A 566,813-nucleotide genomic window follows, 5' to 3' on the forward strand; every position below is an offset into this window, starting at 1 on the left:
GGTATATATTTTGTAAAGATGTTCTTTGCTCCATTTCCCAATGAAGGTCCCTACATAAAGACCCATGGGAGAAAGTCTATATTTTTATATCACTTGACCACTTATTTGTTCTCTGATTTATGGAAACGGATGATTTTTTTGAGATGACTGCAAAAACAAACAAACACACAAATACGTAAATAAACAAAATGTGTGGCTTGGGCCTAGCAAGGAATGGAACTTCTCTACATGTATCTTGGATGTTTTCACTCTTCACTTTATTCTGTGTTTCCACTCATATTTTCTCTCTGCTTCAGTTCTCTGGCCTGCTCTAACTTGTTTTATCACATTGTTTATATCTTAAAAGTCTATTTCAAGTCATTTTTAGGGATGTTATAATGAGCCAACAACAGCAACAACAAAATAAGTTAGTTACACCAGAGTCCAATTTGTTAATCATCTCCACTATAGAAGTCAAACTCCTAGGTAGCACAGGAAATACCCACAGATGTAGACACAGGTTTCCAATTTCACAAAATGTGCTGAAGGAGCATTTTGGTGTTCTTTATGCTCATTTTAATACCAGAACTCTACTGAGTGGAACAGGATCTTCAGAGGGCCAGGGATTTTGTCCATTTTGTTTACTTCTCTAACCCCAGAAGCAGTCAATAACAGTGCCTTATTCATGGTAAGCACTTAAGTAAAGTTTGTTGAATTAGTTAGTACAATCTATGAAATGTAGCTTTTCAGGTGCTCCTGAGTGGCTCAGCCAGTTAAGCATCCAACTGTTGATTTTGGCTAAGGTCACGGTCTCACAGTTTGAGGGATCGAGCCCTGTGTTGGGCTACGTGCTGACAGTGTGGAGCCTGCTTGGGATTCTCCCTCCCTCTCTCTCTCTCTCTCTCTCTCTGCCCCTCCCTCACTCACACTTGCTCTCTCTCTCTCTCAAAATAAATAAACTTTTGTTTTTTTAATGTAGTTTTTCACTTCCTCAAAGCCATGGTTACAGTTACACTAAATTTTTTACAAGCTACCATGAAAATATAAGGTATGTATACATGGTTTCTGTCAGAGGCAGAATTAAATGAAAAGTCCCTCACTAATATTGGGCAAACCAGATATTCTGCTGTTTTTTTTAATGGAAGGTTTTTTTCCAATGGACATAATGACACTAATTCAATATGGAATTTTCCATGTAACCCACTTGTTACTCTAAATTCTACAAATAAGATGCTCAATTATTCTTCTCTTATATAAATATAAGGTATCACCATAAAGTAATATACAACTTATTTCTTCTCAAATAAGTCAGTCCTTTATTTTTATCTTTATTTTTTAATATATGAAATTTATTGTCAAATTGGTTTCCATACAACACCCAGTGCTCATCCCAAAAGATGCCCTCTTCAATATCCATCACCTACCCTCCACTCCCTCCCACCCGCCATCAACCCTCAGTTTGTTCTCAGTTTTTAAGAGTCTCTTATGCTTTGGCTCTCTCCCACTCTAACCTCTTTTTTTTTTCCTTCCCCTCCCCCATGGGTTTCTGTTAAGTTTCTCAGGATCCACATAAGAGTGAAAACATATGGTATCTGTCTTTCTCTGTATGACTTATTTCACTTAGCATAACACTCTCCAGTTCCATCCACGTTGCTACAAAAGGCCATATTTCATTCTTTCTCATTGCCATGTAGTACTCCATCGTGTACATAAACCACAATTTCTTTACCCATTCATCAGTTGATGGACATTTAGGCTCTTTCCACAATTTGGCTATTGTTGAGAGTGCTGCTATATTGGGGTACAATATTGGGGTACCAGTGCCCCTATGCATCAGTACTCCTGTATCCCTTGGGTAAATTCCTAGCAGTGCTACTGCTGGGTCATAGGGTAGGTCTATTTTTAATTTTTTGAGGAACCTCCACACTGTTTTCCAGAGCAGCGGCACCAGTTTGCATTCCCACCAACAGTGCAAGAGGGTTCCCGTTTCTCCACATCCTCTCCAGCATCTATAGTCTCCTGATTTGTTCATTTTGGCCACTCTGACTGAAGTGAGGTGATATCTGAGTGTGGTTTTGATTTGTATTTCCCTGATGAGGAGCGACGTTGAGCATCTTTTCATGTGCCTGTTGGCCATCTGGATGTCTTCTTTAGAGGAGTGTCTATTCATGTTTTCTGCCCATTTCTTCATTGGATTATTTGTTTTTAGGGTGTAGAGTTTGGTGAGCTCTTTATAGATTTTGGATACTAGCCCTTTGTCTGATATGTCATTTGCAGATATCTTTTCCCATTCCATTGGTTGCCTTTTAGTTTTGTTGATTGTTTCCTTTGCTGTGCAGAAGCTTTTTATCTTCATGAAGTCCCAATAGTTCATTTTTGCTTTTAATTCCCTTGCCTTTGGGCATGTGTCAAATAAGAAATTGCTGCGGCGGAGGTCAGAGAGGTCTTTTCCTGCTTTCTCCTCTAGGGTTTTGATGGTTTCCTGTCTCACATTCAGGTCCTTTATCCATTTTGAGTTTATTTTTGTGAATGGTGTAAGAAAGTGGTCTTGTTTCAACCTTCTGCATGTTGCTGTCCAGTTCTCCCAGCACCATTTGTTAGAGACTGTCTTTTTTCCATTGGATATTCTTTTCTGCTTTGTCAAAGATGAGTTGGCCATACTTTTGTGGGTCTAGTTCTGGGGTTTCTATTCTATTCCATTGGTCTATGTGTCTGTTTTTGTGCCAATACCATGCTGTCTTGATGATGACAGCTTTGTAGTAGAGGCTAAAGTCTGGGATTGTGATGCCTCCTGCTTTGGTCTTCTTCTTCAAAATTACTTGGGCTATTCGGGGCCTTTTGTGGTTCCATATGAATTTTAGGATTGCTTGTTCTAGCTTTGAGAAGAATGCTGGTGCAATTTTGACTGGGATCGCATTGAATGTGTAGATAGCTTGGGGTAGTATTGACATTTTAACAACATTTATTCTTCCAACCCATGAGCATGGAATGTTTTTCCATTTCTTAATATCTTCTTCAATTTCCTTCATAAGCTTTCTATAGTTTTCAGCATACGGATCTTGTACATCTTTGGTTAGATTTATTCCTAGGTATTGTATGCTTCTTGGTGCAATTGTGAATGGGATCCGTTTCTTTATTTGTCTTATAAGTCAGTCCTTTAAATCAGGCAGTGATCGTGTTATTTCCATATCACATGAAGCATTCACGCTGTACTATGTAAGAGAGATGGTAAAGGGACTTCTTAAAAAGACATTTAAGGACGGGGAGAACAGAAAAAGGGAGAACAGCAATAAGATACCGTAAGCTGGAAAGCAGATGGATGAGTGTAATCAAGTTAGCAGGAACTGAAGCCCGAGCTAGCAAGAGGGAACACTGAGAACCGACCTAATCTACACCACGGAATTCTCAAAGGACTCAGAAACTGGCAGCCACAGACACTTCTGGAATAGGGTGAAGGAGGGAGAGGCTTAAAATAAAAATGATTGCGTAAAAGCACGGGAAGTCTCCCAGCGACTCCACCACCGTAGGCCACTGAATGAAAACTCTTCCTCACATTAGCAGACTATATTTTTTTTTTCCCTAGAGGGGGCAAACGGAAAGCTTTTGTAATGGAAATGCCAGGCATAGTCGAAAGTATAATCTCTAAGCCAAAAATGGGGACTAGGCAAACATATGCCTATTGAACGCTGAAATTCCCAGCCTTCAGAACACCGGCCACCAGGCCATGCTCCTCCAGGCAGAAAAATTAGAAAATTCTCTAGGGAATCCAGCTAGCCCAAGAACAAAGATATAAAACATTTACATTGAGGTAACCCGATAAAAAACCAAACAGATCACCCTATACTGAAGCAAGGCGTCAACTAGCCCAGTAGCAAGTCAAGAGCTAAGTTAGCTTCCAGTGTGTAAAAATGCAACTGACTTTTGTATATTGACATTTCACCCTGTAACCTCTCTCAATTAGCTTCATCGTTGTAGATACTAGTTGTTTGTTGATCCCTTTAAATATTCTACCAAATCGATCATGTCATCTGTGATTAGAGATGGTTTTACTTCTTTACTTATCTTTGTGCCTTTTATTTCCTTTTCTTGCCGAATTATGAAGGCTAGCTAGGCTCTCCAGTTCAGTGATGAATGTAAGGGGTTAAAGTCAGCATTCTTTCCTCGTTCCTGATCTTACGGAGCAAGTATTTAATGTTTTAACATTGAATATTATGTGAGCAATGAGGTTTTCATATAAGCCCTTATCGGATTGAGAGGTTCCCTTTGTTTCTAATTTGACTCAATGTTTTATCATGAATGGATATTAAATCTTTTCTAATTCTTTTCTGTACCTACTGAAATGGTAATCTTTTTTATCCTTTTTTCAGTTAATATGGTGAATTTCATTGGTTGATTTTCAAGTAGTAAATCAACTTTGTGTTCCTGGAATTTGTTTACTAACATTTTGTTAAGAATCTTTGTGTTTATATTCATGAGTGGTACTGGTGTGTGTGTGCGTATGTGCATGTGTGTGTGTGTGTGTGTGTGTGTGTATCTATCTTTCCTTCTTTATGTATTTTTAATGCTTTTGTCTGCCTTGGGTATTTGGGTAATATTGATCTCATAAAATGAGTTGATTAGAACCATTATCTTCTATTTTCTGAAAGATTTTATATAATATTGGTATTATTTCTTCCTTAAATGTCCAATAGAACCATTTGAACCAGCTGGGCCTGGGTTTGCCAATAAGCTTTTTAGTCTTCCACATTTAAACACAGATATCCAGACATCCAAGGATTACCCCTGATTTGACATTACAAATCAACTAGCAAGCTTTGAAGAAATATGCCCCAATAGCAGAGGTTTGGATTTGGTCTTTGGTGGTCCTAAGCATCATTGTTCTTCTTTTAATGTTTTATTTATTTTTGAGAGAGAGAGAGAGAGAGACAGAATGCTAGCAGGAGAGGGGCAGAGAAAGAGGGAGACACAGAATCCGAAACAGGCTCCAGACCGATCTGTCAGCACAGAGCCTGACGTGGGGCTCGGACTCGGGAATGGCAAGATCATGACTTGAACCGAAGTCGGATGATTAACTGACTGAGCCACCCAGGCACCCCCTAAACATCATTATTTTTTAAGCTCCCTGGGTTATTTTGACTATACTCAGAGTGGAGAACCTCACCTGTGACATCAAAGCTAGCGACAAAAACCACAAGAAGAGAGCAAACTGGAAGAAACAGGGACTGTGCCAGTAAATGACAACTCTAAAAGATCTACTATTGACATCCTCAAAGACAACAGAGAAGATACTGAGACCATGAAAGAAAGAGCAGATGTTATGACTCAGAAATTGAGCAGAAACTGATTTCAAATACTGAATCTCCATATTTTCCTGGCTTTGGGACCTTTCCTTACTTAAGTTCTTTGAAACTGTTTCCTCACCTACAAAACAGCAATAATAATAGTATCACCTCTTGAGTGGCTGTGAATATTGAGATAACACTTGGAAAGCAGTTAGGAGAGTGCCTGCCACAATGTATTAATTAATAGTTTATAGCAGTCACAGTAGCTGAAACTCTTTCACTGTTACTTGTTATATTGAATCAAATAGGCAAAATGCCCTCTGGCAACATTAAATTAAATAAGCTAACCAGTGAAATTACTATCCAGACCTAAAAGCACCACTGGGGTGGTGGAACAAGGGGAAAGGGTGTAAATTAAAATTAGTTTAATGTAGGAATGATTCAGTTATGTGTCCTCATTTAGAAAGATTAGCTTGGAAGTCTCTCGCTCACATTTCCTCAGTATTCAGTACAAGTTCAAATTCGCCGCAGAAGCCTAGAAACTCAACAGCATCTGTGAAAATCACAGAACAAACCAGAAAAAAGGCTCTATGGGTCATCATTCATTACATATTTTCTTAAGCTTTAATCTAGTTTCATCTTCAGGATTCCCTAATTCAATAAAAAGTAAAATAAATAGCTATGAAATCCACAATTCTCTATTTCTGTTGCAGATTATTCAGACTTCTTAAGGCTGAAGGGAGGATTAAATAAAACAATGCCTAGAAAGCACATAGGCACATAAAGGCACAAAGTACATAACCTCAGTAAATGTTCATTGATATTATCATAATTATCATTATGATTCAGGGCAAAACTAGCTAATTATGAACTTAAAATTATTTACATGTAATATATGAGAATGTTAGCCTAGAATAGCTCTGTATCTCCTAGCTCAAAAAGTCCATTTAGAATAGGTACTTGGGATTTGACAGTTGTTTACTTTGAGATATATTCCATTGGTAGGCTATCTGTAGTGTTTATTAATACTGAAGATAATGCAGAGTTTTTGGTCAGAATCATCTGGTCAGTCCCATTCATTACTTGCCATAATGTAGACCCAGCCAAAAATGTGAAAATAGCTTGTTGTTCAAGAGTTAATCAGACTAAGAGAGCAGGAAGATTTTTAAATTTTGATTTAAATGGCAAAGTGCCCTTCCCTAGGTAGTTTTTATCTATTTGAACACAAGATGAAGAGAATTATATCTGGTGATAGAGGCTCCTCAGCAGGGCCATCTCACTTAAATTTACCCACATCGGGAGTATATTTATTGCCTTTTACTCTTTCCTGGGCTATTAGACAAGGTAGACAGCAACAAAACTGTCTCAGAGAAAGACTAAAAATTACATGTATTTTAGCCGTCAATAAGTTTTATTTGGATTTTTTAGACTTGAAGTTAACAGTGTTTAGGTAATCAACAAAATGTGTTTCAGAACCACCTTTCCCAGAAATTGCCAATAAATAAAAATAATAAAATTCCTTAGGTTACAAAATACCAGTAGGAAATGGCTCACTTTTCATGCGGTGTGACCTGGGAGAGTATGAGAAGTCCAGAAATTATCTGTTCCAAAAGAATCTCTACTGGCAATTAAATAAAATCATCCCTCGTAACAAGACATATTCTTAAAGTCCCAGTTAGTGTCATTTGCAGAAGGTGGCACCACATTAGCAGCAACATCTTCAAATGGGAAAAAATAACCAGTGAGGTTGTTACGCAACAGGTATCCGGGCAAGTGCAGGCAATTTTCTCCTTTTATTTATCTTGGTATTCTTAGGCACATCTAGCCTACTTAGAGAAACTAAAAACTAACACCAGGATAATAACAATCATCTTAACATTGGTAAAAGGCCCGAAACTATTTTTAGGGCCATTCAAACAAAAAACACAATTGCACATTCTCTCACCAAGAACCCTAATTTTGAGATTACATTCCTACCTGGAAAATGTTTCCTGATGATTCAGATTCCTCTTTGTATGAGGGGGTGCTTATCAATTTTTCGATCCAAACTTTTCATTTGGAGACAAACTGTTCCTGCAAAGGCTCCCAGAAGGTATATGACCACCAAGAATTGTCCAAAGACTTTATTACCCCAAGTACAACTAGTATCCAGTTGGGAACGTCATACTGGGAAGTTGAGGAGCCATTGTTTTCACCCAGAGTTTAGAAAAGGTAGGACTATTTTTTCAAATATATGCGAGTATTTTTCCCTCCTACTTCTCTGTTGCGGTATTTATTCTCATTGATGGGTCACCTGGGTGGTTCAGTAGGTGAAGCGACCGACCGACTCTTGATTTCTGCTCAGGTCATGACCTCGAAGTTTGTGGGATTGAGCCCTGAGGTGGACTCTATGCGGACAGTGCAGCTCCTGCTCGGGATTCTCTGTCTCTCTCTCCCTCTGCCCCTCCCCAACTCATCCTCTCTCTCTCTCTCTCAAAAATAAATAAGTTAATTAAGTAAATAAATAAATACATAAATTTATTTATGTATTTATTTATTTATTCATTCATTCATTCTCACCAAGCTTTCATTTCCTAAGACAATATCTAAGAGACATTTTACCAAGATGAATCCATGAGATGGTTGTACAGATGATTACAAAACACTGTTGTTGGAAAGATTCCCTTCCAAGTGCAGAATGAAGACCAAATCTAGCACAACAATACCCTTTGCTTGCATTACTTTTCTCATTGATACCATTTTCCTTGGAAAATGTTTAAGTAAATGATTTGACTATTTGTACTGTGGATTTACCAAACATCCACATTATTCTGCTTGTCTGTCAAAAAGAAAAACCTTACTAGAAAACTCAAAAGGCATCTGTTGCCTTAGGTACTGGTGGTTTTGTGATGAAGATGTAAATCATTATGTAAACTGACTTTTTTTTAAATTTTTTTTTAATGTTTATTTATTTTTGAGACAGAGAGAGACAGAGCATGAACGGGGGAGGGGCAGAGAGAGAGGGAGACACAGAATCCGAAGCAGGCTCCAGGTTCCGAGCCATCAGCCCAGAGCCTGACGCGGGGCTCGAACTCACAGACCGAGAGATCGTGACCTGAGCTGAAGTCGGACGCTTAACCGACTGAGCCACCCAGGCGCCCCTAAACTGACTCATAGTGGGTGATTCACTTAGAAAAGGTCTTCCTGTTTTACTATACAAATAAATAGCAACTGCATTTTACTGAGTCAAGAGCTCCTTATGACATTAGATTGTATTTTAACTCTTCCACCTTTGTCACTTGTTGATGCCTGGAAGACTCATCAAAATGACAGTGATTTCCAAAAACAGCCTTTAGAAAGAAGAGCAACATGGGGGCATTCACTTTTGAATGTCCCTTCTCTGTGAAGAGAGTTTTCCTACTATTTTTCCTTTCTGCTCTTATACTCAAATAAACTCTTGCCTGCTGGTCAAAAAAAAAAGAAAAAAAAAAGCAATATGTATACGTGTGCTATATACGTACGCGTGTATATATATGTGTATATAAATACATACATTTGTTTTGTTATGTATTTATGTGTATATAAATAAACATATATTTTTGTTTTGTTTCCTTTTGTTGGTTGTTGTTGTTGTTTTAGGAAAGCCAGAAGGCCATACTCCTGCACAAAGAGTTCAGCTGGCCTGAAAAACAGCCAACTCCAGTTGTATAATGAAAACTGACCCTGGCTTTGAAAGCTCACTTGGAACCTTCCAGCAAGATTTCATCACTACACAGACTATGGTATTTATATGGATGGGCTAACTTAATAAGATGTTTCACCAGCTTCTTAACTTTCACTGCAAATATTTCTCCAGAAGCCACGCCCTCCGATCCTGCTCATTTTGTGGGCTTGAAGTATTAATTATAGTTTAGATTCTACAAAATAAACAGAAAGAGCTTCTAGGCCTGTTGCTTCTACATTGCTTGGCCATGACTGTGTTTTTCTCAAACTCTCTTTCAGCCTCAGTTATCAAGAAGTTTGGCGTTTTAGAGTCAGTATAATCTATAGATTGTGAAGTCTTCCACAAATCCTAAATTCTTTGGGACCATTTGCCTCATTTAAAAATATATGCTGCCAGTCGAGGCTTAAAAGCAACAGCAAAGAGGACAATTCACTAAGCCAATGCATGAATCCTATTTGGTTCAAATCTCAGTTTAACTTAGTTAAAATGACTTTTAGTTTAAACCGTTTTTGTGATTTACTTAAAAAAATTTTTTGTGTCTGTGGTAAAGGGAGAGCCCTTCCCTAAGGAAGGTGGTGGAGGCCTTCTCAGAACAAAGAATGGCAACGTGGTCTAATCAACTCCTATTCACATATGCAGAGCTCTGACAGGACTCTAACTTGGGCCGTGTCCAATCAGACTATATGTGTCACCATATACAGGAGACAAAGAAGTAGAAATTGCATCAAAGGCTACACCCCGCTGCTCTCAGGGGCTCAATTTTTTGGGTAGGAACCCACTGAGCCTGTGCCTGCTCAATGAATAAAGTTGCCTCCTGGACAAAGAAAGCCTCGGTGTCCCATTTCTCTGTGTGAGAATCCTGCTATATATCTAAATGTTCCTTCTATTAAAAGAATAAAAAAAATTGTACTGTATTCTCCCAATTATATAAGAATAAAGATCTTTTCCTAAACCTCTATTGTTATACATAGATTGTTCTTCTATGATTGTAATAATTGTGTACATAGCATATGATTACTATTTATTATTTATACTTTTCCATATATCTCTAAAGTTCACACGTTTGTTAGATTTATAGGTAATAAAATATTTTATTGATATACCACAATGAACTAATTCATTTCCCAATGTTTCGACATTTGTCATGACTTTTAAAGTATATACATTATGGGTCACCTGGGTGGCTCAGTCAGCTGGGCATCCGACTTCGGCTCAGGTCATGTTCTCACAGTTCGTGGTTTGAGCCCCATGTAGGGCTCTGTGCGGACAGCTCAGAGCTTAGAGCCTGCTTCCGATTCTGTGTCTCCCTCTCTCTGGCCCTCCTCCACTCACGCTCTGTGTCACTCACTCTCTCTCTCACTCTCTCTCTCTCTCTCTCTCAAAAATAAATAAACATTTTTAAAAATGAAAACATTTAATTAAAATTAAATAAAAAATTTAAAAAAACCATTATGATTATGTCAGGGACTAATTCCCTAGGGCTACCATAGCAAAGTACTGCAACCTGGGATAGCTTAAAATAATAGAAATTCATTCTCTTACGGTTCTGGAGAGTAGAAGTCTAAAATCAAGTTGTTGGCAAAGCCACACTCCTTCTGGGGAGGATCCTTTCTGGCCTCTTCCAGCTTCTGGTATCCCCAAGCATTCCTTGATTTGTGGCAGCTTAACTCCAATTTCCATTTGTGTCTTCACATGACTATCATCCCTCCGTGTCTCTTCTTTTCTTTTTATAAGGACACCAATCATATGAAAGAAGGACCCACCCTACTCCAATAGAACCTCCAACTTAACTTGTTATACACCTGCAACAACCCTATATCCGTATAATGTGTCTAGAAGGACATGAAATTTTAGGGGACATTTTCCCTCCCAATGCGTGTACCCTGAACCATTATTTATAGATATGCTAACATTCTTGGCTTCCAAGGCACAGGAAAACAAAATGCTCTCACATTTTCAAAATACATGATTTCCGAAAATATGTATGTTATTTGTCTTATCTAACCAGTCTGCCATTTCTAGAAGAGAAAAAATTCTGCTTTTCATATTATGTTTTCAATCGTGATTATTCCACAGACCTAAATCCAACTACTATCCACTATATATGTGAGGGAATAAAAAGGGCTTATAGCCATCATGAATGTAGTTTCATGCCCTCTAATCAATTCTCTTTAATCCCAAAGATAAAAAATTTCCCCACAGATTCTTATCTTTGACAGAGCTTTAGAATGGAATAAATACCTTTCTATTCCTCCAAGTCTATAGAGGAAACCCCTATCCCACGAGAGAAAGGAAGCTTATAATCAGGAAAAAAAAATGCATTTCACCCTTCACCATCATTTGATATTCTACAAATATTTATGGATCTTTAAGAAACTCCAGTATACTCTTTCAGAAAAGCGAATATCCAGAATGACAGACGAGGATATAGTCTCTTCAATGTGGAAAGAGTCTGAAAAGGCAAAGTGCCAAAGTGCCTCCATCAGCTTTGCAAACATCCCATGAGAAAGGGGGATATGACATATGTATTTCCTTCAACCAACTTTTTGAAAAGGAGTAAACATTGAACACCCTTATCCCTTTCCCCTCAACTCATCCATGACTAATATGTCAGAACATGTTTTCAAGGGTCATGAAATAGCCCCAAACCCTGGTGAGGGGAAATGAAGAGTGACACCATATTCATTCTGAAGATTGAGATCATGAGTAAGATACTGCAATTTGTTGTGCTTTCTTATCAAGACCATTTTCAGGTTTCAGATCACAGCAAAAGTGGGGGGAAGGTACAGACATTTCCCATATACCACTTGCCTGCACACATTCACAACCTCCTTCATTAGCAACATCCCCCACAAGAGTGGTACATTCGTTACAGTTGAATCTACAGTGACATAGCATAATCAAAGTCCACAGCTCACATTATGGTTCACTTATGGTGGTGTACCTTCTATGGCTTTGGACAAATGTATAATGACATGCATCCATCATTATAGTATCATACAGGCTATTTTCCAGCCTAGAAATCCTCTGTGCTCTGCCTTTTCATCCCTTCCCCTGCCCTCCAATCCTTGGCAATCACTCACCTTTTTACTGTTCCCAACTTGCCTTTTCCAGAATGTTATATGGTTGGAATCAAATAGTATATCACATTTCGAAATTGACTTCTTTCACTTAGAAATATGCATTCCTGCATGTCTTTTCATGGTTTGATAGTTGATTTCTTTTTAGCATTGAGTAATATTCCATTATCTGGATGTACTGCAGGACATTTATCCCTTCACCTAGTGAAAGTTATTGGATTGCTTCCAAGTTTTGGCAATTATGAATACAGTTACTATAAACAGTCATGTGTAGGTTTTCGTGTAGATATAAGTTCTCACCTCCTTTGGGTAAATACCAAAGAGAGTGATTGGTGGATCATATGTAATAATACATTTAGTTTTTTTTAGGAATGTGCCAAACTATCTTCCCGGAAGCTGCTGGCTTGCTTTGACAACAACTGGGAAAAGAATGACCTTGGAGTAGTTTCAGACCTTCACAAACACCGGCAGCTGTTCTCTGGATAATGCTAATTATGTTCTGCAGATGATTATATTCTATAGTTTTAAGTTGCTACTTTCCCAGGGGCGCCTGGGTGGCTCAGTCAGTGGAGCGTCCGACTTTGGCTCAGGTCATGATCTCATGGCTCGTGAGTTCGAGCCCCACATTGCGCTCTGAGTTCCCGGAGCTTGCTTCAGAAGCTGGAGCCTGCTTCAGATTCTGTGTTTCCCTCTCTCTCTGCCCCTCCCCTGCTCATGCTCTGTCTCTCTCTCTCTCCCTCAAAATAAATAAACATTAAAAAAAATTTTTTAAATAAAAAAAGTTGCTACTTTCCCCCCAACAATAAGGTTATCCTGAAGCCCTGTATAATTACTGTGAACGTATTATGCTTGTAGTATATTATCTTTTCTCCAGTAAGTCTCAGATGAGAAGCTGATGTGATACGTGTAGCTTTTTCTATTTCAAAATAACATAATCACTTTCACTGGAAACCATTTTCAAAAATGCAAGGTCAGTGATCAAGGCTGTACTTCCCCAAATGACATCCTTGTCACTTCCAAAGTCAGGACCCTTTCAGAATGAGAGGCCAAGATAAGGCCTGCCATTTTATGAGGAATTGGCAAAATGAACCTTGGCACAGTCTCCAGGGAACTTGGCTCTCCAAAAACAAAACAGTCATGCCTCTTCTTCTTTTCCCTTCTCAATAAGGAAAGTAAACTTTCAACTTCAAGGTATGTAGATAGTACTCTATTTGTTTTGGAGGAGTTACTGTAAATTTTCCACGGTTGGTACTGCAATGAAGAAATAGAAAAACAGAATTAAAGTTCAGTAAATAGACTGCCTACACTCAGAATTCTACAAAGTTCATTAATAAAGTTCCCTGATATTTCAGACCAATATGGAGATCTTTTCTTCAATCATGGGGAGAAAAGTATTCCTGAGTTATTCTGGTCAGTTTACTAAATTCAGCTGGATCCAATGTAATAAGTGAAATTATTTTTGTAAATAAGAGTTGTTTAATGTTTATTTATTTTTGAGAGAGAGAGAGGGAGAGAGAGAGAGGCAGAGACAGAGTGTGAGCGGGGGAGGGGCAGAGAGAGAGGGAAACAGAATCTGAAGCAGGCTCCAGGCTCTGAGCTGTCAGCACAGAGCCCCATTCAGGGCTTGAACTCACAAACCATGAGATCATGACCTGAGCCAAAGTCGGATGCTTAACCGACTGAGCCATCCCAGCCCCCCAGAAGTGAAATAATTTATTTTTTTTAACCAGCAATTCTGGTAGCCAAAGTAACCCAAAGCAACAGCAATCTAGTCTACTTTGTCAAGACTGTAAGGTCATGCTTTCCCTGTTCTACCATTCATTGCCTGTCTGAAAAACCTTCCCTCCACTCTGATGCTACTTAAAGTTGTCATGTAAGTCCCTTGTTCCCTTGACTTGATCTATTTCCCCCCTCCCATCTACTCATGGGGGTTTATTCCCCACCATAAAACCACTCTCTCAAAAGATGCCAATAATCTGCTGATCCTAAAAGATCTCCATGCAGCCTTTCACTCTAATGACTAATCTCCTCTTGCTGGAAAATCCTGTCTTTCCCGGCTTAAGTCAACTTGACCTCTCACTTTTCTTCCAACTTCATCTCTGATGATTTCCCTTAGTGTGTTGTGCTGAGAGCTAGGCTTCTAGGCACATTATTACTTATGTTTATTTCCTCATACATCCACACATAACTGTTGAGTGCCTTTTAAGGGTTTGGCTCTGCCCTAGAGTTCTGACTTCACATCCATTGTCTCTTTTGTCTCTATAATTTATCCCTCTGCTATTGCATCCAGACTCGAGGCTTTAACCATCAACTCTATTCATCCCCTCCTTTTTGGCCACTGCCTTAGTACATATATCCTCAGCATTTCTTTCCTGGACTTTTACAACAGCTTCTTCAATAAGCTTTCTGCTGACAGTTTCTCTAACTACCTTCATCCCATAGAAAGTGATCTTACCCTTTCTTTCTCGCCCGTCCTTTCTCTCCTTTATCTCTCTTTGATTTAATATAAAATGTGTTTCAAAATCCCCTGAATTTAGAAAACTATAAAGAAGAAAAAAATTCCTAAGCCCACACTCAAGGTCAACCATTTCACCTTTAGTGGGCTTTTGGTCAGAGTTTTTCCAAGTATAGGTTTTTTTAAAAAGGAGTCAGGGGAAGTGAACTTTTTCAACCTTCAAATATCAGATATATCTCGTCTATTTGAATTATTCCAAAACATAAAGAAGAAACTTCTCAAATACCTTTTTTGAAATCAGCAAAATTCTGATAAGAAACTTGATACTGATTACTCACCAAAATAAAACAAAACACAAAAGAAAATATATCAATCTCACGTGTGGAAACTATGCAAAAATACTAAATAAAATATGAGCAAGTGTAGTAGAAAAAACAGCAAAAAAAAGAGTGCAAAAATGATTTCATATTCAGAACTTTATTGATTTTAAACAGGACATTGATAGGACAAGCAAACATTCTAATAATTGCCTTAAAATTTGCCAAATAAAACCTTTGGTACAATTCAAATTATATTCCTACCTAAAAAAAAAAAATCTCTGAGTAAAACTAGGAGAGAATGATACTTACTTGACAGGATACTAATATTCATCTGATCATCATGTTTAATAACAAAAAATGAGAAGTTTCCCATGATATCAGGAACAAGAAAAGAAATTCCATTTTACTATTGTTCTCAAAGCACCAAACAGTGCATTTAGACAAGAGAAATATAAGGTATCACTATAAGAAATAAGGTAAACTTGGGGTGTCTGGGTGGCTCAGTCAGTTAAAGGTCTGACTTCCGCTCAGATCATGATCTCACCGTTCACGAGTTCAAGCCCCACATCGAGCTTTGTGCTGACAGCTCAGATTCTGGAGTCTGCTTCATTCAGATCTTGTGTCTCCCTCTCTCTCTCTGCCCCTCCCTTGCTTGCATTCTCTCTCTCTCTCTCTCCCTCTCAAAAATAAATAAAGTTTAAAAAAATTTTTAAAAAGAAATAAGGTAAACTTAGTTATTTGCAGATGATAGCCAGTATGTGTGCAAAATTTGAGACTATCAACAGAAGGAAAAACCTAGAATCAATAAGATTGTATTCAGTAGTTTTGCATAATTTTCACAAACAAGACTAATCTGTCATTTCCTTTGGAGGAACCATCTATGGAATAGTGATTTCTGGCTTCACAAATGGAATTTGGTAGTGTTTCTTCTTTTTGTTTTTAAGCCATTTAAATAAACTGAATTTATCTGATTTTTGAAGGTTGAACAATTCACATGTTTAAAAAACAAAAAAAGCAAAACCCTATCCCTGAAGAAAACCTGGTAGGAACCCAGTAAAATAGTTACAAATTAATTATACACAATCAATAGTTTTTTGATACAAACAATAACCAAGTACACAATACAATGAATTTAAAAGTATTATCTATAATAGCAAAAGTCTATGGATAAATCTCAAAAGACCTGTGTAGACACCACAAAAAAAGAGAAGAAAAAAAAAAAAAAACCTTCAAGTTTCTGCTTAAGGCCATACAGGTGAGGAATAAATAGATATATCGTGATATTGTATACAAAATGTCAATAAGGTAAAAGAATATTAATAGTTGAATTTCTAAATTTAATGAGATCCCAATGAAAAATAAAGAAGTTTAAGATTGAGGGAAGCAGGGCTTTAAAATTAATGGCTATGCAAACTGTATATCTGACAACAGGTTAATATCTAAAATACATAAGGAACATCGTATAGATATAGATATATAGATATGTATATCATACAACTCAATAGCAAAAAAGCAAAATAATTCAATTAATAAATTGACAAAGGATCTAAATAGACATTTTTCCAAAGAAGGCATATAAATGGCCAATAAGTACATAAAAAATTGTTCACAATCACTAATCATAAGGGAATGCGAGTTCAAACCACAACAAGATATCATCTCACGCCTATTAGGATGGCTGTTATCAAAAAAAGACTAAAAATAACAAACATTAGCAAGGATGTGGAGAAAAAGGAATCCGTATGCACTGTTAGTGCTAACATAAAGTGGTATCGCCCCTATAGAAAACATTAGAGAGTGTTCCTGGGGTGTCAGGGTGGCTCAGTCAGTGGAGTGTCTGACTACTGATCTCAGCTTGGGTCATGAGCCCGTGTTGGGCTCCACACTGCGGAGCCTGCTTGAGATTCTCTCTCTCTTTCTCCCCATGCCCCCACCCCCACTTGTGTGCTCTCTCTCTAAAATAATAATAATTTTTAAAAAAACATTATAGAGAGTCTTCAAAAAATTAACGATAGTACTACCATATGATCCAGCAATCCCATTTCTGGGTATATTTCCGAAGGAAACAAAAACAGTATCTTGAAGAGATATCTGCACCCCCACATTCATTGCAGCATTATTTACAAAAGCCAAGATATGGAAACAACCTAAGTGTCCACTGGTGGATAAATGGATAAAGAAGATATGGTATGTATACAGACACACACACACTGAAATATTATTTAGCCTTAAAAAGGGAAAGAAATCCTGCCATTTGTGACAACATGGCTGAACCTGGAAGGCATTATCCTAAGTGAAATAAGCCAGACACAGAAAGACAAATACTGTTTGATGTCACTTATATGCGGAAGAAAAAGATTAACTCCTAGGAACAGAGAGTAGATGATGGGTTACCAGGGAAATGGGGAGATGCTGGTCAGAGTACAATCTTTCAGTTATAAGATGAATAAGTTCTGAGTTCCTAATGTACAAAATGGTGACTATAATTAATAATATTGAATTGCATAGTTGAAATCTTCCAAGATTAATCTATCAGGTTCTCATCACAACAAAAATAAGTTAAAGATAATTATATGAGGTGATAGATATGTTAATTAACTTAATTGTGGCAAATATTTTGCAATTTATATATGTAAAATCATCATATTGTGCACTTTAAATTAGTTTTCTTCATCAATATACCTCAAAAAAGCTGAGTAAAAGGAGAAAAAATTTAAATAAAAATAAAAAGGGGCGCTGGGTGACTCAGTCAGTTTAAGCATCTGACTTCAGCTGAGGTCATGATTTCACAGTTCGTGAGTTCAGGCCCTGCATTGGACTCTGTGCTGACAGCTCAGAGCCTGGAGCCCGCTTCAGATTCTGTGCCTCCTCTCTCTGCCCTTCCCCCATTCTCTCTCTTTCTCTCTCTCAAAAATAAACATTAAAAAATTTTTAAATAAAAATACTTGAGGGGTACCTGGGTGACTCACTCAGTTGAGCACCTGACTTTTTTAAAGATTTTTTTAATGTTTATTTTTTTCAACGTTTTTTTTTTTTATTTATTTTGGGACAGAGAGAGACAGAGCATGAACGGGGAGGGGCAGAGAGAAGGGGAGACACAGAATCGGAAACAGGCTCCAGGCTCCGAGCCATCAGCCCAGAGCCCGACGCGGGGCTCGAACTCACGGACCGTGAGATCGCGACCTGGCTGAAGTTGGACGCTCAACCAACTGCGCCACCCAGGCGCCCCTAATGTTTATTTTTGAGAAAGAGAGAGAGAAAGAGAGACAGAGCACTGACAAGTGAGGGACAGAGAGAAAGAGAGACACAGAATCTGAAGCAGGCTCCAGGCTCTGAACTGTCAGCACAGAGCCCAATGCAGGGCCCATGAACCAGGAGATCATCACCTAAGCTGAAACTCAGCACCTAACAGACTGAGCCACCTCGGAACCTGAGCATCTGGCTCTTGATTTCGGCTCAGGTCATGATCTGATCTTAGGGTTCCTGTGACTGAGCCTTGCAATCGGGCTCCAGGCTGACAGTGAGGAATGTGCTTGGGATTCTCTCCCTGTCCTTCTCTCTCTGACCCTCCCCTGCTCATTCTCATTCTCTCTATCAAAATAAATAAATAAACTTAAAAAATAAAAAATAAAAATAATTGACAACTCTGAAGTTCACCTGGAAAAATGCATATGTGAAAATAGCCAAGAGAAATCTGAAAAGTGAGAAGTAACAAACACTGTCAGCACTTTAAAATATGTAAAAACACAGTATTTAATAGGGCACCTGGGTGGCTCAGTTTGTTAGGCGTTGGGTGTCTGACTTCGGCTCAGATCATGATCTCATAGTTCGTGAGTTCGGCCCTGCATCAGGCTCTGTGCTGACAGCTCAGAGCCTGGAGCCTGCTTCAGATTCTGTGTTTCCCTCTCTCTCTGCCCCTCCCCTGTTCATGCTCTCTCTCTCTCTTTCAAAAATAAATAAACATTAATTTTTTTTAAATACAGTATTTGAAGTAGTATTGTACTGGTGGAGAAGTAAAGAGACATAGCAATGAAACAGAATCCAGAAACAGATCCAAATGCCTATGGGGATTTAGTCTGTAATAAGGATGGAATTTTTAAATAATGGAGTAAAGATGGATTATTTAATAAAAGGTATTTGAAAGTAGAGTAACAGTTGGAAAACTTAGCTGTATTACTACTTAATTACTTACAAGAAAATTAATTCCAGAATAATAAAAGTCTTAAATTTAAAAAGAGAGAGAGAGAGAGAGAGAGAGACTTCAAAATAAGCAGAAGAAAGCAAGTGAAAACCCAGAAGACACAAAGGCAACATTTGTTCTACTTGATAAAAACAATACACTTTTTCACTTTTTTAGGCAAAGATGGACTAAACAAAGTGAAATGAGAAACAAATGAGTAAAAGTGAATGTGTGTGTAATACATGTGACAAAGTGCTAATTCTAACTATGTCATATATTTGACCAAGTGCCAATCTAATAGGAAAAGAATGATATGTTTGTTTCAATTTTCAGTTCTGTAATTATAAATGAACTTGAACTTCTTTCCATGTGTTTATGGGCTATTTGTTTCTGAGTTGTCCTCAGGGACAGGAAAGGAAGAGGAACAAAGCAAGGATGTGGTCTCAGTTGGAGTCTCGCTTCAGCCTGCTCCCACAGGTTGCTGGGGAGCATGAATTGCACCAGTTACCTACCTTGAGACAAAGGGGATTGCTCCTTTTTACTCCCATGCCAGTCAGTCACAGACTAGGGGCTGAAGATGCAGAGTGGATGAGCTACCTGTTGAGATGGCTCCCATTCACTGAGGTAGTTCTCTGAAAAAGGGTACAGTTGTTATCTCATTGCAACTAAAACTCACTGCAGCTGAGAGAGGGATGCATACCCTACTAACGGGGGTCTGGGCATGGCAGCAACAGCATCTCCTGCCATCACCAAAACAATTTCACCTTGTTGCCCTGAGCTCCAACCGCTCAAGAACACTGCATGTTTTTTAAATATATCTGGCACACTCAACTATTCCATGCCTCTGCTGGAATAACTTTTCTATCCAGTCCAACTATCCAAGTCTCCCACCAGAGTTTCTTGGCACCTCTTGGGGTATTTACTTTGGGTGCTTTTTAATGCAGTTAAATGTTCACATTTTCTTTCTCCAAAATCAAGATGGCAGTCATTCATTTCATCCTGCTATCTGTAACAATTAGTTAGAAGCTTGGGCTTCCTCAAAAGTTTATAAATGCCTTTGGTATGAAAACAGAGTCTTAGTCACCATCTTTCATTCCCTTAGTACCTAGCTGAAACCTAATCAATGTTTGTTGAATTGAGTTGAATCAAGTATAATGTCAAAAAAATACAAAGCAACTGTTTTTCTTTCCGGCCCATCTGGCATGGAAATAAAATTTTAAAAAAAATACCGATTTCTCATTTCCATTCTATTCCACTCTCTCTTCTGTGATTCCATGAAACCTTCAATATAAACATTTTATTCCCTCTGTGCAGGTTTTTAATAAAAAAGATCATAATTCAATTGACTCCCCTCTATTAAAATTTAGTCTTTTACATCTTTTAATGGTGATGATTAAGAAAACAAAGGCTTATGTTCTGTTTTCAGAGTTTCCCCATCAATTTTCTTTATTATGTTGAGGTCACTTTACCTCTCACAAAATATGTGACCCAAAAATTTGTTTGAAAAACACTATCTTTTCAAGGACCTCTTTTATTTCCCCAGGGACCTCTTGTATTAAGCATTTGACATTGGCTTCTGATGTGGATACAAAACTTGAACACTCCGTGCAAAAAGTGGACTTGTTTATAGAAGAAACAATTGATGCCATTATTTCCAAAACTCTCATTTCATAGATGCCAGTAATGGCCAGCAAACCATGTGCCGACAGATGAAAAATTACTCCACACTTTGCTAAGAAAGAGAGGAGAAGGCATGAGGATCAACATTCGCAGATGAAGACCCTGTTCACCTCACTCGTATTCTCATTTATTGCAGAGTGTCAGGCCAATCACAAATCTCAGTTTGTGTACAGAGGGCATATAACATTTCTGGCATGCAAAACCAAAGGGTGCATGACTTAAAGGTGAACAATCACAAGAGAATAATCAAATCAGAGATATGCAGCAAAGGTCTCTGAGTCCTACTGTTTTGCTAAACTTTGTATGCAATGTATAGATAATGCTGTTCCCCCAAGGACTGCAGAAACACCTGGGAGGGCCAGCCTGGGCATTCACCAGTCCAGGGGTGGAGGGTGGGGGTTAGGCAGGCCTCCAGCATTCCAAGAAACCCACGCCCCTCCCAAGCTTAACTGCAGCCCACCAGAAATCTCCACGTTACATTTTAGCTAGCCGAGCATTGTGTATAATCTCGTCATCTTCAGTAATAATCCAAACACATAGACATGGGGATACATAGAGTCAGAGGTTATGATCAAGTTTCACACTTGTGTAAAATCCTTACGTGGTGCTCCAAGGCTCATAGAACAATGTGCAAACCTCTCAATATGGCTTGCAAGGCCCTCTATGACTTGTTCTCTGCTTTATCATACAATATTACCTCAGCTATAAAAAAAAAAAAAAAAAAAAACTACTTATGTTTTGCCAAACTCACTCTGTGCTCTGACACCTCTCCCTGAATCTTTAAAATACTCTGTTTCCAGTATTTTCCAGCACTCTCATATCCTATCCCATTGATAATCCTTCATGTCTTAGACTAGATGTAGAACTTCCTGGGTTCAAACTTCCCAGACACCCCTCGATTGTCTAGATGTCCCTTCTTCAGGCATCTATTCTATTTGTACTCATCATGCTGAATTATCTGTAATTTTAAATTATACCTCCCTCATCCAGCATTATCCATCCATTATTTGTTTGTTTCTTTGTTTGCTTCATAATATTTGTCACTTTCTAACATACCTTAGCATTTACTCAATGTTTATGCCTGGCCAGGACAAAGTAACTAGTATCTAATCAGCCCTACTGACATAAACACCTATAAAACTAGAAAAAAAATACAACAAATATTTTCAGAAACAGACAATAGGCAGCACAGCGTTATGAGCCCTAGTGAGGGGAAAGCCCTAGCTTTCTGCCTGGAGGTACCTTCCAGACTGTAGCCCGGGGAGATGCAGCCCCAGCAGAGAGCATGGTGGTCCTGCTGCATTGAGCAGAGACATTGGACTTCAGGGCTGCTAAGGTACCTGGAATTTGGGGGAAAGAGTCTTAGAGAGGAGAAAGTTGCACGGAGTAAGAGCTCCAGAAATGTTCCTAGAGGTTTCCATTAGTCATTAGCTGAAAACTAAACTGTGGACATGAGGACAAGACACCACAAAGCCTGGAATCAAGTGCCAGAGGACAATAAGCTGAACACAGAGTCAAGAGTGGCACCCAACTGGGAGTCACTGGAACTCTTATCAGCTAGTGGCTTGTGGGAAAATATCAAGGAGGCAGTATACCTGCAAATAGGATTGCAGAAGGAAGAAGAGATAGGGACAGAAAAAAAAATTTTTTTGAAAAAATAATGGCTGAGAAAAAAATACAAAATCACCAATCCAAAAGTCTCAATTAACCTTAAGCAATATTTTATTTTATTTTATTTTATTTTATTTTATTTTATTTTATTTTATTTTATTTTTAAAGCTGATTTATTTTTGAGAGGGTGGGAGGGGCAGAGAGAGAGGGACAGAGGATCTGAAGCAGGCTCTGTGCTGACAGCCAAGAGCCCGATGTGGGGCTTGAATTTACCAACCATGAGATCATGACCTGAACCAAAGTCGGGAGCTTGACCAACTCAGCCACTCATGTGCCCCAACCTTAAGCAATACTTTAAAAATCAAGAAGAAACAAAGAAAAAAAAAAAAAAAAGACTATACCTAGGCACATTCTAATCCAAAGTTAAAACCAATGCAAAAGAAAAAAAAAAAATAGAAAAGAAAAGACACATTCCAGGGGAACAGTGGTAAGAATAACCAGTGACTTCTCACCAGAAACAATATAAGGCAGAAGACAATGCTACGTCTATAAAGCACTGAAAGGAAAAGCTGTCACCCATGAATTACATATCTAGCAAAAAATATCCTTGAAAAATGAAAGTGGGCTAAAAATATTTCCAGATGAACAGATGCTGAGAGAATTCACCACAATCAGACTCGCTCTACAAGAAATGTTAAAAGATTTTCAGACTGTAGGAAAATGGTACTGTGTGGAAAATCAGATCTACATAAAGGGATGAAAAGCACTGGGAATGGAAAATACGTGAGCAACTGTGACAGTCAGGTAAAGAGGCGTCCTCAGAGGAGAAGGGCTTAACCTGAAATCAGAGGCTGAGAGGAGCAAAGAAGGCCTCTAACTACAAGAACAGAGAGAAATGACTAATTCCAAGACTGAACCAGAGAAAGTAATAGATGAACCTAGTGCTTTTGTTGTTCCAGAAAGCAAGGAAGCTGTCAAAGGAGTACATGTCAAAAGGACTCAGAAGCTAACTTGAAAGCCAGCAAAATAATTTTGAGCAACAAAATGAATAAAGACAATCATTGATTATAACCTATTGATTAAAATAATGGGGCACCTGGGTGGCTCAGTCAGTTAAGTGTCCAACTTGGGCTCAGGTCATGATCTCACGGTTCGTGAGTTCGAGCCCCACATTGGGCTCTGTGCTGACAGCATGGAGCCAGGAGCCTGCTTCGGATTCTGTGTCTCCCTTTCTCCCAGTAGAACATCAATCCCACGGAAACATGGACTTCAGTATGATGTTCCTCTCTCCGTCTCAAGATCCTCAGAACTTAGAACTTAGCACATAGTAGCCACTTAAAAAAAATGATTATTGGATGAACAATTAAGTACACCTTTTAGACTGTAAGCTGAAGGCAGAGCCCATGCTTCCTACATGGCTGTTTCCCCATGGTCTTGTGGGTAGAAAGCCCTCAATAAACATTGGTAGAATGATTAAAAAAAATTAAGAACAAAGTCATCTGCCTTGCCAGTATGGAATGAGGCTAAGAACTTCTTGCCATTATCTCAAAAAAATTAAATGAAAAAGTAAGTTAAGCCATTATCTGTTAAAAATAGAATGGCTGCTGGACAATGGAGATACACATTTACTAAGTTATCTATTATCTGCTCTCCCACCTCTACCAAAAAAAAAAAAAAAAAAGAAGAAGAAGAAGAAAGAAATGAAGAAAGAAAGAACTATAAATGGAAACATTTTACCAGGGTTTTTATTTTTACTGGAGCAGATATCCCAGGTATTGATTACCAGATGGTCATGATAATGGCCATGAAATTTCATTAGCACTAAAAATGCTAGGCCCAGCAAAACGTTGCTTACAAGGTTTTAGGTTTCTTATAAGATATACTGATAACGTGAATTAAAATATCCTCTTAAGTATACCCTGCCCTGATTTTATTCTTCCTGTACTTCCAAGCATGAGAAAAAAGAATTCACTTTCCCACTGCAATCCAATATAGATTGAACCAATTTTCTTTTGCCATAGAAAATGGAATTATTTTTAAAAACTAAAGTGGGAAATAATCTCAATCTCTTTAAAAGAATCTTTTACTAGCTCTGTATTTCATGACTACAAAACCAATATTTGGTTCAAAACTGCCACACTCATACTCATATTTATTACTCCCGCCTTTCTTAAGATATTAGTGTAACAGTGTAGAAAGTAACATTTTTAACATTTTAAATTGGCTTATTAAATATATACCAAAGAGGATCCAAATCATAAATGTACAGCTCAGTGAATTATGAATGAACAATGGACCCAGCTGTGTAACCAGAACCCAAGCCGAGGAATAGAACGTTATTATCACCCCAAAGGATAACCTGGTTTCCCGATCATCATGCCTTCCTCTCTCCCCAAAGATATTCTCTTTCCTGACCTGAAAGAAGACAGATAAATTTATGCTCGCCTTTGTGTTTTATGTAAACGGTATCATGGAGTATGGACATTTTTGATATCTGGCTTCCTTCCCTCAATATTATGTTTTCATAGAGATTAATTCTTTATCTTAAATTGAAATCCTTATTGAATTTGTGTGATAAAATATAATCAGATATTATCCTTGAATTCATTCTCTTTACAAACATAAATCTTAGCAAAATATAATTTTACCAAATATTATGAAGTCACTAAAGTAGTTAGATATTGAGAATAAGAATAGCTAAATCAGATTTTATGGACGGTAATAAAAGCATCCAAACGAGAGCTCAGCTAAGTGATCTGCAATACATTGCTGACTTTGTTCCTGTTTGTAAATCTTTCCAGCTAAAAATTATTGTGGACATATTGAGTGATATGTTTTTCGAGGTTATGAATACTTCATTGCTCTTTGGTGTTAGATGTGAAGCGGCTGATTTGTAGAAAGAACTGTGCATCTGTGTATCACTCGAGTAACATATATACTCTATTGGCCCTTCCCTTTCATTAGGCTGTCACTGATACTATAGAGTTTTACAGATTACAGGTTTTGCCTAAAGCTTCAGTCAGCTCCCTTACCCAGTAATTGGATAGACAGATTTGGCTCAGTTCAGCAAGTCTGTACTTCTGTATGCAAAAGAAGGCCTGCATTGAAAAGCAGCAACCTTTTGCCAGGTCAGGACAAACAGAGCTCCGTGGGGAAGTTTTAGAAAACCGCTTTTGGTCCCGTGCCTACACCCTTACCAACTGACATTCATAGTTTAAGGATGCGTACGCATCATTGTCTATTAAAAAGAATAATCTAAGATACAGGCTTTGTTTAAAAGGATACCTAAATTCTAAACTTCAACATGTTGGCTTCATTAAAAATGGGTGTTTTCTCACTTTCTGCATCCAGGTACACAGAAAACGTGAAGCTGGTTTTCAGACCATGATTTTTATTTGTTTTCAGGACACAGCATTGCGATAAAAGCAGAATTACATGGATGCTCCAAGCTGCTGTTTAATTTCAAAAACTCTAAGATCTAAAGTTAATTTGTTCATAGCACACTTGTTCTATAATAAAACTTAAATCTGGAGTAGTCTAAGTAATACATTTATGTTCAGTGTGGGAGAGCTTAGGACACCAGGAAAACCTCCACTTTTTCACTTCATAAATTTACTGCTGTATTGGCCCAAATATAAGGCTTAGTTAGGCTGCCTTAATTTTCAAAGGAGAGGAAAATTTCGAGCTGCAGAAATAAACTCTGTCACCTAAAACTTTCCATTTCTAGCCCCCAGGGCAGTTGAAGGAGTGAAAATGTGCCCTGATACCCCTTCCTTCCTTCTGCTTTAGGTGGTTCCAGCTAGTGTTACTGATACTGAAATTTAAATACAATTGCTACCTTAGCCCGCCAGCCAGTCTGTTAGAAGCTGCATTCTGTTACTCGGCTGGCTCCGAAAAGGGGCTAGTGTCTCTCACAGAGTCAAGCATTGTTAGAAACTAAAAGCTTTTGAGAAAGGAGATGTTAAAACAGATTGAAGGTGATTTATCACCTCTCTTCTCCAATTCTTCCACTGCTTCTCTCCCTGCAACAGCTCCAAAGTAAGGCTTGGCCCAGGAGGAAGAAGTAGCAATTCTCGACAAAAGTGGTGAAGGTTTTTGTGAGCTGTTGTCCCTGCTACACCAAGCCAATTCTGTAGCTTGGAGAGGAATCCTGACCCTCGAGACAAACAGCACTTACAGTGTGAATCCTGGGGGCACCTGGGTGGCTCAAATCAGTTAAGCATCTTACTTCATCTTGGGTCAAGATCCCACAGTTCACGAGTTCGAGCCCAGCATTGGATTTGTGAGTTCAAGCCCCGCATTGGGATCTCCACTGTTGGCACAAAGCCCCCTTCAGATCCTGTGTCACCCTCTCTCTCTGTCCCTTCCCTGCTCACTTGCTCTCTCTCTCTCAAAAGTAAGTAAACGTGAAAAAAAATCTCTTAAAAAATAGTGTGACTCCTGGCTTTCCATTTGCTCTTCAGATGTACACAAGTTTTTTTTTTGTTGTTTTTTTTTTTAACCTCTCCAAAAGACAGTTTCATCGTCTGTAAAATGGGAATGCTTTTTCTTACCTCGCAGGGTTGTTTTGAGAATTAACGGGAAAATGCATATGGCTCCCTCAGCACATAAAAAGCATTAATAAATATTAACTAGTATGACTAGAACCTTTGGAACAACAGGATGCTGTAGCCCAGGCTGCTACTGCCCACCACAGATCCATTTTCTTTGTTCCCTGGCATCCAACTACACTATATGGGTTCTCACAGGGATGGGGTCACAGGGCTGAGTTCCAGCCAACAGAATGTGAATAAAAGGTAGGTGTCCACTTGTGGCTCAAAGCTTTTAAGAAGTTGGTGCCCCCTCGACTTTGTTTTTCTCTTTCCACTTAGATGCAAAAGGTGAAAAGTCCCTATGGAGTGGTGGAGTCCAGATAGGAATAGCCAGAGTCCCAGAATAACTGCATGAAGGAAGACAGCCATTGTTACATCCCAGCCAAGAACAACTTCCCTGGATCATTCTTTGTGTCATTATTTATTTCGGGATCTATTTGTTACTGCAACCTACCTTGGCTAATTAAAACAGCTATGGAGAACCAGGATTTACATTTAATGTACTCTTGGTCTGGTGGGTCTCAGCAGTTCTCACTATAAAACAAATGAGAAATTTTCAGTTGATTAAAGGTCTAGCTTAGTCTTGCACCTTCACAGCTCTATGTAGTTTGTCCCCTGAGCTGAATTTTCTTCCATTATTGTTCATTCTGTACAGCTCCCAGATATATGTGCTCCCCTTCTGTCTCCTAGACCCAATTTTCCTTAACACAGCCAAAACAAGGTGCCATTTTTGTGTGTGCCTTATTTAAATCTAAAATGAAGATGAAAGCAAAATCAGGAGTATAGTTCTTTAACCCTAAGAATTTCCGTAAGAATACGTATGGATTTTACTAAGCATAAAAGCCCTGTAGATACTGAACCTGGATTCTTTCCTGTTTGGTTCCTGGACTTGGGTGGTGAGCGCCATCTTGTTTCATCTGCCCTGGAGCAGTCTACCTAAATACACAGCTCTGTTCAAAGGAAAACACAAGCTTCCTGTTTCCGGTAGAAATGTTTCCTGATTCAATCCTCCCCCACCTCACTGGTTGGGACCCCTGGGGCCTGTCTCAGCTTTGCAGTCCACGTGTGTGCGTCAAAGGTGATTGAATGCCTTGAGCCCCAGTAAATGATTGACCGTTCCCAGCTCCAATAATAAGCTTCCCCTATTTTCTGAGGTGCTCTGTTCCTGAAGTCAGAGATTGTTAATATCACAAATGTACAGTGTTAAAAAGGTTGTGCCTCATGAGTGAGTTCATCTAGCTAAAAAGGGGACAGCTAAAAATGCTCACAATACAGGTAGGGAATAACTACCCAAGCTTCCCATAAAACATGTATGTTTCCATAAAGGGGCCTACTCTTTCTCTCCAGCTCCATGAAAATTTCAGAACTTCTTGGCCATAAAATAGAAACTATCAGTGGTGGAATTATTCAATGTGCTGCAGATTAATTAATAAACTAAAAAGTATCAATTTTAAATAAAATAAAAAGCAGCTTTAAATAAAATACAGGAACCCAAACTGTATACTATTTCTGTAGCCTGTTATCAATGGCAATGCTAAATCAGGGTTACTTTATCAGTATAAAACACTCTGGAACAAAAACAACAGCAAAATCTGATTTTCATTATCCAAGGCAAGTTCTCTTGTCTTTAGTTCTTTTAAAACATAGCTATAATTTCCCAAATGCCATATATAGTAGATTCAAACCACCTCCAAGCCAACGTCTATCTGGGCCAATGATTCGAAAATAGCAGTGGGGATTCGGTCAGTTATGACCAGAAACATGCAAATTTGAAGGCAGGTTTGGATGATTAAGCAATTACGCAAGACCAACCTGAAAGCAGACTTAAAGTTTTAGTGCATTCCTCACAGTGACAAACTGAGATCACAACCTGCTATGCTAAACAGAGGAGCTTTACAGTGTTCTATTAACAACCAAGAATGAAACCTCTGACATCTCATTACTAACAATATATATAAGAAGCCATTATCGGAGGTTTAAGGAACTGCATCGTGCTATTTTAATTACCCATTGCAGGCAAACTGTGATTGTGTCTTCGCCAGCATTTTATTAGAATGTCAATTCGATTGAATTGCATCCCATGGGGAAGATTAGCATGGATTTTTAGGACGGATGTGTGAAAGTGTTGCTGTGTCTACGCCAACTTTTAAAAGTTGTGAGCTAATTGGAGTGAAAACGGAGAGAGACGTGTGAGATTCCCAGGTCCAAGAAATCCTGTAGCCATTCTGGCTTTCACTCCACCCTAATCCTGTGTGTGCAAATGGTACAAACTGAACACAAAGCCTTCCAGGCATCAGCACTGCACTTTGAGCATTATGAGAGGATGAAGGGATTTAGGATGAGAATATGTATGTTCAGACCTCTTCTTCCCAGCTTAAAATGGGGAAGGGATTCAATAGTAAACCATGCACCTCAGGGGGATCTACTTGAAACAAATTTTTTGGTCTTTTCCCAAAGAAACTTAAGAGTATAGCAGTCTTCGAGATCTGGGGTCACCTACGGTAACATCTATATTTGACTGGAGAAATAGAGGCAGAAAAGTAGGGTCATCTGACTAGCATATTAGTGGCAAAGAAAGGTCCCAGGTTTCCCAAAAGTCAGTCCAGTGCTCTTCTTTTCTACTATTATTGTAATAGTTTCTACTTTCTAGACAGTGCTCCAACACTTTCCATTTTTGTCTTTTTTTTTTCTTGAAGCTTGTAATTGAGGGGAAAATCTGAGTATATAATACAGGCAGATGATTACTTTCTTTGGCCAAGTAAAAATAGGACCAAGTAAAGGAGGGGTAAAAATAGTGGAGAGATGTATTGGTAAATTTTTTTTTTCCCCAGAGGAAACAATGCTTATAGGTTACTAGTCTTTGAAAACAGAGAAAAGCCCTTGAGGAAAAGCTGTGAGCTGCTTTTCCTGCGGCTCTCCAGTTCCTGCAGTCTCCTTTATTTTTCCGTGTTTTCAGGAGTTATCACTGGCTGCCCAGATGAAAATGAAAATCACTTCAGAAAAACTCAAAATAGGTTTGCCTCCTTTGTGGTGATTGGGAAATCCAGCGGCCGTCTGATGATACTTCCAGAATTAAAGTGCCAAGCGGAATCAGCCACTCTGCGGACAATCTGCCCACTCTCTCCCCTCACACCGATCCCAGGAGGAGAAGGGAGAATGGCAGTGGACTTGGACCAAAGAAAGAGAAACTTTTACGCTTCCGGAAAGAAACTTAGGGTGTGCTCCGGCTGCAAACCACGTGCTCGCGCAGCTCCCTCCGCACCACCACCAACCTCCCCACCCCTGACTCAGGAACAAAGATGAGGGGTGAATCAGGCGGTGAGGGCCCTCCCTCTCTGGAGCCCGCAAGCCTCCCTGGCCAGATCTGGGCGTCCGCTCAGGACCTGGCAGGTACAGGGGTTTCTTGGGAGATAGGAATGGCCAGCCAGGCAGGCCGGTCACGCATAGATCAGGTCAGGCCTATGGAAAGTATCAAATCGCCTGCGCCCCTGTGGCCGCCACTCAAGCACAAACAGGTGCTGGTTTTCAAAGCCCAGGAGCATTAAGACGAAACCTGGCAACTCAGAAGATCTCTGCGCCACTGCTGCCGGCTCCCTTCTAATTCCCACCCTCCGCTTCCCCTCTTCTCTCGCCCCTTCCCTCCTCCTCCTGCCCTCCCCCGTCCTCGCTCCGGGTTCCAGAGCTCACGGCGCCCCCTCTCTTCCCCACCCTGAGCTCGCGGGGTCCCCCATTCCCTCATCTCCTCGGGTTCTGGGATGGGGAAAGAAAAGCCCTCCTCTTTTCCAACAGTGCCGGGCTTTGGCTTTAGAGCTCCCCACTCTCTGCCCCTCTTCTAAGTTCGGGCTCTCAGGGACCCTCCCCCCCCCAGTCTGTTTCCCTGTCCCAGATTCCGCTCTCGTGGGGGAAATCTCCCACCCTCTTCCCCTGCCGGACGCCCCAGCTCGTACATCGACCGCCCCCGCCCCCCCGCCCCCAGCCGGTCGCACCCTCCGCCCCTCCCTCCCCCTGGCCGTCCCCTGGGCCGGCCGCCGGCGGCCCGCCCTTCCTCCCGGCGGGGTCACTCTGGGACAGGCGCCCTCCCCCGCCCTCCCGCGGCGGGAGCCCAAGCCTCTGGCGGCCGCGGCGGCGGCGGCGAAGCCCGCTGCCAGAGCCGGGCCTTGAACTCCCGCGCGGTATTGGAACCCTCCCGGAGCCCCTTGTCCCAGACCCCGGCCGGGGCCCCGGCGACCGCCGACCGCTGCGGCCGCGACCAACGCGGAGGAGGAGCGCCTCGAACTCCGCGGATGCCCGCGGGCTCCAAGGCTGTGTCTTCTTGGTCTCCAGGACCGAGAACTGGGAGGTTCGTCCGGTCTTTGCCCTGCGGGCGTTTGCAGTCCTAAAGCTCTCGGAGCCCCGCTTCCGCCCTGCAGCCGGATTTAGCGCGGGGCCGCCCCTCCCGGGGCTCGAACTCGACCCTCCTTGGCTGAGCGGCAGTTAGCGCCCCGCGCTGGCTTGGCGCTGTGCGGGCGCGAAGGGGCAGGTGCTACCCATTCCCCCTAAGAGAGCACTTAACTCCAGGGCTCCAAGCCCCCAGTACATTTTTATTTTTAAGGTAAATGTTATTGAGAGCTCCTGCACTCTCCTGGGCAAAACCCCATGCAACTGTTTTAATGTAAATTTTATTGCAGTATGAAGTACACGTTAAAAGGTGCACAGACGGATGAAGGTTCACAAACGGCATATACCTGTGTAAACAGCAGCCAAACCAAGAAACATACCGTGACCAACACCTTCGATGCCCCACTCAGCTCCTTCCAGCCACCCCCCCCCCCCAGGACAACCACTATCCTGATTTCTCACACCAAGATTGGATTTGCCTGTTTCTATACTTGACACGAATGTGATCACAGAGAACGTGCATTTTTGTGTGTCTGGTTTCTTTGACTCAAAGTCACATCATCATGTTAGTGAGTTTCATTCATGTTTTGGCCTCTGGTAAAAGGTTCTCATTTCTGTATAATATTTCCTTGTATGGATATACCATGGAAATGTGGGTGGCTTCCAGTTTCGTGGTTATTACATAAAGTGCTAGCACATGTCTTTTGGTGGACACCTTTGCATTTCTGTGAATAAGTTACTAGACGTGGAATTGTGGGGTCATGGGAAGACATATTCGGCTTTACCGAATATGGGCAAAGAGATTTCCAAAGTGCTAGCGATTTATGAGAATTCCGATGGCTCCAAAACCAAGTTTTATTGAGGACCCACTATGTGTGTGCAGTGAACAGGACGTACTAAGCCCCTATGCTCTAGGAGTTTTAGCACGACAAACAGTCGGCACACTGACAAATACCCGGACAAGCTAATGCCTGAAGGTGGTCAGTGCTGGGGAATGAATAAATGGGCTATGGGATGGGGGAGGGCATTTAAAGAAGGTCTCTATGAGGAGGTGTTAATGGAGTCCAGACCTCAAAGGCAAGAAGGATGAAGACCAGCTAGGGACATGGGGCTGATCCAACTCTCTCTCCCCTTTTCCTGCCTTCCAGTTTAGTGGGGCCCCTGGACCGGAGGAGACCAGATTTGCAGATTCAAGGGCTCATGTTCACAGTACAGCCACTTAGGTGACAAAGTCCCAGGAAGGCTTCTGACTGGACCACCCATCTCTCCTGGCCTCTGAACTTCCAGACACTTCTCTCCCAGGGCATTTCCATTCTCGGTTGTATAATTAGTGCTCATTATGCTTTATGTCTGTCTTCCACATTTTGCCAAGTACATTACTGCTTGAAAAAATACTTCTGACTTCCAGTTATTGATGAGGTAGCCTGGTGTTAGACACACACAGAGTTCCCACAGAGGAAACAGACAGCATGAAAACATTAACATGCCCAAGGCCAAAGGGCAAGTCAGGAAAAGATCAAAGAAAGCTCTGGACAGTTCACACCACCTTCCTCCAAGGCGCTGGGCTTTTACACAGTGCCCCTTTAATTCCTGCAACAAACCCTCCAAGTGGGCATCATTAGCTCTGTTCAACAGAGTCACATAGTTAATTCGGATACAAATACAAATGAGGGAATTCAGATACAAATCCAGAATTGTCTGGTCTTAAAATTAAGTGTCTCAGGTCAAGTTCCCTAGTAGTAGAGTATATAACCAAGATTCTTGTTGAAACCATTTTTGTACAAAGTGCTTTCAGGAGAAGAAGAGGGAAGCAGGATAGAGCAGGTGGGAAAGCTGAACTAGAATGTGGTCTTAGCTCGAGACTGGCTTCAATCTCTTCCTCAAGGAACATGAATTCCGTCACAGCATTAGTCCCACTGTGAAACAAAGGAGGAGGATGTTTTACTTGACTCTCAGCCAGTCATTGGCATTAGTCCAGAGAAGGGGACATCTGTGAGCCATTACCAGCCAAGACTACAGTGGCACCAGCCCGATGATGTGGCTTCACTTAGGGAACCAACAGCATCCACTACACCCAGTAGTGGTTCGTCTTTGCCCCAACCTCATGTGGGGCATCCGGGATGTTCAGGAATCACCACACTCCAAACACAACAGTCTTCCCAGCTCCCATGGCCCCCAAACTTCCCCTATAGAATCTCCTGAAGGATTTGCAAAAACACGTTGCTGGACCCCACTTTCAGAGTTCACGATACCCAGGGTTGAATGGGGTCTGACAATTCACGTTTCTAACATGTTCCCAGGTGATACGAGGCTCTGAGTCTGGGACCACCTTTGAGATCCACTGCCCTGCAGCATCATTTCAGGGCACTACACCTGTTGCCAGGTGACATCTAAATTACTCAATGATCCATCATTTTAACCAAACTTTCCACAGGCAGTATGTCGCCCCAAGTGGTTATTCTACTTGTGGAATTATGAAAGCCTGTGGCAGATAATTTGGGTATGCAAATCTACATGGTACCCTCTTGGTGGCCCTCTGGATCCAATCCATTCAAAAAGAGAATTGAGGATTCTGGATTGACTCAAGGCAAAATATTGAATTAGCATAAATTTTGCCCTCAGGCTCCCAGACTCCCTTTCAGCCGCCTTATGCATCTCCTCCCTATTCTTGTAAAAGCCCCAGAACATTTTATACTGAAGCTGGCTCATATCTGCTCACAGGGCTGATGTGAGCCTGTCTCTTCCCAACTGGCATGGAAATCAGCAAATGCTAAAAAGCAGGGCTTTCCTGCCACCCCCTCCGCCAGAGAGCTAGTTATGCAACTTCTACCACACACCACTACATCTCCCCTCTGCACTTTTAAAAGCTGTTTGAAAACTCACACAATGTAGAGTTGACAATGAAATTTAACATTTCTGTGGGCCAGACACTACCTGTTCTGTGTCATACTGTGCTGTTTTCACATGTTTTTCTTAATTCTCCAAATAACCCGTTGAGGTGTTGTTCTATCCTGAAAGGAGGAAAAGCTGAGACTATCACAAGTTAACTGACTTGCCCAAGTTCATACAAACAGGCAGCCCGGGCTTACAAGCCCACACCTATGAACCCCCCAAACCTAGGCTCTTTCTACTACTGTAGTCTTCCTTGCATTTTGAAAGAAGAGCAAGTCTCAAACCAAAGAAATGGTTCTTTCATGCAACGGTTCATAAGTGTTTTGATCTCAGGATCTCTTAACATTCTCAAGTATATTGAGGACCCCAAAGAGCTTTGGTTCTGTGAATTATGTCTATCGATATTTATAGTATTAGAATTGTAACTGAGAAATGTTGAAGACTTAAAAAAAATTCATTTAAAAATAGTAATGGTAAACCATTACATGTTAATGTAAATAACATTTTTTTAAAAAAAATAGCTATATTTTCCAAAACAAGAAAGTATTAGTGAAAAGCATGCCATTATTTTACATTTTGTACATTTCTTTGATATCTAGTTTAATAGACCACAGCTGGAGTCTCATAACTGCTTCTGCATCCAATCTGCTACACTATGTTGTTAGGGTTGAAGAATATGAAGAAGTTCTGGCCTCACCCACAGAGAGAAGGGAGACCTCATGGACCCCTAGAAATGGTCTCAGGTACTTCCAAGGGTCTTTGAATCACTCTGAGAACTGCTATTCTAATTATTAAATTCCAGGCTCAGAACCAAAATCAGCAAACAATGGACTTCAAACCCTTAGTCCATCCAATTGTATAAATATAATTATTTTAGAGTTTGATTAACCCAATGAGTTAAACAGCCATACTATAAAGTAAATATAAAAACTGCTTTGTTCTCTGTGTGTGTGTGTGTGTGTGTGTGTGTGTGTGTGTTTCAAATCTCAGTCATTGCCAGCCCACTGGTTTTCCAAATCCCAACAATGGATTTTTCAATACCATTTTATTCATTTAGCAAACACATTATTAAGCCTCTACTGTGTACCAGGCACCATGCTAGACACTGGAGACATAACAGACATAACAGTGGCAAGATATCCAAGCCACCACCTTCGTGGGGCTTACGGTTTAGTGGGAGAGACAGGCTGTGTGGGGATACAGAACTATGTGGAACCATAGAGAATCCTGGGAGATTTTCTACAGTCAGGGAAGTCTGTCCTGGGGAAGTGCTGAGGAGAGGCCTGAAGGAGACCTAGATGTTAATTTAGGAAAAGTGAGATGGGACGGAAAGCAACAAGCCAAGTTTTAAGTGGAAAGAGATGTGGGTGAGACTGTCCAGAAAAATTTATAGTCTAGGTAAGACAAGGCAAGAGCTTCAGCTTCTATGGGTGGGGGTTGAAGACAAGTGAATGGATTGGAGAGATGTCAGGAGGTGAAACTGGAAGGACCCAAGGCTGGTTTGGATGTAAGGAAAGGAGAAGCAGGTGTTGGAGATGCCTCCCATGTTGCCACAAACATCTGTGAAATACCACCTACCTGCTGGCCGCTGAACCAGGCGCTGATGGCACAGCAGAATAAGAATTAAGATTGGGCTTGACTAGGAGTAACAGATAAATAAAGACTAAGCATGGCTTAAACAAGACACAAGTTTGTTTTCTTTTCTATCTTCTCTCATTGAAAAGTCTAGAAATTTGAGGCTCGAGACTCTCCTCCATGAAATCCTTAGGATTCAAGATCCTTTGACCTTATTGCTACTCTAGACCAGGTCTCCATTACCAAGGTCCCCCAAAATGGCTGCTCCAGCTCTGGCTATTATACATACTATCATGACATCATACTTGCAGCCAACAGGAAGAAGAGAAGAATGAAAAACAGGGCACAAAGCATAAGAAAACTTCCCAAATGCAACCACACAATACTTCTGTTTATGTCCATTACCCAGAAGTATTCACCTGTCCCAGAGAAGGAGTTAGGGGATGCTAGGAAACACTTTCCATTTGGGGTAACTCTGTGTGCAGGTAGGAATTCTTAAGAGTACGGGGAAAAGGGTATTGAGGAACAATACACATTTCCACAAACATGGAATTAGACACAGGTCTAATTTTGCACTTTTGAAGGCTTCCAACAATTTGAGATCAGTGATTACCACCTTTCAAATCTGTTTTCCTCATCTGTGTAACAAAAGGGATCCTACCAGGTGATCACTATGATATCTTCTAGTCTGAAGTACTGATTCAATGTACACGTCCCTTACAATGAGGGCTTTTCTAACTGTTCATTTGTCAAAAGTATTGATTATATTTGATTTGCTACAAACAAATACATTTTGCTAAAGACACATACAGTTCTTTCCTACAATGATTCCCTTCACTAACATTCAAGTAAGTAAGTAAGTGGAATCAGTCATAAATGATGCTTGCTAGCTCTTTATTTGATGCATTTGTTTTGTGTACAATAAAAAAAAAAACATTAAAACAGTGGAAAAATGTAAATTCTTTTTGGCTGTTTGAATTAACCATGTGGCCTGGAAAATGCTGGGATTAATTATCCCTTCTTTTGAAACAATACAAGAAAACACTTTTTCAATTAAAAATAATTCTTAATAGGGGCACCTGGGTGGCTCAGTTGGTTAAGTGCCCGACTCTTGATTTTGGCTCCAGTCATGATCTCTCTTGGTGGTGGGTTCAAGCCCCACTGTGGGGCTCCTCACTGAGTGTGGAGGCTGCTTGGGATTCTCTCTCTCCCTCTTTCTCTCTCTGTCCCTCCCCTATTTGCATGCTCTCTCTCTCAAAATAAATAAATAAACTTAAAAAAAATTTTTTAAGAATTATTATTATCGTCATTATTATTTCTCAACTTGAAAAGTGCCCTCCTTAATGCCCGTCACCCATTTAACACCCCCCAATAATAATACTTCTTAATAACAAACATTATTAATGGTGTGTTGAACAATCAGGAATTATTCAACATTATGATCACCCTCCTCACACATCCATCTGATTTTAGACAGTTGGCATAAAGAGGTCATCTATTCTGGTTTTGTTTGTCTGTTGGTTATAATAGGGTATATTGTTCAATGTTGTTCAGGTTCACTCCAAGGTTTAGGCTGAATTTCTTGAAGTGATAGTGAGAAGGTAACCTATACAAGCATTGGTTACCCATAGGAAAAGAAGTTGGATCTACAATTTCCCAAGGTTACACCACAAAGTAGATAATTTATAATGGAGCTTATCCAGTCCTGACTTTTGTCCCTAGACTCTTCATAAATCTGGCTAGCCATTAAAAAAAAAAAAAAAGGTCAAATGATAACTTTGCCTGTACTTCCAATTTTCTATTGAATTAATGGATTAGTGTTAGAGTCCAGTGATATTTCCCATTTAATATGCAAAACCTTCCTGATTTTATTTTACTACAATTGAATAGTTCAAAGAACTGTTGGCATGAAAGGATTCTACCTGTTTTCCATCAATTACTGGTTGATTATGTTAAAAACCTCTTTAAAAATATTAAAGACATTGAAAATATAAATTTTGTGAAAGTACTGCTTAAATAGTGAAACATGTTTCTTGTTAAATTAATTTAAGTAACAATTTTAGCAAATAAAGTGCTAGTTTTTTTAGAATGTCTTTTATCCTCAAATAAGGATGATTGAAAATTAGCAAGAAAATATATTTTAAAATTTACCTTTCTTCATTGCTGCTCAACCTAAAATTCAGGCACGCAGCTTTTAGCACGAATGTGTGTGTGCATGTGCTTATGTGTGTGTATATGTAAATAGCAGATGTAAATATTTTCATCTATTTTCCTGTGTGGGTCTATCTGCCTTGCGAAAGAAGCACGATTTATATCAATTTGTATGAACTTTGAAATAACTTTTACAATGAGATTATTTAAATATAAGCTATTTCAAAACTATTAACCTTCTGGTAACTTCATAAAGGCAGCACCCAATGATATGCCATAAAGTATAATTTGTCAACTTACAAGATAGGAGCTAACCTTGGTTGTTCAGATGTAGGCATAGATAAGAAGACTGAATATTTAAGCAATACATACTCTAGTTTTACAGTTGCCCAGAGATTTAAATAAGGCAGGATGATTGTCTGTTGCAGCTCATAATGATGCTCTTAAATTTAGAGCTCCAAATACCCACACTACCAGTCGGCATACTTCTCAAAGCCTTCAGACTGGAAAACTGCAGCTGTGTTTATATGGTAATTTAGAACTCCTATTACATATGCAAGCAACTGGGCTCCATGGCTCAATCACAATTCATTCATTTTGCTTTTTTGTACCAGAGAAATAAAATCAGAGAACTATATAGCATTATGGCCAGCTCTGAAAAATCACAAAAATCAGGAGATTGAAAATTATAGCCCCACAAAAAAACACAAATTTTTTCCATTCCCCATTAAATAAAATTCACAACAAAAATTCCAGATATGTATAGTTAAGGTGTGGTATTTAGCTCAGCAAACATTTATTAAGACAAAAAAAGAAGTTATCATAATAAGAGAAATAAAAACATGAATAAGGCAGGCCTCGTACCTCACAGATCTTGGAGTCTAATAGAAGATATTTGGAATCAAATGTGTGTGTGTGTGTGTGTGTGTGTGTGTGTGTGTGTGAATGTATAAGTAAAATTGTTTATGAAGAACATCGATAAACAGACTGAGTTTGTTTCCAGATATAAGTAAAATTCTAGAGTATTTTTCCTTTGGAGATATTATAAATCTATGCAAATGTATTATTGATAATTTACACAGCAACAATTTCTAACGTATTTGCTTACTTTCTAGATCCACAGTGAACCTAACAAAAGTTTATGTAGTCCATCTAACTAAATGTAATAGCCAGGTTCTGAGAAGTTGTGTGAAAATTTGCTTTTGTGTAAATGGAATACTACCTTAATAATACTTAATAATTAATTCAAATATAAATTTAAAAAAATTATATCATGTTCTAATTTAGGTGTTTTTATAAATCGAACTTGTTAATTTTGCTTATCAAACGTGTATGCACAGGATGAGGAAAATATACTGGCTTATTGCAAGAAAAATTTTATTCTGAACCACTGACTTTTTTAAAGGTGGTATAGAGAAGTGGGACTTTTATAATTATATTGGAACATAACAAAGACTGTATTCAATTTACTCTCGGATTGCATTTCAGATGGTACATTGATTAGAATGCAAAAGTTTCTACTGGAAACAATCTCTTACATGCTGGGCTTTCAAGAACGCACACAAGCAACTCATTTATCTAAGGTATGGCTCTGTAGTATCTGGGCCTAAACACTTTTTTTTTCTTTTACATTTGAGTGCTTCTGGGGAGGGAAATCAATAGCCTTCTTACCCCTCCACCTCCATAATTGGGTCCTTCATACCTGTGAGTTGCAGTGATTGCTAAGCCAGACTCCTGAGGTGCTGGGAAAGGTCACAGGGAAGAAAGACCTGATGAGTAGGACGACTGAGCTGTAAGGGATAAGAGGGTGGGGTAAATGGTAAGGGACATTTTGTTCTCTCTTCTATACAGCCATAGAGCAGAATTGTTATCACCAAGATTAATGAAAGTAAAAGAGACATGGAGCACAATGATTCTATCTTTTTTTTTTTAAGTATTTATTTAGTTAGTTATTTTGCAAGAGAGAGCATCAGTGGGGTGGGGGTGCAGGGAGAGAAAGAAAGAGGGAGAATCCCAGGCAGGCTCCACACTGTCAGCTCAGAGCCTGACACGGGGCTCGACTCACGAACCACGAGATCACGACCTGAGCCGAAATCAGGAGTCAGCAGACACTTAACCGACCCACCCACACACCCCACAACGACTCCATCTTACACACTCTTCGACCACCGAACACAGATAGATGGATGGATGGATGGATGGATGGATGGATGGATGGATAGACAGACGGGAACTTTTAGAGTCACAGGAAAAGATAAAGGTATTTTCGTGCAGGCCAGCACTATAAGCCTGATTTCAAAGACAGGCTGCATGGATTCTAATCTCTGTTTCACTATATGGAAGTTGCATGATTTGGGGTGAGTACTTACACCTCTATAGGCCTCAAGTTCCCTGTCAGGAAAAAAAAGAGAGAGAGAGAGAGATAATATTATTGAACCCATAGGATGCGGGAAAGGAGTAGATGAGGTTATCCATGTACAGTGATTGGCACAAGTCCACAACATAGGAAACTCTCAATGATTGCAACTGGCAGTAACAACAGCGTTATTTTTATGGTGCATGGTTGAAAGCTGCAGGAATTTAGAGAAAAGCATTTTCAACTGGGGATCAGTTCCAATTTAACTGGATTCGTGACCTTGGATAGGTCACTCAATTTCCTCAGGTGTCAGTTTCCTCAGATGAGATAAGGGGTTACGTCTAGATAGAGTAATGCTTCTCAAACTCAATGTGCATAGAATCACCTGAGAATCTTGCTAAAATGCAGATTTTGATTCAGCAGATCTGAGGGCGGTGAGCAAGATTCTGCACTTCTAACAAGCATCCGGAATGAGGCTGATGCTGCTGGTCTAAGTACTACACTCAGCATAGAAAGATCTAGGCTATATCCGGTAAAGTCTCTTCCAGTCTCAAAACTCTACTTTATAATTATGATAGTGACCCATTTCTGTACATAAGGGAGGGATAAAGGATTGAAGTACACTTAAGAAAACTAGTCTCCGGGCGCCTGGGTGGCTTAGTGGGTTGAATGTCCGACTTTGGCTCAGGTCATGATCTCATGATTTGTGAGTTTGAGCCCTGCATTGGGGTCTGTGCTGACAGCCTGAAGCCTGCTTTGGATTCTGTGTCTCCCTCTCTCTGCTCCTCCCCTCCTCATGCTCTGTCTTGATCTGAAAAATAAATAAACATTAAAGATTTTGTTTTAAAAAAGAAGAAAACTAATCTCAATTATTCTGTGGATTATGACTCTAGAGTTTCAGTGGATCTTGGAAGGGAAGGACAGGACATACTGAGGAATCAGAAGATGATGGTCTGCTGAGAAAAGGTGCCAGCAGGGATATTTCCTGATGTGGTCCTCAACACAGAGGCAATTTTAAGAAGTAGAGATAAAAAGGGAGGGAGGCTTGAGGAAACTAAAACTGGGAGATTTCTTTTTTCTTGATTCTGGAAGGCAGCAATGGCATGATAGTGAAGAGCGAGGGCTTTTGTTTGGGCTGTGTATGGGTGTGTGTGTTCACAACTAGCCATGGGCTATTATCCCAGCTTGGCAACTTAATGGCTGACCTTAAGCAAATTGCTTAATTTTCCTTAACTTCATTCTCTCATCTAGAAAATGGGAATAACGGTACCTCCTTGGGCTCTTGTCTGAGAGAATCAAATGAGTTAGTACTGAGAGTATGAAGCACACACAGGTTTAAGTGCACAGTAAGTGTTCACAAAGGTTTATTCATTACATTCATCATCATCACCATCACCATTATCATTAAGTTAGAAGCCCTGGAAGAGTGATCATTATAATCCCAGTTCTATTTTAGTTTCAGTGGTTCTCAAAGTTCAATGAGCACCAGAATCAACTAGAGGGCTGTTACAGCATAGATTGCTGGATCTCCCCACTGCCACCCCCACCCAAACTCTGATTTAATAAGGAGAAAGTGTTGTGTGGGACCCAAGATTCCACATTTCTAGCAGGTCTGGGGACCATCCTTTGAAAACCACTGATCTATAAAATTACTTCCTATGAGTGGCATCATTAGGGGATGAGGCACCCCTGGTAAGTGAATTTTCCACCTAGGTGAGGCTTATACCTCCTAGGACACTTTCTCATTTCAATCAATTTTTGATGGAAGCTTTTCTAAAATGTGTCAGTTTTATTCTTGTCTCTGTGGGCAGGGTCTCTTAAATACAATGTAACTTTTCTTCTTTACTGAAGCCATCAAGTAGTTCATCTTGATTTCAGAAAAGACTGGAAAGAAAGACCTTTGATTTATGAACTTAACATCAATCTGAACATTTCCAGAATGTATCCCTAAAGAGACAGTCATAGATCTCTAAAAGAGACAGTGAGAAACTTACAGTCAGCGTGAGTTCCCTGAGAATAAGTATCTCATACTAACCTTACATCCTTTATTGTTATGATTGCTAGATTGGTACATTGGAGAAAAGATGCAGCCAGGAATATCAGGCAATGTAATATGAGTTGAGTTGACTAATGGATGGGTGTTATCCTTAGGAGATTTTTCTTGTAGTGGGCCAGGAGATTCTATCCTGAGGCTTATCTTTTTCTTTCTCAATTTAGATGAAAACACAGAAGGCAAGCCAAACCAGAATATAACACATTACCATTCCTCATGGTGTTAAAACACAGGCAAGCAGATCACTTGACAGGAATATTAGAGAAAGGGGTTAGAAGTCTGAAAGGAGGCCTATGGTATCCTTTGAAGGTCCACCCAGTCCAGAATTCTATGATCCTCTGATAGTTATGATCACCTATTATGGTACCTTTGTAGCAGGAATCTCACACAGAGTCGTGACATCAAGGTTTTCCTTTGCAAGAAGCAACTTTATTCATGCTGGCACTGCTCAGTTGGGTTTGTACCAAAAGAACTGAGCCCCAAAAGCCACGTGGCATAGTTTTTTATATTTTTTCTATTTCTTTGTCTCCCATATATGGTAACACACAAATATGCAGTCTGATTAAGTGGTCTCATGTTGCAAGGTCGTGAGGGATGTTGTCACGTATGGGTATAACCAGGTTGCCTTGAAATTAGGGAGAGGACCCTACCACGCTGTGGCGTAATGTTCAGCATAACCAGGCAACCACCTTAGAGACTTTGGTCATTGCTACCAGAATGGCAGCAAATTCCCAAGAACATACTTCTTGCTGCTCACCCAACTTTTACCCCCTTTTGCCTTCCTCCTTCAACCTGTTCCTAGACTGCTATTTCAACTCTACGAAGGCATATGAAACCAGATAACCAAACTTGATGAGAAATACGAACGTAATGAGCATGTGCAGACTGGTGGAGAACATAAGGGACCATTTTTGGGTTTGGCTTTAGGGTCCCAGAAGGTGCTTTTCTGTACATTTATGTTCTGAAGGAATGAAATTATCCAACTTTTGGCCTCCAGAGCTGTTGTATGTTACTATAATAAGTCCAACCCTCTATTCATTTATCATTTACACTTCAGAGCAAATTGTGTCCATTTTATTAAAGAGTGACTTACAGATGAATAAAAGGTGAAATAGCAAAATGCTACATATTCTGCCTACATGCGTTTGTTGTTCAACTAGATACGGTTGCAAGCTCAATGTTAAGTCAACTGTTCTGTGTACATACGTGTACACATGCCCTCCAATGCCTAAGCTCCCATTCGCTATTGCCACAGGGATACCTCCTAATGACAAGTGAGGAAATGCTTTAAATAGAAAGGTGTTCAGAGGAAACTAAAAGAAATAATTCTCATTTTACTTCACTACTTTCTTCCACATCTTGCTTCCCTGGGTGGCACCACATTAGTGAGGACCCTCTAAACAAGGCACCGGTTTTATTTGATAGACGGTCTAATGTGCACTTATCTCCCATAGTCAGGGAGTGTCCTCAGTCAAGGCTAGTTAGGGGTTGGGCAGGTTTTTCATTTATCATCCCTAATGACCTGTAAATGTTCCACTGACTTAGGCTTTTGTTTCTGAGGTAAACATTTTGCTAACAAGTCATGGGTCGTGTAGGCACATTAACAACTCGCTGCTAATTTATCATCGCTGAACAGCTAAACTGCATTGAGTAAACCAGGTCCTTTCTGCTCTTATTATTTCATGATGTTGGTGGTACCAGTAAGCGTGTGTCGCTTTATCTCGTCTACAGCCCGGGAAAATAAACCTTCTTTTTAGAGTCCTTTCAATTTGATTAGGTGATTTAACTGCCAATGTATTCTGGAACGATGAATTGGCTTATGTTGCAACTTTTCCACGGAGTGATAGAGTATTATATGGGTAAGGTAGGAGAAAGTATAGAATTACAAATTTAAATACATTGACTCTTATTCAGAGATATCCATTAAAGGGAAAAAAGTAATATTACAATATATTGAGATGCATTCTCAGGGTGTTGTGTACTCCTAGGTGATTATTTTCCTTTGCTACATTTTTGGCAATTCATGCCAAACAAAACAATTGTAGATGATTAATTATTACTAAGTATGCTTTTTTTTTTTTTTTTTTTTTGCAGCAGCAGCTTTTGTAAAAAGCATCTTATTTCTTGGTACATTCATTTCTGTCTGTATTGGGCAGTTTGTGAGAAGTGTATTGCTTGACATGTCATACTTGAAGATTTTTTTTTCTGTATTTTGAAGAAAACAAATTTTTCATTCAATTAAATTGCTTAGGGTAGAAATGAAATAAAGAATATTTGTTATTAACAATCTCCACATGTACCTCTATTGTCTATAAGGTGCTAAAACCTCCCAGTAAGCATTTCTTAATCTAGAAAATCATTTTAGCAGCAAAGTTCAAATTTTCTGACAACGGGAAGTAGAAACTGTGGTTCTCAACTGGGGATGAGTTTGCCCCCTAGGGGACATTTGGCAAAGTCTGGACACATTTTTGGTTGAAACAACATGGGAAAGGGCAAGGGTCAGCATTAGGTGGATGTCTGTGCTACTGGCACCTAGAGGGTAGAGGCCAGGGATGCTGTTCAACTTCCTATGACACAGAGCACAACAAAGATTTACCCAGCCCAGAACGTCAATAGTGCTGGGGCTGAGAAACTCTGGTCTAGGATCTTATTTTAAATATCAGTGAAATGAAAGTGATTGAGACCGTCTGAACTTTACATATTAGGTCATGATCCTTTTCAAAGGTAAGAAAGCAGCAACCCTAGAAGAGGAACTCAACCTATGATATAAGAAAGGAAACCTTTTTTCCTTTGTGTCCCACATTTCATTAAGAAATACAAGTGCTTGAACCACTCCATTACAGTGAACCATGAGTTTCTAAAAATTGTTTGATTTGTTATACCTAATTTTACTGTGCTATAAAATCAGGATATGGCATCACCACACACCATGAAACTTATTCTTCCTCTTTCTAATAGCGTCTAAACTTAGGATGTAGTCTTTAACTTGTGAAACTATACCCAGTCCGTCTTCTGCTTTTTATTCTACTTATGGAGCATACCCTTTAATGATTTAAAGCAGATGTTCCAACAACCAACACCACAGAAATACAAACAATAATAAGAGAATATTATGAGCAATTATATGCCAACAAATTGGGCAATCTGGAAGAAATGGACAAATTCCTGGACACATATAAACTACCAAAACTGAAACAGAAAGAAATAGAAAATTTGAACATACCCATAACCCTTAAAGAAATTGAATCAGTAATTAAAAATCTCCCCACAAACAAGGGTCCAAGGCTGGATGGCTTTCCAGGGGAATTCTACCAAACATTTAAAAGAGAGTTAACATCTATTCTTTTGAAGCTGTTCCAAAAAATAGAAATGGAAAGAAAACTTCCCAACTCATTCAATGAGGCCAGCACTACCTTGATTCCAAAGCCAAAGACCCCACTAAAAAGGAAACTACAGACCAATTTCCCTGATGAACATGGATGCAAAAATTCTCAACAAGATACTAGCAAACCGAATCCAACAATACATTAAAAGAATTATTCACCACTGTCAAGTGGAATTTATTCCTGGTCTCCAGGGCTGGTTTGATATCCACAAATCAATAAACCTGATATATCGCATTAATAAAAGAAAGGATAAGAATCATATGATGCTCTCAATGATGCAGAAAATGCATTTGACAAAATACAGCATCCTTTCTTGATAAAAACCCTCAAAAAAGTAGGGATAGGAGGAACATACCTCAACATCATAAAGGTCATATATGAAAGACCCACAGCTAATATCATCATCAATGGGGGAAAACTGAGAGCTTTCCCTTTGAGATCAGGAACACAACAGGGATGTCCACTCTCATCACTGTTGTTCAACATAGTGTTGGAAGTCATAACCTCAGCAATCAGACAACAAAAAGAAATAAAAGCCATTCAAATAAGCAAGGAAAAAGTCAAATTTTACTCTTCACAGATAACATGATACTCTACATGGAAAACTCCACCAAAAGACTCCACCAAAAAGACTGCCAGAACTGATACATGAATTCAGCAAAGTCACAGGATATAATATCAATGTACAGAAAACAGTGGCAATTCATACACCAATAATGAAGCAGCAGAAAGAGAAATCAAGGAATCAATTCCACTTACAGTTGCATCAAAAACCATAAAATGCCTAGGAATAAATTTAACCAAAGCGGTAAAAGATCTATATGCTGCAAACCACAGAAGACTTATGAAAGAAATTGAAGAAGACACAAAGAAATGGAAAAGCATTCCATGGTTATGGATTGGAAGAACAAATATTGTTAAAATGTCGATACTACTCAAAGCAATCTACACAGCCAATGCAATCTCTATCAAAATAATACCAGCATTCTTCACAGAGCTAGAACAAGCAATTCTAAAATTTGTATGGAACCATAAAAAAATCCAAATAGCCAAAGTAATGTTGAAAATGGAAACCAAATCTGGAGGCATCACAATTCTGGACTTTAAGCTCTATTACAAAGCTGTGATCATCAAGAAAGTATGGTACTGGCACAAAAACAGACACTTATATCAATGGAACAGAATAGAGAACCTAGAAATGAACCCACAAACGTATGACCAACTAATCTTTGACAAAGTGGGAAAGAATATCCAATGGAAAAAAGTCTCTTTAGGAAATGGTGCTGGGAAAACTGGACCGTGACATGAAGAAGAATGAACCTGGACCACTTTCTTACACCATACACAAAAATAAACTCAAAATGGGTGAAAGACTTAAATGTAAGACAGGAAACCATCAAAATCCTAGAGAAGAAAACAGACAACAACCTCTTTGACCTCGGCCACAGCAACCTCTTACTAGACATGTCTCTGGAGGCAACGGAAACAAAAGCAAAAATTAACTATTGGGACCTGATCAAGATCAAAAGCTTCCCGCAAAGGAAACAACCAACAAAACTACAAGGCAATCGATGGAATGGGAGAAGATATTTGCAAATGACATATCAGATAAAGGGTTAGTATCCAAAATCTATAAAGAACTTATCAAACTCGACACCCCAAAAAACAAATAATCCAGTGAAGAAATAGGCAAAAGACATGAATAGACACTTTTCCAAAGAAGGTATCCAGATGGTTAACAGACACATGAAAAGATGCTCAACATCACTCATCATTAGGGAAGTACAAATCAAAACCACAATGAGATACCACCTCATACCAGTCAGAATGGCTAAAATTAACAATTCAGGAACCAACAGATGTTGGTGAGGATGCAGAAAAGAAGGAAAACTTTTGCATGGCCATTGGGAATGCAAATGGGTGCAGCCACTCTGGAAAACAGTTTGGAGGCTCCTCAAAAAATTAAAAATAAAATTACCCTATGTCCCAGCAATTGCACTACTAGGGATTTATCCAAAGGATACAACAATGCTGATTCGAAGGGGCATTGCACTCTAATGTTTATAACAGTACTATCAACAATAGCCAAATAAATTATGGAAAGAGCCCAAATGTCCATCAACTGATGAATGGATTAAGAAGATATTACACACACACACACACACACACACACACACACACACACACCATGGAATACTATTTGGCAATCAAAAAGAATGAAATCTTGCCATTTGCAATAAAATGGATGGAACTAAATTGTATTATGCTAAGCAAAATAAGTCAGAGATAAATATCATATGATTTCACTCATATGTGGAATTTAAGAGACAAAACAGATGAACATAGGGGAAGGGAAGGAAAAATAAGTTAAAAAGAGAGAGGGAAGCAAACTGTAAGAGACTCTCACATAAAGAGAACAAACTGAGTTTTGCTGGAGGGGTGTTGAGTGGGGGGGTGGGCTAAATGGGTGATGGACATTAAGGAGGGCACTTGTTGGGATGAGCACTGGGTGTTATACGTGAGTGATGAATCACTAAATTATACTCCTGAAATCATTATTACACTATATGTTAACTAACTTGGATTTAAATAAAAATTAAACGAAAACAAAGCAGATAATCTTCAAAACTTTTTTTTTTTTTTCAAATCCAGCAATATCACAAAGGAAAAACACTGATAAACCTTGATGGAGCTTCGGGGCAAAGAGTGTTATACATATCACAATGATATAGTTATTCTGTTAATATGTATACTATGTATACTATGCCTATAGTATAGTCTTTCCTTAACATATCTTGCCACTATAGCCATGTACTATAAATCCCTTCCTTAGGTTTAGAGGCTAAGCAAATTATCTTGAATAATTTGCTTAATTTCTTACCAGTCTGTTTCCTCATCTGTAAAACGGGATACTACTATTATCTCTCTGAGAGGATTTTTGTGCATAATAAGTGAAAGCTTAGGAGATGTCTAGCACATAATAGATGCTGATTAAGTACAGCTATTATTTCCTTTGAAAAGAGCAGAGCAGGAATTTGAAACCATATATTCATCAAATATTTATGAAGCATGTTCTCTGTGTTTGGTACTATTCTAGGTTCTTGGAATGGCTCAGGGAAGAAACCAGATAAAATAAACTGTTCTTTCTGGAACTTACACACACACAAACAGACATACAAAGGCAAACCCATACGCACAGGTAAAACCACATGCACGCACAATGATAACACAAACATTTGGTGTCTCATCCCTTACTTATTTCAGAATTTAAATGAGAGTAAGTATTCCCCTAATTGTTCAAAATGGCACAGTGAAGAACAATTATAGAATTCTGAAGGAATGTTTTCAAATACAGTTTCTTCCTGATTTTAAGGAAAATCAAGATATATTTCAAAAAAATACTCAGATTGTCTCCTTGAAAAGAAAATCACACAAAATGGCAATTGTGGGAATGAAGGCTGTTCATGTAATATTTTAATAGCTCAAAGAGTCATTGAAGGAGACATACATCCGCAGAAGATTTATTTATTACTTTGGAACGTGAAAAGTAATATTCTTGTTTAAATTGAGCAACAATTTAAATTGCAAACCAAGCGAGTGACAGTGCAGCACAAGTGTTAAAAAATATTTATGAAAAGGAAATAGCACATGAGCCTTCCATGAGTCCTTGCTTGGACATCTCTTCTGCCTCAGAAGCTTTGTTATCCTTTTCTTGAAATGCTCTCCCCACCTCCCTTCATCTGGCTGGCACACACTCATTCCTGAACACATAGATGAAATGTCTCTTTCAGAGAGGCCTTCCCTGGTCTCCACCTAAATCAGGTTCCTTCACTCATCATCCTTCTTCACTCATCTTTCTCTTTGTATATCTATCTATCTGTCTATCCATCTACGATCAATCATTTGATTTTATTTTTAAATGCTTTTCTACTTCACTTGACAAAGTTCCACAAAGGGAAGGATCATTTTACACTGTCCACCATAATCTCTCAAGATGCTGGCACCTGATCCCTACTTTGCCCTCAAAAAATATTTACGGATGACTCCCTCTCTCTCTGCCCCTCCCCTGTTCATGCTCTGTCTCTCTCTGTCCCAAAAATAAATAAACGTTGAAAAAAAAAATTAAAAAAAAAAAAAAAAAGGGCGCCTGGGTGGCGCAGTCGGTTAAGCGTCCGACTTCAGCCAGGTCACGATCTCGCGGTCCGTGAGTTCGAACCCCGCATCAGGCTCTGGGCTGATGGCTCGGAGCCTGGAGTCTGTTTCCGATTCTGTGTCTCCCTCTCTCTCTGCCCCTCCCCTGTTCATGCTCTGTCTGTCTCTGTCCCAAAAATAAATAAACGTTGAAAAAAAAATTAAAAAAAAAAATATTTACGGATGAGATAAAAGCTACCACTCAAGGTTAATTGACTGCCAAGAGCACTGAGATTATCAAAGCATGCTTCCTTCCATTTTCTGTGATAGAGTGAATACACCCTGCTCCCATTGTGCTGTGTACAAAAACATTATATTATTTGGCCTTGGTCTATTTTTCACTGTAAATGTGGCATAAAATGAAGGTGAGCTCAAATCTGTCATATCTGACATAGCTATGCCCAGACCAGTTCATACCCACATACAAAGTGACCTTTGGTCACGGTGGATATCAGCCTCCGAAGCACTGTGGAAAAGTTTCGGCTAGTCTTGGCACAGAAAAATTATGATGAGTCCCTTAAGCTGAGCAAAGCATCAGAATAGGTAAGGGTCCTTTAAGATGTTGCTCAATTTTAAGAGGAGAATGAAAGGAACCTTAAGAAGTTCTTGTTTAAAACGTCTCAAGTCAGATGTTTGGCTTTGTACCTCTAAACGTCAGCCATGGGCATCAGTCACATTTAAGCAATGTGATATTGTCAATCCTCCCTTCAAGAGGTAGAGCCTATTTTTCCTCCCTCCAGTCTGGCTTGAATATGGGGCTTGCTTTGGCCAATAGAACTTTAACAAATGTCATGTAGGCAGAGATTTGAAAAGTGCTTTGCTTTGGGGCTTAGTCTCTTGCTGGATTGGGCTCTGAGACCATCACATGACAAGGCCCAGGCTGGCCTTCTGGAAGGTAGAAGACCACCAGGAACAAAGCTTATCTATCTATCATAGCCGAGGGCCTCCCAGGCCAGTCAGCCTGCCAACTACTAGATATCTGAGTGAAATGACCACAGATGAACTAACCCCAAATTAAAGAACTGTCCAGAGAACCCACAGATAGTGAAAAATACTAAGTGAGGGTATCTGGCTGGCTCAACTGGTACAGCCTGGAACACTTGATCTTGGGGCTGTAGGTTTGAGTTCCACGTTGGGTGGAGAGATTACTTAAACATAAAATCTTTAAAAAAAAAAAAGAAAAAAACTAAATGATTTCTGCTTTCAGTTGTTAATTTTGGGGGTGGCTTGTTAGGCAGCAGAAGGTAACTGATACAGTGAAGCCACAGATAGCATATTACTATGTGACTGGTCAAGGAAACATATCAGATGGCCATAAACTATGAGTTTGGCAGAGTTTGTCAAACTCACTTGTCATCTAAGATTGTCCAGGGTATAGAAAGTGACTTACTGATCCAAAATTTGGAAATCACTGAATTCTAAAGCATTTTCTACTTGAGTCTGGCAACACCAATTAGCACATTAAAGATTCTGAGGAACAATGTAGCAAAAGAAAACAAACTTGCTAAAAGATTTTAAAACGCTTCCTGCTTCCTGAACTTTTATGACCTCTTGGCATTACAGTCTGGACATTATCATCATTGCTGAAACCCGTGTCCAAACATAATGGTAAGCCCACTGGACAAGAATTGTGAGATCTAGATTCTGGTCCAAGATATAGTGTTTATAAACTATAGGACATTTAACAAATCTAATTTGGTAAAATTAATTTGATAAAAGTAGGTAAAACGAGAGACATTATTCCCACACTGAGTCTCTTCTAGGTTATTGTCAACCCATTTATGTCACTTGGGCTGGAAATTTAGATAATGCATTGACACTTTGTGCTCCATATTGTATTCTGGTTTTGATGAGTTGTGCCAGCCCTGAAGTGGCAAATCATTCATTCATCTCAAAATCTTTTTTGAGAGCCTGCTGTGTGTCAGGTACTATTCTTAGTGACCAAATCTCTCCTTAAGAGTTTGATTCTAGTAGAAGAAGTGGGCAATAAGTCTGCAAAGAAATAGCTAATACAATGCCACATGATAAGGACTGTGAAGCAAATACAGTCAAGGCCTAGAACAGTGTTCTTAAACTCCAGCTTGTGTCAGAATCACCTGGCTGATTTGTTAAAATCTAGATTTCTAGGAGTGCCTGGGTGGCTCAGTTGGTTGAGCATCTGACTTTGGCTCAGGTCATGATCTCACAGCTCGTGAGTTCAAGCCCCCCATCGGGCTCTGTGCTGACAGCTCAGAGCCAGGAGCCTGCTTCAGATTCTGTGTCTCCCTCTCTCTCTGCCCCAACCCACTCACATTTTGTCTCTGTCTCTCTCAAAAGTAAATAAACATTAAAAAATATATATAGGTTTCTGACTCAGTAGGACTCAGCTGGACTAAGAATTTTCATTTCTAATAAATTCCCAGGTGATGCTGATGCTATTGGTGGGAGGACCACATTTGAAAACTGGCGAGCTAGACGGTGATAGACAGTTGCTCTAATAGATGACCTCTGTGATCACCAGAAACCTTGCTGAATGGGAGAGGAAGCCATGGGAAGATCCGGAAAGAGAATTTTCAGTGGAAGGCAGAGCACAGCATGTGCAGAGGCCCTGAGGCAGAATCGATCTCATTCTACTGGAAGAATAGTGAAGACTAATTTTCCTAATAGTCATTGATGTGGTAGCAGACCAGGGTCCTTGTCACCTATCACAGCATGAATTATGGGTGGCAATCCTCATAGGTCATGGCCTGCATGGTCCACTGGAGTCGAGGTTTCAGCTGAATGACTTCCTGATTATACTCAGATTTAGAAATAGTTAATAAGAAAAAAGGAACTTTAGGTACTGAGGAGTTTGGGTTAAATGATGTGCCAAGACAAGAAGAGGAAACTGCTCATGTGCCATGTTTCGTTTGTAAAGGTCCACTGGTTTCAGTTCTGACACCAGCACTGGATATCACTCAAATACATAACGTCCCCAAGTCCTTGTCTCTGGCTTGTAGAAGGTCTGTGATTTCTCAGGTCATGGATATCATTTCAACATGGCTTCTTATGTATTCGTGGATGTCCTCAGACAACAATGCATTGTCTTTTTAGAACGCTGTATGTGTGGGAGACACTTTTCACACATCTCTTATCACATCAGATCTTCACAATTTAATTTCATGATGCAGGAGGAGCAGAAACTATTACTCCCATGCTACAGATGAGAAAACTGGGGCTAGGAGAAGCCAACACTGAGAACCATTTCTTTCTTTTCTCTTCATATGGTCCTTTTTTTTTCTTTTTTAAGGCAAACTGATGTCCAAGCTGTGACAATGTGTGCTAAATAGTGGAGCAGGGTCCTCGTGGCCAAGCCCATCATTTTCCTGCCACTACCTCTCCTGAGGGGAGGCTCTCTGGTCTCTGCCTATGTCTGGTTACATTTTATCATCACCATCAATCATGAAAATGGTGGCTTCATTCAGAAGAAAGATCATTTGTGAGAAGAAAAGGACAACTAAACTTTACTTAGCACCCAAGATCCAGGCATGGTTCAACTATTTGATTCAATATTTTTAAAGTGTGATTTTAGTGGGGCGCCTGGGTGACTCAGTCGGTTAAGCGGCCCACTTTGGCTCAGGTCATGATCTCGTGGTCCATGAGTTCGAGCCCCGCGTCGGGCTCTGTGCTGACAGCTCAGAGCCTGGAGCCTGTTTCGGATTCTGTGTCTCCCTCTCTCTAACCCTCCCCCACTTATGCTCTCTCTCTCTCTGTCTCAAAAATAAATAAACGTTAAAAAAAATTTAAAAAAAGTAAATAAAGTGTGATTTTAGTTAATCCCCTTGACAATGGGTCTTTTCTCCATTTTGTAGGTGAAAAAACTGGGGCTCAGGGAAGGTAATGGCTTGAGGATAATAATGTGAGTGATCACCACTGGTGTTTTCTCCAACTTCAAGGGCCACAAAGCCTTGTTTCCAACACGGCAATGAAGCCTAGAGGAAGAACTGAGACATGGGCATGTACATGATAGGAAGGAGACAATGTCTGAGAGGACAGTTTGAGTCAGCAACACCTTTTTATATTTACAGATAAAAGGAGTTAAAAAAAATTAACCTAGAGGAAATGGACATCATATCCTTTAAAGAACTCAAATGTCCAGGGTACCTGGGTGGCACAGCCGGTTGAGGGTCCGACTTCGGCTCAGGTCATGATCTTTCAGTTGACAGGTTTGAGCCCCACATCAGGCTCTGCGCTGACAGCTCAGAACCTGGAGCCTGCTTTAGATTCTGTGTCTCCCTCTCTCTCTGCCCCTCCCCTGCTAGTGTTCTGTCTTTTTCTGTCTCAAAAATAAATAAACATTAGCCAACACCAGGATTGGTCACAAGTAGGAAGCTTCGCCAGTACAGCAGGACCCTCGGGCTGTGTCCGCATCGCACCGGAGGCTGTAGCGGGCATCGTGCTCAGGTAATGAGGAACCTTCGACCTGCAATACCTCCCCAGCATGTGGTCCCAAGAACTTCCCTAAAAGCCAGACCAACACTAAACCATCCCGCACACCTAGAAAACCGATTGGAGGATTAACACAACAATCTGCACAACCTGAACCACAGAATTCAGCAGGTAGGCGGCACGGAGAGGTGAACTTGGGGAGCGAGAAGCCGCGGGAAGGGAGGTGCTTTTGCAGGTGGAGAGAGGATGGAGATGGAGGGGTGAATACAGGAATAGCACCCCTGCCCAAAAGCAGCTGGAGAGAAAGTGGAAAATTGGAAAGAGCCGCAGGGACTAAACTAAAAAGGGAGAAAGGAGAAAGGAGAGGGTTTAAATTCCATTAAGACTGTAAACAAGGGGAGCACAGAGTCTGCAACTCCGCGGCTCCATACCTGGCGGTGCTCTGGTGGGAAGGGCGAATCCCCAGGAGCAGAGTGGGGTCCGGAAGGTTCTCAGTCCACACAGGGAAAAGCGGCTCCACTGCTGGAAGGACATTTGGTAGAGACTGTTGAAGCCACCTGGTCCTGGCAGACCCCAGAAGGCAGCCACATTCACTGGTGCTGGAACAAGGTTGTTAAGGGTGAAGCCTGGTGCCAGATGTGTGTTGTGATTTTCCATAATCCCTGCTGCTACACTGTGTCTCGTGAACTTTTTCTGGGGCGGGCGGCACCTGGCCGTAGTCTCGGGGCACCGGCAGCAGCAGGTCCAGCAAGCGTTCCTGGGTACGGCCGGCATTCGGCCCTTGCTCATTCGGCCACTGCTCGGTGAGACCCTCCCGCAGAGGGGCGGAACGGGTCGAAGCCGCAATCCTTCGGAAGCAAGGGGCTGGGGAAAACAGCTGCATCTGACACAAAACTCGGGAGAGAGGTGCTGCCTGGGGCCTGGTCACGGAGAGTGAAAGAGCGGGGAGTGGACGAAAGCTGAAGACAGAGGAAGGGTGCGTGATTCCCGACCCAAGAGAACAGCCTGGGTGGCTGGGTGACGCCATTTTAACCGCTCCCGCGCATGCGCATACGCACCTACTAGCGCCGCAACGCTCCGCCCCAGTAGGCCAGCAGCGCCATCTAGTGGAGCTCAGAGCCATTACACTGAGCCCCGCCCAACTGGGCCAACCTCGCTCTTCAAGAAGACAGTCTCACCGCCTGCTTAGTTTATGGACTATAAAGCGCTTCATAGTCTGACTTCTAGGAGAAAATGAAGCAATTTCAGTCCTACTTCAATCTGTTAGCAGGTTCATCTATTCAATTTTCTTTCTTTTTTTTCTCTTTTCTTTTCCTCTTTTATAATTCTTTTCTTTTTCTTGAATACAGAAAGAGAAAAAATTCATTTTTATTTTCAATTTTTATTAAAAATATTTTTCTTGGGGCGCCTGGGTGGCGCAGTCGGTTAAGCGTCCGACTTCAGCCAGGTCACGATCTCGCGGTCCGGGAGTTCGAGCCCCGCGTCGGGCTCTGGGCTGATGGCTCAGAGCCTGGAGCCTGTTTCCGATTCTGTGTCTCCCTCTCTCTCTGCCCCTCCCCCGTTCATGCTCTGTCTCTCTCTGTCCCCAAAATAAATAAACGTTGAAAAAAATTTAAAAAAATAAATAAATAAATAAATAAATAAAATAAAAATATTTTTCTTTAATTTTTTACTATACTTTTTTACTTCTGTGTAATTTTTTCAAGTTCTATTTTACTTCCATCATTTTATTTTAGTCTTCTTCAGTGTATTCACTTTTTCAAATTTTCAAATGCTTTGCTTTTTCTTTTTTCTCTCTCTCATTTCTTTTCTTTTTATTGAATGCAGAAAGAGAAAACCTTCATTTTTGCTTTCAATTTATATTAAAAATATTTTTTAAATTTTTTTACTATATTTTTTGCTTTTATGTAAATTTTTTCAAATTCTATTTTACTTCCATCGTTTTATTTTAGTCTACTACAGTGTATTCACTTTTTCAAATTTTCAAACTGTTTCCTTTCTCTTTTTCTCTCTCTTTTTTCTCTTTTTCATTTCTTTTCTTTTTCTTGAATAAAGAGAAAAAATTCATTTTTATTTTTAATTTTTATTAAAAATATTTTTCTTTAATTTTTTGCTACTATATTCTTTTATATTCTTTACTTTTGTATAAATTTTTTCAAATTCTATTTTATTCCCATTATCTCATTTTAGTCTACTTCAGTGTATTCATTTTTTCAAATTGTCAAATGATTTCCCTTTTTTTTCCTTCCCCCCCCCTTTTTTTTCTCTCATCTGTCAAACCATTTTCAACACCCAGACCAAAATACACCTAGGATCTAGCATCATTTATTTGATTTTTTTTGTGTGTATCTGATTTTTTAATTTTAATTTGTTTTAAGTTGTAATATTTTTAAAATTTTAATTTTTACCTCATTAATTCCTTTTCTCCCTTCAAAATGACAAAATGAAGGAATTTGCCCCCAAAGAAAGAGCACGAAGAAACGACAGCCAGAGATTTAACCAACACAGATACAAGCAGGATGTCTGAACCAGAATTTAGAATCATGATAATAAGAATACTAGCTGGAGTCAAAAATAGATTAGAATCCCTGTCTGCAGAGATAAAAGAAGTAAAAAATACCCAGAATGAAATTAAAAATGTGATAACTAAGCTGCAATCACGGATGGATGCAGCAGCAACAAGGATGATGAGGCAGAACAGAGAATCAGCAATATAGATGACAAACATAGAGAATAATGAAGCAGGAAAAAAAGAGAGAGATTAACGCAAAAGAGCACGATTTAAGAATTAGAGAAATCAGTGGCTCATTAAAAAGGAACAATATCAGAATCATAGGGGTCCCAGAAGAGGAAGAAAGAGAAATAGAGGTAGAAGGGTTATGTGAGCAAATCATAACGGAAAACTTTCCTAACCTGGGGAAAGACACAGACATCAAACTCCAGGAAGCACAGAGGACCCCCATTAGATTCAACAAAAACCGACCATCAACAAGGCACATCGTAGTCAAATTCACAAAATACTCAGGCAAGGAGAGAATCATGAAAGCAGCAAGGGAAAAAAAGTCCCTAACCTACAAGGGAAGACAGATCAGGTTTGCAGCAGACCTATCCACAGAAACTTGGCAGGCCAGAAAGGAGTGGCAGGATATATTCAATGTGCTGAATCAGAAAAATATGCAGCCAAGAATTCTTTATCCAGCAAGGCTGTCACTCAAAATAGAAGGAGAGATTAAAACTTTCCCAAACAAAAATTAAAGGAGTTTGTGACCACTAAACCAGCCCTACAAGAAATTTTAAGGGGGACTCTCTGAGGAGAGAAAAGATTGTGTGTGTGTGTATATATATATATATATATATATATATATATATATATATATATCAAAAGCAACAAAGATTAGAAAGGACCAGAGAACACCACCAGAAACTCCAACTCGACAAATATCATAATGGTAATAAATTCATATCTTTCAGTACTCACTCTAAACGTCAATGGACTCAGTGCTCCAATCAAAAGACATAGGGGAATAGAATGGGTAAGAAAACAAGATCCATCTATATGCTGTTTACAAGAGACCCACTTTAGACCTAAAGACACCTTCGGATTGAAAATAAGGGGATGGTGAAGCATCTATCATGCTAATGGTCAAAAAAGAAAGCCGGAGTACCCATACTTATATCAGACAATCTAGACTTTAAAAATAAATAAACATTAAATTTTTTTTTTAAAAACTCAAACAACCAATGTCCTCATATGAAGGACCACCTTTTTTCTTCTTTTCCTTCTCCTTCTCCTTCCTCTTCCTCCCCCTCCTTCTTTTTCTTCTTCATAATTTGTTTCAGAGTTTATTGTTTTTAGATCAGTTTTACCTTCACAGACAAATTCAGGGAAGGAGGCAGACATTTCCCCTATACCTCCTGTCCTCACATATGCACACAGTCTCCCTCACTATCAAAACACACCCCCCCTCAGTGATACATTTGTTACCGTTCATAAACTTACACTGACACATCATTATCACTCAGAGTCTATAGTTTACATTATGGTTCACTCTTGGCTGTGTACATTCTGTAGATTTGGACAAATGTCTAATGACATGTATTCATCATTATAAAGGGTATTGTGGTAATCATTTCACGAGATATTTAAATCAGAATATCATGCTGTAAACCTTAAACTTATCCAGTGATGTGTTCAATTATTTCTCAGAAAAAATGGTAAAAACACAAAACAAGTCTAAAAAGTGTAAAAATCATTGGTGTCTTCACCTCTGCCCCAACCCACCTGCCAGCAACCATTGATCTTTTTCACTGTCTCCATAGTTTTGCCTTTTCCAGAATGCCAAAGAGTTGGAGTCATAAAGTATGTAGCCTTTTCAGATGGGCTTCTTTCACTTAGTAATATGCATTAAGACTTCCCCATGCCTTTTTATGGCTTGATAGCTTACTTCTTTTTAGTGTTGAATAACATTCTATTGTCTGGTGGTGCTAGTTTTTTATCCTTTCACTCAGTGAAGGACATCTTGGTTACTTATAAGTTTTGGCAATTACCAAAAGAGCTGCTATGAACAAGTGCAGGTTTTGTGTGATGTAAGTGTTCAACTCCTTTGCATAAATACCAAGGGGCATGATAGCTGGATCATATGATAAGTTTGTGTGTAGTTTTATAAAAAAAAAACTGCCCAACTGGCTTCCAAAGGGGCTGTCCCATTTTGTGTTCCTATTGGTAGGTGAATGAAAGTTCCTTTGGCTCTGTATCCTGGCCAGCATTTGGTGTTGTTACTGTTCTGGATTTTGACCATTCTAATAGGTATGTAGTAGTATCTTATTGTTTTAATTTGCATTTCCTTGATGACATGAGACCAGAAGGATCTTTTCATATGTTTACATATCATCTGTGTATCTTCTTCATTGAGGTGTCTGTTAAGGTCTTTGGCTCATTTTGAGAAATCACAGGCACACATGGGGGAGGGGCATATAGAGAGGGAGGGAGAGAATCCAAGCAGGCTCTGCACTGTCAGTAGAGAGCCAGATGTGGGGGCTCAAACTCACACATCATGAGATCATGACCTGAGCCAAAACCAACTGAGCCACTCAGGTGCCCCTCATTTTTCAGTTGGGTTGTTTGTTTTCTTATGGTTGACTTTTAAGCATTCTTTGTATATTTTGACTAGCAGTCTTTTATCAGGTGTCTTTTGAAAAAATTTGTTTAAATGTTTATTTATTTTTGAGAGAGAGAGAGAGAGAGAGAGAGGGAGGGAGAGAGAGAGAGAAAGCGTGAGAAAGGGAAGGGCAGGGAGAGAGACAACAGAATCCAAAGCAGTCTCCAGGCTCTGATCCATCAGTAATAGCCCGATGCAGGGCTCGATCTCACAAACCATGAGATCATGACCTGAGCCGAAGTCGGACACTTAACTGACTGAGCCACCTAGGTGCCCCCCAAAAAGATAAAATGATATTAATAATGACTTTTATGCTAATAAGTTGAAAAAGTCAGATGAAATGGAAAAAATCCCTAGAAAATTACATTTTGTCAAAAACTAAAAAAATGAAATAAAAAAACTGATTAATCCTATAACCATTAAAATGAATCTATAATTAAATGACTCTCAAACACACACAGACACACATACAACAACAACAACAACAAACAGAAAACAAAACAAAAAACCACTCTAGCCCCTGGATATCTGTATCTATACCAGAAAACGTTACCAAACATTTAAGGAATAAATAACATCTACCCCAGAAAATAGAAAGGAAATAACGTTCAACAATTCTTTCTATGATGTAGTAAAACCTTGATAGCACAAATTAACAGAATGAGAAAGGAAAATCACAGGCCAATCTCATCCACTATCTAAATACAAAAACTCTAGACTTAGACTTAGCTAACAGAATCCACCAATATATAAAAAAGACAAGAATAGGATCGGGGCCGCCAGGGTGGCTCAGTTGGTTAAGTGACCAACTCTTGATTTTGGTTCAGGGAGCCCCATGGAGCCTACTTGGGATCCTCTCTCTCCCACTGTCTCTCAAAATAAATAAATAAACTTAAAAAAATATATATATACATATATCCATGTATGTGTGTATATATATATATGTACCAAATTGAATTTGCTGTGGGAATGCAAGATTATTTTAACATCAAAATATCAATGTGTAATTTGCTACATTGAGAGAAGAAAAAAGAAATAGATGATATTTTTACAGATGAGGAAACTGAGGTGTAGAGAAGATAGGTGACACACACAAAATGATTAGCAAAGACACAAAGACACAAAGCTGAAATCCTTAACCAGCCCATTGTTTAATATGAACCACAGTGGAAGGTTTTCTCTAAATCTGCATAAATGGAAACTCACAAACTGTAATAAAACCTTGTTTTATCTGCCGGTTCTAAATTTGATTGTTTGCCCCAAATGTATCATTTATGGAAGTTCAAATTACATTCTACAGTTGCATCTGAAGGAGCACTGTGAGCAATATTTTATGTAGTGCTTTGTAAACTTAGGATGAGGCAAGTTTATTGTAAAAGAGAACCATAATACGCGAAAATAGAAAGTGACAGTAAACTGATACTGCCCTCAAATTGAGAATCTCATTTAAGCTGACAAAAATAAGTGAATTTGAAGTTATGACTATCACTCCAGATCTGACTCATTCGGGGTTTTTAAGGATCTGAAAATAGCCCATAATCATCAGCATCATATTATGTGTTATTGTATCTAGACAAATTAGAATTCTTTCCATGAAAATGAGCGAGATCCACCTTTATTCCCTTTCTAAACAGCAAGGATATTTTCACAGAATTTTTAAAAATTAAATTTCCACTTTTGATGCATATAAACATAACTCAAAAAAAAGGAAGTACACTTAATCGATATGTTTTGGGGAGGTGTGTCACAAATCACTAGATTTCTTCCGTGATTGACAAGGAGTTTGGCAACGTGCTATACTTTGTGTGCTCACAATAACGTGGGTTATTACAGTCCAATTAGCTATTATTCACCTCACCTCAAACCTACCTTTCAGAGAGCTGAAAATTAAGATTGAATTTATAAGTGTTTTTGTATTCTTAAATTCCTTTTCTCCGTTCATCTTTTTCCGGATGCACTGTAATTCATCAGCACCTTCATTTTTGCATAGGCTTTTCATTTGTGGCTTAGTTCATAGGAAATAATTTGTGGTTGCTAGGAAAGCTCGTAATTGCTGCATAAGGCAATCATAGATCTGAACATGGATTATTTGAAGATTTCCATACTTACGATGTTGGGTAATATTTATTCATTCAAGTTAGACTCCACATAATGTTGTTGAATATTTTATTTGGGGTAATTGTAAGAATGAACGGAAATGCTAATTGCTCAACTTCTACTTTCTCATAATTATGCTAGTACCTCAGAGAGCTTTAGTAGAATGATTAAGAAATAATATATGAACAGTACTTCCACTCCTTAGTATATGCCCAGGATATATGAATGCATGAATCCACAAAAAGAATTAAGAATTTTCAAAGCTGTTTTATTTGTAATAGCCCCAAACTGGAAATAACCCAAATATCTGTTAGTTGGAAAAGGAATAGACACATTGTAGTGTATTTGTATGATTAAATATCAAATAGAAATTAAAAATAGAACAACTTTCTAATCCACACAATAATGTGACTTTATCTCAAAAACACAGCAGTGAGTAAAAGAAACCAGATAGAAAGGAGAACACACTGTGTGATTCTATTTATATGAAGTTCAAGAGCTGGTAAAGCTAATAAATGATGACAGAAGTAAAAATATCATTTACCTCTAGAAAGGGAGTGGTTATCAACAAAGAAGAGGTACAGATAAACTTTCTAGGTTGCTGGAAATGTCTAGCTTGTTCTGGGTGGTCATTACACACAGGTATAAAAATGTAAAAATTAATCAAATTAAATGCTTAGATTTGCCTATTTTACTGTAAATAAATTACACTTGAATTTAAAAATTATTGCTCGCAACTTCTTTTTTAACATAGCCTTTTGTTATGGAGCTATATCCATAACATATATCCATGTTGATGTACCTAGGCCTATTTTATTATTTAACTGTATCTATTTAAAGAAAAAGAATATCCTTTGGTGGAGTTTGGTTTGGCTGATGGGTATACTGGGATAACAGTAACTACCACAACAAATAAACTTGCACATTTCAATGACTTAACATGCCAGAAGTTGATTGCTCAATCATGGTAACATTTGAAAATGAGTGTTCTCATTCTTTTCCATATGGTGATCAAGGGACTCAGACTCCTTCTAACTTGTGGCTTACTAGTCCCTGCCCAGAGGCCTCAGCATCTTCTACCTCCAGCTGGGAAACAAAGAGAACGTAGTTAGGTAATTTTTAAAGTTTCAAGCTAGTGACATACTTGTTTTACTCAGGCCTTTTCTGGTCCTCCCAGTGAATAGGAGTTTCTTAAGGAGTTAGGGACATGTCCCATGACTCCCAGACATGCTCATATTTTCCATCTCCTTGTGACTACCCCATGACTCCCTCTCCTACATAATGGTAGCCTGATGGGCTAGTTAAGAGCACAGCCTCTGCCATCAATGCCTGGGCCTGAGCTTGAGCAAATTATTTGATCTTCCTATGTTTTAGCTTCCCCATCTGGTCATAGAGTTCTTACAGGATTTCTTAAAATTGTGCAGTATTTAGGACAATGCCTAGAAATAATACATGTGTAATAAATATTAGCTATAGTACATACTTCTTGCCATAAGCAGCCATACCAGAACATCTATTGCATCTCCAATATGCCCAAGGCTTCTACCATGACAAAGAATAATAGTGGATTTTCACCAGACCAGCTTCATGGGCATGCAATCTGTGCAGTTGTACAGGGTTCCACGCTCAGAAGGGCCCCCTGCTTTCAGCCTGGCACTTAGTTTAATGCTCTTTTCACCATCTTGAAATTCTTGCTGATTTTATCCTTGAACTCGTGTTTTGTAAGTGACATTTGATGGGACAATAGTTCATGTCCATGAACAGAGGAGAAACACACGATATATATGTCCATTGCTGTTCTTTGCTGCTCCACTTACTGTTGGGGGAGGTCACTGAGAGGATGCGACCACCTGTTGATCTATGAGCTGGACCCAGGCAATTAGAGTCTCCTCACCCTCTCCCTTATCCTTGGAATATGGGTTCCACTTGCCTTCCCTGTTCCCAGAAGCTACCCCAAGGACACACCCTTGAGAGAGGGGTTGGTGTTGAGACCTTCTGGACGGTATAGGTGACTGAATAGCATCAAGGCCTCTATATAAACATTTAAGATTTGGCAGGTGGGTGTGGAGACTACTTACCTTGCAGCTGCCCAAGACCAGTGTTACATGTGAGTTCCCTTGCTCATTAATCTACCACCTACCAACCTGAATGGCCTGACTCTTTCTTTGGTTTCTCCCTGGGGACCAGTTTCAGATTACACTTGGGATTCAGATTCAGATTCACATGGATCTTGTGAACCAACACTTATATATAACATACTTGATGCCCCATGAGCACAGAAGTCCAACAGCCCCGCAATGTGTGAGAGGTCAGCAAAACTCAAATGGAGTATAAGATAAGCATGTTACATCTATGACTAAGTGGGAGCACTGACAACCCCAAGAGGCCATGCATTCCATTCCACTCCATCTCACTCCATTCTATTCCATTCCATTCTTGCTTTGAATGTAGAAAGAAAGTAACAACCAAGAAACTTTATCATGTCCTTTCTTACTCATTTTACATCACTGTATTATCTAACCATTTACTCTGAAAATGATGACATGGAAGGAAAGGGCAACCCATAGTTCCTTTTCCTTTGAGGTCTTCCTTACTCAACGGCATGTAAGTCTAAGATAGAATGTTGAATGGGCACATATCAAGAAGTAAAATAAAAACAGTTGAGCTAGTTTGTGCTGTGTTTCCACTGTTCTGATAAGAACAAAACACATATGCATATACAAACTACAAAATACGTGAACTAGCTACAAAATACAAATTGTGTAATTCGGTTGATTTCACATATGAGTTAAATGCTCTTACATTTGCATTTAAAACTACCATGGCATAATATAAAGATGAACAGTGAAATTTGTGCTAATAATTTAAAAGGCTTATTTTCTTTACTTAGAATGATGTTAAATAGCAAATAAAAAATACCATGACAATTCCAAGAAGAGAATGTGGAGGAAAGGAGATAGCTTTATATTTTCTACCTGTAATGGTGCTTTTTTTCCCTGCTTTTTGAATAAAGGGCCCCACATTTTCATTTTGTACTAAGCCTTGCAAATATTGTAGCAGCTGTGTCTTTCCCTCTCTATGACTTCTCCCACAAGCTCCACCTGGTCATCTTCCGCGGGAAGTGCTATCTCACCACCGTCACCACCATCACCAATTCCTGGGCTACCACAGCCTCCTCACCAGCAATCACCTAGAAAGTTACATTTATATATTTCTCATTGCACTCTTAAAGTAGAGTTAATTTTGAACATGTCATCTCCCCTAATAGTCTGTCTTTCCTGAAGGGCATGGACAGGCTTGGCATTCTTACCTGTCTAGCCATGGACCAGAATCAATGCGGCCTCATAGGCAAAATAAATTCCGGGAACTAACAATAAACAGATGAGAATCTCCAGGGCTGGGTCATTTGGCTGTACAGCCATCTTGAGAAGGAGTTTTTGAATGAAAGAAAGAACATTAGTGGTCCTAGTCCCCGGAATAGCACTTCCTCTGGTTCCAATACTCCCAGAGTAGTAAAATCTAGTCCATCCTTGATGGACTGGTTCACCTTCATCCAGTGGCATCTCCCTTGATTTTTTCCCCTTCTCTCACAACTCCCTGCCATGTCTAACTCCCTGACCTAAAGTTCCTTACCATATATTAATTATCTTTGACCCTGGGCAAATCTATTTGAATTTTACTTTTCTGATTAGACTTTGGTATTATTGAAGGCACAGAAGGATGAGGGCTTGGGTGACGCATGTGAGGCACTTTCCTTGAGTGCAAAATTTAAGGGGCATCAAAAACTGTAATAAAGAGAAACTATATTTTAATGTAGTATTTTTAAGATAAAAATTAATGTAACAATCATCCATGATGAACAATACATCAATACTTTAAATAAAGACAGCCTCAGACCCTGTATTTGCACCACTGGCCTCAGTGGCTTCAGTGTAATCCCAGTTCTGTTGACTTTACACTTCATTTATCTTCTTACCCCAGCGGTGGATGAATGAATGAATGAATGAATGAATATATGAATGAATGGCTTTCTTGAACCAAGGCAGCAACTTGAAATTTGTCGATCCTGGTAATGAGGTTGTCTATCAGTGGCATGTGAGCATGGGTGGTGAAAACAGGTTTGATGTGCCCCCTCAAATCAGCTAGACTGGAACGGGGGCCATATGGTCTAAAGTTTGAATATTATTTTTGCCTTCAGTCAGGTCCCCATAAAACTATTGCTCCATTGGCCCCTTTGTGAAACATAAGAGCAATCCTTGTTTGCCATCATGGAGTCAGCCCTCAGAGGGCCAATTCATGGAATCCTTCATAATTCATGTTGTTTCAATAACGTTGCACTAAAATTGCCTTCTCCCATTGTCATATAACATTGTTACAATCATAGTCTCATGAGTTGTTTGAATAATGCCATGTTATTTATTTAATGTTGTAATTTACTTTTTATTTCAAAAGTTTCCAGGCAAAATGAGATCAGAAAAGCAAAGCCATTTGAACAAAGGGGAGCAACAGTGTTTGTTATACTTCATTCTCCGTGTGATGTTTTCCTTCTTAAGATGGAATCTAGCTCCAAGTTACACTCAGGAAGAGGAAAAAAAAATTCAAAGTCCCATTAGGCTTCAGGGCCTATTATTCACCTTTGTGAAGGAAGACTCGCATCATGCCCCGCCCACTCCCCCCACTCCCCTCCCCCCCCCCCCCATTACAAAGTCGTTCGCATGTCTCAATAGCCCCTAAGCAGACCGGGCTGTCAACTGTAGTGGCCTGTCAAAGCCAAGCTTTTTCCTCAGTGGCCTGATTTTTCACCCACAGTTAGCCACCAGGGGGCCGCCTATTTGGAACAAACGGTGCAGACTCCACAGCTTTCCTCCAAAGCAACCAAAACATCCCGGGGCAGCATTGGAGCAGAGCCCAGGAACTTCCCTGCAAGGGAGAACAACTTCTATCCAGCTACAAAACCTGCAAAGCCTATGGTATATAGCCTTATCACGAGTGAAAAATAAACTACAGCAAGGATTTATCGCCAAGAACCGAGGGGAGTTAAGGTCCGTGGATTCTGACGGGGAGGCCCCTCCCTCTCGCCAGGGAGCCGTGGGGTCTGCGACTTTCTCTCTGGAAGCACCTGAAACACCGTGCGTCCAGGCGCAGGCAACAGTTCCCGAATTTCTGGACAGTTGTGGCTGGTAAGGCTGCTAGCCAGAGTGGTGGCTCCTCGCCCTCTTCCGTGGGATGCTCGCAAGAAGCTGGAATTAAATCACACGTCACCGGCTGGAAATCTGGAAAGCTCTGCAATAAATCATCTATACGTTGTTCAGACAGTTGAGGATACAGACCGTCATGGCTCTATCCCATTGTTGTACGAATAAACGTATATATTGAATAATGAAGTAGGGATTGTTTTTAATGTAAGAAAATAATTGTACCCTGTCGTCAGAATAGTTTTGCTGCAAGTATACCTTCGTACCGACTGCATTTTAGCATTTGGGGCGCTCCGTATTTTTACAAGCATTCTTCAAGCCCAGAATGCAGCTGCCCGCTTCATTTTCTCCTAACCTCAACCCTGGGCTTTCAACACTTGAGGTGGAGCATGGGGGGCAGTTCAGAAATTCTTACTTGCCTGGGGCAGAACGCTGCAAGAGTATACATTATTGTTGTCTTCCGGGTTTTATTTGTACATACCCAGGGCCAAGGCAAATTAATAGGGCAGCCCTTCTGGAACCTGTGGAGTGTCTCGACTCTGCACACATCTCCCAGGATATGCATAATTATGCGGAGGGGTGTCTCCCTCAAAAGCAGGCCAGGTATTTTCCAAATTATGGGGGGGGGGGGGCGGGAGCAGGGAGGCGGGGGCCGGGTGATGTGAAGGGAACTCCGGACAGCCCGGCCCGTGGGAGGCCCCAGGAGGAGCCAGAGCGCTCTGTCCGCCGGACACGCGCCACAAGTGGTTTGGAAAAAGGGAGAGGAGCGCGCTGGCAGGGGTCACACTGGTCCTTCGGGGCAGAGAAAAGCCCGTGCTTCTGGAAGGTCCCCCCGCCTCCTTGTCACTCGTCCCCCGTTTCTTCCTCTTCGCCTACCAGAGGAATGACGTCCAAACCCGAACCTCGGTGCGCAAGCCGCCGGGTGGGTGGACGCGCGGCCGCCTAAACCGCCGCAACATCGCCACCCTGGGAAGGGCACCCTGGGAGGAGGGCACGGCCGGGACTGGGAGGAGAGGGAGCGCCCGAACCTGGGGAGGCAGGTGCGGAGGCGGCCGGCCTGGGGCGGTGCGCGCGTGGGCTGCGGGGTAGGGGTCCGCGAGCGCCCAGCGGCGGACACTTCTGAGCGTCCCCCCCCGGAGCCCGGCGGGGGGCGTCGGGTGCCATCCTGGCGGCCCCTGGGCGGCGGCGGCGGCGGCGGCGGCGGCGGCGGCGGCGGCGGCGGCGCGAGCGTCTGGGAGGCCATTTCCTCGCTGCGCCCCTGGCGGAGCCGGGTTTGCTTGCTCTTGGCCGCCGCCGCCGCGCGAGTAGGACCGCCGCGAGGGTTGGAGGGGAAACCAGGTCACCGGTTCGCGGACGCGGCGCGGCGCGGGCGCCCCGGGCCCGGAGTAAGGCAGTGCCCCGGGAGCGGGCCGGGGCGGGCCGGGTGCGAGGGGGGCCCGGAGAGGCGGGGACTCCGGAGCCCGGACCACACTCGCTTCCTACGCCTATAAAAGTGGAGTGGCCGGGGAGGGCCGGCGCGGCCCTGGCGGCGGCCGCCTCTCTTCGCCCAAGGAGTTGACATTTTGCAGGACTCGCGCGACGTCCCGTCGCCGGCGCTCCCCGGGACCCCGCCGCCGGGAGGAGGGGGCGGAGGAGGGTGGAGACTGCGGGGCTTGGCCAAGGAAGGAGCACATCCTCGGGCGGGCGGCCGTGACGCGGCGGGGATTAACTTTGCATGAATAATGTGAGTGCGCTTGGAAAGGAGACCTTCTGTTCCCCGGGCTCGGGGCAAGCGCCCGCAGGCTGCCTTCCCCGGGCAGGGGCGCTCAACCCAACCGTCTGGAGGGCACTGGTAATTTGGCGAGAGGACCGCGCGGAGGCGGGGGCGTGGGGGGGAGGGGGGGAGGGGGCGGCAGTTCCGACCGTCCAGAAGGGTGGGCCGGCTGGCGGCGGGGGTGTCGCGGGAACCTGAGGGGTGCGGGAGGCGAAGCCGGGCGCGCGGGCGGGCGTGGGTGGAGGGTGTCAGCCGCCGTGTTACCTGCCTCCGCGGGGCTTCTGCACCCCGGGTCCGGGAGGAGGTGCCCCTCATGCTCCGGCACCGCGCGGCGGCAGTCGGGGAGCCCCAGCGTGGGCAGTGGCGGAGCAGGGTGTCTGGGGGCCCCCTCCAATCGCAGCCGCTCTGTTCCTCAAACCCCCAAGCCCAGCTGTTGACAGGCTCCTTGTGAAATGGAGTTTGGCATCCTTAGCGCCGAACCGAGTGGAAGTTTCCATGATGAGGAAGTTCTGTGACACGGGGGTTCGGAAAAGGTTGGCAGACACCGGGGAGGGGGGGGCGGGGAGGCGGTTTAAAGGGACTGTGGGTGCCCCCCATCCCCCTTTTTCTCCTGCTCCGGAACTCCGGGGTTTGGAAGGGAGAATAATCTTGAATGTTGGCGTGCGCCGTGGCCGGTGCCTGGCGGCTTGGCTTCTCCCCGCCTCCTCGGGGACTCGGTGGCGATTTCGCCTCCCTGCTGGGTCGCGCGCTTCTTTGCCTCGCTCTTCTTTTGACGCAGCATCTTCCTCTGGGTCGCCTCGAGTTGGTTCTGGTAACCAGGAGTTGTGCCAGCTGCGCTCTCCTCCCCCGGGCCTCCAGCCCCCTTCCGAGGAGGACTCATTTGGGGGAGTTGTTTTTTGTTTTTTGTTGTTTTTTTTTTTTTAACCCTAGTAGATCGCGTCCTTCTTAGCTGCAGTTGTCATTTTGGAGGAGGATTTCCCAATGACCATTGTAGGATTATTAGTGCTAATTCTTAAGCCTTCTGATTTGTTGGAGGGGAGGGCACATAGGATGTTGTTGTCGTTGTTGTTTTTTTAATTTATTAAAGGTTAAGTGTATACTTGTCCCCAAATAGGAAATTTTACAAAAAGAGTCTAGAAGCATAACAATTCCTAAGCCGAAGCAAAGAAAAAGAGTGAACCTGAACAAACAAGTTGAACACTCTCCACCCTCCCGTCTCCACACACGTTCAGATTTTGTGAAGATTGAAACACTGTGCCTAATCATCAGTAAATAAATTTGAAACAAAGTCTTCCTTGTAGCCTGTTACTGGTCTTAGGTGCTAGTGAGATGCAGTTTTAAAGACCAGTTTTGAAGTTCAAAAACTAAGCATTCCTTGGATGGTGTATCGATGTCAGAGCCCAGCAATTTTTATAATGGTAAAAGCATTGGATCCCGTAGACCTGTTGAGCAATATCTAGTTTATGCTGCTTATTTACATTGTAATAATATATAGCATGTGCTAGATTACAAAGTAATAAAAATTGCATTTTAGTTCAAATATTCCATGATTCATTCTGAATATTCACTGGTGACTGATCTGCTCCCTAATTCACTTCTGCTTACCTTTCTTATTCTGAAACTAGTCAGAGACTAGGAAACATTAAAGAAAAAGGTGTTTTGATGAAAAGTATTCTGAGCAGTGGCTATTTTTAGGAGTTTTCATGCCAGTTGGCTAAGGGTTTTAATTGAGTCTAACAGAAATTCAATAGTAAGTGATTTTTTGAAGGTAATATATGGGAAGACATGGGTGAACAATCATTTATTACTTGTACACGTTAAATGGATACTGTCAAAATCTTATTTTTAATGAATTTCAAAGTTATATATATATTGGAAGTGGGACCATCTGGTAGTAGATATGATTTGCTTTTCTTTTTTAGTGAGAGTAAGTGCTACTAAATATAGCTATTGAACTATTTTTTTAATGAAGCAATTCCTGTTGGCATTATAATGCAAAGGCATAATTTTATTGACATTGGAATGTTGTTTTATAGACTAACTGGCTTTATAAGAAGAATAAGCATTCCATCTCTCTCCTTTTAGCTTCTTTATTCTGTCATAGTGATGAATTAAGACAACTGCCTTTTAATCTAACATCTTTTGGGAAAAGGTAATTTCTTAAAATTTCCTGAAGAGAACAGAGAGTTGTGGATTCCTATCCTTTCCTGGAATTTTTGAAGTTGTTTGAAGCATGGCATGTGTGGAGCCACCCGTGGGATTGCAAGTTTGGTGTTTGTGTGTTTGTGTGTTTGTTTTAGCAAGCTTATCCTTTTGGTAGAAATCCGAGTGAGGTGATTGGTTTCTTGAACTCCTTCTTGTCATTCTAGTGTAAGATTATGTGTCAACTTCTTAAAAAGCCCTTCTGTGACCACTTGACTCATTCTTTCTCAGAACCATCATACTGTTTTTAGTTTCTTCCCCAACCCCCCCATCGCTTGGTGTTCTTTGCAATCTGAATTGTCATTTCATTTGGTACTTGTTGAATACCCGTCTAGAATGTAGAGTCCAGGAGAAAAGAGTCTTGACTGCCTCATTAACTCTTGATTCTCCAGCGTCTTAAACAGTGCTTGGCACACAGTAGGAGCTGGATAGATCTTGGCTAAATAAAGCAATGGTTGCACCCAAACACTGTCTTCCTAAAAATATGTGACTAAGCAACCTGAGTGGGTACCAACTGGGTATGTCAAGACTTGTGCCTGCGTGTATATGTGTTTGCCATGAATATATGGTTCCATCTTTATCTCTGTCTTTCCCCCCACCCTTTTTTTTTTTTTTTTTTTTTTGAGATGAAAGCTAGCCCCATTCTAGTCTATATAGTGACATTGCCGAGGATTATTTCTGCAAGTTCTTCCTGGGGGCATTTGCCTTGAGTACATGCAAATCCTCAGCAGTTTGCCTTAACAGGTTACCCAGATTCCCTGAAGACACTGACCTTCAACTCTCTGGGTATCAGCAGAATCTTTATGAGTTCCAGAGGCATTGTCAGTGCTAAGAGTGAAATTCCAGGGAACCGACATCACTGGATGATAGCAGTGCCTTCTCACTCAGCAGGTTCTGGCAGTGCCTCTGGCCTTGGCAGCCCTAAGGGGACCAAGGGCGTGTTGTGGTGTAAGCTGGTCTACACAAGTAGCAGTTCCTGGGGAAGGGGCAAAATGGGACTGTCAGGATACAATACAAGATGGAAATCGCCCTTGGGGGTAGATTTGGAAATAACCAAATGTCCAAATTTGGACATTTGGTTACGCTGTGTTGTAAGTGAAGTCATTTAACTTTCCCCCTTTACCTCCTTTCACACTTTCATAAACAGATTCTGAACCAGATGATTGTGCGAGGTATTGCGTTATCTGAGTTTTCAAGTGACCCAGGTGTGATACCCAAAGGGTCATCTCCAAATTAGCTATTCATGGAAACTCTTTTGACAACTGAGACAAAAAGGAAACGACAATGGGTAATTATGGTAATGTGTTTTTGTTTATAGAGTATGGGCTTTCACAAATGTGTCTGCATAAATGCATAGCAAAAATCCCACAAAGCGATAAGACTTGTGAAAATGGTAGGGGAAGAAAGATCAAAATTTTCTACAGGAGTAAAGATCATTAAACTGAAATCCCAAGTGCTTACTGCTTTATTTAATTTAGCTCTAAGCTTCTCGGTAGCCAAGTTAACAGGAAAAAGGGAGCCTGGAGGTGGCAGATATGCATTGAAGTTGTACAGATACATCATATAACATTTCTAGAGGGCTTACTATGGTGCCTGGCACCTAGTATATACTTCCATGAAATATCAAATCATATAATGGCCAGTACTTGAACTTCAATTCTATAGAATGCGAAGTAAAGTTCTTTATATGGTCGTGCCTTTTATGAGAATAAAAAATGCAGAAGACAAAATGATGAAAAGTAACCCAGTGGGAGTTTATCTTTGGGAGCCTGAGCTACTGTGGTTCAGCCGTGGAGATTCTGGCGATTGTCCCCGGTGCAAAAATAGAGCTCAGAAAACCTAGAGGAATGAATGGTTAACATGTTCTTTAGGCCGACTTTCTCAAATATCCAGTGTCTCAGCCAGGCTTTTGACTAGAGCAATCTGAGAGGACAGGACAGCCAGGTACTTGAAAATGACCTGATAGCCATGAACCTTCTGAACAGGTGGTCTTGGTACTGTGTGCTTCAGTCTGTATAGCTCTTATCACCTTGCAGGGCAGTTTGGGTTTGTTTCCATTTCTGTCTCCCCCTCTAAAGTGTGATGAAGGGCTATGGGTTTATTCATGCTGGCCTCCCCAGCACTTAGCAAAGACTTTGACACCTGGGCACAGGGAAATACTTGTTGGAAAACTGAATGGGAATAGGTAAAGGGGTGGTGCTTCTCCTTCTCTTCTGTTATTGGTATTAAGTGTCATCTTTTGACTTAGTTTTGCCCAAACTGAATGTTTGCTGCCTGACTTGCATTAGATATCTATACCACAGCTAGTAGGGTTTGTGCCAGTGTCTGAACTAGTTGAGCAATGGATGGCAAATTAACCTCTTGCATTATTTAAAGTCATTTTCACTATTTGATGGGGTGCCTGGATGGCTCAGTGGGTTGAGCATCTGATTTCGGCTCAGGTCATATCTTGCAGTTCGTTGAGTTCAAGCCCCACATGAGGTTTTGCATTGACAGCGCAGAGCCTGCTTCGGATTCTCTCTCTCTCTCTCTCTCTCTCTCTCTCTCTCTCTGCCTCTCCCCTGCTCATGTGCACGCTCTCTCTCTCTGTGTCTCAAAAATAAATAAACATCAAAAAACATTTAAAAAATAAAAATAAATAAAGCCATTTTGACTATTTGATTTGATTTGATTTCCCATTCAGTCTACAAAAATTTGTGCCTGGTTCCACTAGTCAGCATGCAGCCTAGCGACCTATAAGACGATATGCATATATTAATACAAAGGGATTATGAAATGGTATCTACTGTGATAGAATGGATATGCTTATTGGGCTCTCTCATATGGCCCCCTAGATGAAATAAAGTTATTTTTTTAATCTGAGGAGGCAATTGTTTTGTGGTTTCTACAGCCTGTGTGTATTAGTGTATATTGCAGTGGGATTCAGCCAGGGTTCTCTTGGTATCCAAGCGGTGTGAGGTTGAATCTATTTAGGTCAGTGAGTCTCTGATTAAGGATGTTCACTCTTCACCTTAATTTCCCCAACTTGTTAGCCAATTATGATGTTCAAGTAAGTTGGGGAGGGGGGAATATCCAAACCACCGAGTCACAAGTAATGTCTTTCCATATGCTTCTCTCAGCCATCTGGCCAGCTGACAGCTAGAATGGTGCTCATGTTGTCCGGTCCATACTGTCCTAATTTCAAGGGACTTTGGAGAGTTTATGTGCTGGCAGGTCTTCTTGTGCAGTACTATTTTTATTGAGTGAGAAACTGAGCTCTCCTGTGAGCTTAGATATCTCTTCCAAATGGCAAGTTAGGAGAGCCTGGTATTAGGACCCAGGATCCTTAACTCTGTGTCCCCAGAAGTTTACTGTAGCCTTTCCATCATGATAGACACTCTAACATATACATTTACATATCTGTGCATACAACACATAATTATATATTATAGTATGTAGTGTGTATACAGCAGTATAACACCATGTAAAATAACATACGTATACAGGTGCGTGTGCTGAGTGAGCGTAACATGTAATGGCTAGGAAAGGAGTGATCTGAACTGAATTACTCATTCAACTTCTTAGTTCCAAACGAGAGGCCTCGTGGATCATGGTTTCTCTTCTGTGATAAAAAATATTCAAAATTTCGTGAGTGTTAAGCCGATTAAAGCAAAAGTTTGGACAAAAGAATGCAAACTGACAGCAGGTATGTCTTCTTCTTAATTTGGGAAATACACTTTTGTGACTCTTCTGGAGGTTCAAGAATGTTTGTGATGAGAAGAGTGGAGAGGATAGTCGTGGTTTTAGTGGCACAATGCATGATCGTGACATTCAGGAACCCACCGAATATTCTGACTGTTGTGATGCACGTTGTTCAGTGGTTCTCAGGATGATTCGGATATACTTTTCCCCCCTTTCCCCTCAGAGTCTTAAGAGGGGAAAGTCTCTGTTTTCTCAGATTTCAACAATGCTTGTACAGAAAAGGTGCTCAAAAAACAATGACTGATGATAACGAACATGATGTTCCTGGGGGTGGTCAAGTTTTTCAAATTTCACTCCCAGTGTGCATAAATGTCTCAGCAACTGGCATGTCTGTGCATGGAGACTCTGCCTCTGTGACAAGCATGTCTCGCGTTCTTATATATAGTTAAAAAGGCAGCGCTTGTCTCTGGCTCCAACTGTACTTCCCATGCCTAGCTTCCAAACCATGGTGAGAAATGCCACCGTCACGCAGATGTCCCAAGCTAAAAACCCTGTCATCAACTTTTAGTCCTTCTCCATACTCCTGAGTATTTCGGCAGATCCTCATATTATTTTACTGTTTACTTGTTTACTGTTTATTTATGTTACTCCGTGGTCAATTATGTTTGGGAAATCCTGAGTTTAACACCTTAACACAAGAATTTTTCAGAGACTGTGTTTATGATTGTGTGCATTATGAATCTCCAAGAGGGAGAGCAGGTAACAAAACTTATTTGCTCACCATTTTCTGTCTCTCTCTCTCTCTCTCTCTCTCTCTCTCTCTCTCTCTGTGTGTGTGTGTGTGTGTGTGTGTGTGTGTGTAAAAATGCAAATGGCTAAAGTGTAGTGCAAGAGGTGGTGAGGAACAGTTCATAGCACTACACTTAAAAAAATTAGTCTCATTTGTTTTAACCGCTGACTACATTTTATAATAAGTTCTGATTCCTAGGAGCAGTATCAATCCCACAGCAGAAACTTGATGTTTTTCACACAAAAAAAGGCTTATGAGATTGTATTCAACACTGACTAATGTTGCCATTGCTGAAGTCTTTTGCAATGATATAAAAATTATGCTAAATTGATATTACTTTTAAAGTATTATAATCATAAAACGTATCTTTTCTTGACTTTATTCCTGAGATCTGGATGTGCTAATTTACATAAGCCAGAGAATGGCTTATTTTTCCATGTGTGTTTTTGTTTACCTTTTTGAATGTCACCTAAGCTCCACCATAATTTCTGCTCCAATTCTAGCATCTAGGTAGAGATCTAGAATAATGTGTTTATATCTGAAATGTAGCTACAATAAGGGGAAGTATAATGTTGTATATTCTTGTATTATTTGTCCTTTGATTTAAAAAAAAAAGGAACCACGGAAACCTTACACAGAAAAATCTTTTTAAAAACAATTTCAGTTATGGCCTATGTGGATGATGAATATATCAATTTATCCTGTAGTGTAGTAGTTAGAAGGGCTTTGAAAAACACCTTGTCCCTCTGAGGACTCTGTAAAAAAAAGCCTCCTAGGCTTTTGGCTTATTAATTTGATCTGTCCGTCTGTAGCTTCATTAACATAAGGTATTGTTAAGGTGAAGGCATTCTCTAGAATGAACTCTACATGCATTCATTTACTGCTAACTAAGAATATATGTTTAGTTATCCTTATTGAGGTTGTCACAAAAACCAAGCCTTAAAATGAGTAAACTTATTATTTTAAAGTAGGCACCACACCCACCACGGGGCTTGAACTCACAACCCTAAGATTATGAGTCATGTGCTCTACTAAGTCAGCTAGGTGCCCCGAGTAAACTTATTTTTTTATCCTGACTGTGTCCATCCTTCCATCCCTCCATCTTTCCATCTCTGCATTCATACCTCTATCCCACCTCCCACAATCCATGAATCCATATATGATTCATTCCTCTATCCCACCTCCCACCATCCATCATCTCCTATATGCACTGGACATCTGCTGGGTGCCAGACTCTATGGTAGGTGCCAAGACACCATGGTGAACATTTTTTTTTAATGTTTATTTATTCTTGACAGAGAGAAAGAGAGTATGAGCAGGGGAGGGGCAGAGAGAGAGAGATTGAGAGGGAAACACAGAATCTGAAGCAGGTTCCAGGCTCTAAACTGTCAGCACAGAGCCCGATGTGGGGCTTGAACTCATGAACTGTGAGATCATGACCTGAGCTGATGTCAGGTGCCTAACCCACTGAGCCACCCGGGTGCCCCCATTTAAAAATCCTTGCTGTAGAGATGCTCAGAGACTCTTGGTGCAATCTACAGAAATTAATTTGGTCTCTCACAGTGTTTCCCCACCTCAACTATTGGCATTTGGGGCCAGATAATTCTTTGCTGTGGAGAGCTGCCCTGTGTTTATCAGCATCACTGGCCCCTACCCACTACATACCAGTAGCCCTCCCCCCGCCCCACCCATGCTCCAATTGCAGCAATCAAAAATGTCTCCAGATATTGCCAAATGTCTTGTGGGAGGCAAACTCATCCCTACTGCAAACCACTGGTATAGAGTTAAGAATGAGAGCTGAGGAGTGGGAATGTGTGGATTCATAGCCTAGCTTCACCTGGCTTTGTTGCATGTGCTCGGTTTCTTCATTAAATGGAATCATGTAGCATCTGACCCCACAGTTAAGTGTTCCTAAATATTAGCCATTGTAGCAGCAGTAGAATTAATACCTCAACAGGCAGTTACAATATTGATAAGTTATGTGATGGAGCAAGTACACTGTGGAGTGGGAACCCAGAGTCAGGCGTGCGGTGAGTTCTAGGCAGCAAGAACACCACATACCAATGTATGAAGCGGGGTAAAAGTATGAAACCTTTGGGAAGTTGCATGGAGCCCAATCCTTTGAATATCAAAGGACAATAAATGAAGCTGTTGGAACAGGTAGGAGTCACATGGTGAAGACTTTTCTGGCCACAGTAAGGAAGATGGACTTTTTCTTAATAGCATGAAGAAACTAAATGTTCAGCAAGTCAGATTTTTATTTTAGCAGAGTTATTTGGGATGGATCTTGAGTGGGAGTGAGACTGAAAATGATAAGCCCAGTTAGGGACTCTCTGAATAATCCACCGAGAGATGATGGCTGCCGGAACCAAGGCAGTTACATGTTGCCGTGATGTCTTTGGGAACAGATTTCACTTTCTCCAAGATGTGGCAAAATTCTTCTAAGTTAATTCCAATAATGAATATTTTTAGCAAGATGGCTTTACATTTGGGAGAATTTCAAGTTTAATTTGAAAGCAGATTACATGATAGATTCTCTGTAGAATGTTTTCAAATAAAGCTTAAAGACCATCTCACAGCCTATTCATAGCTGAATATTACTCAAGGGTTTTTCTGCTATTGTATACATATGTCTACAGTTCCTAGTCAGACAGAAACATACTTCTGAACAACTACATTGAATTATCATTGACATTGGTGTGTTGAGATTCATTATTGAGTATTAAGTGTTGATTTTCTGACTGACAGTGATTTTATTTCTTTAATGATCAAAATTGAAATGGATGGAGAAGATGAATTAATGAACGAATGAATGAATGAGACATTATGGCAATATCACCAAATTGAGAGTAAAAAATTTTTGGATAAGTCTCTTGATTTATCTGAGCTTTAATTTCCATAGTCATAAAACAGTAAATTTATCTAGATAAATTAGATAATCTCAAAGTTATCCTTAGCTCAGAAGTTGGCACACATTTTCTATAATAGGCCATATATAGTATTTTAAGATTTTTCAAGATGTACAATCTCCACTGAGACTACTCGACTCTGCTGCTGTAGTGTGAAAGCAGCCATAGATAATAGGCAAATAAATGATCATGGCTGTGTACAATAACTTTAGGTACAGAAACAGAAGGTGGGTTATAATTTGCTAGCCCCTGCCTGGTAGCCCAGCAGGAGTACAGTGGAAATATAACATGAGCCACATATGTAGTTTGAAATTTTACCGTAGCCACATGATAAATGAGTAAAAAGCAACCAGTGAGTTCAATTTCAATAACATACTTTATTTCACCCAGTATATTCACAATATTATTAACTTGTAATCCATATAAAAATATCAATGAGATGTTTTACTTTTTGCATGAAATCTTCAATATCTGGTATGTGTTTTATACTTGCAGCGCATCTCAACTTTGACTAGTCACATTTCAAGTGCTCAATAGCCATTTGTAATTGGGCTACTCCTATAGCCTTAGGAGTGTGTGATTTTACCAAATTCCATGCAAAAATAAGTTATATGCAGTATTTAAAGTGAGACACTTTATTTTTCTTGCCACATAGATTGGTTAGGAAAACATTACGCTTTGAAATGAAGAATACACAGTGGCTAAAACACTGTTTGTTTTTCAGTCATGTGAAGTTGAAAACTGCTGTCCCTGACTGGTTGGTGGCTATGCTCCGTAGCCGTTCAAGGGAGTCCCAAGTGCCTTTAGTCTTGGGGTCCTTCATCTTCTACTCATGGCTACCAAGATCCTGGCTTCATTCCATAGGACCACAGGGAGGCAATGAGAGAGTAGAGAAGCACACAGGCTTGAAAGTGACACAAAACCATTTTGCTAAAATTCCACTGGTGAAAACAAATCATAAATCACAAATCATACGTCCCCACCTAAATGAAGCGGGATGGGAAACAGTCCCTGTGGCAGCTTTCCAGTGATGACTCTATTCCCCGGGAAAGAAGAAGAATTATGTGGTGGTCAGGGAGCTGTCTTTTCCATACTGTGCTACTCTGTTTTTTAATTCTTATGTGGCCTTCATCACATCACTGTCTCGCTGCTTTTGGAGGCATTGGCAAGTGATGAAAACATCTTCACGGCTGTGAGGTAACCCATTTCTATTTTTTGGTGCAGTACCACTATCCTGTCTGACCTAATTCTCTTTCCTCACTTCCTCCTTATTCGTATGGGGTCATCTTTAATCTTGCTAGACCTGAATTTTCCTTTTAGTCTTTGAGCATCATTTTTATTTCCTTAATAGATCTATGTGGGTCATTCTATGCACATAGTATTGGGAGTTTGCCAATCAATCCTGATAGTACCGATTTTTTTAAAGGAAACTAAAATTTAGAGTAGAGCTATCAGAGAGCAGAGGCCAGTGCTGATTGTTGATGTGTTGACAGAGGTATTGAAGCCATTTCCCTGGTATCCTCTTACAGAACTTCAGACTGTTTAAATAAATGACTCATTACATAATATCTTGAATAAAAATACCAATTTTCCTAATATTTATCCTATTTACCATTTCTTACTGCAATAGGGAACCCTCTTTTTTTTTTTTTTTAGCAAAAAGGGTGTTTGCTTGTTTTCTTCCCAAAGTATAAATGTGCTTTATCAAATATTCAGTGTGTTCTATAGAAGTGCCTCCCATGAAGGAAATGTAAGAGGGGCATGAATAATAAAAGTGAGGTAAGTGAAAAGAACAAAGAAGCCTTTTCCTTCCACCTATGCATATTTTACCTTTCTGAAAACCTTATTATTTAATTATTATTAAAATGCCATATTTTAAGAAGTAAGGAAATGCAAAGCACACATACATTTTGGATTATTAAGAAATAACGCCAACGAGTGATAAGTATGCTGAGAACATGTAAAAGAAAAAAGAAATAATTGTATTCCTTTATATTAGCGTAGGTGGGGTTGTCTTCAACTTCACAAGCCAATTTTTGTGAAGTATTTTGCAAACCTTTTGAAGATTAAATTTTGCGATATTAAGAAGTTAATCCTGATAAATTCCTCTCAGGTACAGAATCCAGCTAATTAATTCTTGATATTCCAGAATAGGGAGGAAGTGATTATCTGAATAATCCCTAACTTGTTACTGGCCCATCACTGGGGTCTTTGGGGCTCAGGGTAACTCACAGTGTGGGTGCCATTAATGTCTTATTTTAAAGTCCTGTCACAGATCAGGGAGGAGAGACACCCACCCCTGCCATTACCCTTATTGGCTAAGTGTGTCTGCAGAGGGAAAAGCTGGGGGTCCTGGGTCCTGGACTGGTTGAGAGCTGAGGCATTGGCAAGAGAGATCAGGATGTGGGTTGCTGGACGTCCATATAGGTGTTGAGTTGGATGTCTGGTTTTGCCCTTTCCTAGCCTATGGTCTCTCCTGCAAGTTACTTAACTGCTTTGAACTTCAGTCGTCCATCTGTGCAATAGGAAGAATACTGGTGCTTACATCACAGCATTGTGGAGGAGATTATGTGACATAATGATTATTCACTGCTTAGCCAGTACCTAGTGCCTGGTGAGTGCTCAAAACATAGAAAACAATTTTTGTTATCATTTTATTATTGCAGAAATAGTAAAATCAATTGTCTTGAAGTAAACCTGCACTCTGGAGATAGATTTCTCACCCAAAAGACAAGAAATCAAAGAGAGAGACCCAGGAGTTAACATACGAATTTCCATAATCATTTTGCATCATTAGTCATTCTTCATTTAGTTTTATGATGTGTTTATTGGTAATGGTCTTCTTTTTATAGATGACCTAGCATTTTTCAATCTCAAGAGATATGTTTGATGGTTAATTGTTGAATTTAGTGAACCCTCAGGATTTGAAGAAAATACGAATAATAGATGTTCAGTTAACTGTCTGGGACTCCAGCCTCTTGAACACACATTTTACTCTCCCATGTGTATTGAATATGATGCCTAATCTGATTACCTCTCTTCCTTTTTTTCATAGCAGGCACTCCTCTCTCTTATTCTAATACTTTTCTACTGTCCACATTCAAATTTCTTCACTTAAAATCCATAATATATTTTTCCCTGCTTCTGTTTTAACCCAGCTTCCCAATGTCCTTCATTCAAGGAACTCCCAAAATCCTGCCCTGATTAATTAAGATTGAGATCCAAATTTGCTTTAACCCTGCCCTGATGAAACATGCCGCTTCAATGACAATTCTTCTCACCCCTTTGTCCCTTTGTAATATTACATGGTTAGTCACTTACTATATATATATTTCTTCACTGTCCAATGTCCAAACCTCATATTGGTCAGTGAAATAGATGTTTCTTTGCTAGATTTCAAGTTCCAAGAGGGCAGGGACTGGGTGTTTTACAAGTTTAGTGGAGTCTAGAACGTAGGCCCAGAAAGTAGGTGCTGAGTAATGCTTTCCTGCTGTTTTGACCAATCACACGTAGGCTGTTTTCATATAATCAGGATGAATCTAATTTTAAAATGAACAACCGTGTGTCCTCAGATGAACCAGAATATACACTTACAAGGCCCTGCTGTCCTGCATTATAAATAAGGGAGTAGGTTGTCTAACAGGGAAAAGTTCTGCTGTTCTTTTCCCTTAAAAAAACAACAACAAAACAAACAAACAAAACAAAACAAAAAAACTATCCACACATAAGAACTGAGATAGAAGATCTTCCCATCTCCTCAACCAAGTTGACCAAAAATCAGGGCCCCAAAGTAGATGTTCTCTGCAAAGACGAAACCCAGCAAAAACCTACAATCTAAGAAGAGTGACTTCTGGGGATTTGTAAAGGAACGTCCATCCTTAAGAATGGCTTACTGTAAATAGACCCCAAGCTTGAAGGCCTGCTTCCTCAACTTGTATAACAGCAAGGACTTCCTTCGGTGATAGGTTCAAGTTTCTGCAGGGAAAACATTCAGAGATATGACCCTTGGGCATGTTGCTTCCGCGGCATCTTTCACAACACCTAGCTTTTCTGTGGACTTTTTCTGCTTAAGATCTTAGTGTCTCAGAATTCCCATTACATGGAGGATAAATGATTTAACATTGCCCTGAGGGGGGTTACAATTCAGTCCTCTTCTTTGTGTAGCAGGGTTTTGAAATAACTGTTTCATTTTTGCTATATTGTGGTTGTAAATCCCCACCAGTAATTCATTAAAGTTTCATTTGAACCATGGCGGTGGCAGCTCTTCATCTTTGCCTCTTCCCAGCACTAGAGGGAGACCCCCTTCTCGGAGTTAAGTTTTGTTACTTAGTTGAGTTCTTGCAGGAGTTTGACTTTAGGGGCATTTGAAACTAATAGGGATTATGTTTGCATTTCCTGCCCTCCTTAAGCAAAAGATGTGGTTTTGCTTATTCTGTCAATGGGAGAGACAGGAATGTGCCTAAAGTTGTGTTTCTGATGGTCTCAAAGAAGTGGGACCAGAGCCCACAGCTCTGATTCTTTGCTCAGGACCTTAAGGATGGAAACATTGGTCCCTCTAAAACAGAGGACTCGGAGAGCTCTTATATCAGAGGAACCTGAGGATCGGGTGGCTGCCAGCCCAATATTCCTTCAACACACTTGCCATAGGAGTTCTGTCCCCAAAAGCAGGCCCTAAGATGAAAATTCAAGTGCACGTTATTTTAGGGGGAAGATCAAGAAAACACCCACTGGAGATGGTTAAGTCAGAAAGGGCAGAGATAGGAGCCAACAGGTCGTGTTATCAAACCAGTTACCACTGTGGACGCCTGAAGCTTAGTCACGTTGGCGACCTCTGGGAGACAGTGTGGAACATGTGTCTCATAGGTACCCCACCCAAGATGCAGGCTAGAGTGTATTAATTCACCAGAACCTTTCAGGCATTAGTTGAGGACTCCCTCCAGAGGTGATTGATGCCCTGGTATTTAAGAACTAGCCCCTCGGACAGCCAAGAGCACGCCTCAAGGCAAAGGAATGCAGGTTTTGGCGGTCAGAAGACAAGCTGGTGGGCCCTGAGGTGGTGCCCATGGGTATAGGGTTAGGTAGGGTGGCAGCAGCCTCTACTGCACTTCAGCTGTTTTCATCACTGCATATTACCAGGCGGGGCAACCTATGTCCCCATTTCCACCCAAGGATCGCTGGTCTCCTTTGGACTCTTCTTTGTTCTCAAGAGGTGCGTGCAAACTGCCTTTAGCGGGAGCAGTGGAGCAGACCGCACCATCAGTTGGTCTAGGATTGACTAGAGAAGGATCCATTGAAACAGGAGGCACAGCCAGATTTCCCACCCTTTTGCTTGGCCCCATCATCTCTTTCCCACACTGTCTTCATTCTCTCTAAGAACTTCTTCTTCACCTGAGTTAGCCTAGGGGTCCTGGTGAGTACATTCTCTCTCCTGATAGTTTTATGTTCCTGTCTGTACCATGCCGTTTTCCCCCAGAGCAGGATTTCTCAACCTGGGTACTACTGACATTTGGGGCAGATAATTCTTCGTTTTGGGGAGCTGCCCTGTGCATGGTAGAATGTTTAGCAGCATCCCTGATCTCTACCCACTCAATGCCATTAGCATCCACTCTCGAGTTGTGACCATCAAAAATGTCTCCAGACATTGCCAGTTGCCCTCTGGGAGATATAACTGTCCCCCTTGAAAACCACTTCCTTAGACCTTAGTTCCAAATCTTAATCCCACTCTCCCCCAAGGTCCTCATCAATTATAGATACGCATTTATTATGATCCTAGTCATAAAGGGAGGGGTTGGGAGAGGCATTCCCAAATCCGGGAAATGTGAACATTTTTCCCAGTTGACTCTCATACACCTTCTCCTCCATCTCTCACCCATGCCCTACTCTAACCAGGAATCAAGAATCACTGTCCTAGGGGCGCCCGGGTGGCTCAGTCCATTAAGTGTCCAACTCTTGATTTTGGCTCAGATCATGATGGGTTGTGGGATCCAGCCCTGCGATGGACTCTGCACGGAGTGTGGAGCCTGCTTAAGATTCTCTCTCTCCTTCTGCCAATCTCCCCAGCTTTCGCGTTTGCATGCGCACACTCTCTCTCTCAAAAAAAAAAAAAAAAAAGGAATCACTTTCCTGGTCTCTCTCTTTTTTCTCCCCTCCTTTCTCTTCTGCCCACTTGGCACCGTAGACGATTGCAATTTGGAAGATGCCACTTTTCATTTCTGCCTGCTTTTTCAAGGCTCCTGCTCAATTCAGTAAAGAAAACGCTAATGGCAAATCAGCGATCAAAGTATATAGTAAGATGTAACGTATTATTTTTAAAATTAGGTCCATTCATTCTTTTAGCAAACGTTCATCCAGCACCAAATATGTGTCAGGTACAGAGCTGGGTACAGTGTGAGCAACACGTTCCCTGATCCCTTCGGACAGATACCAGAAGTGACAACCCAAAAGGCAGTCTCATCAAAACGAGTGTTTTTATTTTATCAACACATGTGTACCCTAAATTCTAGAAGCTGGAGGCACAGAAAACCAGTATTGTACCAGGAAAAGTTGCAGTTACTGGCTCAGTGTTTCCTAGCTTGGGAAGTCTAACTATGTGGTTCAGGCTTAGGACATGATGCCCTGAACTATAGAATTTATTTCTGTCCCATTCAGAAGTATTTTATGAGCACACTGCACCTGGACGAGCGGGTTTCACAGTTTAGCGAGTTCCTGAAGTGAAATGTTAGTAAGTCTTTCACACTTCGGTGTGCCAGAATCTCTTCTGCTTTTCCTGCTTTACCTCATCTAACAGTTGTCCGCATTTTTCGGCACTCCCTTCCCTAAAAAAGGGCTTCCAAGCCGTTGGACACAGGGTTGCAGGGCCCCAGCCTTTTGGGCTGGGCGTTGGTTACGGAGAAAGGAAGGAGGAGAGGGTATGGAGGCTCTGATGTCACCCAGAGAGCCGCTGAAGGACGTCCAGCTTGGCCGCATTGAGCGTGCTGCGTGCGGCCTGTGGAAATGCTGAGGGTGCCCCGGGCACCAGCAGATGTCGTTTTGGCAGTGTCAGCTGTAAGGGGGTGGCGTGTGCCCTGCGGGTCCTCTCAGTCCCCTCACACTGACTTCTGCTCCCTCGGTTCTCTGAGGGAGTGTGCGGCCTCCAGCCCCAAACCTGCCAAACCAGAATCCGCATTTCAACAAGGTCCCCCAGGAGGTTCCTGTGCACTAGGACTTGGAGACTGGCTTTGGTTCCATATCCACCTTCTACTTCTCATTAGGTAAAAATGTGCAGAATCCAAAGGTATGAAAGAGTTAATGCCGTAGCCCTGGCGTGTATGGATTAAGCCCATTATACCTAATTTATTGCTTTTGAAGCTTGGTTTTCACCACATTAGTGGCCTTGAGTCAACCTAGTGAGTCACAGTCAACAAGGATTTTAAGTAAAAAAAGTCTAGAGTAGAAAGTATTAGAGTATATCACATGTTCATGAAACATTGGTTTCGGTAAAAAATGCAAATATACACACACAGACACACACTTTTTTTTTTTTTTTTTTGACACACACTTTTATTATGTATGCCCTTGGTCATGATTACAAAGTGGAATTCTGGCTGGGTACAGTTAAAAAAAAAAGAATCCTGAAAAACACTTATAAAGAATTAATATGTCTCTTTATATATATTGATTAGTGTTTTTTTTTTTTTTAAGGTTTCATTTATTTATTTGGCGGAGGGCGGGGGTGTGAATGTGCCTGGCACCCACACAAGCAAGTGAGGCAGGGTCAGAGAGAGAGAGAGAGAGAGAGAGAGAGAGAGAATCCCAAACAGGCTCAGAGCCGTGAGCCAGCACAGAGGCTGATGTGGGGCACAGTCCCATGAACCATGAAATCATGACCTGAGCCAAAATCAAGAATCAGACACTTAATTTACTGAGCCACCTAGGCACCCCTATGCTCAGTGTTTTAAAAAAAGTTCAGTAATACACATTTGATGAGATTTGCCCCTTTTCTCTCAGCTAAGATTATGAGATTTCATTCTCTCATTCAGATTCCTGAATAAGTAAAAATGTTCACATAGCATTTATGTATGTCAAAATTTTCTGAACTGCAGGTTAATGACAGTAAGAACTTTAATTTTTCACTCAACTTCAGAAAACAATGCTCTATCAGAGAATGTCTCAAAATCTTGAAAAAGCACATTTTAAATTTTTTTTTTCAACGTTTTTATTTATTTTTGGGACAGACAGAGACAGAGCATGAACGGGGGAGGGGCAGAGAGAGAGGGAGACACAGAATCGGAAACAGGCTCCAGGCTCTGGGCCATCAGCCCAGAGCCTGACGCGGGGCTCGAACTCACAGACCGCGAGATCGTGACCTGGCTGAAGTCGGACGCTTAACCGACTGCGCCACCCAGGCGCCCCGAAAAAGCACATTTTAAGTCGAGAAAATTCAACTGTAGGCTGATGAAAGCACATAGGTTAGCTTGAAGGGAATAATAATTTGGAAGCCAGGAGAAATTCTCCAAGTTATGGGAGATCCAGGGTGTCCCAAAAGTGGCAGTGCAGCTTTAAGTGATAATATCTTCAGAAGCATAAATAGTACAAACGCACAAAAACATTATTTGGAAGTTTAATCATTCACATTTCTTCAACATTCATTTATTTTTGCGGATTTTTTAAAAAATTATTTTGAGTTTATTTATTTTGAGAGAGAGAAAGAGAGAGAAAGTCCCAAGCAGGCTCCACATTGTCAGTGCAAAGCCCAGTGTGGGGCTCGAACTCACAAACTGTGGGGTCATGACCCGAGCCAAAACCAAGAGTCAGATGCTTAACCAACTAAGCCACCCAGGCACCCTAACTTTGCAGATTTTGAAAAGTCAATTTTTCATTTTAATTTTTTGTTCCAGTCTCTGATTGAAGGTGGCAAGTGGAAATAATACATTAAAATGAAAACTTGACTTTTCAAAATCCACAGAGCAAAATCAGTGTAAAAGAAATTTATTTAAAAAAATTTTTTAAGGTTTCTTTCTTTTTCTTTTAATTAATTTTTTTAACGTTTATTCATTTTAGACACAGAGAGAGACAGAGCATGAATGGGGGAAGGTCAGAGAGAGAGGGAGACACAGAATCTGAAACAGGATCCAGGCTCTGAGCTCTCAGCACAGAGCCCGATGCGGGGCTCGAACTCACAGACTGCAAGATCATGACCTGAGCCGAAGTCGGTCGCCCAACCGACTGAGCCACCCAGGCGCCCCTGTTTATTTCTTTTTGAGAGAGAAAGAGAGAGAGACAGAGCATGAGTCGGGGAGGGGCAGAGAGAGAGGGAGACACAAAATCCATCTGAAGCAGGCTCCAGGCTCCTCAGAGCTGTCAGCACAGGGCCTGGCTGACGCAGGGCTCGAACTCACAGACCACGAGATCATGACCTGAGCCCAAGTCAGGCGCTCAACCGACTGAGCCACCCAGGCGCCCCTAAAAGAAATTTAGACAGTGAAACTTGCAAAGGTGTTCTTGTCTAAATTTGTAGCGTTAATCCTTCGGAAGATAACACCTTGTAGAAGGCAGGAAAGCCTTGTCACTCTTCAAGCACAGGTCTGTGTGTGGCTGAGGCAGAGACGTGGAGAGTCAGATTTCACCACGTGTGGGAAAGAACCAGTCCTCAGGGGTGAAACCAAGGCGCTTTGTGAAGGAGGGTGCTAATGCCAGGATGAGACACAGTTACAGGGAAGGGCTTTTCACAGGCAAGATCTGTGCCACACAATGAGTTGTCTTTCAAAGTGCCTTTTGCCCTGTGAGAGCGGCAGCTGGGTGAACCTAAGAGCGCTTTCTGAGCTTTCCCCCTCCGTGGAGCCTCTGATTTTGATGAGATGAAGGCTTACTTGAGTGTTTACTTAGAAAGACTCAAGTGAGCTATTAAGCAACATTGTATTAAAATTATTTCAAATATGCTTTTAAGGAACAGTGAACATGTTTTCATTATGCTGTAATAAGGATGTGAGCTGTATAGAATCTCTGCTTTATTAAAATTAAAACAAATTGGTGGTGTCCATATTCTTTGAGAATGTGTTTGGGGGAGATTTTTAAATAACTTTACATGCTATAAAAGGTGAGATAACTAGTATTCTCTCGCTTTCAGATGTAAGTGTTAAAGTATATGATTTTGCCTAGTTTCTTAAACTATCCTGATTTTTTTCTTCCAAAACTAATCCTTTTGCTAGTATATACAGCCTTTGAGAAAAACATATATATATTCAAATATATAATCTGAGCATGAACATGTTGAATATATACTAAATGTATATTATTTGAAAGTCAAGAAGAAGAGACATAAATGGTAGCACTTAAAACAACCTCTTACATTTATTTATTTCTAATTAGAATAACTTACAATTCCTCAATATTGTGGTTTGATTTTTTTCATAAATTGTGTTTTTATTTTACCAATTAAAACACTGAGTTTAGGGGCGCCTGGGTGGCGCAGTCGGTTAAGCGTCCGACTTCAGCCAGGTCACGATCTCGCGGTCCGGGAGTTCGAGCCCCGCGTCGGGCTCTGGGCTGACGGCTCGGAGCCTGGAGCCCGTTTCCGATTCTGTGTCTCCCTCTCTCTCTGCCCCTCCCCCGTTCATGCTCTGTCTCTCTCTGTCCCAAAAATAAATAAACGTTGAAAAAAAAAAAAAATTGTTTTGTTTTGTTTGGATGAAGTTTCAGAGACAGAATCCTTGCTGGAAGTATTGTGTATTTGAATTATTGTAGCTTTTTTTTTTTTCTCCATAAGAAACCCGAACCCAAACTATAATCATTAACCCTGCAGATTCTGTTAGATCTGTCACAAAGCCTAGGATGGCAAATAGTTCTGTGCCAACTCAAGTAGGTTTATGTGGCTGATGTGTTTGAGAAGTATTTTATGGTGATCTCTAGTCTTAACAGTAATACTGATTAGTATTATCTGCTGTTGTTGGAAGAAGAGTTAGAAAACAATGGCCTGAGTGTTATGTATTTTCTTATCCTGTGTCCATACCTATGGTGGATTAAATCCTCAATATTTCCCCATTATGTTGCCCCAAGCTTTATACTTTGTGCTTTTGAAGGGGTGTTGTACCTGTTCTAAAGCCTTGTTCATTTTCTATTCAATAGCAAATCAGCAAGTTCATTTGTAAATCAAGGAAACTATGAAAGAGTCTTTCCTCATTGGCAAGTTGAGTGTAAGATGACATAAAACAAAGCACACCGTGAACTAGAAAAACTGTATTTATTTGTGTGATTTATCACTTGGACTTCAGGGTATATTTTATTTCTCAATTACAATACTTATCCTCTTAGGAAGCTTTGGCCAGCCTTTTGACATGGAGAAATGAAGGAATAGATTGTATGTGACCGGAAAAGGCAAATGGGAGATCACAGTCAGGCACCTACTGGGTCTATCAAGATAGGAAGATAAAAGAATTTGGCAAAGAGGGCACAACAGTGCAAAACTTCAGTTTGAAGGTCAACAAAGCCTGTGTTCTTATTCCACCAAGTAAAACAGACTCAGAATTCTCTCAGTTTGACTGGGCCCCCTTGAAGTCTGCCCGTGAGAAGACCCGAGTAGTGTTCCCTTCCATTACTACTCAACTGTCTGCCAAACCGGGAAGCTCATAATTGCTTATATTACCCTAAGAAACTATAAGGTCCTCAGGAATTAAGGACGTGAAGAAAGGAATCTTTTGTACAGTTGCTTTTGGCATTCTTTCCGTAGAGAGTTGAGTCACCTCTTCAACAAGTCCAGGACTTGACTCTGTGAACACTGGCAGAGAGAGCAGTAGGAGACAATTGGCTTTGTGTTTTAATGATTTGCACAGTTGACTTTCCTTTTTAGGGGCTGGTGGTCTTCAGGACAAAATGACTTGTGGTCACATGTGTCTTCATACCTTAGGGGATTCTTGTAAAGGGGACCAAATGCTAGATTCTTGTAGATGTTACAAGTTGTTACTATTCTGGTAGCTGAGATGTGTGTTGTATTGATCACCAGTAATTAAGTTCAGTATTCTCTGGAATGAAGGGTGGGTTAAGAGAATCTCAAAAGTCATCTGAACATTTTTTTTTTGTTCTGCCATGTACAGCTTTAATAGTATTAATATAATGTAGTAACATAGCATAGAAGATGAAACATGAACCTTGGTAGACAGACCTGAATATAAATTTGGTGTCCCTACTAATTAGCTGAGGTGATGTTGGGGAAAGTTGCATAATTTCTTCTCCGAGCTTCATTTTCCAATTTTGTAAAAATGTAAAACAAAAGAAAGAAAGAAAAGAAAAAAGCCTGCCATGTAAGAATATGATGAAGAGTGGGAATACCTAGGAAAGAAGTTACAGTGTAAAATTAAAAGGAATTACTCTAAGGGAGCTGTGCCTTTGATCTGAAAGGTTTTGAGGGCATGCCTGGTCACAGGTCATTTTCCCCTGGTTGAGGGAGAAGGAGGAGTAGGAAAAAGAGGAGAACAAAGGGATCTATAAGAAGAAGATCCACACCTTCTCTGCTCATAAGGAATTGGTTGAGTTTTTTTTAAGGTTTTATTTGGGATTTTAAAGCAAAGCAAGTCTTTCACAGTGTCCTCTTGGACAAGATGGAGATGTGCAGACTGATAGTAGGAAATTTCACAAATTGAACAACTGTATGCATGGGATGTTTTCATGGATTGACATCAGGTTGGAGGAGGCTGACCTGCCAAGAGCCTCTGGCCTTCTTCCCCAGTTCCATGTGGACGATATGAGTGACATCATGGAAAAAATGAATGATATGCTTAGCAAATGTTCAGGAGTCCCGAACTAGAGGGGCGAGCCAATATGCCCCCAAACAGTATGAATTTAGACAGATTTTGAGAGACTGGAACAGTGGGTCCAAATCAAGAAGACCTAAAGGAGGATTTAAAACCACAACCTTACATTAGATTCACGTTGAAGGCCCAAATTCTAGGAGAATGTTAGTGATCAGTTTAGTGTGATCCAACAAGCAGTGTAGGTACCTCAACCAATACTGTGGTCTTAAGTTTCATTAAAACAATCATTCTTGGGATTCCTGCATGACTCAGTTGGTTAAGCATCCAACTCTGGATTTTGGCTCAGCTCATGATGTCACCATTCATGGGATCCGGCCCCATGTCGGGCTCTGCAATAACTCTGTGCTGACAGTGCGGAGCCTTCTTGGGATTCTCTCTCTCCCTCTCTCTCTGCCCTTTCCTCCCTCTCTTTCTATCCCTCTCAAAATAAATAATTAAACTGAAGAAAAAAACGCAATGGTTCTCAAACTTGAGCTGAATCATAATCACCTGGTGGGCTTGTTAAATTACAGACTGCTAGGATCCATCCCTAGCATTTCTGATTGAGTAGGTCTGGGTTGGAGCTGGAGAATTTACATCTTGAGCAAGTTCTCAGGTAATGTGGATGCTTCTGCTCTGGGCATCCCATATGGAAACTACTACACTACAAGAAAAACCTTGCTAAATCTAGGAAGATGACTGTAATCTCTTCAAGTATTGAAGCGATTTTGGGCCCTACTTTTCCAGTTAGGACAGAAGCCAGAAGGATAGGAAGAATTCTAGAAAGCAGGTAATATTGAGGACGATTGAGGAAAGAGAAGCTTATGGAAAAGAGAAAAACTTCACAGGTGTGGTAGTTGCCTTCAAACATTTGAGAGATCAGCATGGTGCAGTGGCTTGGCTAAGAGAGTATACATTGGAACCAGATAAACCTGGATTTGATTCATAATTTTGCCAATCTTTTATATATTTAATAAATACTTCTATGGTACATACTAAGTACCAGGCACTGTTCCAAATGCTTTATGCATATTAACGCATTTAATCTTCATAACAAACAAAGCTATAAAGTAGGTTCAGAAAGGTTGAACAACTTTCCTAAGGTCACATACCTAGTAACTGGTGGAACTGGGATTCAAATCCAGGCAGTCATGTGGATTTCATGTTCTTAAATACTACGTGACACTCTCTCTCCAATAGTGGCTCCTCTCCACTTATTGCTTGTGAGTTCTTAACGACATTCCAACTACTTTGTGACTCAGTTTCTTCACCTTTAAAACAGAGACAATCCTTTTCTCGTAGGGTTGTTCTGAAGAGACAAAAGAGATATATTTGTAGAGCATCTAGCTTGTGTCTGTTATGCAGACTTCCGGGATACCCAAAACTGGAATCAGTGGGTAAAGTTAGTGTGTGGGGGTCACACTATGACTCAAGAGTCTTAAAATCCACCTGTTGGTTATGGGGTCCGCAAATGGAGCCAGGGCTTCAACTTTGAGAGTATTACTTGGAATCCAAATTTGGACAGTCATGGATAGCATTCACACCTTGAGAAGGAGGCTAGCCTAACTGATAGTCTGACTTTAAAATTCTACAACTGTAAAATACTGAGTTCATTCATTTGAAGGTGTCAGTTTTCATCAGATTGTTTGATTATTTCTCCCTTTGCTCATTTGAAGCTTTATGCAGATTCTAAGACTCTGCCTGTCACTGTTAAGACAGTTATAAATATGTTACCCAAACTATTTTCTATTCTTTCCTCATTCCTCACTCTTCAGCAGCACAGACACCTGCTCATAGTCTGTTGCTCTTCAACACTTTTCTCTAAATAAGTTAATGACATTTATTCTTACATCCAGTAGCTATTTCTTGCCTGGTTTCCTTATACCTCAGTTTTCCTTAGCACCAATGTATTTTGATTTTCACTTGTATCTGAAGCCCTCAAATTTTAAAGCAATAATGATTATTTTCAGAGATATTTCATTAGGCTACTGTGAAGTAGGTTGAATGCTTTCCCTGATTTACACTTAGAAATTTGATAAGGAAAACCAGGCATCGGAGGGGAAAACCTTGTCTGGGGTGCGCTGGCTTATTGAGGTGCCATACAGCGAAGGGTAGGACTAATGTTGATGCCAACGGCCTGTGACAGTGGAGTTGACTTGAAGTGCTTTCCCAGCTCCAATTTGGCTTCTGCATGTACAAGCAGCTCCCTTCACTGGGCTGCATCGGGAATTAATTAATAACTCATGAATCTATTGAGCTTATTACATGCTAGTAGCTGTTTCAGGAGCCCATAAATCAAAAATGGATAGAGCTGATTCTGGAGAAGGATAGATGTCTAACTAGGCAATTACAGAGGCAAGGGATACCTGCCAAGATAGGGGAAACCCTGGTTTTTCTTAAAGGGCTCAGTCAGATGTCTATGTGGGAGATCACAGAGAACTTGCCAGAGAAGGTGATGCTTGATCTGTTTTTAAGAATTAGCAGTATTTGGCCCGGTAGAATCGTGTGTGTGTGCATACGTGTGTGTGTGTGTGTGTGTGTGTGTGTGTACATGTGTAAATTAGGTAAACATGTGCACAGGGGACACACGACTCCCATATCTCTTCCCCTACTGGGTTTTCAGGATCCTAGTAACCAGGCTTTCACTCTGAAGACAGTAGTTTGAAAGTCTTTTCTGGGAAATTGGAACAGCCCAAGAAAAAAGGCCTAACAATATTGAATGAGAGGTACCCTGAGTTATCCCCAATCATAACAATCAATAACATGATTGTAAAAAGTAAAAGGTAAAGTTGAGAAAGTCTCCCAGAAAGAAGAAAAAGGTGGTGAGGGTAAATAGGAGAAGAAGAAATACTAAGATAATTAAAAAGTAAGCTTAGTCAGCCCAACACATTAATAAAAGAAATATCAAGAAAAGAAAATAGAAAAAATAAGCAGAAGAAACCTGGTCAAAGAGCAGACTAGAAGATGAGGAAAAAGTGACGGCCTTGAAGATAGCTCTGAGGAAATCACCTCGTGTACAGCTGGGACACGGAGGTACGACTAAAGGAAAACTCAAAGTCATACACAGGATAAATAAAGGCAAATCCGCCCTTAAACTCATCCAGATGAGAATGCAGCCAATCAAATGTAAAGGGTCTAGGACTAACATTACTTGCAAAGAAGCATCAGGCAGTAGCTAACTCTTAATCGGCAACACTAGATGCTAGATATGAGCAGAAAATTTTCAAAATGTTGAGCAAAATCATGAACCCCAAATTCTATACTGGCTACAGTGGAAATCAAAACTAAGCATGAACTGAAAATCAATTCAGATAAATAAGACCAGGCTAATTAACCTTACTGAAAGAACTGCTGAAGGATACACTTGAACGAGAAAAGAATGAACCAAGAAAGACATGTAGGTTGCAGGGAAAAATAGTGAGCAAAGAAACTGGTACACGTGATGGGAAATCTAAATAAGCACTGTTGGTAAAACACCACCAAATATAATAGTAACTACTTTTTTTTCTCTTTTTTTTCTATCCCCTATTACACCCATCCCTCCCACCCACCTCCCCTCTGGTAACCATTGGTTTGTTCTCTATAGTTAAGAGACTGTTTCTTGATGTCTCTCTCTCTCTCTCTCTCTCTCTCTCTCTCTCTCTCTCTCTCTCTCTTTTTCCCTCATATGGTATTTGTCTTTCTCTGACTGGCTTATCTCACTTAGCATTATACCCTTTAGGTCCATCCATGTTGTTGCAAATGGCAAGATTTCATTTTTTATGGCTGAATAATATTCCATTGTATATCTATACCACATCTTCTTTATCCACTCGTCTGTCAATGGGCACTTGGGCTGCTTCAATAGCTTGGCTAATAGTAACTACTTCTAATGTGTTTGTTAAAAATAATACAGAACTTAACAACTGTACCATAATAGCATGGGGTGAAGAGGAAGTGGAAGTAATATCTTTCACAGTCTTTGTATTATTCTAGAGAAGGAGAGAAATTTATTAGCATAGTTGACATGCAATATTACATTAGTTTTAGATGTACAATTTAGTGATTTGACAAGTATATACGTTATGTTCTGTTCACCACAAGTATAACAACCATCTGTCCCATTACAGTGTCATTGACTATATTCCTTATGCTCTGCTTTTTATTCTTGTGACTTATTCATTCCATAACCAGAAGCCTGGATCTCCCTCTCCCTTTCACTCATTTTACCCACCCACCCACGCCCTCCTCTCTGGCAACCATCTGTTTGTTCTCTGTATTTATAGTTATGGTTTGGGGTTTTTTTGTTGTTGTTGTTTATGTATTTATTTATTTTAGATTCCATTTATGAGTGGGATCATATGATATTTGTCTTTGTCAGTCTGACTTATTTCACTTAGCATAATAGCCTCTAGGTCCACCCATTTTGCTTCAAATGGCATGATTTCATCCTTTTTATGACTGTAATATTCCATTCTGTATATAAACCACATTTTCCTTATCTACTTATTTATTGGTGGACACTGAGATGTTTCCATGTCTTGGCTATTGTAAATAATGCTGCAATAAACATAGAGGGTGTATGTATCTTTTCAAGTAAGTGTTTTTGTTTTCCCTGGGTACATACACAATAGTAGAATTATTGGATCATATGGTATTTCTATTTTTATTTTTGGGGGAAATTCCATACTGTTTTCCACAGTTACATTTCCACCAGTAGTGCACGAGGGTTCCTTTTTCTCCACATCCTCACCAACAGTTGTTGTTTCTTGTCTTTTTGATTTGATTGGTATACAAATTTAAGAATAACCTCCATAGAAATAGAATGACTTCCAGACTGGTGGAGGAGAATGAAAAAAATTCAATTGATTAATATTATAGAGAGCAGGAAAGAAGGGGAAAAAATATCAAGGAAATGGTGTGGCAAGTTGAAAACAACAACAAAATAAGACAATTGAAATAAGTCCAAATATATGTTTAACCACAATAAAGATAAATGAATTAAACTCTGCAGTTTGAAGACAAAGATTGCCAGATTGCATAAAAATACAAACTCTGGTGACATATCGTTTACAAGTGTTACACCTAAAACATAGTGACTCAAAAAATGTTATACATGTAATGGGATGGAAACAGCTATGTGAGGTAAATATGCAAAAAATAAGCTGAAGTAAAACATCCATATTAGGTAAAATAAGGTATTAAGATGAGACCTTTAAAAAGACTATATTGTCATCATTGATCAGTTGGGCCAAAATTTAATGACCTGGGTTTATCTTTATCTGTGCATTTCTGCTGAAATGTGCCTATTTATAAAGTTAATTCAACCATTTTTAAAGAGCATTTTTACATATTGTTGAAGTGTTAATAACTCTTTTGTACAGGATTACATTTAGCAGATTACTGCATCATTGTCCAAAATGGTGGCAATATGACCTACATGAGCAGTTCTGCACCCCTGGGTGTTCATAGTACTTAAAGAATAGTTGGCAATTCTTGCTGATCCACAGCTTCTAAGTCTGTCTTTCTAATTTTTGGGAAGTAGTTTGTCCACCATGAGATTCTAGGCCCAAATCAAATATACTTTGAACCAGTTTTTAATCATAGTGAAAATTGTCCAAGCAGATTTAATTTTAAACTTGCTTCATGTAGCAGTATCATAATTACTGGTGCCTTTTAAAATATAATATCAGCAAGGTCTTTAAGGATTGTTATTAAATTTACAAACGAGATGGTGTGAACAGAGCCCTTTCACCCCTCCTTCAAACACTTTTCCTACCAACGAAGTTATGTAGAAATCGTAATCCGTTTAACATTCTGTTAAGATTTCAGATACTTCTCCTCTTAACTGGCTCTTGCTACAGAAAACAGCCCCATGTTCTTACTAATCAGGCCAAACCAATCTCTTTGTCAATAGCAGGGCCCAAATAGATAATGTGGGATGAGTCTGCCCTCTGTCCAGGAGAGAAGCCAAATTGTGTAACTCTACAGCAATGACGGGAGCAGGTTACACGGTTTGGGTGGAAAATTGCTCTTGTTCATGCATAGAAGCAGATCAGCTTTGGGTATGAGCTCCTCTCAGCTGGGTGCCTTGCCCAGAAGGGGGTGGGGCTGGTAGCCTGAGAAACTGGGTATTTTTCCCAGGCTTCTGGGTCACTGCTTGCCGCTTTTCAATGCCCTTTAAAAAGCACCTCGAGGAAACTTCTCACTGGCAGCTGAAGAACCTGCTAGCTCCAGGGGAAGAATCTGGGCAGGACCAAAGAAGAATTTTCTCCCTTATCTATTTTTCAGGGCTCATAGAAAGTAGGATTTAGCACATTCATTTTAGACACACGGCCAAAAGGTAGCAGTTTAAAACATGTTTAGTTCTGTTTGGATTTTTAGGCTTCAAGTAATCTGATTTCCTTGCTACTTATTATGTAAAACAATTTTAATCACATAGATATTTGCCTGATATTTAATAGTTTGGATCAGGGCATGATGTTAGCAATACCTTGCTCCCAAAATGCTGTGATAGCTGCATTTAATTAAAAGAATTTCATATCTGAGATTTTCCTTAAGAAAACCATCTACTTCTCACAACAAGAGTCTGTTCTATTTTACTTTTTTTTTTAATTTTTTAATGTTTATTTATTTTTTGCAAGCCAGAGCACAAGCAGGGGAAGGAGAGAGAGGGAGTGTGACACAGAATCTGAAGCAGGATCCAGGCTCTGAGCGGTCATCACAGAGCCCGATGTGGGGCTCAAACCCACAAATTGTAAGATCGTGACCTGGGTCCAAGTCGGACACTTAAACAACTGAGCCACTCAGGCACCCCTGTTCTATTTTACTTGAGTCATCTATTCCAGAATTATAGCTATCAATTCTGTGCGTTTTTGTTTTTGTTTTTTTTTTTTACTGATTTGTTTAGGTCAAATAAAATGTTAATCCATTTTGGAGGTATCTTATGTACCAGCTTATTCAATTTGTTTGTGAGCCCATGTGTATGCTGAGCCCCTCACCCATTTCAAATGATTTTTTCCCTTTATTTCTGTCAATTATCAAAGGAATAACATCCTTATTATTTAAAAAATTCTGGGCACCTGGATGCCTCAGTCAGTTAAGCATCCAACTCTTGATTTCAGCTCAGGTCATAATCTCAGAGTTTTGTAAATTCTAACCTGGCATCAGGCTCTACACTCACAGCGTGGAGCCTGCTTGGGATTCTCTCTCTCTTGCGCTGTTTCTGTCTCTCTCTCTCAAAACAAAACAAAACAAACCTTAGAGAAGAAAACTTAAAAAAAAAAATCAACAAGACAGGAAAGGTTGAAAATAAAAGGGCCTCATTCCAATGTCACCCCTGTGGTACCACTTACCATCTGTGGGCTAGCTTGGAAAACAAAAGAGCTTTTCTGCAACATGTGGCCGTACTTCTGGAATTCCAGAATGTCAGACTAGAAAGAGGCATGGAGATCATTTATTCAAACCTTCTTTATTCCAGATAGCAATATTTAACCCCCAAAAGGGGAGGTAACTTGTCTAAGGTTGTCATTTCAGTATGCCCATGTCTTGGCCTTGAACCCAAGTCCTTGTCATCTAGGGCCTTTTCTGGGATATCACACTGCTGACAAATTTTTAATCTTTAGCCATTCATTTTGAATACCTTTCATTATTATTTGGATCACAAAAGCAAAGATGTTTAATGTAGAAACTCACCCATCATCTTGCCACCCACTATTGAAATGTTGGTTTATTTCCTTCCAGGCATTTTTCTGTGTCATTGTTGTAAAAAATGGGATGAGACTTCACATAATTTTGTGCACTGCTTTTTTCCCTTAATGTATGATGAACATTATTTCATGTTAGTGAACATTATTCCTTAAAATTATTTTTAATAGTTACATATCAATTTGCTATGGATATCCCTTGATATTTTAAGTCTCATTAATGTTCATTTAAGAAAAGCATCACGTTTTCAACAAGAAGCATGTTGTCTTGAACATAGCTGAATACAAAATCTTTGAATATTTTGCTGTATGAAAACCTTTGAGTGTAGAAATCATGGTTGTTCTATAACTTAGACAATTCTTGGAAAAATTTTTAGTGAGTCTTTAAAGCCCAAAGTCATGTACCTAGATTAGATATGCTATAGTTAAAGTAAATAACATTAGATCACTTTAGAGAACAAATCTGTTTATCTCTGACTTGGTCAGAGATGACTTAATCATTAAGCTAATTAGCCACACCACTGTTTTATTAGCCATGTGCAAGAAGTGTTAGAATAATCTGCCTTACTGCTTGGCAGATAAAGCCTCTGCCTTCCCATTGTCTTTTATAATGCCAATAAAACAAATAATAATAATGGTAAAAATGGAAGTGGCTACTATTTATTGAGAATGTAAAGGGTGTCAGCTATGTGCCAAGCTCTTTACAGACATTTCACTTAATTTTCACAACAGCTCAAGGAGGTAAGCTCCAGTTTTATCCCAACTTTATAGAGAAAAGAACTGTAGCCTGAGATGGCATAGGTAGTGAATGGCATAATACAGACTTGAACCCAGACCTGCCTCACTTCAAAACTAAAAACTGGGGCTAGGCTCTCCGAAGTGATTCTGATGGATTTTTTCCTTGCTGGTGTAAATTTCTTTGTTAGTGGTGGTTCTTAACCTTTTAGGGATTGTGGAACCATTGGAGAACCTATATCGTTGCCTAGAAAATGGTATATTTGAAAATAAATGCAAATCTTTCATCAATTTCAGAAGTCACAGTCTGCAGCCTGAAAACCCCTACACTTGAGCAGTATCCTTTTGGTCTTTATAATTGTTCGATCTCCTGGAATCTTTTGCAGCAATTCAAATAACCCTATAAGAGGAACACGTGGAGTCCTACCAACTAAAATTGTGACAGTTTTTGCAGGAATAGAGTATTAGTAAATGGAAACAGAGATGGCTGGAAGCATTTGTTTCACATTTCACCTGTTCCTCATTTGTTTCTGAGACCAGCCAGCTCTAGAGGGGACCCCTAAAAATTTTAATACTAACACTGAATCCTAACTACAAAATAACTTCACAGACATGATCTCACAGCCAAATAACTAACTCTCAAGATACTCAACAATTACTTAATGAAATACAGAGTGAAACATTCATGTTCCTCCCACTTAGAATAGATTAAGGTAAAGGAACAGAAGAAAATTATATAAATATTAGTCTGCATAACATGTTAAGAAGATAAAAAGAAATCTGGAAGTCTAGTGCAAAAAAAAAAATCATGAACATTACCAAACCCACACAGTGGGTTGACAGTTTTCTATGTCCCTGCCCCCATTGTTAATGCAAATAATTGAGGGTACGTTGTTTTTCAGTGCATTTTTTTCTGGTCATCTCTAAACTCTGTGATGCTCCTGATGATGTTAGCTTTATAATTTTAAACAGTTGATTTATCTCCCCCGTGTGATATAAAACAAGAAAGGAAATAACTTCTGCTTAAATTTAGAAAGATAAATCACAATAGATAAGGCTGTTCTTTTAACTTTTCTATTTTGCTATTGGAATGACAGAGTTTACCAGATAACACATTCTAAAATCCCATTAGGAAAATGTGCTAAATGGAATCTCCTTAAAGTATATAGAAACACATTCTAAATTTTTAGGGGAAGTGGGAGCAAAGTAATGGGGACAGTTGGTAAGACATTTGTCTCCGTGTGATCTATGTTGTTTGAAATGTCTTAGAATCGAATGGCTAAAATGTAATGCTTTTCTTCCATTTACTGAAGTGTATTTTGAAAGTAAAAATGTGGCATTGTGCCTCCACAATTCAAATAAATAACATTCTCAATTAATACTTACATTATGAGTACTTCTATAAAACTAGGTACCTTGATTATTTTTCTTTTAGCGTATTTATAATATGCAACATATTTGAGGATTAAAGGCCATTCCACATGGACATCTGAGGCTCCATCTAAATGTCTTCTCTCTTGTTATGTCACTGTTATTGGTTTGGAATTTGGTCTTTCTTTTTGACCAATAGGAGTCTAATTCTCCCAGGGCTTAAGTTGGGTGTTTACAGAGGAACATTCATTCTTGCAGGCTACTGATACAACATTTGCTACACTGCGGGGGAAGGAGAAGATGCCTCGACTCAGTCACTTTTACCATCTATAAAAGGTTTGATGGAGGATATTGAAACTAATAGGCTAAATTATTAGCAGTCAATGTATGAACTAGTATCCTATTGACTGGTCTGAAAGAGTTGAAAATGTTGAACTCACAGAAAGGCAAAGATATTGCATTTGGGGAGAATAAAGGTACTCTTTTTGTAATACCAAACAGCAATTGAATATAAATGGCCATAATTTCAGGCTTCTATGAAAGTAATGGGGTCTTGAGCTCTGCTAAGCAGACCTGAAGAGAGCTTGACAGCTGAGTGGTCAACCAAATGAAGCTGCTTCATCTTTTAGGACGAAAGATGATGTGAAATCATTTGTGTGGCAGGTATTACCAGCCCACCATGACCACTGTGGTGTAGACGTAAAGTAGTTTTCTTTTCTTTTACTTTGCTACATTTTCTCAGAACCTCACTGTTGAGATGTGGACCCTTGGCCAGCCCCAGAGCAGCTCATTAGAGACACAGAATCTCAGGCTCTCCCTAGAATCTGCCAACCAGTTGCCCAGGTGGTTCGTCAATGCCTGAGAAGTTCTGATTTAAATCACCGAAGCAATGCCTGAATAATTGCTACCATTAAGACCCTGATGATCTCATGTAGCTTCCAAAGGTGCCTAACCTTTCTCTAAAGGCAAATCTCCTCACTGGGAAATCTGTCCTGCTAGTTTAGAAAAGTATAGGCTAAGAAAGCATCTTAGGTTCCTTTCTACTGAGATGTTCTTCCCTTTCTCCCCTACTTTCTTCCAAATATTGTGTAGTCCAATAAAGCCTGATTAGTAACACAATTAGGTGAGATTTGCAAATCTATGACACCTAAAAACCTCAAAGCCCACAATTTACACTAGTTTCATCCTCTTTTTCCAAAAACTCTTTCTAGAATGACAAATTAGAAATTAAGTGAATTCGCAATCCCCTGCCTTTGCCCCCTTACTCTCTATGTAGGCTAGGCAATGCTCTGTCTGAGCCAAATGAATAAAAACTCTGAAAGAGAATTATTAATAAACTGGAGAGCATACAAACTGATTACTGAATGAGAGTAAGATGTTTATACACATTTATCACTATTAAGTACAAAACTCTATTTCATAGTCTCATAAAATGGAGAGGAAACTGATTTCCTTTTGAGATAGTTTCTATCTGGTGACAACCAACATAGATTAAATGAACGCATTCCTATCAGCTTTATGAACACTTCCAACTTATTTTTAAATGCCTTGCTCTGAGAATCTAAAAAGACCGTATGCTTTCTTTCTTACCAACTTAACGCGAGAAGTTAATAGTTTGCAGAGAAATTCAGTGAAGCGATTGATAGAATGCTTTTAAAAAAAAATGTATTCCAGAGAGTAGAACAATAATAGGGATGTCAAAACAGCAGTGCCACATTCTCCATCGCACTTAAACCAGCACTAGGCCTGGCACATCCATTTCTCCTCATCAGCCAGACGAAATGCAGTAATAAAAATCAATCCTGTATTTCACTGAATCTTATAATAGAGTTCTCTCTCCTCTGCCTGTCAATAAAATATACCCTTGGAAGGAAGCCAGAATTTTCTTAGGCAGTTTAGATTTTCTGAATAGAGGAAAATTGGAAAGGGGGAGGCAGCAAAGGCATATAGAAGTAAAAAATTGTAAGGTCAAAATTTCTGTCCTAACAGATTGACTAGTCTGATTATTTTTCCAAGTATCATGACGATACCAGTGTTTTAAATTGAGTCATAATTGGGGTGCCTGGGTGGCTCCATCATATGAGCGACTGACTCTTGATTTTTGGCTCAGGTCATGATATCACCATCATGGGATCCAGTCCTGCCTTGGGCCTCTGTGCTGGGCATGGAGCCTGCTTAGGTTTCTCTCTCTTTCTCTGTCCCTCCCCCGCTTGTGTGTGCATACAATAAATTGAGTCATAATTAATGATTTAACTGAAGTCATGCTGCATTCTCAACCCTCAGCAACACTGAGAAACCAAATCACTTTTTGAATTCACATTTCTCCTGCACTGGCAGAACACATGGGATAATTGAAGCCCCCAAGTTGGGTGAGATCTCTCAGGATCTCAGAGGCAAGTGTTTAAAGAAGGGAAAGGAGGAAAAGAAAGGTTTTGCTGGGAAGATTGAAGACAGGGTTCAAAGTCAAATTGAATATCCATTTGCGATGCCTTCCAACCCTACTTAGGAATGGGTAATGGAGGTGGCCATTCTGTGTTCAATGCCAAAAAAAGAGACCAGAATCTAAACTTCCTAGTCTCTGCTGTCTTTAAAAACAAAGTCAAGTCTTCATCCCCACAGTGCCTGGAACACAGACAAACACTTGGTCAAAGTTGATTGAAGGAATGAATCAAGAAGAAGCAATCACTGTGTGGACTTCATCCTTGCTCTTTTCATACATTGAGTGGAATTCCTTCTCCATATATGAGACTTAGTTGTGTAGAACTTTGGGCTGGTGCCATTTTGGAAAATGCCATTCACTGCTCTGCATTTCATATAGTGCTGTTGAAAAATTAAAAATAAAGCTTCAATCTGGAAAGCTCTGATTCTCTTTCTCCTTACTTTTATAATCCTGGGAAAGGTGTTTATTCACTCGGGGCCTTAGTTTTTTCTTACTCTAAAATCATCATCTTTTACATCTTGCCCCACTCTTAAAAACCTATATATCTGAACCAAGGACTTTAAGTCTGCCTCTAAACAGTGTCAGATGACAGACTAGGAATTTTAAGAGAGGGAGATCATAAATTCTTAAATTGCATCTAAAACTCATCTTCTTTTCTTGAAAGCAAATTATAGATACTGTTTGGTTAAGCCATACCCACCCTTGTAAATTCCAAACATAGGTCTAGTTTTAAAGAGCAGTAAAAAGTGTATCCCATTATTTTTCTTAACAGCCTTATTGAGATATAATTTATATACCGTGCAACTCACTCATTTAAAGCGTGTGTACAATTTAATGTTTTTCAAATATATTCACAGCTGTGCAACCATCACCACTAATTTTAGATCATTTGTACCACCCCCAAAAGAAATCTGGTACTCATTAGCACTCACTCCTCATTTCACCCCCAACCCTAAGCAACCACTAATGTACTTTTTGTCTATGAATTTGTCTGGTCTGGAAATTTCATATATATGGAATCAAATAATATATGGTCTTTTGTGACTGGATTTTTTAACTAAATATTTCCAAGGTTTATCTGTTATGTAGCATGTATCAGTACTTCATTTCTTTTTATTGCTGGATAATATTCCATTACGTGGACGTATCACATTTTATTTTCCATCCATCAGTTGATGAACTTGGGGTTGTTCCACTTTTTGGGTATTATGCATAATTCTGATAAGAACATTTATGTGCAAGTTTTTGTGTAGACATATGGTTTCCTTTCTCTTAGGTATACACCTACCTAGGAGTAGAATTGCTGGGTCATATGGTAACTTTATTTTTAATCTTTTGAAGAACTGCCAGACTGTTTTCCAAAGTGCTGCAGCATTTTACATTCTTGTCAGCAGAATGTAAGGTTTCCTATTTCTCCACATTATCAATAGCAATTAATATTTTCCACTTTTTGGATTATTACTATCTGGTATCTTACTGGGATTTGGATTTCCATTTCCCTTCTGGCCAATGATGTCCAGCATCTTGTCATATGTTTGCTTATTGATTAGTTTTGTATCTTTTTTTTGAGAAATGTCCTCTCAGATCCTTTGCCTATTTTTAAATTGTGTTGTCTTCATATTATTGAATTCTTTATATATTTCTAGATCAAATGCCCTATCAGATATATGATTTGCAAAGTTTTTCTGTCATATGTCCCGAATAAAATACAAATTCCATTCTTGAATGCATTCATTTACTTTTTTAGAAGTATTGGAATCCTAAAGAACAGGTAACTTGATCTTAATCCAAATAATTATCTATTATACAGAGGCATGAAGAATCTATCTTTATTCCTAAAACATCTATGACACAACAGGATCACAGAAAATCACATGCAATGTAAAATTAGTTATTTCCTGATGATAGATTTGGCAGCAATGAAAAAAATCAGTCTCTAAGTTATGAAGAGAAACAAATAGTCAAAAGATATGTGATTGAAACTCCCATAGCTTATCATTGATAGTTACAGAACACCACTGTGTATTCTGATTAAGTAAGAAAAGTTGAGAGTTTGGTTCCCATCTTACTGGGATTGTCATGATAACAACACAAGAACTTTTAAAAAGCTAGATATGCTATAAGGTCTTTCAAAATCATTATTTAGACTTTTTGTTTATTACCTCCTATGTGTTTTCCAAAGATTGAATATTTGGTTTCATAATTTTTGTTTACATGTTAGAAACAAAGAAGTATAATATACACACGTGTGTATGTATGTATATACATATATATATGTATACATATTTTCTTTCTTTTTAGGGATCTCTCTTACTAAAATCAATGATGTTAATTATTTATGAGCTTCCCAGGATTAACTCATTCATTTAAAAATTAACTGTACTGTCTACTTCAGACTCTGGGGTAGGTGCTGGCAGTAAGGTAGTAGATAAAACAGACCTTGATTGTCTCATATGGAGCTCAGACTGATTAGGTTAAAATACGAATTTCCCCTCTTACAAGCTATATGACCATGGGCAAATTAGCTTCTCTATGCCATCGTTTTCTCAGTAGTAAAATGTAAATAATAACAAGAATCTTCTTGTAGTGTTGTTATGAAAATTAAATGAGTCAGTAATGCACTATATGCGTCATAAGAATATCTGTCACATAGTGAACACTTTAATAAGTGTTGGTATTGTTTCTGCTATGTAAATGAAAAGGTTTTGATGATGGTTTGGATCTTTTTGTTTTTAATGTGCATTTATTTATTTTGAGAGACACAGAGAGAGAGAGAGAGAACATAAGTGGGAAAGGAGCAGAGAAGAAGGGGGACAGAGGATCCGAGGCAGGCTCTGCACGGACAGTGCAGAGCCCAACTCAGGGCTAGATCTCATGAACCGCAAGATCATGACCTGAGCCGAAATCAAAAGTTGGAAACTTAACCAACTGAGTCACCCAGGCTCCCAGATGATGGTTTGTATCTTGTTTTAGATGTCTGAGTTTGAGATGTATATGAGATACCCAAGTGGAGATGTGAGAAAGCTCAAATCTGGTGCCCAGAGTGGTGTCCTGGGCCAGAGATAGAGCTTGCGTTCAAGATCAAACTACAATGTACTGAGTAAATTTGCAGAACAGTCAGCACTTGAACGTGATCCAGCCTTGTCCTGGACTGGCCAATGGCACATCAAAACATTCAGTGACTTGCTTTGGAGAGGTGGCAAATATGGCAACGACTATGGAGATTGTCCTCTAATAGACCATCTTTTGAATTTTCCTCCTCCACTTACAAGCTGGGTGGCCACGGATAGTTAGAAGTGTTGGCAGTAAGATACTATCGGTTCAAGAAGAATCATGGACAACTCTCAGTTTTCTGTCTTGAATGCCAGGTGATTTGTAGGGCCAGTTCCTGGGGTGAAGGAAAATGGAAGGAAGCATGTTTCTCAAAACCTCAGCTTCCTTGAATGGATTTTAGTATGTCTTGCTCACGGGTGAGGACCTGAAAGAATGTAAATAAATGCCTGGCATAGAACCTGGAACATGGTAGATGTTCACTAATGTTTTTCTTGTCTGCTTTGGGCTCGTCTCCACTTCTTGCATCAACTATAAGCATCTCCAACACCCTGCCTAGATCTGCTTCCATTTGTAGAGTCAGACATAAGATAGGAACAGTGAGGTAGGTGCGGCACTAGGAGTACTAGGGTGAGGTGAACAAGGCCTCACTCGCCTTGCGCATCAAAAAACTAAGTAATCAACCTAAACATTTCAATGTCTTATTTTGACAAGTCAAAATTGGTGAAAAAAGTCCATGATGAATAAAATATCATATTTTTAACAAAGATAGGACAGGTATTACTGATTTCTCCTCTTCTCTCTAGCTCTAGGACTCAGTATGGCACTGTGACCAGGTGAAAGCAAAGAAGAAAATCTTCCACTCCTGGGTCCCCAAGAGTCTTTCTCATTTTTTCTAAAGTTGGTAGCTAAGAGCCAGTCAGCCAACTTGTGCCCTCCAATGATCTCTAGATGCTAAAAAAATGTGTTCTAACAGCCTGTGATACTGGGTACACTTAGGGATGGGGGTTGAGGCCTCTACTAGCCCAGCCCCCAACCTTCTTCTATCAGTTGCAATGTGGGAGCTGGAGCAAGGTTCCCGGGTTCGCCCCACCTCAGTAAACGCAGACCCTTGTGACCCTGAAACTGTTGAGCAAACACACAGTGAAATAACCCAATGCTCTATTAAAGGCTGGGGTTTAAAGGTCGGCTTTGTGCTTATCTGCTGCAAGCCTAGTTCACTCCCTAGATGACTCTCAAGGTTGTTTAGTACTTGCAATATGGACTGAGAGGACGAGCATTTCCTTTCAGAGTGGGTAGCTATTTGCTTTGCAAGGACCTGTCATTGCCAAGAGGAAAAGAGCAGGTCAGGAGCGGACAGAAGACGAATGGAGGTCCCCGGACAAGGAATGCTTCCTCCTGACTTTGACTTAGAAAGCTCGAGGTACATACGGTACATGTGTCAGCTTCTGACGTTCAGCTCTTTCCTGTGAAAATCCGAAAATTTCAGACCAAAACGATTTGGTAATTTAAACTCCGTCAGCAGATACATAGTGAGTAATTAAAGGACAGATTTGTCAAAGCTCCTATCTGTCATGAAGAAACCATTTATGGAATTTTGAGCTGGCAGGTCACTTCTCCTCTAACGAAAGCTGGGTCTGGGGAGCCAAATTTTTAAAAGTTACGTTAAGAATTTTTATTTGAATTTAAAGGAAAAAACATGCCTAATTTTTAAAACGTGTTACTGCAAATGTAGCATGCCATCATAATGTACATTTATGAATGATCACAATGAGTAAAGAGAGAGTCACATGAATGAGGAGCTGCTGCTGAACATGGTCTACACGTCCATGGCACTTTAAGATTGCAACATTTTGTTTGGTGACCTTCATACCAGTTGCCTGCATGCACCTTAATCTCTCTCTCTCTCTCTCAAAAAAGCTGAGCCTGCTGTAGATTGGTCAGTTGTTTCCATTTTTGTTTTTTAATCTAGTTTTTCATTTACCTACTGCTTTATTATGCCTGGTTTAATTTGTACAAAAGGATGAAGTTCATTATTACAGAACACAGAAACCCATCTCTGAGTTTTTAGGAAAAATGAGTGCAGGGCTGGCATGACTGAGACTGAAAGACCTCCATGATAAATCAGGTGGTACACTTTTAAGAGTGAAAGTAAAGAATGCTGCAGAAAAATTGTAGACTGTGTACACAAAGGCACAAAGGTAAGAGTGTAATATAACTTTTTGTAAGAAAGTAATTTTCAGACTGAAACTTAAAACTCAAAGTTTAAGGCAGAGTAAATGTTGGGACAAGTCAGCTTTTGTGAGGGTTGCCAATCTGGAAATACGGGGTCTGACATAGATCTTGCTGTCCGGGTACCCACCCCTCTGCAGGAATCACTTTTTGAGTATCCCCTCTTTATTTCTCAAGAATTAATGCAAAGACTATTCGGACTATGTGTAAATATTGCAAGGTCTCTGAGCTGCAGTTGTACAGTATATCCATGGAAGTTATTTCTTAAAGAATTAGACACAATTTTTAATTGTGTAAGTAAGAATACTAAATACTAAGTTGTGATGCTTTGTTCAAAGAGGTCTAGTTGCCTCCCTCCCTCCCTTCCTTCCTTCCCTCCCTCCCTGCTTCCTTCCTTTCCTCCCTTCCTCCTCTTTCCTTCCTAAGTAACTACCTAGCTAGCTAATTCTCCCCCCTCCTTCTTTCTTCCTTCCCTCTCTCCTCCTCCCTTCCTTCCTTTGCTCAGTTATTCTTCTGATGTCTGTCTTATTTCAACCTCTATAATCAATAGTTTTAAATCAAAGCAGTTAGTGCAACTAAGAACCAAAAAGCCAAGTTAGTATCTTTTTTTTAACCTCCTATTTTTCATCCAAACTTAATCTTCTCTTTTTCCACATTTTTACAGTTATTACTAAAACCAGCATTTATGCAAAAAATCTCAGCCTCATTTGACTTAAGATATTCTCATATATAAATATAAATATAAATGTATATGTGTGTATATATATATATATGTAGTATTTAACTGACCAATGTCTTATATTTCTTAAAATGGCTAGCCCGTTTTGAAAAATCTTTACTTACTTCTCTGAAATAAATGTGAATACAATGTGAAAATAATAATAATAAATACTGATAATAAAATGTGAAAATAAACGTGAAATAAATGTGTGTTTTCTGCAGCACGCAGAAAACCATTAACCTGACTCAGTTTTCAGGAGAGAACATAAGACATTCCGTTGCAAATTACAGCTGTTGGACGAAACGTTCGTCTATTCATAATCAGGGAGAACAATTGAGTTACTTTCCCTGCTGAGCTAAAATATAGTACTGCTATCTCTTCTCTGGTGGTGTTCTCCATCATGAGTTACTGGGTCCTGGGAGTTTCCTGTCAAAAAGCCCATTTCTATCAATTGGCCATTGCACGTTCCTGGGAATGGGTGCTGTGGCATTGGTGTGACATGTTCAATTTTAATGTGAGAGTGGCCTGCCCTTATCTCAGAAATGGGTCACGCATATGTGAACCCATGAAAACAGCGGGGATGAGGTTTAAAGCAAAGAAAATCCATCATACTAGTATACAGTGTTCACCATATCTCTACTAAACCGTGTCTGTAGGTAGCTTATAATCGAGAGTGTGAAATCATCATTTCTACAGGACTTTTTGGTTCCCTGTTGTCCTTTTCCTTTGCTTTTCACTGACTGGCTTTGCAGCCAGTGATTTGTTGTTCCTGTAGCCAGCCGTGTGCCTTCCCATCATTCCCCCTCTGCCAGATTCAGAACCTGCCTTGACCTTCAAACTCAGGCCATACATGCTTTGACTTCCTTCTGTCTTACTTTTGTCCTTGACCTTATTTTGGCTGGTTTGTTCACCATTCTCTAAATTCATACCTCCCTGGCCTGTCTTTGTGTGGGCTCCTCTGTCATTTATTTTTAACTGGTGGCACATCATCCTTCACTGTCATCTGCTAGCTTGCATTCTCCTTCCCTCTGAAAGCCAGCTGCAGGACTGTTCTTCTCTGAAAGGACCTTTAAATGTTAGATTTTTGTACTCTGGGCTTGTTAACTCTTGACCATTTCAACTTATATTTAGTCAGACAACGTGAAATTGTCGTAAACGTTCAAGGACCAAGATTTTTATTTTTTATATGTTTTGTATGCTCATGACCAGTGGGTGCGTAATGGGGTGTATCTCAGTTCAGGAAATGAACTTCCAGGTTGTGGTCCTGGCAAGATGGGGTGTAAGTAAACGAGTCTATTTTATATTTATTTATTTATTTATTTATTTATTTATTTATTTATTTTTAATTTTTTAAATGTTTGTTTATTTTTGAGAGACAGAGCATGAGCGGGGGAGGGGCAGAGAGAGAGGGAGGCACAGAATCTGAAGCAAGCTCCAGGCTCTGAGCTGTCAGCACAGAGCCCAAGGCGGGGCTCGAACTCATGAACCGAACCATGAGATCAGACCTGAGCCGAAGTTGGACACCCAACCGACTGAGCCACCCAGACGCCCCAACATGTCTCTTTTAATAAGGACATATATATTAAGGCTGCTCCCACATCTGATGAAACAAACCAGGGAAAGACCTGCTTATCTGTGTATTTTAGCTTTCCTACTTGATAGCATTTTTCTCTGAAAATTATATAGTCATCTCAGGTGGTCATTAATATTATCAATGTTGTAAAGTTCCATTTTGTTGTACCTTTTTTTGCTAGTATTGCCTTTGTCAGAATCGAGCAATAATTATTTATTTTGCTGGAGACTCTTTTGCTGTCCTGACCATTTTTAAATGCACAATTCAGTGGTATTAAGTGCATCTATACTGTGCAACTATCACCACCATCCATCATCAGAACTTTTCACCTTGCAAAACTGAAAGGTTATACCCATTGAACAATAACTCCCCATATCCCCTCCTGCCAGCCCCTGGCAACCCACATCCTACTTTGTGTCCCTGTGAATTCAGCTACTCTTAAGTACTTCATATAAATGGAATCACGCGGTGTGTGTCTTTTTGTGACTGGCTTATTTCAGTTAGCATAATGTTGTGAAGGTTCATCCATCTTGTACCATGTGTCAGAATTTCCTTCCTACTTAAGGCTAAATAACATTCAACCAGCAAACGCTTTTTAAAGAACTTTGCAACAGCATTTTGACCCCTGACTTGTGTTTATTTGTAGTTATGCTGATTATTTCATACATGCAAGTATTTTTTAAATAGGTGTTAGGTTATACCCTTGTTTTTATTGATGATCATTGAAATTAGATTGTGATAGTGTTAATTTGATTTTCCTTAAATTCTCAAAAGTCCTAAGGTGTTCACAATTAATAATAGTTTCATATTTTATTACATATAGGAAAAGATATATCTTTGATATTTTCTTACCTCGAAAGAGAGAAGACTTTTATAAGAAAACATTGCTATTTTCATCACCAAAATATAGATTATATTAATCACTTCTCATAATTAGACACATTTTAGGCATTTATAAACATTAAAAATAATTTAAAATATGCAATAATATTTTTCATCATTAGATTAATCATATTACAGAACGTTTGGAGAATGCGAATTAGAAAAATCACTTATCGTTCCATCTCCCAAATATAACTTAGAATTCTAGTGTTTTTGACCTACACGTATTTTTATTACATGGCTTTCATTGTGTTATGTTATACATGCCACTAAAACTTTAAACAAGAAAAAGTTGCACACAAAAATACGAACACTTGTTTGAACTCAAAAGCACATTGGGAAGCACTATGAGGAAAGCACAGTTCACATGTGTTTTGACATCAGTGTTCTGCTGGTCCATGTGATTAGGGATGATGGGGTGGGCCTCAGGCATTCTCTGGTGGCTTCACCAGAGCAGGTAGGAGCCAGGTTGAAATTGGCCATAGTTATGGAAAACGCCATCTGTCACTGGGAAGAAAGAAAGAAATAGGGAGAAGCAGAGTTGAGAGATGGAGGTGCTGTGGGAATCTTGGCAGCCTGACTCGTGCAATTACTCACAGTCTGAGGATGCCTCAGATTCCTTCCACTAAAGCTCCTTTTTTGATTAGGTTTTGAAAATTGGGGTTCTAATTCTCATCAGTGAAAGAGACCTGACTAATCTGTCTTGCCTTTGACTTATTTATGTCCTGTTTGGGTCATCTGAATGATTTACTAGCTTGATACTCTTCAAGCTGATACTACTACTCTTCCGTGGAGTTTCACCCAGCAAGCAAGCAGGTATAGTTTCCCCTATGGCTTTGTGACTGGCATTCAGTGGGTACTTAATAAATGCTTACTGAATCAAGTAGTCTTGGTGACAAATACTCTCTTTCTTTGAAACCTGTAGCAGTCTTGTCGGGCAGCAAGAACCAACTCTTTGTCTCTTTGTAGTTCAAAATCCTGTGATACCATTTAGGTGACAACTGAAATATGAATCCTTCTTTCCACTCCCCTTGCCATTTACAGAGCACTAATCACTGACACGTTCTAATGGCTTTCATTGGTGATTTATCATCCAATCCCTGCCCATCCTTTACCCTCCAGAACTCAGTCCTTAGAGTGTTGGTGTTTAGTGCTTTAAATTTACATTAAGGGGGACCACCACCATTCATCCTAAGAAGGGGGTTTTGTGTTACCGATTATACACAGGATAAGTAGAAGTAAAGTGGAAGAAATAAAGATAACCCTGTGTCATAATGGTTATATAAGTGAAAAATGACAGCTGGTAATTGAACTTAAAATTAATGTATTAACAGGACAAGGTAAAACAAAACACATTCCCTCCAGGATTAAACTTTCCCCATTACTGCAAAGAAAGCCATGGCTGGAGAAAGCTCTCTCCCTAGGTTTACTAAAGCTCACTTAGACCGGTCTGATTTGTTGAGATCATTTTAAGTTCAGGAGTTCAATGTGTGTGTGTGTGTGTGTGTGTGTGTGTGTGTGTGTGTGTATGTGTGTTGTTTTCTCTTTATTTAATGGTTAAACCTAGTTAATTGTTACAGAATGGCAGATTGTAAAGAATATTCAATAATATGTAAAATGCATCAGTGGGTTTTTCTCAGGGTAATGTATTATAATTTATAGCATTCTTTAAATGCTTCAGATTTTTTTTCTTGATTGAATTTTAAAAACGTAGTTAATTCAAGTTCTATTGATTTGAGTTGAAAAGTAATTGGAATGGGGATGCTATTCTTCCTAATTTTATAATTAAAATATATGCTGCTGAAAAGTTTTCATTTACCTCTGTTTTAAAATTATTTGATTTCTTATAAAAGGAGAGGCAACATTTGCACAATCGTGTTTCCTATGATCACGGGAGACTGGAATGTTGCAAAAAATACTTTGCAAGGAGAACAATGGTATCAGGCATTTGCAGGAAGCCTGAAACGCAGTATATATTGAACTGTTCCTTATTTCCTTTGGGAAAGTAGGGGCGTAATTAATACTATTTAACATTATTACTTATTATTTATTTACTTCTAATTACTTGTAAGTTCTTTTAATTTACTTACAATACTTAGTATTTACTTATGATAATATTATGCAGTGATGACCCAAAACATCCACTCTACCACTAGACTATTTTATAAGTCAAAGAAATACCACCATTAAGACCTCAGACTTGGAATAAGATCAGAGGGGAGGGAAATGGTGGAGGGATGGAAGTGAAGAAGGAGACTCTATCTATGAACTCTGGGTTACCCCAAGTGTGACCGCTCCTTCATGGCTTTAAAAATTCATACTGTTTAGGAAATTCTGACATACAGTCAAGGGATGCTTCAGTAAAACAGTCTGGGACAATCCGTTTAATCTTTCATTGTTAATCTATTTGTCAGATTAGATAACAAAAATCCCCTATCTTTCTCCCCAAAATATCCTTTTTCTTTTGAATGTAGGCAAATCTCACTGACTGGAATATTAGCTCCCTGAGGGAAGAGCTACAGAAGATGGGCTTGTAAAGAAATATACCTGCTTTCTAGGAATTTAACTTTCTGTTGGGTAAGATTAAAAAAATAAAAAACCACATCTATAACGATAACTAAGAACTTGAAACGGTATGTTTCAAGTATATAGGGATTGGCAGAGTCTATCAATTTGCTTAAACGTGTTTAAACTCCATGAAGTAGTTTAAAGAATGGGCTCATTCTCTGTGTTCCTGGGTCCAGACCAGGGCCTGGCACATGGCAGCTATACAAAGCAATAAATATTTGTTGTTGTTAATGATGTTGATGTAAATAGAGGTTTAAAACTCTACGGTCAAAGTTTGGAAAATTCCAGATTAAACAAGGTGAAAAAGTCTACTTAGTCTTTAATATGCAAAAGTACATTGTGGATTTCCAAGAGGGTATTACAGTACATTTGATTAGAGGACTCTTTAGAATTGTGGGACAGCTCACAGGATTTGCTTCATTGTAACACACTGGGAAATTCTGGCAAAAACAAGAAACGCTTTAATGGTGATAAATTTTCTGTAAGACCACACAAAGAGAGGCTCCAGATTTAAGTGAATAATAAGAAGTTCAAAATAGGTCAGCCAGGTTTCATTCCTTCTGGAAGACTATAGAGGAGAATCTGTTTGCTTGCTTTTTCTTTCAGGTGCTCAAACTCATTGACTGATGGTGCTGCAATCACTCTGACCTCTGCTTCTGTCTTTTGTCATCTCCTTCTCTTGACTCTCCCGCCTCTTTCCCTTATAAGGACCCCTGTGACTATATTGGGCCCATCCAGATTTTGCAGGACAAGGTCTCCATCTCAAGATCTTTACCTTAATCACATCTGTAAAGTTCCTTTAGTCATGTAATGTAACAAATTCCCAGGTTCCAGGATGAGGATGTGGACATTTCTAGGGACCGTTATTCAGCCTCCCACACCCACAATATTTCCTCTAACCCTAGAGAATACCCAGTAAATATCTGCTGAATATCACTGAGAGATTGGATGAAAGAGTTTTAGTAAACGCCCTGAATTATGCTGATAAAGAATAAATGGACTTCTGATACCATCATTGCAGTAGGCTTTGCAGGAGTTTTCAAGAGTATAGGGGTTTTTTTTGTTTTTTTTTTTTTTTTGAGAAAAGTCTTTCCATGGTGGATAGTGTTGTGAAATGATAATTTAGCACAGGCAAAATGCATTTCTGCAGAAACACACATCCTTCCCTCAATAATCACTCAGGATGCTGACCTTCCCCCCCAGACCTGCTTCCTATGTTGGGATTGTTTTATTGTGGCCAGACTTTGAGTGGGAAGAAAGTGGAGGTTGGCAGAGTTAAATGGGAAAAGGCCAGAGTGGAAAGAGTAAAGAAAGAATTAGCCCGAGCTGATGGAGAGATGGCTTCTAGGATGATTCCTTTTAAAAGCTAAGGTGGTTTATGAGATACCCACTCCACCATTTCCCTCTGAGATTGTGCAGTAAAATGAGAGGGATACAAAAGGCGGACTTCTTTATTTCCTTAGGAGGTTATGTCCAATGGGTCCAGCTTCTTGTTTTTCTTCTCAATCATTGTTTTGTCCTCATTCTTTACAAAATAAATTTCATTCTGATGTTTATTTTAGAAAATAAAGATTAACTACTCTAATATTCAGAGATAGCCACTGCAACATTTTGCCACATTCTTACCCAATTTGTTTTCTCTGTATATATTATTATGTTACAGAATCAGGACCATAGTCTAGGTATAGTTTTATATCTTACCTGTGTTCACTTGACAGGGAGCATTTTCTCAATGGCATTAAATATTCTTCAAAACATGATTATTTAATGACTGTATAATGTTGGACTTTTGGATATACAACTATAGCTGAATGTTCATGCTTTCTCTTGGAAAAAATGATGTAGCCTTGCATTTCATCTTTTGCCATTTTCTTTCTTGCTTCTACATAATAGTAGATGCAATCAGAGGATGTGAACATGTTTATAGTTCTTCTCAGATGTGGCCAAAGGTATTAATTTACGCTTATACTGGCAGTATACCAGTCTCAGTTTCTGTCTCTCCTCACACTTGGTAGAATTAAGCATCAGTCATTAAAAATTTTTTTCAACACTTACTGGACATTTATAGTAATTCTTATATAACGTGTTCATCTATATTCCTTGCCCATTTCTCAATGAGGTGTTAATATTTTGCTTATGCACTGTGTTAAACTCTTTATATGTCCTATCTCTGGAAATTATGTTCCTAGTTGGGTGTTTGCCTTTTAATTTGAAGTATTGTACTAAGACATGACTCTTTTCATGTTTAATTACTGCAGCCAAATATGTTACTGCTTTCTGACGTATGGTTGGAAATTCTTTGTTTGGCCCAATATGTAATAAGTAACCGCCTAGATTTTTTATAATCCTTTATAACTTTATTTTTTACCTTAATATGTAATTCATCCATAATTTAGTTTGACATATTATATGAGGTAGAAATATAATTTTTAACTATTCAAGTAGTTGTTCCAACACCATTTACTGAATAATCCCTTTTTTCTCCATTGAGTTGTGATTAAATCTATCTCTGATTAAATTGGCAAATACATTTCTGTATCTGGGCCCTCCATTCTTTTTATTTTATTTTTTTACTATCTGTTGATTATTATAGGGGAATCATATTATATTTTCTATAACACATATCCATTTCTGATATGGCAAACCCTAACCCCTTCATTATTTTGTTTTAAATGTGCCTTAGCAATTATCATCTGAGCATTCTTGAAGGCAAATGTTGGAATTAATTTTTGATTATAAAAATCCTGGTGTATTCTGCATAGAATTATATACACACTATGCATTATTTTGAAGGATTTTGTATCTTTACACTTTTCAATCATTTCACAATATGCCTAGGTTTTTTCAAGTCTTATTTGACGTGATAGAAAAATTATTTCTTCATATAAGTCCTGCATATTTTTGAAGGTTATTCTTGAGTATTCTATACTTTTTATTTAGCTATATTTGGGATGTTAGGTATTGTTTTCTAATTGGTAATTACTGTTATATGAAAGATAAGTTTTTATATTTTGTTTTTTATTCTATTTATTATTTTTTACCTAGTTCTTTTTAGTTTCCCTAGTAAACAATCATATTATACCAAATAATGATTCTATTACCTTTCTAAAGAGCATACTTCACATTTCAGAATTACATCTTATGGCATAAACTAGAATTTCCACAGCAGTGTTAAATATACTTAATTGTATTTATTCTTATCTTGTTTCTGATTTTCTTTCTGATGGGTTTTTCCAACCGTGTTAAGTGATTTTATTGCATTCCTAATAAGCTGCAAGTATTTTTTTAATCAAAAGGGGTTTTGAAATGTTGTAAAATGCCTTAAGATTTATTTTTGGTAGGTTATCCTTTATATGAAAACATAACACAGAAGCCAGAATATAGGATTTATGGCCAGACAGACATGAGCTCAAATTACATATCTTCCTCTTAGAAGTATATAACACTGAGTAAGTTATTTGTCTTCTTCCAATTTCAGTTTTTTATCCTGTAATATGAGGATAATAATATAAATATCTTGTAAGGATATTGTGAGTATCCAATGAGAATTGTTTGCATTTCACCAGACTTGATATAGAGTATCATATTAAAAAAATTATTGTGTAATTTTTGCCTTTGATCTATTAAAATGATATACTATAATCACAAATTTCCTAATATTTAATCATCTTTTTGTTCTTGGAGTAAAGCCTAGTTGGTCACGATGAAATGTTTTCATAACTCATTGCTGTATTCAATATTTGTTGATTATTGCATCAATTTGCATGAGCTGGTCTTACGTTGAATTTTTATGTTGTCTTGTTAGTTTTTACATCAAAATGATGCTTAACTTCATAATGTGATTGGGAAGTTTTTATTTTTTTCTGTGCTGTGAACAGAAAAAAAATGTAATGGGAATTCTATTTTTCTTGAGAATTTTAAAGAAGTTTCCTGTGGAATTTTCTATGCCTGGATTATTTTTTGAACGAGATAATGCTTTTATAACTTTTTAAGATTTTTTTTCTTTTTGTTGGTGTTTGTTTCTCTCCTTATTTGTTCTGTTCAACGTGTCTGTTTCTGCTTGTGTTGATCTTGGTAATTCACATTGTATGTAAACATTGTCCTTGTGTTAGTGTTTTTAAAATAAGGGGCGCCTGGGTGGCGCAGTCGGTTAAGCGTCCGACTTCAGCCAGGTCACGATCTCGCGGTCCATGAGTTCGAGCCCCGCGTCGGGCTCTGGGCTGCTGGCTCAGAGCCTGGAGCCTGTTTCCGATTCTGTGTCTCCCTCTCTCTCTGCCCCTCCCCCGTTCATGCTCTGTCTCTGTCCCCAAAATAAATAAAAGTTGAAAAAAAAATTAAAATAATAAGCATGGGATTGAACACAGTATTCTCTTACAATTTCTAAGATTTTTTTTATATCTGTGCTTCTGTCTCTTTTTCCTGGTTTACTGTATAATTCTGAGGTTTATCTGACTTATTTTAAAGAACTACCTCTTGGGTTTATTTATCCTACTGTCTTGGTGCCTCTCACTTATGTAACATAATATGGTAGTCATTAGACCCTAGTTTTTATATACTGTTAACTCTGCCACCTCGAAAGTAGTCATTGGTAGTCAGAGATCATTTGGGTGCCTCAAAGGTCACCCTTAAGAAAGGAGCTGGTGTCGTTCCAAGGCTGTGAGCTATTAGGGACCAGTCTGCCTGGGTTCACATCCCAGCTCTGGCACTGACAACCCATGTAATCTCCAGCAAGTTACTCAGATGTTGTATGTTATAGTTTTGTCATCAGCATGTGAGGATATGAAGCCCTGAAAACAGTGCCTGGCATGTAGGAAGTAGCTTTTAGCTACTTTCAATTTTATATTTGATAATCAACACCGCTGCTGTTCTCAACGTTGCGGTTTATAGATACCGTTGTAAGTGGAAAATTCTAAGACAAGTGGAACATTAAAGTATTCTTTTGCTTTAAGTTTCTTTTTATTTTTCTTGAGAGAAAAGATAGAGTGCAAGTGGGGAAGGGCAGAGAGCATGGGAGAGACAATCCCAAGCAGGCTGCACGCTGTCAAGCACAGAGCCCAGTGCGGGGCTCGAACTCGCTGACCGCGAGATCATGACCTGAACCAAAATCAAGAGTGGGATGCCTAACCGACTGAGCCACCCAGGTGCCCCTAACATTAAAGTATTCTTATTTGTGATGTTTGCAAGGGTGTCCAGCCTTTAGAAGAACCAGACACTCTCATTAAAAGATACTCCAGGGGCGCCTGGGTGGCGCAGTCGGTTAAGCGTCCGACTTCGGCCAGGCTCTGGGCTGATGGCTCAGAGCCTGGAGCCTGTTTCCGATTCTGTGTCTCCCTCTCTCTCTGCCCCTCCCCCGTTCATGCTCTGTCTCTCTCTGTCCCAAAAATAAATAAACGTTGAAAAAAAAAATAAAAAAAAATAAAAAAAAAAAATAAAAGATACTCCAGGTATTAGAAGAAAAAAAAAAAAAAACAGACTGTGAAGTTACAGTTAATCTGTTCAAAATCCACATTGGTAGAAACGCAGGGGTTCCTCACATGCTTCTCCCATCTGTGTGGGTCCTCACATATCTGCTGATAGCTGTATTCCAAAAGTCAGAGATAAAGGTGTTTTCTTGAGGAAGCCAGCGATTTTCAGGAATGGCTTAAGTATTATTATTTGGGGAGGGGTGGCAAGGGTATCTTAATTAGACAGGCTGTTTGTTTGGAGAGGGTTCTGTAATGATGGAAAATATGCATGTTTTTTTCTGCCCAGTATGTGAAGGGCGCACCTAATCGTAGCAGCAGCAGGGGCAAGGGGTAGATGTGCTCTCTGACAGTCATGTCACGTAGGCAAGTGAGGCGCTAAATTACAAACAGGCGATTCCAGTGTGTGTGTGTGTGTGTGTGTGTGTGTGTGTATCGTGCTGTGCTTCACATTTATTGCCTTCGTTGATTCCATGATCTTCTCTTGGAGTGCTGTGCCTCCTAGAATACTTTCTTAACCTTTGCTGCTTGCAACATCTTCCTGTACCTCCCCAAAGGGAGAGGTCTTCCTCACTGTGCCTCCGTTGCTTTTGGGGTAAAGTTCAAACTTCATAGCAGGCACAGAGAAGGCCTCTCCAGACCCGTATCCTCCCACCATTCTTCACCAGGCCTCACGGTGTTAACCACTGTGGCAGGCAGAAGTCTCAGATGCCCCCCCAGAGGGCCCACCTCCTGCTGTGCATGCCCTCTGCGATCCCTGCTCTTTGCTGGGGACAGGACCTGTGAATATGATGGGACTGTCACTCTTTTGACCACATAAGACTCTATCTTAGCAGAGAGTCTTCTGCTGGCCTTGAAGAAGCAAACTGTGGTATTGTGGAGAGGGCCACATGGCAGAGGATGGCAGGTGCCTTTAGGGACTGAGAGCAGCCCCCAGCTGGCAGCCATCAGGAAAAGGTGGCCCTTGGTCCTGCAATCCAGGGAGCTGAATTCTCCCAACAACCAGGGAGCTTGGAAGGGAACCTTGAGCTTCAGATGACTTTGTAGTGCCAGCAACACCTTGATTTCAGCTTGATGAGATCCTGAGCAAAGGGCCAAGCTGACCTAAGCCATGGGACTGACCCATGGAAACTGTCAGATGATAAATATTGTTGTTTTAAGGTGTCAAGTGTGTGGTAATTTGCTGTGCAGCTATAGCAAAGCAATGCAATTAGTCAGTTATTGCCTTCCACTCATCACCCATTTCCTTTGGTGCCACCATGTCCATGTGTCCCCATCCAGGGCTAAGTTGCCATCCCTCTGGCCTCCCCAAAATTGTCGTCCTGTTCTGTGTGGGAGAACATGATTTTTTAAATTCTGAAATCGTACTCTTGATATGGTCTTTGTCTCTTCGGATTACTTTTATCCATAAATCTATTTCCAGCATCATATTCTGTTTTTATATTCTGTTAAATGAATGTGAGTGCAAATATGTTAGGAATTAGTTATTTTGCATTCTTCAAAACTCACTATATCCAAATACATATCTGAAAGAGTGAATTCATTGTCAAATTTAGACTGGGGGTCTTGGAACAAGCATGAATTAAGCTTTGTGAGAACTACAGGATGGTAGGCTATGAGGATTCACCCTTGGCCTTCTCAAGATACTAGTTTTTTATCAATAATGTTGGTGAGGATATAGATTGCACATTTATCAAAGTTGTGGTTGACATGGAGCCTGGAAGCATGGAAAATGCTTTGAGTAACAGAATTAGCATCCAAAAGGACCATTTCAGGTGGGTTTGACAGGCCAACTCTAGCAAGATGAACTTTAGGGCATTAAGGTGTAAAAAGCCCTACAGTTAAGGGGGGAAAATCAATCTAGAATCTAAGGGTAGGGTAGGTAAGACAGACAACATATGCAAAAATATTTAGATTAGATGTTTACAAGTGAATATAAATCAGTGGTATATCAAGGCTTGAAGCTGAGCTTATTTGAATCATGAAGTTAATTTTAGATTCTATTAATTGAACTGCTGTGTCTAGAAGAAGAAGAGTAGTCCTCCTCTGCTCCATGTGAGTCACCCCTAGAGGGTGGGGTAGTTTTGGGTACCTCTTTTAATGGAGTCATAGACAAACTGGAATTTCTCCATTGGGCAGGGACCAGATGAGTGAGCAGATTTTAGTATGTGAGTACAATATTGTGGAATAATCTGAGTTGTGGATATTTTGTCCGTGAAAGAAAAGGCATCGAAGGATTAGACTTCCTTTCTATAACCTTGGTGAATGGAAATTATGGGGAAATAGATTTTTTATTTTATTAAAGAAGTAATTACTGACATGTACTTAACAAAATAGACTTAGTGGCCTTTGGGAGTTGTTGGGCTCATTGTCCCTGAGCTGTACGAATAAAGGCTAGCAGATTTGCGGAGAGGTCTTTTGAATGCACTGTCACAGTGAGACAATGATGGACCAAAAGAGACCAAAACATATAGAGGCAAGAAAATTTCATTAAAGGTAAAGAGTATAGAAACTTATGTGCGTGGTTTCATACAGTAGGCGGTAACACAGCATAATTCCAGGCAGAGGATCGGGTCCCCCAGGTTGCCCAAAGTTCCCCAAGAGTCAGTATCCACCCCTTAATTAGGCCACCCATGTGGAATGCAGATTCCTCTAGGTGTGAGAAACTGCCTGTTGCAGATGCTGGTCTTGTCCCACCCAGATCCCCTTCACTGGTGAGAGCACCCATGCTCCAGCTGCTGTGGCTGTTGGCTGCCAGCCTCTCACATCTGCACCCTCCCCTTTAAAATTGCCCTTGATTGGGGCACCTGGGTGGCGCAGTCGGTTAAGCGTCCGACTTCAGCCAGGTCACGATCTCGCGGTCCGTGAGTTCGAGCCCCGCGTCAGGCTCTGGGCTGATGGCTCAGAGCCTGGAGCCTGCTTCCGATTCTGTGTCTCCCTCTCTCTCTGCCCCTCCCCCGTTCATGCTCTGTCTCTGTCTGTCCCAAAAATAAATAAACGTTGAAAAAAAATTAAAAAAAAAATTGCCCTTGATTGATGCTGTCTGCCTTATCCAAAGATGCCTGGGGGGTTACAGCACCCATCCCTGGGGGATGGCCAATAACCGGCTGATGCAGAGATATGGGGGCTTAGTCCCTTTGTCTCTGTGCAGGACAACCTCTGAGGAGTAATCTACACTCCTGGTGGGATCAGGCTAGACTTTTCCTGGCATCACATCTCTGTTGTCTTCCCCTCTACCCTCTCATGCCTCCTGTGCTCCCTCATACATTTCCACTAAGAGCCCTGACTTGTGCAGGAATTGTCATCTCAAGGTTTGCTTCTAAGGCTCCTTATCTGAGACACTACCTTTGCCTTTTAAAAAAAATACATTTATTTATTTATTGAGAGAGAGCACACGTGGGGATAAGGGGAGAGAGAGAGGGAAAGAGGTAGAAACAAGACTCGAGCTCACCCAGCGCAGAGCTTGAACTTATGAACCATGAGGTCATGACCCGAGCTGAAGTCCGATGCTTAACTGACTGAGCCACTCAGGTGCCCCTACCTTTGCCTTTCTTTGGACATTTATAACTTCTTGCCCCTCTGCTTATAGCAGGTTCTGCCTTTCCATCTACCCTCTTACTCAGTGCTCATAACTGGGCCAAGATATCATCCTCTGTGTTTATATTATGGGACTAGGTGAAGAGAAGGTCATTTTGCCAGAAGCACACCCAGCAGGCTCACGCTTTCTGTCATGTCTGAGGACCTCTCCAGCAACACTGGAAGAGATGCCCTCTGAGAGGCCATCCCCCCGAGCATCAATGATTCTATGGTTCTCACAATACCACTTCATCCCTCAAAGTACACAATGTGCGCGTGTACACACACACACACACACACACACTTCATGCACACAACTTCCTTTGTTTCTTCTCTGATAATGGCGATGCTACCTGACCCTCTCTTGGAGATGAAAGACCGGAGGCTTTCCCTATTGGGCATCAGTGTTCCAGCACTTGTCAGATTAGACAAACGTAAAGACCAGTTGGTGTCCATCTTCTTTTCTCCTTTTAGCTGCCTTATGTTTCTGCTCCTTTGTGCTTCTTTCCAAACATCCTGCTGAGAATGAGCACCTGGCGATCACCAGCCATGTGAGGTGGCTTGTGGGAGAAGAGGAGGAAGAACTTGGTGTGGGGAAAAGAGGCTTGGTTTGGGGTCTAGATTGACGTGCTCAATTCGTGGCTCTGGATTTCAGCTGGACAGCTATGTAACCTTCAACTCACTTAACCTTTTTAATCTCAATTTCCTCGTGTATGAAATGAGTGGAATGGGCTTGCCCTACCTGACAGGCTCATGAAGACCAAGTGAGCTAGGGCATCCTATGAAAGTATATAGCCGTTGACAGACATGAGATATTATTCAGATACTATTTTAAAATGCGCTACTGCTTCTTGGCGTGCCTGGGTGGCTCAGTCAATTAAAGCATCCGACTCTTGATTTCAGCTCAGGTCATGATCTTGCAGTTCATGAGTCTGGGCCCCATGTCAGGCTCTGCTCTGTCAGCGCAGAGCCTGCTTGGGATTCTCTCTCTGTCTCCCTCTCTGTGCACCTCTTTCTGTGCTTGTGTGCTCTCTCTCAAAATAAATAAGTAAACACGAAAAGAAAAAAAAACAAAAAAGAAGAGAACAAAAGAGAAGAAAAGAAAAAAGAAAGCTCTCCTTAAGAGCTTGCAAAATAGGACAACTGAGGTGCTGAGGTACAAACACACATAAAAACTATTTAAGGTGGAGACGGTCCATGTCACCAGGGAGGGACACAGTTGTATAGGTGAACTCATTGTTCTTTGGGAACATTTGTTCTTTGGGCCCAAACATTTGTTCATCTTCTTCCTTGGATTTCCTTTCTGGCTTGGGGTTTGTGAACAGCAGGACCTTTGCATAAAAACAGGGAAGTAACAAAAATCTGTTACCCCTGTTTATGCTTCAGTGAGAAAAGAGACTAGTACATATATATATATATATATATATATATATATGATTGATGCAGAGGCAAAATAATCTTTTTAGAATCAATACTTCTCTTTTTTTTCTTTTTAAAAAAATTGTTTTAATGTTCATTTTTGAGAGAGAGAGACAGAGCATGAGCAGGGGAGGGGCAGAGAGAGAGGGAGACACAGCCTCCAAAGCAGGCTCCAGGATCCAAGCTGTCAGCACAGAGCCCGGCGTGGGGCTCAAACTCACAGACCGCGAGATCATGACCTGAGCTGAAGTCAGACACTCAACCGACTGAGCCACCCAGGTGCCCCAGCATCAGTACTTTTCAATGAGACTTAAGAATGCCTGTTTTCCAATGGATCTTATACATCAGCCAGATCGCTGAGCTGGAAATGCTTCCACATGTATCTCTTTGTAGGAAACGATCGGCTGATTTTTTTTATCGTAGCGACAGCAGGTCTACGTTATTATTAATATACTTCCAGTGCTTAGAGAAGCTTGGAGAAGCTGGATAGAAATAGTTCGATACAGGTGATCTTCCAGGCCACCCGTCCTAGAGATGCCAGGTGCTCCAGGCATAGTGTTGCAACCTCAGAATCAGTGCTCACAGGCAGTGCCGGAATGCCGAGACGTACAGTGGTTTCCTGACAACCTGAATTGGTATTATTTTTGACAGCCAGGCCCAGAGTGAACCTTCCGAAATAAATGAATAAATAAATACACACACACATGTGTATACACATACATGCATGTGCATATATGCATACATATAGATGTATATACATATATATGTAAAAAAATATATCCATATCTCTGTCTATATCTATATACAGATGTATACATAGTAGGTATGTAGAGACTATAGAAGAACCACTCCAGATTCTTTGGGCCTCAGGACAGGTCGGCAGGACAGCACCGTGTAGAAGTCAAGTCGCAGATCAAAGCTTGCCCTCTTGACTGCTGTGTGTTTATACACGGCATGATCCTGCCAACCTGTCCCTGAGGCCCAGAGAATCTCCAGTGGTACTTCTATAGTCTCTACACCCCTCACAGTGTCAGGCTGTCCTTTCTGTGACTCAGTCTCCTGCTATTATTCTTCTATTCTTGTGTTTTCTTAGAAAAGCAGTAGCTCTTCTGATCTCCTTCGCATATTCCTTATTGTGGGGAAGGCTCGCTTCCTGTACTTACCCTCGGATATACGCCAACATTGTTATTCCGATAGTAGCCCTTTCTCTTCTTTTCCCTCAAACTGGGATCCTATTGTTGTATGACTCACCCTGGGGTCTGTCTAACCCCCTTCTCAGTACATAAGTGTTATTTTTAATTCTGTTCTAGTCCTTGCTTTGTCCCCCCCCCCCCCCCCCACTGCTTTTAAGGGCACATTTAAGGCTTATTATGTGTACCCTCGTGTAGTTCTTTGATTTCTCTAGTCACTTAAGCTGCAATTAATTTCGACTTTTGTGAAAGAGAATTAATCATACTGGGGCATAATCATCTATCCTTCCTAAACAGCGTGGAGGGGCTGAGGAGGAGGAGTCCAGCAAAGCATGCTCGTATATGTACATTGCTGTGGGCATCGCTTCTGTTTCTGGGCCCACATCCCTCATTGTTTCCTCTCTTGCCCTTTCAATACTTTGGGGACTGATTTGTTTTAAGTTCTTGAGTGGTTGTGGCTAGGCTGGGCCCTGCATTCCGGCCTCAGAGTATGGGAAGGTCTCGTTCCCCTTGGCTCCTTGTTGCAAACACACCAAGCTCTTCTCTTGTGCAAGATGTATGCTGAATGTTTAGAGTTATCACGTTATGGAGAGAAGAAATGTTCGTCTTCATATAGGCATGCTCATGTGTCTTGGGGTTTTGCTGTGGCTCGGTGCTACCTATTTCTGTCCTTTGTCTCCTGGACCTCATCTCGGCTCTAGGCACAGCTAACTAGCACCCTGCTCATTTCTCTACATTCGCTTCCTTTGACCTTTCTATTTATCTCCTCCTCTGTCCCTCTGCCCACACGTCTCTTGAATCTTTTGCCTCACTTTGCCTAAGTGGCATTAAAGGTTTTCTAGCATTCTGATTGTCTCTTCATCTTCCATCTACCCAGTGTTTTAACTTTACTTTTTGTAGTTCCAAACTTTGTTCTCTCTTCCTCCCTCTTTGCTTCCAGTGGCACCAGGCACCTAATCATCCAAGCTGGAAACCTCCAGGTCACTATTGACTTCTCCCTATCATCCGAGTGATTTTCAATGAAATGCTGCTCCCATCCATCCCTATCCTGTAGCCCCTATCTCAGGCCTAGACTGTTCCAACATGTTGGAGTTGGTTTTCATTTGCTAAAAAGCAAATTTGAACGTGCCCCCCACCCCCGGAAATGGGTGTCTTTTTGATCGCTGAACTCTACACAATAAAATTCAGATGCACGACGTGGCACCCATAGCTCTGCAGTGGCAGACCTTGGCCCCCTCTCTTACTACTGTCTGTCCCTCCCCACTACGTTTCAGACACACTAACTTCTCACTATTTTTAGAGGATGGTTTTCTGCCTTTTCCACATACAATCTTTTCTCCCTCAAAATGTCCTCGTTTTCTCTAGTTGGCAAAGATCTATTCTTTCAGAACTACCTTATAAAGTTTTCTGGATTTTCTCATGTTGAAGTTCCTTTGTATGTCAGCTGAGTGTTGTCTGTGTCTCTATCATGACATCTAACCCCATATTGAGGGTTAAAAAGAAAAGAAACTCTTTGCATTTGCAGAATAATTTATAGATGACAAAACTTTTTCACAGGCTTTCTCTCCATGGTGAGTTGGAAAAAGCAGAGATATGAAAGGGAGGTTGTGTTCAACAGCCCTTTGGTGTCTGTTCTATTTTGGTCATTTTTGATCCCCGGGTACTGTTATCTACACCTTTAGCAACAAGGAAAGTGTGTCAAACGTCCTGCCACTTAGGAGGATAAGAGCCTGGGCAGAGCACTTGGTGAGGATGGCCAGCCAATCTGTTCTTGAAAGCGATAGTCTTGAATTAATGACAGAAGGACCCAGGGGAAATCTATAAGAACTCCGAGCTAGGAGTTTTTGCTAAGAACATTCTTTGTAAAACATTGAATTTTTAAGCACAAATTTAAGCTAAGAATGGCTCGACCTCCTTTCATCTTGCTTTTTATTTTAATCATGGAATTAGGCTTGCCTGGTTAATCAGTGCCCAAAGCAAAGATAACCTAGGGGCAGTTGGCACTACATAATTCAGACACTAGCTACAGGTTAAACCAGAAAGGGGATGGGGGCGGGTAGACTCGGAAAGCAGTTACTGGCTACTTAAGTATATAGTCATTGGATTTTAGAGCTTGAAGGATCTAGCCTCTAATTATAACTGAGGAACGAGGCCGGGGGAAGGCAAGCACCTGTCAAGACCCTCACCATTAATGGCTGTGAACTGTGTCTTATCCAGAATCCTTTCCCCACCTCGTTAATATATACGAAGGCACAAAATGGTCCTTGAGGGAAAATAACACAGGATACACTGATACAGTTACTCATGAGATTGAGCCTTCATTTTGGGTAAATTAGGTGGATGATAACTTTAATAGAAGCCAAGAGTTTTTACTGGTTTGTCTCATTGTGATCCTCACAAAAACCCTGTGAGATGATGTATTTGTATTCTGTTGCTGTGGTCAGGTCAGGTCTGCCCTTGTTGCAGTCAGAATTTAGAGATGAGTTCTATGGGACTAAAGTCAAGGGATCTGCATGCCTAGTTCCTTCTGGAGACTCTAAGGGGAGAAGCCAGTACCTTGCCTCTTCCAGCTTGTAGGGGCTGCCTGTTTCCTTGGCTTGCAGTTTCTTCCTCCACCTTCAAAACATGCCATGCAATCTCTTCTTCCCTCAGCATCTAACCCTCTCCTCCACCTCTGATTCCTCTTCATCCCCCTCACAAGGTCCTGTGCAATTATACTAGGCCCACCAAATAAGAAAGAAAAACAACACAATATACTGGGCCCACCAAATAATCCTACCTAATCTCTTCATTGTGAAATCCTTCATAACACCAACAAAGTCCCTTTTGTCATATAAGATAGCACATTTACAGGTTCCCGCAAGTGGGACATGGACGTATTTGGGGGGGGGCATTACTCAGCCCACCACAGAGAGGTTCTGTTCTACAGCTGAGGAAACTGAGGTACAGAGAGATGAAGAAACTTCCATAGGGTTAGGTAGTTACTGAGGAGCAGTCATTCATTCTTTACCACTATCTCTGGAACTCAGTTAGAAGAAATAAAAAATAAATGATACAACTGATCTCAAGGTAAATGTGACCTAGCATCATATTTTTAAGACCCCCCCCAAAAGAAACTAAGCCTGTGGTCTCAATTATAAAATATAATCTATTATAAGAAAAACAAAGATTCTAAGCTTTTTTTGAAGGGTAACATTCTTTATAAGCTCAAGGTGATTCTTGGACTATAATAGGCCACCATCCAGACTTAGTCATCCTGCTAGCTGCTGTGAGCTGATATTTAAATTTTCAAAGCTTAAATCAGCTTCAATACATTTCTATCCATTGGTAGTGGGTGGCCACTCTAATGCAGTGAAGCTAACATTTTTGAACTTGACAGCATTTCTTTTTAATTTTTGAAGTCAGCTATTGTATTTCTCCTAATCTCTCCCTTCTCTCATTTGAGTATCTCAAATTCAGATTTAGTTAGCCATTCATATGAAATGGACTTTTGACATCCCAGTGTCTACATTAACTTCCCCTAAAAACTCTCTAGTATTTCCTTCTCATAAAGTATGGTCCCAAGGATTGCTTATGGTATTGCAGCTATATTCAATAGTCTTGTATGCAGTTGAATGTTCCCCTTCTTAAACTGGAAAGTGTAACTCTGTAATCTTACACTTTTGACACAGAATTAATGGAAAGTTGGACAGGCCAGCCCATTTCCAGAAAGAAACTAATTTCAAGCTGTAGCTTGGCTGATAACCCACGTCAAGTCCAAACAAAGAAGCAAAATATTCCTTTGCATTTTGATCATCTTCAGTGCCACATACTCAGGATTCGTGGAGTTAAGAAGGCCTGTCTTCCTTGGTTGGTCTCTTTCTTCTTTATATATTTTAGTTACCAATAGATTTATGTATTATAACATATATGTAGGCTATGAAACTTAATGATGAAATAAATCTCTCATTAAATCAATGCCCAACTTAGGAAGTAGGACATTACAATATGGTTAATATTGAACATGTAGCATTTTTAACTGTTCCTATCTCCTGCCTCCCTCCACTGAGGTGCACTGTTAGGAATTTTGTATTTATCAGTAAGGTTTTGGGGGGGATGTTGGTATTACATGTGTGTATATCTCCCTAAGTAATACGTATCTTAAAATCTTGCTTGAAAAAAAACCCTTTTTCCTTGTCTGTGGGCTTTAGAAAAATAGTTGCATGCCATATACATACTTTCCTGCAACTAGCTTTTTCATATATCCAGAATATAAAGCTAGAATTTGTTCATTTACCCCTGCTGTATGATACTATGTTGTGTGAATATACCACTTTATTTATTTGTACTTCTGTGGATGGACTTTTAGGTTATTTCCTGTTTAGGAGTTTATTCTGGTAATTTGCTGTTACAGACAATGCTGCTATGAATTTTATTGCACATTTTTTTTTCAGTTCGTGAGTAAGAGTTGCCCTAGGAATAGAATTGCTGGGTCAGAAAATAAATGCACCTTGCTAGGTGATTCAAAATTATTTTTCAAAGTGGTTGAACCAATTGAAGCTCCCTTCAACAGTATGAGTTCTTATTGTTCCACATCCTTGACAACATTTGGTAATGTCAGGCTCTTAAATTTCTCCCACCTAAAATATATCTCATTGCAGTTCAAAAAACATTGCCATGATTTCTAATGAAGTTGAATGTCTTTTCATGTATTTATTTATCATTGATGCTTCCTTTTTGGTGAACTATTGCTCCTATCTTTCCCCATCTCTCTCTTAACTCATGGTAATTATAGGTGTGTGTGTGTGTGTGTGTGTGTGTGTGTGTGTGTGTGTATGTGTGGGGAGAGAGAGAGAGGAGAAAATACTAATCCTTTGTGTTGGTTTTAGGTGTTGCAAAGCACTTCTCCCAATTTGGGGCTTGCCACTTTATGGTATCTTTTAATGAACAGAAGTTCTTAATTTTAATGTCATCAAATGTATCAATATCTTGTTTCATGGTTAGTAATTTTTAATTTTTACCTGAGAAAACTTGCCCTCCCTATTCTCTATTTTTTGACTACTTTTATAATTTTATCTTTATATATAATAGATTTTTATGTTCCACAGCATGAGATAGGGATCCAGTGCCATTTTTCTCACAGGAAAGATAGTTGTGCTGGCATAACTTGTTGAGTAGTCCATGATTTCCCCTTTGATCTTCAGTGCGAAGGCTTTCATAAATTAAAATTTTCATTTATGTGAGACTGCTTTTGGTATTTCTATTCTATTTCATTGTACAAGTTGTTTCTGTGTCAATACCTCCTGTTTGCTTTCCTTTCCTTCTTTCATTATCCATTTTTCTGCCTTCCTCTGAGGATCCTGGATCTTTCATTCCATAATTCACTTATGTCCAAGGTCAGCAAGTTTCTTAGGAACATCCTAATAGACTTCATAGTGGATCAATCACAAAATGAACAGGGCTGTCTCTTGCTCATGTTGGTTTCCTCTCCTAACACATGCCAGTAAGTTATCAAGTCCCCACCCCCACCAGGATGATCATGGGGATGAAGGGAAAAAAGAGTATGTTCAGTTACTCTCTAAGGTCTCACTACAGTTGTTGTTGTTGTTGTTTTTTAATATTTGCCACCACATCACTTTGATCCATTTTCTTTTCTTCTAAACTACTGTCATTCATGTCCCTGGACCCTGGACTCTACACTTCCAAATTGTGTGTATTTTTTTTTAATTTTTTAATGTTTATTTATTTTTGAGAGAAAGAGAGAGACAGAGTGTGAGCAGGGGAGGAGCAGAGAGAGAGACACACAGAATCTGAAGCAGGCTCCAGGCTCTGAGCTGTCAGCACAGAGCCCGATGCGGGGCTCAAACCCGTGGACCACGAGATCATGACCTGAGCCGAAGTTGGACACTTAACCAACTGAGCCACCCAGGCGCCTCTCAAATCTCAAATTGTTTTTATATAAATGTGTACTTTATATTTTGCACTCTAAATATTATCTGGTTCATTTTGATCCATTTGTTCAGATTAGTTTTGAAACATGATTATATTATCTCAACTATCCACAACCATTCACTGTGATGGTAATCCTATCTTCATCCAAATCAATAATCCTCTCTATATTCATCCAAAATCAGTGTAATAACAGTTGACAGGAGAGAGCTGGATATCATAATTTTATGTACCATTTTCTCAATCAGCATTTATTAATTAATTAACAATTGTTCAAATCATCTATTCATTCCTTATCATTTAGGTCATAGTCTATGACCTTACCTCACAATATTTTGTGCTTTGTCAAGCACCTTGCTGAAAGAGGCATATGATGCCACTGGTATACCTTCATATATATATATATAATTTAGCATATAACATATATTGTACCATATATCAGGTATCACATATATTTGTTTATGTCTCCTCCCCAACCCCATGCTACTCTTTATTGATTACCTCATCAATTTTTCAATAGTAATCACTAACCATGCTCTTAAGTTTAAATTACAGTTTTTATGGATTTGATATTACTTCCCATGCCCACCTCTCCCTGCCACTGCCCTCAGCTCCTTCCTTTGATAATCAGGACAAAAGCTACTTTTCTCATATCAAAAAGAAGAAGAAGAAGAAGAAGAAGAAGAAGAAGAAGAAGAAGAAGAAGAAGAAGTAGTTGTTGTTTATTTGGTGCTTGCGTGTTTGTTTTTCTCCATTACTTCTGAGGATCTGATGCCCCTGAGCCTAGAGACTTGAACACAATTAGGCGCTCACTTTAAACTTTCTCTCTCTCTTTTTTTTTTTTTTTTTTTTGGTTTACTACTAAAATGAACCACTTAAGGCCTCTTCTTTACAATTTGAAGATAATTCTTCTTGATGATATTACAAAAGCAGCAGGGAGAAGGACTGTTTTCCTTCCTCTTTGTTATATGCTCACATTGCACTGTTTGGCTCAAGCCATGGGTTTCCCTTCCTTGTTCTTCTTGGCTTGAACATAACTGAAAACGCATTTTTATATATTGAGCATTTGCTTTGCAAGCTTCCGCTCATCCTTGACTTTAGCTTTTTTGATGTTATTCTGACATCTGATCATGCTGCTGACAACCAAATTGGGTTAGGAAAGGTAAAAGAAAGCTTGTCAAGACCTAGTGACGCTAACCTTAAACAAACACCAATATTGCTGGTGACACTGGCAATTACTCCTACTGAGCACTTATTCCCAAAAGGGAATTGGTGGCTAGGAGAGGAGTTTGATCACTTGAGCTGGAGACACACGTGAATTCTGTATGTGATGCTGTTACACTTTGACAAAGAACACTCTTTTACAATATCTAAAGGATGGATCTGAAATAACATCTGTACCTAAGAATAGCAATACTGTCCATTGTGTTAATCTTCAGTGCCCAACCCAATGCCAAGCACGTAGTTCTCAATAAAAATATGTTGACAGAATGTGAACAATATATATTGGAGGAGAGGAGAAAAAAAGATTATTTTCTTCCAGTCACATGAGAGACTTGAGAATATGGATTTAGTTTTTCATGTTATCTTTGGGCTGATTTGGCATTTTTCGCTTTAAGATTCTGACCACTTTGAACTACAAGAAATGTTAGTAAAAATAAAGTATATACTTCTTGGAAAAAGCATTGTTTCAAGGTTAAAGACATATAAGCTAGAGCAAGTATGCACATCTTCCCTGTTTGAACTGAAAGGAAAGGAAGAAAAGGAAGAAATTAACAGAAAATTTAAAATCTTTGTCTCTTTCTGATATTCTTGATAAAAGCCTCTTGGGAGTGTCAACAAGAAAGACTTACCAAATCTTCATGGTTAGAGATATTGTAATACTAATGATGTAAGTACAAACATTTCAGAAAGACATTTAGTATTTTCTCTTGAAAATGAATCATTAAGATGGTTTTAATACTCTAAGTTAACACTCTAAGTTTATAGAAAGGTTGAGATTATGTGTGTGTGTGTGTGTGTGTGTGTAGGCAGATGGAGACAGAGAGAACCCTTTTTTCCTGGGGTTCAATTGTTCAATATAAGATGTAGCACAGAAATTAACTTTGCAGAAATTAATTTAACAACTCCTGGTGTTGCAGGTAATAATCTCTAAGTTTGCTTAAGGCTTTTGGAACTAGGCATGGCATAAGTGATCAATTAATAATCAATTCCCAACTTATTAGTGTAGATTCTATATCTCACTATTCACACTCGCTAAACATTCATTCAAATTGAGACCCTTTTTTGGTTATAAAAAGTATGCAATGATATGAGCTATGTTAACTGATTACTAGCTGGGAAGGTTTTCCTCAGTCACAGATCCAACTTCAGTGCAGGGTTTGCTATTTTTAATCGCAGAATTTAGGAGTTTAATTCAGTTAAAAAGGGAGGAAGTTGTCAGGGGAGGGTTGCTAAAAGTTCATGCTAAATTTGCTTAGATCCAGATTGTGTTCATTAATATTTATACATCTATGGTTGGGAAGGGGCGATTATGCTTCTTTAAAAATACTGGGTATTCATTTTCCATGTATCACATAGCCTTCTGATTAGGGAAGGTGGGTTTTCATTGTACGATCAATGGAGATACAGATGGAAACCATCTGGCGCCTCATCTCCTTTTTGTCAAAAACCTTGTCTTGTCTCTCACATGTCAATGATGAATGGAAGGATTTCAATCTCTAGCTGAACAATGCAGTTTGAATCCCTCAGCGAGCCAAGGGGTTTTTGGCAAGCATCGATGGGCTTAATATTTTAAAGAAACCAGCAATCATTTTAATTCATTAGTTGAGGCCTGTTGTTCTAGGCAGTGTTTTTGATTTGTATTTTGGGCATTGGCTTTGTTTTTGATTCACAAGCGTATTCCGTATGGGTATATTTTCTTTTACACAGTGTAAATCATAGGGACAAAAGTAGGAGTTGTATCTGATAAGATGACCAAAATGCTGGGAGTTTCTTTGAATCATTTTCTGTATTAATTATGATTCATATTAAGAGTTCAGACCCAAACTGCCCTTGTTACCTGGTACAGAGCATACATTAGAACACAGGATTTAGTTAACCTGACTGTAGATGATGAATCTAAAAATCAATGCAGTACTCTGCTTTGTGAGAGGAAACTTGGCATGAGCCTGTCTTAGAGCATCTCGAGTACAGACAGCACTTTTATGGTTTGTCTGCTGAAGGTAAGTAAGTTCCTGGGTGGAAGCAAAGCGATAGACCCACATGGGCTAGCTTTGACAGTCATGCTTTAGCTAACAAAAAACAGATTGGTTTTTCTGCACTCCACATTTAGTAGAAAGAGGTGAATCACCAAAAACCAAGTTGATGCGAGACCCTTATTCAGAAACTCATTTCTGAGTATATCTTGGGGTTGGTAGAGATTCAGCTCAATTCTGTACACCTGCTAAGATTGTGGTGGTCTCTATGGTGGGTATAGGTCCCACTGCTGACATTTGTGTGGGGCTCTAGTTAAGAGAGCACAGAGCATGCATGTCGTTTTACCTAATTATAATGACTATGGTGTTAATGCATAGTGCTTCCTACCTGCCAGGCACTGTTTTAATCACTATGTATATATCTTCACTCGTTTAATCCTTACAACCACTCTAATAGGTAAGTTCTATTACTATCCTCATTTTATAAATAAGGAAACCGAAGCCCAGAGGGATTAGGAATTTGCTCAAATCCTATAGCTGTTAAATGGTAGGGATTCCAATCGAGATAGTAAGGCTCTGCAGTCAGTATGCTACGCCATTGTGTGTATTGTTTCTCATAGTTACCATACGAGGAAGAGATCATTTGTATTATTTGTGTTTTAAGGACAAGGACACTAAGGCATCAAGAGGTTAAGTTAAGATCAACCATAGATGGAAAACAAGACTTGGAGCCAGGACTCAGACTTTCTGAATCTCATCCTATTTTTACAATGAAACATTCAGAACAAATGCCCTGACACGCCACAAAATCCTTAGTCATTAGAGGACTCAATTTTGTTCAGTATAGTGCAGTCCTAGGAAAAGGAATATACTGATTCTTTACAGATTTGCAATACTGTAATCCAACCAAATTACTTATGGTTTACTTTTTATTAACAAGAAATTGAAATTAACTCACTGATGCTACTCAATTGAGTCCTTGCCATATATGTGTGTGTGTGTGTGTGTGTGTGTGTGTGTGTGTATATATATATATATACATATATATATATACTATACATATAATAATTGATATATATATATTATTGCCTCCAAATGTTGGTGAAAGTAATAATATATAAGAAAGTAGTAATATATAAGAGCTTTTACATTTTGATAGGAAAATACCTGAAAACTTGCATTTTTAAAAAATGGACAAAGAATGAAATACAAATGAGCTACAATTTTTTAAATGACAATAAGATTTAACCTCATTAAAGAAGAACAATATGAACCCATCCTGATACTCAAGAGACAAAGATTAAATAAAATGGTAACCTATAACATTACCATATGGTGCAAGGGAATTGGCACTCTCTTCTATTAAGGATTTAGGCTCTTATTTTATTTTTAAAATTTTTTTAATGTTTATTTATTTTTGAGAGACAGATCATGAGCTGGAGAGGGGCAGAGAGAGAGGAAGACACAGAATCTGAAGCAGGTTCCAGGCTCTGAGCTGTCAGCACAGAGCCTGACATGGGGTTCAAACCCACGAACCGTGAGATCATGACCTGGGCCAAAGTCGGACACTTAACTGACTGAGCCACCCAGGCGCCCCAAGCATGTAAGCTTTTATAAGAACAATTCATCAGCGTGTAACAGTACCCTTAAAATATATCTATACTTTGATCTATCAATACCACATCTAGGACTTGATCCCAAGAATGGCATCATAGATGTCAACAAAGATTTTTTTAAATAACTGATAAAAACATTATTTATAAAAGCAAGAATCTGAAAAAAATAGGTTTGATTAAATATATTTGGCATATTCATATGATGGAATAAAGCAACTTTGAAAACAAGATGTCTAAAATATATTTAATTTTTTTATTGTTTATTTATTTTTGAGAGAGAGAGTGAGCACAAGCACAGGAGGGACAGAGAGAGGGAGACACAGAATCTGAAGCAGGCACCAGGCTCTTAGCTGTCAGCACAGAGCCCGACATGGGCTCAAACCCACAAACCGTGAAATCATGACCTGAGCCAAAGTCGGATGCTTAACCTGAGCCACCCAGGCACCCCAAGATGCCTAAAATATTTAATAGAATATTGAGATGTAAAAGATGTGGTAGGTGAAAAAGCAGTTTAAAAATCTTATAAAACAATATATAAAAAGCAAATTTAGGGGCGCCTGGGAGCCCCAAGTCAGGCTCTATGCTGACAGCTTGGAGGCTGCTTCAAATTCTGTATCTCCCTCTATCTTTATGACCCTCCCCCACTCATGCTCTGTCTCTGTCTCTCTCTCAAAAATTAAATAATACACATTTTTAAAAATTTATTAAATAAAAGCAAATTTATATCAAAATGTTAATGATTTTATTTCAGAGTAGTAGTGTAGTTTTTTTTTTTTAGTTTTTATTTAAATTCTGGTTAGCTAATATACAGTGTAATAGTAGTTTCAGGTGTAAATAGTGTAGTTATTTTTATTCTTTCTCCTTTTCCTTTGTAGCTTAACGCAATAAAAGTGAGAGACTTAGAAATAAAACATTTTAATTTTGAATTTTGCTACTATGCTTTTATAATCCTGTAAAAAACAAGATACTCTGACAAGTGGAGGAGGAGTTAGATTTGTAAAGACCTAATTAAATATTGAAGAACAATGAAGGACATAGTCATTAGCCCTTTTAATTCTTATAACACAGTACAGTGGTCCTCAAACTGTAGCCTGTAACAAAATCTTTTGGAGGCTGGGCCCCACCACCCAATTTTCTGATTCAGTAAGTGTGGATGAGGCCTGAGAATTTCCATTTCCCAAAAGTATCCCAGATATTGCTGATGCCTCTTATTGAGGGACCCCATTTCAAGAACCACGGACATAGAGCCTTAGGATGATTTTGCCATTTGCCCAAGGTTATAAAACTTGTAATGGTTAGAATTCAAACCCAGTGCTGATTCCAAAGCCCACACTGTTTCAACCATGTTTTCAATCCTAGGTCAACATTAGAATCACGTAGAGAGCATTAAAAAAAACTCCACTTGCCTGGTGCCTACCCCAGACCAGTTGAGCTAAACTTCCAGAGGTTAGAGTAGAAGGATTCCCAGTTCTTCTAGTGGTCGGCCTTGGTTGAGAGCTACTGCCCATCACCACACTTTCAAGCCACCATTTTAATACTGTATTAATTTCAGAAGTTAAAAAGCTGAAGCCCTTTGTTTTAAATTAACTGAACTATAAATACTTCAAAGATCCGTAGTAACAAAGCAGGCAGTTTTAGTAAAATGATTCTCTATTGACACGCTTAGAATATCCCTGGAAAGCACTTTTACAAAATGTCTTCATTAAAATATTTTGTCTTCTGCTGGATCGGAATAGAGAATTTTCCTTTGAGAACCTTTTGTTATGAAGTAAATAAAGGCCTCTTTGAGTAGGTCCTAGGTACCTAGGTATTCATTTTTTCTTTTAGAATGGAATAAGACTCCATAGACAGATTGCCATAACAAGCATTAATTAACATAAAATTACCCATAATCCTGCTTGATACACTACACTAGATACAATATGCAGATAATTATATAGGCACTATGATTTACCTCTTTGGAATTGCTCAGGATCAACCTAGTATTACATATCTGCCTTACACACAAAGCAATATTCTGACACAGAAGTCAACATTGATATTTATATCACATGAAGGTCAGGAATGAATGCTAACGTACATTGAGTAAGTTGCCAACTTCCGAACAGGTTGTGTTCCAAGTGTGCATTGCAGATTAATTCCTGGGGATGCAGAATTTATTTTGCTATGAATATAATGGTTGTCATGTCTCCCTTTAAAAAAAAAATCCCAAAGTTAGGGCAGCGGGAGCCAGGCAAAACTGGTAGCAAGGTAGGTTTTTCTCACCAATCCTTCCTTTACTTCAAAGATGTTCTCATTTCTGAGGCAGATCACCCCTCCCCAGCTATTTCAGCTACTTGTTGTTGTGTGACAAGCTACCCACAACTCAGTGTCTTCAAATAACAGTGATTTGCTCTTTCTCACAATTCTGCGGGTCAGGACTTCAGCGTTGAGTGGGCACTTCTTTCGCTCCCTTGGCATTGGTTGGGGGTCATTTAGCCTGATTCAGTATGGCTGAGCGGGGCTAGAAACTCCAAGAAAGTTTTACTCAGTTATCAGGTGACCTAGTGCCTCTCATGGGACTTCTTGTAGCTAGTTAGTGCTTTCTCCCAGTGTGGTGGTTTAAGGGTAGTCGGGCTTCTTACATGGAAGCTGGTTTCCAAGAGGGAAGAAGAAAAGGCCTCCAATCCTCTTAAGTCTGGGGCTAGGAAGTCCCGGGAGTCAACACAGCACTTCTTCCACATTACAAGTTACAAAGCTACCCTGAGTTTAAACGTGAGGGGTAATGGACCCTAGCTGTTCAAAGATGGGGGTGGGTATGTGCGTATAGGGAAGGAAAAAATTGATGGTGGCCGTCTCAGAGACCATTCCTTCACTGTTGGATTCTGGAGGAGGTTGAGATGTGGGGCCCTAACTCTTCAAAGCAGAACCCACCAATATGGTCATGCCCCAAAAGTAAGTTCAGTGGAGGCCAGGGGAGTAAAAATTCTTCAGCAACAGCTAAGAGGATGGTGGATGCATGCACATCCCTCTTTTAGCTCCCATTTTGTCATAAAAAAAAAAAAGTCAAAAATATAAGTTTGCATCTGGGGAGGAAATTGAGGAGCGTGGCTGTATCAGGATTAGTTTCAGCTGCAAGTATCAGAAACCCAAAATAACAGTGCGGTAAAAAGAAGTTTGTTTCTCATGTAAAGTTTGAAGGCAGGCGGTGTGGGACTGGCACGTGTTCTTTCAGCTCACTGTTCCACCTCCAAAAAGAGATTGGAAAATGGCAGTTCGTCCAGAATTACTGTACAGATACAATATATATCCCTTCCCAAGTTCAAATCATCACAGTTTTTCATTCGTGAGCCTTTAGGCAATTATCCATCCATGCCACCAAGTTTCCTAAATATCAACTGTTTACAAAAATTTTGATAGCAATGTTTGTGATTGTAAATTCCGGGCAGAGACAATTTCATACTTCATGAAATTGGCCAAGGCCCCCAAATTTACTTAAATGTGAAATGAGCGATTTACTACCTTATTCAATTTCTTACTTAAAAAAATTTTTTTAACATTTATTTATTTTTTTAGAGAGAGAGCACAAGTAGGGGAGGGGCAGAGAGAGAGGGAGACACAGAATCCAAAGCAGGCTCCAGGCTCTGAGCTGTCAGTACAGAGCCCCATGTGGGGCTCGAACTCAGGAACCACAAGATCATGACCTGAGGCAAAGGTGGATGCTTAACCTGAGCCACCCAGGCACCCCCCCCTTCTTCCTTTTTTGAAAACCACATGAAATTATTGCTATAATCATTGTCAGTTGAAGTAGTAAAACAACTCTACCCAGGAATAGAAGAGACAGACACATAAATGTTACTTTAACCATACCTTTGTTAATGGAGGTAGAAGGAACACTGGATTAAAATCAAACAAGCATGAGCCTTCAGATAATTAGATAAGCATGAATCTTCAGGCAAATTACTAAATCTTGCAAACTTAGCTACAAGAACCTGTAAATGTAGATGGTAATATGTTGACAGTGTGTAGGGAAAGAGGTGTCAAATGAGATAATAGAATATAAGTAATGGAAAACAAATCAACTCCACAGACTTCAGATATTTTACCTTCGTTAATTTCATTAAGAGCATCATCATCATCATCATTTTTTGTTGTCATTCGCTATGCTTCTTTCTGAATTGTCTGAGATTGCAGATTCTGCCTGTTTGGCAGCCTTTTTGCTCTCCGGGGTGATTACTGTGACAGGGCTCTGAGTTGCCCTTTCTGTGGAAATTATCGCTAACTATGACTCTACTGGATTGGTAAAGCCTGAAGACTCGGGAGATGTACAAAGGAAAGAAAGACATTAGAACAACAGCCAACATTTGAGTCCCTGGGATTAGGTCCTGAGTTAGCGCGTTTTCCTGCTTCAGTGTCATTTAACCTGCATCTGGGCCTTACGAGGAACATGCTATTATTAGATCCACTTACAGGAGAAGAACAAGCCTTACAGAGATTGTCGACTCGATAGAAAATAAGTAGTGGATCCAGGATTTAAATCAAACTAACTCTTGGGGCACCTGGGTGGCTTGGCCGGCTAAGCATCTGACTCTTGATTTCGGCTCAGGTCATGATCTCACAGTTGGTGGGATTGAGCCCCGCGTCGGGCTCTGCCCTGACAGCACAGAGCCTACTCGGCATTCTCTCTCTCTGCCTCTACCCTGCTCGTGCTCTCCCTGTCTCTCAAAATAAATTTCACATTTTAAAAAAACTTATAAATCAAACTAACTCTTAAGCCAGTGCCATTACTTCCCATGCTTACCTGGAGCCTCAGCACTGGCTAATCAAGACCAAAGAGATGATGAGAGAAGGTTCAGCACAGAGATGGTCTTGTAGCCAGGACTGGCTATATGGCATATAAGTGACCTGGGCAGTCGCTCAGAGGGGCCCCATGCTCAGTTTCCTGGGCTGTTGGTACCATCGCAAAATTCCTAATAATTTTTGAACAAATGGCCCCTCCTTTTCATTTTCCGCTGGGCCTTGCAAATGTAGTCAGTCCTGGGAGACACTAAGTTGAGAGAAAGGATGAAAGAGAGTAGACTGCCTTATTGCTAACATGTAGAAAGCAAGAAAAGGGGATGGGCAAGTAAAATTTGCTGAGCCCCTCTTATATGCCAGGCATGTATCCAGGCCATTTTTACAACCATTAATTCATACCTTCTCCAGAACAACCCTATGAGGGAAATGAGTTTATTATTTTATAGGTAAGGAAACAGATTCCCAGAGAAGTCTTTGCATAAGGCCACACAGCTGGGTAGAGATTGAGCTGGGATTCAAGCCCAGGTGTGTCTGAGTTCAATATTATTCTTTCAACCCTTCTTGGCTGCTCCATGGTTGAGATACAAAAATACCTGGTCTTCACAGGCGTGTTCTTATGACTTTACACCTCTGCAGAAATAAATTGTGATTAAAGGTGTGTGGTTTACAATCAGGTGGAGTTGCTGTCTGCCAAGCATATGAATTTATCCCTGGTTGAGCCTGGCCTAATGAAAGATTCTCAAAGATAGAAACTGTAATATGTTACTAAGATCGAGAGTGATATCAGAATTACTGGACAAAGGCCTGACTATGCAGTGCTATTTTGATGAGCCAATTGCAGCAAGGTCTTCAATTTATAGCAATAAACTAGGAGTCCAGGCACCTGAATTCTACTTTTGACTTTAAATAACATTGAGTAAGTCATTTGACTTCTTTGAGTGTCAACTATTAATTGAAAGGGGTAACCCTATGGTTACAGTAAAAATGTTCAACATAGCTAGAACCTTCGGTAGGAAGCCCTATTGGCTCCCCATTTAGTGAGATGTCCCTCAGCAACAGGAAGGAGAAGAAAGAGAAGCGAGGAAGAACCCTCTGTCCCAGCACAGTGGAGCTTCCTTGAGTGGACTGACTTCCTCACCCTGTTCATGCTTTGGCTCTGTCTGCCTCCAGTAGCCAGGGTTACTTGCCTGCAATAGCAGTGAACGTGCCAGCAAGCTGGGAGAGGTAGTGCGGGATGCTTGCTGAGGAGGGAGAAGGGAGGAGTTCTAAATTCACTAGTATGTCTCAATCATAATTTAGCTCTTTCGTTTCTTTCTATTTCAATGCACTTTGGGCAAGGACCCAATGGCTGTGTCCTAGCAATTGCTCTAGAAATGATTGGGAGTGGTTTCACAGTCACGGGTCCAGGCTCAGCCAACAGGAATGCTATGATTAACAGATGATGTCTGTCATGGGCACATGGGCGTATAGAGGATGATAGCTGTGGCTCACATCTCATCTTTAATGTGTGCCATCCCTACTTCAATGTAGACTGCCGATGTATGGAAATAAGTGACTGAATAGTTACTTCTGTCAGTGTTAACTTTGTTGTAACTATGATAAAAGTGTAGTCCCAGAATTTGGCTAAGAAGATTCTAGATTTAGGGCATTGTCCTATATAAGTGAAAAACGTTTCTCACTTAAAATTTTCTCTTGATGTCTCAGAATGTGGATCACAAAATATTTGCATCAGAATCACCTAGCTAGCTTGTTTAAAGTAGTTTTCTGGGCTGCATTCAAGACTTACTTCATCAAAATCCTTGTATGGATAAGACCAAGAGATTTGCATTTTCAATGTCCTCAGTGATTGGGGCGTGTGTGTGTGTGTGTGTGTGTGTGTGTTGAAGTTGCAGAACCATTGCCTGATAAGATTGGATGTGAAAAATTGCAATTTTAAAATTGGCAATATTTTCATTTAGCACATCTTAATCTCAACTAAGAAGTCACTTTGCAAATGGTGCTAGAATTCAGTAGTGGGTTATAAATACACAGTTTGATTAAATAAATTATTCAGTAGTAGTTGTGGGGGACCTAAATAAAAGGTAAGGGCAAACAAAAAGTCTTTTTTAGGAAGTCTCATAGTTGTAGCTTACTCAAGCCGATGATGTTGGATGAGGTCACAGAAATATGTTGTCTTTTTTTTTTATAATTCCCGTATCTTTGATGTGTGTATGTGTGTGTGTGTGTGTGTGTGTACGTACACATCAAAGTGCAAGCCATGGAAGGAGAATAGGATTGCAGAAGGGTGGAATCTATTTTAAGAATGGCCAACTTCGGGGCGCCTGGGTGGCGCAGTCGGTTGAGCGTCCTACTTCAGCCAGGTCACGATCTCGCGGCCCGTGAGTTCGAGCCCCGCGTCGGGCTCTGGGCTGATGGCTCAGAGCCTGGAGCCTGTTTCTGATTCTGTGTCTCCCTCTCTCTCTGCCCCTCCCCCGTTCATGCTCTGTCTCTCTCTGTCCCAAAAATAAATAAATAAACGCTGAAAAAAAAAAATTAAAAAAAAAAAAAAAGAATGGCCAACTTCTAAGAGATAATTAGACAACAGTAAATTGGCACCAGTAACAGCAGGGAAGAAAAGGAAAGGTATTGGACAAATGCTCAGAAGGCCATTAGAAAAAGTATTCCAATTTCAGCAGACAGTCATGTGAGAGCAGGACAGTATCTCTGAAAGGACATGGTTCAGACCAGGCAACCTCAGTTTGAGTCTGACTCTACCACTTAACTAGTCCTGTGATTATGGGTAACTTACTTAATTCCTCTAGATCCCTGTTTCTTCATTTATGAGACTGGAAAAAGACAGAATCAATATAACCAGGAACATAGGGTAAGAGTTAATAAGGAAAACAAATGAGGTGCTGGCATGTAATAAACACTCAATGGAATCTGTTTGAGAGGAGCCAAGGCTAAAAACAACTTTCTCTTTTAATGTGTAGATAATCAATATTGTTACTTTAATGTGGAATCATTTTCCTGTGAGTTAATTTCACTGAGACTCAGTTATTCATACGTGAGGAAAGTCTTATCATAAAGACAAGAGGGTTCTACAAATAGCATCACTAGCCTCTAGAATTAGATTGAAGTCTAGAGATTCTCCCTGAGGAAGGAGCCATTTTTTTGTTTCCCTAATGTTAGATGATCCCAAAGCGTACCTTAATTAATCAATCAATTGATTCAACAAAAATATTTTGACTTGAGCCCATCCTTAGGAGTCAGCCTGTGGTCACTCACAAGCTTGTGGACCTGATCTATATGCCACAGAAACATCTAACTATGTCTGAACAACTAACTATGTAGAAATAGGGGGTGAGGAAACTTTACTGATGTGAAGACATTTGAATTTGGTTTTGAAGGATGAATACAGTTTTCCAGATAGGTTCCAATCAGGGAAGCCATGCCAGGCAAAGGGAGAGTGCTTTCACTTAGGTAGACTCTAAACAACAGATGGTTAAGTAAGAGCAACTAGGTGAATATCTGTCCCCATTGTTCATCCACGTGTGTGGACAATGGGCAATTTAGTCCTTGATGAGTGTGCCGTCCAAGACTTAAGGATCAGTTTAATCATGGCAGACTAATGGAGAGGATGGGAGAAATCTTTGCTTCAGAAGGGGAAATGGCTAAATTCCTCGTGACATACTTTGTTTGCAAACTCAACCCAACATAGTAATGGGAAGCCTTCCCATAAGCTCCTTTTCTTCAACCATCTTTTAAAATCAAGAAGTTAAAAACCATAAGTACTATTTCCTGGAGTTTGAAATTAGAGGCCAGGCAGGGATAAATGCATCATGACATTGACATTCTGTCCTTTCTTATTTATTTTATATAAGCAGTGTGTTCTCTCAAGCCTACTTGCATAAACACATAATGATACATATTTAATGAATTTGTTCTTTAGTAGCTATAGAAAATGTGCTTTATTAGTATACCACTTCAATCTTGGTGGCATCCAATCAGATAAATCAGTCATAATGGTGTATGCGTATGTGTTGTGTGTGTGTGTGTGTGTGTGTGTGTGTGTTGGCAGATAAAATGAATCAGTGAAGAATAAATATGCATATGCACACATAAAAGTAGAATTTAGAAGTGCCTTTTGAGCTCATGAAACTACGTTTTTTTCTTTCTGAGGCAAAAGAAATGTTATCTTCTTTCTTATTTAAAAGGAATTGCAGGTCAAATTGAGCCCAGGCTCAAAAATATTAAATTCTGAGCAAAGTAGGGTCCAAAATAAACTTCTCTATAGAAATAAACTCTAGCCCACTGAGTCTCAAAATTCATTCCATTATCCAGTTCCACTGGCGGGGGGGGGGGGGGGAATTTAGAATACAGATTCCTGGGCGCACATAAAAAGATCTATTCAGTAGGTCTGGAGGGGGGCCCAGGAATCATTTTTAACAACCCAGTGACTGATATAAGTGGTGTCAGTATCAGAATTTGAAAAACTCCACTTTATCCCTTCCTGAGTAGGAAGGTTCCCTTTCAGTCAGATGAGGTTAATAGGTTGTAGGTTGATAGGTTAATAGGTTGTAGAATTAGAGCAAAGCATCAGACTGATGTGAACGGAGAGCCCTGTGAGGCTAAAGAAGAACCAATTAAACCCCTGAGTTAGTATTTTATCAACAGAGCACTTTATATAGCCCCAGGTAAGGCTGACAGATTCTGGTTCTTGTTCTCCTCTTAATCCTGTTCGCTGCTCATTAGTACTTGGCCCTACAAGAAGAACAGTTCCCAGAAGCAGCTCCAAGTGAAATGTGGGAGGCCCTTGAGGCCTTGAAGACTTCATCTCATCAGTAGTCCATTTACACAGGTTACTCTGGGAAGACTTCTGCAGTACTAGGAACCAGGCCTCTTACTCTGAGAGACAAACAAAGATTTATCCAAAACTAGGCAAAAACAATTAACTTGGTTAAAGAGCACTAAATGAACCTCAGAGTCAATCCTTCAAAATCAAAAGGGATTACATCCCTTATGAGACTCTTGCCTGACAAGAACTTTGAGGGTCTGAGATTTTTTCCCCCTACTGCAGGCTAACAGCTTGTCACAGTGAACGAATGAGGGCAGAAAACATGGCACTCTTGGGGCAGAGATAAAAGAGTTTACTCCTCATAGCACTAGCAGCAGACAGAATATCAACATTTTTTGTGCCTGTTACTCAAGTTCCAATTCCCATAAGGTGATGCAGAGGTTTGGGTGCACCTGTATGTGCAATGAATTGCATTACTAGAAGGAATCCTGAGTTCAGGGAACCCAAATATTTTCTGATGGGCTCTAAGCATACCTGGACTTTGATGCAACAAGAGTCTGTCTCTCCCCTCCAAGTCTGTTCACTGTGTGAACATCCTTGAGCAGCTAGTCTGGAACAAAGGCAGTCAGCGTTTTTGCTTATAAGACATGCAGAAACTTGAAAGACCCATGGAGAATTTTCCCTCAACTATCCAATAGAAAATACTTTGCTCTTGAACACACTTACTTGAGTCTTTTAGGGATGGGTTTTCACAGATGCCACTTCATTTTAGACATGCTTATTGGCTAACACAGTTATGTATGTAGTAAATCACTCTTTCTACCAAAATGGATACCATTTATGAATGTCATTGATATAATACTCATGGAAATCTTTGTGGTTTTTTATTTATTTATTTTCCTTCTAATATAATGAATCTGTATCCAGAATACAGTTGAGGGGCTGTCTATTCCATAATGTCCCCCTCTAAGTAATAATTTAGTAGCAGAGATTATATGGCTGTGACATGATTAGGTCTCCTGGAAGATAGTATTCAAAACTGAATTTTCTAGGAGCATTGAAGCATACCCTGAAGCAACATTTTTGGTTTGTGTATTTGTTTGTTTCTTTTTTTTTTTAGTTTATTTATTTATTTTTAAAGAGAGAGAGAGAGACTGCATGCTGAAGGAGCAGAGAGAGAGAGAGAGAGAGAGAGAGAGGGAAAGAGAATCACAAGCAGGCTCCACACCATCACTGCAGAGCCCAATGAGGGGCTCAGACGCACGAACCATGAGATCATGACCCGGGCCGAAATTAAAAGTCAGATGCATAACCAACTGAGCCCCCAGGTGCCCCTTGTTTGTTTCTTTGTTTTTCTTATTTCTTTTTTAATGTTTATTTATTTTTGAGAGAGAGAGAGAGAGAGAGAGAGGAGGGACAGAGAGAGGCACACACAGAATCCAAAGTAGGCTCCAGGCTCTGAGCTGTCAGCACAGAGCCCAATGCGAGGCTTGAACACACGAACATGAGATCATGACCTGAGCCAAAGTCGGATGCTTAACCTACTGAGCCATCCAAGTGCCCCTTGTTTGTTTCTTAATATCATGTAATGTGGCTTTGTCTGGATAACCAAGATAAAGCTTTTACTCATTTAACTTTTTCTTGGTCTGAATTATCACACAATTGTTCAAGCCCATCCTCCCTTGGCTGTGTTGTAGAGCTCCTAAGATATAGATATGTGCTGTTCATGTAGCATTGCCTGGAGATATAGAAGAAGAAGGATAACAAATAAGTTCTCACCATTAACTTTGGGCTTCCTGTTGAATCAACTTACTCAATATAAACTTGACATACTTATCCTAGGAGTGATTATTTACTGTCTCCTGAATCAAGATAAACAATTTGTAGGCAACCTTCAGCTTTTGTTATTGGAAACATTGGTTTTCTCTTAATAAGGATGCATTTTCATGGCTGTGTATTTCGCCTCATTTATGCAGTATCTTCCTTGAATTCCCTCTCAGCACCAGTACCATTGTTATCAAGGTAGAGTTGGAATTCAGTGTTTCCATTTGCTGATACAAGTGCCTTCCTACTTCCTACCATTTGAGATATACCTTAAAATGTACATACACCATAGGGGTCCAAGGCAAGTGTGAAATAAAGATTTTAAAAAAGAGCTGGTGATATGTTTTCGTCCTAGGGTTGGTCCAGCGATGGTCCCAAACATCCCTTTTCCATGCTTTCTTCCCAGTTCACTCTGCTGAGTGAATGTACAAGGTCAACTTCAAGAGTGACCAAAACTGAAGCTACCCATTCTTTGGGGGGTTTCTATTGATTGCTGTCTGTGAAAGATTGAGGTGAGCCAAGGATTAGGATATTTGTAGGTGGAACAAAACTTTGTGAATAGCTAATAGCTGAAACCCATCATTTTGACATTTTAGCTTCTAAACAGTGAGTGACAATTTGTTGGTGATACTGCTCTAGTGTTCTATACCATTAAATTGTTATTTGCTGGTTGAAATCAGAACACCAGGGGGCACTAATTTGCTCAAGAAATCATTGTGACTCATTGAGACATGACCTGAATCTCACCCAATTACATTTTAGATCTAGAGAAGACCTAGGGGTTAATTTAGGCCTGCTTTACAAATATTTATTTTAAAACCAGAAAGAAATGACTTGCCCAAGGTTAACACTGGCAGGCGAGTGTCCTAGTGATTTGATGTTCTTCCTCCTCTACCATGATGCTTTTATCAGAGAATCTGGAACAGCCCTTTTAAAATCATCAGCAACAAGTGCCTGCTAGTCTGCTTTGTTTAGAGGTTATTGCTTTGAACAACATAGACATGGTTCTGCTCTCAGATTGCCCACCAGCTAGGAAGACCCTAGCCCAATTAACTGAATTTTAGCAAAAAGTATTATGGGAGATTGCAGCAGTATATGGGAGATGTCAGACTTCTTTGTTTAGCTGAACCTTTAATGAAAAGGAAATTGGTAAGTGAGAAGCAATGGGGAGGGAATATTTCATGATAAAAAGCAAAGATGATAAGACAGTACTGAGATAGGAGGGACCAAAGGAACTTGGACAACTTGAAAAGCCAATGGGGCAGGAGCATAGAGGGAGAGAGGGAAGAAGAATGGACAAGATGAGTCTAGAGAGGTAGGGAGGAGGCACATCACCCAAGTCCACATGGGCCATATTGAGAATAGGGACCTTATCTACAAAGGGTTATGGAGTGTCACTGAAGGATTTTAAATAGGCCAGAGACAAATGCATGCATTCTGTGTGTACCAACACTGACTATAGAATGGAGAGGAATGGGGTTGGAAAGAGGAAGAGCAGTTAAGATGCGGCCCAAGTCATCCAAACAAGAGATGATGGATAAGAACCACAGTAGCAGTGGTGGTAGCTTAGGGTGGTGCTTTCCATCTATAAAGGGCGACTTTCCTCTCAAGCATCCAGATGAGACAAGCACCCCCAGCTGCTTCCTGGCAGGATTGCTGCTAGAAGTTTTCCTGCTCCGCTTCTTTGTCCCACCTCTGTTTTGACTCAGCTATGGCTTTCTCAATTTTGAACTAGAATCCAGCTTAGGACCAACCAGGCTCACCCTTGCAGCTGAGCATGGCCAGGTTTGTCCTGTCGTCCTGGAAGTCATATGCTGCTTTGTTTTCTCCAAGGTGGACTCAGCATTTGCAAGTTTATAGGGGTGCCAGGGTGTCAAAAAAGGCAGGAAGCAGATACGCTTTATGCCATTTGATTTGTTTAGCAGAGCTTTGGTTATTATGATTTCTTAAACTTTTTTGCTGAATAAAAACAATATGTAGTCATTGTAGAAATCCTAGAAAATGGAGGAAATGGAAATCACAAAAACAAAATCACCCCCAAATTCATTTTTCCCCTATTGTTACAATTCAAATCAAAGAGCTTTTATCATCTTGGAATATTTCTTTTTTTCTAAGCATATTTTTAACATACTAGAATCTCACTCAGTATGAAAAGTTTATATACCATTTTTACAATAAATATTGCTACAATTTTAAGTGCTTACTGTGTGTGGGACTCTGAACAGAGTGATTTGTAAACATTACTCAAGTTTAATTCTCAAAACAACCTAATGAGATAGGATCTATTATCCCCTTTTGTAGAGGAGGAAACTGAAGCATAGAAAGAACAACTTGTTATAGCAGCTTTATTGAAGTATAATTTACATACAATGTCAATTGTTGTCATTGATATACATATTAAAAGTATACAGTTTGATCAATTTTGACATATGTATATACCTGGACATTTTCGTGACAGTCAAGATGATGAACTTGTGGTCACTCCCAAGGTTTCTCTTGTGCCCTTGTGATCCATTTACTCCATTGCCCACATCTCTAGGCAACCATAGATCTGTGCTCTGTCACTATAGGGTAGTTTGTCTTTTCTAGAACTGTGGACTCATTCAGTATGTATATGTTTGTTGTCTGTCTTCTTTCACTTAGCATAATTAGTTGAGATTACATGTATTAATAATCTATGAATATTTATGGCCAAGTTGTTTCCATTGTATGGATACCACAATGTGTTTCATTTATTCACCTGTTGATGAACATTTGGATTGTTTCCAATTTGGGGAATTTACAAATGAAATGTCTGTGAGTGTCAGTGTACAAATCTTTGTATTGATTTATGTCTTCATTTTGTTTAATGTTTATTTATTTTTGAGAGCAAGAAAGCATGAGCAGGGGAGGGGCAGAGAGAGAGGGAGAACAGAGGATCTGAAGCAGGCTCCAGGCTCTGGACGTATAAACCTTAAGATCATGACCTGAGCCAAAGTTGGACACTTAACCGACTGAGCCACCCAGGCACCCCTATTTGATATGTTTTTTGACTTTTGACTGAGGATTTTTTTTCTGAGGATTTTGACATGTAGAAGTGTAAAATTTTTTGACATAGGAACATTGTATCAAGGTTTCCCTTTATATTTCTTCTACTGCTATAGTAGGAGAATTTAAGAAGATTTTCCCACACTCAGAAAGCCGCTATCTATTGTAACTATATCTAATATTACAACTCTATCTGATTTTCTTATAGTTTTTCTTTTTGGTAACTCTTTAATCTATCCATATTTTTATTTTGATATGTGGAGAGAACTTGAGATCATGACTAACTTTTTCCAAACTCCTAAAGAATTAAATGATTATCTTAAAATCACTTTTGTTGAACAATCCCATCTCTTTAGTGTTGATTTGTGATAGTTTCTTGATCATTTTTTTAAGGTTCTCATATATAAACTGGAGTCTGTTTGGAGGGCATTTATTCTATTCCATTAATCAATTTTTGGTCAATATGAGAGATTTATATTGAAATTTTAAGATATATTTTAATATACAGGTAAATCAGGGCATAGAGTTATCATTCGTCTCTAATCAGAAAAACGTTTCACTTAAATACAATGCTGTCATTGCGTGTTGTAAAAGCAACCTGGCTAGCATATAGATTATCCTACCAATAATTTACATCAACTTTGATTGCTGTAAATTAGCACATCTTTTTTTTTTTTGACTCATTATGACAGTGTACTTTCTCTAAATAAAATGTTCACATTTTCTCCTCTCCTGCTTTTATTCTGTCCCCAACCTCATTGCCAGATATTTTGTGTTTAGAAATGAAATTTTGAAACTACTTGATAAATCCTCTCTTAGCATGCTGATTTATTTATTTATTTATTTTTGACCTCAGCAACAGTAAGGACCAGATACTACTCAACTGATCAGATAGCAGATCCCTGCAATCTGATTTGGTTATTTAGAACATGGTTTTTCAACCTTGACGCTGTTGACATTTGGGGTTAAATAGTGCTTTGTTGTGTCCTATTCACTGCAGGATGTTTAGTAGCATTCCCCACTGGTTACCAATAACCCCACCCTAGCTGTGACGAACAAAAATGTCTCCAGATATTGCCAAATGTCCCTTTGGGGACAGAATTACCCCCATTGAGAACTATTGATTTAGATCAAAGTAGTCTGAGAGCATACAGCGTAATAAACTTACTTCACTTTTATTTACTATTATTATTATTATTGTCATTATTATTATTATTAATCTTAGTAATACAATCAGGTTGAACCTAAGGCAATTGAGTTAAACAATGATTCACTGTTACTGGGTTTGAAAAAAATCAACCCTAGGGCATTCTGCTTGGCCATGTGACTTAAACATGACCATGGTAAGAAGAGTGACATTATCATTGCTGAAACTAAAACATCTCGGGGTCTCTTTGTATTCACCTCCCTACTTAGCCTATGTTGGTGGTAAATTTGAAAAGCTGTCAATTTGATAACCATATTGGCATATGTAAATGAAATTATGCCCTGAGTTTTAATCTTGTATTTTTTGATATTTAGAAAATGGCTCAAACTCTAAGCCCATAATTCTTTGAATCATCTTGCCTTTGATTTTAGCATATAACCATGGCTGTCTGAGCTAGTTAGTTCAGAGGGGTTTTACAAGATGATAATGAGGCCAATGTTGCAGTTTCAATTAGCTTCACAGAAGAAAAACCCCGCTTCACAGCAGCAGACTGAACTGCTAACCCCTGCCACCACTCTCAGCCAATGGCCAAAAGGAACATGAGAACAGAGAATGTTGTCGACTCAGCACTCCCAGGACCGTTTAGCCTGAACAAGCAAAGGTCACAACTCATTGATGATGATGGCCCATCCGTGTTATATTCCTACACCAATTCACTGCAGAAACACAAAATGAAGAGTAAATCAGCCCTGGAAGTCAGAGCTGCTTTGATAGCCAGTGTAGATCATTGAGGCAAAGACTTGTTTATCCTGATTTTTTTTTTTTTTTGGAATAATGAATAGGACAGCTGCAATTTTGAAAGGTATTTAAGCAACTTTTATTTTTGTTTTCAAATTTGCAATTTTGACTGTATATTTAAAGTTAAGTACGTTTTATCCACTCATGAAATTATTTTCTAATCATTCACTAAGAGGGTCATTATAATCATAAATATATCTGCAACTATGCAAATATAATGGCTACATCAGGCAATTTTTTCATTAGAATGAGAAGACTTTTATAAGCATTAAAATGGAAGTTGAATTTTACTTGCATTTAACACTATAAGCACAGGGGGTATTAACAAGAGCCCCTGGCAGCAATTTCCCTAATACTAATTTATGTGCTGTATAAAATGTAACGTCCACAGAAACATGGCCCTCAACATCTGCCCTTTATTCCAAAGATTGGGCTTAATTCTGCTTTTAGAATATTTGCGCTGTTTCTGTTAAAATGCCTAGATAACAATGGATACAGGTGAATGTTGGCCAGTTTGGTTTATGTTCTCAGTTCCAACATCAAGGTAAATTTCTTTCTCTTTTCCTCTGGTCTTTGAATTCGGATCATACGCATCCAATCTCTGGACATACTCTCCCAGTAGGAAGCTTCTAGAGCTTAGTGTCATTTATATAATGGTTTTCCTATCTCATTGGTGCCTAAATTTTTCTTCTGACTTATCAAGAGATCCATAGGAATTTTCAACATTGTCGGTATTATATTCTGACGATGAATGGATATCCAATTTCAAGCTCTTCCATTCGCAATGCATTCATCAAAATGCAATCAACTTTAGTAGCCTATAGAGGAAATCGCTTTTAGAACCTGGTATTTACTCCACCTCATCAAAGGTCTGCTAAACGTATTGAGTCCTAAATGAATAGCAGTGGACAAGCCAAACAAATTGAGCCTTGAATGCAAGAATGTCTACAGATGTTTCCATGAATTGCTTTTTAATCAATGAAATCAGGAACATGTGTGTTTTTTTAAATTGATTCCTACAGTTGCAGCTGCATGAGTACCACATTTTCCCAACTGCCTCTCTGTTACCATCAGTGCTATATTCAGAATCTCTCTGGTTTCAATATACATGATGTTCTCTTTCTAAAAATTCGAATATTTATTTAGCATTTCTACGTGTCAGGTACTGTGCAAAGTGCTTTCATGGATTATTTAATTTAATCTTTTACAATGGCCTTGTGACATACACAACATATTATTAGTATCCTCATACAGCTAAGGGAACTGAGGAGTAAAGGTTAGTCAGTGGCTCAGGATCATACAGCTAACACTAACGCATGACACAGCCAGATCTTGAACTTGGTCTGTATGAATCGAGAGCCTATACTCCTAACTGCCTCACTGTACAGTCTCCTGAAAGTCATTATCACAAAGATGTGTATTATTTTTTATTTCTAAAAATAATTTTATTTTATTTCTGTTCTCTCTTTTGATTTAAAACAAATAACTAAAAATGATACCCAAATGCCTTTCATGTTCCTCGAACTCCAAATTCTTACAGAATGTATCTTGTCTGTGCTAATTTAACTTACAGTTAGGTCTTCATCCCTCTGGTATTCATAGGTCTCAAATTCGTAGCTAGAAACTTGTTCATGTTTTGGGTAATTGTATTTCACTCCCAATGAAATTTGGGGTACTTAAAACAAGTTCAATGATATTTCAAAGAATGCAATTTACACCACTTCCTTTAGAAGACTATAAATAAAAAAAATGATAGAACGTGTCAAGCCATAATTGCATCGAGAGTTTTAGTAACCTTGTAAACCACAAGAATGAAATACCAAAAAAATTTTTTTTCAACCACCAGCATCAAAGTCTCATTTGCCGATTCTATTTTTACAACATTGATGGAAGTAATCCAGTTAGGCTGACATTTTTATAGAGGATAGTTTAATGTTCAAATAAGCCGTGTTATTTCCCCATCTTTATTTTCTTTATGGAAAAGATTTTTTTTTCTTCTGTAATGATTCGAACTGTGCTTTAAAGTAAATGAAAACGTGTCTTGTAGGTTAGATTATGACTCTAGAAGATACATTTCGGGTGACATAAAGGTCTTTGCCATAACCACAGTTGAAGTTTACAGATACACGCCCCTTCCAATTTTTAATGCTGGTGTTAAATTTCTTAATTAATCTAATTACAGAAAATGTGTCAAAAGGAAAGGGATGCTTGGTCTCACACATATGCTTGGGTTTCTGTTATCAGGAAACAAATGTCCAAATGTGATTGCACACAAGCTCACACACGTGCTTATGCACGTGCTCACACACAGTCAAGTTTGGATCCAAGTGTGAATTTGGTGACACAGTGGCACTTAGAGCCAAATACTAAGCATATGTCGAAATTTGGTGTGATCACAACAGCAGAATGGTACGATATTGTTTCATTCAGTATGATGCAGGAAGAGAAGCCAAATGACAGAAAATCATAAAACAAATGTCATTTACTTCTCAGAAGCATTATGTTTGAATAATTGAGAAAAAATAAGACCAACTTGTTTCAATCTGACTTTCTTGTCATTGGTAAATTAATAGATGTATTTCTCCTCTATTAGAGAAAATAGGCTGATGAACCTTTAATGGCTGAGATAGATTAGGTAAAGTTGCTGATATTTAATGTCTCTGTCCTATAGATCAAAATCTATCATTCATCAAAAAAATTAGTATCAATAAATTTATATAGTTCGGTTTGGCAGAATAATACTCACTGTATTCATTTTTATCCTCTTAGGATATCTTTCTATCTGTATTTTTTAAAGATGGCATGTTTTTAACCATGTAAAAAACTCATAGCTTTAAGGATAGGCCTTACTGATACAAATAACTTGCGTATGGGTTAAATATTTTCAGTATATTATCCATGAATTCCCTTATGAGAGCCAAGGATAGAATAGTTATTCATCAATACCAAATTTCACCAAGAATGGGAATTAGAATTATTTTAGGATCCTTTGATACCTTTGGCTAATGGGCAAAAGATAACCTCAGGGAAATGATAACTCCTTTAAGAAATCCTCCTACATCATGTTAGAAAGCCATAGCTAGATGGAATGATCTATAGATTCATGGAATGGAAATGCCATTGGAATTATCCAGCCCAACAGTTCCCAGCTGTCCAGGAAGAGGATCCAGATCCACATGGATAGGTTGTCAAGACATGTTGTATGTGATTTGCTCAAAGTACTGATGTTAGCAAATTACTTTATTTTATTTTCATAAATTAGGATGTATTTGATATTGTTCATCTAAAAATGCCTCACTAACTTAATAGCATTTCAAATCAGAAGGAATTGAAGTTTCAGTTGGTGGGTCTAGTGTTACCTACATGTCCCTTAGAGATACCCATAGAAATGAATCGTGCATGAAAACATAGGGATGAGGTTTCCCAGCAGAAAAAAGTTCTTGCTCTGCACATTAGACAATTCCTGCTAACTTTTCTATAATCAGCAGAAATTGCTGAACTCGTAAGCCAAAAGGTGATGGTGTACATGGAATCAGCAAAAGACCATAATCTTGAAGGACATTTCTCCAGAGCATGAGGAGGCCTGAGGAAATGCCTACACCACCACTATGGAATACGTTTTTCATAACTGGATGCTTAGAGCTCTTGGATTCTGTGTCTCCTCCCTGTGAACAGCACCCAGTTACCACTGCCAAAGTTTGTTTTCTCTGAGCTCAGTTTATAAAAGTGACCATACTGCGAGTGTTGACCTTTTCTTTCTTCGGATGTGTTAATATCATGGATTAATCTCTGTCATTGGTCTCAATCCAGTGGCTATTCCCATGGACCTAGGAGAAGTGTTAATTCAGTGCTTACAGGAGAACCTCATCCCTTATCTACAAGTAGTTATTTGGAGGAGTGAGGGGCCCTTCACGATTGCCCCCATTTGACAAGAAATTAAAATCTAAATCTGACTCTGTTGTTGTTGCTGTTTTTAACTGCCTGATTATATGATAACTTTCTAGATCATTTAGTGGAGGAAACTTGTACCATATCTCATTAGCATGATCTTAGGGTACCCTTTGCGACTTAAATTTTAATGGCTGTAAACTATTATGGGGATAGAAAAAAGATGTGACTATTCCAATTCCTTTTTCTTCTATAGTACAGGGCAATCCTAGCAAAGATGACACCAAAATCTTATAAATCAACCTTATAGATTGAAAAATCTCAAGTAATTTATGAGCAAATGCAATCTAGCAAAACATAAAAACAATAACAAAACATAATCAAAATAGTTGGTTCTTAAAGACACAAGAAGTTTTACTATTAAAGAAATCTGATTTTGTTATAATTCATCTTATTAATAGGTTAAATGAGAAAAATTGTATCCTGTCATAGATCTTCAGAATGTACTTGATTGACTATACATTGATAATGAGAAAATTCTTTTTTTTTTTAATATTTATTTATTTTTGAGGGAGAGAGAGACAGAGTGTGAGTGGACAAGGGGCAGAGAGAGACAGAGACACAATCTGAAGCAGGCTCTACGCTCTGAGCTGTCAGCACAGAGCCTGATTCGGGGCTTGAACTCGTGAACTGCAAGATCATGACCTGAGCCAAAGTCAAACGCCAAACTGACTAAGCCACCCAGGTGCCCCGGTAATGAAAATTCTTAATGAAAGAGACATAGAAGTCTATTTTCTTAAAATGATAAAGATTTATTTGAAACAAAGATTAAATTTTTCATTTATAAAATTCTATATGTATTTTCGTTAAAATGAGAAACAAGAGAAAGGGAGACACAGAATCCAAAGCAGGTTCCAGGCTCCGAGCTGTCAGCACAGAGCCCAATGTGGGGCTTGAACTCACAGACCACAAGATCATGACCTGAGCCAAAGTCAGACGCTCAACCAACTGAGCCACTCAGGCGCCCCAACAAATTTTTTGATTATGTTTATAAAAATCTGGCAAATATAGTGACAAGGAAAAAATTAGATAAGGTAATTAGAAAGGGCAAGTAAAAAAAATCACCATTCGTCTATATTGAAAATTTAAGAGAATCAACTGAAAATAAAAGCTATTAGAATAGTCAAGAGTCTAGTATTACAAAATTTTTCACTACAGTACTTACAAATATAAATACACAAAATAAAGTACTTAATACCATAATTAAAAAATAAACAAAAAACCCACATATCACAATAGCAAACTTAAAATTAAAAATAACTAGGAATGGGGGCGGCCTGAGTGGCTCAGTCGGTTAAGCATCTGACTTTGGTTCAGGTCATGATCTCATGGTTCATGAATTCGAGCCCTACATCAGGCTCTGTGCTGACAGCTCAGAGCCTAGATACTGCTTCAGATTCTGTGTCTCATTCTCTCTCTGACCCTCCCCCACTTGCCCTCTGTCTCTCCCTGTCTCTCAAAAATAAATAAAAAATGTAAAAAAATAAAATAAAATAAATAACTAGGAATAAAAATAAATATATAAGACTTCCTTGGAAAAAATATATTAAAAAATTTGGAAAAAGATGAGATTTAACAAGGAGATATTCTATACTCCTCAACAAAAGGAATCAATATTTTAGACATTAAATTCTCCCCAATGTAATCTAACGATTGACTGAATCTGAAATCAGAATCACCCAGGGATTCTTTCAGTAAGATGACAAAATAATTTAAAAATTCATCCAAAGTATATTGAAAAGCAAAAGTAGCCAATAACTTATTTAAAAATCAATGCTCCCAAAAGGTTAAGACAATTATATTAAAAGATCTGATCAAATTTCAACATAAAATGTAATACTCTATGCAATGAAAAAAAAATCACAAACAAAATTAAAAGACTATAAACATGATGGGTAAACATCTGCAGGACAAGTGTCTTCTTTTTCTTTTTTTAATATATAAGGCAGTCTTGACAAATATGAAGGAAAGAGACAGTATTTCTATAGACTTCACAAGACCAGGGGCACCTGGGTGGCTCAATTGGTTAAGCATCCAACTTCAGCTCTGGTCATGATCTCAGGGTTTGTTTGGTGGGTTTGAGCCCTGCACTCTCACCACAGAGCCGGCTTCAGATCCTCTGTCCCCCTCTCTCTCTGCTAGTCCCCCACTTGCATACTCACAAGCTCTCTCTCTCTCAAAAATAAACATTGAGAAAAAGAAAAAAAGAAGAAGAAGAATTCACAAGACCAAAGGCCAGCAAACCTTTTCTGTAAAGGACAAATAGTAAATACTGTTGGCTTTGCAGACACCAGAATCTCTGTTACAACTACTCAACTCTGCTCTTGTAGCACGAAAGAAGCCATAGACCATGCATAAAGAAATAAATATGACTGTATTCCAATAAAACTTTACTTACAAAAACAGGAAATGGGCCAAAGTGGGCCCACAGACCACAGTATTATCAACCCCTGCAATAGACCTTTTTGTTCACAGCTATATTCCAGGTATACCTAGAAGTAAGCATGGTGTATATAAAATGTTCAACAAATATATGTTGAATGAACAAGTAAATAAATGAATAGAAATAGGACAACACACACAAAGTCAACAGTAAAATATATGAAATTCTTCAAACTCACGTGATGACAAAGGGACAAATTAAAATCAAGACATAACAGTTTCTTACTCTCAAAGTCACAAGGTATGTTTGTTTCTTTAATGATAATTCATAGGTTTGGTAAGAATATAGGCTCATGCATTATCCTCATATGCTGCTGGTAGGCTTTTTTACTCTTTTGTCCTTAGTTACATACATAGAGAAAAGTGTCGAAAATAATGTAAGAGATTTATATATTCTCTCCCTCCAGTGACAGTTTTCAAATTGGTTGGATTCATTCTTAAAAATTATTGAGAACCCCAAAGGACTTTTGTCTGTTAATATCTATAATATTTACCACATTAGAAATTAAAACAGAAACACTTAAACTTTTTATAATTCATTTAAAAGAGCAAAAATAAATTCTTTACATGTCAACATAAATAATGTTTTTATGACAACTACATTTTCCAAAGAAAACAATCACTGAGAAGAGTGGTATTGTTTTACATTTTTGCACATTTCTTTAATGTCTTGCCTGAAAGAAATCAACTGGATTCTTGTATCTGCTTCTGATTTCATTCTGTTGTGCCTCGCTTTCTTTGTGAAGGATATGAAGAAAATCAACCTTCAAGCAGTTATGTAGTTGGGAAAGGGACTGGTATTTTAATAGCCTTTTCTGATAACCAAAAATTCTGCTTTGATAGTATACCAAAATTCAACAAGTGGCAGTTTCTAAATAGGCAGTTGAAATGTGGAATCTAAACCCATATCACTGAACTTTTTGTACTTCGTTACATTAAAATCTATTCATTTATCTTGCACTTTGAGTGGGTCTTTTCCCCATTCATGGTCTTGTAACATAATGCACTGACCATTTAGAAAATAGTTGTTCGATAAGTAAGGCACATCTTGCACTTGTAGCTACGTTTTGTTGTACAACGTTCAAGATTTTATTTACTACGTCTCCACTGATCTCAGAGAAGTCTTTAGATTTTAGGGATCTGTCAAGCCCTCAGTGGTGGTTATAAGTTTTCCAAAATTCTAATTTTCATTTGAAAGCATGAAATTTTATCATTAACAAAAAATACTGTCAGTCATTTTCTTTGAAGTAGCAGACTCTTCATCACCATTGAGAAAAAAGTCGGCCGAACACCCATAATAACCATAATTTGCCTCTTCTTCTTTCAAGAAAAAATGATATTGTATGGAGAAAGCACGTAGTTCAGTTCACAACTCAGTGATCATACTTTCATATGCAACAGAAGTGCTATATTCACACTATTTTGTCACTCTGTATTTTATTTAAAAAGTGCCCAAGTGTTGAGATTTGATTAATTCACTTTTATTGCCCCATTAAGGACACTCTTGAGTGAAGCCGGCTTGTTTGGTTTTGGTAAGCCTGGAGCGTGCACGCTATGGAAGGCACAGTGGCTACTCATGCATTTGACCCCGCTGCCTTGATCCAGGCCAGGTTGCCAGTTTCATCCACCACTGGTTTTGCACCTTCAGTGCAAGTAGCAACATGGTGGAGAAGACAAATAAGTTTAAAACTTCACATAAATAATTCCATTCTATATGTATCCTTTGACCAAGATTTTTTACGTGTAACATTATGCCTTTATGTTTTTGAGATAGATGTAGGTTGATACATATAGATCCAGTTCATATCTTTTAACTGCTGTATTGTATTTCTCTCTTTATTCCTCTATTGATAGATATTTAGAGATTTCCAACTTTTACTATTGTGAAAGAGTCACTCTAGGTTGTGTTCCACGATGTGGACTTTTCAGGTCTAAAAGTAGGCATATACTGAGTTCTCCGTATCTAGATTGCCAAATTGTTTTTAACATGGCCTTATCAATTTACAACCTGGTATGATTCTTAACTGGTACTCTCTTTCTAGGGGCAGCTTGGCAATGTGTGTAGAATACTCTAAGGGATGGGGCGCCTGGGTGGCGCAGTCGGTTAAGCGTCCGACTTCAGCCAGGTCACGATCTCGCGGTCCGTGAGTTCGAGCCCCGCGTCGGGCTCTGGGCTGACGGCTCAGAGCCTGGAGCCTGTTTCCGATTCTGTGTCTCCCTCTCTCTCTGCCCCTCCCCCGTTCATGCTCTGTCTCTTTCTGTCCCAAAAATAAATAAACGTTGAAAAAAAAAAAAAAAAAAAAAAGAATACTCTAAGGGAAGACAATTTTTGAACCAGAAATTCCAATTCTAAAAATTGACCACGAAGGTCATTTGTCCAGGAATGGGTACAAAGATTTTTTGTTGACAAGAGTTGTTTATGAGTATTTATAAAGTAGAAAATCTAGAATCTTCTAGATATTTAATAATAGGTGACAAGTTAAAAATATACTGTGGTTATCTCTTCATGGATATTATGTAATCCTTTTATATCCTAATTTTATTTAATCAATATATGTTATTTTATATAACTATTCATCAAAATGGGTGATGGAAGTGCAGGTAATTTTTTCTTTTCTTCTTTGTGTGTATTTTTTTTAATTAGCTTGTGTTATTGAGAATATTTTATTTATTTTTTTTTAATTTTTTTTTCAACGTTTATTTATTTTTTGGGGGGGACAGAGAGAGACAGAGCATGAACGGGGGAGGGGCAGAGAGAGAGGGAGACACAGAATCGGAAACAGGCTCCAGGCTCTGAGCCATCAGCCCAGAGCCCGACGCGGGGCTCGAACTCACGGACCGCGAGATCGTGACCTGGCTGAAGTCGGACGCTTAACCGACTGCGCCACCCAGGCGCCCCGAGAATATTTTATTACAGAAGGAAAGAAAGAGGGGAGGGAGGACAGACAGATGGATTAGAGCACGTATTTTGAAACCTCATCCCAAACTAAGTGAGGCCAAAAAAGTAGAACAGTAGATCAAATCTGACACAGCATAGGGGTGGTTTTTTAAAGCCTCCTGCAACCCCCAGAGATTTTGATTCGGTGGGTCTGAGGATCACTGCATCCCTGAAACGCATAAACCTCACACCTTAAGAAATACTAATTCAGAAACCGTAGCTAATTCCATCTGACTTGCCAACATTGATGAAAAATAAGGAGTCTTGTCATTTTTAATATTTGGCAGGCAAAAGAGACAAGCAATGGCTGGGGGAAGTTCTGGTGGTGCCTCTCCTCTCGGAGGCGGGAAGCTGAAGGCAGGAGCCTCTGCAACCGCATCCTGGAGCAGGAAGGAGCTCTCTTTCCTGCAGACCTGCCTCAGACTTTGCTTTCTTCTCCTTGGCATAGGCAGCCTGCCCTGAAGCAGACAAGGTCAAGTCTGCAGGTGGTGGCTCCAGGTGTTACTCCTCACTTCTTTCCCATCCCTCCTTCCTCTGTTCTCTGGCATTTGGGTCACTTCCTCTGCAAATCTGAGCATCAGAATCTTTGGGTGAGCTTGCTAAGACACTTATTCCTGGCCCCCACTCCAGAGCTTCGGATGCCATAGATTGCATTTGTAATGAGCTCGCAGGTGATAAAGCTTCTGGCCCATGGAGTACACTGAGATACAGACCAGAAATAGACTCACCGAGAGAGCCAGCCAGAGACTCCGGGGCTGAACAATCAATTGTTATTCATTAGAATTCCCGTCAGATGGCCATTTAGAAATGCAGATGTGGAGGCAGTAGTAGTAACAGCATTAGTAGGGGGAGTGGTAATGAGAATAGCAACAGTAATAATAGAAATAGGAATCATGGGAAGATTAATAATGAAATCACACAAATAACTGAGGGCCATTTTTATTCCCATGTTTTGATGAAAGTCTTGAACATGGTCTCATCCGAAGAGAGACAAGATCTCGGATGCAAAAGTGTTATGAAATCACGAATTTAAAAAAATGACTCTTTGGGGCGCCTGGGTGGCTCAGTCGGTTAAGCATCCGACTTCGGTTCAGGTCATGATCTCACGGTTCGTGAGTTCGAGCCCCGGGTCAGGCTCTGCTGACAGCTCAGAGCCCGGAGCCTGCTTCAGATTCTGGGTCTCCCTCTCTCTCTGCTCCTCCCCCACTCACGCTCTGTCTTGCTCTCAAAAATAAATAACATTAAAAACAAACATTTTTTTTTAAATGTCTCTTTAAATTGGATGTGTTACATTTTTAGTGAAAGCAAGGTCTTTAAAAACATGCCAGACCTTATGATCCAGAAAAAGCTGTTTCTTTTCCTCCTGCAGGGTATTATTTATCTTTGGTTAATAGATTCAGCCAAGCCATTTTTATAGCCTCACATGTTATCAAAAAGTGTTTTCGTTTCTCAATCTAACTACTCCCTTTCTCAACTTATTGCATTAAATCTGCCTTTAGCGGCCAAGTATAAACTGAAGTCTAGATAAAAGGGATTTTTTTTAAACCCCATTTGTGTTTTTCCTTTTTGTGTTAAATTATAAATACAGTAATTGGCGGTTAATGAGATGTAAGTGCTGTAGCCTCAGACTCTTTGGGTTACTCATGTCTCTGCACCATTTTCATCCGGCCCTCATTTTCCACACACCAGACCTATAATTATGCCAAAATCTATCCAAGCCAGAGAATATTTTGTTTTTCCCTGTTGCTACCTACAGTCCGTAAAGTTATGGAAAACGTTGGGCATGCAAAACTAATTTTAATCCCCCCAGTAAAAATTCTGAGGGGCAATTCAATAAGATATAATTAAAGGTGTGTGAATCATAGATTGCAGAGATCACTGAGGCACCCAGAAAGCATCTGATCTAGCTGTTTGGCTTTAGTATCAACCCCATTTTGCAGATGAATTAGCCAAGGCTCTCAGAAGTAAAATATATGTGAAGCTGGGATTTGAACCAGAGATCTATCTGGCCCTAATACCTGTGCCTTGTCGGGGAGGGTGGCGGGGTGGGGGGGGGGGGGGTTGGCAGGTGTCTTTTGCCTCTCTGGACAGTGTTTTTTTTATTGCATCATGTGGTTGCCAGCCTACCTTGAACTCTTTCATCACATGGTTGAATGTTTTTCATAAGCTTTTAAAGCTCCCTTTATATTTGATTTGTACAGTATCTTTTAACGACAGTGTCCTTGCAACAGATATTTTGATGTACTAAATTTACACATGCACCTGAGTGAGGAAGACACATGCATCATGTTTTGTATTAAACAAACTCCAGGTCTCATGTTTACGTTGAAAATGTCAGTCTTTGTTTCCACTCAAGTGCTAATCTTTCTAAAAATGTCCCTCATGTTGAAGGACATCCAAAAGGCAGTAACTTATTAGAACCTTGGGTTCAGATTACAAATGGGTTTGGCTAGCTCAGTGTTAAAGTTCAAATTATCTCAGAATTATTTTAAATATTTGTACAGGAACACTGATTAGTTTACTAACGTGTTGCCTCATAACCATCCACTAATAACCACCTTGGTCTGTGATCGTTAACTCCAAGGGCTCAAGTGAGCTCTCGGCAAAGGTAATTTGCTTCAGTGTCTGAAGCTGTCATATGATGTCTTTTTCCTAGGACGTGGAAGAGTTGACTCAGAAAAGGAATTTGAAACGGAGTTTCAGACCGCATTTTATTATTTGCACAGAAGAGTTGAAAAGGAAGTTCTGATGAGGTAATGTCCTTCCCTCTGTGCCCCCTTTTTGTAGTTAGTGTTTCCTAATTATTTACATTTAAACTGGAGACTGGCAACCTGGTGTAGGGGAAAGAACGTCTGTGCGCGAGTCAGGACACCTGGGATTTGGTGCTGGCTCTGTTGTGCAACTCATGACCTTAGACAAGTCATTTTGCCTCTCTGGGTGTTGGTTTCTATAAATGAGAAAGTGACACAAGGTCATTCCTGAGCTGTAGAGTCTGTACATATGTGCATTCTGCCAAAAGAAGCTAAATTAGCCAGAAGACAACAGACGTGCGTACAGATCTCTCTGTTTCTAGCCTTTGGCCGGGCTGGCTGCATGGACAGCAACCTGTGCTTGGTTTAGTTACGGTCTTGCTGTTACCATCTTGAAATTCTTCACAATTTTCGAACAAGAGCCCTGCATTTTCATTTTATTCAGGACCAAATTGTGTAACAGGTTCCTGCCTTTTGACAATACATTCCTTATCATTGTGTCGATCAGCTGAAAACAGGAGTCATAACTTCAAATTGGTCACTTTTGCCACCGTTGTACCTTTTGGGTAGACCGAGGGGAGCAAAATGTTGACAAAAATGTATCTGTGAAATTTTTTGGTTATTTTCAATGAGCTGAGTTTTTGATGTCTACATTTTCCTTTTGCCCTACCTTGTCCTGAGGAGGGACATTATGCTCTTACAGGTGGCTCTTGGAAGCTCTGATTTCCTCTCACTTCACAGGTAAACTGTGCATGCAGGCTTCTGTGACTCATATTTTGGAATCTTTGTAGTGTTCAATCCCATTTTTTTAACAGATAAGGGTTAATTACTGGTATTCATCACTAGGCATTTCCAGTCTCTCCACCCAGCATCCTTTTTGCCACTGCTCCATAATCAGTTGTAGTACAATACAGAGGATGATACTTGTGGCTTTGAATCATCATTTTGTTGTCAGTCGTTATGTTTCTGGAGAAGCTACAATTACAATAGCATGACAGACAATTACAATAGCATGACAGACAGAGAGATGACTTCTCCACCAGCAACTTGCTTTGTTTTGACCAAATGAGCTCCTCTTCACCTTTACAGATAGAATCGCCACCCCCAATGCTGCGAGGTCAATTCCATATGAAAGGAGACTTGTCAAATGCGCTAAAATTAAAATGCACATTCATGTGGGGGCCAACTTCATTGTGCCGGCTACCACTGATAAAAAATTACCCTGGGATTGCAAGGAATATATGCTTTCTTGGTTTATTCATTATTGCATGCCAAAGTATGAAAGAGCAAAAGAGACAGAGGAAAGTGTTTCTGTGTACCCACTGATGGCTGGCTGTGGTTTTACATTATGAGTCTACTTTCAGATATGTAGAACAAATCTCTAAGCGATGAAATGACCAATTTACATATCATATCCAAGATTAATAAATTGCTTTGATGGGTCCTTCTCGAGTCTCCTTTTTCAAAGCATCAAAAATGCCAAACCAATCCTCAAACACTGTTCTTTTCTTTTACAAATCCAGTGTTCATAATCTCCCCCAAATGCTGTCTTTTTGCCCTCAATAAATTCTACTTACTTAAAACTTGATGACAGCTTTTAATTATATTAACAGTGTCTAAATGCTTAAAAATATCCAGCTAGACTTTTTCCTTCATAAAACTGAATGTAAGTGACTGTATGTTGATTTCTTTTTTCTTTTTTTCAAGTTTTTATTTAAATTGCAAGGAGTTCACATATGCTGTAATATTAGTTTCAGGTGCACAATATAGTGATTCAACATTTTCATACATCACCCGGAGCTCATCATGAATTCTCTAATTGCTGCTCTGTCTCCTGACTTCTAGATTGGGGAATGTGTCATTTTTATTTTTTAAATGATATAAATTAGTGTTTTGATTCATACTTCTGTTTAAGAATAGTAAAGAACCAATTGATACATTTTTTAAAAAAATTTTTTTTACATTTATTTATTTTTGAGAGACAGTGAGACAAAGTGAGAGTGGGGGAGGGGCAGAGAGAGAGGAGACACAGGATCGGAAGCCGGCTCCAGGCTCTGAGCTGTCAGCACAGAGCCCGACGCTGGGCTCGAACCCACAGACCATGAGATCATGACCTGAGCCGAAGTCGGACGCTCAACCGACTGAGCCACCCAGGCGCCCCCAATTGATACATTTTTAAAGGGAATGCAATTGGTCATTCAACAGTACTGATAACAAGCAAAACAGCAGTCCCAGCTTCTATTTATAAGTTCCTTCTATCCAATTCAATGAACTATTCTAGCAATAAATTAGCAGTTTTGAAACTGTGGGATTTTTGATGAAAAGAACCAAAGTGAAACTCCTCAAGTAATGAGGTAAATGGTTTAGTTCCATGCATTTATTTCAGAACACCTTTTTTGAACCCTGCTTTACAAAGATTCCAAAATAAGAGCCATAGAAAACAAAACATACAGTTTACCTACGAAGAAAAAGAAAATCAGAAATTCGAGCATCCATTGAGTAGAGTATAATGTCCATCCTCGGTGACTTCCAGGAGATGAGGGCACCCACTCAGTGTCTTCTTATAAAAGTTGGTCTCTTCTGGAGAGTGACCCAAAAAGTGCATTAGCATCACACTATAATGTGTACAATTCAGTGGTTTTGAGTACATTCACAGAGCTGTGCCCCCATCACCACAGTCAATTTTACAACATTTCTATCACCTCAAAAAGAAATCCATTAGCATGGATTTCTCCCCCACTCCTACCCCAGCCCTAGGCCACCACTAATCTGCTTTCTGTCTCTATACACCTGCCTAAACTAGACATTTCATGAAAATGGATCATATAATCTATGGCCTTTTGTGAGTGACTTCAATCTCTTGCATCATATTTTTGGGGTTCATACATATTCTATTCATACATACATGTATCAGGACTTCATTCATTTGCATTGCCAAATAATGTTCCATGGCATGGATAATAACCTCTTTTGCTTATCCATTCACCAGTTGGTAGATATTTGGGTTGTTCTGAATTTGGGCCATTATGAATAATGCTGCCACAAACATTTTGCACGAGTGTTTCTGTGCACATACGTTTTCGTTTCTCTTGGGTACATATCTAGTGGTAGAATTGTTGAGTTATTTGGTAATTTTCTGTCTAACTTTTAAGGAACTGTCAGACTTTTCCAAAGTAGCTGCACCATTTTCCTTTTGCATCATCAGGTGTAAGCATTCCACTTACTCCACATCCTTGTCGACACTTCTTATCTGTCTTTTTGATGATAGCCATTCTAGTGATTATGAAATAGTATCCCTTTGTGGTTTGGGTTTGCATTTCCCTCATAGCTGAAGAAGCTGAGCATCTTTTCATGTACTTATTGCCCATTTGTATATTTTCTCGGGAGAAATGTCTGTTTAGATCCTTAGCCATTTTCTAGTTGAGTTACTCGTTTTGGCATTATTGAATTGTAAAAGTTCTGTGTATATTCTAGATATGAGTTCTTTATAAGAAATATAATTTACAAATATTTTCTTCCATTCTGTGGGTTGTCTTTGTCACTCTCTTGATGGTCTCCACAGAAGCAGAAAGGGTTTTAATTTTGATAAAGCCCAATTTATTGTTCCTTTGTTGCCAGTGCTTTTGGAATTCTATCCAAAAGGGCTTTGCATGTATGTTAGCCAACTTGACAATAAATTATGCTTAAAAAGATGAAATGCAAAAAATGGAAAACAAAACAAAAAAGGCTTTGCATATCCCAAGGTAATGAAAATTCTCTCCTACATTTACTTCTAAGTGTTTTACAGTTTTAGTTCTTACATTTAAGTCTGTAATCTGCTTTGAGTTAATTTTTCTGTACGGTGTGAAGAAAAGGTCTAAATTTATTCTTTTGTATGTGGATACCCTAGAGTGAATTTTTAAAACAATCTCCTCACTGATAGTGAGTGAACATCTTGCTGAAAGTCAGCTGTGTGATGAACTTCATGGGGCATGCCACATGAGGCATCTATACCAAAAATGAATTGCCAGAGAGCTCCAGCTTCTTCTTTCTGTTCTCCCCCAGGGGTCCCATACACTGGTTTACATTCTTTTTTTTTTTTTAATGTTTATTTTTGAGAGAGAGAGAGAGATAGAGTGTTAATGGGGGAGGGGCAGAGAGAGAAAGAACACAGAATCCGAAGCAGGTCCCAGGATCTGAGCTGTCAGCACAGAGCCCAATATGGGGCTTGAACTCACAAACTGTGAGATCATGACCTGAACCAAAGTTGGACACTTAACCAGCTGAGCCACCCAGGTGCCCTTACACTGGTTGAAATTCTAAACACACACTTGGAACTACCAAAGAACACATTTACAAAGCCTCTGATCAGTATGCTGAGGTCTCCCTAATGGGTGACAGGGGTGGGGGGATACTCAGAAATTAGATGAAGAGTGATGTCAATCACTAAAGGTTTCCAAAGGAGTTGTGTTCACTTTTGTGCACTAATACACATACACACACTTAAACTGCAGTGTGTGACCTGTAAGTCAGGAGATGCCTGGCTGAACGCCTTGGTGCTATTGATGATGTCTCATTGCTTTGTGCTCTTACCTATTTGAATGAAAGAAGGAAGCTCCTTGAAACTTAGGAGTCAAATTACTTCCAAGAAGGTTATGCTATTGTCTTATTTGAAAACACTCAAGAAAACAGCAGAAGGCCCTTGAGTGAAATGTAGTCCAAAGAAAAGGGGAATGCCACCCATACCCACAGTTCTGTGCTGCTGTGGCAGGCAGGACCAGCAATTAGGGAAACCCCCATCTGTCACGCCACCAGACTGAGTCCAAGGTTAGGAACAAGTCAAGTTTTTTCCCTCTCTTCAGCTCTCGAAGTGCTGATTCTTGTACAGCAGGTTCATATTCCACAAGTAGCCTCTGTGTACTTGTCCAGGAAGGGAACATGAATGACAAGTGTCTTTCTACACTGCTGAGCTTAAAGAAGGCAAGTTAAGTATGCTTTTGGGGATCATATTGAAACTTCCGTCTCTTCCCATAAATCCCCCAGGAAAATATAGTTTTATCCCAAGAAGGAAGCAAGGAAAATGGGCATAGGATCTCACAGACCTGGATCCAAATCCTGACTCTGCTATATACTCTGGGTAATTTTCAGTGAAGTATTTAACTTTTTTGAGCCTCATCTTTCTCTCCTGTGTTATGGGAATATAAAAATATCTATTAATGGCCATCATCGGATAAGCTGGGATAAAAAATGGAAAATCCTGCCTCAAGTCGGGAGTTAGTATCTATTCGTGCTATTTCCCTTTCAATCCAAAGATATGGTGGACTCCCAGTTTTAAAACTCATTTTGGGGGGCCTTGAACCCAAAGAATTAAAAGGACCATGAGCTAAATTGAAGGTTGGATTTAAAGTTCAACATGTCAGATCCCCGTCCTATATCATTCTGTTCCTTCAGTAGTCTGAAAGCTTGGCAAGGTGTAGGACTCCTCCTCATGGGGCCTTCCTGCCACCTGAGGAAAACATCACTACCATCCATGACTTTGGTGATTCATTAGCATTCCAGCAAACTACCCAGCTGTTTGAAACAGCAGGTATTTATTTGCTTTGGTCTGAATATGCAAAGATGAAATGCAGCTGCCTGGTTTTGGAAAAGCTTTCTTGGTCTATGTCCTTTGGTTAGGTTAGGAACTGGAATGTGCCGTGACCTTGGTCTGCACACTAACCTTTCCCCGGTGTCCCTAGAGCTTGTTTGATGCCGATATTTATGGGCCACGAAGCTGAAACTAAGCCGGAGCTTCCCTAAGATGCTTTCTGGGGAGGTTCATTGTTCAGCAGGGGTATTTGTGTGACTGTCAGTAGGAGGGGACGTTTACCATAACACGCGTGTGAGGCCCTGGACAGAGGAAGTTATGATAAGGAGGCATGGAACCTAGGTTGCTTCTTCAAATGACGTGGGGTGTGTAATCCTCTCAAGCACTCCCATTGCCTCTGTATGGTAAGCAAAACACTGATCTGTTCTCCCATGGACCTCCCTGTAATGTCCTAAACATCGTTAGTAAATAACAGGCATGGGAGGACTTTGCCCCAAGAGCAATGCATACATCCAGATAGTGGCATCTGTGTTATTTGTATTCCTACGGAATTCAGTTCAGTTGCTTTCTACAGAATTTTCAGAATCCCCTTAATGATAGTATGTCAAACGTTGAGAACAACAAATTTAAGAACTATAAATGAGTAGGCATGAAAAGAAACAATAATTCAATGAGGAATTTAGCATTTATTTTTACTAGGCCACATTATCATATATGTCCTTTTTAGAAACTGTGTGAATATAAGTAGAGATATTAAAAAGTAGAATAAACTACCTACTCTCCACATCAAGAGAGGAGAACAGAGGTATATATAAATTCCAAGCAGTATACGTTCCAAACCTCAAAATCCTTTTCTGGAATTTGGCCTGGAATATATAAATCTGGACATATAAGTACAAATGTTACTCATATAACTATAAATATGTAAAGCCTAAAGTATTTGATTTTGAAATGCAGTCAGTTATAACTTAAGACACATTTAAATATACTCCATTTCTGCTGGAGTTCAGCACATCCCCTGGCAAAAATGTAGGACTTTACTTTATAATGGGAAAAAGAAACCATGGAGAATAATTTGAGGATGATTTCTAGTTGATAATAACTTTTAACATTTTTTAGATGGAGAAGTCCATAGTGTGACTTTATTGTTTTTGTTTTACTTTATTGTTTTTTAATGTTTATTTATTTTGACAGAGACAGAGAATGTGAGTGGGGGAGGGGCAGAGAGAGAGAGAGAGAGAGAGAGAGAGAGAGAGAATCCCAAGCAGGTTCCACACTGTCAGCACAGAGCCCAGCACAGGACTCGATCTCACAAACTCTGAGATCACGACCTGAGCTGAAATCGAGAGTCAGAGCCTTAATCGACTGAGCCACGTAGGCGCCCCATAGTGTTACTTTCGGTGAAATCTAGAATTAATTCTCAATTAAATCTAGAATTTACATTTGGGAAAAAAAATTCGCTAAACCTTCAATAAATTCAACAATAGTAAAGCATTATGTAATTTCCCCAGATGTGGAGGAAATAAAAAGGGGGCTTCCAGTTTAAACAAAATCTTGTGCATGGTTGTAAGGAGCAAAAGAAAAGTGCTTTGGAAATAGCAACGTACTCGGCAGGCTACCAGGAGGGGGGCCTTAGAGTAGGGCGGTAAGGAGACTGGCTTTGCAGCCAGATTGCACGTGTCCCAAATCTTGTACAAATTCTCTGCACCCCAGTATCCACATCTGTAAAATAGGGATCATAATAATTCCTATTACTGCTATGAAGAGAAATCAGCACACGTAAAATTCTCAGGACAATGTCCGGCATATAGAAAGTGCTCCGCTAATGTTGGTAATGATGATGGGGAGATGATGATGCGAGTGTTTTGGGGGTGGGGGGAATGAGAGTACAAGAGGAGGAAGTATTTGTTTTTGAAAATGAGGGAATAACCAGCTAACCCAATCTGCTTAAAGAGGAGTGAATTGAATACTAGAAACTAATTAGGTTTGGAATTAGAATGGAAAGGGATACCCAGTTCATAAGTACGTATTCTAAGCTGAGACAGTTGTCTTTCTTGACACTCGCAGAAATATTATTAGCAGCACTTAATTTAAAAGTGAAACATTTTGAGCAGTTATTGCACATATATCAAGGAGCCACAAAATTACAGTTTAAAAACAAAGTTTAACAAGAATGTAATAGTAAGTATCACAGACATTATGAAATGATGATGTGGGATAATAAACGTTTTTATTGCCACAAATACGGGATGACGGCATTATTCAAGAACAGTAGAAAAAATAGCCTGACTCCAGAGACAGGGACATCTCTCCACAAGACCTTTTTCCAGAGCAAAGCTGTATTTATTCTTTATGCTTTTGACCCAATTTTGCCGCCCATTTTCTGAAAGAATGGCCCCAAATTCTATACTGGAGAGCCAGGGCCACCTAAGCCTTACCTTTTGATGGCTGTGACCCATGTCCCTGAGCGGTGCCATTGCCCCCCGCCCAAGAAGCTTCTCAAGGCCATCCAACTCTGCCCACTCACCTCCCCACTTGCTTGCTTCATGGCTTCCTTGCCAGAACTCTGCCTTGGATGCCCCTTCCCTCCTCTCGGCCACTGACACAGGCTGGGCAAAATGGCCCCCAAAGACATTCATCTCTGCTTCTCTACCAGCTGAGGGAACTTGTCTGTGGGCTATTTCAGATCCGCCAAAATTATTCCAGCAACACTTGGCAAAAGCCCAGGCTGTGAGATTTTCAGGCTAAAAATGGAGAACTGGGGCCAGTATTCTTACTCTAATTTTCTTAATTCTAAGAGTTTAAAAATAAAAAAATATATATGTGTGTGTATTCGGTAAAAGGATTGGGAAGCAGCTGGGCAGCCTGGCTGAGAGGCTGGATAAAGACAGAGCAGCTGTGTTGGTCTTAAGCCTGAGCTGGCTGTGTAACCCTTGATTTCTTTGAACTCTGGGCCTGAGGATTCAGAGCCATAAAACAAAGCTAACAAGTGTTGAGCTATCTGATTTCTTGTGAGACATAAAGAGGGGAGTTGATTGTTAAGCAGTTTGCAAATGGAAAGTATTGCAGAAATGCTTATAATAATAAAAGGCTTATTATAGCACTTTCCCAGGTTCTGGGACTACTGTAATGGGCAGGATGGCACACACAAGACCTAACACGTCTATCAAAGACCTGGTGGATGTCTGCAAAAGTAAATACTCTATTATATACGGTGATATCTCATATGCCGATCAACGTAGTAAGTCTAGCTGGACAGCCGCTCTAGTTTAAGATAAGCAAAGCAAGCCTGGGAGCATTTTAAAGCCATGTATACACAGGTAGATACAGTTAAAGTCTGTTTCAGTGGGAGGGTAGGGATGAGGGGCGTGTCATACCCCGAGGTATCGTCACACTACCTTATATAATAAAGTGCCTATCATTCTATGTGTCACATAGTAACTGACCAATAAGTCATCAGTTCTTGCCCTTTCTCCTAGCATTTTGCCCTCAGTGGGAGATGACTTGGGGAGAGGGTCATGGGAAGTTTTGAGTGCCAAGGGCACACAGTCTAAACAAAATCAGGTTTGCTATACAAACGTAGTCTCGGGACACGTTTGCCGTTCCTTCCTTCCTACGAGATTGTCACCCTATGTCATGCCTATGAAGACGTTTTTGACCTGTCATTAGTTATCTTTCATTCAGTGAGTGCTGTAAAAATCCCTGTTGCTTCAACTACATCTGTGATGGACACTGACAGTGTTCGAAGGTTGTGATTCCCTTTAGTGAACACCGCTGAACAGATTCTTACTTGTTGAGTATTGCTTATTGCTTCAGCGATCTTTATAAACACTGCCCAAAGCCTTCAATCTTCTCTCAGTTGAGTGTATCTTTGGGGTTGTTTTGGATGTTAAAACTAACCTTTTGGCAGAGAGTGAGTGAACAAGGAAAGGGGAATTGAGGTAGGAAGCAGTTTGCAGAAAGATCCTTGGAAAAGAAAGCTTTTTCGCCCTGCGTTACATTTTGCATTCCATTAGAGACAACGGATTGAAAACAAAGCACAAATCTGGCTGAGAACCTGAAAGGCAAGTTTCAGCAGGAGTGAATTTTTAACAGCCTCAAAGAGGGGGTTAAAATGAAATTCTGACAACCTTAACTACACTTTTTCTCGAAGTATTGCTATAATGATAAAAGGTGAAATGTCAGCAGTCACCTATTAATCTGTCGAACAGCACTTGATAATTTTTCCTCTGTGGGAGCACTTGCCCTTTTATAGTGTTGACTCTGCGTTTTGACTGACTGCCCAAAGATCACAATTACTTAAGCCGTTTACCTGCACTTGGGCAGCACAGCCAGGACCGGTTCTGCATAGCCAGAGCCTCTGGGGGTTTCCTGTTGGTGGCTTCAGATAAACAAATGAGGCCTGTGATATGGGCTATTTACTGCCCCTGGTTTTTAAACCACTTCAATAACCTGTCTTCCTCCTTAAGCTTTGGAAACACACTGATGGTCATGTTTTCTGAAGAGGAGAGCCCAACTTCTTTCTGTGTGTCAGGAAAATATCTTCATACATCAAAGCGACACAGAGGCTCCTTTAGAATATTCTAGAAAAGTAGACACTGCCTTACCACAAAGTGGTGAAGGGGTCTTCTATTTAATTCTGTTTGTGTAACATGCATCCTTTGAACAACTGCTGTGTTCACCAACCTGGGGCATCTGCTGGGGGAAAGCTACCAAGATGACAATTACACAGACCCAGCCTGCAAAGAGGCTTATATTTTGTAGGAAAAGCCAGATGAAAGATATAAATTATTGAGGTAAGTAGGCTGACCAAGCAGGTAGCCTACCTTGAGCTTAGAAACTGGAATATTAGAATTGGTTATGACCCATCAAACTCAAATGTCTTTGGGGCTAAACAGGTAAAAGAAATGGATGAAGGATGCCCATAAGGACTGTAGCACAGTGGAGGATGTGAGCACCATTTAAATGGAACACCATCCCTCAGTTAGAGCTGTCAGTGCCATGCAAGTGCTGGCCCATTATCACCAGGCTTTCAGCTTTTTCAAAACTTTTTTTTTAACGTTGACAAGTACTTCACCAGGTCTAACTCCTGAAAGAGTACATACAAAAAGAATTCTAAGAACCAAATGTGGCCTATAGGCCGGTAGTTTTTTTCCCTCTGGGTCATGGCATGTGCTGTTATAAAATTCCATCTCATTTTCATTGTCATTGGTTGTCACAGGTTAGGTTGCACGAGAAGCTGATTCTGAAACAGAATTCAGCCAGGAGGTGGTTTACTGGGGAGTGTTCTTGAGATCAACACCCTTAGTGGGAAAGAGAAGGAAGTAGCTCTGGAGAGAGAAAAGTTGAGCTGCCATGCAGTCTCAATGGAGGTCCTGGCCAATCTCAAAAAGCCTAAAACTGAATGATCCCTCAGAGTTGCTCCACGTTGATTGAGGGGACAGGGTCTTTATACCCAGCATGGACCAGTCGTTGGATGTGGGGTGCTTTGGGAAGGGGTGTGACTTTGAATGATGGCCTCTTCTTGACTAAAGAAATACCCGTCAGGACCAGCAGCACTCCAAGTAGCCGGGGAATCAGCCCTTCTTCTCTGAAGCAGATCTGGATGCTGCATCACAGCAGCCATAAGGGGGGTAGGTAGACTTTTCTACATGGGCTGTGTTGTCCCTGAAAATGAGGGGCAAAGTCTCAATCATCTTTGAATTGATCTGACACCATGCCCTGGAGAAGAGCGATGATCTCATATACATCATTTTCCCCCATTCCCTCTTTTTCTTCCCCACTTCTTGCTGGCCTGTGTGCCTCCTACAGAAGCTATTGGAACAGAATTCCTAACCCCCCTGAGGAATTCCTAGCCCCTTGATTCAACTCAGAGCTGTAATGTTGTGGCCTACGATACATATTGTCGGCATTTGTAAAGATAAAGATTCAACCTAAGTATATGGAGGTGTAATGAAATGTAATGATTCACTCATATTTACAACATATGGTTTCTGATAGCCTACTGTGTGCCAGGCACTGAGCTACCCACTTTGAACAAAATATATTCTCTGCATGCAAGCAGTTTGGTATTTGGTTGGCAATGCAGGTGCATAGGTGCTGTCACAGGGCAGGTCACAAAAGTTGTCTTGGAAAGCCATTTGGATTAAAACCTGTAGCTAGAAACAATTATAATTATCTTGGTGAACAATAATTCACCAAGGCAATGCCAGTTGGGCCAGAGAGTGTCAGATTATAAAATGCGTTAAGAAGATAGTCTCCGCAAGATTTGGTGAATATTATTAGCAAAAATGTAGAGTGAGGAAGTGAGGACCCTAACACCTTGTCCAGGTTGCAGGCTTACACATGATTGTAGAATGGGAAGGCGGAATGAATGATGGGATAACTAGAAAGAAAAATGCAAAGCACAAGGCATAAGCTACCGATAAGTAAGATGTAGTTTAGTGCTTAATAACTGTTTATGGAATTTATTCCTCCTTGTGAAGTAAGGCACACAGACATTAATAACTCTTACATCTGTCATATTTTGATAACTATAATTAGAGCCATGGACAGTGCACTATGGAAAGACAAAGGGGAAGAAGGCATTAACTCCAAATGATGAGATGGGAAGATCTTCTGGAAGTAGGCTAATGACGATGATGATAACAATAGCTAATATGAATCATTGTTAAGTACTGAGGACTGTGTTAAGTGCCTTTTATGTCTTAACTCATTTAGTCCTTTCCGCAATCCTATAATATCGACACTATTACCATCCTCTCTGTATAGAGGTGAATAAACTGAGACTCTCAGAAACATGAGACAATTTACCTGAGATTCGATGAGAAGAAAGTGGTGGCCCTGGAATTTGAACTCGGGTTATCTGAAGCCAAAGTCTGCTGTCTTGTCACAAAATTAGACTATCTCCCACTTGAAATGGACCTGGAAATAAACATGGGAGAGCAGAGCATTCCAACTGAAGGGAACTGTTTTTCAAAGGTCTGATGATACTTCAAGTTGAGGGGTGGGGAGGGGAGAAATGCATGAGGTATGACCAAACGTGAGCTACAGGGCTGGGAGCATGGTTTGAAGTTTAAGTTCAGGAAATTAGATGCAATTGTGTTGCTCAGTGGCCTTAAATACCAAACTGAGGAGTTAGGGTTGTGGGAGGGGAAGTGGTAAGATCTGCATTCAGAAACAATAACTCTGTGAAGGGGTGGACAGATACACGGACATACTGGAGGCAGTGCTACAGAGGAGAAGGCCCCTGAATATTGTCTAGGCACTTTGTACGCAGGACGAGGACAGGGCCAGTAGAAGGAATGAAGGGAAGAAATGGGAAGGTAGGAGGTGGGAAACAAAGGGTTTGGTGAGTGCAATGGCTCAGGTTTTGAGTTTATGATGTCGGGAACACAGGATGAACATAAAGTTGGGTGCAGAGAGAACATGAGCTCACTTTCGGGTTGTAAGAATGGAAGTTCGGGCCTCAAGAGAGAGGCTCTGTCTAGCAGAGAATTGGGAACCCCCCCTTAGAGGTTCTGATGGACCCCGGAGCTTAGATAGGGTGGGGCTGAGGTTAAAGAAAAGGCATCTAGGCTGAGAAGTCTGAAAGTCTACATTTAAAGAGAGGGCGAAGGAAGATGATTTTTAAAAAGTCATAGTGTACATCATATGATTAAATAAGAAGTGAGTGCTCCTGTAGCCACAGGCTGTGAAAGAAATATGTGAAGTTGTAATTTTAGGGTAAGAGTTAATATTTGAGATTGGGTAAAATGTTTCAGGAGAAAGGCGAGATTAACACATGATGATTTATTGTGAAATTTCCTAGAAGCTCGGTAGGCCAGTTCCATGTGCGAACACAGCCCTGACTTCCCATGGAGGGTGGTGAGGTCGGGTTGTCCCAATGTTTCAATTGTTTGTTGGCTACTCAGTACACATATCTCCTATTAAACCATCATATGATGCTATTGAATTCTGACTTTAGAGTAAGTGTAGATTATTCCTTTTATTCTAATGACAACATAATTGCCGGATCCATTTTTATGACATATAGTTCAAAATTCCCAACATTTAAACGTACTTTATGTTAGATATAACAGGAAGGAGCAATCCCCCAGGATTTGAAGAGTGTGACAATACAACCAGCCCATCTCTGCTCCTCCAGTACATACAAATGCTGTGTGTGTGTGTGTGTGTGTGTGTGTGTGTGTAAAAATTATAGTGTATTTTATTTTTGTCTGGGAATCATCTGGCACTTTGGGTGCTCCCCTAGACACAAGTGAGAATGTCAAAGCCAAGAGTGGAAAGAAATTTCTGTTGCAGAAATTTGCAACATAGTTTATTCTCCCAAATAGCAGGCTTGTGGCCAGTTGTCTTTCCCTAATTATTAATAAAAATTCAGCATTTCAAACTAGATTCTCATTCTCCAGCAGTTATTAATAGAGCTCCATCTTTAGGACATCTGCAAGACATCATTTATAACAGAATTCTTGACATACCATAAAATTCCTATGTCTAATAGGAATTTAAGGTCTACTTAAAAATGACAATCAGGTTGTGCCATTTTTCTTGGTAAAAAATTTATCTTCCCCAATGAAGCCTTACAGAAAAAATTATACCTTTACTTAAATTTTATTTTAATCGAGGTATTACATTTATGCAATCATAAATCATATCAGTCACAAATCATAAATGTATGGCTCAATGAATTTTTACATATGTATATACCTGTGAAGCCACCAGCCACATCAAGTTACAGAACATTTTCAGCACACAGGAGGCTCCCTCTCTCATTCCTCCTCACTGTCAATCTCATGCCGCAAAGGTAACCTCTATTCTGACTAACCTCTAATGGTCTGTGATGCATAGGTTTTAAGTGTAATACTTACACATCAATACATTCTGAACCATAGTTATTGGAGTGTGCTAGAATATTGGGAAGTACTCTTGACTTCTTTCCAGAGGTCACTTGTTTAAGAACTCTTTGTATTCAAGTGAATAATCCTTGGGCTTTTGCAATCAAAAATGGCATACTCTAATTATACTAAGGGTGAATAATACCAACAGTGGAAATTATACTGAGTGAATGATTTTATGAAATTCTGCCCTCTAAAGGAGGTCATAGATTTTCACCCATTTTCACAGAATCAGATCTCTGCTAAATTCTGCTCTCCTTTCACTGTTCCCCCAGGCCTAAGTGTGCTGGTGGATATCATCTGAATGCGACTTCTTTGTACCCATCGAATAAAATTATATAGTATAGTATAGTATAGTATAGAATTGATAATACCTCATAATACTTCATCTTATAATCCTTATCTCCAACTCTGGAAGTTCTCCTGGTTATGATAGTTTCCAACACATAAGAATGCAGAATTTGATAAATGACAATTCAAGAACATCCCTCTCATTTAACAATTCGAGAACCCTGAAAACAATGCTAAGTGACCTTTTTTTTCTTTCTGTTCTATGGGCCTTGTTCTGTGATGATATTCTAAGTCCAAACTTGACCAATGTCAGGAAACCTAACTTAAAAGATCTTAGGCACATTTCTTCAGCTACATCTTGGTGTGGCCCAGGTTGCTGCTGCTGCTACTGAGATAGTCCTCCAGACTAGAAGGCATCTGAGAGAGACTAGCAAGAGGTTAAAGAGAAATAAAAGCAAAGAAAGATCTCTTTGATTATTAACTCCAAAAATTCTTCCCTAAGTGTTGAGAATTTGCCTTCTAGAATTGTTGCAGGAGCTGTTAATTCTGTCAAGGGAAGGGAAGGTCAAATTAGGTTAACGAGATTTATTTGTTCTTTAATCAAAATTAAAGAGAATCTTAATTCCTACACATTGCTCCTTTCTGTGAAAAGACTATGACAATGGTACTTAATTTCCTGGGAGAATTTTCTAACACCTTTAATGAGGGGAAAAAATGAGTGTTTGCATGAGTATGTAAACACACGTAAGAATGCGTGTGAGATCTGTTTATGCTTGAAATAGAACTGAATTGAGTTGGCAAGAAAAGGGAATTGTGTTCATACGCAGGTTTCTTAGAGTTACAATTATAGCCCTAGTGACAGGATAACAAGAAACTATTTAATTACCTTTCTAGGCTGCTGAAGACATTTTGAGGCTACACTTGATCTCATGTCATCAACAAAATATGTTATGACATATTTGTTTTTATTCAGTACACTAGTAAAAATGTAAACAAATTCAGATACTTAAAATAAAAGGGGAGTCACTTTTACTTTTTACCCCCATCATTTCCCTTAGTCTCAATCCTTAGATAACAACCATGGTTATTAGTTTCTTCCAGATGTTTTTTAATGCAGCTATAGCATGGATCGATAGATGGGTGGATGGATGGATGGATGGATGGATGGATTAGAGTGATTATATATTTGTTTATCCCATTTCTGAGTCACTTACCTTCTTGAGGATTTAATGATGAACAAAAATAGATACATCACCAACTTTCCTAGAGATTATAGTTCAGCAGAGGGAAACTGATGCTCATTCACACACACACGTAAATGTATGATTACAAGTAAATGCAACGAAAAAGAGTGTGTGAGTTTCTCTGAGGAATGACAATTGCACTGGAATCTGAAGGAAGAATAGAACACCGACTTGGATTTAGAGGGAAATGTTCCAGACAAAAGACCGTTTTTAAAGAGGACCATAGCTTGTTCAAGGAACCGAAGGTGCCTAGGATGGCTGGCAGGTAGACTGAGAAAAGGGGAAGTGTGTAGTCAGAATCCAGTTAGGAGGCTGTCACAGAAATATAAGGCAAAGAATAAAGGCAACTTGGACTGGTATATGGTTGAAGAAAAAGGGAAACATTTCATGGTGTTTTGGAGAAGACCACGTGATTTAGTAACCAACTGAAGGTACATGGCAAGGAAGAAAGAAACAGATACTCTGTTTCTTTGTTTTTCTTTGTTTCTTTGTATATGTGGAATTATCCTATTCATTGCTCTGACCTTGCATTTTTTTTTCTCTGAATAAATTGTTTTGGAGATTTCTTCCTTCTCTTTTCAATAATGTCTTTTGAAGAAGCTCACTATATTTCATGGTACAAATGTGTCGTAATTCTTTCCACCAGTACCTCATTGATGGACATACAGAGTTTGCTTCTGTTTTTTGTTTCTGTTTCTGTTTTTGTTTTTATTTTAAGGGGGAGTGGGTATTTAAGGCAATAGTGCAATTTGAAATAACATACTGTACATTTCAGTTTCAAGTTTGGGCAAATGTGATCCAATAAATTCCTACCCGTGTTAGTTGCTTGTTTAACAAACAAGGTGGTATATTTAATATTTGATAAATATTTTCAGATTGCCCTAAAAAAAGATTACAGAATTTTATGCCATTATCAATAATCTGTGAGTTTGCTTGGGTCCCCATTCCATTAACAATTTTAACAAAGTTTTTAATTTTTGCTGGTCTGTAGTAAATTCTATAATTTGCCTTCCATTAAAATAAGTTTGAGTGCATCTGTGTTATTGGCCATTAGTTCTTATTTTTAATGTGAGCATCTTATTCATAATATTCATCATATGTCTAATGATTTTTTTATTTGTTCTTGTTTTTTTATTTATTCTTGTTTACTAAAGATATCAAGTCCTTTCTCTAGCAATAGGATGAAATTATATAAAAATATATAATCATTATCATAGAGGCCATAGATACCAAAAAGGCATTTAACAAAATTTATTCACCTTTTTGTGTTTTGAGCTCCTTTGTCTCCCTTTTCTGTTTACTGCTATCTTTTCATCTTGTCTTTGCCTCATTCTTTCAGCTCATCCTTTTTAATATCTTCTCGGATGCACAGTATTAGTTGTATATTTTTTTCTTGTTTCTTAAGGCCTTTTGTCTAGAATATATTTTTCATTAGTCTTTGATACCTTTCTCTCCCTTACTCTCTTCTCTTTCCTCTTCTCCTTTCTTTCCTTCATGTTTTTCTCTTTTTCATATTTGCCATATCATTTGTTTTCATCTTCCTCATATTTAATGTGGAAAGTGCTATCTAGACCATCTTTTTTCAAATATTGTATCCGATGAACATATTTTTCATCTTGTTTTCTCTAAAATCTGTTTCTTTTCTCTAAGAATGTAAGTGTAGGACTGGGTATTACTGGGATTTTACAATTGCTTGAAATTAGAGAAAGATTCAGCTAGGAAACATGGACAGGAATAGTTGATGAATCTGGGCTCTGCTGCTTGTTCTGCAGTTTTATTTAGCATTTTATGCTGGTATTTACTTTTTTAAGAAGGGACATAGTCTTGGGGTGCCTGGGAGGCTCATTTGGTTAAGCATCTGACTCTTGATTTCAGCTCAGGTCATGATCTCCTAGTTTGTGAGTTCAAGCCCTGCGTTGGGCTCCATGCTGACGGTGCTGAGCCTGCTTGGGATTCTCTCTCTGCCTCTCCCCCCCGCCCCACCTCTCTCTCAAAATAAATAAATAAACAAACAAAAAGGGACATAGTCTTATCCATGGAAACCCTTAGGTGCAGATTATGCTGTAATTTGAAAAGAATTTTTGGAGCTTTTGCTTTTGACTGGCAATTCTATGCACTTAATTGCCCAGCTTCAGCTCCCCCTTCCAAAGAGTCTTTTCACCTTAAGTGAGTCAGTGTGATGGTGGTGGGGTCAAGACTTCTACTCTAATAGCCCACCCTACAAAAATTTTTTGCAGGCTGCATTGCCTGACCCTTCAGAGTACTGCCTTCAGAATTATGGGGCATTTGTCAGATCCCCCAGATTTGTTCACCTCTCCCAGAACTGCTTTGCTCTCCCAGCACTGCTTTGGAAATAGAATCACTTACTTATGGATCTATCTCTCTTGCCCTGATCACCATCTTTTGATATTATTTTGCCAGATTGTATCTCTACCTTTGTGTGAATGTTGCTGTTATTTAATGTTTGAAATTTTTATTCACTTTACCAAATTTTGAAGATGGGAATTTTGGCTGCATGACCTTGGCTATATCTTTTACTCTTTGGGGATCACATTTTCTTATCTGCAAAATGGGAACAAATAATTGCTACCCTTTCCGTTTTTTTAGGATCAAATCAGATAATTTATTAGAAAGTGCTTTCTGATAAACAACAACCTAACAGGCAAGGGGGGAAAAAGGCAGTAAAATAGGAAAGAAAGAAGTAAAACTGTTTCTATTTGCAGGTGACATGACCTTATACATAGAAAACCCATAAAATTCCTTCAAAAAACTACTAACATTAATAAACAAAGTCAGTGAAGTGGCAGAATACAAAATCAATATACAGAAATCAGTTGCTATTCCATACACCAACAACAAAGTATCTGAAAAAGAAATTTTAAAATTCCCATTCACAACAGCATCAAAAAAAAAAATAAAATCCTTAGAAATAAACTTTACCAAGGAGGTCAAAGATCTGCACACTGCAAACTATAACACACCAATGAAAGAAATTGAAGAAGAAACAAACAAATGGAAAGATATGTTCACAGATTAGAAGTTCATGTTAAAATTTCCACACCACCCAAAGCTGTCTGTGTCAAAATCCCAACAACATTTTTTACAGGAACAGAAAAGGCAATCCTAAAATTCGTTTGGAACCACAAAGACTCCAAGTAGCCAAAGCAGTCTTGAGAAAGAATAACAAAGCTGGAGGCATCACACTTCCTGATTTCAAACTATACTACAAAGCTGTAGAAGTCAGAACAGTATGGTGCTGGCATAAAACAGACATGCAGATCAGTGGAACAAAATTGATAGTCCAGAAATAAATCCACGTATACATGGTCAACTAATATTTGGCAATGGAGTCAGTAATATTCAATGGGGAAAAAGATGGTCTCTTCAATAAATGGTGCAGGGAAAACTGGATATCCCCATGCAAAAGAATGAAACTGGACCCCATACACAAAAGTTACTCAAAATAGATTAAAGACTTAAATGTAAGACAAGAAACTGGAAAAGTGCCTGAAGAAAACACAGAAGGAAGTCTGCTTAATATTATCTTGGCAATGATTTTTTTGGGCATCACCAAAAGCCAAAACAAGTGGGACTGTGTTGAACTAAAAAGCTTCTGTACAGCAAAAAATAATGAAGACACCCTACGGAATGGTAGAAAATATTTGCAAATTATATGTCAGATACAGAGTTAATATCCAAAATATTCATACAATTCAAAAACAAAAACAAAACCAAAAAACAAATAGTCCAATTAAGAAATGGGCAGGGATGCCTAGGTGGCTCAGTCAGTTAAACATCTGACTTCAGCTCAGGTCATGATCGCACGGTTTGTGGGTTCGAGCCCCACGTGGGGGCTCTGTGCTGACCGCTCAGAGCCTGGAACCTGCTTCGGATTCTGTGTCTCCCTCTCTCTCTGTCCCTCCTCCACTCACACTCTGTCTGTCTCCGTCTTTCAAAAATAAAGATTAGAAAAAAAATTTTTTAATGGGCAAAGGACCTGAATAGATATTTTTGCTAAGAAGATATACAAATGGGCCAATAGGTACATGAAAAGGTGCTCAACATCACTGATCATCAGGCAAATAAAAACCAAAACCATGATAAAATACCACTTTATACCTGTTAGAATAGCTATTATCAAAAAGACAAGAAATAAGTATTGGAGAGAATATGGAGAAAGGGAACACTGATGCACCATTGGTAAGAATGTAAATTGGTATACACGTTATAAAAAATAGTATGAAGGTTCCTCAGAAAATTGAAAATAGAACTATCATATGATCCAGCAATCCCACTTCTGGGTATATATCCAAAGGAAATGAAATCACTACCTTAAAGAGGTATTTGTACCCCCATGTTCATATGTTCAGTGCAGCATTATGTTTAATAGCCAACACATGGAAACAATATAAGTGTCTATCAATGGATGAATGGATAAAGAAAAAGTTTGTACGCACCACACACACACACACACACACACACACACACAGCAATATTATTCAGCCATTAAAAAAAAAAAAAAGGGAATACTGCCATTTATGGCAACATGGGTGAAACTTGAGGGTATTATCCTGGGTGGAATAAGACAGAGAACGATAAACACTGTATAATCTCACTTATATCTGGGATCTAAAAGAAAATAAACTCATAGAAACAGAGTAGATTCAAGGTTTCCAGGAGCAGGATTTGGAGGAAATGGGTGAAGGTGGTCAAAGGGTACACACTTCCAGTTATAAGGTCATTAGTTCTAGGGGTGTAACATAGAACATGGTGACTATAATTAACAGTACTGTATTATATACTTCAAAGTTTCTAAGGGAATAGATCTTAAAAGTTCTTACCACAAACTTAAAAAAAAAAAGTAACCATGTGAAGTGATGGATGTGTTAGCTAATACACACATATGAAATCATCACATTGTATACCTTAAACTTACACAATTTTGTGTTAATTATAGCTCAATAAAGCTGAAAAATAGAAAAAAAATGGTGTTTCATGAGATGTAAAATTCTTTAAAGGTGTAAATTATTCTTACCACTGTTTGCTTAGATGGGACACACAGAGACAAAAGTAAAGATTGGGATGATATACTCTGAGCACTAAAGTGATAGAGTATGTGTTGATAGGAAGGTATGGTTAAGCATGTAGGGCTGGAAAGTAAAATGGACTCGAAAGAAATAGGAGCTCTGTGATGGAGAGGAGTAGGGAGGGTACAAAGAAATGGGGGATGTTGAGATGCCACCAAGTTCTCTCAGTATGTTGAGAGACCACCAGTACCACAATTTCATTGAAATAGCAGGGTCATAGACCAGAGTAGGAGGGGACAAATGCAGAGTTAGGGAGGAGTCACTTCACAAAGACTTGGCTGAGAAACCTGGGCATTATTCTGAATGCGGTATCAAACATGGGTTTGATTTTTAAAACCTTAGCAGGAATGGGGCGCTTGGGTACCTCAGTCGGTTAAGCATCCGACTTTGGCTCAGCTCAGGATCTCACGGTTCGTGAGTTCAAGCCCCGTGTCTGGCTTCTGTGCTGACAGCTCAGAGCCAGGAGCCTACTTCCGATTCTGTGTCTCCTTTTCTCTCTGCCTCTCCCCCACTCTCACTCTGTCTCTTTCTCTCTCTCTCTCTCAAAGATAAACAAACATTTACAATTTTTTTGAAAAATAAATAAAACCTTAGCAGGAAGCTTACACTTTATGTTTAAGGATTATGTGGCAGTGGTATGCAGGAAAAACGAATATGAGGAGAAAGCACATGAGGAAGTCCATTAGTGTGCCCAGAACAATCAGGTTTAAACTTGTAGCGGAATAATTACTGATAGTGGCCCCTTTTTCTCTTAGTGTTGCCTATAATGAAGTAATGGTGATAGAATGCTATTCTAGAATCTTGAGTAGGGTTGAGGCAATGAGCAGGTAAAGGAAAGAGCCAATGCCAGGGTATAAAAAAGAAAGAATTGATAGAATTTGATGCATTAGGGTGGGAGCAAGGAATGAAGACGGGAGAGTAAATGGTAGGTCTAAATTTTCTGCCAGAGAAGCTGAGATAATGGTGGTGAGTGATTAAAAAAACCCGAGGACCGGAGTTATGTCAGGATCTTGGAAATAACATGGCTGAAGGAGAACAAGAATTAGCTTGTTGAGAGGTAAGTTCAAGTCAATGAGGACTCAGACTGATTGATTGCACATAGAGTTGTATGATGAAGCTTAGGAGTTTATATGTCACACTTATTTAAAAACATTCCTTGACTTGTGCTCAGCATCATGGGGTAGAGTGGAGATGCCAAGTCTTTTTTTTGAGTCACTTTGCTGAATTGGGGAGACTGGCCACAGAATCTTCATGTTGAATAGGAATTACCCTATGTACTTTCCATTCCTCGAAGGGGGAAAGTGGCTCAGACAAAACAATAAAAAACACCCGGGTGCATTCTGTTAGGTCCTTTCCACTTCAAGGATCCTGAGTCAGGTATTTCTCTTGGCTTTAGACATGGGTCCCTTTTCAAGTCAGAAAACATTCTTAAGATTTTTGTGCCCTTGACTCTCCTTTCTTGGAGCTCAACCCCTGACAAATAGCAGTTGACCTTTTCTTATCTCTCAGCTTGTGCCTTTTTGTGACCTTATTGGGAACCTTTGCTTGATATGTTGTAACAAATATAAATCACTAAGTACTATGTATAGTTATAACATTTGGGGTACAATTATGAAATTTGTGCATATGTGAATATAGAAATGAATGCATAAATGCATATATAAATGTATATGTATATACACACACGCATGTGTTTGTACACACACACATGCACACATACACATTTGCATCCAAGGCAATGTAATACTTAAATGCACAGGCTTTGGAATTAGGCAGGCTGTGCAACACTCATCTATAAAGTGGGAATAATACCTATCTCATAGAGTTAAATGAGATGACGATTATAAAATGCTTTCTGGCATCAGAAACAAAAGACTGGAAAAAAATATATATATATGTGTGTGTGTGTGTGTGTGTGTGTATATATATGTATATATATAATATATAACCAATTAAACACAATTTAATTTAAAATACCCAATTTAAAATGCAATTATATTTGGGTTGTGGGATTGGGGAAATGCTTGGTTTCTTCTTTATACTTCTTTTTTCCCCCAAGATTTTCTCTCTTATTCTTTATAAGAAAACAAAAAAAAGATGAAATTGATGTAGTAAATTTTTTTATTAGTAAGATGATTTTAGAATAGTGCTACCATTAGGAAAAAAACTCTTGCCTGTTTATTAATGAGTTTTTGAGTGCAAAATTTTCAGTTCATGTATTTCCTCTCTGTGGCACATCCCTTCTGGCTTCTTGAAGGCCTTTGTCAATTCTTTCCCTTCTAAGGAGGTAAGGACCAGTGGCCTATTATACTAGAACCATTGTCACCCAGCCTCAAAGAATTGACAGGCCATTGGGTCAGAAACTAAATATCTTTATAGATCACTCAGTTTTATCTTCACTCACATTTCAGTCTTCCCTCTACTTCTAAGAACTAACTTTTCCCTGTTCACACGATTGAACGATAGATAGAATTGTCTCTGTTCAAGTACAATAGGAATTTCCCACTAAACATATATTTTCATTTAAAAAAATTAAGAGCTACCTGTAGATCTAAAACAAGTACTTGCTCACAATGGGAATTTCAGATGATCCTAATAAATGCATAGATGGCAAATAAGTATAATTTTACTACATGTATCCAAATATTTGCATGCTCTTTTCTCCTTTTTATTCATAACGTCAGTCCTAAATCATCATGTGTAATTTTATGCATTAGAAAGTAGAGGAGGTATTAGGGGATATGTTCAAAATTCTTAAGAGACAGCAGGGCTGAGGGAAAACTATAGTCCACTTGCCCTATTTTGTCTATGTCTTATTCACACTGAGTTTCTCTTGAGTCCATGTTTCCAAATAATAGAACGGGCTTAATTCAACTTTGTAAACAAGAGGAGAAAACTGGCCTAAGAATCAGCAAATGGGAGCATTGGGAGGCTATACAAGCTTTTTCTTCAAGCTTGGTCACTGGATTCCTGTATCTCTCATCTTACTCCCTTTCTTTGTTGGCTTGAACAAGTCACTTTTATAAATCAGCATTAACATGTTATCTGGCTGACTTCGGAAGGTCCCTTATTTCATCGACTCATGAAATTTTGTAGCTAGAAAGAGCCCTAGAAGGTCTCCCTTCTCAGTTTACTGAGAGGGGAGGCAGGAAGGTAAGAGATTTGCCCAAGATAGTATAGCTCTTTAACAAGGAGCCAGGACTATCCATTTCCAGCTATCAAATGTTGATTCTCTCACCAGACAGTTATGTTCTGAGTCACAGTCTACACAGTCTAGCATACACGCTACCCTGAGCATCTGAGGCCCTGTCGGCACTGTTCTTGGTTGATAATCTAGAACTAGAATGCTTCTGAATCCCACCCTACCAGGTTTACAAAGTCCTTTTGGCATGACTAAATCCTAGAGCATAAACAACGTCGTCATGGCTGCACCTTTCTTCCTCACACCTGAACAGGCTTTCATGTAACGGGTATCGATGCCATCAGCTGGCCCAAATTGAGTCCTATTGCCCATCCCTGTGTCCCATAGGTAGGACACTCTATCTCTCCTGGTCACTTGGCCACTAGTGAGAATAGAGGGTCCTGGCTAAACCAAATGGAACCTGTTCCGTACAGGAAGGAGAGATTCTCTTGCTACCAATTTGTGTTCCTAGAAGAGAGACACATGTTGGGCAGGCAGAAGCAACGACTATCCAGTTCAGACGTCAATCAGGCTACGTGTGTAGTAATTGTTCATTGATGGTGGACACTGTGAATGTGACAATGTTAAAGCTTTGGATATCATTGTCTTCCTTTAGAAAGGGATGAATTTTGATCTGGCAAACGTATAACTTTCCGGTAGAAAGAACGGAGCTAGTCGGGGCTGGGCTTTAGGGCAAATCTGGAGTGGTCCTTACACGAGGGCTAGAGTAGTCGTTATGAGGCATTACCTTTTTGAGGTCTCAGGTGAATCCTGGGAATGTTCTCTTTTTTCTGGTTGGTTGGAACTCCAGCATCTCCTTCCAGTGTGCAACTTTCAGAAACTCTTTTCTGCTCACATTATAGCTGCTTTGGCTAAGCCATGTATACACTCTGCTTAATATTCGGCTAAAGACTCAAGGGAAGGCTTATGCATGTTTCTGGAGTTCTCTCTTCTTGCAGCTTTTTCTTCAATACCCTGCCCTACAAATTGCTGCCATATCTGCCAGCCAGATCTCAGTTTCCTCCTCCCAGCTGCATTCTGTTTGGATTCCACTTCCCTGAGCTGCAGTTTGAAAAGTGCCCCTAGGCAGAAAGCCAACATGAATGTGAAGCTCATCTCCTGTGTTTCCCTCCTCTCAAAGATCAGTGACGTACTGCCCATTGTACCATACCTGAAAACTGTTGCTTCAAACTTTTGTCCAGGTTTATATTTGCTTATGTCCATTTATCCATTACAGCCAGACATAAAACCTTTTTTGTGATACTGTAACTGAAGCACAAATAGATTTGATCGCTCACCAAGCTTGGCTCTATATGCAAGGCTGCTTCATAGTCACAGAAATTTTTCTGAAAATACCGAGGACAACTTCATGTCTCTAAATGAGTTATGGGAGCTGGCACCTTAATCTGGGGTGAATCCTTTGTGAAAATGAATAATCATTTCCTAATTAATCTGTATCTCTGTAAATGCTAATATTCATTTATCTCCTTATTGTCTTTTCAACAAAGATACGGTTTTCTGTTGAATTTGGTATCAGGAGAAGAGAAATGGACTTAAATTTAGAAGATGGGTTCAAATCCCAGCAGACCTTGACATCCCTGTGCTTGAGGTCATCCATAAACTAGCATAAAAATACCAACTTTTCAGGGCTGTTATAATAATTTTCCACATTCTTGTTTTTTTTTTTTTTTAAATTAGTCACAGCATAGAGGACCAGGCAAATTAGAACTAGGTAATTTTATATGGACATTCCTTGAACTAGCTGTTTTCTTTTCTTTTCTACATAGCTAAATATAACATTAATGAAATGTTTGAGGATCAACTATTTCAATATGACAAAGCAACCCAATCCAAAATTATTACTGAAAGGAAATTTCAGTATGCCACTTTAAAATATGTCTGTTAGCGCTTGGCTTTGCCTTATAGTAGTTTCCATTTCTTTTCCTTTCTTTTTTGTTAATCCCTGAGTCATAACATCTGAATCTTCATAAAAAGAAAAGTAAAGCAGAGGAAAAAAAAACCGTGTGCTGAAGAATCCGTGTGTTTTGATTATTAACAGTTTAATAATCCAGGTTTATAATGTATGGAGAACAACAGAAAATTTTAAGCACATTACCTTTGCTAAAAATCAACTTTTTTACATGCCTAGTAAATATGGTGAAATTTAAGTAGACAGGAATATTTTCCATCGCTGCCTGTGTTCTGGATTTCTAGCGAAAGACTAACCCCTGTCTGCTAACCAGTGTGATTCAAGCATTGTATCTTATTCGTATATATATTCTTATTCATATATATATTCATATATCATATATTCCTAGAAGACAGTGAAATACGTAGCCCTTGATAAACGGAAAGTTAATTTTAGCCCCCTTTACTTTTCATTTCTGTTTGGTTCATTTTATAGTCTCATTAAAACCTAGAAAAGTAAAAATTTAAGAATCCTCATCCAAATATACACAGTATTCTGACCTGGATTCCACAAATGTTTGAATTCACAGTTGTTTTATGTGGTTTGAAAATGTTATAATTACTTGCTTTTAAATAATAGTATTAGTCCTAAAGACTTTATTTCATCAAGATGTTATACCTTCCATTAGTCTTAAAAAGAATATTAATATATATATATACATAAAAAACACATTTAACTACATTACACATATATACATAGATACTTAAATACTTTAAAGCAGAACAGAAACAAATAACATATGTATTCTATGTACTTTTACAGTGTAGCTTCAGGATGAATATTTGTTTTAAGAAATACATGCTTCGTCTCTCTTTCTTTACCTATAAACTTATAAGACATGTAGGTCTCTCTTTCTTTACCTATAAACTTATAATGTCTCAGAAAATATTTAGTATTTAATTTGTTCTGAGTTTACCCAAAGTTATTATAGTTCAGTGCAAATTAAATTTATGCCGTTTGAGTGGGTGCATCCTCTATGTATCTTTTTTTCTACTTAAAATACTTGAATTACTTAGGCTAATTAAGATGTTTTTCTTTGTTTCTTCAGTTTTCCAACTGAAATGCATTATAAATTGCCTGCATGTTTGTAGGACTGAAAACCTGGCATTTATGGTAATTCCCAGATGCCTTGTCTGTTTCATAGAGGGCTTTGTCAGAGGTCTCTGTGGCCCATGTTGCTTTCACCCTAGCAAGTATGGAAAGAGTACTACCTTTGTGTGCTCGTTCACACAGTTGTGGCTGGGCTCCCGGGTGTCAGCTGAGGACCTGGCATGCCTGGGCTGTTTGGGAGGTCACATGATAGAAAACTCACTGGTGAGGTCGCCATAAACAGCATCTACTTGCTTAGAATGGATCAGACGGGGCGAAAAGACCTGTGTTGACATTAGCCCACATACAACTTCATTCTCTTCTGTGTGTTTGCACATATATTATCCTGCCAGATCATGGGAAAAGAGCAGCCAGAAGGCTCCCTTTGGTTTATGAGAGCCAGTATCTCATACCGAGGAGTCTTGTTGAAAAATTAACAGCCTAGACTTTGTTCTTTGCTGGCGTTTTCAACTTTTTTTTTTTTTTTTTTTTTTTAAGTCATAGAACCCTTTTTCCAAAAGAAATCTTAATCTGACACCCGGGAGTGCTTCTATCACATTTGGGTGAGAAGGCCCAGAGTCTTTCCCTCTTAGGTCTGATCTCTTTCTACGTCCCCCTTGCAGCTCCTGGAGCAAAATTGCAAAAACAGACCTGTAGGATTCCTATCTCTGCTTTCAATGGGTGTCCTAACCTTCCCGTCCCACTTTTTTTGAGTTTTTAAAATTTTTTTTAGTGTTTGTGTATTTTGTGTGTGTGAGAGAGTGCTAGCGGGAGAGAGGGGCAGTGAGAGAGGGAAAGAGAATCCCAAGCAGGATTCGATCCCATGACCATGAGATCATGACCTGAACTGAAATGAAGAGTTGGATGCTTAACTGACTGAGCCACCCAAGCACCCCCATCACACTTTTTAGAAATTTTGTTTTTCACAGTGATGGACGAGGCATCCTGGGGTAGTAGTGAAGGCCCTCAATCATGATTCAGTCAGGTTTTAACATACTGTTTGACCTGGAGCATGTCATTTGACTTCCTGGACTTTGGCCTCTTTTGTCTGTAAAATGGGGCTGGCCAGGCAGGCATAAAATATGCCTAGAAATTGTCTGCTCAAAGATACTGTATCAGTGGGATTGGACTGAAGAAGCTGTTGATCTCTGATGCATCCCAGTTTACATAGCGATCTGGATCACTCAGGGACCACTTCTCTGGTCCATTTGGTTTAGCCACTCTACCGTCTCAAAACTGGAGCGGGTCAGTGTATGCCAAAGTGTCTATGGCTACTTTTCCCGTAACGGAACTCTATATCGCATGTGCTTATAGCATCGAAGTTTCCTCTTCGGTACATTGGGCTAGATACTGGATTTAAATTCACACCATAAATATTTAATCTGGTGGTAAATACAGAGCACTGGATTCAGAGTTGAAGGATCCCATGTTGTATTGGAGATCATTCTTACCATCTCAAGGGATCCAACTTAACACACGTCTTCTCAACTCGCATGCAGTGAGTGACATCATGTTGGTAGCTTGAAAAAGGCTATAGAGGGGTTATTTGCACCTGAAAATCCACAAGGGCTATAAATTGGAGCTTTTTTTTTTTTTTTGAGATCTGTTTTACCAGCACACCACTGATTAGAGGATTTGAATTAAAGACCCAGTACTTCTTATAAACATGTTAAGTCTTGATTTTCTTATCTGTTAAATATGGAAGACAATAGCCACTCTGTCTCCCAGATTTGTTGTGAAAATTCAAATGTATGTGAAAGAACTTTGAAAACAAAAATGCATGCCAAAAGGGTGCATGGGTGGCTCAGTCGGTTGAACGCCCAACTTCAGCTCATATCTGATCTTGCCGTTCACGAGTTCGAGCCCTGCATCGGGCTCTGTGCTGACCGCTTAGAGCCTGGAGCCTGCTTCCGATTCTGTGTCTCCCTCTGTCTCTGACCCTCTCCCACTCGCACTCTGCGTCTCTCTCAAAAATAAATAAACATTAAAAATATTAAAAAATAATGCATCCCAACAGGAGTAGTAGTAGCACCCTTGTTTCCAATGTTTTAGGAGGACAGAGAGAGAGAACATGATGAACATGAACTGAACCAATTTTTCTTAATAAAGAGTTGGAATGAGTGTCACTCATACAAGATCTGATAGACACAAAATTAATATGCTTTTAAAGAATCATAACTATCAAATGTAGTTGAACTACCTTGAAATGTATTTAAGGTCATTCTTGAAAATGGAGCCACAGACTAATAAAGCACACGTGCCTCCAGCACTCCCAAGGATTAGGACCGCTGGGCACTGAAGGGATTTTGTTGGGCACCAGCTTCCAAAGTGCCCTGATTTCAGCCCTGACACAGCACAGATGAGGGGCTGGGAATGGCTTTCTTCTTCTTAAGGAAGCTGCAAGAAGCCAGACAGTGTCTGACTTTACAGGTAACACTCATCCATCCACACTAGGATCTGGATGAAAGGGTGGCCATGGATAATCTTAGCACCGCTGGCAATTTCTACAGGGGCTTTCAAATGAACCCTAAAAGAAAAACCCTGCATAAAGCAATGGATGGAAAAACGATTATCATTAGTAAGATAACATAAAACTTCTATCAAGTGTACTTCAAAGAATGATCTTATTCCCCTTTTGATTGAACACATGATAGTAATCTTGTCTTAAGCTTTATCTTATGTTCAATACTTCTACATTCAGTAGAACCTTTTTCTTTTTTCTTTTTTTCTTTTCTTTTTTTTTTTTTTTTTTTTGTGGACCAGGACCAGGTGATATTACCTCGCGGCCTCTAGGGTTCTTGGGTAAAAAGTATTTTCAGGAGGGGCGCCTGGATGACCCAGTCGGTTGAGCGTCTGACTTCGGCTCAGGTCATGATCTTGTAGTCTGCGAGTTCGAGCCCTGCGTCGGGCTCTGTGCTGACAGCTCAGAGCCTGGAACCTGCTTCGGATTCTGTGTGTGTGTGTCTCTCTCTCTCTGTCAAGTAAATAAACATCAAAAAATTTTTTTAAAGAAAAAGTATTTTCATGAGTGGTGCAGAGACAAACCTGGACCTGTACTTTGTACTTTAATCTTAAGCTAAATTTATCGTTTTGAAATTGTGTTTGTTGTAGCTAGGATTTTTAACCTCTTTATTGCTCAGGAACATACTGTACTGGTTAAGAGAATGGGCTTAAGGATCAGAACTGCCTTAGAGTTCCAGCACTATTACCTACTGTTTCCCTGGCCTTGTGCAAATGTCTTACCCTCCTTAAGCCTCTGCTTCTATATCCATCAAATGGGACTAATAATAGTCTTTCTTTCCTGGGGCTCTTTTGAAAATTACATACAAACAGAGTTTAATTAATGTAAAGCCATTTAACCTCTTTAAAGAAATGAGCCACATGATATGACGACTTCAGTTAGGACCTTGACCAGCAACGCCATGTCTTGGAACTGGAGCCAGAGTGGCCAAAGCTAAAATCAAGCCACCTCCCAGCTTGGGGAGCCGTGGAATCAGTCTGAACTTGTCGGAAGTAAAGCTGGTGTTGAGACGATATGGTGAAAGGGTGTCTTAAGCCTGGTGAGATTCCCTAGCACTCCCTGTCATTATCCATTTGGGTTTTGCGAGAGCTTTCCCCCACACACCAATGGGATCACTACGAAATATTCTATAAGGGCAGAGTGTCGTTTCTCCCAGTAGTCACTCTGAGTTACAAGCTATGTTAAGTGGTGCATTCCACGTTGGGGAATCTTCTCCTCCTGCTCCTTTGTGCACACTCCCATTCACACATCACGCACACCCTGGCGTGATCATCTCGACACCATGCCACAATGAAGCCAGTGGCAGTGGAGCTCAAAGAGGAGCCCAGGGCACTGTGAAGTAATGGAGCATGCCTGAAAGAAGAGTCATCCATACATTTTTAAATTGTTTTCAAAATAAAAATTCCACGGCAGAGGCATGCCGACGGCGAGATGGTGGGAATGGTCTGTCCCGGGCACCGCAGGCAATGAGGGGGGCCCACCGTCTTCAAATAATTTTAAAACAATAGTGAAACTAACGAAAAGTCTGTCGGCTTTTTACTCACATCCTGCACTGTTCTAAACAACCTCAGTAATAAAATACTCTGCCTGAAAAATATATTTTGTTGATCTAAGTTCTATGTAATTGCTGCAATGAAATTGCTACGTAACATACATTTCGGCTTTAAATTAGTACGTGTTATTGCTTATCTTTTGATGAACATGAATTCTCGTGCAAGTTAATTCGAACTCTTGGTTCCCCGGTCAGCCCCAGCACACAGGACTCAGCGGCACGTGTTAGTTCCCAGAATCAGTTCCTAAAGGCTTGAATGATGATGTTTGAAGCTTTGGCTACAGTTTATGTCTCCAGTCCTTGGGGCACTACATAGTTAGCTTTTAAATAGATTCAAAAATAAACAATGACAGCCCAATGCTTTTACAGTCAAAAAAAACAGAGCTTAAGTTTGTGACCACCTGGAATTTTTGTGTTTAAAATGGTGAAATAGGGTATATATACTGTGAGGTGAAATATTTGTGTTCTGTAAGTGCAAATTTTAGTGAAACGTGAAATATGTTTGTTTCGTCTCATGACTGGTGCTGAAAAAAAAAAAATGCTTAGAGGAGAGCAGTGTTAAAAAATGACCCAGCCTGGAGGTAAAATTGTGCTCCAGTGTTGGATTCAGACAAATGGACAGACTTCTATCTTCTGACATCTTGCAATAAAAGTTGATTTTACTATTTTCTGCTCATCCTTCCTTTCTGTAGCCGTTCCCCAAATGCAGAACTCCCTGTTGTAGCAACAGTGTGCCCCGTAAAAGGCAATTTGAAGCTGGTAGAGACCAGAATTCAGACCTCAGCTCTGCCACTTAACCAGCTAGCAGGCCTGGGATGCATTGCTTAATCCCCACTTCCTCTTTTGCAAAATGGGAATACAACTTGGTGGCAGAGTCCTGACATTTAAATCTGATGTAGCATGGAAAATGTCCACCGCAGTGCCTCGCTTGGTAGATACGATGTTCCTTTCCTCCTCCCTCTCCACCTTTCTCCTTCTTGTTCCCACGTTGGCACTTATCTTGTCTGCCGGGGCTCTTGTGTTTATAGGATTAGGATTATTGAAATGATATCTACATGATATTAATAATGCCTTACATACTCAACAACTAATATATGACCACTATTTATAATCTGATCCATCCTTTCCGAAACTCTCCCATCTCCATTTAAAAATGCAGCGGTTAAATGAGAGAATTTCTGAGCTACAGTCCAGGTCTAAAATGCTGTGTAAACGCTGCCTAGATGAGGGAAGCCATTCTTGCACACACAGTGGAAAGAGGAGATGCTTGTACATTGTGAGCTCAGGCGTACATGAATTTTCTATTCTTCTTAGCCATTGCCAGGGAAGTGGGGTAATCGAGGTGGCCATCAGCAGTGTGTCTAATCACAGCTTTTATTGACGTCTGCAGTAAAGGACATACATACCTGGAAGAAAGCAAACAGAACTCGACTAGGTCAAGATAGTTTATGTGATTTTTGTGGATAGTTCGGTTTACGGTTATAGTGACACCCAAAAGAGCACTTTTAACTCTTCCTCAACATTTCTATCACTTCCTTCAATGAAGTTATAGCATTGTGTCTGATCTTCTTTGGTTTATACCGAATGATAATTTTTTCTGGTACCTCCTGTCTTATTAGTGGTACATTTGTAACCAATAGGATAAAAGCTATTTTGCCTTTGACGTAGATTATAGGAGTTGTATAAGGATCAAATTGGACAATATATAGGGAAGATATTATAAGTCATAAAGCAGTTACATATGTTAGACATTATCAGTCTAACATATTTTTATGCTAACCTGGTTAGCCCCTTTCAGGATTTTGGCTGAAAGTAGGTCTGATGTGTAACTCCCCCTCGTATTAAGCCCCAGGCTTATGCTTCGGATCCCAGTGTTGGTCCCACGTATGGCCCCGTGGCAATTGCTGTGTATTCATTTGCTTGCCACCGCTCCTGATTTAGTTCATCATACCCCTCTGATGCTTCCCACAAGCCTAGCAGTCAAACATTTTGCTTGCTGTAATCTAGTTGTATTGCTGGGAGAAGTCCTTCGGAATATCCAACAGAAGGGGAAATCCTCAGAGCACGTTACATGCCTTAGTATTGCTATTGCAGATGAGAAAAGAGGAATTCAAGCAACTTGTCTGCTGCCTCAGAGCAGGACTTGAACCCCATCAATCAGAGCCCAGCCCAAAGGCTAACTTCTGTACTTCTGTACAGCAGATACATCCAGCCTGAATGGTAGTAGGTACCCTGTGGGGAAATCAGCCCAAGGGATGGTTAGTTCATGTCCCTGTTAATCCCTATGTGTTTGATAAAGACCCCACAGGGTCTTCCCTCCTGACTGCAGTTTCCAACTTGAAGTATTATAATCTTCGTTTGATATATAAAATTGTTTTTGCCATTTATTCCTCTGAGTGGACCAGGTGTTTAACCACCACTCTGGTTCTGGAGGCTTCCCTGTGCTCTTCCCATGTGTGAATGTTCACTCCCTCTTTAGTGTCTGCACTGAGCTCTGCCTGCAGCACTTTTAATTCTTCTGGATTCGTTCCATATCCTTCCTCCCTAAAAGCTGAAAGCTCTTTGAAGGTGAGGACTCTATATCTGAGTCAGGTTTATATCCTCAGCTCCCAGCTCCCTTCCTGGCAAACAATTGGTGCTCAGTACACGCTCATTGAAAGAATTATGAATGTGTCATCAGTTCTGCAAATGTTGACAAGCAGTATTTAAAAAGGGGCAGCTGCGGTATACTCACTGAAATAATGAAAATGAAACCAAAGACCTGATGAGAGGCAGTACGAATAACCTCATTTCTGGGTTCTTAACATGATTAGAGTACACATGCTTCCAGGAAGTGGAGACACTGACGGGTTAGTGAGCAAAGACATGGGTGAAGGAAGCAAGCAGCAGAGGTTGGCCTTGGCCTCTCTCTCCCACCATTGCTGCCACCTGGCCATGGCTTTTCCCAAGCTCGGGGCTAAAAGTGACATGGACGAGAAACACTGGCTTGCCACAGTTCATCCTGCTATGGTCTAGACTGGGACTTCTAAGTCCACAGCATGGAAAATAATTTAAGATAATGACTACATTAGGACCCATGGAAGATAACTTACTCTATACGGATTGAGTCAGTTCTGACTCCAGTATGGCTGACAGCTATATGTTCACATGACGCATTGTATGTATCTCTACCTCCCAAAACTGGAAGTAGATAGAGTTGTCTTTAGAAGCTAACCACTGCATTGACTGACAAATCTGGATTACAGTGCGACTCTGTACGTGTAATTACATGGACTGGTTTTCCAAGAACAGTTCCAATTTCAACTGCTTCATCCCATTTTATTCTAAGTATACCTATACTTGTCAATCATATTTTGCTTTTTAGTTTGGAAAAGGCAATACTAAGTTTTAAATGTGTACCGAGCCCAACTGATTAATATTGGAAGTAGCCAAGTAAACATATAATTCTGACCCTCCAAATGCACTATAGAGGTTTTTAGCCAATAAATGTGGTTGAGATCAAAATACTCCGTGTTAAAACTGCTTATTTCTTTCTCTTTCTGAGTTTACCAAATGTGGCAAAAATTACTTGATTTGCCAATGCATTGAGATTATTGATGAAGACAAAAATATACTCTAAATGAATTTATATTTCTCATGAGCTTCCAGGAGCCATATAAAATAGTCACTAAGGAAGGAAATATAAGACCTAATGAGTATAAGTTGTGTTATTAGATTAGACTCCTGTAAAGTAATTGTGCCATGCAATATTTAGGCTTTTAAAGTTCAAATTCTTGGGGCACCTGGGTGGCTTGGTCAGTTGAGTATCCGACTTGAGCTCAGGTCATGATCTCACAGTCCGGTGAGTTCGAGCCCCGTGTCGGGCTCTGTGCTGACAGCTCAGAGCCTGGAGCCTGTTTCAGATTCTGTGTCTCCCTCTCTCTGACCCTCCCCCGTTCATGCTCTGTCTCTCTCTGTCTCAAAAATAAATAAACGTTAAAAAAAATTTTTTTTAAATCTAAATTCAAATTCTTAAAAATAAAATTAAGGTTATTAAAAAAATCAAATTAATTTTTTCTAGCTGATAAAGACTATTCATAGGACAATTGATCATCTTGTGTACAAGTGCCATATTTCTTTGTGATTCCCCAAGTAGCAATCCATTTTATAATAATCACTATCAATGGATTTGCTTTTTACAAAGTATCTTATCTATAACCCAACGACTAAGCTTCCCAGGACCTTTTAAAGCAGCCACATTATTAAAGTTGTTTAAGCCGTTCTAGTCGGTTGAAACGCCTTAGTTTATTTATTTTTATAAAGTCCAGTGATATAAAGTTGGCTGCAGACTCTGTGGCATTCATCATTTCCTCTCTGCAGTCTGTCAGCTTCCAAACACGGACAAAGCGCCCGTTCTGCCCTCTGCCTGGTCCTGCACGCTCCTAAGCACCTCCACGTTCTCACGCCGTAGCTCTTTGCTGGATGGGCACACTCTTTCAAATAACTCTTGGTGAGGAAGCAGGAAATAATGCTCTTGGATAAAAAATAGGCTAATGAATGGTGCTGGCAAATGATTTTTTTCTTATAAACACAGGGTTTAGAAATGTTTTTAAATGAGGCAGTTTATCTAGAGATGAAGAAGCCCTCGCTTTGGGCATATTCTATACATATCTGGAAGTAAGATATCAGAGTGGATAAAATTAGGAAAAGTGGGCATTCTGGTACAGAGGATCTGGGTGTTTATACATAGACCTATAAGCTATCATCTCACTGCAAAGTGATGTAACTTGCTTATTTGTTATTTCTCTGAAGCAACATAGTTTTTTTAATATTTAAAATATTTTCGGGGCGCCTGGGTGGCTCAGTCAGTCAAGCATCCGACTTCGGCTCAGGTCATGATCCTGCGGTTCATGAGTTCGAGCCCTGCATCGGGCTCTGTGCTGACAGCTTAGAGCCTGGAGCCTGCTTCGGATTCTGTGTCTCCCTCTCTCTCTCTGCCCCTCTCCTGCTTGCACTCTGTCTGTCTCTCTCTCTCAAAAATAAATAAACATTTTAAAAAATTTAATACATAAAATATTTTCACAGAATTTTTCAAGGCCTACTTTTATCGTCTGTCACAAAAAGTATAACCTCAGTGGCTCTTCTCGCTCGTTGATTGCCCTCTTTGTAATTTTTAATATGAACATTATCAATAAACTTTTCCTTGAGGAGCAGTGGAAGTCACATAAAACTATTCGTCACTGCTTCAGGCAGACGGCAAAGAAAGATCTGGGGCCCTAGAATCAGAACTAGGCTTGAATTCTAATCATCTCAGTAACTAGATAATATGGAACAATTTGTTTTTTCAAATCTGTTTCCTAATCTGTAAAATGGGGATAAGAATATCTACTTCATAGACTGATTATAAAGATTAGAAAAACTTTGTGGGAAGTTCTGTCTTGAAAGTCCCTACTGAATATTGGCTTTACTAAAATATGAAGTGTCTGATAAACAGTCGACATTTAGAAAAGGCAATTTCCTTCCATCCTGAACCACTACATTAACTTGCTTAGGTTGGCATGGTCAAGTCATTACTCCAATCACATGTCGGATGACTGAGGGAACACTTCACTTACCTTTGACATGTGTCTGTGCACTTGTTACTAATGCTTCTCTGTTACCATTGCCAAAACTTCCCCCTATCTCCTTGTTGTTTTTTTCCCTAACATCATGTGCTTTTCAAATATCGGTTTGCCAAGTAATCCTAAATAAACACATGTTTACATTAAGAGTGCCAAGCCTTCATAACTGAACCCAGTATCTATTGTGTTTCAAATAAAGCCTAAGTGGAATTTTCATGTTTGCAATTCAAACGTTCATTCTGGATGCATGGATGGAACCTTGTGTTATTTCCCTTACTCCATCCATCCTCAGTAACAAAGTAGGTAGCTGGGGACTTACATAAGGCATGGAAAGTAATCTCAACTTCTGAAAGGGTATTTACGTATATTAGAAGGCAGAATGCCCCATTTTCCTAGTTTCTCTGTCCTTAGTGTGGAAGTTCAGACTTTTCCACTAGCAATATACACATACGTGTAGTAAAATGCACTTTTCTGGCAATTCTAAAATTTATTATTTGAAATTAGTGAGATTAAAATGTCAAGTCAGCAATTTATTGCTTATCTTCAAATTATGTTAAGGATTTAAGAAATATCTCATTACTGGGGCGCCTGGGTGGCTGAGTCAGTTGAGCGCCCAACATTGGCTAAGATCATGATCTCAAGGTTCATGGGTTTGAGCCCTGTGTTGGGCTATGTGTTGACAGCTCAGAACCTGGAACCCGCTCTGGATTCTGTGTCTGTCTCTACTCCTCCCCAGCTTGCACTCTGTCTCTCACTCTCAAATAATAATAATAATCATAATTAAAAGAAAAACAGAAATACCTCATTAGTTATAAAAAATGTTTTCTGCTTGTATATCTTTTATCAGACAGTTTTCAAAGGATATTTGAATACATTTTTTCTTTTCCTTTTTATTCTTTCTTTCTTTCTTTCTTTGTCCAGAAATTAACGTTTTAATCTTTTCTTCCTTGAACTTCGCTTTTTGGTTTGACCAAACACTATACAAATGGACTAAGCACTTTGACCCATTGAAAGCCCAGGCTCAAGTGGGTTGTTTAATATTTACCAAGTGCTCCCTAGACTTCAGGCACATTCAGCCAGCTCAGGAATTCTGTTTGGCATGAGCTGAACTCTATCCAATTTATTCTTGGGTGAGGGAATGTTGGAGAGATCTTAAAAACACATTCACTGCAAAAGTCTTTTAGGGTCCTGGAGACATGTTTGCATTACATATGGTCCCTTCCTATGGTATCTTTGGACTCTCAAATTCTTTGGCTCTCCCTGGATGAATTTCTTAAGCAGTTTAAAGTCAAGATGGCCCTTGATTTACTCACACCAACGAAATATGACCTGCTAAATCTTGACTTATTTCCCATCACCAGAATACTTTAGAAGGTCTATCTCCTTAACAAATGATCCTCCAAGAAATGGTATCAACTGCTCTAAAAATTAAAAATTGCTGTAACCATAGGAAACAAAAACAGTTGACTTTGGGGTGTTTCTTCACTTTCTCACTGGTTCCCAGTAATTGCCTTAGTTCCAATTACATGCAATATAGCTCTACTCCTAGATTCTGATTTCCCAAGAAAGGTCCAAAAGTGTTAAAACAACAGTAGAACGGGTCATAGATTTTTATAAACTGTGATGTCAAGTGGTCCTAGGTTTATGTCTCCTCCCCACCAGCTTCTCATTTGTGATCTTGGGCGAATGCAACGTCTTTAAACTTCATGCTCAGCATTTTATTAAGGTGCGATAATCACAGCACCTATCTTTTAGGGTTGTTGCAAGGATTAAATCAATTTATTTACTGATTCCAAAATTATTTCTCAAGTGCTAGCTATGTGCCTGGCATTTTCTAGGCACTAGGGATATAGAAATGAACAAAATAGGAAAGAACCTGTGCTTGCATGAAGCATACATTCCAGGGGATAATGGAAAGTTAAAAAAAAAAAAGAAAGAAAGAAAGAAAATCAGTTGAGCAAAACACTGTATGTGAGAAGGCGATATGTGCAATGCAGAGAATGAAAGAAAAGGGGGTGATGTTGGAGTGGGGGTGCAATTGTAAACAGACTGGACTCAGCAGGCCTCGCTAAGGTGATGGGAATGAAGCTTGCTATTTGGGACAGGAGAGTTTCTGACCTCGGGCACACACGTGCTTCATGTTTGAGGAACAGAAGTTTCTGGAGCGTAGAGGGGACGGACAGAAGATAATGAGTAGGGAAGGGAAATGGGCAGTTGATGGATGGAGGGCTTTACAGGGTGTGGAAGGGATTTTGTCTCTTGCACTTTGTAAAATGGGAGCCACTGAAAGGTTTTAGAAGAGGAGCACTAGCTGGTTTGTCGTCTATAAAGTTTTTGTTTTTAATTTTTCTTAATGTTTATTTATTTTTGAGAGACAGAGGGAGAGAGAGAGAGACAGAACACAAGTGGGGGAGGGGCAGAGAGAGACACACAGAATCCGAAGCAGGCTCCAGGCTCTGAGCTGTCAGCACAGACCCCAATGCGGGGCTCAAACCCACGAACCGTGGGATCATGACCTGAGCCGAAGTCAGCGGCTTAAACCTACTGAGCCACCCAGGCCTCCCTGGCTTCCTTTTAAAAGAATCAGTGTGGTTGCTGCGTTGAGAATGAATGGGATACAACATGTAAGATATTTGGCACAGGGCACGGCCCAGCGTAAGCCTTTGGTAATTATCGCTGCTACTGTTGTTAGTGATGATAACACCATCATTGTCATTATCACCATCATCATCATCGTTATTTATTTTTTTTTTTATTTTTTTTTTTTAAATTTTTTTTTCAACGTTTTTTTTTTATTTATTTTTGGGACAGAGAGAGACAGAGCATGAACGGGGGTGGGGCAGAGAGAGAGGGAGACACAGAATCGGAAACAGGCTCCAGGCTCCGAGCCATCAGCCCAGAGCCTGACGCGGGGCTCGAACTCACAGACCGCGAGATCGTGACCTGGCTGAAGTCGGACGCTTAACCGACTGCGCCACCCAGGCGCCCCCATCGTTATTTATTTTGATACTGAGGGCTGACTCTGACTCCTTAATCGCCATGAGACAAACGCAATGACATGGGCTGCTGGTATTAGATTTGGGTCCTTCTATCCCCTTGCACCCGAATTACATCAACAAATTCAACAACTGGGGCATGCGCGGAACTTCCTTAGCTATGTGGCTCAAATCCCCAGTACCTCAACTACCCGGCTGTGGCTTCAGGGAAACCCTTTCTCTCTATTGGTGCAGGCAAATGAGTTCAGACAAGGAGTCATAGGTCGTATGAAAACCAGATAGAAGACTTTTCTCCTCTCCATGATACTTCCTTTACACACCTTTAGTTCTGGTCCCCACTTTTCTTCCTGAGTCTCCTTGTCTTGTTTTTCCTTCATCACTAAACGGTGCTCAGGCAGTGGGTGGAAATCATGACAATAGTGCCCTGTCCTTACACAGTACCTTTCTTTCCATAACCTCAGAATGCCTTCTGTCCCCTCTTGTTGCTACACATTCCCTGGTTCTGTTGGCACATCCATGCATTGGATAGAACACTAAACTGGGCACAGATTATTATTCTGCAAGGCTTGACAATGTCCAGTTTGGGCTATGCATTGTATACATTGACACAAATGATACAGGGACCCTTTTATAAGCTAGAATTGGTTGTGCGATGATTGTAGCTTGTTTTTTCCAAGGCATCAGTAGTGGTGGCATCTATAATAATCAGACTTTGAGGGAGTCATGGAGCTCCAAGTAAATTACCTTAAATCTGTTGAACATGTTATGTCCCTTAATAGGCACACACTTACAGACAGATGTGCACACAAATATGCCCCCCTCACACACACAAGCAACCTGCAGATGTGATTTATTTTACTTGCACACAGTTTTTTCAAAAATCTAGTTTGGTTGACAATATTTATTATAAAAATCTGGGTTTTAAGTTTTTTCTTAAAAAAATCAGAACATTTGGCACTCCTCCACCCAAATTTCTCCATAGCAACCATCAGCTGGAGCTGTGGGAGCCAACCCAATGGTGTTCAACCTTGACTGCACAATAGAATCACGAGGCCCTTTTTCAAAAATACTGATGCCCCAGCCCCACAGCAGACCAAATAAAGCACCATTTTCAATAACAACAATGGCCAGTGCTGATGGAGTACATATTTTGTGCAAGAAACTACCCTGGAAAGAGAGCTGATATAAAAAGTATATTCATGTTGGAGACATCGAACATGTATAAAAATGATGATAAACAGGTATACAAGATATATGCTTTGTATCAATGAGCTTTGTATCTAACTTTGCTGAATATTAGGACCGCATGAAGAGCTCTGAAAAATCCTAATGCCAAAGTTGTCCCCCAGACCAACTAAATTGGAACTGAGAAAGGAGAAAGGAACTCAGAAATCAGTATTTTTTAAAGCTCCCTCATGGGATTCCAGTATGCAAGATCATTGCAGAGCTGAGGAAAAGAGCTGTGCTTCTCAGACTTTAAGAGGGGCGTATATCACCTGGGGCTCTTGAGGCACTAGGTCTGGGTTGGGGCTCAAGGTTCTAACAAGTGCCCAGGTGACGCTGATGTCTTTGGTAAGGGGGACACATTTTGTGCCCCAAGGATGTAGGGAGCAAGGTACTGCATTTTAGCTTTCTGACCCTTGCACAGTTCAGTTCATCACTGAGCAGTAGTGTTCTTGGCTAGAATATGGTCCTAACAGTTCCCGCCTTTGAAGTGCTGTTGGGGTTCAGCGATAATAAACATGTGCGAAGTACCCAGTACAGTAGATGTTCAGTATATCTTGCTGTGATCACTGGGATTTAGAAAAGAAGGGGATGATTGAGGAAGGCGTGCAGGGAATTATCAGGGCCTGTGTTTAGGGGGTCTTTGAAATAAGGTCATACCTCAATAAAAAGATGAACAGCCAGCCTGGCGTTCCTTGGAATGACTGGTTGAGCTTCACTATTAATCCTCAAATAATGTACTGTACATTTTCATCTCCTTTCTGCCTTTGTGCAAAGTTGCTACCAAACAAGTTTTTAAAAATTGACAAATCAGAGTTGACTTTCTCTGCTCCTGCCACCCTCTGGTAGAGACACAAGCAAGTTGTACGGTGGTCAGGAGGGGGAGGCAGAAAGAACGGATGAAGAAAGCCAGCCACACTGAGGGCGTGGCTGTCCCCTTCTACGCTGGCACAAAATGCAACTCAACTGAAAATTTCATTTCCCAAATGCAACACTTTCCAGTTCTGCATCCTGTCATTGCTTCCAGAGGTAGACACGGTGGAAGGAGAAAGAATATTGCAGCAAAGTCATAAGTGATTAAACTAATATGAGAACACAGTCCAGCTTTCTATTAACATAAGATACGGTGGTTTTAAAAAAAGGGCCACAAATTCTTTAACCTTCTCCCAACAAGAGGTGGGGTATGTCTGGGTGGGCTTAAATTCTCCCCTGAGAATGTGGGTGGGCTTGTGACCACTCTGACCAATCGTGTATGGTAGAAGAGACACTGTGTGACTTCCGAGACCTTGCAGAATACAAAAAGCCATGCAGCTTCCTCTTTGTTCTCTGGAAGATGCGCTCTCTGGTCCTGAGCCACCCTCTGAGAATTCCAGCTACTCAAAGCGGCTCTGCTGGAAAGGCCACATCGAGGTACATCTAGGAGATAGCCCCAGCTAGCTCAGCCCTCCCGTCACCCCTGCCAAGATGTCATGCCTTGGAGTGAAGCTATCTTGTACCTCTAGGCCAGCCCAGCCACCAGCTGAATGTCACTGAGTGTCCTCAATTAACAGTACATGAAAGCAGACGAATCAACCAAGACCTGCTTGAATTCTCACCCTACAAAATCGAGAGATGTAATAAAATAGTTGTTGTTCTAAGCCACGAAATTTTGGGGTGGTTTGCTTCACATTAACAGATAAATGGAAAAGAACTAGTTTTAGTTTGGGTGTAAGAATTATCTTAGGGACACCTGGGTGGCTCAGCTGGCTAAGCGTCTGATTCTTGATTTTGGTTCAGATCATGATCTCATGGGTTGTGGGATGGAGCCCTGCATCAGGCTCTGCACTGGGCATAGAGCCTGCTTGGAATTCTCTCTCTCCCTCTCCCGGTGCCCCTCCCCCACTCGAGTGTGGGAGCATGCTCCCTCTTTCTCAAAAATAAATAGATAGATAGATAGATAGATAGATAGATAGAATTGTCTTAATTCTTCCCATTGAAGAAAGTTAAATTTTATTTGTGTCAAGGAAGTTGAGAGAGAATAAAGAACATTCAAAAGTCAAGAAAGCTGGCTTCTTGTATCAATGTTATTTCTTCCTAAATTAATCTTTGAAGTAATCTGACCCCAATAAAATGGCAAGAGGATTTTTTTGGAGGGAGGTTTGACTGGTTCGGCGGTCTTCCGATGTTCTTACGGAAAGACAACCATGTGAGAATTGATAGGAAAGTTATGGCGGAAAGAGGACAAAGAGGAGGATCCAGTATTGCTCAGATGTTAAAATACATCATAAAGCAAAAGGAATTAAGATAAATTAGTACCAACGCAGGAAAAGGTAGGCAAATTAGGAGAACAGAATCGAGACCAGTATTTATGGGAATTTGGTATCGGATAAAGATGGCATTCAGAACAATGAGAAGAATATGGATTACTCTTTAATTAATGTTGGGTCAACTGGCTAACTACTGGGGAAAAAATAACAACGCTGAATACATAGTCGCTACTTACGCCAAAATAAATTTCAAATGAATCGAAGATTCCAGTGTAAAAACAATCCATGAAAGTACCAGACAGGTTTTTAAAAGTAACTCTAGAGTGCATAAAGCCTTTCGAAGCAAGACACAAAACTCAAAAGCCATAAAAGACAGATACGTTATGTTTGAGTATATAATAATTAAACATTTCTTTAAATGAAAAAAACAATTCATCAGCAAATCAAATAACAAACACCACTCTGGAAAATATCGTAGTGACAAGTGACAAATGAAGGCTCATTTAATTACTCTATAAAGAACTCTTATGAATCAATAAGAAAAAAGCCAATAATCCAACAGTAAAACGTGCAAAGCTTTCATTCATTTATTCGTCATGTATTTACTGAGCCCCTAGCAGGAGCCGCTGCTGTCTGTGCTAAGGATACACTTATGAATAAATGAAGTTCTGTACCCATGGGGCTTCCATTCTAGTAGGCTGATACAAATGACAAAAAAAAATGAACCAGCAAGTATACCCCATTTCAGGTAGTGATTAAATGAGGCAAAGGAAACTAAAGAAAGGGAGAGAGGATAAAAATGAGGGGAAGCAGGGGTGCCTGGCTGGCTTAGTCTAAAGAATATGCGACTCTTGATCTCATAGTCATGTGTTCAAGCCCCACTTTGGGTGTAGAGATTACTTAAATAAATAATCTTTTAAAAAAATAAAAAGAATGAGGGGGAGTTGCTAAAATAGGAAGTTTTTAGAAAAATAAAACAAATGGGAGCTCCTGGGTGGCTCAGTCAGTCAAGTGTCCAACTGGGGCTCAGGTCATGATCTCTCAGTTCATGAGTTCAAGCCCCATGTTGGGATCTGTGCCGACAGCTCAGAGCCTGGAGCCTACTTTGGATTCGGATTCTGTGTCTCCCCCTCTCTCTGCCCCTCCCCTGCTTGCACTCTTTGCCTCTCTCTCTCTCAACAATAAACATTAAAAAAAAATTTTAATGAGCAAGGTAGATGTGTAATATAATCCTTCTTCTGTGAAAATAAAAGATATATAGATATATATATATATATATACACATGTGCATGCAAGGAACATTTCTGGAAGGATAACTCAGGCTTTACTGTTGGTGGTCAGCTCCAAGGAGACTCACTTTCCGTGGTATACTCTTGAACTTGAAAAACATGTTTAAGCTACACATATGTTCTATATTTATTCTAACAGCAAAAGATACAGGGAGTCCAGTCCTGGCACAAGTTGAAGAATGAGAAAGTCACTTCACCTTTCTGCTCCACACTTTCCCCATCAGTAAAAAGAGGAATTTAAGTGACATTATCTCTAAACATTATTTCAGCTCTGAGATCCCAAGCCTGAAAAATCAGTGTTCTTTGTGTCTTATTTTCTACTAAGATAAAAAAAAAATGAAAGCAGCTAGAAGAAAAACAAACTATTAAATTAATTCAAGGATACCAACCCATTTTGTTTGATTGCAATCTTTAAGCCAAGTGCTGCAAAGCAAGTACAAGCTTTATATTTTAGTTAAATTATTGGCAATAAGTCACTGAGAGTAGTAGCTGGATGATCAAATTCCTTAAGTATAAAGCTCTATATATTGCCGACGGATAATTTACTCTATGTCTTTGTGTTCCTATACCCCATTTCCTAAGAAGAACTGTTTTAGCACTGGGGCATTCAGAGGCAGGCTTTGCTGTGAGGCGTCTGACCTGAGTTCAGGATAAGGAAAACCTCAAATACTTCTGTGTTTGTTCTTTCTTGTTTGCATTTTGGATTTATGCCATCATGTCTGACTCTCCCTTCTAACAACTTTTTGACCGTGAAGTCACATTGGGTTGAATTTTTATTGGTAATATCATCTTTAAGTGGTAGGGGCAGAGCGATTTATTGTATCATGTTTCAAGTTATTTTGAATGAGTTGTAAAAACTCCTTTTAAGAATTTACCTCAGCAATAGTCATAGCTTGAAGGTGCTTGCATAACAAGCAAGAAAAGAATGCCTGTTTGACATCCCTCTGGAAGTTGGGGATGGGGCATTGAAGGACCTTTGGTGGACAGATGGCCGCCATTTCTGGAGCTTAAATTCTACTTCTCACCTACTTGCCACGGTACCTTGGGAAAGTTATGTGGTCATGCTGAGACTCAGTTTTCTCATCTTGAAAATGGGCCTAATAATACCTCACTTCTCTGGTTGAAGGTGCTAAAATAGCACGCTCCTAAAAACCATGGTCTTTGAGAAGGAGGCTAGCAGCCTTAGCACCTTCCTGTTAGAAACACAGAATCTCCGGCTCCACTTAGACCTCCTGAGTTCGAATCTGAATCTTAACGAGATCCTACATAGCCTAGATTAACTGGGATTTAAATTATTGATTAAAATAAGGCTTTTTGACATGACTCTGGATTTCAAAATGGATTAACTCTCCAGTCCAGGTTTTCATCTTTGCCACATTTCCAGTTCTCTGACCGGTTAACCTGCAGTTGACCATAGTCAAGGGGAGCATTTTAGGGGCATCTGGATTGGCTCAGTTGGTTAAGTGTTCAACTCTTGATTTTGGCTCATGTCATGACCTCATAGTTGGTGGGATCCAGCCCCACATCGGGCTCTGCACTGATAGTGATCCCCTTGGGATCCTCCCTCTCCCTCTCTTTCTGCCCCTCCCCCACTCTCGCTCTCAAAATAAATAAAAAATATTTTTAAAATATCTTCTAAAACAAGAGCGTTTTATTTCCATAAGGCACCACTTAGAGAATTATCTGCATACAGGTTACAAAAATGCACCAACAAATGCATCCCGTTCTAAACAAACCCTCTGAACAAGCCTGCCAAAGGGGGCAGATTATATTGACCTTTCAGCATGCTAGAGAGTTGCCCTAAAGTAGGAAGGTCTAGGACACAGGCCTTGAGAAGCCCTTCGGATCATAGACTGCTGGGACACATGTCATCAGAGTTCTATCTTCAAACCAAGTATCAAACGCAAACAAACAAACAAATAAGTTACGAGAAACACCAACATTCCCCTCATCCCAGAAAGCAGCAATGTCGGTCGCAAGGCTAAAGTGTAGGAGTTTCCGGAATAAGACTGCTGTCAACATTATAATTGCTGAGATTATAGAAGCTCCTTCAAATCCCCCAAGCTGCCCTGGTGTGTGTGTGTGTGTGTGTGTGTGTGTGTGTGTGTGTGTGTGTTGTGCACATCCTTTCTCCCTCCAGTTGAATGGACCGAGCTTCAGTTCCCAGTCAGGGTCAGGCTTATCCCAATTGGCTCTACTCTCTGATAGGGCTGGTGATGAACTCCAGAGCAGAGAAAATGGTACCATGATCTCTGTTCCCCATCTTGCTGTCTTGTTTTGCCCTCACTCCTAAATGCATCAGCACCATTTCCTAAGAACAAGGCCAGTCTCTTACATAATCACAGTATAGTTATTAGACCTAAGAAATTCAACAATGATAGGATACTTCCAATCCACATTCCATATTCAAATTTTGTCAATTGTCCAATAATCTTTTTTTAATTTTCGTTTTTTTTTTTTTTTTGAGAGAGAGCCCAAGTGGGAAAGAGGGGCAGAGGGAGGGAGAGAGGGAATCTCAACAGGCTCCATGCTCAGCACAGAACCCAACACGAGGCTTGATCCTATGACACTGGCATCATGACCTGAGCCAAAATCAAGCATCGGACACTTAACTAACTGAGCCACTCAGGCGCCCCTGAAAATATTCTTGATAGCAATTTTTCCCAGTTGGGATCCATTCCACAATATCATGTTGCATGTAGTTTTCATGTCTCCTTAGGCTTCTCCATTCTGAAACAGTTCCTCAGCCTTACTTTACGTTTCTTGACCTTGACATTTTTGGAGGGTATAGGTCAGTCATTTTGTAGAATATCTCTCTGCTTGGATTTCTGATGGTTCCACAATATTGGATTCAGGAGATGTATTTTTGGGAGAAAGGAATACCACAGTAGTGATCTTGTGTCCTCCTCAGTGAGTCATATCAGGAGACACGTGATGTCAGTTTATTCCACTATTGGTGATGTTCGTTTTGATCACTTGATTAAGGTGCAAATATCTTGGAACTATACAAATACCATTTTCCTCCTCAAATTTTTACCCACCAGTATTAGCATCCAGTGATGGTTTTCCAACTCTATCATTCCTTCTGTGTTTATTAGTTGTCATTCTACTCTGAAGAAGAGCTTTCACTTTTCTCCTATTTGTTTATTTATCCATGTATTTATTTCTATCAGTATGGACTTACGGAGAGATTCCTGACCCTTATGTCATGAGCCTTCTGTGATCTCTCCTGCCATTCCAGAATCACTGAGAACCACCCAAAGCCTCCATGTAGTGGGCTTGGAGCTGCCTGGAGTGGGGACGTGGGGGGCTAGGTGAGCATGAAAGTCTTCACAGCCTCAGGGATTTGTGATCTTATTCCCAAACCAAAGTCCTTATCTAAACTGAGCATTTGGCCTTCACTTTTACTCACAGGTTGGCACTGTAATCCTTTCTCAGAGAGCAGAAACCCAGACAGACCACATCTTTAAGCCCCTCTTCCCTTCCACTGAGGCTCCCCTCTCAGGGTAGTTCTCTCAACACCCCAAATTTCAGTGCCAACCGCAGTAGTAAAATAGGCTATGGGCTGGAAGATGTTCCAATATGTTGAGAAAGTTTACCTTCCCATTATAAAGCAGGAAACCCAGTGAGTGAATCCTAGTGGCTCTTTATGCTTTATGTGTTTTTCCAAAGTAAACGTGTTTCCTTTCCATTTGCGATAGCATCTCAAGTTCCTTTAAAACTTTCTATTTAGAAACTTTGAGAGCAGGGCATACCACTGCCATATTGTAGGTGGCATACCCATCCACGTTACTGAGAAATCATGTTTTAAAATTTAGCAAAGTTTAGCAAGGGATTTCAGCAGCCTCATTGCCAAAGTCTCAGTATTTATAATTTGCTACATGGACTTGCTTTATTAGATTGTGCTTTATTCAAGTTAAGAATTAAAAAAAAAAAAAAAAACCACCAAACTTCTTAATTAAATGCTTGCTAATAGCAAGGTTTAGGAGGGGTTTCTCTTTTCTTTTTTGCAATATGGAATTGTCTGTCAAATATATAAAGTCAGAAATAAACGATAAAACAGATTAACCTGTTTTCTTCCCCCTCTACATCTGCCATGGCAGCGATGAGCCTTTCGTTGTATACACGCTGACAGGCATGGTTCAGGAAAGTGACAAAGTAGCAAGAAACCACATGAAAAATGAAGGTGCTTTAGCTCCTGCGCTGGCTGGCGTGCCTACTAAACTAATTGTGACCACACTATGGTCCTAGCTTGAATGCAGCAGCCTCCTTTCTTTGTACTGCCTTCATTTCCTTTACAAACAGCTACAGAGATTACTCTGTTGCTCACTTTTGCCTGGGGCCAGCTGGGCAACATTAATTGCTGTAGGGCTAGGGAATTATGCCCAGGGAATTCAGAAATGTGTGTGACATTTACATTAACTGGGTGGGCTTTCAGCGACGCCATCTAAAGCTTTCGTGTTATTTGTAAACTACAGTTTAAAATGAGTCCAGACAGCCCACGTGGAAAATACATGTATATAAGAAAAAGAAGTTTTTTTCAAACTTGGTCTTCCTTCATGCAGATGTGTCCAGAGGCTAAGAACCATGTTTCACTTTTACTTTGCATACGATTCAGTGATTTATCCAGGGTTCCTTTTCTCTAAGTTAGAAATTTAACTCCTGAAGTTGTCATTAAAGAGAAAATGGACACAGTTACTAGAAATTTATGAATCAATGAATGAACAAACTAGGCTTTATCAAGAAATGAATCATTACATTTTTTACAATAGCTTTTGTTTATCTACTTGTAAAAGCAATCTGTGGAAACTGAAAAACAAAAAAAAGATTAATATTCACATCTTGGAATGTTTCTTTGGATCTTTTTCTATGCATATAAAACATACACCTTCACACGTAAAAAAGGGTTGAATTCATATTTTGTTGTGTTTAGGTTTTTGACCTGCTTTTACATTTAACTTGCTATTGTATTTCTAACATTGTGATTTGTAAAGCACTAGCTTTAATGTCTGTGCAATAACTTTTTTTTTTAAATTTTTTTTTCAACGTTTATTTATTTTTGGGACAGAGAGAGACAGAGCATGAACGGGGGAGGGGCAGAGAGAGAGGGAGACACAGAATCGGAAACAGGCTCCAGGCTCTGAGCCGTCAGCCCAGAGCCTGACGCGGGGTTCGAACTCACGGACCGCGAGATCGTGACCTGGCTGAAGTCGGACGCTTAACCGACTGCGCCACCCAGGCGCCCCGCAATAACTTTTTAAAAGTACTCCCCCCAGTTTGGAACTTACAGACTGCTTCTGCCATATTGTGCCCATCCACATTACTGGGAAATCAGTAGGTAGGCAAATACTTCTGTAGACATCTGTACCTGAAAATTGTAGTCTGTATTTGTGGTTATTTCCCTGGAAGCAGCCATGCTTTCTTAGAGCTAAAGCAGAAACACAGCTTAGGATCCATTTCCTAGAAAAGAAGTCCTCCATTTCAGCCCTGTTAGATTCTTTGTCCTTTGTGACTCTTTTTTGCTAAAGGAATAACCAGTCAGGTTCACATCCCTCTTTAGCCCACATCCTTGTCCTCAGAAGGACAGCATTACCAAATTGGACCACAGGGGTTGGCCCAAACCATGTTTAACTTTCTTTGGGCGTGGAAGATAAGCCAGGATGGCAACTTGCCCAAAAGTGATCCAAGAACCTTTTGTAGGGAAGGTTTTGTTCAATAGGACCTGAGAGAATATTTTAAAATAAAAGTTTTATTAAGGTGAAATTTGTTCCTGTGTTAGAAAGATAAGGTTCATTCTTTAATAAACCCAGACTAGCTCCTTCCAACATGTTTGCTTGCTCTCTGTAGACACACAGTCTCAATGACCTGAGAAAGACTTTACACCCTGAAAAGAGAGATAAAGGAAACTCAAGACCATGAACTCCTTTATCACAGTGATGCACATAGATGCTCACACCATTCTTCACTGTCAGTTGCCGAACCCTTTGTTCCTCTTTCAAAAAGTGTCTTTGTGTTTCTCAGAATGAGCTGACGCTCTCTCTCCCAGCTGTCGGAAATGCAAGAGAACTTCGTGGAAAGCAAGAGTATATATGGCCCCCTGTAAGGTTAGAGGTGAGCTCCCGTCACTTAGTCACAGTTGCCATCTGCTCTCATGTGCACTGGTGCTGCAGACATTGTTACTGTGGGGGACAGGAAGTGTCTCTCTTACAGGTATTGAGCTCCCTTTTCCCAAAGAAGCACAACCCGGCATCTTTGGAGGATCTTTTCTCTCCTGGTTTTGCTCTGACTGATTTATAATGTGACTTGAAAGTGTTAAGGACTTGTTCTGGAAAAGATTATGACAACTTATAAAAATACATACACTATAATAAGTTAACATAAATTAGTAAAGAAAAAGAACAGGATGGCAAAGGAAAACATGGATAGACACTAATGAGCTGTGGAGGTTAGGTTAATATGCAAAATGTATGCCATCATGCATCTAATAACGTTTTATTGAATGCCTAATATTTGCCAGGAACTCTGGACATGTTTTTCAAACTTAGTTACAACACATTAATGGTCCATAAATCTATTGAGTAAGTGGTCACAATTTTTAATGCAATAGGATATGAAGACTAGAACAGAGTACAATAGTATATATTAGAAGGCATTGCACAAAGTAAGGGCGTTATTTACTAAAATGTATGTTGCATATTTATATGTGTGTTTGTGTATTGGGTCATGATATAAAATGTATTTCTTTTTTTAATTAACTTATTTTTTAATTTACATCCAAGTTAGTTAGCATATAGTGCAACAATGATTTCAGGAGTAGATTCCTTAATGTCCCTTACCCATTTAGCCCATCCCCTCTCCTCCAACCCCTCCAGCAACTCTGTTTATTCTCCACATGTAAGATTCTCTTATGTTTTGTCCCCCTCCATGTTCTTATGTTCATCTTTTTTGTATCTTAAAGTCGTCATATGAGTGAAGTCATATGATATTTGTCTTTCTCTGACTAATTTCACTTAGCATAATACCCTCCAGTTCCATCCACATAGTTGCAAATGGCAAGATTTCATTCTTTTTGATTGCTGGGTAATACTCCATTGTAAATATATACCACATCTTCTTTATCCATTCATCCATCGATGGACATTTGGGCTCTTTCCATACTTTGGCTATTGTCGATAGTGCTGCTATAAACATTGGGATGCATGTGTCCCTTCGAAACAGCACACCTGTATCCCTTGGATAAATACCTCATAGTGCAATTGCTGGGTTGTAGGGTAGTTCTATTTTTAGTTTTTTGAGGAACCTCTACACTGTTTTCCAGAGTGGCTGCACCAGTTTGCATTCCCACCAGCAGTGCAAAAGAGATCCGCTTTCTCCACATCCTGGCCAACATCTGTGGTTGCCTGAGTTGTTAATGTTAGCCATTCTGACAGGTGTAAGGTGGTATCTCATTGTGGTTTTGGTTTGTATTTCTCTGATGATGAGTGATGTTGAGCATATAAAATGTATTTCTTATTGTGGTCATAGTAAAAGAAAATCTGAAAAGCACTGCCCAAAAGGTATGCACATTTTTAGGGCTGGGTTTTCTAGAAACCACGGAGAGGAAAGAAAACATTAATTACACATTTTTGCTGCTCATCTCCTATAAGGAAAACAATTTGCCCTATTCTTCACAAAGAGAAAAAGTGAGTAACATACTAAACAAATTCTTTACAGAAAACCCTGATAACTTAAGACTGTTTCTTTTGGCATCCTCCCTTTCTCCACTCCATTGCTCTACATGAAGTGTAGAAGTTTGAAGGAGTCTGAAATTTCCCCTGATGTATGCTTTACATCCTGTCACACTTGCTTACCATGTCTGTCTGTGCCCTTATTAATGCTAAGTAATAAACACACATGTGATATTTTTTAGTTTTCACAAATAAACTTATGCTTTGAAGCAGAACATGCATACATTCCATTAAAACATACATTAAAACACACACATACGTTCTATTAAAAATGGTGGTCACTTACTAAGATGGTTTCAGGGACTATTAATGTGTTGCAATTGATTATACTAATCATCAACATACTGCTTGCTAAAATTTCACAAAGTATGTACACCCGCATAACCACTAGTGAGATCATGAAATAGAACACTGACAGGAAGGAGACACTCTCCCCATGCCCCTAGCCAAGCTCTCCCCAAAAGGCTAAACTCTCCTGAGTTCCAAAACTAGAACTTGAACTTTATACAAAAGGCTCCTGTAGACCGTATTTCTTGTGTCCGACTTATTTGACTCCATATTATGTTTGTGAAACATTCCGTCACTCTGGATTTACATTCCATTGTTATGTGTATTTTAATTTTTATCCATTCAACTATGATAAGCATTTTAATTTTTTCCAGCCTTTGGCTATAAAGAAAAGTACAGCTCTGAACATTTTTGTATAGGTTATTACTGAACATGCATACAGACTTTCATTGCCTTTGAGGATGGAATTGCTGCTTCATAACCATCTATTCAGTTTCAGGAGATACTATCAAACAAATTGATTTTATGTATATTTTACCACCAGTGTGTAAGGCTTCCCATTTCTCCATATCTTCTTCAACACTAGGTATTGGCAGTATTTTTTTTATTTTAGCTATCTGGTGGTGGGTATAGTTATCTCCTTGTTAATTTGCATTTCCTTGATAAATGATGTGGTTGCACACTTTTTTTGCATGCCTGTTTGTACTTGAATATCGTCTTCATGTGAGGATACCAAGCCTTTGGCTATTTTTTATTGGATGACCCTGTCTTTTTCCTAAGGATTTATAGTAGTTCTATATATATTCTGAATATGATTCCTTTGTCAGCCATATCTATTGTGAATACTAGTTTGCACTTTTCATTCTCATAATGGTGAACAGAAATTCCTAACTTTAATCTAATTGCCTATTTTTCCCTTATTGTTGTTCATTTCCATTTTTGTTTATTTCTTTTTTATTTATCTCCTTTTTCCGTTATCGATGGCGGTTTTTGTGTCCTGTTTAAGAACACTTTGTTACCTAAAAATCGTTAATATATTTACCTATGTTACATTTAGACCAATAATCTACCTGGAATTGATGTTTTTGTGTCATATGAAGTCAATGATACTACCCTCTATTTATTCGAAGCCACCCCTTTCTTGCTGCAGTGCAGTATCATCTTTAATGATCAATGATAATATATGAATGGGCCTGTTTCTAGACTTTCTCTTGAGTTCTTTTGATCTATTTGTTTATCCTTGTGTCAGTGGCATGCTATGTTAATTAATGGAGATTTATAATACTACAGCTGGTAGTATTAAGTCCTCTCATCTTCCTTTTTCAATATTGCCTTCTTGACTCATTGCTTTTCCACATAAATTTTAGAATTAGTTTACCAACTTCCACTAAAAAGTACTTCTGTGATTTTGATAGGGATTCTCCTTAACTAATTTGAGGAGAACTGATACCTTTACAAAATTAATTCTTCCAATCTGTGATCATGTCTTCCCACCTTCTTTTTTATTTTCAGTAAGCCTGTGTGGTTTTCTGTGTAGAGGTCTCTCGTATCTTTTTCTTTTTAGATTTACTTTTTAGATATTTTATATTTTTATGCTAAGATAAATGTTATAGTTTACTGAATTTTCTAATTGTTTGTTGTTGCTATACAGCAATCCAATTGAATTTTATATGTTGATCTTTTTTTTTTCTTTAAGTTTATTTATTTTTGAGCGAGAGGGAGAGCACAAGCAGGGGAGGGGCAGAAAAAGAGAGAGAGAGAGAGAGAGAGGCACAGAATCTGAAGCAGGCTTCAGGCTCTGAGCTGTCAGCCCAGAGCCCGACACAGAGCTTGAACTCATGAACCGTGAGATCATGACCTGAGCCAAAGTCAGACACTTCACCGACTGAGCCACCCAGGTGCCCTTATATATTGATCTTATACCCAGTGACCTGGTTAACTTCAATTATTAGTTTTCATAATTTCTTTGTAGATATTTTGTATTTTCTCACACAGATTATATCAGAGAATAAACATGGTTATATCTCTTTATTTTGGTCTTTTTTTTTTTTTCCTTATTGCAGTGGCTAGGACCTCTAGCATAATATTTAATAGAGATGATTATAGAAGGTGAATGTACCTTTGAATTTTTCCTAGTCTAGGAGCAAAACTTTCAATATTTATCATTAAGATGTTTTTTATAGGTTTTATCAGATTGAGAAAGTTTCCTTCCACTCCTAGTTTGCTGAGAGTTTTTTGTCGTGAATAGATTTGAAAGCAAAAGCTTTTTTCTGCATCCATTGAGATAACCGTATGCTTTTTTCCATTTTTCTGTTAATAGGATGCTTTAAATTGACTGATTTTCCAATATTAAACCAACATTCTATTTTTAGAATAAATTCCTCTTGCTCATAATGTGGTATCACCTAAAAAACATCTCAGGATTCAGTTTGTTAATATTTTGTTTAGTATTTTTCTTCTAAGTTCATATGGGATATTAATTTGTAAAGTTCTTTCTTATGACATTCTTGTCAGTTATGGGATCAAGGCTAAGCTGACCTCATAAAATGAGTTTGATGTAATGGATTGGGATATAATCCCTCTTTTTCAGTATTATGGATGAACCATGTAAGATTGGTGTGGTATTCCCTTAAGTTTGTGGTAAAATTCACCAATAAAGCAGTTCAGGATTGGAGAATTTTTTGTGAGGAAATTTTTAAGTACAAAAGTCAGTTTCTTAAAGGATATGACTATTCATATTTGCATTGTTATTTTCCTATTTGGATAAATAGTTTATTAGTGTTTATCCTTCATCAACATTTTCAAATATTGCCATAAAAAAATATTGCCATAAAGCATTCATATATCCTCTAATCTTTTTAACATCTGTAGAATCTATGGTGATTTCCCTTTTTAATTTCATATTTGTAATTTTTTGCCTCCTTCTTTCTTTCTTGATTAACCTGGCTACAGGCTTATGGATTTTATTGGTATTTCCCAAGAAGACATTTTTGGCTTGGGTATTTTCTCTATTACATCTGTGCTTTCCATATCGTATTTTCTAATTATTATTTTTTCCTTCTACTTTGTTGACTTTAATTTGGTGTTATTTTTATGACAACGAGATAGATACTTAAGTCACTAATTTTCAGGCTTTCTTTTTTCTAATAGATACAATTAAGTATATATATTCTCCTCCAAGGACATTTTTAGCTGCAGCTTACACATTTTGATATGTCATGTTTTCTTCATATTTCAGTTTATAATATTGCCTAATTTTCATTGTGCTTTACCTTAACCCATGGGGTAATTGGAAGTATATTGCGTAATTTCAAACATATTTGATTTTTTTGTTATTGTCTTATTAATTTCTAGCTTAATTCCTCTGTGGTTAGAGAATGTATTCTATATGATTTTTCACCTATGAAATTTTTCCAGACTTGTTTATTGCCCAGAACATAGTAAATTTTGGTAATTGTTTAATGTGTATTCTGTGCATTCTGTAGTTGTTGGCCACGATGTTCTAAATAGATTAAGGCAAATTTATTAATCACATTATCCTAATTCATTTTAAAAAAGAATGTTCTACCAATTCCGAGAGAGGTACCTTGAAATCTCCCACTCAGATTGTGGATTTGCTTACTTTTTTTTTAGTTCTAGCAATGTTGGCTTTATATATTTTGAGACTTGCTTCAGGTGCATTCAGACTTTAGATTTTTTGTCTTCGTATGGATTTTTTTTATCATTATGAAATTCTCCTTCTTATCTCTAGCAATATCTCTTATCATTAAGTTTACTGTGTCTGATATTAATATAAGCTATATGTATTGTTCCAATCCTTTTTCTCGTTCAAATTTTGTGTCCTTATATCCAAAGTGTGTCTCACTAAAACAGCATTTTTTTAACTTAGTACATGTATATTACTTGAAGTGTTCTTCTATTTGTATTTTATGAAAGTACTGATATATTTGGGTTATAACCTATGATAGTACTATTTGATTTTTTTTCCTCCCCAGCTCTTTAGTGTTTCTTTACCTCTCCTTTGTTCCTTTTTGAATTAATGAAATATTTTGTCTCAATTGGCTTGTTAGTCATATATTCTTTTTCTCTCTTTTTTAGTGCTTATACTAGAAATTACAAACTGTATTATTATTTTATTAGAGCATAATACAAATTGTGACTGACCATTTTCCAGAAAATTTTAGAGACTTAGACCGTTTTAATTCCATTTATCCCTTCTACTTTTTGTATTATTATTGCTTATAGTTCAATTTTACATACATTTTTAAACTACAAGAAATTTCAATTATTGTTTAAAGAGTTAATATGCATTTATGTTTGCTGCATATTTACCATTTTTATTGCTCATCATTCCTCCCTGTATTTCCAAGCTCTCACCTGGATTTTTTTCCTTCTCCCTAATATATATATATATATATTTGTGTATTGGTCTGTTGGTGGAAAATTCTCATAGGATTGCTTATCTGAAAAAGTCTCAATTTCATCTTCATTTTTAAACAGATTTATTGAGGTCTGACTGATATAAAATAAACTAAGTGTATTTAAAATATACAATTTGGTAGATTTTGACATATGTATGCACTGATAAAACATCACCACAATCAATGTAATTAACATATCTACTACCACCAAAAGTTTCTTTATGCCGCATTTTTATTCCCCAAATGCAGAGCATAACTTTGAGAGCATTTGGAACAAGCCCATCTTTTCCTGGTCCTTTGTATTAGGTTCAACATGGAACTAAAAAAATATCTTCCAATTTCTTGCACCAGTAAAATAATAACAACACCAGCTAACACTTATATGTGCTTATATGTACCAGGCAGTGCTGTAAGCACATTACATATTTTAGTACTTGATTTATTGATTTTACTCTTCATCACAACTTTATGAATTGGGCATTATTATTCCCATTTTACCATTGAGGAACTGATCTCAGGGCATGATCAAACATGTGCATCCTTTGGCTTGGTGAAGATCTTCTATCTGGAGATTCATCAGTGTCTCACTCTTAAGCACAGATGTGTTACTTTCAACCTTTTATTTTATTTATATTTTGGAAAATTTGGGAAATATAGGTGGGCATACAGACTAAAATTTAAATCACCAATACTCCACCCACCCAATGTTTACAACTTCTGGCAATTAATTGTACCCTTTGAGCCTTTTGCCATTATAGATAACCCCGCATGAACATCTTTGTCACTCTAGCTTTGTATATAGCCATACTCATTTTTTTAAGATAAATTCTGAGAAGTAGAGTTCCTGAATAAAAGAACCTGAAAAACTTGTGGCTTTTAATGCACGCATTAATGTTTTACTAGTACTGGGTAAGGGTGTGGGGAGGGTACACAGTAAGCAGATGAATTTCAAGGTGAATGAATGTCAGAGAAGTCACATGGAAGAAAGAATATTCCAATACCAGAGTATGGGCAAGAAAGCCTCGAAAGGATCTTTGATATGATGATTTTGTAGTATTTTTTTTTCTTTTAGAAAGAGAAAATGGATTTTACTTTTTTTAATAAATAACTTTCTTTTAGTAGACACCACTGGATTTGGAGATATATAGCCTTTTATTGTTTCTTTCCTTGTTATTACTGTTAATTATGTTGCTCCAATTACAATTGTTCACTCAATCAAAAGAATCGCTACAAAGTTCGTTCTGGTATATAATCTGGACTGACAACCTCAATGCCCAGATTCTGCTATTGCTCCTTCATGGGTAGCGGTTTCCCTGCCATGCTTTGTTTGGAGATCCTCCGGGGGTGGTTCTCAGAGTGATGAATGCCATCTTTGTTTAAGAGGGCAGGAGGGAGAATAATCTAATTCTACCAAAGAGAGACAAGAGTAAGCCGATCCTGTGTTTCCATTGCTGTTGGAAAAAGAACAGTAAATGACAGCAAAATTGAATAGCTTGATACTTGCACAGTATAATTTACCCAGCGGAAGAGATGTGTTGAGAAGGAGAGTGAGGATTTGATCTCTGCCTTTCAGTTTGCAGTCATTGTCAACCACGAAGTACAAAAGTTGGCCCAGCAAACCTTGGCTTCATCCAGGAGACTAGGGAGAGAGCCAAGAGATTTTTTTCCCCTGCAGTTGCTCAGGGTTGGTCTTTTGTGAATATGTTTACATCGGTGAATAAAGTTAGAGTACTTTAGTCATTTTGCTACAGTAGTGCTTTTCAAACTGTGAATTGTGCCCTATTGGAGAGCAATGAAATCAATTTAGCAGGTCATTACTAACTTTTCTTTAATGAAATAGTATATAACGTAGAATAGAATAAGAGTTGAATGGAATAGAAAATATCCAAATGCAACATACAAGTAAGAATATTATTTTGTAGAACTTTTGTTTTAGTTAGATATACACGTATACATCTTTATATATGTACATGTGTTCCAGATTAAAACATACTTTTTATTGTGGGTCATGGTCAAATAATTACTGCCAGGAATGTTTACATGTAGAGATGGGGTTTTTTTCTTCGGAGTATTTAAAAATTTTTTTTAATGTTTATTCATTTTTGAGACACAGAGAGAGAGACAGAGCATGACGGGGGAGGGGCAGAGCATAGAGGGGGAGACACAGAGCCCGAAGTGGGCTCCAACTCATGAACCATGAGGTCATGACCTGCACCGAAGTTGGACGCTTAACCAACTGAACCACCCAGGTGCCCGAACGGAGTATTTTTGTATATAGGCAAATTTCCAAAAGTTGTTTGGCATTGAACAGATAGAACTTTGGGGTTTAGGGTTGAGTGGAGCAGAGAAAGTCTTCATGTTGGCAGGGATAGTAATAATCTTGCTGATCAAAATTCCAAGTAGAAAAAGGGCAGACGGTTTCTCCTTTGCTGTCCTGCCTGCTGCTCCTATGCAGTATATTCAATAAACTTCTATCTCCTTAAAAAACAAACAAACAGGGGCGCCTGGGTGGCTCAGTCGGTTGAGCGGCGGACTTCGGCTCAGGTCACAATCTCGCAGTCCGTGAGTTCGAGCCCCGCATCAGGCTCTGTGCTGACAGCTCGGAGCCTGGAGCCTGTTTTGGATTCTGTGTCTCCCTCTCTCTGACCCTCCCCCATTCATGCTCTGTCTCTGTCTCAAAAATAAATAAACGTTAAAAAAAATTAAAACAAACGAACAAACAAACAAAAAACGAACAAAAAACTCCAGGTAGAAAAAAATTTGGCTTATCTGAATATTCTTTATTATGGTCCTATATAGAAAGCAACTCTGATAGTGATACCTCTTTTCAAATTTCAGCTAGAAAACACCCTAAGGTGAGAAAACCACCATAGTGCCATTCAAATACCAAGCCAAAGGTCACCAGAGTTTGACAAGAGGATGGCTCATGATAATGCTATATACCTACTTGCCTGTGATTGGAGTTAAGAATTTAACAGTGAAGTTACTAGTAGTCGACTGTAATGGCTTATGCTAATTTCAAAACTTCATGATGATAATTTCATAATAAAATACGTTTTTGTGTATCAAAGTTTTTTTTTGCCCCTCCCAATTCAGCTTTATTTGAATCTGTGTTCATTCCTTTCAATGAACACCAAGTAGACTCATGATCTTGGGTAAGATCTAGCTAGTGGCCTAATTGTATAAGTTTCCCCGAGTGTGGGAAACATGCGTATGATATGTATACACAGATCATATCAGTATATAATACATTCTGCCAAATATATCCATTGGTTGGTACTTCATCCTTCTGAAATTATATAACAGTCCATACAATGAACAAAAACAGTTGCTCTAGAATAAGGCAGTGGCTGCCTAGGGTGCTATTTGAGAAAGATTTGGAGATGGGGTTTGGGCTCAGCAATAAGGAAAGGTTACATTTGATTAGTGATATCTCTGATGAACAGAGGTGGTAACTTAGAAGCATGGACTGCTTTTCTCTGTTTTGTAGGGGGAGGGCAAGGAATAACAGACAGATACAGCCCAGAGTTAAACCTTTAAGCATCTCTCATTTTATTTCTGTTCATACTCATCTGGATTATTTGTTTAGATAGTCCCTCATAAATGTTTGTCTGTTTACTCCTTCCATTACCACTGCCACTGTCTCATTTTTTATCTTCATTGAAAGATCTTCATTATACAAGCTTTCTAGATCTCTTCCTGCTGCTGGTGCTTACAATTTTTTTTTTAAATTTTGTAACGTTTATTTTTGACAGAGAGAGAGAGAGAGAGAAAGAGAGAGAGCATGAGTGGAGGAGGGGCAGAGAGACAGGGAGACAAAGAATCTGAAGCAGGTTCCAGGCTCCGAGCTGTCAGCACAGAGCCCCACGCGGGGCTCGAACTCACGGACCATGAGGTCATGACCTGAGCCGAAGTCAGATGTTCAACCGACTGAGCCACCCAGGCGCCCCGAGTGCTTACAATTTTTGATAGGGTCAGGGGTCATGGGCTCCGCTGAAAGCCATGTGAAAGCTACATACCATCTCTCAAAAAACTGAAGGCTTACACAAACTTCTGCCATTTGTTCCGGAGGGTTAGGAATTCCCTGAGGTCTACACCTAAGTAATAACCCCTTGTCTAGCGGTCTCCCTCCAATCTCTATCCCTCAAATCTCTATCAGAATAATGTTCCTAACACACAATTTGGGTTATGTTACTCTCTGCTTAGAACCATCTTATTTCCTGCCTCCTTTAGAACAGAAATCCCATCTGCAGCATTGGAATCCAGGCTTGTTCAGTCTCTCAAATTTGGAGCCCCATCGTCCCCTCCCCACCCCTGCCCCCTCCTCCCAAATACACAACCTTCTAAGCCAAACCAGAATGCCTGCTATTTCCCCCAATACTTCTTACACTTCACTTCCACAGTCGCTCCTACCTATCCCTCACTTTTACCTATTCAGGTCACTTCTAACCGTCAAGCCCAGTCTTTCTGCTTCTCAGTATGTTTGTGGATGTGGCCTTCAATCCTGAGTAACACCTTGTGTAGCGTCTTGCACATCATGGTGCTGTATTTACCCCTTTGCTCTCAAATCCCTCTCTCATATTACTGAGAGGCTGCCCCTGAGGGTTGTGCTTTCTGGGTCCCTGAGTCAGTTGGCCCCCAATTGGATTCAACCCTGGAAATCCCTGGAGGGAGAATGGAAGACTGAAGGAAGAGAGAAGCCAGGGTGTTTCTTCCCCACACTCTCTGCCTCAGACAGTATCTTGGATGAAGGCTGTGTCTCTCCTCTAGGGAGACACATGTCCAACTAGAGACGCCCTCTGAGCTTTTGCTGGGTGACCTTGGCCCCTGTGTTCCAGTATTAACACTCCATTGAACTCCAGGATTTCCTGCCATCATTCACCTCCTGGATGCCTCCTTCTCCCATTTGCCTTTACATCTTTTCCTTCACCTGCGTAATGAATTTCCTACATTGCAATCCTTCTGTTTAAATACTCAGACCGAGTTCTATTTTCCTGGTTGAACCTTGACTGATACAGCTGACATTTTGTGGATATTTGCTGAATATTAATAACTGAATTTTAAACCGTCTTCTATGTGGGCACCTACGGGGTTTTTTTGAGTGAACCAGGCAAATGTCCTGGTCAGCTATCTAGTACCCACTAGCATTGAATGGGGTTGCTTGGCATGGTAGCAAATTACCTCAAAATTCAACGGTTAGAAACAGTTGGCATTTCTAAGTTCGTGGGTGTGAGCTGAGTCTCAGTTGGCTGCGTGGTTCTTCAGCTTCCGGCTGGGTCCACTCCTGCACAGGTGGGAGCTCTGGGTCAGTTGGATGGTTCCGCTCTTCTTGCCTGGGCTCTCGTACTTCTGCAACTTGACTAGTCTAGGTTGATCCAGCATAGCCTTGGCAGGGACGACCGACACGAGTCAACTTCATTCCGTGTTTCTCAACCATGACAGGCTAGCTGAGGCATCTTCTCATGGCCATGACAGAGGAGCAAGAGAAAACACAGAAACAAAGCAAGAGCGTTTTCATACTTCTACAGGCAGCACACCTGCTAACATTCCACTGGCCAGAGCAAGTCACATGACCAAAGCCAGAATCAAAGGGGACAGGAAGGTAGATACAGCCTCCGTAGTGCAAAGTTACATGACAAAAGGGTAGGTACATGGAGGGGTGAAGAATGTTGGCCATAATGCAATATAGTCTATCTCAGACTTCATAAGGTTTGATGGGAGACCTGAGGCTAAAGAGGTAGATAGACAGACAGATGGATAGATGATGTTCACTTTTGGCCATATTAACCCTTTTAAAATAAAAACTTTGCCGTAAAATACAATTGTGTATTTGCTCATTTGTTCTGTAGAGCTCATTTGTACATAGTTAGTGACCGAAAAAAAAGAACCATTTATAAATAACATATTAATAAACCAGGTATTTAAATAAAGGAACTTTATTTATCTTTAACCTTGAATTTGCATTAATTGGAGCAGTCACGGGAAATTGTGCCAACCTCACCTCAGGTCAGATGGCTCAACAAAATGAACTGTTTCATGCCTAGAAATAAATATATTCCAAATATAAATATGAATCAGTTATAAAACAGATTCTTTTGAAAATACAAAACAACCACACTGTTAATATATTTGTGTCCCAATTAAAAATGTGTAAAGAACACACATTCTAGGCTAAAGTTGTCCCAGGGAGTGATTCTCATTTTTGCTTTGAATCTTACGTAAACAAACCAGGCAGGCTCCTTTGAGCCATGAGCAAAGTCATGGCCCCCAGTTTTCTAAAGAGAAGAAGAATGAAAAATGGGTATGTTTAAGTTGGAAAGGTCTGGGGCTTGACCTTGCTACTTTAAATTTCCTTCATCACTAAGAAATCACTTTGAATTTGTCTCCTTGGAGTACTCTAATTTGGTTTGTTCTTGGTTTGAGGCATACCATAAAAGAGACACTGTCTGTTTGTATTATAGCAAAATTTGGAAGCCACCGCAGGCACACTGTTTTTCAATTTTCTTTTCTGCAGTTTTATCTTAAAACCTGGGCCTGTTCTTAGTACTTCAGAATGAGGTCCATGACATCTTCCTACCTGGATGAGATTCCTAGCCAACTGCTTCTTCACTGTTTGACTTTGGGCAAAAATTGTAAACCTTTCTGTGCCTCTCCTTTCCTCATCTGAAAAATGAGCTATTAATAATACCAACCTCATATGACCATTGGGAGGATTAAACTAAGTGAAATTAGGTAAAAGATTAGCACAACCCAGCCCACAAAATGTGCTGAATAAAGGTTATGTACAAAATGCTTATTATTATGAATCATTATGTGAGAATTTTTAGGTTGTTTTCACTGAGTCAGGTTCACATATATTCTTTAAAATCAAAATCAGAATTATACCTTCAAAAAAAAAACGAAGTCCAGTATTATTTTCATACAAAAGGCACTGTTTGTTTTTAAATATCAGTGTCAAGGGGAGTGTGTCTGTTTACTCATATTCACCATAAAGCCACAACAGTTACAAACACTGGCTTCTTCCTGGCCTTGTCAGTGTATTCTTTGAGAAAGCTTTTAGAACGTGCTTCTTAAAAATATCTTGGTATTTAGCCTCACACTGTCAGATTTTCTGATTTTCCAGCAAACAATGAGGCGATATTGATGGCGTGGGATTTAAAGTGTATGATGAGAGCACTGGACAGAGACTATGAAAATAGATAAATACAACCCCAAAGTCTTCCTAAATGCAACCCAATGTCTTCCGTCGTTTTAAAAAGAGGGGAAATTAACCATAAGCAAATCAATTTTTAACATTTTTGTTTTGCCTCTTATCGCACCGAGTGTCCCTTCTGCATGGAGTCATAGAGTAGAGGAGCTAGTATTAAAACAAGATGCACCAGAATCTCCAGGAGCTCAGAATCCATCACAGAGGAAATGCACCTATATGCACATGCACATGCACACCCACACACCCCCAACAATCATTTTAATGACATGATGAGTGCTTTTATGGTGCCATCAATATGGGATATGAAAAGACAATGAGTGAGCACATATTCATCCAATGTGGCACCTACAGGGAATGTTAGAGACCAACATGGTTATGTTCACACATATACAATGTTGACTCAAAAATGTGGAAGGATAGATACACATGCAGAGATTCATATCATCTACGATGATATGCACAAACACTGCTCATTGTTCTGGATACACATATTGTATGTAAATGTAAAAAAAAATGGGCTAGAAAAACACAAATTCGTGGTCTGGCCTTCAAGTGGGGTTATCAAGATTACATCTATGATCTCTATTTTTTAATTTAAAAAAAAAGAAGATATGACAAAAATTATGCATTTGTCCATTCTAGGCAGTGAGAACCCTGACATTTGTTCTACTAAGCTCTGCTGTTCTGAGTTCTAAGCTCCCACAACAAGAAAACTTGCGGGGCCACGGTCACTTGAAAAGCAGCTTCTCACTTATTGTGCAAACACTTGAGGCCATCATCTGCTGCACAAGTAGATGCCACAGTCTGTTTGGCCATCTCTTTCATCTGTTTATACTTGTGGGAATTGTCCCCAGTATAATAACACTTAACACAATCCAGACAGCTCCGTAGTTCCAAGCTCAAATACTTAACCCTGATGAATAACCTGTCATTTCACCACGGGGCATGGCTGGCGCTTCGGTTTGTTAAGATCTATCCCGGGAACTGTCCTCTGAGACCAACCACACCTTCTTTAGCACAAAATTTGTAAACTGTTTAGGATTCACCTTGGCCTCTTAGCCACCTTCCCAGGCTGGCAATCCAAAACTCCTGAATCCTGTCCACAGCAAAGTAGGTCTTTGGGATGTACAAACATTGTCCCATGCCTAAAATGTGTTACTAAACTTCTGTGTTAAAGTTCCTTTCTCTGAAACCATCTGGAATGAGATTTTATCTCAGTCCATTTGCATTTATTCAAAATCAGAGACAACTCTGAAACCAGACCCTATTTAAACATAGAAGAACAGTTGCAGATTAAGCAAATGTTGGGGAACTTAGAAACAAAGAAAGAAAGAAAGAGAGAGGGAAAGAAAGAAAGAAAGAGAAAGAGAGGAAGAAAGAAAGAGAAAAACAAAACACTTCTATTCACTTTCTTGTATTTCTTTTTTTCCAGATCTGCGGTTTTCCTCCCATTGGCCGGCCTGTGTGGGTGCCAAGTTCTGCACGTGATTTAATGGATCAGAAGGTCAGATGTCAGCCTTGACTCGGCTGTTTGCAGACCCGTGGTCTTTATGATTAATTGTCACTTTTAGCACTAGGGGAATTACCTTCTAATTGGTGGCATTGCTGCTGTGGCCATTTAACACAGTTTTGACCTCTGTAGGTATCCGGGAGAAGTAGAAAACATTAAATGGGCTGGCTGGAAAAGCAGAGTGGAGAAAAGGAAGGCTGCAAGAATTCATTCAGGGTGAGAGGAGTAAAAATCGGATCATGAGAGGGAAGAGCCGTATTTCAGGTGTTAGGTGGGGAAACTGTGCTCAAGGAAGATCCAGCAGCCCTCTCCGACTGTCATTTCCTGGAGTGCTAAAAAAGGTGTCAGGAGATGCTAAGCCATGAGTGGGAGCACGTGGGGTAGGGCGCAGTGCACATCGCCTTGTTTCTCAGGCAAGGCCTCTGCATTCTCCCTCTGGTCCCCAGATGTTTGGTAATATCCAGCAGCCTGTTTGGAAGGCTAGGTTATAATTTGGAACCCAGTTTGTTTACGTTATTATAACAACGGTTTCCGTCTGCCTCTGCAGTTAAGACTGTGTCCACACTTTCCTTTCTGTGTTTATTATTTTTAGCAGTTTAAAAGCTAACCGTGAAAGATGGCTTTCTGGCTGTCAGGTGACATTCCGGCTGGGCCAGGGTCCGGTGGACTCTATAGAAACACTCGCAGGCTGTGAGAGTCAGGTCTTTTGAATGCTGCCTTTGTACCTCCCCTTGCCCAGGGCCTCTGGCTTATTGTCTAGGCGCCTCAGTTGGGGTGGCGCTATCTGATGGTAACTCCTACTAATATTACAGTGCTCGGTGCCCGGGCCCTCCCTGGGGGCCCCCCGTCTGGCTGCCTGTGTCTCCCAGCCCTCCCTCAAGGGAACCAGTCAAAGCTCTCCTATCAGAAAGCACTATTTGCAGTTTACAGAATGTTCAAGGGGAAAGATTCAGTAAGGATCACCTGGACGTGTGGCTCGCTAATATTTTTTTTTTTACCAAAACCCTTTTCCCAGATGAAATCTCCCAGGGAACCCCAGTTTGTAAGCCATGGAAAAGTACAGCTGTTCTTCTGAAGGGGAGAAGGGTTGCTGCAAACTCCACTCTTCAGCTTCCTCTTCACTCACCCGACTTCTCAGCTCCCCTCACCCCTGCCAGGATACCTCCAACTACTCAGGATCCTTGCACGCCATTCTTACGAGGCGATCCCTTCCACTTACAGACAAGGAAATGAAGAGGCGATTTTTATAACACGCTTAAGACATGAGACGTTAGACACTAAGACATTAAAGAGTCCACACTGTATCAATCCATTTTTATACAGTTCTAGAAAAGGAAAAACTAATCTAGGTGATAGAAATAGTAGTTACCCCAAGGAAAAGAGAGGATTGACTGGGAAGGGGCCTAAGGGGATTTTCTGGGGTGATGGAAATCTATATCTTTACAGAAGTGTGGGCTACACAGCATTTGTCAGAATTCATCTGTGCTTCTTTACCGTATATAAATTCTACCTCCATTAAAAAATGAAAACAAAGAGGGAAAATGAGGCAAAAAAAAAAAATCAATGAATTCAGCATTTAATAAACACAAATACTGATGAACTTCCTTAAACACTGAAAATACTAGTAAACTTCCTTAAAGCTATGTGTGCTATTTATTATGTGGGGTGTAAGGTCATTATGCAGAGTTTCAGAATACAGGAGACCTGCTGCTCTTCTAGCACTTTCTTTGTTCAATAATCAACAAAAACAGGGAAAAAATTTTTCTCAGAGAATAGACAGTGGAACCACAAAAGACCTTTTGGGGTTTTGCAGCTTATAATGTGGCTAAAAAGTGATACGTGAGCAGTCTGGGAATAGAAATCTTGAGTACGGCACTTGATTCATGCATTACTTTGACGTGGACTATACATGTACTATCGATAATGCTCCAGAAATTCTTCATCATCTTTTAATCCTTTGCCCCCTCATCTCAATGCTTTTTCATGACCTATAAAATGCAAGATTCCTTTTCCTATAACTTAGGTGAGTGGAACTTCCAATGACTGAGGTTGGAATTCAGACCTCAAGTGCCACCTAGACAACAGGCTACTCCTGGTTCAGTCTTTCCGCTTTGGGAGTGTGTCAGGTGCTCTCCAATGACTGGCATTGTACCTATACCTTTGCAATAGGCACTTTGACCCTTGAAGAAAACACTTTCCCTTCCCTGAAATACTTTGAGCCAACCGTGCTGAAACTTTTCCATTGGTGTGTTTTAGAAGTCCCACAGTAACATGAAAGGTAATTATTTAGCTTAAAATGCAGCTAAGGACACAGGCCAGGCCAGAGGGGACCCAGCAGACAATTCTGCAGTTTAGAGCCTGATGAGAACACTGAGCTGGAAGGGGCAAGGGAAATGTTTTTGAAAAGGAAATGGTGGCAGCGTTAGCAACTGGTAAGAGAGGGTCACACGGAGCCAGAGCAGGAAGGGTTCGAAGATGCTCAAATATTCTAGCCTTTGAGGCTGTGCGGACAAAACTCTTTACTACTTGAGCGATTTCCCAGTGAAGGGCCAAGGTTTATTTAACCCACAAGATTGATCCACATTAATAAAAATTTAGTTCACTAATGAAGCTATGACAAAAGTGAACCATCCATAAAAAATAACATTTTAAATAGCTACAACATATTTCAACCCACACGTTCCAGGCTTTGCATATATAGACTAATTTCCTAATTGAATCAAATTTAGTTGAGCAAGATTCTTATTTAACCAATTTAGTTTAATGTGCGTAAGAGCAGAAATGAAATTACACAATCTAACAGTTGGGGCAAAATGCGTTTTTTGCAATTTTATGCCCATTTGAAAGGAACTCTTTCTTCACATCATTAAAAGTCAATTTGTCTAAATGGAAAGTACAAGACAGAAAGTGTGTCTTCTTCTCCATTCCAGTGACTTGGGGAAAGTGATTCTCTTGGAGCCAACTTTCTTAAAATTGATACATATGCATAAATCTATAGGTCAAATGGTCTTAGGACAATGTAACATGTATGTAGTCAGATTTTAGTAGCTCATGAGAATGAGAGTAAAGTATCGATCACTGAAGTCTAGGGGCAGCTGAGTGGCATCAGTTAAGCATCCAACTCTTGATTTCAGCTTAGGTCACGATCTCACGGGTTCATGAGTTCAAATCCCACATGAGACTCCACACTGACAGTACAGAGCCTGTTTGGGATTCTCCCTCTCCCTCTCTCTCTCTGCACCTCTCTCTCTCTCTCTTTCTTGAAATAAATAGAAACTTTATATATGTGTACACATATATAAATATATATATATACAAACATATATATATGTGTATATATATATATATATATATATATATATATATATCTCCAATCTATTTTTTCCCAATGACTTCTAAAAATCAGCAATCTGAAGTTTTAACTACTCAACTGCTTATAAGGGCTGTAAAAAATTGGAGAAATATCCTGATTGGAGTTTTATCCCCTTTTCCTTCCCTCAGTTATTTTTCCTATTGATGCCATTGGGATAATAACTGGAAAACAGGATGAAAGAAAAGTAATAAATACTTCAATGTGCATATTATTATTATTATTATTATTATTATTGGTTTCCAGAAAAAGAAATTGAAGGTAAAATGAACATAAGCAATGTCTAAAGACATCATTGTCACAGTGGCAGGGCTGGGCTTAAACTCAGGTCTTTCTATCTGGAAGCCCCTGTCTTAAGAAGAAAAGCAATGGATCAAACCTAATCAAAATATTACATTGGCTGGATTGGAGAAATAGCTACATTTGTGGAGAGAATAAGCTACCATTTGGGGCCTGCCCACAACAGAAAACCATAAATAACAGTGACAAACACACAAAAGTTTATTTTTCTCTCCACAGCAGCAGGGTCAGTTCTATAATCATCAGGGACTTAGGCACCTTCTATCTTTCTGTATTTCTATTCTTAGCACATGACTCTATCCTTAAAGTTACCTCTTGGTTCAAGATGGCTCCTGGAGCTTCAGCCCTCACATATAAATTCCAGGCAGCAGGAAAGATGGGAAGAGAGAAGTGAAAGGCACTCATTATCATTACCAGCTATGTTTTTCCTCCTTATGAGACCTTACCAGAATTCCCACACCACAATTTTTACCTACAGTCTCATCTACCAATTCCTAGTTGTAAAAGAAGCTGGAAAGTGTAGTTGGGTACTTACTATCCAGAAGTAAAATGAGATTTGTTGTAAAAGAGTATCATGAAGGCACGTAGCAGACCTAGTTACAGTTAGGCAACTATAAGAAGCTTTTCAGTTTGGGAGAGAAATGATCAGGGTGGTTCTTTAGAGGAATGATCTTAGCCAAGTACATAAAAGGGGGAGCAATAAAAAGTAGCTTTGAGGACTTCAGTTATTAGTGAGGATACATCAGGGACAGGAGAGAAAAGATAGATGTGAAAGAATAGTGAAGAACGAATTGACCAAACAGAATGTATTCATTAATTAGCTGTATAGTTCAAAACTGTGTTTCAGCAAACACACACACACACACACACACACACACGCACACAAATACACATACATGTATGTGGGGAGTGTGTGTGTATAAATGCATTATATATGTGTGTGTGTGTGTGTGTGTGTGTGTGTATATATATATATATATATATACATGTGAATATACACACATATATATACATATACATGTGAATATACATACAAGTAACAGTGACCTGGATCTGAATAAAGAAAAAAAGTTACATGGTGTTTGTCTATACAGAAAATTGGCTGGGAATTTAGTGAGGCATTCTATCAGCAATGGATAAAGCCTACCTGTGTGCATACATAAATAAATACAATACACACATGCAGACACGCAATACAAACTTTTCTAGGGATCTGTGACACAAGTAGCAATGATCTTCAAATTGGGGCATCCCTAAAAAAAGAAAAAGGAAAAATTAAAAGGGACTAAATAATAGACTTTAAAAGGAATGAGAGAAGAAGGAATTGTAAAGCTGTGAGGATGACTCAGACGTTACCATGAGAAGCCAAGCTAGAGAAAGTGGGAAAGTCAGGATGGGGAAGAACACCAGCTTTTCTTTCTTCTCTTCTTTCTTCCTTCTCTCCTGCCTCCCCCCATCCTCCACCATGTCCTTCTTTCCTTAATTTTAGGAGGACTAGAATCTAACTTTGGTGACTATATTTTCATAGACTTTTCATTACGAGCTCCCAAATGAGAAAGAATTTAACTTCCAGGTCATCATCACATTTTGCCCAAGTTTCTTAGTACAAAGTTTTCTTCATCCTGTGTCTTTGACATCTCTGGCTACAAAACAAAAATAAGTTTTCATTCAGCTTTTTGAATCAGCTCCCAATGCATGGGCATAACTTGATTTTCTGATTTTTACCCCCTCTGACTGTGTTTTGTAAAGCTAATGTGCACCCTGTCTTTGCCCCCACCAAATGTTGGAAAGGGGCAGGTTTGCTGAGGCACTGGCTGCCTGCCATTCTAGGTGTCTCCTCAGGAAGCCTGCAGAGGCCAAAGTTGTCATTTTTTTCTATAACATCCTGGAAAATATCTCTCGTTAAAAAGTAAATGCCGGGGCACCTGGCTGGCCCGGGAAGTGGAACATGTAACTCTTGATCTCCGGGCCCTGAATTCGAGTCCCAGGTTGGGTACAGAGATGACTTCAATAAATGCACAAATCTTTTTTTTAAATATAAAGAATAAATAAAGATAAAAGCAAATGCCTATACAGTTATGGAGTAGGAGTATAAAAACACACATGGGGAAAAATTCACACCAACTGTAACACAGTGGCTACCTAGGCAAGAGAAGGGAGGGAGAGGGAAGAAAGGGAGATAGGTCATTAGCGTTTTGTTAGGTTTCATTTCTTAAAAAGAGGGATAAAGCAAATAGAGCAAATCTGAATGGTGAGTACAGGGGTGTCCAAAATAATTGTTTTGTATACATTTTGATATATGTAGTATTTTAGAATTTAAAAAAAATTTTAAATTCAGCAAATGCCTTTCATTTAGGCAAAGTGATTGGAGCCCTCAATATTCTTACTCCATCCTAACGACCTACTTACAATCACATGGAATCCTTCTGTGTCTGTCTTTGCATGTGCTACTTCTTCTCCCTGCCCTCCTCTACCCTTTCCCCAAATAACTCCTCTTCACCTTTCCAGACTCGACATTGGTATCACATCCTCTAGGTAGCCTTGCCTGTCTCCCTGCCCCCAATTCATATCTGAGTTTGAAGGTTCTGCTCATGTCTCGGAGAACATTGTGCATATTTGTATCATGGTATGTGTTACACTATTGTGTAAACCACCGGTTTGTTTCTCGGGCTTCTAGGACTCTTACCCCTGGCTGAGCTATAAACACTCCAGTGAGCACCATTTACACAGTGTCCAACCTGCACAATTGTATAGGTCAGTCCTACCTTCTTCCTACCAGGGAGAGACCATCTTTATACCTCTATGCCGGATACTTTGCCTAGACCAAGTGCAGAATAGACACATACATAGCAAACATTTGTTTAATGAATGAAAAAGTGACCAACCAAATTCTAATTGCCTTGATGAAGAATTCTCTAGAACCTTCACAGCAGCATCCATATCACCTGGGAACTTTTTAAAATGCAAGTATGCAGGCCCCACCTTAGATCTACCAAATCACAAACTCTGGAGGTAGAACCCAGGAAACTTTAACAAGCTCTCCAGATGACTCCAATGCACGCTTGACTTCGAGACATGCTAACTTAGACTGATCAAACAAAAAGCAGCAACGTCAGCTGAGTCTGAAAAAAGGAAAAGAAGTTGTCTGGGGAACAGTAATAGTGGGGAGGGGCAGGCAGAAGAAAGCATATGAAAAGACACGGGCATGATATGTAATTTGTAAGTTGCTGGTTACGGATGGAGTGAAGAATTCAGGCTGACACGGCAAGAGAGCTGATGATCAGGTCATGGAAGTCTGTCTAAGGTGTTTGAATTTTAATCTGACAGCAGTAGGGAGTCATTTTTAAAAAGTAAACAAAGTAGTGATTTGATCTAGTTTAACATTTTAGAAAGAGTCCTATGGCAAGGGTGTGACAGATGGGATGGAAGTGAACTTGGCCACTATGGGCTACGTAAGCAGCTGTTAATTAGCCCAGGTGTAAAATGATGAGAGCTGAACCAGTTCTACAGGGAATAAAGAGGATAGGATGGGTTCAAGAAATATTACAGAAGCAGAATTGACAAAACATGGGAATATCAGAATTCAGAAAGCAAGAGAGAAAAATGGCTTTGTGTCTTACACAATGGAAGTATGTTGGAAGCATTCACTAACTAAGAAAGAGAAGAGAAGGAGGAAATTTGGGGGCTGGAGTAGGTGCTGGAGAAGGTGAGTTTGATTGGGACACTTGAAGTTGGATGTGTTTATGACACATTCATATGGAGGCATCGAATGCTCATAAATATACATCCTGGGCTAGAAACTTAAGTTTGGTATCTAGGTGTTAATCATTTATATATCATCATAAACAATGCTGGAGTAAATATAGACCAATTTTGTCTTAATGTCTGATGATTTATATAAGAGATATTTCTAGGATAAAGGTTGCTGATAAATATAACCAGATTATTTTACGAAAGGTTGTATCATTTCATGCTTCCATTAGCGTTGTACAAGAGAATCTATCTTGTCACCTCTTCACCAACATTGTTTCACCTTCACAAACTGGATATCCTAAGAGTGAAGTTGCTTTAATGTTTACTGATTACTTGTCAGGTTGGAAATATTTCACTTTTTGCTGGCCTTTATTCAAAGATTATCTTATCTATTCATGGCATTTGTCTATTTCCTATAGGACATTGATTATTTTAAGCTGATTTTTAAGAACTTTTTTTCTACCAAGGATTTTATCCCTTGTCAATCGCATGTGCTGCAAATATGTTTTTCCAATTTCTCATTTGTGTCTGCTCTAACAATAGGTGACTCTTCCCTCTGCCCGGAATACCCTCAAGTATCCCTCTAGGTACCTACTGGGCTCCCTCTGTCACCTCCTGCAAATGTTTATTTGAATCTTATCACTCTTGAGCTCTACCCTGACCACCATATTTAATCCTTCAGCCACACAACAAGCGCAGCCCTTGGCACTTCTGATCCCCCCCACTCTTGGCTTTACTTTTTCCCCATAACACTTTCCAGCTTTTCACATACACTATAATTCACTTATTTTGTTAATTGTCAGTCTCTGTCCACTACACTGTAGGTACCTTGACAGCAAAGAAATCCAGACCTTTGTCTGTTTTGTTCATATATACACATACAATCTCTCCAACACCTACAATAATGTCTGACACATAGTAGATGCTTAATAAATATCTGCTAAGTATTAATTGCTTTTATACCTGTATCTATTGTCCTAGAGTTTCAAATTTTAATTCATGTAAATTTATTAGTCTTTCCTTTGCAATCTCTTGCATTATTTTCATGCTTAAAGATTTTCCCCTTGTAAAGATCAATTGTGTATTTTGCTCCATTTTCTTGAATTTTTTAAATTTCCTTAAAAGAATTACTCTTTAAGCCATCTGGGATCCACTAGAGTATATAGTGTGAGATGAGGCTCTAACTAGGTATTTTGCCCCAGAACTGTCAATTCCAAATCATTTTTTAAACTGCTTTATCCCTCTGGCATTAGTTTGTAGTTTACTTTTTAAAAATCCTATTCTATGGGTGCCTGGGTGGCTCAGTCGGTTAAGCATCCGACTTCAGCTCAGGTCATGATTTCACAGTCCATGAGTTCGAGCCCTGTGTCGGGCTCTGTGCTGACAGCTTGGAGCCTGGAGCCTGCTTCGGATTCTGTGTCTCCCTCTCCCCACCGCCCCCATGCTCTGTCTCTCTCTGTCTCTCAAAGTGAATAAATGTTAAAAAAAAAAATTTTTTTTAAATCCTATTCTAAATGCATACATGAGGGTCTCATTAGAACCTAGAATAGTTCACTGGAACCTGGAATGTTCCATTATCTACTGATGAATGTTTTAAACCCTTGCCATTGGATTTGCCTACCATTTTATAGCAAGTATTTGGCTGAACTAGAAGTGAAACTCAAATTTTTTAATTCCTAAGTACATGCATCAGAGGTCGGAAAAGGGGGAGGACTTCCTTTAGCCTTCACTTGGATGAAGAAATTAGCTTCTCAAGCAATGTTCATCTCTTTCACAAAACGGACAAATTACCTAGTTTATTTTAAACACCAGCTTTTGCAACGGTTGTTTTGTGTGTTGTGTTGACTCATTTCATGAAGACCCTCAATGACAACCATTTAAGAAGGCCACACGGATCAGACAGCTTTTTCTGGAGACGCAAAATCATACCAACGCACAATAATTTCTGGTTTGGGACTGTGCTTTCTGTTAGTAATAGATGGAATAGCTAGTTAGCAGCACCCTTGGGCAAAATGTTGTCAAATATTTATTAAGCTTTTCTCTCTGCAAAACACCATGCTATGCCAGTGGGAGTCACAAAAAGCACAACCAATTATACTTCCCCAAAGAAACATAACATTAACTGGGGAGTCAAGATACATATGCAGGCAGGGGTAAACACTAATCTTCATTTTTCATGATTATTTATGTTTTTTGGCCAAATGAACGGGGCAGATTCCATCATCAAGATATTAAGAAGAGGAGAGGTGATGGTGGTTGCAGTGACCCCTGAAACTTTTACTTACAGGGATTAGAATTTTGATTAGGCCTAGACGAATAAGCAGGATTTGACTTTTATAGAAGAGGAGGAAGGAAGAGAGAGGTCACTAGTCCTAAAACCTATTGCCAACATTCAGCACTTGTCTTTTTCTGTGTTTTTCCTTGTTGCTGTTGTTGTAGGCAACGGGTGGTTTCATGACTGGACAATTGCTGTGCTATGGATTAATACATGTCTAAACAGGGTTTTATTTCTACTTGAAATATTTGATACACTAACAGAGCTTTGAAGCTGATGTTAATCGGTGAGGAAGATATAGCAAGGATAGTTATATTTAGACTGATCATCATAAGGCAGCAATAGGCATGCTCTCTGCTCTTTTAAAACCATTTGCAATGAATTGGGGATGGTCCAATCACTTCTTTCAGTGCTGTTTTCTTCTGCTAAGAGGAAGCATCTGATATGTCAGGTATCATGACAACAAATAGTTATCCATGTATCCGAGGGAGCTGTTACTCTCACATCATCTGGAGACCACCACTTAGTAATGAGTGTAACCTGGGGCGCTTGGGTGGCTCAGTTGGTTAAGTCTCTGAATCTTGATTTTGGCTCCGGTCATGATCTCATGGTTCATAAATTCAAACCCCGTGTTAGACTCTGCACTGGCAGTGCAGAGCCTGCTTGGGATTTTCTCTCTCTCTCGCTCGCTCGCTCTCTCTCAAAATAAACTTAAAAAAAAAACTAACGAGTATAACCTTTTTCTTCCACCAAACCTTTTGTGAGGGTAATTAATAAATAACAGAGTTCATCTGCTGAACTATATATTCGACTTCTCTCCCTTTTACTGCTTCTTCTCACTGCCTGAAAGAGGATCAAAGACAGACAGCCAGTTGTAGGAGGCAGGAGTTTAATCCACAGTCTGAATAGATGGACCACGACTCAAAAGGAGCCCTCTGCAATCATCCATTTTATTCACCTTCTCTAGATGCTCCCTCTTCATCCAAACAATTATCATACATATTTTACATTTCCCATTTAATCAAAACTAATACAATATATAGTTTTCAGCAAGACAGACACAGCGTTGGAATACGCTTATTCTAACAGTATTTACCCACCTGATTTTCTGGTGATCGGGATTAAGAGACAGACATTCCATTGTATCCCAGTTGGCAACCAACAGGATATATAGACTTTGGCTTCTAGTTGAAGCTTGGCCTCAGTTCGTTTGTGTCCTGGGCCTGTGGGCTCCTAATTATGGCCATTTTACTAAATTATATGTTTCATACTTTTATTTAATACGTTGTTAATGGAGAGCAGCGGTTTTTTTTTCCATGAAAATTTAAAGAGAGAAGTTGAAAGTAAAATTTAACATGTATGGAGTTTTCTGTATGTGTATTGTATTTTGTAATAAAATAGAGGTTATAAAGGGGCTCCCGGTGGGTCAGTCGGTTAAGCATCCGACTTCAGCTCAAGTCATGATCTCACAGTCTGCAAGTTTGAGCCCCGCATCGGGCTCTGTGCTGACAGCTCAGAGCCTGGAGGCGACTTCAGATTCTGTGTCTCCCTCTTTCTCTGCACCGCCCCCCCCCCCCCGCCCCGCTCATGCTCTCTGTCTCTCAAGGATGCATAAAAGTAAAAAAAAAAAATAGATTTAAAAAAATTAAAAAAAAATAGAGGTTATGAAGACGTTATAACGGAAGTAACTCTAAGAAGATGGGCAAGTGATACCTAGTAACAACTAGCAACAAAATTCGTTTAAGGAAGGAAACTGTGAATTGGGAAAATGCCTTGACCAGCATGTTTGGAAGTAGAATGATAAATCTCCAAGGGATCTGGTTGGAAATAGAACTGTTTTGCTGTTTTGCTGGGGAAGTTTGGGCCGTTACTCCAGAGAGGGGAGGGACACGGGGATGGGGACGGGGGACAGAGAGATGACAGAAGGCTTGAAGTTTAGTGAAGTGACCCCTCTCTGTGACTCCTCAGATCCTCAGTGAAGAAGCTAGTAGGTCTGTTGTAGAAAGAACTACTTTTGACTCAGGTCAACATGGGGAGAAACTGAGGCAGGTCAGGTGCCCACAGGAATGGTGTCTGAGGTGGCCGGGGGATTGTAGAAATCTCTCAGAATCAGCCTTCCAGGCCAAGGTGGAAGGTGAGGTAGAGGTTGGTCTTTTATCAGAGGCTGCATATTATGCCAGTTTAGAGTCGTGCACCTCAAGTTTTAATAATCACACACTCACCAAGAAATCTTGTTAGAATCCTGATTTTGGATCAAGGGATCTAGGGCCGGGTCTGAGATTCCATATTCCTAACAAAGCTCGTGGGTAAGGCCCACGATGATGGTCAGCAGACCACACTTTGAGTGGCAAAGTGGGTCCCGAGCTAGATTTCCCAGGTTCAAACCTAGTTCTGCCATGTATTTCTATGTGACTCTGAGGAAGTCATTTAACTTGCCTTTGCCTGTTTTCTCAGCCATAAAATGGAGATACTACCTCATAGGATTGCTATGAAGATTAAATGAATTAATATATGTAAAATGCTTAGAACGGTGAGTGTTTGACAGATAAAAGAGCTATATAATTGCTAGCTTCAGCTATTACAGGCATATTATGTTGTAAATACTTCGGTGCCTATCTTCCCCTACTCAGTTGAGCCGGCTGGGGGAGAGACCGGAATTATTTATGTTCTCACCCCCTACTGCCTTCCCATCACCTGCCAGCACCTGGCATAGTATTTGGCATAGTGTGTGTGCATAGCACTCAATTAATATGGGGGAAAGGTCATCTGCCTAGACTCGAGAGAGGCAGAAAAATCATACATAAAAATGACCATATGTAAGTTTCATTTTCACTTCCACTTGGTCTACTTCATCATTTTTTTTAGAATTTACCTACACAAAGGAATTTAATATCAGCATCAAATACATGGTGGTGTACCTACTTACAATTGATGTGATTGAAGCATCTGTGAGTTTTTGTGTTTGCTACGAATAGAAATTGGGTTTTTTTTTTCCATTCTTATCAGATATGGAACGAGAGAGAGATGTTCCACTTTAAGCAAACCTTATGTTGTAGCATTTGTGTTTATAGAATAAATTGAGTAGCAAATATTTATTTAGCAAAATCCCTCTTTGCATAACGATTCAAGATAGCTGCTTTATGTAACTAGTCACTGAACAAACTTAGATGTTTTGCATCCAGCATAATCAGAGATCCAGCTGGGGTGTAAAGGGGCTTATTTGGAGAGATATTCTAGGAACAAAGTAGCTGAATACACATTTGAAAGAACTAATAGTAGCTTCGATCCACTGCAAGATTCTAAAATGACTTGGTGGTAGACTGTCAGACTTAATTTCTAAATTCTCCTAGCTAGATAAATTTCTATAACTGGTATTATGATTTCTGGACTATTCTAGCAAAGGTTCTAAGGAGAATCTGCCCCTGCTTTTGTCAGCTATTGCTTTCTGATCACACAGAGTTATAGAATCTTACAGATGGAAGATTTCCTAGAGATCTCTTTTCTACTCAAAGTGTGCTTTAGGGTCAATGGCACTGGCATTGGGAGCTTGTGAAAAATCCAGGATCTCAGGGGTGCTTGGGTGGCTCAATCAGTTGAGTGTCCAACTTTGGCTCAGGTCATGATCTCAAGGTTCGTGAGTTCGAGCCCCACACCGGGCTGTCTGCTGTTAGCACAGAGTCTGCTTCGGATCCTCTGTCTCCCTCGCTCTCTGCCCCTCCCTTGCTCCCTATCTCTCAAAAATAGACATTTAAAAAAAGAAAAGAAAAAATAAGAAATGCAGAATCTCAGAGGTCTCTCTAGCTGTAGCAAATCAGAATCTGCACATTTTTAAAAAGATCCCCAGATTTACTTACACACAGTAAAATGGGAGAAGGCTAAATCCATATTCAGTGCCCTTGCACCCCAAATGGCTTGCAGCATTGTATGATTGTTACATTGCCACCCTAAGAATATTTGAAAACAACACCGAGCCATTAAAGGCTCCTGTCTTGGCCAGAGAAGCAGTTACCATTTTAAAGGGTAGAAATGCAGGATCCAAAAAATATGCTTACGAACTGTGGTTGCCTCGGGCCTGGGTTTGTTGGAACAAGTCAGCTTGTTGCAGAAAACATGTTGGTAACTTTATCTGTGGGCCTCTTAACACTCATCAAAATGAATGGCATGATTTTATGAAAATCTTGGACACCAGTAGGAGTCCTTTTTAAAGTTTGGGGATGGGGGAAACAGGAAGTGGAGCAAAGGGGAGATGAGTGGGCATGAATGCTATGCTCACGAGAAAAACGCTCTTAGGGCGAAATTCCCCCTTGAGTTCCGTATCTCCGCCAACCAAGAATGCCCCATTAATCAGCACCCAGTGTTTGCATTGCAAAAGGTGCTGGGAGATTAGGAAGATGAGGTGGAGTGAACAGCTTGGATCTCTTCTGTAATAGATTAGGTGAAGGACTAATGTAAGAAATGTAAGGACTCATGTAAGAAAATGAACATGAGATTATACCCAGATATTGTTCAGCACAGAACATCAAATTCCTACAAGAAATACATGTCTTTTGGTAGAATGTTCTAGATGAGTCAAAACCTTGATAATAACAGTAGGGGCAGGGGGGAATCAGTAATATTTCTTTGGACGCAGACAGCTATACCCTGAAGCAATTAGCTTTTCAGATCAAAAAGAAAAGCTGAAGAGAGACTCTGACGCCCCCAAGATGTGACAACCCAAAGTCCAAAACTGCCTTCCTGAAGCTCCTGGCAAAGAAAGGGAGTGTATAAAGGACTTTATATACTCTAATTACCTCTAGGAGGGGTCGTAAGACAGAGGTGGAAGCTGGACCCGGCCCAAGGCAAATAATACAATAAACTCTTTGTGATTTGATGCATGTAGATTAGATTAACAACAACAACAACAACAAATGACATTTAACACACTTACCTACTTTTCCCAGGAGCTTAAAAATCCTGTTTGAACCTATGGAAACTATGGTTTTAATCTAAAAAGATAAAAAGCGTTCAACTTCTTTTTTAAAAAAAAAAATTTAACGTTTATTTTTGAGGCAGAGAGAGACAGAGCATGAACGCGGGAGGGTCAGAGAGAGGGAGACACAGAATCCGAAACAGGCTCCAGGCTCCGAGCAGTCAGCAAAGAGCCCGACGCGGGGCTCGAATTCACGGACCGCGAGATCATGACCTGAGCCGAAGTCGGATGCTTAACAGACTGAGCCACCCAGGCGCCCCGCGTTCAACTTCTAATAGTGGTTTCTTTCTCTGGCTAAATGATTAAGTGAAATTTATACTTATATCATTATTTCTCTGGAAATCAGCATTTTACAAAAGTTTATTTTTTTCCTCCAAATTCATCTCTAGTGTCTTGCTTGGTAATACTCTTTATAAATGTATGAAATATATTATGAAATATATATGAAATATGAATATATTATTCATGCAGTATTCATAGTTGTAATTTCTCATGGACTTCTGAGATCTAATTTATTTTTCCTGCCCTTATACTGTAACGTAGTATTGTCCACTGAAAATGTAATGTGAGCCACAAATGCAAGTCACATGGGTAATTTTAAATTTTCTGGCAGTGACATTAAAAAATAAAATAGGTGAGGGGCGCCTGGGTGGCGCAGTCGGTTAAGCGTCCGACTTCAGCCAGGTCACGATCTCGCGGTCCGTGAGTTCGAGCCCCGCGTCGGGCTCTGGGCTGATGGCTCGGAGCCTGGAGCCTGTTTCCGATTCTGTGTCTCCCTCTCTCTCTGCCCCTCCCCCGTTCATGCTCTGTCTCTCTCTGTCCCAAAAATAAATAAACGTTGAAAAAAAAAATAAAAAAATAAAATAAAATAAAAAATAAAATAGGTGAAATTTATTTATTTTTTTAATGTTCATTTATTTTTGAGAGAAAGAGAGAGAGAGAGCGCGCGTGCAAGTCGGGGAGGGGCAGAGAAAGAAGGAGACACAGAATCTAAAGCAGGTTCCAGGCTCTGGGCTGTCAGCACATAGCTTGAACTTACGAACCGTGAGATCATGACCTGAGCCGAAGTCAGACAACGTAACTGACTGAGCCATCCAGGTGCCCCTTGAAATTTATTTTAATATTATATTTTACACAACTCAATATCCAAAATATTTCAACAAGTAGCCCCAAATGCTGTAAAACCCTAGCTGAGAAATGCTGAAGGAGTAATGGGCATTCTATAGGTCCCCATGTCGTGTGATCAGGTACAGCTTGGGTTTGGGAGCAAAGTCCTGTTTTGTAATAAAGGGAAAATGCATTTTCCTGGGGCATCTATTTCCTTTTGGTTGGACAGGTGTGGCAGACATAGATTTTAAGGATTTGAGGCTTCATTTTGTGTTTTCCAAAGATTGGAGGTTTCTGATCGTCTTTGGCTTATCTCACATTTCTGCAAAGCTTTGCAAAAAGACTTTATAGAGAACGACTTTATTTCCCCTTCTCTGGTTATTCATATGCTTACACTCTCCAAAGAGTTTTGACGTCATTATGAAAAAATAAAGTTTTCATAACTTTATTTTTATGAAATCACCTTCAGACAGGGTGACCCCAAGGTGAGGAGTTGATTTAAGGTTTGCACCTGAGAAAAGGTCTGTGTTGCAAAAATCCCATAATAGTGAGTTCACCTGAACTGTTGATTCACCCAGCCCCAAAAGGCAGTTATGCTATAGGTGTAACCTCTTGGGAATGGCACATCCTTGATCTTACTTGTCGGAACAAATTGAATTTACCGTAATGCTCCGTCCCACAACCAAGCCAGTTGAGCTGAGATGTTTCTTGGGTATTGTTCAGTAATGATCTCTTTCACTGAACCACAGAGGGGTTATGCAATCCATTCTCTGAGTTTTGTATGAATGATGGACTGTTTCCTCTCTTCCACGCATCTAGATTTCCGGTGATCGATCCATGGATCAATCAATCAATCAATCAATCTATAACACTTTAGTGAGGCATAACACACATATGCTAATGTAAGACTTGATTAATTTTTTAAACAGGTGTACCCACATGTAATCACTAGTCGGAAATAAATAGAAAACACTTCTGGGGGTGTCTGGGTGGCTCAGTCAGTTGAGCATCTGACTCTTGATTTCAGGTCAGGTCGTGGTCTCACGGATCTTGTGGGTTTGAGCCCCATGTCAGTCTTTGTGCTGACAGCGTGGAGTCTGCTTGGGGTTCTTTCTCTCCCTTTCTCTCTGCCCCTCTCTCTCTCTCTCTCTCAAAATAAATAAATTAAACTTGAAAAAAAGTTTTAAAAAAAGAAATCACATTCACCTTCCTAGAATGTTCTCTCATGCCCCCCTCCCCACATCCTCCATCAGAACCTAACACTTATCCCAGGGGGTACCACTATTCCGATTTCCATCACCACTGATTCGTGTTTTTTGCCTGTTTTTGAACTCCTTAAGCACAAAATTGCATGATATGTGCTCTTCAGTATCTGACACATTTTGCTCAATATATCATCTGTAAGAATAACACATACCAGTATTTCATTCTTGTTATCGCAATAGCAGAGATTATGTGAATATACTACCGGTTGTTTATTCGTTCTCCTGTTGACAGACATTTGGGTCATTTCCAGTTTGGGCTGTCATTTGGTGAGCATATGCATTTCCCTTGGATGTGTATCTAGGAGGAGAAATGCTAGGTCAGAGGGTAAGTGTATGTTTAACTTTATTAGAAACTTCCAAATAGCTCTCCAGAGGGGTTGTGTAACTGACACCGCCACCAACAGAGCAAGAACGTTCGAGCTGCTCCTTACCCCCTCCAACGCTCGGAATGGCAGTCTTTTTTCAATGTGGTCATTCTGATGGCTGTGTCATAGTGTATTGCTGTGGCTTTCATGTACATTTTCACCTAAAACAAGTGAGTCATAAAAATCGTCGAAGTTCATCAAGAAGGTTTTATTTATTTTTTACTGTTTTAATGTTTATTTTCTTGAGGGGGAGAGAGAGAGAGAGACAGCGTGAGCAGGGGAGGGGCAAAAAGAGGGAGGCCCAGAATCTGAAGCAGGCTTCAGGCTCCAAGCTGTCAGCACAGAACCTGATGCAAGGCTCGAACCCATGAACCGTGAGGTCACGACCCGAGCCAAAGCCGGACGTTTAACCAACTGAGCCACCCAGGCGTCCCAAGAAGGCTTTCAATTCTTCTCTCTGGCTATACTATATGCAATAGTTATTAACCCTTTTCAGAAATCCTATTCTCCTTCACAAGAGACTTGATGCCTAATTGTGCAATCATTCCAGCTTTGCTAGATGTGAAAATTTCTCAACCGCACCCTTAATGCGATATCCCCAGGGTGTGGCCCGGATCAGCAGTGCACAGGGGGCACCCAGCATTGCTGCCACAGACATCTGGCAGTGGGCTTGTGCCATCAGGCATGGAGCAGGCTGCCTGTTCAATGAGTGCCCAGTGAGCATTTATTGAGCACCTCCTTTGTTCCAGGCGCCGTGCTGAGCCTTGAGGAAGCAACAGGGACGTAGGGACACACACAGTCCCTTCTTGGAAGGCTCACAATTTAGTGAGGGAGACAGAAAAGTGAGCATACAAGTGTGATGCAGTATGTTTAGCGCCTTGAGAGATGTATATGTTCAGGGGGCTTTGAGGCCCAGAGCAAAGGTGCTTGGAGACAGCAAGGAAAGTCTTCCCAGGAAGTGTGATGACCCAGAAAGCAAAGGGAGGGCCATCCCAGGCAAGGAAGGCAGCCACAATGAACAGGCATGGAGGTAACCTCAGTGTGGGTGTTTCCAGGATTGCCCAGGCAGAAGCCCGTTAAGGCTCATGTGGGAGGCCACCTGCAAGTGATACAGCCATTGTCTGCAAGGCCATACCGTGCAGGGTGTACTTGGTGAAAATACCTTTTGCAAAAGTTCAGCCTAGAAAATCTCCTTCTCGGTGTACCTGCAAACGAAAGGAAGCAAGACTTTCTCTGGCTGTTGTCTCTGACTTTTGACTTTTACTCACTCTTTGATGTTAAATTGCGTGAGGTTGAACTTCTTTCTAACTTTTTATCACGAACATATCTTCGATTAAACAGTTTGCAATCACTGTGTATTTTCTCACAGGGAGTGGTCTAAGAATTGTATTTTCTTAACAAAGTGTTTTATGATATACCATGCAGACCCAAGCCCCGGGCATGGCATAGCCCCCTGAGAGTCTTCTTGCGGAATGCACTTCGATTCTTGGTGTTAGCATCTGTCCTTTTCATGGATTGGAGGAGCGAGGCAGATATTCACACTCCCCATAAAGGATCTACTCATCTAAAATCAAATCAGTCCTGATAATATCTGAAACTTTCTCCCTAAAGCACAGCCGAGGCAGCCACGGGGTATCAGAATTACTACCACTGTAGTTAGCAAACGCTCATGGAGCACATACCTCTTTCCATTTTCCGGCCAGGGTTCTAACTACATTACCCATAGCGACTCACCTAGAGTTAGATGATATTAGTCCCACTTTGCAGGTGGGGGAGCTGGGACAGCACGAGGTCAAGTCACTGCTGGGATTTGAACCCACACATTCATTCTTGTAAACACTACACTCTGCTGCTTCTTCACACTTGTGAAATATCCAGGAGAAATTCGGGGAAATAAAGTTAATTCAGCAAACACGTATTGAGTAACTGCCTAGCGGGTGAGTCAGCAACGCCTTTGCCCCGGGAACTCTTAACCTATTTGAGGAGACAGGAAAAAAAAAAAAACCCAAAACTTTGCAATGCAATGTTAACCCAGGGAGGAAAGTAACTGACTGCCTGAGGAACTCGTGCAAGGGCTTGAGCCTTAAAGACACGCTCAGGCTTTGGTGAAAAGGAATAAACAGAAGGGGCAGCCTTCGGAGTTGAGACAAGGCAAAGCACGTCTGGGATGTGTCAGGTGTGCTTGCGGGGTGCAAGGTGTTAAGATGCGCTGTGGCAAATGTGGGAGTGAGGACCGGTGAAGTGTGGCAGTCAGTGCTGCTTTGGGGGGCGGGTCTTGGATGCAGGCTGAAGAGTAGGGCTTTATCTTGGAACGAGTAAGAAGCTGCTGGGTGTTGTTAAGTTGACGAGAGAGGTGAGAAACCATCCTCTTTGCTATAGTCCAAGACAGGGTGAAAGGTAGCCATGCAGGGTTCTTGTGATCTAGGAGTAGCAGGTGGGCAACAATAAAATATAGAGTCTGAACCATGGCATGCAGAGAAGGGACATGCAGGGGAGGGGACAGACAGGTGAGAGCAGGAGGGAGGGAAGGTGGAAGGAATGGGGAAAAAGTGAGAGAGAGAATGGTGTCTGCTGAAAGGAAGGGAAGGAGGGAGGGGAAAGGGGGGAAAGCATAGGAGGAGGCAAGAAAACAAAAGGTGCCAGGACCTTAAAAAAATCCCATGGTGAAATGTTACTGGCAAAATCCCCATGTGACTGAGGCTTTTTGATGTATTTGCTCAGCCAGCTTTTGTTTTGGTGGGTCACCAGCAGCTATTTTCATGGCTCTGTAATAGCTCATTGAGATTCCTTCTATCTGAAGATAATTTGTGAGGTTTATGTAAGACTTCATTTAAGGGGCATTGCCTTGGCATGCAGACAGCTTCCAGACCTAATACACCAGCAGAAACATGTTATCTGAAGAGCGCAATAAAACAAACTAAGTTCATTGCTAAGCACCCTGGCAGCAAATGAGTGCTGCTATATGGGACATTTTCAGAATAATGTCTTTCTTTAAAAGGAGGAGGAGGAGGAGGAGGAGAAGCAGGAGATTGAGGAGGAGGAGGAGGACATGTGAAATTGACCCACCAGCCTGAACCTTGATGGCTTCAAATCCAAGGAAGCTTCAATTATGTGGGAATCACGCGCCCTATCCCAAGCCAACCAAATGATTCCCATCCTCTTGGCCGGTTTTGAGTAGTGTAATCAGCGGAGCGAATGATTTCTCTCCGCGATTATGATGATGAGGCCAGGTAGAGGAGGGAGAGAGTAAAAGTTCTAATCGTCCCAGGGCCTGAGGACGTGGATAAGGTAGCATGTCAGGTGTTAGCTGTCCAGGCAGCCTCCTGGTGTTATAGGAGTCCCATTTCACTAGGGGTTTCGGTTTCCACAAGCTTTGCTCATCTTCCTGCTGCAAGACTGGCTGCCGGTAGCAGGCGGGAGGCATGGTGTGGAATCCCAGGGCAAAAGCAGTCTGGAGTCGTGAGCTGTTTGTCTGGGGAGTGTGTTATGTGGTCAAGTCCGTCCATCATGACGCCAGCCCAGTGTCAGTCAACGCAGGCATCTAAGATGCATCTCAAGAACGTGTAATTGGGATCGCTCAGCCACGTAAGCACAGGACGTTGGTGCTGGGTCCCAAGCAGTTTATTTGCTTATAAAGTTTTCCTTCTACCTGACTTGGAAGTAGAGTAGGAGCAGCTCGTGCGGAAGGTGTGGCGATGTCAGCAAGTCCTGGAGGCTGGCAGGACAACCAGGTGAGTGCCTGACAACCCCCGTGATGCTCTTTCTCTGAACACTAAGAGAGATTTTGTTACAATTAACGTGTGGGTCAGCACCTGTCCATATTCAGGACACGGGCTTCCAGTGGCCAACTTTTCTTAAAATCCTAATGTATCATTGCTAAGGGTGAGATTGCACATATGTGCTTTTCCAGTATTACCTATGCTTCCTGAATTGAAGTTAAAAGACACAGCAAAGAAAATATAACTCCTATATTTCAGACTTTTTTAGTGGGAAATGAGGGATATGATAAAGGGATTTAGATTATAATCCTGTGTTTTCTGAACTTGACAAAAACGATTATGGAAGTATAATTGACTTACCATTTAGTATCAGTTCCAAGTGTATAATACATTGATTCAACAATTCTATAAACTTGAAAAGTTTAAAGAAGACTTGTAAGAGGAAAATAAATTGATCATCTTATTCTTAAAATATTGAGTGGATAGAGGAATAGAAAGTTGTAATCAGTTCCCAGTGCTAAACTCTGAGGGGCATTGAGTTCCTCCAAGTGCCATGCTTGAAGGAAAAACCACAGTACATTCCATAGAGGCTGAGGCTTTGGAGATGTTTCCATGTTACACAAGAAAGGTGGGAAGGACTGAAATACAGAGTAAGAAGACTATTTGCTGTGTATTTCCCCAGGAAAAAGGGAAATCTATCTATCCTTTGGGAAGGAAGATAACAGAACTCTGACACTCTGATTGATAACAAACAAAGTGGGGCACTTGGGTGGCTCAGTCGGTTGAGTATCCAACTCTTGATTTCGGATCAGGTCGTGATCCCAGGGTCGTGGGATCAAGCTCCGTGTTGGGCTCCACACTTAGCATGCTTAAGACTCCCTCTCTCCTTCTCTCTCTCTCCCTCTGCTCCTTCCCCACCCCACACACTCTCTCTCTAAAATGAAAATAAAAGTAATAATAAAAAAACAAACTTAGACTTACTCCCCAGAAAATGCATTTATATAAACACAAAATTAGCACACACTATCAGGGATTTCATGGATACTTATGAAGTCCATATAAGGAACTCCTGTTTTGGATGGGAAGACTGAGAGTGAATGAGAATTTCAGGACTTGGCTCGATCGCAGGAAGAATTCTCTGATGGTTTGGCAAGTGCTACAACAGAACTGGGTTTTTCAAAAGGAGATTCTCTCCCCCGTCACTGGGCCCTGAGCGAATGGTCGTGTGAGCCTTAGACTCACCAAGAGCTGGATCTGAGTGCAGGAACTGCTGCTTCTAGCCGTGGATCCTCAGGGTTACTATTTAACCTGCTAAATATCCCTTCATGCCACTGGGAAATGGAGGTCACAACTCATCACAGCGTGGTTGGAATGATCCAACGATAAAAGGTGTATAAAATGCCTATCCTAGTACTAGAGGAAGATGATGAACAAAAGTTAACTTCTCTAAGTAATTCTCACAGATCATGTGTTTAAAGGAAGGACAAGAAAAAGCCTAATTCCTGCCTCTGCATGAGTTCCTCATAATTATGTTCCTTTTTTACTGCTAAGAATATTATAGACAGCATTCGAGCTTTGTGTGGGAAGTTACAATAAATGTGTAACTCCAAATATGCACCAGATTTATATTAAAAAAAAAACTTTTAAAACTGAATTGAAAGGTGATATTATGGTATCTTCAAATTTTATTTTTTGAAAAAGCATTCTAACCAAAGTGTGAACAAGCATTGTAGAAATGAAATGTTCTTGAAATAACTCAACGTGTTCTCAGTGAGGAGAAACTTATTCTGAATTTCTATTTAACAGAAGAGGAAATGAGGTTGCATTTTAAGGTAATACTTAATAATAGGAAAGAAAAGTAACTATATATCAAGTGAAAAGTGATAATACTAAGTAATCGTAGAGCATACAATAGAAGTTAAATGCCTGTCTTTAAGATTCTAGAAAGGAACACAATTTTCAAAGGCTTTTGGTAATGGGCTTTTTAAATTTTTTTTAAATATTTATTTATTTTTGACAGAGAGTGAGACAGAGCATGAGCAGGGACGGGGCAGAGAGAGAGGGAGACTCAGAATCCGAAGCAGGCTCCAGGCTCCGAGCCGTCAGCACAGAGCCCGATGCGGGGCTCGAGCCCACAGACTGGGAGATCATGACCTGAGCCGAAGTCAGACGCTCAACAGACTGAGCCACCCAAGCGCCCCTGTAATGGGCTTTTTAAAATGTCCAATTGGGGCATGGATTGGGGGATATAAACATTTAGTCCCATGGGTGGCAGGATATTCTTAGCAGCTGACAGCTTTAGGGAAGAGCTCCAGAGCATTGGCCACAGTGTGAAGCGTGTTTAATTCACCAACCGGCAAATTTGTGTGGCGCTCCTGTGGGCATCACTGGACGTGAAGCGGGGGATCCCTCACCTTCGAGGAACATAAGCTGATTTGGGGAGCTCAGCACATGCTCCTCAAAGGATGAGCGGTGCAGGTGATGATTTCCCAAGTTGTGGAGAGGAAAGGAAGGAGAGTTTTGAAGTCGATGACAAGCTTCAAGGAGGAGGTGAGAACCGAGTGGTGCCATGAGGATTTGTAGGAGTTTGTCTTCCCACCTTGGTAAATGATGGCACCATTTTTTGTTGGCATTCAGTCCAAAAACCTGAAAACCGTTCTTGCTTCCTCTTTCCCTCACCCCAGAATCCAAACTCCCAACAACTCCTTCATCTTCTACCTGCAACATTTATCTTGAGTCTGCCCACTGCCACCGTCCTGGGCCGGGCCACCATCAGCCCTCTGAAACACCTCAGTAGTCTGTTAACTGGTCCCTCTTTCTGCTTTTGGCCCGTCGTCAAACCCATCTGCCACAAAGCAGCCAGAGTGAGAAAGTCACTGCCACAATTGAAAGTCTCTAATATGTTCCCATTGGGCTAAAAATAAAGTCTTCACTCCTCACCATGGCGAACCGGGCCCTGCGGGACGTGGCCCAGCCTCACTGCTCTCACCTCCATTCTTCGCCATGGCCCAGCCACACTGCCTTCCTCTGATGCTTTGATCCAGTCAGATGTACAATAGAAAAAAACTAATGTGAAAATTGCTGAAGGTTATCCAAGGAGATCACTTCTCAAAATTAGCAGGGGAGCTTGGTTTTATGATCCTGCCACACAAATGTGGGCATATAAAGCAGAAACTGTCAGCGGCATGACTCCATTTCAAGGACTCTCGTGGAATGCTCCCTTTGTATCACAACATTTATTTCCCCCACGAGCTTCATTAAATTCTTTTCAGGGTAATATATATATATTTTTAATTCCCTCCAAGAAGTACAGCCAGTATTTACTGTGGACCACATACTGTGCTAGGTACAGTAACTATAACAATATTTTAAAAAGACATGAGACTCTACCTTCTTAGTGCTTTCAAGCTACCGAGAGATGCAGTTACAACAGAAGATAATCACAAATGAGAAGTTTTACAAGGTACCATGAGAACACAAGGGTGGAGTGCCTAAATCTGACTCGGGAGGTCAAGGAAAGCTTCCCAGGGGAAGTGCCATTTTAGCTGAGACCTGAAATAGTGGGGCAGAGGGCAGGGGCAAGTATTCAAGTATTCTTGGCAGGGGAAACAGCACATGCAAAGGGATGGTATTAAAGGAGAGTGTGACATTTTAATGAAAACCAAGAAAGTCCAGAATTGCTGCAACATGATAGGAAGGTGGGGAGAAGGGAGAGAACAAGATATGAAAAGTAAGCACTGGCCTGTGTCTATAGAGCCTTGTAAGTCATCATAAGGTCTTTGGACCTATTAGTAATAGATGAAAGGTTTTAAGCACTGGGACGACAAGATCTGATAGGTGTTTAGGAGAGCTCCCTCTGGATAAAGTGTGAAGACAGGGCAAGTCCAGATGTTGGCAGGCCAATTGAAAGGCTGTTCTATAATCCAGAAGAAAAGATGTTGATAGAAATTGACACAGAGGTATAAATGATTGGGAAAAGTCCAGAAAAGAGATGTAGCAAAGATAATCTGCAAGACTTTTGGAGATGGACTGGATAATACAGGGGTGAGTGAGAAAAGAACAAAAACGGAAATTCCTATGTTTCCACTATGGGAAACCCTTTCCAGGGTACCATTTGCTAAGATGGGGACGCAGGTGCAAAAAGAGGCTCCCAAAGATGGGGAGAAGTCATACCTCATAGTGAGATACTTTTTTTTTAATCTGAGAGCAGGTTTTCTTTCTGGTAAGAGCTCTGGAAATACTGAAAATAGATGTTTGGAAAAGTCTGTGACAAATGGAGAGGAGAGACCAGAAGGTACTGAAGACAATCTTTAACTCCTCTTCAATTTTGCTTGAGCCCTGGACAAGATGCTAAGCAAGTTCTTCTGTCATGAATAAACGATATTAAAGAGGATATTGGATCTACTAGGTACTAGCAGGGTCCTTCCAACTCCGTGATTCTGTGGTGCCTGGTATTTACATTACACACACAGTCAAGGTGTGTCCAGAATCTTACCTGCTGTGGACAAGGCGATTGCAGCCCCTTGGGGAATAAAAGGGTTTCCTCATCCCAACTGGCTTCACATCCCTCTTCAGCCATACATAGGTCCTCATTTACATTTTGGATGAGTAAATGTCTGGACTGTGTGCTGTTTTATAAGCTTAATGGACGTGTGAATGTGGGAGAAACAGACCAGAAGAAGATGACAGTAGATATCTGCTTGAGACACCATCCAATTAATTTAATTTCTGTGACATCATCTCACTTTAGCTGAAGTCTTCTGAAATGAGTAGCTCTTGTTTTATGTGCTGTTAAAACTCTGATTAAACAATGACACAGAGAGTTCCTTTAGAACAAGGTTTCTCAACCTTGGCACTATTGACATTTTGAGCTGGAAAACTCTTTGTTGTGGGGGCCTGTCCTGTGCATCATTGTAAGGTATTTAGCTGTATCTCTGGCCTCTACCCACAAGTTTCCAGTAAGAGACACCCCCACACGCATACACACCCAATTGTGACAGTCAAATATGTCTCCAGATATTGCCAAATGTCCACCTGGGGGGACAAAATCACCCCTACTTGAGAATCATTGCTTCAAAGCGGCAGTTCTCAAAATGTGGTGCTCAGACCAGGAGCATCAGCATCACCTGGAAACTCCTTAGAAATGGAAATTTTGAGGCCCCAACCCGCACCTACTGAGAAAGAAATGCCTACTGAGATATAGGGTCCAAGAAATCTGTTTTAAGAAGCCTGCCAGATGGGGGGCGCCTGGGTGGCTCAGTCAGTTGTGTCCAACTCTTGATTTCAGCTCAGGTCATGGTCTCCCGGTTGTGAGACTGAGCCTGCGTCTGGTCTCCACACTGGGCATGAGGCCAGCTTGGGATTCTCTCTCCCTTTCCATTTGTCCCTTCCCCACTGGTGCTCTCTCTCTCTCTCTCTCTCAAAAAAAAAAAATAAAATAAAATAATTTTTTAAAAAAGTCAGATAATTCAGATATACACTAAAGTTTGGGAGCATGCATCTAGAACAAATGAACGGTCACTGAAGTTTCACAAGAAATAATTATTTATGTAAGAAAAGATTTTGAATACAGGAAAGTCTTCTCTCTTCCCTTTTCCTTTCTCTTTTAAGAAAGGGAGCGAAAGTACATCATTTTATATCAGATAACTGATAAATTTCTATCATGGAAATTCTTATAGATACACCACAACTTTTAATCACATGAAAAGTTTGTTGTTCTCAACAGAATTTCTCCCCACCCCTTAGTTCACACAGATCAAACAGTAACAGATTGACAAAATGAGATTATAAATGAGCACATGGAAAACCTTGCTGCAAGTGGAATAGAAATGTTGATAGAGAGCTTCCATTCAGACCCACAGGCCCAGTTGTCTGCCCCAGCACTTGCTAACATTTGGAAAGACAAGGCAGATGTCTTGTAAGGGAAAACTTTCCCTCGTTTTTTCCTTAGCTTTTCATTTGTTTGTTCACTCACCCCTTTTCCACCAAAAACACCACTAAATAAGGGAGTAGAGTTTTCTGCTTTATTTAAGTAGCAGTTTTGTAACACATCCTACAGATTTTAAAACTTCGGAAGGAAAGTTCCATTGTTCAAGAGTGTCTTCAAATTCTGTGAGTTGCTAACCAGTTCAGTGATGTCAGGGTCTTCTAAGAAACGCCTACTGGGTCTCTGAATGTTAGATTGGATTCCAAATATCATTTTATGGGAAAAGAAAATGATGTCCCACCTGAATAATTATTCTTTTCTTAGTATGTATGCCAAAATAAGTAAGATAAATTTAGTAAGATTTCATTCATTAATTTATTCATTTTTTTCATGTATTGATTTGTTAAAAAAAATATTGAGTGTCGACTGCATACCAGTGAATAAGACAAATAAATATTCTGACCTCATTAAGCTTGCAATTTTTTTTTTGTGGACAAGGGGTAGCAGAAAACAATATAATATTTCAAATTTTGGATCATATCCTATCAGTGGCCTATGAGATCAATTTACTGAGTCACAAACTGCTTTTGTGATTGTCTCTTTAATGAACACACTAGAATAGAATGAGGAAACTTGGCTTCATTCTACCACACTTTGGAAGCATGTTATTTCATCAAAATGTTCTTTTAGCTGTGGGGGGAGGCATGAATCAATATAAAATGTTTCTCATTATGTGTTTTAACTTTGAAAAATAGTGAAATTTTTAAATACAGAAATAAGTGAAACGATTCTGAATTATAGTGCATGCTACGGAAGGCAAGAGGCTAAGATAGAAAATAACAAAACATGTCAAGTACAGGGAGACAGAACCAACATTAGTTGTGTGGTCAGCGATGGCCACTCTGAGGAGAGGAAGCCAGCATCTAAGAGTAGATGAGCCTTCCAGACAAAAGGAATAACTCGCGCAAATGTTCTGTTTGGGGCCTGAATACCTGGGGTGTGACAACCTAAATGGAAAAGAAAATGGACAATTAGTTTCCTTCCTCCTTAGGAAGGAAAATTCTAGAACTTTTGGTTGATTACAGAACAAAAACAAAAGAGAGGCATGACCCTATTCCAGAAACACAGATAGGTTTCACTTCAAAGACATGGAAAATCCCCAAATTCTTCACAGGAAGAAAATGCATATTCAACTAAAATTCAGCAAATTGGGGCGCCTGGGTGGCGCAGTCGGTTAAGCGTCCGACTTCAGCCAGGTCACGATCTCGCGGTCCATGAGTTCGAGCCCCGCGTCGGGCTCTGGGCTGATGGCTCGGAGCCTGGAGCCTGTTTCCGATTCTGTGTCTCCCTCTCTCTCTGCCCCTCCCCCGTTCATGCTCTGTCTCTCTCTGTCCCAAAAATAAATAAACGTTGAAAAAAAAAATTAAAAAAAAAAATAATAAAATAAAGTAAAATTCAGCAAATAATCATTAAAATTTTACCATGGCAGACAATTACACGATGGTAAATTTAAAGATAAGCAAGAGTAGGGTTCTAAGCACACATGTACACAAAAGACCAAAGATTATAATTTATTTATTAATAAAAGTCAGCCATTCTCCTTTTTAAAAAAAATCCTGTTCCACTTGCAACAAATTTATTTTTCTCCGCTTGACTTTATAACAAAGATCTCATTCACTCCAAACCAGTTGCTGCCCCATTAGGTAACAGAATGCTTTCTGCCGAATTAGATTATCTGCTCTGATCTATATTTCAGAAGATAGAGATGTTCTGTATCCAACAGTTATTTTATTTTCTCTAGGACCTCAAACAAAGCTTTGCAAAGAGACTTATGAGCTCTATGACACTATAATCTTTCAAGTTCAGACTCCCAGATTCTTTTACGGAACCTCAAATTCTAAAGCCAACACTTTGATCGTAGTTATGCCCATGTTTGCAACAAATTTGCTATTGTTGTTATTGGTTTTATCATTATTATTTTAGTGCACTCTCTCTCCTTGCTATCTCACTCAGTTCAGCTGTTTAACCTCCTTTTACAGTCTCAAGCAGCCCTTTCCCTGCCTTCCTGAAAACTTAGAGTCTGCAACGTCTTCAAAACTTAACCTCCACTTTCCTCACCAGATGGAGGGAATTCAGAGAGGTTGCAGCAATGGCAAACAAAGCTATTTCAGTGATTGCCAATATATACTCCACCTTCCCAACTTGACTGCAGTGACTGTGAGATCTCAGGCCATTGGCAAGTAGTCTGGAAATTGGAGACAACATTCCATGCTTTAGCTCAAGGCAACTGGAATCTAGTAAAAGCTGTGTGTATAGACAGAGCAAAGTCTCAGGGAAATTCTTGAAGGATCCTTTCAGCAAAAGGTTTGGGACATAGTCATTTGCAATTGTATCAAGAGCCCACTACATGTTCATGTTCCTTGAGGCAATTATTTGAGACTCTTCTGGGCTACTTTTTAAAAAAGTTTCCTAAGGAAATAATCCAGGATTCAGAAATAGATTTTGGCACAGAAATGTTATTTGTGGCATTTTTTGTATTTGAAAATCAACCAAATACCTCTCCATAGGAGAATGCTAAATATATATTGTTATATTTATATAATAGAGTAGGCACTAAAAGGGCTATTTATAAAGAGATTTATATAGAGATTTATATATAAAGAGAGTGTAGCAAAATGGTTAAGTTATAATGTTAGGTGGAAAAGGATAAAAATTGGGATTTATGATAAAATTTCAACTATATCTAAAAACAAATAAGAACTCTCATAGGAGAAGTGCATTCTTTATCATGAAAAAAAAAAACCAGAATGATGTGTAATCACACTTTGTTTTTAAAAATGTGACCTTTTTTTTAGAACCAGATGTAATAGGGTAATTAACTAATAATAAATCATGTACCTCCCCAATTGATTACTAAGTTTTGTCAATTAATTTTAGTAAAGAGGAAACTACTTACAATGCAGACAGATTTTAGAAGTCTTAGAAGTTTCATTAGTCCTAAAGGTCTACACGATTACAAGTTACAAGGTTATATATTAGGATCTACAAGAAAAACGTGCCTATTCGAGTACTTCAAGCAACAGACTGGCAAAATTTATTTATTTCTTCACTTTATTTCTTCATCCAGTTGTCAAGCCATTAACTATGCCTTGGGGGAGGAAAATGAAATAGGTGCTATCCTGATCACCTTGAAAATTGGTTGGTAGAGCCATCTCCAAGTTTGTAGGCTGCACACAGGCAAATACTAAGGAAACTTATGATCCTCCGTTTTGGTGAATTTTTCCTTTGTCCCCAGCCCCATTAATAATTTCTGCTCTCAGAGAGTCTGTATTTATGACAACCTAATCATCTTGGCCTGTGCACTGTGTCTCAGTGTGAGGAACCAGAGCCTCCCGTGGAAGGCAGCTTTGTAGAGACCACACTGTTGACAGATTCATGCCTCCTCCCCGTGGGTGGTCAGGGGCAGGGAAATCTGAGCTTTCCATCCAAGGCCTGTCATGTGCCAGGAAATTTAGATTCAGGGAGCTGTTATCTATTACAGCTATGAGCCTCCCCCAAACCAGAATTACAGGTAACTAATATTCCTTTTACATGCCAAAGCAAACCCCAAACCTTTAATCCTCAAATGACTGGACTATTAATATTCAAATGGTTTCTTTTATATACTATGTGTAACCATTTGTTAGTCTCCGGCCCAAAGCAATAAAAACATCATGGAAGGGTCTTTAATTTTGAAGCACATCTAAATGAAAAAGAGAGGAAGTATGTTATCTGCTGGAAAAGACTCTGAAGGAGTTAGTCCATCATCAAGATAGACTCAGATTTCTTGGGCGCCAACTCAGTCTTAGAAAAAAGTTCTAAAAGATTTAATAGGAGGGGCCAAAGCTGGAACAGAGCAAAGCAAACCTGATTTTGAATCTTGCGTAGAATTCGGTGTCCCTGGGCTCATTCCGAAACTTTCTGACCCTTTGTTTCCTCATTTAAACAATGGAGCTCACGATAAATACTTTTCACAGTGATATAGGGGAAATGATATAATGGATGTGAAACACTTGGCTTTTGTGGTATGCATATCACATACCCCTTTATCTCATGATTAAAGCATATCAAAATTCTTCTTCCAGACCAATGATATCAGTTTGCGCTTACAAGGAAAACGTACCCCTTTTCATTTGATAATTAGAATGCAACATGCAAATGGTCATGTTGGACTTAGCTTGGGATCAGTTACCACTATAAGCAGATACTAATCTCGATACCTGTACCATTGCCCTTGACCTCATCCCACACGTGCAACTTCTATTGCCAGCAGAAACCCCACCACTAGTGTATTCCTCCGCAATCCATAGAAATTATTTTCCAGGTAATCAATCATAGAAATAAATGCCTGTATGTAGCTATAGATGTAAGAGACTTGTTTTGCAAAAAAAAAAAAAAAAAAGAAAAGAAAAAAAATGTGTGTGTGTGTGTGTGCATATATAGTGGGAGGATAAAATTTTATGAGCTCGTTCAACATAACGTGTTTGGAAGACAGATTATGATGTTGTGGAAAAGAAAGGAAAGCAGGTAAATTCAGGACATATTCCTGAATAGGAAGCAACCTGCAGCCTTTGGTATGTAAAATGTATACCAGCTACAATGATAGCAGTGCTTCTTAAACTTTCGCATCACACAAGGGCCTTTGATGCCTGGACTGTCACCCCCAGAGCTTCTGATTCAGTAGGTCCCAGGTGGGGCCAGATAATGTGCATTTCTAACAGGTTTCCAGATGTTGCCGATGATGCTGGTCCAGGAAGCCACTCTGAGAACCACTGATCTATATAATTCAAAAATGAATTTAGGAGCTTTTCATCTTTTTCAGTGGTTCCTCCAAGTTTTCATTTAAATTCCAATTAGTACCACGAAGTGTAATACTAGTTTCAGGTGTAGAGTTCAGTGATTCATCACTTACAACACCTGGTGCTCGTCACAAGTGCCCTCCTTAATGCCCATCACCTATTTCAACCATCCCTCCACCCATTCCCCTCTGGTAATCATCAGTTTGTTCTCTATAGTGAAGAGTTTGTTTCTTGGTTTCCTCTCTCCTCCCTCTCTTTTTTCCGCTTTGCTCATTTGTTTTGCTTCCTAAATTCCACAAATGAGTAAAATCATACGGTATTTGTCTTTCTCTGACTTATTTTGCTTAGCATAATACTCTCTAGCTCCATCCACATCATTGCAAATGGCAAGATTTCATTCTTCTTGATGAGTAATATTCTATTGCATATATATACACTACATTTTCTTTATGCATTCATCAGTTGATGGACATTTGGGCTCTTTCTATAATTTGGCTATTGTTGATAGTGCTGCTATTAACATCAGAGTGCATATATCCCTTCGAATAAGTAATTTTTTAAACAAGGATTTTCTTTTAAGTTTGAGAGAGAGAGAGAGCATGTGCACATGTGCACACACATGAGAGCAGGGGAGGGGCAGAGAAAGAGTATCCCAAGCAGGCTCTGCCCTGTTAGTGCAGAGCCCAATGTGGGATTAAAACTCACAACCCTGAGACCTGAGCCAAAATCATGAGTTGGACACTTAACTGACCAAGCCACCCAAGCTCCTCGAATTAGTATTTTTTGTGTCGTTTGGGTAAATGGTCCAGAATCGTTTTAATAGCATTGGAATCATATGTTATTTAAAAGTTAATTGGAACCCAGCTGTGAAATTATTTCATCCTGGTACTCCCCCTGCCTCCACACACCCTTTAATGACAGAATTTTAATCACTGTTTCAATCTCTTTTATTTTTTCTAGCTATTCTTGGGTTAATTCCCATTTTCGTTAAGAAATAATCCATTCTATCTAGAATTTCACATCTATTGCAAAAGGATTTACTGTGGTATTTTCTTATAATTAATGTTTGTGTGTGTTTATTCTCTCCAATCCTCATATTTCCCCCCCTTCTTTCCCTAATCATACTCATGCAATGCTTTTATATTTCATAAAAGAAACAGCTTTTGAATTTATTTGTTCTTTCTACCATTTTGTTTTCCCCTTCATTTCAGTATTTATCTTTTATAGTTCCTTCTTCATACTTAGGTTTATCCTTTTTGTTCTTCATTCAGTTTCTTAATATCAGCACTGTGTCATTTATTATAAGTTCTCAATAACAAAGCTATCGTAACTATAAGCTATACATCTTCCTTGGAATACAGCTTTAGCTATGTTCCCTAAGTTTTAGTAGGAAATAAATATTCTCCTTCATTGGTTCTAGGTAGTTTACAAGTAAAATTGTTTTTCTAATTAACCTTAGAGTTATTGAGATGGATGTTTTCTATTTTCCAAGTAGTTAAAACTGAGTAGCTATTGCTTTATTATTTCATATCAACTTTATTTGCTTATGATCTAAGATTAAAGTATCTACATTGTAAAGTAAGTTAAAATTTTCTTTTCAGCCTTATAATTTATTTATTCTATTAATATTCCATTATGATGCAAGGTCTGTGCAGAAATCTGTTAGATTGTGTGGTTTATGTTTTTCAAATCTTTATGTCCTTTCTTGTATTTAGGTTCCTTGATGAATTCTGAAAGTTCCAAATCATTTCCTAAAGCCATATACCTTTATTCTAAAACCTGAGGAACAAAATACAGGCCAAAAAATTATGGATTGGGGTGCCTGGGTGGCTCAGTTGGTTAATCATCAAACTCTTGGTTTCAGCTCAGGTCCTGATCTCACAGTTTGTGAGTTCAAACCCCCCATCAAGCTCTGTGCTGGCAGAGTAGAGCCTGCTTGGGATTCTCTCTCCCTGTCTCTCTGCCCCTCCCTCACACATGAATGTGTGCTTTCTCTCTCTCAAAATAAATTACTAATTAAAAATAAAATAAAACTATTGACTAATTCACTTATACATAGAGGTGCTAACTTCTAAATAAAATAATCCAGAAGGACCCAAAAGAATAATACTTTATGACCAGAAGAATGTGTTCCTGGAGTATAAACATGGTTAAAAATCAGGAGAGCTATCAACATAATTTGTCTCAGCAATAAATTAAAGGAAGGAAAAGAAGATTACAACAATTCACGTGGAAAAGGCATCTGTAAAAATTCAGCAATTAAAAAAAAAAAACCTTCTTTACTTTCCATTTCTGTTTTACTTAAATATAACCTTAACCTTAATTTCTGTTGTTTCACTTAAATATGATAAAGACTATCCACCAAAAACTAACAAATAACAAAATTCTAATGGTTAAACTCTAAGGCCTCTATTAAATTGAGGTATAAGAGACAGTACCAATGATCTGTTGTCACAGTCATGCCTCAGAACAACTACCAAACTCTGGGGGCATATGACAATAAACATGACTAAACTCACAGTCCCTGGGGATCAGGGGATCTGGCCTGGGCCTTTTGTGCATATCTGTAGTCAGCTCTAGGTCGTCTAGACAGCTCTGGGATCATGACTGGGCTTGTGCACTTGTCTGGGGCTGGCTGGCTGTGGACTGATCTAAGATGCCCTCTGCTAGAACAACTGGGAAAATTTTACTCTATACAACATGTTCTCACCTTCCAACAGGCTAGCCCAGGCGTGCTCTCACGGTGGTGACAGAGGAGCAGGAATAAGAAGAAGCCCAACATCAGAGCATTTTTCAGGCCCTCTGCTAACATCCCACTGACTGAAGCACTCACATGGCTCAGCCTAGAACCCAGGGTGTGAGGGCACCACAAGTTTCATGGCAAAGAGCATGGATACAGGGATAATTGAGACCATCTTTGTAATCCTCTAAAGATAGGAATCCCTGGTTCCACCAATGTTATTCATCATAGTTTCAGACATTCCAGTGCATTTGTATTGAATAATATTTGACATAATTCTTGCAACCAGAAAATTAATATCATCATTTTTGTTGATGATGCGATAGCATATCTACAAAAGTCAAAAGACTCCAGTAAAAAATTGCTACAGTTAGTAATGATATTTGACAAGGCAGATTAAAAAGTAAATGTAGAAAAATCAATAGGTCTTCTTTTCAGTCATTCATTTGACAAATACTTATTGAACACTGATTGAATGAATGGCAAGCATTCACTAGGGCCTGGGGATATAGTAATGAACAAAAGGGACAAAATACTTTTCCTCATGGGGCTGACATTGCAGTTGTAGGAAATGGAAATAAACCACAAATGACTAAATAGTAAGTCAGATGGTGACAACTGCTATGGAGAAAATAGAAAGCCAACGAAGTATAGCAAATGCTTAGCAGGTAGGTGGGCAGAGGGCTGCAGTATGCCGTTTTCTACGGGGTGATCAGAGAAGCCCTCACTGTTACACATGTGAGCATCTGAGCAGAGGCTTGAAGGCCATGGGGAAGCCTTCCCTGCAGGTAACTGGAATAAGCCCATTCTGGTCAGAGGGAACAGCAAGGTTTAAGGCTTTGAGATGGGGGTTGTACATGGTGTGATTTATAGAGAGTATATCAATTACAAATGTAGATAGAATCGTTACCATCACAATACAAACTATAAATACTTAGGGATAAACTTTAACAAGAAATGATCATTTGAGGAGCATAAAACAGTACTGCATAAAAACCCAAGTAAACTATTTTAAAAAAACAAAAGAACAAAAAAAGAAAAAAAGAGAAGTCAACTTGCCTACCAGATACTTGAACACACTGAAGCAACCTTATCAAAACCAGACAGGAGATTGGCAAAGGAGTCAATTAACTGATCAATACTGATAGGAGAGTCCATCTAGAACTAAAGCTGTACCCCGACTTGCTAACATCTTCAAAAGTAAATTAGAGATAAAGGTACATATTTTTTAATGTTTATTTCTTTATTTTGAGAGAGAGAGTGCAGAGGGGCAGGGAGGGAGAGGGAGAGGGTAGATTGAAGAGGGAGAGAGAGGGAGAGAGCTGATAGGACGCGGTAGAGCGGGCCATAGAGGGAAGAGCCGGGAGAGAGAGATGAGAAGATTGACCGAGAGATACTATCCCACGCGCAGGCTTGCACGCAATCCCAACTAAAGTATGAGAACTGAGCCAAAAATTCAAGAGTCAGATGCTTAACCAACTGAGCCCCCAGGAGCCCCAGTACACCATTGTTTTATAACTGGTGTACGGCATATGAATATATAATTAGATTGTCTCATTGCTGCCATAACAAAATCATCCACCAACCTAGTGGCTTAAGGGAAAATAACATTTATTACCGAACAATTCTGTATGCGTTAACGATCATCACAGGGCTATGGTGTCAGCAGGGTTGCATTCCTTTCTGAGGCTCTGAAGGGAGAATCCAGTTCCTTGCTATTCCTAAGGGTTGTCCACAGGCCGTTGGCTTGTGGCCCCTCTCCTCAAGCGTGGTCAGAGCCAGCAATGTTTGCATCTCTCTAGGTATGGCATACTTCCATAGTCACATCTCTCTATGACCACACCTGGAAAGGGTTCTCCTCTTAAGGATTTGTGTGACTAGATGGGGCTCCCTGGATAATCTAGGATAATCTCCCTCATCTCACGTCTCCCCACTTAATCACATCTGTAGTCCCTTCTGCCATGGAAGGTAGCATCTTCACAGGTTCCAGGGAGAAGGGCATGGACATCTTGGGGACCATTTAGGTGCCCACCACAAACATTTTAAAGGAGATTTAGGAGAATATTTTTATAACCCGATGTCAGGGAAATGTTTATAATCAATAGGGAACTAAGTCATAAAGGATAAGGAAAGATGAACGTACTGTGTTATGTAATTTAATTTTATGACCAAACATATCATAACAACTCAAAAGACATATGCTAGATGTCTTACAACATGTGACAGGCAACATGGTCACATCTGCATTTTTACAGTGGTTATAAGAATAGGAAAAAAAAAAAAACTTTGGAAAATGAAGAAAAGATCTGAATAGTCATTCCCATGAAAGCAAATCCAAATGGCCAGTAAAACCACATGAAAATATGTCCACCCTCAGTTTTCAGAAAAAACACAAGTTTATGGTAACAATGAGTATATTATTTCCCTAAAGTTGCCGTTGTGAATTACCACAAACTTGGTGGCTTAAAATAATAGTAGTCTATTCTTTCACAGTTCTGAGGGTGAGATGTCCAAAATCAAGGTCAGGGCCATGTTCATCCTGAAGACTCTAGGGGAAATACACCCTTTGGTCTTCCAGTGTCTGATGTCTCCAGAGGTTCCTTGGCTGGTGGTTCCATCATGTCAGTCTCCACCTCCTTCTCCATATGGTTCTTTTCTCTCTTGTGTCTTTCTTGTCTGTCTTTTATAAGGATTTATTGGATTTAGGGTCCATCAGATAATCCACAGAGATTTCATCAAGATATCCTTAGTTAATCCGCAAAGACCACTTTTTTCAATGAGGTCATATTTGTAGATTCTGGGAATGAGGATTATGGACGTATCTTTTGTGGGGGCTACCATTCACCCACTACAACAATATACTAGGCCTTCTATCAAATTGGTAAGCATTTAAAAGAGTGCTAATATTCACCATTGTGATCGATGAGAGATGGAATTGGGAGAGAGGTGGAGCTCATACACTGCTGTGGTCTTGTGGATTGTTGAAAAACATCTAGCAAACTCTTGATGCAAACACACACACACACACACACACACACACACACACATACACACACACCATAAACTACATGACTCAGCTTCTGGGACACTACCCATAAAAATAAAACATCAGTATGCAAGATTTTGTATACAAGGATATTACTGCATCATTGTTGTGGTGAAGGAAAGAAGAATCTGGAAACAAAATGAATGCCCCGCAATCAGGGAATGACTGAAAAAACCTTGTGGTGCACCTAATACCATGGATACACATATATGTGAGATTTGAGGAAATATATGGACAGTGTAAGTCTCAGCTTTTATTATGGGCAGAGTGATTGGTAGATCATGCTAGAATTCATGTTTGAGGTTTTAAGTGGAAAAGATTTCTTTCTTTTGAGTCACAATGGCTGGAATCTTTTATGAACCTCTTGATTCCCTAATTCTTGATATAGCTGAGCCAAGTCATGTGTCACTAGCCGCCCCAAGTCTCCGATCGTCAGCTTCAGGTGGGAGGCTGCCTTTGCACACCTCTCAAGCTCCTTGGTCCTGTGAGTAGATGCCCAATTCCAGAAGAAGCAAAGTGTTTGGGTTCTGCTCTCCCTGAGGCGTAGTGAGGATATGGTTTTGTGATTTGACTGGACAGATAGAGAGATGTAATCAGTGGCTTTTGACAGAGTCACTGCTGAGTAAGTGAGAACATTTCTGTGCCATTTTAGTCCAGGAACTGAGAACCAGTGTTGGGATGTGCCTCTCAAAGATGTCTTGGCGCTGCTTCCTGTAACTCCCCCAGAATATTTTGAGCGAAGGGAACACATTGAAAAAGGTACACAGCTTTTTCCTCCAGAAAAAAACCACATGCATTTAAAGGTATAAACGCTGGTATGTTTGCTTTAAAAAAAAAAAAAAAAGGCACACTTGCCCAGAAAACTCAAGGCTTCCTGGAATCTCTATTAAGAATTCAGATGTACTGATGATAAATTTCTAAATACCATAATTTAAGCCAATACTATTAATAAGTAGAAAAAAGAGTAAAGGGGTGTGTGTGTACATGTGTGTTTATCACAAGGGAAAAAATAATTTTTTTAAGAATTGTGGGTAAATGCAGTTACACCAGGTAATCTGTGAAAGCCTGAGATCTAATAGTTATTGATCCTTTCAAATTGTTTGCATACAACGTAGTAGGGAGCATCACGGGGCGCCTGGGGCTCAGTAGTGGGTTTAGCGTCTGACTCGATTTGGGCTCAGATCGTGATCTCATGGTTTGTGAGTTTGAGCCCCACACTGGCTCTATGCTGACAATCCAGATCCTGCTTGGGATTCTCCCTCTCTCCCTCTGTCTGTCTCTCTCTCTCTCCCTGTCTGTCTGTCTCTCTCTCTCTCTCAAAATAAATAAATAAACATTTTTTTAAAATGTAGCAGGGAGCATCAAGTCTGTGTCAACTCCAGAATACTTAGAAATATTCAAAAATAAGTTATTCACATCAAATCTCTTGAAAAGCATCCAAAGATCAAGTAACTCTGCCTGGAGACCTACCCTGCCAGCTCTTGAAAGCCCTTCTTATTTTTTTTTATTTTTTAATATATGAAATGTATTGTCAAGTTGGTTTCCATACAACACCCAGTGCTCATCCCAAAAGATGCCCTCTTCCATGCCCATCACCTACCCTCCTCTCCCTCCCACCCCCCATCAACCCTCAGTTGTTCTCAGTTTTCAAGAGTCTCTTATGCTTTGGCTCTCTCCCACTCTAACCCTCTAACCTCTTTCTTTTCCTTCCCCTCCCCCATGGGTTTCTGTTAAGTTTCTTAGGATCCACATAAGAGTGAACACATATGGTATCTGTCTTTCTCTGTATGGCTTATTTCACTTAGCATCACACTCTCCAATTCCATCCACGTTGCTACAAAGGGCCATATTTCATTCTTTCTCATTGCCACATAGTACTCCATTGTGTATATAAACCACAATTTCTTTATCCATTCATCAGTTGATGGACATTTAGGCTTTTTCCACAATTTGGCTATTGTTGAGAGTGCTGCTATAAACATTGGGGTACAAGTGCCCCTATGCATCAATACTCCTGTATCCCTTGGGTAATTCCTAGCACTACTACTGCTGGGTCATAGAGTAGGTCTATTTTTAATTTTTGAGGACCTCCACACTGTTTTCCAGAGTGGCTGCACCAGTTTGCACTCCCACCAACAGTGCAAGAGGGTTCCCGTTTCTCCACATCCTCTCCAGCATCTATAGTCTCCTGATTTGTTCATTTTGGCCACTCTGACTGGCGTGAGGTGATATCTGAGTGTGGTTTTGATTTGTATTTCCCTGATGAGGAGTGATGTTGAGCATCTTTTCATGTGCCTGTTGGCCATCTGGATGTCTTCTTTAGAGAAGTGTGTATTCATGTTTTCTGCCATTTCTTCACTGGATTATTTGTTTTTGGGTGTGGAGTTTGGTGAGATCTTTATAGATTTTGGATACTAGCCCTTTGTCCGATATGTCATTTGCAAATATCTTTCCCATTCCGTCGATTGCTTTTTAGTTTTGTTGATTGTTTCCTTTGCTGTGCAGAAGCTTTTATCTTCATGAGGTCCCAATAGTTCATTTTTGGAAAGCCCTTCTTATTTTTAAAGAGCACGTGGGTAAATGCATGATTCGTAGTTTCTTCCATATGTTTATCTTATTCTACAGTGAACATAAAAAAAAAACAATACATGAATTAAAAACTCATCTATGTGATTTCAGAATTACTGTTCATAAAGTATTTTTGGAGTGGATTTTTAAAGAAACAGCCAAAGAAGTTACAATTCATAATCAGAATTTCATTGCATAAATGTTTGGAGACCTTTTTTCATGCTGATATTTATAGGAGATTAAACTCTCAATTAGTTATGAATGTGAGAGACAGTGTGCATCACAGGGGGAAAGACCTTCTGTGTAAAAGGGATCCAATGTGCTCCCTAAGTTTCTGTCATTCCATTTGTTAAGCAGAGATGACAATAACTTTTACTTCTGCAGAGTTGTTGCAAGACTTAGGGTTAACATTACAGAATGCTGGAAAATTGCACCCAATAACTAACAATATATGAAAATTTAGGACGATATTTCTTTCTCATGTTCTTCCTTGTTTTCAATAACCATGAGCAAGAACAACACGAGATAGATTAGGCCATTTGTCTTTGAAATACTCTATTGGCCTATTAAGTATCCCTCAGTAATGAGTTGCATGTAAATACTACACTTCAGTGTGATCATGGGAACAAATACAACTTTTTAATAAGAAGAAGTAATGAGGCGCCTGGGTGACTCAGTCAGTTAAGCGTCCAACTTTGGCTCAGGTCATGATCTCCCGGTCCGTGAGTTCAAGCCCCATATAGGGCTCTGTGCTGTCATAACAGCTCAGAGCCTGGAGCCTGCTTCAGATTCTGTGTCTCCCTCTCTCTATGCCCCTTCCCCACTGACTCTCTGTTTCTCTCTCTCAAAAAACAATAAACAAACAAACAAACATTAAAAGAAGAAGAAGTGGTATTAGAAATCAGGTCTATGGTTCCCATGGGGCCTGGGTCATGCCTGCAAGGGAAGTATCCTGGATGCCTGGTAAGCTTCAGGTTTTATCTGCATGCTGGTTATGTAGTTCATACATTTACATTCCCTGCATGGGTCTATGAGTGTGTTACACTTTAAGAAAAAGTGGAAACCAAAAAAAGAAGAGATGTCCCAAAAAATATCTTCTATATAGTCTTTAATGGGCCTCATTTTCTATTTTAATCTTTCTCATATTCATATACACATCAGAGGAGAAATCAAAATGAGTGCTTTATAGCAGAGGCTTTTCAACTGAGGGTGGGCATCAGGCTGGCTTTGGACTTTTTTTTTTTTTTTTTAAGTAAACATCAAGATCTACCCACCCCTAGAGATTATGATTCACTGGTTCTGGGGTGGGGGCCCAGGATTCTGTATTTTTTAACTCCAAAACTGCTCTCAAGTCTAGAGCAGAGGTTCCTAAACTTTGCTGCAATTTGGAATCACCCGAGGAGTTTAAAAAATGTTAAGGGATGGATTCTACCCTCAGAGCTAGCAATTTAATGTCTGGGGAGTGACCTGAGCATTCATATTTTTTTTTTCTGGGCATCCAAATTTTTTAAAGCTCCCCAGATGATTCCAATATACAGCATCTGTGAACCACTGTGTAAAACAGAGAGAAGGAGCTTGGAAAGCTCTTGTAGGTGTTTATGAACAGCAGTGAAGACACCAAGGGAACCCCAGCATCATCTAATTGCCGAAAGCCAAATCTGCCAGCACTCCATCCACCATTTACTCTGGCCTGTGGCTTTCACATAAGGAAAATATTTATTGTCTGTTTCTATAATGAGTATGTATTTGTTTATAGGGCCTTAATATGCTGTCTGAGTCGTCATCCTTCTCTTAGTCTATAAATTTCTAAATGGCAGGAGCGAGGGTGGGATAACTTCTTGCACAAGCAATGAAATGCAGCAACTAAATAGACAACCACAATAAGGCAGAAATTACTTTCTGCCGCTCACCAGCGAGGCAGACTCCAGTATTTTATATCTCATCTGCCCTAATGAATTCACTATAGGAAAAGCAAATGCAGGAAACAAATGCTTCTTGGAGAACAAGAGGTTTCACAGAGGGTAGCATTAGACGGTCCCAAGTACGGTTCATATTCCAGGGATCAGTCACTCCGATGATGAAAAATGGTTCTATTTTGATTGGGAACTCAGCGCTCCAGATGACTGTACTCAGAGTTTGTACAACTTGATTCTTTGCCTCCTCTCTAACCCATGGGTCCTCCCTTGCACTCACTACCTTCAAAAGACTTCTTTCCTCAGATATGCCTTAGAATTTCCTTTACTATGTCCAAGAGGTATAGCCAAGTGGGATTGGAAAGGGTAGGGGTCTTGTCATTTACCAAAGAAGCAGAAGTTGCCTTTGAAATAAGCAGAAATTCAGAAACCCAAAGTTTGGAACATTTTGTCAATTGGAGAAATAATTTAGCTAATAAATTCTTTAGTGAGAGGTGAAAAACAAGCTCTGATGTCTCACTTTGTTCTCATGAACTTAAGCATGAAGCTTCTGGATAGCCCTGTTCAGTGGGCATCCCTGAAGGAACCATGCTTGTCTCTCAGAAATGCACTCCTTCATCCTCAATGCCTTAATACACTCCTGTTTCACCCTTCACATCGTGACTCCTTCCTGAAACTTCCCCTAGCTTGCCAGGAATTAAGGATGAAGATTTGCTCTCTCCTTGTACTCTCACAGCCCACGGTTCACATACTGATTATAGGATGTGTCATCGTGTGTTATAAAATATTTATGCCCTGGACAGGCTCCTCTGTTAAACCTGGGCTCTTCTTAAAAGAGGAGGGAACCTCACGCAAATTCCCAGCCCCAGAGCTTAGTCCGAGGCCTTGGCACATGGTAGGAATCACACCACCTAGTTACGGTAGACGATGTTTGGCAAATGAATTGCCCATCCTGACAGTGTGGCCATATTTATTAGCAGGAGCTTTGGACAGTAAAGCTCCTAACTGAAGCTGACATTATCCTAAAATAGGAAGCCACATCAATGCTGCCTTTTGACTCGATAAATGTCAGCTCTCATTCCATCCAAATAACTCCTTAAGTCTCCACTGGTCCCTAATGGAAGATCAAAGAAGCTCTTAAGACCTGGTCCTTTTCTCCATTTCAAGTAGTGGGTTAATGCTGCAGGTTAATTCTAAGCACTCGAGTCTACACTAGAATAGCGATGGAGGCATGTCCGACCTTTAATCTAAGTGAAATAAAAGACAATGGAGCTGGAGAGGTGAATGTACAAAAGAGAAAATGAAGTGTGATAAGTTGGGGTAGGAGGTGTATATAACGTTTAGATAAGAAGGGATGTAGATCATCAATCTGTACTGTCCTGTCCCATATTATAGCCACCAGCCACAGGTGACTAATTTAAAATGCAAATTGATAAATAACCAAAATTAAATATTCATTTCCTCAGTCACACTAGCCACATTTCAAGTGCTCAATAGCCACATTTTGGACAGTACAGATAAAGAGCATTGCCATTATCACAGTAAGTCCTATTAGACATGATTGGATAAACCCCATCCTTTTTCCAATGGGAAATCTGACATGTGGAAAAGGTTAGATTGGCCATGGACACACAGCAGGCGTAGGCATGGGACCCAAATCTCAGGAACCCCAGACTGGCCTCACAACACTCAGGCTGTGAGATTTGCCCACTTACACTCTCTAATTTGCGTGGGTCAAAGAAAATGAAGAAGGCTGGAAATCTTAGTTAAATTCAAAAGTACAAAGTAGCCATGCAGTGCTGTTATACTTCAGCAAACTTACAGAAATCTGTAAGTAAAAAGTTCATATAGGGGCACCGGAGTGGCTCAGTTGGTTAAGCATCTGATTTTTGATTCAGCTCAAGTCTTGATCTCATGGTTGTGACATTGAGCCCCACGTCAGGCTCTGCACAGACCATGTGGAGCCTGCTTGGGATTCTCTCTCTCCCTCTGTCCCTCTGCTCCTCTCCTGCTTGTTCTCTCTTTCTCTCTCTCTCAAAAAAAAAATCAGTTATAGTAGTGATCTTAAATGGAAAACTTCTGAACAAAACTCATCTTTATACTTAAGTTAAAACACTAAGTGGTCTTAAAAACCATCATCTAATCACTCAATACTCTATGAAGTAAGGAAATTGCATGCAAATCAATAACCTCCGCGCACACACTTGTAGCTATTTAACTGCCTGCCTTTGTCTAGTAATTACATATTGTCGCATATTAAAATATTCCCTCTAAAAAATTCACATTTGCATCTTCTAAGTATACGTAATTGTGGTTAGGGCTGTCACACATCACACACTGATGTGAATTATTTGGCTTTTCAAAATGTTTTTTATACTTACATATGTTCAAATCGTTCTTACGTCTTGAGCTGGTTTCCATAATATAATGACGCGCCCATGTATGCCCTCCCATAAAGAATATCAGCTTTCTTTATATGTTTAAATTGGGTTTTCAGAAACCAAAGTGGTGAATTTTCAGACCTGGGGTAACATTTAAAATATGATTATGTGAGAAATTTGTTTCGAGGTCATAGGTACAGGGACATTTTTTGGACATGGTTTTCAGAAAGCTAACAGGGATTGTCTTGAATTTGCAGATAATTTATCTTCTTATTTTGGAGTGAGAACATCTCTATCCTGTTTCCTTTTGAGCCTTAGATGACCATACTGAGAGCCTGTCAGTTATTACAAAGCAACATACAGCTTGGGGCACCTAGGTAGCTTAGTCAGTTGAGCAACCGACTCTTGATTTGGGCTCAAGTCATGACCCCAGGGTTGTGGGATCCATCCCCGTGTGGGGCTTCTTGCTGAGAGTGAAGCCTGTTTACAATTCTCTCTCTCTCTCCCTCTACCCCTCTCCCTGTCCCCATTCTCTCTGTTCAAGAAAGAAAGAAAGAAAGGGAAAGAAAGAGAAAGAAAAGAAAGTAACCTACAGCTGGTGTTAAGGGGACATTTCATCTCTGTCACTGGGGTCACAAATCAATAGCGTTTGCATTATTTGACTGAAAGCGCAGGCTCAGCAGTGTGGCCACATAACACTGGTGTAAATGGTTCCAAACTCTAGGTAAGCTCATCAGCCTAGCTTACTTAACAACATGTTCTCAACATTCTCCAATCCACTCAGGTGTCAGGGTGTCTGGAAGTCATGATATTCTTTTAGAGCACCACAACACAACACATCAGGGAACTTTCAAGGTAAGGAAATCCGCTAATATTTTGGGGGTGAAATCCGCTAATATTTTATACTTGATTCTAGGACAGACCTGTGAGTGGTAGCAGGCACAAAAAAAAAAAAAAAAAAAACAAAAAACAAAAAACTATGAGAAACAAAAATTTTGCAGCTAAGAAGTTCTATTGAATGGTGTTTCTTTTAGAAAATAGGTAAAATTGGGTGTGCTTTAAATAAATTAAAATATTTAACTTTGGCCAAACTTCCAGTTTTGCTTTGAAATGCCCCAGTGTAGTTTATGAGACATGGATGTTTTATGTAGCCTGAGAGCCGCTGACACAGATCAGTGAAAGGGCCAGGAAGAGGGGGACCGGTCCAAATTGGCAGCTAGAATCCTGTGTTTATGGTATTCTGGTATTGTTTTGTCAGAATGTAACTGACATTATTTACACAAAGTCACAACACTTGTGACCTTATAGTACTCCATGCGAAATGTCTTATAGGTAATACCTCCCCCAACCTTCACAACCTCTCTCTGAGACAGAACTATGTGATCCCATTTTACTGATAAGGAAACAGGTTGAGAGAGGTTGACTGCCTGAGGTTGCACAGTTAGTAACTAATGGAGTTGGATTTGAACCCAGAACATCCTGACTTCAAAGTCACTACAGGATGTTGCATCTCAAGTAAGGCCAGGGAGAGCCTTGGCTTAGCAGGCTCAGTACTTCTGGAAGAATTGGGGCTACCAAGCCAGACATTCACGTTCTAGAGCATTCTTCTGGTTTTCAATTCCAGAGAGCATTTGTGTTCTTTAGTTGATTTACCGTGTGCTCCTGATTACTCCATTCCCCTGTTCCCCTCTCCTTCAAATTCTACAAAGGGAATAATTTAATCAAACTAAATGAACGTTTCACCAAAATTCTTTTTCCAGAATTTCTGGAAAAACCCCAGCAAGCAGGCTGAAATATCAGCGAAACACATTTTGCAGGAGTAGTTGTCCTTGAACACAAGACAGAGGGAAGGCTTTTGAAGGAACTGTGAAAATGAGAGCAAGAGTCTGCGAAGTCTACCCGAGAGTGGGTTCAAGGGCCTCCAGTCTACCCCCTCCGTTCTGAATTTTTGGTTTATGGCTCATCTGGCAAATAGCTCAAAAGCAACTTGCTCTCCTTCCTTTATTGATTTCTAAACCTAACATTTGATGGTTCTGTTACCACTAGTTGAGATGAGGCCACAAACTTTCTTTTATCAACTGGGTTCATTGGCTACCTGATATTTGCCAGGAACTATGGTGAGAACCAGGGATTCATTAATGACGGCAAGATGGCTCCTGTCCCAGCAGGGGAGCCTATCCTCCCACCCAGGGACAAGGGCACAGAGCAACATGGTGTACGTAAGGCAGTATACGGGGAACTCAAAGGACATTTCTATCCAAAATACAAATATTAGGGTTACCTGCGTCCCTGATGCCCCTAAGGGCTGAAAGGCATAATCCTTGTAGAAACTGTGACCATGGAACTCTTTTAAAAGTATTTTATTAATCTTATTTATGGGGGAAACAGAGAGCGTATGAGCAGGGGAAGGGCAGAGAGAAAGGGAGAGAGAGAATCCGCGCTGTCAGCACGGAACCTGACATGGGGCTTGAACTCACAAAACTGAGATCATGACCTGAGCCAAAACCAAAAGTTGGACACTTAACCAAATGAGCCACCCAGCTACACCTAAAATTTAATGACATTGAGAAACTCAAAGAGTGTAAAATAAAATGTAAAATGCCCTTCTCCCGGCAGGTGACCACTGGTAAAATTTTTTGTATGCCTTATCCAGAATTTTGTATGCACGGCATTTATATTACACACACACATACACACAAATATATCTTTTGCACAAATTGGATCACACTCCATATATCATAATGTGAGTTACTCTTCCTTTAAATAAATAATAAAACATGGACAACTTTCCATACCTCTCCGTAAATCTATATTTCACAAGTAACAGGTATTATGATTTTGTTTGTATAAGCAATACTGTAAGTATACCTTACTCCCTGTCATTCTTTTTAACAGCCACATGTTAGTCTGTAGTATAATTAATGTACCAAAACTTATTTACTGGGTATTCTGTTGATGAACATTTTTTTAATGTTTATTTATTTATTTATTTTGGAGAGTGAGAGCACACAAGCAGGGTAGAGGCAGAGAGAGAGAGAGAGAGAGGAGAGAGAGAGAGAGAGAGAGAGAATCTGAAGCATCTGAGCTGTCAGCACAGAGCCCTTCGTGGACTTGAACTCACGAGCTGTAAAATCGTGACCTGAGTCGAAGTCAGCCACTTAGCTGACTGAGCCCCCCATGTGCCCCTTCTGTTGATGAGCATTTACACAGGCCACAGTGAATATATCTATATGAATAAATGTATCTGTGGGATAAATTCCAAGAGGTGGGATTGCAGGGCCAAAGGATATATGCTCTCAGAATTTTGACAGATATTGCCAAAATCCTGGGCTGATTTGTACTTTATTGACAGTGTGTAAGAGAGCTACAATTTTCTTTCACATGAATATATGTGACAATAACCCTTGCATCCACACAGTGACTAACGGAGCTTTGAAAGTAAGAAGTCTGTACCTTGTATTTGATAGGTCTCGCAGAATCCTGTGTCATTTGCTAATAAAAGAAAATGGCAGAGCCACTATTCAAAATGCTTCCCTTTTCCAGAGTCTTTCTTCTAAAGTCTTTAAACTGCTGTGTCGTAGGAATTTGGTTTAAGCGTTTCCTTGAACCTTGGGTTCATGTACAACTTGGCTTCTAATCCCCTGTTGCGGGAAGAAAAGGAAAACAGGAACCTATTTTGTGGCTCTCTTAGTTAGGTAAGGCTCTCCAGAGGGAAAGTGAGATTAATCACAGGTGACCAGGACAGGTGACTCCTCCTCCCTGTCCTTACACAGTCCTGGGGAGTCCTCAGACCAAGCTCAGTTTAAAACTGATCAGCCTGAACCACTCCTCTTGGTATGGAAATTTGTGGGAACAGGACATCTCATCTCAGACAAGTTAGGCCACTTCCCTATGGTCAAGTTAGTCAGAAAAATTTCAAGAATCATTTTAGGATCTTTTATCCCATGCCTGGCAGAGCATAGAAAAATATTAGCTTCTAGGCCTAGATGACTGCTTTGGGATCTCCAAGTAAAAGGTTTCAAGGTTAGTCATTACTAGGCAATTCTGCTGCTGTGACTGATTTGAACACCAGCCCAGGATCAACAATTGCTAGAAACGTCTGGCTCCTCTCATCAGAAAGAATTTTTTTCCATTTCTTGTTAATTAGGGTAATTCTAACCACTTAAAGGTGCATCATACCTCTTGGAGCGGGAACTGAATTAAGTCATCAGAAAAATCACACCTTTAACGACTTAAGTCCTTTGCGTATTATCAACGGAGGACTTTTTTGATCTATAATCATTCTGTTTGAAACTATTGAACATAGTTTTTGAAGTTTATAGTGAACATGCCTAGGACATGATGCTAACTTGAAAGAACATTTTGTTTACAAGATGTCTCTTGTGTCCGTTCAGACACTTCAGAAGGGCCCAGGACACGACCAACAGCACTCTGAGACTGCATGACCCATGAAGAGAGAAGCATGCATTGCGTTTAATTAAAGCAAACTGGCTGGAAGATTTATTTCCCTTCCTGCATATCTAAAAAGAAACGTAACCAAGCACCAAATATTTTTCTCTCTGCCAGTGTTGTGGGGTTTATCTTGGCTCGTGTTTTCTTAGCTCAGACATTATGGAAAACTTTATTGCCTTGCAGACACTTTTCTGGGCGGCTGAGGAAATAAAAAGGAAGCACAACTTAGTTTATTTCTTCTCTGCGAGGAAATAGTATCCAGACAAATAAATACTATCTGCCACAGTGAAAACTCAGGAGGAGGAAGCTAAGCATTGCCTTTGAAAATAAGGAAGTTGTTTAGGAAAAACACCAGAGGTCGTTGCTGGAGATGGGGAAATCTATCGGTAAAGTTGCGGAGGTTTTAAATTTGTCAGCATGATCAGGAACAGCCCAATACTCCGAGTTTATATATAGATAGAGAATTTTTAGTCATGCTAGTATGTAAGGAAACGGATTTCAATCTCAGGGTATTTAAAAAGATTATAGGGGCTCCTGGGTGGCTCAGTCGGTTGAGCATCTGACTCTTGATTTCAGCTCAGGTCATTATCCCAGGGTCATGTGATCAAGCCCCATATTGGGCTCCATGCTGAGCACAGAGCCTGCTTAAGATTCTGGCCCCCTGCCTCTCCCCACTCATGCTCTCTCTTTCTAAAACTAAAAAAAAAGGGGGCGCCTGGGTGGCGCAGTCGGTTAAGCGTCCGACTTCAGCCAGGTCACGATCTTGCGGTCCGTGAGTTCGAGCCCCGCGTCGGGCTCTGGGCTGATGGCTCGGAGCCTGGAGCCTGTTTCCGATTCTGTGTCTCCCTCTCTCTCTGCCCCTCCCCCGTTCATGCTCTGTCTCTCTCTGTCCCAAAATAAAAATAAACGTTGAAAAAAAAAAAAACTAAAAAAAAAAAATTCAAAAATTAAAATAAATAAAAAAATATTTAGAGATATTTCATTTCATTTATTTTACCGAGATTTCATTTTATAGATGTTTTAGCCTAGGCTACATTTAATACCCTTTGACCAAGAAACAAACTCCCAGAGGTAATCAGGTTTTCTTTAAGTGCGATTGTAATAGTTAAGTGATATTTTCAATTTTGTATTACTTCTGAAAGGCCAAGTTGTATTTTAATCCTTAGCACCCCACCCCTATCATCCCCCCAAAAGACTGTTGAATGAATAAATATACACTGACACAGTGGCTGTTTTACCTGAACAAAAATTAGAATGCAGTTTCTTTGAAGTCAGAACCATATAAAACTGCAATTAAAATGAGCAGATTGTTACACTGTCTTATGTTCTAACCAAATAGGATGTGCATTTCAGGCACACAAACTTTTGTTTGTATTTGCTAAGCATTTAGGACTTTGTGCAAACCATCAACCACACAGTTTATGAAATATCTTTCTCAAAGCGAAGTCGCATACCCGGAGATCTTATTGGTGTTTTAAATCCTTATGTACTTGATTTCTTTAAAAATTCCCCAGTCTTCATGTGGCTCATAAGCAGCAGTAATAAAGCCCTTGTTTGTCCACTTGCCAACCCTCCCATTTGGCCAGTATAGCCTCTGGCTTGAAACCCCATACTGGGCTCTTGTCCCATTTTTCGTGAGTCTCCTCTCCCCTCCCTTTTCTTAGCCAGCACTCTGGACGACAGTCAGAAATCAGAAGGGCTTTATTTCCTTAAGCAAGTCACTTCTTTCAATGTTTCTGGCATGCTTTGGTGCAGTGGCTTTAAACTGATGACCACAGTCCCCAGTAAAAAATACATTTTACATAACTACCAAGCCTACAAGTGGTGTGTGTCTACAAACTCAAACAAAAGTTCCACAAAACATCCTTACTCTTAATAAGTGCAGTGAACTTCCAGTTGACTTTATTTCATTTTTTAAAGATGCTTCTTTCTACCCACTAAATTGATTTCACAAACCCACTAATGGATCGGGACCCACAGTTCGAGAAACACTGTGTTAGTGTACTTGATTCAGCCCTAGAATTTAAGTTTGGCAGTCAATCACAGGTTTGCTTATATGGACAGAAAAAGGCAGGACTATTCATTGCTAGGAACATGGTGAAAACATCCTTTGGCAGCTCTCAGAAGACCTCTTTAATAGCAGTAGAATAAACAGGTATTAAGTCTATTAATGGAAGACTGTCCCGGCCAAAAAATAACAAGGGGTTAAAATATTGCTGCCATGCACTCTCAGAAGATGGGCGGAATCCCACAGACTCCAGTTCTAGAACCTTGGTTCCAAGTACAGCTGGTTAAAAAAAAAAAAAAGAAAAAGAAAAAAAAAGTTTAGCCTGTTTTCTAGGTAGTAAGGAATGGAGATATTCCAGATGCAGGCAGTGGAGAAGAAACTCATGATGCTGATGTAGAAAGCCTGGCTCTGTGACTGTCAGTCATGCCTTGTTTCTTGTCGGGACCAGGAACGGAGTCTTCTTGGGACCTCTAGCCGCTGGCTGTCTTCATCCATCTTCTGGCCATCCTCCAGACTTTCTTTTACTACCTTGGGCTACAACGTGTTCTGCCCTGGCCACCTGAGTGAAAACTTGTCTTCTAGATTTGGGACAAACTAAAAGATGTTCTTAAAACCTAAAGGAAATAGTCTACTAGGTGTTTCTGAGATCCCACAATGTATTAACCCACCAAATCAGAATCCTTTTCGGTACAATTTCACAGCCACAGCTTTTGTGAAAGCTGTAAGTGTAGAGAAAATCCAGGATCAGTGCACAGTTAATTCTGTGTTTGGCAGTTTTCACTAGTTACATGAGGAAATGTTCCTTTCTCTTCCTGGTCTTGGGCTAAGGATGTTTCCTTTTTTTTTTTTTTTTTTAAATTTTTTTTTTTCAACGTTTATTTATTTTTGGGACGGAGAGAGACAGAGCATGAACGGGGGAGGGGCAGAGAGAGAGGGAGACACAGAATCGGAAACAGGCTCCAGGCTCTGAGCCATCAGCCCAGAGCCTGACGCGGGGCTCGAACTAACGGACCGCAAGATCGTGACCTGGCTGAAGTCGACCTTAACCAACTGCGCCACCCAGGCGCCCCGGAGTGTTTCCTTTTTAGCTTATGCCAAAGCAAGATGGGAATTTATCAGCTGACAACTCAGAGTGGACCAGATCTATCAGTCCAGGAGCCTAAATCTGTATTGTTTCCTGCCATGCAACACCAAGTTTAACTTCAAAGGGGCCACTGCCAGTGTTCTTCCTTCATACTTTACCCAACCATTCAGAAAGGGTTTAAAAGGGGCACCTGGGAGCGCCTGGTTGGCTCAGTCAGTGACGTGTCTGACTTTGGCTCAGGTCATGATCTCATAGTTGACGAGTTCGAGCTCCACACTGGGCTCTGTGCTGACAACTTGGAGCCTGCTTCGGATTCTGTGTCTCCCTCTCTCCTTATGCCTGCCCCACTCACACGCTGTCTTTCTCAAAAATAAATAAACATTATGATATATAGAAAGAAAGAAAGAAAGGAGAGAGACGAGGAGGGAGAGAGAGAGAGAAGAGAAAAAGAAGAAAGAAAGAAAAAGAATAAGAAGAAAGAAAGAAAGAAAGAAAGAAAAGGAAAAGAAAGAAAGAAAAGAAAGAAAGAAAGAAAGAGGCATCTGGGTAGCTCAGTTTATTAAGCATCAGACCTCTTGATTTCGGCTCTTGTCACAATCTCATGAAGTGATATTGAGCTCCCTGTCGCGCTCCACGCTGACAGCATGGAGCCTGTTTGGGATTCTCTCTCTCTCTCTCAATCTCTCTCAAAAAAAAAATTTTTTTTAAACATTTAAAGCTATCAAGAGACATTCCTGATGATAAAGATTCTTGGGCATCATTGAGGATTCTGAAGAAAGCCGGGACATCTCCCCCCACTGAAAGTTTGTTTTCTTATCTCTTTTAAATGGAGCAAGAAGAGTCAGAAGAGTATTCACTAGGGCCATCAGAAGCCCCGAAGAGGACTCTCATTTCACCTACAAACCAGGAGACTGTAAAAATGATTACCGCCCTACAGCCGATTTTCTGCTTCTCTAAGCTAGGAAACCACTGTTGGCTCACATTGCTCGTGGAGCAGATATGACCATCAAATAAATAATACACATAAAATACTGTGACAAAGTCCAAATGCTGTGTTCTGTTCTGTTTTCAATCAGTCCAGACCTAATTTGGGGAGAGGAGTTGTATATTTAAGTCCTCATAGCCCTAGGTGTCTGGTTTTTATGGTGAACGTGCAGGACTTAGATCTAAATAAAAGAGGAGCTTAACCCAAGGGCACCAGGTGGGGGGAGCCAAGCAGGGGTATTCAGGGGCAAAAGAAAGAATTGAGGAGGAAATCTGGCTAAGGTACAAGCCCTTGCATTCCATCTGCAGGTTATACTGCACATTCCAGAAACTCTCCAGAAGAGCCTGGATTTTCACCCAGCAGTGCTGGGCCTTTAAGGGGCTGCTTCAGTGCCTTGTGTCTCATGAACATTGAATACTGTTTATTGGAATTTACCCAACTTCAACTCCTGTTGGACTTGACCTTCCACATCCTAACTTACAGGAGCAGACTGCAGTCAGAAGTAAGAAGGGCCATCATTCTTGTGTTCCTCCTGATTCTGTATCCCATCCCACCCTGGCTAGTGTGAGAAATGTCGAATTTTTCTTCCTCATAGAAACATGGTTGTTACTAGAAAAATAAAGGTCAAACACAAGGTGTGAAAAACAGTGTTTACAAGAGAAGACAGAGATGTTGCGATGAAAAAAAATTATCTCAGTATAAAATTTCTATTTCTTCTAGTCACACCATCATCTTAAATCTTGAAACTGTTCTGGTCTCAACATAAATAAACAAAGCTGCTAATGAAATGCATTCAGCTTGACATAAGTGAGCTCAGCCTCCCAGTGGGTTGACATGCTTCATCTATGTCTACAAATGATCCAGCCATTTGTCCAAATGCAGGTTTTTGAGATATTTAGAGGTTGAGGCTAAAGTATTAAACCATCTGCATTAAGTCAGCTGTACACAGAATTTCTCCCTTGCCTCTTAGTAGTGATCGCAACAGGTTGAGCTGTGAAGAAATACAGCCTGTCTAGGATTTCTTCTCTCTTTGCATATGTAAGCATCTTATTGAACCACACCGAAAAAATGGTATCAGAAGATGCTTTCTTTAGAAAGTTGCCTCTTTTTTTTACAAAAGCGTGTTGGTACTGGTGAGCTCTATCTACATGGTTGATAAAGGCTTGTGAATGAGAAGAGGCATGTCTTAGCTTGGGCTGCTATAAGAAAATACCACAGATTGGGGACTTAAACAACAGAAATTTATTTCTCACAGTTACAGTAAGCTAGGAAGTCCAACGTCAAGGTGCCAGCGGATTTGCTCTCTGGGGGAGGGCCCTCCTCCTGGTGTCTTCCCATGGCCATTTCTTGGTGCCTGCATTTGGAGAGAGTGAGATCTCTCTGTCTTCCTCTTCTCATAAAGACACTAATCCCATTACGAGGGTTCCAGGCTTAGGCTTAGAGCTTCAACATATGAATGGGGGGGAGGAGGGACACAACTTTTATCCCATAACAAGGTATAACCTTAGCAATGAGCACTAAAAATTTCTAAACAGCCTCATACTTTAAAGGTCAACGTAATGTAAAATGACTTTTACTCTAGTCTAATTGTGGGTCTAATTTAGCAATTGTTTAAATACTGGCAGAAGTACTGTTTTCTGAGACATATTAGTTCCCCTTGAGACCTAGGAAATAATCAGGAAATTAAGGTTAGATGGTCTTCTGGGAAGAAAATAAATATATGTGGCATGAGGAATGGATTCTATAGCTTGTGAGGAGAGAAAGGTAATACAAAGCACCTTTCACCAAAGGCAGCCTGGTGTTTGTGCCAGGACCAGTTTTGTGCCATGGACCCATGTGGCCATCTAATTTGGCTTATAGACTCTTTCTCAGAATACTGCTTTTAATTTTTTTGAATGTTTATTTATTTTTGAGACAGAGAGAGACAGAGCGTGGAGCATGGGAGGGGCAGGGAGAGGGGGAGACACAGAATCCGAAGCAGGCTCCAGGCTCTGATCTGTCAGCACAGAGCCGGACGCGGGGCGTGAACTCACGAAGCCGAGATCATGACCTGAGCTGAAGTCAGTCGCTTAACCGACTGAGCCCCCAGGTGCACCTCAGAATACTGCTTTTAAATGTATGATGTGAAATACAAAGGATTACAAAGGAAACTAATTATACTGAAATAGAGCTTCACCCCTGGACCCTTTGGGGGGACCATGGTCCATGGACCACAGATTAAGAAACCCATATACTTGAAGCCCAGAAGATGCATAAAAAAGAGCGATAAGGCAAATAGAATCAAAAGAATTTTCAGTGCATTACAATTACTGTTTCACAAGACAACGTAGGGATGAAGTCCAAGGTTTCTGGCTTGATAGCAAAGTAGCCTCAGAGCCCATCGCAATGCCTGAGGAGAGCTCCTGAGAGCAACCAAACTGGAACTGGAGAATCGATAGCTTCTTTCTCTTATGAAGCTTCCAGATGTTTGTTGGTTTTCTCTCAGACAAGTCCACATTTACATTCTTCCTATTATAAATATTTCCAGTTCTCTGCTTAAGGAATCAAGGGAGCATTTAAATTATGTCCTGTGAATGCTCATTTAAATAGTGTAATGTAAATGGGTGGTGGATATTCATTTTGTGAGCGGTTCTGAGCAAGGGCCACATCAGATGCTATGCTGGTTGTGGGAATTATAAGTGACGTCGAGATGAGGTTCCTGCCCACAGGAAGTTAAAAATCTACAGGCAGTAAAAGACTTCAAGACAGCGGTACTACTGATTTTTTAAAACTTGTCCCTCAAACATTGTGACATAAATAGAGGGTTACGATATAATATGTTCCCTTTTCCATAACTCTGGATTCACTTGGGAAATGAAAATACAATGTATTTTTGTACATCATGTACTATACACAGTATAATATAATGCTGCCTACTTAAGAAGCAAAAATGGGCTTTTTGTGGGATGCTGAGTAGGGCTGAAATGCGCAGTCTTCTAATTCTCTGCCTTTGGGCAAGATGGGCTTGAACTTCTCTAATAGAATGAAATCCTCTTGATTGTTTATACATTGCACAACCTCTCTTAGCAAATCTTAGCAATTTTAACAGTGTTCAAATTATTTTTCATTTCTCCTGTCCAGTTTCTTTATAGTATAACTCCAGGCCTGTTTCTGTCAGTTCTGAAATGGAGATTATTAGCCAGACACCATAATACTTTTTATATACTTCATATATTTTAGCAAATAAGAACATAGTGAATTAGTAAGAGGTTGAATAAGTGTACTTGCAAGGCATTTTGAATCTTTTCTATTTTGTGCTCTGTAACTCGAGTCCCTTTAACTTTTCTGCCTGTCTTCTGTATTCCAACATCATTATGGATTCCTTTCACCAGCCTTAAAGTTCCTAAACATCTCTTAAGATGAGAAGAATAGAAGGAGACTTCTGCCTACTTGGCAGAAGCTTAATAAAGCTTAATAAAAATGCATCCATTCATGGTGCAAATATATAGCTAAGTATTAGCATAATTATTAGCAAGTGATTATTAATGGCATTACCATATATTTGGTAAACGCCAAAGGGTTGATTTATTGTAACAAACCTTGAATTTTAGAGAAAGTGCCAGTAGTTTTTATACTTAAATGTGACATTACGTTGGCCAAGAAAGCCACTGAGGGAAAAGATACCGGAAGGCACAGCTGAATTTTGGGGACAACACATTGATGACCTACTTTTAAATTTTTTACAACTAGCTTCATTCTATATATTTCTATGATAAACTGGGCCTTGTTGGTAAATGACATAAATATAACTCAGATTTTGTATAAATGAACAAAGTTTACATAACTCTGAGATTTTAAATTTGAAAATGAATGTAGAGGTTATAGAGACCTGTGGTTTCTCAAAGTAGGGCCCCCAAACCTACAGCATCAGCATTACCTGGGAACTTAGAGATACAAAATGGTTGGGTCCTACCCCAAACCTACCAAATCAGAAATTCTGGGGTGGGGCCCAGCAATGTGGGTTTTAACAAGCTCTCCAAGTGATTCTGTGTGCACACTCGTTTGAGAATCACTGATCAGGTTGGCACCCTAAACATTTTGATCCAGATCATTCTTTGTGGTGGAGGGCTGTCCTGTGCAAGCATCTCTGGCCTCTACCCCCCAGATGCCAGTAGCACCCCTCCCCCATCATGACAATCAAAAATGTCTTCAGACATTGCCACATGTCCCTGGGCGGGGGGGGGGGGGGGGGGGAGAGGGGGGGCGAAAGAGCAAATCCATTCCCTGTTGTGAACCACTGCTCTAGGCTACCCTCCAAGCCTGATACAGAATCTCCTGTACAGCATTCTGGACAGATACTTCTACTACAGGTATGAGTTCTTTTCTTCCCTTCTCCCTTAGAAGCCACGGAACTCATAAACTTACCCCCCAAAAATATGATTGCTGAAAACTTAAACATTTCGAGGAGATTTAGTTTTAAAGTTTTCCATATAGTTTTTATAAGTGGTCTGCAATTAATCCCATAAGAAAAAAGATTAATTTTTTTATAAAGTGTGCTTGATTACTAATCTTTCTTCAGAACTTTACTCTGGATCGTGTCATGAGGCTTCCCTAAGCACACCCTGCTGTCTCCCCAACCTACCCTCAATAGACACTGGATCCACTCAGTATTCTCTGCACATTTATTCCATCTATTAATTGGCGGTTGACTCCTTACTTCTATTCTCTAAATCATCTAATCTTACCCATCATGTCCTTAATCTTACCCCTCGTGTCCTAGGCACTGTGCTAGGTGTTTTTAAGTTCATTTTCCGCTCTACCACCACCCATAGGGCAGGCCCAATCATTATTCCCATTTGCCAAAAAGGAAATTGAGATTTACTGAGCTAGGTACTTTGTTCCAGGTCAAAAAGTTGAGAACGATGGAGCTGGATTTGAACCCAGGGAGACCTTGATCTCAGGCTATTAAATCACTGCACTATTTTAAGTGCTTGAATGTCTAGCAAATGCATTCATTCTTTAATGCCGGATGAATGAATGAATAATTGACTTGATTATTTAAAGCTAATGATGAAAGCTTTCAGATGAGTTACCTAAGTGTTCATTCATCAACCTGTTGTACCACTGGCACACCTCGTCTTCTTGCACCCCGCTTTATTGCACTTGCAGATACTGTGTTTTTTACAAACTGAGTGTTCAAGACTTCAGTGGAGGAAGTCACTGCAGGTGTGGTGGAAACAGCAAGGGAACTGGAATTACAAGTGCAGCCTGAAAAGCTGCAATCCCATGCTAAAATTTGAATGGATGAGGACTCGATTCTTCTGCAAGAGCAAAGAAAGTGTTTTCTTGAGATGAATTTGCTCCTGGTGCAGATGCTGTGAAGACTGATGAAACGACAATGGGTTTACAATATCCCAGAAACTTAGCTGCTAAAGCAGCGGCAGTGTTTGAGAGGATGGACTCCAACTTGGAGAAGAAGGTCTGCTGTGGGTAAAATGCTCTTAAACAGCATCACAAGCTACAGAGAAATAGTTTATGAAAGAGTCCATGGATGCAACAAACTTATTTTAAGAAATTGCCACAGCCACCCTAACATTCAGCAGCCACCGCCCTGATCAGTGAGCCCCCATCAATATCAACGCAAGACCCACCACCAGCAAAGAGAATACGACTCACTGAAAGGTCGGATGATGGTCAGCATTTTTTTGCAATAAGGTGTTTTTCATTAGGGTATGTACATTGTTTTTCTAGACAGGAATGCTATTGCCCACTTAAAAGACTACAGTATATTATAAACATAACTTTTTTAAAAAGCTTTAATCTACTTTGAGAGAGACAGTACAAGTGGGGGAGGCAGAGAGAGAATCCCAAGCAGGCTTTGCACTGTCAGCATGGAGCCCAATGCAGGGCTCGAGCTCACGAAACCATGAGATCACGACCTAAGCCAAAACCAAGAGTAAGGACACTTAACCCACTGAGCCACCCAGGCACCAAAAAAGCCGACTGGCTTTATTGTGATATTCCTTTTGTTGCTTTTGGTCTGGTACCACACCCTGTATCTCTGAGGTATGCCCGTATCCATTGTTATACACCAACCAGCAACATTTGGAAGAATGGTTTAGAGACTGCCCCAAACAGTACTACTTGGAAAAGTCATATACAATAAACACAGTCAGATTTGGCTTGGAGTCTCCAAGAATGATAGTGGCTTAACTCAGAAGGCTGTCTGTAAGAGCACGAAGAGGAGACTAACAGAGAAATAGAAGACTATAGGGAGGTTTCCCAGACTCCTTTCTTCCTTTGCAGTCTCTGGACATATCAGTTTCTGGGGAAGTGGCAGTTTAGGGGTGAGAACAAAGCCCATGGATGTGTCCAAGTCTGGTAGTTATTCAGCCTCTGATATACATCAGATCACCTGGAGAGCACATTTTCAAAATGTAGAGGGTTGCAGGCGGTCCAGCAGGACCTGGCGAATCAGAGGCTCAAAGGGCATAGCCTCGTCTTTTGAGTCGTGTTTTAAGGTCCCCAGGTGGTTAAACTGAGCACCAAAGGCCAAGAGCCACTGCAGGTCATTGTCTTCTTGCAGGGAGTCCCTAAAGTCCAAAAAGGGGACAGAAGAGAAGCCCACAATAGTCGGTCAGAGTCAGTCAGTTGTTCTCAAAAACCCAAATAAAAACCCACATTTCCACCCTGCTCAAGACAGAGTCCGAGGAGAAATACAAATGTGGCCTCGAAGCAGTTTGACCCCATGACACCCATAGAACAAGGCTCTCAGATCATTGGCGGTTTCTTTTTCCTTGAATTCTCCCTCCTCATAAGAGAAACTATCAGACAGTAACGTTTTCAGCAGCAGATAAAGTAGCAGCACGGGTGCCTAACTGCAGGCTGGCCTTTCAAAACGGAACAGTCTTTAGAAAGCCAGACATGTCCTCAGAGATTATCCATTTCAGCTCCTTCATTAAACAGATTAACAAAGTGAGATCAGTGGTGGTGTTCAATTTTCAAAGTTTCATAAAGTTAGAAGTGATTATTAATGTTTTGGGCAAACTGTCAGAGCAGTTTTTAAACACAGTGTTTAAATTCAACTTTAGCTGTCCAGGGGCTCCTGGGTTCCTCAGTCAGTTGAGCATCCGACTCTTGGTTCCAGCCCAGGTCATGATCTCACCATTGTGAGTTCGAGCCCGACGTCAGGCTCTGTGCTGGTGTCGCAAAACTTGCTCGGGGTTCTCTCTCCCTCTTTCCCCTCTCTCCCCTCCCCCCTGGTGCTGGCTGTCTCTCTCTCTCTCTCTCTCTCTCTCTCTCTCTCTCTCGCTCTCCAAAACATACACTTAAAAACAACAAAAACTTTAGCTGTCCAAGGCTATACCCAACCATTTTATGTTATCCTTATGTGAATGTAAATGACTGTTACACATTACTTTCTATATTCATTTTCCAAACAACATTTATGTTTGTTTCAAAACTCAACATGCAAACTTCTTGTTTCAAACATATTTGGAAGAGGAAAGTGCCAGTTGGGGACCAAGGGCATTACTAGGCAAAGCAGAGGACCAGACTTGGGAGGATTTCACATGCTCTGATAAGAGTGTATCACTTAGACTCCTTGAGTCTGGGTTTCAAATCCATAAACAGCACATTATGTGAGAGCGGACAAACAGAGCGACTTGAACTGAAAGCGAGCTGGCACTAAAATTCAGGTTCAAGAATACTGAAGTTGGGGCTATTTTAGTCCTCGAAAGAGTTCCAGTCACTCTAGAATTGGAGATTGTTCCTGCTGGCAAAGCAGAACATGGAGGATGGTCTTCTCCAGGCTATTCACACTGCAAGTTGTAACCAGTAATGAGCATGAAATGAATTAAATGGATCATATCTGCCTTTTTCATGAAAAACAATAGATTAGAAGAGAAGCTGTATAATACATCTCTCATAGAAAGGTTAAGTAGAGTTTCACGAAACTTGGTTTTGGGAGTGTCGCAATGCAATATATACTATTATAGATCGTCTAGTCCAATACCTTCTCTGTATAGATTAAAAAAAAAAAAGTTACACCAAAAGAGGTAAAGTGGCATGCCCAAAGTTGCACCGTTATTTAATATAAGTTGAGAAAAAGAAAATTTTAAAAACCAACTCTGTCCTTTAAAAATCCATTTGTTCCCCGGGGCCCCTGTGTAGCTCAGTTGGTTAAGCATCTGACTTCGGCTCAGGTCGTGGTCTCACGGTTTTGTGAGCTCAAGCCCTGCATCAGGATCTGTGTGACAGCTCAGAGTCTGGAGCTGCTTCAGATTCTGTGGCTCCCTCTCTCTCTGCCCCTCCCCTACTCTCTCGCTCTCTCTCTCTCTCTAAAAATAAACAGTAAAAAAAAATTTTTTTTAAGCCAGTCATTCCCCCAAATCCAAGTCATGATTCTATAAACAATAACACCCACTTCCTTAGAAGAAATCCCCAGAACACACTGAAGGAAATAAGAGCACCTGTTCCCATGGATATTAGAAGATTAATCCATTTTCTTGAACTCTGTGAACTGGGCTGTGTGTCAGGTGCTTTGTAGGAATTACATCTTGTCATTCTCCCACAACAACGTAGGTCCTCTGCTCTTACAGATGAGTAAGCAGGTGCTCAAAGAGATGCCAGTTGCTCTATCAAGTGAAGAAGCTGAGTGTGAATCCAGAACCCAAGCTTACTTGCTCTCCCCCATTTTTCTCTTCAATCGATAAAGAATGGATAAAGAAAAAACTAGACTGATGCCCAAATTCTAATATATGCACATATATTTAGAGTTTAGGTGTTCTGTACTTTATAAGTATAAGCCTAATCAAACAGAGTATAAGAACCTTCTCTCAGTGAAAAATAAATGGAAAAGCAAATAATATAGGATATTTGAGTGGAACCTTTGCTGCTAGCACAATTTTATGTTAGGCTTCGTGTTCCTTAAAACTGAATGACCTAATAGCCCCTCACTGAGACAGCAACAATCTGGGTATTTTTTTTTTTAAAGATTTTTTTTCAACGTTTTTATTTATTTTTGGGACAGAGAGAGACAGAGCATGAATTGGGGAGGGGCAGAGAGAGAGGGAGGCACAGAATCGGAAACAGGCTCCAGGCTCCGAGCCATCAGCCCAGAGCCTGACGCGGGGCTCGAACTCACGGACCGCGAGATCGTGACCTGGCTGAAGTCGGACGCTTAACCGACTGCGCCACCCAGGCGCCCCAATCTGGGTATTTTTGTAGTGAACTAAATATGATGAAGTTTTGTTTCACTTTCTGTAGGCAGGTGCCCTGTGAATGTCAACTGCTCTGTATGTCACAATTAGGATATAAGTGCCTGTGCGTGTGATAATAAACAAGAGAAATAGACAAGTTGGAAAGAAGGAATGGGAGGAAAAGAAAACAGGGAAGGAATGAGTCATCAAAACTGGTCATTACAAAGACTTCACAAGTTATTTACGCAGACATTCATTCCTGGTTTCATGAGATAGTTTTAAAAAAAAAGATAATATTATGCATGTATGTAAACCACAAAGAAAGAAAACACAAATGAATCCATAGAAACCTTAAAATAACTAACACTAATTTGCTTCCCCAGTTAACCTTAATTGTTTATCCCTTTGGTTTTTGCTCTGAGCATTCCATAATTTAAGTCTATATAAACAGTATTTCAATGTAGTATATACCATTAAGCCTGTGTAAGTATCATCAGATGCAGAGAATTAGAGGTTGGGAAAAGTGAATTTGCCACAGACTCAATTACTGAATGGAAATAAAAATAACTTAAGGCCCTCCCAATCATTCTTAGAAAAGCACTCCTTGAAATTAAAGGGCAAAGAAGAATGATAATCTAATCCATGCCACCCGTCCAGCCAGTCCCGACACTCTCATTGCCAAAGACACCATTGCTACTCAGAGTGTGACCCTAAGACCAGCAGCATCAGCATCACCCCAGAGCTTGCAAGAGATGCAGATCTCAGACTCCACTCCACACCCCCTGAGTCTGCATTTTAACAAGGTGCTCAGGGGATTCAAGTGCATGTTAAAGTTTGAGAAGCAGTGGGCAATACCCTTGTAAGGTGATAGAAACCCAAGGCTACACTGGAGCAGTGGAGATCAAAGTAGAACCACAACCACCCAAGTGGGAAAAAGGCAAGATGGGATTTGATCAGCATTGTGGAATACATGAAATCCTTGGAAGGAGGTTGGTGATTTACGCTTACAAGTCAGAACATAAGGAAATTGAAATTGTCATGGGAGAGATGAAGTTGGACAGTCAGATAGGAAGAAACCTAAAATACTTTCTATCTGACCCATTTCAAGCAGCATGGGCTAGATCCCCAGGTGTTTTTTGGTGGACCAAGGGATACTGTTGGGTTTTTATCATTTTGCAATGACCTCCAGTTTATGATAAATGGTATTGTTTGTGGGTTTTTTTTTTCATTTACAGTGGTGATAAAATATTTGCTTTGAAAAAAAGTTTAATTCAGGTTTTTTTAAGTGGGTCAATTTGAAGAATTATAATAATTAAATAATAGGGCAGATGGATTGAGGGTAGAGTAGGACCAGCAAGCAGGCTCAGTAGACCAGGTCAGTATCACCCCAAATTTCACATTTCACAGATGAGCATCATGTTTAAAAAGAAATAGGGAACTTCCAGCTCTCCTATTTTGCCAAATAAAGATATTTGAAACCAGGAAAAAAAAAACCACTTACTATATACTATCACCACATAGAAGAAAGAATATTTTAATACCCCTAAAAGCAAGAAAGACAATATCAGAAAGAAGGGATAGGCTTCCCAAGAAAATATAGTTGAAAAATATGCATATGGGTCAACAGTCCCTTATCCCAAATCCTTGCCAGACAGGTCCCAAAATTCAGATTTGGGGGGAGTTAGTGGGTCATAGAAGGTATGGAAATAGTATTGTGGCATCTGAGGGGACATCCTAATACCATATGAGGCACATTAATATTTCTGAAGAGAAACATTGATTGACACTAAGCTGAATCAATAAAGACAGAAAACCCATATGAAATCAGGTCAGTTTTTATCACCAAATAAGTTACGAAAACACTTTTGACAGTTTGGGATTTTGAAATTACAAATAAGGAATTATGCTCTTATCTATTACATAGTATTGCTCTCATCTTCTCATTTTGCAGTGAAGCAGGGAACATTCCTTCACTGACGGGCACAGGTTTGGGAATGATGACACATGGAGTGTGTTTTGGGCCTCTGATCATTTAATTTCTTCTAATTCTCCACTTATAACCATAACCCTGTGGTGATGAGAAATATTAATTCATCTTCCACTTGAGTGTTATTGAAGAGATTTCTACATGGTCACCTGCTAGAATGTACTCTATGGGGCGATGGATGTCTGTTTTGTTCACTGATATACCCCAAGCACTTAAAAGAGTGCCTGACACATATAGGTGCTTAGTATTTGTTAAATAAATGAAAGATTTGCAAGCTAGCAACCCATGCAAATACTAAAACTATCACTGACAGCTCATGGATATAGAGAGTTAAGTTACAGTGTACATGTGTTTGTATGTGTTCAATTCAGAGCAATCTGCTACATGTTTCTACCATAAACACACACACACACACACACACACACACACACACGTGAGTTCTTCCCACTGGCTCTTTAGTTGTAAACAGAATTTGAATGAGAAAATTCAAGATAATGAGGTCATATATTGAATCATCTGAAACTCCTGAGTCAACAGAAATAAGTATTTGGTACTGATGGTTATTTTTTAAAGATAGAATAATTTCCTTTGCTATTTTGGACCCAGATGGTCTAAAAATAAGTGAGAGGTCGATCAACTCTAATAGGAAAAAAAACCAGGAATACAGCAAAATATTCAATGGAAATAATTCAGTAAAATTAAATTCAGTGAAATTTTAAAAAGAAATTGCTTAGCAACCAAGGATCTGAGTTGGTTTTCATGATCACAACAAAATATGACTACAGCTGGACGAAATGTGATGGCAAAAAGAAACTAGTGTAACTTCTAGAAAGGAAGTTAAATTGGTTGTCTTCCCTTGACTCATATCGGTATGGTTTTGATAAGTGTGATTAAATGAGCAAAAATTCTTTGCCAGGAAAGAAATCATCCCCAACTAAGAGAAAGGCAGTATCCTCTAAGTAAAGACAACATGTTAGCACATCATAAATTACTGGCAATCCTTTTCAGAACTAAGACAAAATCCTGCAGGCACATACCAACTCCAGTGTATAGTGAAATTTTAAATGGTCCATGATCCCATCCATCCAAAGATTATAGAGCTCAATCATTAGTAAGTAGCCATTACCTTCTAAACATAACAACCCTTTGACTATTGTAATCATAATGGCTCTCACTTAGCATTTACTATTTGCAAGGCACTATACAATAAATACTACTCAGCTTACAAATTTATGAGGTTGGTGTCATCACCCCCCACACACACACACGGCCATTTTAGAATTGAGGGAATTGAAATTCAAAAAGGTTAATTAACTCTCTAAGTTTATACCACGGTAAGTGGCAAAGTGGGGTTGTAATCCAGATCCATCTGACCCATGTATCACCCACTGCACCACACTGCCCTCCTCCAGCCACACTGGTCACATGAAACACTAAAAATCTGTGGCTCTCTGGCATAAAGGTAACTGATACCCAACAACAAGAAATTCCAATTATTGTAATTTATTTTCTTTTGTTGAGTGTTTTCATCTTCTCCCACTGCTTATGACTTTATGTACCCATAAAGTCAAGAGCAGTTCATCTCAGCTTTTCAACTTGCCATTATTTTCTTACCTGGTTATTAAAATGGCTCATTCAGCAATAGATTTGTGGGATTTTAATTGTCCAACTGTTTGTTTTCTTGTACTGTGTCACATCTTAAACAATGAGACTTTCAGTTTTGCCAATCACAAGAATTATAGAATTTCTATTATACAACATAAGTTATTTTAAGCAAGGACTCTGCATATGAAAAGACCAAAGTAAGAAAATACTGTCATAGGGGCGCCTGGGTGGCGCAGTCGGTTAAGCGTCCGACTTCAGCCAGGTCACGATCTCGCGGTCCGGGAGTTCGAGCCCCGCGTCCGGCTCTGGGCTGATGGCTCAGAGCCTGGAGCCTGTTTCCGATTCTGTGTCTCCCTCTCTCTCTGCCCCTCCCCCGTTCATGCTCTGTCTCTCTCTGTCCGAAAAATAAATAAACGTTGAAAAAAAAAATTAAAAAAAAAAAAAAAATACTGTCATAGAAGTGTAATTAAAGCTATAATTCATCAATTCATTCAACAAGTGCATTAAATACTCTGGTATGTGTTAGAAATTGGTGTGGTGCTTTGGGAAATCTAAAATTCAATTTAGTAGGAAGATGCTGAGTGAAAAGAGGCTCTAAAATATCCTGTTAAGACTGATGTTTGAGGGGCGCCTGGGTGGCTCAGTCGGTTAAGCGTCCGACTTCGGCTCAGGTCATGATCTTGCGGTTTGTGAGTTCGAACCCTGCGTCAGGGTCTGTGCTGACAGCTCGGAGCCTGGAGCCTGCTTCGGATTCTGTGTCTCCCTCTCTCTCTGCTCCTCCCCCACTTGTGCTCTGTCTCTCTCTACCAAAAATAGATTAAAAATGTAAAAAAATAAAAATAAAAAAAAAGACTGATGTTTGAAATAAGACCATAAAGGCTAGGAATTATTACATATCGTCTATGGCTGCTTTCACACTATCATGGCAGATTTGAGTACCTGTAACAGGGACTGTATGGCCTGCAAAGTCTAACATATTTACTATCTGACCTTTTATAGAAAAGGTTGCCAACCTCTGATTTAGAGCACTCTAAACACAAACATCTAACACACCTCACTATCTTCAGTATATAGGCAAAAATATAATTTAATATGTCTCTAATAACTAGGTAAGTGCACAAGATACCTTCTAATTGATAATGTTTAATATCTCACAAATACTATCTCCTTCCAAGGAATCTGTGCTTGTCCACATCTAAAAGCTAAGTATCTCTTAAATATTGTTCATGTAACAAGACTGTCGCTTCCACAGAAATCCTTTGATGAACTTATTGAGCAGGAGGAAAGCAGTAGATAGAGACCGGAATGCAAGAGATGGACAGGAGACAAACACATAAGAAATAGGGAGGAGTATTAAGAAAGAAGACATATAAAATAAGAAATGTAAACACAGCAAAATTCACCAATTCAAGAATTATAATACATACAAGCATTAAGTTTTCTTAGTATCGGACATACAGCATTGATGCTAGCAGGCTGGCTCTGGGGACCCAGGGGTGGTCCCACAGGACCAGCCAGGAGGGTTCTTGGCTTCTTGTAGGGTAGAAATCAAACACAATCCAACAGGAAGTGAGAGCAGAGTTTATTGAAGATATAGAGAAAGCAGATACAGATGGAGTATCTGGAGACTCAGAAAGGAAAGGAGCACGAGTCTTGTCTTTGTTCAGGGTCTAGGGGTTTTTACTGAGGATGATGGTTTGGTGTAAATGTCTTCTCAGGCATCCAGGAGGTTAGAATGAGGGCCCAGGTGTTATTCCTTGGAGCCGGGGGACTTTGGCATCAAGATATCTAGTGCCAGTGGTCTGGAATAGGCATGATAGATTTCGCTGGTCATTTTCACCTTTCCTTCTTAGATGTGATCTATTCTAGAGAAATCATTAGGTCCTTGTCCCTTCCAAGGAGGCATGAGCTATTTGATTACAAGACATGTGTAAGGTGGGGTGGGGGTGCAGGTTCTAGCAAGAATAGAAGCAGGAAAAGGAGCAAAAAAACCCCAGATTTTTATGGAGTCCTTCAGCTTCTCTGTCTCAGCCTTGCTTCTCGTCCTAGGAACCTGGTAGGGTTAGCTAACACAGAAACTCTTACATCATGAAACTCTAGATGAGCTAAGTAAAGTGTAGCAAAAAGTTCTTAATGTATGGCTGAATTTACATTAAAAATGGAAAATTGCCACTGGCGTTCTGAAGTTGGCTCCTACAATCAGCTTGCAAAAGCTGACTGTGCACGTCTTTTCCTACCACACATGCTCGATGACACCAGTGCAGTAGTTTAAAGTTGGCTCTGGTGGGAATATTTACACCATGGAAACTGGCAGATGCTACAAATGAAGGTTTCTTTGGAGAACTGGTGAGCCAGGATTTACTAGACTATCACTGGAAGTTACCAGGCACATCTGTTCTGATCGAAAAGGAAAATGATCAGTCACAGGTTTTCAGAAATAACACAAGGAAAGCAAATACCACAAGTGAGAATTATTAGATACTACAAAATAAGTATTGCCATCACAAGAACTTTGTATAATGGAGGCAGTTGGAAAGACCATTCCGTAGGAATGAGTAAAATAATTAGAATCAGGATAAGGAATAAATGGCATAAGAAATAAGCTATCAGTATAAGAAGAAAAATTAATAGATTTGAAAATGAACTAAATAGAAGTTGTGGGGAAGGTAGCTTTTTTTTTAAGAAGTTTTTTCTCTACAATTTTTTAAAAAATGTTTATGTTTACTTATTTGGTTTGAGAGAAACAGCGCAAGCAGGGGAGAGGAACACACACACACACACACAGAGAGAGAGAGAGAGAGAGAGAGAGAGAGAGAGAGAATCCCAAGCAGGCTCCGTGCTGTTAGCACAGAGCCGAGTGTGGGGCTCAAACTCACTAACCATGAGATCATGACCTGAGCTGAATTCAAGAGTCAGACACTTAACTGAGCCACCCAGGCACCCTGGGAAAAGTAGCTTTTAAATTAAAAGCCTAATAAGATAGATGGGTTAAATAGAAACAGTGGAGCTTATGAAGTAGATGGAAATTCACAAAAATCTATCACAGAATAATAAAGAGATGGAAAATATGAAAGATTGGAAGTTATAGCTAATAGAATAACAAGGCCCAAGATAAATGTTACAGCAGTTTCAGAAAGAACAAAGCAAGGTAAATGGAATGGGCAAGGCACAATATTCGAAATGATAATCACAGTTAATTCCCTGAATAGTTGAGAAACATAAGTCCTTAGCTGGATAAAAATAAATCCATGCCTAGAAATATTACAAAGAACAACCAACACAGTGATAACTTCTCGAAAGTAACTAGAGATAAGAGTCAGAGTCCCCATTTAAAAAAGGCTAGGGGTTGTTCCTTCAAGTCTAAATATGTGTGATCTACAATATTGTTGCATTGTTCTCAAGATGGGGGTTTTTCACTCTTGGGGGTCTAGGAGATGATTTTAATTGGGCCCAGGATGATTGTAGGCAGAAGAGGACAAGGCATTGACTGCCACACCCCACTTAAAAATAACTCCATCTTTTGAGGGTTTTTTTATTTGCTTTGTTGTTTTTAAATATTTATTTGAGTGAGAGAGAGAGAGAGCTCAAGTTGGGGAGGGGCAGAGAGACAGGGAGACAGAGGATCCAAAGCAGGCTCTGAGTTGACAGCAGTGAGCCCGATGTGGGGCTGGAACCCATGAACCGAGAGATCATGACCCTAGCCGAAGTTGGTCACTTAACTGACAGCTACAGGCACCCACTATTTTGTCTTTTGATTTAAAGAGTTGGCCAGCAGAATTATTTGACTCTTCAGAATTCATTTGGCCTATACAGAGTTGGAATTTTCTGAGGGTACAGTATCATAGCACTTTTTCCCCTGTGGTTCCATCCTCCCTCTCCCTCTCTCTCCTGCTGTTATAGCCTACAGTCTATGGACCCTCCTTAGTATCTGCTCCTTTACCATTTTCATTGTATTTGTGCTTCAGACTTACCTGTTGTGATCACTTCTCCTTTTGCTGGTGCCCCTCTGGGTCCCTGCTGAGCAGAGATCAAATCTTGCTATTCTGGGTCTCTCTAGAATCATGCCTGTTTGAACACTGGCTTAGTGGAAGCATATCTTCTTGGGTGTCTCTCAGAGGTAACCACTCATTCTGGCAGTGAGCGGGGAATCTAACATGCAGATTATAGCCCAGGAAGAAGTTTGCTCTCATCTATGCCTTTCACCATTTTGCTAAAGGACTTGACTCTACAGCCTTCTAACTGTGTGTGACAAAGATATAGATAGCCTGTCTTGTACTTTACACTTGATTCCAGAAGGTTCTGGCGTGTGACCATTGATTGAGCCAGAACACTGGCGCCCGGTGGGAGAAGGAAAATAAAGAGCAATGTTTCAGCTCCATGTAAGTGTATTCTCCCGTTAGGTATGGACAAGTGTCCACAAGCTAAGGAGGTCACCGTGTGTCCTTTTCCTTCATGCAAGGACCTCCTCCATCTCAAACAGTTATGAGCTATGTTCCTCTCCACATTTTATTCTAAACATTTCTGTGCAAGATGAGGTGAAAATTCATGCTTTTAAGAACCGAAGGATGTTAAAGGAGGACAAATATTTAGAAATAACCGATTCAAGCTTCTACATTTTATAAAGGGATCCAAAAGGCAAAAAGAGCCCCTGGCTAACTGGGGGCAGAGGCAGAGGCTAGAATTCACATCTGCTAACAGCCAGTCCAGTGCAATTTCCAAAACACCATCGGACTTAAATCTCCGTGTCCTGATGGACTGACCCATCGTTAGCTGCTTACCTCAGTTCCTTTGCAGACCCTTGCAAGAATTGCATGGATGCTGGCAATGCTTCTATGAAGCCCCAGCTTAATAGGGCTGGGGAGTATCTAATTTCTAGCCAGCCTGAGTAATGGCGTTATAGATAGATACTCATAATGTTAGCACCCAAGACTGCAGGTTCACTTGACTAAAAGGCAACATGGATCCCTTTACATTCTTGTTATTTTGATAATTAGAAGGGACTTCCAGCTCAGCTCTGACCTGACACTTGTATTTCGTTTTTAAAGTGAATCAGAGAGTGAGTAATTCATTGTAGTTTTGCAGAACAAACTATGCCTGTAGCTCATTAAAATGTGTTTAAAGTTTAATAAAATTTCACTCCAATCAGTAATAAACCTGGTTAAGTGTCTAGCATGTCATATATGCTTTTAATGGCCTGTTGGCTCTTCAACGATGTGAAGTAAGAGAAATTATTAAAAACAAAGATGCAATACAGCCTAAGTCGCAATTTAACATTTTTTGCCATTTCAACAGAACCATCTGTTACCTTCTGTTTCCAAAAATATAAAACGCTGATCTATATGATCACATTTTTTTAAAAATATTTCTTTTCCACTTCCCAATCTGAGAAAATACCACCCATTTCTAAGAAGTTAAAAAGCATTGTTTAATTTTTCGATGCTCAAATACATTGATGTTGCAAAAAAGAAAAACAAATTAATAGCCTGGGAAGAAGATAATTCAGAAAAAGCCAAACAAGGAAGGACCAAAATTATTCTCCTATAAATCATAACTAATATATATATATATATATATATATATATCAAAAGTAAAAGTTTTTACAAGTTCTTGTAAATAAAAATGCGCACCTCTGTTCAAATTGCTTGTCAAGGCAAATAAATTAGAGATGGAACACAGAGCTGATGTTGTTACCCTTAAAGAGAAATACTTTAAATATATACACAGACACACATTTTGTCCTTATTTTTTTACATTTTTCCTATATTTTTCTTATTTTTAACATATTATATTTTTGCCTTACTTCTTATATTTACATAAGCCATTTTAATAAGCTGTGGAAATGTCTGCCTTTGTTGATTCTTTCCTGGAGACAATATTAGTAAATTATTAGGACTTTAATCCTTTCCCTACTTACATGTTTCTGTTGCTCGAATTCAAATCAACAACATTCATTAGCAAGAAGGCAGCATCTCATGCTTGTAGGAAAATGACTAAGACAGGATGTTTGTCATGAAACAATATGTCAGTAGTGTTAACGGTCCCATGTCCTTCAGTGGGACTAAGTGACCGCCATACAGTATATAATTTCCTGAGCATATGGGCCACGTCAGGCAGTGTGGCTAAGTGCCTGCTCACAATTGGAGTTTACATATTAATGCTAGTGCTAAAGTGTGAAGAAATTACTCCATTTTTTCCTTTTAGAGTATTGCTTTTATAAAATATAATAATGTACATTGTTTAATAACTTACTTACATAATAAAATATAGCAGTTACCATAAAAATTTAAATATAACAACAAAAAAAGCAAACTATAGCTCCAAGTTCGACCATCCAGAAATAACCACCACTAACATTTTGAAGAACGTTCTTTCTAGATCATTTCTCCGTGCACATGTACAAAACAGGAGAAAAGGACAAAGGAAAGATACGTAGAAATAATTTTCTACATATGGCATCACATGATAAGCACTACTTAAAATAAGCATTTAATTTTTCTTGAATTTCTCTGAACAGAACCTGAAAAAATTGCTGATTTTTGGTTATATGTCTTTACCCAAGAGATCTTAGATTTCAAAAGATCTCCATAAATTTAAAAGATTTTTTTAATGAGGTCATACTTTTTATTTATTGTTTTAATTTTAAACAATATTAGTTAACTACAGCTGTTTTTAAAAAAGCAATCACATTTCTTTCCACATCAACCTTCTGATCCTTGCAATTATCGCGGGTTTATGTCATTTTTACTTGGTCAGGGTGGACTGCAGTTAGCTCTGCCTTCACCAGTTGTCCTGTCATACCCTGTATATAAACTGGTGGTGCTCACCCACTGTCCTTTTACCCTGGCTTCTCCATGCTAGTCTCATGCTTGGCTGAATACGTTGTCAAGTGTACTTTTGCTTTTGTTTTTCAAGAATCAGTCCGGGGTGCTTTAATTTCCCAAGCCCCCCACATCTTTCAGAATGCCTTTTACCTCTCATTGATGTTGGCTGGGTCCACTAATTCTCCTCGGTACTTCGGAAATAAGTGCCTCATTGTCTCTGAGATTGAATGTCATTGTGGAGAAATCTTAGGCCGGCCAAAATCATTGCCTTTCTAGGGAACTTTTCTCCTGAGGGACCTAAAAATTATTTTCTTCACCTTCAAGCTCATAGCTTAACTAGATATGGCTAGTGGTCTATCATTACCAGTTTGTTTGTTTTTTTCTGGAACAGTTTGGGTTTTTTTTCTGGAACATTGCATGTCCCTTTGATCTGCAGATTGAGGTCTTCTTTCATTTCAGGAAAAGTTTCCAATGTTCTATTCCTTTTCTGTTTACATTTCTAGTCCCTGGAAGCACCAATTATCCCTATGTTCTATTGTCTTTGTTGGCTATCTTTATTCACTTATCTAACGCTACAAACTCTTCTCTTTTATGAAATCTTTCGTCTTGACAGTATTTTAACTTATATCCTTGCCATTTCAATATTTTTATTTCTATCACGATGGCATTTCGGTTCGTCAGTTTGTTTTCTTAGCTTTGGTGTGTCCCTTTCAATTACTCTAGCCTTTTATAAATTTGTTTTAATATCTTGTTTAATCACTTATAAATTGAATACTTACAGAAAATTTTCTTAGTTTTCATGGGCTATATCTTCTTTATATACTAAACTGTTCTCTCTCTCCCTTTCTTTGTCTGTGTCTGACTCTCTAACTCCCTCCCTCCTTTCATAGGAGGACATATCCTTGTTCATGCTTGATAGGAAAGCTCTGCCCAGACCTTCTTTTTACTCTAGTAGAGCATAGGTGAATTTTTGTTGACATTTTCCCCATATCATCCCAAAATCCTTTGTCCTCCTCTCTGGGTACAGTTTATGGGATGACTATTGGCTTCCAACCTCTTTTCTAAAGCAAGAAAATGCAAATGAGGAAGCACCAATATGACAGGTTGCTTTTCTTTGGAACCTGGGCTCAGCTCCCTCTTGTAAATCCCATTAGATGTCCCAAACCAGGGTCTCCTCCACCAAATCCAGTGGACCCCATGGCTGTGCACCATAGCTCTTTCTCCACTCTGGATCAGAGCCCTGCCTTTGCCAACATCCCATGTCATACATAAGACCTACTATTTTCTAGGGTGTTTTTCTTGACTTATCCCAGGGCTACCTCTTCACCTCCCTTAGACCATTACTTTCTAAGTCTAAAGATGTCATTAGAGATTTTCTGGATTCAGCCCATTCACCTTCTTTCCTCTGTATTGTCACAGAGGAAGGGTGCAATTATAGTGCTTCAGTCCAGCTAGCCCTAATCTTGTGGCCAATACTTTCTAAGATGAGGATATGGAGTTATATACCTTACTTTGTTTTGTGACTGCTGGCAATATTTTGTTTGGATTTGTTTAATACATTTTTTTGTTCATTCCTAAGTATTGAAGGAGGGAGGACCCCATGATCCAACTTATACAATGATCTCTCCTCTCTATCATCTCAAAAATCACATCAGTTTCTATACCAAAAAAAAGTACTACACAGATTTTTAAAATTTTAAATGAAGATCAAAAGTTCCATGCCAAATATTTATTTTGGTTACTGATTTTATGATTGTAAAAGAATGTATTCTTTAAAAAATAAATATAGGAAAGTGTTATAAAGAACACATAGACATTCATTCTCATATCATTTTGGTGTGTTTTCTTTCAGTATTTTGCTTATCTATGTGTAGTTTTAAAAATTAGATTCTTACTTTATATATGACTTTTATTTGGTTGCTTGTTTTGCCTCTAACAGTACACTATGAGCACTTAACATAGCCTTAAATATTCTTTGCAAATAAGATATTGGAAGCATGCTGATATATTCAAATAATCCCCTATGGTTGCACATTTATGCTACTTATAGTTTTTATTAATATTAATGCTGGGATGAGCACTTTCTGCATAAATATTTGGATATATTTCCTTTAATTTTTTTTAAGTTTATTTATTTTGAGAGAGAGAGAGAGAGACAGAGAACACGAGTGGGGGAGGGGCAGAGAGAAGGAAAGACAGAATCCCAAGCAGGCTCCATGATGCCCTCACTGTGCAGCTTGATGTGGGGCTCAAACCCACAAACCATGAAATCATGACCTAAGCCAAAATCAAGAGCTGGACACTTAACCAACTGAGCCACCCAGGTGCCCCTGGATATATTTCCTTTAAAACATGTTAGTAATAATCATTATAAACCTTGGTTATTATAAAGTGTTATAGGGAGATAAAGAGATAGCCTGTACCAGATTAACTCTTGGGATGTAATTTTTTAAATAAATTTAGTTATATATATCCTAGTGCTTTTTCCTCATAAATTCAAGGTCTAAAATCATGTGAATTCTAATGAATTATTTAATGAAAGCCACTGAAGCATTTTCTAAACTGTTTTCATTGTTTTCCAAAACTACCACTTTCCTGTCTTGATCAGTGCCCTCTGGCTTTTTCTACTTTTTCAGAGTAGCATAGTGATTCAGCACATAAACTCTGGGGTCAGAATAATCTGGGATCTAATTCTGATTGTGTCATTTGCATGATCTGATCCTGCCCCCACTCCTTCCTCTTCACTTCCTTCTTTATGTTCCAATGACACTGACCTTCTTTCTGTCTCTAAGGAAAGCCAAGATATTATCCAACCTGACTCTTGCTATTCTTTCAAATGTAACACTCTTGCCGCAATCTACTCATCACTGACCCTTTCTCCTTCAAGGGTTCATTCTCTGCTCAGCTAATGTTCCCATTAGCTTTCCCCTCAAGTCATTCTCTATTCCATTACTCTGCTTTATTTTCTTCATAGTACTTCTTATTACCTAAAATTATCATAATAATGGCTCTAAAAAATAATAATAAAATAATGGTTCTGCTTAATGCTATTATTAGCTTACCTCTGCACCCATAATTCCCTTCCACCCATCTATCGCTCTGGTGCCATTCTGCTGTGAGGGTGACTGCCCTCTTGTGGACTTTTAGGATATTGCTACAAGAAGCACAAAGATTGGATTCATTTTTTGCAAGCACAGGCTTCTTGTTTTCTGGGGTACTTCAACTGTCAAATATTTGAGACTTACTGATTTCAGGTAGGTGAATAACTTCATCTACCTGAAACATGTGAGATGACCTTGTTTTTCATAATAGTAAGTTCATGAGTGTTTTCTCAATACCAACCAATGTGCAAAGGAATTTTCATGTATTAGCTCATTTAGTTTAAGCACTGTCTGCTGAGAAAACAAGGTGACAATTTGACACGTATAAAGAAAACCTTCCTAAGCTTCTAAATAAAGCTGACTCTCTGTGTCCAAGTTTGTCTGCAACTTTTCAGGGGGAGAAAAATGAAAAGATTGAATGCAGGTTTTTTTAAGCACCAAAAGGGCCTTGACTCAACTCTGACCCTAATTATTGTGCGTCATTTAGAGATTTGTCTTCTCTAGACCTTAGTTTCCTCAAATGTAAAATGAGGTTGAGAACCTTTCCAGGTATGAAATGATTTGGTAAAACCCAGTCCAAGAATTATGCTCAGCCAAAAACATCATTTTTTTCTCCTTCCCGGGAATGGTGACTACAAAATCCTAAGATCTGAGACATCACTTTGGATGATGACATAGGACTTGTGTATGTATTACATGTGTGTTAACTGCCAGTCAGTACTGGTCTTGTTTTGCAACAAAGTTCCTTCTTTAATGCTTCTATAGGTAACCCTTAACTTAGGAATAATAGATATGTTTCTAAATGTAATTAACTATGTATGAATATAATTATCTACATCTATATTTAATTCAACAAGAATCTATTCTATAAATATTTATTAAGTACCCACTCTGCCCTGGTGCTGGTACAGAGGAAGTATCAGCAAAAGATAGAACTGTTACCCCAGTCCTCATGAAATCTACTATCATGAAATCATCCCCACGGTCATCTTCAAAAATAATTTGGAGGTAAAATGCCAAAATTTAAGTGCTAGGAAATTGGTACGTTTGTTTTATTATGCACATTGGTGGTATCATATAGGTAGTCAAGCATCCGCTTTGGGTATGACAAATTTCCTTTAGACCTCTTATTAGCTATGTGATCTGGAAAAAGCCACCTTACCTCTCTGCACATCTGTCCCGTCACTTGATAAACAGAGATAATGCTCCCTAATTTGCCGGGATTTTGTAAGGATTAAATAAGATAATGTGTACAAAGAGTCTGGCATACACACTCAATAAATGGCAGCTGCTGAGTGAAAAAGAACAGGAAGAGAGAAAGGAAAATTGGAAGCAGTCCAGGAGGCAAGTTGAGATTGGCAGAATGCCAAAAATGGCCAAGTTTCTTAATGTTGTTGTACATAAATGGCTGGAAGTCATAAAAAAAAAAGCTGAAGAGTAATATCATTTTCTATTATGTTTGAAACTAAAAAACGTAATGCTTTGCCACTCTATATTATACTAATATCTGTTGTCTTTCAGTTCTGGGCCCAGTTCTGGGCTCTAGAAAACGTGTTCAGTTTTAACCCGTCATCTAAATTGGCTAAAAATAGATTTGCAAGAAATAAATTCTACAAATAAATAGGTCACTGCTCTGTGCCCAGCACTGTTGCAGGTGCTGTATAGACCCATGAACAAAATAGGGAGGAAATCCTATCGTCCAGGCATTTACAATCTAGTGGGGGAGAAATAGGCAATAAGTAATATAAAGAAGTAAATCAAATAGTATATTAGAAAGTGAAAATCTCTATGGATAGAAAGAAGGCAAGTGGTTCTGGGGGGGTATAACGTTAACTAGATGGTTAAGTATAATATTGAGAAGGTAACAGTTGAGCAAAGACTTTAAAAAGGTGGGGGTAAGATCTTTAAGAATATTTGGGGGAGCAACTTTCCAGCGAAAGCATGTTCAAAGGTCCTGCAGGAGCAAGCCTTTTATGTCTGGGAAACAGCAAGGAGGTCAGTTAGCCTGGAGTGGAGTGAGGAAGAGCAGCAATGAAATTGGGGTCATGGGGACTTTGGCTATCTGGAGTGTGATAACAAAACCATTGCAGGGTTTGTGCAGAGGGGAGAAATCAACTGACATACAGTTCAACCAGTGGAGTCGTGTGACATAATATGTGTGTGTGTGTGTGTGTGTGTGTGTGTATACATATATAAATTTATATACACGCATACACGTAAATATATATATTTATAAATTTATATAATTATATAAATATTTATTTATTTAAATCCAAGTTAGTTAATGTATAGTGTAGTATAGGTTTCAGGAGAATTTGGTGATTCATCATTCACGTATAACACTCGGTGCTCATCCCAACAAGTGCCCTCCTTAAAGCCCATCACCCATTTAACCCATCCCCCCACCCACCTCCCCTCCAATAACCCTCAGTTTGTTCTCTGTATTTTAAGAGTCTCTTATAGTTTGGCTCCTGCTCTGTTTTTATCTTATTTTTCCTTCCCTTCCCCTATGTTCACCTGTTTTGTTCCTTAAATTCCACAGATGAGTGAAATTATATGATATTTGTTTTTCTCTGATTTATTTTGCTTAGCGTAATACACTCTAGCTCCATCCACATTGCAGCAAATGGCAAAATTTCTTTTTTTTTTTATCACCGAGTAATATTCCATGATGTGTGTGTGTGTGTGTGTATCACATCTTTTTTATCCATTTATCACAATTTAAATTTTAAAAATATCACCTCTGGCTCTGGCTGCTTTTTGAGAATTAAATGTTGGAGACAGAGATGAAATCAGGAAGACCAGGCTTCTGTGATGATCCAGGTGGAGAGATGATGGCAGTAATTATGGAGGGAGGAAGAATGTTTTCATTCCGAATCATTTATGATGATGAGAAAGAGAGTGCACAAACAAGTTAGTTTCAGGGTTTTTTTTAAGGGGGGGGGGGGCATGGAGAAGGTCTGTGATCTAGTTTCGGGCCTGTCAAGATTAAGATGTCCACTAGTGCATACAATTAGATATGCAAAGAGAGGTCTAGGGTGTAAAAATACCCATAAATGTGGTATTTATAGCCATGAGACAGAACAAGATTACCAAGGGAGTGAATACAGATAAACAAAAGAAGATGTCCAAGGAATAAGTCTTGGAGTATTTCAATAGGCAGATGAAAAAGTACCAGAAAAGACTGAAAAGAAGAATCAGGAAAGTGCTTTATCCTAGAGGGCAACAGAAGAAAGTGTTTCAAAGAGGAGGTAGTAATCAGTTGTGTCAAACGATGCTGACAGATCAAATAAAATCAGGCTTGTGAACTGACCATAGGATTTTGTGATTTGGGTTATCATGGGTTGCCTTGACAAGGACAATTTTGTGGGAGTGGTAGGGACCAAGGCTGGTTGGAGAAAATGGCAGAGAGGAATCGGAATCAGGGAGTAAAGACCACTCTTTTGCTGCAAAAGGCTTTGGAGCAGAGAAATGGAGTGGAAGCTGAAGAGTAAAGCAGGGTCCAGAGAGAGAGATTTTTTAAGGTCCAAGAAATAACAACAGGTTTATCAGTCAATGGGTTGACCCAAAAGAAAGAAAGGACGAGTGATGGAGCAGGAAGGAAAGGGGAGAATTGCTGGAGCAATGTCCCTGAGGGGGGAGGGTTAGGGATGGAATGCACGAGCAGAGACCGTAGAGAGGATGATAGCACAGCATCTATTGCAGTGGTTCTCAACATGTGGCCCCAGGCCCATAGCATCGGCATCACTTGGGAACTATTAGAAATGCAAATCCTGATGCCTTTCCCCAGACCTCCTGATTCAGAAACTTTGGGGTTGGGGCCAAGTAATCTTTTTTAATAAGCTCTCCATGTGATTCAGATGCATAGTAAAGTCTGAGAACCACTGGTCTTTAGTAACAGAATATATAGGTACAGAGATGATGGTCAGGGAGTAAATATGGTCCTGGGAGCATGGGAAATTCTCCCTTGCTTCTATTTTCTCAGGAACATAGGAAGAAAGGACATTAGCTGAGAGTGAGGATTAGGGAGAAGTTGTTGGAAATTTGACGGGACAGGAAAGGTTTGAAATGGTTATCTAGGAGAGTGGGAGAGTGAGCGATCCAGGGAATACAGTGTGAGTGTCTGGAAATATTAAGTACTCATATGAAGCTCTTGGTCACATGCCTACACTGAGACAGTCAATTTGTGTCTTTTTCTCCGGCCATGTCTATCTGGAGTTGATAGGATACAAGAGAAATCCACAGGAGGAAGAAATGAATAGAATGACTAGTATCTTATAAAGGCAGCATGCAGGGGCGCCTGGGTGGCGCAGTCGGTTAAGCGACTTCAGCCAGGTCACGATCTCGCGGTCTGTGAGTTCGAGCCCCGCGTCAGGCTCTGGGCTGATGGCTCAGAGTCTGGAGCCTGTTTCCGATTCTGTGTCTCCCTCTCTCTCTGCCCCTCCCCTGTTGATGCTCTGTCTCTCTCTGTCCCAAAGATGAATAAACGTTGAAAAAAAAAAATTTTAAAGGCAGCATGGAAATTGTACTGTTTCCTGAAGACCAACTTACCTATTATTTTCGAGGTCCAAAAACAACTTGGTGAAAGAGGAGTGTCTGCAATCTTGCCATCATCTCCCAGTTGATGAGTCTTAGATGCTACATCTGGATAGTCAGGTGGCAAACTGGTCAGAGCAAAAGTGTGTCCCCACAGTGCCCAGAAAGAACGGTTTCTTCATTTTCTCCCCTGTGCACCATATTCTCCTTTTTGGACAAAATTATTATTTAAACAAAAGCCTGCCAGTCACGAAAGACCACGTGGTGTATGATTCTATTTATGTGAAAGGTCCAGAATGGACAAACCCATAGAGACAGAAAGTTGATTCGTGGTTGATTGGGGCAGGGAGAAATGGAACAGGGGAGTGATAGTTAAAGGGTAAGGTGTTTCTTTTTGAGGTGATGAAAATGTTCTGAAATTGACTGTGGTGATGATTGCATGTATCTGTGAATATACTATAATCCACTGAAGCGTACACTTTATATGGGTAAATTATATGGTTATGAATTACATCGCAAGAAGGCTGTTTAAAAAAAATTTGCACACCCACACATTTAATTACTTATTTTTATGGATGAACATCAAGAACTTAATGAAAATTAACCAAATCATTTAAATCTATAACTCAATCCTTTTGCACCTATCTTTAAACAAGTAAAAGAGCTTCCTTCAAATGCTGAGAACTTTCTGATAGGTTTTTTTTTTTTTTTAATTCTAGTCTCTGATATGGAAAATAACTTCTGGGAGTTAAGCTATTTTTCCTTCTTAAAAAAAAAAAAAAAAAAGAGGAAAGTAAGAAGGAACACCATTTCCCGCTCTGCAGTGAAAAAGTTGGACTCAAAGCTGCTATTAATTCGACTTTTCAAGGCTAGATCCTCTGACAGATCAAAACAAATGCTCTGGGAGTCTTAAGGTGATTCGGTCCTCTTTGGTTTCTAAGGGGCATATGCTGTGAAAAAAAATATTCGTTACTGCCTCCCATCAGCTTCATGGCTAAGCATTACCAGTGTCCTTTGTTTTGCATTATCTTCTTTGCTGTAAGCTAAGGGAAGCACACGCTTTTTTATACCATCATTGAAATATGTAACTTGCTTCTGTTTTAAAGCATGCTGGCCCTTATTTACCACGTGTTCCTGCTGATTTAAAGTGACTCCTTAATCATTCACTTTGGCCAATTTGTCTTTGTGTAAGAGGAGTCCTAAGACCACATAGTCTTGTCTTCCAGTATCCGAAAATTAATTCGGAGGATGACTGATCATTCACCCTCTATTTTTTGATAGATGTTTATGGACGTTATTGGACACTCCTTTAGCAGCATAGGACTTTGCAGTCAGAGCATGAAGGAAGCACCGGGAGGCCAAGTTAGCTTTTCAGCCAGTGGCTCTGTGACCTTGGACAAGCCATTTTAATTTTCCATTTCCACATCTAAAAATAAGGACTGGATCAAGCATCTCTGGGGTTCTTTCTAATTCTAACCTCTAGAAAAGGCAGCGAACACAGAGGTGAAAAGCTGGGCCAAGACAACCTGGTTGGAATTCTGGATTTGCTACTTACTAGTAACCTCATCCTAATTCTGTAGCATCGCCGTTTTCCCCAGTTACCTTCAGTCAAAAAAGAGGGGAAGAACCATACCCGCTGCCTAGCTACAGCCTGTTAAGTTACCACCACAGGACTTCGATACAGTAGAGGCTGTTGGTATTCACGGTAACGGTGTGTCTGTGCACAACTCAACACAAAAGCAACAGAGATGGCCCAGCACACACTTCTAGTCCAGCATACGTGACATTGTTAGCCATACAGGACAAAGCAACAGTTCAGAAAAGGCTCGGACAACACACAGGAGAACGTGAGTTTCAGGCAGCTGAGCTCCGGGCTGGGACGGCTGGCTGGGAGGAAACGTAAGCTGAAGCTGTCCTTGTTTGTTTGTTTCTTTCCTTCCTCCCCTCTGGCTCTACCAAGTTTACTTTGGTTCTGAAACCAGGCCCACCCAGGGGAGCTAAGCGAGCAGCAGACCCTTCAGCTTTTTCCTGTCTCGGAGCCTCAGACTGGCGGGACCCTCCGCCCCGTTGGCTCTCAGGCGTCACTTGCATCGCTGGGTGCCCTTCTTAAGTTTTCCATCTTTCCCCAGATGATTTGCAGGCTCCAGTCTTGGGGCCTAAGCCTGCCTCCTAGAACGCTGCCTTTCACCTTCTCTTCTCCCACTCTGCTCTGTTCAAAAACACACCTCTCCAACCCTGTGGTAAATAAATTAATACAAAGAGAGGGTTTGTTTATTTGATCTCAGAAAGCTACTGACGTGGTTCTTCACGCAGTCAGTTCCGTGTCGGCGCCCTGGCTGGTTTGGAAGTATTGCTCTGGGTTTGAGATGCCAAGCCACATTAGCGCAGAGTGTCGGAGCCGGATGGACGGCTGCTGAATGTGGGGCTCGGCTCTAACAGCCCAGGCTTGGTCACGGCTGGGGAGACGGCCCCATTTGTGCCTAACAGCGTACCTTCACTTGCTTGCTTCCTCCGTGTGTTCAACGCATTATATAATTCACGTATGTCGGTCACGCAAAGTGCTTCATTCTTGGGGCAAATTAAGATGGAACGTTTCCCAATAAAAGTAACTGAAGTAGCCCACTGTTTTGATCAGGGGTCAGCAAACCACAGCCTGAGGGTGAGTCCAGACCACTGCCGGTCTTCATAAATAAAGCTCTATTGGGCTATGCTCATTCACATATGCGTCATCTGTGGCTTTTTTCACACTACATGGTATGCTGGAGTAGTTGCAAAAGAGACTATTTGGCCCTCACAGCCTGAAATAGTTACTTTCTGCACCCATTCAGATCAGGTTTGCCAACCTCGGATTCAGATGTAGAGACACCAGATAGGATGGATTCGTTGAATATAGCAAAATAAATTACCTAGATTTTTTTCCTATGAAGCATGTATTTTATACAGATTTTATAAACATCCTTTTCATTTTTAAATTAAAACCAAAGATAATAATAGAAAAATCTTGATAAATTATGAAGGTCTCTTTATGAATGTTGAGGCCAGACTGGAAAGAGACTTTAGGTAAGCATCTTATCTGATCTCATCATTTTGAAGTGATGTGATGTGATGTGATGTGATGTGATGTGATGTGATGTGATGTGATGTGGGCCAGGAGTAAATGGTCGACAAAGAATTCTTGAGACATTTTGGGTGCAAAAGAGGTGCTGTTAGGGGCGCCTGGCTGGCTCAGTAATTAGAGCATGCAACTCTTTTTTTTTTTTTTTTTTTCAACGTTTTATTTTGTTTTTGGGACAGAGAGAGACAGAGCATGAACGGGGGAGAGGCAGAGAGAGAGGGAGACACAGAATCGGAAACAGGCTCCAGGCTCTGAGCCATCAGCCCAGAGCCCGACGTGGGGCTCGAACTCACGGACCGCGAGATCGTGACCTGGCTGAAGTCGGACGCTTAACCGACTGCACCACCCAGGCGCCACAAGAGCATGCAACTCTTAATCCCAGGGTCGTGAGTTCAAGCTCCACACTGGGCGAGGAGCATACTTTAAAAGAGGGGGAAAAGGTGTTTTTAGTAAAGCATGAAGCAGAAAGAGTGCTGGGATTGTGTTGTGAAGAGTGATTGATTATATACTTTTAAGTTGGGAGAGGCAGAGATAAAGGAAGTTTCCAAAAGGATTTTTGTAGGTTAAAGAAGACTTCTAGGATCCTGGAGGTCTGGCTATTGTCTAGCTAAAGTTGCTTTTTGCCTCTAGCAGAGCATTGACAGTAAGATAGTTGTGAGTTCTGGAGCACCTGGGTGGCTCAGTCAGTTGAGCACCTGACTTCGGCTCAAGTCATGATCTTGCAGTCTGTGAGTTCAAGCCCCGCGCTGGGCTCTGTGCTGACAGCTCAGAGCCTGGAGCTTCCTGCAGATTCTGTGTCACCTCCTCTCTCTGCCCCCACCCCTCCCCCCCGCCTCTCAAAAATAAATAAACATTAGGAAAAAAAACTTTTTAAAAAAAGACACTTGTGAGTTCTTTGAGGAATATGGTACTCTGCCTATGTCAAGTACTTGTCAATGGGCTGCAAGTTGCAAGGAAATTCAATTTTATCTACATTTCTTTTGCCTTTGTTCTTCTCATCTATTTGATAAGCTGAAGAAACTGGAAACTAAAGATGGCTGTGCTTGAAGTCACATGACAAGTTATGGCTGTCACAACCCATAATCTGGGGCTTCTAGCTTCCTGCCCAGGGCTTTTGCCAGCCCTGTTAGGAAACAAACAAACAATCACTGAAAAGAGCTGTTTAGTGCTCCTATGAATTCAGATAACCAACCTCAGATGGGCCCTCAACATTGCCCCGAAGTCCTATTATGTGTCTCCGTTCAACATACCCTTCCACTTTCTGTAATGGAGGTTTCAGACTTCATCTTCCAGAAACTTCTACCATCCCCCGTCTTCCTTTGTTCTCATCCGAAAACTTCACTTCCTGCTCTAGAGAAAAATGAAATTTATCACAAACTTGAACTGTCCTGACACCAAACACATGAACCCACCTGTGTCTGTGCTCATCCTCCCTTGTGGTAGGAGACTTGCCCCTTCTCTGGATGAGATCCCACCCAAGAATTTCTATCAACCAACCCTTCTTTCTCTCTCCCCCCTCTTCTCTTCTCTTTCTCTCTCTTGTTCCCCACCTCTCACATATTGCACCTTTCTTAACAGTTTTTAAACTTATTCACATGTCCTATTTAAAAAGCGGGGGGGGGGGGGGGTGTCTGGGTGACTCAGTCAATTAAGCATCCAACTTTGGCTCAGGTCATGATCTCACAGTCGATAGGTTCAAGACCCACATAGGGCTCTGCGCAGCATGGAGCCTGTTTTGTATCCTCTGTCTCCCTCTCTGTCCCTACCTTGCCCAGGCTCAATCTCTCTCTCTCTCTCAAAAATAAACAAACATTAAAAAAATGTTTTAAAAGCCTATTACCCTGCAGATAACTCTCAATTATTTCTTCTCTCATCTGCAGCCAAACTTCTCAAAAGTGTCTTCAATGTGCACTGTCTCTAGGTCTTCATGTCCCATCTCTTCAACCTGATTGTGTGGTTTCAGGTTCCCTCTTACCAATCAAATAACACTCATCATGGTTATAGATGACCTTCACGTCTTTAAATCCAGTGAACATTTTCCAGACCTCATCTTGACCTCCCAGCAGCATGCAATACCACTGATCACTCTCTCTTTCTGGACATGATACTCTTCCTTTAGATTCCTTGACACAAAACTCTCCGGGATTTCTCTGTATCTCACAGACCCTCCTGCCAGCTCACCCACTGCTCAGATTCCCTAATTAGCTCATCTTTTCCCCTGGACCTGTAGGAATATGAGAGTTCCTCAGAATGTTGATTGTAGATACTCCCCTTTTTGTTCTATTTGCGATGCTAAAGCATCTCATCCGTGTCAATGCCTTCAGTTGCCATTTATTTATACACAAATGTAGGCCTCCTCTGATTCTTTCAACACAAAGGGCCACAGTGATTTTTGACAGGCAAATCTAATTGTTTCCACCTCCTCCACTTAAGAGGCTTCAACCTATACTAACTTAGGATAAATGTAAAATTATGTCTGTGGCCTAAAACGCTCTGCCAGGCCAGGCTCCTGGCCAACCTCCCCAGCCCCATCTCATCCCAGGCTCCCTACCCTTATTCTTCAGCCTGCACAAGTCTTCTGTTAGTCACCCCTTACATGGGCCAGGCTCCCTCCCCTCTCAGAGAATGAGCCTATTCACCCTCTATCCCTGTACTTGGGATTGCCCTTCTCTCCCCCTTCACCTGGGCAACTCCTACTCACCCTTTGGTCACATCCCTGTGGGCATTTCTAGGAATCTCATCCCATTCATGATTTCTTCAAGAAGATTCCCTTGACTAAGTCCAAGCCTGCATCTTAGCCTCTTATAACGCTCACATAGCTATAATTTTACATTGAACTGCATAATTAACTTGATTAATGCTGTTCTCACCCAAAAAGCAGTAAGCACCATAAGGACACATACCATGTATTATTTTTATTTTATACTGTGTGGCCTAGCAGTGGATAATCAGCGTAGGTACTCAATAAATACCTCATGAGAGAATATAGGGAGGAAGGAAAGGGTGGATAGATGGACAGTGATGACATCTTTGATCTTAGGTATTGCACTTTAGCATAGGCTCCAGGCTGATGGGATGAAAAGTGTGCAAATTTTCCATTAACTAAGAGCAAAGGAAACATAACCACTTGACAACAATGGGTTCGCTGGAGTCACTATCATGGTGGACACGTCCATACCACTTTTACACTCTTCCCAGGGACACACCATTCCTATGGGAATATAATAATAATAACAAGTGCAGTGTGTGTTTCTTAACTACCACAAATATTTCTAAAATGCAAACTTGTGGCTTCTGATTCATACATGTTGTTAGGGAGGAAAATCCAAGCTGTCACAGGCTCCTAAAAGCTCTGCATTCTTCTTCACTGTGATTCTACATGACTAATATCATTAGCCAACCACAGAAACTAAGCCATTGGTCATAGGAAAATAAAAATGGTGCGTGTGCTGGTTGTGTTTGGCACAAAGCCTTTGTTTGGGCAGATATGCATGCCAAGGATCCCTAGAATGAACTGCCTTATAGCATTCAGTCAGGTCCAAAGAACTGAGCCCTTACTGAAACAAATCAACACCCTATAGCAATCAACTGAATCCAAATTATTGAGCCTTTTCCTAGATGCCTAGGAGAGTGGAACACTTATGTTGATTCCTACACACTTAAGCACAGTCCTCTTCAACAGTTACCTTAGAAGGGAACATATTTATTTTAGTGGTACTGCCCTTACTCTGAATATTTTGGGACTGCCTTCAAGGCCAAGAGTATATTATTAAATACATCCTCAACCTTCTGAGAGTAAATGTGATTTTTAGAAAAAATCCAAAGTTATGAAGAATCAAATCTGGTGAATAAAATCAGGGATCAAGCTGAGTAATAGCATTTGATCCAAATAAGATTTAAATCCAAAACTATACAGATTTTCTTATGTGAGGAATGAAAAAAATGGTTCTAAAGAGCCAACTGGTTCTCAATGAGGAGTTTCCAGAAATATTTGAAGAAATGGAAAACACACATAGCTTCATCAGATGACAGGGCTTACAAGTTCTGATGTGTTTGTTTTAAAACTCAATCTCATCTCTTTAGAGATTTGAACTGGCCATACCCCAGGCCAGCCTTGGCCAGCAAGATGTGTTTTATTTGGACGATGTGCTGGTTTTCTTTAAAAATCAAGTCAAGATTAAAAAATCAAGAGATTTCAAGTACAAATTTGGATTTCTGATGTCCTCCGGAAAATCTGAAGATTTGGCAAAACTCTCCCCACAATACTACGTGCCGATCCCCTCCTGGATCCAAATACCCGCCTCCTTCTTTATAAAGAAAGAAAACAAACAGCCAGGCCTGCGTCCCTCACTGCCCTGGCCTTACTAATTATGATGCACCCCCACCCCCTCCACTGTTTATTGTTCTATAGGACATTTGTTTATTTAATTGCCCATGCCATCTCTCTCTAGATTGAAAGCTCTTGAGGGCAGGGATTTTTTTCCTGTGTTTGTTCTCGGCCGTATCCTCAGTGTCTGGGGCAGAGCTGGCTCTCAGGCCTATCTGCTGAGTGAATGAACAAACGTCTAGCCCCTGTGGGCACTCCATTTACAACTCCTCCTCTGCAGTCATACTTAGCAAACAAGAAGATTTTAGGTATAAAATCAAGAGCATTTTTTTTACCATGTATACCTTCCATTTATGCCACTATGGTGTTGTAATGACTCTTCTTCACAACAATATTGTAAAATGTGCGTTATCTCTGAATCTTCCCTCAAGTTTTTCTACGTTTCTATTGTATTTACTCCGTTGTACTGTAGCATTTCATTCTTTTGAACACAAACTAAATTCTGTACATAAAATATAATAAAAAGACTGCAGTGAAATCTCTCTCCAACCCCCATCCCTTAATTAAGGCAGCCAACAATGGTGCTCATTTCTTGGGTGTCCATGCATAGATATTCTTTGCATACACATTTATATATTCTTTCTTTTTGTATTCACAGATGTTTCATACTACAGACACCATTATGCACGTTGCTTTTCTCATTTAACAGTATTTTTTTACAGTTTATTCAATGTCAATTCATAAGGGGTTCCATCATTTTTTTTTTTTTAACTTCAATCGCATTCTATTGGGTGACTATCAAATCTTTACTTACCTGGTCCCTGTTGATGGATATCTATGTTTTGCATGTGTCCTTTTATAAGTGTTTAAGATATGAGTGTTACAGGTGTTTATTTTTTTTTTATGAAATTTATTGACAAATTGGTTTCCATACAACACCCAGTGCTCATCCCAAAAGGTGCCCTCCTCAATACCCATCACCCACCCTCCCCTCCCTCCCACCCCCCATCAACCCTCAGTTTGTTCTCAGTTTTTAACAGTCTCTTATGCTTTGGCTCTCTCCCACTCTAACCTCTTTTTTTTTTTTTTTTCCTTCCCCTCCCCCATGGGTTCCTGTTAAGTTTCTCAGGATCCACATAAGAGTGAAACCATATGGTATCTGTCTTTCTCTGTATGGCTTATTTCACTTAGCATTACACTCTCCAGTTCCATCCACGTTGCTACAAAGGGCCATATTTCATTTTTTCTCATTGCCACATAGTATTCCATTGTGTATATAAACCACAATTTCTTTATCCATTCATCAGTTGATGGACATTTAGGCTCTTTCCATAATTTGGCTATTGTTGAGAGTGCTGCTATGAACATTGGGGTACAAGTGCCCCTATGCATCAGTACTCCTGTATCCCTTGGATAAATTCCTAGCAGTGCTATTGCTGGGTCATAGGGTAGGTCTATTTTTAATTTTCTGAGGAACCTCCACACTGCTTTCCAGAGCGGCTGCACCAATTTGCATTCCCACCAACAGTGCAAGAGGGTTCCCGTTTCTCCACATCCTCTCCAGCATCTATAGTCTCCGTGTTACAGGTGTTTAAAAAGTAACATTGTGGTAGTCTATATTTTGCACCACAATTAGAAAGTCTCCCTACTTAAAAGCTAGGAAAGGAATCTCCCATGGATTTCTCTAAGACTTTAATTTGCTACGTTTAAATCTTTCATCTCCTCGGTATTTAACCAAGCTGTCTTATAAGGTATAAGGTATGAGTTATGGATTCAACATTGACTTTTTTCTTAGATGGTTTATTGGTTGCCCCATCTCCATGACTTGAATAAGTCAGCTTTATCATATTCTCGGTTTCCGTACATAGTAAGGTCTATTTCTGAACTTCTGTCCTGTTGCATTAATCTATTATCTATTCATGCTATATTATCTATTCATCATCACTAATACCACATTGTTTTAAAGAGTTTTTTTTTTTTTTAAGTGGGCTCCACATCCAGCGTGGAGGCCAGTGTGGGGCTTGAACTCACGATCCTGGGATCAAGACCTGAGCTGAAATGAATAGTCTGATGCTTAAACAACTGAACCACCCAAGCACCCCAATATTGCACTGTTTTAATCATAAAAGCATTATACATTAATCATAGTATTTTTAATATACTATAGGGTACAAAACCCTATCATTTTGCACATATTTAATATTATGTCAAGATAATATTCATATATTCTTCCTTCCTTGTAGGTTTTTGAGTTTTCAGGAACAAGCAGTGAATAATCCACACATGAAATCATCTGGATTTGGTACTTTCAGGGAAGGGTAGGGGAATTCTTTGACAGTGTTTAATTTTTCCCCATGATTATTAGTCTGCATGGACTTGACTTTTGTTTTGTTACTTTACATTTTTCAAGAAAATGAACTAATCAAAGTTCTCAACTTATTTGCAGAAAGACATTCTAAGTCATCTATTATAATTGTTCTCATCCTCAACATCCATAACTAATTCTTTTTTCTATTCCTAATTTTGTGAACTTATTATTTCTCTCTTTTTCAAATTAGGTCAGCTGATACTTCATTTACTTATTGTCTTGTCTTTGTTTTTTTCCTAAGAATTAACTTTTGGATGTCTTTATTCATCAGTTCTGTTAAGATATTTTCTAACTCAATAAGCTTTCTGACTTCTTTCAGCTTCTCTTTGCTGTGTGTTCTTTTTCTAACATACTTAATGTTAAATACATGATGTATTTGGGGTTTTCTTTCAACTTAATTGAGGTATGATTGATAAGTAAAAATTATATATACATATGTTGTACATGATCTTTAAGGTGTACAATGTTATGACTATATATACACACACACACACACACACACACACACAGTATGAAATGATTACCACAACCAAGTTAATTAACGTATCTATCACCTCATATGGTTATCATCTGTGTGTGTATGTGTGTGTACAGTGAGAACACTTACGTTCTGTTCTCTTAGCAAATGTCAAGTATACAATATAGTATTATTAACTATAATTACCATGCTGTACATTAGAGCTCCAGAAATTATTTATCTTATAACTGAAAGTTTGTACCCACTGTGCAACATCTTCCCTGCTCCGCATTCTTTACCACTGGCAACCACCGTTCTACTCTCTGATTCTAATGAGTTTTTTAGATCCCACATATAAGTGAGATTTGCAATATTTGGCTTTCTATGTCTGGCTTATTTCATTTAACGTAATGTCTTTCAGGTATCATCCATGTTGTCACAAATGGCAAGATTTTCTCTTTTATGCTGAATACTATTCCATTGTGCACATACCACATTCTCTTTATCTGTTCATCTATTGATGGTCACTTAGGTTGTCTCCATATCTTGGCTATTGTAAATAATGCTGCAATAAACATTGGAGTGCAGATACTTCAAGATATCAATTCATTGGGGCAGTGGGGTGACTCAGTTGGTTAAGTGTCTGACTCAGCGCATCGGATCTCAAAGTTCCTGGGATCAAGCCCTGCATCGGGCTCCTTGCTGACAGTGCAGATTCTCTCAAGTGCAGCTTGAGATTCTCTCTCCCTCTCTCACTGCTCCTCCTTCTCCCTCTCTCTAAATAAATATTAAAAAAGAAAAAAATGATATCAACTTCATAACCTTTGGATATATACTTAGAAGTGATGTTACTGGATTATATGGCAGTTCTATTTTTAATTTTTTCAGGAAACTCCAAACTCTTTTCCATAATTGCTATACCAGTTTACATTCCCACCAACAGTGTACCAGGTTTCCTTTTTCTCCACATCCTCACCGGCATTTGTTATCTAGTTGTTTTTTTTTTTAGATAACCATTCTTAAGAGTTGTGAGGTGGTATCTCATTGTGCTTTTGATTTGCATTTCTCTCATGATTAGTGATGCTGAGCATCTTTTCATGTACCTGTTGGTCGTTTGTATGCCTTCTTTGAAAAAATGTCTTTTAAATCTTCTGCCCATTTTTAAATTGGATTATTTGGGGGGTTTTTTGGTTTTTTTTTTGTTTGTTTGTTTGTTTTTGCTGTTGAGTTGTAGGAGTTCCTCATATATTTTGGATATTAACCCCTTATCAGATACATGGTTTACAAATATTTTCTCACATTCAATGGGTTTCCTTTCCATTTTGTTGATGGTTTCCTGAGCTGTACAGAAGATTTTTATTTTGATATAGTCCCACTTGTTGATTTTTGCTTTTGTTGCCTGTGGTTTTGCCGTCACATCCAAAAAATGATGGTCAACATTAATATCAAGGAGCTTCTCCCTATGTTTTCTCCTAGGAGTTTCCCAGGTTCAAGTCTTAACCCATTTCAGGCTAATTTTTGTGAATGATGTAAGGGCCCAATTTCATTCTTTTGCATATGGATATCCAGTTTTCCTAGCACCATTTACTGAAAAGACTGTCCTTTCCCCACTCTGTATTTTTGGCACCTTTGTCAAATTTTAGTTGACTATGTACATGTGGGGTTATTTCCGAGCTCTCCATTCTATTCCATTAGTCAATTAAAAACTGTAAATGGATGGATGGATGGATGGATGGATGCAGAAGTACCAAAATACTAAATTACAGGCGAGGATGATTAGTACCAGCATTTGTCCTGCCTGTCTGTCCAAACATGCCACTCCTTACAGAAGAGACTGTTGTGTTCTATATTCCTTCAAAACTATTCACTGACGCACCCCAGGAGCCAGTTCTTAACATACTAAGCATTCCTCCTGAACGTGTACAGATTTCTTATTTACTTTATGATCCTGAGAAGGCATAACAGACATACCGGAGTTGGGAGCCAATCAGTCGATTTCATTATGCGATACCATGCTAATTTTGATTATTATGGCTTTGTAATGTACTTTGAAATCAGGAAACACAATGCATTAGCTATTTGGAGTCGTTTGTGATTCCATATGAATTTTAGGATTTTTTTCCTATTTCTGTGAAAAATTCCATTGGAATTTTTATAGGGATTGCATTGAATCTACAGATGGCTTTGAGTAGTATGAACATTTTAACAATTTTAATTCTTCTGATCCATGAACATAGGATATCTTTCCACTTGTGTCTTCAACTTATTTCACGAATGTTTTATAGTTTTCTGTGTAGAGCTCTCTCATCTCCTTTGGTTAAATTTATTCCTATTTTATTCTTTTGATAGTATTATAAACCACATTGTTTTCTTAACTCCTTTTTCAGATAGTTGCTGTGAGTGTATAGAAATATAACAGATTTTTATATATTGCTTTGAATCCTGCAACTTACTGAATTCATTGATTAGTTTTAACAGGTTTGTTTTGTTTTGTTTTTTGGTGGAATCTTTTGGGTTGTCTATATATAAGATCATGTCATCTGCAAATATAAACAATTTAACTTCTTATTTTCCAATCTGGATGCCTTTTATTTCTTTTTCTTGCATAATGGCTCTGACTAGGATTTTCAGTACTGTATTAAATAGAAGTGGTGAGAATGGATACCATTGTCTTGTTCCTGATCTTAGAGGAAAAGCTTTCAGCTCTTCACCATTGACTGTTGACTATGATTTTAGCTATGAGCTAATCATACATGGCATTATTATGTTGAGATACATTCCTTTTTTACTAAGTTGTTGAGCGTTTTTAATTATAAAAAAATATTGAAATTTGCCACATGCTTTTTCTGACTGAATTGAGATGATCATATGATTTTGTTTCATTCCCTTAATGTGATATATCACATTTATTGACTTGCACGTTTCAAGCCATCCATACATCTCAGGGATAAATCCCATTTGGTCATAGCATATGATATTTTTAATGTGCTGTTGAATTAAACTTGCTAGTAGTTTGTTGAGAATTTTTGCATTCATGTTCATTGGGGATACAGGCCTGCAATTTTCTTTTCTTGTGATGTCCTTGTCTGGCTTTGGTATCAGGGTAATAATGGCCTCATAAAATGAATTTTGGAGTATCCCCTCTTCAATTCTTGGGACAATTTTCAAAGAATTAATATTAATTCTTGAAATATTTGGTAGACTTCACCAGTGAAGCTCTCTGGTCCTGGGCTTTTCTTTATTGGGAGGTTTTTAAGCACTGCTTCAATCCCCTTACTCATTATTGATCTGTTCAGATTTTCTGTTCCTTTATGATCCAGTCTTGGTAGGTTGTAAGTATCTAAAAAAGTATTAGTTTCTTCTAAGCTACCCAATTCGTTGGTATATAATTGTTTATAGTAGTCTGTTGTTATCCTTTGTCTTTCTGTGATATTAGGTACAATGTCTCTTTTTTCATTTATAACTTTGAGCCCTCTGTCTGTTTAATCTACTTAAAGTTCTGCCAATTTTGTTTATCTCGTCTAAAAATCAGTTCTTAGTTTTGTTGATTTTTCTATTGTCTTTTTATTCTCTACTTCATTTACTTCTGCTCTTTACTATTTCTTTCTTTCATGCTAACTTTGAACTTAGTTTTTTCTTTTTCCTTGAGGCATAAAGTTAGGTTGTTTATTGAGATTTTTCCTTGTTCTTAATGTAGGCATTTATCACTCTAAACTTCTATCTCAGAACTGCTTTTGCTACAGGCTATAAGTTTTTGATATGTGTATTTCCATTTCTGCTTATCTCAGTGTACTTTTTTATTTCCCTTTTGGTTTCTTCTTTGACCGATTGGTTGTTCAGGAACATATTGTTTAAGTTCCACATAGTTGAGAAATTTTCTTTCTTGATTTCTTGTCTGGGTGATCTATTCATTGATGAAAGTAGAGTAGTAAATTCCCCTATTACCATGTTACTGTTAATTTCTTCAATTCTGTTAAACTTGCTTTATATATTTAGGCATTCTGATGTGGGGTGCATGTATATTTGCAATGATTATATCCTCTTGAATTATTTAGGGGAGGACTTTCTTGGTTTTCAATCATTTGCAGTTTTTCTTTTTGTATATGTCTGTTTTCCTTTTTTAGATTTCTTTTTTAAAAAATTGTTTTCCTTTTAGGGAGAGGGAGAGCATGAACAGAGGACAGGGGCAGAGAGAGAGAGAGAGAGAGAGAGAGAGAGAGAGAGAGAGAGAGAGAAAATATCTTAAGCAGGGTCCACGAGAGAGAATCTTAAGCAGGCTCCACACCCAGCATGGAGCCTGACGTGCGGCTCAATCCCACAACCCTGGGATCATGACCTGAGCCAAAATAAAGAGTAAGATACTCAACCGACTGAGCCACCCTGGCGCCCCTCTTTTTTGCATTTCTAAGTTGATTATATTATGGAAACATTATTCTGTCTCTAATACTTGTACTTATTTCGACTTTGGAGAAGATTCATCACCTAACAATGGTCACTTTTTTATAATTATTTTGTTTTCTTTCTGTTATTCTGTAATTATTCTGTTTTTCAGGGGCAAAATGTTATAAATAATTCTAGATTAACCTATTAATAATATTCTTATATTCTTGTTTTATACTTAACCTGCATTCCTTGAGTGATTAAGTACGTTCAAGTCTTCCACTACTATCATGTGTCCGTTTATTTTGCCTTGAACTTTATGCAGTGTTTAACTTCATGACTTTCAGTGCTATTATGTAAAACCTAAAGATTCTTGATGGTTAGATTTTCTACCAAATAATTTGAAGGCAGATGGACACTGAAACATTGGACCAACAAGTGGTTAATACCGTCCCCAGTTTATCAAAGCAAATCTCCAAACCAAAGACTTTTCATGGGTAGGGAGTTGGTGACAGGTGTACTTGTGAGTAAGCCACAGACAAATGCATGTAATAAGACGCTTTATTAATTAGGAAAAGTGGCATGAGGATATATGTGCTTGGTATTTTAATCCCTTCTTCCCTTGGTAATTTTGATTCTTCTTGCTATGAATTTATGAGAAAGGGCAGCAATTGTGTCATGCGTATATATCCAGCAACTAGTACAGTGCTCTGCCCTTGTCCTTGGTGAACACTTGGGAAGTAGTTGTGGATGGAAGCATGGATGCATGGATACAGAAGTACCAAAATACTAAGTTACAGACCAGGATAATTAGTACCAGCATTTGTCCTGCCTGTCCGTCCAAACATGCCGCTCCTTATAGAAGAGACTGTTGTGTTCCATATTCCTTCAAAACTGCTCACTGACTCACCCCAGGAGCCAGCTCATAATATACAAGCATTCCTCCTGAATGTGTACAGATTTCTTATTTACTTTATGATCCTGACTGAGAAGGCATAACAGACATACCGGAGTCGGGAGCCTGTGGCCCTGGCCGTTGTCTAGTTTCTGGGTCAGAGGTAAACAGCCTCTGCCGGAGAGACCCAGTCCCAAAGCAGAAAAGACAAGTTGTCCTTGTGATGAAGCAAAGTCACATTCCCCTGAGAGTTGAGCTCCTCATGTTGTCATGTGAAAATACTAGAGACCAAGTGTTAGTTAAAAATAACAGTTCTTTTAAAATATGTAGCAGCATGGGGGAAGACCAGAAAGAACGTGTCGAAATATCAGTGGTTAACGCTAGGACAGGTTTCCTTTTTTTTTTTTTGCTCCTTTATACTTTGTGTTTGCAAACATTTCCACGTGAAGAGGTATTATTCTTATGCTTAAGAAAAAAAGTTTAAGACATTTAATCCTTGAAGTCTTCCACTCTAACTACCCTTCAGCTGGGGAGGGGGGGGTTATAATTTCTCACACATGCTCAGTTCTTGGCTGGAAATAATAATTTCTCACCCTCAGCGGGAGCAGGGTTGAGTTCAGTCAATGCTGCCGGTTCCGGAACTACACTGTTGTGGGGGCACTGCACATACTGCCGGCATGGGCATGCTGCAAGGATGCCATCGACATGCAACTGTCAGGGTACAGGCAGGAAGACAAAACCACACTAGGTAATTCAAACAGAAGGATCTGGTACAAGGAACTGGTTATTGCACTGGCACGGGAGCACCACAAGAGCAAGGAAAGAACACTGAAGTAACCCAGCTGCAAAAAGCAGCTGTCCCCCTAGATACAGGGTTACTAGTATCCCACTCAGAGGAGCAGTCCTGTGGAGCTGGCACTCAGAGTACTAAGAAAGGGCTCCAAGCAGCTGTTTCGAGAACCTCTGTGGAATACAAAGACACTGCTTCTGGAAATGCTAAAAGACACAGGAGGGTCCAGCCAATGGCCACTGCTGGCACATGCTCCCGGGCGTGGAGGGGCATGAAAAAGAAGGAAGTGCCTTCTCTCCTCTCACCTTCCACCCTCCCTCTAGTGCCTCCTATCGGCAGAATCAAATAGAACGTCCTCTGGCAAGGGACCACGAGAAAGAGTCTGCCAAGTCCCAGCCTGGGAATCACAGAGCAGAGGATAGAAGGGTGAGTTCGGAGCTGAGGGGCAACTGGTAACCGACTGGCACTCAGCTTTTGGGTTGGAAAGTCTGCGGTTTTGCAGGGAGCACTCAGCCTGCCTTGTTCATTGAACTGTTCCAAGCTTTCCCTTTGAACGACCACGGATGTCCCATTTCCAGATATCTCTTTGCATTTCATGAAAAGCACCTTTCCTTTATTAAGGAGCTATTCACTGGCGATCCCTTTATGAACTTTCCTGGCAGCTGCAACATGGGACTGAGCGTGGTAGCATATGAGGGTTCAGGACTCAAGGGCAGTTCATTTATACACACTCTTACCCGGCTGGTGTACTTGCGAGGCTTATTCTCCTGAACTCAACCACAGAATAACAGGAACAATATCCTCAATCAAAAGGAGCAGCGATTATTAATAGAACTCCTAATTTTCTGAACAACGACGTAACCTTCACTGAACTCAGAAAACGTCTCACATCTACCAAGAAACGTCTGCCTGCCACTCTGGTAAAATGTATCTCACTGATGCTGTGCTGGGCATGTGAGAGAGTTTCAGACTCATCACGAGGGAACTTTTCAAATCATTTGTGTCAACCCGTCCCAACCCTGTGTTCTATATATTACAATTTGAGCTACCTAATATTCGGAGCTAGAAATTTTATGTTTTTAAAAAATACCCCACGGGTGCAATTGTTAGTCAGCTTTTGACTTCATAGGTAGCCCTAGTGACAATTTGCTGTCAGGACCTCCCATTTAGAAAAGATTTCAGCTCAAATTCTTCAAAAATGAACTTGGCTTAGGGGTCAGGGGGCATAACTTTGAGTCCTGATCTCCCCATAAGCCGGTATTTACCTTTAGACATTTAACATCTGAGCCTCAGCATCCTCGTTTGTAAAAGATATAAGAAAATGAGGGTTGTGAACACCACATCACATAACCAATGGTAAAAAGGAGCTATGAATACATGTAAACGTTATTATTCTGGCAAAGGGCAGACAACTATAACGGTTTATAGCATAAAGTCTGGATCTACAAGACCTGAGTCCAATTCCGGGCTCTCCCATGTAAAAACCTTTATGACTTTGGGCAAAGGAGTCACATCTCTTTAGATCCCCTGACTGTAGAATAGGAATGGGACCACCTATATCGTAAATTGTTGAGAATAATAAAGGAGGCAGTATATATAGGATATATATGGGACACTTCACAGAATGGCAAGCACGTAGTCAGCACTCAATAAATGTTACACACTTTCACCGTTACTGCCTTTATCATTACCCTTACTTTTTAGGGAAGCATACACACGTGCAGGTTTATGGTGATTCACATATTAACATGTTAACGTGAATATATTTTCTCTCTACCCAATTTCATTGAACACAAATAGAAACTATATTTGTTGTCAACTTCACTATAAAGCCCAGGCTCACATTTGGTCTAGCTGGCCTTTGCATCGAAGCTAAGAAGAGCTCCTGATAACTCTTTGGTACACATTCCTGCATTTCATGCGGGATCTCATTATTTATCTGGTGTTTTAGAAACTGGCTGCTTTTTTTTTTTTTTTTTGAAATCTTTGCTTTCAAATCACTTGAATTTATTTCTCCTGAAAAATCACGTAATTCATTTCCATCTATGGCAGATAAAATCAACAATACAAGTTGATGACCAAGGCCCATGGTCTTTCATTTTCATATGAGAAAATGGATAGGCAAGTGGGTCTTGTTTACAATAAATCATGATTTTTCATCATTCTAGAGATGGTACAATCACACCCGTTAGAACTATTATTTTTAGACCAAATTGTGTTTTTGAGGGACAGTAGATGCGGCAAAAAATCTTGATTTAAATGTTCTGTCACAGACAAAGCATTAGTTGAAGTCCCAACAGAGAAGACCCTAATGGTACTCATTAGTCATTTCAGCACCGCTTAAAAGAGTCCGTTTTGCAAATGCTGCTGTCTCCACAGAAGTAGGTTACCCTCTCATCAAATCTTTTACAGTATCAGGCTAGAGAATGGAAATCCCATGCTTTCCTATGTTATCAACTACTTTGTTTTGTTTTGACTTTTTTTATTTTAATTTTTTATTTTGAGAGAGAGACAGAAAGCAAGTGGGAGAGGGGTAGAGAGAGAAGGAGACAGAATCCCAAGCTTGCTCCACACTGTCAGCACAGAGCCCGATGTGGGGCTCGAACTCACAAACTAAGATCAAGACCTGAGCCGAAATCAAGTCGGATGCCTAACCGACTGAGCCACCCAGGCACCCCTATTATCAACTACTTCGTAAAAAATTATTGTGCCCTGACACATACTATGTCTAATACCATACCCTTTTTATAAACTATGACCCTACATGGAGTAAATCAAGTTCTCAACAGACAACAATGACACTTAATGAACTGTCTACTCCCTTACCGCCTGCTGCCCATCTCAGCTACCTCAGGAAGAGACCACAGCTTAACATGCCAGCTCCTCTCTCATTGTGCAACAAAATAACCAGGACCCTATGCAGTTAAGTCCCTAGTAGCAGGTACTCAGTTCTCTAGAGTCTATAATTAACAAGGCAGAACAACTCACATTTATTGAGCATTTACTATGGGTAAGGCACTGTCCTAAGCACTTTTCTTGTATGAACTCATTTAACCTTCATAACATTTCTTCAAGAGACATACTGGCTTTTTCCTATAGGACAAACGTACAAATGATACTAAAACAAGCTGATGTAGATATTCTGTCCAAGCACCCAGGTTGCATGGTCAGCATGATTTTAGCCCAATCACCCACCCTTTGTACAACCCACATTCTGGAGGACCCTCAGTTCACAGCTAGATATTGACCAGGAACACTGGCATGACCCCCATCACAAGGATGGTGTAATGATTTGCAGAGCATCTTTGTTTTGGAGAGTTGGGTTTTTTTGGTTACTCTCTCTCCCACACACTTCCATGGCCCTTTGCACTTCCGCTAGAGCACCAAATACAACATCCTCTAATTAATATTGGTATGTTCTGTCATCTCTACTGGGCAGTGCTAGCAGAGGGAACAAGAAGGGCTTAGTCATCCCTGTGCCCATCAGCTGGCACCCAGCTGAGTGATGTGCATATGGCGGGTGGAAAGCAATATGTCTCAGCAATCAAGAACACTGGCTCTGGGTTGCATCCAAACTCCTCTCACCACCTGGGGGATACAGGGTGAGTTTCTCTGTCCCTCTAGCCCTCTGTTTCATCAATGAGCAGAAAACACCTATGAGCGTCTCTTCCTTTGAACAGTTTGCCTATTGATGAGATATTGGCTGTGTGCTTAGGAATTTCCTGGAGACACAGTAGTCCCCAAGAATCCTCCTATGTCACAGCGTTGCTCCCATCTGAGGGACTGCCTAGTGAAATGGGTAAAGCCAGAACCCTGAGCAGAAGGAAGGTTTCCCCTTTCATAGGCTAACAAGGTGTGCTTTTGAGCTCCCTGGGGGAGGGAGAATGGTCTTCATTGAGCTGTTGCTACCCATGATTTAAATCGTAACGTGCTGTCATTGTTCCATACATGTTACTAGATAACCAGGATGTCAGCGAGTTGAAGGAAGGTTCATAAGACTGCCAGCCAAGCAGCATCTCAGTTCACAGCTGAAGAAAAATAGAACTCTGTGATGTGTGGCACAACTGGCCATCAGTAGATGGTAAATGTCACCATGGCTAGAGTTTTTCTTGGCATTATAAGTTCAAGAGTGTCAAATCTATACAAAGCTGTGTTTCACACAAAGTGGCTGCTTGTCTTCCAAAACTACTGGTCCCCCAAAAAAGACCAGAATTTGGATAGGTGTGGAAGTTATTAAGGGAAAGGCACTTCACCCCAATAAACTACTCTTGAGTTAAACCTTGATCAAAAATGTCATTATGTTTCTTTAATAATAGATCTCTCAGGCAGCAAATGAGGGCTAAAGAAGCCTCTCCCAGCTCCGATTCCAAACCCAGAGAAATTCCAACCCAGAGAAACTCCAGGTGACTGAAAAGAAATAATAATGGCCTATTTAGATTTAGATTTGACACTGTATGATGCTTCAGTTAAGTGTACATTTTTGACAGTTTTATTGAGACATAATTCACACAACAAACTTCACCACCCACTGAAAGTGTACAATTCGGTGGATTTTGGTATTTTTACAGAATTGTGCAGTGATCACCCTAATCTCATCTTAGGGCATCTCCATCACCCATCACTTGTTCCCATTAGCAATCATTCCCATCCCTGCACCACCTGCCACACACCCCCACTGCCCAGCTCTAGATAACTATTCATCCGCTTTCTATCTGTGTGATTTTTTTTTTTAACCTAGACATCGCCTGGCAGTCCCTTCCCTTGACTTATAATTAGAATCAAATGATAAGTGTTCCCTCAAAATCTGTCATTTTTGAGAAAATTCATTTTCTTCATGCATCACTGAGCCTTCCCTCCTTCATTCAGCCCCCGTCTCCACCACCACCTACAGAGGAGAAAATCGTTCTTCATTACACATGTATCCAGGGCCTGCAGTGTGCCACACACTGTCTGAGTACTTGGGGTAATCGGTGAACAAGACAAAGACCCCTGGCCTCAAGGAGCTGACCTCCTAGCACAGGGAGACAGAATAATAAGCACCAACAAGAAAAAAAGAAGCGAACTGTGCCGCGCGGTAAGACAGGCTACCTACTGTGGGAAAAGCAAGAGTGGAACAGGACGAGGGGATTGGGAAGGCAGTGCACAGGGACGGGGAAGATTACAGCAGGGACTGGAGTGGCCAAGGTAGGCATCCTGAGAAGTTAAGGTTTGCAAGACTTCGTGGGAGTGAAGGAGGGACCTGAGCAGGTGTCCAGGGGATCGGCATTTCGGGCAGAGGAACAATCCCAGTGCAAAGGCTTTCTGGTGGGGGCATGGATAACAGGTTCCAGGAACAACAAGGAGGTTGATGAAGCCGAAATAGGGAGGGAAGTAGGAGACCACGACAGAGAGGCAAATGGGGTAGATTATGGGCGCTACAGTGGGGTTTTGAGCACAGAGCTCGCCCGCTGACATTCTCAAGGGACCACTCTGACCGCCATGTTGAGAGGCAATCCAAAGAAAGCAAGAGCGGAACAGGGAAGCCTCCCAGACACTATTTCAGAGGCCACTTTAGAGCAGTGGTTCTCAACCTTGGCTGCACATCTGAACCACCCCCGGGCAGCTTTACAAAGCTGAGGCCTGAGTCACAACACTAATTGGTTTAGGATTCAGCCTGGGCACCAGGACTTTGCAAAGCCACCCAGGTGATTCGATACACGGCTCAGGTTGACCATTAGGGTTTTAGGAGTGCTAAGCAGTCTCACGGGTTCAACTTTGCAGCCGGGAAACAAAAACCCTCAACTGGCCCTGGCCACTACTGGCAAAGCTGTGCTGAGAGGGGACCAGAGAGCTCACTGCGACAGGAGGGCCAGAATTGGAACAGCAGACAGCGTGCAGACCAGGATGAGGCCGCAGGAAGCCCACCTGGACCCATCAGTCCCATTCTTCGACTGGATCCAAACACGAGCCTGAATGTGAGACCTGGGCTTTCTCCCTGCACTTGACACAGGGCTTATTGTCACCTATCAGGGCAGAATAGAAGGATAATGCTTGAACCTCAGGAAGTGAGTATGTGATTCACTCCACAAGCATATTTTGAGAATTACCATTACAGTGTTCCAGGCATTGTGCAAGGGGCAGCTGATAAAAAGATAAGGTCTAACCATCCTTGCCCAAGCCAAATTGCTCAAAGTGAATGCCATATAATCTTTCAAAATGTGTTATTTGTGGGAAGCCTTTAAATAAGCAGAGGGAGGACTCCTCCTCGGTTGCATATCTGAGCTGTTGGCATTTCTAATTCAGAGGGATGAATAGAACATTATTGTGTTGCATCGGCACAAGTACAGCAGGAAAAAAAAGATGCCTGGAGCCGTGAGCTGAGCATGAATCAGCAATCCCATTCTATTGTTCAGAAAATAATCACAATGCTGGGAGTATGGAATTTAACAATCATGCAGACATGCCCTTCCCCCCCCCCCCCCCCCCCCCCCCCCCCCCCCGCAAGCAGGAAACTGGCTAAAACATGGCATCTTGTTTTTGGCTTCCTGAGCTGAAAGGAATGTAAAAATCTTGGGAGAGAATTTAGGGAAAGTTGATTTATAAATATGGAAAATACAGCCCATAAGAAACACGAGATGATTTAGATGCAGCGTTGGCTTCCTCTCGGGGGTGGCACGCCAAGGGAGTGTTTATTCACTCTTATGATCAGGAAGCGAGCGGCCCTAGCTTCAGTAGCTAACAAATGCTTCTGGAGGATGTGCTATGTGCTGATCCCTGGGTCAGCTGGTAGGGAGAGGAAGGAGAGTGGACTCTCCCTCTTAACTTCTAATCTGGGGTCATGGGGAGGGAGGTACAGAGATTCTGTAAAGCAGTGAGTGATTCTTAAACCCCTGCATGCACCAGATTCATCACCTGGAGGACCTGTTAAAACAAGACTGCTGGCCCCACCCTCAGAGTTTCGGATTCAGGAAGTCTGGGGTAAAGCCTGAGCATCTACAGTCTCATGAGTTCCCAGGTGATGCTGAGGCTGCCGATCTGGGAGCCACACTTTGAGAACCTAAGGAAATAAGCACATGGGCCGGGAGAAGAGGGGGAGTGTGGGTTGAGTGCAGAAGCCCCACCCGTAAGGTGCAGTCGATTTGTTCCCACTCGTTGAATGTGTCCTCTAGTACGTAGCTGATGGGTTTGATTAGCGGGGTGCTCTGGATAAACCACACCGGCCGTGATGTTGCCACCACTGGGAAGGGAGGTAAGAGGCACAGGTAGAGAGTTCCCTGCGGGCCTGTGAAGTCAAACAGGACATACTGCAGCAGGGGTGCGTCTGTGACTCCTAATCAACGAGCATGCATGTGAGTTCACAGCAGCAGGCAAATGGCTACAGGAGTAAGAGGGTGACAGTAGGGTGGGCTCCCACCACGGCTGTGCTCATACTCAAGCCCTTCTTTCCTGAGCAGAAATTCTCAGCAGAATCAGCTGGGAAGCCTCGTCTAGGTACACACCCCTGGGCCCAGCCAAAGAGACGGCGAGCAAGGCTTCTCAGCTGACTCTGCGGTGAATCCCCTTCTTGAGATTAAGAACTACTTTCCCTGCAGCCTCCAAGCCTGTGCATACGTCCTGTCCTTAACGTAAGCAAGAGGACAAAGCCAACCTCTTTGGAAAGCTCCTTCATATACCAGGTCTTGTCGCCACTTTATTACTACAAGCCTTGAGTGTCTGATTCAAGGGCGCCCCCTGACAACGCAAGTAGCCTTCACGGACAGTAACTCTCTACCCTCAGAGCTGGGTGCCTTGGTAAGCACCTGTCACTGGTAGTGCTCTAGACAAGGCTGACTGTGCGGTCAGGAATGGAGAAGCGGGGTTGCCTGCCCGCTGTCCGTGCAGCCTCCCAAGGTAGCACCTCGATTTCTCTCACATGTTCCCAAATGGTGTAGGCTGGTGGCACCCAACGTGTGATCCCTGGTTAGTATAGACAGATCACCTGGGAACTTGTTAGAAATGCAGACCCTCAGACCCACACCCAAGACTGGCTAAGTCAGAAATTTTGGGGGTGGAGCCCAGCGATCCATTTTAAGAAGCCCTCCAGGTGCTCCCCAAAGTCTGAGAACCACTAGTTTAGTTCGTATGGAGCTTCACCGACACGTGTAACTCAGAAACAGAACAGGATGGAAAAGCAGGCAGCCTGCCATCTATAGATCTATTGAGATACGCAGACAACTGTTCCAACATGTTTAACATTTCATGCCCATCTGTCAGATTTTCACCTAAGGACTTAGGACCTGGCCAGCTTCTCAGCTACCTTTGGCATCCCTCTAATTCCCAGTGAAAATGTGACTTATTTCATTGCCCTTCTTAAATGATACAAGGACTGTGTTCTTTCGCTTTTTAGAGTGACCTCCCCTCATCATAACCTCCCCTATGACAGGGGCTCAGGAAACACTATTGTTGGTCAGATCTTACTTATTCCCAGCTCTGGCTTAAATCCTGCAAAGGCTTCACCCTAGGTCTCATTCTCTTCTCTACTCCACGATAGTAAGCCAGAGTGACCTGCTTAGCAGCATTAAAATGAAAGGTCAAATTACGTGGCCATGGTCTCACAAAGAGTGAGGGGTAAAAAGGGATCGTATAAATGACAGCCTTGAACTTTTCACTGATTCCTGAAACTGTTACCACCAGGGTTCCCATCCTGGGAGTGCTAGGACAGACCTATGGTCCTACACAACGGGATATCTTGAATTTTCAAGGGAAACACAGCCACAACCATGCAAATAGTACTAATTAGGTTGGACCTAATTACTTATAAATACAATAAAACTTTCTATGTTTTGACCTGGGGTCATGATGAAAAAAATTACCAAAACACTGAAGGTGCCACGAACTGAGAAAGTTGGAATCTGTGTCCTAGAGTCACTGACTCCAGGAGGAGGTGTATTCAGACTATACCCTTTCTGGTCAGAATCACACATTTGAGCCAGCACATTTAAGGAGATATACCTTCTAAATGTAACTTAAATATCAGGGAATAAAAAACGTAAGAAAAGTATAACTACTTGGAATCTCTCCGGGGCTTTTCTTTCTTACCTTCCTACCTAGATCTGCCCATTTTAATTCAATCCTTAACTAGGGTTTCTGTAGTTTTTTTTGAAATGCCAACCTAAATTCTCATTCAGTGCCCCAGCCCTTCCTTTATGACTTGAGCATCATGGATTAGTTCTTACAGATTTGAACTAATAATCGCTCTTGTGCATTCCTGAAAATCCCCTTTAAAACAGATTGTTAAAGACAAAATCCAGCCGTGTGTGTCCTATACTATGTCATGACACCTCACAAGAAACCATCGACTTTACCAATAAAGTTATCCAAAAAGACCTTCATGAAGTCGTATCAAACAAGAAGAACCCAACGAAGGGGAGAATGAAGACAATATAAGTTTATGAAGTATATTTCTGTAGGAACTTTGTAATGTCGTCCCCCTCCCCCTCCATTTGGCAATTTAAGAAGTAGTAAACAGGGGCCCCTGGGTGACTCAGTCGCTTAAGGGTTGGACTTCAGCTCAAGTCATGACCTCACAGGTATCAAGCCCCACGTCGGGCTCCGTGCAGACAGCTTGGAGCCTGGAGCCTGCTTCAGATTCTGTGTGTCCCTCTCTCTCTCTGCACCCCCCCCACACACACACACACTCACTCTTTCTCAAAAATAAACATTAAAAATGTTTTTTAAAAAGTAGTAAACAGTTTATAATGGTATTTGTTAGGAGAATTTTGTTCTCATCTTCAAAGAATTCTACAGGCAAATTCATCTTCATAATACCCCCTTAGGGAAGATGGTTCTTCTTTCTTATTTGGGGGAGAGAGAGAGACAGACAGACAGACAGACAGACAGACAATCTTAGGCAGGTTCCATGCTCAGCGCTGAGCCCAACACAGGGCTCGATCCCACGCCCTGGAATCACGACCTGAGCTGAAATAAAGAGTGGGACAGATGCTCAATCGACTGAGCCACCCAGGCAGCCCTAGAAGATGGTTCTTTTTCCCTGGGTGTTAAACACATGCAGAGAGCTCACTGCAGACTCCAGAGACAGAGCGTGAGCTCTGTCTGTGTAATGCCATCCCCCTGGGGTGTAGATGCTCCCTGTGTCAAAAGCTATCCAACATGGGGGTGGGGGGGAGAGGAAGTGGGTTCTTGTTTGATGTTGTTGTCTTATTCATCATCAAACACTTTTAAGAAATCAATAATATCGTTTGCTTCAGTCCTAATGTTTTATTTTCACATTCCCGTTTGTTGTTTTTCATGCATGTGTCTCAGTGAGTCACCTAACCACAATTACATATTCGAGCATCTGGCGGTTCTGCATGGTACCCTCATTCCTCAGGAGTTATTTAATCCCCCTGCTGTGAGGAGTTTGTTTCCAGCCCCCTCAACACACACACAGGCGTGCACACGTACTTTATTTTCCTTGGCACAGGGAAGCGACCCCAGTCTCCACCAGGTGTCAGTAGAGGCAGTTTTAACGGCTTGCTTTGGCCAACAGTGTCTCTGTTGAAGTTGTTTCTCCTGCTGTGTCAGACGTTTCCTCAAACCACCCGTCTGCCTCCTCCTAAGAGACTAGCTTCCATTCTTAGAAGCGTTCGGAGAGGATGGTCTGCCTGCAGAGAAAGGTAGCTTAGAGGAAAGTGCTCTGTAACCATAGCAGCCAGTCAGGTTGATTCTCCCAAAACTTTTACTGGCGGGTTTCTTCTTGGTGACTTTTCTATCACTACATTATGTGGTTACAACTTGTTCCAAGTTCCATTCAGGGGGACAATAAAGTAAATACAGCAGATGGTTTGAGATTCACAGGGGGCTTTTCTGTTTGTTTGAAAGCCCAGTCTGACCCCAAGAACCCCACTCCTATCACTGCCAACCCAGTCCTCAAAGCAGAAACAGGATTTTACTCAGGCTGTGGCCCCAGAACCTAGCCACAAGGATGGAAGAATATTACCATGCGTCACATTCCATTGTGAGGTGGATGACCTTGTCCCCACACTGAGAACATTGACTCTTGACTTTGAACATCCCCTGTGTCATTCTGTGGGTAGGTGGCAGGGCCCACATGCTTTCCATGCATGGTGACTTTGAGAGAGAAGGAGAAAGAGAGTAGAAGAGGAAGAGAAGGGGACAAGGATTTGGCAAGGACACAGGTTAAAATGAAGAGCAGAAATGAGCCTCACAACGATTACTGGATTTGAATGAAAAGGGGTCAGTGGGGTGGAAACAAAGGCTAATTATTTTACCAAGACAACAACAAAATCAGCCACAGCAAATCAAGCTCAGTCACAGATCCTGGTTGTATTGTCTCACTCCCCAAAGGCAAAACAGGGCTACTGCTGAAAGGCTCAAGCGGAAATTATAGCTTTAGCCATTCAATAGTCATTTGCTGATGTCTCCTGTGTGGAGCCCTAGTTGCCCACCATATCCAGCAGAGGAATCTGACCCTGCCTTCTGCACCTAGAGGTGATCCACTCAGACGAACATCTGGGCTAGAGCACAAGGGCGAGCTTCTACTGTTTTTCCACATCTTTATCACAGCCTTGTGTTCCTTTTTAACTAGCCCCATTCCCGGTCTAACAGTGCTGGCTTTTTAAATTATTTCCTCTTACTGATTTTTTATTTTTTTTTAACGTAACACTGCCCAATAGGGTTAGCTTTACCAAGTGGAAAAAGTGGATGACAGCATGGTATGATTTGAATACACCTTGCCTCTGTTCTCTTCTATTTGAGTTTTTATTGCTATAATCATAAATTTGACCATTATATATTCACTTCATTGGATACTAAGATTTACTATTAAAATGCAAAGACCTCAAGACAGGAAGTTATAGAACTAGGGACAAATTCACCTGGGTACCCAACCTTCATTGTTCTCCATAACAAATTTAAATGTATGTGAAAGGTAACTTTGAGAGGGAAAAAAAAAAAATCCCCAAAACTAAAATTAAGTCTGGAAAGAGGAGAATGGCAGGTAGGAGAGAGGAGAAATTTCACCTCCATTTTATCTTGGTGATGATGGGGTTTAGGGAGGTGGACTTCTGTGTTATTATGAGTCTTTTTACCACCTCACAGTATCTCAAAGTAAATGCCAGATAATAGGTCCAATTTCCCACGTCTTAGAGATGACTGGGCCTGGCCAGGAGATGAGAAGACCATAAGAATGGTGACTACAATAATGACAAAGCCTACCAATACCTTATGCTGATGTCTTACTTTTAAATCTACAAAGCATTTTCAAATCCCCTCGGTCCTCATAATAACCCTGAAGGGTAGGAATTGTGACAGCATTTTACAAATGAGACTCAGAGAGGTGAGGCGCCTGAGATGGCCTACTGAGTTGAGACTCTGAACCATCTAGAATGATGCCAGGAGTCCTGGCAGTCCTTCCTCTATACCTGGTCTTGAAGTTGTTCTTAAAAATGTTTCCCAAATGTCAGAGTCCAAGTTTTGATGGAAATGGGCCCTTGCCCATGAGGGGAAGGAGATAGAAGGGGAAACTCCAGGAGAGAGAGGATGTTCGAAGTAGGGGGGTACAAGGCACCTGATGGAGATCCACAACCTCACTGCCCTCCTTGCACGAGGTGCGGCCCACGTTCAAGGGCAGCCATTTGCCCTCACCCGGATGTGTTTCCAGATGCCAGAGACAGAGTAGTGGTAAGGCAAAAGTGCAGACAGAATCCCTAGCTCCATCCCATAAACTCCAGCAGTGCACAATGCCCCACAATACCAACTAAACTTAGTCAAAACAGCTTCTTGCTATGTAAACACAACTTTAAGGCACATCCCCAAGCATTGCCCTCCGCTCTTATTGCCATGACCTCTAAAACCCTTTTATTTAGGAAGAGTAGATTATCAATGTCGGTTCGATGCCAGGTGAGAGGGTGGGTCTGTCCTCCTTTGAGAGCCTTCTTGAGGTTAATGGTCTCAGCTTAAGAGCCTATGGCAACCTAACACTTTGACATCTGATCTTTTAAACTGAATCAAGAGATTTGCTTATGAAGGTTAGCCCCGACCCACCCCAGCCCACCCCCCAGCGCACTCATGGCTTCCTCGGGCTGCCCATGAAGTACCTATTCAAGTGTTAGCACATAAGCCCTGTGTATCTTACGGTTCTGATGCATCAGAATGCATGATACTCTGGTACCCTTGATGTAAAAACATGAGGGGGATATGGCATTTCATGTTAGTTTATGTACAGGCTATATAAGCAATGACTCACTGGGTCCATATGGAAAGATTTTTCAAAGGGCGATTTTTACAGTTGTCCCTTCAATGTTGTAGTTTCTAGTAGGGGAAAGGAAACACAAGAGGACAAAGAGGTGTGCGACTTGGGGAAATGCACTGGAGTTTTACAAGATCGAAGTAGGGGTGTTCTCTCTGACCCTACTCTAGCTTGAACACTAAGACAGGAAAATAGCAATGATCCCGCACAAAGAGGTGCCACCAAAGGGGTTAGCCTCCTGAGGATTCGTCCTCCACACTGCAGCAGAGTTATCTTTCTCAAATTGGGTGGGTCCTCTTCTTAAAGACCTTCCCTAGCCTCCTATTGCCCGTAGGATAAAGTCTGAAGTCCACAGCAAACCTTTCAAGACCCTTCACCATGTGGCCCCAAACTACATTTTCAGCTTCATTCTTGGCCATGTTCTTTCTTCTCCCATCCCAAATCACGTGCCCTGTCACAAGACGCTATACCTTTTGTTCTTTTGTTGTTCGTGAGCCATACTGTTTTTATTCTCCAACTGGAAAATATCCTGACTCATTTTTCAAAGTCAAGCTCAAATATCACCGTGGGTCCTCCTCATACAGATAAAATTAATCACACTCTCCTCAGTGCCTCCAAAGAGATCTCTTATCCCTCCAGTCAATTCTTCTGCCCAGAAGGTACAGTTGTTCATCACCTAAGCCCCCTAGGGGCAGACAACATGCATAATTCATCTCAAATGATCCAGAGTTGCAATGGTGGCTGATGGCTTAACTAGAGTGGCCCCAGACCTTGCATTGGAGGATTCTTCTTTCGCCTCCAGCCTTGCTTCTCCAAAACTTACCTTCCTTCTACCCACAAAGGGATCTACTGCTTGTAGGTCCTGTTCTTTCTTGCCACTGACCAAAAATAGCTTGCACATCCCTTTTTCATTTTATTCAATAGATTGTATTTATCAATTTGTGTTTTTTTCCATGAGCTTTTGCATTTTCACAGTGACCAGAGCCTGCAGCCAAAGCTTAATGTGGCACCCACAGATTTATTGTGTGTGTGTGTGGGGGGGGGGTCTGTGAATCCCCTTCTACCCATCTTTCAAGGGGAGAGGCCTGTAACTTCCATTATATTCTCTGAGGAGACTGGACCGCCCCCCTGCCCCGAAACAGTTGAGATCCACTGAGGTAAAGGCATAAAGCATTAGAGAAGAATTTTAAGGGGAAGCATGGAGCAGGGCTTTAACATGTCCCCGGAACCGTATCACACACCTGGCACCTGCTTTCTTGCAGGATAAAGACCCTGGTCTTCTCAGGAGAGGCTTAATCTATCCTGAGAACAAAACGCAGCCCAAGGTCTGGAGAAGGTGCACTGCTTGGAGATGTGCATCTTCTTCCACCTAAGGTCACCCACAGCATCTCTCCAGCCATCCTGTCCACTGACACGCTTAACTCCACATGACAGCTCCTCAGATGTTCGAAGACCTTTATCTAACCTTCATGTGACTGCTCCCTTTTCTAGGTTCCCTTCAACAGTTCCTTAAGATGTGGTTTCCCTCAACCTGGACATTCTACATGAGTCTTTCTCTTAAAATGTAGCAGTCCAAACATGGCCTGGCTTGTCCTATAGGCTAGGCTTCCATCCACGCACCCAAGATGGTCTTTGAGCTCACGGTGGGTTGCATAGAGCCTAATATCTCCCAGAGTCCCTAGACCTACCTCCTACATGTTTGTCATAATTCCTTTTATTTTCCAGTTTCTGAGAACTCAATAAATTTCTCCATCATTTGTATTTTTTTTTAATATAAATGTATTTTTCGGTGCTTTGGAGGTGAATGCCTACTTTTCCATTCTTCCATGGGGAATAGGTTTTCCCTAAGGGACACGGCATTGGACTGAGAATAAATGGGCAGAAAAAGGCACGGCCCTGAGCGATTTTCCACACTGCCTCTTGGCACACCACACATCTGACTTATATATTTAGCTGCTCCTGGCCAGTGGGCTCCACCTTCCCAGCCAGCTTGTTAAATGGATTGTAAAGTCCTTGAGAGCCAAGAGCCTTCTAGTCTTAACCTATTTGTATCCCTAGTGTTTGCTCATATCACATTCATCACAGTGTCTTATTATTTCTGCTTCCTTAATGTCACTTGAGTCCCTCATCCTCTGCTGCCACCCCCCTAGTTCTGGCCACCTTCATCTCTCCCCTCCACCTGCCATAGCCCTCTGACTGGTCTGCTTTGACTCAGTAGTTGTGAAGCTTTAAAAACTCAAGTTGGCTAGGGGCGCCTGGGTGGCTCAGTCAGTGAAGCAGCTGACTCTTGGTTTTGGCTCAAGTCATGATCTCATGGTTCATGGGTTTGAGCTCCACATCAGGCTCTGTGCCATCAGCACAGAGCCTGCTTAGGATTCTCTGTCTCCCTCTCTCTATGCTCCTCCACCCCTCCCTCAAAATAAATAAACATCTAAAAAAATAAAAGCATAATCTTAAGTGAGGGGAAATCTAAGGTATAGGTCCCATGCAGGTGTGCTTTCTCTCTCTCAAAAATAAATATTTAAGAAAAACTCAAGCTGGATAGTAACACTCCCCCACTTAAACCTGCGTAATTTAAGAGTTACTCAAAGTAGTCCCTGTGCCTCAAGCACAAGCATGAAAACAAAGCATTAAATCATGACCTAAGGCGAGACCTCTTAAAAACAAGACCCTTTAGGTCCAGAGTCCCCTCCATTAAGCCTTCCAGATAGCCCCAGGTAGAAGTGACCTCTGCTTCCTTTGTGTCCCAGTCAGCTCTGAAGAGACACTTAAGGGGAAACCCGCATCCACTTTTGCATTATTCTCTCCCTGTTGGATAAGAAGCCCCTTATGGAGAGGCCAAGGTGTTGTCTTTGGGCAAAGCCTGGGGGACTGCCTGAGCAGAGTAGGCCCTCAATCAAGGACTCTGGACTGACCAACCGAACAAATGAATGATTCACGTAAAAGGAATGTTCTTCATTCAAGTAGCACTCACCTAGGTGTGTCTAAACTGAATGTCATTCTCCCCTCTGTTGGTGTGAGAGGACCTTCAACTTTGAGACCCTCAGGACACAGACCCTCACAGTCTAACTGAAGACTCTTCCCTCCCCTGTGAGTGGTGGGACTTGCTTAATGAATGATACAGACTGTGACTCAGCCTTTCCTGGACAGAGAGCAGCTTGCCAGTCCTTCATTAGCTACGCCTTCTCCCACACAGCACCACCTGACCTTCCTCCTCACTCACCTGCTCATAACACCCCTCACCAAGTTTGTTTTCCTTCCTGACAACAACAACAAAAAAACAAAAACAAAAAAACCCACAGCTTTCTTTATTCTTAAGCTCTTTGGACTTTGTTTTTTCCTTTGACCCCATGACCAGCTGGTGAGCCCCAGGCTCTCGGAGACCTTCCGTGTCTCTCGGAGACCGTCCGTGTGTCCACTCAAGTACAGGGCACTCCACGCTATAGCATAGGACTGCTAGGAAAGGAGGCCCCAGACACCCGTCTACTCTAGAGGGTTCTTAGACTTTCCTGCAATTACATTATAAGACTCTAGAGGTCACTGAAGGAAAATAGCACTAAACATCACCATATGCCGAAGTACTATAGTAACTCTAGCATACTATTCACAGTATAGTAATGGCAATTGTATAGTAATGGTAATACTAAAGGAAAACAGAACTAAGTATGAAAATTAGTACTAACTTTTGTGCTGACAATATTTTCAAAGCCTTAAGATTTTTTTCTTGTTCATAGATACTTTCTACTTCACACACAATACAACTTTCTGTAGTTCGTATGCCTATTCAATTAGAATTTTGAAAACAAAGATTTTTTTTTTTCTTTTTCCAACGTTTTTTTTATTTTATTTTTGGGACAGAGAGAGACAGAGCATGAACGAGGGAGGGGCAGAGAGAGAGGGAGACACAGAATCGGAAACAGGCTCCAGGCTCTGAGCCATCAGCCCAGAGCCCGACGCGGGGCTCGAACTCACGGACCGCGAGATCGTGACCTGGCTGAAGTCGGACGCTTAACCGACTGCGCCACCCAGGCGCCCCACAAAGATTTTTTTTTAATTTAAATTTTATTTAGTTAACATACAGTGCAATATTGGTTTCAGGAGAATTCAGTGATTCATCACTCACATACAACACTCAGTGTTCATCACAAGTGCCCTCCTTAGTACCCATCACCCATCTAGCCCATCCCCACACCCACTTCCCCTCCATCAACCCTCAGTTTGTTTTCTATCATTAAGAGTCTCTTGTGGTTTATTTCTGTTTTCTCCTCCCATATGTTTATCTGTTTTGTTTCTTAAATTCCACATAGGAGGTGAAATCATGGTATTTGTCTTTCTGTGATTGATTTATTTTGCTTAGCATAATTCATTCTACCTCCATCCACATCGGTGCAAATGGCAAGATTTCATTCTTTTTGGGTGCTGAGTTTGATACATTCTATATAGATTCTGGATACCCTTTATCAGATATGTCACTTGCAAATATCTTCTCCCATTCCATGAGTTGCCTTTTAGTTTTGTTGATTGTTTCCTCCGCTGTGCAGAAGCTTTTGATCTTGATGAAATCCCAACAGTTCATGTTTGCTTTTGTTTCCCTTGCGTTCTGCAATGCATCTAGTAAGAAGCTGCTGCCTGTATTCTCCTCTAGGATTTTGATGGTTTCTGGTCTCACATTTAGGTCTTTCAACCATTCTCAATCTATTCTTATGTATGGTATAAGAAAGCAGTCTAGTTTCATTCTTATACATATTGCCATCCAATTTTCCCAACACCAACACTTGTTAAAGTGACTGTCTTTTTCCATTGGATATTCTTTCCCGCTTTGCAAAGATTAGTTGACCATATAGTTGTGAAAACAAAGATGTTTTTAAGTGATGGTATAGCAAGAACATGACTGAGATTTCATAGTTTCATCTTTGAGATCATACAAAGGACACAAAACTATCTTCACACATTTGTATTAACGTTATATTTTAATGTCAGTGTTATCAGTCCAGACTCTTGGTTGCAAGTGACAGAAACCAGACTTGAACCAGCTTATGTAAACACAGGGACGGTTTTGCTCAGGAAGGACTGAGGAACCAAACCCTTGAAGGGGCAGGAGGGACACAGCTTGGTCTCAGGGAGAACTGGAAGCACGGATTGGAGGCCACTGCACAAATGTGAGATTAATGCTTCTCACTTTGAGAAGGAAAGATCTAGACTAAAGATGCTAGTACATCTTCGCCACTCTTGGGAAAAGCAGCAAGTCAGTGTGCTGGTAGTGTTCTTGAAACTTGAGATGGAAAAATAGACGTGATCTTGAATAAAATATGTTAAATACATATTTATGGAAGGAACCCTGAGATTAAGAATGAAACATCTTGTAAATTGACACATGTCACAGAGTCCACGGTTGCTTCAAGTTCCCTAGGTGTGAGTTGAGAGAAACAAATTGCCTCAAGCTAATTAATGCACATGATATTGTTTGAAACAAAAACCTTACGGAAGATACAGGTTATAACCTGGGGTATTCTTTCTTGTCTTTTTCTTTGTAGGAGGTGTCAGTGAAAAAAAAGGTCCAGAATGATTACTAACCTATGACTCCCAACAGTATGACAGGTATCTCTTTTTTAAAATTCTCTTTGCATGTCTCCATTTTTGTTCCACCTGAAGAGAAATACAGGGTTTCTAGAAGACCAACCTAAGAGTCTTCACAACATTATTTTCCAAACCATCAACTAAGACTAAATGCAGATATATCCTAGGAATACATCCCTACCAGTGAGTTTTGCTCTTCTTCAGAAACTATGAGATGCAGAAACCTATCGTGAAGAAATGATAATTCACAGTGAAAGGCTTGGTTTTAGCCATCCTAAGATAACCCTTGCACATGAGACACATTGACTCTTTATATTCATTCAGGTCAATATAAGAAATGGCTCTACATACTTCTCCAAAATGGGCTGTTTATTCCAGTTAGCAGTACAGTCGGGATGAAATATGATTAGATCGCATCAGGTGAATGAGGTAGAAACTCTTAGCAAGGGACAAAGGAGACAGAATGACCCCCAAGGAACATGAGGTTGCAACAGTGTGAATTCTTTGTGCAACACACAGAGCAGGGGTTGCAAACTCAAAGGCCCCAGGGGCCAGGCAGAGGACACCAATGTGGGAACAGGTTGGGTGTAAGAGAAAACAACAAACAAAACTGGAGTACTCAGGTTCTCTGAAGAGAAGCCATTCTTCCACTCTAGGTGATCACTGACATACAGTAGGGAAGAAGCCCAGAATGCCCAAAGACTTCAACTTTTCAAAAGAAGCTGGAAATCCACATTTTAAATGAAGTATTGCCACTCATAAATATTAACAATTAACTTAATAGAATCCCAAAGACTCACGGGCCAGTCAAAATATGTCTGCTGACTGGAATCAACCCCGTGGGCTACCAATTTATAATCTCTGCTGTCTACCTTCCAGCCTAGCACCGAGCCCACACGTGTTCTTGTGGTTACCGCGACAGCAGGGCAGATACTCCTAGACCTCTGGGAGTCATGGGTACAGCTTGACCTTTGATAGTCCATTCATGTCACCTCACCTAGTGACAAACTAAACACACAGGACAAGTACTCCAAGAAACCATTCCCCAGTAGACCTGAGAAACTGAGGCGACTTAAAGTTGCCAGTCAGCCTTCTGTAAGTTTGGGGACCTCCTAATTACCATAACACTGCCTCCCTCAGCATCACTGCCCTCCCTTTATACCCACCTACCCTGGAGCTCCTGGGGCAGCAAAAAGATGGAGTGCCTGAACAGACCAGAACGATTCACACCAGTAAGAAGGGAGGGCCTCAGAACCACATCTCACCTTTTCCTATTTTTTTTTCCTCACTAACAGTCATCAGAACATATCCACTCCATTTTTATTCCACTTCCAACCAGGCAAAACTCTTTCCCACTTCAATTGCACCTGTTCTGTGTGATAAACTCGGTCATTCGGTGGAAAATTGGCACACATCAACCTTAGCGATCTCCTTTGTGTTTACCTATGTGTGGGAATTTCAACTGGAAGGAATGAAGTATAAATCTTTGCAGGCACAGGCATGTGTGAACACGTAGATATCAAGCAACAGGTAGCCACACTGCAAAGCCTAGGGAAAGTGTCCCCCTCTGATACAGGATAGTGCAAGATCAAGTGTGACACAAGAGTGGCTCTATACTCCATGATAACTTGCCCACTAGAAAAATACTCCAAAGATAGTCTCAAAGATAGTCTCATGTAACCTTTTGAGACATGAAAATGGCAAAACTTGGTAGAAAACTGGGTAATTTAGTGGATGTCCATTGCTATGAGGTTGGTTCCAGATAGAGTCCAGAAGTGGCCATCCATCCCAGGTTTCTATAGAGCAGGGCTAGCATTTTTTTTTAAAGAGCCAGATGGTAAATATCTCTGGCATTGCAGACTAGTCAGTTCTGCCATTGTAGCACGAAAAGCCATGGAGTATACATAAACAGGCAGAATATGTTTCAACACAACTTTATTTACTAAACAGGCAGCAGGCCAGCTTTGGCCCAAGGACTGTAGTTTGTGAACTCTTGGTCTAGAGTCCAATAGAGTCCAGACCATCTTATTGTTGAGCAGAACCCCCAAGGTCAACTCAGGTCATCTCCAGGACAGAGTGATGAATCTAGGCTCACTCCAGGACAATTCTAGACTGAGCCAGCTTTTCAGCTGATCTTGAAGTCAAGATGCTTTTCTTGCAGACTGAGCTGGAACCCCAGGTGCCTCCCAGTGGAGGAGGGAGTTTTTGCTTCCTGGCATTTGTTTCATAGTGTAGAAACTAACAGTACTATTTGCAAAAGAAATCTACTCCATACACACGTTTACTGCATGTTAATGGACTCAGCTGAGAGAATTACCGCTTTAGACTCCCTTGTTTGTGGACGAAATAAAAAAGTATCCTTTCCCCTCGCTTTTTTTTGCTATGGTCTCAGGCTATGTGTTTATTTTAAAAAATCTAAAGAGTTTTATTGTGGGAGACCATAGTAAAGTTGTATGTAAGTCATCGGAGTTAAGTGCTTGCTTTAGGAGCATAATTTAAAGGGCAAATATATATTATTTTCTTCTTTGCAAAACATAATAGGCAATATTACTGTTATGCAGTACAGGAAATCAATTAATCTCTTTGAAAATAAAACCATTCTTTAAATGAAAAGGAATAAGAACATTGAATTTATTTCCCTAAAAGCAAGAAGACCAACATTTTCAGATAAGAGTCATGTTGATGGTATGCAATCTCTATTTTTGCATTAGCTTGCATGGAAATTTGTTTATTTTCTAGGGTTATTTAATATCAGCTACAGTGGAGACCAGTCTTGCCAAGATTTTCTGGTTGCTTTACCTAATTTGAAATTAGGACTATATGAAATCACTCATTGAAAGATACTGACTCTTAATGGAGATAGTCAGAAAGTGCCTTAATATGGTATTTTGTTAATCTGGCATTAAGCACTGCTTCCTAAGTAATCTGAGGGGAATTCCGCTAACATTTATGGCATTATAATGAGCTCTATTTTGCATAAAACCATGATTCACAGCAAAGTTTGTTCCAAAATGTGAATGAATACCTAAAAGTTCAAATACCAAAGTTAGAGGCTTTTGGCCTTGGTCAAAAAGAAACATCCTTGTGATGTTTGCCCTTTTCTTTTTCTTTCTCAAACTATTACTCTTGAGTGTATCCCAGGCACGAGGGGAGGGATGTTAGCAAGGATAGGACAGCTCTCAGTTGTTGCTCCAATGTTCCACTGTATGATCTTCAGATTGTTTGCATGTTTGGGGATAGGGTCATTTGTTTAAAAAAAAAAAAAAAAAAACCTATGTAATTCTTCATTTTGCTTAATTTACATTTCTCATTACTGCTCAGGTTGACCTTTTTTTTACATGCTTCTTGGCCACTTGTATTTCTTCATCCGTAACTCACTTCATATTTATGGTCCACTTGCTCATTGTGGATTTTATGTTTTTCTCAAGGTTTATAGAAGTTTATTATATATTAAGGATAGTAACCAAGCATGTCACCTAATGTCCCTAGATCTTTAATTCCTTATTAAATGAGAAAAGGAGACTAGTTCATCTCTAATTCTCCTTCTGCATTTACAATTAGGTTATACTTCACATGTAAACATTTATAAATCACATTTTCATGAAGTAGAGCATGGGTACATTGATGGTTGGAAGAAAAAGGGATCCCCGGAGCAGTGTTTTCTGTGTTTTAAGACTATCCTAATGAACAGGTTTTTCAGAGTCAAACCAAACATTTAAGCTGGCAAAACTCAGTAATTTATTGTGAGCCCATGGCATTTTCCAGGGGTGGCTCTCCACGTGTTCCTTAGGCTTTTCAAATGATCCTTATAACTGTTTCATTCCTTTAGAAAGAGAATCACCATTGTGTTTATGTCCCACAGCCTAAGTAGACCATCATCACGGAATCAGGAGGTTGTTGACAGCAAAATTAGGACACTATCCAAAGATAATGTTAACAGTGTTACTGTTAACATATCCCGCTGTCAATACTCTTCTGAAATAGGATTTTGGTCATGGTTTCTTAGTAATCATTCACTGATACGGCCCTTGATGTTATACTTTTAAAAAACAAAAAGGTCTATTTTGAGAGAAACAGCAGGTGCACAAGCAGGGGAGGAGCAGAGAGAAGGAGAGCGAGAATTCCAAGCATGCTCCACACCATCAGTGCAGAGCCTCACACCAGGCTCGATGTCAGGAACTGTGCGACATGGTGACCTGGGCCGAAATCCAGAGTCAGATGCTTAATGACCAAGTCACCCAAATGCCCCTAGACTTTTAATATAATTTGACTTAAGTAATGTTAGAACCAACTGTGCTGTATATGCCTTCACAGCTCTAATAGTAGAGTTTAATCTCAAGGAAACAAAAGGAAATGCTAAGTTAAAGGGACTGAATATCTTTAAAAACCTTTTCTGTTGCCAAATTGTCACCAGATTATTAGACGGATTGAGATACCGATCAGCAGTACAGCACCCATTTAATCATAAATCCTCCAAGTTTGGAGCTTTTTGGTAATTAATTTTTGAGTATTAGACAAAATTTTATCACAGCTTCTTAAAACTTTATATTTTTCTTACTGATAATTTGGCTACACACACACACACACACACTGACCACTTAAAAGACTTTTATAACTTACCTGCTCACTTAACTTTCCTGTTGTGTCATTTATCTTTTTCTTATGATTCACACATTAAGAAAATAATTCATTGTCAGTGATTGATGTTATAATCATTTTCCAATTTTGTTTTATTCTTTTTAAAAACTGATTTAAACTCAAGTTGGTTAATATACGGTGTGGCATTGGTTTCAAGAGAATTTAGTGATTCATCGCTTACATAGAACATCCAGTGCCCATCCCAATAATTGCCCTCCTTAATGCCCGTCACCCATCTAGCCCATCCCCCCCATCCCCTCCCCTCCAGCAACCCTCACAGTTTGGTCTCTGTATTTAAGAGTCTCTTATGGGTTGCCTTCCTCTCTGTTTTTACCTTATTTTCCAATTTTTGTATATGTCTCTTTTCATTTGGCAATATTTGACCGTTTTTAATTTCTCTTTTTCTTCTTTTGAAATAATTCCATACTAACAGAAAAGTCTGCAAGATTGGTTCCAAGAAGCCCTAGCTACCCTCGATTCAGAGTCCTCAAATGTCAACACTTTATCACATTTGCTTAATTCTTTTCCCCACTCTCTATGTCTCTCTGTCCCTGTCGCTATGTCTCTATGTAATTTTTATCTTGAACCATTTACAAATAAGTTGTATACGTCAACAAATACCATGCCATCACGTTTACAAGTTTTTAGGTTCTGCAGTGAGCTCTATTGAGGTGTCATTTTGTGATTTATGCCTTTGCTCGTCTAAGCTTGATTTTGTCAAGCTTAGAAATGTCTTCTGGTAAAGACTGAGGGACACACAGCTCAAGGAGTTCTTTGCAATGAGTTAGCATTACTATTTCAACATGTAGTTCTTGTTAAGGAGACAAGGATGACTGGTCACAGTTGAGAATTCTCTCAACAAACACCCTCTCTTATTTATCCTTTATGCACCAACCATCCACCCAAAGTACCAGAGCCTTTGATGGCAGGGAGGGAGAGCCTGCCAGTGCTGGAGGCCCTTCTGTCCCTTCTGTCCCTTCTTCCCCAAGCCAGTCCTGCCAAACCCCAAGTCTTTGTACTGGTTACCCCTGCAAAGGACACAACCGTAGAAGCCAGACACGATGCTCTGCATCCTTCCCCATGTTGCTACAGGAGCTGGGAGAGGTTATATTGATTCATGCACTCCTGGCATAATTCTTCTGAAAGAGCATCTAGAGGCTTCTTTCACATTCTTCCAAGTTCCTGTTTCCCTGGTGGTGGCCAAAAATAAAACATGGCCTGGGATTTCATGGAGCCAGCTATGCACATGACAAACGTTGCCACAAATAGTTCTGGAGAAGGAAAAATACCAACTCTCCCAAATAGCTAGCTCTCCCGTTGGTGGAGCCAGTTACAAAAAGGACCTTTGGTTTTATTTCTTGGGCATTTAACCACATGAAACAATGGGGGCCGTTTTGCTCCCTGCTCGGCTTGGTGTCACTTCTACAAGAAACAAAAATCTCACTGAAAGGCTAGAAAGGAAACATCAGTCTTCTCTGAAATGCCTTGAGGGCAGAAGGGAGGCTGCTGTACCCACATCACACAGAAAATCTTTCAACTCCTCCACAGACAGCTCTCCCACTGATCACTACTAATGGTAACTGCTGAAATGTCTTGTCCTCTTCTCGCTCTCCCCGCTAAGGCCAAAAATCCTGGTGTGGTGGCTCTAAACACACTGCTTCCCCTCCCCCAGGTCAGTCAGGATTCTCTTCCCTCTTCTCCTCCCTCCTCCCCAGCCCATAACTCCACCTGCTCTTTTCCTCTGAAGGTTGTGGGGCCCTTCTCTCTCCTCTCCCACTTACATCCCCTTTTAAGGCCCCACTCAGCAGAATAAATAGATCTTCCTTTCTAAGGAACTCACCTTAGAAGGCAGGAGAGGGGAAAGCCGAAAATGCTTATAATTTTATACCCCCCCCCAACCCCCATCACACACAAATTGGTAGAAGCGAGTCACTCCATAGTGTCCTGTCTGGGGAAGAAAGGAACCCAGAACCTCAATTCAAGATTTTCTCCCGTTTCCACCAGAACAAGGGAGAAGTCAAGAAAGCCACAAAAAGGGAGCGCAAATTCCTGTGCAAATAACACATCACCCTTTGACACAAAAGAAAATACTTTTTTCTCAGTAAACAGAACGCACAGTGACCTTTTGCACAATACAAATGGGTAAAGGGGGCCGGACCTTGCCACATATCCTAGCTAAAGAAAACCTGGCCCTGTTGTAATCTGATGGCCTCTGTCCTCCCATCTCTCACCTCTTTAACATCCTGAACTTCTCCTGGAAGATAGATTTCCTACTGAAAAGTGTGGAACTTTCTGAAAGAGAGTAGACTAATGAAATCTCACCAAATCCAGCCAGATTAGTGAAAAATTTTCCCCAAAATTCTAGAACAACTTCACCTTCCAAGTTTGAGCTGCAGCCAAGTGATCAAGAAGTTGAAATGTCAAAGGGACAGGGCTTTACAGAGAATGAATGATGGAAGTACAAGACAAAGAAAAAAATTTCTTTATCACTAACCCCTGTATTCTTTCAAGAAGAATTCCTTTACACTCTTTGGCTTTTTCTAGAGGTCTGCCCTAACCCCCAGCCCCACTGTCCCTGCTCCCCACTCTGCGCCCATTCTCAGCATCACCATCATCATCATCGTTTCTTCAACCACCCCAATCAAGCCGTCATCAGTCTGATAAACACATCTCTACCTCCTTCAAGGTTGCCATAACCAAGAATCACCCCGCATATCTTTACTTGGCTCCTGCTAACGAACAACATAATAACAAATAACAAACGTAACCTAGCAGGGTTCTGCTGTGTTGGGACTATCCTCCTCTCTATTCCCCCAAATGCCACTGAAGGTCCGGTGCAGCGGCACATTGGCAGGTGCAAGACCCTTCAAAAGAATTGAAAATAACTTTTCCGAACAAAAATGGAGTCCCTAATGAATATGTGATGTTATTTTGTTTGCAGTGAGTCAAGAGTTTTCTTTCGGGGACGCCTGAAGGGCTCAGTTGGTTAAGGGTCTGACTCTGGATTTCAGCTCAGGTCGTGATCTCATGTTTTGTGGGCTAAGTGACTTTAAGTAGTGATAGGTCTCATTTTTTTTTTTTGTTAGTCTTCCTCATGCTCACCGCCAAGGGAGGTAAGGTGAGCAGTCTTTCCTCAACTGATTAAAGCAGAACCCCCTCTTTGATGGATGACCTAGCCTTCACCTGCTCAAACTTGCCAGTACATTAGAATCATCTTGTGAGGTTTTTAATTTTTGTTTTGTTTAGAGAGCACACGCACACATGCACATGTGCACAGGCACAGAAGTTGGGGAGGGGGAGGGGGAGAGGGAGAGAGAATCTTAAGCTCCACACCCAGCACAGGGATCAATCCCATGACCCTGGGGATCATGACTTGAGCTGAAGAGTCAGATGCTCAGTCAACTGAGCCACCCAGAAGCCTTTATCCTTTTTTTAATGTTTATTTTTTGAGAGAGCACGTGAGCAGGGCAGGGTAGAGAGAGAGGGAGACACAGAATCCAATGCAGACTCCAGGCTCTGAGCTGTCAGCACAGAGCCCAATGCAGGGCTTAAACCCACAAACTGTGAGATCATGACCTGAGCCAAAGTCAGCCACTTAACCGACTGAGCCACCCAGGTGCCTCTATCCTGGGAGCTTTTAAAATCCTGATTATGCCCATGTCACCCCAGACCAGTTAAATCAGAATCTCTAGGTAGACACAAGACTCAGCATTCTTGTAAAACTGTCTAGGTGATTCCATAGTACAACCCATTCTGAAAGCCATAAGGTGGACACAGATTCTCAGCCCAGGCTGCCCAATACAGTCAAACTAGGGAACTATTTAAAAATATCAGTGTCGGTGACCCACTCTGGAAGATTCCAATTGGCTTGGTCTAGGGTGGAGCCTCTTTTTTTTTTTTAAACCACTCTACTTGGGCAAGTGGTTTTGTTTTGTTTTTTTTGTTTTTTGTTTTTGGGGTTTTTCTTGGTTTTGGGGGGTTTTTTGTTTCCTTTAACTCCTCAAGCGATTCTGATGTGCATCTAGTGTTGAGAAAAGAGCAGTTGTCTCTCAACTTGGTGGTGAGGTATCCAAATCACTGGAAATTTTGGCTTAAAAAAAAAAAAGGCCAAACAAGCTCTATACTACCATCCAACCTAACAGCATGTACCTGAGCTTCTGGATTCTCTATGAGCTCTCCAGATGATTCTGATACACACAAGTTTAAGAACCACTGATCTAGAGGGGTTTTGTCTTCCATATTGGAAATGTTTTGGGAAATGTTTATTTTCTAACATTCATTCTAACACTTCATCTGAGTACCTACAAAAGACATCTAAAATAGCACCAGTTAAGGGGCACTCGGGTGGCACACTTGGTTGAGTGTCTGACTTCACCTCAGGTCATGATCTCATGGCTCATGGGGTCGGCCCCATGTTGGGCTCAGCGCTGACAGCTCAGAGCCTGGAGCCTGCTTCAGATTCTCTCTCTCTCTCAAAAACAAACATTTTTAATAAATAAATGCACACACACACACACACACACACACAGATGTCACCAGTGAATCTAGGCCTAACCTGGCCGCGATGACAAACAGAAATGTAAAGATGCTTTACTCCCAATGGCTACCTGGGTGTGCTCCGTTACTGTCGCCCATGAACAACAGACCCACGCCCCTGCAACCATGCATTTGGCTGGTGGGTGCCATCATTGGCATTTATCTAAAAAGCCCATTAGGGTAGCAACCTCTCCAGTTTAAATGATCACAATGTCCTTCAGGAGTGCACTCCTAGGGCAGCATTTTTCATAAAAAAAAAGAAAAATGGAACTTTACTGGACATTCTTCTTTAGTGGGTCGTTTAAAAGTTCTAAGGTGCATTCGGTTAAGAAAGGAGTTTCTTCCTGGGAGGGTGGTGGTGGTGGTTGTTTAAAGAAAATTAAAGGACTTCCATGTGGGCCCTCAGAAGAACGTAGCTTTCTGGTGAGCAGTATCTATGGGTTATGGTGCTCAGTCTGGACTGCTCACTGGGAGAGCTTAAAAAAATCCCCATGCTGAAAACACTGAACATTAGATTTATAGAAATCATTTAACACAGGGTGTGGCACATTGGGACACAACATAGACATTCTGAGGGAGAACCAGGTACATAATAGGCATCGCTAATGTTAATTGTGAAAAATATAATTAACTACAATGGGGGGAAAAACAGATGTAAACAAATGTTTTCAGTTTTTTTGTTTGTTTTTCAGGTAAGCTTACGTGTTATCACTTTGTTTAGCTCACTCCCATAATTCATGTTTTCTCTTTAGTGTCTCATTCAAATTCAGCATCCTATTTAGGATTTCCTGAAAGACTTCTCTGTACAACAGGCCTTTCTTTTTTTAAAACAGGAGAGACAAGAAATGCCTCTGTCATTCCTTATTTAATGGAAAGACATTTTTAATGAAGCAATAATCTAAACATAACATTTGAAGCAAACAATTCACACAAAAGGAAGTACATAGTTTTTAATACAAGCTCTTCCTTTCTATAATCCTTGATAAAATAAGCATCTTAAAACACTTGCTGGTATTATTACTTCATTGTCTTAATAGGCATAGGTTCCTATGCCACCCAAGACCAAGGGGCCATACTAATACAGTATCTTCCTGCATGCTTCGCGTTCCCCGGGATGTAGAACATAAGCACATGAGGAGGAAGTGACAGCAGAAAACAAGAGGGGGAGACACATACCCTTGCAGCTGCCAATACAAAGAAAGAGCAAACGAAGATGAGTTTCCCATCATTATATTTCTTTCCACATTTATAGTGTCAAATTGTGGTTCCCGCTTTTCTGCCAAGACCCTCTTGTGACTTCCCCACACATATCTCCCTTGAACCCTATGCTTCCAAATATTTTACCTGCCAAACAGCATTTATTAAATAGAATTCATTGTGTGTTTTTAATAATCAAAACGTATGTTATAGAATATTGTTGATGAGAATAAAATGAATAATGATCCCACACTACACAGATACAAAAAAAAAAATTGTGAAAAACCAGAAGGCGTAAAATTTTTCATGACAGTAGCATAGGCTGTTTCATACTGTATCATCTCCCTTGGGCCTTTCTGAACTTTAGAAATTGTTCATACTTTCCCAATACTACTTTTGTGGACCTCAAGTTAAGTGAATATTCTGCACTCCAATTTTCTCAACTCTAAGTAGGAATTATACTCCTATATTATTTAGCTAAATAGAACTATAAATGAAGCCATCAGAATACCAATTACTGCTGGCACTAACTTTAATCAAAAAAGTCTTTCAGTATTATTATAAAATCATTCTTCAAAGATTAAGTCTATGTAAATGAATATGAAATAGCCTACCATACTCAGTAATGCATAATGAAAATATTCATGAGAATTTCAATCATTTGATACTGTGCTCCAAATTAGATCAAGAAATCATTGCCATAAATCAGAACATTAGCAAAGTCTGAGTTTTTTCAATAGAAAATTCTAATTAAATTTAACATTACAGCATCTAAGATATTAGACTCTAGACATAGAAACAGAAGAAATAGTTCTTACCTTCGAGAAAATCACAGTCAAGAGATCACAGTTTCTGAACACATCAATACCGATTTTTTAACAGCTCAAAAGACTTACAGAGGTTTAGAACTAGAAGGAATCTTACAGACCATCTGTTCCAACCTCCTGAAATTACAGGTGGGGAAACAAAGCCCATGAACTCAAAGTAATGTGCTTACAGCCATGCAGCAATGTACCGTGCAGGTGTCTCAGATCTTCTCATAAATGATTCTTCACACCTCTCCTCCTTTGAGCTTCCATCGGCTCTGATTGCATTTGTAAAAGTTTTAGGAGAAGATTAAAAAAACGATTTGGAATCCTACGAAGTGTAAAATGATGCTCTCTACTACAAGGAGAACACCAAAATCTCAGTGACTTCATACAACAAAATTTTATATCTGATTCATGTTAAATCCAGTGCCACACATTGTTGGTGGATGGATAACATTCCCCACGGTCATTTGAGGGCCCAGCCTCCTTCCTTCTTGCACGCCCATTCACTTCTAGGACTTCATAATTTTCTCTGTTCAACAGGAGAGGGAGAAAAGAAAATGAAAGAATATATGGACTTGCTTTATGGGCCGGGCCAGGCCTGGAAGTGGTGCCCAATGTTCTTATTCACTCCACTGGCTTGAACTCCGTCACATGGCCACGTGTGACTAGAAGGGAGGCTGAGGAACGCAGCCTAGCATGTGCCCAGGAAGTAGAGAGCACACAGATTTCGATGATGAGTCTGTGCCACAAAGGGCTATACAAATGCATGAAAATATTATGGAAGTAGGTGAGGTCAGGTAAGACCGGATTTTTATATTGAAGTCATTTTTGTTAATGTTTATTTTTGAGAGAGAGAGAGAGAGAGAGAGAGAGAGAGCGCGCGCGCACAAGCAGGGGAGAGGCAGCGGGGTGGGGGGAAGAGACACAGAACCTGAAGCAGCTCCAGGCTCCAAGCTGTCAGCAGAGAGCCCAACCCAAGGCTTGAACCCATGAACCGTGGGATCATGACCGGAGCTGAAGTCGGACCCTTAACTGACTGAGCCACCCAGGCACCCCTGAAGTCATCTTTTTGTTTAAAGATGTCTGGTACAGTCCTCTAAACCTTTCCCAGGTAATATCAGCATCTCCAGACAGGGCTAGGATGATCTATTTTGACCACCACTTCTAGATGCTTTTGGAGTTTGCATGATGATATAGTGAAAAGAACATAGACTTTGGAGTCATGTGTCCTTGGTTCAAAACCTCAGTTTTCCAGTTATTGACCTGGTGAATTTGAGCAAGTTGCTTAAAAAGACGGCAGAAAGGATCCTGGAGTTGTATCAATGACCTAGTTAAATCGGTCAGCAAACATCTATTGAGAGCCCCCTGTGTGACAAGTCTTGTGGGTATACTCTAAGGAAACAGCAGCGATTAAGGGGAGAGCACGGAGTCTAGATCAATAAATAGTATGTGCACAGTCATTGTCACCAGCAGACACTCCATGAACGTTAAGTGATCTGGCTTCGGACCCTCCTCGGCACACTCTGCAAATTTGTTATGATTTGTTTTTGGCCCTGTGCATCTAAGCTATGAAGACAGGTTTATCCCTCAAAATTCCAGATAGAATACATTAATGAATAATAATGCATCTGAGAGATGGAGAGGTCAAGTGGAAAGTGTTTCACTTGTTCCTGTCGTTTGGAAGTGAATTGACAGGGTGAGAATTCTAGGAAGCATGTTACAAAGCAAGGGCTTAAAATATGATTTGGGCTACGAATATTTGTTCAGTTTCAACAGGTTTCCTCAAACAGAGAGCCCTCTTCAAAGGCTGGTGGCCTTTATGTCGCAAAGCATCTTTTACAAGCCAGAGGAGGAGGGTCTTCTGGGGAGGTGACCAGGTCCCTGAGGGCACATAGTGGTAGGCTATAGCGGCCCCTCCCGCTGGCTGACAGGTCAGGAAGAGTGTGCAAGGCCCCCCAAGAGAAGGAAGAGGACAGTATCTGCACAGTCATGGCCAAGGGCTTCGTCTTCTTGCTGAGGCTCTCTCCAGACACCCAACCTGGGGGGAAGCCTCCCCCTCTGGCCCTCCTGGACTCCTGGTCTCTCAGTTCTTGTTTTGCTTCTATTTGCTTTTATCTCTTTAAGTGCAGAATAGGATGGGGGGAGCAGGCAAATAATGAGGACAATAGGTCTCTAACCCAGGAAAGTATATACCATCTTGCCCCAAACCATATGTGTATGGCTGACCCATTAAAACGCAACAGCGGGGTCAAGCGCACAGGCCTGTGGGCAAATCCACCTAGGATCCAGTGTGCCTTTGCCTCTTCCGCTGTGACCTAGGGCAAGTTGTTTTCCCTTTCTCAATACTCAGTTTCTTCATCTGTGAAATGGAGAGGATCATTATTTATCTCAATATTAGTGTTAAGGGTCAAAAATAAATCATGTCACATGCTTAGCACGACGGAAACATCATGAGCCTCAAGTAATAAATGACAGATACCGTCACCACCACCAGTAGCTATCTCCACTATCTACTACCAGTCACTATCTCCAAGCCAAATACACCACTCCTGCCAGGAAGGCTTAGGGGGGATGCAACTGTCCTATTATCTTGCTTCAAACACATTAGAGGATGGATCAGATACATCCCATAACCAAATGCCATCCAGCTCTCTTGAACAGCCCTTTCCACAGTCCAAGAAGTAAAGAATCATAGGTGGGAGTCAGAAATGGGTCCCCCAGTCCTTTCCAGCAGCGATCCAGAAACATCCTGAAGGGATATTTTAAATGAATGGACAGTTTTCAAGGAACGAGGCACCACTGAAAATCTATTCCTAAATATTCTAGCATCCTTTTGCTGCTGGCCTGCCTCTAGAATACATCCAACTGCCTTGTTCCCTACTTTCCAGACGAGGATTTCCTAAAGATCCTTTTGCGCATGGTTCTTATGCAATCCCTGGCCTTAAAGGAACCCAGGAAATACTGACCAGGCTTGGGATGAGCCTAATTGTTTCCAGGCAGGGGCAGTTATAGCCATGGTAGATTCCCTCTCCTTGCAAACTAACAGTCCGGAGCAAGTTGAATTACTAGAGACCGGCTTTAAGATTCAATATTTCCAAGATGAAGAATACACTGTGCTTCCTGACCCTATCAGGCCCCAACCCTTCACAGGAATTTTCCGTGTGCCACAGATTCATTGAAGAAACGCCTTTGATCTCCACATGCACCAGCCAAAAGGACAGGAGTTGAATTGGCCAGAGTATGGAGCTCCTGGGCCTGGGACAGGTTGGCCCAGGGCCGGTGATAATTTTACCATACTTCATCCGAAACTCTCTCTCTCTTCACCACCACCACCACCACCCCCCTCCTCCCCCCGGCTTCTCTCCCAGGAACTCTTGCCATCTACGGGTCTGGTCTGTTTGGCACTCTTAAAGCTTCTCACCACTGTCCCCACCCACTTTGTGCACATCACATCACGTTGCCAGAGTTGCCCCCGCCCTATAGAATACTATCGTTTGCCAGTCCCTAGGGGTGCACTGGTTGACCAAGTCAACCAGTTACCTTGACACAAGGAGCCACCTGAATGCATCAGCCGGTATGATGTCATCCTAAATAATCAACAGCTGCCCTAATCCTGAGTCCGGGTTAGAACTATGGAAGACAGGGCCTGCTAGTCCTAGAAACAAGGAGGTTGCTTCATTTGCATGAGGGCCCTCTGCCTTCACCCAGTTTCGCCCCAGACGGTCTCAGCGCTGCCCACATCACATGCACACTTTGGAGGGGGAAGGGCAGCAGTCAGGCATGGTTTTGTTGTAACTGTCCAGAGGTTTTTGGGCTGGTGTGAGCTCCAAGGTCCCTTTGAACCCCAACTATTCTCTGAATTTTGCTGCTCTGAGCCCACTGGATAAAGACCAGGTGAGCCAGTTAACTTGCCTGGAACTCGGCAAATTGCTGCACATCAACCTACCATACATGGCCCTGGCTGATGTTCAGGAGAACAGAGTAAAGCAATTCATGGAGTCACCCCAGTTTGCCAAGGTAGGATCACTTTGGCATAAAGTGATACACTCATACACTGGCATAAAGAAAAGTAAAACCTTCCATTTCTAAGCCTTCCAATAAGAAGGGACTCTGAAGCTCATCCCTACTGCTAATTATTTTACTCATGTTGCGTCTGCTTCACTAGCTTTAAATACAAGCCTATGCAGCATGCCCTCCAAATATAGATCCACAGCAGCCCAGAGAGAAGACAGCCTTGGATTTATGGGAACAGGGACATTTCAAATACCTAACAAAAATGGGCTCTATCATATCAAAACCCACAGGTCAATATTAGCCGTGAAGAGAAAGTAAATAAGGTTTGTTTGGGGGCACAGCAAGTTTCTTCTAGTGTTTCTTCCCTTGCTGGAAAGGTGATCAATACTAAGTGCAAATAGTTGCTTGTAATAAAGTATTCATGACTATATTCCAGTGGCATCGCATCACAGGTTTGCTTATGTGTATATGACTTTAGAAGGTGAGCGGCGCTTTATAAATTTCACCATCTTCCCCATCCACTAACAATAAGTGTCCATGTTATTAAGGCACCCTCGCTAAAGTTTCGCAGATTGGAGGTACATTTAGATTAAATTCATGCCACTTAAAACACAGGTGTTTCAGGGTGCCTGGGTGGTTCTGTCAGTTAAGCATCTGGCTTCGGCTCAGGTCATGAGCTCGTGCCTCGTGAGTTCGAGCCCCACGTCAGGCTATGTGCTAAGCGCTCAGAGCCTAGAGCCTGCTTCAGAGTCTGTGTCTCCCTCTGCCCCACCCTCCGGGCTCCATTCCTGTGCTCTCAAAAATTGACACCCACAAAAAAATAAAAACACAGGTGTTCCTGCTAGTGCTATCAGTCAGTCATACCTTAGCGTGTATTAATTCAATCAGACTTTTCCTCCTCCTGGAGTCAGTGAACGGATTGGTGGGGAGGAGACAACGGCAGGGCCAGTGTAAGAGCACCCTGAATCAGAGGCTATCAAGAACACGCACTCACTTTGCAGTTTTGCAGGCAGGGTTTCATGGCCTCAGCACTGTCGACGTTAGAGGTGGATAATTCTTGCTGCGGAAGGCTATCCTGGGATTGTAAAAACTGGAGCGGCATCCCTGGCCTATATCCACGAGATGCTGGCAGTGTGCACACTCCCCCAAGTTGTGACTGCTGAAAGTGTCTCCAGACATTGACCACTGTCCTCGGGGAAGCAAAAAGCCCAGGTGAGGACCGCCAGCCTAGGGGCAGCCTCTAAGCACTCACGGTAACTTCCAGCTCTGAGTCCGTATATGGATCCACCTAATAACCCTCAGACAACTGTCATGTGCAAGGCATGTGGGATTTTTGTTCCAGAACAGCTTCCTCACTTCGGCAATTTCTTCCTCTTCCCCACTGTGCTCATCTTCCCAGGCAAACTTATTGCTAGAATTAAGGCAGGAAGTAAAGTGCCCATTTTGCTTGAGGTAGCAAGTTTGAATCATTTTGGGACACCTGCCACTTAATGTGCCAGCCACAGTGTCTTAAATGTAACAGTGAGAATACCCAAGAGAACATCCCATGTGTAGGTTGTGGAGTGCTGTGACACTGCCATTTTGGTAGAACCGTTGTCTCTTCGAGAAGCTGTCACCTCTAGACAGATGCCAAACAGGATAATTGCCTACAGAACATTATTTTCTCTCCTTTTGGTTATTATTTGGTCAGAAAGTATCACAAGAAGCCAGACTTTCATAAAGCTGGAGATGTTTGTATCTCAAACTGACTTTTTCCCCCCAAAATCATGCCTTTCAAGTTCCCAAGCATCAGCGTTCTCCGGCACTGTTGTTCCACGGCTGAAATCAGACAGGCCTGTTCATTTGAACATATTGTCCTTCCTACACTTAAGAAATATGCCTTTTGGCTCCATCCTTTTTGAGGAAAGATTTCGTTTCCTAAAGCAGATGAACCTCTCTCGAAGGAATATTCATGCTAAGAGATGAAGGTCCACAGTAATTCCATAGGATTCCTCACCTGTCATCAGGCCAGCTTGGCCCATCCTGAGCAGGATTCCAGGCACAGCTTTGGGACTGTAGGCCAAGGTTCTACTTCTCTGGCCTGTACTGGCCTTATCTGTGAAATGTAGCATCGAGGTTATGAGTACAGCTTCCATTCGCGTTCTGTAACTGCGGGCAACATCTTTAGTTCTCTCAGCCACAGATTCCTCATCTGTGAAACGGGGCTGATAAACCCCAGCTCCCCCACTGCATCACTGTAAGGAGTAAATCAAACACAGCATGTACCTTCCCCTGGCATGTAGCAGGCCTTCTCCCAAGGTTAGCTCTCAAGGTCATAAACTCAAAGTGAAATTATCCTTTTGTCAGTTCTCAGTTATTTGGTGGCCTTTTAGCTTTCCAGACGGGCAGCTAGGAAACAAACCAGTTCTTCCCTATCTTGGTCATTTCGCTTGGTTGGTTGCTTGGTTTTTGCCTTCTATGTTTTTTGGCCACTTGGAGGAACAGCCCACAGCATCATAAACACGAACTTTTTGAACAGTCAGCAGCAGCAAGAGAAACAGAATCCCTTAGTGCACAGCTGTCTCTTATTTGGTAGATTTACTGGAAAAAATTTTTTTTAATTAGAAAAACAGCTCTTAATGGTTGAGGTATAGAGTGAAAATGTCAGAATTCAAAACAGCATGGAGATTGAGCAATAAATCGTTGTTGTATACTTAAAAACATGTTTTCGACTAAAAGATCATGGGAGGAAGAATCAGAAGACCCATCCTAGTTCTTCCCCCATTTGGGGGACCTTGAACAAGTCTGAGCTTTAGTTTATTTCATACTTCTAACTGTGTATATTTTAGTGGACAGAATTGAGTCCTTTGGCCTGTGGTGATCATCTAAAGCATTTGGTGCTGGCTTGCCATGAACAGGTGGAAGTGTGGCTGAGTCAGCTAGACCTGCTGGCTGGGTGTGGATCCTGACTTTTATTCTTTACGACTGTGTGACCTTGGGCAAGTTGTTTAACCTCTCTGTGCCCCAGTTTCCTCACCTGAAAAATGAGGATATTTTTATCTCCTCGAGTTAAAGAATAAATGTAAAATTCTCAGAAGAGGTGCCCGGCGTATAGGTTAGCTATTACTTTTATTATTTTGTTGGCGGTCTCTAGAAAAGAAACCTGACAAAGGTGAAATTATAACTGGGAATCTTGGTGTCTGGATTTTTCCACCTCATGTACTACATTTACCAACCAACCATTTAGGAAATAAAAACATTAGACACACTTCCCTTTAATTTCCCTAACCTGTAACCAAATATATCTTCCCCCTCTGATTCGTGAATAGGAAACCTTATCTCTACATAGTAAATATTAAGTCTTACCAAAGTTTAAATTGGGTGACCACACACTTAACAAATTCTATGTACTTTACATGGGGACTGTGCCCCTAAAACAGAGCGTCTCAAACATCAGTGTGGTTGGGAATCGCACGAGGATCTTGTTAATATGCAGATTCTGATTCATCAATTCTGGGGCCAGAATCCCACATTTCTAACGAGCTCCTGAGCGATGCAGATGCGGTGTGATCCTCGGTCACACTTAGAGATATTCACAAGCCACCTGAGGACGGAAGGGTCGTGGTGGCACACGTGGCCCTCACTGGGGGCACACAGGCTGGAGAGGGGCGGGCCTGCAGACCCTCATTGCCCCACACCCTCTCCAGCTCTATTTTAAGCAACTGAAAAGCTTAAGAAAAACCAAAAAGGTGTGAGGAAGACATTAGAAATCCCACCCACTTCTCTTGGTTTTCCTGCACTGTACAAAAAACCTTGTAGAACAGATTGCACCAAGTGGTTTGACCCATCTGCAGTGCTAAATTATCTTCCACAAGACAGGCAGGTTCAAAGCCATTTAATTCTCCCCTCCATTTCCACTCAGGAAGAACAGGTGCTCAGCCAGACCCTCCCAGGGAACATTACGTACCCTGCAGAGTTGTGTCATACCACTGGGGCCCATTTAATGAAACGGATTTAAGTATTTAACAGTGGTCAGAGAGCCTCTGCTTTCAAGGAGTCCTCACTATCTAAAACATCTCGCCTGCTAGCATAACCAAGAGTAAGGAAGGGGCAAGTACCACGGCAGGGCCTCTATCCCTGAACAAAAGGGAAAACCAAAGTTCTCCAGGTTGAAATGCTTCCCCCTAAATAAGGGAAAGATCTACATTGATCTCGATCCTAGTTGCTTATTTTCACAGAGAAATATGGACAATGATAGATTCTATGAAAACCCAGAGAAGGATGGATCCATAGCTCTATGTGTTATTCTACTTAAGCCCAGCATCTATTTTGCTGATTACCCAAGAGACACATTTTACCTTTTTATTTGAGAAGTTGTAAATCTTGGTTTGCTCTTTATCCACAAATTATACCCCAGCCCTAGCTTGCAAAGTTAGAAAGGATTCACGGGTATTTCAAGTTTGGAAACATAAAATGGGGACAGCCTTACAGACTACCTTATGTTTTTTTCAGCAATGTGGGTTCGGACTGGCAACGAGAATAAACATTATGATCTGAACTTTCATACAGGGGAAATCTAATCCTGGCAGTAAACATCTGTTCCCTTTTATGTGCATTTGTGGCTCTTTAATAGGAATGTTTTTGCAACAGCTGTAGCTTTTCTAATATCCTAAATGGAATCTCTGTAGCCTTTAGAGTAATTACACCTCAAAGTTTAAGTCATCCGACCTGAGGATTCTGATTAAATCCAGGATGAATTATGGAAAAATCAAATGACCGTTCCTAGGGGAGGATTCCACTATGTCCTCTGGAAAGTACCTTCCAAGTCTCTCGGGCCTCTGGCCAGTGCTCCAGAGGGCGGCTTGTTCCTATGTGGTTAAATAATTGTGAGATGGCCGCTGACACGTTTCCATGCAGTTAAACTTCACGTGGAGATTCCACTGTGGTCTTTGAACACACCTCGTTTTGTTGTGCTGTTTTTAACTTGGTTTCAGCTAAACTTCCAAATGGATTCACGTGAACCCCATTTAAAAGGTTCTAAACACACTTTAAAAAAATTTAATGGTTTTAACTCATTATCAAGAGGTTATCGTTGTAGTTTCTGGTTTCAGAATAACTATGTGAGGTTTCTATAGCTATGATGATTGTTTTTCATTTGGATAATGATGGCCTAATGAAATATACAGGAAAACTGGAGAAGCAGAAGCAGCCAGATAAGAAAAAGATTTGTTTCTCTCTTAGCAGCTCCCAGATCTCACTCGCTTAATGGACTGAGAATCCCTGCCAATGAAACACGAGAAACCCACGGTGATAGCAAACTTCAATTCACCTGCACACAGGGGCAGAGAAGTCCAGTCTCAACACAAAGAAAAATCAATAGGCAGGTGCTCCGTAAATGAAAGACAAAACCATATGGCAATGGAAGGCAGCCTATCTGAACAAAGAGCCTGATTTTGCAAGACTTTGCCTACAAGATGATATTCCTGAGGATGCATTTCATGTAACCAAAGGCTAAGCAACAGCCTCAGCAGATCCTCATTTATAAAGTTTCAGGAGTGAAGCACCAGATATTGTCCAGATTGAGTACACCCTAGTTGGAATATTTGAGCACATTTCATGGTCCTGTGTCTTGCATTCTATACATGCATAGATACAATGTTAACATTTCACTTCCTTTAAAAATTTTTCAAAGAAAGTCTAAGTGAAAGGTCATCATTGTCTTAAACCCCAGAGTCTTTCCCTTCTGACCTCTGCTCCAAATCTTGAAATATCCATAGACACCTAGCACTTGGAAAGGGTGGAAGTGAAGGAAGAGAAGTTCTGAAGAAACAGTCTAGGGATCAAGAAAAGATAATGAGAAATAGCACTTAGCTAAGCAGGAGGAGGGTGAGAAAGCACAAAGGGGAGAAGGATTCTCTCATTTCGTATTCCCCACTGGCCTGTGGAGGAGCAGGAGGGAGCCAAAGAGAGCGGATGAGTTTAGTTCAATTCCACACAAGGTAATGAGCATTCATGAATGTGCCAGGCCCCGTGCTACATGTTGGGGCACAAATCAAACAAGCCATGGTCCCCACTATCAAGGATCTCATCAGTCTAAACAAGTGAACTCATAATTGCATTACTATAATGCCTTCGAAATAGAAACACAGGAATCTGGTAACTTCCCTCCATGCTGATTTCCTCATTGGTTAACGTGGCAGACAATACCCATCTCTCCGCATCGGAATGCAAGTTAGATACTGTAGGAAAAATGCTTGAAATGCTACCTGGCACATAGGTACTCAGCTAATAGTAATTTTATTTGTGGTGCCTACTCTCGTAGCCTGACATATAGTAAGTCCTCAGTGAATTTTATGACTATTATCATACACATAAAGTACCCTGTAGATAATAAATGCGGTTTCCTCCCTTTCTAATCCTCCTTAGTCACAATTCCTGTAGAAGCCAGTGGCCTGGAAACTATCCCGCAAGCTGTAACCCATGCCCCCACGTGTCCTACAATGACCAGAATATTCCACTCCATTTTGCAGGTATAAGTTGTGGAGAATACCAAAGGATAGCTGGTCACAATGTCAAGGGCCATTCCTCATACTGGGAATGCTAACATGCACCGAGGAGATCTCAGAAGCAACACATGATTACACGTTACTAGAACAAGTAACAAATGTGTTTCAAAGGAAGAGGAACTCACCACTGACTGGAATAGCAGTCCCAGAGGAGGGGAAGGGGATGACTTATGTTTTTGTGGGTTAAGAGAAGGAGGGAGGAGAATGGAGCCTCCAGGTTCCTTCCCACCCACTGAGAATTATGGACTTGTTCTCTGTAGTTATCAGTGTAAAATAGGAAGGCAACACTGCAAAAACTGATTATATTTCTGCTCAATGGTAGACCTTGTACATATGTTAGCTCGTTAGCTCGTGTAATCGTAACACCAATGCCGAGGGATTCTCACCCAGTTTCCTAATGAGACTCAGCAGTCATGTAACCCTTTCCTCACAACTCTTGAAAGGAGTAATGGTGAATTTCCCTTAAAAACTGTCAACAATTTGGGGGCGCCTGGGTGGCTCAGTTGAGCGTCCGACTTCGGCTCAGGTCACGATCTTGCGGTTTGGGAGTTTGAGCCCCGTGTCGGGCTCTGTGCTGACAGCTCAAAGCTCGGAGCCTGCTTCGGATTGTGTGTGTGTGTGTCTCTCTCTGCCCCTCCCCCACTCACACTCTGTCTCCTTCAAAAATAGGCATTAAAAATTCAGAAAAAAAAAAACAATTTGACTTTTCTCTCATTTCGGGGAAATCTCCCTCCCTTGCCCAAATACTCCAAATACACAAGTCTTACAGATTCCGCTGACGAAGCACTGCCCCCAAAGCCCTTCATAAAAAGCGGTGAGCCAGACACTACAGCTTAGGCTACTCGTTGAGATTTCCAGGCCAAGCAAAGCCACCCTAGATGGATCCAAGGACACTGGCAGACAAGCCAGCAGCCTGCCCTCTGGTAACTGGCCCACCCACCCCAGATGAGACGATAGTCCTAGGTCAGAGGTCCTGATAAGATAGCACTGACACCTGCAGCCGTGCTCTGGTGTCCCTTGTGAAGCTCTCCACCAGACACTTATCTGGGCAGCAAACAAGCTACACCTGTCTTAAGCAAATTCCAAAGTAAAAACAGGAAGTTCACCCAGTCTGAGGACCGGGACAAGCAGAGTCTAGATTCCCTTTCTGTCTTCTCCGTGCACAGAATGAATCAAAGGCTGACGTGCATCTGATTATGGCCAAGCTACCTTTTGTTGCAGAACATTGATGCGAACCAGCTCTGGCTGACTAGCTCTCACACAGAGCGCGTGATGGCTCAGTGCAGAAGATCCCTGGATAGAATCAAGTCTTTGTGTGCTCTGTTAGGCTTCTGAAGTATCTGGACCTGTCTCTATTAGGTTAGATTATTTCCAAATAATATTCATTCAGGTCCTGTCGTGTTAAAGCCCTGTGCTTGGTGCTGTAGGAGCTGAGAGATGAAGTTGATCAGAGTCCAATAGAGGGGGGAGGGGAAGTACGGATCCCATTGACGTAATACAGGGAAAACATGGTAAGTTCTTGCCTTACGGAGGAGAGACAGACAAGGATTATAGACATTCAAGAGAGATCCAAAAGGTAGAGCAATTGGCCCAAAGTCACACGGCTGATAAATGCCAAAGCCAGAATTTGAACCTTAATCAGCAGAGTGCAGATTCTTAACCACTATTAAACCCCGCTTCTAAAAACCAACTTTTTTTTTTTTTACATTTTTGAGAGAAAGAGACAGAGACAGAACGTGAGTGAGGGAGAAACAGACAGAATCTGAAGCGGGCTCCAGGCTCCGAACGGTCAGCACAGAGCCCGATGCAGGGCTCAAACCCACAAACCGTAAGACCATGACCTGAGCCGAAGTCAGACGCTTAACCGACTGAGCCACCCAAGCACCCCACCGCTAAAAAGCAAGACAGTTTTCATTTTCTCAGCAGTCTGGAGAAGACAGTATTGGCAGTAGAAAATCTGCATTGAAGTTGTTTTCATAGTTTTGAGTCCTCCTTGGGACTTATCAGTGACTTAGATAAGAAAACAGGCAAGAAGTCTGTGCCTAGGAAATCGTTTTCTCTTTGCAAAGTTACCAGATTGTTAGGATGGTAATTAAGGCATCGTGCTAGGCACCGTGTTCAACAAATTCTTTTAAAAAAGGAAATGATTAAATCATTGTCCCAGACTACGAGTCTGGAGTTTTCGCTTTGGCCAGCAAGAAAACAGAGAATTCAGTATAAAAAAACGCTAACATCCCGGAGGAGACCAGAGCCCGAACTGCCCTTTCATCTCCATATTTATTGAGCTCACAAGATATTACCCACGTGGTGAACGTGAAGAAAACAAGATCTTACACACGTGAACGTGGAGAAAACAATCAGACAGTAATTATTAACTTGTGTGTTGAAGAACCAAAGGGGGGCAAGTGGAGTTTGTGATCAAAATACAATAGTACATTGGCGTCAGATGGAAAGTAAGTTCCTGCAGGTGATATAACAAGTTACTCGTGATTCCATTACACTATCTCGCTAGCTAACCTCGGGCGCTTTTGCCCCGTGGTCACAGCTTTCCGCCCTAAGCTTCTTTCTAACCCATTTATGTAAGTAGAACCTATTTCCCCATAAATCATGAGTTATGAAGTAGCACGTGGACAGAGAAAGATACATGAAAAGTGTTAATGAAGTTTGGAGGGTGGATGGGATGGTTCAAGAAAACCTAAGTAGATCTAGGCTTTGAAGGCTGAGAACAGATCAAATCCTATGAGCAACCTTATATGGTCAGTTTACAAATGGAAAGAACTGAGGCTTAGAAAGTGGCCGTGATTTCCAAAATTGGACCCTTCAGCCACCAAAAGAGTGGGACTCAGATTTCCAACTTCCCTCTCTCCTCTGTTCACTAAAACAGAGTCGCCTCCAGGTCGATATGGGGATCCAACCGTTAGGGTTTTGTTTGTTTGTTTGTTTTGAGAAAGAGTGGGGGAGGGGCAGAGAGAGGGAGAGACAGAATCCCAAGCAAGCTCTAGGCCATCAGTGCAGAGTCCCATGTGGGGCTCGAGCTCACTAACCGTGAGATCATGACCTGAGCTGAGATCAAGAGTCAGATTCTTAACAAACTGAACCACCCAGGCACCCCCAAACCATTACGTTTTACTTTCGATTATCTTCCTTGAGAAATGCAACCCTGATAGGTTCTTTAAAAGGGAAAATCCAACCTTCATGTAAAAGGGGCAGGGGTTGGTGATCCCAGTAATTGTTCTCAATACATCAAGAGGAGGTGATGTATGGAGTTGGAAAGGGCACTCCAGGATTAAGGAGCTGACTCTGTGGTGGGAGCAAGCATCACATGTTAGAAAAAGCCCACACAGCCAGAAGACAAAAGGCAAGGGGCCAACGCCACAGGGGAGCAGCTCGGTGGGATAGGCAAGGGTAAATCTCTTGGAGTCTTTCTGGCTGTAGTAATGTATATTTTTGAAAGCTCACTCTGCCTGCTCTGTGAACAGTGGGCTGTAGGTGGCTTAGAATGAAAGCAGGCAGACCAGTTGTGAATATAAATAAGTAACTGAGGGACGCCTGGGTGGCTCAGTCAGTTAAGCATCTGACTTCAGCTCAGGTCATGATATCGGGGTCCGTGGGTTCAAGCCCCATGTTGGGCTGTGTGCTGACAACTCAGAGCCTGGAGCCTGCTTCAGATTCTGGGTCTCCCTCTCTCTCTGCCCCTTCTCAACTCTTGCTCTCTCTCTCTCAAAAATAAAAAAACATTAAAAAAAATTAAAATGAGTAACTGAGAAAATTGAATAATAAACATAGTTGATAAAGAACTTTGAAAGAATAAAATGACAACTATTAGGGCACCTGGGTGGCTCAGTGGGTAAAGCATCTGACTTCAGCTCAGGTCATGATCTCACAGTTCGTAAGTTCAAGCTCCATTTAGTGAGTTCAAGCCCCATTTCATGTGAGCCCCACTTGTCTCTCTCCCTCTCTCTGCTCTTCATGGGATTCTCTCTCTGTCTCCCTCTCTCTGCTCCTCTCTCACTTGTGTCCTCTCTCAAAAAAAAATTTTTTTTAATAAAATAAATTACTCTTATTAAAAAAGATAACTTAATAGGCTAATGGCTACTCATCAAACTAAGGCAAATAATGATAATATTATCTGTTAACAGCACAAAGGTATGAAAGAGCAGATGAAGTGCTTCTCTGAATGTAACGTTCCTCTTAAATCAAACAGTGTCACTGTGTACCTCCCTGGATGTTCATGAAGATGAGTAAGAATGTCTAGTTCCATACTTGGCCCTTAGTAAATGCTCAGCCAAACATTAGTCTCCTGTTCTACCGGACTCCACAAATAAAAGTCAGTTGATATGTACATAGTATGAGAATTAGGCAAAGCTAAAGCTTAATGGGCTCGAGTAAAAAATTGGAATGGAAATTAGAGACATCATACTTAATATCCTGAGCTATACGTGATAATTCAACACACTCCCTGGGTTTGCAAAGCACACTGTATACACATTCCCCTACCACAGAGTATGGGTTGGGGTCTCAATGCCTAATACTGATGGCCTTTAATGCAAACTAAACACTCTTATAATGAGTGCCATGAAATCCCAGCCTACTCAGCTGACCCTCACTGACCAGGTTGTCATAATCCTATTTCCTTTGCCTTAGTGCTTTTCTAATGTATCAGCTTGATTTTGTGTCCTGAAATACTTGAATATTTCCATGTAATTCTCCCTTTTTTGATGGACAGATTTATTTCCGATCCTATTTAATGAAATTTCCTGAGATAGGCTGTAGGTAGTTATAATAATGAGATTTAGGTTTGTTTCTTTTTACAAAATAACTTTTTAGACTGGTGTTGTGTCATTCAAAGTCACAAGAATTGTAGACATCTAACACAAATTCAGCCACTCGATCTATACGCTCTTGAGAAACACAGGCCAATGTGTGCCTGGTTATTTCAGTAGCAGTTCACATGCTCCTATCTACCTATTTTCTCCAATTCTTCTTGGATAAATTAAATTGGTTAATTGTCTTGATGTCTAGAATATGAAGTATTAAAAGCCAGGTATTAGCTAGAATCCATTAAAGAGCAAAGGATTCACACTGCATGTGAATAACAAGATATGGTCATTCCTAGAATCCTCCTTTAAAAAAAAAATGTAGGGCTCCTGAGTGGCTCAGTCGGTTAAGCGTCCGACTTCAGCTCAGGTCATGATCTCACAGTCTGTGAGTTTGAGCCCCGCGTCGGGCTCTGTGCTGACAGCTCAGAGCCTGGAGCCTGCTTTGGATTCTGTGTCTCCCTCTCTCTCTCTGCCCCTCCCCTGCTCATGCTCTGTCTCTGTCTCAAAAATAAATAAAGACATTAACAAAAAAAATTTTTTTTAAATGTATTTCAGGGCAGCTGAGTGGCTCAGTTGATTAAGCATCTGACTTCAGCTCAGGTCATGACCTGATGGTTTGTGGGTTCGAACCCCACATTGGGCTCTCTGCTGACAGCAGAGAGCCTGCTTTGGATCTTCTGTCCCCCTTTCTCTCTGCCCCTCCCCTGCTTGCTCTCTCTCTCTCTCTCTCTCAAAAATAAATAAACATTAGAAAATTTTTAGTGTATTGCTACTATTGTTCACATCATGTCCCAGATAATTAATGCCCAGAGCAACAGACTTTTTAGGGGAATACTTACTTACATCCGCACCCACCATCTATAAGATAATATCCAATTAATATCTGACCTTTTATTGAAATATAGTTGACACACAATGTTACATTAGTTTCAGGTGTACAAATAGTGATTTTACAAGTTTATACAATATGCTGTGCTCACCACAGGTAGCTACCATCTGTCACCATACGTTATTATTATACCATTGACTGTATTCCCTGTGGTGTACCTTTTATCCCCATGACTTCTTCATTCATATCTGGAAGCCTGTGTCTCCCACTTCCCTTCACCCATTTTACCCACCCTGTACCCTCCTCTCCTCTGGCAACCATCAGTTTGTTCTTTGTATTTATCTATCTGCTTCTGCTTTTTGTTTGTTCATTCATTTTGTTTTTCAGATTTTACCTACATATAAGTGAAATCAGATAGGATTTCTTTCTCAGTCTGATTTATTTCACTTAGCATAATACTCTTTAGGTCCATCTACGTTGTTGCAAATGGCAACATCTCATCCTTTTTTATGGTTGTGTAATTTTTCTGTGTGTGTGTGTGTGTGTGTGTGTGTTTGTAGAGCACCTCTTTATCCATTCATCTATCAATGAACACTTATGTTACTTCCCTACCTTGCCTATTGTAAGTCATATATTATACATATATCTTTTTAAATCAGTGTTTCTGTTTTGTTTGGTAAGTACCCAGTAGTGGAATTAGAGAATCATAGGGTAGTTCTATTTTTAAATTTTGGAGGAGTCTCCATATTGTTTTCCACAGTGGCTGCACCAATTTAAATTCTCACCAGTGGTGCCCCAGGGTTCCTATTTCTCCACATCCACACCAACACTTATTGTTTCTTGTGTTTTTGATTCTAGCCCTTCTGACAAGGTGAGGTGATATCTCATTGTGCTTTTGATTTGCATTTCCCTGATGATTATGGCACTGAGAATATTTTCATAACATCTGACTTTTAAAGCTTCACACAGCTGATCCCAAAACAGTTGATGAATTGTTTAATTATAAAGCAAATTTACTTCAAGGCTGTGTAAAAACATCAGGGTGTGAGATGGAGACTATGTCCTTACCTGGAACCTGCCAGTAATTTGTTTTCCTGCCTTCAGTTTTCTGAACTCTGTGGATCTCAAACTCTTTTGGGTGTCAGAATCATCTGGAGAACTTAGTAAATAAACAAACGCCCGGGCCCCATCCCACTTCAATAGGCCTGGTCTTCTGTGTTCTTTAGTAGTGCCTCAGGTGATTGTCACTCGCTAAGGTTTGAGAATGGTTGACTTAATCTGTTGCTATTTCAGTCCCTCTACGAAGATATGGCTCATTGATTTGAGTTTGGGGGGAACCAAAGGATACGAGCATTAGACATAGAAATAGCAGGGTACCCCTGAACACCAGCACTGCCAAGCAAACACACGTGAGGTAACTTATGGGCAGAATTTAAGGAGCTCGGTGTAGTGGGTATCTTATCCCTCCTTTGGAATGGAATAGGACTTGTATGTGTTGCCCTGTTCATGGAAGGATAAGGATTCTTAAGAATCCTCCTTAAATAGAATCCTCTCAAATTTTCCCATGACCCAACCAAGAGTTCTCAGTCCCCAGGTTTCCCAGCAGGTGCCCCAACCAATAAACTTGCCAATTAAGTGGCTGAATATCATTATCATGAATGTAATTACAGACAGTAATTTACGAGCCCGTAAGTGCCTCCCATGAATGAAGCCCTTTCCCCCAACCATCTCAACTTCTTTTCTTAGGAAAATGGATGGCAATCTTATCCCTTGCCTCACCCCAAACATAACCTCCCTTGCTTAGAAGAAATCCCTGCTCTTGCTGGCCCAGGGGACACGCTGAGCAAGCTTTAATAGGCTGTGCTTAAGGAGGAATGTCCCCTTGGGTGGAGTCCCTTTCAGCATCTCTCATCCAAGCGTGGTCACTAGCTCCCTTCACTAGGGAGCAGTAACTACTCACTTTGGCTGAATTTCTTAATTTCTGTTTGATCAGGGAAATTGATACCAAATTTTAAGAATTTCTGCAGAAAAATCAAATGTTGGAGGCTTTACAAAATAGTGTGATAACTTTAGCATTACTTAACATGGAGCTTTACAGGATGCAATTTACCAAGGATTTAGAGAGTCCCTGAAAACAAAGAAGACCTATAGAAACATGCATTGGTCAGAAACCTTTTTATGTATGTAGAAATAAAATCAATCTCTTTAGGCCCAGAATTAACCCTTGCATTCAGTAGCTTTATATTTAGCTCATGAAAACCTCAAACCCTCGCGGATAATAAACTTGAATGGATTCTACATAGATATGTTTAATTTGAATGCAATACAATCTCTCACGATTTTAATCTGTTGTTTTCTTTTAATGGATAGTGAGAATAGGTACCTGTAATTGCACAGTAGCTGGCTGTGGTTGAGTCCAGATTTCTTGATTCACCATGCATTGAATAAGGCCACGTAATCTCCAAAGAGAAAGGACTCATGACCTCACACAATGCCTAGCACGGCCGTTTGCATACAGTGAATTTTCAGGGCTCTTCTCTGAATAAGATCAAATGTTGTATCCAAAAGCTGTCACAGTAGAATTTTTTTTTTTTTTTTGCAAGGACTTATTGCTTACTGACCTTGTTATTTCAAGCCACACAAAGAAATCATGTGTTGATTATTTGTTGTCAATGTTCACAGTCGCCTCCTGGAGTAGAAAGAGAGTGTATGTGTGTTAGAATTTCCACATAGTAACCTGAAATCTCACAGGGTAAATGTGGCCTCCAAAGTGACTGAGAGTAGGTCACACTTTTAGAGAAACCATCCTAACTAACAACAACTGAAGACGTTTAGTCCTTTAGAGAGGGTGCTTACGAAAACCTAAAGCATTTTTAACCCTTGCGTTAAATAATTTAAAAGTCGTTTTAAATGTTAGAAAGGCAGCTTACTTAATACTCCCAATACTGGGGAGCCTCAGTGGGTTAAATGTCCGACTTTGGCTCAGGCCATGATCTCGCGGTCTGTGAGTTCGAGCCCCGTGTCAGGCTCTGTGCTGACAGCTCAGAGCCTGGAGCTTGCTTCGGATTCTGTGTCTCCCTCTCTCTCTGCCCTTCCCCTGCTCACACTCTGTCTCCCTCTCTGTATCTCAAAAATAAATAAACATTAAAAAAAAGAAAAAAACCTTCCAATACTATGCACAGATCAGGATGGACTCTTCTCTCTAATATGGATATCTTTGCTCCTTTGGTAATTTCTGCATAAAGGAAAAATTCACTTATAAATTACAGTCTTTCAATCACTGTATATGATCAATTTAAAAGTATAACTCTATATTGTATTTTTCTCATTTTGACAGTAGCCTAAGAATTTCTAGAAATATGGATGACCAGATGGATTTTGTTTTAAATTTTTTGTATATACAAATACATACATTAGCCTGTTCATTTTCACTACCTTATATCCATGTACAGTAAAGATATTCAAGGAGGTAAAGTTTGCCACCGGGGAAGATCAGTGTGAGAAAGTTTTCATTATGTTATTCCACTTCTTCCTATTTTCTAGAGGGTAGATTTTCAAGTCCCTATAAATTAAATAGGAAGAACAACACCATATACATAAGTAATTCACTGCCTCTGCCTCAGCCAAAGAGATCCGGAGCTTATTCTATCATTAGGGCTGCTCATCGGCCCCACAACTAAAGCACTGTCTGCTTTCCTTCATTGGATCTCATTGCCTATTTGGGACTACATTTACAAATATCCATTTGAAGATCCAGTCCCTTTTATCAGGCTGTTAGGGAAGAAGGTGGTAGGGAGGACTGAGTCGTCACTCTTTGAGGAACCACGTGAGCATGTCCCACTTAAGTAACAAGGGTGCCCCTCAGGTCAGCCTGTGATGAAACCAAAGTCAAACAAGGCTGAATCCTGGATGTTTTATGTCCTAAGGATCTGAAAAGTGTACATGGCCAGCCCTGACCCTCAAGACCTCAAACGATCGTCTAAGCAGTAACATAAATTGGCGTAAACTTGCTCTTGGGCTATTGCTGTGGAAGCCTGGCTGGCGAAAGCACAGCCTTTCCATGGAGGAACTAATGTCTTTCTAGGCACTAAAAATAAGGGGGAATGTGTTGATTACTCCGACAGGCAATCCAACTGCGGTGGCTAAATGCCCAAGGCTGACAAATTCTGCATCTTATCACTGCCGTCAAGTGGAGGTGCATGTGAATACTGTCAGCCCCAAAGAATTGAGAAACAACTTGCCTTCCAAAACTGCATCTCAACAAAATCTTGACAATGCCAACAGCTCGTCATCTCGTGTTTTTCAACCCTCCAGAAAATGGCCTTCCAGCCTGGGACAAACCAAAGCACTGTCCAGACCGAGAACACGACTGGAAGCTAGTAGGAATGTCTGAAGCCTGCCTACATAGGAAGAGCCATGCGGAAAGGCGCAGCGCATTGAAAAATGAACAGACATCACCACATCTCATCCAGGCCACTTGGACTAGCTCAATATTCCATCTGGACCATGACGATGTGACTGATCAGAGTGTCCCAAGTGCCCAGACCTTCCAAACAGAAGAGAAGAAATGTAAAGGTAACCCGATTTTTATTAGACCCTACCAAGTTGTTTCTTCAACAAGCAGAAAAAAATCTCTGTTGTAAATGTGTGCTCAGCTCCATTTATTCCAATGCACAGTGTCCATGTGTTTTCCCCAACTGTTCCGTTGCAGGGTTTCTTTATCCCCAAATCTTCTTTTGAACATAAATAAATGAGTCCCAAAGGAAAGCAGTTAATTTCAGTTTCATGTTGTGTTGGACACTTGAGGAGAAGACATTTTTATTTCTCTAATTAGCAGATGGGTTGTTAGCTTTGGCTTTAACTCTGCTTTTGAATCTGAGTAGAAATAGACATTGCTATCGTTCTATAACTACTTGCCTTTGATACGCGCACGCGCGCGCGCGCGCGTGTGTGTGTGTGTGTGTGTGTGTGTGTGTTTCTTTTCCCAATGGCTAATGGGATCTCAAAGACTACCTTTAACCCAAATAGACAATTCATGCTCAAAAGAGAGGTTTTAAGTTGTTTTCTTTTACTCATTAAATCCTTGTGTCATCTTCCTGAAAGGCAAGATTATGGTGTTAGGAGGTTGTCACCTCATAAAAAAAGTGTTAAACTGGCCTTAAGTTCCTGATTGCATTAGATTTAACTGGTCTTTACCTCAGGTTGCCTCCACCCTGACAGATGTCTTTGTGCTGATCGCTTTATTGTCTTAGGGCTCCCCAAAATGTGTGCTTTGTAAATTCATTTGTGCTTTTAAATGTCCACGTTCATGTGACTTTCCATTCTTTTTCAATTTAGCATGTAGGGGGAGAAAAGATCTTTTTGGTTCTTCTTTAAGGACTTTGACTCATGACTAAGTTTTAGATTGTGTTTTTGGAAATCTGGCAATCACTCAGCAAGATATATTAATAAAAGTCTGTAAAGTCTTTTCTATATGAGCCATGAAAGACTTTTACATACCGTTTTAACTTGAAGATAAACACATGATCATTCTATCAAAAAACGGCTGGTCTTTTAGCTTTTCAGAGAACACATGATAATCTCCTTAGAACTTCCAGTTGACCTGGGAAGTTGAGTGTGTACATTGTTTCAACTGAAAATAGAATTATCTAAGAATAATAAAATAGTGGTATGAGCTCTGATTTGAGTGTAGTCAAAACTATACATGTTCTGAATGGGAAGATTTGTGTTTGAACTGCCTCTCTATTATTTGGGGATTTGAGAAACTGAACGGGTATTTAGAAAAAGAACAAATTAAGGTTTTTTTGAAAGAGCATATAGGACAAGAATGTGTGCCTGTGTGTGTGCATAGGCACACAAATTTGTTTGAGAAACAATTGAGATTTAGTCTTAGAATTTGCAACCAGAGTGTGTCTTCAGAATTTATGAGCTGGCATCAAAACCATGTCACTCCTTGGTTTACAGTGAAATGCCAACATGAAATTGTAGTATCCTCGTCATCTAAGAACCTCACAAACTAATTTGATTCATTCACAGTTGGTACCCATACTCATTCATTCAGTCAGTCACTCATTTATTCATTCATAGGCTCCATCTATGTCTCCATCATTGACAAAAAATCTTGGCCTTGGGTACCCAGAGTTCCCAATACTGTAGTTTTCAGTTTGTAGTTATACCTTAAAAGCAAAAGGAAACAGTCTCTATTTGGATCCAAGGCAGTAACTATGGTACAGTGGTTAAAGTCACAAGTTTGGGCTAGAATCCTAGCCCTTCCACTCTGTCCTTGAGCAAGTTTATGCGATTGTTGATAAAATTAAATAAGATAATATATTTAAGCATTTAGCATAGTACCTCTCATAAGTGCTCTCTAAATGGCAGCTATCATTATTACTGTGATCAGTATTATTAGCTATGCACCATTAAATCACATAAATTCCTTGTGCTCCACTGTGTGCCTAGTAAGGTATGGAGAAGGAGAATAGGACAGATGAGTGTGGGGTAAGGCATGACGTATCGGGGGGATTAGAGTTGATAACCCATTTTGCATTCATTAAGCTCTCCTTTGCTGAAAGTCAGAGAACTATTTAATAAGAAAATATAATTAAATTATTACATTAAAGTCCTTCCTCAAGATTCTAGTATTAAAAGGAAAACAGCTACTAGCAACGTGGATGGAACTGGAGAGTGTTATGCTAAGTGAAATAAGTCATATAGAGAAAGACAGATATCATATGTTTTTCACTCTTATGTGGATCCTGACAAACTTAACAGAAGACCATGGGGGAGGGGAAGGAAAAAAAAAAGTCAGAGAGGGAGGGAGCCAAACCATAAGACACTCTTAAAAACTGAGAATAAACTGAGGGTTGATGGGGAGTGGGAGTGGGGGGAGGGTGGGCAATGGGCATTGAGGAGGGCACCGGTTGGGATGAGCACTGGGTGTTGTATGGAAACCAATTTGACAATAAATTTCATATTAAAAAATTAAAAAATAAAAATAAAAAATAAGAAATAAAAAAAAAAAAGGAAAACAACTAAGGAAAAATCTCTGGTAGTTTCTACAGTAACCAGCAGGGTTCACCTTGGCATGAACATGAGTCAATGGCTTGGCTGAGCATGAAAATGCCACAGGAAACCCAATGTTGTCATGGCCCATGAACCGTATAAAGTGAATTTTACTCATTCACAGTGGACAACTCTATTTAGGGAGGCACCTGTGAGGCCAGAGAAACAACTTGATTAGTCGCTCTTTTCTTCTTGGAGTTGGTTCTTGTTCATCTGCTCTGCTCGTCTGCCACCTGTATAAAATCACTGTGAGGAGAGTTCTGTTTTAATATCCATTTATGCTGGATATTTATTTCCTGGCTATCTCTTTCCAGCCCCCAAGCATGCTTGATATCTCAGTCCTGGGCTACAATTCCATGCGTTTATCCCATCAGTGTTTATTAAGTGCTTGCTATATGTAGGACATTACCCTTGATGTCTGAGTATGAAAAATAGCATCAAGGCCGAAAGTATATCCAAAGAGCCCCATTTCAAGGACCCAAAATGGAATTAACAAGAACTAAATGGTCCCGAAGGATACAAAAAGTTAAGGATCTACAGTGCAAGAGCCAAAAGAACAAATTGCCTGCTTGAGTTACACAATAGGCCTGTCTCTCAGGTCAGTAAGTAGCCCATCTAGATCAGTGCATCTCCAAGGGCGGTTTGTGGATGAGTACCCTTCTACAAATTGTCATCGTTACTCTCTATTGATGCAAATACAGACTAACAGTAAGCATTAGAAACTTTTCTAGCAATTTGACATTACCACTGACTTTCAAATGCATGATCAGTGGATTCACATCACTGAACAGAGACTGGACCAGTCAGGAATTGTCAAACTTGCCTGGTCAGCCATGCATGGCCACAGCTATGTCACAGTCGTGCGCAGTATAACCACGCATTGAGCTATAATGGACCAGATATTTTTTAAATGGTCCTTCGGTTCAAATAATTATGCTTTATAGAATTATTGATGTTTTTCTTGTCGCTTATTTATGGTATATATTCAATGTATTGGTTTTCATTTTGGGCTGAACACCGGTTTCATTTTAATCTGCATATACCTGTGTTTCTATCCGCTACAGTCCTTCTAAAGAAATTAATTGGTAACACATTTAACTAGAATGAGAACTCTGGCAACCTAACATTCTGCTGCAAAGCCCACAATTCAAACCTGCTCTAGTACCAGGGGCTATTTCCAACCAGAAGCAAGCGACCCCATTCCCTTCCCCAAGCCACCCTTCTGTCTCCACACTACACCTCCCTGGAGTTTTTGTCACAATCTGAACTGATTGCTTAGCCACAAGGACCACATCCTACTCCTGCCCACCTCCTTCCTTCCCAGAGTCTGAGATGATATATTCGGTGGTGCTCAAAGTGCACCAACCAGTGGCACTAACTACACCAGGAGCTTGTCAGAAATGCAGAATCTCAGGCCTCAATCCAGACTGCTGAATTGGAAGCTTTGAAAAGAGGCCCAAGAATCTGTTTTTTAGCCAGCCCTCTGGGTGATTGTTAAAAACAATCAGGAGGAAATGCCTAAGAATGCATACTCTTAAGCTCTTAGTATAGGAGAGGTCCTGCCACCTAGTGGACATTTAGGGAATGTGCATTTTTCTTCCCTTTCTTGACTGGGACTGGAGAGCCACCTACGTCACTGGTTTTGATAATACTTCCTTTAGGCCTGGTTTAGCTTTTTTTTTGTTTTTTTCAAATTTCTTTTAATGTTTATTTTTATTTCTGAGAAAGAGAGAGAGCGTGCACATGCGAGGGAGGGGCAGAGAGAGAGGGAGACACAGAGCAGGCTCCAGGCTCTAAGCTGTCTGTCAGTGCAGAGAGAGCCCGACGCAGGGCTAGAACTCACGAACCTCAAGATCATGACCGGAGTCAAAGTCAGTCGCCCAACCAACTGAGCCATCCAGGCACCCCTAGGCCTGGTTTGTCTTAATTGCCAACTGGATGTTCTATTTAATCACTCAGCCTGGTAACACATCCCTCTGGGACTTGAGCCCTTCAGAGAATCCCACTCTGTTTGGCTGGGGCCCTGATCCTCCTCTAAGTACTTAGAAGGCTTCTTCATGCAGACCTCTCATGCCTTCCTGAACTTCTCTTCAGAACCACAGGGTCTCACCAGTCCCACAAGGATGAGTCCCAGATGGATGTGTGTGCTCCTGTAGCTGGTCCAGCAGGGTTTGGATCCAGACAATCAGACCTCCATCCTTAGATGTTTGTGCTCAACGTCAGTCAGGGACCTCCCAGTAGGAGGAGAGAGGCAAGGACTGACCCACCTCCCCTGCTGCGCCAGAAGAAAGTGAACAGCAATCTGGTGATCTCACTTGAATGTTCTCTGTAGGTCAGTTCTATGCTTAATATCAAAAGAGTTGAGTCTTAGATTGGAGGAAGACAAGGAAAAAAAAGAGTTAAAATAATTTTACTAACGAGTTATTTTCTCTCATCATAAAATCCTCCCATGTTCGTGTACAAAGTTGAAAATTTCAACAAAAATAATTTTTATAAATATTTTAATTCCATCTTCCAAAGACAAGCAGTGTTAAAATCTTCAGTATATCTCTTTTTTCTATGCATCTCTGTTTTTTCTAAACACGGGATCATACTGGCATACCATTTTTTAACCAGCTTTTAATGTTTAACAACATATCATGAACATTTTCCTTTGTCATTAAGTATTGTTCTGAATTCTGACTTTTATTGGCTATAAATTATTCTTGCTTATAGATACACCCTAATTTTTTAAGCCAGTCCCCAAGATTTAGACAAGTTAAAGTAATTTTTAAAATAGTATCTTATGTCAGCAAAGGGCCAGACTATTAACTCATGCTCTTCATAAGGGGAAAAAAATGAATCAAATCAATGATGACAATTTTAAATGATATATAATTCTCATTTACGAAAATAACAAAGTGTTCTAAAAATGAGAGCCATTGTATGCATTATAATCCTTCAAGTTAGACATTCACATTTTCAGCGGGTGATCGCTATCTTTGTCCTTAAGTAAAATACAAGGACATCTTCAGGTAAATGAGTATTTTAGAAGTTAGGGGATGAAAAAGCTTGAGCCCTTCCACTAGTACGACCATCTGTTCCATCCATCTCCACTCTCCACTCTGCCCCTACTCACCATACATCATGTGTGCAGTCCCAGCTGAGAGCACAGTGTGATTCATATACCTCAAGGGCACTCTAGGAGCCTTAGCCATCAGCATGAGAATAAGTGCTCTCTACCAGCTTCTGGTATGTGCAGGGGAGTTGTGGGACTTGATACTTCAAGTGCAGGAAAGAGCACCCCATAAGTAGATCAGGACAGACAGAAATAGAGGGCAAGAGAAGAAAGGAAAGTCATCAGCTGGAGTGGAGGGGGAAAAAACTGGAAACAGGGCAATAGCAAAGAAGGGAAGCATCAGAAATTCAAGGCTCTTCCATCCAACTTCAGTTTTCATTGAGATACAGCACAGAGCAATGGATAGACCACAGGCTTTCCAAGGCCAATTTAGCAGTGTCTATCACAGCATAAAATGCATACATGGTTTGACCCAGCTGTCCGTCTGACAATACTCTATCCCATAGAAATACTCAAAGCGGACCAAGATCTGTGTTCACCCTGTTTTCTTTGCCCCTCTGTTGTTGTTGTTGTTGTTGTTGTTGTTGTTGAAAATTAATAACAATCCAAATGTCCGTCCACAGGGGAATGCTCAAATAAATTATGGCATATCTAAAGTATCCACTAGAAAAATAAACAGATTTTTTTAAAAAAAAATTTTTAACGTTTATTTATTATTGAGAGATGGAAAGACTCAGAGCGTGAGCAAGGGTTGGGTAGAGAGAGCAGAGACACAGAAGCTGAAGTAGGCTCCAGGCTCTGAGCTGTCAGCACAGAGCCCGATGCGGGGCTCGAACTCACAAACTGTGAGATCATGACCTGAGCCGAAGTCGGTCACCCAATCAACTGAGCCACTCAGGCGCCCCTAAACAGATTCTTTAAAAGAGGTCCTTTCAGGAATACATAACAGAGAAGCAACTACACATTAAGTATAGTCGGATCCCATTTGGAGTTTTAAAAGTCTGTATCATTGTGAGTGCACAAATGTGCACAGAAAAAGGTCCTGGATACACATCAACCAGTGACACTAGGCACCTTAAAAAGGAAAGAGTAGAGCAAAGGAGGATGCTAAAACTAACTCCACATACAACTGCATTCAAGAGTTTTTTACAGTAGGAATGCATTAATGAATAACTTGTACCGTTTCCTTTAAAAGTTAAGATCATATGCTTATAGTCAGACAGACTTAGGTAAACTTCTTGCTCTTAAATTTACCAACGCAGGGCAGATTTTTTTAACCTCTCTGACCCTCAGTCTACTTAATTTTAAATGGGCTCATAATATCTGGCTTTCAGATTTGTTGTAAAGATGAAAGTTAATGTGTATAAACCACCCAGCATAGCACCTGCCATTTAGTAGAGACTACATAACTGTTCTTGGAACAGAAACATTCTTTCAGCCTCGGGCTCCCCTTTTCCAGTTTTTGTTCCCCTTTCTGACTTTGAAATACGATGACAACCATATAAACATAAATGAAGAGAAGCAAAACAAAACATCACATACACAGCTACAGTAGAGGCACAAACAATTGAAAGAAGGGTCTAAGCAACAGCCAAGATATTTTTCAATCTCTTTCAAAAATTAAAAATTCAGGGGTGTCTGGGTGGCTCGATTAGTTAAGCATCTGACCCTTGATCGCAGCTCAGGTCATGATCTCAGGGTCATGAGTTCAAGCCCCACATTGCACTCTGTGCCCAGTGGGAAGCCTACTTAAAAAAAATTTTTTTTTTCATTTAAATAAGAAACCAAGAAAAGTATGAAGGAGCTGAACTGGAATTTTAATTCTGGCAGTCCGGCTCCAGTACCAGAGCTCTTCATCATTATACTTCCTTATGACACAAAAAGGCAAAGAAACTGCTGGCAGCCCAAGGAAAGAATCTAAGCCACAGAGAAAACACTGGCCTACATGCAGGGGAAGGTGCAGGGCAGTCAGACCTAGCGTGACAGAAGCAGAGGGGTTCAGCGCATATCTAGTCCTACAGTCCAAGGTCAGATTCTGGTGCTACTGTTAATCAGCCACTGAGCCTTGAGCGAATCTCTTAGCCTCAGTCTCCTCATCTGTAAAATGGGGATCCTATCTCCCAGAACTGTGGGATTCTGTGTGTATTATTTTTATAATGAAGCTTAGAAAGACCCGAAGCAGACTGGATGTTAGGGATGTAGAACGCAATGTGAGAACAACCGCTAAGTAGATAATGACAGAATTGAAGTTTCTAATGCTGAGGATACTATGGATACAAGGGGAACAGATACAACAGCCAAATCCCTGGATGCTTCCAACGGGTAATTTTCAAACAAGATAATGTACCATGTGGATGGTTAACTTGTAGAGCTTGCACTGAAGTTGAAAAGGTGCTATTGGGAGAGTCAGTCTTACAAAGACATCATAGGTGACCACTGGAATCTCCCTGTGCCAGACATTTCCCACAGGTTGTCCTGAATTCCCTGTGGTCTTTCCAAATGCAAAGCTTCTGGCTGGATATCTTATCGAGTCACTAGTGTCTCCAAGTGGATGAACTGGGTAGGATTCCTTTCTCCCTGGACAGGGTCCAATAACGGCAATGGAAGGAATGGACTGGAAGGAGCCATGAAGGGGTGAGGATAGCAGGGAATGGATGAGACAGAGAGAGAATAAGGAGCAGGACTGTCATGTGCATGCTTTCAGGTTGTGTGCTGGGCGGTAGAGGTGGCATTTACCCACGGTTCAGTCTGTGACGCAGTGCTCTAAAGAACCGCATCACCTGTATCACCTCTTGCCAAAAAAGACACTGAACACAGAGGTTCCAGTAAAATTTGGGCAAATGTTTGAATGGCATGTTGATCTGGGGCTATCAAGATATTCCAAGATTGATAGCACTGTAATGTCTAAGGAAATTTGCTAAAAGAGGAGAATTTAAATGTTCTCAACAAGTATATGTGTATCTATACATTGTGTACATTTATATACAATTGCATATAAAAATGTATATAAAATATTTGAGGTGACGGATGTGTTAAATCACCCAGATGGAAGAAATCCTGTCATAATGTATGTGTATAGCAAATCACCACAATGTATACTTTAAATACCTTACAATTTTATTTGTCAATTGTACCTCAATAACCCTGAAAAAAAACTTATTTCAAGAATCTTCAAATTACTTAGCTGGCCTACTGCATTAAATCTTAGGAATGTTCCCTGGCATTTGGTAGGTGCACAGGGAATATTGAGAACAGAAGACCATGGTTTGGCTCTTAGGCATGACATTTACCAGGTATTTAACCTTGGATAAATCACTAATTCTCTCCAGCAAAGAATATAATCAGAGATTGATTGACCATAAAGAACCAAGGACATTAATCTGCACTCCATTAATCTGCTACTCCAATACAATAACCATATTTCCCCTTGTGGGGAAAACAGGACAAAATACACTAAATCAGTACTAACCCCCAAAACCTAAACTGTGATTACCAGATAAACATAGCAACTCCAGGACAAATTAGGCAATCAGTTGCTTTGCACCGTCACTTTCAGTGGTCTTACCTCCCTTGGAGAGGAGCACAGAAGTGTTCAGTCTGTGTAGACGCCCATTCTCAGTTCCCCAGTAAGCCTGGGCTTTTACCCCGTCAGTTTCTAAAAGACGTACTCATGCTCCATAATAAATCTATTCTCTGAAAGGATTGGTTACCTCTCCAGGGCAGAGGCTTTGGGTTTGAGTACAGCCCAGAGACTCTGCACCAAAGGTAGCCTGCATTATAGTGACACTGCAGACAAAATAGGCAACAGTGATATTGGGAAACCATTTCACCTGTACTTACGACCCATATTGACACAGGGATGGTTTCTCTCCGTAGTTAGTCTACTCTGTGGCTGATGCTACTGAGGAGTTCTATTTAGAGACCAGTTTTTCAAGTTCTGGACCAATTCATCCTCCTTAACTTGAACTGAAATAAATAGGATCCCGCTTCTCCATCCACACCAGAGAGACACCAGAAATCCAAAATCAACTGGGCTTTGGAAATGAGAATCAGAAATCCTCCATGGTCAAAAGCCATTCTCCATGGCATTGACTGAAACAGAGTTGTTTTTGGTGAACCTCTATCCCCATGACATTTGTCAGTATTGACTTATACAAGGGACTTGACTTTATTGAACTTTACTGCCTCTGAAGACATAGAATGGTACTGCAAGTATGACTATTTAATTCAATTATCTATTCTGTTAGGTTACTTGGCATTTGAGTTAAGAGTGTGGGGGGGGGGGGGGGGGTTGATGGTCTATTAGTCTAGATGGCAATACTTGATGAGTGGCAAATTTTACCTCAACTACTCATGTTGCAGCTTATACAGGTCCTACTATCATAAGCCCAGCCTCAGAATTAATGAAAAGATATTTATTTGGCTCTTTGTTTGCTTAGATCTGGAAAGAACTTCTTATACTAAGCCTAAGATATAAAACTAAAGGTCAAAAATGTGTCAGTAAAAGATGTTCCTGCCGTTTAAGGGAGAAAAAAAAATACATGTTAATATTTGCAGGATTTTCAATTGAATGGGTTTCCAGGGAAACGGGTGTCTGCAAGGAGTTCGTCCTATTTAATATTTATGGTCAAACATAGGGAATAGTGCTTTCTTGTTATCCCTTTCTGGTTACACATGATATGCTCATTCTTAACTTTCCTTTGAAGTGATCATTGTATGTCTGAGTCTTATCTCTTCCCCAAACAAAGAAAACAAATGCCCATTCTATGATTTAAAAAAAAAGTTTTGCAATATCAATAATATAAGACTGGCAATCACCACTAATATATATATATATATATATATATATGTACATACATACATACATATATATAATTAATATGACACACTTTTCCTAGATGAATGGAAGGCTATTTGATTGTTTGTTGTTTTATTGCAAATTTGCTTACTTTTTTTAAAGAGTTTTTAAGAGTTTTTTTAAGAGTTCAATTGGAAAAACAAAACTGGTAGAAAATGACCATCTTCAAGTGTGAGTGAGTTGCATGTTTTCTTGGAAGATCTGCTAAGGCAAACCTATGAATTCAATTTTATGTGTGATTTCAAAGTACTCTCAGCTGAAATGTTGGATAATGCAGAGAACTCCCATATAACCTTTATCTGGACTCACCAGTTGTTACCATTATACCACATTTACCTTACCATAGTGTGTGTGTGAGAATATATGTATGTGTTTGTTTGTATTTGTCAGAATCAGGCAAGAGTAACTTGCAGACATCATACCCACCCCTTGAACTCTAAATACTTCAGAGCGCCCCCTAAAATCAAAGAAATTCTCCTGGAAAATTTACATTACAGGGGCACCTGGGGTGGCTCAGTCAGTTGGGCATCTGACTTCGGCTCAGGTCATGATCTCACAGTTCGTGGGTTTGGGCCCCGCGTCGGGCTCTGTGCTGACAGCTCAGAGCCTGGAGCCTGCTTCGGATGCTGTGTCTCCCTCCTCTCTCTGCCCCTCCCCTACTTGCACTCTGTCTTTCTCTCAAAAATAATAAACATTTAAAAAGAATTATTAAAAAAAAAAAGCTTACATTGCAGTGCTCAAAATCAGGAAATGTAATATTGATGCATACTATTATCTAATCTATAGACTTCATGTAAATTTCATAAAATGTGCCCACCTCTCTTCCCTCCCAGGAGTGGGCGTAGAGACTGAGACCAGGGCTGGAGAAAGGATTGTCTCTGGAGGCTTTCATGGGTTTGCTCTTTTAGCCTCCCGACAGGGCTGATCCAGGCTACGATCAATTGTTCTTTATTCCAGTTTGGTTTCTGGTCCAGGATTCAGGCCAGGATTATGTATTTCATCTAGCTTTTGTGTCTCTTCTACCTGCTTTAATCTGTAATGGTTTAACAGCCTTTCTGTGTTTTTTTGTGGCATTGACATGTTTGAAGTACAGGCCTATGATTTTGTAGGAGGTCCCTCAGTTTGGGTTTGACTGATGTTTCCTCATGATTAGAATCAGATTCTGTACTTTTGACCAAAATGCCAAAAAAAAAAAACAAAAAAAAAAAAACAAAAAAAAACCTGTATCATGTGATGTTTGTTCCTATAAAAATTTAAGTGTGTGATTCAGAAATAGTTCCCACTTTTCCAAACCTCCTTCATCTTCATGTGAAGAGGTTTCCATCATTATTGATAAGCTTGTACATTATCTCATTGGGTTGGAAGGAAGTGTATTTTCTAGAAGCCCTCTTATTAAGCATCCATTCAATACGCTACAGATGAACTTCTCAAGAGTAAAAGTTATTTGCTTCTCTGTCACTTATGACATTTTTAAAGTTGGCATGACAGTATGATGCCTGGGGGACACGTTTCTTTGTGGTAGGGACAGAAAGCAGATTCTCCGCAGTCTGAAGATCTCTGAAGATAGCAGATACAGATGCTGCCTCTTTATTCTCTTCTCATGCTTTAACTGGACATTCTTTTCCTTCCACAGGCCAATCCTATTACATTACAAAACAATAAGATTGGAATGTATCTTAGGTTAATCTTTTTTTTTTTTTTTTTCAACGTTTATTTATTTTTGGGACAGAGAGAGACAGAGCATGAACGGGGGAGGGGCAGAGGGAGAGGGAGACACAGAATCGGAAACAGGCTCCAGGCTCCGAGCCATCAGCCCAGAGCCTGACGCGGGGCTCGAACTCACGGACCGCGAGATCGTGACCTGGCTGAAGTCGGACGCTTAACCGACTGCGCCACCCAGGCGCCCCTATCTTAGGTTAATCTTGATAGCAATTATGTATCTTTCTAGGCTACTCTGATATTTGAAATAAAATGAAGAACCATTTCTAGATTTGGCTCTCCGTGTACCAACATGAGGTAGATCCAGTTTTTGAAAACTCTTCTACAAGTCCTCTTTTATTCACTGCTTCCCTGAAGGCCAGCCCAAATATCACTTCCTTTCTGCTTCTTTCTCCATTCCCCCTCGAAACGAATCATTTATTTCCTTGTGCTGTCATGAGATGTTACTAGAGCACTTACGGTGCATGCACCACCTCTTATTACAGCTTCTGAACATGCCTGGGTAATTCACCAGATTGGGATCATCTTGATTGACACCAAAAATGTTCCTAAGCATATTCTGTGTGCCCAGCGCTGTGCCATGTGTTGAGAATAAAAAGTTCACTGAGACCAGCATGGGGTTTCCAATTAGACGTGCTGGGTGAGCTTTGTGTCTAGACTGGAAATGAGCAGCAACTGTGTTGACGACCAAGCTATAATCAATACTCTACTGGATGACTGGCATTTGTCTCAGGGAAGAGGAAGAAAGAGTGTAACCGGTGTTGTTTCAGAAGTAATAATTCCACTTCACTCCACGTTCACTTAACACACGAAGCATTCCGTGCATCAGATACTGTTTTCTGCTTGTTGATATGTCTTTTTAGTTGGGTTGCAATTTTCAGAGGAAGGCTACGTCTTCCTCCTACACATGATATTGATATATAAATGGTTCGAACTTTTAACTCTGTTTATTTTGATGATCAGTTTTAATTAGCTCAAGCTATTTGTAACCCCACATCTATTTTTATAAGGCTTTATTGAGATATAATTTACATACCATAAAATTCCTCTGTTTTAAGTGTAGAGTTCCATAATTGGGAGTATATTTGCAGAGTTTTGCAATCATCACCAAAATCTTATTTTAGAACATTTCCATCACCCCAAAGAAACTTTGAACCGATTTACAGTTACTCTTCACTCCTGCACCCAGTCCCTGGCCACAACTCATCTACTTCCTGCCCCTACAGATGTGCCTTTACTGAGCTGCACAGAAATGGAAGCATGCAAACGGACCGGGTCCACTTCCACTTAGGTCCATCCACACTGTAGCAGGGATCACTACTCCATCTGAACCTTTAAATTATTCTTCATAACATTTTTAAATACAAGTGAAAGAATGGAGCCTTTAATGAACAAAGAATAAATCTTTCGAAAACTACATCAATTGTGGCAGAGCCTAGATTTTGCACTAGCTGTTCTTAAAGGTGAAAAAGCAAAGTAAATGCAGGTGACTCGATCATTCCTTATTCATTCATTCATTATTCCTATTATTAGGGAAATTTGTTTTAAAATTAACCTGTGACATGCTATTCTGCAATAAAGAAAGTTTATGATAGCTGTTAAATGTCAAAACCACCCCACTCAAACGACCACTCAACTTTTCAAATCAAGTCCATCTGTGTGAGTTTCAATGAAATCATCATCTCAGCACATTAAGCTAAGTCAAAAGGGATCTACTTTCTTTCATTAATTAAAGAGTACATAATAATAAATGCCTATGTGATATTCATGCTAGGCATAAAGTATATTCATAAAAGTGTGAAATATTGAAGAGGTTTTCTTTCTAGAGATAGAGGAAAACATTGATCAAAATAAATATACGAAGAGGCATTAAATTAGGCTCCTGTATGGAAAAACGGATAAGTCATTTTAGTGACCTTGAATTTATGTTGAAACATATAATTAGTGGCCCAGAACTTTCAAAACATTGAAATAATTTTCTTCTTAGAAAAGCAGTGCGGAGAAGTGGGACAAGCAAGTTCTAAAATAGCAAATCAAGAGCCAAAAGCTACGTAAGGGTGAGAAAACCAACCTCTCAGTTTCCACTCTGTAAAGTGAATGGAAATACTTGCCTACCAGTCTTATTGTTTGGTTATGAAAATAACATGTGGTAGACCTCACCAATAATAGTGACGCTAAATAATTATGGCTAAATAATAAATTTAGCCAGGGTTCTAATTAAAGTCACACCAAACTGAAGCTTTATTGTATGTTTTCTGGACTATGATGCCCAAGCTTCATCAGACTATATCAGCCATTAAAGGTTTGCTTTTCAATCAAATGTTCATTCGTGGAAAAGAGCAAACATTCCACTGTTGGCTTAGAAGAGAGAAGAATCAATGCTGATAACATTGGTCTAAAATATATTTCAAAAGCTTTTCTTTTCTTTCAACTCCCAGCCTTACAGGTGCTAGTCTGTATTCGCTTCTGCATATATATACGTTTTTCATTTGGCCTAGGTCCTGGTTCTCAAACTTTAGCCTGCATTAGAATCCCTGGCCTCACCCCACAAAGTCTCTGTGGGACTGGAGAATTTGCATTTATAAGAAGTTCCAGGAGATACCAATGCTGCTGGTTCAGGAACCACTGGCCTAAGGCCTGACCCAATCTTTGTGGAACTACAAAGGGCTTAACTCACTCAGTCTATAAACTGACACATTTCATCTAGTAGAAGGCTGTTGTAACCGCGTTTGTGGTATCTTTTGCATGACTACGCTAGGGAAACCGCTCCACCTTAATGAAATAAAACACAATCTCCAGACCTTGGGCTTGGAAAGAGCATCCAAGTTGGGGAGGCCACCAGGACTGCCTTCTGAGAACCTCCATATCCTTGGACAGCTCTCAATTCAGTTACTGGGGCTGCTTTTGACGTCTTGGGCCCCAGGAGTGTGTTGTTCCCACCTCAGTGTTCTCATCAGAGCCCTCTCTCCCATCACACCAGATCGGAATCCATTCCCTTTATGCTAGTAAACCATGTTGTTGCTTTTTCAAGCACATTTTTGCAAAAGCAAATTGTTCTTGGTGATGGATTGCAAACAAAAGCCTCCCCTTAGTATCTTTTAGTAAAGAGCTGTAACAGGCTGGAACTATCAAAAAAGTTTTTCTCAAATACTAACAGAGAAAAAAAGCAAAATTAGAAACAAAGAGTACAAGTTGTTTTAAAAGAGGAGGGCTTTGAGCTTCTATTCCTGCCAAACAGACTCAATCCCAGAGCCTAAAGGCCCCAGTCTTGTTCTGTGGCCACTTGGGATTTGCATGACCTTGTGTCCTGCCCGCCTCTTCTGGCTGGTCGCTTTCCTCCTTTGTAAAAACCAAAAACATGTCTGCCCTCGGTGCAATCTGGGAAAAAAGACCGCTCTTCCAGGTGATGTATCCTTATAGATGGTCTTGCTTCCAGCAATATATTCATAGAAAAGAATTCTGTGTTTCTCAAAATAGGTTTCATGGAACACTTGTAGCAGATGTTACCAGATACATGGGGTTCTATGATCAGATGTGTTTGGGAAATACTGAGTTACATGAAGTCATACAAAGTTTGGCACTTTTCTTTTCCAAATCTCTAAAAGAGGAATATACAATGCATTATTTCCCAAACTCATTTGACCACAGAACCCCTTGTTACTGCTTTTTCTTCAAAGCATCTCTTGGGACACTGTGTGGTATTGTGGATCACTTTGGGAACATCATCTGACTGTTAATCCAGTGCCATAGTGTCCAGTTAATCAGGATCACACAATTAAAATAACCAAGGAAGGGGCAGCTGGGTGGTTCAGTCAAGTGTCCAACTTCCGCTCAGGTCATGATCTCATGGTTCGTGAGTTCGAGCCCCACGTCCGGTTCTGTGCTGACAGCTCAGAGCCTGGAGCCTGCTTCAGATTCGGTGTCTCCCTCTCTTTCTGCCCCTCCCCTGCTCGTGCTCTCTCTCAAAAATAAATAAACATAAAAAAATTTTTTAAGTAAAAAATATTCAAGGGGAGAGTGATTCATGCTAATTAACGTACCTGGGACTGAGGAAGTAAAAAGTTCCAAAACGGTCGGACTTGGTCATGAACCTATCAACTCCAAGTTTTTTTTATAATTCTTGAGGTGGGAATGTCAAGTCCCAGGCCTGAAACAAATCCCCTTAATTCTCTCTCTCCCTCCAAGGCAGTATATATTTTGGAGGAAGAAACAATGAACTTGCTCATAGGTTGGATGTAGATAGTGAGGGCAAGTAAGGAGTCAAGGAGGCACCAAGGCTTTGTGCTTAAACCCCCAGGTGGATGGTGGTACCTAGATGGAAAGACTGCAGGAGGAACAGATTTTAGAAAGAATGAAACTGTAGATGCCTATTCGTTGTGCCAAGGGACATGTCAAGCTGACAGCTGGATAGCAGATTCTGGTTTTAGGAGAGACATCTGGGAGGAGACATACATTTGGATGTCATTAGCATTTACCTGTTTTTTAAAAGCCATCAAACCAGATGAGTTCAATCACCTACAGCAGACGATGGCAAACTTTTTCTCTAAAACATACTATATTTTTTTTAATTTTTTTTAACATTTTTATTTTTTATTTTTGAGACAGAGAGAGACAGAGCATGAACGGGGGAGGGGCAGAGAGAGAGGGAGACACAGAATCGGAAGCAGGCTCCAGGCTCTGAGCCATCAGCCCAGAGCCCGACGCGGGGCTCGAACTCACGGACCGTGAGATCGTGACCTGAGCTGAAGTCGGACGCTTAACCGACTGAGCCACCCAGGCGCCCCTAAAACATACTATATTGAGGAGGGCACCTTTTGGGATGAGCACTGGGTGCTGTATGGAAACCAATTTGACAATAAATTTCATATACTGGAAAATAAATAAATAAAATAAAACATACTAAATACTTTTAGCAAGCCATATGGTCTCTGTTACAACTATTCAATTCTGCCACTGTAGCAGAGTAGATATAGAGGCAGCCATAGACAATATGTAAATGAATGAGTGTGACTGTGTTTCAGTAAAACTTTATTTGCAAAACAGGTAGTGACCCATATTTGGCCCATTGGCCAAAGCTTGCTGACTCCTAACCTACAGTGAAAATGTCAACTGAGAAGAGGAAGTCTAAGAGCCTAAATAACTCCGATAATAATAATTATTATGTATACATAATTCTATCACTTACCATGCCAGTCACTGTTCTAAATGCTTTACTTAGGGGTAGCTCACTCAGTTAAGCAATCAACTCTTGATCTCGGCTCAGGTCACGATCTCACAGTTTGTGAGTTCAAGCCCCGTGTCAGGCTCTGCACTCCTCCCCCACTCACGCTCTCATACTCCCTCTCAAAAATAAATGAAAACTTTTTTTAATTAAAAAAGTTAATGCTTTACTTATATTGACTCTTAATGGTACCCACCTCATCAGTTATTGTGAAGATTATCACTATTTTACAAAGGAGAAAGCAGCTACCTAAATGAAATGTTCACTTCTCTCTCCTGTGGAGAAAAAACAAACAAACAAAAGTCCCGAGGCTCACAATCTAGACTAGTATGGCAGTTCTGTGGAAGTTCTAGGTTCATCAACCTAGATTCCTTCCAATTCATTCTTCTATCACCTGGAGTACAGCTGTCATTCTAATGGGCCAAAATCATGGCTGGGGCTACAGACATCATGTCCACATTCCAATAGTTAGAAGAAGCAAATGAGACGCACCAGTTGTTTCTTAAGTTTCCTAGAAACTGCCTTACAACATTTCTTCTACCACATCTCATTGGCCAGGAGTTATTCCCACGGACACATCGATGTGTGAGGGAGACTAGGAAACAAAAGTTTCTTCCCGAAGGCCACTGCACAACGAAAATTTAGATATTCTATTACTAAAGCAGAAAGAAAGAAAAATTATTAAGCTAGCATTAACATTGCTTTCAGGTTTATTAATTATCTTCATGTGCTTTTTTGCAAGTGTAGTTGCTAACACTCTCCCTAAGACATTTCTCCTCAGCTGTCTTGTATTTCTGGCGTCTATTGTTGAAATCCTGTGTACTCTTCAAAAGCCAGTTCACAGGTCATCTCTTCATAACATTCTGCCCAACTCGCTAGGCAGATTGTTCCCTCGTTCCCATGTAACAGCTATCACATTTCCTTGGATTTAGTTCTTTCTTGGTATGTCTCCTTGGCCTGTGGCCCCTGCTTGTCCAGGGAACTCAAGGACAGGTGGAGCCAGGTCGAGGTGTGGACGGTAAATTTTTAAGAACTAAGGGAAATATGTAGCAAAACTGCAGATGCGCAAAAAGAAGTTTCAAGGATGCTCTGGCACGTGGTAACGGGGCTATGGTTGAACACCCAGTAGAACAGCAGTTCTCAAATTTTGCTGCCTGTGAAAATAACCTGAGGAACTTTAAAAAATCTTGATGCTCGGGCGCCTGGGCGGTTCAGTCAGTGGAGCATTCGACTCTTGATTTCAGCTCAGGGCATGATCTCACACTTCGTGAGTTCGAGCCCCGCACCAGGCTCTGCACTGACAGTGTGGAGTCTACGTGGGATTCTCTCTTCCCCTCCCCTGCTCTCTCTCTCTCTCTCTCTCTCTCTCTCTCAAAATATATAAATAAGCTTAAAACAAACCTTGATGCTCACGTTTCACCCCACACTGATCAAATCAGAATTTCTGAGCGTGGCACATAGGCATCAATGTTTTTTAGTGTTTGGGTGATGCCAATGTGCAGCCTTATTTGAGAATCAACACAGCTGACAACAGAGGAAAAGAGACTGAAAGAAGCAGCTTTCCTCCTTCAGAGACCTTGAGGGTTTGTTGTTTACCTACGAGGTTTTCCAAGCAATATTATTAGTCTTTTCCTTTTAGGTTATTTCCTTCCAGCTGAAGACAGAGATGTATTTACATAATAAATTATTATTGATTGAAACACTTCTAATGAGAATTATTAAAGCCCTCCCAAGTTTATTTCAGGCAGTTTGATGCACTATGGGTCAAATAAGTCTTATTTAAGCTTCCCTTTAAGTAACTAAATTAGAGTAGTCAGCCTGGGAAATAAGAAAACAATCTTACCAAAGCTCACCTCATTTGTGACACATAATATGTTTAAATTGCTTTATCGACTTCACAAAGAAGCATGCCAGATCGATCACAAGTGACAGCACAGTGATTGCTTTCCTCAGGGTGTGAGGGGCCATATTTCAAATTCAGCGTGAGCACTGGACTCCATTTTCAACTCACGGGAATGAGAGTTTCGTGCACCTATTACACGTAAAGAATATCCCCCGCTTGGAGCAAGGAGTGCATTCAAGAAAATTTTGTACTGTGTTCTCCAAAAGATAACAGTTAGTGAGAAAGTGAGTTCTCTTAAATATGGTCTGGAACTTTCATTTCCTATTCAGAGATTTCTGAGGCAACTCAGGATTGTTTTGATTCAGTAAAAATGCCATTGACTCTCAGAAGTCTTCTATGTGTCTTGTAAAACTTGAGGAAGAAAACGTTGCCAGAACCTTTCCTTCCTTTTTCTCTGCAGTATGTATATCCAGTTCTGAGGCAGAGTACCACTCATTTGTCTAAGCACATTTGGAGATTTCTGGAAGGTGTTTTTAAGTGTTCCTTTGAAATGAAAGTTGAGGCTCTGGCTTTGGTTGATACCGTTACTGGTGAAAAGCAAGAAATTGCTTGGATTTGTGCCTTCGGGGAAATAGAAAGGGAGCCAGGAAATGTAGTGGGCAAAACTGTAGAATTGGATGGATCCGACATGCGGCTCCTTACCAGAAAAGAGAGGACTTAGAACATGCATGTTTGCCAGGAAAGAAAACTGCTTTACTGAAAGGTTAATTTTCAGATTAGTGTGGGGAAATTTGAGATAAATAAATGAAATCAGACAAAACACATAAGGCCCGGATCCTTTTTCCTGGGGTTTTCGGAAAACAGTCACTGCTTCCAATGAAATGTTTTGACATTTTCAGTAGGGAGAAAATGTTAATTGTAATGTTATGTGTATGTGTTCTTAAAAACACTTGCAAATAAGTCTTTTATTCGTTTTAAGAGTAATCAGAGAGTAAAAACACTATTAAAATGTTAGCTATGTTTGTTATTCCTTATGGTAATTTTCCTGCTGTCTAGGACACTGCAGTTCACTTTCCTGACTCAAATGTATCAATTTGGAGAAAATTCCTTTGCTTGTCTTATAGTTCAGTTGCAGTTTCTCTCCAGGAGTGTTATTAGGAAACATCCATGAGGTCTGCCTGGGTTTCTTCCCTTGTTCTGTCTCACCTTTTGCTTATTCTCTTCCCTTGAATCAATGGTTCCTTCACTTTGTTTATAAAATCACCAGCGCTTAAAGACTCTCTTGAGTATCAGTCTGTATATTGAATACATGTGCTACTAAGCTACTTAGTGGCTGGGGTGGGATCAAATTTGGGGACAACCATCTCTGCTCTCCCCACCCCCCCGCCACAGCCACCTCCCTGCTGTTCACTTAACAGACACCCCATAGGTGTTTGCTGAATGGCTGTCACACAGCCCTGTCCCAGAATCCCATGTTGCAGTTGACTAGAACTTCATGTCCAAAGAGGAGGTCTCACTATTGAGTATTACAATATTACAGTGTCTGTGGTCCCTTAGGAGGGAAATACCAACAAGGTCATAAAACAAGGTGTAAATGTCACCACCTGAGTCCCAGCCCTGCACACTGAGTCTCTGGAAGGAAGAGAAAAGAAAGCAGCTTTGGCCCTTACTGAATCATGACCTAGAACACACACATATGGTGGGCATACACATGCTTATCCACCTGGAGAAAAACCCTTAGTAATCATCTCAGCAAGCATTTAGGGTGTAATTCGATATTTGTTAGCATCTCAGTTAAAAGATGTGGTGATTCTTATAGAAAATGCTTTTTCTCTTTTGATCGCTGTCTTTAAACCTCAAGCACGTGAATACGACTTAAATCACAATTAAGCTTGAAAATAATCTCAAAAGCAGATTTGACTGGAATAAAATGATAGATGTACACAGCTATCCACACACTACTTCCAAGACTGCTGTTGTACAAACAGGGGAGGGAACGGGGGGGGGGGGGGGGGGGGGGGGGGGGGACAGTGCTATTAGAGTAGAGGCTCTTCATTTAAGGGCACCGGCACAGACTCTCCCTCGTGCTCATAAACAAAACATAAAAGCAGAATGAGCAAAGCTAATTTAAGCTTTAGGTCTCATGTAGATTAGTGCTAATGATGTAGAAAATCATCAGCTGCAAGGAACAAAACAGAACTCATTCACAGACACCCGTGAAAAGCATTTTCAGAAGTGGCTTTCCTTGGCATGTTTCTACAACCTGTAGGGCCTGCGTGTCATTAGGAAGATGGTTGGATCCTGCTATTAAAAGCCCATCCGTTACATCCAACAGATTTAACCAGTAGCACTTGCATGACTAGATTAATGTTTTGGAGTCAGTCATCTCGTTACTACTGGGATTTTCTCTGGGTCGTGCTAATAAACTGGATTATTGATTTTAGGATTTTGTGCGTATCCAAGGATATTCTCTAAGATGTCTTTATGATGTTTCATGCTTAAGTTGTCAACCAAAATGACATCACAATGAGTAATCATTTTCTAATCGCGTTAAAAGCGGTTAAAAACAAGCGTATAAAATGGATCTTCCCAGCTTCGGAATAACAGGAGCGTTCTTGCTGTCACTCTACCAGCTGAGTGACGGTCATCCCTACCTGTGTGCCATCTTCCCCAGGAATTAGCTGCATTCTCTGCTTAAGACCTTTGACAGTCAGAAAGCTGCTTTCCAATATGTTTGAATGGCAGGAGAGCTCAAAAGACACCTCAACCTAAATAGGATTTTAGCACATCAGGTGCTATTCCAAAGTAAAGCAAGCTGAGTTGCTGTGTTGGTGGTGGTGTTTATTCATCTTCCCTTCTCATTTCATGCGTATGGATGGACGCTTCTCGGTGTATATGCCCAGCTCTCAGGGTGTATGGGGCTGGTGAATGCATGCGTAGAGTGTGTGTCTATGTAAAGTAGAAACTGAAGCGGGGTAACAAAATGAACTACTGCATGCAAGAGGTATATGAAGTGCACTCGGCTGCCGGCAGCAACTGCTACATGCAGGCCACTGATTATTACACGTATTTCGAAGATAGTCCGGGTTACAGTGGTTGCAACGCTCAGGCTGTGCCCAGTAACAACATATATATGGAACAGGCCTGGGCAGTGAATCAGCCTTATACCTGTAGTTACCCTGGAAACATGCTGAAAAGCAAGGACTCTGACTTGGACATGGCCCTGAATCAATACAGCCAACCTGAATATTTCACTGAAGAAAAGCCTACTTTTTCTCAAGTGCAGTCGCCATCGTACTCTCAAAAAAAAGGTAGGGACCGTTTTACTTGAATTTGTTAAAAGTTTCCACGTCGGTTTCCGTTGTGTTTTAAAGTTACAGTTTGCATCAGCTCTGTCAAATCTTTGACTCTGAACGCTGAATGTTCGAAATTAAAAACAGCAGTAAAGAGAGAGGTTGCTAGGTGATTTGAGAGGGGTCTGTGAGCAACAAAGATTTCCAAGCACTTTTTTTCCAAGCATATATGAAAGCTGGGTCGAGCTGATTTTTTAAGCTGTGTGTGTGTGTCTGTGTATAGTGTGTGTGTGTGTGTGTGTGTGTGTGTGTGTGTGTGTGTGTGTATATATATATCTCAAAATGAATATGGTCAGTTTCTTTGCTAAAGAGAATATGTAAAAGGCTTCCCCTTGGTGGATAATAGGCACTCTGGCTTTTGAAGTAGGCTAATTCTCCCCAATTCAGGTTCATATTAAAAGCTCATTTGATTTTTTTTCTTGATATTTCATATTCAAAGTTTATTATAGTTAACTAATAAAATAGTTTAGTGACTTTTGATAATAGTATAACATTGATGTGTTGGGATTTATAACTGTTCATCTTAATATATTTACTTACCCATGTTAAGCTAGAAAGAACCCACTTGTGACCACAGTAAGCCATAAGAACATAAAACTCAGAAAGGAACTAATACACTTTCTATTGCCACTTTGTCCCTAAAGTTTCACAGGTCTGGAATCATGTCAAATGAATTCTCTATATGAAAGCAAGTGTAATATCCTTCAAAATATCCAAAATTAAGACAAGTGCAATATCTAGTTATTTTAATAGACACTGTGGCTTTACAATGCTGCTTAATTTTCTATCAATAGAACATTTCTTGCACTCCAAAAAATAAAATAAAAGAAGCAAACAGGTAGTACTCAGGGAAAGTAGTAGCCTCTGCCAGATATTTTGGAAATAGCTTAAATTCTAGCACAAATATGCCAGAAACTGTTTTTTCCCTGTGTATGACCTACAGGATATGGCATAGGAAATCAAATTTACAGGTTTCTGTAATTAGCAAAAATATGATGCCCATTGATCCTCAAAGGTGAATTTCTTTGCAAAATTATCTTAGAACAGAATATGGCTTAGTTGATTATGGCTACTACAAAAATTATCATTTGCTTTTCTTAATGTGACTCCGTAATTAAAAGTGGACTGTTTTGAAAACAAAATCTAAAAAACATAAAGCTCAAACTCAAACCCCTGTTTAGTTTTTACCATACACTGAGTTCGGATTTTCTGTGCTGTTCTCTAACTTCCAAATATGAAATATAAAGGGAATTACAACATAAAACATTTTCAGAGTAATTGTCTGCATTTTCATTTAATTTCAAGGATATCCTTAATCTCCCCTGTAAGGATGCCCAAATTTCTCACCGATTACAAGGGGCACACCACGTAAGTCCCCTAATGGGAACATTTGAGATAGATTGATTGTGTGCTTTCAATTTCATTTAGTATTACACTTATAAGTAACTTATCTTTGAAAAGAAGTTAACACTGCCTCATTAGACATGCCTGGAAATGCCTCTCATAAGGTTGTAGGAGCGTAAGACAATAGGGTGCCTGCCCCTCTATTTGGGCATTCTGCTATTCTTAAAAATTCCTGCAAAACTTTTCAGGCTCTTTTACTCTGTTTTCTTTTGTCTTTTCACAGTGTGTTCTTCAAGCAGTGCTGGAGAATATTTGCTCATAAAACGTTAAACCAGAGATTCTTTGCTAATTAATTTGATGCTTGAACTAGAGGCTAAGACACATTGTATGCATATATTGATGTAATTTCCCAAAGCCATATGCCATTGAAAGGCCACTGCCACCTGCCAAACTCACTAAATCAAAGCAGGCAAATATTCTTAAATGCGCCATTATTTACTGTTACAAGTCTTTAAGTAAATCCCAGTAAAACTGAACCCAGCTGTTAACTGTCTCTTAGGACAAAAGGTCGTGCCCAACATGTTTATCCATATTGATCCATTATTGATTTTTGTTGTTGTTGGAGGACATCAGTAGTATCTCCTTAAGGCAAAATTAAGAGTATAAACAGGTGTTCAGTGGGGCACAGCTCATTATTCCAATTGGATTTTTATCTATTTTCATGAAATTCATAATTGTTTCATCTGGGTTTCTTTCTGTCACTACAGCACTACAAACTCAATAGCACAGCTGTCTTAACTTTTTCATTTTTTTTTAAGGATGGCTTATTCTTTAGCCTTTAATTGTGTTTCTAGTATATAGAAAAGGATCATAATCTTGTAAAAAAAATTTACTATAAGTACCCATACATGAAATAAAGGAAGGCTACAGAACCCAATGTCAAGACTAGTTATCTTAGTGGTACACTTCAGAATGACTTTTAGTTCTTTTTGTGTTGTTTTTGTTTTTACATTTATAGCCAAGAGGGGGAAACGTTATCAAGCTCCTGAAGCATGGAAGACATGAACTAAGGAAGAGTCAGAATTCAGTTCCTTGAATCAAATTTAAAATAAAACTTTAAGAAGTGGGGCGGGGGGCAGAGCCATATCATTTTCACATTGAGGAAGGCTGAAATGCAGAATGTAATGTCTGTCTTATTTTTCGTAAAGAATATGAGAAAATACATTTTTACTTTTTAAAAGTTAGAGACAAATAAAAAGAACCCTAGCAATCACAGAAGATACCAGCTCCTTTTTTTTTTTTTTTTTTTTTTTTTTTTTTTTTTTTTTTTTTGTCTTTAGAGTAACATAGCCTTGATTTGTTATGTTAAAATCAGCCTTCACGGCCAGTTCTGATCACACACTTCACCCTAGCCCCTAGCCCAAGAGGAAGAGAAAAGTAGGTTTGGAAATCAGCCAGAGGGGAAGGGAACTGGCAACCAGGGTGTTGTGCCTTCTCCTTTGTGACCAGGGTTTCAGCATAATTAAAAGTCGATATCTTTTCTTGTCTTTTGGGGGAAGGGGGTGTGGGTCGCTGGCTGTTTCCACCAGAAATTCCACTTACATTCCTAAGTACCCAAACAGCTTGAGTCTGGGTGCCCTGTGGGGAGCACAGTCAGACTCTGGGTCTGTTTAAATAGAGTCATTCCCTGGAGTGTCTGTCCTGTGCAACCCCCTTCCACAGGATTCTTTGCTTGACATTCTATGTGCCATCTTTATAGGCATTGTATGTCCGAAATTTGCCGGTGTGTTTGCATCAGAGTTGGTTATCATGTCCAAGAGGATAAGAAATTCCTGGTTTTGAGCCAGGATCAAAGAGATGGAGTATTTTTGTCCTGTTCAGTTTTGCTTTTGATTGCACATGCTCTTGTTCTAAAGTCATAATATTGGTGTTGCAGAAAAAAATATTAATAACTGAAGCAGAAACTGTACATAGAACTGTCCTTTCTGAATCTGTTTTCATAGCCCCTCTGTCTCAGGGATAGGAATCTAAACCTTTTTTCATGTCCTGTAGTTCTTCTGACTTCATGTGAATAATTGTGTAGACATTAGAAATGGAAATTAAATGGTAAGGTGGGGGATGTTTGAAGTGACCCACATCAAGAGGACTGGATTAAAAAGAAGAGTTAAGCCCCAAAGAAATATGATCTCTAATTAGAATTTCCTTGGCCTCTTTTAAAGTTAGAGAAGGATTGCTATACAGTAGAGTGGACATGGGGTGATTCCAAAGTCTGCCCAGAAAAAAAAAAATGTTCCATGAGAAACAGGTACCCTTAAGCCCTAGAATCACACTCAGTCTCTGGAAAGGCAAGCAGGAAAGGAAACCAAACAAGGGGAAGATTCATGAGTCTCCCAACCACATCATCACTCCCAACCACAAACCTGAATGTGAGATGATCACACACTATTTCCATTTCTTTCTCAACATTTCCCTCTCCTTCCCTTCCTGCCCCTCTACCTCCTCTCTGTCTCCCCTGCTCCCAACTTCCCCTTTACCTCTCCCTCACTCTCTTTTGCTGCCCCTCTCTCTCCTCCCTTCTCTCCCCCACTAGTTTAATTTGTTTAATTTAAACACATATGATTAGTCCACCCTGTGCAACAAGTGTTGTAGATATCATGTCTTTAAAACATATTACTTAAGAAGTTAATGCTTCAGATTTTTCTATAATGCTTATGTAATGTAGGGGTGCTGACATAAGGTTAGCATTTCAAATTAGGCACTGCTACCCGTATACTATTAAGAGACACCACCAGTCTAGAAAACAATAGAACTACTATTTTTTTTTTAATGCAAAGCACATTTGCTGTTAAAAAGGTCAAATAAAAGTGCCTCTTCTCAGTGTCTAGAACTGGAAGCAAAGTAAAGAAGAATAGTAATTTCTAGACCTAGTCCAAGTGCAGACAAAAGCATGAGCTGACTCTTCTTTCCCTTCTTTGCCAAGAATTAGAGAACTGTCTTGTCAAAAGCATGTCCTTCAGAAGTTTCACCGGATGCCCTAACCTCATCCTACAGCAACCAGTGTGATTGCTCACGATGAAAGCTAATAGCAGGAATCCAAGGCATTATGAGAAACTGATGTCAGATGATGGACAGGCTTGTGAGAAACTATTGGTGCTGTTTATTTCCTGCATATGGAAATGTCCACCACCTTGCATCCCTCTGTAAATACTTTCCTACAAACTAAAAGTTTTTTTCTCAGCTCTTGGCATTCAGGTGCATTGAGCCTGAGGTCCCGTTGCTTTCTACTCTACCACCTGCTCTGGTCTAGCTTGTATGATATGACCCCTCATCTTCTTATACTGATACTAAGTACCAGTGCTCACTTAGTGTCTATATTCTTCCTTTTCCAGATCTTCATGACTGCTGAGCTTCCGTGCGCTGTCCTTGGTACTACCCTCATCTCCGCTCCCTCTGTACTGTACTGGCTGCTTTAGAGAATTGCCTGTTCTCCTGGAGACATGTGCTTTTGAGTGGTCACCCCACCCTCCCCCCATTTCTTCATCTGCAGATACTTCCTGCCATGTTGCCCTGTCATCTTCTCTCCACGTTCACCGGCCTTCTCAAAGCCTTCTGCTTCCAGCCACTCACTGGCAATGATTCCCTGCTCTCTACAACCACCAAGAGGCTCCTCCTCAAAGTTCCAAACCCTTTTCCGTGCCTTATTAGATCAACACTAACTCAACCAACTCCTCCCTCCCCACAGGGAAGATTCTGGATTCCCTGCCCTAAAGGGAAATTTTGATTCTGGCTTTTGCCCTCTTTTCCAGAAATCTTGGCCAGTTTCTCCATGGATCCTTCTCTCTGCCATACTTCCCCAAACCAATGATGCTCTTTTCCCAGCTACCAGCCACTGTCACCCATACCCCAGTATGTGCCCTGCCATTCTCAGCCTGCACCACTTCAGGTCACTAACTCAGCTCACAGCCCATAAGCTTCTTCTACTTAACCAGCATCACATTTCTTCAATACCCCAGCTCCCAACTGGCCCTGGCTTCAAAGGCAGGTATCCCTTGTTTTATACAATAGTGCTGAATCATTTGTGTAAACCACCTTTAAATTTTTGTTTTTATATAGGTGCACCTGGGTGGCTCAGTCAGTTAAGCATCTGACTTTGGCTCAGGTCATGATCTCATGGTTCATGGGTTCAAGCCCTGCATGAGGCTCTGGGCTGAAAGCACAGATCCCGCTTCGGATCCACTGTCCCTATCTCTACCCCTCCCCTGCTCATGCTCTCTCTCTTAAAAATAAGTAACTTTTTTTAAAATTACATAATGCATATTAGACCAGAGTGTCTCAACCTTGGCACTATGGACATTTGGCATTCAATCATTGTTGTAGGGCTGACCCGTGCCTTGTAGGATGTTTAGCAGCATTCCTGCCTCTATATATGACATTCCAGTAGCATACAACTGTTCACGCCTTGTTGTGACGACCAACAGTGTGTCCAGATATTGCCAAATGTCCCTCTGGGGCAAAATCACTCCTGGTTGAGAACCACTGCATTAAAGGACATAACATTTAGAGAATATCTGCAGTAAAAGGATCTTTTTGTAATGTAAAAATCTCTCCTCAGTTTTCATATTGAAAAGTCTAGATTTTTGTACACCGAGTTGTTTCAAAATGGACTACACTTGAACATATATACATATATATGCATATATATACATATATATATGCAACATGCTACTTACATATATGTGTTAAAGATCATTCCTATAGTCTGGATTTGGGTTCTCTTCATCATATACGCTTGTTTATGTCAACTCTATCTAGATCATTAGCACCATGAGGGCAATAACCTCCTTTACTTCACACTCTGTGAAGTACACATCTATCATGACTACGAGGCATACCTGCAGGGAGACCAGTAGAGTTTACACAACAATGATGTTACCCTGATGACAAATGCAACCACTCATTCCTCTTCATTAAACATCAGTCTGAAGAGCTGATAGTCCACATTTTTAGAGCCATAACCTTGAATCTCATTCTGAATCAATTTCTAGATGAAGAAAAGGCACCCATTTTTCTCAAACATGCCGGACCTGAAATAACTGTGGAAGCCCAATGCCATAGATTAATTCTCAGTATAAAATCAGAGGCAACTAGTGCCCATTTCTGGTGACCCTTTCTGCTCTCCTCCCCTCCCACTCTTCTAATACAATATACCTTCCTGTTTTCTAACCCATCCCCTCTTTTAAAATGGGAAAAGACCACATTAGTATCGGAGTTCTAAAACTCCAGTGCCTACAAGTGCCAGAGTTGATATTAATGAGAGAAAGGCACAGTTGTTTTATAAAGACTGCTGAACTTAAATTTTTAACCAATATACATATTGTGTATATGTTATATGATAAAAATATTTTTAAATTTCACAAAGAAATATATTCTCTCTCCTTTTCCTTGAATTACTTTTGTCTTCCCATTTTTGACAAAAATTAAAATTGTGTGAAATATTTCTTTACCTATAAAAAGATACAATAAACACAAATGGCATTTATAAACATAAATAGCCTCAGGGTTGGGGTGTAACAGGAAGTGGTGTGGACTGTGATGAACTAGAAAGTATATCTCTTTCTTCAGAGATGGACTGCCCTTCTCAGTTTAGTTGATCATCACCCTGTGCGAATTTGGACTCAGTATTGCCAGAGCTTCTGATTTTGCACATGAAGCAGGAAATCTGGATGTCATCTTAAATATTCTGGTTTTAAAAATTAGCTGAGATTTTTGAACGCTCCACAATCCAAACACTGTGGACTGCCAGTGTGTGTGCCCCTTTGATTAAAATCTTGACCGAAACTCATTATACCAATCTATTCCCTTTCCTAGTGATTTGCATCTTCAAGTGTTTTAGCTCTGATTATGGATCAAAAGGTTATGTCAGCTACTTTACTTGAGTCTACAGAGACAGGGACAAGAAAGTTTAGCTAGAGACTTGTACATGAAACTGGACTATGAAACTTAGTCCTAAAAATGGATATATTTTAGTTTCAGGAATTTTTGAGTCAGAAGAAATAATCTGAAACTTGCTTTGCCCCTTTTCTGTGCTAAGATTTCCAGACGGTGGGATCCCAGAGTCCCTTGTCATCATGTCTTCTCCCCTTTTCTGAATCAACAACTTCTATCTGGTCCTCCTCCTGCTTCCTTTTCCCTTCTTTCCCCACGGTGGTTTAGAGTTGGAAGACTTAGGACTCTATGTTATCCATCCCCCAGTAGCAAGGGCCTAGCCAGCCAGAGGGCAAGGAGGAAAGCAAAGATGTTCAAGGATCCCATCAGGGTAGTGGGGAACATGGAAAGGTGGTTGCTGTTCTGGGGAAAGATTTGGTGAAACGGGAATTTCTGGGGCAACTCTGCTGGAAATGTGCAGACTGCAATGAAAGAATATCTTTAAAGTTAATGCCATTTCATGTTTGTACCCAGTGTCTTACCCACTAGGCCCATGCATGTTTGTTAAATAAATAAATGGCTGGCTGGCTGGACAGATGGATTAATATTGTGTTTATCAGAGAGTAAAAATAAACATGATGCAAAACTTGGTGCTTAATACTAAAAATTAAATGTAAAAGGAATCAGCATTAGTATGTTGGGAAAAGACGAAGAGATAAGCCATTCAAGATTTTTTACATATATAAAGAAATGACATGGGGAAGAAGGTGCTAGTGGGGGAAAAAGCTTAAATCAGAAGGATCTGAGCTATGGGATGAAGTGAGAAGGTTCAATATAAAATTGAAAGAATTAGGGGCTCCTGGGTGGCTCAGTCAGTTAAGCATCCAACTCTTGATTTCAACTCAGGTCATGATCTCATGAGATGGAGCCTGCTTGAGATTCTCTCTCTCTCTCCCTCTCTCCTTCTGCCCTTCCCCCCTCTCTAAAATAAATAACTAAAATAAAATAAAATAAAATTTAAATAATGACTCAGCTTGCCAAAGACTTAGCTTCCTTCGGGGTGTTAATATATAGTCTCATTTGATAACCTGACCCAAACTAGTTAGGATCTTTCGATGGTTTTAAGTTGATAGTTCCACAAGATGAATCAGCAACATGGACCTCTCTAAACTGTCCAAAGTATTTCCCACCACCAATGATAACCACTGCTCCTTTTAGACAGTTTTGCTTGGCAAAGGGTCCCATACCAAAGGTAAAATTGGCCAGATGGGGAATGGTTTCTGAACTCTGCTCCTCTCCCTTCTGTGAGATCTACCTTTCCAGGCAGCACCTTCTGCCATTAAGATTAATCTGCCTTATGTTCTATTCCCTAAGGGTTGTGTGTTTCTCCTCCAAGGACCTGAGATGCTATAATTTACTCAAGAGAATTAAACTAGACAGCCTTCTGATTTTACTCATACATGGGAAAGGCTTGAATCTAGTGCAAACCAAGAAGCCAGGCTTACTGCCTGTTGCATGATTTCCAGCATAAATATACACAACTTTGCCTTTTCACACACCAGGTCCCTCTGAGAATCAAGTTTTTGAAATTAATGTTAGCTACAACATGGTTAAACCTTGAAAACCTTATGCTAAGTTAAAAGCCAGTCACACAAGCCACAAAATGTATCATTTCACTTGTAAAAAATATCTAGAAGAGGGACATCTGTAGAAACAGAACATAGATTTGCAGTTGCTTAGAGTAGAGGGGGTGAAAGGGATAGGAGGAATGGAGGTGACATCTAAAGGTACAGGGTTTCTTTGGGGGATGAGGAAATTGTTCTAAAGCTGATTGTGGAGATGATTTCACAACTCTATGAATATATAAAAAGCCATTGAATTATATGGTATGTGAATTAGATCTTAATGAAGCTGCTAACAAAATAGGTTGAAAATGTTAGTAATATTTTACCATGTCAACCTATTCTACATGCAGGATAATATTTGGCAATTAAGCAGACGTTGCCAAGTGTCAACTAAAAAAAAAATATCTAAGTCTTTGTTGAACAAACAGATGGAGTTTGCTTTCATAATAATACGCTTGATAAAGTGGCAGCATAGTTTATTAGTCTAAAATATAATACATCTGAGCATGTAAGAGCTGAGGAAAACATATCACCCTTGGATTACCACATATTGGTCTTGTTTTATGGGGTGTTTGCTAACCATTTTTTTTCAACAGTCACTTGGGATAATGTGCAGATGCAGTTCTCAAATGAGCAGCATGGCTTCCAGGGTTCAGTTCCTCATATTTGTTTCTAGACGGAACCAAATACGGACATCTATTTAGTGTCCGTTCCTGGTGACAAAACTTGCACTACATGTGCATTTTCCTTAGCAGGGCATAGTGGCCAGCATGCAGCTTATTTGATAAGCATGGAAAAGTAAAAAGATGGGAACATAGAAATAGGAGAGCAAGAAATGGTAAGTTCCCTGGGAGAATTAGTTAGCATGTGATGTTGTCAACTATACTCTAATCTTAAGAGAACCTCCCTGGGAGAATTAGTTAGCATGTGATGTTGTCAACTATACTCTAATCTTAAGAGAACCTCACCTACCTATTAATTATGTGTGGGATGTTACTCCCTGATGGAAGTTATCTAATCATGAACAATGGACTTATGCATAATAATTGATGTATCATTGCCTGTGGTGGCTGTTTTGGGTAAAGATTATGGTTCTGAGTTATATTTTAGAGAAAAGAAAGAGACGGGTGGGGTACACGGGTATGACCATGTGAACAACTGCTACCAACTTAATTTCTGTAAAAGTCGTGATGATTTTACTAAAGACATACTCAATCACCTATTCATCTACCCACCAAAAACATAATCTAGGAGAAATAAGAGAACAAATCAAATCATCTATCAGAATAGAGTCAGAAAATGGAAGACGCCCATTCCACTCACAGATTGAATTATCATTGGATTCCAGGATTCACAAAAACCTAAAGGCCAAACAGTTCAACCATGTACATAAATTGCTGAACGATAATTCAACAATTTATAGGGAGGGAGAAGTTTTCAGTATCCTACTGCCAACACCAGAAGACAGAGCAGGCAAATCATGAGGTAGAGTGAGAAATGGTGAGGGACCTACATCTTAACTCTGGTTAATATTCCCTGCCCCACCCCAAGGCATGTCCCACAAGCAACACAGAGTCCAACTGTATTACAGTTGGTTCCTGAACATGAGAAGCAAGTGGCCTGTGCCTCTTTCTCCTTTATCTCTACCATGTGCACCTGATACCAAGAACTACAAAGTCTTCATTCTGATCAACTGTACATAACCTCTACTATAAGAGAACAGGAGATAGCTTTCCTAACATGGATATACTTACTTCATCCACCTTTTCCAGGAAGCTGTGTGTTTTATTTTTTTTTATGATTTTCTCATTTATTTGCTTATTTATCTTTATGTGTTTATTTCCATAAATTTGTGATTCTAAAGCTATGGTCTTGGACTTACATATTAGTAATAACAAACATATTGGGGTTTTTTTTGTTTTTTTAATATGAAATTTATTGACAAAATGGTTTCCATACAACACCCAGTGCTCATCCCAACAGGTGCCCTCCTCAATACCCATCACCCACCCTCCCCTCCTTCCCACCCCCCATCAACCCTCAGTATTTAAGAGTCTCTTATGGTTTGCTTCCTTCCCTCTCTGTAACTTTTTTTCCCCCCTTATTCTCCCCCCTGGCCTTCTGTTGAGTTTCTCAGGATCCACATATAAGTGAAAACATATGGTATCTGTCTTTCTCTGCCTGACTTATTTCACGTGGCATAACACTCTCCAATTCCATCCATGTTGCTACAAATGGCCAGATTTCATTCTTTCTCATTGCCAAGTAGTATTCCATTGTATATATAAACCACATCTTCTTTATCCATTCGTCAGTTGATGGACATTTAGGCTCTTTCCATAATTTGGCTATTGTTAAAAGTGCTGCTATAAACATTGGGGTACAAGTGCCCCTATGCATCAGCACTCCTATATTCCTTGAGTAAATTCCTAGCAGTGCTATTGCTGGGTCATAAGGTAGATCTATTATTAATTTTTTGAGGAATCTCCACACTGTTTTCCAGAATGGCTGCACCAGTTTGCATTCCCACCAACAGTGCAAGAGGGTTCCCGTTTTTCCACATCCTCTCCAGCATCTATAGTCTCCTGATTTGTTCATTTTAGCCACTCTGACTGGTGTGAGGTGATATCTCAGTGTGGTGTTGATTTGTACTTCCCTGATGAGGAGTGACATTGAACATCTTTTCATGTACCTGTTGGCCATCTGGATGTCTTCTGTAGAAAAGTGTCTATTCATGTCTTCTGCCCATTTCTTCACTGGATTGTTTGTTTTTTGGGTGTGGAGTCTGGCGAGTTCTTTATAGATTTTGGATACTAGCCCTTTGTCCAATATGTCATTTGCAAATATCTTTTCCCATTCTGTTGGTTGCCTTTTAGTTTTGTTGATTGTTTCCTTTGCAGTGCAGAAGCTTTTTATCTTCATGAGGTCCCAATAGTTCATTTTTGCTTTTAATTCCCTTGCCTTTAGAGACGTGTCAAGTAAGAAATTGCTGCGGCTAAGGTCAGAGAGGTTTTTTCCTGCTTTCTCCTCTAGGGTTTTGATGGTTTCCTGTCTCACGTTCAGGTCCTTTATCCGTTTTGAGTTTATTTTTGTGAATGGTGTAAGAAAGTGGTCTAGTTTCATTCTTCTGCATGTTGCTGTCCAGTTCTCCCAGCACCATTTGTTAAAGAGACTGTGTGTTTTAATAATTGGGTTACTTTGTTGTTTAAACATTACTTTGTGTTTTAGAAGTTTGTGTTTCTGTGCACACACAAGCACATGCCACACACTGTCACACATACTAGTCCAAGATGAAGAAATATCAAAATGCTACAGTTCTTATCACTGTGGTGGAGAGTTCATAGGTAAATTTGCTTTTTGTTCATTTTTGTCTTTTACTTTTTCTATCATGAACTGCACTACTTGTATAATTTTTATGTAAAAAGAAAATTTATGAGAAACTAATACACACGTTGCTTTTGATTCCTAAAGAGTGACCATTGAATTCCATTGGTGTTAGTTAAGTCCAGACTATCTCTAGCCATTTTCCCTAGGACTCTCCCCCTCCCACATTTGGTAACTAGTTATTTCTCTGGGCACAGAGCTCTGTTGGAATATTTTGTGTTATTTCTTTCTATGGAGGGACTCCCAAAACTGTGTTTGGAATAAATCAACACCTAGTGAGTCTTCCTGTAGATTTTGTTAGATTTCTTATTAAATTTGAGCCACTGCACCATCAGTTACCTAGCAGACAGTGGTATATACAACCTTGGGACTTAAGGTTAATGATTGTGTAAAGGGGAAGGGGAAACTTACCCAGAAGCAAAACGCTCTTGAGTTAATGGATAGTGGTTTATATAGCCCCAAGTAGAAAGTGGAGCACATCATATAAAATTCAGACTGCAAATCTCTTCTTTTGGTGATGGCATCTTAATGCCTGGTCATAGTGATTTTCATTTCTCTATTGTGAGAAAATGGTATTGCCCTTAAGCTCTCTTTAGTCCTGTCTCACTGTATGGAACCTAGTGATCAGAGCAAAGAAAGCAGGACAAAGTCCAGTTGATTAGTGAGCATGCATCCCCCAGATCACTAAGTGTTGGATGAGTATCAATCTGGATGTCTTAGTTTTAATGAGTGGAATCTCATTTTCTTTACCAAAAATCAGACTTTCTAGTGAACTTTTCATTAGGCCTGATATTTGGGCTCCTGCCTCTGCATTATCACCTCTTTGAGAAATCTTTTCTGAGATCTTTTAGCTTTCTCAGGCATACCTCCAGGCTTCAAGTCTGCTCATCTGCAAGTTCCAGATACATCCCTCCTCCTTACTTTCTCCGCCATTGGTCAATGGCAGAGATCTTGAAAGCCATGATGCCATCTGTCAGAGGAAGCAGGTGCTAGATAGACAGTGGGGTTTCAGCATGAATGTTCTGATCCCTGCCCTCTAGCTGGAACTGTACAAACGTATAGTGAATCAAGGATTGTGGTCAAAGAGAAGAAAAAACTCAAAGGTAGTTATAATGTAGATTATAAAGGACTACTATCGGGGAAGCACAAGGAGTTTATGGGAGCACCAAGTTTGACGTGAGCTGGGGGGTAGACAGGAAGGCTCCTCAAAGAGTTTCCCCTTTGTGATTCTGGACATAGCCCTAACCCAGTGCCTACGACATTATATGCAGATGATCTGTTATTGATCTGAAAGAATGTAAATTTAGCCTATCTTTAGACCCTTAGCACATTGCCTAGCACATTGTATACCCACATAAATATTTGTCAAATGGAACTGTTCTCTTTTACTTCATTTCTTTGTTTTTGTAATAACAGCTTTATTGAAACACATTTCACATACCAATAAAATTCACACATTTAAAGTGTACAAAACATATCCATGAAAAACCATTGTTTCTAGTGGTTTTTAGTATATTCAGAGTTGTGGAACCAACAACACTATACAATTCTAGAACATTTTCATCACCCTGAAAAGAAACTCTGTACCCATTAGCAGGTAACTTCCCATTCTCCCTCCAGGCCTTCTTCCTGACTATGACTTGCCTGCTTTAGACATTTCATATAAATGAAATCATACAATATGTGGCCTTTCATGTCTGGCTTCTTTCCTATAGCATAATGTTTTCATGTTCCATCCATGTTGTAGCATGTATCAGTACTTTGGTCTTTCTTCCAGCTGAATAACATTCCACTGTATGAATATACTACCTTTTGTTTATCCACTCACCATTTGATGGACATTTGGGTTGTTTCCAACCTTTGGATATTATAAATAATGCTACTTTGAACATTCATGAATAGGTTTGTGTGTGGACACCTATTATCAGTTCTCTTGGGTATATATGCAGGAGTGGAATTGCTGGGTCATATGTAACGTTATGTTTCACCTTTTCAGGAACTGCCAAACTCTTCTAAAGCACATTTTACATTCCTACCAGCAACATATAAGGGTTCAAATTTCTCCATATCCTCACCAACATTTGTTATTGTCTGTCATTTTTATTATGACCATCCTCAAGGATGTTACATGGTGTCTCGTTGTGGTTTGGGCTCTGTATTCCTGTACGGTGATGTTCAGCGTCTTTCATGTTCTTTCCTTCATTTTCACCTTTTCTGTTCGCATTGAAGAATGACCAGGACTGGAAATTTAACACAGTCTCTTACACTTATGCTTACCAAAGGAAGAAACCATGTCTTAATTTGTTTTTATGTTCTTAGCACCAACCATTGTGCTAAGCACCTAGTAGATGGTAAATAACTGTTTTCTGAATTAATGAATAGATGAATGATTGAATAAACACATCCCTCATTCCAGCCCCTTTTTTTCTGCGCAGATCCCTCCCAGAATTCTCTTTTTAGAAATGTCTGATGTGGGGCGCCTGGGTGGCGCAGTCGGTTAAGCGTCCGACTTCAGCCAGGTCATGATCTCGCGGTCCGTGAGTTCGAGCCCCGCGTCAGGCTCTGGGCTGATGGCTCAGAGCCTGGAGCCTGTTTCCGATTCTGTGTCTCCCTCTCTCTCTGCCCCTCCCCCGTTCATGCTCTGTCTCTCTCTGTCCCAAAAATAAATAAACGTTGAAAAAAAATTAAAAAAAAAAAAGAAATGTCTGATGAGATTTTTCAAACTCTTGAAGTGAATTCAACAGATGACTCATGGTTGGCATGATGTAAAAGTAAACTAAGAAAAGCTGTGATATTTAAGAAGATAATCCTGTACATTACCAGATTACTCTGAAGTCATTTGTCTCCTTCCCAAGAGGGACCATCTTTCTAAAATAAAATCTGAGCAAAGTAATTTCTATGAAATTGTGAAAAGGACTCATTTTCTTCTGTTTTCTTTATGGATATTTTTTTCTGAAAAGTAAGCCCTCTGTGACCTAGTTTAATAAAGAATCTATGAAATGTCATGGTAAAACATACAGTAAGTCATCTGTCATTTCAACCTGGCTAATCTTTATTGAAACCAATAAGAGTTTACCAAGTAAAGAACTTCACAAGGTGCCGTGATCAAAGGAAGGAATTATTTTGTTATCTCAGCCCCTCCCTTCTCCACGTCCCAACAAAGCAGACCTTATTTTTACTTTTTGCACTTATCTAAAGCTGTGTGCTTCTGTGGTAAACCACTGATACCAAACGAAACTGAATTTGCACTTCAGAATCAGTTTCTTGTGTTTGGACACTGTCTACAAGTGAAGGGGAAGAGGCGAAGACCAGTGGGAAGTGGGCTGCTTCTGTCTTTGTTTTTAAACTTTAGTTTCCTGGGCCAAGGAATTTAAACTAATAAACCAACAGGACACTAACAAAGAGAGTTACCATAATTGGACTTTATTTTTTTTCTTTTTATTTTTTTTAACTTTTTTTTAACGTTTCTTTATTATTAAGAGACAGAGAGAGAGACAGCATGAGCATGGGAGGGGCAAAGAGAAGAGGAGACACAGAATCCGAAGCAGGCTCCAGGTTCTGAGCTGTCAGTACAGACGCGGGTCTCCAACTCACAAACTGCTCATGACCTGAGCAGAAGTCAGAGGATTAACTGACTGAGCCACCCAGGCGCTCTATGGACTTTCTTTTTTTCTTAATAAATAGAGCTTCTATTATTTCACACTACCCAGTGTTGTTGGGTTTTGTGTCATAATGTCACAAGTTTAACCAAAAATAAAAATTTTAGATGGCTTGTTCATTCTACTTAAAGTTAACTGTCTATTTTTAGAAAAAGATCATCATCACTTATACTAGAAGTTAGGAGATCTGGCTAGAAGATCTATGCTTTAATTTCTAGTGTGACCCCTAGGAAGGCCAAGCAAACCTCTGAAAACCTGTTCACCTCAAGAGTACTTGATGATCTCCAAGCTATGAAGTTTTCTGAATTTACTGCATGGTACCTTGAGTCCAAAGTTGATCCAGTCTTCTAAGAAAAAGTTCTGAAATAAGCCTTACAAAAGAAATTGTGTTCTCCAGAACCCAGAGCATTCCAGACATCTCAAATCTTGCCCTCTCTGCATGATTTATTGGCTCCAACAGACTTCAGATATATTCCTACCTGCACAGCAAGAGTGGTCACACCTATTTCTAAGGCATTCGGAAATCCTGGGCCTAGTATCAACTCTGTACGTGTGAGATAAGATAGTGGATAAGTATAAGATACTGAGCAAGTATATTACATCAGGGAAAGGCTTTAAATTTTTTCTCATTAAATGTTTTATTTACCTTTTACATTTAAAACTAAATGAGCACAAGATATAAACCCCAATACAAAAGTTGTATTCAAATGTATGAAACAGTTTGATCCTGCCTCCTCCCTGCTGCACCTTACCTCCTGTCCTCTTTTTATCCTCCTCCACTCCTCCAAGCTAGGGTGTGTCTTTGACTTTAACATGATATTGTTTTCTCACGTTCCTTTTTTCTCCTTGTCACAGGGTACATCCCCAGTTACTTAGACAAGGACGAGCTATGTGTAGTGTGTGGTGACAAAGCCACGGGGTATCACTACCGCTGCATCACGTGTGAAGGCTGCAAGGTAACTGCCCTTGGACCAGTGAGCTCAGCGCCCAGCCCAGCTCCTGTCCCCTCCCAGGATTCCAACAGAATGCAACAAGAAGTTTAAGTTGAAATTAGAACCAAATTCCAACATTCACAGCCTGTTACCATCCAAGTGTCTGGTTGTCCTCCTCATTTTTTGGCATTTTCAAGAAACGAATTTATTATTTTTTTTTCAAATCAAAAATAACTAAATAAAGTTTTGCAAGAGTATAGTGTCTGGCTTTGAAGACAGGGAGAGAACTCATAAGATGAAAAGAAATTAGGGGCGCCTGGGTGGCTCAGTCGGTTGAGTGTCCAACTTGGGCTCAGGTCATGATCTCCCAGTCTGTGGGTTCAAGCCCCATGTCAGGCTCTGGGCTGACAGCTCAGAGCCTGGGGCCTGCTTCAGATTCTATGTCTCCCTCTCTCTCTGCCCCTCCCCCACTTGTGCTTACTCTCTCCCTCTCTCTCTCTCTCTCTCTCTCTGAAAAATAAACATTAAAAAATTTTTTAAAGATGAAAAGAAATTAATAATATTCTCACTTTGAGTTTAAAAATGCATAGATATTTTATAATATATTTTCCCAAGAAATGACCATTTCTCCTCCTGTTTTATCAGCAGTAGTTGAAGAGACAGGATTTGCTCTACTCCAGGCTGTTAATCTGAGTAAATATGTTCACTTTTAAGGGTTCCATTAAGGAATATCTTTGAGGCTACTTACAGTCAATTGTGTTCTGAAATTACTCACATTGGCTTTCTGCACAGCCTTCAGCCAATAAGTAAATTCTGGGCATCCATCAGCTAATTTTATGCTCTACAGTCCCATCTTCAGGAGATACCTGACAAGAATACACCAGTGATGAACACTTCACTTCCCGAAAGTGAGCCTAAATTTGCCTACTTATACTCTTCGTCATCAAAATTAAGATGAGCTTTTTGGCAAATATCTTTTGGTCCAACAACCTAGCCTCGAAAATAAAATCCACTATAAAATAAATAAAGCTTAACCCAGGGCTACATCCAACGTTCAGCTAATGTTTTATAAATGAGGAAGTATAATAAGTCAGGGAAAGACTTCTTAAATTTTTTCTTGTAGAATGTTTTATTTACTTTTGTGTTTAAAACCAGATGATCACAGGATGTAAACCCTAAGGCAAAGATTGTATTAAACTGTCTAAAATAATTCGGTCCTCCCTCCTATGTTGCCCACCTCCCCTCTTCTCTCTTCCCTTCCTCCAACTAACCCCCCCTTTTCTCCTAACCTTTGACCCAAAACCCCTAAAATCAGCATGTTAGCTTGGTTTCAAGATACGGTGCCCCAGTTCCCTAGTGGAAGATCTTCCATGAAAATTCCCTATTTTTTATCCATAAAATTAGGAAGCCCTTAGCAGAAGCCTGCTTAAAGTGATGAAATGATATATCCAGTGGAATCAGGCATTTCTAAGTTCCCAAGGCCTTATATCTGCAAGGCTGTTTTTTGTAATGTGATGTAGTGTGCTTTCATTCATTCAGACCCCTTTGATCTAGACTGTGTACCTTTTAACAAAGACAATGCTAAAGATTGCTATTACATCTATGAAAATAATGTCTTAAGGAGTTAACGGAACTGATTACAAATAAGTCCTGACTATTTATTAATTTGGGGAACTTGCAGACTGTCTCTTGAAAGCACACTTTTATTGGCTTGATTTGAAAGTAATAAAACTGCATTAGTCTAGATATATTCTCTCATTCTGAAAGCTCAGTAATTCAAACAGGCCTTTTTTCTAAATTAGCCCCAATTCATAAACCTTTGCCTATCTGATTATGCAGCATTGAGACTCTTTCAAAAATCAGTTACTAATGGTAAATTCTGAATTCTGGAAGAGACTCTAATGAAAATTCCATTTAATACTCAACTCCCAAAGTGACTGTAAATGTGCCTTGCAGAGAACTTAATGCTTATTAGTGATTGACTTAAACAAAGGGAGAATCAAGCCTATTAACCTGTGTTCCTGCTTTATGTATGTCTTCATGATGATCAAGAAATCCACTAGCCTCTTTTCCCAAGATCACAGGATGTTTAGAGCCTGATTCAACTGAGGTTTACTTAAAAGAAATCATGTAGCAAAAAGCTAGATTTTTTAGCTTCTATGCCTTTATCTCAGATCAGAATCCTGTTTCTAGGATGGCCTCCATCATAAAACCAGAAAGCAGCTCTCCTGGGGTGATCATGCATTTAATGTAAGGACAAAGTATCTTGGAAAAAGGCAACAGTTTTTTGAATGAAACAGTTTTCAAGAGTGGCCAAAGATGAAAAAGGTCATGCTTCACATTCTGTTTATTCAAACCTACAACTTTAAAATATTTCTACCCCATCCTTGCAGTGTATATGGGGAGAAACTTTTTTTGCCCATTTTTCCCCTGAAGACAGTAAAAATCTTTTGGAGCTGTTTTGTCTGTCTTGATGAACCAGTTTTTATGAATCTCTTACAGAAGGAATGGTGATACTTCCCCACAACAAATTATTTTTCTGAGAAAGATTCACAGCTATTATAAGTTGCCCAAATATTGAACCAGCAGAATGACACTTAGCTCCTTATCACACTAATTAGTGCATCATATCAGACCACTAATAAGAGGATCTAGTCCTTCTCAAAATGCAGAGAAACACGTCTGATGTTGACTTATAAAAGCAAAACCCCATCTCGCCAACAAATCATCAATGACATATATGTCCTTATCTAGTCCCTGGGGCACGTCTTTTGTTAGTTCACCTCTAAAAAGATTTTTTACAGGTAGACTACATTAAACATTCTGTATTCAGTTCACTTGCAGAAGTTAATTTTTGTCCCTTTTTAAAATTAAAGGACCGAGTACCTTTATATTTACATTTACTCCACTCCAGTGGCCCTTCATCCTGTGTCAAATATGCTTTTATTATAGCTTAGGGGTCTTAAAGGGATCTGGTCTACAAAGAGCCCAAGAAAAGCCATCAGAGATAAGCCACAGGGAAGATGTCACTAGGAAAAGCAGAGCCTGCTACCCCAACACTTTTCCCAAAATAAGCAAAGTATAAATTATTTCATTCGCTCCATTTAAAAGTTCACAAAGTAGCTTTTTTTGGAAAAATGAATGTCACCCCTGTGTCTGGGACACCACACCTGATCCTCTCCTTAGCATTATCTGACTCCTCAGTATGCTGTCCTCCCTCTAAAACACGAGACAATGTCACAGTATGTGAGAAAAGGGTCTCCCTAACTTCAGAGTACCAACTTTCCTATCTTCAGAGCATCATTCTCCCCAGATGCCCTGGACTTTGGTGCTACCACCTCTGGGGAGACCTTGCCTCCTCCAGAAGGAGGTATGCCACCCAGTCCCTCTCCTCCCTGTCTGTGACGCATGTCTTCTTGCCAGGAATCTCCAGGTCTCTTTTGCTCTCCAGGCAGGCGTAACCCTTGAATGGTGGATTGGACAGAGGGTAGCAGAGGTGGAATAGGGAGGTTCACAGGGGAGGTGGTTTTTCAGTTCTGTGACATGCCCAGGGAATTCATGCTTTCGCAGAATTTGCCCACCTTGAATACCCAGGAAGATACTGCTGACATGTCAAACAGCTGCCCATGTGTGATTGAGTGAATCTTATATAAGATAAGAGTGTATCAGTGTATATCAACATCATTCAAACTAATGGATTCAAGTGTTTAAGGATACAAAACCCAACTATGTGACAGTTTTCCTGTTGAAACTTGAGCAATAGAAATGATAAGGGATTTTGCACACATACCCCAAAATCAAGTCTATTAGTTTCGGTTATTGTTGTCATTTTTCCATTGTATTCTGTTTCGTCCGATTTAAAATTCTACCTTTGACCTTTTCATTACAAGGAAGGGCTCTTATGTCTGAATAATGAATATGCAAGGAGTATGTATACATAATCAAAGCCAAGGAAAGTTAACCAGGATAATTCAAATTTGGGCTTAATCTAGGTCAGCTGGTATTTCAGTCCCACTATTTACGTAACAAAATTAGAGGTCCCTTTAAGCTTTAGTAGATAATATCCTTCAAAATGTGTTTCTGCTTTGCTAGTCTACTAAAACAGATAAAATGAAGGCAAGGGGGGTACTATTTATAATCTGTTCATCTGTTCATTTAAATAATACAGTAAAATTGAACTCAGTTTATATCATATAAGCAGTTAAGTAAATAAGACTTGGAGTCTGACTCCTGAGCTCTAGGCCAAGTTCCACAACGTACTTACCACATGATTTGGGGCAAGTGATTTAACCTATTCGAGGCTTAGTTTTTTAATCCCTACCATGGAGATATTAAGAGTACCTACTTCATAAGGTTGTTAGAAGAGACAGAAGGATATGGAAGGTGTCTGCAGCCCTTTGCAATGTACCCCTCACGATAAGTGCTCTCCACCACCATTAATGCCTACAATACAGAAACTCCATTGCCAAGACTGGAGTATCATGTCCAGGAAGGTTCTACTATAACGCGTCTTGAGGATATTTGTGTCACCTAAACCTGGACTAAATGGCATGCTCAGCAGCCTTTATGGTGGCACTCTCCCATATCTTAAGAAAGGAAGACACCTACTGATCTTCAGGGTATATGTCTACTGATACTGGAGAAAAAGAGCACTATGAAAGGAAAAACCCCAATGCATTAAGCTCTGAGAAAATCTGGGTAGAGAATCTGGAATTTTCTATTCCCCAAGTACTGTTATTTCAAGGGTTATCTGAGCTGGTAATGGACATTGCAAGAGTCAAAAACAAGAATTAAACTAAATCTCTGAAGGTCATTTAATGCATCCATTTAATCACCAAATGATTAAATTATTAATTAATAGAGTATAACAAGTATCCAGCTCTTTTATTCTCCAGCACAAAGTGTAGCAAGGTTCTTCACAGCTTAATTTAACAACATAATTATGACACTCCATGAAAGGAAAGAATATGATTTATTTTTATTACTCAATGTTTAGAAAGAATAAAAATGAACACTAGATTTCCCCATTAACCTCTTTTCCTTACTAAATGCCAAAAAGATATTGACTCTATAGTCCTGGACATTTCCTTCAGCTCAGATATAGAATTCTTTAGATTCAGTTTGGGCTAACTGTCCTATATGTGAATAGGTAAAGGTACAAGCCCATGCATAGGAAAGGTCAAAAAGAATCCATCACAGTTATGTGGACACAAAATTCTGGAGTCATTTATTTCTAGGAAATATGAAACTGTTGTCTTTGGTCTTTCTTTTTCATGTAGGGTTTCTTTAGAAGAACCATTCAGAAAAATCTCCATCCATCCTATTCCTGTAAATATGAAGGAAAATGTGTCATAGACAAAGTTACGCGAAATCAGTGCCAGGAATGTCGCTTTAAAAAATGCATCTATGTTGGCATGGCAACAGATTGTAAGTAATCTTTTTCCTCTTTTTCGTATTCAAGGAGTGTTGATTGGGGAAAGGTTTGGTTCAAGGAGATCAACTGGGCAGAAAAGAAACAGAGGCTCATGTGGACAGAGGGAAGACCTGTAGCACTCCCAGCGACCCCTCACTCCCAGTCATTGCTGGGTGCTTTCCATCCTACCCCTTCCCTATCAACTCCTAACTCTCAAAGTATCTAGACGACAGGTAAGGGAAAGTGAGTAAATTATCCCTAGCACATCTGCAGGACTATTACCAATACTCGCTTTGCAAGAGAGTATGAATGAGCGGTCTTGTCCATTCACCTGGATGAGGTGTGGTTTTACACACAACATTCATGTGGTGAGAGCCTTGTGGACTAGTCCTAATATTTTTCAAAAGAAGAGACAAGAATTTATTTTGTGGACATTTTTGGAGACGGGGCACTGGCAGAAAACATTGTGTTCAGTAATTTCTGAAGAATGTGAGGTTGAGTGCTATATAGCATGAGTCATCCTGCAGTTGGGTGTTTGTTATATTTTTAGCCATAAAAACATTCTAAGCTCCAGTCCTCCTACCCAGTTTTCAAAGTGCCACAGCATATGGCAGTGAGATTAGCCATTGGAGTCTCTTCTTCTCGCACTGTGCAAGGGATTTACACCAGTTCTTTTCATTAATCTAATAATAAAATAAGAATTGTGTCACTCAGAGTGTGTGGCCTCCATTTTGCCAGGCGTCAGGGTTAATGATTTCTATTGGCATAAATGTTTGCACCTCAATGAAAGTCTCTAACTTTTAGTTTTAAAAAAGAGAAGAAAACCAAAAAAAAAAAAAAAAAAAAGGAGAGAAAGAAAAAAGAATGCAGTGAGGATTTTCCTCATGAAAGAGGAAATAATCATGGCTCACATTTATGCGATAAAAAGGGTTCCCTCCACTAGAACAAAAAAATCTGTGAAATGTCCTGGTTTGCCCATTAGAGAAGACACAATGGGGAATCTTTAAAAAGGAGGAGGGTTGTGTGACGGCTTTAGGCTGGAAATCCTGGGTTAATCCCCACCTCCGGCTGAGTGTGTTCTTTGTCTTTATCTTTTAAAGACTTTAGCCACGGCCAACAATATGCCTGATAGGGATATGTGAAATGATTGACCTAGAACCAAATATTTAGATGTGCCACTATAAGGAACTGTTACTATTGAGTATCCATTTCATTGTTTTATTCAGAAGTTAAAGATATGAATATTTATAAGGTTAAAAAAAAGCTCAGTGTTAATCTGGACTGGGTGGAAATTAATTTTGAATGCACCCTATGAAGCATTATAAGAGCTCAGGCTTTATAATCAGAAAAACTGTTGGAGTCCCATATCTGCCACTTACTAGCTGTGTGACCATCAGAGTTAACCTCAGGTTTCCCTTCTGTGAAATTATTGCCTACCTTGCAAGTTGTTTTCAGGATTAAATTAGATAATGCATGTTAAATGCAACAATCCCCAGCACAGAGGAAGCATTTGGGAAATGGGGCTATGACTACATCCCATTTATTAAAGGGAACAATCCCTTTAATAAGGGAACCTAAATGACTAAACAGGGCTCATTCCCATTTCCCACATTTGCCATTGCTCACCTGACTTTGACGATCCAATCAAGTCTAGATGATCTGGGATTCATTATTCTGTTTGTGGATTAGCTGAGTACTTTTGGTTCTCTTCTTCCTGCTATGTTTGCTTTTTTTCTTTTCCTACCAGGTCACACCTTCATCAAGAAATGGCTCTAGGACAGTGATGTTGTAGAACTGGAATCAGGAGTCCTGGGTCTTGCCTTGGCTCTGCCATGAACTTGCTCTGTGACTTTAGGCAAGTCATGATCTCTCTGGATCAACTTCCTCCTCTGTGACAGGAGGGAGTTGGGCTAGATAATACCTAAGGTTCTTTCCAGTTCTAAATACTATGACTCTGTAGCATAAAACCTGAGCCTTTCCATTCTACTGATAGTTACTAAGAGTCTGGTGAAATGGCTTTGTTTTGGAAATTAATCCCAGAAGCATAGGCTTCTTTTTCCTGCCCTTCTTATTTCCCCGTTGCACAAATGGTAAACGTCATGGCTATATTTACTGACCACATGTAGTGCATTATCACACTGAACACCCTCTGAAGTGGGAATTATTGAGCCTGTTTTACACAGGAAGAAATGAAAAAGCTCCAAGAGCCTGAGCAACTTGCCAGAGGTCACACAGCTAGAATGCGGTAGTCTCAGGATTCAGACCCAGCTCTTTCTAGATTCCAAAGCCTGGGCTCTTTAACCACCATTGAGGATAGACCAGGTAGAGACTAGAGCAAAGTGAGTACCTGTGCAGCCTCAGATAGGTTGAGCCACATTTCAATTAGCACTTAAGAGAGCTAACAAAGAGGGGTGCCTGGGTGGCTCAGTCAGTTAAGCGTCTGACCTTGGCTCAGGCCATGATCTCACAGCCTGTGGGTTTGAGCCCCGCGTCGGGCTTCTGTGCTGACAGCTCAGAGCCTGGAGTCTGCTTTGGACTCTGTCTCCCTCTCTTTCTGCCTCTCCCCTGCTCACACTCTGTCTTTCTCTCCTTCAAAAATAAATAAACACTAAAAAAAAATATTTTTAAGAAAGCCCTATTTATCTGAGGAAGGGGATCATTAGCCTCCTGTTTACTGCTCCAGAACTTTTCTTTAATTGGAAGTTCTTTTTACTGAGAGCCATTTGAGGCAAAGAAAGGAGGAACAGAGAGACCCTAAGAGTGAATTCAGATAAATGGCTAGACGGACTTATCTGTGAAGCCGTGGATAGAACAGATTTTACCTCCCTCTGCTTCATTCTTATTTAGGCTCACCTTCTGTGGAGTTGGGATGCCCAGTGTCCAACTCCCCCCAGAGCTTTTTTCTGAAAAGCTGGCCAGCCATTGGGAGTTTGGCCCTAGGTCTCGTGTCAGAGACAAGCTAGTTGATGGCAGTTTGCTGCTGGGGGGAGAAAATACCCCAGCATGACCCACTCTGCAGGACCCGCTAAGCCATCTATGCATGAGTGGTCCCCGCCCCTGAGGCTCCTGGGTGTACACACAGTCTGCCATGTGTCTGGGAGTGTCCGTGTGTTTTGTCTCATCTTTCCTCCTCTCCCAGTGGTACTGGATGACAGCAAGAGGCTGGCGAAGAGGAAACTGATTGAGGAGAACCGGGAGAAGAGACGACGGGAAGAGCTGCAGAAATCCATCGGGCACAAGCCAGAGCCCACAGACGAGGAGTGGGAGCTCATCAAAACTGTCACGGAAGCCCACGTGGCCACCAATGCCCAAGGCAGCCACTGGAAGCAGAAACGGAAATTCCTGGTAAGGCTCCCCCACACAGCTAAATATCAGCCGCGTGCTTGGCGTTTTCTACTCAACTCAGTCCTCATTATGGGATGCTGGTGCTATTACTCCCAGTTTACCAATAGGGAAACTGCAGTTCCAAGAAGTCACGTGACTTGCAGAGTCAGAATTGGAACCCAGGTCTGTCTGAGAACAAAGGTCATTCCTATGATCGATGGCTTGTGAGTCACTAAATTCTAAAGCAGTTTCTTAGTGCACATTATCTGTTTGCTTTTGCTGGTAATAAGGCCAGCCTTGAATCAACTCATCAGTAACCATTCTTTACCTGCCAGCTTTCCCTTTTTATACCCATTTCTTCTCTCAGATGCCCATGTAATACATTTAGTCCCCTAAACTCACCCTTTAGAATATCCCCTTTAGAATAACCCCTAGAATGAAGTGTCCTATATCTCAAGTATATGTGTATGGCAGTAGAAGTCAAGATGTTTAGCTTAAAATAAAAGAACTCAAGTCCAGGAAGAGAAAGGGAATGGGGGTAGGGAGAGGGTTTGGCAGTGGGGATATAGAGAGAAAACAGGCATTTCCAGACCCTTGGAAGATCAGTGTTTGATGTTTTTATAAAAACTAACCATTGTGAAAGTCCTTCTCATTCATTTCTCCTTTGGACCTCAAAATGCTTTGGGTTGGGCTAGAATTACTATCCCCATTTTAGAGATGTGCAAACCAAGCCAAAGGCCTTATTTGGTTCACCCAAGATCACACTACTAGGAAGTGGCAGCCAGGCCCAGAAGTCCAGGCTGTCCACTCTCCTCACCAAATGGACTGCCCCCACCACCACCATCAGCTGGTGTTTGACCATCTCAGAGTCTGACCTTGCCCTTAATTCATAATGTGAACCCTTTATGAGCACCTCACTGAGCCGGGCAGCAGATATTCGGTGGGTCTATTTGTATCTCCAGGTTATATTAGCATTCCTTCCCATCTGAACAAGAAGGTATAGTGTATAATTGTCCTCATACCTCAACATCACCATTATAAGGAGACAGTCTTTTTCATGAAAACAGTATAAAAATAACTTAAAAGAAAAATCTTCCCCATAAGCTACCTGCCCTCAATTACTTTCAATGTTGTCATGAGCAGGTTCTCACATACTCTGTTGATGGCATCCATGAACAGTAATGTTAGCAAACACTTAGATGGCTCTTACCAAGTGCCAGGTACGATTCTAACTGCTTGCTCTACATTAACCTGTGCCAACCATGTAGGTAAATGTGGGTACAATCTCCATTTTCCCAAGCAGAGAACTGAGGCAGAAAAATGAAAAGGAAACTTACAAAGCTCCTTTTAAGGTAAGTGGTGGTGATGGATACTGCCCAGCTCCAGGATCCATGCTCTTAATCACCACACTGTACAACTTGGTCACCTATCCAAACCCAAAGAGCCTTTGAAAGAGACATGTCTTTGGAGGGGCCACCTCTTGGTGCCTTGATCTTAAATCCTCAGGACTACTCTGGTATATCTGCCAGGAGGGAGAAAATATGAATTCTGGATAGATAGATCAATTCTAATCCAATATATTTAGGGCATTACAAGAGATAGTCCTGCCTACTCCAATCCTAAATCTGTCATCTCCCCAAACGTGTCAGCCATAAAAGGAGATTGTGAAAACCACTTCCAGGCCTGATTTCAGAGTAGTGACTAAGTAAATTTAGTGGAAGATTTGGGGCACATCTGGACTTCTGGGGAATTTTGCATTTCAATTTTCTCTACTCCAAAAAGAGAATGAATACCAGCCTAATTAAACCGTTTCCATGGTCACTAGGGCGCTTTTTCCAGACTCTAAAGATCTGTTCTTTTACTTTAAAAAACATTTATTGAGCAGCTACTGTGTGCCAGGAAGTGAATAAGTCAGCTCTATTCCGATGGAGGGAGAAAGACAGTAAGGATTAACCAAAAAGATAAATGCAGGTGGTGGTATGTGCAATGAGGGAAATAAACATCCTGATGGGACAGAGTGATTGAGAATTGGAAGTGGAGAGAGACTTCACTTCTCTCAACAGGGTGGTCAGAAAGATCTCTCTGAGGAGGTCACACAAGCTGCATCTGAAAGCCAAGAAACAAACTGTAGGGGCACCTGGGTGGCTCAGTCAGTTAAGTGTCTGATTTGGGCTCAGGTCATGATCTCATGGTCGGTGAGTTTGAGTCCCTCGTCAGGTTCCCTGCTGTCAGCGTGGAGCCCACTTTGGATCCTCTGTCTCCCTTTCTCTCTGCCCCTCTCTCATGCTCTCTCTCTCAAAAATAAACATTAAAAAAAGAAACAAACAAACTCTGTAGGGTAAAATACACTCAGATCTCTTCATGTCTCATGGTCTCTTTAGCAAAGATGGCATGATTGCTAATGATTAAAAACAGTGAGGTCTGCACTTTTAGCTCAAAGACTCCTTATGCTTTTCATCAGTCTACAGAAGGAACCAAAGAAAGTATGGCACGAAATGATTTGCCACTAGTTTTTTGTCAGGGCCATGAGGTTATCCAGGAACAAGAGTTTTCTTCAGGAAGTTAACATTTACAGAGCAACTGTTTTACCCAACAATCTCCCTCCTGCTGTGGAGCTGACATGAAATGTATATTTTATAGATCCTTGTTCTGTTCAAGAAATTGCCCTTCTTGGTCCAAATATGAAGAACTGCTTCTCTAGGCCTTTTTTTTTTTCACAGCGGTGCTGGGGTAGATCAGAACACCTCCACAGTCCCATTTGTCTCTACAATGAGCTTCATTTCTATCATCCAATCCTCTTCTGTGCCTGGGATCACCCCCACATCTCCTCAGCGGAAGGACCACCTTCCATTCAGGACTGTGACTTCAGTGTCTATCACACGTGTGGTTGAGATGTATGGTAGCTTTTCTTAAAGATGGCTGCCATTAGAGTCTTTCTTGACTATATATACAGCTCATTCTCTCCACATGGAGATGTGGAGTCCATTCTTCTCTCTCATTGAATGGGGGCTGGTGTGTGATTCCTTTAAGCAACGGTATTTAGGGGCACCTGGGTGGCTCAGTCAGTTAAGCGTCCAACTCTTGGTTTTGGCTCAGGTCATGATCTCATGGTTTTGTGAGTTTGAGCCCCACATCGGGCTCCATGCTGATGGTGCACAGCCTGCTTGGGATTGTCTCTCTCTCCCTCTCTCTTTGTCCCTCCCCCACTTGTGCTGTCTCTGTCTCTCTCAAAATAAAAAAATAAACTTAAAAAAAAAAAAATATATATATATATATATATATTTTTTTTTTTTAAGGGGGCAACAGATTTTAGCACAGTGACTTTTAAGGCCAAATCCAGTGCCAAACCAGACACCAGAAACATGAGTAAAAAAGCCAGTAGATGACACCAGCCTCTGCTGCCATCTGAGGACAACTGTATGAGGGACCCCAAGTGAGAACCACCCAGCTGAGCCCATCAACTTTGAGCATCAGTAAAAATTTTGTTGTTTTAAGCCAGTAAGCTTTAGGGTAGTTTGTTACACGGCGTAGATAACCAGAACAGAACTCAATAAATATTTGTTAAACAGAATGTACAGTTCCACAGGCCCATCCTCAGAGACAGAACAGTTAAGCCCTGTGTCTCAGCCAGTTTACATATTTACACATACCTCTTGCAGAAGAGTGCCTCCAATTGAGTATTTATGCTCAGGAAAAAAAAAATTCACTGAGTGGTAAATTATTCCTGCAAGGACATTACGAATCCTTCATTAAAGACATTAAATGATATCCATGTCTGAATAGGCTTCTACATATTAGGATTTATGTCTTCTGTGTGGCTGATGGCCTTTATTCTGCTTACAACACTGCTACATATACTATTTCACTTATTTGTATGTGATGATGGCCCATCTTATTTTGAAAAAGAATTTGAGGAGACTATTAAATGGTATATAGTAATATATCATAAGGGACTAAAAATTATATGTTGTCATAAAAGCTGGAAGTATTCATTTATCTGGAGCAGGAAAGTAATTTATTCCCCAAAAAAACCTTCTTCATCATTTTTTACCCTGACACCAGGACTCAAGTCAGAAATAGAGACTGGTGGTTTGACCTGGGTTTCAAATCTATATTTATGTCTGTGAAAATGACAGTCACTGGCAAATAAGAAACTTTTTAAATAGCCATGCATATTTTCATAATAATTCAAAGCCATTCTTTAAAACTACTTCCAAAAGCATTTAAATCATAATTTTCTGGTTTTCTCCAATCCACTTAAATCCCGAATGGTACAAAAGTGCCCAAAGTAATAACCCTTCGGGTGTGATGACAATAACGATGAAATATAGAAGTGCACTGCGTGGGGGGCACCTGGGAGACTCAGTTGAGCATCCAACTTTGGCTCTGGTCATGATCTCGCGGTTCGTGAGTTCAAGCCCTACATCAGGCTCGCTGCTGTCAACACAGAGCCCACTTCAGATCCTCTGTTCCCCTCTCTCTCTGCTTCTCCCTCTGCTTGTGCTCTCTCTCTCTCAAAAATAAATAAACATTAAAAAAAAAGTGCACTGAAAAGGGAACAAGGGGCATCTTATGACAAACAAGGGAAGCAGTGTCTCTCCACCAAGGGTAATTCACTTCTACACCTCCCAAGAGTGGGAAGACACTTGGTTTGGAGCAAACCCCATACCAGCAACAATATTTTCTGTTGACATTGTGTTATTATTCTGCTCCCTTCATTCACATGCAAAGATGTGACTTTGGATGGATTTTCCACACAAGTAAAGTGTGACCATCAGAACCAGGGCAGGCCTGCCCTATTTTTCCCTGGCAGAGCTGCTCTCTGATTTCACACATGCTTGACTGGGAAAGCCTTAGAAAAGTGGCATAAGCGGGGCGCCTGGGTGGCGCAGTCGGTTAAGCGTCCGACTTCAGCCAGGTCACGATCTCGCGGTCCGTGAGTTCGAGCCCCGCGTCGGGCTCTGTGCTGACTGCTCAGAGCCTGGAGCCTGTTTCCGATTCTGTGTCTCCCTCTCTCTCTGCCCCTCCCCCGTTCATGCTCTGTCTCTCTCTGTCCCAAAAATAAATAAACTTTGAAAAAAAATTTAAAAAAAAAAAAAAAAAAAAAGAAAAGTGGCATAAGCGGAAGGGTCAGGCAAGATGAGTGATTTGGCCACATGTGGTCTGTGTAGACAGGTCATAACACAAGAGCACTCAAGTCAGAAAGGCTTCTGTCACACCTGAGATTATGATAACTACATCAGAAGAAGGCAGGGTTGTCTAGTAACGTGCATGGAGATTGGAACCAGACAGCCTGAGTTCAGTGCTTGCCTCTGTCGCTTTATATGTATATGGTTGTTGCTTTTTAATTATGTGACTTCGGGCGAGTTACTTCACCTCTATGGCTCAAGTGACTTTATACTACATGGTATAAAAGTTATAGATATAAGTGCTTGGCATATCATAAACAACCACATTAGTGGTGCCTATGTGCATTATCCCTACCACCCCCATCCTCACATCCCATCCCTGCTCATCCCAGGAAAATGGAGAGCCTGTAGTAATATCTCAAAGCCCAGGGACCTTTAATCACCATTTGTCTGGGTCTTCCCGCCCCTCCCTACAAAGGTGCAAGAGACACGCTGTGATCAGCAGAGAAAGGGGAGAGTCTTGTCTGGCCCCATCCCACTCTGCATGTGCCAGAGAGTTTGCAGGTTCAAGCCAAGAAGTCCTCAGCTCTGGCCAGCCATTGCAAAGAGGTCAACTGGCAGCATCTGCCACTCACCTGAACAATACTGATGAACAGTCCAAGCAGAAAGGCACTTAGTCTCCATTTGGGCATCACCAGCCTGCTCTAGGAGAGCTAGTTGAAGCTCACCCCTGCACACCCCTGAATCTCTCTCTTTGGGCCCCCCACCTCCTCCACTGCCCAAGAAGAGACACTCTGGATTTCTCATTGTCTCACACCCCACATCCAGTCCATCAGAAATCCCTGTGTCCGGCTCCCAGAAGAGGTTGGAGTTCTTCTGTTTCTCTCCATCTCTACTGCTGCCCTGTAGTCCAGCCCACTTCATCTCCTACCCAAAAGGCTGTTGCTGCCAGCCCATTTCTTCCTCTGGCTTCCCGTATCCCTATTCTGCATCATAACCCAAACTCTCATCCCACTGCACCCCTACTCGAAGCCTTTCAGTGGAGCTGCACTACACAACCCTGTCTCCTCCCTACAGCCCACAAGGCCCAGCATCACAGGACCCTTACCTGCCTCTGTCCTTCATCTTGTGCAGTCTCTGAGCACACAGGCCTCCTTTCTGGCCTTGGGACTTGGCACTGGTTTTCCTTTTGCCTTAAATGCTCTTCCCCTGGATCTGTGGAGGGCTGTCTTCCAGTTAAAGCTCACACGTCACTTCTCACCCTGGGCTGCCCATCTGCTTCCTGACCCCTACATACCATCATGTCACCTTCCGTCTAATCACAGACAGAAATTCTTCTGTGAGAGTACTGTTTTTGTTTATTGCCTGTCTTCCCTCAATTACAGTGAAAGTTCCTTAAGGATGCATTGTTTACTGATGTAACTTAGCATCTAGAACTAGGCCTGGCTGCATAGTTGAACGAGTATAAACCTACATTTATTCACTCAACCAACCAACAAGCATTCTGTCCTCCACCTTTTAGCCCAATGCTTTCCACAAAGTAGACAAAGATACTTAAGGGCTTATGCCCCCCACCCAAGAAATCCATATCTTAGTTGTGAGCCTATATAACTGCAATATAATAGTAATAAATGCCTAAATGCTATATGAGTGATGTACATGAGCTACCGTATGTGTTCCAGTGAGGAAGGCATCATTTCACACATGTGATCTGGGAAGACTTTAAGGAGAAAATAGAATTTGAGTGGGGTGGGATTTGGAATTGGCCAAGATAAGATGGAAGCAGGGACTTCAGAGAAAGTACAAGTCAGAGGAAAGGCAGCTCCAAACCACAGCAGTGCAAAGCCACCTGGGGAGCAGATGGCGAGAGGTGGGCTCAGCTGGCACAGGAGGTCCATGAGGGCAGGCGAGGAGGAAGAAAGTCAGAAGGAAAACTGGCAACAACCCTATGAGCAAGCTAAGGCAGTGTGTGCCACACAGGCAAAAACCAGGCTTTGCCCACAGCCTACGCTGGTGAAGCTGCAAGCCTGAGGCTTATCATCAGTACCTGAGTTTGCTCTCAGTGCAGACACGTGTGTGCTTGTGAGCAAATGTAACTCACGTCATGGATTACAAGGCTACCAGCTATATTAACATATCTGATTAGATACAGCTGATGTCGAATATTTGTACTCCTGTTTTTAACATCTCCCAAATATTGCAGCAAATGATCTGTTGTCCATATGGGTGAAAAACCTTTAGGGATGTCACAGACAAATTTACATTGCTCAACCTTAATTTTTCGTACCTGATGGGTGAACTCAGGTCAATTCATAGACTCTGTCTGTCTGTCGGTCTATTTATCTATCCATCTATCCATGTATATTTTCCGGTATCCAAGATCCATTATGGGGATAACCCTTGATAATAATAAAAAGCTTTTACTTTGTATATGATTTTACTTCTAGCAATTGTATTTTCCATTAAATACCCAAAGACTTAAAAATACATTTTTTTTTCCTACCCTGATATTTATTTTTCAACAGAAAAGCTTGTGAGGTGGTTACATTTGGGGGGTTAATTTTAATTAAAATTGCTGTATTTCCTTGTATAATTTCCCCCCTTTTTTCAAACCTTGAGAGGTATCACAGGCATGATTCAAATACCCCGTGAACTCACAGATAAAATGGAAATTTTTAACATCAGTATTGACTCACACCTTTCAAAGGACAGTGAATGCCATTCAATAAAATCAGATTAGATCTATCATGTTCAATGACAAGACATTTGGAATCAACCAGGCCAAACTATTAAAAATATTAACATATTTTTATTGTTATTTCTAAAAAACTTCACCCTATGTGTGTGTATGTGTATAAAACGCCCTTTCTTTTTTCATGTGTGACCATGTCCCTCTTATCAGTCGATCTTCATGACAGAGTCATAAGACAGACAAAGCAGGTGAGATGAGCCTCATTTCTGGGGTGGGAGAAATTATAAAGACCGACGAGGTGAAGAATATGAGGAACAGCAGTGCCCAAATGTGCCTTTTCCCTTAGCTCAGTCTATGTGAGAAACACAGAGAGAGCGAAAGAGAGAGAGAAGCTGTACGTGTGGTTATTCCATCAATTCTGTCTGCATCCAGAAAGCCAGCAGAACAGTAACCTCCCATGGGCTCCCCATGCCAACAGTTGCCCCAAAACATCATTACCGACTGTGATAACATGACAGACTAGGTCCCTTTCCCACCCACTTGCTGCCTGCAAAGCAAACCACCCTCCCCCCAAAAAAAGTAAAATAAAATAAACAGAGAACCTATTGGATAACCCAAAAAGGGTCAATGCTGCCAGAGTTTGCTATGTAATAAATTTTAAAATCCTTCCCTAGGCTGTAACCACAGCTCCTACCACACCCCTGGAGGGCCTGGGCTGTTCCTGTTGACACTTGTGCCCTGGAAACAAGTCAGTAAAAGAATCATCCTTTACTTTTCTTTGTGCTAAAAATTAGATGTGAGCAATGACTGGGGACGTGTGAAAAGAAAATGGTAACTGGATTACTCTGAGCTGGATGCAGTTACTGCCAGCCCAGTGGTTCTCAAAGTATGGTCCCAGACCAGCACCATTGCTCCAGGAAGTTGCTAGAAATTCAGGTTGTTCCCAGACTCTACCCCTGATCTACTGCATCAGAAACTCTGGACACAGGAACCCAACCCAATGATTCTGATACAGGGATGTTTGGGGACCACGGCGGTAGGTAGGCCACAGTCTTGTCACAAGTGATGTGCCCCCACCACTCTGCAAGTGAGGGATTCAGCTTTGCTTGACTCACTCATAGTGCCCGTTCCTCCTGCCCACCTCTGCCCACTGTCTCACACCTCCCAACCTTGGGTGACTGGTTCTAGTCTGTTCACTGTGGCTCTAGACAGAGATGGTCGTGGGACAGGCGTGAGTCTCTGATCCCTTTGATGACCTTCACAACTTCCAGGAAGGCAGTGGGAGAGGCTAGTAAGGGGAATATTAAGAGGAGTAGAATTTTGCCCCCTGGTGTCAAAAGTGTACAGGTTATTAAAACTTCAAAGTAGGGGGTAGATGTGGGGCTCCTGGCAGATTGCTGTGTGGAGTCTGGGTGACCGATATCCCAGTCCTGGCCTCAGGGGATTGTTCTTAACCTCCTTGAGCCCTTTGTTTGCTCATCTGCCAATCAGGATTGTGTAAGGACTGCTTGAGATAATGCGCTCCCTCAAAGGGGCTGGCTTGCTTGGCCACAGAAAATTGTGGTCATGATTATCACAAGAGAAGACAACAGAGAGGACTATTACTGGCAGGAAACACAGGTGACAAGAGCAGATACATGAGACCGGGATGGTCTTTGAGTGCCCTGCTAAGGAGCTAGGGGGGTGCCAATGGACAACTGGGTGGCTAACACAAGCACAACCACCTGGGAGGCTTGCTAAAATGCTGATTCTGCACCATTAGGTCTGGGGAGGGGGGGTTTCTAACAAGTGTCCAGGTGACACCCAACCTGCCACACCACCCTTTGAGTAGCAAGGCTATGGATTGTTCTTGGGCAAGTCAATGACACAGAAGTGCTCCAGAGACACTAGACACTGGCAAATGACCCACTCTGCCCAAAAGTTTGCCAAGTTTACACAATTCAGTTCCTGTAGGCGACTTAGAGGTCTTTCCCCTCAGCCCACTGAGACTTCCTCCTACTGGAGTCTGTAGAGCAGACAGGAACTTTGAGCCCCAGCAGCTGGGTCAAAAGCAAGAATGAATCCACAGGGTGCTACTTGCCAGGACATCCCATCTCATCCCATCCCATTCATCACGGTCTACACACGCCAGAATGTTCAGTGCTCTGAAAATGCTACCCCAGAGCCCCAAGTACATATGTCACCCAGCATCCTTTGCACATTCAGAAGCAGAACCCAAATTCCTGTTGTTTCTCTCTGGCTCCCTTCTTCTCTCACTTGTTTTCTCTCTCTTTATTTCTGCGGCAACAATCCTGTCAACATTATCACTGGCGGCTATCAAAGCAATGGCCAACACCTATATCTTTGCTCAGAGAACTGAACCATGTGAAACTGCATAGTTTGTTAATAAGCAAAGTGAAAACTAGAAATTGTATAGTATGTCAACTCAGAAGAGATTTTCTGCCACACAAGAACTATGATAAATAAAGATCCTCCACGTTTTTCATTTAAATCTTTCTTGTTTCTCCTCCTTAGCCAGAAGATATTGGACAAGCACCAATAGTAAATGCCCCAGAAGGTGGAAAGGTTGACTTGGAAGCCTTCAGCCATTTTACAAAAATCATCACACCAGCAATTACCAGAGTGGTGGATTTTGCCAAAAAGTTGCCTATGTTTTGTGAGGTGAGGAAACTGTTTTTCCTTCTGCATTATTTTTCGTTATAGTTCCATCAGTTTCCAGGAATACTGAGTATTATTTATAATTTAATATTAATTAGTAGGGACTTAGGTCACATGAAAGCAATGTCAGTACAAAATGAAAATGCACTCTGTTTCATTTTTTATTTCCCTACCTTCTCTATTCAGTCATCATTCATTAGCTTGTCCACATGAGGCTGAAGATTCTCTCCTTCCACTGACTCCAGGCATAGGGAAATAGGACAGCAATAACTTCTATCCATTCAGCACCTATGATGTCCCAGTTACCATGCCCAAGTCTGCCCACATTACATCCAAACCTTGTAACCGATTTGCAGGGTAGCTTTAATTAAGCCCATTTTATGATTGGGGAAAACTAAGATCAAAGAGATGAGATGAAGTTATGCAAACAGCGATGGCTTGAGTCGAAGTCGATATGCTTTCCGTTACACATCACAGCAAAAACAGTTGTGTGGTTGTTTCCTCCTCAACAACAAGGAGCTCCCTCACAGAGCAAGGATCTTAATAACTCCTTAAGTCTCCTCCCTTTTCCTATAATCTCACCCTTTCTTGCCCCATGTTCAGGGCACCCTGAAGAGCACACCCAACAGAGCTCACAGGCTTTCCCTTTTGCGCACCTCATCTTTAGCAGTCTTACTATGTGGTACCTGGGGGCATGGGACCTGCAGTCAGCTGAATGGGTGAGAATCCTACATAAGTTATTTGGTGTCTTCAACTCTTGCTTATCTCATCTTTAAAATGGGAATCATAATAGTATTTACCTCTCAGAGCTGTTGCAAGGTTTAAATGGGATCATATATATAAAGTGTTTGGATAGTGCCTGGTCCTAAGTATATCCATAAATTTTAGCTGTTAATGCTGCTGCTACTTCCTCTATCACATTACCGTCCTGTCTCTAGCCTTCCTTTTTTAAATCAAGTGGAAAATTTTGCCCTTTGAAAAGCCCCATCAGGTGCCAATCTATTGCTCTTCCCACCTCCAAGGGGGCCCAGAGAGATATCAAATAGAGAAGTCCACACACTGCTGTGAGCCTCTGGGATAAGCTACCCAAGTGATAAGTGAATCTAGCCTCACCTAGAAAGAAGCCGTCTCCTCGCATGGAATGATTCCATCATGCCTTGGCTTCCAGCTCATTTGTGCCTTTGAGTTTGCAATAGTGGGAGCCCAGCTGGGAGACCTCAGACACTGATGCGGATGCTTCTCATTGCCTATTTTGAGCCTCCACAAGAGCCATATCTAGAAGGACAGAGCAGTGGGCTTCAGGAGGCAGGTATCTGATCCCCAGACTTAGCTGAGGAAGAGTGCGTGCCTCCCTCTTCTCCCTCCCCTTTATCCCCCCACTGTTGATGGGGCCAGGGTACCTGACATGCTGGCTGGTAGCCCTGCAGTGGGAGCTATTCATACTCAGAGGAGCTGGTGAGCCCTAGAGAAGGGATTTTGACTTCTGTCTGTGTTGGTATGGAGCTTTCCACGTCTCTGACCATCTTTTTAAAAAATTAGTTATTAAAGTTTGGAAGGTTATTAACAATAACATATTCAAGACATTGATTCATAATAACACCACTTAAAGATAAGCTGCTGCCATTCTGGAGCCTATTTGAGTCTTTTTTCAGTTACGTGTGTGTGTGTGTGTGTGTGTGTGTGTGTGTGTGTGTGTGTGTGTACATGTACCCACATATATTTTTTTTTTTAACATTTATTTATTTTTGAGACAGAGACAGACAGAGCATGAACGGGGGAGGGGCAGAGAGAGAGGGAGACACAGAATCAGAAGCAGGCTCCAGGCTCTGAGCCATCAGCCCAGAGCCTGACGCGGGGCTCGAACTCACGGACCGCGAGATCATGACCTGGCTGAAGTCGGACGCTTAACCGACTGCGCCACCCAGGCGCCCCCCTTACTGGCCAAATATGAAGTATGAAACATATTTATCTACCTTATTGTACTTCCTACTTATGAAACTATGTTTTTACTTTTTGTTAAAGAGTAAAAGGCAGGGGCGCCTGGGTGGCGCAGTCGGTTAAGCGTCCGACTTCAGCCAGGTCACGATCTTGCGGTCCGTGAGTTCGAGCCCCGCGTCAGGCTCTGGGCTGATGATGGCCCAGAGCCTGGAGCCTGCTTCCGATTCTGTGTCTCCCTCTCTCTTTGCCCCTCCCCCGTTCATGCTCTGTCTCTCTCTGTCCCAAAAATAAATAAACGTTGAAAAAAAAAATTAAAAAAAAAAATAAATAAATAAATAAAGAGTAAAAGGCACATATAAAGGTGCAGCCCAATGAATTTTCACATACTCAACACACCCATGTAATTAACACTGAAATAAAGAGACAGAACGTTATAGGGGCACCTGGGTGGCTCAGTCGGGTAAGCGTCCAACTTCAGCTCAGGTCATGATCTCGCAGTTCATAAGTTCAAGCCCCGCCTCGGGCTGTGTGCTCACAGCTCAGAGCCTGGAGCCTGCTTCAGATTCTGTGTCTCCCTCTCTCTCTGCCCCTCCCCTGCTCGCACTCTGTGTCTCTCTCAAAAATAAATAAACATTAAAAAAAAAGAAAAAAGAAAAAAAAAAAGAAAGAAGTGTTGCCATCACCCTGTTAAACCAAACATTTTACCCTCAGCCACAGAACACATCATTTAAGTGTTTTTTCACAGACGAAGTTTTAATGACCACAAACTAAAGAAGAGATCTACAGAATTTAGGTCACCTGTTTTGACTGATCTTCAGCTCATTTCCCATTCTTCACTGATATAAACATTCTACAATAAGCATCCCAGTGCCTATGCCCCGCTCACTGCACTGTTTCCTAAGGGCAAATCTTAGAAGTAGAGTCTAAGGAGTAGGGTATATACACCTTTTAAGGCTTGTGATATGTGTTGCCAAATTGCTCTCAAGAAGGGTGTAGAGCTGTTCCAAGGCTGCTGGGTTCCTCTGACTCTGAGCGTCATCTTTCTTTTTTGCTCATGGGGTTGAGTTCGTTTTCCTTTCTTGGTCCTCTCTCTCTCTCTGGGCTGTGTCCTTTGTCCCCCATCCTAGGTGTGTGAAGAAAAACCCTATTGAGTACACTACCCCTACAACTCGAGCTAGCTTGTTAGTCACATGTTCCCTTTTGAATACCCACCAAAAATGTTTCTTAGAAAAATGTAACACTGACGTACACCAACCATGGAGAGATATTTCAGTGAAAGAAGAAGGGAAAGAAGCCATCTCCACCACTAGTAACAAACACACTTGTGTCCATGGCAAGAGTGAGGGGTCCACATGGAACTTTTCAAGCACAGCTGTGGCAAGCTTCTCCAAGTTCCTTCAGAAGCTTAATCCTGCTTCAAAGTCATGATTCCATCTCTCCTCCAGCCCTGAATTTTGTAGTCTCCAAATTGCAGAAAAAAAAAAAATGGTGGGGAGGGGCTACTTTAACAGCCGACACACATCTGTTTCTGGTGTTGGTGGCCTCCTGAGGACTTTTAGCCCTTTCTCATTCTCTTTAGAACCCCAAAGAAGGAAATGAACTGTGTGGGCCCGTTAGCTTCCTGTGGAGTGGGCTGGAGATCCCAGGTGGTCTGGAGAGCCAGAGCTTTCCTGCCAGAGGCATTTTGGTGCATGTGCTGTTCAAATTGTGCGCACAGTAATTCTGTGCTAAGATCCGTGCCAATCCACCAGCAAGGTTGGTGGACACCCAGGCCTTCAAAAGATCTAAAATCATTGCTGACAAAGCTGCCAAAACACACACTAAGAATCACTTCTGAGGGTCCTGCGTGGCTAAGTCTGTTAAACATCCGACTCTTGATTTTGGCCCAGGTCATGATCTCAGCGTTCGTGGGATCAAGCCCTGCACTGGGCTCTGAGTTGACAATACGGAGCCTGCTTGGGATTTTCTCTCCTCTCTCTCTGCCCCTCCCCTACTCACAATCTTGCTCTCTAAATAAATAAATAAATAAATAAACATAAAAAAGAAAAGAATTACTTCTGGAATGCAGGGCACGGACGTCTTTGCCAATCAGCCCGAGTGCTGCTCTCCTAAGGTGACAGAGAGTCTGTGGGAATGCCCCTGCAACTCTGCCTGCCATGCCCTCTTGCAGCTGCCTCTCAATGAAAGTATTGGGGCAGGTGACTGAGGTTATTTGCCCACATGTTGAAACAAATCTTACCATCATCCTACAAACCCTTCTTTTTTTTGAGAGAGAGAGAGCACGCAAGAGTACAAGCGGGGAAGGGACAGAGGCAGACAGACAGACAGAATCTTAAGCAGACTCCACACCCAGCAAAGAGCCCAACACAGGCCTCTCGATCTCACGACCCTGAGATCGTGACCTAAGCCAAATTCAAGAGTCGGACACTTAACAGACTCAGCCACCCAGGCGCCCAACCTACAGACGTTTCTAAAAGGAAAAGGCATCTGGCCTAGTTTCTAAACCATTGGTTGATTCTTAACAAATACTTATTCAACTTTTGTTTAAATCTGAACCAATTAACAGGAAGTTATAAAAAGAAATCTACTTCATCTAGATTCAGACTTGGCTACAAAGACGCAGCCTGCCCAAGTTTGCATTCTTTATGACAGATTAAAAAAATAAATGGTTTGATCTGATCAGCAATTTCTCTTTGCCATTCTATGCCAGTGGTTCTCAAGAGCGGGGTCCCTGAACCAGCAGCATGAGCATCCTCTGAGAGCTTGGAGAATGCAGAAACTCGGAGGGTGGAACCAGCAATGTATTTAACAAGCCCTCAGGTGACCCTGATGAGGCTGACATTTCCCATGGGCATTAAAGCCAGCCTGTGCCCACTTGGACCAATTCTCCATCTTACTGGTGGAGGATCTATCCAAGCTCAGGGTTTCCCATTGCCTACCATGATCTTGGGCCTGGAATACAAATTAGAACCTAAATAAAAGTAAATCACAGTCATTTTTTTTAATTTTTTTTTTAATGTTTATTTATTTTTGAGACAGAGAGAGACAGAGCATGAACGAGGGAGGGTCAGAGAGAGAGGGAGACACAGAATCTGAAGCAGGCTCCAGGCTCTGAGCTGTCAGCACAGAGCCTGACGCGGGGCCCGAACTCACGGACTGTGAGATCATGACCTGAGCCGAAGTCAGCCGCTTAACCGACTGAGCCACCCAGGCGCCCCCAGTCATTTTTTTTAATGAGTGGAAGGAGAGAATTCCCATGTACATATATTCCAGAACCAAATATGAAATGACTTTTATTCTGTAGAAAAAGCTAAGTAATTTGAAGTTAAATGGTAAGGTGGCTAGGCTGACTTAGCAAAAAATATGAAATGCCCAACATTTTAAATATAATTCAGTAGTATTACCTTCAGTTTTATGTAACAACCTAAACTGAACTAGTCAAGTGTTGCCAAGAGTATTGCCCCAAAAGAGTTTGTACCTGATTTAATGAAAAGATAAAAATTATGTGTGATTTACACATTCATTGCTTATGATAGCTTAGTCATATCCCAAGTATTTCGAAAGAGTGTGTTCTCTTCTTTCTTTGCACTGGATTCTGAAAGATCTAGCTTCAAGTCCTAGCCTCACCCACAAAATACTCATGTGACCCCTTAGCATGTCACTCAACCTCTCGGTGCCTGGATTTCCACTTTTATGAATGAAATTGAAATTAGAATATTCACTTCGCGGTATTGCTGTGACGATTAAATAAGATGACACCTGTAAATCTTAGCATGATGCCCAGTGCATCAAAAATATCCATTAACTAATAGCCTTTCAAGCTATTTTGATGGTGGCTTTTAATCCAACATTCTCTCCTGCCAGAAAGTAAAATTCTGATTTTTTGTTATTTTGCTAACAAAGTTCTTCTTCTTTTTAAGTTTGTTATAAATGCTATCACATCATCACAAATCCTAATTAACAAGACAACCAAATATGCTTAAAATGAGATTACAGAACTGGCAGGGAACTCCAGTGTGTGGAGTAACTCCAGTGCCTGAGGTACTGAGAATACAACCCTGGGAGCCATGAGGTCTGAATTCTAGTTCCACCTCTACCCCTAATTCACTGGGTGACTTTGGGCAAAACTTTTTTTTTTTTCAATATATGAAGTTTATTGTCAAATTGGTTTCCATACAACACCCAGTGCTCATCCCAAAAGGTGGCCTCCTGAATACTCATCACCCACCCTCCCTTCCCTCCCACCCCCCATCAACCCTCAGTTTGTTCTCAGTTTTTAAGAGTCTCTTATGCTTTGGCTCTCTTCCACTCTAAACTCTTTTTTTTTTCCTTCCCCTCCCCCATGGGTTTCTGTTAAGTTTCTCAGGATCCACATAAGAGTGAAAACATATGGTATCTGTCTTTCTCTGTATGGCTTATTTCACTTAGCATCACACTCTCCAGTTCCATCCATGTTGCTACAAAGGGCCATATTTCATTCTTTCTCATTGCCACGTAGTACTCCATTGTGTACATAAACCACAATTTCTTTATCCATTCATCAGTTGATGGACATTTAGGCTCTTTCCATCATTTGTCTATTGTTGAGAGTGCTGCTATAAACATTGGGGTACAAGTCCCCCTGTGCATCAGTACTCCTGTATCCCTTGGGTAAATTCCTAGCAGTGCTATTGCTGGGTCATAGGGTAGCTCTATTTTTAATTTTTTGAGGAACCTCCGCACTGTTTTCCAGAGCGGCTGCACCAATTTGCATTCCCACCAACAGTGCAAGAGGGTTCCCGTTTCTCCACATCCTCTCCAGCATCTATAGTTTCCTGATTTGTTCATTTTAGCCACTCTGACTGACATGAGGTGATATCTCAGTGTGGTTTTGATTTGTATTTCCCTGATGAGGAGCGACGTTGAGCATCTTTTCATGTGCCTGTTGGCCATCTGGATGTCTTCTTTAGAGAAGTGTCTATTCATGTCTTCTGCCCATTTCTTCACTGGATTATTTGTTTTTCGGGTGTGGAGTTTGGTGAGCTCTTTATAGATTTTGGATACTAGCCCTTTGTCCGATATGTCATTTGCAAATATCTTTTCCCATTCTGTTGGTTGCCTTTTAGTTTTGTTGGTTGCTTCCTTTGCTGTGCAGAAGCTTTTTATCTTCATGAGGTCCCATTAGTTCATTTTTGCTTTTAATTCCCTTGCCTTTGGGGATGTGTCAAGTAAGAAATTGGGCAAAGCTTTTACATCTCTGGGCCTCAGGGGTAACGTGCATCTATAAGCAACCTTTCCCTTTTGTGCCTTTTGAGAGACCTACAAGGAGCAAACTTGCTTCAAAAATCAAATCCAGCTAAAGAGTAGAGTCTGCTGTTGGCTTGTTAGAACTATGAGAAAATTAGGTAAGTTTAACATAAACCGTGTTCTCAAGCAGTTATCAGTTGGTGTTAGGATACAAACCTCCAGAGTAAGGGATTATGAGCACAATCTCGCACATGACCGTAATCCCAGTTAGAGATCTATATCCATCACAAAAGAAATGCAAACTACTGAGGTTAAAGTTGGTGACCAATTTGGAGCGTGAAGAATGGTTGTTGAAAGCCTGCAGCCAAGTAGGAAGGGAAAAGCCATAGCCTCAAAGAGTACAGGAGCGACATTGATCGCAGGATGTTGTCCCTGTTGCTATTAAAATACTGCATGTTATTCCTTACTGACATTTGTGCACTTGTTCTTGCTGACGTGGGCTGATTTTTTTCAGCTGCCATGTGAAGACCAGATAATCCTCCTCAAAGGCTGCTGCATGGAGATCATGTCCCTTCGCGCTGCTGTGCGCTATGACCCAGAAAGTGAGACTTTAACCTTGAATGGGGAAATGGCAGTGACGCGGGGCCAGCTGAAGAATGGGGGTCTTGGGGTGGTGTCGGACGCCATCTTTGACCTGGGCATGTCACTGTCTTCTTTCAACCTGGATGACACAGAAGTAGCTCTCCTTCAGGCTGTCCTCCTGATGTCTTCAGGTGAGTACTCCCAGACTCATTATTGGGCAACGAAAGAGCTTTTGCTTATCTGGTGCTAATTCAAATCACTTGATGAGTTTCCAGTCCATCCCCCCCCCCCCCGTCCCCACCGCTGCTTTAGCTGCAAAATCATAGCTTATCCTCTTTCAGCAATTAGGGATTTGCCAGTGAACTGGGAACTGAAGGAGGGTGTCAGGTATCTGATGCTTCCTGCAATCTCCCAGCGTAGTAGAAGGACCCAAATGAGTCCTTTTAAAGACTCTATGAGATGATCCACCTTCAACAGACACTACCCAGCCTGACCTATGGTAGTTGGCCAACTCTGCCTCCTTCTGGCTTATTACACAGGGTATGGGTATGAGTGACTACACCATTCTGTATTAAGTTCTGGTTGAGGAAAATTGGTTTATGGCTTAGCTACAGCTTAAGTTTATTGCTATATAGCATATTACCCGAAAATTTAGTGGCTTAAAGCATCCAAGATGGCAGAGGTTGGGGCTGAGACATCAAACACAGCTGTAGGCCGCCATGCATCCTCTCTACTGGCAGGCTAGCTGAACTCCTACGTGGCTAGAGGATTCCAAGGAGAGCTCCAAGCACACGAAGGCAGAAAGTGCAGACGTCTTAAGTCCCAGGTTTAAGTCATATAGCATCACTTCTGCCGCGTTGTGTTGGTCCAAACAAGGCCCAGCACCAGTCCAGAGTCAAGAGCCCACCTCTAGATGGGAGGAACGGCAAAGAACCTACAACCAGCTCTAACCTGCCTAGAGCTCATGATCAAGGCCTCAGACTCCTTCCACAAAGAGTAGATGACAATGCTGAGACTTTTTTTTTTCTTCAGAGATCGTGTCATAATAAATACGAAATGCAAAATACATCAAACTCTTCAAAGGAAGCTAGTCTTTAAATAGAAGGCAGTTTCAGAGGCACCCTGTGCGTTTTCAGAGCACCCTCAGTTAAGCTGAGGGTCACTCTGCATGACAGCTGTCAGCTTAACTTATCCATATCTCCCTCTGGACTGTTTATTTCTTGGAGACAGAAATATGTCTAATTACAATTAGGCCAGTGTTCAGAATTTGAAAAATGTTTATGGGATAAATGACTAAATAGATGGGTAAATTATCAGTCACAAGTACCATGAGAACCCTTAATAGAGTCCATGCTTCCTAGTTAACTCAGTAGAATTCCTTTTTTCTTTTTTGAAGCTCATCTTGAAATTTATTTGCTACAAAAAATTTAGGTATGGCAGACTTTTTTTAAAAAAATCTTTTTATTATGGAAAGTCTCAAACATAAACATAAGTATAGAATAGCATAATGGGGGCACCTGGGTGGCTCAGTAGGTTAAGCATCCAACTCTTGACTTTGGCTCCAGTCATGATCTCACAGTTCATTGGATTGAGCCCCGCATCAGGATTCCCAAGCCCCTCTTGGGATTCTCTGTCTCCTTCTCTCTCTGCCTCTCTCTCTCTCAAATAAATAAATAAACATTAAAAAAAAAAAAAAAAAACAGGAAAAGAATAGCATAACGAACCGTGCTGTATGCTGTGGTGGACAAGCTCTAGGGTGCCCCCCATGACCCCCACCTTCTGATGTTTACACCCTTGTACAATCCCCTCCCACTGAGTGTGCACAGAACCTGTGACTTGCTTCAACAGAATACAATGAATTCACTGTCACCCCCATGCAATTCGGTTACATTATGTTATAAAAGATTCCCTCTGGCTAACAGGCTTGCCCTAGAGACTCTGCTTGCTGCCTAGATGAAGTAAGCTGCCATGCTGGGAAAGCTCACATGACAGGGATCTGCTTGTGGCCTCTCGGAGCTGAGGGAAGTCTCTAGTCAACAGCCAGTGAGAAGCCCAGGCCCTTCGTCCTAAAGAAATAAAATGGATGGGGCACCTGGGTGTCTCAGTCAGTTAAGCATCCGACTCTTGATTTTGACTCATGATCTCGAGGTTTGTGAGTCGAGCCCCACACTGAGCTCCATACTGACAGTTCAGAGCCTGCTTGGGATTCTTTCTCTCTCCCTCTCTCTCTTTCCCTCCCCGACTTGCTCGCAGATGCTCTCTCTCTCTCTCTCTCTCTCTCTCTCTCTCTCTCTCCCCCTCTCTCTCTCAAAATAAGTCAACAAAAAAAAATTTTTTTAAAGAAAGAAAATGGGTAACCCCTTTCCTTTGGGTTTCAGTATCCCTTAAAATAAGGAAATTGAACTAAATAAGTGGGAATTATATTCTGGAGGGGGATTCAAGGTAATTGTTAGTGAAATTGTAGTGGTACAAAGAATTTTAAATAACATTGAGCCACATAGTGAGAAAGCTATTTCTTTTACAGTTTTCTTTCTAGTTATATCTCCTTCTAAATAAGGCAAGGAGAGAGATTCATTTTGGTGCCAGTCTATCCCGAATGCCTAACACTTACTGACCTCCCTGTATAACAGAGCGGATCTCAGTCTTCAGCAAGAATCTTTAGCTAAAGTTTAATAAAGGTGGGGCACCTGCACTGACAGCTCAAAACCTGGAGCCTGCTTCGGATTCTGTGTCTCCCTCTCTCTCTGCCCCTCCCCTGCTCATGCTCTGTCTCTCTCAAAAATAAATAAACATTAAAAAAATAATTAATAAATAAGTTTAATAAAGGTTTCTGTCACACACCCTGTTTTTACGGCTATCTTCTAAGTACGGCAAATGGATTTTTATTTACTGAATAATATGTTTCCCCTGTAGTGAGTTAATTTTAACAGATTGTTAAACAAATAATCTCAGTAAAGTAAATAAAGGGAGTATTTGAGAAGGCAAAAATTGTGATACCAAACCCTGTCAAACACTTAACTGGGCGATTCTTCCCCATCCTCTGATTCTGATGATGCTGTCACTGCTGGAGAGCCACGTGACATACTTAAAAACCTTTTAAAAATCTTCTCCACCCTAATGGCCTGGGAACTTTTCATTAATACTGCCAACACCAGAAAAATATTACAAGACACTTTACAGTTGGCAAATGATAGCTACATATCCGTGCTCCACGGCTCCAGCCGTCCTCAGTATTGTCTTCTAAGCCTCATTGTTTTGTCTGGCATTACAATGACACAGTATCTTAGGGCTTTTCCACAAAGCCTTCTCCAGGAGCTGCTACCAGCTGGAGACCACTGGTCCTGCAGTGATGAGCGGAGAGCTAAAATGGACATGATCCCAAGGACACAGCTTTGAGAAATTCTGTCTTAAAGAGTTAAAGACACTCTTTGACCTTTAAAATATTCCTTCATAAACATGCTTAATACCACTTGAACATGATCAAAATGTCCATTCATTTTCTCTGTGTCAATTACATGACCACCTTATCTTTATCTCTTATCAAAGGACAGAATTTTAAGGCCACAAAACGCGGGTTATTTTTTTCCCTTTGAAGGAGTACATCCAGAGCAGTATTATGTTGCTTTTCTACTTGGATCAAAAGGCGAAGGATCCTGTGGAGAATTCTTCTGGCATACTCAAAGAAAGAGAGAAGGCAGGGGTGAGAGAGAGAGAGAGAGAGAGAGATTGAGGAGATCCACAAAACAGCAGCATCAAATACAAAAGACACAAAATAAAAATGCACAAATTGCATTTCAAGCCAAATAGGGGATTCCAAAAGCCCATGTATTTTGTTTAAACACAGAAGTGGATTGAGACACTAGTGCTGAGCCTTCCTTTCAGATTAAGCAGAATCCTGTTTTGATTTTTACTGATACAAATACTTCAATAACTGGACACTTAAAGTGTGAACTTACTCGATCAGAGCCACAAAGAGAAAACTGGAAAGAACTGGGCAGCAGGGCGGTAGGGCTCCCTGGAGCTATATGAGGAATCCATCCTGGTTTATAAATTATTTTTTAACATTTTTTATTGAGTTATAATTGACATATAACATTGTACTAGTTTCAGATGTACAACAGAATGATTTGATATTTGTATACATTGCCAAATGATCACAATAAGTCTGGATAACATCTGTCCCCATATATGGTTACAAAATTTTTTCCACTGTGATGAAGGCTTTTTTTTTAATAGTTTTTTTTTAAGATTATTTATTTATTTTGAGAGAGAGGGAGTGTGTGTGAGCAGGGAAGGGGCAGAGATAGAGGAAGAGAAAGAATAGCAAGTAGGCTCCATACCAACAGCACAGAGCCCAACATGGGGCTCGATCCCATGAACTGTGAGATCATGACCTGAGCCAAAGTCAATAGTTGGACACTCAACTGACTGAACTATCCAGGCACCCCTCTCCTGTGATTAGGACTTTTAAGATCTACTCTCTAAGCAACTTTTAAGTATGCAATAGAGTATCGTTAACTATAGTCATCATACTGTACATTACACTTCCATGACTTATCTTATAACTAGAAGTTTATAGTTTAGACTCCCTTCACCCATTAAGCCCAGCCCAGCCCACACCCTCTGGCAACCTCCAATCTGTGCTCTGTTTCTACGAGCTTGGTTTTGTTTGTTTGTTTGTTTGTTTGTTTTTAGACTTCACATATAAGATGATACGGTATTTGTCTTTCTCTAACTTACTTCCCTTAGCATAATGTCCTCAGGGTCCATCAATGTTGTTGCAAATGTCAAGATTTCATTCATTTTTTATGGCTGAATTCCATTAGATGTGAGATATAGATAGATAGATAGATAGAGCTATATCTATGCCTATACCTATACCTATATCTATATCTATATCACATCTTTTATATCCATTTGTCCACCAATGGACACTTAGGTTCTTTCCATATCTTGGCTATTGTAAATAATGCTACAATGAACATGAGGTACATATATCTTTCCAAGTTCGTGCTTTTGTTTTCTTTGGATAAATACCCAGTAGTGGAATTACTGGATCATATGGTAATTCTATTTTTAATTTTTTTTTTTTTTTGAGGAAACTCCATACCGTTTTCCAGACTGGCTGCACCAATTTGCTTTCCTAGCAATAGTGCACAACATTTGTTATCTCTCGTCTTTTTGATAAATGGCTATTCTAACAGGTGTGAAGTGATATGTCATTGCAATTTTGATTTGCATTTCCCTGATGATTAGTGATCTTGAACAACTTTAGATTTGCCTGTTGGCCATCTGTATGTCTTCTTCAGAAAAATGTCTCTTCAGATCCTCTGCCCAGTTTTTAATCAGTTGTGGGGTTTTTTGCTATTGAGTTGTAGGGGTTCTTTTTATATTTTGGATATTAACCCCTTATCATATATATGGTTTGAAAATACTTTCTCCCATTCCATAGGTTCCTTTTCATTTTGTTGATGGTTTCCTTTGCTCTGCAGGTTTTTCATTTGATGTAGTCCCACTTTATTTTTGCTTTTGTTGCCTTTGCTGTTGGAGTCAGATCCAAAACAATCATCACCAAGACTAATGTAAAGCAGCTTACCATCTATGTTTTCCTCCAGGAATTTTATCATTTTAGGTCTTACATTCAAGTCTTTATTCTGTTTTGAGTTAATTTTTGTATACGGTGTAAGATAGGAGTCTAGTTTCATTCTTTTGCTTATGGCTATCTACTCTTCTTACTTCTTACTCATTTACTAAAGAGACTACGCTTTCTTCATTGTGTATTCTTGGTTCCTTTGTCATAAATTAATTGACCATATATTAATGAGTGTATTCCTGGGCTATCTATTCCATTCCATTGAACTTTGTGTCTGTTTTTATACCAATACCATACTGTTTTGATTACTATAGCTTTGTAATATAGTTTGAAATCAGACAGCATGATGCCTCCAGCTTTGTTCTTTTTTCTCAACAATGCTTTGGTTTTTCTGGGTCTTTTATGTCTCCATACAAATTTTAGGATTGTTTGTCCTATTTCTGTGAAATAGGAATTGAAAAATGTCATTGAAATTTTGATAGGGATTGCACTGAATCTATAGACAGCTTTGGGTAGTATGGACATTTTAACAATATTAATTATTCCAATCCATGCATACAGAATATCTTTCCATTTATTTGTGTCTCCTTCCATTTCTTTTATCAATGTCTTACAGTATTCACAGTATAGGTATTTTACTTCCTTGGTTAACTTTATTGCTATGTATTTCATTCTTTTGGACGCTATTGTAAATGGGTTTGTGTTCCTTCATTTCTCTTCCTGATAATTCATTATTAGCTTATAGAAAGAAAACAGATTTTTGTATATTGATCTTGTATCCTGCAACTTTACTGAATTTATTTATAATTCTAACAGTTTTTTGGTGAACTCTTGGTTTTCTCTATATAATATCATGTCATCTGCAAATAGTGACAGTTTTACTTCTTCCTTTCCAATTTGGATGCCTTTTATCTCTTTTTCTTGCTTACTGGTTCTGACTAGAACTTCCAATACCATGTGGAATATAGAGGTGAGGGTGGGAATCCTTGCTTGTTCCTGATCTTAGAGGAAAAGCTTTAAGCCTTTCACTGTTGAATATGATGTTAGCTGTGGGCTTGTCATACATGGCCTTTAGTATGTTAAGGTACCTTCCCTCTGTACCCACTTTTGTAACCTAAGTGTTTGTAGCCTGGATGTTCCCCAGTCATCTAGCCTTCTCATGACATCCCTTTATCTTTTGTGTGAAATTGCCTTGAGTCCCCTCCCCATATATTATGGAAGGCCAGCAGTCCTCCCAAGACTTGGGAAGATTTCTTGGTCATTACATGGTCATGGTCTCCTCTAGCTCCAACTTCCCAATGTAATTCGTCCTTACTCCGCACGGGGCAATGCTAGCTTCTTTTCTTTTCATTTAATTCCCCAAAACACCCCAACACAAGGCTGCTACAGGTAGCAGTTTTATTAACTGTATTAGAGAAGGGAAGGAGTGCTTCATTACAGGAGGTAAACAACTAAAATTGGAGATTGTACTTCTTTGTCTTCATGAGAATTTATTATCTGACACTCTTCCTTTGGCATTCAGGCCTCCTGCAATGTTTCCAATCTCTTCTCACATCTCCCCTTCTCTGCATGTCCATGCTTGTCTTCCCCTTTCTGCCAGAAAGCCAGTGGAAACTCAAAATCTTTCCCTTATTATGCACAATATTTCAACTCTGTAGGTGAGGCTTCTCCTATGAGGGAGGCATAGCCATTTCCAACCAAGGAGGTGATGTGGCTAACCCAGAGATATTTATCTGAACAAAGCATCAACTCCTTTTATGTAAATTATGACACTTTCCTGGTACCATTGGTTCTTAATGCCCCAGAGTTCATGTTATATCCATGCTCATTCCTAGGAGTTGATAGGTCCCCAGATCTGTCCACTTCACACTAAAGGGCTTAAAATGGACAAAGCAAACCTTCTCCTTTCCATTTCTGAATTAACATCCATCTTCTTGCTTCCCCTCAGACCGCCCAGGGCTCGCCTGTGTTGAAAGAATAGAAAAATACCAAGATAGTTTCCTGCTGGCCTTTGAACACTATATCAATTACCGAAAACATCATGTGACACACTTTTGGCCAAAGCTCCTGATGAAGGTGACAGACCTGAGGATGATTGGAGCCTGCCATGCCAGCCGCTTCCTGCACATGAAGGTGGAATGCCCCACGGAACTCTTTCCCCCATTGTTCTTGGAAGTGTTCGAGGATTAGACTGACTGACTTCATTCTCATAATTCCTACAGCACTACTGGGTGTCATTTCATTCCATTGCCTAGCTCTTTTTTGTTTGTTCCTTTGTTTCTTTGTGTTGGGAGAGACTGGGGGTAAAGGGAGGTAGTCCTTAGCATAGACATGGATGAAATTGCCCCTTGAATGCGGGTACTTGTAACTATTGCATTTTGTTCTCCAGTCCTTTGATGTGAATGCTTTGAAGGTTTTACAGTTGTGGAGGTGGGGTGGGGACAATCATTAATTCACCAGCACCAAGCCATCACCAGCTCCCATCTGTCCCTGGTCAGAGACTCAAGCAAGCAAAATGGCGTGGCAGAAGACTAATGAAGCCTTAAAACCAAGATAATATGGTCATCTTGATCCAGCCCTGATTTTTGCAGGGCTCAAATTAGCACGGCACAGACCAACTTTGGTTAGATGTGGCTTTCAGCTTTCTAGGGAAAGATCTGAACTTATTTTTATCTATTCAAGAGCACGCTGTTTTCCTCACCCTTCATTCTCTCCTGGCAGCATAACCTGGAATGTATAGGAATATTTGTTCCTGAAAAATCAGCTGTCCTTTCACTATAATTTTTATAATCCTATGATTTAATTCAAGTTATAAAAGGGTGTGACTCAAAGATATGCAGGTATTTGACTGACTGAGGCCAACAAGGGAAACGATTTTCCTCAGTGAGCCCAAAGAAATTAGAAAACTTTACTTAACTAATGTCAGTGACTCAACAGTTTCCAAAAATTCACATAGTCTTACCTCATAGTAAGGAAGGCTTCTTTACAGTTTAGGCTCAGAGAAAATTTCCACAGAAATCAAACCTATTTACAGAGTGTTGTCACTTTTCAATGACATCTGATCTGTCATCTCCCAAACTCCTGAAGTTATTTAATCCTGATTGCATCTTTGCTGAGCTGACAACAGATTTCCCTACGGATTAAATCTTCTAATCAAGGAGAGATAACAAGCTGAATTTTGAGCCTTGTTCTGGAGGAATTCTGAGGCAAGATTAGTGTGGTACATTCTGAGTTGAAGGAAGTGCAGTGTTCTGAGAGTCTCTTCATGTACTGATGGTTCCTTTTGGTCTTAGATCCTCAAGCTCTTTGCTCTACACACAAATGTTTCCAAGTCCCCTTTTCCCTCTCTCAGGCCTGACTATCACTGATCAAAGCCTGGTCTGGACACCGACCCACTCTGCCTCTCTTACAGCATTGCCCTGACAGATAACTCACAGAAAATACCTGCAGCCCACATACACGAACCTCACTCACCTTCCCTACCTAGCCCTCCTCCCTGATGACAAATGCTGGAGTAGGTTGTGCCCAGAAAACCCATGGTGATCCCCGATCATTTCAACTTCAAAAAATGGGCAAAGAATGTACCCAGGCAACTGAATGTATCTTGTTCTTCACTGGCATAGTAGACACAAACCATTCCTTTACCTGCCTTGAACTGCCTTATCCTGGAAATATTGGGGAAAATAAGCCATATCAGTGAGATTTACCTAAAAAAACAAAGGAATGCAAGTCACTGTGAAAACCAAGTGGACTAATTCTTTTTTAACTTGCCCAGAAGTCAGGACACCTGAGTTCTAGTTTGTGCTCTGTCAAACTGGTGGTTTTGTAACCTTGGGTCTTGGTTTTCTCAGCTGAGAGAAAGTCATGAACTTTAAAATCCTTCCCATCCTTACTAGTGTACTGATTTCTGGGGGGAAAAATCTATTCCTTTTTGATGGTTTCTTTCATAATTCAAATTTTTAGCTTTACTTAACTTTATTAGAAATTATGGCCCTTTAACAGTTAGGGAATGCATATTTGGTATTGAGTCAAAATACAAATTTGACATACTACTCATCAAGTATGTAGAGAAAAGCAGGATGGCCTTGGAAAAAGGAGAGGAACAGCACTGAAAAACCTTAGTGTGACTGGGAATAATCTGGAAGGAAAAATATATGTTTAATGTGTGAAAGCTACTGGCTTCCCAGGAAGAGGAAACAAGACTATCACTATGGAACTAGCTAAGCAAAGAAAGGAAGTAGGGGAAGATAAAGTTTGTCTTTATCTACAGACTGTTTTGTTTTGTTTTGTTTTCTCTAAGCCAGTCTCTAGCCAGTCTCCTGAAGCCCTCGCTGTGTTAGCAATTCAGCTCCCTCTGTTGACTCTCCTTGGAGAAGTACTCTTTGAAACAATGCTGAATCACCTTCTACGCTCCAGGGTAACTCTGAGAAGCTCTGTGGTGAGGGGCAAGTTTTCTCTCAGAAGGGAATGGGAGGAAGGCAAGTAGGAAGGGTACTGGAGGGTTCACAGACCCCTTGGGCATCAAGCCCTCCGGGGACAGCTTCCTCAATTTGTTTGACAGAGATTCTGAAGTATATGAGATACACCCAGACTCAAATACAAGTACAGAGCCAGGTCTAAGGCTAAATCTGAATGCTTTGGGGATTAACCATGGCTGGGCATTGGCCAAATGGGACAGTGTATCTACAGTAATCCAGCTAGCTCCAAGTAAATTTATGTTTGATCCTCAGTTCCTAAAATGAGTGCCTTAAAAAGGCAAACTACTGATCTGAAACTCTTGTTGAAGGCTGAATACTTTATGTTGAGCAGGACGCTCCTTAAAGTACTTCAGTTTGAAGGGAAAGGCTGTAAGGACTCTAAGGATCATGACCCTGGGGTCAAAATGATTCATTTCTTCTGTAACTGGTTGAGGTACTTAGTGCATCTCAAGACTCCATCTCATAAAACTCAATCAGGAGGGATTTACTCTGGATTTTTTTTTAAACATTTTTTCTTATATTGTCCGGGCTTTCAAATCAAGTGTGAACCTGATTGAAACCCCTCACGGAGGGGAGACATCCCAGTGAAGGAGAACATATCTGTACAACTGGGATTCTTATTTATGAATCATTTAATTTCGGGGGGATGAGTGGTGTGGGGTGTGTGTGTGGGTGGGTGGTCGTGTGTGTGTGTTTGTAATCCTCAAGTGTACTTTACTCTTCAATTTAGATGTGCAGTATTTCCAGAAATAGTGAAAAAAAAAAAAATAAGATCTTTTCTTCTTTATGATTCTGCTGAACACACTACGTGCTGCCTCAGAGCTTTTTCTAGTCAAATGAGCCTCGGTCCTCAATGACGTGCTTGCCGTGTTGATGCCTCAGCCCAGTGATACCCCCCTTCACCCGTGCCCTACACGACACCTCTTCCGTTGGCAGTGCGGTCGTCAGTCATCGGAGTGGACCGCCAGGCTCGGCTCTGCTCCAGCAACGCCATTCTCAATTGCTCTTCTGTGGACAGGTGCCTAAGTCTTGGCCCCTCCACCACACTAAGCCCCCAACAGACTCAGCCTCCATGGAACTGCTGAGCACCCTCAAAGCATGTCATTGTCAGTGATACACTTTTCTTCTATGGAACTCTAACCTATTCGTGTCATATTGACCTTCTGATGCATGAGTCATAAATTATGAAATCGGTCTTATGGTTTTTGAAATGTAGCCAGCGTTTGTAAGGCTAAACCTTTTTCACAAACGGAATTTAAGTGAATAACCAAGCCGCAGTTATTCTCCAGAAGGAGAGTGCTTACAGACATTTGAATCTCTTTGCCCTTTCCAACAGCTACGGCATCAGGTTCTAAAATAAGCTTGTAATTTTTCCTGTTATTTTAATAATATGGAAATATTAGCATAGTGTTTCTTTTGATAGTGATAGACTATAATCCATATTTAAATTTTATAGAGAAGAAATTTTATTGTACTGTGATGTAGATATTTATTATCCAGGTAAGGATTTGCCCGGTGTGTATTTTTTACAATTGAAACATTTTACTTTAATCTTTAAAAAAAAAAAAAAAAAACATTAAAAACACACACACACACAAAAAAAACCAGACTAGGGGGAAAAAAGGTTTGGCCTTATCACAGAATTTTTACTGTGCTGTATAAATGTTTGCAAACGCAAAAAGTGTGCATTTCTAGTGTGTTTCCACATTAATTAATGCCGCCTTCAAGAGCAGTATCGTGCAGGTAAAACGCTGTTTGTGGCTTTCTGTTGCACAGTTAAAGCTGACCCACCTTATGCACAAGACAATCAAATATAAATCTGTCCTCCTCAGGATGCAGACAATACTCATGTAAATTACGGAGCACAATGTAAGACAAAAGACACTTTATTTAATTACACAGGTATTATTGATATAAAAGATGTAAGGGCATAAATGAACTGACATTACTCCTTTATTTTGGTTCTTCCTAATTAACTTGGCATTTTTCATCTGATTATACAGCCAAGTTATTTCTCTATGCTTTCTCCAGAGAAAACACATTTCCTGCCCCCCCCCATAATGTTTTCATGCCCTGAGAATCAGAAAAATGCTACAGAATAGGAAAAGATTTACAGTCATTGGAAGATAATGTGTTTTGCAAACAGTGTTAAGTGATATTGCTAGGTTGGTAATATTTTTTTCAGCCTAAAACTCTGTTAAAATCTGTGATCAAAAATGTTTTAAACTATCCAAAAAGAAAATTTGTATATTTGGGAAAAATGAATTTTTACATAGCTTTTGTATGCAGATATTAAATTGTAATTATGAATATAGTGGGCATAGATAAACTCATAAGCTTCAATTCTAAAAAAGAAAAAAAGAAAAAGCTTACAACGATATACGTGCCTGTCTCTTTCTTTAAATATTATTTTCTAAATAGACACAGGGTTGCCTGCTCTTCTCACCTCAGCTGCTTCCAAAGGGAGGAAAACAGGGATATAAGGGCATTTATTTCATAAACATCTACTAGAAAAAACAAATTTCCTTGGGAGGAGGGCATGGAGGTAGGAGGGAGAAGACGGGGGAGTGCCTTTTCTGAAGGGGCCACAAAGATGGTGTAAGGAGGGAAGAAATAAATTTTTGCAGCTCAAGGACTATATTCATTCATCTTACCTCAAAATGTTCCAAAATATTATTAATGGAATTATACTAATCTCAGCTATCAACATAGATCTCTATCCCCATTACTCTGAACACATGTTAATTAGGACTATTTCTATGATGAGTACCAAAAAGCTAAATCAAACTGACTTAAGCATAAATGGAATTTATTTACTATATCTGAAAACTTCAGGCTTCAGGCATGGCTGGATCTGAGTGCTCCATCAGTATTGTCAGGAGATACCCCTTTTCATATCTCTGTGTAGATTTTCCTCTATAGAAATATCCTCCATGTAGATTTCCTGCTCACACAGCCTTTTATCTTATGGTGGCCTGCATTACCTCCAAGATTAGCCATAAATCTTCAAACCAACAGAAATAGTGTTTCTTTTCCCTAGCAGTTCCAGTAAAAATCCTGAGCCTGACCCTCATTGTCCCAAATACAATCAAATGCCATTCCTGAGCCAATCACTGTGCTGAGGAGGACATATATGCTAATTAGCTTTGTCCTCTAAAATCCTGGAAGTGGGTGGGGGAAAAGATAATCAGTCCTGTCTACACTATGGACTGACAGCTGGGTCAAGGATGATGCCTCAAAGAAAATTCTGTCTTGCTACTATAAAAAGTGGGAAGGAACAGCAAGGAAGAAAAGCAGCAAAATGCTCACACCAATAGTTAAGACTTAAAGTAAGTACATGCATTTTCAGTAGGACAATGGAGTCTCCTTAACACAGAGGAAGCTCAGCACAATTTGGCCAGGACATAAACCAAATAAACAGTTTCCAAACAAAGTGTCTGATTATATCCTAGCTGGCTCATGAAGGAGGCCAGTCCAGGTAAGATGGAGCAAGCATTTATTATTTCCCTGGGCTAGATCAGTTCAGAGTACCATTTCCTGAGTCCCACCAGCTCTATTCAAATGACTGTATACCTCTTATATTTCTCTCTTTTCTACATTATGTACCTTTCAACTCCACCCTAGTGAACACATTTCCCTCCCCCCAAAAATTACTTTATTCCTTTTCTTTTGGGGAGTTCTTTACATGTATATTCCAGCTAGGTTCAGCTCTTAACCCCTTTACACAGGCAAAGCTAATGTGATATCGAATAGTGATATTAATGTGATATCTAATAGTTTGATTTGGGCTATGGAGCTGGTGTCATGTCAAAAACCTGGAGCATTCTAATAATCTAGAATGAAGAGAAGACAGAGTACGACGTTAGTTCGCTTCCCTACCTCAAGATGACAGATCATTCTGGTTTCATATTTAGCTTCTTGGGGCATGAAAGCTTTGTAAAGAAGTGGAATTGTCACTGGGTTCACGTACACAAGATCTGACTCATTAAGTGTTATTCAAACCAAAGCAAAAGTCAGTAAAACTACTGAAATGTCAAGTGTTACAGATATCCTTTGAGTGTGTATCTCTGAAAATACATGGGCTACCTAACAAAAAATGTTCTATGTCTTGAAGGGCAGAATCCATTTACACCACATACAGATGAGTAAGTGAAGTCTGTGGGTAAAATGGCATTGCCTGAATTTTATATTAAAAGAAGAAAGCTGTGTTAGCTAGTTCCCCAGAAAGCAGAGTTTATGTGCTACAGTTCTGTTGGAGATCGTAGCCCCACAGGAAACAAGAGTGGAGAAGAAAAAGCATGAGGCAGGGTAGGGAAGAGAGTAAATACACGGGCGCATTGCTGCGCTGGCCACACCAAGCACAACAGAATACTCAGTCGCGCAAGACTAGTTTCTAAGGGGGCAGATGAACTACGGGGTCTCAGGACAGTTCATCTGAGAGTGGGGAAATAAGAAATGATCTACTGGTACTCATCTCCCGTTATCAAAATTGGCACTGACACCCCTCTCCTTCTGCATTGTATATGCCTGGCCACAGAGCAGGTCCTGTGGTCTCTCATGCTGGAGGAGCAAAAGCAATCCCCCAAGTGGGGAAAAGTAGTGTCCGCTCCAACAGCTGGGCAGAGCCCAGGGTGGTAGACCAGGTGGTGAATGGGGTGGAAGAAGTCATCCTGGCCCTGGAAAGATAAATGGAGTTTAGAGGATCGTCAGTGATCTGACACGGGTGCCTCCAGCCAACGAGTTCTGATTCTCTGGAGAAACAGCATAGCCTTTCAAGTTCCAAAGAAAATCATGAAGCTCAACCAACAAATTGAAGCTGTATTTCACTATATCATGAACTTGTGTATATAGAGGCTTTTAATACGAACTGGCGCGTAAATTGTCTACTTGGCTCTATTTTCTTACAGAGGTTGAAAAACGTGTAGAGACTGCTCTTCTCATTACACTCTATCAGTTGTTGTTGGTTTTTTTGTTTGTTTGTTTTACAGGTGGCTCATTTCAGGGGCAAATTTTCTTCTGTATAAATATCTAGCTGAGGGGCACCCGGAGGGCTCAGTCAGTTCAGCAACCAACTCTTGATTTCAGCTCAGATCATGATCTCACAGTTGTGCCATTGAGCCCCACATCAGACTCTGTGCTGAGCATGGAGCCTGCTTGGAATTCTCTCTCTCCCTCTCCTTCTGCCCCTCCCCTGCTCGCAGATGCGCACAAGTACACACACTCCCTATCAAAATAAATAAATAAACTTTTAAAATAAATATCTACCTGAAAATTTTATAGAAGCCAATGGAATTTTTTAATTTTTTTCATATAGAACGTCACTCAGATGAAGTTGCAATGGATACTCTTCTTCAGTTTCAAGACAGAGTGATAATATCCTCTATTTTCTTTTAACTTTCTGGCATATAACACTAATAGCAATGAGGGAGGCAAATGCATATAGAATAAACCTTCACGTTTAGCAAATCTGAATATTCTTATGCCCACAAATCCCAAAGGATATGGAGATTTGAAAAACACTCCTCAGGGCACCTGGGTGGCTCAGTTGGTTAAGCGTCCAACTTTTGATATCAGCTCAAGTCATGATCTGTCAGGTGTGAAACTGAGCCCCACGGCAGGTTAAGCACTGAGCGTGGAGCCTACTTGGGATTCTCCCTCTCTCTCTCTCTCTCTCTCTCTCTCTCTCTCTGCTCTTCCCCCACTTGAGTGCTCTCTCTCTCTCTCTCTCTCAAAATAAATATTTAAAAAAGGAAGGAAGGAAGAAAGAAAAGAAGGAGGGAAGAAAGAAAGAAAGAAAGAAAGAAAGAAAGAAAGAAAGAAAGTTTACTCATCAGTTTTACCCTGAGTCCTAGAAGGATACTGCAATCTTATTTGTCACAGATATTCAGATATCTCTGAATTCTAAGGATTTTATGATTTTTCCTGTAGGCATGTTTAACCTTTAACAGAGCTTTTATTTTTTTTTTAATTTTTTTTTTAACGTGTATTTATTTTTGAGACAGAGAGAGCCAGAGCATGAACGGGGGAGGGGCAGAGAGAGAGGGAGACACAGAATCCGAAACAGGCTCCAGGCTCTGAGCGGTCAGCACAGAGCCTGACGCGGGGCTCGAACTCACAGACCGTGAAATCATGACCTGAGCCAAAGTCGGCCACTCAACCGACTGAGCCACCCAGGCGCCCCTAACAGAGCTTCTAGAATGTCTTGAGCACTACCTAAAGTGAAAGCCAAATAGAATCTTTGTAACAATAAATTATATGAGAAGATAAAGAACCCAAGACCACAAAGGATCATTCATTGGTAAGTAAGCTTGTGAGAATCCAATTGAACATTTCAGAAAATTCACTTTCATTTTCCCCAGCACTCTGACAAAAGCACCACTCCTCAGTTACCTGGCACTCAAGAGTCCCAGCAGCCATCCCAAAGGATGTACCAGTTGGTGCTGTTGTCCAGACTCCTTCACTGTCACACTGCAGTGTGTAGTTATGGCCCACTTTGTAATGAACACCTACTCTGTGCCAGGAATCATATTAGTCCCTCTACATTACCTCTAACCCTCCAAACAAACCTGTAAAGTAAGTATTAATTTCGTCTGACAATGGGAGAAAGGATGCTCAGTGTGAATAAGCAACTTCTCCAACATTTAACAGTTGACAAATGTCAGAGCACATAGGGTCCCAAGATCCATGTTCTTTTTACAAGCTGCACTACTAAGACAAACTTTTAGGCCCTGAAGAAAAAGAAATGGCAACTCCACTCTGGAAATGTTTACCATTCCCCTCCCCAAAAGGCTCACCTGCCCTAATGCCAAAAAATTGTGCCTGCTGAAGAAAGGCTACCTCACCTATCATTAGGTTGTATCTGTTGCAAAACCACTTGTTGGTGTTGCAGTATTGAAGAGTAATTTCTCTTTACAGGACCTATTTATAACCCAACTGGCAGGTGGAAATTTTTGTTTTGCTAACATTTCAGGGTGTAAGCAGTTAAGTTTGGGGAGAGCCAAACTGCTTTGCACAACAGAAGGAAAAGAATTAACAGCAACAGAGGTTGGGAGAGGAAGTGTGGGGAAAGGACAAGGAAACAAAGTAACAGAGGCACTTAACTTTCAAGATGTGACACTGTCACTATTACTCCCTCAACGCCGGATAATCGACTTAAAGTTGACAAATGTACAGTAAGACAAATTTCTTGTGGAAACAAATAAAAAGGGACATTCAACATACCGTGTTGCCATGAAGCAGGAGAGCCCCAAAGCAAAGAGGATCTTGATAATATAATTATTCAACAATTCATAGAATTCTGAGTCTTACTTTATCTGGTTTCAAAAAATTGAGAGAAGGGTTTTTTTAAAGCAATTTCACCTAGCTCTGAGGAGGGGGCTTTAGCTGACATCCGGTAGACACATTTACTTAAGACTGCACATAGGCATGGGGATAAATTAGTAAACTGAAGGTCCCTGTGGAACTTTCCACAGGAAGGCAATAAGAGCCTCTCTTACCCAACTTTTTTTTTTTTTTTTTTTTTTTTTTAGTTTTTGGTTGTTTTTTTTTTTTTGGTAATCTCTACATCCAATGCGGGGCTTGAACCCACAACCCAAGATCAACAGCTGCACGTTCTTCCAAGTGAGCCAGCCAGGCTCCCCTCTCTTACCCAACCTTCACTCTCACTTGTAGTTAAAGGAAGACAGCAAACATCTTAAAACATTACCAACCAAACCCAGATATATTAGATAGAAATTTTTTTACCATATTTGCAATGTCTGAAATGTCACAGGATTCATATGAGGACTATACAGCTAGTCTTTCCAAATCAACAAGGAAAGGACAAGAAATCCAATTAAAAAGTAGACTATTGGGGCGCCTGGGTGGCGCAGTCGGTTAAGCGTCCGACTTCAGCCAGGTCACGATCTCGCGGTCCGTGAGTTCGAGCCCCGCGTCAGGCTCTGGGCTGATGGCTCAGAGCCTGGAGCCTGTTTCCGATTCTGTGTCTCCCTCTCTCTCTGCCCCTCCCCCGTTCATGCTCTGTCTCTCTCTGTCCCAAAAATAGATAAACGTTGAAAAAAAAAATTAAAAAAAAAAAAAGTAGACTATTCACAGGAGAAGCCCAAATGGCTGACAAGTACGTAAAGAGATGCCCCACCTCGCTTATAATCAGAAATGGGAAAAGTGATACCACTTCATACTCAAAAATTAGGCAGCCAGAAAAGAACAAGTGTTAGCAAAAATGTAAGGAGACAAGTACCTCATTTCCTGCTAATTAGGGTGCAAACTGGTTCACAGCATCTCTCCTATACCTGATGACTCTACACAACCAGGATTCCATTCCCAGGAACACCCCCAAACTCACACAGATCTATAGGCATGCTCATCCTACAAAGAGTTGAGTTCAGGCTAGGAAAGAGGAGAAGAATATTGGGTGGAGGGCTGCCCATCATGGGATCACTGCAGCATCAGAAACACTGGACTAGATTTACATACCGAAACACTTAAGAAACAAAACAAGGCCTGTAACACCATACTATGTATGTAAACTCCAAACACACATAAAGGAAACACTGTATGTCTTACATGGGGTCACACATAACCAAGGACCCATATCACCCACACGTATCAAGCACATTTGATTGGGTGCCCATGTAGAAAAGATGAGGAAGCAAAACTGAAATAAAACAGGAGAACGGCCATGACAGGCTGATGATTTTAACCATCATGAAATGAGGAGCTTACTTCAAGCCCCTCTACCTGAGGTCCTCATAAAACCTGACAGGTTTTAATCATCTTTTTATTATCTCTTCTCTGAGTCACCCCTACGTGATAATGGGCCTTCTATGATCAGATAATGGAATTCTGGTGAGGGACATAATCTACCGCCTCAGAACCAGAAAGATGAAATTTTAAAAAGGCTTGAAGATGACGAGGGGAAGAAAAGAAAGAGGTAGACCATCCTGGTTGGTAAAAAAGTCTTCCAGTTGCAGAAGTATTTTTCCAATCAGTAATATCAAATGTGAAACTCCAACATGTTAAGAAAGGAGAGAAAAGGCTCGGGCTGAATTGGTCTACCCACACACCCACCCCAAAGTCCCCAAGCAAATCCTTGTCTCAATAGATTGACAGATCACTAAACCTCCATCAGAGTTCTGGAAACCTCTCCTCTAGAAATGTTTGCATTTATAAGCCTAGCCTGGAGTGATAAATGGGTGGGTCAACTTCAATTAAAAGGTCAGGATAGAACCACTGAGACTCCTGAGTATTAGTCAAGTTCTGCAGAGACGGGCCCCAGACCTAAGGCTGTGCTGCCTGTGACAAGAAGGGGGAGATGGCCTTTTGCTGCCCCACTCCTTCTTTATCCTTTAAAACCAAGTTAACAAGACTCTTATTTTTATCAGCCTGGTATTGAATATTCAATATGTTTGTGCCATGTAAGTGGGTTAAGCAAATTTAAACTCAACTATTTCTGTCTCTTCCAAGTTCCTCTAATTCAGAGGGCTTATGAGCCAGGACCCAATCATTTGATATGGGGAATGATCCAAGGAACATTTAGCTTGTAGAAGACATGTCATTCTAGCTCAGATTCAAGATACTTGCCAGGTAGAACAGGAAATCAATTTGTTCTCTGTTATTTCCAAAGAGCCTAGCCAGGATTAATGAATGAAATTACTCAGAAGTCAATATCAGCTCAAAAGAAGGAAGAATTATGTCACGGTTACACTGTCTACAAGTAGAAGTAGAGAGTTCCCTATCACCTAAGGTGTTTAGGCAAAGACTAAACTCTTCTCTGATGACAAGGTAGCAAGAAGGCTAGATGTGTCAAAGCAAATGACCTCTCAGATCCACTTCAGCCCCACGTCACATCATGAACATGTCCTCGGGGGTCTATTCCCCCTACCTGCTCTGGTTTTCGGCTGTCCCTCATGCTGTATTTTAAGTTCCCCACAGGGAAATATGGGAGATGAACCTCAGTTAGATGTGACTTCTGGTGCTGCTTACTTTTAATGTGTAATCCTTCTCCACAAAAGTAGATAAGCCAGTAAAATAAAGTCTACCATCTGTCTCTCCGTGTTTTTTTTCAGCTATCATCCTACTAGCTCCTGAGAAAACCTTCTCTGTGCTGCCATGAATCAGACAGGCTGATCTGAAACCATTACCAGGGAGAATGATGTGTCAGAATCAAAGAGCAACTCTAAAGTGAGATAAAATATAGCAAATAAATTCTAGGATGGTCTGACACACTGGGAACATTATGTTGCCATTGGTTCATCAAAATTATGTCAAATACTGCAGCTGTTATTATTAAGTCTCCATCATAACATGAATCTCACTTTAATTGCCTCTGGTTGAGACTCTGCACATTGGTTGTCTGCCCAGGCATGAATTTATTTTAACCAAAATTAGTCTTAATCAGCTTGGCTTGAGTAATGATGTAGCCAAAACACACACACACACACACACACACACACACACACACACACCATAGCCAGGAGACAGTCTGAGAAGCTTCTCCAACAATTCATAGATTAGAAAAGAACAGAACTTTTAAAAAATATTTTGCAAGGAATTAATCCCTCTCCTACATTTCAAAACACTTTTAATCAGCTTTCATGCTAGCAAAAGTCCTGGTTGTCCACTGTGGAAATGTATCTGGAGAATAAAAAGTACACTATGGGGCAGTCCGGTGCCTTATGACAGAACGGGGACTTGTATTTTGAGGTTTTGCTGTACGTTCCCAGCTCCTTCTACGTGGGGGCCTCATGAGGCTTGAGAGCTAAGAAGATGCCTTATTTTGAAAGTCTATCAGAAGTGGACATGATCAGATTCTGACCACTCCAAATTACCATGGATTACAGCAAGACTAAAAATGAGCTGGTGTAACTTTTTCCTCCAAAATAGTGATTACAAATCACATATTTACAAGGATTAATGACATCCAGCTTGTCATAAAAAGCTTTCAACTGCAATCAGCCTCATCCTCCCTAGGAACCCTTTCATTTCACATCCAAGTACAAGCTCCTTTCCTTCCAGAAATAAGACTATACTCTCCCCCTGGAAAAAAAATGCACAAATACGTTTCATACAGACAGGAAAAATGGGGTGGGAGGAGGGGCAGGCAGTGCCACAGCTCTAGAGAATGTGGTTCCGTGGCACATAAAAACAAAACTACTGAGGGGCTCCTGCGTGGCTCAGTCGGTTAAGCATCCGACTTCAGCTCAGGTCATGATTTTGACGTTCGTGAGTTTGAGCCCTGCGTCTGGTTCTGTGCTGACAGCTCAGAGCCTGGAGCCTGCTTTGGATTCTGTGTCTCCCTCTCTCTCTGCCCCTCCCCCACTCACACTCTGTCTCTCTCTCTCTAAGATTAACATTAAAAAAAATTTTTTTTAATAAAACTACTGGCCCCAGAAATTCAAAGTAAATTCTTTTTTTAAATTTTTTTAAATGTTTATTTTATTTTGGAGACAGAGAGAGACAAAGCATGAGTGGGGAGAGGGGCAGAGAGAGAGGGAGACAGAATCCAGAGCAGGCTCCAGGCTCTGAGCTGTCAGCACAGGGCCCCACACAGGGCTGGAACTCGTCAACCACAAGATCATAATCTGAGCCAAAGTTGGACGCTCAACCAACTGAGCCACGCAGGTGCCCCAAAGAAAAATAAATTCTTAAGTTGATCCCAAGAATCCCTTGAGGGTTCTGAAATTTATTCTCAGAAGTAAACAAAATTTTTATTATTTTTTTTTTAATTTTTGGCTTCATTGCAAAGTTAATTTTAAAACTTATCATAAATCATTTTTGATCATCCAGATAAGCTCAAAACAAAATACAAAATTTCATTCATTCATTTGCATTCATGTTAACAAGGCCTTTATACTTACAATGCCTAATATACTTTAACTGTTGCAAACTAATGAGGACCCCAAAAAAGCAGACTTACTATATAAATGATGGGATTCCTGGGGCACCTGTATGGCTTAGTCAGTTGAAGATCCAACTTTGTCTCAGGACATGATCTCACAGTTCGTGAGTTAGAGCCTCACGTCGGGCTCTGTGCTGACAGCTCAGAGCCTGGGACCTGCTTCAGATTCTGTGTCTCCCTGTCTCTCTGCCCCTCCCCCACTCACAGGCACACACTCACTCTCTCTCTCTCTCTCTCTCTCTCTCTCTCTCTCTCTCAGAAATAAATGAACATTTTAAAAAATTTATAATAAATAAATAAATAAACAAAGCAGTCAGAACACAAAGGGCAGCATCATGGTTCACTGGACCCGTGAAGATGGAAAGAAAATCCTGTTTGCAATCTTTTCCTAAAGTCCCTTTTTCTTTAAAAAAAAATTTTTTTTAATGTTCATTTATTTTTGAGAGAGAGAGACAGAGTGTGAGCAGGAGAGGTGCAGAGAGAGAAGGAGACACAGAATCCGAAGCAAGGTCCAGGCTCCGAGCTATCAGCACAGAGCCCGACACAGGGTTCGAACTCATAGACCGTGAGATCATGACCTGAGCTAAAGTCAGACGCTCAACCGGTTGAGCCACCCAGGCGCCCCCCAAAGTCTCTTTTTCTACTTTGATGATGGATGGCCTGTACTATAGGTGAGTTACTTTTTTTTTTTTTAATGTTCATTTATTTATTTTTGAGAAAGAGTGAAAGAGCAGGGGAGGGGAAGAGAAAGAGAGACAGAGAATCCCAAGCAGGCTCTGCACGGTCAACACAGAGCCCGATGTGGGGCTCCAACTCATGAACCATGAGATCATGACCTAAGCCAAAATCAAGAGTCAGATGCTTAACCGACTGAACCACCCAGGAGCTTCTAGGTGAGTTACTTCTAAAGCAAGCAAACTTTCTTGCCTGAACCTAGGAAGCATTTCCTCAACTACTAAGGGGAGATGGCAAGTGAAATGAGCTCAGACACTAGTGGATCCTGAGACGAAATCCTGAAGGTGTCCCATCTAGGAGCCCACTGCAGGAACACAAAATTCAGCTAAGTTTGGGCAATCTGAGAATAGAGAAAACTTGGACTCCCCTTCTTGGGCTGAGGCTATGAAAACACCAAGACTCCTTAAGAAAAATGGACATGTGGGGACCAGTTCCCCAAGACACAAAGTAAAAAGGGAGTGGCAGGATAATTTTGTGAAGATGAGAGGCCCCTAAGTAGCCTGAGTTTCAATAACACCACGAAATTTCCCATAGCCAAATTTGAGGTAGCAGCAGTAGAATCCTTGCAGGCAGTGTACCTAAGAACGGCACAGAAATTAGCAGAGAGAGAGGAAGAACTTGATGGGAAAGAGCGTGAGGTCAGGAAGGAATGAGGGACAAAGCTGGGCCCCACGTGCTTCCACAACAGAACACCAGAGGGCTCAGTGATGCCACTGTGGACTGATGACAACACAGACCAGAAGCCCTACCCATGACGTGACAACATAATGGGGTTATTCTCAAATTTTCACGTGCATTAGAGTTCCCTTGGAAAGCCTGCTAGCATACAGATTCGGGTTCAGCAACTCTGGGGTGGGGACTAAGAATCTACATTTCTAACAAGTACTCAGGTGATGTTGATATCGCTGCTTTGGCGACCACACTCAGAGAATCGCTGCTACGATGCATCCTAACCCTCTAACTTATGTGAGACCCAGATATAAAAGGAAACTCCCGGGGCGCCTGGGTGGCGCAGTCGGTTAGGTGTCCGACTTCAGCCAGGTCACGATCTCGCGGTCCGTGAGTTCGAGCCCCACGTCAGGCTCTGGGCTGATGGCTCAGAGCCTGGAGCCTGTTTCCAATTCTGTGTCTCCCTTTCTCTCTGCCCCTCCCCCGTTCATGCTCTGTCTCTCTCTGTCCCAAAAATAAATAAACGTTGAAAAAAAAATTTTTTTTTAAAAATAAAAAAAAAAAATAAATAAATAAATAAATAAATAAAAGGAAACTCCCAGCATAAAGGAGATCATACTAGGAGTATGTTTATCGTATACTTAAAGGAAAAGAGTTACCTTTCCCACACACCTGTACTCGGAACAAAGATTTGTGTCCATCAGTTAGATAAGGGTCAATGGCCTCCTTCATCTCTCTGGTTATTTTCTGCTTCGGAAAGCATCACTTCCTGATGTATTGCAACACTGAATATAATTCTCAAATACACCCAGTAACATATTAAAGATGTACTTCTTCAACACTTAATGAAAAAGAGGTCATTAAGTGTTGGAACTCACTGTCTAGCATATTCAAATAAATTGTAATAGACAAGATAGCAAATGGTTCTTCTAAAGTGTATCAGGTCACTTCCCCCACCCCACCTCGGAAAATTCCTCAGTGCCTTTCTTTGTCACTCAAGTAAAATCTATAGGTCACCACACTGTGGCCAGCAAGGCTGCACGTGGCCTGAGACCCAGACACCACTCCGTCCTCTTCGACACTGCCCAGCACACTCACTCTACCCTGATACATCAACATATCTTCTGCTCCTTAAAGAGCCAAGGGACACACACACCTTGCGACCTTGTATGCTGTTCCCTCAGCCTGGAATAGCAGCTCCTTCCCTTGTTTCCTTCGGGTCTTTACTCAACCCCCTCATCAGAGAGGCTCTTCCTCTTCACTGATAGAAAGCAGCTCCTTCACCTTCACCTCCCCTCACTTTCCATCTGCTTCACCCCATTTTGTTTTTCTTCCCCATCATTTATCATAATGTGGCATATCATATTTTAGGGTTTTAAATTTTTCGATTGTCTGCTAGAACGTAAACTCCATGAAAGAAGGAAATTTGCTTTGTTTGCTGCTAGATCCCTAGTACCTAGGAAGTACTTGGCACATGAGATCACTCAGTAAATTACTGTCAAATGAATTAACAGAAAGAAAGGCCTGCAGGCCAAAAGAAATGACAGCCCTATGCCTTCGAACACCCTAAGAGATGTAAGGGAAGGTCACCTGCCCAGGCTGGCACCGCCAGTTGCTTTTACATGCCCACCTTTCCCTTCCTCTCTCACCACCAAACACCCACACATCAGCACTGAGGAAGAGGCGCTCATGTGCTGTATGTGGGACGAAAGAACACAACACAGGGTGAAGCAAACTGCAAAACGGAAAGCCAGAGGCAAGGAGAAAAGTCCTTCTCCATGGCAGGCAACCCAACCTCAGCTGAGGACACTGAGAATGCCTGTGACCCCACGACTCAGTGACAACCTAGAGCTAACATTTGGGTAGATAAATATCCTTGTAGACATTTGTATACACACAGATACACAAGCATATTATTTGCTTTTTTGACTTTCAATGTAGACTGGATTCCAGACAAAGATCTCTAGGAGTTAAGCCTAAAGGAATATAAAATCAAAAGATGAGGTCAATAGAAAAGACAGGAACCGGGTAGGCAGAAGACGTCACACTTACCATTTTCCCTAGGCTTTCCAAAAGCTGAGAATTTCTCTGCTCCAATGTCTACAACCATAAGTGTTTATAATAATAATGTGTTCAGATAAGTGATGTCAAAGGATCAAATAGTTTTTACATTCTCAGCTTTTAACAGAAACCTGGAAGTGCCACAGTTTAGCGCTCAATTATCACCATCTTCCTTGGAGACTTTTGAGAACTTAATGAGTTTGTCCTTTTGCATGAGTACAGAGTTCAAATGGAAAGAATCCTTCCAACGACTCACATTAAAATTTATTCTAAGTGTCTTTTAACATTTGGACTTTAAAAAGAAGATTCGGTATTTCTGAATCAAATGTATCTTCTTGTTTAATGCCGTGATAAATTTCCACAGACACTCCCCAGGTTACACTTCAATGAAGCCAAAGATCCAGAGAAGCCACAGGAAGGAGACTGAAGTGACTTTCAATTTAAAGTGATTAGGAGTTCAGAAAAAGCAACCTTTCTGGATGTCAAAGTTCTACAGTCTCGAGTTTTGAGTTCAGCAATTCAGAACACTATTGTGCAAAGTGGTGCTGAGGCATTCCACTTACCAGAACATTCCTTTTTCCTCATTTTTCTCCTGCTTTCTCTTCATGCTCTCCATCCTTTCCTACCACAGAGAAAATACACAGAAAGTTTTTAGTAATGTTTGTAAAAGAATGAATAAATTTATTTACATGTCCAGCAAAAATCCTACTACCTTGTAGTCTTTTTTTTAAAATATTGTTTGCTTTTGTTATCTTATTAATTCATGATTAAAACATATTGTGGTGTGGGGTGCCTGGGTGGCTCACTCGGTTAAGCATCCAACTTTGGCTCAGGTCATGCTCTCGTGGTCTATGAGTTCAAGTCCCGCATTGGGCTCTGTGCTGAGAGCTCAGAGCCTGGAGCCTGCTTTGGATTCTGTATGTGTGTCTCTCTCTGCCTCTCCCCTGCTTTCTCTCTCTCTCTCTCTCTCTCTCTGAAAATTAAGTAAACATTTTTTTAATTATTTAAAAAATATTGTGGTGTAATTATTTTTCCGGTAGTCTTCCCAGTGGACAGCAGCATATAATGGGAAGATCATGGGTTTTTGACTCTAGATATGAATTTGAATCTTGTCCTCACTACATCTTGTGTCCTTAGACAAGTTATTCAACTTTCTTTCACCTCAAATGTCTTGTTTGTGAGATGGGGATAATAATACAAATTTTGTGTTGGGAAAGACAATTCTCCACGAGTCTCTCGTGCTCACAGCTGGCATGAAGGGCATACCAAAAATGCTAGGCCCTAACTGTTGTTTCTTCACCCAGGCAACTTCTCACGGTTGTATTTGCAGCAAGCACCTTTGAGGATGAGGTGGTGTCTCCCTCAGGAACAAAGAGCATGATTACTCACTCACTACTTCCTATAAAAGTGGTAGATTCCTAGAGCTCAGGGTTCCCCAGCTATGACAAAAAAAATACTGTGGGCATAGTATCCATCTGGACCCCTACTGGCTTGCCCCACTGGACCTTGGGTCGCAAAGGGATCTGGCACAAAATGCTGGTGCTCATGCTGTTTGCTGCAATGTGAGTAATAAAATCCTTTGTCTCTCACCTAGAGGTCTCATCTACCAGCATCTGAAATAAGAGACTAAAACTCACTGGAAAATCTAGTTTCAACATTAATAGATTAACTTACTGACTTGCAAATTGGGTAAAATAAAACCCCACATGTGACAGTTCACAGGGTTGTTGAAAGATTAAATGAGATCACCGAAATAAAGCACATGGCACAGGGTGGGCACTAAATAAACATGCACAAAAACATTTTCCCTTTAGCATCTCATTTAAATCTCCTTAACTATTTTAGGTAAATAACTCTTGACAAAATTGTGATGATAGTGAGGTTGCTCCTTTACCTCTCTTCACTATTCCCACATAATCTATCACTCCCACATGTAGTGATAAAGTCATCATATTCTCCCAGAAGAGTTTACAGCTGGTACCTCTCTGGAGGTCTAAGTGCTTGGAACAGAAGGGAACACGTGAAAACTGAAGAAGATGTAAGCCATGGGTCTCTAATAATGGAAATTTGAGACCTGGATTAGCAGTAGGTGTTTGAGGACATGGGACCGCATCTATCCTCTTCCAATCTTCTGAACTTCACATTAGGGGAGGGGAAGGAAGGAATTTTAGAAATAGAGTTTATGCCAAAATATAAAAGTATTTTCTGATAACTGGGAAGATTTAGATGACGCAGAGGAATGTAACAGACTCTTTATTACATGCCTGTACCCTGGTCTGTACCTCCTAACATACCTAGAAATGAAAAGAGTGTCTTACTCTTTGTATTAGTTTCCTATTTCTGCTGTAACAGGTTACCATGAATTTGGTACCTTAAAAACGAAACTTGCTATCATATAGCTCTGTGGGTCAAATGTCCAGCACTGGTCTCAGCAGGCTAAAATCAAGGTGTCAGCAGGTCTGCGTCCCTTTCTGGAGGCTCCAGGAGAGGATGTGTTTCCTTACTTTTCCAGCTTCTAGAGACCACCTGCATTTCTTGGCTCATGGCCCCGTTTTTTCATTTTTGGATGGTCAAGTTCTTACACTGCTATCTCTCTAGTTCCTTGTAGCCAGAAGGTTGCGGGCTTCTAAAGACTCATGTGATCACATTCAGTTCTCTGGGATGAGTCGGGATTATCTCCCCATCTTAAGGTCTTTAATCATATCTGCAAAGACCCTTTTACCACGTAAAGGAACATATTCACGTGTTTACACAGGTGGGGATTATGACCTAGACCAATTAGGACTTTGGGGTGGGGCATTATTCTCCTACCACACTCTACTTGGAGAAACCTCCCAAGATTTGGTAATTCTTAAAGTTGTTCAGTGTGACCATTTCCCAGGTTAAAATTTTTCTAAATGTGAAATCTCTGCCAAGATAAGGAGAATGAACAGCGCCAAGTGATAAATTATCTTTCAATTTGTTTCAAGTTCCACACATTATCAGAAAAAGTGATCAGAGGAGCACTCCTGAAATTCTAAGGGAAGACACTCAGTACATGTAACTGTGTGCAGTTATGGGAATTCCAAGAAGAATGAATGTTAGTTTATGTGAGAGCAAAGGTTCGCTTTGGCCCACAAAGTGAACCTCTGGGTCACAATGTGTGGAGTCTGTGTGGAAGCATCCCAGTTGCTTTTTCTTAAAGCTTCAGGAATGTCTGAAATGACTCCTGCCCATGAGGTTTTTCTTAATACTATGATATTTGGGGGCAATTAAAATGATATGACAATGTGAGGGCCCTTATCTGAGAGGTGGGCAAAAGCATACCCAGTAGTAGAAAGAGTGTGGTTGCACTTTGTAGATGAGAAGGGGTGTCAAATTCCAACAAAAGGAAAATTCATTTATTCAAAAGTATTTATTGAGCAGCTCCATGTGCAAAACAAAAACAAAAACAAAACAAAAAAACCCACTATGCTAGGTACTCTGGGCTGAGGATGAATTAGCCAAGAAGCCAACCCTTAGGGAACTTGCATTCCAGCTTCAGAGATAAGAAACAAATTATTCCATGAGCATCAAAGATGAACAGTAGTTCTCTAGAGCAGTGCTTCTCAATCTTTAATGTGTCTACATGTATCTTATCAAAATGCAAATTTAGTAGGTCCAAGGGGAGGAATGAGGTTCTACATTCCTAACCAGCTCCCAAGTGATGATGATGCCAGTGCTACTGGTCCCATGCTCAGAGCAGCAAAGGTCTAGAGAAGTATTTCTCACACCTCACTGTGCTTAATCAGCTGGGGAAATTTTACAAACAAAAGACACCCTGGCTCTTCCCATGGAATTTCAGTTGTGATTAGAGAGTAAGACTCAGGCATCAGTATTTTGATTTAATGTGCAGCTAACTACTGAGCACTGTTAATACACAACTTCTCATCATAGCTGTTACAAAAATCTTGGGCAATGGTCCTCAGAGTGGGGGCCCCAGACCGGCAGGGTCAGTATCACGTGGGAACTGGTCAAAAACCTAATTCCTGGGCTCCACCTCAGGTCTGTTGAAATTCTGGGGGTGGAGCCCCAAAATCTGTGGTTTAACAAACCTACCGGGTGATTCTGATGCAAAACCAAGTTTGAGAACCATGGATCTAGGGCAGCTGTTTCCAATCAGACATGAACATTAGAATCGCCTGGAGACCATTTCAAAACTGCAGAGGCCGTAGCCCCACCCCGTTTCTCAATCAATTGGTCTGGACTGGAGTCCTGACCTGCTCATGACTGAAAACATCCACAGGTTGAACCACCTATGTGTCCTCAGACCAAGAACCCCTGATTGTAGGGTAGTGGCCAGCAAAATCCTCTCCTCTTCTCATTTATTTACTCATTTTTTTCTACACATGTTAAATGCAACCACCATCAGAGAGCTTGGAAGCAGCACAAAATAAGGAGTAAATCAAGTAGACACAAAGATGAGAGCCCATGAGCGAGAAGAAGAGCCAGCAGGATAGATCAGAAGCCAGGCAACAGCTCAGGACTCCCTCCCCCATTTCTGAACTTAACCTACATTAAGTGAGGAGACAAGAAAAGAAAATCAGAATACTTTTCTACCACAAAAACCCTGACCAATTACTGTCATCCATGAGCTTGCCACCTTCACTGGCATCCCCTTCTGCACGTAATCATTATGTTCCTGTTTAACCATGTCACCCCACATTCCAGAGTATCCTATGGATGAGTACTCATTAGTTTTAGAATTTTGGGGTCCTGTAATCTCATCATCCACATACTGACAACCAGACAAAGGAGGGATCACAGAGAAGCTTTGTACCAATTAAGCCCTTGTGTTGAGTACCCCTGAAGAACAGTCAAAAGTTAGTGGCTCCAGGGGCGCCTGGATGGCTCAGTCAGTTAAGGGCCGACTTTGGCTCAGGTCATGATCTCATGGTCTGTGAGTTCGAACCCCACGTCGGGCTCTGTGCTGACAGCTCAGAGCCTGGAGCCTGCTTCAGATTCTGTGTCTCCCTCTCTCTCTGCCCCTCCCCTGCTCATGCCCTGTCTCTCTCTGTCTCAAAAATAAATAAAAACATTTTAAAAACTTTTTAAAAAAGTTAGTGGCTCCTAAGTCTCTTCTCTAATGACAAAAATGAACTGTATGTGGCCCATTCTTTCTCAAGCACTCCTGACAAGCAATTAATCCAGTCTCCACCCCACAAACTGAGTGGACTTTTTTGCTTACCACAGTTCCCATCAGTTAGCAAGGCTTCACAGAACTTGTGCCAACGAAGGCTTCTATCCTATCTTGAAGCAAACAAAGTAGAGGCCTAAGAATGTTCTTCCAACAGACCTCTTAACTAAGCTTAAAATACACAGTACCCTATGGAAGAAAACTGCTTTAAATCAGAGAAGCTAAAGGAGCAATTGTAGTGTTTTCTGTGAGATGTCATTGCAGGATCAACAACCAAAGGAAACACATACCAACTCAGGCAGGGACTGTGGGCCACATATGCATGTCATGTATTCAGAGTAGATTCTATAAGAAAAATCCCCTCAAGAAAGTGTCCCATTCAAATTCATCCACACGTAGCCTAAAAGCAACCCGGGTTGCCATATCACTTACAATGATGATTCACGTGCACTGTAGCCAACAGAGCATATCATATGTTGAATGTCAGAAAAGATTCCCAACAATACAGAAAGGGTGCATTCTGGGGAGCACTGGGAATACCGTGCAAATACATGGGATGAGGGGGCACCTGGATGGCTCAGTCAGTTAAGCCTCTGACTCTTAGTATCCGCTCAGGTCATGATCTCACAGTTCATGGGATCTGGCACCACACTGCCAGCGTGGAGCCTGCTTGAGGTTCTCTCTCTCCGTCCTCCCCCACCCACGCTCACGTGCTCTTGCTCGCTCTCTCAAAATAAGTAAACTTTAAAAAAATATATGTGCTGGGGCGCCTGGGTGGCTCAGTCGGTTAAACATCCAACTTCAGCTCAGGTCACGATCTCGTGGTCTGTGGGTTTGAGCCCCACGACAGGCTCTGTGCTGACAGCTCAGAGCCTGGAGCCTGCTTTGCATTCTGTGTCTCCCTCTCTCTCTGCCCCTTCCCTGCTTGCTCTCTGTCTCTACCTCAAAACTAATAAACATTAATAAATAAATAAATAAATAAATAAATAAATAAATAAATATAAAAAAATATATGTGGGATGAAGCCAAATTATAAAGTTGTTTTGAAGGGCTTTCAAATGCTATATAGGATGAAGTGCCAGCATCCTGAGGAATTATAAATAGAGCTTCACATTTTTGTGCAAATGATATATATTCATTTCAAAAACCGTTTCTTATATTATCAATGCCTGTCAGCACAGCATAATGTTAAAGAGTATGGACGCTGCAGTCAAACTATCTGAGTTTGATTCCTAACTGCTGTGTAAAAGAAATAGGGCCCTGTGCAAGGTCCTTACTTTCCTCATCTTGAAAATGGGTATAATATACTATCTTCATCATAGGGTTATCAAGATTATTGAGACAATGGATACATAGTTATTAGTGCTTTATCTGGGATATTGTTGATGTTAAATAAACTCGGGCTATTATAATCATTTCTAGGAGTCTAAGGTTCTCAGCATATTCACTGAGGAGGCTTACATGGATCAGGCTAATACTAAAGGCAAATCCACTGAGACCTGGTAAAAACTATAAATGCACAGTAAATTGTTGACTTAAAGCCATACCAAAAGTCAGTGCCTGATCACAACTCCTTCCTCTTTTAGCTAGGGGACTGCATTCTAATGATATTTGATCCTGGTATCAGAGAAGAATAAATTCACGAAAAGACTGAGAAATTCTCCTTGTTCATAAAATGGAATAACCAAATTAAAAATTAAAAATATACTTCAACTTAAAAAATACTCTTATTACCCAATTTTCACTTCACACTAGTCCAGTAATCCTCACTTTAGTGGTGAGGAAAATGTATAAGTAACCTGCCCCAGGCAATTTCTTTAGTGTGGAAGTCCTATTTGGAGACTTAAAAAAAAAAGAAGAAAGAAAGAAAGAAAGAAAGAAAGAAAGAAAGAAAGAAAGAAAGAAAGAAAGAAAGAAAGAAAGAAAGAAAGAAAAGAAAAGAAAAAAAGCATAAAATTGAGAAATCTAAACAGACTTCCACATCAACTCTACCCTATCCTCCAAAAAAGTCTTTTGGTCTCATTGTTGCAAAACTTAAATTTACTAAGGAAGATAATTTCAGTAGTTATATCAATTAACAAGTGTTAGAGCCATAGTATTAGACAGTTACCTTAACACTGTCTATGTTGTCAAAATCATTAGACTAAAGCTTTCTTTTTATTTGTTCCATTAGCCCAGTTAATTTATAAGGACACCCATGACAATTGCCTATAGCCTTCTTGCCTATAGATTTTATGGACCTAAAAGAGCTGGATGCCAATTTATATGCAAAAATTAAAAAACTGGGGATTTCAGAGGCAACATAATAATCAATACCCATATAACAGGAGTTGCAGATATGAAAAATATTGAATTAGAAAGAGAATTGACTTCAAGAAATAAACAGAATAAGGTTTCCAAGAATACATGGGGTTTTTTTTCAATATATGAAATTTATTGTCAAATAGGTTTCCATACAACACCCAGCGCTCATCCCAAAAGGTGCCCTCCTCAATACCCATCACCCACTCTCCCCTCCCTCCCACCCCCCATCAACCCTCAGTTTGTTCTCAGTTTTTAAGAGTCTCTTATGCTTTGGCTCTAAGGGTTTTTTAATTGAAAGGAGACACAAAGTGTCAGAAGGGAATTTTTTTTTTAATTTCAAATATATAAATAAATAAATACATAAATAAAATAAATTTTTTAAAGACCAACACCTAGAATATTGTGGTGACATTTAAGAAAACCAAAGATAAAAAGAAAATCTTAAAACTTTCAAAGAGGGGCGCCTGGGTGGCGCAGTCGGTTAAGCGTCCGACTTCAGCCAGGTCACGATCTCGCGGTCCGTGAGTTCGAGCCCCGCGTCGGGCTCTGGGCTGATGGCTCGGAGCCTGGAGCCTGTTTCTGATTCTGTGTCTCCCTCTCTCTCTGCCCCTCCCCCGTTCATGCTCTGTCTCTCTCTGTCCCAAAAATGAATAAACGTTGAAAAAAAAAAAAAAAAAAAAAAAAAACAACTTTCAAAGAAAATAAATAGATAAGTCAGTACATATCAATCGGACAGTATTGCATCCCTCACTGTAATACTGGGTGCAGAAGACAATGGAACAATATTTTGAAATTATTTTTGACCTGTAATAATTATCTAGTCTTTTAAGAATGAGGGGACCCGAAGCAGACCACCGAAGGCAAAGCGAGCTGAGCCTGCCCCTCCCGACTCTGTGCACCTTGCGGATCCACCCCAGCTAATACACCAGATCCCATCGAAGCAGCACCACAAGCCTGGCAGTGTGCAAGTAGCACAGACAGAGGCCACACCACTCCACAGTGAGTCCTGCCCCTGGGAGAGGGGAAGATAAGGTACACACCAGTCTGACTGTGGCCCCAGCGGTGGGCTGGGGCAGACATCAGGTCTGACCGCGGCCCCGCCCACCAACACAAGTTACTCCAGACAGCACAGAGGAAGAGCCCTGCAGTTCCACGTCACTCCAGGGACTATCCAAAATGAAGAAATTTAAGAATTCTCCTCAAAAGAAACTCCAGGAAGTAGCGACAGCTAACGAACTGATCAAAAATGATTTTGCAATGTAACAGAAAATGAATTTAAAATAATAGTCATAAAATTAATCACTGGGCTTGAAAAAAGTATAGAGAACAGCAGAGAATCTATTACTACAGAGATCAAGGGACTAAGAAACAGTCAGGAGGAGCTTAAAAATGCTATAAATGAGTTACAAAATAAAATGGAGGTGACCACAACAGCTTGGATTGAAGAGGCAGGGGAGAGAATAGGTGAATTAGAAGATAAAATTTTGGAAAAAGAGGCAGCTGAGAAAGAAAAAAAAAATCCGGCAGTATGAGGGAAGAATTAGAGAACTAAGTGACACAATTAAACATAGTAACATATGCATAATTGGGATTCCAGAAGAGGAAGAGAGAGGGAAAGGTGCTGAAAGTGTACTTGAAGAAATAATAGCTGAGAACTTCCCTGATCTGGGGAAGGAAAAAGGTATTGAAATCCAAGAGGCACAGAGAACTCCCTTCAGACGTAACTTGAATCGATCTTCTGTACGACATATCGTAATCAAACTGGCAAAATACAAGGATAAAGAGCAAATTCTGAAAGCAGCTAGGGATAAACATGCTCTAACATATAAAGGGAGACTGATAAGACTAGTGATGGATTAATCTACTGAAACTTGGCAGGCCAGAAAGGAATGGCAGGAAATCTTCAATGTGATGAACAGAAAAAATATGCAGCCAAGAATCCTTTATCCAGCAAGTCTGTCATTTAGAATAGAAGGAGAGATAAAGGTCTTCCCAAAGAAACAAAAACTGAAGGAATTCATCACCACTAAACCAGCCCTACAAGAGTCCTAAGGGGGATCCTGTGAGACAAGGTACCAGAGACATCACTACAAGCATGAAACCTACAGACATCACAATGACTCTAAACCCATATCTTTCTATAGTAACACTGAATGTAAATGGACTAAATGCGCCAACCAAAAGACATAGGGTATCAGAATGGATAAAAAAACAAGACCCATCTATTTGCTGTCTACAAGAGACTCATTTTAGACCTGAGGACACCTTCAGATTGAAAGTGAGGGGATAGAGAACTATCTATCATGCTACTGGAAGTCAAAAGAAAGCTGGAGTAGCCATACTTATATCAGACAAACTAGACTTTAAAGGCTGTAACAAGAGATGAAGAAGGGCATTATATAATAATTACAGGGTCTATCCATCAGGAAGAGCTAACAGTTATAAATGTCTATGAGCCAAATACAGAAGCCCCCGAATATATAAAACAATTAATCACAAACATAAGCAACCTTATTGATAAAAATGTGGTAATTGCAAGGGACTTTAATACTCCACTTACAACAATGGATAGATCATCTAGACACGGGATCAATAAAGAAACAAGGGCCCTGAATGATACATTGGATCAGATGGACTTGACAGATATATTTAGAACTCTGCATCCCAAAGCAACAGAATATACTTTCTTCTCGAGTGCACATGGAACATTCTCCAAGATAGATCACATACTGGGTCACAAAACAGCCCTTCATAAGTATATAAGAATTGAGATCATACCATGCATACTTTCAGACCACAATGCTATGAAGCTTGAAATCAACCACAGGAAAAAGTCTGGAAAACCTCCAAAAGCATGGAGGTTAAAGAACACCCTACTAAAGAATGAATGGGTCGACCAGGCAATTAGAGAAGAAATTAAGAAATATATGGAAACAAATGAAAATGAAAATACAACAATCCAAATGCTTTGGGATACAGCGAGGGCAGTCCTTAGAGGAAAATATATTGCAGTCCAGGCCTATCTCAAGAAACAAGAAAAATCCCAAATACAAAATCTAATAGCACACCTAAAGGAAATAGAAGCAGAACAGCAAAGACACCCCAAACCCAGCAGAAGGAGAGAAATAATAAAGATCAGAGCAGAAATAAACAATATAGAATCTAAAAAAACAGTAGAGCAGATCAATGAAACCAAGAGTTGGTTTTTTGAAAAAATAAACAAAATTGATAAACCTCTAGCCAGGCTTCTCAAAAAGAAAAGGGAGATGACCCAAATAGATAAAATCATGAACGAAAATGGAATTATTACAACCAATCCCTCAGAGATACAAGCAATTATCAGTGAATACTATGAAAAATTATATGCCAACAAACTAGACAACCTGGAAGAAATGGACAAATTCCTAAACACCCACACGCTCCCAAAACTCAAACAGGAAGAAATAGAAAGCTTGAACAGACCCATAACCAGTGAAGAAATTGAATCAGTTATCAAAAATCTCCCAACAAATAAGAGTCCAGGACCAGATGGCTTCCCAGGGGAATTCTACCAGACATTTAAAGCAGAAATAATACCTATCCTTTGCAAGCTATTCCAAAAAATAGAAAGGGAAGGAAAACTTCCAGACTCATTCGATGAAGCCAGCATTACTTTTATTCCTAAACCAGACAGAGACCCAGTAAAAAAAGAGAACTACAGGCCAATATCCCTGATGAATATGGATGCAAAAATTCTCAGTAAGATACTAGCAAATCAAACTCAACAGCATATAAAAAGAATTATTCACCATGATCAAGTGGGATTCATTCCTGGGATGCAGGGCTGGTTCAACATTCGCAAATCAATCAGTGTGATACACCACGTTAATAAAAGAAAAGATAAGAACCATATGATCCTGTCAATCGATGCGGAAAAAGCATTTGACAAAATTCAGCACCCTTTCTTAATAAAAACGCTCGAGAAAGTTGGGATAGAAGGAACATACTTAAACATCATAAAAGCCATTTATGAAAAGCCCACAGCTAATATCATCCTCAATGGGGAAAAACTGAGAGCTTTCTCCCTGCGATCAGGAACACGACAGGGATGTCCACTCTCACCGCTGTTGTTTAACATAGTGTTGGAAGTTCTAGCATCAGCAATCAGACAACAAAAGGAAATCAAAGGCATCAAAATTGGCAAAGACGAAGTTAAGCTTTCACTTTTTGCAGATGAGATGATATTATACATGGAAAATCCGATAGACTCCACCAAAAGTCTGCTAGAACTGATACATGAATTCAGCAAAGTCGCAGGATACAAAATCAATGTACAGGAATCAGCTGCATTCTTATACACTAATAATGAAGCAACAGAAAGACAAATAAAGAAACTGATCCCATTCACAATTGCACCAAGAAGCATAAAATACCTAGGAATAAACCTAACCAAAGATGTAAAAGATCTGTATTCTGGGATACAAAATCAATGTACAGAAATCAGTTGCATTCTTATACACTAACAATGAAGCAACAGAAAGACAAATAAAGAAAATGATCCCATTCACAATTGCACCAAGAAGCATAAAATACCTAGGAATAAATCTAACCAAAGATGTAAAGGATCTGTATGCTGAAAACTATAGAAAGCTTATGAAGGTAATTGAAGAAGATTTAAAGAAATGGAAAGACATTCCCTGCTCATGGATTGGAAAAATAAATATTGTCAAAATGTCAATACTACCCAAAGCTATCTACACATTCAATGCAATCCCAATCAAAATTGCACCAGCATTCTTCTCGAAATTAGAACAAGCAATCCTAAAATTCATATGGAACCACAAAAGGCCCCGAATAGCCAAAGGAATTTTGAAGAAGAAGACCAAAGCAGGAGGCATCACAATCCCAGACTTTAGCCTCTACTACAAAGCTGTCATCATCAAGACAGCATGGTATTGGCACAAAAACAGACACACAGACCAATGGAATAGAATAGAAACCCCAGAACTAGACCCACAAACGTATGGCCAACTCATCTTTGACAAAGCAGGAAAGAACATCCAATGGAAAAAAGACAGCCTCTTTAACAAATGGTGCTGGGAGAACTGGACAGCAACATGCAGAAGGTTGAAACTAGACCACTTTCTCACACCATTTACAAAAATAAACTCAAAATGGATAAAGGACCTAAATGTGAGACAGGAAACCATCAGAACCTTAGAGGAGAAAGCAGGAAAAGACCTCTCTGACCTCAGCCGTAGCAATCTCTTACTCGACACATCCCCAAAGGCAAGGGAATTAAAAGCAAAAGTGAATTACTGGGACCTTATGAAGATAAAAAGCTTCTGCACAGCAAAGGAAACAACCAACAAAACTAAAAGGCAACCAACGGAATGGGAAAAGATATTTGCAAATGACATATCGGACAAAGGGCTAGTATCTAAAATCTATAAAGAGCTCACCAAACTCCACACCCGAAAAACAAATAACCCAGTGAAGAAATGGGCAGAAAACATGAATAGACACTTCTCTAAAGAAGACATCCAGATGGCCAATAGGCACATGAAAAGATGTTCAGCGTCGCTCCTTATCAGGGAAATACAAATCAAAACCACACTCAGGTATCACCTCACGCCAGTCAGAGTGGCCAAAATGAACAAATCAGGAGACTATAGATGCTGGAGAGGATGTGGAGAAACGGGAACCCTCTTGCACTGCTGGTGGGAATGCAAATTGGTGCAGCCGCTCTGGAAAGCAGTGTGGAGGTTCCTCAGAAAATTAAAAATAGACCTACCCTATGACCCAGCAATAGCACTGCTAGGAATTTATCCAAGGGATACAGGAGTACTGATGCATAGGGGCACTTGTACCCCAATGTTCATAGCAGCACTCTCAACAATAGCCAAATTATGGAAAGAGCCTAAATGTCCATCAACTGATGAATGGATAAAGAAATTGTGGTATATATACACAATGGAATACTATGTGGCAATGAGAAAAATGAAATATGGCCTTTTGTAGCAACGTGGATGGAACTGGAGAGTGTAATGCTAAGTGAAATAAGCCATACAGAGAAAGACAGATACCATATGGTTTCACTCTTATGTGGATCCTGAGAAACTTAACAGGAACCCATGGGGGAGGGGAAGGAAAAAAAAAAAAAAGAGGTTAGAGTGGGAGAGAGCCAAAGCATAAGAGACTGTTAAAAACTGAGAACAAACTGAGGGTTGATGGGGGGTGGGAGGGAGGGGAGGGTGGGTGATGGGTATTGAGGAGGGCACCTTTTGGGATGAGCACTGGGTGTTGTATGGAAACCAATTTGTCAATAAATTTCATATATATAAAAAAAAAAGATCTGTATTCTGAAAACTATAGAAAGCTTATGAAGGAAATTGAAGAAGATATAAAGAAATGGAAAAACATTCCGTGCTCATGGGTTGGAAGAATAAATGTTGTTAAAATGTCAATACTACCCAAAGCTATCTACACATTCAATGCAATCCCAATCAAAATTGCACAAGCATTCTTCTCGAAGATAGAACAAGCAATCCTAAAATTTGTATGGAACCACAAAAGGCCCTGAATAGCCAAAGTAATTTTGAGGAAGAACACCAAAGCAGGAGGCATCACAATCCCAGACTTTACCCTCTGCTACAAAGCTGTCATCATCAAGACAGCATGGTATTGGCACAAAAACAGACACACAGACCAATGGAATAGAATAGAAACCCCAGAACTAGACCCACAAACATATGGCCAACTCATCTTTCACAAAGCAGGAAAGAATATCCATTGGAAAAAAGACAGTCCCTTTAACAAATGGTGCTGGGAGAACTGAACGGCAACATGCAGAAGGATGAAACTAGACCACTTTCTTACACCATTCACAAAAATAAACTCAAAATGGATAAAGGACCTGAACGTGAGACATGAAACCATCAAAACCCTAGAGGAGAAAGCAGGAAAAAACCTCTCTGACCTCAGCCGCAGCAAATTCTTACTTGACACATCCCCAAGGGCAAGGGAATTAAAAGCAAAAATGAACTAATGGGACCTCATGAAGATAAAAAGCTTCTGCACTGCAAAGGAAGCAACCAACAAAACTAAAAGGCAACCAACAGAATGGGAAAAGATATTTGCAAATGACATATCGGACAAAGGGCTAGTATCCAAAATCTATAAAGAGCTCACCAAACTCCACACCCGAAAAACAAGTAACCCAGTGAAGAAATGGGCAGAAGACACGAATAGACACTTCTCTAAAGAAGACATCCAGATGGCCAACAGGCACATGAAAAGATGCTCAATGTCACTCCTCATCAGGGAAATACAAATCAAAACCACACTGAGATATCACCTCATGTCAGTCAGAGTGGCTAAAATGAACAAATCAGGAAACTATAGATGCTGGAGAGGATGTGGAGAAACGGGAACCCTCTTGCACTGTTGGTGGGAATGCAAACTGGTGCAGCCGCTCTGGAAAACAGTGTGGAATTTCCTCAAAAAATTAAAAATAGACCTACCGATGAACCAGCAATAGCACTGCTAGGAATTTACCCAAGGGATACAGGAGTACTGATGCATAGGGGCACTTGTACCCCAATGTACCCCTAAATGTCCATCAACTGACGGATGGATAAAGAAATTGTGGTTTATATACACAATGGAATACTATATGGCAATAAGAAAGAATGAAATTTGGCCCTTTGTAGAAAGTGGATGGAACTGGAGAGTGTGATGCTAAGTGAAATAAGTCATACAGAGAAAGACAGATACCATGTTTTCACTCTTATGTGGATCCTGAGAAACTTAACAGAAGTCTATGGGGGAGGGGAAGAAAAAAAAAGAGGTTAGAGAGGAAGAGAGCCAAAGCATAAGAGACTCTTCAAAACTGAGCACAAACTGAGGGTTGATGGGGGATGGGAGGGAGGGGAGGGTGGGTGATGGGTATTGAGGAGGGCACCTTTTGGGATGAGCACTGGGTGTTGTATGGAAACAAATTTGACAATAAATTTCGTATTCAAAAAAATAATAAAATAAATAAAATTTAAAAAAAAGAATGAGGGAGAAAAATTTTGTAATATTCAAGAACTCAGAAAGTTTGTAACCTATGAACTCTCCCGGGAAAAAAATATCTAGACAACATGCCTCAAGGAAAATAAAAACAAGAACCAGAAATGAACCTAAAAGATGATATGAGATAGCAGTCTGGAATTACCTCACAACATGAGGAAAGGAGAGAACGCAGTGAAGACATGCTAAGTTATTTCAGTTTTTGAGAGAAAGGAGCAGATATCAGATAGGAAAAATGTAGAATTTAATACGTACATTGATGGTTTTTAATATTATTTTTCCAAGGGTAGAAAGGAAAGTGGATGTAACTTCAATAATCCTTCTTAAGAAATACACTAACAAGAGATATTAAAAAAACAGACTGACAATTTGTATAAATAAAAGTTTAAAACTCTTGTGCACAAATAAACCATGAACAGTGTTAAAATAGCAAGAATCAGACAAGCTTCACCCTAGGAGAAAATATTTGCAAATCATACGTCCAACAAACAATTTATATCAAGAATATATAAAGAACCCTCAGAAATCAACAGTAAGAAACCAAACAACCCAAATTTTAATGAACAAATTACCGGGGCACCTGGCTGGCTCAATCAAGAGAGCACGTGACTCTTGATCTCCAGAGTGACTCTTGTAAGTTTGAGCCCCATTTTGGGTGCAGAGATTACTTAAAAACAAAATCTTTTTTAAAAAGGTAGAAAAATGGGGGTGCCTGGGTGGCTCAGTCTGTTGAATGTCCAACTTCGGCTCAGGTCATGATCTTACAGTTCATGGGTTCAAGCCCCACATCAGGCTCTGTGCTGACAGCTTGGAGCTTGGAGCCTGCTTCAGATTCTGTGTCTCTCTCTCTGCCCCTCCTCTGCTCACACTCTGTCTCTGTCTCTCTCGCTCTCAAAAATACATAAACATTAAAAAAAATTTTAAGTGGAAAAAAAAAGTACATTACTTAACTGACACTTTAACAAAGAGGCTATGCAGAAGGCAAACAGGTACATGTAAAGATATTCTACTTTTTTAGGCATTAAGAAATGAAAATTAAAATCACAAGATACCACAGCATACTTACTAGCGTAGATGAAATTTAAAAGTACAATAGCAGGGGCGCCTGGGTGGCGCAGTCGGTTAAGCGTCCGACTTCAGCCAGGTCACGATCTCGCGGTCCGTGAGTTCGAGCCCCGCATCGGGCTCTGGGCTGATGGCTCAGAGCCTGGAGCCTGTTTCCGATTCTGTGTCTCCCTCTCTCTCTGCCCCTCCCCCGTTCATGCTCTGTCTCTCTCTGTCCCAAAAATAAATAAACGTTAAAAGTACAATAGCAAATGCTGAACAGATACAGCTCATACAATGATGATGGGGATGCAAATAGTAAAGACTCCTTGGAAAACAATTTGCTGGTTCTTTATAAAGTTGAACACACACTTACCGTTCGATCCAGCAATCTCACTGGTAAGCAGTTACCCAAAAGAAATGAAGAAGTTCACCTAAAACCTGTGTGTCAGTGTTTACTGCAGCACTGGTCATAATAGGGGACATAACCCAACTGTCCACCAACAGCAGTATGGATAAGTAAATTTTGGTACATTCATACTGTGGCATACTAGACTATAATGAGCAAGAATGATCTGCAACTACGTTCAATAATGTGGGAGAATCCCTTAAACCGTGTTGAGCAAAAGAAGCCAGACACTACAGGGTACATACTGTTTGATGTCATTTATGTAAAGTACAAAAGAAGCAATGCATGATGGGGATGTTGACTAGGAGTGTGCACAAGCCAGATGCTGGTAAATATTTTACTTCTTAATCTGGGTGATGGTTTGGGGGGTGTGTTCAGTTGTTGAAATGTTATCAAGTGGCACATTTATGATCTATGCCCCTTCCCATCATAAATTACACTTGAAAAAAATTTTAATGCATACTACAGGCCCCCAAATAGCCAGTAAACATGGAAAAGGACCTATTTACTAATATTTAGGGGAATACACACTAAAGCAATGATGACATATCAGTTTTTACCCATCAGATTAGAAAATCATAAAAATAGAAAAAATAAATATTTTAGGATCGTGTGGGAATTGCGTACTCTCATGTGCATATTAGTGTTTGCACCAATGGGTTCAGCCTTCTTGAAGAGTAATTGGCAGTATCATTGTGTTTACATGTGCACACCACTTCACCAATCATTTCCACTTGTAGGTACCTGTTCTTCCTGCATAAAGAGGCAGGCGCAAGGCTGTCTACAGAGTCTAATCTGTAATACCAGAAAATTGGAAACAATGCCAATTCCCAACCAAACAAAATAAACTTGGGAACATTCCTATTATGAAATTCTGCATACCAGGGCACCTGGGTAGCTCAGTTCGTTGGGCATCCAACTTTGGCTCATGTCATGATCACGTGGTCCATGGGATGGAGCCCACATCAGGCTCTGTGCTGACAACTCAGAGCCTGGAGCCTGCTTCGGATTCTATGTCTCCCTCTCTCTCTGTCCCTCCCCTGCTTGCGCACGTGCACTCTCTCTCTCTCTCTCTCTCAAAAATAAATAAACATTAAAAGTTAAAAAAAATTTGCATACCTTCTAAAACATAATGGGCTGTATAACAATATAAGACATAGTTTTAAGTATTTTTTAAAAGGCTATCATAGCACAGTATAAAATATATAATTTATTTTTAAATATTTATATATATAGGTGTAGTTATATAGAGAAATGTTTTAAAACGTATAGGACAGAGGAGCAGAGATATGGCTCTAGACTACTGACAGTGATTTTCTCTAGGGAAGGGAGTGAGAATGGTGGAGGAAAGGATATGATGGAGATTTGCATATGTTTCAGGCTCTAGGCTTCTTACAATTTTCTGTACAGAATCTTTTGCAATGGTAATATATCCTTGTATTATTTGTACAATTTAAAAAAATGTCCCTAACACATAGATTTAAAAAAAAAATACACTGCAAAAAACACATAAAGTAGAAGTAAAACTAGATACTAACAACAGTTAAGCTAAACTTAGTGACAACTGACTTATACTACAAAAGGGTTAATTATAACAATAAATATAAACAAGCACACTCCTACATGTAGGCTGCATGAAATAATAAATTCAACAGATGGCTATTTAAAACACACATGACTAAAAAATATTTTAATTGACAGGCAACACTCAGGGGGAAGATCTGAGGCAGGTGTGCAGAGATTGGTCAGGTTGTGACAGATGCAGACTGTGGACTATGGGCACATTGCTTAAAAGGCAGTGCAGCAAGTCAGGTGATGTGCTTGGAATCAAGGCAAGTAGCTGAGCACTGACAGCCTTATTCTTGGTCTACATCCCATAAGTACACTGTATGTGGGGTCTCTGTAGGCATTTGATTTGGAGGATACTTAACCCTGTGAGAACATCATAAGGGCAGCAATTACAAAAGCATAATGGTAACACTAAAGAATATAATCATAATCACAAAAAGTACTTAGTTAATATCAGTATCATAGTAAAAAGCTTCAAGAGAGGAGCTAGTCATTAAATGAAAATAGTAAACTATAAATTAAAGAATAAAAATCCAACAGTACTGAATTTATATGTCCCTAACAAAAGCTAAACATAGCAATAAAAAATGTAAATTTAAGAAAAGTCATTAAATAAATTGAAATTAGAGAGCTAATTATTCCACTATAAAAATAGCAAAACCTACCACTTACTGACTTTTTCTAAGTGTCCAGGATTCTGTGCTAAGCACTCTGCATACATTATCTCACTTAATTCTCACATGAATTAATTCCATGACGTAGGTGGTATTTTAGTTCTCCCTATTTTATAGATGAGGAAAGTGGGACTTAATGAAGTTGAGTGTCTTTGCCAAGAAAACCCAGCTATTTAATAAGAGGTGAAGCTGCAACTCAGACTTGAGTCTATCTAGCTCCAGAGCTCATATTCTAATGTACTCCTAGTTATGTTGTCTCTCAATCTGAAATAATCAGAAGATGAATAATCAGTAAATAACAAATTAATAAAAGAAACTGCATAACTGATCAACAGCATCAATTAGATAGACAATGGAGAGACGCAAAAGATAAAAGAATAAATTATTTTATATAAAGATCTCATAAAAATGCATTATATGAAGACAAAAAGAAACCAGAATATCTGATATTCCACAATATTAAAAATATGAAATTAGAAGTGCAAGCAAAATTCTTATCAGCTTTATTCATGAAAGCTAGAAACTAAAAACCCAAATGTCACTAACTGGCGAACAGATAAGCAAACCGTGGTGCATCCACATAATGAAGGACCGCTCAACAATAGAAATGAACATTCTGGGGGAATGCAAGCTGGTGCAGCCACTCTGGAAAATGGTATGGAGGTTCCTCAAAAAACTAAAAATAGAACTACCCTACAACCCAGCAATTGCACTACTAGGCATTTTTATCCAAGGGATACATGTGTGCTGTTCCGAAGGGACACATGCACCCCCATGTTTATAGCAGCACTATCAACAATAGCCACAGTATGGAAAGAGCCCAAATGCCCATCAATGAATGAATGGATAAAGAAATTGTGGTTTATATACACAATGGAGTGCTATGTGGCAATGAGAAAGAATGAAATATGGCCCTTTGTAGCAACGTGGATGGAACTGGAGAGTGTTATGCTAAGTGAAATAAGCCATACAGAGAAAGACAGATACCATATGTTTTCACTCTTATGTGGATCCTGAGAAACTTAACAGAAACCCATGGGGGGAGGGGAAGGAAAAAAAAATAAAAAATAAAGGTTAGAGTGGGAGAGAGCCAAAGCATAAGAGACTCTTAAAAAACTGAGAACAAACTTAGGGTTGATGGGGGGTGGGAGGGAGGGGAGGGTGGGTGATGGGTATTAAGGAGGGCACCTTTTGGGATGAGCACTGGGTGCTCATGGAAACCAATTTGACAACAAATTTCATATATTGAAAAAAAAAAAAAAAAATAGCCACAGTATGGAAAGAGCCCAAATGTCCATCAATGAATGAATGGATAAAGAAGATGTGGTATATTTATATAATGGAGTATTACTCGGCAATCAAAAAGAATGAAATCTTGCCATTTGCTACTATGTGGATGGAACTGGAGGGTTTTATGCTAAGTGAAATTAGTCAGTCAGAGAAAGACAAAAATCATATGACTTCACTCATATGACGACTTTAAGAGACAAAACAGATGAACATAAGGGAAGGGAAACAAAAATAACATAAAAACAGGGAGGGGGACAAAACAGAAGAGACTCATAAATATGGAGAACAAACTAAGGGTTACGGGAGGGGCTGTGCGAGGGGGGATGGGCTAAATGGGTAAGGGGCACGAAGGAATCTACTCCTGAAATCATTGTTGCACTATATGCTAACTAATTTGGATGTAAATTTTTTTAAAAATTAAAGATAAAATTTAAAAAAATGAGCATTCTGTTGATCCACACAACACATGGATGAATCTAAAAAATATTCTCAGCAAAAAAAAGCCAGACACAAATGACTAATACTGCTGATTGCATTCATATAGCAATTTTATAAGAGGCAAAACTATAGCAACAGAAAACAGCACTTCCCAGGAACAGGGGGTAGGATATGGAACTGGATACAAAGAAGCATGGGAAAGTTTTTAGGATAATAGAAATGGCTTATATCTTGATTGTGGTGGTTGTCACATAATTGTATATACTTGTCAATACTCATTAAATTTTATGGGGTAAATTTTATTATATATAAATCATATCTCAATGAACTAGAGTTCTTAAATGCAGGCAGAATTTTAAAGTTCCACATCCCATAAAAATGTTAAGTGCTTCAATACTTTCTACATCAAAACAAAAATTCCCTATATAACAGAATATTTTGAAATGATATTTCCATATTAACACTGATGGAGTGCTCCCAAAGCAGTGCTTAGAAGAACACCTACTTTTCTAGATTAATGAGGAAGACAAAAAACTATAAAATCAAATCCCAATTCTCCCCCAAAAAAGAATGAAGAAACAAATTAAAAATAGTAAAATGTGGGGTGAGACAAAATATATTGGCAATGAATAGAAATGACTGTTTTAAGGTAAGGATGATACTCCAAATGATATATTAGTAATTATCATTATCGGTACTCTATAGATAACTGCTGAAGTATGAAATAATAAAGCAAGAAATCACAAAATAAAGAATATAAATAGGCCAACACAATAGGCTAGTCACAGAAGAAATAGACACTTATAAAAATTTTGTCCCTTTGTTTTTTACAAAGGGTATTAATGGAGTCTCTAAAGTAGTGTCTTAAGTTTCCAAAATACAACTTACTCCCTTGTTGTTACCCCAAGTATCGGGTACTTTAGAATTATAGAAAACTGCATGCAATTTGTTTTTAGGAAGTAAATGTGGTTTGGGTCATACAACCTAAAGGGACCGTGAGAAAACTAAATAATAACTCATTCTTGCTTTTGAACATAAATACAAAAATCCAAAATAAAATCTAGGACACAATATGTGAGTTTAGAGGACCTAGTATGCAGTGGGAATTGGTTCCAGTAAGGAGGAGAAGGCAAATCCCAGAGGGTACAGCCACAACACTACAAAGACATGACAGGCTTCACCCAAACCCAGAGGCTTGATGTAGGCTTTCTTTTTTATCTTATTTCATTGGCCAAAACTTCTAAACAGTAAAATGCAAATGGGCTTTCTTGTTCTTGGTTTTGATGAAAAAATGCTTTACCACTAAAAGTAATGAGCAGGGGCGCCTGGGTGGCTCAGTAGGTTGAGCATTTGACTCTGGGTTTTGGCTCAGGTCTTGATCCCAGGGTCCTGAGATCAAGCCCCACATTGGACTCTGTGCTGACAGTACAGAGCCTGCTTAAGATTCTCTTTCTCGGGGCGCCTGGGTGGCGCAGTCGGTTAAGCGTCCGACTTCAGCCAGGTCACGATCTCGCGGTCCGTGAGTTTGAGCCCCGCATCGGGCTCTGGGCTGATGGCTCAGAGCCTGGAGCCTGTTTCCGATTCTGTGTCTCCCTCTCTCTCTGCCCCTCCCCCGTTCATGCTCTGTCTCTCTCTGTCCCAAAAATAAATAAATGTTGAAAAAAAAAATTAAAAAAAAAAAAAAAAAGATTCTCTTTCTCTCTCCCTCTGCCCCTTTCTCCTGCTCATCCTGTCTCTAAATAAATAAATAAATAAATAAATAAATAAATAAATAAATAGTAAATTGCTTTAAAAAGGGGGGGGGGGAGGAGATAGACTTTCGTTAAGAAAAATAAACCAAATTTCAGAAATAAGGCGTAAGGATGACTTCATACCAAAGCTTTATTCAACAGCCCTTACCCAATTCCAGGAACTGTTTTATTCTCTAATAGAATGTACCTTTTTTGATTTATTACCATTGATACAGGAAGAGCTTCAGTGTAGTTACATGTTAACTTGAAGACTCTAGACTTTTGTCTGGTAGAGATGCAAATGATCCTTGTCTAGTACAAAAAATAACCCCAAAGGTTATAGTTTTATTGCCCTGTAGGGCATTGTCTTTTATCTGTAATGTAGCAAACGTGTCTCAGAATGCCTTTCCCCACTGACACTCTGTGAACCAGCCCAGTCATCCGGCTACTCTCCTAAGTTAAATAAATCTTCAACATGTATTCAATATACATTTGGACAAAAATCATGTTTCTAACTTTTCAAAAAGTATACTCTTTATACATTCAACAAATAATGACACCAGTAACCACCTAATTATAATTGTGCAAAGGGCTTTGAAAGAAAAGGGATAGCCTATCCTGGCTGAGGGGTGCTGAAGGAAATGGTCCCTTTATAAACAGGTGAGGAGGCTGGCTGGCCTTAAAGGAGACACAGGTGCAGGGAAGAGCCCTCCCTGAGTTAGTCCTTCCTGGGGTGGTTTTCTAACTGCATGTAAAGATTCCCAAAGTTGGGGCACCAGGGTGGCTCAGTCGGTTAAGTGGCTGATTCTGGCTCAGGTCATGATCTCACAGTTCGTGAGTTTGAGCCCTGCATCGGGCGCTGTGCTGACAGCTCAGAGCCTGGAACCTGCTTTGGATTCTGTCTCTCCCTCTCTCTCTGCCCCTCCCCTGCTCGCGCTCTCTGTCTCTCAAAACTGAATAAACATTAAAAACAATTTTTTTAAGTAAACAAATAAAGATTCCCAAAGTCACAGAAGCAACCAAAAATTATTCTCTGCAATTGTTGAAACAGAGTTGTCTTGTATTTCTACACCAAAGCAGTCTTCAAAATAAAAATAAAATAAATAATGATAATAACATCTACTGTTGACTCAGTTTATTTACAATGTCTGGCACTAAACACTTCCAGTGAATTATTTTCACTTGTCATGAATCATAACAACCCTACAAACTACTTACTATTACTATCTCCATTTCACAGATGAAAAAACTGAGGCTCAGAGATTAAGTTATATGTCCCAGGTACACAATTGGCCTGCCTGCTTTCAGACCTTAACTCCTTTGCTGTTCTGCCTCTTCCAAAGATATTTCTTCAAGTTTGTACTACCGTATAATGGGGAAGGGGTCCATTATTTTCATCTTTTTAACATATCCCTTGCAGATTAAAACATCATGGCAAGAAGGGAATGGGTGCACAATTCCCTTATGTGAAAGGTGCTGTGGTTCAGTGTTTACATTTGCTGGTCCTATTCATTTCCCAAAGCTTCCTGCAGCAGAGATTTGGAGGTGAAAAGCAGGGTTTGCTTTGAGTGGCTTTTCAACAATAAAGAGTGTCTTGTTGAAAACATGTTTACTCCCTGCCTCAGCTTTTAACTATTGCCCAACACGGCCCCCTCTCTTGCTTTTCTCTCATCTCTAAGCCTTGAGCACTCGTCCAAAAGCTTTTAGCTCAACTGAGTGGGCAAAAAGCCTTCTCTATCATTTATCTTGCAACTGGTTCTGAGTTTCTCTCAAGTGTTTGTTTAAGTATTTGGCCAAGGATTGAGAGTCCTATTGTGAGCAAAGAGTCCATTTGCCTTCATTGTACATAAGCTTTCCAGAGTTTGCTGATTGGTTTTTGTTCCTTTTCTTTCTCCATTGGTACTTTCTGCTTTTAACTGAGGATTATACAAAAATGCAGTTTTCCAACTTCCTTAATCTTATATTCAAAGGGAATACAAGTGTCTTCTGTATTTACAGAAATATTTTCCAAGTGATGCAAAAGGATACTGAATTCTGTCCTGGGTCCCTGTGGCTTGGAATACAATATAGATAGCCCCTTGTGACTTTTTCTTTTTTAATCTTGAACAGCATACAAAAAAATCACAGAATTCTAAAATATCTGAACGAAAGGCCCCTCAGAGATCATCTTAGTCCAACTTCTACATTTTACACAGTGGAAAAGAAGGCTGGTAAAGTTTCGGCGCTAAGACCTCCTTAAAGTACATTAATATTTATTTTGCATTCTATATTTTGCCTTCCCAATTGTATACTCTCTGAGAACACAGACCCCCTCCTTAAACTTCTTTTATACCTCATTTGCTACACAGATCTGTGTGTAGGAGATATTTAGAAAGAACGGGGGCATGGATGTTTTAAGTGACCTCCCACTAAATCTGCTCCCTTTAGAGCACAGGAAATTTTGCTCTAAATTGAATGGGATTAGAGCTAACCCATAAGGGATGCACAAAGTTTTAAATGGAATAGTGACCTAGAGAAATTTCCTCCTAGCTCAATGGGTCCATTGGAGGATGCTTTGGATTTTACTGCTTATTACGTATGTAGTACTTGTATACACCCTTGTAAAAACATCAGACAATACATAACTATACAGAGTAAAATATGAAAGACCTCCAAATTTCCTTCCTCTTTTTATATCCCTCCCCAGTGTAAGTCATTATAGTATAAAGTGTACTGTTTTAGCCCTTTTTGATATATTTCTATACATGTGTAGAGTTTGTCTTTACGTAAATGAGATTATGCTTTATTCACTGTTCTGAAAAACTTGCTTTTTTAAAATTTTTGTTTATTTGCTTGTTTATTCATTTATGTATTTATTTTGAGAAAGAGACAGAGAGAGAGCAAGCCCTGGAGGGGCAGAGAGAGAGGGAGAGAGAAATCCCAAGCAGGCTCTGAGCTAACAGTGCAGAGCCCAATGCAGGCTCACACTCATGAACCATGAAATCATGACCTGAGCCAAGTCAGCCGCTTAACCAACTGAGCCACCCAGGCACCTCGAAACTTGTTTTTTCACTTAAAAACATATCTTGGAGGGGCGCCTGGGTGGTTCAGTTGGCTGAGCATCTGACTCTTGATTTTGGCTCAGGTCATGATCTCAGGATCGTGAGATTGAGCCCCACATTGGACTCCATGCTGAGCACGGAGCCTGCTTATGATTCTCTCTCTCTCTCTCTCTCTCTCTCTCTCTCTCTCTCCCTGTGCCCCTACCGTGCTTATGTGCTCTCGCACTCTATTGCTCTCTAAATAAATAAATAAATAAATAAATAAATAAATAAAACTTATATTGGAGTTCCTTCCATATCAGTACATATGCATAGTGTTTCATCAAATGGGTGTAGCCATTCTCCTATTAATGAGCTCTGAGAGAGTTTGTAATTTTTTTGCTATCATGAACAACACTGCATTACGTGAGTATTAATTCATAATGGATTCCTGGAGCAACATTGGTGGACTGGTGCTCACTTCCTTTGAGTGAATGGATCAAAGGTAGCAGGAATGATCTAAACCCTGTACCTTGACAGATGGCCTTGGACAAATCACTCCAGACTCATGGCTGCCCCACCTAATTCAGAGAATGATACAGGTTCAAATGAGATAAAATTATAAAAAGTCTCTGGAAACAACGAACGGCTATATAAACGAAAGCAACTGACTATCCAAAGATAGTAATATATGTTATGACATCAATAAACCACATGCACGGCTGCACTGCGTGCTCTATAAGGAACACCTTACTAATGTCTCAGTATCCTCTCCTGGTTTGGGTGTAACTCCTCCTTCTATGACGAAGTTGCCCCTCTCCCGACTCCAACCATGTAATTCTAGTTCAAGTGCCACCAGTTAATTATAGCACATAGCAGTTGTTCTGATGGTGGGCATGTGACTTCCCACATAAGGGCTCTTCCCTGGGAGTTTTCAAACTGGGCCAGGGGAAAGAAGAGCATCCCTCAGAATGACATAAGCAAAATGGCTAAATAAGATGCCCCTTGCATGTAATTCCCCCTCAGCAACAATAATTTGCCATCCACTCATGGGTAAAAGTACCTTCCTGCAAATGTTGGGATCCAGGTAGGAGACTGTGAGACCTCAGTGCAATCCAAGGCCCAGGAGAGCTGTTTTGAGAAGGCAGGCTTGCATCCAGGCTGTTGACTCAACGATGGTGGTCCCAGCTTCAGAAACAGAAACTACTCTATACCTGAGACCTTGGCTACAGCTCCATTTGGCTTTGGGTCTGTCACCATAACCATATGCCAAGGGAATGGGGAGGAGTCACACCCACCTGAGCAATGGGTAATAGACATTCAGACCTCAGTCCCGGCTGTGGATACTGAAATAGTCTGTGAACTGACTCCAGCCCCTCTCAGCCATAATCCAAGCGCCCCTTGAGATAAAGCCACCAAACTCGATCCGACTATAGATTCTGAAAGGGCCCAGTAACCAGGCTCTAGCCCATCCCAGCCACAATCAGCAAATATTCTTGCTAGCACAAGGACCCAGCAGAAGACACTCCCCTGTCTCAGGTCCTGGTTATAGAACCAAACACAGCTCTGTACCCATGAATATTCAGCTACCCCCTGGTCTGGTGCAGTCCTATCACAAGCACCATATGCCAAGGGACCTAGGAGGAGTCGTACCTCTCACACACACACATGTCCTGCCTTCATTGCAATGATTAACAGACATATGAATCTTGGTCTTGCTGTGGACCCTTAAGTGATCCATGAACCAGGTCTAGCTCCTTTCAGCTGAGGTCTGGGAGTCCCCAGAAGTAAGCCTGCCAAATTTTGACAGACTATAGATTCTGAAGGGGCCCTGTACTAGGCATCAGCCTTTCCCAGCTATAGTCCACTAGTTAGCCTGCTGGCACAGGGGTCTGGAAGGAGCTACTCACATCTGTACCCACAGAGATCCTGAGAAGGCCCTCTACTAAGTGCCGGCCCCTCCAGGTCAGGTACCTGTCTCGCATACCCAGAGATCTGGCAGAAGACACACCCACCTGTGCCTTCAGAGCCAGGTCTGCAGACCTCAAACTTGGCTGTAGATCCTGCAAGAACCCTGAGCCTGAGTTCCAGCCCCTCTCAGCCACCGTCCAGGGGCAGTGCTGCCTACCCAGGAACCCCTGCAGTAACCAGACAATAGCCCTCCAGGGACCTGATGGGAGCCCCACCTGCTGTGTAACTGGTAGTAGGCAGGCTTCAAGAGGACCCAACTGTGAGCCCTGAACAGAAGCTTATCCCAGGGCGACTCTACTAAGCAAGTTACCAGAAGCAGTGCCATCCACCCAGGGACCAGAGAGGATCCACACCTACCCAAGCAACTTGTTATAAGCCCACCAACAGCAGACAGACCCCACGGCAAACCCAGCCAACAGCCTAGAAACCCACTCCTACCCAGTACAACTGTTATTCTGGAGGTAATCCCATTAGCCCAGGGCACTGACAGGAGCAAGTCTTTACCTTCTGGAGCCAGTCTGTAGAGACTGGAAGTGGTATCTGTTCCTTCAAAGTGTACAAACACTAATGTAATGCTACATGGGTCACAAAGAACTAGGCAAATATGACACCACCAAAGGAAACTAATAAAGCTCCAGTAAATGACCCCAAAGAAGTGTAGATCCATAAATTACCTGCCAAAGAATTCAAAATAGTCATCTTTAATTTTTTTTAATGTTTATTTATTTTTGAGAGACAGAGAGAGACATGGCACAAGCGGGGGAGGGGCGGAGAGAGAGAGGGAGACACAGAATCCGAAGCAGGCTCTGAGCTGTCAGCACAGAGTCTGACATGGGGCTCGAACTCACAAGCTGTGAGATCACCACCTGAGCCAAAGTCAGACGCTCAGCTGACTGACCCCCCAGGCACCCCCAAAATAATCATCTTAAAGAAACAACAAAATACAAGTGAGCGTAGATAGAAAACTAAGCAAAATCAAGAAAACAATGTATGAACAATCAACAAAGTGGAAAAAACCTATAGAATGGGAGAAAATATTTGCAAACCATATATCTGATGACGGGTTAATAACCAAAATATATAAGGAACCCATACAACTCAATAGCAAAAGAACAAGTAATCCAATTTCAAAATGGGCAGAAAACCTGAATAGACATTTTTTCAAAGAAGGCGAAGATGTACATAATAAGATGCTCAACATCACTAGCCATCAAAAAAATGCAAATCAAACCCACAACGAGATAACACCTCACACTTGTTAGAGTGGCTACTTTCAAACAGACAAGAGATAACAAATGCCAGTAAGGATGTGGGAAAAAGAGAACCCTGGTACACTATTGGTGGGAATGTAAATTGGGCAGCCATTGTGGAAAAGAGTATGGAAATTCCTCAAAAAATTAAAAATAGAACTACCAGATGATCCAGAAATCCCACTACCAGGTATATATACAAAGGAAATGAAATCGCTATCTCAAAGAGATGTCTACACCCTACATGTTCACTACAACATTATTTACAATAGCCAAGACATGGAAACAACCTAAGCATCCATCGACAAACGAATAGATAAAGAAGATGGGGTATGTGACACATACACAATGGAATATTATTATTCAACCAAAAAAAGGAAATTCTGACATTTGCAACAATATGAATGGGCTTTGAAGGCATTACGTTAAGTGAAATAAGTCCGACAGAGACACAAATACCGTATGATCTCACTTATATGTGGAATCTAAAAAACAAAAACAAAGCTAAACTCATAGAAACAGACAGCAAAATGGTGACTTCCAGGAGTGAGGGGGAGCGAGAAGTGGGGAGATGTGGGTCAAAGGGTACAAACTTTCAGTTATAAGATGAACAAGTTCTGAGGCTCTAATGTACACCATGGAGGTTATAGTTAACAGCACTGTATCATATACTTGAAAGTTGTTAAGAGAGTAGTTCTCACTAAAGAAAAAAAAACAAGTGTAACTATATGAGGTGACAGCTGTGCTAACTACCTTTATTGTTACAGTGATTTCACAAATGTATGTGTATCAAATCATCAAGTCACACACCTTAAACTTACATAGCTGTTATATGACAATTACACCTCAAAAGCTGGAGGGGAAAGATAAGCATACCCCTCTCTGGAGCTGAAGCTGTGAGATGTGGCATGGCGTGCCGAGGCTGGTGGCCTTGTCTCCAGCCACGCAGGGGAAGTCAATCTGAGAGCTAGAGAAATGCATGCCCTGATGGCATTTAGGGCCCTGGCTCTAGGTTCTGAGCCATGGCCTCACCCTGAGGCCTCTTTCTCAGGGCACACATGACTTTTAATGTATTCCTCCTTTGGCCTGAACAGTTTGAGTTAGGCAGCAATAACCTATAGTTAAATTTCTTTGGATTCCTGCCATTTCTATCCGTTGTTCTTCTCACTGTCGTCCACTTTTTTCCCCACCCACCTGCCATGAAGCAAAAGGTTGCTCCTGGGGGAAGGATGACTTTGATTTGCTTTCTTAATCTGAGCAAGATAATCACACCTATGCTCCAACAGAGAGTATTTTGACAGGGAAAACATGAGGTCTCCTCAGGTACAGAAGTATCTTTCATATTTCTGGTCATCTTCCATAACCTGACTCATAGCCCGTTGATGGGAGAGGGTGAAGGGGGTGGGAAACAGATTTCTATAAATGACCGTCTTCAGCTACAGCAAGAATGAAACCATTGCTATTTTCCAAACCTCAAAATCTACTTGCTCACTTAAAATTGAACTCTGGTTCCCACATACCAATTTTCTAGAAGAGAACATTTCTTTTTGGAGAAGCATCTCTGGCCTTGAACTTCCCTCTGTCCTTGCCGTTAGGGTACATTTAAATACACTTTAACGGGGCGCCTGGGTGGCGCAGTTGGTTGAGCGTCCAACTTCAGCCAGGTCGCGATCTCGCGGTCCGTGAGTTCGAGCCCCGCGTCAGGCTCTGGGCTGATGGCTCGGAGCCTGGAGCCTGTTTCCGATTCTGTGTCTCCCCTTCTCTCTGCCCCTCCCCCGTTCATGCTCTGTCTCTCTCTGTCCCAAAATAAATAAAAAAAAAAAAAAAAAAAAAAAAAAACGTTGATAAATACACTTTAAGAAGAATTGCCAAAAAGAAGCTTTGTCACCATTCCACCTTTGACCACTTCTTTTCTTCAAATGTTTATATTTGAGAACTAGTCCTCTGGCACTAAGAGAAAGGCTTTGTCACTTTAATACTAAGACTGCTGAATTGTTTTTTTAGTAAAAGTAGAATTAAATAGTAGCAGCTTGCTGGTTAGAGGGCACTTGTCTTTCAGAGACATAAAAACCTGGATTTAATAATACCATCTACATCATAAACAGATTTAAAGTTACTATCTCCCTGGGGCACCTGGGTGATTCAGTCGGTTAGGTGTGCAACTTCGGCTCCGGTTATGGTCTTGTGGTTCACGAGTTCAAGTCCCTGTGGGCTTGAACGTTGGGCTCTGTGCTGACAGCTCAGAGCCTAGAGTCTGCTTCAGATTCTGTGTTTCCCTCTCTCTGCCCCTCCCTTGCTTATGCTTTGTCTCTCTCTTAAAAATAAATAAAATCTTTTAAAAAAATTTTTTAGTGTCTCCCTACAAAAAATATCTGATCTGACACTATCCTGCCTCAGTGACCTTGAACAAACCACTCATAAATCCTGTGAGTCTCAGTTTCCTTATCTATAAAATTTAAATTAGAAAAAAAAAAAAAAAAGCTCAGCTCATAGTTGTTGTAACAATGAAATTTTATATGTAAACTCTATATATTAAATGAACTATCAGGACAATGCCTAGAGCATATTATGTGTCCAATATATGATAAGTATCACTATATAATTGTTAGTAATGATTCCTAACACTTGAATAGTAATTTTCACTTTGATCCTAATAATAATCATGGATGTAGATGCAACGAGTGTCCTCTCCACTTTGGAGATGAACAAATTGAGGCTCAGAAAAAACAAATGGTTTGTCTAAGATCACATTTCTAGCTAGGTAACAGCAGATCTGAAATTCAAACCAAGCCACTCTGGATCAAGACCCCTTCTCCTGGGATGCCTGGCTGCCTCAGTTGGTAGAGTATGCGACTCTTGATCTTGGGATTGTGAATCTGAGCCCCATTTTGGGTGTAGTGATTACTTAAAAAAATAAAATCTTAAAAAAAGACTGCTTCTCTTGCCCTAGGCAATCCTACCTTGCATTAATGATAAAAAAATAAATTAAATAAATCAGTTTCAATCGACAAGATTTTTAAAATATCAAACACCTCATAGGTGTCAGACAACAGTCTAAGCACCCAAGATAATGTCAAGAGAAAAACAGACAAAATCTCTCTCTCTCTTCTCATTCTTGAGGGTGAAGTCAACAAAAGAATAGATAAGTAAAATACACAGTATGTCAAATGGTGGGAGTACCATAAAGAAAATTAAGGCAGGGAAAGGGGAAGGAGTGTGCCCCTAGGAATGGCGGACAGAGTACAGTTTTAAAAATTATAGCCTGGGGGCACCTTGGTGACTCAGTCAGTTAAGCTTACAACTTTAGCTCAGCTCATGATCTCATGGTTCGTGGGTTTGAGCCCCTCATCAGGCTCTGTGCTGTTAGCTTGGGATTCTCTCTCTCCCTCTCTTTTTGTCCCTCCCTCCCACCTCTCTCTCTCTCTCTCTCTCAAATAAATAAAAAATAAACATTTTAAAAAACAAAAATGATAGCCTGGGTTGGCCTCATTGAGAAAGTGACAACTTGAGTAAAGATCAGGGGAGGTAGGAAAGGAAGACACCCCTACATCCGCAAAAAAGCAATCCAGAAAAAGGGAACAGGAAGTGCAAAGACCCTGAAGTAAGAGGTGCTAGATGGGTCCCAGGAATAACAAGGAGGCCAGAGCTAATGCAGAGTAAGCCACTGGGAGAGGACTATGGGGTGAAGGCAGTGAAGTACTGAGGGATAGTGCTGCTGGCCATAGGGTGAAGAACAAGTATGGCTTCAATAAAACATTACTCTGAGATGAGACCCTCTGGAGGGTTTAGTGCAGAGGAATGTCACGGTCTGACTTACATTTGGAAGGATGGCTCTTGCTGCTGTACTGAGGTGAGACTATAGGGAGATAGGGGTAGAAGCAGGAAAACATGATGGAAGACTACTGCAAGAGAGAAAGGAGGGTGGCTTGAACCAGGATAATAGTAGTACAAAGAATGAGAAAGTGGTCAGATTTTAGATAGGCCATTTTTCATTATGAAAATTTACAAACATTATAAAAGCAGGGAGAATAACACAGAAAATTCCCATAAATCCATCACCCAGATTCAGTAATTATCAGGATTTTGCCACATTTGCATAACCAGCTTTTTTTTTCTGAAGTGTTTTAAAGCAAATCTTACACATCGTATCATTTCACTGCTACAAATTTCATACAATATACATTTCTTTAAAAATATGAGCATTTCTTACACAAATATAATTACATTATCACATCTAAGAAAATTCTCTATAACTCTTTGGTATCAACTCAGACCATAATCCAACTTCCCTAGCTGTCTTAAAAATTCCTTTTATAGTTGGTTTGAATCAGGGTATAATCAAGGTCAATATACTACATTTGGTTATCCTTATTTTGGTTACTTTGGTTATTTGGTTATTTTTCTCGAGTTTCTTTTCATCTAAAGGAGCCATACACACACACACACACACACACACACGCACGCACAAACTCACCTTTTTTCCCCTTTGACTTTTCCCTGTGATTTGCAAAAACCAAACCATAGTAACTATAGCTGTTCTCTAGAATGCCCCACATCCCTACTGGGTCCATTTGCTCCCCCTCTACTGTCATGAACTCATTCCTCTATCAACCTTATTTTCTGTAATCGGAAGGTAATTCTAGGAGCTTGGTTAGATTGTTTTATCCTTTTTTGTCAAGAACAGTTCATAGATGAGGGGCGCCTGGGTGGCTTGGTCGGTTCAGCGTCCGACTTTGGCTCAGGTCATGATCTCACAGTCCGTGAGTTTGAGCCCCGCGTCGGGCTCTGTGCTGACAGCTCAGAGCCTGGAGCCTGTTTCAGATTCTGTGTCTCCCTCTCTCTCTGCCCCTCCCCTGTTCATGCTCTGTCTCTCTCTGTCTCAAAAATAAATAAACGTTAAAAAAAAATTTAAGAATAGTTCATAGATGAAATGTATTTTACAAAGCATTACATCAGGAGGTACCCAGTGTCTGGTGGTCCCATTTACAATGACACTCAGATAGTGATCATTCCCATCCATATTCACCTGATGTTTCCATTCACTGATGATCATTGCATGAAATAATTATTTCACAGGGCTTAAGTGGGGTGTAAGTGGTTATAAAAATGGATGTATTTTAAAAACTTGCTTTTACATAAAGAAAACACATTTTATTTATCTATTCTTTATTGGTGAAAAAAAAAAGGATATGTCAAATTTTTATTAAAAAAAACTAAGCATATTTTATGCATGTTTCTGTGTATATATAAATGAATTTCTCTGAAGTCTAGAGCAAGGATCATAAAAATTTTTCTGTGAAGGGCCAGACAGTAAGTATTTTAGGCTTTGTAGGCCATGTGGTCTCTGTTGCAGCTATTCTGCTGCTGTCAAACAAAAACATCCATAAGAAATATATAAATGAATGAGCACCATATTCTGATAAAAAATTATTTATAAATTTATGTGTATTTATAAAAACTGGCAGGGGGCCAGATTTAGCCTAGGGGCCATCATTTGCATAGTGATACCTGTTTACACTCCCATTAGCAATGTATCTCCACATTCCTGTCAACATTTGGTATTATCTAACTTCTTAATTTTTGGTCAATCTGATGGGTATGAAAACAGTGTTTCACTTTTCATAAGTCTAACTGCAAATGTGTCTATATATTTTTCATATGCATATTGGCTATTTAGACTTCTCAAACATGCCTGTTCATATTTTTGCCTACTATTCTACTGAGTTGTTTGTCTTTTTCTTAATTTGTGTTCTTTATACATTCTAATTCTATTCCTCTGTTGGTTATATGTACTGTAAATATCTTCTAGTACGAGCTTGTCTCTCCTTATAGTATCATTCATTGAACAGAAGTTTTTGTTTTTAAATATTTGTTTTTAAATATACATGCTTTAGGGGTGCCTGGGTGGTTCAGTCAGTTGAGCATCCGACTTCAGTGCAGGTCATGATCTCACAGTTTGTGGGTTTGAGCCCCACATCGGGCTCTGTACTGACAGCTCAGAGCCTGGAGCCTGCTTCGGATTCTGTGTCTCCCTCTCTGCTCCTCCCCCATTCGTGCTCTCTCTCTCTCTCTCTCTCTCTCAAAAATAAACATTAAAAAAATAATAAATATACATGCTTTAAAAATAATAATAAATTTATATTAATCCTTCCATGTATGTGTGTCCTTTTTATACTTTGTATAAGAAACCTTTCTCTACCTCAGTATCACAATAATTTTCTGTATTTTCTTCAAAATGTTTTCTTTCCACATTCACGGTTTAGTATACCTGGAATTTATCTTCATATACAGTGTAAAGTATCTTATCTAATATGATCTTATCCAACATGGACAGTGAATTACCTGATCCCCCTTAACTAACTACTCCATCTATGTGTTCCCCACTGACTTGTAATGCTACCTTTGATTTATCACAAGTACCCACATATTGTGGGTCTGTTTCTAGACTGTATATTCTGCTTTTTTAGTTTGGTGGTCTATCCTCAGGCTAATACTACACTAATATAATATTTTTTTTAAGTAGACTTACTATCAGATAGACCAAATCCCTATCTCCAACATCTTTAAGTATGCTGCCCAGTATTTATATTTTATCTTCTATATGAATTTTAGATCAATCCTAATTTAAAGGTTAGGAAACTAACATTTGGGGAGTCTTCATAATTTCCCAAGACTCCATGATTAGTGTGTTATGGGGGTGACATCTGAAGCCATGCAGAATTATTTCAGAGCCTAGATTCTAGCCACTAAATCTACAACACCACCTCCACACTTAGCTTATGAGTGGTAGAAAGAGCTAGATTAAATGTCAGTAAACCCTGGCCTCCAGGCACAGCTTTTCCATAGGCAGATGCTTGGGTGACTCTCTGAACCAAGTTTCCTCATCTGCAAACGGTTACAAAAATAAATTGTCCCAAAGCCATAAATGAGAAGTCACTGTAAACTGTGAAGCACTGATTCTATAGAATCCCACCTACATTTTTTGTGCAACATTTTTTTAAATTTACCTATTTTGAGAGAGACAAAGTGCACAAGCGAGTGGAGGAGGGGCAGAGAGAGAGGGAGAGAGAATTCCAAGTAGGCTCCACACTGCCAGCACAGAGCCTGATGCAGGGCTGGATCCTACAACTGCAAGATCATGACCTGAGCCCATATCAAGAGTCAGACAGTTAACCCATTGAGCCACCCAGGCACCCTCAACATTTATTTTAAATCTCTTTTATTGATATTCTGTGCTAAATCTCTTTCAATGAATATAGATTAAGGGATCGTCAGGAAAATAATTTTGCTTTTCTTGAGATCAAAATGCAAGTAGAAGGAAAACAGTCACTAAAATTATTTTGTCTCTAGGGTGCCTGTGTGACTCAGTTGGTTAAGCGTCTGACTCTTGATTCTGCTCAGGTCTTGATCTGATGGTCATTGAGATCAAGCCCTGAGTCACATCAGACTCTGTGCTGAGCATGGAGCTTAAGATTCTCTCCCTCTCTTCTCTGACTCTCCCCCATACACATGCACTCTCTCCTCTCTCTCAAAAGAAATAAATAAAAACCTTAAAAAAAATAATTCTCTCCCTCTCCCTCTACCCCTTTCTTGCTCTTGTGCACTTATGCACACACTAATTATTATTATTATTATGTCTCTAAGGATAATACAAAAAAATATCCTGGAACTTACAGGATCCCCAGTATTGCTCCAAGATCATGATCAGTGAGTCTCATACCCTACAGGAAGCCCACTAACAGATGAGCTGTTCCCAAATGAAAAAGAAAAAATTACATGGATGTAAAAGCAAATTCCAGATATGCACAGCATACTGAAAACTTATGAGTAAAAAGTACAAATGTTTTGGAGTCAGTGTCTTTAGGAAAACACTTAGATGGAAAGCCCTAACTGTGGCTTTCTCATAACAGAGTTAGGCTAAGCCAAATAGGGGAAACCAAAGTATCTGACAATTGATCTAAGCCTGCATTTCTTCCTTTACTTCTTTCCCAACTTCTGCTTAATCAGAAATAAATGGGAAGCTATAAAATAAACCATACAAGTAAAATAAAATGAAGTTTAGTTTTTCATGGTCTTCAAGATAGAAACAGAAATGTGGGAGTTGTTTTGGTCTGAGTATAATTAAGAGATGGGTTTAGGGGCACCTGGGTGGCTCAGTCAGCTAAGCGTCTGACTTCACCTCAGGTCATGACCTCATCTCTCTTGAATTTGAGCCCCGCATTGGGCTCTCTGCTCAAAGTGTGAGGCCCATCTTGGGTCCTGTCTCCCTCTCTCTCTGCCCCTCCCCAGTTCATTATTTCTCTCTGTCTCAAAAATAAATAAAAATATCAAAAAAAAAATTTTTTTTCAAGGAGAGATGGGTTTACTTGTCCATAAGTCTTACTTCTGTCTTATTTTCCAGAGGCAGAACCTCTGCCAAAAATTCAGGTGTAGGTTCCTTATTAAGAAAATTCTCCTAGGAGAAACCTGTAAGAGAGTGGGGGGGGGGAGGGGGGGAATGAGCTATCAATGATCTCAAAAAACCTGGAATTCACAACTATCAAGGTGGAAGGGCTTGAGTAAATATCCCCAGATTTAATTTGGACCTCTAAAAGATTGTAGCCTAAAAGTAGGGTTGAATTTAAAAAGATCAGACTTCACAAACTGACACCCAATCTCAAATCAACTCAGTGAGTGAATTAAAACAATGTACTTTAACTGCATAACAGAAACTTTTAATTTTTTTTTTAACGTTTATTTACTTTTGAGACAGAGAGAGACAGAGCATGAACGGGGGAGGGGGTCAGAGAGAGGGAGACACAGAATCCGAAACAGGTTCCAGGCTCTGAGCTGTCAGCACAGAGCCCAACGCGGGGCTTGAACTCACGGACCACAAGATCATGACCTGAGCCGAAGTCGGCCGCTTAACTGACTGAGCCACCCAGGTGCCCCACAGAAACTTTTAAAACCTTCCTTTGGCAAAGATAACATCACCCAAGTGACTATAATTTTTCATACACAATGTCTGTCAGTTAATCAAAAATTTTCACGTAAGCCAAGAGACAGGCTCAAGAGAGCAAAAAACAGATGATAGAAACAGACCAACAGATGATCCAGATATCAGTTATCAGAAATTGGCTTTAAAATAAGATAAAGCAGGAGACATCAGTCGCACCCCATTCATTCTTTAATCCTGCACCCCCAAAGAAACATTTTAAACACTTTCAGCAATTCCTTGTTATTTTCCTCAATCTTTACAAATGATATGCCCATGCTGATATCAATGAATTTATCCATTTTAGCTCTATTCTATTGAATTTCTATTATGATTGGTAAGATTTTTAGCTCTTTAAACTTTCCTGCCTTGACAATCTCTTACATAACTCATTCCTTTCCTTTCTCCCATACAATATATTAACAACAAATATACAGTTAAATCAACATTGATTGTTTCCTTTGAGAGTTATGTGAACATTAATTTGTACCGAGCCAATCATTGTACTATAGTCCCTTTCATGTACCACTTACAGAGTTTTGGCTTATTGGCTAATTTTTCATTTTATATTTTCTATATCCTATCATTAGTTCTCCCTCAAACTCCCAAATAAATTTATAAAACTCCTTTCAATACTATTTTCCACATGGTCATATGAATACAGTTAACTATTAGTTCCATTCTATTTTCTCTAGAAACTTACCTCCTAAAGTCTTCCATATCCTCCTGCTCCAAAATGTACTGGTTGCTCTCCAGGCCTAATGTACAGCTACCATCTTAGCACCCCATTATTTGTAAAAGTAGGAGTTCTTTTCTTTATTTATTTGCTATATTGAAGCCCACATTTCCTGGATTCCATGTCTTGGTTTCCACCCTCATTTTGGTATACCTACTTAAGAAATTATGCATTAGAAATAAAATGCTTGAGGGGCGCCTGGGTGGCGCAGTCGGTTGAGCGTCCGACTTCAGCCAGGTCACGATCTCGCGGTCCGTGAGTTCGAGCCCCGCGTCGGGCTCTGGGCTGATGGCTCAGAGCCTGGAGCCTGTTTCCGATTCTGTGTGTCTCTTTCTCTCTGCCCCTCCCCCGTTCATGCTCTGTCTCTCTCTGTCCCAAAAATAAAAATAAAAATAAAAGAAATAAAATGCTTGAGGGGCACCTGGGTGGCTCAGTCAGCTAAATATCTGACTTGGGCGCAGGTCATGATCTAATGGTCTGTGAGTTCGAGCCCCGTGTCGGGCTCCACGCTGACAGCTCAGAGCCTGGAGCCTGCATCATATTCTGTGTCTCCCTCTCTCTACCCCTCCCCCTGCTCACACTGTGTCTCCCTCTGTCTCCCAAAAATAAATAAACATTTAAAAAAAGATTAAACACTATTTTTAGGCTAGTGCAGCACTGAAATTAGAACTATTTATCAAAAATTATAGAGCACACTTCAGAAAACCTAGAGGTGGGGAATTGCTGGACATCTACTTGATTTAGTTCTGACCTAGGGCAAACATGATTGGGACAGATTTTTAAATAGGTACACAGCAACATTACTAAGCACAGGCACTTCATGCTGGGACTTTGTATTCTGAAAAGCTGTCTAGAAGCCAGAGGAAAAAAAAATTTACTTTGAAAATGTTTCAAAAGCATAAGATGTTTTCTTAACTATTAAATATAAGTGTTGGAACCTCTTATTCCTTTTACCCCTCTTATCTAACCACCAATTTATTTGGTGGACTGGAAGAGGGTATTGGAAAAAGAACTCTTCAAATACTTGCAATCAATGTGTTTAAACGTCCAAGTCATTAGCTTTTGAGACTTTCTACTCCAGTTAAGCGACAGAATATATTACTATGCTTCATTTATCCAGGATCCTTGAAACATGGAAAATTCCACCTAAGTTAAAAGTCCATGGAATACTGCTTTGGCTGCCCCCAACCCCAGTGTATGGAGCAAAGGGCTGTAGCAAACACCAGTGACGACACCTGGTATCAACTGGAATTCACGAGCAGAAGGGTAAGTACTACACCATTTCTTGTTTGCTCAACGGCCCATGGTACAGCCTGGGCCAAGCACAGTGAACACAGCTTGAGGCTGTGCTATGGGCTCCAGACCTTCACTACTTCACCTTTTACAGAGGAACTACGGAACAGTCTTGTAATGGGGACAAACTGAGTCTAGATGCCACCCTTGGGGGAAAGCTGGCATAAGCAATCAGCTGCCCGGCACCTGGAGGCCTTAAGGAAATTGTGTATGTCCAGTACCATCTGCTAGGAGGAGAAGGAACCCCCAGTTCCAGAAACTTTAATGCCATGAAATCTACGAAGGGTCTGCGGGATTATTCAGGAAGAAACTTCTCTCTGCAGTCTTCCCCAAACAACATAATTGTTTTTCCTTCCTTTAAAAAAAAAAAAAAAGTTTATTTATTACAGAGAACAAATGGAGGGTTGATGGGGGCAGTGGGGGAGAGGGGAAAACGGGTAATGGGCATTGAGGAGGGCACTTGTTGGGATGAGCACTGGGTGTTTTATGTAGGCGATGAATCACAGGAATCTACCCCCAAAACCAAGAGCACACTGAATACACTGTATGTTAGCCAACTTGCCAATAAATTATATTTTTATAAAAAGTTTATTTATTTTGAGAGAGACAGAAGAGAAAGTGCACATGCCTGCCAGCAGGGGAGGGAGGGGCAGAGAGAGAGAATCTGAAGCCCGATGTGGGGCTCAGAGACCTGAGCCCAAATCAAGAGTCTGATGACACAACCAACTGAGCCACCCAGGCGCCCCTGTTTTTCCTTCTTATACAGAGTATATTATGCCTGTTGGGTTTTTAAGTGCCTGTTTTTGAAGTATTTCTGTCTCTTTCCCTGCTGTCCTCTACCACTCCTCAGGGTCTAGGATGTTAGAACTCCACATCCTCTAGCTTCTAATCTGTCAGGGACTCAGGAACAAAATAATCAAGTATGTTGAGATTATATATGAAATAAGGTTAAATGGCTTCTTAGTGGGAGCCTGAGAAGCATCCCTGCAATAAAGAACATGCAACACTGGGATCTAGTAACTTCCCTCTAGGCCAATGATTCTTAAAGTGTGGTCCAGGGAGCTCTCAGGGTCCCTCAGACCCTTTCAGAGGGGGTCCTCAAAGTCACAACTATTTTCATAATAATATTACATTACTTGCCTTTTTCACCTTCATTCTCTCGTGAAGGCAGTTTTCCAAACTATATAACACACAATATCACAACAGACTCAACATAGAAACAGAAGTGAGAATCCATCTGTCTTCCATTAAAATATTGAAGATATCTGAAAATATGTAAAACAATGCCATTCTCATTAAATGTTTTTGTTTGGGGGGCATCTGAGTGGCTCAGTCAGTTAAGCGTCCAACTTCAGCTCAGGTCATGATCTTGCAGCTCACAAGTTCAAGCCCCACAAAGGGCTCTGTGCTGACAGCTCAGAGCCTGGAGACTGCTTCAGATTCTGTGTCTCCCTCTCTCTCTGCCCCTCCCCTGCTTCTGTTCTGTCTCTCTCTCTCTCTCACAAAAATTAATTAAAACATTAAAAAAAATTTTTTTCACGTGTTTTTGTTTGGAAAAATATAGCTATATTGCCTTTATAAAAGCTATTTATGTTAACATTAGATTTATTTATTGTTATTTTTAAATGGATTAATAAAGAAATATAATTTTCTCAACTTTAGTTTCAAGTACAATATGTATTGATAGATGCAACATAAACATAAACAAGAACTCTTTGAAATTCTTAATGATTTTTTAGTACAAAGTGTTCCTAAGACAAAAAGCTTAAGAAAAACTACTCTAGACAGCCTTTTTGAGAACCATAACCCATTCAATGTCTTCAACATACTAGAAAGTGAACCACAAAATCTTGACCTAATGATGTACTAGAGTTTTCTTAACAAATTTTTAATTCATGTATATCTTACAATATAATAGAGGAAGAGTGAATGATTGGATATTGTACAATCCAATAAAAGTTGCGCAACTCAAAAAAGCCTGGAAATTATTTTCAAAACTGTGCAGTGAAAAGCCGTAAAAGGCAGAATCTCGTTAGAAAGTGACTCCAAAGCTATCAAAGTTCTGCTTATGTGGCCTTTCAAGGTGGCCACATTCATAGCATAGGCTATTGATTTTTCAAATTATTTTTATCTAGTGATTTTTTGAAAGTAGTTTTATTGTCCTCATAAGGGAAAGACTTAAGGATGCACTTTCTCTGATGTTTCCATTTATCAACAGTCAACCATGATCACGTGCTTGCTTAAGCTCCATCCTCTTTCTTCTATTCCCATCACTGAAGCCCCCCAGGCAATGAACCCTTATTCCCATTTCAGGAAGTGTAACTTTCATTTCAGTAACTGGATTTTAAACATGGAATTACTGAGTTGAACAACTGACTTTCTTTCCCGAAGAAATATTCCAACTATGAATTTGCTTTTCACAAATAAAGGACTTCATGTTTTCACAAAAGAATAAAAAATAGGAAAGTTTAGAACCAACCTTGAATACAAATCATTACGATCATTTTTTACTCATATTCGGGTTGCAAACACATTCTAATACTACTCTTTAGATGAATTAAAAATAATGTTAAAATAATGAAGAAAAAAGTTTTTATGAAACATTCTCACCAAACAAAAGCAGAGGCACAAAAATAAAACACATTAAAGAATTACATTTCTTCTTTAGAGATAAGTCGCTTCATCAGTAATCTTAACTATTCTGAACAAAGAATTCCAGAAGGAAGTCTCTCGACCCCTCAGAGAAACAAAAAACTTATTCCCAAACTCCATGCACTAAAAACACTGCACTTTATTTATGGGAAATAAGTTATCACTTGGAATTGACTTAGTCTTAATTTAGACCAGGAGTCAGCAAACTAGAACCTATGGATAACTCTAGTCTGCCACCTGTTTTTGTAAATAAAGTTTTATTAGAACACAGCTATGCTCACTTGTTCACATATTGTCTATTGCACATACCAGCAGAGTTGAGTAGCTGCAACAGAAATTGTATGGTCCTGGGGCGCCTGGGTGGCGCAGTCGGTTAAGCGTCCGACTTCAGCCAGGTCACGATCTCGCGGTCCGTGAGTTCGAGCCCCGCGTCGGGCTCTGGGCTGATGGCTCAGAGCCTGGAGCCTGTTTCCGATTCTGTGTCTCCCTCTCTCTCTGCCCCTCCCCCGTTCATGCTCTGTCTCTCTCTGTCCCAAAAATAAATAAACGTGGGAAAAAAAATTAAAAAAAAAAAAAAGAATATAAAAGACTCAAGAGTAAGGAGATTTGAGAATTTGTGAGGATTTATCTGGTTTTCCAGCTCAGCTGTAACACAGACATACGTTTAAGGGAAGGAATAGGAAGTGCTTTCCCTTTATCCTAAGCCCAGTGAGAAGGGCTTTAAAGGCATCACTCAGTTTGACATGTATTCCTGGCAGGTAAAAGACACAGGGAACAGGGTTTGGATTCTCCCTGAGAAAACTAGAGCATTCAGAGTAGAGTTACAGCTGGAAAGTGATGGAACTTCCTTAGATTAAAAAATATATATATACATGAATCCTGGGGACCACAGCAAGAACATGAGCCTGGAGCCATTATAAAAAGGGATCTTGCCCTATAGGATGGCTTTCCAGGCCAAAGAAGCCCAACAATACTTGGCTGAAGAATTTATACTGAGGCAGAAGTCAAGAGCAGATCAGCAGCTGCCAACTGATGGAGAGGCACCATTCACACACAGCGTAACGAAGGGGCCCAGAACAGGATGTAAGAGCCCACAGAAATGCCCGCAAGAAAAAGAACCAAATGTAAACATCTGCCCACCCAGAAAGCATGAGGCCATCTCACAGCACACCTATTAAGTAAAAATGTTACTGTTCTCTTACTCTCCTTTCCAGTCTCTTTCAATTCTGGTGGATTGAGAAACAATAGCTAGTGAGACTAGATGGAGATAACTGAGAAAAGAAGCTTATAGTGACCCCTACCCCAAAGGCATATGGCCCCCCTATAGCTGGCCCTCACTGGGGAAGAAATGCTTGAATGAAAACTGATGTGTCCATAACTAGATATTCTAAAATCCATAGCCAACTGTGTTTTATAACTTAGGGCTTTCTACTATCTAAGAATGCATAGAAGACTTATCAATCTCCCTTACCCCCTGGCAGAAGATGGACCACCCCTTCAAAAGGGGTTGAAAGGAACATTAAGTAATGAAATAAGCCTGAAGTTTATACTCCACAAGTGCTGCCCATTCAACACATTAGTTAACAAATTGAGAAGTAAGGATAAGTAGCTGGTTTTAGGGGTGAAAAAAGAAAAAAGATGGTGAACATGAGTTGGCATCTCAGAAAAAAGACTGAAGCCAATAACAGAAAATTTAAGGGCCATTTGCTTAGAAGTAGTAGTTGATGTTGAAGAGTTGTAGGTATTGAAGGGAGAAGGTAGAGAGAAGGAGGTCAAGACAGACTTTTGAAGGATGACCACAGAAATTAGGAGAAGTCTGTAAAAGCCACTGGGGATAATACAATATGACATCAAGAAGACATCTGTGATAGACTGCTGGACCAGCAAACTCCCCAGAACACAGAAAGTAACCATCTACAGTGCAACCAATCTGTGTGTCTCATATCTCTTTCCAACAAAGCCAGCAATGGAGGGAGCTAGGCCTGGGCATGGTGATATCAGTGAAATGGCTGACTTGGTACAGTGGTAGAAAGATCATGGGCTAATAAAGCAGGAAAGATCCAAAGATGAAGAAGTCACAATGAGGATGCAAAAAAAAGCCAGCAGAAGTGAGGGAAGTGAAAAGTAAGCCATGATTAAGAGAAAATGTCAAGATTTAGATCCTAGGGATGAATCCATTTCAAGCGATGATGAGATTGCCCTTGAGAGTATAGGGATATAAGACATAGAGTTGAGGCTTCATGGTGAAAAGGGCCACCAAAAAGAATACCGAAATCACCAAAAGATTATGGCAGAAGGCTGGTCAAGGAGAAAGATCATTGTTGGTTCATAAACTGATCCCCATAATCGGAAAGCAAGGAGAGACAGAAGAAAGAGGCGGGCCATTCCAGATTGGTAGGTGGCAGGTTTAATAAGCAAGAGAAGTTACATACAAGGCTTGTCTTGGGCAGCTGCAAGACAAGTAGATCTCCACACCCGCCTACCAGAATCTGAAAAGTTTAATATAGAAGCCTTAACTGGGTTCAGTCATGTATACCATCCAGATGGTCTCAACAACACCTTACTGTCTCAAGGCTGCATCCTTGAAACAGCTCCCACTGTGGGAACTGTGGACAGAACATTCCAAGGACAGGTAAGGAGGTGAGGAACCTCTGATGGCCTAGGTCTAGCTCACAAGTTAACTGGCGGTCACAACCTCAGGATGACCTCCCCGAACAATCATGAGCTTTGATCTAGTCAACCAATTTTCCTGACGCTTCATTCATTCTACTTTAAGAAGGCAGAAAATCAAGAAGCATCTTTTTTTAAGATTTTTATTTTTTAAGATGTATACATTTAAATTGAAGGCATTGAAAAGGATTAAGCTTTCATCATCTGTGAAACTAACATTTGTGCAATCTTCCATTCCCTGGATAATACTGGTTGATATGAGCTTTACTGGAATTTTAATCCATTTTTTTAAGATCATCTGAACTGACAATCTCAGACAAAGTGTGGACAAATCACAGCTCTAAGTATCTTTGATCATGGCAAATTAGAACCTTTGAAAGCACAATCAGATCCTTTATTGGTTTCACATTTCAGATGATCTTTAGTGATTTATAACTGTTCATCTCAGAGGCTAAAATTAATTATTTATTGAGCTCCTACTATATGCCAGGAATTGTGGATATAAACACGAATAAATCTTAAGAAGAAAGAATTTAGCTACTCAAGTCCCACAGGGATTTGAATCTAGGCTGGAGTTGCCAGGCTTAGCAAATAAAAATACAGGATGCCGAGTTAAATTTGAACTCAGATAAACAAAGGAAAAAAATTTAGTATAGGTATGTCCCAAATATTGCATGGAACATTTATACTAAAAAAGTATTCATTGTTTGTCTGAAATTCAAATTTAACTGGGCATCCTGTATTTTATCTGGCAACACTAATCCCAGGTTTTGTTTTGTTTGTTTTGTTTGTTTTGTTTTGTTTTCTCTCTCCCCCTCTCTCTCTTTTTGGTCTGCAAGAAAAGGGCTTTAGCCAGAGGATATCTTTAAAGCAAGCAGTAATAAAAACAATTAAAAACTATGCTTTGCCTATTCTGCCAACTCTTTTTATTTGTTTCCATTAGAGGACAAAACTTGTTCATTCTCACCCTTAATCAAGTAGCCTTCCTTGTTATATGTTTGTATAGCACACTACACTTTTTTTAATAAACTTTACTTTTTAGAACATTTTTAGGTTCACAGCAAAATTGACAGAAGGTACAGAGACTTCCCATATACCTTCTGCCCCCACGTGTATGTCTCCCCTATTATCAACATCCTCCACCAAAGTTGTACCTTTGTTACAACTTACGGACCTCTACTGACACATCATTATCACCCAAAGTCCACAGCATATATTATGGTTCATTCTTGGTGAATTGATTTGGACAAATGTATAATGACATATACCCATCATTATAGTATCCTACAAAATAGTTTCACTACCATAAAAATCCTCCATCTATGTTTCCCTCCACTAATGTTTTCACTGTCTCCAGTTTTGTCTTTTCAGAATGTCATATACTTGGAATCATACCGTACATAGACTTTTTCAGGTTGGCTTCCTTCACTTAGTAATATGCATTTAAGTTTACTCCATGTCTTTTCATGTCTTGATAACTCATTTCTTTTTAGCACATGAACACTATTCCATTGTCTGAATGTGCCACAATTTATCTATTTACCTACTGAAGGACCTCTTCGTTGCTTCCAAGTTTTGGCAATTATGAATAAAGCTGCTATAAACATCTGTGAGCAGGTTTGTGTGTGGACATAAGTTTTCAACTCCTTTTCATAAATAGCAACATATGATTGCTGGATCATATGGTAAAATATATTTAGTTTTGTAAGAAACCGCCAAACTATCTTCCAAAGTGGCTGTACCATTTTGCATTCCCACCGGCAATGAACAAGAATTCCTGTAGCTCTACAGTCTCACAAGCATTTGGTGTTGTCAGTGTTCTGGATTTTGCCCGTTCTAATAGGTGTGTTGTGGTATCTCCTTGTTGTTTCACATTATACTTTTTCATATGAGTCCTGTTGTATTATCTTAAGGTAAAAGTTAATCTATCTTAATAACAACAGGGGGTAAAAACTGGCAAGGCTATCTTTAATGGATAACTTCCACGTCTGTCTAGGTCCAAGGTACTACTCCGTTACTATTCACCTGTCAGTGGGCCCGGAGGAGGTGGGGAAAAGGTATAGGGTAACTAATTTTCATTTTAAGGATGAGACAAGGAAGTGACACACATCACTTTTATTAGCCTGAACTGACTCCCATGGCTCCTCCTAATTGCAAGGGAGGCTGGGAAATGTAGTTTATAGCCCCATGTCTGCTTCTACTCCAGGAGATTCCATTACTAAAAAAGGAAAGTGGATGGGGTGGGGGCAACTATAAATCTCTGCCCAAACTAATCACTGTGGTAATTAAGTAATTATTTGTGTGATTAATTTAGCGGCTTCCCCCGCCCCTCCCCGCCACCGCACCCCACAATCTAGGCTGTAAACTCCATGAAGGCAACGATGTCCTGCTAGTTCATCACTCTTATCTCTGGAGTCTAGGACATTATCCACAAATAATCCATATATATTTTTGTTTGTTAATGGCCACAAATTCCTTCCCACTACTCCCAATGAAAGATAAAGTACATGTCCTCTCCCACTGAGTCTGGGTGAACTTTAGACTGCTTCGAACAATAGAGTACAGTGGACAAGATCTCCATGGCTAGGTCAGGAAAAGCCACATAGGTTCTGTCTGGTGCTCTTGGCATGCTTGCTCTGGGAGAAACAGCTCCCATGTAAGAAGTCTGACTAGCCTAAGCTCACCATAATGGAGAGGCCACATACAGATGCTCCAGGTAACAGCCCCAGCTGAGCTCCCCCCTGGACAGCTAACAGACTGCCAACCACATGAGCGAGCCACAGTTGGGACATCGAGTTCAGTAAAACCTCCAGATAATGAACATGTGACTGTAAGTATACAAGAGCCACCGGCTGAGCCCTTTGCAGATTCCTGGACCACAAAACCAGGAGCAAAATAAGAGTTATACCATGACATATTGGGGTAGCTTGTTATGCAGCAATGGCAACTACAACAATGAACAATAGTAAATGGCAGCAGATATTCATATTAATGCCGCTTCTCAAGCACATAGGCCCTAGAACGGTGCCTCCTGCTTCCAAAGTGTGAATACCAAGGGGTGTCACAGCTCACAGTCCTTCTGGCTACACTTAGAGTTCCCTCTCTTCACAGCCTGCTTTCTTTCCATTCTCTGCTAGGTTTCTGTCTAACTTCTAGATCAAGAAAGTCTGGATAAACTTCAGATAAACACTTTAAAATTATTTCCTGGAAGCTCACCAAACCGAACATGTGAATCCTCCCAGGGCTGCACAATTGAAAACAAGTTATATAATTTCTGTTTCTCGGGGCGGAAAGGGCTGTGTAAGACAGAGAACACTGGGACTGTTGCCTGTCGTCTGGAATCACATTTTAAATAAATAGACAAAGTGAACTGCACAGAATGATGAATAATGAAATGGTAGAAATAGAAATTAGAGAGCAATGGGGACTACAGAAGCTATTTCTGTCTCTCACTGAGAATTCCTAATGGCTTAGGTTAGGTGTTTATTTCTAAGGGAGTGGATTATTTTTAATGTCTTTGAACATCACGCCTCCATGACATCCATTATTTCCAAGTACTGCAATGTACTTCTCAGATCTAAATATCATTGAAGAATTGAGGAACAGCTTGAGGTTCACACTGAATGTGTATGTTTTTCCTTCAGCTATTTAAAATGTTCCATCAGCTATCTCAATTATTTATGGAATCCACTCTCTGATGAGAAAGTGATTTGCTGTAGAGACTGGAATTATTTTGACTTTTTCCTCCTTTCTGCCTTCTTCACTGGTCAACACTCTCCAGTCCATCCATTTAGGAGGGTATCATCTGGGATGGTGTTAGAATCTTCCCGAAGATGGAAAACAAGTGGAGATCAGATATGAGCCATATAAATACTACCTTCGTGGCTGCATCTTCTCCTCCTACTCCATGCTTTCAGAATGACCTGTGACACGTTTAAGAAATATTTGCAAATGGGGCACCTGGGTGGCTCAGTCGGTTAAGTGTCCGACTTCAGTTCAGGTCAAGATCTCGCAATTTGTGAGTTCAAGCCCCACATCAGGCTCTGTGCTGACAGCTCAGAGCCTAGAGCCTGCTTTGGGTTCTGTGTTTCCCACTCTCTTTGCTCCTTCCCTGCTCATGCTCTCTCTCTCTCTCTAAAGAAAATAAAATAAACTTTTTTTTAAAAAAAGAAATATTCGCGGATGTGCAAGTATTTTTAAAACACTCAGGATTCTGAAATCATTATGGCAATTACTACTCTCTTAACATTCATGTAAATATATAGAAAATTAAAATTATATTGGTGGTACCCAGGTGGCTTGGTCCCCAAACCTGACTGATTATCAAAACAACCAATGGAGGGGCGCCTGGGTGGCTCAGTCGGTTGAGGGTCCAACTTTGGCTCAGGTCATGATCTCATGGTCTGTGAATTTGAGCCCCACGTCGGGCTCTGTGCTGACAGCTCAGAGCCTGGAGCCTGCTTTAGATTCTGTGTCTCCCTTTCTCTCTGCCCCTCCCCCGCTCATGCTGTCTCTCTCCCTCTGTCAAAAATAAACATCAAAAAATTAAAAAAAAAAAAAACAAGGGATTCTGTAAAAATGCAGATTCCTGAATTTTGCCTCAAAAAAATGGAACCACAGTCTCTGTAAGAGGGATTCAAGAATTCATGTGTATATTAGAATCTTCCAGGTGACTTGATGGCCAGCCAGCTTTGATAGTCTCGGCCCAACTGCACCCACACCCCACCATAAAGCATCAAAAGACAGGGGCTGTAACGAAGCAGGCAACACATGAGTAACAGGAGTAAGCTTCACCCAGAAACTTCCCAGGCCTGGATAGGACCACACAGAACTCCCTTTTAGTTATTCAATTAACAAGCAAACATCTTTTCAGATCTAGTATGAACAAATGATGAGATGGAAAGGAACTGAAGAACAGGACTTATTTTCTGCCATCAAGAAACTCAGAACTATTCATTCATTCATTCATTCATTCACCAAATATTTATTGAGTACCGACCATGTGGTAGGTACTATTCCAGACACTGGTGATACAGTGCCAAACAGACATAGTTCCCATCTTCGTGGATACGGTACCGAACATAATCTACATGCCTTTTTTAGGAAGGAACACAGGTAAGCTAATAATAGCTTGGCTCTGACATTTGCATTAGGCAGTTCACTAGGCAGAGGCAGTAAAGCACTTGCATAAACCCAGAAGTCTCTTCACATCCCGCACCCTAGATACTTCACTTGCCTCACCTTAGTCCCAATCATGAGATCCAGAGGTATCCTAGAAGGGTTCACAGCATGTGTAAAGACAAGATGACGCTAAAGAGTATTTGGAAAATGATGAATAATCTAGTATGGCTTAAGTATAGAATACAGAGGGTAAGGAGAGTGGCTGGGGATTTTGCTGTGGATGAGGTGAGACTCCACCTGCAGTCTACAAACAATTTAGAAGCTCCTGGAACGCCAGATGTTTCTTCTCTGTCTGTACGAATATCTTATTCTCCATTTCATTTTTTAGAAAGATCACTCAAATGGCAGTATAAAAATAAAAACGGGGGAAAGGCTTGGAGACCAAGAAACAAAGTCGCTATTATAGTAGTGCCAGAAAAAGGTAATAAATATTTGAACTGAAGCAAAATGGCCTAAATGGAAAGGAAGTTTTGGTACTCAGGGCTATAGGGATACAGACAAGGGAGGAAAATTGTAGGGCCACCCAAGCTGAAAAGTCTGACTACGCCCTTCAGAGGAACGGTAAATGAAACATAAACAAGGAGAATAAAGTAAACTTGCCTATTTCATCCTTAGCACTGCCTGAAAGGAAAAAGTTGTTGGTGTTTTTTTTTTTTTTTTGAATTTCACTACCACAGAACAGCTCTCACATAAATTTGTGGTCCAAATTCATGATAGCTACATAATAAACACACACACACACACACACACACACACACACACACACACACACCCTCAAGTACAGAATTTAATTTAAAGCTATGCCTGTGTTAGCAATATGCCAAGGTAAATGGCAGAAGCAAACAGAAATCCTCATTGGAGTAATATCATCATCCCAAGCCTCAGAAAACTCTCACAGATGAAGTTCCAACGACAACCAACAGTTTACATATAAAAGTACAAAACACAGAGAAACAATGTACCGTGAGTGAGAGCTAGGAAAACAATAGACTATATAGTCAATCCCACAAAGACTTCAGATACCAGAATTGTACAGTACAAAATGAAAAATAACAATGTTCTATGTGTTTAAAGAAAAAGACAACTTTGAAAATGTGAGCCAGAATGCATCCCAAAGAGACAAAGAAATAGAAATGTAAAATAGAAGTTTGAAAGCATATAGAATAACATTAAGAGCATCCAAGTTGTGTCCAATTGGAATTTCAGAAGGAAACAATAGAGAGAATGGGGAAGAGGCGTTATTCAAGGAAACCATGGCTGAGAATTTTCTGGAATTGGTGAAAGATAGCAATCTTCATGTCAAGGTGGTTTCGTTTCCCTGAGACAAATCAGTGAATCTTCAGAACACTAAAGAAAAAGAGAAAATCATTAAAAGGGAGAAACAAGATCATCTGCATAGGAATGGCAATTAGAGCTGAATTCACAGAAGCAAAAAATGAAAGCCAAAAGACAGTGAAGTGATATCTTTCATGTGCACACAGAAAATAGCTGTCATTTTAGATGTGTGTACCCAAAGAAACTTGGGTTTCGTTGAGAAACCAGGAACAAGGTTTAACAAGAGCAAGGAATAATTAAAGTCAATTTCTTGAAAGAATTAAAGTCAAAAACTGAATGAATTTACCACCAATAGACCTGTGATATAGAAAATGTTAAAGGATGTACTTCAGGACTAAGGAAAAATAACCCTGATGAAAAATCTGACATTCAAGAAAGATAGTGGTCAAAGATATTAGCAAATATATGAGGAAATCTAAACAAATATTAACTGTTTATTTTTTATAGCGTTAATATTTTTATTTGAAAACAAAGAAGGTCAAAAACCATAGGAAATACATATGACACAAGAAGAAACAAAAGCAGCTAGAGAACATGGAATCGTTACTGGGTATGAACGTATGTGGTTTCTGCAAATTCTGTGTACCATAAATATCAATGTATCTATGAAGCCCAGTTAAATTTTCCTCTTTTTTAGGAATAGAATCTAGTAATTCATCACTTACATATAACAGTGCTCATTCCAACCAGTGTCCTCCTTAATGCCCCTCACCCCTTTGGCCCTTCCCCCCACCAACCCTCAGTTTGTTCTCTGTATTTAGAAGTTTCTTATGGTTTGTCTTCCTCTCTGTTTTTATACTATTTTTGCTTCCCTTCCCTTATGTTCATCTATTTTGCATCTTAAATTCTATTTATGAGTGGAATCGTATGATATTTGTCTTTCTCTGTCTGACTTATTTCTCTTAGCATAATACACTCTAGATCCATCCATGTTGTTGCAAATGGCAAGATTTCATTCTTTTTGGTCATCAAGTAATATTTCATTGAATATATATGCCACAGCTTTTTTATTCATTCATCAGTCGATGGGCAGTTGTGCTCTTTCCATACTTTGGCTATTGTTGATAGTGCTGCTATAAACATTGGGGTGCATGTGTCCCTTCAAATCAGCATCTTTGTATCCTCTGGATAAACACCTAGCAGTGCAATTGCTGGGTCGTAGGGTTAGTGCTATTTTTAATTTTTTGAGGAACCTCCATACTGCTTTCCAGAGTGGCTCCACCAGTTTGCATTCCCACCAGCAGTGCAAAAGGGTTCCCCTTTCTCCTCATCATCAACAACATCTGTTGTTGCCTGAGTTGTTCATTTTACCCATTCTGACTGATGTGAGGTGGTATCTCACTGTGGTTTTGATTTGTATTTCCCTGATGATGAGTGATGTTGGGCATTTTTTCATGTGTCGGTTGGCCATCTGGATGTCTTCTTTGGAGAAGTACTTATTCATGGCTTTTGCCCATTTCTTCACTGGAATATTTGTTTTTTGGGTGTTGAGTTTGATCAGTTCTTTACAGATTTTGGATACTAACCCTTTATCTGATATGTCATTTGCAAATATCTTCTCCCATTCAGTAGGTTGCCTTTTAATTTTGCTTATTATTTCCTTTACTGTCCAGAAGCTTTTTATCTTGATGAGGTCCCAACAGTTCATTTTTGCTTTTGTTTCCCTTGCCTCTGGAGACATGTCAAGTAAGAAGTTGCTGCAGCTGAGGTCAAAAATGTTGTTGCCTGTTTTCTCCTCTAGGATTTTGATGCCTTCCTGTCTTATATTTAGGTCTTTCACCCATTTTGAGTTTATTTTTGTGTATGGTGTAAGAAAGTGGTCCAGGTTCATTCTTCTGCATGTCACTGTCCAGTTTTCCCAGCACCATTTGATGAAGAGACTGTCTTTTTTCCTTGGATACTCATTCCTGCTTTGTCAAACATTAGTTGGCCATACATTTGTGGGTCCATTTCTGGGTTCTCTATTCTGTTCCATTGATCTATATGTCTGTTTTTGTGCCAGTACCATACTGTCTTGATGATTACAGCTTTGTAATACAGATTGAAGTCCAGAATTGTGATGCCTCCAGCTTTGGATTTCTTCTTCACGACTGCTTTGGCCATTTGGGGTCTTTTCTGGATCCATACAAATTTTAGGATTATTTGTTCTAGTTCTGTGAAGACTGTGGTGTTATTTTTGATAGGGATTGCATTGAATATGTAGATTGCTTTGGGTAGTATTGATATTTTAATGACATTTGTTCTTCCAATCCATGAGCATGGAATGTTTCCATTTTTTTGTGTTGTCTTCAATTTCTTTCATAAGCTTTCTATAGTTTTCAGTGTATAGATTTTTCCCTCTTTGGTTTGGTTTATTCCTAGGTATTTTATGGTTTTTGGTGCAATTGTGAATAGGACCAATTCCTTGATTTCTCTTTCTGCTGCTTCATTATTGGTGTATAGAAATGCAACTGATTTCTGTACATTGATTTTACATCCTATGACTTTGCTGAATTCATGTATCAGTTCTAGCAGTTTTTTGGTGGAGTCTTTTGTTTTTTTCCACAGAGTACCATGTCATCTGTGAAGAGTGCAAGTTTGACTTCCTCCTTGCCAATTTGGATGCCTTTTATTTCTTTGTGTTGTCTGACCGCTGAGGCTAGGGCTTCCAATACTATAACAGTGGTGAGAGTAAATAAATAATAAATATTAATTGTTTAAAACAATAATGAATGATGGGAGGGAAGTCAGGATAGAACTAAAATACCAAAAATACAGTAACATAAAATAATAGAGGATGATCAGAAGTATAACATTCTATGGTCAATGTGCTGTTAGGAAGGAAGCCAAACATATGTATAAACTTTAGACCTCATTAAATAGGCATGTTAAAATATAAATGGTAGCCACCAAAGTAATAGACAAAAATACAGGACTTTGACACAGCGGGGAGGGAAATGAAATAAGGAAACGTGAGATAGATAGGTAGATAGATAGATATAGATAGAGAGATATATATTTATATATCTATAGATATATAGAGAGATATATATTTATATCTTAGAGAGATATATATTTATATCTCTCTCTATATATATAACTTTTTCTACTTTTGTCCCATAGAGAAAGAGACAGAGAATCAACAAAGCTAAAAAAAATCAGTTCTTTGAAAAGATACTAAACATACGTCTGTCAAGCCTAGCCAAGAAGAAAGAAGGCACAGATAAATAATGTCAAGAATGAAACAGAACACCTAACTACAGATGCTACCGAAATTAAACAGATTAAGAGGATATTGTCAACAATTCTATGCCAATACATTTTAAAATTGAGATGATAAAACTTACAAAAACTAACCCACAAGAACTAGAAACCCTAAAAGATCTCCTATAAACCTATTTTTTAATGTTTTTTTTACATTTATTTATTTTTGATAGAGAGAGAGCACAAGTGGGGGAGGGGCAGAGAGAGAAGGAGACACAGAATCTGAAGCAGGCTGCAGGCTCCGAGCTGTCAGCACAGAGCCCCACGTGGGGCTCGAACTCACAAACCATGAGATCATGACCTGAGCTGAAGTCAGACGCTTAACTGACTGAACCACCCAGGCGCCCCTAAACCTATTTTTTTAATTTCCTGTGAAGAAAACATCAGGCCCAAAAACCTTTTTTTAAAAATTCTTTTATATCTTAAAGAATAGATCATTGAAATCTTACATAAACTATTTCAGAAAGGAGAAAGAGGGAATTCCCCACAACTCACTTTTTAGAGACTTGTGTATCCTTGATGTAGAAATCTGATAAGGACAATAAAAAAAGGAAAAATTATCTAACTAGACACTACAATCCTACATGAAATTAATAATTCAAATTCAACAGTGTACAAACTGAATATATGCCAGGATGCAAAGTTGGTTTAATATTAGAAAGTTAAATTAATAGAATTTTCCATGCTATAATATAAAAGAAGAAAAACCATATGTTTGTCTCAGTAGATGCATAAAAATCATACAAAATCATCCAGTAAAATTCAACATCCACCTACATCTAAACTGTTCAAATTAATAAGGGTTTATAACAGCAACTATGTATTACCTAAGGTCAGTATAATATAAAATGTGTATCACCTCTATCCCTGGTGGAACAGGTTGGACCAATAAATCAATGAAACAGAATGAAGACTAGAAATAGATCCATGCAGGTCAGTGGGTAAAGAATGAATTATTTTAATAAATGTTGCTGGAAATAAATTCAAATAAACAAAATGAAATTGGGTTACTACTTCACAATGTATACAAAAATCAATTCTAGTTCAATTAAAGACTTCCATGATAAAAGCAACACTATAAATGTGTAGAAGACAATACAAAAATACAAAGTGAAAGACCTATATTCTAAAAGCTATAAAACATTGATAAAAAAATTAAAGACAACACAAAGAAATGGAAAGGCATTCCATGCTCATGAATTAGAAGAACAAACATTGTTAAAATGTCTATATATCACCCAAAGCAACATACACATTTAATGCAATCCCTCTCAAAATATAAGCAGCATTTTCAAACAGAACTAGAGTAAACAATCCTAAAATTTGTCTGGAACTACAAAAACCCCAAATAGCCAAATAAGTCTTGAGAAAGAACAAAACTGGAGGTATCACAATCTGATTTCAAGACATACTACAAAGCTGTAGTGATTAACACAGTATGGTACTGGCACAAAACAGACACATAGATCAACAGAACAGAATAGAAAGCCCAGAAATAAACCTATGATTATATGGTCAATTAATCTTTGACAAAGGAGACAAGAACATGCAACGGGAAAAAGTCTCTTCAACAAATGGTGCTGGGAAAACTGGACAGCTACAAGCAAAAGAGTGAAACCAGACTACTTTCTTACACCATATCCAAGGCTCAGTCGGTTAAGTGTCCAACTTCAGCTCAGGTCATGATCTCGCGGTTATTGAGTTCAGGTCCCAAATTGGGCTCTGTGCTGACAGCTCAGAGCCTGGAGCCTGCTTCACATTCTGTGTCTCCTTCTCCCTCTCTGCCCCTCCCCCACTCAGGCTCTGTCACTCTCTCAAAAATAAATAGATATTTTTAAAAAATTAATGGATTAAGGACCTAAATGTGAGACCTGAAATGATTACAATCCTAGAAGAGAGCATAGGGAATAATTTATCTGATACTGGCCATAACAACACCTTTCTAGATATGTCTTCTAGATATGTCCCTGAGGCAAGGGAAACAAAAGCTAAAACAAACTATTGTGACTACATGAAAATAAAAAGCTTCCGTGTAGCAAAGGAAACAACAAAATTAAAAGACAACCTACTGAATGGGAGAAGATATTCACAAATGACACATCTGATAAACAATTAAAGGGTATTCAAAACATATAAATAAAGTATACAACTCAACACCGAAAAACCAAATAATCCAATTTAAAAATGAGCAGAACACATGAACAGTCATTTCTCCAAAGAAGACATCCAGATGGCCAACAGACACACGAAAGGATGTTCAACATCACTCATCATCAGGGAAGTGCAAATCAAAACCACAATGAGATATTACCTCACACCTGTCAGAATGACTAAAATCAAAAACACAAGAAACAGGTGTTGGTGAGGATGTAGAGAAATAGGGTCCCTTATGCACTGTTGGTGGGAATACAAATTGGTACAGCCTCTATGGAAAATTCCTCAAAAATTAAAAACAGAACTACCATATGATCCAGTAACTACACTACTGAGTATTTACCCAAAGAACACACAAACACTAATTCAAAGGGTTACATGTACCCCTATGTTTATTCCAGCATTATTTACAATAGTCAGATTATGGAAGCAGCCCAAGAATCCATCAATTGATGAATGGATAAAGAAGACATGATACATATATACAATCAAATATTACTCAGCCATCCACCAAAAAGAATGAAATTTTGCCATTTGCAACAACATGGATGGAGCTAGAGAGTATTATGCTAAGAGAAATAAGTCAGTCAGAGAAAGACAAATATCATATGATTTCACTCACGTGTGGAATTTACGAAACAAATGAAAAAGGGAAAGAAAAGACACTAACCAAAAACAGACTCCTAACTATAGAGAACAAACTGGTGGTTACCAAAGGGGAGGTGGGTGGGGGATGGGCAAAATAGGTGAAGGGGAATAAGAGCACACTTATCCATGATGAGCACTGAGTAATATATGGAATTGCTAAATCACTATATTGTGTACCTGAAATGAATATAAACACAGTATGTTAACTATATTTGAATTAAAATTATATTCCATATATATGTATATACATATATATACACAACGAATATATATATTATATTTATAAAATTATTATTTGTATATATATTTTAATCTTAAATATAAAAATAAAACAAGGCTCCCAAGTTGCCATTATTATCCTCTTACTGCAAATGAGTAAACCAAAGCTTAAGGAGATTAAGGAAACCTCTTAGGATCACACGGCTAGTAAACGGAAGAACCAACATTTAAAGCCAAGACTGTTAATTCCAAAGTCCACACATGGGCCACTGTCATTTAGAGCTCAAAGCAAAGCACTAAAAATGCTACTGCAGGCTGGAAATGCTTTGAGTGCTAAGGAATGGGTGAACTCAGTGCTGCCCAGGACTCCTGGGGAAAATGTCAAAGGGCCAAGGGACATTTCTTCATCTCTGAATGCTGCCTGGTTTGTTAAAAGCTCATTAAGCCCAATATTCCTGGTGTAAAAGCTACTGGAGATTCCAGCATGACAAATTCTGAGGTCAATATTAAGGTAATGGGTCCAAACTAAGGTCTTACACAAAGGTGCATTAATGCCAACTCCTCCACAAATAAAAAGGCTTTGCTCTAAGAACAAAACACTTTGCAAATGTTTTCTATCAATCCCCACAGGTACCTTATTCAGTTGTAAAAATGTGCTTCAGACAAAGTTTAAAACAACAAAAATCAGCTTCTTAAGCATCAACTGTCCAAACAATACTCGGGTTCCATTTTCTTGATTCATAATGTATCATCCAATCTACCCAAAAACTTCTAGGAAATAAAACAACAAAATAATCACTATAAAAACAACATTAAAAATTCTAGCCAAAAATGAACGTACACAAGGTTCAAAATGTGTTTTTTCTGTCCCTTGTCTAACTCAGGTTGAAATCAATTTCCTCTCCTCTCCTTTGTTGTCTTCTTTTATTAACTAATCATGATCTCTCCTAAACTTATTAATATTCTTCTGAGTATATTTCACCAGCTTTTTTAGGATATCCTCCCAGCTTAAAGTAACAAGCTGGAAATATAGTACAGTCTGTGGCAGCTTAATTCACATGTATAAAATAGTGCAATCATGAAACGCAAATCAGGCGTGCCAGCACGGTGTCTAGGCGAAAGCGGGCACCAATGAATGACCGCAGGATTAATGTGTACCCCCACTACCACAGACAGATGTCTTATTTAGTTTCTGGCAGACATGTTTTTGAGTCTTGGAAGGTGGGACAAGGATGGAGACTGTGGACTATATGTTGGGATTAAGAAAGAGGAGGAGAGAAAACCTATATATCACCCACTCCTGGGAACAGAGAAATGCCCTGACTAGTGTATATCATGGGGGAAAACAAAAAAGATTGAGAAAATTGGAGGAGGGGAATGTCACCTTCTGACATCTGACACTTGTCACCGTATTCTGACATAAGAGCACGGTTCCTGGCCATGGTAAACATGTGGAAACCAAGTGTTTTCCATTTATCATCTCATTCAACCACTCTGCAAAGTGAGTATTAATATGCCGATGTCATATCCCCAAAAACATGTGTTGCTCCTGCTGGTGGAGACACTCCTTAAGGTTCGGCCCCACAGCACACAGCAGGGAGGAGAAGAATGAAGAATCCATCTAGCAAGGCAAATAGGAACCAGCCAAGGCAACTTTTCCCAGGGAGGGGGAAAGGTGCTGAAAGCCACTGAGTCTGTAAAATAATTTTTACCTTATGGTAAAACATAGATCAACAAGACCAACAGGAGATACCAGCTACATCCCCCTTTTTCACATAATAAAATTGGGCATAGGGAGGAAAAGTAACTTAGTAAAGATTAATAAAAAAATGAATTAACAAAAATGAGATCCAAACTCAGGTCTTCTTAACAAGACCCCACACTTTTAGCCACTCTCATACACATTTTAAAACTAGAATTCTCAGACTGCGACAGGATTTGGATATAACCCATTCTTGTTTCACTGCTCAAAATATTTTTTTTCTAAAACTATAACATATGGGCATTTTCATGTAAAACCCTCTATGAGAGAATTATAAACTCTTCTACGAGGACAAGCAGTACAGAAAGTGGTCTATGTTTGGAAATAGTCAACCCAAAATGAGAAATAAATTAATGTTCGAAAGGGTAGGGTTGCTTGTCTCAGTCTGGGCAAAGCTTCAGTTTTCAAAAATCCATGAAGATTAAAATGAAACCTCAGAACAAGCCAACATTACTGATTGTGTGAAAGCTTAGAAAGCAAGGCTGATTAGGCAGAATTCCACTCTGCAGACTTTATATTCAGTGAGCAGTGGGCAAAAGGGAGGGTTCTTGCCTTGCTTTAGCAACTTTTTTAAAAAGGAAGATATTCAGTATCTACTTGACACCAAGGAAAATGCCTACTTCGGAACACAGGACCACTTCTTCTGTTTCACCAGATTGACAATGGCTTATTCTATTCTCAAGTGGTTTCCTGTTCTCATAATCCAACCAAAGTTAATTAATGTCCAATTCCTTTTCACACTCATAGCAAGTATCTCCATGCATTTACATATATATATATTTATATTTATTTAATATATGTATTTAATATATTTTATTATAGATTTTAATATATTTGATATATTTTAATATGTTTAATATATTTAATATATGCATATATATGCATAAATATATATATTTCTAGGCAAATTTATATATTTATATATATATAAATATAAATATATATATATATTTTTTTTTTCTAGGCAAATCCAGGCCTTCTTAGATCTGTAGTAAGGAGGATCCTAGGTAGAAAGCTATTTAGCAGGCCATCAGGCCAGGCACCACAGCCTGACAAAGAAGCACCTCAGCTTAGCTCAAGAGTCAAACCTAAAAACAGGATAACCTCTTCTTGATGAGAAAAGCAATCATGCCAAAAATAAGAAAAAGAATGTAAAGCAAAAAAGTAAGATCAGCAATCCAAAATCACTTGCCATTTATTTGCCTAAACTAAGTTTCAAAGTTTCCTTCTTAAAAAAAAAAAAAAAAAAAAAAAAAAAAAACTTTGCAGCATCTAAGAGATCCTGTGGCATCATCAAACATGCTTCAAGCCTATAGAAACAGGTCAGGTTCTTTTTCTTTTTTTTAAGTTTATTTATTTTGAGAGAGAGAGAGAACACAAGCGAGGAGGGGCAGAGAGAGAGGGAAAAAGAGGGAACTCCAGGCAGGCTCTACACGGCCAGTGCAGAGCTCCATGCAGGGCTTGAACTCATGAGCAAGATCATTACTTGAGCTGAAATCGAATCAGACGCTTGACCAACTGAGCCACCCAAGGCACCCCGAAATAGGTCAGGTTCTTATCCAGCCCTGACGCTTAGTCCTAGCTGTGTGTCCAGTTGAGCAAATTTAGTCTCTCTGGAGCCTTAGTTTGTCCAACCATAGAAGATGGAGTAGGGTCACAATGCTCAACTCACAGGGTAATTGTGAGAGTTGCATGAGATCTCTCGCTTATATAAAACCAAAAGCTTCATAAATAAAGCCCAATTTCCTCTAAGCTCAACTTTGCCTAAGTCAGACTCTAGGAACACCACTGAAAATTTACTTGAGGGAGACTAAGAACACCAAGGGGAAAAATTAAGATATCTGCACCAAAATACAGACCTTCTATTGTATTACAAATATTCACTTGTGGTTGAAGATGGAAACAAAATTAGTCTCTTTTTTCTATATTGGCTCCCAGAATACATCTCACCACTTATCATATCATACTTATATCATACTAAGTTTCTTTTTTGACTGCACATCCCTGGAGGCAAGCGGTTTATCTTTTAATTCTCTAATCCCATTAGAGTTGGTACATCCATAGTGTTTCGATAAGTATTTATTGAATGCATAGACAGATGGATAGATCCATAAATTATTGCCTTCCTGCCTGTCACAAGGCCATTTTGAGGATCAAACGAGATAAGGTATGTGGAAGTGCCTTTCAAAAGAGCTCAGTGAACTGTCTTTGCTTTCTCAGTCCACAGGAAGAAGGCTGCAAGTGTTTTTCAAGGCAGGAGAAAAGATGACTAATAACCTGGTGTTAAAGTAAAGATGTAAAACTTAAAATGTAACGTTATTGCTCAGCAATGTACATTCTTAGCCATGTTCTTAAGTAATTAACAAAAGTAAAGTTATGAATTTGTCAGCCATGATTTTGTTCAGGAAAACAAATCATTCTAGATATTGGAAGTATTGAGGGAGTAAAGGTAGGGAAAGCTGCCACTAGAATTCAGGAAATTAGGAAGTACAGAAATTGCAGAAAAGTACTGTCAATGACCTCAACTGCAAGGAAGGAAGGAAGGAAGGAAGGAAGGAAGGAAGGAAGGAAGGAAGGAAGGAAGGAAGGAAGGGGAAGGAAGGGAGGGGAGAAGGAAGGAAGGAAGAAAGAAGGGAAGGAGGGAGGGAGGGTGGGAGGAAGGAAGGAAGGGAGGAAGGAAGGGAGGATATAAAAGAAAAGAGTTATGTACGCAAGCTTCTACTTCAGAGAGCAGGCCAGCACACTTTATGTATATAAATTCCCCCATATTTTTTAGCAAGCTGTTGCCTTTCAGATCCAAATTTACTCTTCCCTGCCTGCTCTATGAAAATGGATCTGGGCCCTTTAAACATTTTTCCTTCGTCTACTGACTAAATGTTAAGTTTTGTCAGTAGAGGGCACTGGAAAGATTGCAGGAAGGAGCTTGCATCCTGGTGTGTGTTCTCTTGAAGATCCAGCACCTGGCTCCTACAGCAGGAGCCACTGTTCTAGCACTACAAATATAGCCCCAAGAGTATAAATGGTTTCCCCAACTCCTGGCAGCCAGCTGCCCCTTTTACCCCCAGGCAGTTTTGTAGCTGCGTACCTTCTGTGAGACACCTCCCCATGAACAGATTTCCCTGGCAGATTTCCAGCAAATTCCACCAGAAGAGCTCATAGCAACCTGTCAACTGTTCGGTGAGCCACGGCCTGGGCCTCTCCAGCAAGGTCTGGAGCTCAGCGCTGAAGGGGATGAATTCTTCCTTGGACACTTGACCTCAGCCCTAGGGGTGGTAGCTGCTCCATATACCTGCTGGTCCTATATTATTTAGAGATCTACTTCTTACCAATGCTTCATTACACAATCCTCTGTCATAGCTAATAATTCTCTATATTAAACTTCCCCTGCTCAAATTGCTGTATGGTTTCTTTCCCTTTACTGAACCCAGATCAATTTATCCCTCAATAAGTTTTAGTACATCAGTATGTAAAATAATTCTTTATCTGGGATGACTCACTTCCCTTAGCCACCTGGCTATATTCACTCACGCACTCATTTATTTATTCATTCATTCAACAAATATTTATGAAATGCCTACTATGTAACAGGTACCGGGCTACAAGTCTCACCTGCGAGGAGCTTACAAACCAAAGCAAGATAGGGACAAGCGTGAGAACAAATATAACCAGTTCACTGAATCCTGTGAACCAAGTAGAGTACAAAGATAAAATGGTTTTCTTTGTTTCCAAATACTCTCCCCGGTTGTGTTATATCACTCTTTCCCCTCACATCTCAGGCAGATCTTGTAGCTTTCTGGTCACTTTTAGCTATTAAAATTCCATGTTTAAACTCTGACATAAATGTTCCCTCTTCTCCCCCAGGTCAGGCTACCTCACGAGTGGAAGAGTAGAGTAGAAGTCTGGAATACCTTTGCTCTACTCCCTCCTGTGTGCTGGGGTGGGGAGGTTGAAGAAAAAGTATCGCCTATAACTGATGCTCCGTGTCTCATGTAGCACATGGTGCACATCCTTCAGGAGCCCTGGGAGGTGTCTGCACCGCAGGGTTCCTGAGGGGAGGTCCAGCCCTAGTCAACCTCTTTCAGGTCCCCTCTTTAGCTCCTGCCCCTGACAGTGCTCCCACAGCAGCTTCCGGCTGGAGTCCCACTGCCCAGCAGGCACTCCTTTTGCCCTGGATACCAGCAAGTTGCTTCAGGTCACACCACCATCTCTCTCCAGTTCTCCTTGCCCTGCTCAGGTAGGCCCAGGGCCCACCACCAGATCCCAATCCACCGCCTCAGCAGTACTCCATCTGAGGAATGGGATGCCAGACTCCCATTCTTGCAGATGCCTGCAGCCCCTGAATTCAAGTCTCTTCGAGTTGCATCTTCACTTGGCTTAGGGAAAAAAGAGAGCAAACATGGGAAAGGGTGGGAAGAGCCACAGCATTTCCTGCCAGGCTGACCACCTGCGATTCTGAAAATGAACCCCTTCTAGCCTTTCAAGTCATTTGGCACCTAGAACGATGTGCCTGATGGTATCATTTCCGAGTCAGCTCTTCCTCAGAAGGCCCTGGAGTGGCTTTTAGACCCAATATTGGTAGCTCTCCTCACACTGTGAGAGACTTAGCATCACTTTCAACCCCCAGATGGACCCTATTGATAGTTTTAGGCAGGGAGTCCCTCCCAGCCTCCTCCCCATACATAGGAAATTCCTATTAAAATACAGCATGATTAGCACCACAATACTGATGCTCCATGGGTACCTAACCCAGGCTCGAGATGGTTTTTGCAGAGTAGGTAATATCTAAGTTGAGTCGTAAAGGACACGTTTATCTAAACACGAAGTATGGGGAGAAGGTACCCAAAAGAGAGATGAGTTCACATGGAAGTTTGGAGGATACAGTGGCTTTTTCCAGGAATTGCAAGTTTTTCCTATAACTAATATTACCAGCATTTACAATGTGCCAGGCATTTTTCTGAGTGCTGGAGGTACAGCAGAAAGCAAAACACCACAAAAATCCTGACCTTCACAATGCTTACTACCCTGGTGGAAGGAAGGGGGCAAGACAGAGCAGAGAGGAAGCAAAGAGGCTTCAGGGAAAAGGGGGCCAGATACAAAGGGCCTTGAAGCCTAGCCAGGAAATGCTGGCTTATCCTAAGGGCATGGGAATACCATTGATTTTCAGCAGAGAACTGTGAGAGATTTATATCATGTCACTCTGTTTCAGAGTATATTTTCCTTTGTATTTTCCATAAAAATCCTCTCCATTCATTTTTTTAAGGTTAGCACAATCCTGACAAAGGTAGCATACAAAAGAATCTCAACTACAAATATCGACACAAAAATCCTAATGACATTGGAGCAGTTAGTTAAATATTCAGAGAAGAATAACGATAGGACTTCAGATTGCACATGACCAAAAATAAATTTCAAGTGGATCAAAGCTTTCAATATAAAACTAAAACTACAAAAACACTAGAAGAAAATACAGAAGGATATTTTATAATCTTAGAGGAAGACACTTTTAAACATGATGCAAAATATTCAGATTTAAAAACTAATCAAAATTTTAAACATTTAAGAGGAAAAGTTGGGGCACCTGGGTGGCTCAGTCGGTTAAGGGTCCGACTTCAGCTCAGGTCGTGATCTCGTGGTCTGTGAGTTCGAGCCCCGCGTCGGGCTCTGTGCTAACAGCTCAGAGCCTGGAGCTTATTTCAGATTCTGTGTCTCCCTCTCTCTCTGACCCTCCCCCATTCATGCTCTGTCTCTCTCTGTCTCAAAAATAAATAAACGTTAAAAACAATTTAAAAAAAAGAAGCAAAAGTTATACACAAAATGTGAAATCACAACTAGAAAAACATACACAATATATGTGACTTCAAAGAGGCAATGCATATAAAGCCCTCACAAATCAACATAAAATAGTTTAATATCACATCCCAATAAAATAAGGGAAGAAGATATAAACAAACATTTCTTCGTAAAAAAAATTATATATCAATGTTGTGAAACATCTCTTTTAAAAATGTTTCACATTTAAAAATAAAACCTTGGGGGCGCCTGGGTGGCTCAGTCAGTTAAGCGGCCGACTTCAGCTCAGGTCACGATCTCACAGCTTGTGAGTTCAAGCCACACATCGGGCTCTGTGCTGACAGCTCAGAACCTGGCACTTGCTTCAGATTCCATATCTCCCTCTCTCTCTGCCCCTCCCCTGTTTGTTCTCTGTCTCTCTCTCTGTCTCTCAAAAATAAGTAAATGTTTTAAAAAAAGTTGTTTAATAAAATAAAATAAATAATAAATAAAATAAATAAATAAATAAATAAAACCTAAAGTTGCATTACCATTTTTGTTTATGTTTTTTTTCCAGCTTTATTGACATACATGTTTCTCAGGCTTTTGGTTTCACTGTGTTGCTGAAGTTTGAGTGGAATCCTGATCTCTCCTAGAACTGTATTTGTTCATGAAGAGCTACCTAAATTGTTGATCTTTGCTGGGGGACAGAAGCAGGGTTTTCTACTTCACCATCTTAGGACGTCCTGCATTGGCTTTTTTAGTAATCACATCCACAGCCTTGTATCATACCTTTTAATGCTTGTAATAAACCAAATGCCCTATAATTTTTTTCACAAATTAATACCAAACTGGGTTTTCTCCATTCTATCCTGGTATAATTGCCCTTTTGAAGCTAAATTCCAAGTCTTTATTTATATTACACTCAAATTTCAAAATGATCTTAACAGGTCTAAATTCTAGGCTGAAATGAACAATCATAATTTCCTATCTGTCATGCCAGCTCTCAATCCCAGGTTATATTTTTATCCCAAGTCATTTTTCTTACAGATGAACATCTCAGGAACAAAGACAGAAAGCAGATGTAGTCAGGTCAAAGGAGAAAACCCCAGCACAATCCATGAACGGGACCGGGCTTCTGTGAAGGTGGGAGCTGCCCCAAAAGAGGCCCAAGCTTGGAAATGGCAAAAAAAAAAGGTACACAAAGGGGAGGGGAAAGGCAATCGACCACATGCGTGGTGACATTAACAGGTAATGCAGCCAGGTGGTACATCCCATGCCATTTATGCCAAGCAGAATGAAGCAGAGGGATGGATGCTTGGAGGAAAGAAGCCATACAGTGCCTGGGGTAGCTGGGGAAACTCAGACGTAACATGGATTCTCACCATCAGATAACTGGATACTCGCATCCTACCAGCACCATCTCAACTGTCTCTCCATTACAGGCAATAGGGCATACAACAGGAAATCTCAACTATGCAGATGAGTACAAAAGCAATAATGCTCTAATATTTGTATGAGACTAACAGCAGGAAAAGGAGGTATTAAACTCAACAAACAGAACTAACACCCAAGGACACAAAGTTAATGGAACCAACAGGTAGAAACATTAAAAGAAGTATTGGGAAAAGAACCAGTTAGATCTTGAAAACAATAAAAATAAAGAGCACAATAGGTGCAGCTGAGGAGCAGTTAATAAGCCAAGAAATTCAGAATACAGCCCAATTTTTCAAGGGGATTAAAAATATGAAATGAAAGTCGGTGTCATTTCTGCTGCATTCTCTTGGTAAGAAATGAATCACAGGTTGGTTACCCCGCCCAGATTCAAGGCGGAAGGGACTACAAAAAACTGGAAGGGATGACTCACAGGGAGCATCATTGCGACATTCACCCTCCATACACCCCATTATTCTGTTTGTGCCTCTATTATCACTTGTCACATGATGTTATAATTTGTTTACTTGTCAGCCTGCTCACTAGACTATGAATGTCATGAGGGCAAGAACCAACTCACTCATCTTTCATAGCCACAGTGCCTGGCTCAAGTCCTAGCACATAGCAGGTTCTTACTAAAGGTTTGTGGAGGGGCACCTGCAAGGCTCAGTTGGTTGAGCGTCCTACTCTTGGTTTCGGCTCAGGTCGATCTCACAGTTTCGTGAGTTCGAGCCCTGCATCAGGCTCTGTGCTGGCAGAAGCCTGCTTGGGATTCTCTGTCTCTCCCTCTCTCTCTGCCCTTTCCCCGTCTGCACTGTCTCTCTGTCTCTCAAAATAAATAAATAAGCTTTAAAAATAAAAAATGAAAATAAAGGTTTGTGGAATTCAATTATTCCTGTCACAATCATCCAGAGTGTACAGGGTCAGAGCATCTGGCTCTAAAGATAGTTCTGGACCATGTGGGCTGTAGCTCTAAAAAAAGTAAATTAAATCAATTATTTTCAACGTAAAGATAACCTCCAGAAGAAATGAAGTAGGACAGGTAAGTTCCAAGACATTACAGGGAAAGGAGACAAGGAAAACATAATCAATTCAACAAAAGCCTTTTAGATACCTTACTTAGAAATCTACAAATATATATAACATAATTAATAATATGGCAGATCTGAATAAAATAACCATCAGACTTGAACTAAAGATACAAAAAGAGAATTTTGCAGTCAATAATTTGTAAGCAAACACACATCACATTTATAAAAACTATGTATCAGGCCACAAAGAAAACCTGAAATTATTCAAAACGCAAGCATCATGCAGATCATACTGTAACATAATTTAAAATTCACAAAACAAAACAATTGGTAGTCACTTCCTCCCAACCCCTCAATGTGAATGTGAACTCAAAAAATGTCTGGGTAAAAGAAAAAAAAAAAAAGGAAATTATAAACCTAAGTACAACACTAACCATAAAAGAAATATAAAAGATAATCAAATGTCTCCTTCCTGAAATTGTATCAGGCCCATTTGATTTTGTAGGTGGGTTCTGTCAAGCTTTCAAGGTTAAATTTTCCAAGTTACACAGGGCACCTGGGGGGCTCAGCTGGTTAAGTGCTGGACTTCAGCTTAGGCCATGATCTCATGGTTTGTAGGTTCAAGCTCTGTGTCAGGCTCTGTGCTGACAGCTCAGAGCCTGGAACCTGCTTCAGATCCTGTATCTTCCTCTCTCTCTACGCCTCCCCCACTCTCTCTCTCTCTCACTCTCAAAAATAAACATTAAGGGCGTCTGAGAGGTTGGCGGGCAGGCATCATGGATCAGGTAATGCAGTTCATTGAGCCGAGTCGGCAGTTTGTGAAGGACTAATTCAGCTGGTCAAAAGGTGCACTAAACCTGATAGGAAAGAATTCCAGAAGACTGCCATGGCAACAGCAGTAGGATTTGCTATAATGGGATTCATTGGCTTTTTTTGTGAAATTGATCCATATCCCTATTAATAACATCATTGTTGGTGGCTGAATACCTTTTTAGAAGAGTTTTTCATCTTGGGGACTGGTGAATAAGTGAGGATTTGAGAAGCTCATGGAGTAAAAATCTGTCTATATGCTTTGTGTTTTTCTTTCTTTTTGTGTCTTCCAAGATGTTTTGTATTTGTAAATTAAAATAATTTCAAAATAAAAAATAAACATTAAAAAAAAATTTTTTTAACTTCTAAGTTACATAAACAAGCCCAGATCACAGAAAAAGGTTTAAAATATTTTAATTAAGGGCACCTGTTGGGTGGCTCAGTTGATTGAGCATCCAACTCTTGATTCTGGCTCAGGTCGTGATCAGAGGGTCATGGGATCAAGCCCCACATCAGGCTTTGCCCTGAGTATGGAGCCTGCTTACGATTCTCTCTCTCTCTCCCTCTGCCCTTCTCCCCCACTCACATACTCTTTCTCTCTAAAATAAATTTTTTTTAATTTAAGATTTTTAATTAACACTATGAAGTTAGCATAATATTGATATCAAAACCAGAATAAGAATACACAAGGAAAAAATATATAGGCCTATCTATCTCATGTATGAACATATATGAAAAATGTTTACATAGGAGAATATTTAAATAATGAAAAAATATTATTGATTCCAGGAATTCAATGTTAGAGTACATTTTTTTAAATCTTATATACTGAATTACATTAACAGATCAAAGAAGAAAACACACAAACATTTCAATAGATGATAGAAAAGTTGGTGATAAAAGTTAATATCCAATGCATTAAAAAAAAATCAGCAAGCTAGAACAGAAGGAAACATCAAAACTCAAAGCAAAAATTATACTTAGTGGCAAAAATTAGAATCTTTCCCATTCAAATCAGGTACAATTCAAGGATGCCTGCTATCACTGCTACTATTTAAAACTATAGTAGAGGACCTAGCCAATTCAGTAAGTAAAGTAAAAGAAAAAAGCTCTGTAGGTATTATAAATATGTAACAGGAAAAACCTTGAGAATTAATTGACAGAAAGCTGCAACAAGGTAGCTGAATACAAGATCAATATACAAAAATTAACAGCTCTACTATAAACCAATAATAATGAATTGGGAAAAAAAGAAATACCCCATACACAATAGCAATGAAAACTATTATCACTATGAATAAACAGGAAATATATAATACCTCCATAAAGAAACCTCTAAAAATTTACTGAATTTATTGCATAAAAGCAGTCCTTAACACATCTCCCCAAATTAATTTACAAATTCAAAGAAATTGCAATTAAAATCCCCAAGAGAATTCTATAGAGAAAAAACATCTTTCTTTCTTTTCTTTCTTTCTTTCTTTCTTTCTTTCTTTCTTTCTTTCTTTGTTTCTTTCTTTCTTTCTTTATTAGGATAAAAAAATGTTTGGGGTGCATGGGTGGCTCAGTTGGTTAAGCGTCTGATTCTTGATTTCAGCTCAGGTCATTATCTCACAGTTCACGAGTTCAAGCCCCACATCAGGCCCTGTGCTGACAGCAAGGAGCATGCTTGGGATTTTCTCTCTTTCTCTCTCTCTCTGTCCCTCCTGCACTCTCTCTTTTTCTCTCTCAGAAGAAATAAATAAACTTTATTTATAAAAGAAAGAAAGAAAGAAAGAAAGAAAGAAAGAAAGAAAGAAAGAAAGTGTCCTAGACGATCTTGAAAAAGAGCACTGAAAGGGTATTTGCCACACTAATTGTCAAATATATATTATAAAGCTTTCAGTAAAATTTTTAAAGGGGGCATTGGAGCAGAAATAGACAAATAAATTAATGGTACAAAAAGAGAAAAACCCTAAACGTACCTACACACATAATAGGGATTTGGTATATGATTGTATTGGTGTGGTATATTGAATCATTGGATAAAAAATGAAGTATGTAATAAATAATTTTTAGAACAAATGACTACCAATTTGGAAGAAAGTAATTAGATTTCCTGCCATTCACAAAAATAAATTCCACATGGATTAAAGATTTTAAGTTAAAAAACATGAAAAAGAAGAAAATTTAGAATGTGTTTATAATCTTAAATTCAAAAAGACTCTTTTAAGCAAAATTCTTAGATAAATACTGAAATTTGGAATGAAGTAAGTCAGAGAAAGCCAAATACCATGTGATCTCACTTTTACATGGAAATTGAACAGAAAAAAAGTTCATAATACAGAGAACAGATTGGTTGTGGCCAGAGATAGGGGTTGGGGAGTGAGTGAAATGGGTGAAGGGTGTCAAAAGGTACAAACTTCCAGTTATAAAATGAATAAATTATGGGAATGTAATGTACAACATGGTGACTATAATTAATACTACTGTATTGCATGTTTGAAAGTTGCTGGGTAAATTTTAAAAGTCCTTATCACAAAAAAAAAGATTTTTGTAACTATGTATGGTGACAGATGGTACATTTATTGTGATGATCATTTCATAATAAATACAAAGATCACATCATTATGTTGTACACCTGAAACTAATACAATGTTACATATCGATTATACTGAAATAAAAAATAAAAACTGGAAAGTAAAATATTAATAAATTTAACTACATAAAAACTTTACATTTCTATGCCACAAAAACACCATGATTAAGTTTAAACAGAAACTGATTATAGAAACTATTTATAACATTTATAAAAAAAGAGTAATATTCAGAATATACTAAGGATTTCTACAGATAAATAAAAGGAATGACCTAACAGAAAATGATAAATGAACTGACCATTCACAGAAGTAGAGCAACAAATGAGAAATAGCCATACGAAAATGCACTGAATTTCACTAGTAATCAGGAAAATGCAGATTAAATAACAATGAGAATCCATTTGAGGCCCGTCTGTCTGATTAGCAAAATTCGAAAAGTTTTATAACACTGAATGTTGGAGAGGATGGGGCAAACTCGCCACTCTAGTGAGATTACAGACTGTTGGTGAGGCCATTTTGCAGAATGTACTGACACTTGAGATGAGTTTATCCTTTGATCCAGCAATCCCCATTACTCAAGACCCACACCAGAGAAGCACTGGCACGTGTCCACAAGATGGCAGGAATAAAGAGAATCATCAGAGCTCTGTTTGTGGTAGAGAAAACAACAGGCATGATTCCCCTATTGCCTCCCTAAGAGAAGCAAAAGGGGGAAATAAAGGGGAGGGAAGGGGAAGAGAGGAGAAGGAAAAGGAGGAAGGAGAAAGGGAGGGACGGGTTTTTTTCTTTAATATGAGCTTAAGTCTTGACTTAAGAGCACAAAGCAATTTTCAGAACATGTACGGCGTGATACATATTTTTAAAAGCAAAAACTATGTATTTCTATATATCCGTATATTATATAAATGCATTTTTTAAAGAGCCATAAAGAAGACCTGCCATATATAATGGAATATTATTCAACCATGAGAAAGAAAGAAATCCTACCACGTGCTACAATATGGATGGACCTTGAGAACATTAAGCTAAATGAAATAAGCTAGACCCAAAAAGACAAATACTGTGTGATGTCACTTACATGCGGAATCTGAAAAATAGTTGCCAGGGGCTAGGGGATAGAGTAAATAGGAAACGGTTAGTAAAAGGGTACAAACTTTCAACTATAAGACATAGGATCTGAGCATCAAATGTAAAACATGGTGACTATAGTTGAAAACACTGTATTGTATAATTGAAATTTGCTACCAGAGAACTTAAATGTTGTACCAAAAAAAAAAAATTAAAAAAAAAGAGAAAAACTCTCACTCTGTGATTCAAAGTTATTTTATGTTGGGTTGATGTACCACCTAAAATCACCTCCCACACCACCAGGGAAACATGTCCTTTAGTAAAGAAATTCTGAGGTAAAATAGATCAAGAGGTGGGTGGATGGATAAAGAAAGAAATCAATAAACAACTAAACAGCATGTCAAACTGGTAACAGTCATCACCTCTGGGAGATGATCAGGAGTAATTTTAGCTTTATCCGCCAAAATACATACATATATAATGAGAATATCTTCTTCTATAGTTGGTGAAAATTTTTAAGAACTTTTTTAAAAATAATAAAAATGTTTTGGGGACAAAGACAGAGCTCTGTGACATGCTGCCAGAAACATTCCTACAGACTGGCCCATAAAGATTTCCTATACTGATATCTACCTTAAGCCAGATATGCCACCATTCCTTTGGTCTTCATACTTTCCCTGGGAAGATTCTGGAATCACAGACTGGTAAAGGAAGACCATCCAGATAGGGAAAAAATATTTTTTTTTTCATTATGTGCCAAGCACTGTCTTAGGAACTTTTCTTTCTTTTTGTTCTTTTTTCATTTTAACAGCCTTTTTTTTTTAATTTATTTATTTTGAGAGAGAGAGAAAATGCAAATGGGGGAGAAACAGAGAGAGACGGAAGGAGAGGATCCCAAGCAGGCTCCACACTGTCAGCACAGAACCCAATGCAGGGCTCCAACCCATGAACCGTGAGATCATGATCTGAACCAAAGTCAGAACCTTAACCGACTGAGCCATCCAGGAACTCCCAAACAGCCTTTATTTAAAGCTGTATATGAGGGGCGCCTGGGTGGCGCAGTCGGTTAAGCGTCCGACTTCAGCCAGGTCACGATCTCGCGGTCCGTGAGTTCGAGCCCCGCATCAGGCTCTGGGCTGATGGCTCTGGGCTGATGGCTGGGAGCCTGGAGCCTGTTTCCGATTCTGTGTCTCCCTCTCTCTCTGCCCCTCCCCCGTTCATGCTCTGTCTCTCTCTGTCCCAAAAATAAATAAACGTTGAAAAAATAAAAAATAAAAAAAAAATAAAGCTGTATATGAGATTACTTTATTCCTACATCTTCTCAATATCATCTTCTTCTTTATATTTGCCCTTTTCCTCTCCTTCAAGGATCCTTTTGTGGTCTCTGTCCAGTTTTAGTCTAGTGACAGCCACCTTCCTAGGGCGAAGGCCCATGTGGACAATTGTGCCATGCGCCTTCTCTCACTGTACTCAGTCAATGTAGATGATGTACTTCTTCCTGTAAACCTGGACTACTTTGCCAATTTGCTGACCTTTGTAGTGTCCTTGCACAACCTGTACTTTATCATCCTTTCACATGGGCACGGATCGAATGTTGCACTTCTGTCTCGGCTCTTTGGGAAGAGGGGAAGACATAATCTTCCTGCAAATGTGGGAAGGTGCACTGAAATGGCTTTTACAGTTCTTGCTCCGGTCAGAAGTCACAAAGGGCTTGAACTTCATTTTGGCCCGTGGCACTTCAGTGACGGCAGCAAAAGGGTCTAGGAACTTTTCATGAGTTACTGACTCTAACCCTCACAACAGGTCTAGGTAGGCATTATTAAGAGACAGGCATTATTTTCCACATTTTGCACAAGAGAAAATAAAATCCAGAAAAGTGAAGCAACTTGTCTAAAATCACAGTTGACCCATCAGGAGTTATACAAATCCAGCCCTTTGGTTTCCAAAACCTATCCCACTCCTCCTATAATAGGCCACTCCCTGTTCCACCACTGAGAATGAGGATCCTTAGTTAAACTGCCCCCAGCCAGGGCACCTGAGTGGCTCAGTGGGTTAGGTGTCTGACTGTTGATTTCAGCACAGGTCATGATCTTGTGGTTCGTGGGTTTGAGCCCCACATCAAGTCCCACACTGAGCCCTGCGTCGGGCTCTGTGCTGGCAGTGTGGAAATTAAAATATATATATATATTTTTTTTTTTAATTTAAAAAACAAAACAAACAAAACAGCCCCCAGCCCAATGAACTGGGTAGAGAGAATCAAATGTGGCAGTGTGGACATGAGGACGTGCCTTCCAGATGCCCCTTCACAGAAGAACCTACTGCCCAGCTGCTGAGAATGCCTCAAGCTGCCAGCCCCTTCAGGGATTGCCATAGCTCCTGCAGAGGATCGAGGAGGAGGAGATTAAGTCTGGGCTGTTGTCACCAGTTTTCATCCCCAGGAACAGAGTCCAAGATGGTGTTGAGAGGGCAGGATGTACATTAGGAAGCCTCTTTGGGATCAATAGCTATGGAAGGGATCAGGCAGAAGAAGAAGAAGTCAAGAAGGCCCAATAAATAACCTTGGCCAACCCCATGAGGAGCTCTGGACCTAAGATGGCCCATCAGAGTTGTCCCATGTGGAGCTAACATGGCCCAGCCTTCAGGTCTCACCTCCACCCATCATTGCATGTGGGCCACCAGAGAAGGGCATGACCTTGAGCTGAAGCAAAAACACACGAGGGGGATGACAACGGAAGGCTACCTGCTGACAGCAGCTGGGGCAGCAAGTCCTTCCTTGAAGGGAGATCTGGCACCTCAACATGTACATCACAGACTGAAAGACAGGTTTTGACTGAAAGTCAAATCGCAGTCCTACCCCTCCCTGACCATTGCAGGACAAGAATGTTCTACCCTCTGGAGAAATGTCTCAGGGAAGCCCCAGACTCTGGAACATCAGGAATAGTGGGAAGTTAAGGTGAGGTGCTGAATTAAAAGTGGCGGATTTAGTGAAATTCTGCCTCCTGAATGGTGAGAGCTCTGCCTCCCTCCCTTTCCCAGCCAAGCTCCCAGAACTTCTATAACCATGGTGGGGAAACCCCCAAGCACAGGCTAGGCAGATCCTTCTCTGGAGAAACTGCACAGCCCCAGAGAAAAGACATACAGATACTAACATCTCAGGATCTCCCAGTGAAAAAGCCAGTTCACCACTCGGCCACCCTAGAATAGAGGCCAGCAGTGAGAGAGCCTGCCCCCACCTCCCCCACACACACACATATGTCTGCCAGTTTTCTGTGCCTCACTCTTCATTCTAACAGACCCATGTCTCAGCAATACCTGACATTTAAAGGAAGCCTTGAACAGAAAACAGAGAGCAAAGCAAATAAATAGGAAAAGGAACTGGAAGAAATTGAGCAGCTACGCAGGACGTTAAAAAAAGCAACTTGTAGGGGAAAAAAAACCACTTAAAATGAATACACACAGAGTCCTAGGAGACACTGTCACATCCACGAACCAAGTGCAAGCTGCTCTTTTTAAAAAGCATCAAGAACAAGAGAGAGAAAGAGCCCCTGGAAGCTAAACCTGTGATAGACACAATTGAAAATTCAATAGGAAGTTTAGAAAAGTCAACAAAAGAGATCCCCCAGATGATAAATAAAAGAACATAAAATAAGAGGAAAGAAAAGAGTAAGATAATTAGAAGTTCAATCTGCGAGATTCACTATACAAATATGGGGAGTTCCAGAAATGAAGATGGGGGGGAGGAGGCGATGGGAAAAAGAACTTTAAAAAATAAAAAAAAGAAAACTTCCAGAACTGGAGCATGTGACTCTCTGGATAGAAATCAGCCATTTATAACCCACCACAATAAAACTGAAGACACACTCTACAATCCATCATTGTGGAATTTCATAACACCAGGAATAAAGAAGAGATTTTAAAAGCTCCCAGAGAGAAATGGAGGAAAATAACCAAGGCAGAAGAAGGCACAGAATCCAGGAAACTGAACCCAACAGAGAAGAGAGGACAGAAAACTTCTAAGAGGAGAAGTCCCAGGAGGACAGCAGGCCCAGGAGCACAGAGTCCAGACTTGAGCAGAAAGGTGAACTCCAGGAGGGAGATACGGGAAGGCAGGAGGTTGGGATTGGTAAATTATCTGCCAGATGGTGTGGGATAAATTAGCAAGAGGTACGAAGAAAACTAAGCAAAATAAATAGATGTGATTAACAACTCTGGAAAAAGTAAAATGAAAGGAAGTGTAACCTGGGAATGCTAGCTGGTGCAGCCACTCTGGAAAACAGTATGGAGGTTCCTCAAAAAACTAACAATAGAAGTACCCTACAACCCAGCAATTGCACTACTAGGCATTTATCCAAGGGATCCAGGTGTGCTGTTTCGAAGGGACACATGCACCCCCATGTTTATAGCAACTATCAACAACAGCCAAAGTATGGAAAGAGCCCAAATTTCGGTCGATGGATGAATGGATAAAGATGTGGTATATATATACAATGGAGTATTACTCGGCAATCAAAAAGAATGAAATCTTGCCATTTGCAACTACGTGGATGGAACTGGAGGGTATTATGCTAAGTGAAATTAGTCAGTCAGAGAAAGACAAAAATCATATGACTTCACTCGTATGAGGACGTTAAGAGACAAAACAGATGAACATAAGGGAAGGGAAACAAAAATAATATAAAAACAGGGAGGGGGACAAAACAGAAGAGACTCATAAATATGGAGAACAAACTGAGGGTTACAGGGGTGGGTGTGGGAGGGGGGATGAGCTAAATGGGTAAGGAGCACGAAGGAATCTACTCCTGAAATCATTGTTGCACTATATGCTAACTAATTTGGATGTGAATTTAAAAAAATAAGGGGCGCCTGGGTGGCGCAGTCGGTTAAGCGTCCGACTTCAGCCAGGTCACGATCTCGCGGTCCGTGAGTTCGAGCCCCGCGTCAGGCTCTGGGCTGATGGCTCGGAGCCTGGAGCCTGTTTCCGATTCTGTGTCTCCCTCTCTCTCTGCCCCTCCCCCGTTCATGCTCTGTCTCTCTCTGTCCCAAAAATAAATAAACGTTGAAAAAAAAAATAAATAAAAGGCAAAATGTACATGATTGATGGTGGATTGGATACTGAGGATGGGAGAAAAGGAGGCGTCAAGGGTAGGTAGATGGTAGGGCACCTGGGTGGCACAAGAAAGCGTCCAACTTTAGCTCAGGTCCTGATCTCACTGTTTGCAAGTTCAAGCCTCGAGGCTGTCAGCGCAGAACCTGCTTTGGGTCCTCTGTCCCCCTCTCTCGCTGCCCCTCCTCGCTGCCCCTCCCCCGCTTGCCCACAGGCTCGCTCTTGCTCTCTCTCTCGCTCGCTCTCTCTCTCAAAAATAAACAGTTAAAAAAAAAAAAGAATGGGTGGATGGTTATACCATTCACAGAAGATAAAGAGCACGGGACCAGTTTGGTGCTGGAGAAATCACAAACTCAGGTCTGAACGAACATACAGAGTTCCAGGTATCTTGAGATATGCAACTGCAGCTACCAAGTAGGCAGTGTAGACAGAACCTTAGGGAAAATATTCACATGTCACTTCTTCTACAGAACATGAAGTAGAACCATATTAGCTGCTACTAACAAACAAACCCCACGGCTTTACTGACTCACCACAACTGAAGTTCATTTCTCATTCACGGAGCAGTCGAAAGCAGGTTGTGAGAAGCTCCCGTTCATATGCAATGCAGGCACACAGGTTTCTCCCTACTTGTGGCCTGCTCCTCCCCTCAGGCATCCTAGGCCTCTGCATTCAGGCAGAAGGGGAAACAGAGTGGGGAACACACACCTCAACAACCTTAACCAGGCAGTGACACATACCATGAATTACACATCACATCTCACTATGTTTCACTGGTGAGAATAGAGCCCCCACTGAGCACCTACTTCCTAGAGTAGTGCTGCCAGATAAAAAAGGATGCATAGCTAAAGTTGAATTTTGGAAAAAAAAAAAAAAAGAATCATTTTTTGGTATAAGTATGTCCCAAATATTATACTTGAAAGTCAAACGTAACTAGTGTCTTATTTTTCACAATTGTTTGCTTGCTTCCTTGCTAAACCTAGCAACCCTATCCCAGGGATGCTATCTAACCCTATCTATGCAGAGGTCACACATTTTGATGTACAGTTAGTCATTTATGCCATAGGATACAAATGACTTAGAGCAGACTTCCCCCATATTTCCTGTGCAGGACACGGGTTGTTTATAGCAACATGTTCTCGAGTTTGAAAGACCAGGAAAGAAGAGCCTTAGAAATAAAAGATGAATGAGGAGCACTCTTAGCAAACCTTAAAGTCAAAAAATACAAATCAATGTAATTTATTCATTTAGCCATTGGGCATTTATTGAGCACTTACTACGTTCTAAGTGCCATGCTCGGGGCTAAAGATGCTGAGATATTGCAACCCATGCTCTAAGAAGCTCATAGCCTTGGGAGTGGGAGCAGATGGAAAAATAAACAGCAGGTGAATATGTAGCACCTAAGTCAAACTGATAGGAATCCAGAAGGTTTCCCAAGAGAGATGGTGGCTGAACTGAGCCTCAGAACTGAGCCAAGTAGGAATCCACCAAGTGAAGGTGCACAGATTGTTACATCCATTCATGGAGTAGTAAGGTACAGGACGTACCTTCACACTGTAAACAACTAGAAAACTGGACAAAATATATGAAACGGTTGACATCAGGCAGAGAAGGCCTGTAATCTCTGAGAGAAAGGAAATAAGTAAGGTGAACCCTTCCTACAATTGACCTGGTTTTCTGCCTAGAGGTAATTTCTGGATTTTGGTACAGGGAAGGGAACCCAGACAGAACCTGGCAGACTGACTTGAGTTAAGGATACAAAGATAGGCTCTTTGGGAGGCTAAAATAGCTGGAATTCATATGCAGAAAAAGTTTTCAAGAAATCTGCACGGGGTCTCCTCAAGTCTTCAACTGAATACTAATCTGTAAAGACTTCGATAAAGCTCCACAAAGCCAAAAACAGGACAACTGCTAGCAGCTGAACAATTCCCAGAGCCTAGGAGATGTTTAGGTCCCCCCAGCCAGAGTGGAAACAACTCATTAAATAGAGGAAATTCAAAGCAATTCCAGAATTGTCATGCCTTAGTAGCAGAGTGAAGGGTACTCCAGACCAGTCCTAACAAAACTTAAAAACAAGCATAGAAAGGATCAACTGATCTGCAAGTAAGTTGGTTGCCTACCAAAATAAACATCAACATTCTATTTAGACAAAAAAAACTAAACACCCAACAAAATAACATTTATAAGGTCAACATCTAAAAAATTACTAGACATGGAAAGAAGCAGGAAAATACGATCCACATCCAGGAGAAAGATTAGTCAAAAGAAACAGACTCAGAAATAACAAGGATAATGGGATTACCAAGTGAAGGTACACGGGAAGGGGATGGAATCCAAACCAAGAGAGTGGGTGGAATACACAGGGCTTCTGGACAACTCACCTGGAGACTGTCCAGTTCCTTTTGGTTGCACTGGTGAGAACAGGGTATTTGTGACAGACACCCACTATCATCAGAAGCAAATGTAGAGGTAGGCTCCATCTGGAGAAATCTGGAAGACCCAGGTCGGTCTTGCCTACTGTCAAAAGAATGGCTGCCTTCCATCCCCACTAAGGCACTTCAAGTTCCCTGGGACAAGTTGGAATCTGAGTGTCTCTATTCTAGTCAAAGCTTTCTCACTCATTTCTAAGATGAACTTGGATTAAATACATGCATTTCTAAGGAAAGGAAAGGGAGTTCAGCCTTAAGGAGCACTTACTGTATGCCAGATACTGTACTAGGCACTCTGACATACGTTGTTTCACTTAATCCTCATACTAGCCTGAGAGATACTTATCTCCTTAGAAATGGAAACACTTAGGTCCAGAAATTAAGGAGTTTGTCTGTGGTCAATCGTGTACAGACGGTTTGAACTGCAATCTGCAAAAATTCAATGAATCAAACTTTGATGAATGCTTTTGAAGTCCTCTTGCATAATGCAGCCTTTGTAGTCAAGCACAACCAGAGTCCAAATTCCAGTTCAGCTACTTGCTAGCTGACAGCCTTTGGAAAGTTCCCCAGCTCTTCAAGACTTAGATTCTACATATGTTCAGGGGGAAGAGTAAATCCCTCTTTTTATGATCATAGGGAAGATCAACTGAGAAGATTAAGAATGTAAACTGGGGCGCCTGGGTGGCTCAGTCGGTTGAGCGTCCGACTTCAGCTCAGGTCACGATCTCACAGTCCGTGAGTTCGAACCCCCCATCGGGCTCTGGGATGATGGCTCAGAGCCTGGAGCCTGCTTCCCGTTCTGTGTCTCCCTCTCTCTCTGCCCCTCCCCCGTTCATGCTCTGTCTCTCTCTGTCTCAAAATAAATAAACGTTAAAAAAAAAAAATTAAAAAAAAAAAAAGAATGTAAAGAACTCAAAATAGGGGTAGGAGCATAGGAGGTATTCAACAAGGCACACTCTCACCCTCTGTCCTCCTCCTTCTTTGTTAATTAAATATCTGATCTGAGCTTACATCACGTTGGGAGTGGGGAACCAAAGTTACAACAAAATCAAATAGAACCTTTCAGCAAATGTGTCAGTGGTTCCGAAAATGAGGTCCCTGGACCAAGCAAATCAACACCAGCTGAAATTTGTTAGAAATTTACATTTTCTGACTCCACTCCAGACCTACTGAATGAGGAACTCTGAGTAGGGCCCAGCTGTCTCTATTTTAAGGAGCCCTCAGGTGATTTGGATGCACACCAAAGTTTCAGAACCATGTATATAATAGTTTTGCCATCACATTAATTTCACTCAAATATTACAGAGACCATGGGTAGATCACAATAACAATCTCACAATGGCTATCCTTGGGTTTTATGCATTATTTTCAGGTTACTGTAACGTACTCTGCTGATTAAACCTCGCTATGCGAAAGAGTAAACCAAGTGAAATGATGTTGCATTAAACACCTTACAAAAAGAGATTCTCTAAGCTATTGATTTGATACAAAAAGATAAATGTCAAGAAGTTCTTCTTGAGAAAATTCACTTAAGTGGCCAACTGGAGGAAGTGAAGACTAAATTGGGAGCATCTTCCCTAATCCCAGGAAGAGGTAAGCATAGATGGCACTTCAGAAATCCAACCAATTTCACAATTTCCTTTTAATTTAACTCTTCCTGCCCCAATCCCTTTCATTAAATCTGGGTTCCTAACTCATCTACTCTTTTCCCAGCTTGAAAATCTGGAAAACAGTGAAGTGACTTCGATCCAGAAATCACGCACTTGTCATTAGGTGCAAAAATGTATGCGCTCAAAGACCTCAAAACACTGAAAGCTTTAAAACAATAAAGGGATGTGGGCTGGGCAGTTGAAACCAATCATGCGGGAGATATGGCATCTAAAGTAAATACTACACCTGAATACTTAGAATGATTCTCAATTATATTAAAGTAGTTTTCATTTTTTCCAATGGCTATGCTACTCCTCCACATCTCTCTCCCAAGGCTCTACTCTTCCATGCTTGCTTGCAGATGATTTCAATTGTTTTCTATTTTCTTAATCTTCTCTATTATCTCTGCTGTTTTTTCCTCCTCATTTCACGATTTTTTTTTTTCCTTGCAAGGCACTCACGCAGCGTCTGATGCTTCTACAAACGCAGGGATTTTTCTCCCTGTCCTTGAAGCGACAGCTTGTCTTCCCTCTGAAGTGTCTTTGTCGGAATGCCTGATAAACTGTTTATTTTTCCTAACAGCTTTCCTTTTTTGCCTGAAAAACAAACATTAACCAAAAAAGTCCTTGTTTCGCTCAAGTGATACTTTTTACGCAATCCCTGGTGCTAGAGCGCCGCCTGCTGAGAAAATGAGGATTAGCAGGTCATGCAGCCTTTGGTTCAGCAAAGGATAAAATTATTGGATTGGAGAGGCCATTTTCTCATCCGATGTACAGATTCTTCAGGAACAACAAGTGTCATATTCTTGAGAGTCCCTCTTCTCAATACCCTGCAGAAGTCCCTATACTTATCCCTAACAAAGCTACACCACAGTAAAATAAAATCCACCATCTACCAAATACTTAACAAAATGCCCCGTGTGGAATAGAACTGACAACCAGTGAAGTAGGACCTTTCTCTGAACCAAAGATATAGAACCCGTGACCTCATATGGCAGGCTATTTCCCCCATTACAGAGAGCCCAAATGATTCCAATGGACTTTCTTATAATAAACCGAAGTCAGCTTTCTATAATCCTCATAGCTTTTATCTGCAATTCCCAATTCTACTTCTGAGACACCACAAGATTTAATTACTTTTCCACACGTGAGCCCTTTAAATATTGGAAATATCCTACCATATCTACCTAAACATTCAAACTGCGGCTTGCTTTCCATTAAATATAACCCAGGAAAATGTGATCGTGTGTGCAACTTGTTATGGACTAAATGCATCACTCAAAATTCTATGTTGAAGTTGTGCCCCCCAAGATGATGATATTTGGGGGTGGGGGGCCTTTGGGAGGTAATTAGGTTTAGATGAGGTCATAAGGGTGGAGTCCTCATGATGGGATCAGTGCCCTTTTAAGAAGAGGTAAGAGAGCTTTCTCTCCCCTCCCCGTCGCCTTTCTCTCAATCTTCCCCCTCTCCAGCAAGAAGGCAGAGTCTGCGAGCCATGAAGAGAGCCTTCACCAAAAATCCAACGCTGCTGCACCCTGACCTCAGACTTACTGCCTCTAGACTGCAAGAAATAAATTTCTGTTGCCTAAGCAACTCAGTTTATGGTACTTTGTTCTAAAGTGATCCTACTCTACACAGCACTATTATGTCTTGCAACCGTCCATAGTATATTCTATACCCTACAGGTTTTATTTCCTGGTAGTTACACTTTCAAGTGAGCTAACTGGATGTCCCTATTCTACAGTTGAGACACTGAGGCAAAATTTTATACATACATATATATACACATACACACATATACACACATATACATATATACACATATATGCCACAGCACGTTTTTGCCACAATAGTTTTTAGAAAAAACTCCTCACCAACTGCTGATTTGCCATCTACACGGAACTCAAAATTCTCATTTTCAGGGCTTCTCTTGTTACTCTGACACATTCATAATACCCGGTTTCTCAGAAACTTACATTTTCAACAGTAGCCTGGGAAATTTTCCCGCTAGTTGGCCCATTTGTGAAAAACACAAACCCCGTGTGGTAGATTGAAAAAATGACCATAAATTCTTTTTCTCCTTGTACCTATGCCCTAGCAATGTCATGCTGTAGTTTCTTCCATCAAGTAGTCTTTTTCTCCACTTGTGGGCTGGCGTTGAGATTTTCTCTTACGGAAATGATACTGTACAAGGTCAGAACCCATGCCTCAGGAGGCTTTGTGTGTTCTTGATTTCACTCTTGGAACCCTGAGTTGCCATGTGAATAAGTCCAAAATATTATGCTAAAGGAAAAGGACAAGTGAGCACCTGGAGAAAGGTCTCGTTCATCTGAGCCATCCAAGCTGAATCCATTACAGGCATAACTCAAAGATATTGCAGGTTTGGTTCCAGACCACCTCAATAAAGTGAATAGCACAATAAAGCAAATTAAATAGGTTTTTTTGGTGTCTCAATGCGTATAAAAGTTACATTTACCCTACACTATAGTCTAATAAGTCTGCAATAGCATTATGTCTAAAAAACAATGGACACACCTTAATTTAAAAAATATTGCAGGGTGCATGGGTGGCTCCGTCAGTTAAGCGTCCAACTCTTGGTTTTGGCTTGGGTCATGACCTCACAGTTCATGAGTTTGAGCCCCACATCGGGCTCCACACTGACAATGTGGAGCCTGCTTGGAATTTTCTCTCCCTGTCTCTCCGCCCCTCCCTCACTTATGCTCTCTCTCTCTCTCAAAATAAATAAATAAAGTTTAAAAAAATGCTTTATTGCTCAGATATGCTAACCATCATCTGAGCTTTCAGCAAGTTGTAATCTTTTTGCTGGTGGTCTTTCCTCCATGTTAATGGCTGCTGACTGATCAGGGTGAGGACTGCCAAAGTTTGGGGTGGCTATGGCAATTTCTTAAAATAAGAGAACAATGAAGTTTGCCACATCAATTGACTCTTCCTTTGACTTGAACACTTCATTGCCATTGTAGAGTTATTAACTGGCTTAATTTCAATATTGTATCTCAGGAAACAGGGAGGCCCACGAAGAGGGAGAAAGACAGGGGAATGGCTGGTTGGTGAAGCAGTTAGAACACAGACAATATTTTATCAATTAGGTTCATCCTTATTATATGGGTGCGGTTCATGGCACCCCAAAACAATTACAATAGTAACATCAAAGATCACTGATCACAGATCACCGTAACAAGCATAATGATGAAAAAATTTGAAATATTGCAAGGATTCCCAAAATGTGACAGAGAGACACAAAGGGAGCAAATGCTGTTAGGCAAATGGCACCAAGAGACCTGCTTGACCGAGGGGTGACACAAACCTTCAATTTGTAAAAAACGCAGTATTTGCAAAGTACAATAAAACGAGGTGTGCCTACATAAGCCAGTCAACCCAGCCAAACCACCAGCTGACCAGATGCAAGAGTAAACCCAGCCAAGACTAACCAAGCCCACCCTAGACTAGCTCTTCCCAGCTGAGCTCGCCCAAATTAAAGAATAACCTACAGAAGCACGAGCTAAATAAATAGCTATGATGCTATATGAAACCACAACATCACCTATAGTGCACTATACCCATAAATAATTAACTTGAATCTAATCAAGTCTTTAGAAATAATTTCCAGTTTACAGGAAATAGACGGGATAAAAAAAAAAAACAAGCTGACTTCTGTTTGGTGATGAGGCAGGTATAAACAAATAAGCATACACTTATGCTCATTCTACACACATATTAATTTACACTGTTATTTTAGTGTTTTAAGTTGGAGAATGCCCTGAGAACCTTGGGTACACATTTTCCCAGCAGTTCTCCTTACTGTGCCTAAAACCTAAATTAGTCTTTAAAAAAAAAAAAATAGAAATCAAATCATTGTCCCAGCAATGTTCTGTGTTCTGTAAACAGAAGACATAAGGTTGCATTTCAGGGATCCTGAGGAATGCTGAAGTCTAGCCACTTTAGAACCTATGATGAAGAGGGGCAACTGGGTGGCTCAGTCGGTTAAGCATCCAACTCGATTTCAGCTCAGGTCATGATCTCACAATCTCATTGTTCGTAGGATTGAGCCTCAAGTCAGGCTCGGGCTGACAGAGTGGAGCCTGCTTGGGATTCTCTTCTCCTCTCTCTCTGCCCCTCTCCCAGCTCGTGCTCTCTCTCTCAAAATAAAAAAAAACATTAAAGAAAAAAAAAGCAGCTGTGATGAAGATTTATCTATATGCAGTCTGTGAATTGATCACTTTTCAGTTAAAATTTTTTAGGACCATTTTAACAGTCAGTCTCTGAAACCCAGCCATACAGTCTCTATAACTCACACAGAGTTAGGGAAAGCCATCAGAAGGGCCATTTTTTATCTCAAATTTTCTATTCTCATTGACATAAAGAAGGATTATGATCAACTTCTCTAAGAGGCTGGTAATAAATCAGCTTTGGGGGTTTGAACTAGAAATGCATAAATATGACAGAGGTTTGGGTTCATCTGGTGTCAAGAACAGTTTGGTGCTTTGAAATTCTTTTTAATATTACATATTTTAAAAACCAAAAACCTATTTTCTGAAGGCTTTTCTCCTTCATTTCTAAATCCAAGTGTATCATCAAGGAAAAGGGAATCCATGTGCTGTTGAATGCATTTACACTCCATTCATTACAGTGCAATGATGCTGTATAACACTGACATTCCCTTTTGCAGGAGTGACTTCCAAGTTCATATGATTCTGAGGCTAAAATTTCAGAGAACTTTCTTCTCCCAGCCCTCAAAGAGTCCCAGCATTTGTAAACCACACTCATGACTCCTCAATGGAACACCAAGTTTTTAAGAGTTTTTGTCCAAATTTAAAATATTCACACGACGGAAAGATTTCTAGATTAGTTAAACAAGTCATTCTCCTTCCTTCCTTTGTCCTTGATTCTAACTGCTTTGGATAAAGAGGATGAGATGGTTTCTTTATGAAGCAGCAGTCAGCGCAATCTTACTGCTGAATTCCAAAGTAAGGAAAGAAAAGGCACACAGTCTGAGTGCAAGGTGCTCCCAGACTCTTCACAAAGCCCTTTTCAAAATATCATCTTCCAGTAATACCGCATCCTCAGACAGCAGATGAGGAACTGATAATGCCACAGCTGGGGGGGGGGATGCTAATGTGAACTCAGGTGAATATTTTTACCTCCCTGGGCTTCCAGTGACTTCTCTGGAAAATGGCAGGCTACCCCTACCCCAAAAGGTGTTCTGTGAGCATTTTCTCAACACCACCAGTTTCCCCAGGGTAAGTGTTGCAGTTCTATGACTGCATAACAAAGTTCTCCAAGTGTAAAAGTGTAGAACAATCATTTTTTTCTTTTTCATAGATTCTGAAGGTCAGGCATTTGGGCAGGGCTTGACTGGACAGTTCTCACTTGGGGGTGGCAGTCAGATATCGACTGAGGCTGCAGAGACCTGGAAGTTCGACGGGGCTAGTTCACTAGCCAGGGCTAGCTAGCTGACACTAGCCGTGGCTATGGAGCTCAGCGGGGGCTGCTGACCACACACGGCCTCTGCATTGTGGCAGTCTCACGATAACTGTACTTCTTACATAGCAGGTCAAAGCTCCAAATAAATGCAAGTACCCCAGCAACAAAGGTCGAATCTGCGTGGCTTTTTATGACCTAACTTTGGAAGTCACGTAAGATCACTTTTATCATACCCTGCTGGTCAAAGCAGTCCCAAGCTGGCCTATATTCAAGGGGAAAAAAAGCCATAGATCCCCATCTCTGAATGGGAAGCGTGTCAAGAATTTGAGGATGAGATTCTAAAACCACTACCACCACGACGGATAATCACACAGAGAGAAGCAGACACTATTGCTGCCCTGCCCTTGTCCGAGTTCACCTATAACTGCCGAGGACAGTTCCTGTGATTGCCGACAACGACTCACTTCAGGGGCCCAGGCCTCTGTTTCTCAGCCTGAGGGCTTTCTCTGTAATGTGGGAAGAGCTCGGCCCTCAGGGGCAACCAATAATAGAATCAGTGGATAATACTCAACCTCCTCAGCCCTTGGCAGGACAGTTCTGAGGCGTGTCAGAGTGGTGCCCAACATGACAAAGCGCCACTTGGCCTCAGCAGCAGCCAGCTCATTAACACCTCCTGTACTGGCTTTTCTCCCTTCTCTCTCCAGCTCTTCCTCCCTCACCTCTGCTTCCTCGTGTCCAGCACCCAACTTCCTGTCCTCCAGTCTGCTTTTGGGAGCACCCAAACTAAAACACCCATTATATGTGTCCTGATGAGAGAAAAGTTGAGAACTGTTGCAGCAGATGACCTCCCCAGTCTAAATTCCTGCTATTGTGATCAACCATTTCATAAGCGTGGGTAACTGGCAAGGTCAACGATTGCCCTGAGTGCTCAAAGAAGTCGTAGGGTAAAGCCAAAACTGCCCCAGTAACTGGGTGGGTAACTTTCGTAAGTGAATCCTACTTTCCAAATAAAGTACTTCCTATAGCAAAAAAGGAGGTCCCTTCTTGGTCCCTTAAAAGTAGCCATAAAAATCAGTACTGAATGATGGCTTACGGCCTGAAAAGAAATTAAACAAGACTGAAAATAAACACATCCCAGTAAAATCTAAACTTTCATAGCTAGCAAACTTCGGGTAATTGCAATTCCTGTAGGCAAGGGGAAGTTTTATTTTATTGAGGAGTTTTCCTTTATTCTTTAACTTCTCAATCATGCCTCCTGGAAGTATACTACAACCCAGGCCCAAGGTGTGCTCTCAAATTAGCTTATCAGATGAATCAGTCTTCCCTTGGCTCTCAAGATCTTTTATAATTAGTTTTGCAACATATGCATACAGTGGCTATGGGCAAAGCTCAGAGGAATGAGAAAACTCATTTAGAACAGTTGCCAGAGTTCCAGTGTTTTCTCAAGCTTAGCCAGTTAATTCTACTTCTGGGCGTAACCAAGAATAGGTCCCCAGATCTGCCAGGCTTTTTCTTCAAGTTGGAAATGCCTCGAGAACCAGTCTTCAGTTTCTTTGGAGTGGTCTTTGGATGTCCCACCTGAATGAAAGAAGGGTAGTCCCAGAAATGACAGAAGTCTATCATTTGTCAAACACTGTATTAAAGTGGGAGTTTAACTACATATATGCCAACCATCCCCAAACCTCCTTAACTCCCATAGTCTGTCACCAACAAAGGTAGCAAAACTGCATGGGACACAGCAATGCGGTTGTTTTCTTGAAAAAACTCCAGAGACCAAATTATACAATTTCTAACACTGGGCTATTCAGGGGCCTGGTAAACACAGAAACCACAAGAGGGGAGGGAAGGAAAAAGAAGTGGGGGCAGGATGTCTGCTCTAATTCCGTATTCACTCTGCTGTGCTCTGTTTTACAACAAATGTCAGCTCTATGGAATAAAACCAAACGTGGTTTCTGTGTCTTTAAGGCCCAGGCAACTTGGGCAATGGGTAGGTTGCCATAGCAACTTGTAATTCTACTGTCTACTAAATTGAAAAGCAACAATAGAAAATCCCCAGCAAATAAAGTGGGATACCTCTCAATGATAATTATCTGTTTATCACAGTCTGGTTTTGAGTTCTTAAAACTACAAACACCTAGAATCCTCTGCTATATTTGATTGAAGCGGGGCTAATATTTTCTTTTCTTTTCAAAAGCTCTCAGGCAGAAGAGAAGAAAACAAACAAACAAGTTTCTGAGAGAGTTTAGATGTCAGCCTCATCTATGGGCCCAGAGGAATGCTTCCACTATGCATACACACATACAAAAGGAGAAAGCAGGATTAAGCAACTCAAAAATCTATAGCAACATGAGGTAGTAAAACCTCAGCCAGTCTTACATCAGACTTCCTTGAAAAAAGGCCTGAGACCATAAGCATGGAGATGTGTGCTTTGCAGATACACACACAAAAAAGTGTTTTAAGATTATAACCCCAATAAAACATCAAAAAGCTCTTCCATCCACAGCCAATTAATTTAAATTTATTGGAAGATTGCTGGGCATCTTGTAAGACACTAAAGCTACAAAAACAAGGAAGACCCAGTCTCTGACCTCTATAAGCTCACAACTGGGGAATGGGGAGAAAGACACATAAATTATATGGCCAGTTTTCCCAAGTGTTACAGACTGAATTGTATGCTCCCAAGAATTCATATGTTTTAGTCCTAACACGCAGTACCTCAGAATGTAACCATATTTGGAGATATGGTCTTTAAAGAGGTCACTAAATTAAACCAAGGTCATTACGGTCAGCTCTAATCCAATCAGACCGGTGTCCTTATAAGAAGAGGAAATTTGGACACAGACATGTACAGAGGGAACATGATGAGAAGACACAGGGAGAACACAGCCATCTACAAGTCAAGGAGAGAAGCCTGGAACAGAGCTTTCTGTCGTGGCCCTCAGAAGGACGCAACCCTGCCAACACTTTGATCTCAGACTTCCAGCCTCCAAAACTGTGAGAAGTAAATTTCTGTTGTCTGCCACCTAGTCTGTGGTACTTTGTTCTGATAGCCCTGGCAAATGATTACCCGAAGCTCTATTCTTCTAGAGTAGTGGTTCTCGATCTTTCAGCTGCATCAGAGTCACCTGGAGGACTTATTAAAACACTACTGGGACCCACCTCCAGAATTTCTGATCCAGGAGGTATGGGGAGGGACCCTAGAATCTGCGTTTCTAGTAAGTTCTCAGGTGATGTTGTTGCTGCTGGTCTGAGCACTACCTCTTGAGAAATACTGTTCCAGGAGGTACAAATGGAAGATAGAGGCTGCATATCTGACCCTAACAGACTCAAATGAAGAGGCCTTTCTCCTTCCTTCCTGAATCTAAAATGGAAAGGATTCCAACCTGAGCTTCACACCCAGGTGCATCACAGGTGAGGTGCCCAGTGGTTACAAAATGACAAAAGTTGGGGCGCCTGGGTGGCGCAGTCGGTTAAGCGTCCGACTTCAGCCAGGTCACGATCTCGCGGTCCGTGAGTTTGAGCCCCGCGTCAGGCTCTGGGCTGATGGCTCAGAGCCTGGAGCCTGTTTCTGATTCTGTGTCTCCCTCTCTCTCTGCCCCTCCCCCGTTCATGCTCTGTCTCTCTCTGTCCCAAAAATAAATAAACGTTGAAAAAAAAAAAATTTAAAAAAAAAAAAAAAAAAAAAAAAAAAATGACAAAAGTTGCGTCTTATGAAAATCCTGAACTTCAAGACACAGAAGCCCCGTCCACTACTAAAACATAGCCCATGAATGAGTACTGGGCTCCGAAAAATTAGATATCCAGTTCTCCCTTCAATGAGAAGTTAGACAGGTATATAAAGGATAGGGGGATTCTCTCCCATCCAGGCAAAGGCAGCAGATTGGGGAGAGTGGACAAAAGTATTTCCCTCTCTTCCCCACCCTACACTATTGGCCCCCTGCCCTAAAGTCACACTTTAGAAGTTCCAAACCTAAAGCTGCGCCCCTCTCCTCAGGCCAAATATGCCCAGAATCTATACCCTGTTCCAGACATTGCTCCAGTACCTGAACTCCCTGCCCAATGACCCTGGGCCTGCTTCCATGCCTGCACAAGGCTCTTTCCTCGGTTCTCCCACAGCCAGACCACATTGCCAGCATGCACAGAATGTGGCCCAAGGGATGGTAAAAGAGAAGGGATGAACAGAGCTTGGACCAAAGAGCTGGAGTGTCCATGAGCTTGTGTGAAAGGTTCAGCAGGGCACTGATACTTGGGGTGGAAAGAACCCTAGTCTGTGGCATTTACTGAGTTCCATAGTATTAATATTCCCACTGTGGCCAACTTCAAGATACCAATCTGAAGTCAACTGGCTCACAAAATTCCTGGGGGGCGGGGGGGGGGGGGGGAGGGAAGTCCTTCATACTATGGGACAAAAGCAGGAGTGGGAAAAGAACAAGGGCAAGCTGGTGGTCTTCATTTGTATTCTTGCCCTGGCCCTGCATATATTAAAGGTAAGCCAATCCCTGTATCAACCAAGATTTGCTCTGATCACCACTGAGAGTGGCCATCAATGCTGAGCTCACAAAGAAGGACCCATTCTCCCTAACATATTCCATTCAGAAGATAATATTGTTGGTTGCCTACCCAAAAGCCATTCCCCAACCACTTGTTCTTTCTGGAAGAGCCTGCTGCTCTCTACAAAGGCTGGAAAATGGTATATACGCGCTTTCCAAGCTCCCTTGTAGCATGAGACATAATCTGGCCAATGGGAGCTCAGAGGTGAAGTTTGTTAGGGCCACCAGAGAAAGGTTTCTCCCTAATAAACAAAAGGAAGGTCTGTCTTCTCACAGTCCTTCTATGATGCGCAACAGTGGCACCACCTTGCAACCATAAGAGAAAACATTATGCACAAGATGACAAAGAAGGATCAGAAGCGACTGGGTTGGGTTTTTTTTTTTTTATTAATTGTGGTAAAATACATATAACATAGAATTTACCACCTTAACTATTTTTAAGTGTACCAAGTTCAGTAGTGTTTAAGTACAATCACATTATTGTGCAACAAATCTCCAGAACTTTTTCATCTTGCAAAACCAAAACTCTGAAACACACACCCCCACCACTCCCCTGCCACCCCCAAGAAAGTACCACTCTATTTTCAATGAATGTGACTACTCTAGGTACTTCATATAAGTGGAATCATCCAGTATTTGCCTTTTTGTGACTGGCTTATTTCACTTAGCACAAGGTTCATCCACGTTGTAGCAGGTGTCAGAAGTTCCTTCCTTTTTAAGTTTGAATAATATTCCATTGTATGTATCAACCACATGCTTTGCATCCATCAGTGGACTCCAAATGTTGCTTCCAACATTTGGCTATTATGAAAATACTGCTATAACATGCATGTACAGATTTCTCTTCAAGACCCTGCTTTCAAATCTTTTGGGTATATACCCAGAAGTGGAATTGCTGGATTATATGGTAATTTGAATTTTAATTTTTTTAAGGAGGCACCATACTGTTTTCCACAAAACTGTACCATTTCACATTCCCACCACGAGTGCACAATTATCTCAATTTTTCCACATCTTCACCAACACTTGTTACTTTCTTTTGTGGTTCATTCAATAATGGCCAATCTAATGGGTATGAGGTGAGCTCCTGGGTTCTTCATGGCATTTGGAGCTACTGAACGAGCCTGGAATTGCCCTGCTCCCAGAGGTTGTATGCAGGAAATAAGTAATAAGTATTCTTATTGTTAAACTCCCTTTTAACTAGCTCTTAAGCTTCTTCTAATGGATGAGCTGCTTTTTCTGTAACACCTCAAGCAGAAAGGATTAAGATTTAATTCTCTGTTTCTCATGCTTTGCATTATACTCTGCTTCTTCAGCTCTTGGAACCCAACACAAATTCTACCCCAGGGTCAAGTCATGCTATATAGTGCAAGAGCAAATACAAAGGAGTATTCCTAACAGCTTTACTCATAATAACCCAAAACTGGAAAGAACCCAGATACCCACTGATAGGATAAACTGTGGTACATCCATACAAAGGAATACTATTCAGCAATAAAAAGAATAAAATCATGATGGATAAATCTCAAACACACTATGCTGAGTGATGAAGCCTTATTATATAAGAGTACATATGGCAATGACACCATTTATATAAAGTTATAGAATACGTTAGGGGTGCCTGGGTGGCTCAGTGGGTTGAGCATCTGACTTCAGCTCAGATCACGATCTTGCAGTCCCTGAGTTCGAGCCCCACGTCGGGCTCTGTGCTGGCAGCTTCTGATTCTGTGTCTCCCTCTCTCTGCCCCTCCCCCACTCATGCTCGCTCACTCTCTCTCACTCTCTCTCTCTCTCTCAAAAATAAAAATAAACATTTAAAAAAAGTTATAGAATAGGTTAATCTAACCTACAGTGGAAAAAAATCAAAACAATAGCTATTGTCTCTGAGGGGTGGGAACTGCCTAGAAAGGGGCATGGGAGAACCTTCTGAGATGATGCTAATTTTCTATATCTCCAGAGAGGTTTTGGGTTACACAGTGAGAATGCATTTGTGCAAATAAAGTGGCAGATATACCCTAAAGACTTGTGCATTTCATTGTCCATAAATTGTATATCAAAAAAAAAACTATAAGTCAATATTTAATTCTAGTAAATAATATACAAGATGAAAAATTTAGGGGGAAGTTTATTGAGGACTTCAATTTACTTTGAAATGCATTTTAAGAAATCCCAAGATGGATTGATGGATGGAAGGATAGATAGCTCTGTAATTCACAAGTACAATAAAATGTGAAAGGTGAAATATAGGTGGCAGGTGTTTGGGTGTTCACTATAAAATTCTTTTGATTTTTCCAGCTAAGAGTGTTGGAAAGTGACAATAAGTAGAAGTTCTGGTTTTATATGGTGAACATTTTCCTGACTATCTTGAGGGCTGGAATAAAATTAAGAGGATTTAGGGGAAGAGACAGAATCATCAACTACAAAAAAAACTTTATACTCTTTCAGACTTGAACTACAAAAACTTACCTTTTTCTTATGATCAAAAACTGGGAAGTGCTGCAATGAAGGAAAGGTCTCAGCTAGAATAGAAACTTTCACCTAAAAACTCAGTACCTACTAGAGTGCGGCCACTGGGCCAGGGGGTTTCTGACGTTCCTTGTGCTTTGTGCTTTTCTCCAGTTTCAGTTGCTCCTTCCACTGGGCATTGGGATCCCTAGGATATGAAACTCCTCGACACTCACCCCCCCCCCCTTCCCCCAGCACACTTCCTGTTCCTGACATTGAGAGATGACTCTGAGCTAAGGGTATTGTGACCACTGAGCACTGAGGAAGGCATGAGGGAGCAAGGAGTCACACAAGGACCATGGACAGATGGCCAGCAGGGTGCAATGTCACATCAGGTTAAGACAAGTGTGATCTGTCAATCTTTAGCTACCGGAACCATGTTTCTGTGTCTCCCCTCTCCCCTCCCCTCCCCCACACGCAAGAAATTTTTCACCCTCTAGCTTTCTTTTCTTTTTTAACTCTGTTGTTTATAGATCATTGTGTCACATTGTATGTTAGCCCTGGGAGGGCACATAGCTAAATTCCCTCACTTTACAGAGGGGACCTGAACTCAGAAGGTGAAGGGATCTTCTCAAGATCACTGAAGAGCAGAACCGCAACCACAAAGGTATCCTCAATCCAGAATAAAGGGTGAGAATATTCAAAACTCAAAGACATGGAATTCTTTGTTATGCTATTTTTACTATGAAGGGACATTGACCCGATTATTCCTGTCCTTTGTGATAGATGTACACCTTAAACGTTGATAATATCCACCAGAATACTAAAGACCTTCCTTATATATAGCAGTGTCCCTTAGCTATAGGGAGAAACATTCCAAGATCCCCAGTGGATGCTTGAAGGCATGGAAGAACGGAACCCTAGATATATACCGTGACTTTTCCTGGACATACAAACCGATGACGGAGCTTAATTTATAAATTAGGCGGAGTGAGAGATTAATAACAAAGAACAATACAACAATATACTATAATAAAAGGTATGTGAACGTGCTCTCTGAAAACACCTCCCTGCACCGTACTCACCCTTCTCCCCGCGAGGACCGACACACAAAAAACCCACGTGCTGACGTGGGGCGAACGTGGTGGGCGGGCCTTGTGACGTAGCATTGGGCTCCTACCCCCTCCAGGAGGATCCCTGGCTTCCGGAGGCGGCTGAGGGCGAGCAATTGAAATCACCGGAAGCTAAACTGCGGGTAAGGGAGAACGACCGTATTCTCGTCTGGGGGCTTGGAAATGGGATGCCGACGTGGTCATCGTTTGTCGCTTGCTTAGCCTCTCCTGAGGAAGTTACTGGAAATCGGTGTCTGAAGGTCGAGGTCACCACGGTCTTAACTGTCAGAGCAGTCCTCCGCGGAGACAGGCCTACATTGGAAACTGCCACCTCACAGCCCTGAGTGGCCTGTGAGGGACAACACCACAGACACTGACCCAGGGAGAACCTCGTCCAGGGCCCTGCTTTCCACACTCGCTACCCCCCAGGAGACAACTTCCTGCATTTCCTAAGGAAAAACAATGACCTCGCGTCTGCAGAGGACTTCACTGTTTGCAGCTCACTGTTGACAGCTCATTTAGTCTTGCAACCACTTGAAGCAGTTTATGCTTCTTACACGTAAGAGAAAAATTCATGTAGGGGCTGGAGGATAACAGTAAACTCATATTCTGCGTTGAATCCTTGATTCAAGAGCTTCCCCTCCACCCACCTCCAAACCCGTGAACGGAAGCGCTGCGTGTATATACAGATCAGAGTAGACTTACTAAAACCGCTCTGCCAGGAAGGAGACCCCAAGCCCAGTGCTCCTCTGTTACGCGTGGAACAAACCCTCTGCCCAGACATCTGGGTTTTACATTCCAACTCTTCACTCGGTAGCGGTGTGACCTTGAGCAAATTACTTACACTCTCTGAGCCGTGGTTTCCTTTATCTAGGAAACAGAATTACTTCTTGGGGGTTAATAGTGGTAAACATTTAACTACCACTCTGGGGGAAAATACCTTATGAAGGTGTGTGTATGTATTTATTATTTTTACTGAATGTATGTATGAATGCCGTGTGTACGTATGTAGTATTAATTTTACAACTTATAAAATGTACAACTCTTTACCCTAAGTTCCATATAACTTTCCATATAATACCCTAATAATACCCTAAGTTCCATATAATCTTTCACAGAATGCATTCCATTATTTTTGCTGAAGGTGCAACTGACAAACAAGTACAGTTCTGACATGAATATCTAAGTGTATTCGTGAAACAAAAATGAAACAAAAATTATGTCAGAACTTGATTGGTTTACCAATGATGCGAACAACTTCTTTGCTGAATCAGGTAATAGTTTTCAAATACTGGACCATTTTGTCAATTTTCTATTTGCAATGTTTAATGGCTACAGGCATGGGGCACTTGTAAGTGTAATTTGTATTCACTTTCTCCACCACTTTCCTAAATCTAGACAATCAAAAAAAAAAAAAATAAATCAAGCTCTGATTCATAGCATTTGGAACTTTCCATCGTATAAATAATCCTACCACGGCCAATTTTGAGCTACTAATGTGCCATCACTTAGGCAGTTGGGTAGATATATATATAGAGATATATAAAGGCACATGCCATTATAAAGTATTGCCTCCATATCCATAAAAATAAAGGTACTGAGCCTCAAAAGCATAA

At 40.3% G+C, this 566,813-nt stretch overlaps 1 protein-coding gene and 2 pseudogenes across 3 annotated transcripts; 2 read left to right on the top strand and 1 right to left on the bottom strand.

The window, feature by feature from the left end:
- The first annotated feature begins 68,353 nt into the window (after positions 1-68,353).
- THRB (thyroid hormone receptor beta) lies at positions 68,354-457,016 on the top strand. 3 transcript variants are annotated; one of them, XM_030329439.1, is made up of 11 exons: positions 68,354-68,444; positions 164,800-164,896; positions 230,724-230,795; positions 346,189-346,252; positions 377,937-378,197; positions 417,529-417,629; positions 422,885-423,032; positions 426,158-426,363; positions 436,678-436,824; positions 444,500-444,758; positions 452,109-457,016. In XM_030329439.1, the coding sequence occupies exons 4-11, from the start codon at positions 346,231-346,233 to the stop codon at positions 452,348-452,350; spliced, it is 1,386 nt and encodes a 461-aa protein (XP_030185299.1). In that variant the 5' UTR covers positions 68,354-68,444; positions 164,800-164,896; positions 230,724-230,795; positions 346,189-346,230; the 3' UTR covers positions 452,351-457,016. The 3 variants fall into 3 exon arrangements, with proteins under 3 accessions (XP_030185299.1, XP_030185310.1, XP_030185300.1); XM_030329440.2 differs by having other exon boundaries at positions 68,436-68,552; XM_030329450.1 differs by lacking the exon at positions 377,937-378,197.
- An 81,760-nt stretch (positions 457,017-538,776) lies between these two features.
- LOC115523611 lies at positions 538,777-539,148 on the top strand (annotated as a pseudogene).
- A 4,629-nt stretch (positions 539,149-543,777) lies between these two features.
- Positions 543,778-544,188, bottom strand: LOC115523836 (annotated as a pseudogene).
- Between the last annotated feature and the right edge of the window lie 22,625 nt (positions 544,189-566,813).

Source organism: Lynx canadensis, chromosome C2, assembly GCF_007474595.2.
Source record: "Lynx canadensis isolate LIC74 chromosome C2, mLynCan4.pri.v2, whole genome shotgun sequence".
Taxonomy (NCBI): Eukaryota; Metazoa; Chordata; class Mammalia; order Carnivora; family Felidae; genus Lynx; species Lynx canadensis.

Bases quoted from the DNA above. Each gene is read 5' to 3' on its own strand.
- THRB (XM_030329439.1), top strand. From the start codon at position 346,231: ATGACTCCCAACAGTATGACAG. The intron at 417,630-422,884 runs GTAACTGCCCTT...TTTTTCATGTAG, and splicing joins TCACGTGTGAAGGCTGCAAG to GGTTTCTTTAGAAGAACCAT. The intron at 436,825-444,499 runs GTGAGGAAACTG...GATTTTTTTCAG, and splicing joins AGTTGCCTATGTTTTGTGAG to CTGCCATGTGAAGACCAGAT.